The 576,716-nt window shown below is 45.2% G+C and overlaps 3 protein-coding genes across 4 annotated transcripts; 2 read left to right on the top strand and 1 right to left on the bottom strand.

Annotated features, from left to right (window-relative positions):
* The first annotated feature begins 103,391 nt into the window (after positions 1-103,391).
* On the top strand, positions 103,392-221,125 carry FAM180A (family with sequence similarity 180 member A). The gene is made up of 5 exons (XM_069227502.1): positions 103,392-103,798; positions 104,729-104,943; positions 127,242-127,499; positions 210,475-210,575; positions 213,995-221,125. The coding sequence occupies exons 1-5, from the start codon at positions 103,392-103,394 to the stop codon at positions 214,340-214,342; spliced, it is 1,329 nt and encodes a 442-aa protein (XP_069083603.1). The 3' UTR covers positions 214,343-221,125.
* A 15,901-nt stretch (positions 221,126-237,026) lies between these two features.
* Positions 237,027-473,007, top strand: SLC13A4 (solute carrier family 13 member 4). Its single transcript, XM_069227958.1, has 17 exons — positions 237,027-237,219; positions 271,730-271,858; positions 272,924-273,060; positions 300,097-300,278; positions 341,462-341,516; positions 344,064-344,103; positions 350,042-350,116; positions 350,603-350,784; positions 370,234-370,353; positions 377,697-377,798; positions 388,003-388,104; positions 425,908-426,018; positions 429,372-429,383; positions 432,187-432,295; positions 456,361-456,522; positions 466,970-467,107; positions 470,794-473,007. Exons 1-17 carry the CDS (start codon positions 237,121-237,123, stop codon positions 470,923-470,925), a joined length of 1,887 nt encoding a protein of 628 aa, XP_069084059.1. The 5' UTR covers positions 237,027-237,120; the 3' UTR covers positions 470,926-473,007.
* Positions 473,008-535,045: 62,038 nt separating this feature from the next.
* Positions 535,046-562,775, bottom strand: STMP1 (short transmembrane mitochondrial protein 1). 2 transcript variants are annotated; one of them, XM_069227957.1, is made up of 3 exons: positions 562,662-562,775; positions 538,291-538,344; positions 535,046-536,119 (listed from the first exon to the last, which is right to left on the bottom strand). In XM_069227957.1, the coding sequence occupies exons 1-3, from the start codon at positions 562,674-562,676 to the stop codon at positions 536,045-536,047; spliced, it is 144 nt and encodes a 47-aa protein (XP_069084058.1). In that variant the 5' UTR covers positions 562,677-562,775; the 3' UTR covers positions 535,046-536,044. The 2 variants fall into 2 exon arrangements, with proteins under 2 accessions (XP_069084058.1, XP_069084057.1); XM_069227956.1 differs by lacking the exon at positions 562,662-562,775 and having other exon boundaries at positions 538,291-538,380.
* Positions 562,776-576,716: the final 13,941 nt, after the last annotated feature.

Genomic DNA, 576,716 nt, shown 5'->3' with positions numbered 1-576,716 from the left:
CCACAAAAATACACCACACAGTGTTTAGAAAAATATAGAATATTTATCTGGGTACTTGTAGGTCAAAACGATCAAAGTTGCAATACGAATTTGTAAAGATATCACTGAAAAGTGATATCAAGAGTCTTTAAGTCTTTAAAAAGCAATAAAGTGTCTTTCAAGCACAGAGTACCTGGTTTCTGGTGGGAAATCTCCTCAGAGGGCCACAGGAGAAGAGATGCGTGGAAAAAGGGGTGTGTGCGTCGTTTTCCGCTCAGCACACACAGACTTGCGTCGTTCTTTTCCACGCGGGGAAGTCGGGCGTCGTTTTCCGGCGCGCAGACAGTCTCTTTTTGTGGATCGCGAGGATTACCAGATGTCCCGGGTCTGTGCGTGGATTCTCCTGCTTATTTTCCGGCTGCGCGTCGTTCTGCGGGGCTGCGCGTCGAAGTTTCGATCTCACGGTAGGCGTCGCGTCGATTACTCCTTGGAAGTCGGGCGGCGTTGTCCTTGCGAGGCCGTGCGTCGAAATTTTGGTCTCACGGCAGGCGTCGCGTCGATTTCTCCTTGGAAGTCGGGCGGCGTTGTCCTTGCGAGGCCGTGCGTCAAAGTTTCGCACTCACGGTAGGCGTCGCGTCGATTTCTCCTTGGAAGTCGGGCGGCTTTGTCCTTGCGAGGTTGTGCGTCGAAGTCTCGATCGTCCCGAGGGCGTCGCGTTGATCAGCGTCGGTGTGCGGCGTTTTTCTCGCCGCGAAACAAGCTGTGCGTCGAAATTTTCGGCGCACGGAGCGTCCACGTGAAAGGAAGAAGTCTTTTTGGTCCTGAGACTTCAAGGAACAGGAGGCAAGCTCTATCCAAGCCCTTGGAGAGCACTTTCACAGCCAGACAAGAGTTCAGCAAGGCAGCAGGGCAACAGCAAGACAGCAGTCCTTTGGAGAAAGCAGACAGGTGAGTCCTTTGAGCAGCCAGGCAGTTCTTCTTGGCAGGATGTAGTTTCTGGTTCAGGTTTCTTCTCCAGCAAGTGTCTGATGAGGTAGGGCAGAGGCCCTGTTTTATACTAAGTTGTGCCTTTGAAGTGGGGGTGATTTCAAAGAGTCTCTAAGAAATGCAGCAAGTTCCCTTTCAGCTCAATCCTGTCTGCCAGAGTCCCAGTAGGGGGTGTGGCAGTCCTTTGTGTGAGGGCAGGCCCTCCACCCTCCCAGCCCAGGAAGACCCATTCAAAATGCAGATGTATGCAAGTGAGGCTGAGTACCCTGTGTTTGGGGTGTGTCTGAGTGAATGCACAAGGAGCTGTCAACTAAACCTAGCCAGACGTGGATTGAAGGGCACAACAAGTTTTTAGTGCAAAGAAATGCTCACTTTCTAAAAGTGGCATTTCTAGAATAGTAATATTAAATCCGACTTCACCAGTCAGCAGGATTTTAGATTACCATTCTGGCCATACTAAATATGACCTTCCTGCTCCTTTCAGATCAGCAGCTGCCACTTCAACAGTGTATGAGGGCAGCCCCAATGTTAGCCTATGAAGGGAGCAGGCCTCACAGTAGTGTAAAAACGAATGTAGGAGTTTTACACTACCAGGACATATAACTACACAGGTACATGTCCTGCCTTTTACCTACACAGCACCCTGCTCTAGGGGTTACCTAGGGCACACATTAGGGATGACTTATATGTAGAAAAAGGGGAGTTCTAGGCTTGGCAAGTACTTTTAAATGCCAAGTCGAAGTGGCAGTGAAACTGCACACACAGGCCTTGCAATGGCAGGCCTGAGACAAGGTTAAGGGGCTACTGAGGTGGGTGGCACAACCAGTGCTGCAGGCCCACTAGTAGCATTTAATCTACATGCCCTAGGCACATGTAGTGCACTCTAATAGGGACTTACAGGTAAATTAAATAGTCAATCATGGATAAACCAATCAATAGTACAATTTACACAGAGAGCATATGCACTTTAGCACTGGTTAGCAGTGGTAAAGTGCTCAGAGGTCAAAAGCCAACAACAACAGGTCAGAAAAAATAGGAGGAAGGAGGCAAAAAGTTTGGGGATGTCCCTGTCAAAAAGCCAGGTCCAACAGGGTGGGTAAGATCTTTTGAGGTTCCTTTTTAGGGATTATCATGAATTGGATGAGTAGCACAGTGACAATTGTTTTGCTGTTTGTTTAATGTTTTAAAAGTAATAAAAAGGTTGATAATAAAAATGTATTAAAGTTATGCACCTTTGGCCATGTGTGTATGTTGGTCCAGGTTGTAGACTCCTATTGAGGACAAATGCCAAAGATTTGGCCCTTAAATAGCAAAGGAGTGATCCCTAAAGGAGAAATTGATGTAAGGCAGCTTTGTGTTGTGGGATCATCATATGAGAAACTAGTAAAGCACCGTTTTTGAAGGCTTCAGCATTGTTTAAATTGAGACATCAAAGCTTTGATTTGATTCTAGTCGTTTAGAAAGAAATGAGATATGAGGCAATTGTACTTTAATGTAAAGCTGGGTGTTATGAGTATATTAATGGCAGTCAGTGGCAAGTTCATCACAAGCAGGGAGCTAACATATCTGAGTAGGGCACCCAGAGTCAGCCAAACACACAACTGAGGAGCCTGTGGGGGTAAGGCTTCTGACCGCCACCGGACTGAACACCTTCTGGGGTTGCAGTGGGGTGAACACCCCTTGTACACAAATTGGACTGGCCATGCACCATTGGGGCCTGGGGTGGTCCCCTTATCCACCACGGCAAAGGAGAAAAACACAGGCATGACGGAATGGTAGGGGAGGAAAGAATCATAGATTGAGGACCTATTGCATCAGACTGAAGCTCGAGGGGCTGGCACGGACAATAGGAGTATCTTGCAGGTGAGTCCAGAAGAGGAAATAGCATCTCAGACCGATTCGACCAAGGAGTCACTAAAGACTTTCTACTGCAGGCCTACCGTGAGAGATGGGAAAGCATCCGAGTGTCTAAACAGACCTACAAAGGGACCAAAAAACATTAAATGCGATATAGCAGAAATAATGACTTGGAGAAGGCTCTTGATGAACAGGTGGATGATTAGAAGCAACTGCATCAGTGCATTGTCGCACTCAAGGAACCGCACATCATCTTCCAAGAAAAGTGTGATGATTTTGAGAATCAATCAGGACAAAAGGACACCTGCATACTTGAAATACCCATGAAGATAGCGGCTCAACGAAGATTCTTCAGGCCTGGCACAGAATTGATAAAAGCCAAAGACATCAAACGTAGATGAGGATATCCAATCTGGATGATATTTATGTGGGATGACGAACAGTGCACCTCGGTCTATCTGGAAGAAGCATGAACTTTGTTGGGGCTGCAAGAGCAGAGTCAATCGCAAGCCTTGGCAGACAAACCAGCTATGAGTAAAGACGAGAATTGCAGAATAGCAACCAGCAGGGGTCAATAGTTTAAGCCAGACAGAGGGGAAATTGCAACAGGCAAAAACAGTATGCCATCTCACTTATATAAAATTTTGTGGGGCAACCTGGAGTCATCTCAACCCAGCCAAACTCCGAAGGATCTGTGACACTGGCTGACTGTGTTGTTGCACCTGTGATGCTCAAATGCAGACCACACAATGAGTGCAATTCTTGGAGGGAAGGGTTCAATGGGGGCAGGCTGGTGAGTGATAACAGGGCTGCTACGACCAATTCTAATCCAGGGACCCCATTGGAGTAGGGGAGGTGAGATGAGTGTAGAAAATGTAGCCTTTGAGGTGACAAGCTTGGCTACAACCCCTAAATGCACACTCGCCTCTAGACAATCAGTTTGTATTGATTTACATACACATTGATATTAGCTTTGTTTTTTAAGTTGGTTGGGAGAGGGGGAGAGTGATGCCATTACAAAGACTTCACATTACAAGACAGGGCCGCTCTCTGCAACGCTTGACTCCTGTCTTAGGTAACACCTTTCCACACATTTGCACATGTGATGGACAGAGTCACACAATTGAATATAGTGACATATAGGGGGTCATTATGAACCCCAGCGGTTCAGACCGTACCGGCGGCGGGGGCAAAGACCGCCACCGGCATGGCGGTCTGAACCGCCATATTATGGACACAGTGAGGGCCGTCTATGGCGACCCTCCTCCACCGCAAGACTGCCGCCGACATGCAGCCTGACGGTGGAGGGAATCATTTTCCGACAGGGCAGTGTTGCTCCTCAGATAATGATCCCTTCTGCCACCAGCCTTTCCTGAAAGGCTGGTGGAAGGGGTCCTTGGGGGCCCCTGCACTGCCCATGCACTTGGCATGGACAGTGCAGGGGCCCCGTGCAGTGCCTCATGATCTGCGTGACGGGTGCAGCTGCACCCACCGCACACCAACATTGGTGGCGGCTCCATTTGGAGCCACTGTCAATGTTACTGCCCAGCGGGGAAAACATTATGCGGCTGGCAGGAGGTAGTCGCTCTGGCGGTTTTCTATTGACCGCCAGCGTGAATCTCAGCAGTTAAAACCGCTGAGATCATAATGAGGGCCATAATGTTTGAGGCCTAAATAGTCCCACAAACTGTTGGAACATCCTAGAGGAACTTATTTGGTTGGGAGCAGATATATGTCTCTTACAAGAGACCCATTAGCTAAGAGATTATCTGCAACCCCTATGCTCTTGCCACTTCAATACACAAAATGCAGACACCCCTGCCAAGAATGCCAGAGTTAACAAACTTCTTCGTGACAAACATAAATTTATAGAAAAAATGGTCAAAATAGGCAAGAGAGTCAGGTGGCTGAAAGTGGTGGGAGAATGGGAGGGTCGATTGATTAGTTTAGTGACCATCTATACCCCAAAAGTAGGGGAAGAGACATTTGTTGTACAACAATAAACGAGACAGCTCAGATCTCAGGCAACCTAGTCATCATTGGAGGGGATTTTAACTGTGAAATGCACCCAATGCAGGGCTTAGCTGATTTGTGGCATCACAGACACCTGCTCGTGATAGACTACTCTCACTTCTGAGCAGTGCACCAAACATATGCAAACATCAACCGCATCCTGATAGAACACAGATCAGTGCAGAAAGTTCAAGAGTTAAAGCAGGGACCCCACATGGTATCTGACCACGGCCTGATACTCACTATCGAATGGCCGATAGAAGTAAAGTGGCGAATGAGAGATGCCTGGAGCTTAAATGCCTCTCACTTAAAAAACACTGTTGTCCTCCTTTCTTTCTACGAAATAAAACAGGGCACATTTAACACAGCAGAGAGCTCACCACAAGGGTTGTGTGCGATGCCCTAAAAGTAGTTATGGGATGGGTATTTATTCAGGAGGCGAGTCACCTCTGCCAGATGGCGAGGTCACCCTTGAAACTCTTCGGAAGAAATTTGTACATCTAGTACACAAACACAAATTAAGCCCATCCAGGAAGCTTAGGTAACAGCTTACCTATGGGAGGGGCCAGCAACTCTGCCTTTGATACAACCAAGTCAATTATATTTTGTCTAGAGCACGTGCATTGCTTCCACAAACGGGGAAGCAATGCAGGTGCCCTGCAAGCAAACAAACTCTGAGCAGAACAAGTGCAAAGATATAGTGAGGGAATTAGGAGTGCAGAGGGAGAGGTCCAAACAACTGATAAGGGCAAACTGAAAGCATACCACGCATAATATTAAAGGCTGTATACGGCCTTGCTGATGGATCGAACAGTATTAAAATCCTATATGAATTCGGTCTCCCTGCCCACCATACCCACACTAGACGCAAGCAACTGGATGAGCCCATATAAATGTAAATAAAATGTCAAATAAATAAATGTAAATGTTGCACTTGTATAGCGCACTACTCACCCTTTAGGGTCTCAAGGAACTGTACGCATACCGCTGTGGAACCCCTCCTGGCTTTTCCCTGTGAGGCACCCACTCCTGGGCAACCCCCAGGCATCCAAGTGCTGTCAGGGCTGTTGTGGAGATTAAGCAAGCTATTACCCAGAGTTACATAGTGGGACACATTAATTAGATTAGGCACCGAGGCAAGAATTATCTGGCCCAAGGGAATTGAGCCCAAGACCCACTGAGGTGGGAATTGAACCCTGGTCCCAGGCCAGATCTCTGCATCAGGGTCTGCTGCTCAAACCATTGTGCCACACTTCTCCACATATCAATCACTGAAGTTCTCCCAGTAATTAATATCCTGAAAGTGGGTAAATCCTCTGGCTCAAATAATTGCACACCAGTGCTTAATAAGTAAATATATGCCTCTGATAGCTCAGATCCTTGCACGGTCTTCAGTGGGCTAGAACGCAGTGCTTGCCTACCCCACAGCCAAAGCAATGGTGTCCTTGATAGCAAAGCCAGGCAAGGACCCCACTTTGTGCTTCTCTTGTAGCTCAATCTTCATGTTGAACATAGAGGCTGAGATCGTCATCAAAATACTGCTGCACTGCTTAAAAGTGGTATTGCCACTCTTGAAACATACCAAACAGATGGACTTCATTCTTACCAGATCAAATAGCAACAACACTAAACAAGCATTTGAAATGCAGCGGGTCTCGCATTTGCTCGAGTTAGAGCTATTAGTGTTGTAAACTCCTAATCGGACTTTTCTTGCCACGCAAATTACAAGAAAAAAAACACAGCGCGATCGCGTTATGTAAAATGCAGCGCGATCGCTCTGAAATTGAAAACGGAAAAACCGAGCGCGATTGCTCTATGTAAAACCCAGCGCGATCGTGCTGCGTGGGAAAAAAAAAAAGAGATAAAGTAGGCCGGAAACCATGCTGAAAACATCGAGCCTCAAATGGTTTCAGTAGTTTACCGGTGCTGTGTAGGTGGGCTAAACACCGGAAAAGGCATGACATCTGCATGCCTTTCAGAAATGAAAGCAAGCGGATTTTAAAAGGCAAGCTCACAAACCAATGAAAGTGACTGACGTGACATGGGCATGGTTAGAAGCCCAAAGAGAGATTACAGCATGGGACGGAGTGCTTTGAGCTTGCCCACAAAAAAGGGCCTTCACCTAATAAATGTGGCACAAAAGTGCCTAAAGGAAGCTGTATTGCTGTGCTTGGGTGTAGAGAGAGTATTCAACTGGGTAGACTGGGGCATGATGAAGAGACTCTTTAGACTGTGGTTTGGCGATAGCTTAAGAATCTGGGTCGAAGCATCTACGCTTCACCTTTGGCCAGAATACCAGTGAATAGCAAAATATTCTCAAGTGTGGAGATCCAAAGAGGTACAAGACAGGGCTGCCCTCTTTTCCCTATGTTCTTGGAAATCTAATTGGAACTATTGCTGCAAATGAAATGAGAAAAAGAGCAAATTAAAAGGGTTCATTTCAGACATTTAAAGCTTCACCCCATGCAGAGAATACCTTGTTATCGCTCAGGGCACCCAGATAATCCCTAAAATAGTTGATCCACTTACTAGAGAAATATTTCTCATTGGCAGGTTTTCAAATAAAATTTAGCAATTTGGAAGGATTAATACTGACAGGGTACACAATCTGGCCTCACAGAGACACCATTCAGATGGACACTAAAAGGGTTAAATTACCTACAACCCCTCCTTTCTACCAACATCTATGAATGTGCCCGAATCAACTTTTAACATTTCTCAGAAGACTAAACACTCTTGAACTCCTGGTGCCACCACACCTTGTCAGTACTAGAAAGAATCTCATCAGCCAAAATGATGGCTCTGCCCAAGGTACTATGGGGCATATTTACAAGAAACTGATGCATCAGTGCTGATGCACCAGTTTTCCTGCCCCCACTGCCCCATCTAACGACACCATGGGTGTGCCATATTTCAAATACGGTGCACCATGGCACACGTTAGGCCAATAGCGTCAAGATTTTAACGCTATTGTGGTGCTTTGCTTCACTAGCGTCAAAATAACTCTATTGCAGCAAAGTGCAAGGAGGCCCACTGATTAAAATGGGTGCGTCACTTCAATGCCTGCTTTGAGCAGGTGTTAAAAATGACACCAAAAATGGCGCAGTGAAATCTTGCAGATTTCACTGTGCCATTTTTGCGGGCCTCCTAACATCCAAACGTCCTCCCTTGCATACATTATGCCTGAGGCAGGCATAATGTTGCACAAGGGGTCGCAAAGTGGTGCAATGCATGCATTGCGCCAGCTTGTAAGTATTTTTTTTTTTTCTTCTTTGTCCTCATTCACCGTGGCTATTAAGAAACCCCCTCTTGCTTTACAAAAAGTAGATCAGTAGAGTTATCCAGGCCAGGGGTCGCCCTTTACTCTCAAACAATCCTCGGTCTATACAGATTCCATGAGGATTTCAGAGCACGGGGTAAAATCATTGGACGAATAACCAAACCGATTCTTATTCACACATAATGTTTGGCAAATTATCATTCTCTAAATCAAAAATTGCCAAATCAATATCTCCAAATCAATAATGGTGCCCAAAAATTCCCCCCCATCCTGTTATTTCCCTGTGTCATAAGATCCAAATCTGCAGTACAAAACACATCATTAAGCCATTCTGAGTATCCTGGAGGGGAGGGCGACATCCATTTTCTACATATTTCCCTTCTCCCCAACAGAATTACAAAAAATACAAATTTAAGATTCAGAGGTGTATATCTTCCACTCCTCCCCTGCCGATCTTGTGGTTGACCAAAAATTACTAAAGGGAGGGAGGCTACGATTTCCCAGTCCAATATACTCGAGATAGTCTCACATACTTTTTCCCAAAAATATCGAACACCCGGACATTCCCAAAATATATGGATGTCAGTTGCTTGAATTAAACCACATTTTGGGCATTTCACCTCCTGCCCTCCTTTCATTTTAGATAACTTCTCAGGGGAGATATAAGCTCTATGAATCGTATAGTAGTGGTTCTTTCTCAAAGCAGCTGGCTTAACAATCCCAAAGAGCAATGTTAATGACTCCTTCCACCACATATGAACTAACGCTTTAGAGAGGAATTCACTCCACAACGCCGTGGGAAGTTTGAACTCACCATCCTCCCCTTCTAGAATCCCCCAGTACCAAGCTGCCACTCTATGGGGGCCTACTAATGGACTCAGGATAATCTCTTCCAAAATATTGGGCATACCAACTCCTCCCTTAACCCCCTGCGCCCAATCCTTTATTTGCAGAAACTTCCACCTGGTCAGGGAGCCGCCCGTTTGTTGCATCAACTCTTCCCAAGAAAGAAGGACCCCTTCCTGAAAGAGGTCTCCGCAGTACTCTATACCTGCCCGTTTAATCGGTAAGGCTAAAACATCTTGGAAACACTCTGGTGTACCCGGGGAATCCCAGATAGGTGCATTGCAGTTATAATATGTAACTTTTGCAGTTTGTCTAAACTGATACGAGCATTCTGCCAATCCCCGCATAATTTTGAGTTTTACCTTTTTAAAGAACTTAGGCCCATATTTATACTTTTTTTGCGCCGCATTTGCGCCGCATTTTGACGCAAAAACGGTGCTAACTTGCAAGATACAATTGTATTTTGTAAGTTTGCGCCGTTTTTGCGTCAAAAAGCGGCGCAAATGCGGCGCTAAAACAGTATAAATATGGGCCTTAGGATCACTAAATTTAAACATAAAGTTACTTGATGCACCCTTGATGGTAGAAGCCATCGTCTTAAACATTAGGCCCGTTGTCGTGGAATCTGGAGAGAGAAATAGAATCCTGGTATTCTTCAAAAGGAAAGCCCAAGCATAATACTGTAATTCTGGTAATGCCAAACCACCCTTTTCCTTACACCTACGTAGTTTCCCCCGAGAAATTCTAACCCCTTTAGAGCTCCATATAAAATTATTTATGAGCTGCTGCATTTTTTCTATAAATTTTTTCTGCATGGGGAGTGGAGAAGCAGAAAAAAAAAATTCCACTTTGGAAGGATAGACATTTTTACCAAATTAACCCTACCAATAATCGTTAAAGGAAGATGAGCCCAGCCTTGCAGTAATCCCTTACATTCCAATAGCAGCTTTTGCTGATTTCTCTCTACTAACTGATTGATGTCCTTGGGCACCAGGACTCCCAAATACCTTATTTCCTTCTTGCAATTAACAGATTTATATTCCATATTCCAAGCCATAATCTCCGTCTTTTCCACATTTACCTAATAACCGGATACCTTGCCATATTCTTCGGCTAATCTGAAGATCTCGGGGATTGCAGATGATAGATTATCAGTATATACCAAAAGATCATCTGCATACAAGGCAAGTTTCCTTCCCCAACCCCGACAACGAAAAGGAGAAATCACCGCATTTTGCAGGATCTTTCTAGCAAATGGCTCAATGTATAGATTGAATAGTGCGGGAGATAATGGGCATCCCTGTCTAGTACCCCTGGTTATTGCAATAGTTCCAGTAAGATTTCCATTCACGAGTATTCTAGCTGTTGGAGCCCTATATATCTGATTAACAACCCCACAGAAATTATTTCCCAGATTAGCTCTTTTTAACAGAAATTTTAGATAGCCCCAACTTACTTGATCGAAGGCTTTTGCTGCGTCGATAGTAATGATCCCCAAGGGGGAATCAAAAGACGTTGCCACATCTATAGCCCCAATCAAATCGTATGTCAGCTCGTGCAAATGTCTACCCTTCGAAAAGCCCTTCTGGTCAGAATGTATCAAATTATTCACAACTCTATTCAACCTATCCGCCACTATTTTGGCAAACAATTTATAATCACTATATAATAGTGAAATAGGCCTATATGATGCACATTTTGTTGCGTTCTTCCCTGGTTTCAAAATCAGCGTAATAATCGCCTTGTTCCATGTAGATGGGATATCTATTTCACTTAAAAAAATCTTGCCAAACAGCTCAGTCAAGATTGGAATGATTATATCACCTAATACTTTATACACCTCCACTGGGATGCCATCAGGGCCCGGGGCTTTACCGTCTTTGCCTCTGAACAGCACCGCCCGCACTTCGCCAATGGTTATAGGGCCATTAAGAAAATCATGGTTCTGTTGTGTAATTTCCGGTAACACGTCAGGGGCTAACCAGTCCTCCACCAACTCTTCTCACCCCTCTACACTTTCCGTATACAGAGATGCAAAGAATTCCTGAAACCCATGTTCAATATCCTCCCTTCGTGTCAGTTTCGCCCCTGACTCCTCCAAGTCGATTTCCTTAATATAATTCCTAACCTGGTCCAATTTAGATTTCCAGGCAAGCAACTTTCCCGAACTCTCACCATATTCAGTGCTTTCGTTTGCTAGCCTCCCATCTTTTAGCAATTCTCGCTTGTAAGGTATTTTCCAAACGATGTCTAAGCTCGACCAATTCCACCCTCACTGCCTGGAACGCTTCCTCTTTACCAACCAACTTCTCGCTTTTTTTTAAACATTTCCTGTTCTAAGGAGCTTATTTCATTTCTAAACAATTTACGTTTATAACATGCAATGCTCTTAATTTTTCCTCTTATAACGGCCTTGAAAGTATCCCAAACCACTGATAGTGATGCCGAGCCTACATTAATATCAAAAAAGACTTCAGTTTCCCTACGTAATTGAGATAACACATCCTCCTCTAATAACAATGCACGCTCGAGTGTCCATCTATTATACATTCTCCTCTGAGGCAAGATTAAATGCAGTGCCACTGCTGCGTGGTCCGATAAATGAGATGGTAAATATTCTACCCTATCCACATTTTCCAGCAACCTACTATCAACTAAAAAATAGCCGATACGCGAGGCGTGGCTGTATTTCTTATTGATAAAGGAGAAGACCCTCGCATCCCCTGCCCTCTTCCGCCAAATATCACACAGGCCATGCTCCTTCATCATTCTCTTTAAATATTGCTGAGATTTTGGCTTGCCGAAGGATCTGCAGGTATCCGTTCTATCTAATTTATTGTCCAGCACCACATTGAAATCCCCCATCATAATAACCGAATCTGAAAATTCGATTAACTGAGAAAACACCCGTTTGAGAGGCTCAATATCGTCACAGTTTGGGCCATAGAATCCAACCAATACCAAAACTACTCCCCAACCTGCGCTCTTACTATGACCCAGCGCCCTGCTTGATCAGCTCTTACTTCGAGTATTTCTACCCTAATTTGTGAACCAAATGGCCACCCCCCCTTGTATGGAAATTATGAGTAGTACAAGAACATGTTTGCACCCATTTTTGCGTCTCAAATAACTCCTTACACTCGTCTGCCGCCAAATGAGTCTCTTGTAAGATAAGAATTTGTGCTGGCGAATCTCTTAAATATTGTAGAATTATTTTCCTTCTCGCTCTAGTCCTCAGACCGTTGATGTTCCAGGAGAGAAATTGCATAGTAAACCTTCCCTTCCCCTGACCTTTGCCTATACTAGCCATTCCTAAATAGCAAACTACCCCTCAGCCTCAGTGAATAAGGAACATTGTTATTGCTTACTCCCAATTGCCTCCCTCCTTGTACCCTGCCCTCCCTCAACCCTCCTGTAGAGAACCCCCCCACTTTGTCGGCCAACATGGCCCTTGTTTTAGAGCGCCCGCCTACCTGAGAGACTTTAATGCACTCGGGGATAAAATCCCCTTTCACATATGATCAGCCTGCTCTCTCCTAATAACATCCAACAATTTGTCTGCCCTGCCCACATCCCTTATATTGTACATTTTATTATAATGCATAATTCAAAGAAATGCCGGGAATTGCAGCTGCACGGAAGCCCCTAACTTCTTAAACTCATCCAAACGCTTCCCCAACTCCCACTGCCTATCCATAGTAAGTTTGGACAAGTCAGACCTAATCTCAAATGTCACATTTTCCACCCTTAATAACTTCTGCTTTAATGCACTGCTCAAAATTTTTCCTTCAACTGATAAGTTAAAAAGTTGACCAGGAATTTTCTCGGTTTAGTGCTATTCGGCCACCTCGTAAAAGGATCGCGATGGACTCTCTGGATATCTTTCTCGATCTCTTCTTTACTCTCCTCCAACTCGCATACAGATTTTATTAGGGAAACCACATAAGACTTCACATTTTCCCCTTCCGGAACCTTTAGAAGTCTTATATTGTTCCTTCGTGAATAATTCTCCAATTGCTCCATCCTGGCTTGTAATCCTAGCTCCTTTTCATTCAAGTCCCAAATCTCCTCTTTATGGTGCTTCAACTCCTCCTTCATCCCCCCCACCGTTTCCTCTAAAACTTGGATCCTCTCCATCAAACTGTCAATTTTTTTTTCCAATACCTCACAGGCCTCTCTAATCTCCCCTTGATTACTCTCCGAGCTTGCAAAGCCTTTTTTTATATCTTCCGAAATGGAAAGGATCACAGCCTCCATAGAGGGACTATATGTTGAGCCAGGTGCCAGGGCTTGGGCGAGAGGGAGACTGGAAACCGACGTAACCAAAACTTCTTCCTCCTGCCGCAAAGTCGACATGCTGCTACATCGACTGGTCAGGGAGACGTCAAAACCTGCTTGTGTCCTCTCTTGGCGAGCCCAATCTTCGTTTGGAGGGAAAGAATTATCTTCAACCCCCTTACCAGAGCCTACACCATTCCCACTTCCCTTAACAGTGTGATCATCCATTTTCCCTTGACCAGGAATAAGCACAATGCCCTCCGGTCTCGCCCTAAAATAGGCTCTCAGTGAGGGTGTAAGTTTGTTTTTTATTTTTTGCCTACCCTCACTTCCTCTCTTTACAGGATATCTTACTGGTTCCAAGGTTTTAACACAAGTCTTGCCCTGTGTTCCACAAAACACACTAACCCTCTCTTCCTCCCTCAACCCTGGCCCCCCTACCTGAGATGGGTTAGAAAAAAGGGGGGGGGCTCCTACCCCCTCCGCTCTGCCTGAATGAGCTTCTAGCGAGCTCAGCTGCTGCTGTTGCCTCCTTTCTGGCCGCCTGGAAAGCGTGCGTTGCCGCGCTACCAGGTTCCTGGGAATTCCTCCCAGGAACCTTGCTTGTGCTGGCTCTGCTTGGATTCCCCCGGAGGGGAATTCTTGCTGCACCTTGGCGCACCCGACGGAGCTCCAGCGCGACACGTTCCCAGTGCCGGAGTCTCCCGCCGGGTGCCTCTCCTCTCTGCAGAGCCGACCAGATCTCCGCGCTCTCAGCTGCTGGCAGGCACATCTGTCTGTCCAGCCGATCGATTCGTCTGCGCCACGCCCCCTCAGGAACGGCAGGTAAGCGTGTCTAATGGTCTACCGCCACCGCGTAGCCCGCCATGTTCTCCCTTTGTAAGTATTGTGTGGCAAAAATTGTCTCCTTGAGCCACATTAGCATTAAAAAAAATGACACTAGTGTGGCGGAAGAAGGCAATAGAGCCTTGTAAATCTGACTATATATGTTTCAGACCCTACCACTCTGCTTTCCAGAGGTGAAATTTCACAGTTACAAGATATCTGCTATTCTTTTGTCTTATGCAAAGAAAATCTAACAGCCCTCAGCCTGAGGAAGTGTTCTGGGTCACAAAGAGGAAATTGTGCTGCACCTTATATGACTCCCCTACATCCAGAGTAACAGTCGGGAAATGGGACTTCCTGGGCAGACACAAAGGCCTCAGGACATACCCACCCCCAATGATGCTCATTAAAACAAACTGGGATTTCTCTCTCGGGTTAGCTACAGGTCACTTCCAGATGTGAAAGATACCTAACTGTTTGAGACTTTTCTATCTTTACCTTAATGGAAAATTCCCCCCTTTGGGAAAATCAAGGTTACCTAACGGATTCCTGAGAACAGAACTACCACAACCTGCAAATAAAGCATTGGTTTATGCGGCCTCACAAAAAGGAGGGTGCCACAGGGTCACTCATCTATTTCAGAAAATTACTGCAAACCTCAACAATAACACCACCCCAGGTGTCTAGAATTTATGCAGTTCTTGGTGCATGGCCTCCAAAAGCATGTTTAAGTTATCAAAGACAATAGGGAAAAGATCCTATTATACAATTCGAATACCAGCAGTGGGATGAAATTTACACATGGGCAAACAACTTTGCATGCTAGGTACAGGGGCGAGAAGCACTTTAGAGGATTCGGCATCGATGGGATTTCACTCCCGCCAGGCCACCTAAAATAGACAAGAAAGGGCCTATGAACTGCTGGAGACAACGTAGACAAATGGGTAGAATTCTGCAGATACTACAGGCTTGCCCTAAGATCAAGGGGTTCTGGGGTTACGTGCTACCAAGCATATCCCAAACTGAAGGCAGAAATATAGATAGTGACCCAGCATCGATCATCTTTAGGATTCTGGACCTAACCACTGTACTGAGGCATGGGGAAAAGGAGGGAAGTGCTATGACACCAACATTGGATTCATGGCTCCAGAGGCTGTGGCTACTGCTTGGCCAGGAAGATGGCATAAGATCTAAAGGGAGAGGCCCATAAGTCTAACCCAGTTCTTCTAATAACCTTCCCAAATAGGCTTTGAGTCTTACCAACCTGCCCACTGTGATTGCACCTGTCCATCAGCGACAAGATTATTACAGTAAAAGCAAACAATCTGCATGCCCCTCTGACCTATGCACCTGTATCATCGAAGCTAACCAACAAACTACCTAACACTTACTCGTCGCAAATCAAAAACAAACCAAAGGAAAAAAGGGGAACAGGGGCTCTCAATTTTGCCTCCATTCATCTAACCCTTCCAGCACTGCTAAAGAAAGAGGATCCCTCCACCGTCACCCTCAGCCTAAATTGACCCAAGCAGGTCCGCCCAAAGGAGTTCTCACCAGTCACCCACATAATGCCCCTTGAGCTGCATAAACCCACCTGAAAAGCCCCGGAGAGAGAGCTCCACTCGTCGCCTCTCCCCTAACCACCCATGGGGAGCTTAATACTCAAAAAGCTCAGAGGTGTGTCGAAGAGCAGGCAGTCAGTTGGTGGTCATGAGAAGCAGCCTGTCTAGGCTTTGGGCCAAGGCTCCAATCGACCATATACAGGTGAAGGGGAGCTTTACTTGGATGCAATAAAGGCCTTCAGCACCTGCATCAGGATCAGGCAGAAACAGTGCCAAGACAAAAGGAACAGCAACAAAAGAAAGTGAAATATGAATGGGCAGCTAAAGCACAAATTGAAGTCAATGTGTTCCCAGCACATGTGAGAAACTTCAATCACAACGCTTTTACTGATAATGGTCTTCCAGGCTCCACAGTAGAACCCTTTAAGCATCTTACACACTGCAGTATGTCTCATCCAGGAACTGAAGAAACGTGACCCCATCAGCCCCACCCTGATGAAACCCAATGGGCTCCCCTGCCAGCCCCCACCATCTTCAAAACAGCTGCATCATTTACAAAGCCATCATGGCTGCCACTCCTGCATATCTTGCTGACAAGCTCAGCACACCCGCAGCCAGGACACCATCAGACTGCAGACTAAGAAATTAAAAAAAGAAAAAACAAGACACAAGATATTTCCCATCCATGCACCCAGGATCTGGACCCACATCCCTGTATCCATCAGGACCGCCCCAACACTGCTCCAATTTAGCAAAGAGCTGAAGACTCACCTCTTTAAAGAAATATACATCATAATGCATTAAGCTTGCCTTTGCCCATGTACAGCGTTCTGCTGCTTTTTGGCTAGTTTGACCTCAGAATTACCATAAACTTACTTACATACAAGAAATAGTAGCCTTAAATCAAATTAATATTAGCAAAGGAAAACAACAAAGTGCATGTAGTGGAATAGCTAAAGCAATTAACGGACATAACAAATGGAATGGTGCCCGGGCTTTAACATCACAAACAAACAAAATGAGTCCAAGAAAGTTAAAAGGAGGAGATCTGCTTCTATGCAGGCTCACCTTATAGATATCTGCCAGCCTGTGGCTCACTGACTGTCAAATGACTTTGGGATAAATTGAACACAATATCTATTGTGGCTCTAAAATTGAGAAAATCTTCAATTCAATATAAGGGAAGTGCTCACTGGACCAATTTTGGCAAACTGAGTGCGAGGTGAAGCATCAGCTGCCACCCAGGAGGAAGATTGGATCTCCGTGTAGAGAGTACACAGGGGCAAGGGATCCAGTGTTGTAGTGTGCTGATCCAAAGTGTCAAGTGATGAGGATAGTGCTTGGGTACTAAGAGAAACTTTACAACTGTGTCATTGGGAGGGAAAACGTGGAATATGTACTTCCCAGGAATTTCAGCATCAACGTTCTCATGTGAGCGATAGGGAAGATACAGTTCTTTATCATTTGATGGCCGGGTAATGTGAAACATCATGTCACAATCAAGGAAGGATGCAGACGAAAGAAAGGACGGAGGTCCTCCAACATACATAACCACAAAAAGTACTCCTTGCTAAAATTGAGTTACTCTGTTAACTGTAGAGTATATTAAAAAAGTATTGTAATTTTAAGGACGAAAAGCCCTCACCCTACCATGCTCAGTCTTGAAGTGTCTCCTGGCACAGGTGCAAGCTACTACCTTGCTGTTGGAGAGCTCGTGAGGTGTTTTTAAAGTTGGGTACAGGATGAGTGCTATCTGATGAGCGCCTCGGAATACTGTGATAAAGAGTCAGGTTGCAGAAAGGAATAGGAATAGGTTAAAGGCTATTGATGGATAATGCAGCTTTTATTGGGTTCCCAGTGGTAGGAGTAAAAGACAATGGAGTTAGTTCAACCCACTAAGAGAGGTCAATATGTTTCTGCGCAGGGAGCACCCTCAATAGATTTAGCCTTAATACGAGCAAAAAGATAGATAGCAATGTCACAGAAGGCGACAAGGGCGCCTGCTGTGAAATTGTGGCTAAAGGATGCAAATAAATGGTCTAATGTTGAGAATGACACATGAATCAGAATATATAAACAGATGAGAAAGGCTAGAATCTCCTAGGAATGGGGTCATTGGATTATTGCCTGGGAAGGACTGTGGGACAAGTTCCCACCACACTCACACCAAACTATGGCGCTGAGTAGTTCCCACAGATCTAAGATAGGAACCCGATTGATGATAACAAGGGTGTGAACAGCTGTTCCGGCAGGTCTATTACATTGTGCTGGTTGAATGGATGATCAGGTGGTGCCCACATGTCCCAGGTAGATATTTTTGATTGGGAATGGTGAAGTGCACTTCTGATCTGTGGTAATTATGTAGTAGCCTTCTTTTCCTCTTTCTTGGAAGCGTTAGGGGACACCGTACAGGACTTGTTAACTGTTTTTTGCTAATATTTATTATTTCAATATTTACCTTAGTATTATGGTCCTTATTTTCAAAACCGAAAAGCTTCCTGATGCTGCAAATATTTTTATATTATTACTTTTTTGATACTACACTCTGTATAACTACATATCATCACAATACTAGTAAACAGCTATAAAAACAAAAAGCTCTGTATTACCTTGAGGTCCTTCAAGTACTTCTTTCCATTCCTGTATCACTACACAAGCCCTGTTAACTCGGGTGGATGCTCAAACCAAACTGGCTCTTCCTAGTAGTGTGAAAGGTGAATTATGTACTAATAAATTTGCATTGATTAATAGCTAAGAAGTTATATGAATTATGCTAACATAGAGAAATTGAGTGTCTTGGAAAATGTGCCCATTTAAGTGGCCTTCATAAATGTACGACATTAATTAAGAAATAACATTAACCGGTTAGAAATAAAGTGCACGTGTAGAACAAAATGCATAAGTGGACCTTACTAATGTATTAATTATATGTATTTGCTTAATTTTACTATTTATAGAGTTATTGTAAAATTTTGGGCCTAGTCGACAAGGCCTCATGTTAGGCTTCAGGCTTAAATAAATACATGTTGATAAATGTTTTGTAAGAGCAGAGAATTTGTTCACACAGTGGTAACCAAACGATTTGTAAATGTCTTAAACTTTCTTGTGAGAACTGTCTGCTTTAATGTAATATTCTATCTTGGGATACATTTGTATCCTTGATGTGTGAGAAGCAAATATTCCCAGGATTTAATTATGGCTTCACTGACTGGAGTTATGATTGCGACTAAAAAGTTACCTGATGAAACTGATGATGGGAATAGGAGAAGAGGAGCCAATCATCGACGTGTGAAAAACTGTCTAACTATATCATAGATTTAGAAATAAATGTTTATTGGTTCTACTGTGAACGCACAATATTCTGACTAATGGTGACGTGAGAAAATACTTTATGGATTTTTAGTTTAACCTGACTACACTTGGCAGGAGAGATAAATTCTTCCCAGTCCAGTTCGAGGAGCAGAGCAGTTCTTAATGTTTTTTCTTCCTAGCTTTAGCACATAGCGTAATTGTGTTGAATGCTATTGATAATATTTCTTTAGCTCGATGCCCTTTTTTAGCTGGATCAGTTAACTTAGAACCCAATCGTGGCTGAACCAATCCCCTTTATTTCCTCCATGCCAACGCTGACCACCCGGATGTCCAACTGACGAAGAAATCACAGCTTGCTGATCCATTCAGGAGAGGTATAACAAAATGCTATTGTTTTTGTTATAGATTTTGTTCTTTCTTGAAGGTACCTATTTTGGTAGAGCCCTAGTCAAATGTTTTCCAAATTAACTTTTGACTAAATTACTTTTGCTTGAAGCTCAAACATGTCATTCGAATTTGAGGGTTAGTTAGTGTGTCACTTGCTAACAAATGTTATTAACAAAAAATTTATTTTATTCATCTGTTGAATCTAGATGTGTACTATCTCTGTTGTTCAGTTATTGTTGTTATTAATTTGTACGGTAACTCTTGAATGTTTAATGATAAATGCTTTGGTTAAATTTTAATGATAAATGTTTTGGTTAAATTGAGATTCTTCCGCCGCTTTGGTCAGCCTGTGTTGTTTGTATATGCATATCATTTGGTCTTGAGATTAATTTACATGATATTAGCATTGCTAATCTAGAGAAATAAACATTTTTATTTTTACTAAAATGTGTGGTTATTCGTGGCCACATGGGTCATAGTGCATAAAGAACTGACTCAAAGATTCTGATGGTTGATTTATTAAATAGGTTATATTTGTTGCTGGTTAGGTCATGAGCTGAATTTGTGCCCCTGGTGGATCACTCTTAGCGTGAGTCAAAAGGTCCATCAAACCTCTAAGGTGTCCCCTTATAAATAAATTACCAAAGATCAAACAAGGCCAGACATGCTCACAGTAGCATTCATGGTCAATATACTGGCAGGATGGCGGCCACATCCTATTTGTTTTGGTACTGCCCTCACTTTAGATATTTACAGGTGTGCTACCTGAGCTACCCACTTTACATTGAATTCTCCACTACATATGAATGTATTTGGTATTTATGAAACTGATGTGAGGGTTCATTTTTTGAGATAAACAACGTACACACCAGTGGTTGCTGCTGCCAATGTACCACAATGAATCCTCCACAAGCCCAGCAGTGATAAACACATTGCACATTACTGCACTGTGCGACACCCTTGCCACCAGATAGACTGGTTTGCTATGTTTGCATGGCATCTTTAGACTGGTGGGAGGAAGTGAGAGTTGTGGGGACGCCACAGGTGCTCCAGGTAATGTAGAACATGGGTAACTAACTGTGTTTTTCCCTAAATCCCGCTGGTGTCGTGGAACCAGAATCGCACTATTTGCTGTGAGCACAACATAGCAGAGCCCTGGTCAGTCATCCAGCTGTCATTTCTCTAAATCCCATACTCCTTCCTCTTGGAGCTATGCTGCTGATCCATGGAACTGCTCCACTCCAGCTTCCCTTCCCCATGCTAGGCCTCTGCTTCTCAACCCATCTGCTGAGTTCTCACAGACCTGTACCGTGAAGACTGTGGGCCATCTGCAGTGCTCTTCGGTTGGGAGGCAGCTCAACGCTGAAAAACCTCCAGCTGCCAGATGCGGACCCGCTCAGAAGGTGAGGGGGAGGGGCATGATTGGGCTGCCAAGCTTTCAGTCTGCTGTATGAGGCATTTAAATAATCTCAGTCCATCTAGATGGGGACTGATGAAAAGGGATGGCAGGTGTTCAGATTTTCCTTGAGTGACCCTTCCATGTTTGCAGTCTGCTTAAACACGGCTGTCTGTTTTCAAATTCTGTGTGTGTAACTTACCAAGCTAGGACTATGCTCTTATAGGACTGTCTTGTTTTCAAATTACCTATATGTGCCAATTCAGTATTTATAATGTGCCTATGAGGGCAGGACAAGTTTTCAAATTGCCTCTATGTTACTTTTCCAGGGTTTAATGCTGAGCTGACAGGTTTTCAGACTGTATGTGCATGAATCTTTTCATATTTATAGCATGGCTGGGGGGGGTAAGGTATGCAATGTTTTCAGACTACCTGTGCATGTCATTTCCATGTTTAGAATGTGCCTAAACGGATTGTGCTTGAGTACTATTCTCTACCGCCAAGTAGCAGAACATAGCACGATTGTCATGTAAAAGGACCTCCTACCAACCAATTTCCGGCCCATGTATGATCAACAAAATAAGTGTAGTGGATATACCTAAACCCAAGTGAAAAGCAGTAAAAGGACTAGCAAAACAGGGAACCTACAGAGATGAAAATACAAACACCTGAATGCCCCATTTGCACTTATTTCACAGTTTTTTGTTTGGTGTACTTTCTTTATGTTTATCATTGTTTGCCTATTTCTAGGCAACTGTGTAACTTGAGGTCAAGTGACCAAGGTCTGGATAGGCTGAAACGCGTCTTGTAGTTTTGGTGAATAAAGGAGCCGTTATTTAAAATTTCTTGACTGGTTGCCCTTCCAGTCTTTCAGTACTACTCCCCAATGAGGCCCAGGAAAAGCAGAGCTCTTCATTGTGACTATATAGCCAGTTACTTACTGGCGGGCACCAGCAGGTAGTTACAGTTAGGACTATGTTTCAATAGGAAAATATTTTTTTGACTTGCCTATATCTTTGGCATCGTTTGATGAACCTTCAAGACGTTTTCCCAAAAAAAGTGTGCAGGTGATTCTTGTTGCGCATGGAAACGTTTGGGGTGATGTGCAAAGCGGGGGCTGAGAAAAAGGGGCGGGTTTAACAAAAGTGTGTTTCCCATGTAAATGTCCTTAGGAGTTTTGAACATGACTACAGCCTGAACCACTGGATGGAATTACACCAAATTTGGCAAAAAGCTAGATTTTGTTCCTCAGATTTTGTTTTATGTGGTTTGGTATAAATCGTTCAGTAATTTCGGAGAAATTAAAGGAAATCCAGATTTGCATATCTGGGCGGAGCCTAAGCACAGATCTCATGGGGAGATCTGATTGACTGTCAGCACTTTAACCAGGAAGTGTTGGCAGCCATCTTGGAACCAATATACATGATTGCACCCCCATTGAAATGCATTGTAGTGAATGGCAGGTTTTGAGGGTCACAAAAAGGAGAACGTATAAAGGGTGATAATAAATTGTAGTTGCAATATAATTCATTTGTTGTTGGTACCATATTAATTTTAGGAATTATGGTGTGTTCTAAGGTGATTTTACCCTGAAGGGAATTCATGAGTCATATTTGAGAGAAAACTGTTTTCTCATGAATTTCCCATAGAGTTGATGGAAGGTGCTCCAGAAGCTAAAATGAAAGCCTATTTTCTGTAAATTCGCACTATTTGTTTCAGCCATATGAGAATGAAGTCTGACATTCTCAGTAAAGCGTACTTCACACAGGAGCAGGCTATCAGTTCTTTCCCTTGTGTTCTACTGCAGGCTCCCAGTGTTCTAAAGTACAAATAGAGCGCTAACAGTCTTACTTATGACAAAAGTATTGCACACCTGAAGCCATCTTGATTGAGTCAAACTGGTAAAACTTAAAACATTTAATTTAAAAAGGAACAAAATGAGAGGGTTCATTTTGTCATAGAAAGTATGGTTAGTGCTGTAGGGGAAACAAACTTTACAACATTGGCTGAACCACGCATGCTGCATTACCATGCATGCCATTACAACACATGGCTTTACAACAAATATGTCTTTACCATGCATGCCATTACAACACATTTCATTGTAAAGCAATGCATGTTGAAGGCATATTTGATTTAAAGGTTAAAGGTTTTACTGGTAAGTAGTAAGTATAGAAAACAAAATATATATACATATATATATATATATATATATATATATATATATATATATATATATATATATATATAGTTATTTAAGGTGGGTATGGGTTTTTGGGTGGCATGGCTAATTTTAGGGTTTAGGGTGGGTGTGGGTTTGTAAGTGGCAAGGTTAATTTTAGGGTTTTGTTTGACAAGGGTAATTTTAGGGTTTAGGGTAGGTATGGATTTGGGGTTTTAGGTGGCAAGGGTAATTTTAGGGTTTAGGGCTGGAGTGGGTTTTTGGGTAGCAAGGGAATTGTTAGGGTTAGGTTGGGTAAGGCTTTTTGGGTGACAAGAGTCATTTTAGGGTGGGTATGAGTTTTGTGTGTCAAAGGTAATTTTATGGTTTAGGGTGAGTATGGGTATTTGGGAAGCAAGGGTAATTTTAGGATTCAGGGTGGGTGTGTGTTTTTGGGTGGCAGGACATTTTTAGAGTTTAGGGTGGGTCTGGGTCTTTGGGTGTCAAGGATATTTTCAGGGTTTATGGTGGGTTTGGGTTTTAGGGTGGCAAGGGGTATTTCAGGGTTTAGGGTGGGTATGAGTTTTTAGGTTTTAAGGTGTTTTTAGGGTTTAGGGTGAGTATGGGTTTTTGGGTGGTAAGGTGTTTTTAGGGTGGGAATGGGAGGTGGCTGGATTAACGAATAGTAGTTAAAATTACTTTACGTAAAAAAACATAGAAATTCACTGAAAAACCAAAGGTTACAGGGATGTTATAGTTAGGCTCACATTTTAAACATTAGAGTTATTTCAAGTAACTATAACTCATGCCCTAAGGTAACTATAACTTGAAACCTCCCCACGCACTGCTACTTACCCCAGATATTACAGCGCCCATGACATCTTTTAGAATACCACTGATAATGTTATTTTAACATTAGCAGTAAAGTTATTGATGAGATAACTGTACATGGCGGAGGCACAATTTATAGTAACCTTAGAGCATGAGTTATAGTTACTTGAAAAAAACTAACTATAATAGCTGAATTTCTATAGTTTTGTACGTTTAAAATGTGAGTCTAATGATAATGTCCTTGTAACCTTTGTTTTTTTTCAGTGAATTTCTTTGTTTTTTAAATTCTAATTCCTAACTATAACATCCCTGTAACCTTTGTTTTTTCAGGGAAGATATATATATATATATATAAACTACTGAATAAACTACTGCAGCTGTAACCTTACTTGATGCATTAACTCAAACTCTCAAAAACACTGTACCTTTTTTATTTGTTATTTGGAGACGAAAATGGCGCTGTCACCCTCTTTCTTGAAATCACTTCCTTCATGAAAATAAAAACACTGAATCAGCCCTTCTCTATCATTCCCTATTCTGCCAGCCATCAGGGCAACCTTTTCATATAAGACTTTTAAACATGAGTTCTAATACCTTGCGCTCCAATACCACTCCCTCTCATTGCAGGAACATGTATGTGCCATCAACTGGTATTCCAGAACCCTCTCTCTAAAGGTACCGCAAATACCCCAATAAGTAAGATCTATATATGTGTGTATTCATACAGATTTGGGGCCTTATTATGAGTGCTGCGGTCTATAGACCGCAACACTCGCTGTGGCAGTTTGGATCGCAGCCAATCAAGCGGTCCGACCGCCACATTACAACCCTGGCGGTCGGACTGCCAGGGAACCGCCAGCTCTGCCAAGCGGTCTGGTGGTGGCAGAGATCCTAATCCGCAAGGGTTGAGGATTATGACCTCGTTCTCCGCCAGCGGTTTCATGGTGGTAGCACTGCCATGAAAAGGCTGGTGGGGAACAGGTTCAGGGGGCCACACGGGGACCCCTGCACTGCCCATGCACTTGGCATGGACAGGGCAGGGGCCGCCCTGGCCAGCACCCTCGCAAAGTTCAATGCTTTGCAGACAGTGAACATTGCGACGGTGCTGGAGCACCCTGCAGGTGACAGCATTGCCGTCGGCTCGATTATGAGCCATAGACAATGCTGTAGCCTGTTTCTCGCTAGGCCAGCGGACAAAAACATAGGTTGCCGCTCACCCACCTAGCAGTAAACCCATATTAGCTGTCAGGAGTTTGGTGGACGGAGTTTTCCGTCCGCCAAACTCATAATGGGACCCTTGGTCTGACTTGTTTTTGTATTTCTTTGGTATTTTTCCTCTCCTATTCAAATATACCATGGTACTCATCATAATGTGCTCCCCCTTATGAATGTGCAGTGTAAATGCCTCTCAGTCATGTCATTTGCAACTGAGAATTCACTCCTTTGTAAAGTACTTAGTCACCCATCAGACCTAGACTGCCTCAGTAAATCTGCTAATATATAAATAAATCTCTTTAATGATACTCCCAGAACTAGAAGACGTTTGTTGTATTAAATGCAGTAATTTCCTGTTCATTTATCTCCTTGGCCGGACAAGCAGTGTCTCTCCAGCTGACCCAGCATCAGCCCATAAAGTTGCAACTCACTGTGAATGCAGCTGTTGCTTCTGGTGCACAAGATCCTGTCCAGCACTCCCTTTAATAAAAAACAAAAGCTAACTTAAATGTAGAGACAATTTGGACAGTGGGTCGCAGTACGAGTGAAAAGTCTTCACAGAGCTGTTCAAATACTGGAACGCTGAGTTACATCTAGCTTCAGAACTTATTTCCTGGATTCTTCTTGAGAAAAGTGAGAGCCACGGGGGCCTATTCAGAAAGGCAAATATACATGTGTATGTTTACTCATGTACATGTGTATATTTACTTCTACACCTACGTGTAACTACGCTTTTTTATTCACCATTTCTGAGTGTAGATTTACACCAAGGTGTAGACGTACGTGTCCCCACCAACCCTCAAATCAAGAGGTCTAAGGCCCGTATTTATACTTTTTGACGCTAAACTGCACTAACGCAGTTTAGCGTCAAAAAAATTAGCGCCGGCTAACGCCATTCTGAAGCGCCATGCGGGCGCCGTATTTATTGAATGGCGTTAGCCGGCGCTAGCAGTCCGGCGCTGCCTGGTGTGCGCGAAAAAAAAACACGTACACCAGGCAGCGCCGGCGTAGGGGAAAATGGCGTTAGGGCGTCTTAAAATGGGGCAAGTCAGGTTGAGGCAAAAAAATCGCCTCAACCCGATTTGCGCCATTTTTTTACGACGCCCAGGCGCCATTAACATGACTCCTGCCTTAGTAAAGACAGGAGTCATGCCCCCTTGCCCAATGGCCATGCCCAGGGGACTTCTGTCCCCTGGGCATGGTCATTGGGCATAGTGGCATGTAGGGGGGCACAAATCAGGCCCCCCTATGCCAAAAAAAAAAAAAATACTTACCTCAACTTACCTGAATGTCCCTGGGGTGGGTCCCTCCATCCTTTGGGGTCCTCCTGGGGTGGGCAAGGGTGGCAGGGGGGGTCCCTGGGGGCAGGGGAGGGCAGCTGTGGGCTCATTCTGAACCCACAGGTCCCTTAACGCCTGCCCTGACCCAGGCGTTAAAAAGAGGCGCAAATGCGGGGTTTTTTGCCCCGCCCACTCCCGGGCGTGAATTTTGCCCGGGAGTATAAATACGACGCATATGCGTCGGAGTCATTTTTTAAGACGGGAACGCCTACCTTGCATCTCATTAACGCAAGGAAGGGGTTCACGCCAAAAAATGACGCTAATTCCTCAAACTTTGGCGCTAGACGCGTCTAACGCCAAAGTATAAATATGGCGTTAGTTTTGCGTTGAATTTGCGTTGAAAAAAACGACGCAAATTCGGCGCAAACGGAGTATAAATATGCCCCTAAGTATTTCTGTTCCACTTAGAACTAATTAAATAAAATGTTACACATTAATTTTTATAAATAATAATTTTAAATGAGTAATATATTTCACACCCTCACTAACACTCTTATTTGTATTTCATATGTACTAAGGTTTCTTAAAACTATGCGTGTAATTAATTTAAATTATTTTAACATTTTTAATAAAAGCACAACACTTCACCCTTCATGTATTGTACTTCACGGAAACACACATACACCCAGCACATGTTCGTCCTGCACTCACGCTACACAGCACTACATCTCTCATATAATGCATTCCTCTCAGGCATATATACACCCAGTACATGTACTAATTACAAATGCACTGTACATTACTGCTCCATCGGTATAGTGTACCTTTCCTGGGCACGAATACAACCAACGCAGAGTCACTACTCCTGCGCCGCGCAGCATTCCATCTAATACATGATGTAGGGCAAGGGTGAGTTAGCCACACAGCAGCAGAACTTTTAAACAGGTGAGTGAGCCTTCAGGCCTTTCTCCAGTGACACAGGGTAAAAGGTGCTGTTCACTACTACTGATCACTGCACAATATGATGCCAGCACTGAGCTTGTGCTGCTTAACTCCTGGTGAAGTAGGAAGCCTTTCACCGCTATGAGTGTAGAGTTGTGGGTGCCCTTCCTGGTTCAACAAGACCGAAATATCTGGGACAGGCCTATGTCATAGCACATATGCATGATCTGTTTTCACCTATAACAAAAAATCAGCATTAGGGATCCAGATAACAGTACAGTTGGGGACTCAGGGCAGGGGTACACATCTTTACCATGCAGAGGACTCTTCTGTACCAATATTCTTTTACACATGCTAGGTGACTAACGCTAACTTTCCTTAAGTGTAGTGTCATATAGCATCATTCTCAGTCATGCCAGCTCCCAGGCAACACAACTAAATCTAGGCCCCAGTTTTCCTCTATGCTACCTTAGGACGTTTCTGCCTCGCACGGATGCCTTTGCTTTGTCCTGTGGCAAGCGCCAACACTGCAATCACCCAAACATTTTATAGCATGGTGGTGCCCAGTATTCCCCCATCCACACCTGAACCTACAGTTAAAATACTTCCTCTAGTAGGCTTGCAACAGTAGCTCCCTCATCACAGGATCTTCGTACAACTTTTGCAGAAGGCTGAAGAAGTTCCTGAGACATACCACATTTCCAAACCCAAAACGTGCAGTTATCTGCTCAGCCTCCGCCTCACCTGCATCTTTAGTATCTAACCTCCAAGTGGGGGCTGTTTTCTTGCTTCCACTGTAGCTGCCCAGCTGTATAGGAGCAGCCATCCACTACTGCCCCACTCCCTTTACCTTGCTTTGCCCCAGGTGGTTCTGTCCCTTGAATCCTTCCCCTCCAAGAGGTACTGCCTCTGATCACAAGGGAGTAGCATAGGCTCATCATGCCCTCTGTAGACTCATGCAATTGAGAATATAATTTGGGGAATCTCTCCTGGTCAATGACCATGCAGAAAGAGGTGAACAACTACTCAATCCAGCCAAGTGCCTTATAGTAGCCTCCTCACAGTTAGAATCCTACTCTGAGGCCCTCATTCGCACGGAAGACCGCCACACCAGTCTTCTGCCCACCAGCCCTAATAACCGTTTGGGTGCCCTGGACGAGTTGGTCTCGGCCATGGTTGCCGTGTGCCGGGGACGAAACCAGCTCAGCCTCCACCTGGCCCACGGGTTGAGCGCTAGCGCTCTCCCCATGAGCCCGCCACCCTTGGCAAGGGTCGCTCCCTAGGGTGCAATTTTTTTTAAGGCCTTTCCTGCCCCCACTGGGGGCGGATTGGCCTACTGTAATTAGGCCGATCTGCCCCCTAGGCGGGGCAGAAACCATTAGACGCCAGGGATTGTTTATTTATTTATTTTTTTGCATGAGGGGAGCGACCCCTTAGGCAAGTTATTTTTAGGCCGTTTCTGTCCCCCTTGGTGGCAGATCGGTCTATTTGTATTAGGCCAATCTGCCTCCAAGAGGGCAAAAACCACTAGACATCAGGGATTTATATATATATATATATATATATATATATATATATATATATATATATATATATATATATTAATAAGGGGAGCTTTTTTAAAGCCTTTTCTGCCCCCAGGTGGGGCAGAAACCATTAGACGACAGGGACTATTTATTTTTTCATGTTTTTACAGATGGGGAGCCCTTAGGCAACGGTCGCTCCCCTGGGGGGGCAATTTTATTTTAGGCCCTTTATGTCCCCCCTTGGGGGCAGATCATCTATTTCTATTAGGCCGATCTGCCCCCGGGGGGGGCAGAAACCACTTAGGCACCAGAGAATGGTATGTGTGTGTTTTGTTTGGGGGGGCAGCCCCTTGGGCAAGGGTCGCTTCCCATGGGGGCACATTACTGTTGGCCATATCGGCCCCCCTTGGGGGCAGATTTGCCTATTTTTGGATGGCCCATCTGCCACCAAGAGGGGCAGAAAGCCCACCAGAGAACAGGGAAGAATTGTATTTAAAAAAAAGAGGGTGGGTATGGCCATACCCCACACCCCAAATAAATGGAACCAAAGTTGTTCTGCCCACTGGTGGGCAGATGGGGCAATTAGCCCCGATTCACTCCCCGGGGTGGCAGAAATCCTACTAGATGCCAGGAAATTTTAAAAAAATTAAAAAATAGTAGGGGGATGGCTACCAACCAGTATGGGCATGGTTATGCCCCCACCCCACCTGAAGGGGGTAACAGTATTTCAGCTCTCCCCTGCACACTAAAACATCTTATCCCACGGAAAGCCAGTGGACATTTGGTTATTTTGGGTTTTGGTTTTACGTTTGGACCATGAGAGCTTGTCTAACTCTCAAAATCGTCCCACTAGGAATGGTGAGGGCTTTTTGGACTTTTGGATCCTGCCATGTAGAAAACTCTATGAGTCCTAGACACATCTGAAAACTAAACATCTGGGTGAGTCCAGGGTGGTGTGCTTCACATGCACCTTGCACCATTTTCTTACCCACAATGCCCTGCAAACTTCCAATTTTGCTGGAAATCACACATTTTTCCCTTATTTTTTGTAATGGAACCTTCCGGAATCTGCAGGAATCCACAAAATTCCTACCACCCAGCCCTGTCGCATCTATACAGATACAAATTCTTCCCCACTTGTCAGCGTAAAAATGTATTTTTTTTCAAACTGCCCTTTTGGACCCAGTTTGGTTCCCCCTAATTTTCTACATGTTTTTGGCTCTTCCGTGTTACAGGCACTTGGCCCACCTACACAAGTGAGGTATCATTTTTACCGGGAGACTGAAGGGAACATTGGGCCAGATGTAGGAAACACTTTGCGAGTCGCAAACGGCAAATTTTGCCGTTTGCGACTCGCAAATGCGTGTTTCCTATGCAGAAATGCATTTTGCGAGTCGGGACCGACTCGCAAAATGCATTTCCGACTCGCAAATAGGAAGGGGTGTTCCCTTCCTATTTACGACTCGCAATGGTATGCAATACCACAAATTTAAGATTTAAGGTTCTCTGTTTTGCATTTAAAATCTTAAAGGGTACTTCCCCGCAAATCATGGAGAAATTGCTGATTCCTTATGTTCCCTCTCGCACTCTTAGATCGTTAGGCCAGAACTTAGCAGTGGTTCCGCGCTTTAAGCTGAGCAGAATTGGGGGCCGCTCTTTTCGAGTCCTGGCAGCGAGTTGGTGGAATTCTCTTCCTCCACAAATCCGGGCCATTGATGAGCTCCTTCAGTTTAGGCGGGCTAGTAAGACCTTTTTATTTGTCTAAGCTTATCTGTTGTGTTTTGTCTTCTTTTGCCCGCTTTTAGTGCTGTGTTGTGTTTACCTTCTCAAAGCGCCGGGACGCCCCTTTGCTGGGCCAGCTGTGCGCGGTACAAATAAAAATAACATAACATAACATAACATTTGCGACCGCATATGCGGTCGCAAATGGCATCGCAGTTACCATCCACTTCAAGTGGATGGTAACACAATCGCAAATTGGAAGGGGTCCCCATGGGACCCCTTCCAGTTTGTGATTGCACCCAAAAATATTTTTTCAGGGCAGGGAGTGGTCCAAGGGACCACTCCCTGCCCTGAAAAATCCGAAACTAAAGGTTTCGTTTTTTTTTTGTAGTGCAGCTCGTTTTTCCTTAGGGAAAACGGGCTACACTTCAAAAAAAAAAATCCTGCGTTATTGACAAGCAGGTCGCTAACATGGAGGCCTGCTGACGTCAGCAGGCCTCCATGTTAGCGAGTGCCCATAGTCGGTATGGGGCCGCAATTTGCGACCCACCTCATTAATATTAATGAGGTGGGTCTTTGCGACCCCATACCGACTCGCAGAAGGTGTCTGAGACACCTTTCTGCATAACATTTTGCGAGTTGCAAATTGCGAGTCGCTAGTACTCGCAATTTGCAAGTCGCAAAATGTTATTTTCCTACATCTGGCCCCTTGGGTGGTAGGAAATGTGCACAAGTGCTGTGATCCCATACAGAAATGTGGGAAAAATGTGATTTCTTTAGCAAAATTTGAGGTTTGCTGAGGATTCTGGGTAAGAAAAACTGGGGGATCCACGAAAGTCACACCTCCCTGTACTCACTCAGGTGTCTAGTTTTCAGAAATGTTTGGGTTTGGCAGGTTTCCCTATATGGCTGCTGAGCCCAGGACCAAAAACGCAGGTCCCCCCACCTCAAAAACAGGTCGTTTTGGGGGCGTGGTTAAGATGGCGGAGTGAGCGGCGCATCTCTCCGCGGCTCTGCTGCCCAGACCCAGGCAAAGCACAGGGGCGGGGCCCCCGACCCTCGGCGGTGGGCTGGCCCGTGTGCCGGCGTAGGGGAGCAACATCTGGGGGTCCGAGGGGCGCCCTGAGTCTGGGGGTGCCCCTGGACGGGCCAGGCTGAGAGGCGGCTGAGCCGGCGGGCCGCACAAGGCTGGAGGCTGCGGCCGGGTCGGGCCTGGATCGGCGGCCGGTGGACGCCGCGTGAGGATTGTGCCACCCAGGAGGCGGCAGAAGAGGTGGCCGCTGCGGAGACTGCTTGGCCTCCTTGCATTGCGGTGAGCGGGGGGCCGGGCAGGCGGCGGTGCCTGCCCCACGGGAGATCGGCGGGACCCCTCGGCCCGCTGGGTGATGCCGCGCAGTTTTGGGAGCAGCATGCTTGGATGGAGCACGGTGTGGTCACTGCGGCCTGTGTTGAGTGAGGTGCTGGTGGACTGGCCATAGCCGGTCCTAGGGCTTTTTGAGGGCCTGGAAGGGACTACTGGAGAGCACGGCGGTGGCAGCCGGACTTGGAGGGCAGGAGGAGGCTGTCTGAGTGGTACAGTGGCATGGGCTCCCTGGAGGTGAGGCACTGGTTCGGAGGGCCCGGGAAGGCCTGGTGGTGTGGCTGATGGCGCTGGGGACTCAGTGGGACGTGCCGGCCCACAGTGAGGCGGCTACAGGGGGTGAAGGACGGTGTTGGAGTGTACATTTAGCGCCCTTGAGCAGGGGAGGAGGTGGCGATGGCGTCCGCCAAAGCCAAGAGGTATCAGTCCGTCTGCGAGATGCTAACCAGATCGCACCCCATGCAGAACCGTCAAGCGGAGGCCGAGGCTTTGACGAGGGGAGCTGCTCAGGCGGGCGACACGGAGGTGGAGGGTAAGGCCCCATTAAACACTACCTTGAACAGAATGACAACGGACAGGCTAGCATAGGAATGCTTTGGGAGGCGCTTAAGGCAGTCGTGCTGGAGTTGGTGATCTCTCTTGCATCGAAAGAGAACAAGGCTAGAAGGGCTAAAAGAGAGGACCTGGAGAGGCGTGTGGCCGCTCTGGAGCGTTCCCATAAGGTGACGGGAGCCCCTCGTATTTGGCGGGAGCTGGAACGGACGAGGCTACAGCTGAAGAGGTTGGACTGGGATAGGGCGGAATATGGATTAGCGCGCCTCAAGCATAAGTATTATGTTGGGGGAAATAGAAGCGGGAGGCTACTGGCTCAGAGGCTGAGGGCTCAGAGACATGCCTCAGCAGTGAAGATGGTGCGTTCGTCTTTACGTGGAGAGGTTTACACAGATGACCAGATTGCAGAGGCTTTTGCTGATTTCTATTGGGATCTCTATGCGGCAGATGCAGCGATTGTAGGAGATCCTTCCCCTTACTTTACTGATTGTGCCGTAGTGCCGCTTCGGGAGCAGGATGCGGCCTCTCTCGATGAACCTATTCGGTTGGAAGAGGTGATAACAGCTGTCTCATGTCTGAAGACAGGGAAGTCACCTGCTCCGCTCTTTTATAAAACCTTTTGTTTGGAGTTGGCCCCTGTGTAAACTCGTTTATTTAACTCTTTCACAGAGACGCACACTCTTGTCCCTAGCATGCTTGACGCTATTATCACAGTTATACCAAAGCCCGGCAAGTGCCCAGAGGATTGTGCCTCTTACCGGTCTTTCTCTCTTCTTAACATTGACGCCAAGCTCTTTACGGCCATACTGTCACGGCGATTGAATCCTTATATGCCCGGGCTTGTTGACCCTGATCAGGCGGGTTTTATACTGCATCGGCAGTGTAGGGACAACACTAAGAGGATCCCACATCTGATTGATAAGACTCATCGGTCACGTAGAGAGGCACTCCTGCTTACTATTGACGCTGAAAAGAGGTTTGATAGAGTGCATTGGCCGTATTTGTTCCGGGTGCTGGAGCTTTTTGGAGTCGGGCCGAGGTTTATGTCGTGGGTTCGGTGTGTCTATAGACAACCGTGCGCTGCGGTGCGGGTCAATGGTACGGTTTCCTTGCCGTTCCCAATAGGTCACGGGAAGCGGCAGGGGTGTCCTCTTTCCCCGCTTTTGTTTGTGTTATATATGGAGCCGTTGGCTCCGTGCTGACCCTCAGACTACGGGCATCAGGTTTGGGGGGGACCATCATCTTACTAGCTTGTACGCAGACGGTGTGCTCCTTAATCTTTCAGAGCCCATGGTTTCACTCCTGGCGCTTGTGGGGGCGTTAGATGCATTTGGCGCGATTTCAGGGTTTAAAGTGAATATGCAGAAGTCGCAGATCCTGAATCTTTCGGTGCTGCCGGCCCATGCGGCAGAGTTGCGCTCCCGGTTTCCTTTTAGTTGGGCTGCGATGCAGATTCCCTATCTGGGGATTGTTCTGGCGAAGACAGTAGCGCGAACAGGCTTGATAAGCGGTTGGTGTCGGAGCTGTACGTCCTCCTCCTTGGGGCGGAGCCTGTTGTAAGGTCGAAGGGGCAGTTACATTGTGAGAAGGAACTGGGGCGACAACGTTCAGAGGAGGAGTGAGGGGACATCTTCTATAGCGTGCACCATGCGGCGCGTCACGTCCCTGGGGTGGAAACAGCTTATAAGATTGCTACTTCCTGGTACTATACCCCTGCGAGGATTCATGCATGGGACTCCACGAAGTCCGGACTCTGCTGGAGGAGGTGGGGGAATTCGGGTTCGCTCATTCATTTGCTGTGGCACTGCCCGAAGTTGACGAGATACTGGACTGTTATTCCAGACGAGATTGACAGAGTGTTCTCCACAGAGATTCTTAGGCTGCCGGCATATACGATTCTGGGTCTATCCAACCCTCTTACTTTCCCTCTTCATTCCTTGCGGGGCCGGCAGATTGCCCTTGCCCTTAACGCAGCGCATCAGGTGATTCTGGGTTTGTGGGGCACAGACGGGGTCCCGAGCTATACTTCTTGGCTGTATAAGCTGTGGTATATTTTGGCCATGGAGAAACTAACTCTTGTGGCAGAACAGCGAGCGGATGTCTTAGTAGAGCTATGGAAACCTTTATTCAGATTCTATCTGCTGAATTTAATTAACTCACGTGCCCTGTGTATCTACGGGTGATGCGGCTCTTGAGGAATGATTAGCCGAGTTTGGGGGGACCTCTGGGAAGGGGGGCGGAGGTGGCCTGGGTCAGGGGGCTGGGGTGGGCGTGAGGAGCGATCTCGCTGAATATGGCTGTGAGGGGTTGTTATGTTTGTTGTTGTCATGATTGGTTGTATTTTGTTGTCTTCTTTGTGTCTCTTGTCTTCTATCTTAAGAGGGGGCTCAGCTCCAACAGGACTCTGGGGTTTGAGGTCCCTGGATGAGAAGGAAGAGTTTATCTTAATTGTGGCTGCACAGCCCCCTCATTGGAGCCTCTGCCGGGGATTGCGAGTTTTTAGATATGATATGCTGCCGGCCCAAGTGGTTGTAGGCACACGGCTGTGTAACTTGTTATTTTATTCTAAATACCAATAAAGAGATTTGATCCATAAAAACAGTTCGTTTTGTATTTGATAATTTTTATGTGTCTACATAGTGTTTTGGGGCATTTCCTGTCGCGAGCAGTAGGTCTACCCACACAAGTGAGGTACCATTTTTATCGGGAGACTTGGGGGAACACTGGGTGGAAGGAAATGTGTGGCTCCTCTCAGATTCCAGAAGTTTCTGTCACCGAAATGTGGAGAAAAGGTGTTTTTTGCCACATTTTGAGGTTTGCAAAGGATTCTGGGTAACAGAACCTGGTGAGAGCCCCACATCACGCAATATTGAATTCTTCTAGGTGTCTAGTTTTAAAAAATTCACAAGTCTGGTAGGTTTTTCTAGGTGCCGGCTGAGCTAGAGGCCAAAATCCACAACTTGGCACTTTGCAAAAAATAGCTTGGTTTTCTTCGGGAAAATGTGATGTGTCCACGTTGTGTTTTGGGGCATTTCCTGTGGTGGGCGCTAGGTCTACCCACACAAGTGAGATACCATTTTTATCGGGAGACTTGGGGGAACGCTGGGTGGAAGGAAATTTGTGGCTCCTCCCAGATTCCAGAACTTTCTGTCACCGAAATGTGAGGAAAAATGATTTTTTGCCCAAATTTTGAGGGTTGCAAAGGATTCTGGGTAACAGAACCTGGTGAGAGCCCCACAAGTCACCCCATCTTGGATTCCCCTAGGTGTCTAGTTTTAAAAAATGCACAGGTTTGGTAGGTTTCCCTAGGTGCCGGCTGAGCTAGAGATCAATGTAAAAATGTGATGTGTCCATGTTGTGTTTCCTGTGGTGGGCATTAGGCCTACCCACGCAAGTGAGGTACCATTTTTATTGAGAGACTTAAGGGAACACAGAATAGCAGAACAAGTGTTATTGCCCCTTGTCTTTCTCTACATTTTTTTCTTCCAAATGTAAGACAGTGTGTAAAAAAGACATCTATTTGAGAAATGCTCTGTAATTCCATGCTAGTATGGGCACCCCGGAATTCAGAAATGTGCAAATAACCACTGCTTCTCAACACCTTATCTTGTGCCCACTTTGGAAATACAAAGGTTACCCTGATACTTTTTTTTCACTCTTTATATTTCATCAAATGAAGTGCTGTATACCAGGTATACAAGGAAATCCCATTGCAAGGTGCAGATCCTTTATTGGCTCTGGGAACCTTGGGTTCTTGATGAACCTACAAGCCCAATATATTCCCGCAACCAGAAGAGTCCAGCAGACGTAACGGCATATTACTTTTGAAAATTTGACATCACAGGAAAAAGTTACAGAGTAAAACGTGGAGAAAAATTGCTTTTTTTTCACCTAAATTTCAATCTTTTTTTATTTCAACTGTAATTTTCTGAAGGAAGACCTTGTAGGATCTACACAAATTACCATTTAGTTAATTTCGAATTTTGTCTACTTTTCAGAAATGTTTAGCTTTCCAGGATCCAGCATTGGTTTCATACCAATTTCTGCCACTAACTGGAAGGAGGCTAAGAGCAGAACAAAATAGTAAAAATGGGGTATGTCCCAGTAAAATGCCAAAATTGTGTTGAAAAATGTGGTTTTCTGATTCAAGTCTGGCTGTTCCTGAAAGCTGTGAAGATTGTGATTTTAGCACCACAAACGCTTTGTTGATGCCATTTTCAGGGAAAAACCACAAGCCTTCTTCTGCAGCTCATTTTTTCCCATTTCTTTTTAAAAAACAAGTTTTTCCTGTATTTTGGCAAATTTATTGGTCTCCTCCAGGGGAACCCATAAACTCTGGGTACCTCTAGAATCCGCATGATGTTGGAAAAAAAGGACGGAAATTTGGCGTGGATAGCTTATGTGGACAAAAAGTTTTGAGGGCCTAAACGTGAACTGCCCCAAAAACTCAAAATAAGGCCTGCTACCTGAGGGGGAAAAGGCCTGGCAGCGAAGGGGTTAAGAATTGCCTACTGGGCAGGTGGGCAGAAAGAGCATTTCCTCACACCGGCCCAGCAGAGAACAGGATTTTAACATTGATGTTGGTTCATAACTGAGCCAGCGGCAATGTGGCAGTGTGTCGGGTGCAACAGCACCCATCGCGCTTTTCACTGCAGGTAATTCAGGTAGTGAAAAGTGTGACGGGGCTGTCCATCGGGCCAACTGCAGGGCAGTGCAGGGGCCCCCATGGCGCCCACAGCACCCCCTTTCTGCCAGCTTTTGCATGGCGGGGCTACCGCCATGCAAAGGCTGACACAAAGGGGACTTGCAATCCCCAGGGCAGCTCAGCAAGCAGCGCTGCCCTGGTGGATTGAGACGGCCGGCACTGCAAGGGTGGCGGCAACCTGGTGGTGTCAGCAGTCCAACAGTGGCTGATCCGCCATGGTCGGAATGTGGAGGCCAGACCACTGCTTTGGTGGCGGTCCGACCTCCACTGCGGCCCTAGAGATCTCATGACCGCCAAAGTCGTAATGCGGCCTTAAGTCATTGAAGCCAACTGTCCAATTTATTTGACAGTACCATCCTGAGAAGGATTGAGAAACATTGATAGATCTGTGTGTTCCTAGTTCTGGAATAGTAGAGGATACTGGAGGGAGCCACTGAGGTGTATCTGCAGAGCTGTGTGTTCACTGTAGTCCAAAGGTATCTTTGAATGCACGCTGGGGGACAGATTTATTTCATTCAAGAAACCTTGTTGTGCTGCGTGAGAAGGAGAGGGTGCACTTTAGGCTGCCTAGCACCAACGTAGGCACCCATGTTTCATGGTGCAAAGGTGCCTGTGTTGCAGGCAGGATTGTTTTTGTGCAATTTGGAACATCTTCCTGCACAAAAACTATCCTCTGAGGCTTTTTCCTCTTTCGATGTGTGCTGCAGAACACAGCACACATCAAAAGAGGAAAAATCAAGGAGAATTAAAGATACTTCTTCTCGTTATGTCTCCCCTGGGAAGGAGCAGTATTTTGGCACATTTACAGGTCTACCACTCATTGTAAATTTGGGGATGTGACAAAATCCATGGGTGGATGTGTGGGAACACCTATGTTTCACCTATGGAATGCATCTTAACACAAGATGGTGACTTGTGCTGCCTTGCGTTACTCCAGATTTACCATGCACCACAGGGGCACGCAAAGTGGCCATGCATAGCTTCGTAAATCTGATTTTAGTGTTGTGTTCTCTGTGTTACCTTATGTAATGCACTGGCGCGGGAAGGGAATCTTGTGTTTGCTCCTACCAGGCTAGAGAAATTTTAAAACTCCCGCCAAATAGGAGCAAACACAAAGTCTGCTCTCAGCTGGGAGAAAACTGTTGATGCACTTCAGTGCGGGCAGGGAGGGAGCAGCATAAGTAGCTCCTACCTGTGGGCAGGAGCAATACCGGCCTATGCAGCATGCGGGGAGCCAGCTGGGGCCACGGGGCCTCTGGGGCTCCCCCCATGGCCCCTTATGAGTGTATGGTAGGTGTCCTGGTTGGGCACCAGGGTATCCACCTTTAATTACTTCAGGCAAGGGGTATGGGGTCCCCCATGCCAAACACGCCACCTTTGCCCCTTTAAAAAATACTCATCCTTGGGGATGGGTTCCCCAGGACCTTTCTAAAGCTCCGGGAATCTCTGGGAAGGGTCAGCCCCCCACTCACATTTTTTATAAGTTTCGGTCTCTGTGTTGGCTCCCCGCAGCCTAAAACGGCTCAGGGAGGGGTGCCAAGTGCCCCCCTTCCCTTTAAAATAAATAAAATGGCCCTGGGGGATGGGGTTCAAAGGGCTTAAAAAGGCTCAGGGATGAGGGCCACGCAGCCCCTCTTTAAAATATATATGGCCCTGCGGATGGGGTTTCCAGGGCCATAATAGGCTCGGGGAGGGGGGTCACAGCCGAATTTCACACTTTTTGAAAACATATAAACTTTTTTCTTTAAACACAGCCTCCTTTCCTTTTATTAAAAAGTGATCACAGACATGATGGTCTGTTGACTCTAACAGGCTACCCTTCCTATGATGACCTCTTATCCACTCCCAGTCTGTATGCAGCTGTGAATTGATGCTCCGGTAGATTCAGCATCTGTTGCTCTCTTCACAGAGGTCTTCAAAGACGTAGGAGAACGTAGGAGAACAGCAAGGATCATACATTATTTTGGTAGCACCGCTCTCCATGGATGTCAGTGTTCTACTGGCATATATGCCATAGGAGATATTGACCATTTTTGTCCATTTGGGGCAGGACGTCTGAAATCCCGCAGGGAATAGTATCAGCTATAATTTCAGTCAATCTTCTTGTTAGTGAGGAGTAAATTGGCCATACATGCACACTGCAGACGGGTTTTTTCTTGCATGGAAGGCTTATTCATGGTGGCATCTCCAATTCCACTTCCATAGATCCAACCGGCCCCCCGGCAGTATAACGTATGTCTGCAGTTCCAGAGTGGCTTGGTTGATGTGTTGAAATGTCTGCACTGTGATCCATTTTGTGCAACTATAACTTTTGTGTTGCAAAATATGGACAAGAGTATTTGTGACCATTAAAATGCTTAGTACATCTAGCACTGTGTTCTTCTGGTGTATCAGATTATTCGTTTTAATACAATCTGCTTGTATTTTTCACTTCATGGTTACAGTGGTTGTTCTGCATGTATCCCAGACCGCGAAACATACCTAAAAAGAGAGCAATGAGTTTCTTGGTCTGAAAGATTGTTTCATATTGTAAACTTTTTTCACGAGATGAGCATTTAAAATACATTTCAACAGATGTACTGTTTCCCCTGGTCTTTCACTTGGATCTCTGTGGTTTTGGCAGCATGAAATACATAAATACAGTAACTTGAAGTTTTGGGCAGCACAATCACTGGAACGGAAACCTTCATATGTTGATGATAGCTTTTTGTCAGCTGATGAAAAATAAAAGTGTCAGTGTCTTAACTCCAGAACATTTGAGTGAGCATAATGTATTTTGTTTTTATTTTTAGGATATTTTCTGAACTGAGTACTTACATTTTTGTCCCTTTTTAGGTCTCTGCTACAGGCAGGTTTAGTTGTCTATTGGTGGGTCTATTGTTTCCAAAACGTATCATTTTGTGTGCCTTTTGGGTCAGCCTCTCAGGCATCTATTCTTGATTCAAAGGATGTCTTCTATATTCTTGTGTGTGGCCTACCTGAATGCATTTCAGCCACAGTGTTCTGGTTAGATACGTTGTATCAATTCTGTTTTTAGGGGATACTTTCTTTAGCAACATTCCATGGGATCGCCTCTGTTCCATTTTGCTCAACCCTGCTTTTTTCTTTACTTACATCACACATTTAGAGAGTATTTTTTCATTTCTGTCATGCACTTTCTTTTTACTCATTCTCTCTGTTAATTATTTATGTATTTGTTTATTTACTTAGTAAGTAATGTATTTATTTAAACAGTTACTTAATTTCCCAATGTCCAGGCAGCTACAAAGCACTACCATGTGCTCAGGTGCGTTCTTTTTAACCCCCACCCAGTACAGTCCCTGTTTTAGTTTTTTTTTATGTATTATTTTATTTTATTTTTTTATGAGGTCCCAGCAGCTGCAAAGTGCTACCATGTATTTTATTTCCCTGCTTTCACTTTATTTTATTTTTAATTTACCATTCTAATATGGTCTTACACGATATCAAAACCGTAAATTAAAAATTGCAGTGCTACGTCGCAGTGGCTGCACATGCATGCATCACTGTAAAACATTAGATTATTATTTGGGGTGGACGACAACCTACTTCAAAGAATAGTCGAAACCTTTGTCAGGTGAACCTTCCAAGTCTCTAAATTAACCTGAGCTCAGCCGCCTAGTACCTATGGCAGAGAGCAGAAAGGCGAAACATAGGGCAATATTTAAAATATTTATACAGTACTAAAACAGTAATAAAGACAAAATGCAAAACAATGAAAATATCAAACTTAATTAGAAACATAGAGCAAAATGTATTAAACAAAATGACACCAAAATGCAAAACTCCAAAAAGGAGAACTGGAAATATGTTTTTTTTCAAGTTTTGTAGAAATTAAAAATAGCACGAAAAAGCACAAAGTGCCAATAATAAGCAATGGTCACTGTAGACCAGGACTTAGGTGAAATTTGAGGTTGACCACAATGGAGTGCAAGTCAGATACACCAACCAGGTTCGTCCTGGTCAAGGATTTTACATTCTGACTGTCTTTTAAGCCCCCAGTTCACCACAGGAAAACTCTTCTAAGACACCCTCCAGGACCAGAGTAGAGGCGCTTAGAAGCTCATGGGGTGTCAGATAGAGGCCAACATCAGGGTTCAGTCCAGGTCCAGTTGCCGTTGGTCAGCTAAGGACTCTTGCGGGGTGTTGTCACCCTGTAGCCACACAGAAGGTTGGCCAACTGACCCTTGGAGTGCACTCTCAACTCACAGACCACAGGCCCAGTCCCCTTCAGATCTCTACAGGTCCAGACAGTGTTCTGAAGTGGATGCCTGGAGGTGTCATATTATGCCTGGCACCTGCTTGTGGGCAGGTTACTCCTGGGCAATCTCTAACCAATGAGGTAAAAGTTCCAAGTGCCATCCCTAACCACTTTTTCAGCAGTTCCTGTTTGTCTTACTGCAAACAGGTCCAAAATGCCATGTTTCAGGGCATTTTCAAGATGGAGAATGTCTTTGGCCACACTAAACTTGAGTTCTGTGGGCTGGTGATGGGGGTGTCATAGGGAAAGCACCAGTATCCTCCCATATATGAGACTAAAATCCAGTTTGAAACAGGCACTGTACCCACAACAAACCTTGAGACATGAGTTTGGTAGGACAAAAGCAGGGTCTTTCAGCAAACAGACAAGAAATCCACAAGAATTGCCTTGGCATCCAGTTCTCTCCCTTTTGAGTGTGCCCCAAGTGTTGCATGTGGCTCAACAAACCTGTCAAGCAGGAGTTGACAATATTGTGTCACCGGATGCCCACAACCCCACTCAGCTAATTTAGATCAGGCTACTGTTTGATCCTTGTAGGCATTTCACACCTTGTTCACACCTATTCAAGGCTGAGCATTGGCTGAGAAATGGCAGAGGTTTATGGTAATCAGCCTTCTGACAGCTGAGGCAGGTAAACGGTAACTTTCAAAAAGCAACTTTTTTAAAACTATTTTTAAAAAATCTGACTTCTCTATTAAATTAGATGTTTAATAACTATTAAACAATAGTAGTTTAACTAGTTTTCCAGCTGGTCGAATTACCTAAATACAGTATTAGTATTTTAATTTGTACTCTGGTTTTCTACATAGGACAGTTAAGCCTGCCACAGAGAATATAGCTTTTTGGACCTTACTACTGTAGGCACATAGTAATAATAATTTTCTACAGGCCCCACTTTTAAACACCATGCAACAAACCTTGTAGGCTACAAGACCTACCTAGGGGTAACTTATCAACATTTAAAAGCAAGGTTTTTAACTCCCAAAAAGGATATTATTAACAGGACACACTGCACATAATATACTGCTGTTGTCATGCTATAATGCAAGGGCTGCAGCCATGTTTTCTTTTTCCCCCACTAGTGGATGGCACAATAAGTGCTGCAGCCCACGGGTGACATTTACCTTTTGATGCCATTTGTATACATCCACACCATATACTATGGCCTTAGAAAAAAATTGAATAGGCCAGTCAGGGATTACCTAATTTTTATATGTTTAAGGGGTCAGAGTACATACCCTGAGCACTAAACAACAGTGCCCCAGTGAGCAGTGTCGAAAAAACAGCAATAACATAGGGTTCTGCAAAAGGTGAAAAATCAGGGGTTACCAGACAGAAAAGGCAGATTTCCTACAAGTCACAATGCATGCATAAACATCAGTGGCCATCTTGGAATGGGTTTTCTTAAATGGAAAACCCAATGCAGGATTGTCGACCCAGTGTGCACATGCACCTGCCGATCAAAAAGCAAGTAGCTTGGTATTTTAGAGCTGAGAGCTATTGACTAGACCAATGCTCACCTTTGTATTATGTAGCAACCATGGTTTTAGCTCAATTTGGAATGTGCAGTTATGAAAACAATTTATTAGGCACAAGTTATTCACAAAGGAAAATAGTGAACCTTTTAAAAATAGTTTTTGCACCACTGCAGTGTTACCAAGAGTGTCTTTACAATACAATTACAATACAATACAATTAGCATTTTTAAAGTGCACTACTCGAAGGGTCTCAAGGCACTGTGGGGTAGGTCCTCAAGATTCAGTCGAAGAGCCAGGTCTTAAGGTCCTTCCTGAATTGAGGAAGCGATGGCGACTGCCTGAGGTGAAGAAGCAAGGTGTTCCAGCATTTTGCCGCAAGGTAGGTTAAAGATCTCCCTCCAGCTGAGGACCTCCTTATGCGGAGTATGGTATGGTGGCAAGGGACTGCTTGGAGGAGCGGAGAAGTCTGGCAGGGGAGTAAAAGGTGATGCAGTAGTTGAGGTAGCTGGGTCCAAGGGCATTGTAAGTGTGTGTGAGGAGCTTGAAGTTGATCCTCTTCTCGACGGGGAGCCAGTGGAGATCTCTCAGGTCTCCAGCGATGTGTTCTCAGCAGGGGATGTTCAGGATGAGTCTGGCGGAGGCATTCTAGATTTGTTGTAGCTTGCTCAGGTTCTTCATGGTGGTTCCGGCTCAGAGGGAGTTGCCGTAGTAAAGTCTACTTGTGATCGGGCGTGTGTTACGGTCTTGCGGCAGTCGCTTGGGATCCATCTGAAGATCTTCCGGAGGAGTCGTAGGGTGTGGATACAGGTGGAGGTGCCAGAGATGACCTGTCTTGTCATGGTGAGTGCTGAGTCGAGGATGACGTTGATGTTGCATGCGTGGTCTGTAGGGGTGGAGGGGGAATGCCAAGTGTGGAGGGCCACCAGGAGACGGCCGAGGGTCCCAGGCTGAGGATCTTTTACGTGTAACATCTTGAAGATTGGTCCATCATGAGCTTTTAGGATTTAATTGGCCTGTGATTGGCTAGCTAAGATCCTGTAGCTTTTGTGTCCTTAATGTGATTTTGAATGTTCTTCCCTGCTACTGAACGTCTAACAAAATACATTAACCTTTAGCTGCAATTTGCCCGGTGCAACCCAATCGGAACTTTGGTATTGGTACCCTTGATGACTCTGCCTTCATTAATGTGCACTAGTCTTTGATGAAAAAAAGTTTAGAAGGCCATTAAAGAGCTTGCCAAACTCTGCTAAGATCAGTGATATGGTTCAAATAGAGGTATAAGGGAATGACCCAATTCATTATTCACTCATCAATGATAATGGATTTCTACCAGGAGATTTTTTGCTGCATAACCAATTGTCACCAAATTGTTATGGTAATGTAGCCTTTCCATCATCTAGTGATGTTTTTGGTTCCAAGAAAATTAAATCAGCCATTTTGGAGATATAAGGTACACCATGAGTGTCCATTGTGCATGTTAAAGTGTGTATATATATATATATATATACATATACATTTCAAAAAGTATTCACTGCACTCCACGAGGTATCAATAGTGCAAATTTAATCCAAATAGCAACCACCAACACGTTTCAACTCCCTCAGGAGTCTTGTTCACAGTAAGTGAGTCCCTTTTCCCTTTCGCTATTTATACCCTCAGGTGATACAAACTAAACAGTGCATTATGGTCCATGTAGTTCCCAATTAAATAGAAATAAAAATACATTTTTTTCTCTAAATCTTCTACTCTCCTTAAAAATAAAGTAAAATAAATATATACCGAAAATATATACATTTATAATAAATGGTGCTCTTTCTGTATATTCTCCTTCATGATACTTCTCCTTCCACATTCATATTTGTATTGGCTACTGATTACTTCCCCATTAATTTTTCCACTATAATTGTCTGCGCTCAACATGTATATTAGTGTCAACCTTTCAACATTTCCCATATATAAATTTTTAAATGTTTGATATTATACTACTATTATTACATTATCTTAGTTGTGACATTCCTATGCATCTACAGAAATCTGTTTACTATGTACATAGTGATAAATATCTTTTTTGAATAGTTCCATTGTCCATATATCTTATATTAATGAATGTCAGTCCTTTCTCGCTCCATTTCTATCATTTGTTTACATTACATATGGTAGTTCAGTGGTTCTTAATGATTGAAAGTCAGTAGCCATATTGCATCGTTGTTAACATATATACCTCCTCATTGCTTAATCATAGATGTACGCACAGTTCCTCGTCCATGTTCAACCCATAAGGCATCTCATAGTTGGTGCTTCATAACGAGTTTAAAACTGGCAACGTGCGCGATGAGAGATAAATAGTTGCCAAACAATGGAATGGTAGTACGGAGCACATTAGAAATAAATGCTTTCTGCTCAGACTAAAGAAACGCTTTCGTTTCGGAATATTTCAGCAACAGCTGAGAATCTAATTGCTTTCGAATTCCAAAGAGCTCCGAACTCAATTTGCAGTTCAAAATACACACGCAAATGTTTTCTCTCTCTTTCCCGGAACAGGGCTTTCCAGCGTGAGCTAAAATAAACAAACAATTGCTTTTTCAGAACTGAAAATCGAGATGAAATAACTCACATTTATGTGAATATATACACTAAAGCCTCGTCTTTTTTCCTCGGCCATTTAAAATGGATATTTGAAGGATTTCCAAACAGACATTTCAATTAACTAAAGGTTAACGATTGGCAGATGACCACCGGCTGTGTGGAGTCGGAGGACGCCAGCACATATGGTGAGTCCCTCCAATCTATATTCCTTGGTGTTAATAAGTGCAGTTATATGGCCATTTAAAACAGTATACACACGCAGCTAATACATGCAATACATGTATAATAATATCGATGTAGCCTAAGAAGTCAGGCCACGAGGCAATGTGCTGAAAATGAAACCATAATTAGTTATAACAACTTGATGAGTCTCAAGATAAAAGAAATCTTATTAGTAGCTCAAGGTGTTCTTTCTGTGTGCTCTTTGTGTGTTTTCCCCCCCCCCCTTTTTTTACCTTCTTTTTGCTTCTCTCTCCTCTTTTCTCTCCTTCTCCCTTTCCCCCTGTCAGTTTTCTTTTATTTCCCTGTGTGTTCTCTGCATTTCGCGCTGTTTCCTTGTCTCTCTTTCCATCTTCTCTCGTTTTGACTCTGCCCTCCATCTCTTTCTCTTTTTTCGCTTTTATTGTGAATAGAAAGTGACTTAGGAACAAAAATGGAAGAGAGAGTAGCCAAACGCGCTCTCAAAGCAGCCACATTATTTTCAACGACACATGGAAGTGAGGGATTGGAGGAAGCCACAAAATCTACGGATAATAGCATGACCATACAAGACACATTTCACAAATTGGAGAAGTTATATCGGAAGGAGATCAATAAAAGCTGGGAAATAATTGCTTTAGAGAAATATATAGAGGTTGGTAGAGTACCAAGAGGACTACGAATTTTTACACTTCCCAATCACTCAGACATGAGACCCGAATTACTTTCAGAATGGGGTGAAAACAACATGACTTGCTCACGTAACATGATGTTGATTTTGATCAAATATGCCAAAATGGATGTGGCGGAAGCAATAAAGGAAGCACAAACATTAGAAGAGAAAGTTAAAGACATGAATCATCAGGAGGAATCAATCAAATGTAGGAAGAAAATGGAGGACAGATTGAATAAATATGAATTTGAAGTAGAATCTCGAAAACAAAGAAAATTCCAACGGGATGAATTTGATTATAAAAATTGAAAAGTACTTACCTTTGCCAAGAGGTTTGAACGTATTAAGGAACAGCATTCAAAGGATAATAAACCAAAAACCTTAATGTTATCGGAAACGATTAGTGAATCAGATATTGAAATAAGTGAAGGAGAAGAAACTGGAAATACAAACACCAGAACAACACTGCTAGAGGAAATGCAAATTATATGCAAGGACCAACAAATATCAAAAGGCAGGGGCCGAGGAAGCAATATGGGCAGAGGCCAGCCAAGAAACAGGAAATCAGATACAGGAAGATCAGAAGAGGCAAAAGAAAGAAAGAATTATCCTCTTCGCAACAGACAAATGAAACAATAGATGATGTGGAAAAAACTCAAGAGGAAAATCTAGTGATCAATCTCTCTAATCACGTACTAACGAAGGAAGAGGAAAGTGTATTAAACAAGGGACTGTCATTCTGCCCTGAACACCATATGGACAAGGTTGAAACTAAAATTGACACTTATAAATTTGTTAGGGAAATCAAACTAGCCAAGCATTTTTGCAAACATCAACAAAGGTTCAGAGACATAGAAAATGTCCAGAATGAGGAAGGTCTAATAATTGATCAAATAGAAGATATAAAAGTCTGTTATGAGTTAATGAATAACTTGGAAAATGAGGAAATGACATCAAGTCAAATATTGGAAACTATGGGAATTTCAACTAACACTCATGAATACAGTCATTTCAAACCTATTTCCAAGTTTTGTCCAATTCTAACTCCAGGAAATAAAGTGGACCTATTCTATTAAATGGTCATCAATGATTTAGAGAAACTGGAATATGTTAAACCTTCCAAAAATGGTGAGAATCTAACTGTCAATGAACGGATAGCCCTAAAACAACTGGCGGACAATCAAAATATTATTATAAAACCCGCAGACAAGGGAGGAAATATTGTGATTCTTAATCGTGATGACTATCTCACAGAAGCATTGAGACAAATAAATGACAAAGAGAGTTATGAGAAATTGAGAAGTGATCCCACTAGGCATATACAGGAGCTAATTACAAAGAAATTGGAAAAATGGCGTGCGGAATGTTTGATCAATGAGGAAGAATTTAAATTCCTAAATCCAAGTCATCCAACATTATCCACTATCTACTTCCTTCCAAAGATTCACAAAACTTTAAAAAATCCCCCTGCAAGACCTATCATTTCTGGTTGTGGATCATTATTTGAAAATATATCGAGATATGTGGACTATTATATTGCCCCTTTGGTTTCCTCTCTTAGCTCCTACATCAAAGACACTGGAGACTTCTTGCGAATAATAGATGATATTCAATGGCAATCGGATTATAAACTAGTGACAGTGGATGCAGTGTCCCTGTATACATCTATTAGGCATGAAGTAGGACTGAATGCACTAAAGTTCTTTCTACGTCAAAGGAAAATTGAGGAAAAAAGTCACTCTGAAATGTTAGTGGAGATGGTGGAACTATGTTTAAACAATAACATTTTTCTATTTGACAAAAACATCTATAAGCAAGTGAGAGGAACTGCCATTGGAATTTCTCTATCTCCAAGCTATGCCAACTTAACCCTGGGCTGGTGGGAGAGGGAAATCGCATGGCAAGATGGTTATTCTAAATACTGGGACAAGGTAGTACTATGGCTTCGCTATATAGATGATTTATTCTTGATTTGGAATGGCACCAAGGATGAATTTGCATCATACTTTGCAATTTTGAATGAAAATGAATGTGGATTGAGCTTCACTTACAATATCAGTGACAAACAAATAGACTTTTTGGACATTAGGGTATATGTAGACAATGAGCAAATCAATACTATTGTATTTAGAAAAGTGACTTCCACCAATAGTGTCCTACATGGGAGCAGTTTCCACCCAAAACCACTGATAAAAAGCATTCCATTTGGGGAATTCTTAAGAATGAGACGGAACTGTTCCAATGATGAAGAAATGGAGACTCAATTTAGCATGGTACAGAAACGTTTTATGCGTCGTGGATATTTGAGAACTAATATTGAAACTAGTGAGAAAAGGGCTAAGAGAATTTCTTGACAGGATACATTGACAGACAAAGGGGCAAAAAGAGGAAATGAGAAGAAAGACATGTGCCCGCGCCTTATTCTCACTTATAGCAAAGAAAGCAAGGACATAGAATCAGTATTCAGAAAACATTGGAAGATACTGAGAAGTGACCGGGATTTGGCAACAAGGATAGGTGGAAAACCACAAATATCATATAGGAAGTCACGCTCATTGAAAGATATATTGGTAAAAAGTCACTATGAAGAACCAACTATGAGAAATTGGCTAAAGAATGAGACGATTGGCTTTTACAAGTGTAATAAATGCAAAGTATGTCAAATTGCAAGAAACAGTAAAACGTATACTGATCACAGTGGCAAGACCATACACATTTTACAAAGAATCACTTGTGAGAGTCAATATGTAGTTTACATGCTTGAATGTGAATGTGGTCTGCGATACATTGGGAGCACAATCTGCCCTTTGAAGAAAAGGATCTTGGAACATACCAGAGCCATTACTAATCAAGATATGAGCTATGCGGTGGCAAAACATTTTTCAAAATCACATACTAACGATTGGAGATCACTATGATTCATGGGCATAGCGCAAATGAGAAGGAGTGAGAGAGGAGGTGATAGAGTGAAAAAGCTGAGACAAATGGAGAGCAAATTTATTATTCAGCTTCGCACAAAGATGCCTTATGGGTTGAACATGGACGAGGAACTGTACGTACATCTATGATTAAGCAATGAGGAGGTATATATGTTAACAACGATGCAATATGGCTACTGACTTTCAATCATTAAGAACCACTGAACTACCATATGTAATGTAAACAAATGATAGAAATGGAGCGAGAAAGGACTGACATTCATTAATATAAGATATATGGACAATGGAACTATTCAAAAAAGATATTTATCACTATGTACATAGTAAACAGATTTCTGTAGATGCATAGGAATGTCGCGACTAAGATAATGTAATAATAGTAGTATAATATCAAACATTTAAAAATGTACATATGGGAAATGTTGAAAGGTTGACACTAATATACATGTTGAGCGCAGACAATTATAGTGGAGAAATTAATGGGGAAGTAATCAGTAGCCAATACAAATATGAATGTGGAAGGAGAAGTATCATGAAGGAGACTATACAGAAAGAGCACCATTTATTATAAATGTATATATTTTCGGTATATTTTTATTTTACTTTATTTTTAAGGAGAGTATAAGATTTAGAGAAAAAAATGTATTTTTATTTCTATTTAATTGGGAACTACATGGACCATAATGCACTGTTTAGTTTGTATCACCTGAGGGTATAAATAGCGAAAGGGAAAAGGGACTCACTTACTGTGAACAAGACTCCTGAGGGAGTTGAAACGTGTTGGTGGTTGCTATTTGGATTAAATTTGCACTATTGATACCTCGTGGAGTGCAGTGAATACTTTTTGAAATGTATATGTATATATAAATATATATATATATATATATATATATACACACTTTAACATGCACAATGGACACTCATGGTGTACCTTATATCTCCAAAATGGCTGATTTAATTTTCTTGGAACCAAAAACATCACTAGATGATGGAAAGGCTACATTACCATAACAATTTGGTGACAATTGGTTATGCAGCAAAAAATCTCCTGGTAGAAATCCATTATCATTGATGAGTGAATAATGAATAGGGTCATTCCCTTATACCTCTATTTGAACCATATCACTGATCTTAGCAGAGTTTGGCAAGCTCTTTAATGGCCTTCTAAACTTTCTTTCATCAAAGACTAGTGCACATTAATGAAGGCAGAGTCATCAAGGGTACCAATACCAAAGTTCCGATTGGGTTGCACCGGGCAAATTGCAGCTAAAGGTTAATGTATTTTGTTAGACGTTCAGTAGCAGGGAAGAACATTCAAAATCACATTAAGGACACAAAAGCTACAGGATCTTAGCTAGCCAATCACAGGCCAATTAAATCCTAAAAGCTCATGATGGACCAATCTTCATGATGTTACACGTAAAAGATCCTCAGCCTGGGACCCTCGGCCGTCTCCTGGTGGCCCTCCACACTTGGCATTCCCCCTCCACCCCTACAGACCACGCAAGCAACATCAACGTCATCCTCGACTCAGCACTCACAATGACAAGACAGGTCATCTCTGGCACCTCCACCTGTATCCACACCCTACGACTCCTCCGGAAGATCTTCAGATGGATCCCAAGCAACTGCCGCAAGACCGTAACACACGCCCGATCACAAGTAGACTTTACTACGGCAACTCCCTCTGAGCCGGAACCACCATGAAGAACCTGAGCAAGCTACAACAAATCTAGAATGCCTCCGCCAGACTCATCCTGAACATCCCCTGCTGAGAACACATCGCTGGAGACCTGAGAGATCTCCACTGGCTCCTCGTCGAGAAGAGGATCAATTTCAAGCTCCTCACACACACTTACAATGCCCTTGGACCCAGCTACCTCAACTACTGCATCACCTTTTACTCCCCTGCCAGACTTCTCCGCTCCTCCAAGCAGTCCCTTGCCACCATACCATACTCCGCATAAGGAGGTCCTCAGCTGGAGGGAGATCTTTAACCTACCTTGCGGCAAAATGCTGGAACACCTTGCTTCTTCACCTCAGGCAGTCGCCATCGCTTCCTCAATTCAGGAAGGACCTTAAGACCTGGCTCTTCGACTGAATCTTGAGGACCTACCCCACAGTGCCTTGAGATCCTTCGAGTAGTGCACTTTAAAAATGCTAATTGTATTGTATTGTAATTGTATTGTAAAGACACTCTTGGTAACACTGCAGTGGTGCAAAAACTATTTTTAAAAGGTTCACTATTTTCCTTTGTGAATAACTTGTGCCTAATAAATTGTTTTCATAACTGCACATTCCAAATTGAGCTAAAACCATGGTTGCTACATAATACAAAGGTGAGCATTGGTCTAGTCAATAGCTCTCAGCTCTAAAATACCAAGCTACTTGCTTTTTGATCGGCAGGTGCATGTGCACACTGGGTCGACAATCCTGCATTGGGTTTTCCATTTAAGAAAACCCATTCCAAGATGGCCACTGATGTTTATGCATGCATTGTGACTTGTAGGAAATCTGCCTTTTCTGTCTGGTAACCCCTGATTTTTCACCTTTTGCAGAACCCTATGTTATTGCTGTTTTTTCGACACTGCTCACTGGGGCACTGTTGTTTAGTGCTCAGGGTATGTACTCTGACCCCTTAAACATATAAAAATTAGGTAATCCCTGACTGGCCTATTCAATTCTTTTCTAAGGCCATAGTATATGGTGTGGATGTATACAAATGGCATCAAAAGGTAAATGTCACCCGTGGGCTGCAGCACTTATTGTGCCATTCACAAGTGGGGAAAAAGAAAACATGGCTGCAGCCCTTGCATTATAGCATGACAACAGCAGTATATTATGTGCAGTGTGTCCTGTTAATAATATCCTTTTTGGGAGTTAAAAACCTTGCTTTTAAATGTTGATAAGTTACCCCTAGGTAGGTCTTGTAGCCTACAAGGTTTGTTGCATGGTGTTTAAAAGTGGGGCCTGTAGAAAATTATTATTACTATGTGCCTACAGTAGTAAGGTCCAAAAAGCTATATTCTCTGTGGCAGGCTTAACTGTCCTATGTAGAAAACCAGAGTACAAATTAAAATACTAATACTGTATTTAGGTAATTCGACCAGCTAGAAAACTAGTTAAACTACTATTGTTTAATAGTTATTAAACATCTAATTTAATAGAGAAGTAAGATTTTTTTAAAATAGTTTAAAAAAAGTTGCTTTTTTAAAGTTACTGTTTACCTGCCTCAGCTGTCAGAAGGATGATTACCATAAACCTCTGCCATTTCTCAGCCAATGCTCAGCCTTGAATAGGTGTGAACAAGGTGTGAAATGCCTACAAGGATCAAACAGTAGTCTGATCTAAATGAGCTGAGTGGGGTTGTGGGCATCCGGTGACACAATATTGTCAACTCCTGCTTGACAGGTTTGTTGAGCCACATGCAACACTTGGGGCACACTCAAAAGGGAGAGAACTGGATGCCAAGGCAATTCTTGTGGATTTCTTGTCTGTTTGCTGAAAGACCCTGCTTTTGTCCTACCAAACTCATGTCTCAAGGTTTGTTGTGGGTACAGTGCCTGTTTCAAACTGGATTTTAGTCTCATATATGGGAGGATACTGGTGCTTTCCCTATGACACCCCCATCACCAGCCCACAGAACTCAAGTTTAGTGTGGCCAAAGACATTCTCCATCTTGAAAATGCCCTGAAACATGGCATTTTGGACCTGTTTGCAGTAAGACAAACAGGAACTGCTGAAAAAGTGGTTAGGGATGGCACTTGGAACTTTTACCTCATTGGTTAGAGATTGCCCAGGAGTAACCTGCCCACTAGCAGGTGCCAGGCATAATATGACACCTCCAGGCATCCACTTCAGAACACTGTCTGGACCTGTAGAGATCTGAAGGGGACTGGGCCTGTGGTCTGTGAGTTGAGAGTGCACTCCAAGGGTCAGTTGGCCAACCTCCTGTGTGGCTACAGGGTGACAACACTCCGCAAGAGTCCTTAGCTGACCAACGGGAACTGGACCTGGACTGAACCCTGATGTTGGCCTCTATCTGACACCCCATGAGCTTCTAAGCGCCTCTACTCTGGTCCTGGAGGGTGGCTTAGAAGAGTTTTCCTGTGGTGAACTGGGGGCTTAAAAGACAGTCAGAATGTAAAATCCTTGACCAGGACGAACCTGGTTGGTGTATCTGACTTGCACTCCATTGTGGTCAGCCTAAAATCTCACCTAAGTCCTGGTCTACAGTGACCATTGCTTATTATTGGCACTTTGTGCTTTTTCGTGCTATTTTTTATTTTTACAAAACTTGAAAAAAACATATTTCCAGTTCTCCTTTTTGGAGTTTTGCATTTTGGTGTCATTTTGTTTAATACATTTTGCTCTATGTTTCTAATTAAGTTTGATATTTTCATTGTTTTGCATTTTGTCTTTATTACTGTTTTAGTACTGTATAAATATTTTAAATATTGCCCTATGTTTCGCCTTTCTGCTCTCTGCCATAGGTACTAGGCGGCTGAGCTCAGGTTAATTTAGAGACTTGGAAGGTTCACCTGACAATGGTTTCGACTATTCTTTGAAGTAGGTAGTCGTCCACCCCAAATAATAATCTAATGTTTTACAGTGATGCATGCATGTGCAGCCACTGTGACGTAGCACTGCAATTTTTAATTTACGGTTTTGATATCGTGTAAGACCATATTAGAATGGTAAATTAAAAATAAAATAAAGTGAAAGCAGGGAAATAAAATAAATGGTAGCACTTTGCAGCTGCTGGGACCTCATAAAAAATAAAATAAAATAATACATAAAAAAAAACTAAAACAGGGACTGTACTGGGTGGGGGTTAAAAAGAACGCACCTGAGCACATGGTAGTGCTTTGTAGCTGCCTGGACATTGGGAAATTAAGTAACTGTTTAAATAAATACATTACTTACTAAGTAAATAAACAAATAAATAAATAATTAACAGAGAGAATGAGTAAAAAGAAAGTGCATGACAGAAATGAAAAAATACTCTCTAAATGTGTGATGTAAGTAAAGAAAAAAGCAGGGTTGAGCAAAATGGAACAGAGGCGATCCCATGGAATGTTGCTAAAGAAAGTATCCCCTAAAAACAGAATTGATACAACGTATCTAACCAGAACACTGTGGCTGAAATGCATTCAGGTAGGCCACACACAAGAATATAGAAGACATCCTTTGAATCAAGAATAGATGCCTGAGGGGCTGACCCAAAAGGCACACAAAATGATACATTTTGGAAACAATAGACCCACCAATAGACAACTAAACCTGCCTGTAGCAGAGACCTAAAAAGGGACAAAAATGTAAGTACTCCGTTCAGAAAATATCCTAAAAATAAAAACAAAATACATTATGCTCACTCAAATGTTCTGGAGTTAAGACACTGACACTTTTATTTTTCATCAGCTGACAAAAAGCTATCATCAACATAGGAAGGTTTCAGTTCCAATGATTGTGCTGCCCAAAACTTCAAGTTACTGTATTTATGTATTTCATGCTGCCAAAACCACAGAGATCCAAGTGAAAGACCAGGGGAAACAGTACATCTGTTGAAATGTATTTTAAATGCTCATCTCGTGAAAAAAGTTTACAATATGAAACAATCTTTCAGACCAAGAAACTCATTGCTCTCTTTTTAGGTATGTTTCGCGGTCTGGGATACATGCAGAACAACCACTGCTAACATCTGCTTGCCATAATATGACCACAGCCAGATTTCTGCCACAAGAAGGGCAGAAATCCGGCTGTGGCCGTGCTGGTGGACAGTGTTAAGGTGGTGCTGCTACCACCAGCAGTGCCACGCCAGTAAACCGCCGCCAGCCGTAGTATGTCAAATAATACAGCTTGACGCTGTTCTGCTGGCGGGCATTGCTGGCGGTAGCAGCACCCCATGCTGTCCTCTGCCAGAAAACCCCCTGGATGCAGGTAAGTCGGGTTTCTGACCGGGTAGGGGGGTGGGGGAGTGGCATTTATGTGTGGGGGTATGTGCATGAATGTGTGAGTGTGTGCATGAATGCGAATATGTGTGTAGTGTTTGCTTGTGTGTGCATGTGTGAGAATGCGTGTATGAATGGAAATGTGAATGCGTGTCTGCTTGTCAGTTTGAATGTGCGGACGGATGTGTGCGTAGATGAATGGTTGCATGAGTGTATGCCTGTGTGAGTGAGTGTGTAAATGCATTGTGTGTGCCTGCGAGTGTGCGTGTATGGGGGGAGGATTGGAAGGGGTGAAGCGTGGATGAAGGGGTGCTGGATGGAGGGGGGTGAGGGTTGTCTTGGGAGTGTTGGGAGGGTGGGTGGGCCTCCTACCTGTGACAGGGAAGGAATTCCCTGTCACTGGTAGGGCCTACTGCCATGGTTTTCGTGGCGTTACGAACGCCTCGAAAACCATGACGATAGGCAGGGTCATAATGCCGCCGGTGGTACAGTAGCGGCCACCGGGTTGGAGATTGTTATCTCCGGCCCGGTGGCTGCTACCGCCATGGCGGTCGGTGTGGTATATTGGCGGGTTGAATGTCATAATTTGGCGGTATGTACCGCCAGCCTGTTGACGGTACTACCGCCACATTTACAACGACCGCCAGGGTCATAATGACCCCCTTAGAGTACATGCACAACACTATGCGCATGCGCCCAGGATCAAACATTTCTTTTTCTACAAATGTTTTCAAACATTGAGAGGGAAAAAAGCTAATAAAAATGAAGCAACTTAGTGATGCTGCACTATCCATAAGAGGTTGTTACGACCACTTATGAATATGTCTCCCCAGTCTGATAAAAAGGTTGGGGAGAGATTAAAAAGCAAGTCCTTTCCACCCTCACCACTCTTGGCCTGGTCAGAATCAATAGACCATTACCGCTGCAACCCGTGTTCTCACCACAGCCATGCCATAACCACCATCTTCATTACCACAACCACCACCATTACCAGTAACATCACCAATACTAACACACCTACCACCACTACTGTTACAGCAATTACCACCAGAAATATCAACACTATTCACAACGCCATCAATACCATCAACACCACCACAACCATTACCAAAACCACCATCACTGCCTCAATTACCACCATTACCACCACCACCTTTCTACCACTGCTATTACCAGCACCACCACCATTACTAGCTTTATCACCATTACAATTACCGTCACCCTTACCAACACGGCCTTAACACCTATAATAAGAAAATGCACTCACACCCACCCCAGTCCCATACATCCTTGCAACCAATGCATTTACCATTGTATGCTAACACAACCACATCATACACTGAAAGAAACAAAATAATATGCCTACAAAAGTGTATGACGATGCCCAAAGTGCAATATGCTATTTATCACGGTCAGTGTATGCTTAATTTAGTGCAACAGAAAGTCCTCCATCTCAGTGTGAGAAACCCCAACAGCATGTTGTGACTGTCATATAACAGTCTCTGTTACAAATGCAGCAAGCACAACAAGATGGGCAATATCCCTTCATAAAATTCTTGACTTTCACTAAGGACAGTTCAAGTGCATCTGCTCTAGTTGGTACTTCTTCTGTGAGTTTCGCTAAGTTGCAGTGCTTTTGATTATTTTAATGAAAGCAGTCATGGCAAGAGTGACCACAGACCCTAGAACATGGTCTCCAAAACAGGTGGACAAAGGTAGTTTTAGGTAGAGGGGATTCAACCGTTGATGTCTCAGCAACCGATCAGCGAATTTAGACATGGTTTGCATCATCCAGATCCAGTGAGCCCTTGAGGTCTCTTGGAGACAACTAGAGGTGCACACAGGTTTTCCTGAGGCACTGGCAGTCAGAGACATAGGAGCCTCACCAAACTTGATGCTGGTGATGATCCATCCTCTTGGGCACTAAGCAGTACAACGAGTTGAAGGTGATTTGTGTTCTTGCATAGCATCTAGGTAACCCCTTATCCTCTGGTGATATAGACCTCACAATAGCTCCCAAGGTTCTCTGGCAGTGGTGCTGATGAATTCTATCCTTTCCTTTGTAGGTTGCATTTTCGCAACCCCTCTCCCAACAAACAAGATAAGTTGCCTCTCGAGGCTGTAGAACAGCCCTTGCAGCAGGAATACCTTCCCCAAATAATTCCCTAGGCTGGTAGGAGGATAGTCGCAGGTGGGACTGACAGCACCCTGGCAGGGGAACTGCAGGTAAATAACAAAAGAGTGGATATGACCCCCACCCACAGGACACTGTCACCATTTATAAAAGGTTACTTGGGGAGAGAAACTACTGTCAAATGTGCAGATAACCAGGTCATAAATAAACCTGGACGTGTTCCACAACACCCCAACCATCTTAGGCTATCATGCATACCGCCTGCACTCTATAAACATGCAAATTAGCTTCAGCATTGTGTCATACACATGGTATATGTACTATTAATAGATCACAGAGAAGTGAAAGACCCCACGAGGGAGGCTGGCAATGATGAAGCAGAATGGGTTTAATTAATTTGTTCTCAAATAATATTGTTAACTTGTAACCCACACTGACTTTAACTTACATGATTTACACATGATTTATTGAGTATGTACTGCTATTTTGTCATCTATTAATGTTCATGTTGCACATACTTAGATTTAGCAGAATAACCCACATGTTTGATTAACTGTCAGTTAATTTGCATATAAAGTTAGCGTCAGTGGACCTCGGTGCTCCACTCTGTTTTGAAATAAATCTTGCATTTCTACTTGCTGTATTACGTTATGTTATGCAGATCTGTAGCTGGCACTATCACCTGAGAGGGCATCCTGTCTCTGGGAAGGTATGAGTTTAGGCATTTCTAGGTCCTTCTAAAAACTCCAGGTCTTCCAACTTCTTGTGGAATTCAAGAAGTGAAGAGGTGGCTCTTCTGTGTAGCAGCAGGTCATTCTGCGCTTTAGGAGAAGGTAGAAGTCTTGACCACCAGATCTGTTTTTCTGTATGTGTGGGATTTGTTCAAGCAGAAGTCTGGATGATCAAAGGTGCGTGGAAGGTGTGTGAAAGCAGATACGGTTGTTGAGGTAAGCTGGCATAGTGTTATGCAGTGCCTCGAAAGTGTGGGTGGGCGGTTGGAATTGTGCTCGTTTGTAAATGGGAAGCCAGTGGAGCTCCTTAAGGTGTGTTTTGCTGTGAGTGAGGCTTGGGAGATTGGAAGTGATTCTGGCAGCTGAGTTCTGAATAGTCTGCAGTCCTTTGGTGAGCTTTTTGTTGATCCCTGCATAGAGGGTGATCCCATAGTCCAGCTTGCTTGTGACCAGGGTGTGCATGGTGGTTTTCCAGATGCTGGTCGGGAGCCTTTTGAAACTTTTCCTCAGCATCTTTAGGGCATGAAAGCATAAAGCGGTGATGGCACTGACATGGCTGGTCATGTCAAGTTTGGTGTTGATAATGATCTTGGGGTGCTTGGTGTGGGTGAGTGTTGGCCGTAGCTCTTTTGGGCACCAGATGGAGCCCCACAGTGATGTGTTCTTCCCGAACTTGATCCGGGTACTGGGATTCTTGTCTGTGAGTGAAAAAATGCGTTGTGTGTTGTTGGTGCAGGCGAAGACATGGATATCATTAGAGCGGATGATGCTGGCTAGAGGGATCATGTGTGCATTAAAGAGGGTCGGGCGCAGGAAGGATCCTTGTGGAACTCCACAGATGAGGTTGTGGGTATCCAGGGTGTACGGTGCCAGACTGACTGACGGTGTCCTTCCAGTCCGAAAGGAGCAAATCTATCAGTGTGCATATCCATGGATTCTGAAGTCATGTAGGCATTGGATGGAGTCATGTAGGCATCCAGGAGGATGAGGGCCACCATGTCTCTTCTGTCCAGAGTTATGCAGATGTCATCTGTGGCAGTGATGCAAGCAATGTCTGTGCTATGGTTGGATCGGAAACCAGGCTGAGTGATGTTGAGGAGTTGGTGGTCGTTGGGGTATTCAGTGAGGTGTCTGTTGATGATTTTCTCTAAGACCTTGGCTAGGAAGGATACGCAGATCGGTCTGTAGTGGTCGGCCATTGAAGGTTCCACAGAGAGTTTCTTCAGCAATGGGAAGACTATTGGGTTTTTCTAAGTATCTGGGAAGATTGCAGAATTGGTGGAAGCATTCAGAATGGGTATGAGTATGGTGTTGGTGGGTTGCAGTCCTCTGGAGTAGACAAAGGTGGAAACAGGGGTCTGATAGTGCTATAGGGGATAGACCACATGGTGACGGTGGTTTCTTCTGGGGTGACGAAAGGTCATGTGTTTAGCACTGGTTCTTTGGATACGATCGAGAGACGTTTGGTGAGGTCTGTTGGGTCTAGTTGCAGGCTGAAGTTGCTGTAGATGGCAGTGATTTTGCTGCTGAAGAAATGAGAGATTGTTACAGAGGTCCTGCGAGGGAGTAATCAAGTTGGGGGCAGCCGATAGTGAGGTGACATCTTCCACAATAGCAAAGATTTCTGCTACATTGATGAGGTCCCACAGAGCATCGCATTTGGTGGTCCCGATCATTTGGTAGTATTGTCTCAGGGCAGATTTGAACGTGCTGCTGTCTGCATTGTCCTGACTCTTTCTCCATTTGTGCTAGAGTTGTTTGCAATGGTGTTTCATCAGTCTGAGTTTCTCCCTGTACCAACTGGCCTGGGGTCTAGATCTTGTTGTATTGTTGTGTTTGAGGGGGGCAGGGAGTCAGCACAGGAGGTAATCCAGTTGTTGAAATTCTTGATGGATTTGGGGAGGCTGTTGCAGTGTTCAGGTCGGTGGGTGTTGTGAGTGGTTTTCCAGTCAAAGGTGCTGTTCCAGTTTCAGCTGGCTGATTTGGAGATGGTGCATGTGCGATTGACCGGGGCAGAGATGTTGAACTTGACAAAGGCATGGTCTGCTCAGGGGAATGGTGTGGGCTCATCAACTCAAATGTTGCTGAAACTGGTTTAAATAGAGTCCAGGAGGTGTCCAGTGACATGGGTAGGTCACTTTACTCGTTGGGTGAGGTCCAGGCTTCCAAGGTCTTCAATGAGTGCTCTTGAGCTAGGGTTAGCGCTGCCTTCTATTTGGAAGGTCCGAGTAAGATGTAATTGCTAGCATCGCGGGTGTCAACACCAGAGCAGTACGTGCTCTATTGGAGACAAAAATGCAAAAACCCAGCACTCTCAAAACAAAGTAATTTATGCATTGTGCTGATATGTTGTGGTTTAACCTTTTGCATTGCAGAGTTCAATCCTGAAAACTTATTTTTAATATGCTTACAAATACTGTTCCTTTGAAATGTATTGCTGCAGGTTTTCAGAGTGTGTTAGGGTGTGGCCCCTTTCCAGGGCCTGCCAGAGACTTTCCCTGCAACATGCCTGGGCGCGGTTCTGGGCTGGGCCAAGACTCTATAAAAGAGAGCCAGCCCAACTCCCAGTGCTCACTATTCAGAGGTCCCAGTGCAGAGCAGCAGCTTCCTCCTGAGCTCCTGTCCCGGCGGCCTATTTGGATCTTCCATTCTTCTGCCCTTCATCCTTCATTGGTGATCATTGTTCCAGGCGGTAAGACGGTGGTTGGACTGTCCTGACACCGTTACTGAGAATTTTCATATTCTTGATTTAATTCTTAAATAAGTAACAGATTACTTGCGCGCTACCATTTCTTGACATTTATATGGTAGTTTACAAATAGGCAAGACGCGCGATTTGTTTCATAAATGTTTGACTTTGTTATTCATTGCGTGTTACCATTTCTTGACATTGGCATGGTGGCTTAAGAATCGGCAAGACGCGCGATTCGTTTTATGGTGTTTAAGCATTGTTGTCCATTGCGCGCTACTATTTCTTGACATTTAGATGATGTTTTACGAATTGGTAAGATGCGCAACTCGTTTCATGACGATTTACCTTTGTTGTTCATTGCGCGCTACCATTTCTTGGTATTTTACATGGTAACACTCGAATCGGCAAGACATACGATTCTCTCAAGTTTATTTCATGTTGTTTATTGTATGCCACTATTCTAAGATATTTATTATGTAATATTCGAGTTGACAAGTTATGTGATTTGTTTCCTGAATCCATAGTGTGTTATTTATGGTGCACAATCCTTTTATGGTTTTTACTATATATCTATATATATATATATATATATATATATATATGTATATATATATATAATCAGCAATATGCGCAATTTGTATAGAAACATTTTAAGAGTACACAGAAGGCCAGAGTTTCTAGATGCAATATTGTATGGTCCTAGTATACATTCTCAAAACAGGATTTATATGACTGGTTTAAAATTTAGTCAGAATGTTTTTCTGATTCTCATGTAAAGGAAAGTACTTGAATAATAAAGTTTTCATTTAATTCATCTTGATTCCCCTACAGGTATCCGGCCATCTTAAAACTTAGTAATTTTAAACTTAACTCTTAGATTGTTCATGTTTTCAGAGTGACTAGGCTTAGAATCATAGTCTAGTATTGATTTCAGGAGATATAATTTTCATATTGTGTGTTCTAACCTTTTTCTTACTACAGGTCTCCTTCCCAGCTGTTCCCTTCCTAATCCCCTCTTCCCCTCTTGAACTCTCTCAGTCTCTGTGATTTATCTATCAGAGTCTTGGAGCTGTTCAGTGGTGGACGTGTTGGGAACGTGCACAGACAGTGGGCGAGTGGTGCGATAAGTCCGTGATGGTGTCTGTGAAGTCGGTGAGTGGTCCTGGTGGTCTGTAGCTAAGACTGCAGCTTAGGGTGATGTTGGCTGTGACGTGGAGCTTGAATGACAGGTGTCCCATGTTTAAGGATGGCATGTTCCTGGATGTGGTGCAGCTGATGATGTTCTTGTGAATGATGGTGATTTCACCTCCATGCTTGTGAAGTCTGTCTTGCCTGGGCCACAGGCAGGGGGATGGCTGTGGAGATGTCAGGTGCCAATGCAGGATTCAGCCAGGTTTCCTTGAGAAAATGTAGGTCAAAGGCATTGTTGTGTAAAAAGTTGCAGATCTCTGTTGCGTGTTTGGTGAGTGAGTGGGTGTTGAGGAGCATGATGCCAGTGCGGATTGTTGTGTGAGTAGTTAAAGGACTCTGCAAGTGTCAAAATCAAATACAATCAAATCATTAACATTTATAAAGCGCACTACTCACCCGTGCGGGTCTCAAAGCACTAGGGGAAAGGGGGGGGGCTACTGCTGCTCGAAAAGCCAGGTCTTTAGGAGTCTTCGGAATGCGGAGTGGTCCTGGGTGGTCCTGAGGCTGGTGGGGAGGGAGTTCCAGGTCTTGGCTGCCAGGAGGGAGAAAGACCTCCCAACCGCCGTGGAGCGGCGGATGCGAGGGACGGCAGCGAGCGCGAGGCCAGAGGAACGGAGGAGGCGGGTGGGGACGTAGAAGCTGAGGCGTCGGTTGAGGTATTCCGGTCCCTTGTTGTGGAGGGCTTTGTGTGCGTGGGTGAGAAGTCGAAAGGTGATCCTTTTGCTGACTGAGAGCCAATGCAGGTGTCTCAGGTGTGCGGAGATGTGGCTGTTGCGGGGTATGTCGAGGATGAGGCGGGCCGAGGCGTTTTGAATGCGTTGCAGGCGATTTTGGAGTTTGCCGGTGGTCCCAGCATAGAGGGTGTTGCCGTAGTCCAGGCGGCTCATGACGAGGGCGTGGGTCACTGTTTTTCTAGTGTCGGCGGGGATCCAGCGGAAGATCTTGCGGAGCATGCGGAGGGTGAGGAAGCAGGCGGAGGACACGGCGTTGACTTGCTTGGTCATGGTGAGAAGAGGGTCCAGGATGAAGCCGAGGTTGCGGGCGTGGTCTGTGGGGGTCGGTGCCACCAGGAGTCGTCTCAGGCGGACGGGGTGTTGCCGAGGATGAGGACTTCCGTTTTGTCAGAGTTCAGCTTTAGGCGGCTGAGCCTCATCCAATCTGCGACGTCCTTCATACCTTCTTGTAGGTTGGGCTTGGTGCTGGCGGGGTCCTTGGTGAGGGAGAGTATAACTTGGGTGTCGTCGGCGTAGGAGGTGATGATGATGTCGTGCTTGCGTACGATGTTGGCGAGGGGGCTCATGTAGACATTGAAGAGTGTCGGGCTGAGCGATGAGCCTTGAGGTACGCCGCAGATGATCTCGGTGGGGTCTGAGCGAAACGGGGGGAGGTAAACTCTTTGGGAGCGGTTTGAGAGGAAGGAGGCGATCCAGTCCAGGTCCTGGCCTTGGATCCCGGTGGAGCGGAGGCGGGTGATTAGGGTGCGGTGACAGACGGTGTCGAAGGCAGCCGAGAGGTCGAGGAGGATGAGGGCGACTGTTTCACCATTGTCCATCAGGGTTCTGATGCCGTCTGTGACTGAGATGAGGGCGGTTTCCGTGCTGTGGTTGCTTCGGAATTCGGTTTGTGAAGGGTCGAGCAGGTTGTTGTTTTCCAGGAAGGTGGTCAGCTGTTTGTTGACGGTCTTTTCTATTACCTTGGCTGGGAAAGGCAGGAGAGAGATGGGGCGGAAGTTTTTCAGAAAGTGGGGTTTTGGGTGCTGTTGGTGTGATGAGTGTTGGGTGTGGGTAAGTGCATAAAAACACACAGGGATCACAGGAGAATGCTCCCTTGAAGTTGTGTGGTGCAGCAAGGCAGCAGTGTGTGAAGCAGCAGCCGGTGTAGAGGGTGCGGAGGGTTGCTACATGGAAGTGGCAGGCGAGGTGCGGTCCAGGGTTCCTGGGGTTGGACACGGGCAAGCGCAGATAGGCTTGCCTTTGGTGCACCTTGGGCACTCTCTTGGTGTGGCCCCTGCCACATCCACACACTGACAACGATTAAATAGGTCCTGGGAGGGGAGAGGAGTAATGTCACTTTCTGTGCAGATGAATGATGGGAAATTCAGTAATGTCACTACCTGTGCAGTTAATGATGGGAAATGCAGTGATGTCACTTCTTGTGTAGATAGATGATGGAAATGACTCCTCACTTGGCTTCTTCTTTACAGTTCAATTACAGTTTTGGTGTGAAATGAATGATGTCACTTTCTGTGCAGATAGATGATTGGAAATCCAGCAATGTCACTTCCAGTACAGATGATTGATGGGAAATCCAGTGGCGTCTCTTCCTGTGCAGATGGATGATGGAAATGGCTCCTCTTGCTTGGCTTCTGCTGTGCATAATATTTTTCTGATTTAGGTACCAGAGTCACTATGTGCTCCTTTAAAATGTCATTCTTTGCTAGCTTACATTATCAATGTTGTAGTGTATTGATAAGCAGAGTTTGACTGAAACTCTAACACCTTCAGCAGATGAGAAATCTCAGGAGGTGAATATTTCTTTGTACGAGATATAATGAAGGCCAGTGGGAGAAGTTGGCACTGTATTGTTCAATTATAAGGAGGCCAATATCAAGTACGGAGAGTACACTGTCCTTTGATTGGTTGCCGCCTGGGAAACCTGAGGATTGTATCATTTAGAGGAAATGTTATGTTTTAACTGTGCGAAGCTTGTTAGTTAGTTAGATCACTTGCCCCTGTCCATCTTTGCAGGTAGACGTCCTTTCTCATCTCTTGAGACCAATGTTCTTCATTTTCCAGCTTGTAGAGATTCTCTTGAGAGCAAGTACCTCTATCCTCTTTGTAGTCAGAACCTTTTTCTGGATCTTCTTTCAATTCTATTTCAGTTGACACCAGTTGCTTATGAATTTCACCAACCTTCCCACAACTTTAGCTTACAATTAGAGAATTTCCTCCACGTACTTAGTCTTTGTTTCAATTTGCACATGTTGCTGTTGATAATGAACTCTTTGCCTTACTGACTGAACTGCCTGGGTTATATTCTTGCATGCAACAGAGAGATTACTGATTTTAACTAATTGGTTTGATGTGGAGATTGTAACTTTACTAATCTGTTAATAAACCTTCATGGTTTGGAAATCTACTCCCTTCTGTTGTTACTGTGCAGCAGAATCTGATTCACTGTTATTGTAATGATAATAAACTTGTGATTTCAGCCTCGGTTCGAGACAAAGACCCCTCTGGGAGGAGATAGCGGAGTTTCGAAATTGCATCAAGATTAGCGCAGCACAATGGCCATCCTTATTTTATCTTGCTCTCAGCAACACCTTTTAGACACAGATATAAATGCTATTAATGACCAATCCTGCTGGTCATTGATCCTGGGAAGTGTGTGGTTGCATGTTTGCTACCGCAATAAGTTTCAAACCAAAAACAACAAAGACATTCAATGATAAAACTATAGTGAAGGGAAAGCTAAAGTTCATGGGGTGTTAATGCTGACTACAACACAACACTCTAAGGTACAATCTTAACTTGCATTCCCGTCACAATCTCTTCACATCACACATCAAATATCACATTACATAAACTATAATAGCATAATTAAATCAGTAGGGATTACACATGTATTATCTGTATTATGGAAATGGAGCACCATTCGAGTTACCAAAAATGCCACTATCACCCCTCAAGACTGTGAAATGAAAGGTCTACCAGTGTCAAGATGGGCATAACAGTAAACATGGGCAGTATATCAAAACATTAGATTGTTCATATTTTCAACATAGATGCTTAAGTCCTAATTTTCTTGACCTAAATGCGCCTAAATGTATTTGTCTACATTAAAAAGTTGGCAAATGACTATCCATTGTTCACTTTGCCCATTGAATGAATACTATCATTAGGATTAGGAGATTTTTTCCTTAAACCAGATACTTTAACAAGACAGGACATTAAGAAGGTTAAAGACATATTCTGGCAGAAAAATCAGTATATGGACCCAGCCTCTAGTCTAATGAGTCAACGGACGAGCTATGAGACACAACAACCTCAACCTAAGTTGTACTTGACCATCATTAATCACGAGCGACAAAGGTTTTTACTCACAAGACTACGTCTAAACACCTTACATTATCTGGTAGCATTCCCAGTTGCTGGAACCTGGTTTAAGATCCTCCCTCCCTGTTGCTGCGATGGAAAGACATCTCAAAGCACATTACACTTTATGCTTTTCTGCACTTTATATACTGTTCCAAGAAAAAGCTTTTTACGTCCGCTATTTCAGTCTAACAGTATCAGAACTAGCCAACTTGCTTACTCCCACTTACATGATTTGGGAAATATGGACATAATCCAGGCTGTGCTAAATTTTATACATGCTGCTTTTGGTGTTCGGAAAATGTATTAACAATGCTTTTAGAAATTTTTATGACTGTGAAATTCTGTATGTTATTTATTTATTTTATGTCTTTTATGGTCTTTTTGCACCGAATAAAGAATAATAATGAATGAATGAATACAATCAAATCAGAAAACAAACATAGGCACTGACAGTAGAGGTACTGGAAATAACCATGATGGAGGTCAAAAGATGAATAAAAATGCCTTTAAATTTTGTTTTTATCTTGTGATATTTGCTGTGAATTCGAAGACAGAGGTCAATGTAGGGCCATGGCGTCTGACAAATTGCTGCTTATTCTTTTAAAATGTTATTTTATTTTCTTTCTCAGGCTTCAAAGTGAGAGAATTGTGTAATGTGAATGATGTGACAATTGTGCTGCAGTACAGGGAGTGCAAAAAGAAAGATTGCAGTCAACTTTTTCTAATACACAAAATGTAAATATCTGTAAATGAACTGTACAAATGTTTCAAAATATATAAGCAGTTATAAAAGCACAAATAAATCACATTTTGGTAATACAATTCTGAAGTGTGATGAAAATAAAGATTTTATAGGACAGAGATTAGGAGATGGGGAGAGAAGAAAGTAAGTGATAATCTGAAGGAACAAAATCAGAGCTAGACACATATAGAGAAAAGGAGATTGGAAATTTTAAGTGGATTTCATAGATAATCATGTTTTGGCCAATACACCTGGCCCAATGTGATTTAAATCCACAATTCGGCACTTATTTTCTAAAACGGATCTTAGTGTAAGATTCAAAAAATACTTTGCATACTAGTCTTTTAAGTCAAATTAAGGTCTAAACATTGTTCTTTGAACCACATTGTTTTTTGCAAACTGCTTAACAATGTTACCCCCTTGTTATCTGTTACTACATGCACTTTGTGAGAAGTGCTGACATCTTCTCTTAATGCAAGGCAGCCATGTCTATGTCTTCTCTTAATGGATAGCAGCCATGTGTACAGTTCTATGATGGAGGTTATAAATATGGCAGTCTCTTAACTATTTCATAACATGGGGGTTTGATTCCATCTGCACCTGTAGTAATGGATAACAATCCTTCTGCAGGGGTGTCACCATAATGATTCCATGCAAGGAGTCTACTGCATGTGACAGAGATAAGAATATCCATAATTCTGGAAATGGAGGACTCTGTAGAATTCAAATGGGAGGTACAATGCAAGCAGCATCAAAGGGAGAGGCTACTACAGAGGAGAATCATGGATGCAAACCATTAATCCACCACTCAGAGCCTTAGAGGCAGGTCTGGTGCCTTCTCATCTACAGCTGCTCTGACTGGAGATGGATTTAGTGTCTTAAGCCAGGCTAGGCTCACACATTCACCTGACCCTTACAATGCCTACCTGTCTTGCTAGATGTCTGAGTAAGGTCTCCTTTTGAACAGCTCGTTTCGCAATGTGTGCCTATAACTATGAGGAGTGTGTGCCAGTGTCGGAGCCTGCTTCAAGTCCAGGCAGTTTGAATGGTGCTTTTGATCTAAAGTATTTGAACTATCCATCGTTTGACCTAACCTTAAAGTGAAATTCATCGTGAAATCTTCCCAGCTTCCCCAGTCTAATTATATTTAAATTCAATTTAGTTTTCACCATTTCCCACCCTAAAATATTTAAAACACACTGTTCGCCACTAATTTCCCAAAATGTCCATGGGGATATGCTCCAAGTGCTCTGTAAAGGTACTTTAAACTAGTGGCAAGATCAATTAAAACTTCACTTACAAGGTAGAGTGGAATTAGGAAACTCCACACAATGAAGCAGATGAAGTTTCCTAACTTTACTTGAGGTATGGTTTATCCCATCAGGCTTTCAAGGTGTGATGATTTCCTGTTGCACAATGCACCACGTAGGACATCCTCCAGCGAAAAAAGGTGACTGTGGAAGCTGGACATCCACAACCTAAAGTAAGAGCTGAGACTAGATTATCTTTTTAAAAAAGACTTTTCCAGCTTTCTATTTCACTAAGGAAGAACAATTTATAAAATACTCAAAGCTTTGAGTTAGCCGACTTTACAACTTTACACCCATCTACTTTAAATCCAATCTGATAGGATTTAAAGTTGGATTGTGAAAAGTTGATTGTGTGGTGTGCTTTAATATAGACCTTAAAAAATCCACATATTCCTTCCCATAAAATTTCATGGTTTGCACCCTAATATCGATAGCACAGAATATTGAATCCAACATATTGATCGGTAAGTATAGACTTTCTATGCCATATTTATTGAAGGCTGGTTATTAGTAGGGATAAGTACACACCTACCACTAGCAATAATGTCCCTAAGGCAACTATAGGTCCAGTCAATGTCTCAAAACATTAGCCCCTGTCTTAATTATTGGTAGCTTAACAACGGCAGGCAGGCTTTACTTGGGAGACAGGTATGTAAAGCATTTCAATACACCAACACAGTAAATAAGTAGGACACAACACACATTAGAAATCCCACACCAATTTATAAATAAAGTAAATATTTTTATTGTTAAAATAACGCCAAAATGACAAACACTTGATATATGGAACCTGAATTATGAATTTTTAAGGGTTGAATAAAAAGTGTGCTTTCTAGTGCTTGGAAATCAATAACGCCAACCGGGGACATGTGGTCGTGCTTGACTGAGACAAAGTCAAAGTTTGAGGCTGAACGCGAAGGAGCCCTGCTCGGAAACACTGAGCAGTAAGCCTCGGGTAAAAGTTTACCTTCACACTTAGGAACTTTTCTGGAGCTTTTCTCTCTCTACGTCGTGCGGTCCTCTCCAGCAAGTCGAATTTGATGCAATGTCATCGGACTGCTTTTCTGTGAGGCCCCGGTCAAATCCTGGAAGTCTGAAGCTTTTAACGGGACGAACCTGAAATTCAGGCTGGGTCACAGTTGAAGGTAGACAGCTTGGCTCACGGCGTCGGGTCAGTCCACTTATGGAGCTTTTTCCAAAAATTGTTGCAAACTTTTCCAAACTGCTGTGTCTTCTCCTTGAAGCTCCTCTTGAGGGTTCAAAGTGGCCAAAACACAAAGCTCTGTGATGGTCCTTCGAAGTTTAGGACTAAAGTTCCCACAATACACCTGGCCAAACCTTAAAAGCCCACTGGATGCAATCTAGGCTGGGGACGTTTGAGATAGTTGATGCAGGCAAGCTCTGTTAACCTGTTGCTTTCAGAGAGTCTACTCCTGAGTCCTCCGTGAAGCAAGCTAAATGCCTTAGGGCCATTGTTCCAGTGTGCAACAGGAGAAGAATTTCAGAGTGCAGTACTTGAGGTTGCAAACCAGGGTTCTAGCAGAGCAGTCCTTCTTCTTCTTGTGATCTCAGGCAGCAGATCTGAGTTGCAATGCAGCTCAGCCATATTTATTCAATCATCTTGGGTGACAAGCCGGGGGTGCACCCCTGCCCAAAAGGTGCAGGGTGCCACCCAAAAGCATGACAGCTTTCTCCAAAGTGTGGCATTTTCTTGTCCCATAAAGCACTGCACAATCCAAGATGGATATTTTCTCTCCTGAGGAGCAAGACCTGGTTAAACCAGACTAACGGTGTGGCCCATTTCCATTAACACTCCCCCTCCAGACCATCTGATAATTCCTATCCTAGGCGTGCTATCTATCTGTGGAGTACAGGGTGAGAGGGCAGGCCTGGCTAGCATTACGTTCTGTCCTCCTTTCTTTGAAGCCCAGTTTGATTTACCCAGCCCCCGTCCTGGCATGGCCTCTACAGCTGCAGGCTTCCCCCCATTCAGATAATCTCTGCTCAGAGCTGGCCACTCATCACCTCATCAAAGAAGCCTGGTCTAATCTTGTTAAGGCTGAATAATTAGGATATGCCACTAGCAGGCTAGATTTTGGCTTGCAGAAAAGAAACTCCTATAATGATGCACTAAATTAGTTATGTGTTAGACCTGGCATCCTTGGTGTGGTCTCCCCTAACTTTTTACCCCTGCTTCTCAGGTTGTTGCTACGTGCTGGACTCTGTTTTGCTGTTTTTGTTACTCTAGGCACTTTACCACTGCTGACCAGTGCTAAAGTCAAGTGCTCCCTATGTGAAATTGTACGTGTAATTGGCTTTTCCATAATTGGTATATTTGATTTACTAGTAAGTCCCTAGTAAAGTACACTACAGGTGACCAGGGCCTGTAAATCAAATGCTACTAGTGGGCCTGCCGCACTGATTGTGCCACCCACACGAGTAGCCCTGTAAACATGGCTCAAGCCTGCCACTGCAGTGTTTGTGTGTGCAGTTTTTAAACTGCCATTTCAACTTGCCAAGTGTACCCACTTGCCAGGCCCAAACCTTCCCTTTTTATATATGTAAGCACCCCTAAGGTAGGCCCTAGGTAGCCCCATGGGTGGGGTGCAGTGTATATTAAAAGTGGGACATATACTGATGTGTTTTTATATGTCCTAACAGTGAAATACTGCCAAATTTGTTTTTCACTGTTGCAAGGCCTATACCTCTCATAGGTTAACATGGGGCTTGCCTTTAAATGTCTTTTAAGTTCAGTTTCCCTTTGAGGGCAGATAGAGATCTAGAGTTTGTGGTCTCTGAACTCACAATTTAAAATACATCTTTTAGTGAAGTTGGTTTTTAGATTGTTAGTTTGAAGATGCCACCATTCTGTGACTCTGCCTGTTTGTGGATTACCTGTTTGGGTCAGACTGACATTTGGGCTGTTTGTGAATCCCCTCTAGACAGTGACACAAAGGGAACTGGGGTGTAGCCTGCATATCCTGACGAGCCATCTGGGCTGGAGAGGAGGGAGGAGTGGTCACTTACACCTGAATGGGCTGTGCCTGCCCTATCACAATGTAGTCTTTAACCTCCTGGTATGTAACTGGGGCGTGGCCTGGGCAAGGCAGGATCCTGTAAAAAACAGAGATTTTTATTTTAAGTTGGGCAACTTCAAAGGCAGAAAGGGTTATCAGTATTGGACCCAAAACCCCAGATGTTAGATTTCTTCAAGATTTGCTTCTAGAACCAAGAGGAACCTCTGTCGAGAAGAACAGCTGAAGAGCTGAGGAGAAGAGCTGCCCCTGCTTGTGACTGTGCTTTGTTGGGCTATCCTGAAGTTGCTGCTTCTGCCTGTGAAAGGGGACAAAGACTGGACTTTGTGGTATATTCCTGCTTGAGAAGACTCTCCAAGGGATTGGGCTGAGCTTACCCCCTGTTCTGAAGTCTCAGGGCCATCAAATACTTTATCTGCCAGCACCTGCACTCTCTGCTGAGACTCCTGCCCTACCAAGTGGTGCCTAATCCAGTCCCTGGGCCCTTGAAAGGGAAGCTTATGGAAAATCAAGACGATCCAAGGAAACTGACTTCGGACGACACCGGACTGACGCCGCTGCGGAATCCCATGACGCTGCCTGCAACAGAAGCAGTGGTCCTCGCTGGACTGCGATGACCCCCCAGGCCCGACGCCACTGCATCCTTGCTTAAGTCCGCAACTCTGTGAACCACCACGCACCACATCGTGACCCCCGTTTATCGACCCCGCTGGAAGTGTTCAGATCAAGCCCTTCGCACAGACGCTGCCTAACCTCCACCGGTCCTCAGCAAGGACCCGATGCCTCTTCGTGACGACTCCGCTCCACAGCACAGGAACTGATGCCGTATCGGATCCAGCAATGCCGCGTTCCCTGACTCTGTGCACTGGCTTGTTTCCTCATTTTTACAAGGTAGTGCACCTGGGGGTCCGTGTGACTCCGTGACCAGCGCCATTAGCATTGGATTGTTGGGAACAACTCTGTCCGACACTGTGATATCACCTAATCGAAGTATTTGTGTTTCTAAGCGCTATATACAAGTTCAGTCTTTTAAAAACTTATAACTGGATTTGTGTTGGTTTAGTCTTGTTTTGTTTAGATAAATATTGGCTACTTTTCTACCCTGGTGTTGAGTCATTTGGTAGTGTTTTCACTATGTTACTGGGTGTGTTGGTACAAATACTTCACACATTGTCTCTGGGTTAAGCCTTTCTGCTCATGCCAAGCTACCAATGGGGTGAGCACGGGTTAACCGGATGTGTTTTTCCTTTGCCCTGACTAAAGTGGGAGTTCTTGCATGGACAGGGGGCAACCTGACTGCCAAACAAAGACCCCATTTCTAACACTGGTGATCAGCGGTGAGGATTGAACTTGTATTTCTACTTGACATACGGGGGGTCATTCTGACCCTGGCGGCCGGTGGCCGCCAGGGCCACCGACCACGGGAGCACCGCCAACAGGCTGGCGGTGCTCCCACGAGCATTCTGACCGCGGCGGTTCAGCCGCGGTCAGAAGCGGCAAGTCGGCGTGCTCCCGCCGACTTACCGCTGCTCGGGGGAATCCTTCATGGCGGCGGAGCGCGCTCCGCCGCCATGAGGATTCTGACCCCCCCTACCGCCATCCTGTTCATGGCGGGAAAGCCGCCATGAACAGGATGGCGGTAGGGGGGGTCGCGGGGCCCCTGGGGGCCCCTGCCGTGCCCATGCCAATGGCATGGGCACGGCAGGGGCCCCCGTAAGAGGGCCCCGCAAAGTATTTCAGTGTCTGCCTTGCAGACACTGAAATACGCGACGGGTGCCACTGCACCCGTCGCACCTTCCCACTCCGCCGGCTCGATTACGAGCCGGCATCCTCGTGGGAAGGGAGTTTTTCCCTGGGCTGGCGGGCGGTCTTTTGGAGACCGCCCGCCAGCCCAGGGAAAAACTCATAATACCCTCTGCGGTCTTCTGACCGCGGAGCGGTATAATGGGGGCGGAATTCTGGCGGGCGGCCTCCGCCGCCCGCCAGAATCAGAATCACCCCCACAGTGTTTAAGTGTACACTACAATTTTCAGTGCAGACCATTATGTAACCACATACCACTTGTTTTTGTGATTTTGTAATGTGCTCTTTTCTCTTCTTGGACTTCATCTGTTCCCATTTTTTTACTTTTGAGCTTCTCATGGGGAACTCTTTGTTCTGACTTGGATCTTTGTACTTTTATGACTTGCGATAACGTCTCAATCTGGAGATGCACCAGCTGAAGCTGCAAAAGGCACTGAGGGCCTAGGTGACAGCCCAGGAGGTTGGGAGGCACACAGAGGAGGAGATTGAGGGTGAGGAGGTGCAAACCAGATATGAGAGCGTAGTGGAGGTACTTGTCCTGCCTGGGGGGAGGGTCTCCAGGGTGGGTAGCAGTGTGTCCTCTAAGGGTCTGACTTCTGAAGAGTTGCAGGACAGAAAGGCAGAAAGGGTGCACCTGTTTGAGTTAGAGAAACTTATGATGGAGTGGGAGATGGAAGAGGGAAGGATGGCCAATGAGAAGAAAAGATGCTCTTGGCTCATGAGCTTAGTTTGAGGGAACTAGATCAGAGGAGCCAGTCTAGTAAAGATGGTGGCAGCAGTACCACAGTGCAACCTGAAAGGGGGGTGCACATTCCAAAAGACCTAGTTAAGGATTATAAGAGGGAGGATGATACCTACTTGTGGTTTAAGGGGTATGAGTCTGCTCTCCACATGAACATGGTCTGTGAAAGCACTTCGAGGTAGAAGGTAGGGACACCTTGACATCCTTAGGGGATCCTCAGGTACTCACCTACACTACCATGAAGGACGCCCTACTCGCAAGGTTTGGTTTCACCCCTGCACAGTATAAGGACAAGTATAGGTCCTACAAGCAGTGCTTAATTTGTGCTTGTTGTTTCCGGTGCAGAGCACTGGCACTTATTGTTGAGGGCTGGCACTTATTTTTCTGCCTCAAGCATTTACTTCGAGCAAAACACATATATGGGAAAGACGGAGGAAGAGAAAAATGAAAAAGCATCATAATGGGAGAAAGCAGAAAGCTGCAAGAATGAGCTGAAGGGGCAGGGAGTGGCAGTAAAAGGATTGAAGAGGCCCGAGAGGCTTTAGAATTACGCTGCCTCAGTGTTAGAAATGGGGTTACTGGTTGGCTAGGGAATGCACCTCAGCCAGGCAGAACCTGCCCACTCTAGTCAGGGCTTGGGAGTTACACATCCAAGATAACCCCTGCTCACCCCCTTAGTAGCTTGGCACGAGCAGTCAGGCTTAACCTGGAGGCAATGTGTAAAGCGTTCGCACAACACACAACACGTGACGCAAAATGTACACCACAAAGTAAACACAACACTGAGCTATGTAAAAATAATCTGTATTGCACAAAACATAATTAGACCAACATTACACGTAAGTAATACCCTGCTACCTTAGCAGTTGTCAGAAGGTTACACAAGTTACTAATACTCTGCAAGAAGTTGCAGTTGTCACATTAGGACACGTAAGTACTCAGGATTCTGCAACATAAGCAGTAGTCAAAAATTATAATAAGAGGTATATGCACTTGTCAGGAACAATTCCTAAATACCCATAAAAGGAACATTAGAAAACCTACCACAAGTCATATACATACACATCAGCTAGACATGCCTAGAAAAGGAACATTAGCACATGCGTATCACCAGTAAACAGGTAGAAAATAGCAAACATCTGTAAGTTTGTCTTAGGCTCCTAGAGCCTAGATTTTCTAAAGAGTACCTGGTTCCAGTTGTTTTGGGCACTTCCCGTGCCTATAATTGAGTGTAGTGGGTCCCCGGCGCTCCAGCACGCAAAACGGGGGCCACGCAATGCCTTGGAGGGAAGAGGGGTGGTTGGCACCCTCTTTTCCTGAACGGGCCCCTCCGGGGGCCTCCGTTCTGGGTGGGGGCCTGCCTCGGCCTCCGCACACCCTGTCTGTGGGGTAGGAGGCCGGGCGCGGCCCACTAATAATTCTGGGGGCCAAGGCGGGACGGGACCTCCGTCGAGGTCTCCCTTCCCGATTTAGATAAAAGAAAAATGCCCCTGAAAAAGGAAAGGAGCGTCCCGCTCCTGTCGCAGCGACCGGGGAAGGGGGCGCTCCCTGCGCCTCCCCCGAGTCCTGCTTCGCTTGTGGATGGAAACTCGGACCCCTCCGGGGGACGAGGAAACACTCGTCCGCACCCGATGTGGTGCGCGAGTGAAGGAAGCCTCTCCCGAGCCACCAGGGGCGCTCCCGGAAGCGGGAGGTGCCTCAGGGGCGCTGAGAGGAGCACCCTTGTTCCGAATCCTTTGCTGAGGTGCCCCAGGGGCACTAGAATCAGCGCAGACCCGACGCTGAAGAGAAAAAGCCCGGGTGGCGGCAGTGATTGTTTTGGAAGCAGAACACAGTGCTTGTTACATCGCGAAAGCCAAACGTGCAGCCTGGGCTGCGGCGGTGATATTTTCCAGAACAAAGCGATTTTATAAGTTTTAAGGCCAATTTGAGGCCCGGGCTGCGGCGGTGATCTCTTGCAGCAAATTCCTTAAGGGTGAGGGCTTCTCTCTCAGCGCTAGGAAAAATTGGAGAGATCGGTACAGGGGTCAGGGGCACAGCACCCTGCCCCTGGGAGCAATCAGGAGCCACAGGACTGGTGGGCCCAACTACAGACCAGCACAAGGAGGGCAGATAGTGGCAGTTCCTTTTAGTGACCAGGCAGGTCATAGGTCAGCACAACAGCAGCAGTCCAAGGTGGTTTCCTGGTGAGTCCATTCCTCAGCGTCCTGTGTCCAGTTCCAAGAATGTTCAAATTGTGGGGAAAATACCCATGTACTTATAGTCAGTTTTTACAGTGTTTCACAATGGTAGGGAGAGGATGTTCCAGCCAGTTACAACTGGTTCTGGGAGTGCCCCCTCTCTCCTTTCAGCACAGGCTCCAAACATCAGTGGGGGGTTAACGACCCTATTGTGTGAGGCCAGGGCACAGTCTTTACAAATGCAGGTGTGCCCCGCCTCGCCCTTCTCTCAGCCCAGGAAGGCTTTACAATATGTAGATGCACCTCTGTGTCACCTCCACCCTCCCTGTGTCAGGCTGTCTGAGAAGTATGCACAAAGCCCGAACTGTCAGTCTGCCCAGACGTTGATTGGAGACAAGCTGCAAAACACCAAAGTTATAAGTACAGATAAATGCGCACTTTCTAGAAGTGGCATTTCTGTGACAGTAATAACGAATACACCTACACCAGTTAGTAGCATTTCTTACCACTGTCACAACCATACCAAACATGCCTACGCTACACCTCATAAATCAGACAATACCCCTTCCACATAATGCAGGGCATTTCCAATGCAATCCTCTGAGAGGGCAGCACTCACAGTAGTGAGACACCAAGTTAGGCTGTTTGTCACTACCAGGACAGGCCACGCAACATGGCACATGTCCTGCCTTCTACATACATGGCACCCTGCCCAGAGGGCTAGCTAGGGCGTACCTTAGGGGTGACTTTCATGTAGTAAAAGGGGAGTTATGGGCCTGGCAAGTAAATTTAGATGCCAGGTCCCTGTGGCAGGAAACTGCACACACAGGCTCTGCGCTAGCAGGCCTTAAATAGGTTTGACAGGCTACTTCAGTGGGTGGCGCAAGCAGCGCTGCAGGCCCACTAGTAGCATTTAATTTACAGGCCCTGGGTATAGGGATACCACTTTACAAGGGACTTATAGGTAAATTAAATATGCCACTCAGGTATAATCCAATCATACCAAATTTGTAAGAGAGAGCACCTGCACTTTAGCACTGGTTAGCAGTGAAAAAGTGCTCAGAGTAAAAGAAACGTCAGCCAACAAAGGTCAGAAAAATAAGGAGGCAAATGCAAAAAGTCCGGGGAATGACCCTGTAAAAGCCAGGTCCAACATGACCCCCTACTAGCCCAAAGGCAGGGGAGAACAATCAATACCTTGATGGACTTCCCTGATTAGGGCTATAGAACCAGGACCCTGGCCCGCAACTGCAGGGACATGATCCAGTTCTACCCCAATCTGAACCCAGTTGAATTCCTCTGTCTATGCTCCCAAGACAATCTAAGCTAACCAGGGAGGCGTCCTAGTTGTCTGTTGCCAGAGCCAGGTCCCAGGCAAGCCCAGGGCCACTGGCCTCTGAAACCTTTCAGAGTGTGGGGCGGGAGCCCCAGGTGCATAGCATCCTGTTTCCACTCTCCTTCCTACCAGTTCAGGAGTTATCCCCTGCCACTGGTCTTCTAGCCTAGGGACTGGTCCCATAGCCTGAATAGGGCCCAGGGGAGAATCTCTCCTCCTGCCCCTCCTTCTAGGGTTCCGCCTCCTCCGAGAAGGGGTTGTACCCCCAGAATCCAGAACTGCCAGGGCGCTTGTTACAGTCGTCCTGGTCAGCTCACCCACCAGTTCAGAGGATCCCCCCTGTAACTGGTCTCCCAACCCAGGGTCCTTCCCCTCTGGCTGAGCTGGGGTCAGGAAAGAGCCTTTCCTCCTCCTGCCCCTTCTTCTAGAGTTCTGCACCCTCCCATCAGGATTGATACCCCCAGAAGTAATGGTAGAGAGACTGGGCACAGCCTTCTCCACCTCCAGGTCAAGGGAGCTACCCTGGACCTTGTTTTCCAACCTAGGGACAGTACCCTTGGGCTGGTTCTCCAACCTAGGGACGGTACCCTTTTGCTGGACATGAGTTAGGGGAGTGTCCTCCCTCAAACTCTCCCTTAGAGGAACTGAATCCCTAGGGCATGCATCTTCCAACCTAGGGACGTTACCCTTTTGCTAGCCAGGAGTCAGGGAAGTGTCTTACCGTGAATCCCCTCTTGCAGGAACTGAAACCCTAGAGAATGCATCAGTAGAGAGGCTGGTTACAGCAGTCTCTATTTTCAGATCTAGGGGGTTGCCCATGATCTGGTTTTCCAACCTAGGGACAATACCCTTTTGCTGGACAGGAGTCAGGGGAGTTTACTTCCTGAAACCCTCAAAAGGAAGTACCGGCACCCCCCTCTGCAGGGTGGTGCTGCTGATCTCCAGAGTTGGAGCAACCCTGTTCCCAGGTCCCCCCCTTCTCCTTCAGACTTTATAACATCCTTTTTACAGGATTGGTCTTTGGTAACGACTACCCTCCCGCCTTGGGGTCCCTCCCGGGTACCTTCCAAGACCTGCGGAGGAGGACAGGTCCCTGCGGATCCTGCACCCTCACCGCTCAGAACGTTGTCGGGGTTGGTTAAATTCTCGCCTCGGTGTACCGATAAGGAGCCCTCTAAGGCATACGTAAGAGGATAGGTCCTTAACAATCCTATTTCCTCCCCGCTGAAAACTTTACCTGGAACAGTTAAATTCCAGCCTTAGGGCCCCTCCCGGGTGCCTTCCAAGACTTGCGTAAGAGGACAGGTCCCTCTGGATCCTGCACCTTCCCCGCTCAGAATTTGGCCTGAATTACCCAGAACCTTCCCCACACCTTCCAGGGGTGAACCTAAGACAGCCCTTGGTGTCTGACCAGCTCTCCTGGCACTAAGCCAGAGGTCAGCCTCCTTTGCAAGCTCCCTGGGGTCAGAGAACTTAAAGTAAGACAAGTGTTGGCGTAGCTCTGAAAAACAGCAACGGAACATGTGTTCTCTTAGAATGAGACTAAACAGCCCTTCATAAGTGGTTGCTCTGCTACCCTCCACCCATCCTGTTAGTGCTTTGCTACAAGTCCCCATAAAATCCTCCCAAGACTGGTGAGACCGCTTCCTGCTGCCTACGAACCTCAACCCGTAGTTTTCAGGGGTGAGACCATACTCTTCTATCAGGGCCTTTCTGATGTGGGGATACCCCTGCCTGTCACTCCCTTCTGGGGCAAGTAGGACATCCCTTTCCACCTCAGGAATATAGCTCTCTAGGACAGTTACCCAATCTGTCTCAGGAATCCTGCGCGCAACTAGAGCTTCTTCATACCCCTTAAGCCACTGACGTATGTCATCTCCCTCCTTGAACCCAAGTATCAAATCTGTGGGTAGGTCAGGGTTGTGCCTAACACTAAAAATGCTACCACCACTGGACTCCACCTGCATTACTGGTGAGTCCAGATTTGTAAGACTGCTCTCTAGAGCGAGTTTTTCTCTGGTAAAGGCCCTTTCAGCCTCTGCCATCCTCTCCTGGGCTAAGGTTTTTTCAACCTCAGCCTGTCTCTCTTCTACAGCCAGCCTAGCTAGCTGCAGCTTCAGGTCCCTCTCTTCCCGCCTATCTCTGAGCTCCTCAGGTGACAGGGAATGGGAGGTGGCGCTGCTGCTACGCAAGGACCCAGTAAGGGATTCCCTATCTATGGGGTCCTCTCTCTCTACTGGCGCCCCTGGCCAGTCATCTTCTCCCTCAGTGTCTAACTCCTCGGGTCACTATCCCCCTGGGATGTGGACTGGGGACCCTCTTCCTCAGAGTCCTCACTACTCTTGTGGGTCTCCCTAGGGTTTCTCTCAGAATCATCTCTCCTTTGGGCCTATTTCTGTGCTATAAAGTCAGCCTCATTAAAACTGAGCAGGGCTCTCCTGAGGGTCCCTTTACGGGCGTCACCCTTTCTAAAAGGTATACTTCTCTCCCTGCAGAATCCCTCTAACTCTTCTATCGTGTAAAACGATATATAATTCATGTCAAAGGTAGGCCCCATTTTATAAAGAGCACAACACTAGCGTAAACAACAAGAGTCCAAAGTGCGAGTATCCAACACAGGAGTAAAAACAAAAATGACTAGCTTGAGAGAACAGGAGAATAATTTAAGAAAGAGAATTAAAACATGTAATGGTCTAAGTGCAATTTGCGGTGCAAAAATGAGTCACAAGGTACTGTACAAGCGCAAGTCCTATCCTCACCGCTGACAACCAATGTTAGAAATGGGGTTTCTGGTTGGCTAGGGTATGCACCTGTGGTACTGAAAATTCAGGACCCGTGTTATAAACATCGTCGTATCACAACGATTGTGGTATCAGCAGACCGAGAATGATTAGAATAGTATGCACAAGCATTGTATTCATATTCAGGTGACAAAATCACCCGAATATCAGAGTTTCCGTCCTGAAACCCTGAGGTTCCATTTAAACGTCAGCCATTTTGTGATTGCCCTCACATAGGCCAATGACTAATGCCAAAAACGAGTCTGAAGGACACGTACATCTTTGCTGACTCCTCTGTGACCTGGGCAAGCTGACTCCACTGCCTGAAGCCAAACCTGTTCCTTTCCCAGTGGGCGAATGAAATTAGTATCAAGGCACAAACAATCATAAAACCTTTCATCACACACAAACCATGCCTAATCTTACACGCACCTGTCCCTGTTTCTTTCTTTATGACTTGCTTTACAAGGAGGAGGTGCCTGTTTATATTGGGGGTCCGTCGATATCTGATGAAAGTACTGAGCCTTGCCGGGCAATTGATTGAGGGCTGGACAAACTGATTTATGGGCTTGTCATCATAAACCTGCTATTTCTTTGTAGTGAAAATATGTGAATGGTCAACTGTAAAATAAGGAATGTTTGCCTAAAGCATAATATTTTGTATAAAAGAGAAGGTTAGCTTTGCAAGGGGAGCAGTCTCCTGAGAATATACACTGTGTTGTACTTCTAGGATACCTGTTACTGGCTGCAGCCAATAAACAAGATCTTTGACTTCACCAAGAAGACTCTGTGTTTCTGTAGTCTGAAACAGGAAGGACTCGAAGTCTTAGGGTGTGTTCCCTGGCACCACTGGGTTCTGAAAAACCCAGTACTTCAGTTGGCGCATAACGTGGGGCGATTTCAGCTGTACCGGTCCAAGCCAGAGGTTCGTGAGGAGCTTCGTGTGAAAATTCTGGAAGGAGGCCGCCACTTCATCGACCCCTGTATGTCGACGTGGTCCGAAAGTCTTTGCTGCGAGGTTCCCCACTTTCCGACGGCTACGAAGGACTGCTGCCCTGACTATCGCCCTGTTTTTGACCCTTGATGATTTGGTAGAGCGAAACGATAAACGAGTCTTCTGGTGACGTCATCGATACCTCAGTTAAGTATAAGTGGAGCGTCTCCCAGTCCTTAGTTTGGTTCTTAGTTTGGTATCCCCTTGGGATCTTTGATTTGGAACTTGCAAGTACCAAAGCCGAGGGATTCGTGTATTCACAAGACTATTATATTCAATAATCCTTTGAAGTTTGAAGCTAGACTGGAGAGCGAAGATGCCTGGTCTTAGCAGACATGGAAATTTGTTTTGTCTTGGTTATAATAGGGATTCCCGATTGGAGGACTCGTGTCCGGTTCCTCCGATTGGAACTCCAACCTATGAACTATATGTGAAACATGGCATAGGCCCCATCATATATAATGAAGTATGGATCCGATACACCAGGAAAGATGGTGTTTTAAAATGGCCCCAATATGGTAGTTTTGACACAGAGATTCTGGATAATCTGGAGGTTAAACTTTTTAAGAAGAAAGCCCGGCCGGCGATGTTTGACTCTTTCCGCCTATGGCGTAAGGAAGCCAAACAGAAGGAAATTAAATTAGCAAAGAGAAATAAGAGGGAAGAGGGTATCTCGATAATGCAAGCAGCCATGCAGTTTAAAGATGATGAAGAAGAACAGATGAATGAGCAGTTGCACAGGCAACATAAAATGGTGACCGATAAATGTTATCCAGTTTTTCCGCTTCTTCAGCAAGATGCAGCAAAAGAACTTGAGAAAGATCCTTTAATGTCACACTTGTTGAGGTCGCCACCCCCTTATGCGCAGAATGCTACAGCACCTCCGCAACCTTTAGCTGTGCAACCTCTGGTTATTGTGCCTCAGGTTCTTCCACAGCCGCCAGCTCCTCTTCAGTTGGCTCCTACTACTATGGCGCAGCCCCTTCAAGGGCCGCCGACTTCGCTACCTGCTCCATCTGTACCTCCTACGACTTTATGTACTACATCGACTGCCTCTTCTGGTGTTCTTCCTGATACTGCCTCTGCGTCTGCCTCTGCGTCTGCCTTGCCTCCCTCTGTTTTTCCTCCTGTTCTTTCATCAACTTCTCCTTCTGTCCGACAGAGAATGACAGATACTGTTGCCAGCTTTATATTTCCTCTCTTTGGGTCGTCTGGTGTGACCCCAGATTCGGAGCGTAATCAGTCGCGTAGTCAACTGCCTAATTCTCGAGAGAGAGAAATGTTTGACCGTATGGCGCGTAAATGGGTTGTTTACCCTTCAAGATACGATGTAGAGTCTGTTGTGGATGTCTTCTGTCAATGGGAAGCACCGAAACAAAGATACGTTTTTGAGAAAATGTGTGCTTTCCTTTGTGAGGAATTGGAGGATAACGATTTGGAAACATATCCGCCTGATTTGTGACGTGTACGGTTTGAGTTTGCAAAGAGCACGATTGTGGGTTCCGATGTTGAGAAAGCAGTTGCGACGTTGTTGTCCTTTAGGAATAAGGATCCTTCTCAGTCATTGTTCGAACATGACTCCTCTGTTAAAAAAAAGGTGCAACAGTACCCAATGAGAGAAGTCCCTCCGGTATGGAAGGACGCCGTTGAGGCTGATGTTGATAATCAAATTGATGCTGTCCCAGCTCATTTTCAGCGTGTTTGGGTACATGTTCCGTGGAAGCGAGCTGAAGTTTTAGCCCTTAAGCAGACTTTGCCTGATCCCCGTAAAAACCCTGCAGGGTATTATAAGGAACTATCACAGACTGCAGACTCATGCATTATGAATTTAGCCGACATAGACATGTTATTTGGGAATGTTGTTCCACAGCCTTTGTGGAGATTGATTCGCCATACAGATCATGCGCAAGAGTTAGGTGACTCATGGGCTAATATTAGTGCTGCAAATGATAGACAAGTTGGTGGTGCCAAGCCTGAGCCTTTGGTAGCAGAACTGCCTGCTGGGATCATTACTTACATGAAGACTTTAATGCCTGCGATGCGTGTGAATTGGGATAAATTATCTGCGTGTAAGCAGAAGAAAGATGAAACAGTGTCTGATTTCTTCACCAGGTTTGAGGAAACGTTTATCGACCACAGTGGTCAAGATATGAGTACAGAAGGTGGTCAACGGTTGTTCGTCGACAAGTTTGTGCACAATTTGCTTGCCGAGCTGTGTAAGAAATTGAAGGATTCAGAGAGTTCTTGGGCTGTTTCCTCTTCAGCACAAATATTGGCTACTGCACAGTACTACGAAAATAGGGATAAAGATGAGAAGGATAGAGCAGACAAGAAAACTAAAGAATTAAAGACGAAGGTTCTTTTACAACAGGCGTATCCGCCACGTGGTGGTCAGAGTAACTATCAGCAACCTCAACAGTTCCAGAGAAACTCGCAAAGGTTCGAGTTTTCTCAACCACGTGTTCTTGTAGGTCCCAATCAGTGTTCATATTGTAAAGAAGAGGGTCATTTCAAGTATAGTTGTCCTATTTTGTTACAGCGTACGAATGATGCTTCTGGCGCAAGAGGTCGAGGTGTTCAACAAGCTCCTAGAGGTAGAGGACGTGGAAGTTTCCCCAAGAACACGCGTTCCTTTCCGTCTCAAAACTCAATGAATAGCTTTGACCAGCAACATAACGCGTCTGGTAGGACGGCTCAGTACTATGCTGACGACTACTATGCAGAAGATGAGAATCTGGAAGGTAATAATTGCTAGGACAGCCATAGATGAAGAGAGGGAGTTTTTTTAGTTCCAGTAGATCAGAATGGACCTTATGTTAAAGTGGTTACATCAGGTGTGTTGGAGCCTTTTCTGTTGGATACTGGTGCTACAAAGAGTTCTATTATGCACTCAAAACTCCCTGGCACACCTTTGTCTGGCGAGATGAATGTTTCAGTAGGTTTTTCTGGCGCCCCGGTTAGGAACCCGATTTCTAGTCCTATGTCCCTTTCTGTTGGACCTTGTGAATTGGAAGCACCCCTTATTCTGACGACAGGTTGTGGTGAAAACTTGTTAGGATTGGATTTGTTGAAAAGATTGTATGCAACATTATATTGTTCTCCTTCGGGAGTACAACTTACACTGGGTAGGAAAATGGCCTCTCCAATGTATTTGTCGAAGGATAAACTACCGACCGAATTGTCGTTTCTTCCTGATATCATTTGGGCTACTGGTCCTAATGATGTGGGTCTTTTGGAAATACCGCCTTATGTTGTGACATTAAAAGCCAATGTTAAATTACCACGCATTCAACAATACAAGATCTCTAGTAAAGGTGAAAAGGCGTTGCTAGCGATCATTTATGATTTAATTGAAAAAGATGTAATTGAAGAGACAAGAGGCAACATTTGTAATAGTCCTGTTCTGCCTGTTTTGAAACGTACTGACCCCTCTAAGCCACCTGTTTACAGGTTCGTGATTGATCTTAGAGAGGTAAATAAAATAGTTGTGCCACAGTTTCCAGTTGTTCCTGATATCACTGCCATATTGACTATGATTCCAGCTTCTGCCACCAGGTTCTCGGTGATTGACTTAAAGAATGCTTTCTTCAGCATCCCGATTGCCGAGGAGAGCAGGGATATTTTTGGCTTCAGTTTAGGAGGCCGAAGTTTCCGCTTCAAACGCGCTCCTCAAGGCTACTGTGAAAGTCCATCAATATATAGTCAGGCTTTAAAAACACAGCTTGATGCAATTGTTTTACCTGACGGCGCTACCCTTATTCAGTACATTGATGATTTGCTAGTCGCTACAGATACTGAAGAGATTTGTAAAGAAGCCACCTTGTTGTTGTTGCGTCATTTGTCTGATTTACATCACAAAGTGTCCCTTTCAAAACTGCAATATTGTCGACAAGAAGTGACCTACTTAGGTCATCTCTTATCGAAGGAGGGAAGGAAACTGACCTCAGAAAGAATTCAGGCAATTGCAAAATTGAGTGTGCCAAGGACACAGAGAGAAGTACGTGCTTTCTTGGGTATTACATCATACTGCAGACAATGGATACTGAATTTTTCTTTGCTGGCCAAACCTTTGGTAGCATTGACCTATAAAGATACACCGAACCCCGTTCCGTGGTCTGAAGATTGTCAGAAAAGTTTTTCCGAATTGCGTAATGCATTGTGTTCGGCTCCTGTGTTGGGTACCCCCGACTACAGTAAGCCCTTTACACTGTAAGAGGGTTGTGCATTGTCAGTGCTGACACAGTCTTTTGGAAACAAGCAGCGCTCATGCGCATATTTTTAGTCGACTTTGGATCCGGTAGCTAAAGCATTGCCGAGTTGCTTGAGAGCCACAGCGTCAGCAGCTGTTTTTATTCGACAGTCTGCTGGGTTAGTGATGAATAATATGTTGATTGTGATGGTTCCACATGCAGTGGACACGTTGTTAAACAGGACCAATACACAGCATTTAACTAGTGCTCGATTGTCAGGTTACGAGTTGACACTGTTAGCGAGTCATGTGCACATAAAGAGGTGCAATCCGTTGAATCCAGCCACATTATTGCCGATTTCAGTAGAGACAGATGATGTTGAACAACATGATTGTTTTCTTAGGACAGAAGAAGAAACGAAAGGGAGAGTAGATCTTAAAGATACTCCTCTTGTAAAGTGTGATGGTACCTTATGGTTGGATGGTTCATGCTTCAAGCTTCCGAATGGTGATACGACTGCAGCATATGCTGTCACAACTTTGCATACGATTGTTGAAGCTTCACGTATACCACATAATTCAGCTCAAGCAGCAGAGCTGATTGCACTTACGAGAGCGTGTGTGTTATCGAAAGGAATGAAAGTGACTATATATACCGACAGCCAGTATGCGTTTGGTGTGGCCCATAGTTTTGGACGATTGTGGAAAGAACGTGGGTTCCTGACTTCGCATGGAACTAAAATTCAGCATGGTCAGTTGGTGAATGAGCTTCTTGAGTCACTGACCTTGCTATTACAAGTTGCGATTGTGAAATGCAGTGCACACAAGAAGGTTACTGATGATGTCGGTCGTGGCAATGCATTTGCTGCCGAAATCGCAAAAGAAACAGCAAAAGATGTGATGAATCGAATGTATGTTGCAGGCCCCGCAAGATGGGTTGGTGACGTTGGAATGTGTGAAGATACGATAGAGGGTGTGAAGTCTCTTCAAGCTGAAGCTTCAGAGAAAGAGTTGAATGTGTGGAAAGAAAGTACGGGTAAATTGGATGAAAATGGTTGTTGGGTTGACTTGTCAGAACATCAGCGATGGTTGTTACCCGATGCGTATGTGCTTGCAGTGGTGACAATGGCTCATGGAATGGCCCATATCAGTGTGAAAGGGATTTGTAAGTTGTTGGCTCCAGTATGGCAAAATGCTGGAATTCCTAAATGTGCAGAGAATGTGGTCAAGAATTGCATGGTGTGTCTGAAATACAATCCTGGTAGGGGAACCCCAACTCCAGCTGGTCATTTTGCGCCTCCAACGTATCCGTTCGAGGTTTTGCAGCTAGATTTCATCCACATGGAAAGGTGCAACAATCTGAAATACGTACTTTTTATTGTTTGTGCCTTTTCAAGATGGATAGAAGCATATCCCTTAAAAGACAACACTGCCTTATCCACAGCTAAAGCCCTTGCCAAAGAATTCTTCTCTAGGTTTGGAATGCCGAGAATGGTCTGGAGTGATAATGGGAGTGAATTTGTGGGTCGAGTGATGAAAAAAGTATGTGAGGGGCTAGGTATCCAGCAAAAGTTCCACGCTGCAAATCACCCCCAATCAGCTGGACTAGTAGAGTGCTATAATGGCACGCAAAAATGAAGTTGGCAAAGATACAAGCGAGCTCTGGTCTTAAATGGCCTGACGCTCTACCTTTAGCACTCCTATCAACAAGAATGACTGTGCATTCGCGAGTGGGACTTAGGGGGTCATTCCAACCCTGGCGGTCAGTGTTAAAGCGGCGGCCAACCTGCCAACAGGCCGGCGGTCCAAAAAATTGAATTCTGACCCTGGCGGGAACCGCCAACACAGGCCGCCGCTTTAACACTCCGACCGCCACGGCGGCACAAACAAACAGCGCGGCGGTCACCGCCAACAGCCAGGCGCGAGACAATGTACCGCCCACCCTATCACGACCCACCAATCCACCAGCTTTTCCGGGGCGGGAGCACCGCCGATAAAAACACGGCGGAAACAGACATTTTCAATGGAAAACGCTCACCTCGAGACACTCCACGCGGAATCCGGACAGCATGGAACCCGAACTCCACATCCTCCCAGTCATTGCCTTCCTGCTCTTCTTCCAGGATCACGAACGTCGCCGCAGACGACAACGGTGAGTACTGCACCTACGACACAGGGGAGGGGGGAGGAGGAAAGGTTACGGGCACACACATACGCGACACACCCACCCCCACCCTCACCCCCACCCAAATACCTACACACCAATGCAGATTAAAAAGTCAGAGTGACACCCCCAAATCCCTAAAACAAAAATGCAAAGACAAAAGGCCATGATTGTCAAAATAGAACTATATTATATCAGTAATTAAGTATAGCGAACTCAGCAATATAAAAATAAATATGTACACATCTGTAACTAAATATATACAGTGAGCCAAAGTCCGGCACAGTTATCCAACTGCAAATGTCCGTGGGCCAATGTGCATTAACACATGGGCAAAGCCCACACACGAGACAGACTCCATTGGAGAGAACACTGCTGGGGCATCACAAAATTAAAACAGGCACCTCAGGGGGAAGGGAAGGGGGGGCACCTCAGCCACATGAGTCCACGACGCCAGATCCACGAAGCTCCTCCATGCCCACTGTGCCATCCTGGGGAGTGCAAAGCCACAGTCTCTCAAGTCTCTACAGTGGGTGGGCTGCCCACTGTGCCATCCTGGGGAGTGCAAAGCCACAGTCTCTCACGTCTCTACAGTGGGTGGCTTGCCCACTGTGCCATCCTGGGGAGTGCAAAGCCAAAGTCTCTCAAGTCTCTACAGTGGGTGGGCTGCCCACTGTGCCATCCTGGGGAGTGCAAAGCCACAGTCTCTCAAGTCTCTACAGTGGGTGGCTTGCCCACTGTGCCATCCTGGGGAGTGCAAAGCCACAGTCTCTCAAGTCTCTACAGTGGGTGGGCTGCCCACTGTGCCATCCTGGGGAGTGCAAAGCCACAGTCTCTCAAGTCTCTACAGTGGGTGGGCTGCCCACTGTGCCATCCTGGGGAGTGCAAAGCCACAGTCCATCAGGTGGATTACAGACTCCACTGGTCATGGAGGAGGCATGGTGGGCAGAGTGCCTCGTGAAGGCCTGCACGACACAGATCCGGTGCTGCCAATGGGCCAGCGGTGCTTGAGATGAAGGCCCAGCGGAGCGGTGCTTGAGATGAGGGCCCAGCGGAGCGGTGCTTGACAGGAAGGGCCAGCGGAGCGGTGCTTGAGATGAGGGCCCAGCGGAGCGGTGCTTGACAGGAAGGGCCAGCGGAGCGGTGCTTGACAGGAAGGGCCAGCGGAGCGGTGTTTGACAGGAAGGGCCAGCGGAGCGGTGCTTGAGATGAGGGCCCAGCGGAGCGGTGCTTGAGATGAGGGCCCAGCGGAGCGGTGCTTGAGATGAGGGCCCAGCGGAGCGGTGCTTGAGATGAGGGCCCAGCGGAGCGGTGCTTGAGATGAGGGCCCAGTGGAGCGGTGCTTGACAGGAAGGGCCCTGTTCAGCGGTGCTTGCCTTGAAGGGCCCTGTTCAGCGGTGCTTGTCTTGGCGGGCCCTGTTCAGCGGTGCTTGCCACGGCGGTCCCTGTTCAGCGGTGCTTGCCTTGAAGGGCCCTGTTCAGCGGTGCTTGCCTTGAAGGGCCCTGTTCAGCGGTGCTTGCCACGGCGGTCCCTGTTCAGCGGTGCTTGCCTTGAAGGGCCCTGTTCAGCGGATCTTGCCACGGCGGTACCTGTTCAGCTGGGCTCCTCACAGGTGGTGGCTGAGGTGTTTTTGGAACCCTTACGAGATGGAGGGGGTGGGTCAGGTGAGGGAAAGAGGTTCACTTTCGAGAGGAAGAATTTTTTAGGAGGCATGGGAAGGGTAGCTGGAGTGGGTATGGGAGTGGAGGAAGAGGATGTGGTTGTAGGTGAGTCATGTCTGGTGTCATTGGGTGCAGGTGCTTGGGCTGGAGGCTGTCGTGAGGTGGATGGCTGTTGGGTGGGTGCCTGCCTGTGTTTGTGTGGTTTGGAAGAGGGGGTGACAGACACACTGGGAGAGGACACAGTGGAAGTGTACATTGCAGTGGGGGTGGTGACTGCACGTGTGCGGACTGGTCTGGAGGGTGTGCTGGTGATGGGTGTACTGGCTGATGGTGGTGTGCATGCAGGTGTGAGTGGAGACGTCACAGGGAGGGAGGAGGGAGAGGAGGAGGTGGGGGACACAGAGGTGGTAGTGGCTGTTGGCATGTCTGCATCTGGATGTTGCTTGTGTGAATGCTTGTGTGTTTTGTGGTGCTTATGTTTGGATGAGCTTCCCTTGGGTGTTGAGGTGTGTGCAGGCTGGTCTGTAGGTGTGGATGGGATAGGCAGAGGAACAGGGGAGTGGGACTGGGTGGAGGCAGTTAGAAGAGGGAGGCAGGAGACAGGGACAATGGCTGCCGTCAGTGCTGAGGCCAGAGCGTTGAACGATCGCTGCTGGGCAGCCTGACCCGAATGAAGGCCCTCCAGGTATGCATTGCTTTGATGCACCTCCCTCTCTACACCCTGGATGACATTCAAAAGGGTAGACTGCCCAACAATGATGGTCCTCAGGAGGTCAATGACCTCCTCACTGAGGGCAGCAGGGGTGACTGGGGCAGGGCCTGAGGTGCCTGGGGCGAAGGAGATGGCCGGCTTCCTGGCCGTGCGGGCACGGGCCGAACGCCGAGGGGCTGCTGGGAGGGCAGAGCTGGTGCGCTGGGTGGCGGCTGTACCTGTAGTATCTGTGGTCACGGATGTTGCCGCCACCGCAAGGGAACTCCCATCCGAGGACGTGTCGCTGTCACTGACGTCAGCACGGGTCACCGTTGTGGAGCCCCCATCGCCCTCCGTCTCACTGGTCACCTCGGAGTCCGTTGCATGGGCCTCCGGGGCCATGTGAGATGCAGCTCCCTCTTGCGCCGATGCCACTTCTCCTCCGCCTGATGATGCTAATGCACACATTCCCAGAAAAACAAAGAAAATGGGGGGGTGGAGAAATAAAGACAAGTTGAGTGCATGCATTGGGGACACTGTTGGTGGAGAGGACAGACACAGAAGCCCCATGCACTACGCTGCGCACTTGGGGTACACTACTCATTCACTGGGATATGCCCTACAAGCCTATGGCCGACAACTGCCCACACAGAATACACAGGTCCATGAATAGCGTTACTAGGCACCCTACAGAAGTGGGGGGCGGAGGCACAGGGCCATGCCTCACGGAGGGGCCTAGCCTACAGAAATCGCCCTGGCCTAGGCATACCCACAGCCCTCTTCCCCCACCCAGACACCTCCACTGCGCGCCAAGTCAGCAGAATGAGAGTGTACTCACCCCCTTGTGTCTGCTGTGATGCCCTCAAGCGCCCATCCAAATCGGGGTAGGCCACCGCCAGGATCCGGGACATCAGGGGGGTCAAGGTACGACTGGCACCCCTCCTAGGTTGGGAGGCCATCCCCAGCAGAGCAGAGCCAGTCTTCCTGCTCCCGCAGCGGATGTCCTCCCACCTCTTGCGGCAGTGGGTGCCCCGTCTGTTGTGGACCCCCAGGGCCCGGACGTCCTTGGCGATGGCACGCCAAATCTCAATCTTCTGATGGGCGCTGACCTATGTGACATGTACAGGGGGAGGAAAAAAACATCATCACTTTTCTGCATGGTGGGTGTGAGTGGCCCCCCCTCCCCAACCTTGCCATGTGGCACATGCTCTCATCTGTCATGCCATGCATTCGTCATTCGCTCCCCTCCCCTCCATCGTACATCCACCACACTCATCCCAGGCATAGCCCACTAAGCATGGTCCCAGTGTACTGACCTGTTGGTCTGGAGGACTGTAGAGTAGCGCATACTGGGGGAGGACCCCGTCCACGAGCTTCTCCAACTCTTCCGAACTGAAGGCGGGGGCCCTTTCCCCAGTCGCAGCAGCCATTGTCACTTCCAGACCGAGGTCACAGCAGCACTTGCAGTATAGGTCCTCTCCTGTGGATGATCAGGTCTCGAGTGATTAAGCAGATAGAAAATGGCGGTTACGGCCGCGGCGGTGCGTACCGCGGCCGCCGGCGCACATCGCCATTGGCTCATGAAACCCATAGGGCTCAATGTTATCCAATGTGGCTTTGCGCCGCGGTCTTCGACCGCCTACCGCCACGGTGTGCCACGCCAGCGCAATGACCTCACTTCACATTGTCACACTTCACAGGTCAGGCAGCCGCCATTTCAAGGGCCCACATGGCTTAATTCCTACTGCGTCACACATGCCTAGGCCTTGCATCGACACTCATACAAGCCATTCATTCCAGGGAGAAACCTGTACTGTGCAAGCTGTGTGAACTTACCTGTGGGTTGATTGACTCTGTGCTCGCTGTTGTCCTTCCTAGGCACCGTCCGCTGGGACTTGCGAGGAGACGGAGGAATGTTCCTGTGTACAGACCGCTGGTGGACCTGTCGACAATGGAAGAACGACATGTCATCCTGACCTACAGACTCAACCGTGCCACTATACAGGAACTGTGTGCCCAGCTGGAGCCAGAGCTGATGTCACCCATCCGCCAACCCACAGGGATCCCCCCTCTAGTGCAGGTTCTGTCAGTACTCCATTTTTTGGCTAGTGGATCATTTCAAACTACAGTGGCCATATCTTCTGGGATGTCTCAACCTGTTTTCAAAGGTATTGTCCAGAGTGTTGTCTGCCCTGATGAAATACATGCGGAGCTACATAATTTTCCCTGAGGTGGGTGACTTGCCTACAGTGAAGGGTGATTTCTATGCCCTTGGACACATTCCCAATATCATAGGTGCCATTTATGGTACCCATGTGGCTTTGGTCCCCCAAAAGACGATGAACAGGTGTACAGGAACCAAAAGAATTATCATTCGATGAATGTCCAGGTGGTCTGTTTGGCTGACCAGTACATCTCCCATGTAAATGCCAAGTTCCCAGGGTCAGTGCATGACGCGTACGTCATGCGAAATAGCAGCATCCCTTACGTGATGGAACTACTTCAGAGACATCGTGTGTGGCTAATTGGTGACTCTGGTTACCCCAACCTGCCTTGGCTATTGACCCCAGTGAGGAATCCCAGGACCAGGGCAGAGGAACGGTACAATGAGGCCCATGGGCGTACTAGGAGGGTGATCGAGCGGACCTTCGGCCTCCTGAAGGCCAGGTTTAGGTGCCTGCATATGACAGGGGGATCCCTGATGTACTCTCCAAGGAAGGTGTGTCATATCATCGTGGCCTGCTGCATGCTTCACAACCTGGCTTTGCGACGCCAGGTGCCTTTCCTGCAGGAGGATGGTCCAGATGGTGGTGTTGGGGCAGCTGTGGAGCCTGCGGAGAGTGAAGAGGAGGAAGACGAAGAGGACGACACAGACAACAGGGACAGAGTGATACAGCAGTATTTCCAGTGACACACAGGTAAGAATTTACTCCAGCATTTAAAACTATCTGTAACAGTACACGCTCTCTACTGTCTAACCTTTCCCCCCAATGTATGGTATCTTAGTTGTGGATTTCCCTTCCTATTTCAGGGATCTGGTCCCCACGGAGTGCCCTCTGGTTTCTTTCCCCATGGACTACCGCTGTGTGACACTGGTATGTTGTCATCACAATGTAACTGGACATTTTTGGTTGGTTATGTCTAATACATTTGGTTTAAAGAAAATAAATTACAGACTCCAGATGGTTTTGGTGCAATAATTGTGTTTATTTAAGTGATGAAATGGGTGAATAGTTCAAGAAGGGTGATGGGTGATGGTGGAGGCATGTCCTTGGCAGAGTCCAGACTCTCGTTTGCACAGGTGCATTGTCCATATGCCTGTGGAAGGTGGAGCAGGGGCAGTTCTAGGTTGGACAGGGTGAACAAGTGGGACAGTGGGATGACATCCGGGGGGATACTTTCCTGGCGGGGGTCTTGACATCCTACTCTGTCTTCTTCCTGGATCTCAGGCCTTTCTTGCGGGGTGGTTCCTGTTCTGCAGGGGGTGGGGTCCGGGTGGCCCGTTGCTGTTGTGTGGGGGCCTCCTGACCACTAGCGCCGGCGGAGGTGGTGGGCTGTTCTTCGTCCATGCTAGTGGCAGGGGCCCTTTGGGAGGCCACAAGGTCCCGCAATGTGGTAACAATCTGGTTGAGTGCCACCACGATTGTACCCATTGCGGAACTGATGGTGCGCAGTTCGTCCCGGAACCCCATGTACCGTTCCTCCTGCAGTGCCTGGATCTCCTGGAACCTGGCCAGGACCGTCGCCATCGTCTCTTGGGAGTGGTGGTAGCCTCCCATGATGGTGGTGAGGGCCTCTTGGACAGAGGGTTCCCTAGGCCTGTCCTCCCTCTGTCGCCCAGCAGCCCTCCCAGTTCCCCTTTGTTCCTGGGCCTCTGTCCCCTGGACGGTGTGCCCACTACCACTGCCCCCAGGTCCCTGTTGTTGTTGGGGTGGTGGGTTACCCTGGGTGCCCTGTAGTGGTAGACACACCGCTGCTTGACCTGTCCTGGAGACAGAGGCATGGGCCCGCTGGGTGGGTGCTGTGCTGGTGTTTCCTGAGGGGGGTAGGTCTGCTGTGGCCTGTGGCTGCCTGAGGGGAACCGACTGTCCAGAGGTCCCCGATGGTCCGGGCTGGTCATCAGGTTCGAGGTCGGCAGAGCTGCTGTCATCACTGGGGGCCTGTTCTGGGGGTGGGATGGACATTTCTGGACCCTCCTGACCGGTGTGTTGGCGTTCGGGTCCTGCAGGGGTAAAAGAGTATGGTTATTGCTTCTGTGTGTGCCATGGCGTGCGATTTGTGGGTGCCCTTGTCCCCCAGTGCTGGCATTCCCTTGTGGGAGGAGTTGTGAGGGTGGTTTGTGGGGGGGGGTGGGTATGTGCAGTGGGCATGCTTAGGTGATGGGTGTCCATGGTTTGTGTTGGCATTCAGGGGTTGGTGTTGGGTTGGGTGGGTTGTGCTGGTGAGACATTAGCAGGGAGGATGTGTGATGGGGGGTTGGGGGTTAGGGGTGGGGTGTGGGTTGGCATGCTGGTGGTTGGGGGGGATGAAGTAGTTGAGATTCGACTTACCAGAGTCCATTCCTCCGCCTAATCCAGCGAGGCCCTCAGGATGCAGGATGTTTGAGACCTCTTGCTCCCATGCTGTGAATTCGGGTGGGGTGGGTGGGGGTCCGCCGCCAGTCTTCTGCACAGCGATATTGTGCCTTGACACCATCGACCGCACCTTCCCCCGTAGGTCGTTCCAGCGTTTGCGGATATCCTCCCGATTTCTGGGATGCTGTCCCACAGCGTTGACCCTGTCTACGATCCTTTGCCAGAGCTCCGCCTTCCTGGCTATTGTGGTGTGCTGCACCTGTGTGCCGAAGAACTGGGGCTCTACCCTTATTATTTCCTCCACCATGACCCTGAGTTCTTGGTCCAAAAACCGGGGGTGCCTTTGGGGTGCCATGGGGTGGTGTGGATGAGGTGTGGGTGGTGTTTGTGGTGATGAGTGTGGTGGTGTGTGGTGCTTTGTGCGTAGATGTGGTGTGGGTGATGATGTTGTGTTCCTGTGTGTGTTGTAGTTTGCCTTCCCTGTGCTCTCTCTCAGTGTATTGCGCCTTGGCTCGTAATTTCTGTTTGTGGGGGTTTGTGGGTGATGTGGGTGTGTGTTTTATATCGTATTGATTGTGTGGGAGTGGTGGATGTATGTGTTTCAGGTGTGTGTATTTCAAATTGTCCAATGTGGCTGTGTTTTGGTGCTGGGTGTGTATTCTGACCGCGGCGGTGTGTACCGCCAATAGAATACCGCGTTTGAATGACCGCCGCGTGGATTCGTGGGTCGTAATGGCATGGGCGTATTTCTGTTGCCGTGACGGTGGAGGTTTGGTCATCTCCAGTTTATCGCTGGCCGCTGATGTGGCGGACTGCAGTGGAGGTCGAATTTTTGGAGGTTTGGCAGTTGTGGGTCAGAATTACTGTGGCGGTTTACCGCGGCTGCAGCGGTATTATGGCGGTCTTCTGACCGGCGGTAAGTGCCTTTTACCGCCAGGGTCAGAATGACCCCCTTAGTCCCTATGAAGTTGTGTTCGGCCGCCCGGCCAACATATGGGGAGTGCCAAGACCAACAAAATTCAGTGAGATCGAACACCCTGTACTGCTTGATTATTTGTATGAATTGACGGCTAAATTGCATGTTCTACACCAACAGGTTCACGATACTCTGCCTCAGGTCTCTGAAGCTCCAGGACATCTTATCGATCCTGGATCATGGGTGCTGGTCAAGAACTTCCAGCGGACAAAGAATGACCAGCCCCGTTGGACCGGCCCCCACCTCGTCCTTCTCTCAACAAGATCAGCTGTTCGAGTGGAAAGGAAAAAGAACTGGATCCACGGCGTACACTGCAAGAGGGTCCCTTTTCCTCTACCGTACGACCGGTGGGTCCAGGAGGGGATCGCTGACTCTGAGACTGAGACTGTGCCTCGTTCTTTGCCATTTAGCGATGCACGTGTAAAAGGAACAATTTCTGAACGAGAAAGTGACAATAATTTGCAAGAAGCTGTGCCACCGTCAATTCGATTGAACACTACAGAGCCTGAACTCTTGTTCCAGAACCAGACAGTACCTGGAAAAAGCCGTTATAATTTGAGACCAAGAACTAAGGACAAATAATTTTTTTCCTGTTCCTTTGCTATTTTTTTTTAAAGTGCGGCTCTCTCATCTGAGAAACTTTCTTATTTTTGTTTTTTTTTTCTTTTCGAACCGCCATCCGGGTTCAGCTGTAGGGTCGTGGTTGCCCAAGTCTTTGGAGTGCAGCTGAAGACGTTAGGTCGACAGTTCTGGTCGGTCTAAGGGAGTTGCCCTGGACTGACAGAAGCATTCCCTAGCATAGAACACCCTACCACCGCGAGCAGCAATTAGAGAGGATGGAGTTTTTCAAGAATGAGAGACCTGCCAAACAGATGGACTTTAAAGCCAGAATGTGTATAATAATGACAAAGAAACGATTTTTGATATTATGTATTTTCATGTTGCTTAGTGTAATGACGTTTTTAATAGGATATGTTTTATTCTCTTTTCAAGTGACATTTGCACCCATTACACAGCCCATACCTCCTTCTACTGTTTCCTCGCATTCTTTTCACCCCCTGCATGAACAAGAGTCTGCCAGAAGATTAGACTTTGTCAACAATTTATTCATTCAGCTTCTACACCAACACCAATTAGTAGTGAACACAACTAACTGTTGGGTGTGTGGTCTTATGCCTCATACTACTGATAAAGGTATCCCTTATCTGGTCCTGCCTTTCAGCCATTATGGTTCTGTGTGGGCATATAGAACGGTGTTCATATATGCGTATGAAGCCAACCCCCTACGTTCTGTGAAAGATAATCCTAAGAATAGTGCTCTAGCTAAGGGTATAGTAGATATGATTAGGGAAGATATTTCCTATGAGACTATCCCGAGAGATGAGACACTAGCATATATTGGATGGAACATAACAGGATATGGAGTTACTCTGAGTGGGAACCAGCGAGCAAAGAGATCCTCCCCGATTTGGATTGTACCCCATCAGGGTCACCTATGTCTGCAAGGTAATGGCAAGAATCCCAGAACTCAGTTAGGGAAAAGTATCTGCACTGAAACATATGTTTTTGCGTCTCAGACTTCTCCTTCGTTATTAGCAGCTAAGGGTACCTATTTCATCTGCCATAATAGAGCCTATACATGGTTGCCCCGTGACTTCTCAGGCACATGTTTTGTTTCGTTCCTGTTACCTCCCACCTACACGGCCGCAGCAGATTACCATAAGACAAGGATAGTTAGAGGTGTCATAAGTAAAGAAGACACTACAGGACAAGAATTTGGAGATTTCATAAAGGGTTTTCTGCCGTTTTGGGGCCCTATGGTTAACAGCAGGAACATAAGGCAATTGACAAGGGTGGTTGAATCCACGGTAGTTGAAACCGCCGGTGCCATTGGTAATTTGACTGCTGAGCTCCAGTCGGATCGCCTTATGACTCTTCAGAACAGGGTCGCATTAGACGTCATACTTGCAGACCGAGGTGGGGTATATAAAGTGATCCAATCAAGTTGTTGTGTTTTCATCCCAGATAACGCTCCGACAGTCTACCAGGCCATTTCCAAACTGCATAAGATCTCCGAATCTATTCACGTGGATAAAGGAGATTGGTCATTGATGGGGTGGTTGTGGGAGCTGATATCCGCCTGGGGATGGAAGACTCTGGTAGTCATTGGGATGATCTTAGCCATTCTTTTCCTGTCCTGTTTGTGTGTACAGTGTGCTCCTGCAATATGTGGCCTCTGTGCTACATCGTGTGTAAGGAAACCTGTATCAAAAGACAAGCTAAGTAATAGGATGATGCTACAGCAACATCTCAACGACTTCATGAATATAGACCTGGACTCAGATTAGCATGAGTATGGGTTATTGCCTATGTAAGGGCAAAAGGAGGGTCTGTGGTACTGAAAATTCAGGACCCGTGTTATAAACATCGTCGTATAACAACGATTTTGGTATCAGCAGACCGAGAATGATTAGAATAGTATGCACAAGCATTGTATTCATATTCAGGTGACAAAATCACCCGAATATCAGAGTTTCCGTCCTGAAACCCTGAGGTTCCATTTAAACGTCAGCCATTTTGTGATTGCCCTCACATAGGCCAATGACTAATGCCAAAAACGAGTCTGAAGGACACGTACATCTTTGCTGACTCCTCTGTGACCTGGGCAAGCTGACTCCACTGCCTGAAGCCAAACCTGTTCGGCCAGTTTCTTTCCCAGTGGCCGAATGAGATTAGTATCAAGGCACAAACAATCATAAAACCTTTCATCACACACAAACCATGCCTAATCTTACACGCACCTGTCCCTGTTTCTTTCTTTATGACTTGCTTTACAAGGAGGAGGTGCCTGTTTATATTGGGGGTCCGTCGATATCTGATGAAAGTACTGAGCCTTGCCGGGTAATTGATTGAGGGCTGGACAAACTGATTTATGGGCTTGTCATCATAAACCTGCTATTTCTTTGTAGTGAAAATATGTGAATGGTCAACTGTAAAATAAGGAATGTTTGCCTAAAGCATAATATTTTGTATAAAAGAGAAGGTTAGCTTTGCAAGGGGAGCAGTCTCCTGAGAATATACACCGTGTTGTACTTCTAGGATACCTGTTACTGGCTGCAGCCAATAAACAAGATCTTTGACTTCACCAAGAAGACTCTGTGTTTCTGTAGTCTGAAACAGGAAGGACTCGAAGTCTTAGGGTGTGTTCCCTGGCACCACTGAGTTCTGAAAAACCCAGTACTTCACACCTCAGCCAGGCAGAACCTGCCCACTCTAGTCAGGGCTTGAGAGTTATACATCCAAGATAACCCCTGCTCACCCCCTTAGTAGCTTGGCACGAACAGTCAGGCTTAACCTGGAGGCAATGTGTAAAGCGTTCGCACAACACACAACACACGTGACGCAAAATGTACACCACAAAGTAAACACAACACTGAGCTATGTAAAAATAATCTGTATTGCACAAAACATAATTAGACCAACATTACACGTAAGTAATACCCTGCTACCTTAGCAGTTGTCAGAAGGTTACACAAGTTACTAATACTCTGCAAGAAGTTGCAGTTGTCACATTAGGACACGTAAGTACTCAGGATTCTGCAACATAAGCAGTAGTCAGAAATTATAATAAGAGGTATAAGCACTTGTCAGGAACAATTCCTAAATACCCATAAAAGGAACATTAGAAAACCTACCACAAGTCATATACACACACATCAGCTAGACATGCCTAGAAAAGGAACATTAGCACATGTGTATCACCAGTAAACAGGTAGAAAATAGCAAACATCTGTAAGTTTGTCTTAGGCTCCTAGAGCCTAGATTTTCTAAAGAGTACCTGGTTCCAGTTGTTTTGGGCACTTCCCGTGCCTATAGGTGAGTGTAGTGGGTCCCCGGCGCTCCGGCGCACACAACGGGGGCCACGCGATGCCTTGGAGGGAAGGGGGGCAGTTGGCACCCTCTTTTCCTGAACGGGCCCCTCCGGGGGCCTCCGTTCTGGGTGGGGGCCTGCCTCGGCCTCCACACACCCTGTCCGTGGGGTAGGAGGCCGGGCGCGGCCCACTAATAATTCTGGGGGCCAAGGCGGGAAGGGACTTCCGTTGAGGTCTCCCTTCCAGATTTAGATAAAAGAAAAATGCCCCCGAAAAAGGAAAGGAGCGTCCCGCTCCTGTCGCAGCGACAGGGGAAGGGGGCGCTCCCTGCGCCTCCCCCGAGTCCTGCTTCGCTTGTGGATGGAAACTCGGACCCCTCCGGGGGCCCGAGGAAACACTTGCCCGAACCCGATGTGGTGCGCGAGTGAAGGAAGCCTCTCCCGAGCCGCCGGGAGGCTTCCTGTAGGATTGCAGGTGGCTGGTGCCCCGGGGGCGCTCCCGGAATCGGGAGGTGCCTCGGGGGCGCCGAGAGGAGCACGCTTGCTCCGAATCCTTTGCTGAGGTGCCCCGGGGGCACTAGAATCAGCGCAGACCCGGCGCTGAAGAGAAAAAGCCTGGGTGGCGGCGGTGATTGTTTTGGAAGCAGAACACAGCGCTTGTTACAGCGCGAAAGCTAAACGTGCAGCCTGGGCTGCGGCGGTGATATTTTCCAGAACAAAGCAATTTTATAAGTTTTAAGGCCAATTTGAGGCCCGGGCTGCGGCGGTGATCTCTTGCAGCAAATTCCTTAGGGGTGAGCGCTTCTCTCCCAGCGCTAGGAAAAATTGGAGAGATCTGTACAGGGGTCAGGGGCACAGCACCCTGCCCCTGGGAGCAATCAGGAGGCCAAAGGAGCACAGGACTGGTGGGCCCAACTACAGACCAGCACAAAGAGGGCAGATAGTGGCAGTTTCTTCTAGTGACCACGCAGGTCATAGGTCAGCACAACAGCAGCAGTCCAAGGTGGTTTCCTGGTGATTCCATTCCTCAGCGTCCAGAGTCCAGTTTCCAGTTCCAAGAATGTTCAAATTGTGGGGAAAATTCCCCTGTACTTATAGTCAGTTTTTACAGTGTTTCACAATGGTAGGGAGAGGAGGTTCCAGCCAGTTACAACTGGTTCTGGGAGTGCCCCCTCTCTCCTTTCAGCACAGGCTCCAAACATCAGTGGGGGGCTAACGACCCTATTGTGTGAGGCCAGGGCAGTCTTTACAGATGCAGGTGTGCCCCGCCTCTCCCTTCTCTCAGCCCAGGAAGGCTTTACAATATGTAGATGCACCTCTGTGTCACCTCCACCCTCCCTGTGTTCAGGCTGTCTGAGAAGTATGCACAAAGCCCCAGCTGTCAGTCTGCCCAGACGTTGATAGGAGACAAGCTGCAAAACACCAAAGTTATAAGTACAGATAAATGTGCACTTTCTAGAAGTGGCATTTCTGTGACAGTAATAACAAATACACCTACACCAGTAAGTAGCATTTCTTACCACTGTCACAACCATACCAAACATGCCCATGCTACCCCTCATAAATCAGACAATACCCCTTCCACATAATGCAGGGCATTTCCAATGCAATCCTATGAGAGGGCAGCACTCACAGTAGTGAGACACCAAGTTAGGCTGTTTGTCACTACCACGACAGGCCACGCAACATGGCACATGTCCTGCCTTCTACATACATGGCACCCTGCCCAGAGGGCTAGCTAGAGCGTACCTTAGGGGTGACTTACATGTAGTAAAAGGGGAGTTATGGGCCTGGCAAGTAAATTTAGATGCCAGGTCCCTGTGGCAGGAAACTGCGCACACAGGCTCTGTGCTAGCAGGCCTTAAATAGGTTTGCAAGACTACTTCAGTGGGTGGCGCAAGCAGCACTGCAGGCCCACTAGTAGCATTTAATTTACAGGCCCTGGGTATAGGGATACCACTTTACAAGGGACTTATAGTTAAGTTAAATATGCCAATCAGGTATAATCCAATCATACCAAATTTGTAAGAGAGAGCACATGCACTTTAGCACTGGTTAGCAGTGAAAAAGTGCTCAGAGACAAAGCGTCAGCCAACAAAGGTCAGAAAAATAAGGAGGCAAAAGCAAAAAGTCTGGGGAATGACCCTGTAAAAGGGCCAGGTCCAACACTCAGTATTCCATGTTTGCACATTTAATTGCAGCAGCCGCGTGTTTAAGAGGAGGGCTTTGGGCACCGGCATGTTTTATGTACAAATTAAGTACTGCCTACAAGAAGAAGGAATCCCAAACATGATTAGAATGTGTTGATTCTTTCTGCAGGTCACTGGATGGTTGGGTGAAGAGCAGTAAGGTAACAACTTATGAGGGGCTTTACAACATGATTGCTTGGGAGCAATTGTACAGTCTGTGTTTTCCAGAGCTGTGCCAGCACCTGATTGACAGCAAGCTGACTAACTCCAGGAAGCTTGTGCAGGAAGCGGACCATTGGGAGAGCACCGGGGTCCAAAGGAGGTATGGGGAGACCACGCCAAGGGAGAGCAGGGTCCCTCAGAAGAAATGGGGGGTAAGGGTAAACAGGGGGAGTTTTCTACAGGGGCCTAACCTAGTTCCCAGTGTAAGGATTCCCAGCCCCCAGATGAAAAGTACCCATGGTTTTTTAAAGGGAAACCTGCAAAAGGGGGTCCCGGCAAGTGTTACGCATGTGACCAGGTGGGCCATGTTAGGGGGGATCCCAAATGTCCCAAGTGGACACTGGCATCCACTAGTGCTCAGTCACAAGATTTGACCAGTGTAGCGCTTGGGGAGGAGTTGGTTCCAGGAGGGTGGGAGCCAGCTCAGATGACCCTTGTCTCACTAGGGGACAGTGAAATCGCCCAAAGAACCCTTGTGCCTGAAAACACTAAAAAGTACAGGCAGTGGGTGACCATCAATGGACAGAGAGTGGGGGCTCCTAGAGACACAGGAGCCAGTGTGACTACTGTGAGAAGTCATCTGGTATCTGAAGAGCAGATAGATCCCCATGTACTTCACTAAGTAGTTATGGTAGACAACGCAGAGCGGCACAGGTTCTCTTTGAATGGGGGGGGGTGGGGTCTCAGGTGCCTTGAGAGTAGCTGTGAGTCCAACCATGCCTGTAAATTGTCTGCTTGGCAATGACCTGGAGGAATCCCCTTGGAAGGAGGTGGAACACAGTTCTCACTTGGAGATGTTGGGTCTGCCTGGGTGGGTGTGGGTGTCTACCTAGTCAATGGCAGCCCATCAGGGTGATAAGGAGACCCTGGAGCCTGAAAGAGCGGCCTAGCTGTCTGCCAGAAGGAGGAAGGGCAAGGGGCAATGGAAACCCGCCCCAGAAGTTCCCACAGTCCGGGAGGAGGCTGAACCTTGAGGGGGATGCCGCAGAGCCTACAGGGGAGCAGGTGGCTAAACTTGGGGAGGTCCCTGAGCTGACTCAGTGGCAGCAGGAACAGAAGACATGCCCTACTCTGGAGGGTTTGCGGCAGCAGGCCTGAGACCAGGCGTCTGGCAAGGAGTATGGTTCACATCTGATTTATTGGGAGGATGGCCTCCTATATAGTGAGCCTAAGGTTGCTAAGCCTGGGTCAGCCAATGTGCTGGTGGTACCCTAGTGCTTCAGAGTCTTCCTACTGGGTCTGGCTCATGGTGTGCCTTTAGCTGGACATTTGGGGCAGGACAAGACCTTTGAATGGCTTGTCACCCACTTTTACTGGCCCCAAATGTGCAGACCCTCAGATGCACACTGTAGGTCTTGCCAAACTTGTCAGGAAAGTGGTAAGAGTTGGGGGAAATGTAAGGCTCCCCTCCAACCTTTTCCTGTGGTCAGCACCCCCCTTTGAAAGGATTGGTATTGACATTGTGGGGCCTCTGGATCCCAAGACAGCCATGGGCAACAGGTTAATCCTGGTCTTGGTGGACCATGCCACCTGGTACCCAGAAGCGATTCCTTTGAGTTCAATCACCATCCCTGTGGTGGGATGTGCATTGATGGAGGGTTTTACCCGCATGGGGTTTCCCAAGGAGGTGGTATCTGATACGGGTAGCATCTTCAAATCGACATATATGAAGTCTCTGTGGAAGGAGTGTGGGGTAACCTACAAGTTTACCAGTCCTTACCACCCTCAAGGAAATGGTCTGGTTGAGAGATTCAACCGCACCTTGAAGGGCATGATCATGGGCCTGTTAGAGCCCTTGAGGTGTAGGTGAGACGTTCTCTTGCCATGCCTTCTGTTCGCCTACAGAGAGGTGCCACAAAAGGGTCTTGGATTTAGCTCTTTTGAGTTAATATATGGCTGCCCTGTCAGGGGACCTTTGAGTCTGGTTAGAGAAGGCTTGGCGAAGGCCTCCACTAAGCCCCTCAGGATGTATTCAGTTACATGCTGGCTTTTTAGGAACCAGACAGCACGCTTCAGGAAGCTTGCTCAAGAGAACCTGGAAGCATGCCAGGAAGACACTAAACGTTGGTATGACCAGAATGCCACCCTGGTTGAGTTTAAGCCTGGCCACAAAGTGTGGGTGATGGCCCCAGTGGAGCCTCGGGCTCTCGAGAACAAGTGGACTAGGCTTTTTGAAGTAGCGGAGCGCAAGAGTAATGTCACATATATGGTGAACTTGCGGACTCCTCGGTACCTTTGGAGGGTCCTACATGTGAATCGCCTCAAGCCTCATTTTGAGAGGATGGAGGTGACAATGCTCCTTGCAACAGATGATGGGGTGGAGGAAGAGAGTGAGCCTCTTCCTGACCTTCTGTCTGCTAAGGAGAAAGATGGGTCTGTGAAGGGTGTGAACTTCTCCCCCTCCCTGACCCCAGAACAACAGAGGGACTGTCGACCAGGTGTCGGGACAGTTTGCCTCATTGTTTTCCTTGATCCCAGGGGTCACTCATTTGTGCACACATAATGTGGACACTGGGGACAATCCGCCTTTGAAACATAAAGTTCACAGCGTGACTGACACGGTTAGGGCCAACATAAACGATGAGGTATCCAAAATGTTAGCCCTTGGGGTAATTGAGTTCTCCAGTAGCCCTTGGGGTAGCCCTGTGGTCTTGGTCCTAAAATCTGCTGCTCTTGATGCCACGCCAAAACTCCAGTTCTGTGTGGATTACCGGGGCTCAATGCGGTCACTAAGACTGACACGCACCCCATCCCCTGAGCTGATGAGCTCATTGATCGGTTGGAGGCTGCCAAATATCTCAACACGTTTGACTTAACATCTGAGTATTGGCAGATTGCTCTGACTGGGGGGCTAATGAGAGGCCTGTATTTTCTACCCCAGATGGGCACTACCAGTTTAGGGTGATGCCCTTTGGGATGAAAAATGCCCCTGCCACTTTTCAGAGGCTGGTTAACCAGGTGTTGGCTGGATTGGATGATTTCCGTGAAGCCTAGCTGGATGACATTGCTGTGTTCAGCTCCACTTGGGAGGCACACTTGCAGCACCTCTGCAAAGTGTTAGATGCCTTTCAGAAGACAGGCCTCACTGTTAAGGATAGCAAGTGCCAAATAGGGCAGGGCTCTGTAGTGTATTTGGATCACCAGGTAAGGAGTGGCCACTTGGACCCCTACAACCCAAGACTGACATTATTCTGGCTTAGGAGCCTCCCAAGACACGGACTGAGATGAGGGCATTTTTAGGTCTCACAGATTACTATAGGAGGTTTGTTAAGGGGTATGGCACCATTATTGCTCCCTTAACAGAGTTAACTTCCAAAAAGCAATCAAAGAAAGTGATCTGGAGTCTTGCCAGATATCTTTTGATGCCCTGAAGGCAGCCATGTGCACGGCACCCATGCTGAAGGCACCCAACTTCTCTAAAGAATTTGTCATGCAGACTGATGCTTCAGCGCATGGTGTAGGAGCAGTGTTGTCACAGCTAAATGCAGAGGGCCTAGATCAATCTGTAGGCTTTATCAGTAGGAGGTTATTTCCCCAGGAACGTAGGTGGAGTGCAATTAAGCGTGAAGCTTTTGCTGTGGTCTGGACGCTGAAGAAGCTAAGACCCTTCTTGTTTGGGACTCACTTCTGAGTTCAGACCGACCACAGGCCCCTCAGATGATTAATGTAGATGAGGGGTCAGAATCCAAAGCTGTTGAGGTGGTCCATCTCCCTACAGGGAATGGACTTTAGAGTGGAACATTTCCATGGAACAGAACACACCAATGCTGATGGTCTGTCCAGATTCTTCCACCTTAGTGATGAGAATTCCCATGAGGTTGCGTAGTTCTCCCCACTTTCAGCTGGGGGTGGCACGTATTAGACCTGGCATCCTTGGTGTAGTCTCCCCTAACTTTTTGCCTGTGCTTCCCAGGATGTTGCTATGTGCTTGACTCTGTTTTTGCTGTTATTGTTACTCTGGGCACTTTACCACTGCTGACCAGTGCTAAAGTGCTCCCTATGTGAAATTGTATGTGTAATTGGCTTTTCTATAATTGGCATATCTGATTTACTAGTAAGTCCCTAGTAAAGTACATTTCAGATGCCTATTGCCTGTAAATCAAATGCTACTTGTGGGCCTGCAGCACTGATTGTGCCACCCACATGAGTAGCCCTGTAAACATGGCTCAGATCTGCCACTGCAGTGTTTGTGTGTGCATGTTTTAAACTGCTAATTCGACATGGCAAGTATATCCACTTGCCAGGCCCAAACCTTCCCTTTTTCTACATGTAAGGCACTCCCAAGGTAGGCCCTAGGTAGCCCCATGGGCAGGGTGCACTGATGTGTTTTACATGTCCTAAGAGTGAAATACTGACAAATTCGTTTTTCACTGTTGCAAGGTCTATCTCTTGTAGGTTAGCATGGGGGCTGCCTTTAAATTTCTTTTAAGTGCAGTTTCCCTTTGAGAGCAGACATAGATTTGGAGTTTGGGGTCTCTCAACTCACAATTTAAAAATACATATTTTAGTGAAGTTGGGTTTACATTGTTAGTATGAAAATGCCACTTTTAGAAAGTAGACATTTTCTTGCTTAAACCATTCTGCGACTCTGCCTGTTTATGGATTCCCTGTCTGGGTCAGACTGACAGTTGGGCTATTTGTGAATCTCCTCTAGATAGTGATACAAAGGAAGCTGGGGTGTAGCCTGCATATCCTGACGAGCCATCTGGGCCAGAGTGGAGGGAGGAGTGGTCACTTACACCTAATGGGCTGTGTCTGCCCTCACACAATACAGTCTCTAACCCCCTGCCTGGCCTGGGCAAGGCAGGATCCTGTAAACGACAGAAACTTTTCTTTCAAGTTGGGCAACTTCAAAGGCAGAAAGGGGTATACGTATTGGACCGAAAACCCCAGACTTTACATTTCTTCAAGATTTGCTTATGGAATCAAGAGGAATCTCTGCCAAGTAGAAGAGCTGAAGAGCTGAGAAGTGCTGCCCCTGCCTGTGACTATGCTTTGTTGGGCTATCCTGAGGTTGCTGCTTCTGCCTGTGAAAGGGTACAAAAACTGGACTTTGTGGTATATTCCTGCTTGAGAAGAATCTTCAAGGGATTGGACTGAGTTTGCCCCCTTTTTTGAAGTCTCAGGGCCATCAAAGACTTCCTCTGCCAGCACCTAGACTCTCTGTTGAGACTCCTGCCCTGCCAAGTGGTGCCTAATCCAGTCCCTGGGCCCTTGAAAGGAGAAGCTTATGGAAAATCAAGAAGTTCCAAGACTGCTCCGGACTGATGCTGCTGCCGAATCCCTTGATGCCGCCTGCCACCGAAGCCTTGGTCCTCGCGTGAGGGCGACAACCCCGCCGGCCCGACGCCGCTGCAGCCTCGCTGAAGTCTGCGACTCCTTGGAAGCCACTGCGCCGTGACCGCCGGATATCAACCCCTCCGGAAGTGCACGTATCCAACTCTTCACACCAGTGCCACCTCACCTTCACAACTCCCCAGCAAGGACCCGATGCCTCTTCGCGACACCTCCGCTCTGCAGTACCGGAACCGACGCCCCATCGGATCCAGCTACGCTGCGATCCCTGACTCCCTGCACCTGCTTGTTTCCTCATTTTCATATGGGGGCCCATGTGACTCCGTGACTGGCACCATTAGCGCCAGATTTTGGGAACCACTCAGTCACGACGCCGTGATACCACCTAATTGAAGTATTTGTGTTTCTAAGCGCTATATGGAAGTTCAAGCTTTTAGAAATTCATAACTTGACTTGTGTGTGTTCGATTATTGTCGTTTTGGTCTTGTTTTGTTTAGATAAATATTGACTATTTTTCTAACCTGGTGTTGAGTCATTTTGTAGTGTGTTCACTGTATTACTGTGTGTGTTGGTACAAATACTTTATACGTTGCCTCTGGGTTAAGCCTTTCTGCTCATGCCAAGCTACTAAGGGTGTGAGTGGGGGTTAACCGGGTGTGTTTCTCCTTTGCCCTGACTAGAGTGAGGGTCCTTGCTTGGACAGGGGGCAACCTGACTGCCAACCAAAGACCCCATTTCTAACATTATGTTGCAGTGGCAAGTTGGATTTATCAGTAGCAAACTTTTGCGGCATTTCAGGACACAATTAGATCCTTCCTAGCAATAATTATGCTTATATGAAATATTACCATGTAGTATCTACAATGAAGAAAAATGAAAGGTACAGTTTTTCCCTCACCAGGGCATTTAAAACATCCGATATAATGTCAGTACTTACAGTTACATGGCACCCCACCCCTGGGGCACCTAGGGGAGACCTTAGGGGTGACCCATATGTAACGATAAGGTAGATTATCACTTTGGAAGTACCGTTAATTCCAAAGTCGAATTTGCAAACATTTTACTTTTTAAAGACAGTCTGCAAGGCAGGGCTGCCTTTAAAAATGACAGCAGACAGCACAGCAGTGCATGCTCCAGTGTAGGAAATCTACTGGGCCTCTAAACTTCCTTGTCCTATTATATACTAGGGACTTATAAGTAGTTTGAATCCTCCATGCACTATTATCTACTAGGGACTTACAGGAGCCTGTCATTTCCAATTGTAATTGTACCACTTTACCTTATACCTTTTGTTCAGAGCACTGGCCCTGGGCCTGGTCAGCAGAGCCCCGGGCACAGTCAGGGTCAGTTACCACCAGTATCAGTCAAAGAAAATGGGGTGAATATGCTAAAAGCATGACTTTCTCACAGTATTCCACACATTCTCACAGTATTCCACACATATGTACCTACAGGATATATTTCTTCAATGTACATAGATGTGGCATATGGAATAGTACGTCTATACTTCCCTTTATGCACTTACCTTTTGATATTCTGACCTCATTTTGGTCAATATTTAATAGCACACCCATCACACAACCAAACCCAGTACCCCAATAATAACAAATACACCTAAAAGCACTGTATGCTTTACAACATGCATACTGTACCTTTCTGCCTACAAGTATTTGGGAAATAATGAACTTATTGTGTCTAACTTTAAAGTTTGGTCACAGATGAGGGCCATACCCCCCCTAAAAATTTACTTTGGGCTAAAGGCCTGCACTAATGTAGTTTGTAATACGAATATAGGGTTTCAACTCCTTCTATGACAATGTTTACCTTTCTATACCTGATTGTATCCGTTAACATTCAGCTGATACTTGAATGAAACAGAATAGAATTATCCCTGCATTCTGCTTTACACAGAGATGATAGGTACTACAAGAATTGTATTTATATATGGTCCCAAAATCAAAATTACATTTAACCCCCCGCGCTCCCCACAACCTATTCAATGAGCAAATATTTTAAGCTTTTATGGACAATTTGTAGCCCCCGGCTGGTAACGCCCTTGGCACATGCTTGGTATTGCCCCACTGGCACCCTCCTTCAACTACTGTTGGTAGGCTTGGATTGCTAAGGACCGACTGAATTCGTGACTGACGGAAGGAGCTTCTGGCTGAGGGCTGGTGGAATGAGCTGTTCTCTAATGTCCGGAAATACTTGCAATAGCTCCGACGCACGCAGCCCTGGCCCGAATCTGCAGGTCACGGAAGTTGCTTTCTGATGCGTCGCGAGGCACGTAGGCTGGCCTTGGCCTTAATTCCGGTTTATTTAGTAAACCACTTCTGTAATTCCAGAGCATCTGTAAACATGGGACAAGTTCATCCGAATCAAAGGAATGTGAACCTTTGGCTGTAGACGAATGTTAAGTGTTTTCAAAGTCACAGAGCCCACCTTCTTTCAACAGTGCCAAGTACAGCTATTTCCTCTTCTTCCACCCTGCTTTCTTTTTTTATGTCTTTTGGTTTCAACTTTAGTCTTTCTCCCATCTGGCCTCTCTTCACAGTTTCTTATTGTCAAGTAACTTTTCACTTCTTGCATACCTGCCATTTTTCTCTACTGGCCCCTCCGCCTCCCCATCCTCTGTCGGTATCTTTTCATTTCTTTTGCCTATAATTAAATGTTACGCACCTTTTCTCTCCCAAATTTAATCTGTGCGTTCTATCACATTTTCTAAAAGATGCTCTTTCTCTTACATTTCCATGCACTCAGGGCTGTACCTTGGTCAGTAAGATTGGGAAGGTGAGAGCTTCAGATTTTCTAAACTTCACGCTGTCATAGTGCGTTCAAATACATCAAACTACAAGCAGGGCATAAACGGGGCTTAAAAGGCTGTGCAAAAGGAGAGAGTGCATAGTTTGCAAAATAACCAACATTTTAAAGACCTTCAGAAAAGAGAGAGAGGATGTTTTAGTCTAAAAAATAATCAGTGAAACCCGACAGACACCTCACCATACCCGACTGAAAGCACCTGAATCTAACTATTTACTATAAAATACATTTATTGGGGGTGAGGAGGTGTAAGATCCCAAACAGCCATCTGAAGCTATGCCCCTGCATGCACTATTCTGTCTCTCTCCTTTTCTTGATTTCTTTTCCTCTCTATCATCTTATGACCGTTTCATCTTTCTTTGTCATCTACCCAAGTCATCCTGACATCTTTTCCTCCATCTTCCCCTCTTTATAATTTTCCCATCAGCCCCACTTGATATGTATGTAGTCTGTATGTCGGTTTACCCGCTCTCCCCCCACACTTGTACTTTCTTTCCTGATGTGCTTGTGTGAAAGGATGGTTCTGACTGCCTGGTCTCCCTGATTTGTTTTTTGCTTTTTGGTCACCTGGTTTTCGACCTTTTACTGTGGGGGAGCCTAATAGTCTGGGACTCATCCACATTAAACTCATGGTTAAATGGACTCCACATGTTTACCGCCAGTGCTGCCTTGTTAAGATAAGGTTGCTGCAATGCAGCCAGGGTAGGATGCCCAGGGCTGGTTACACGTGAACAGGTTTGCACATGCGTGTGCACCTGTGGGATGGCTGCGTGGGGGGACTCCTGTTGTGCACATCCCAGGAACTGCGCCCAGGTAGCCTGGTGCAGAAAGGACCATGCAGAGTGGGTGGTGACCTGGAGTAAGCCTTATGAGTGTACACATGTGAGGGATAGTCAGTGTGCTTACTGTCTTCATTGTGGGGACACTCCATTACATGTCAATGGGAAACACTGGCCTCGGGCGCACCTCCAGTTCCCTAGGGTCCACAGACTCCAGAGTTTCACCAATGTACACTGTAGCCTGTATGAAAAAAATAATGCAGTAGGTTGCAAAAGTATATCTGTACAGTTTATGGGTCATCCAGGAATGTCATCTCTCTCTGACTCAGCTCAGGATTAGGGCCAGATACTGCTCTGTCCAGCTGCAGGAACAGGGCCTTGCATCAATCAGCCAGCTATCATTCTGTGCCAGGAACCGGGCCTGCCCCAGGCCCCTCAATGAGGAGGAGCTCCTTGAAGGAATTGCTGGGAGAGGCCCTGGAAGGAATGTCAGGGAAGAGGGGCTGAGTTTCAGAGCACATGTGGCAACTGACTCCTGGACCATGCCATTTTGAGATATCCAAGAAGACTATGCAGGAAGGTTAGGACAGGGGCAGAGAAGTGATGTGGCGCATCAGGATAGGCCAGAAGCGCAGCCCTGCTGGACACTTCCACCCCACCTTAAGAGGTCTTACACAGGGAAGAGAGCTCTCTCTTCGCTGTGCTACTCTACAGAACACTAGGACTGAAGATGGGCGTCATGGACAACTGGATAGAAGAAACCCCTGACTGCCCACTGGGGCAAGGACTCTGCACCCTGAGTGACCCCAGACCCAGTGGGACACACCACAGAATGAGCCAAAGATCACCCAGAGTGGCCTATGGGGGCCCAAGATATCCCAGGGGGAAAGTATGTGACCTTTGACCCCTGGGGAGGTCCAGTGACGAAGCACGTGGGGCTCTACCACAGATTCCAACATTGCCCCCAGGGTGGGCTATGGCCTGGGGGCTACCCCCAAGAAGGTGCAAGGGCCGGGATGCACCACTGCACATCCCAAGCAAAAAGGTTTATTGCGAGGGATCGCCGTTGCGCCCCCTGATGGTGAAGAGGAGGGGCCCGGGATCCCATCCCTGGGCCCCTGACCAAGAAAAGGAAGTTAGGGAGTACCATCACACTCCCCATGAAGATGCCCCAATGGGCGAAGTCAGGACGTTGGCCCCGGACCCTATCCTGGGACCCTGAGAAGAGCCGGAATAAGGGGTGGTGCTGTCGCACACCCTGCATCAACTGTATGGGAGGCCCTGGACCCCATCCCTGTACCCTGTGGCAGAAGATGAAGCCGGGGAGCGCCGTCACTCTCCCTGTAAAAATGCAGGAAAGGGGAGTGCTGTCGCCACCGCCGACATCGCATCTGCCCGCAGGAATGGGCAGGCACCAGAGGGGAGGCGAGGGAGCACCTGCACGCCTCCCCCTCACGGCCTGTCCCTAGGCCGCCTCACCAGCATCTGCTAGCTGGAGCAGACAGGCCTCCAAAGGCAGTAGTGCTGGCTCCTGCAGCAGCACCATCAGGTGGTAGCCGTGAGGGAAGCCGGCGGGAGCGGCTGGGGGTGGGCTCCCTGCTCCGCTCCCTAATATCACCTAACTCGCGTGAGGGGAGGTCTAGGTGGGACCGGGCACCCCAGGGGGACAAGAGCTCACTGTAGCACAAGGCTGCTAACGATGAAGATGGCAGAGTGGCTCTCCCCAGCACAGCAGGAGAGCTGCTCATCAAATATGCATGCTACTAGATGAGCGACCCATAATGCTCTGTGGGGCCTGGCCCAGTTCCTCATCTAGACCACTTGTTTTGGCATGGTGCTAACCCCAGGAGAGCGGGGTGACCACCCAAAGGATCATCAAGTTTTGGGGTGCTGCAGGAGGAGTACATCCTCCCTCCAAGAAGTTAGCAAATATCCCCACCCTCAGTTTCAGGGGACTTGGAAATAATAAGCCATCAAGGGTGCCAATGTATCTTAAAATCTAGTCCCAGCTGGAACTTTTGTTTCAGGATGGTGGAACTGTGTTCTCTAGTGGTGAAGATTATGGCTGCAGGCCTTGTGGCCTGGATAATTTTAGATGTTATAATGGTGAATATTCTCTTGGGGAAAGGCTGTAATTATGGATGTTTTCACAGAGATGGAGTATTTAGGGACTATTGACAAATGGCAGCATTTATGGTAAGTGTGATTAAAAATGTATGGCTGCAGTGTGGGGGCCAGTGATGTGACACATGTATGGTCAAATGCAAAGACACCCTCTGGGCTGAAAGATGGTATGACATAATGCACTGCAACAAACAGTGCAATTCTGTATCAATATGAAAAATAATTACTTCTTTAAGATAAACAAGATTATAGGTATATGTTTACCAGTTCTATTGATACAAATACTGAATGCCTGGACTCAGGGATTTTGCATGCAAAGGAACTCACTCCACAGTATATGTAATGGGAGCTGATGCAGTATTTACGAACCTGCAATGTTCCAGACCATTCCAATTGTTTCACACTCTTATAGTGCTAAAAAACCTCCATGCCAGAACATAATGTAAGGGGAGGGGGGTGCCAGGACACAGCATACTGTCAAGACAGAGTACTACTTTATAGAAGGCAATTCTGGGATGGATTGTTGAAAATTTGATGGCATATTTATCAACATTTTCATCACCCTTATGCCACGCAGGGGGTGCAGGGTGATGCTAACCGTATGATGAGATCTGACAAGCCTCCCAAGGCCGTCTTGCGTGGCCCTGTGTTTCTTGGTAAATCTGCAGTAATGCAAGGGAGCGCAAGTCGCTGCCTTGTGTTAATCTGCCTCAGAGAGATATTCCACGGGTGGAGCGTGGGCGTTTTTTACGCATCAATCCATGGATTCTGAAGCATTTCTAGATTTACCAACACAGGTAGACCTGGTCATGCATCACAATGAAATATCTTTGTTTCTCCCCGTTATTTCCTCTTTGGACATGTGCTGCTCTCTGTAGCACATATAGAACGAGGAAGAATCCTCTAAGGATTGTTTTTGTGCAGGAAGGTTTCCCTTCCTGCTCTAAAACAATCCTGACTGCGGCACAAGCACCCTTGCACCATTACACAAGGGTGCCTGCATTGGTGCTAAGCAGTCAAAAGTGCTCCAGTGCAAGGAGAGGACATGAATGTGCCACATAATGTTAAATATGGCGCATTCCTGCCTTCTCACTTTCACGCAACGCAGTAATGTGTCTTGCTGTGCTGCATTGCGTAAAATATTGAGAATTCCGCCACTTTGTATTTGAATGTTGGCAACAGGCAGCACAGCTAGACTGTGGGATTGGCAGAGATAACTTAATGGGGGAGTTGCTAACGTGCAGAGGTCCAGATCTGGTTTGGTTACCATATACTCATATTTCAGAGGTTTGTACGACAAGGACAAGTTACCTTTACTTCCACATTCAATTAAATATACTGGGTTATAATTTCATGGCTAGGCTCATGCCTTTAAGTGTTATTTGTGAAGTGTTGTGGGAGCCTTCCTAGGGTGAAATCTACAAAATTGAAGAAATCAGAACCAGGATGGAATTCCAAACCTGCCTGTTTTTCTGGGCTCAGTTATAGTTTGGCTTCATCCTCGTCTGCATCGGGCTCGAAAAGAACAGGGGAGGAAAGACAACCAGGGCTCATTGGCCAGGAACCTTTTTATGCTGACATTGGATGAACGTGATCCCGACGACCTGAGAACTGGCTACTATGACCCAGAACTAATTGGCAACTATGCAAGAGTATACTTGGTAACACTCAAACTATGCACCAGGGACAGTGCCCCCACAGTAATCCCCATTTTTACCACTAGGATTTAAATAGGTTGCAAGAATATACCTGGAGGAAACGTTACTACTGCAGAGATGTTTTGTCACCCGACTTTGCCTGTTGTGTCTAAATGAACCATAATGAAGCCTTATTTGGGGCCAGATGTGTCAAATGTTTTTGCATTCGCAAACGGTGCGAATCACAAAAATAGGCAGTTTGCGAATGCAAAATCACTTTTCCCCCATGTAAGAAAGGCATTCGTAGTCCAATATTGCGAATTCGCAAAATTAGTGCATCCCTAAAATTGTGACTACAATTTGTGATTTGCAATTTGCGAATTGCAAATAGGTACTTGCAAAATCAATGTATGAACCGTCCTCAAATTGTGAATGGTTGCAAGGTGGTGATTTTGCATGTGCAATTTACCACCAACTCAAATCAGGTGGTAATCAGGTGCAAACTATAAAAAGAGGCCCAGAGGGCCACAATGGCTGCACTCTATGTCATGGTGAGGACGATGAGGATCCTGGCAGGTTGGAGGAGGGGGATGAGGAGACAGGAGAGTGTTTACAGAGTACGCATGACATTGATCAGACAGAGGAGGAGACCTATGACAAGTATAGTTTACATTTTGCCATGATAATGGACCTAATAGCAGATCTGCAATCACAACTGCAGCGACACACACACAAACACAAAGAACCCATGCCATTCTCACTCATGTGCAGGTGTTATGTTCCCTGCACCTCTTAGTCCCAGGAAGCTACTGGGGTTCATAGCAGCAGATGGAGGTGTGCCCCAAAGTGCGCTTCCTGGATACAATGTTACCAAGATAAATGAGCTCATCAAATTTCCCAATACCCCACAGGACCTGCAGCTCACAAAATTGCATTTCTGTCAGGTAGCTGAATTCCCATACGTCATTGGCTGCACTGATGGGACACATGTTGCAATCTGTCTACCATCTGACAATGAATACTTATACAGAAATAGGAAATGGAGCCATTCCATGAACATACAGGTCATCCGATGTGTCTCACACATCATCACTGATTAAGTGGCCAGATTCCCAGATGTAAACATGACTCTTATATTTTCAGGCATAGTGGAATCTACACAAGGCTACTTGGCGTAGAGTTTGGAGAAGGATACCTACTTGGTGATTAATCACAGAACTGTGTACCATAGCATACAGATGTGAAAATTGCTGACAATAACTCAATATGTACTCGTGTCGTTATGGGAGACAGTGCATATGCAATGCGGTCCTTCATTATCACACCATACCTGAATCCGGATACTTCAAGTGAATGGCGTTACAATGCTGCGCCTAGGAGGACACGTAGTATGATAGAGGGGCCATTTGACATGCTGAAGACTCGCTTTTGATGCCTACACAAAAGTGGCGGGGCACCACAACACAGTACTTAGACCTGCTGCAAGATAATTGCTACATGTGCTATGTTGCACAACATTGCAACATTGAGAGGCATACCCCTGGGACCCTCAGATACGGAGTCTGATGAGGACGATGACCACTTACCACCCCGTCACCCAGCAGATGGATCAAGAGCAGCCAAAGGCAGACAAAGACGTGCTGAAATCACACACAATTATTTTTATTGTTAGTAATGTTGAGGCCACGTATTTTCCCTTCTTGCTACAGGTATCACATTTATTGCCTTAACATCAGGTCGAATATGTGGACACACAACACAGGGAGATCTAACGCACATTATGTACACAAATCAAATGCTTCACCAGTAACATATGTTTTGCACTCCACTGGAATGGTCAGTGGCTTGGCTATATCTCTTGATGAGGCCTCAGAGACTGCACTGTGTCTGGAACTGCGATGCCTATTGTCCATCAAAGGGGCAGTCACACTGATGAGGCTTGAGAGCTCCTCACTATCTCCTCCACCTAAATCACTGTTACCAGCGATCCAGGCTGTTTGCATGTTCTCCTGCGTATTGGTAATTGCACCAATCCTCTTGCAACATCTCCACTGGGATGTGCCATCACCACTTGCATGCTCACGGCACGTTGTGACAGTAATGCTTTAGCACTAGTGAGGTGATTGACCAATCAGGTAAACCCATCCAATCTGCCCATCAATTGGTGGTGTCGCCTACGGTGGGTGACGTGGTCCTGCTGCATCACTGTGCAGAGTTCCTGTAAGGCATTGGTGATTTTCCTTAAGTTGTCTGCTGTTGCTTCCCATCCTTCCAACACTGTTGCATTCAGCTGACACATGTTGTTATTCAGTGTCACTAACTGTGCATTGATTTCCTGTGCTTACATTGTAGGCACTGCACCTTCAACATGGATGCCTCCAGATTGCCAAATACTGATGAGCCCTCACCTTGCTGTGAGCTCCACCTGACATCCACTCTACACCTCCTGAGAGGGATGTATTGGCGCTGGAACAGGGACTGACATCTGTGGGTGGGTCTATCTTCTGCAGGCGGTGTATGCATGTCTTGTGACATGTCATCCGACTCCACATTGAACTGCGCCTGGGTTGTGCAGGTGTTGTAGGTGGTGTTGACACAATATTTTTGACATCTGTCAGTGGCTGGGTTTCCTCATTTCTCCCTAGTTTCTGTTTCTGCTGCATGTGGTGCAGGTACATCAGCGACATCAATGAGAAATATTTCAGTGTCTCTGTTCTCCATTTGATTATGAAGTAAACATTTTTCCTCATGTTACTGCTTGCCATTTGGATTGTGTATGTGTATGCACAATGCTGCAATGTTAGAAATTGGTTCACTGTTGGGGTATGGACTACCCTCCCATAACGTATTATTGGGTTGCATATAATGTGTGGCATGGGTTTTTCTTAACATTGGGGGTTGACACTGATTTTTTCGATGGTACACTTTCCTTGCAAATATGGTAAATGAAGTATTTGTATGCCTTACCTTTGCTGGTGCTGGGTGTGGCTGAGGTGTCGATCTCTGTGTGTCCAACGATGGCTTTAGGCTGTAGAGTGAACTCTACCATGTCCTCTAAGGGAGTGGATGGTGTCCGTGGATGGTCCTCTGCCAGTACTCCTCGCCTCCAAAAGGCTGGTTGCTACCCACTCCTTTGGCCGTGTACGTAAATTGTACCATTGCTTACATATCTCTTCAATGGAGCGCTGTGTCAACCACCCTACACTGCTCTTGAACTGGATGTCTGTCCATATTTTCTGCTTCTCACTCTCTGGGACATGGAGGGAGTTTTTACATAGGAGCTTGCCATGGCTCTTTATGACCTCTTCTCAAGTACCTGCACACTGAACTTCAGTTTCCTCTTCCAGCCTCCAGCATCCTTTGAATTCCCCTCAGTGGCCATGGTGAGTGTTGTGCCTGGAGAAGACTGCAACCTGTCTCCCTAGTGCTCAGCTCTCACACTCTGCCTCCTCCTGTGGCTGAGACTTCTGGAAACAGCGAGGTCTGACCCACTTCCTGGTTGTAAGGTCACCAAGCCGCTCCGAAATGCAAGATTCACAATTTGCGATTACCAAATAGTGATTTACTATTTTACCGAATTGCTATTGGATAATCACTATTTGCGATTGCAAATTTGAGGTAAAAAAAAAAATTGTAAGTACTGTGGTACATCGCATTTTGTGGTTACCAAACTATGTTTGCTCAGTTTTGCGTCAAAAAATATAGCGCCGGCTTGCACCATTCAAGGACGCCAGCCGGGTGCAAAATTTATGGAATGGCGCAATCCGGTGCAAAGGGTGGGCTAGCGTAAAAAAAATGACGTTAGCTGGGTGGGTGTTTCGGTATGGGAGAAAGGGGTTTTGCACAAAAAAATGACGTTAGGCTGGTTAGAGGCAAAAAAAGATGCCTCTAACCAGCGTACCGTCATTTTCTGATGCAAAACCATCCATACCACATGACTCTTGTCTTAGAAAAGACAGGAGTCAGGCCCACCACCAAAATGGCCAGCACAGGGGACAAGGGTCCCCTGGCCATGTCCACTGCACCGTGTGCCATGCAGGGGGCCTCAAGTTGGGCCCCCGATGGCACTTTACATTTTTTTTAAACTTACTATACTTACCTGGGATGGGGTCCCCCATCCTCGGGTGTCCCTCTGGTGTTGGTGGGGGTGTTCCTGGGGCTTGAGGAGGACACCTATGGACCCATTCCATGGTGTTTGACCATGGAAATGGATCCACAGGTCCCCTAACGCATGGTCTGACCCAGGCGTTAAATAATAGCGCAAAGCATGCATTGCACTATTATTCAGCCCCTCCTCCCACCCGTGCATCATTTTACCATGGGGGATAAATATGCGGCTATGGGGTTAGCACCATTTTTTAGATGGGAACGCCTACCTTGCATCTCATTGGCGCAAGGTAGGTTCATGCATCTAAAAAATGGTGCAAACTCCAATATTTTGATGATGGAGTTAGTTTTGCACCGAATTTGCGTAAAACAAATGACGCAAATTCGCAATGGAGTATAAATATGCTCCTTGGTTTTCATAAATGACAAGTATGCTTAAAAAGTGGTGAGGATGTCAAATAAGAGGGGGAGGAGAAGATATAACTTCCTGTGGAATAAAGGTGAGAATCAATGACCATTCCACCTCCATAGTACAAGGATGGCTGCGTTGTGGGGGAGATTGTTTTTGTGTAGGAAGGAACAACTTCATACACAAAAACAGTCTTAAATGGCGATCTGCTCTTTCTATGTGTGCTGCAAAATGCAGCACACATACAAAGAGCAAAAACGAGGAGAAATTAAAGCATTTCTCCTCTTTGTGCCACTCTAACACCACCCCTGGGGTGGCGTTAGCTTTTGGCGCTGCCTCAGGTTTATGAAAACTCGTAAAACTAAGGCAGTGTCAAAATGCAATGGGTGTTGCTGTGGCACGCCCACAGCAACAGCCATTGCACGCCCCTTCCACGCAAAGTTCTGCATGGGAAGGGGCCGTATTTACAAGGTGGCGTTAAGCCACAAAAAGTGGCTTAATGCCACCTTATAAATACAGCGCAGGGCATAGCGCCTCCGTAGCATCACGAAAAGTGAAGCCCCAGTGGTGCTATGGGCTCTTAAATATGTCTCTTAATCTTAGCGAAGCTCCAAAGAAATCCGAAGGACACAAAGAAAGATTTAAGACAGTACTTATTAAATGGAGGAATCTCAGACTAATCAGGATTCATTTTATATTCTGAAACTGACAAAAAAAGGCTGATATTTCACTGAGAAGAGCAGGCATAGTACTATCAGGATTTGAAATGAAAAAAAGAATATCTTCAGTAAGCTGCAAATTGCAATTGTTTATCCCCGTAAGAAAAATCTGAAGTTGATGAATTATGACAAATATAACAATGATATTTACACTCTTAGCAAAGTAATCTCTTACAAGAAATTATATGTACATAATTGCATTGAAGATCGTTCTCCATTAAATCACAAATGAATAACACAAATAACACACATGAGAATCACAAATGAATCTAAATGAATAACAATGGCGATAAAGGACGTCCTTGATGGACTCCCCAACACAAAGTAAAATAGGCAGAAGTTTGTCCATTGACCTGTACCCGTCTTTAACGGAAGAATACAGTAAAGAAACTAATGAGATCCAATTAGGATAAAAACCATGCCCCGTAGAGAATGGAGCAAGAAGACCTAATTAATCCTATCAAAAGCTTTCTCAGAGTTGCTCGTTGTTTACTTTACTTAGTACGTTAAAAAACAAACAGGTATTAGTGGAGGCTAAGAGTCCAGTTACAAATCCCGCCTGTTCCGTGCTGATCAGTTTTGGTAAAAGAGGGTCTAATCCTAAACCTAAGATGTTAGCAAAAATCTTGTAATCAACATTGAGAAGGGATATAGGGCGATAGTTTTTACGTAGCATGTGACCTTTATCCTTCTTTGGAAAAAGGTTAATAGTAGTCTCTTGAAAAGTAATGGTTTGCATACCAGAGGTAGAAAAGTAATGAAATTCTCGCAGTATATCAGCATCACTAAATAATGTATCATCATCAGCGTTACATAAAAAGGCAACAACCTTGACATAATTAGCCAACAGCTTACCCACTTTGTTATTGCCCATATCAAATCTAGCACTGTATCCCACAATAGCTGTTGGGACATTTCAGAAGTGTCTTTAAGTTTTAAAACTTCAGAAGTAAATGAGAGAAAGGAAGAAGAAAATTGGGCATCTTGAAGAAGAGAGTTATTAAATCTCTACCTGTTAGGTTTAATAGCAGGAAGAATCACTGAATGCTTTCAATCCCTTTGAAGTTTTAGAGCTTCGCTTTCTATACGATTAATTTCCTGTAATAGAACAAAATGTGCATGGTATTTAGGAAGATGAGATAGAACTCTCTGCCATTTGATGGAATTTAAAAACCCATAACCATTCCATGACTATACTCTGAATTATGCTGTGAATCATGCATCTAGAAACAGAGAACAGTCTTTGAAATACATATGAATAAACCGAAGTAGTGAAGAGAAGGAATCCATTGAGTAGGTAAGATGCAGAGAAAGAAAACAAAAGGATTAAGAGGCACATGAGGTCAAATCAATCCAGGATTTGTAAAGCGCGGCTAATCACCCATAGGGTCTCAAGGCGCTGAGGTGACAGGAAAAGTAATGGGAAAAGGAAAGAGCAAGTTAGGGAAGATAAGCACAAGACAAAAAAGACAGCACATTTAGAACAAGTGTTGACTGTAAGAACATACCTTGAAACATAAATTAAAAGTAAATGGTAAATGTATGGTGACAACACACAATGAGGTTGGCACCTCATCAAGGCAGCTGGGCTAACGATGGAGAAAAAAAGACAAATAGAGAGAGGACTGGTGAGGCCTATGAAGTTAAATCTCAGGATTACTGATAAAAATATGAAAAAAGGAGTTAAACATAGAAAACTTGGTATGCTCAAATTTAAGAACAAAAAAATCAATAACAGAAAGCATACAATGTAATCCTACAACTAAGGAAATACAAACAGTGAGAAATATTATTGCAACCAAAGAAATTGAAGGTTTAGCACTATCCACTGTTTCAAGACTATGAGATTGAAGAAACTTCCTAACCTTCATAGGATCATCATAGGGTATTGTGTTACTCTGATAAGTCACTTTAAATAAGCAAGGGTGAAAGAATCAATATCTAGCTCCTATAGGGTGAAACACTGGTTGGAATTCCAAGAATTCCTTTTTTCGAGTCACAGTAGCTTTAGAAAAATCTTGAATAATGAAAATCTTTTTCCCCTGACCAAAGTAGGTGTTTTTCAGATTTCGAAGCTTGAAGAATTTTCAAACGGTCATTAAAATCCAGAAAGAAAATGATGGCTTCCCTGGGTTTGATGAGAGATGAAGTGGTGGATGGTGTCTAAAGTAATGTCGCTGTCTCTTACCTGTAGAGAAGCGATGGCCTTAAGGAAACAATATGGAATATACCCCGCCCACTGACTGTACCTACCAGAATGATTGTTAATGTACACCAAATAGAGACACGATCATCTGAGGGGAGATGGCCCTTGGATTCTGGTTGAAGTGCTTTAAATAGAGGATACATTGTCAACTAATAATAATGAAAATAGGACCAATTTTGAGTTGTGTGCCTTTCCCTTGAATGGTTCCTTTAATCCTTCCCTCACCCGCCTTACCCTAGTAAACCTAAATACCTGTGAGGCAAATTGAAGAGGTATGCACCAGGATACGTTGCTTTAATGGACAGATGAGCCAAGGGTTTCTCCATGAAAGATGAGTGGATGACGATGTGTTGTTGTTGCGTAGGAGTGAACGCAATGTTGCTTTATCGTATGCATTCAAATCTATGTAGAAAACAATAACCAAAGATCTACATGACTTTCTTTTGCACAACTAGTAATATCAAACATATAACCACTATAATGCCTTTGAGGATTATCAACGTTTTAAAAGACCCAGACCTAGATTGTCTGAAACCTGGATGAGTTCTGTACTCTTCAAAAGACCAAAGTTCTTAATGTTCTGTGTTTTTCTGAGTACCAAAGCTCTTAATGTTCATTCACAATAATGATTGGTTCTGTAGGAGTTAAACATCAAAAGCAAAAAGTGCAAGAGTTTACAGTGATTCTTTTTTTATTTTATTTTTTACAGTTTTCCACTTTAATGACTTCTCCTTTGTTTACAGGTACATGTGACGGTTGGCTGCCAATTGTAAACAGATGACACAAGGTAGGTGATTCCTCCGATTGTTTCTTGTTTTGAGAAAAACCTTTTCCCTCTGTAGTTTCCATCTGGATTGAAGACGCATTGTTTTTCTCTTTCTTTAGGACTCCTGCTCCAATAGAAATGTGACATCTGGATTGTCAGGTGAGTTACTCCAGGAAAAGCATTCCTTTTGGCTCAGGTGCAGTGTAAATAGTTGCAGCTGTACGCGCCCGAGGTGTCAGCAGAGCTTCAGCCTGTCTGAAGCATGTGGCTTTGTTTACACAACACCCACAGCATACCAGAAGGTTCATGTGCCTCTTGCCCATGACCCTTGTTACTTTGATGAGTCAGGACGTTAAGTCAGTGTGCACCTATCCTTATTTCTGGCACAATAAAATGTGATTATAAAAAATGGCAACTAAACATGGATTTAAAATACAATTAAATTAATAATAATTGACTTCACACTATATCTTAAGTAAGGGTGACAGTAAAGCACACTTCATAATAAATCATATGTTTTTACAATCAAACAATCAAGGATGCAGGAGCCAGGGTTGGGCAATGACGGCATACCTATTTTTTTAATACTCAAAACCTGTTTGACCTTACGGGTAGTTACTATGGAATGTGCATATAATGTACATGGAGGAGCCAGGGTTATTATATTGTTGTTGGGGCGAGCTAGGCCAATTCCTGACAGATGGACACTACCCCAACCTGTGTGCTCTCTGTATATTTAATTTTGCAGAAAGTTGCATACATAAAAGTTGCAGCAGCCAGAAGGTGAAAAAGAAGATAGGACCCTGTCCTTCAAGGCCCTCCAGAAGCCCATAAATACAGAAATTATATTACTAATTCCCGTTCTCCAAGTCCTCTGTTTGATGTTTTATTAGAGTGATCTCTTTTTCATCTTGAATATCACTCTCTCTTTGCTCAACTGAAGCAACTCTGACCTCCGTACCTGATCACTTGTCACCTAGATGTTATAAGTTTCTTCAACAAAAGGTCTTAATGCATGAATCTCCTCCAGTAGAAGGTTGCAGATAGATAGGCGACAATGGGTTCACTGGAGAAGGAGGGTCTTGTTAAAGCCTTTTAGTCGCAGAGGAGACATTTGAAGGTTTTATAGCAGTCGAAGTGAACATAGGGAGCCATTAAATGGCAGAGTGCGATGCTTTAGTTGGAGTTTACAAGGACATCATTGATGAGGAAGCCACCGAACGTTTGGAAGACCCAGGTTTGGAAGACACAAGTGGCCTTATAGATAACTCCAGTTTTCTGGATCTATCTACATAAGTTTCTCGTCAAACCTGAAGCAGTGTCGAGAGAAGGAAGTATCACACACACTGGAAGAGGAGTGACCTCAGAGGCTTACTCAATAGGCAATATAAGAACCTCCGCCACATTAGACATATAAAGTAGTAAAGTGCCAGTCACTCATGCCGGTAAAGCCTTGAGAAAGAGAGAAACGGAGGTGTGGTGGTATGGTTCACATGATGAATACTTCAGCATGATGTTATGAAACTCATTACAGACATAAACTGGCCCCTCAGGACACATAAGCTTTCAAAAGAATAGAAACACTTGTATATGAATGTAGGTCATAGCTAATCTCTTCAGCGTTTTGCATACATAATGAGAAATTTGTCCAACATAGCCACTGCACTTCTACAAAGTCTTGGGAGCAGCTGCCAAAAACTGGAAAAAAAAGTGTCCAAAGGCACTGGAGAACAGCGTCCCATCGCCTTAACATCAAGCCTGCAACAAGACCTCTCATATTTGAGGAGAATATTCCTCTCCGACTATGTGTGGGAAAGTAAGCCCTCCCTTGTCACACAGAGTTCCACGATCAGGCAACCATCTTCCTTGATGCCTAAGTGACACCCCAACCAAAAGAAACCTTTTGTCAGGCCCAAACCTTCCTTTTTAATACATATAAGTCACCCCTATGGTAGGCCCTGAACAGAGGGCAGAATGCAGTGTATTCAAAAAGATGGCCATGTAATCTTAAGCTTTTCATGTTCTGCTAGTGAAAAACTCTTACATTTGTTTTTCACTACTGCAAGACCTACCTCTCACATAGGATAACATTGGAATTCCCTTATTACATTTAATCAGCTGAAACTTCCACCTAGTATCAGTGAGACAGATCAAGTTTGGTGCCTAAAGAATTGTAACTAAAAGCCATCTTTAATGGTAAAGTCTGATTTTTCATCACAATTCTGAAAATGCCATTTTTAGAAAGTTGTCATCTTCTTGGCCTAACTATTTGGTGGCTGCAGCCTGATCCTAGGTCACATGACTAGGTTTAACTGGCAGTTGGTCCTTCTGTTATGCTCCCAGACAGTGAGACAAAGGGAAGCTAGGTGTAGGCAGGATGGGGCACTCTGACTTAATGAGGAGGAGGAGCTGTCACCTTCCACACTTGCACATCACAAAGCCTCTCCCTGAGCACTCTCACAAAGAGTTTGTCACTAGTCGTTTGTGACCACAGACAAGCTAGTGCCAGGGAAGAGAGGAAGAGTATGCCTGACTCCTCAGGGGGGTGGAAAGCTCTAGATACTTCCTCTACTTCAAACTGGGTGCCAGGAATAAATATTGGACCTCAGACCCCAACTTGTCAGTAGACTTCTGGACCTGTGGAAGACTTTGCCAGGCAGAAGGGCCATTGTGCAGCTGAAAGGACTGTCACTGTGCCGGACTTGAAGGACTGCTGCCATACTGTGCTGACCAACTGCCCTGCAGCCCTCTTGCCTGGGGGGGAAGGACTGCACATGTACCCAGGACCACCATAGTGACCCCCAGAACTAGTCTCTTGTAACCAGCACCTGGACTCTGCAACTGTGAATCCCCTACCCTGCCAAGTGATGCCACCCTGGTTCTGGACCATTGGATGTGGGCCTGAAGGTGCTCTGCCAGCCCATCTGTGGCCCCAGCAGAACCCTTGCCTCTCCTCTGCTGTGAAGCCCAACCTCGAGCAGAACCAAAGTATTGATTCTACTGCGTGATTTTCCCTGATGCAAAGGTTCTGCATCACTGGAACCTCTGCTGTGCAAAGCATGTCCACACAAGGACTGCACATCGGCTACAGATGCCCACTGCAACTGCTGATGTACAACGCATCTCCACGTTAGGACATTGCATTGCTCAACGCAGCTGCCCAGAACCACTGCTGTGCGATGCATTTCCTTGTTGGGACATCGTAACACCTCTGTTGGGCAACGCATCCTCTACATGGAACTCCTCATCACTTTGCAACCAGGATTGAGGTACTGTGCTCAGCAGACGGAAATGGGTCCCTGTAGCTGGCCCACCCTCCATCATGGTCGGCCTGAACTTGTGACTTTGACCTGATCTAGCACGACCATATATCTATAGTTGGCACTTTCTTCTTTTTGGCGCTATAGTCACTGGTATCTTGAAAAATGCATATCTCCATTTCAACTTATTGGATTTCTGTCATTTTTATCTTGTTTTATTTATTAGAGTCCGTTCTGTTTTTGTAAAGTGGTGTGGGGCTTTTCTTGTGTTGTGTTTTTACTTTACTACTGTTTGAAGTTCTGCATAAATACTTTATACATTGCCTTTAAGATAAGTCTGACTGAGCTGTGCCAAGCTACCAGATGGCTGAGCATAGGCTAATTTGGAGGTTGTTTGTGGCTTCACCCTGACAAGGATTGTGGTTTCTGCTTGACCAGGGCTCACACCCCAGGCAACCAGCAACTCAATTTCTTACACATGGTTTTGTTTGTGACTTCACCCTGACAAGGACTGTTGTTGTTGATTGAGTATATATTAATATATTAACAGTAACCTAATTTCTTACATGATTGTTTCACTTTGCAAACCAAATTGTTTTATTAGTATTTTTCATCTGTAGTTATGTATCAGTCAATTTATATGAACATCTGTTCCTGGGGAAAAAACTTATCTCTGGTCTCATTGGGCTGCATGTATGTGTGTTTTGCCGTCAAACATACCTACTTAAATTGCAGGGACATACTTATCAATGGTGTACCAGATACAGGGGCTCCAGGGCCCAGAGGCCGATGGTGCCACTGTCCCCGGATTACAGCTTCATTTGACTCCTCACTAGGGGTGGGTCCTCCATTAGGGCGAAGGAGCATCACCCCCCTGCCAGCAGCTGAAGCTGCAAACCTTTCAGCACGAAGGGATAATAAACCTAGCGCACAGAGCACTCCCCTTAGAGCTAGGGTGACCAAACATCCCAGATTCAGGGGCGTAGCTTCGTAAGGTTTTGGGGTGTTGCCGCCCATCCCTCCCCCCCACCCCAAAAAAATGCATTCTGTAGTTTGGTACAAGTGCTTTCAGTCGGGTATGGAGAGGTGTCTGGCAGATTTCACCTGGGATTTTTACATAGGCACAGACAGCCACACACACAGAGAAAACACTCTCTCTCTTGTCTCTATTTTGAAGGTCTTAAAAAATGTTGCTTAGTCTGAAAAATATTGTGTTTTAAGTACTGTTATCACTGTGCACTGGCACTGCCCCTTAAGCCCTCCTCGTGTCCTGCTTGTCATATAAAGTGTTTTCACAAGGTATGCCAGAGTTATTGTTGGGAAATCTGAAGTTCACATTACCCCCACCCCAAACAATTTACTGAGCAACTGGTCATATAACATAACTGGTCATAACAATAGTGCCCTGCGGTTGCCTGAAGATGGTATGGCTGTTCAGGCACATATCACGGAAGTAGATGATATTAATAGAAATCTTTCAGGGGACCTACTTCTGATGAGTGATTGCCTCTCTGAGCTGTTTGCCGGCGGTGATTTGTCTTTACTGTATATGCCTGGTGAGATGCTGCATCCTGCCCGAGGACACTGGCCTGCTGCCCCCGCCGGCCCTACAGAAGCCGAGGGGAGGAATGTGCTGCCTGCTCCAACCCTGTCCCAGCTGCCAGCCCTCTCACGTGCCCTGTGATCGCCTCCAGATGTGGCGCGGAAGGAGGGAGCGCGCGCACACATCTGCACGAGGGACTCCCAGCCGCTGGACCAGAGAGGGAGCTGCAGAGCCCACGAGCGCAACTGGAGGTTCCTGACTGGGGAGGAGAGGACCCGGGTACCAGGCGCGTGGAAACGGAGGCAAGGAATCAAGGCGCCGTATCCAGGCAGGATGCGCCTCCAAGCGCTGCTTCTCCTCGCCTTTTATTACGGCGCAGAGGCAGGTGTCTCCAGCAAGTGGACGAGAGGTAAGACTTAAGGGATTAGTATATTAGGTATCGCGCTGGATTTAGTGCCTGCGGTCACAGTCGAGTTGCAGCGTGAGGACCAAGCCAAGTGCATTTGTATTTGCAGGTGTATTTTGATTAAGATATTTTCTATGCTGCCCGTAATGTGTATTACATTTTTATCGATAGTTTTGTTAATATATTTTAGTATTTGTAGAACACGGTTTTTAAATAAGTGAGTAAAAGTATTTCCAATATTCATAGTTAAGGGACACTCTTCCACGGCAGAGCCATCTTCCAGGCGCTGTCTCCTCTAGATGTGCCCTGCTCCTGAGCTGGAGGGACCCGTTCTAGTGGTTACGAGTCTTTCCTGTAGCGCAGCACCAATGTCCATTTAATGCCAGGGGCGTAGCTTCCAGTGGTGCGGCAGGTGCAGTGGCACCCTGGCCCAGAGACCTGAGAGGCCCGCTGAACCCTGATTATTACTGCATTTCACAGTTCAAAGTGAGTCCAGGGAGCCAGCAGTCGGGCCCATGGCAAAGTGCCCACAGTTCAATGCTTGGCCTCTGAGTGCAGGGATCGCCTATAAAGACACGTTTTTACAGAGTTCTAGTTCTGCCCCGTGCCTATCTATGCGATCACTGGAGGGTTCAAACTGCATTGCAATTCAAGGCTTCAACAACTCTCAAGAAAACAGAGACAGGCATTCTTGCCCATCCATTCCTTGGCCGCTCTTTTTAGACGTGACCCAGGAACGGGACACAGGTTCGTTCTAAGTACCCCTTCAGCACTAGAAGCCTCTTTCTGAAGGGATCAGATGGGATGAACTGATGAAATGACAGTTCATACTCAATGCCCATTCAATCACGGGCTCCTTCTGAATGGAGTGTCTGCAGACGGCGGGAGGGGAGCTCGCGCTGAAATGACGTTTCTTCCATTGCCGGGTTCTGGAGACATTGCCTTTGGAATGAGATAAAACATTACTCTTCGTGCCCATTCAGTCGGTGACATCTTTCCACCCTAGTACTTGGATGGAAGTTTAAAATCCGTGGCCAGGTATTTATTTTCTATATATTCGTGAACTTGTTTAGTTGTGTACTTTAGTTGTTTTATTATATGCGTGGTCCCTTTCTAAAGGCACTTTAACCTCTATGCCCATTCTTTCCTTGGCCGCTGATTCACTGGAAAGGATAACCTCCAAAGACTAGAACGATGCCCAAATCATTGCCCATTCACATATTGGCATCTTTATTCAAACCAGTCATCTGGGGACAAGAAGGGATTTAAGAACATGGGTTTATTTTAGCAGTTGGCTACTTTGTGAAGGGAAAAGGGAAGAGTGGCCCTAACACTCCACTCATTCAAGTACTGGATTCTCGCTGAAAATATTGTGGGAGGATTTGCACCTCACACTCATTCGATTCTCGGCCTCTCTCTCTCTGGGCATCACAGACAGAGAAGCAAAGGGGTGAGATCTCATGCTCATTCAGTTCTTCCCTGCTCTCTAAGAGAGATCCGGACAGGGAAAGCAGACTCCAGATCAGTTCAGTTGTGTATTTGTTTTTTACTGATTGATTTAGCGGGTCTCTTTGTTAGGGCGTCGCTGCTAAAGGTTGCAGTGGTATTTAGGCACAATGCCCATTCTGTCCCTGCCCTCTGGTTTTATCCAGACATAACCCCCAGTGGACTTAGGGTTTGATTTAGAACTCGGCAGATGGGTTACTCCATCACATCGAATATCCTGCAGAAATCTAAATCCCATTATTCCCAATGGGATGTTGATTTCGTGGGAAGGGAGATCCGTCACCTTTGTGATGGAGTAACCCGCCCATCGAGTTCTAAATCAGGGCCTTCTTCTGTCTGCAGACTCCTTTTATGAGGGTCTCCTCGAGGGATGAGATGAAAAATGAACCTTTGTTTCCAGTACACCTGTGCCTCTGGACCTGCTTTAGAACTCAGCGGATGGGTTACTCTGTCACAACTGGTACCGATATCCTGTCCGCCAAAATCTAGATCCCATAGGATAGAATGATATTTAGATTTCAGCAGACGGGATATCCATCACCATTGCGATGGAGGAACCCGTTTGCGGAGTTCGAAATCAAACCCTAAATCAGGTTCTGTCTCTAGCCCTGGTTCATCTCCAACATCTCTTTAGCAGACCCACCTCTAGGAGGGATGGGGTGATTCTTTTGAAGTCCAGGTCATCTGTGCTCTCTTTCTTTAGCAGAGCCTCATCTAGAGGCTGTAGGTCGGGTGGCTTGACCGCCATCTCGCTTCTTCTAGAGGTGTCCATCTAAAAAAGGCCACAGAATTCCCTTCTCATCCAAGAGTCATTTCTTAGAGATAGGCCACTGATCATATAGGTCATCAAAGTCTAGTGCCCTGTTATTATTTGGAAAATAATAAAATAATTTCACAAACTAACTGAAGCATATACAAACGCCCACAGATAAATATAGACATTCCAGTGAATGCCCCCCCTTTCAAACAGGAGTGCCAGGACCGGTGTCAGATTAGTTAAGTCATAGGGGGTTTCAAGAAGTCACCAAGAGGTGGAGGAAGGGGCACAGGGATAGGGATTGAAATGGCCTAGCTGTGCCTTGTTGATGCCCTGTGTGCTGTTGAGATGCTGTATGACTAATGGTAGGCTTAAGCTGGACGTATGACTAAGAACAATCAATAAATACAGCAAACCAGGCTCTAACACAAACACGAAATGATAATATGACAACCATGATAAAGCGGTCTGTAACATAAAATCATACCTTTAATGAGAAACGTTAAAATAAGAAAGCATTGAAACCCTGCACAAATACGGGATTGATATGTGCATTCACAGCGCTGCTATAATGTCCAGAAAGGTTGAAACAACCATGAGATCCTAAGTTAACAGCTGGTGGAGTTTTGATCTCATGCTGAATTCAGTCTGGTTCCAGAGGGATATCACTCTCACCAACGAACAAGTCACCTGGAGACTACATGTTGGCGTAGTTACTGAAAAAGAAGGGTGACATCTTGGCTTTGTTATTGAGAGAGAGGAGGGAGACACCTTGGCTTGTTGACTGAGGAAGAGAAAAGAGACATCTTGGCTTGACATTAAGAGAGACAGAAGGTAGACACGTTGGCTTGTTGATTGAGAAAGAGGAGGGAGACATCTTGGCATGGATACTGAGAGAGAAGAGGGAGACATCTTGGCTTTCTTATGGAGTGAGAGAAGGGAGACATCTTGGCTTGGCTATTGAGGGAGACAGAAGGGAGACAATTTTGGCTTGTTCATTGAGAAAGAGAAGGGAGACATTTTGGCTTAGGTATTGAGAGAGAGAGAGAGAGAGAGAGACAGAGAGAGAGAGAGAGAGAGAGAGAGAGAAAGAGAGATCGTGGCTTGGTTTTTAACTGAGAGAAGGGAGACATTGTGGCATGATTATTGAGAGAGAAAAGGGAGACATCTTGGCCTGGTTATTGAGAGAGAGAGAAGGGAGACATCTTGGCCTGGTTATTGAGAGAGAGAGAAGGGAGACATCTTGGCCTGGTTATTGAGAGAGAGAGAAGGGAGACATCTTGGCCTGGTTATTGAGAGAGAGAGAAGGGAGACATCTTGGCCTGGTTATTGAGAGAGAGAGAGAAGGGAGACATCTTGGCCTGGTTATTGAGAGAGAGAGAGAAGGGAGACCTCTTGGCTCGCTATTGAAGGAGAGAAGGGAGACATTGCAGGTTGGGGTTTGAGAGGGAGAGAGACGGGAGATATCTTGGCGTGGTTATTAAGAGAGATTTGGTAGACATCTTAGTATGGGTGTTGAAAGAGAGAAAGGAGACATCTTAATGTGGTTTTAGAGAGCGTGAAGGAAGTTAGTCGTGTTGCTGTTGACAAAGGCAGGCAGTTTCTTATGTATGTTGGCCATGTCCAAACTTTGTGTAGATAAAGTAGTGTAGCCTTCTTGCAGTGGCAATGGAGAGACTTTAAGGAAGGAACAAAGATCTTTACCAGCAGGAGTTGAAAGGCAGCAGAACTGCAGTGCGGTTACCTGATATGGGGTCATCAATTTTCAAGATGAGTCATCTTATTTATGATAAAGTCTGAGAACAGCAGGCAGCGGAAGAGCATGCAATGGTGCAATTTTATTTCAGTGCCATCATCAGGGAGATTGTAGGGGTAGAATTTAGTGGCAAGAGAGTAAAATAATTGGGGATCTCAGTAGACTTAATAGGAAACAAAATCTGGGGTGACGATCCTTGTGGGAAGTGTTCCTTCTGAGGGTGGAGTTCACAAGCTAGCTTCCAATGAATGAAGCTTTAGCTGGATGACGAAAGGATACCTGCACTGGCCAAAAGGGATTGGTCAGAGGGGCATCTGAAAAAAAAGTATACAAACTATCTAGGGTTTTTGGAGGGAAATTGTTTCAAGGCATTTCGAGAACTGAAACATTTGTTCTTTTAGGGAAGAGGTGTGTTGGAAGATGTTTGCAGCTGGGAGACTAGATCCAGTTTCAGGAGTCTGTAGCACATACTTCGATTAGGCCCCTAAAGGACTAATGTCATTAGAGACCAGGGGCGTGTATCTGATTAGGGTGGGATCAATACAAACAGCAATCAACGGGGCACTGCTGGGAGAAAGATTTGGTCAAAGGTAGAGCTAAACCGCAGGTCGTAAAGAGAAAGTACAAAAGACTCTAGTTATTGCTGGGCCCCTATCAAAATGGTGATAGACGCACAGCAGGGCTTGGTGAAACTGAGAAACCTTTCCACTGAATACCGTGTGGAATGATCTAGAGTTTCCTAGAGTCCGCTAATGTCCCGTGCTGGAAGGAATTGCTGTAGGGATGAGAGAAATGTACAGAATTATGGAATTCTGAAATATTGAGCCGATTGCATCTCATCCTTCCTAGGCTCATAGTGCAAATCTGAGATTTGTGCTACTGATAGGAAACGTTGCCCATCTCTGCCTCAGACTATAGTGGGTACCTATGAAATGTGGGGTATATCCTAGGAGCCGCCGAGTGACTCAAAGGGAATCACGGACAGAAGGCGCGTGATGTCATTTGACTTTTTTCTCTGTCAGACATAATTAACATAAATGAATGTGTATGGGGGCAGTGTCTACGTGAACTTAGCAAAAATAATTCAGTGTGGAAATTCCTTGCATATGAAATCCCTGAAAGAACCCTCCACTCTTTGGTTTTCTTTTGCCATAATGTCACCTGGTTGGTTAGGGTCAAGGTAAGGGTATAGCTATGAATAGTGCAGCAGGTGCAGTTGAGCCTGGAATATGGGTGTGAGGGGCCAACTTCACCTCACTTAGTAGCCGGCAATCATTACTAAACCATGAGAAGTGGGGACAATGTCTTTCCTTGCATTAGGGCCCACTACACCCTCGCTACACAATTGAGTCTGGAGGGCTTTATGTCATCCAGTAACCCAATATCAGGAAAGACAGTGAGGCAAGGGGAGCCTTTCACTATGTCTTATACTGACCACAGCTGTGACGGGTAGGAGATGGCAACTGCTTATTGAAAACCTGCTGCTACATCTTCAGCAAGTTCTCAGTCACTGAGTCCATTAGGGATATAGTAACTGACCATTCACCAGAAAGTGTTTACCCAGATGACTGGCAATGAGAGATAAACGCATAGTACCGCCGAAGAGATGTATGCATGTCTTTTATTTGGACCTATAGAGCGGTTCCAAATAGGTTGTGTCTCTCTGCCATCAGTCAGCACACACAGGTACCGCTGTTTGTGGCACACACAGGTCCTTGAAAGTGCCACTGGTAGGGAACCACTACTGGCAGGTGCTGTTTTTAGTGCAGGTGTTCCTAAGTACAATTCATATAAAATACCCAAACACATACAGGACAGGAGAATGAAGTACTCACAGCAGGAACTCACAAGTACCGAGTGAGTAGGAATTCCAAAGATTGACTGCCATTCATTTAAATGAATGGCCTTCTCATGCCCATAAGCAAGACTCACCCTAAATAAAGCTCAGCTTGGTACTACAGTATGTCGATCCCAGCCCGCGTGTCACTAAATGGATCCACAGGTTTGTAAGGAATGACTACAGGGCATGTTTTCATATTTTACCACTTACGCATCCATGAGTGGTTGGCAGATCTCCCTCCTCCTGGCGGGTTGGCGAGGAGACATTTGGGAGAATGGTGTTGGAGGAATCTTAGCTCTGCAGTGTATGAGCACTGTTAGAGAGTACCATGTCTTGATTTCTTGGGAGGAGGAGGATGGGGTGAGTAGCTGCAGTGCTGCCTGGACTGGATAAGCAAATTTCTCTGCCAAGTCAGGCTCCAGGTATTTTTTAAAAAAGAGTGGGTGAGAATGAAGCACGGGGACTTGAATCTAGTTTACTTTTCCAAGGGGAGTGATATATTAATAGACACTTCTTAAGCACTCTTACTAGTGCCTCGTTGGCACTCGGAAAGAGGAGCTATACACAAAGAACAAACACATTCAAATAAACCAAGAGAGGTCTACTGGGAAGAAGTACGTTTTCAGGGCCTTCCTGGAGATCAATCAATCATCCATCGCTCTCAAGGGTAATGGAAGTGAACTCCAAAGCGTTTCAGCCTACACAGAGGGGACCCAGCCTCCGACAGAGGCAATCTTAAGTCTAGGCTTGGCTATACTGAGCATCTAGGGAACCCTCGCAGGAAACGCGTGAGGCGTAACAGCAAAACTAAACAACACAGTTGAGAAGTAAGCACATTAAAAATGTACAAGTTTTTAAAAAACAGCAAGGCACAGTGCGTGCTTCCCCCAGGTGGATTAAAGGAAAAATAAAAACTTATCAAAGAAATCCGTTACAAAAAGGCCTCGCCATCTGCAAATTTAAGAGATCTGTTTTCCCTTAAAGGCCATCGCCGTTCCCAAAGCTATGGCGCCCACTTTTGATGCCCATCTGAAAATTGATTTTGTTATTTAATAGGCCACTTTAATAGTGTCAGAATGTGTCCGGAGTTGTTTTACCGAACACAGATGAGAATCGTATTTCAAGATCGGCGGTATTCGTGTGAAGTTCTGGCAGCTGAACAAGAGGAGCGGCGCGTATCAAATCCAAGCCAGGGGTGGGCGCGAGATGGTCTGGCGGGCACTGCACCGTGAAAGGCGCCCTCTGCTGGTGATACAAGGCCGCGGTAAGAAATGTAGTCACAGAATGGTCTGCATGACGGAGCAGGCAGGGGATAGCGAGTGGAATGAAAACATGGATAAATCACAATATCGTAACCAGATTATCGAAGGGCCAGTGGCGAAACGAACCCTGAGCCGCCCCCCGAACTGTACATGTAGGTCCCCCTCCGGACTCAGGAGCTTTCAGGCCAGGGTACTGTACCAAGGGGGCACCCTGGAGCTCGCCCCCATTTCTTCACTCTCCCGCCCCCGCCCCCCCTCTCTCCCCGCGCTGTGGGGATCTTTGTTGCACCATTGCGAAGTGCAAAATATCGAAAGGTAAGTTTGAATGCATTTTCTGCACCTAACATTACATATACGTACCTTGGTAATGAATATATCTCCAATGTACATAAATGTACAGTTAAGAATAGTAAATCCTTATCTCCATCCGTGCACTCACCTGTTCAATATTGCACAATGAAGTTGCACAATGCAGTTACCTTTTAATATTTTGTCCGCGATGTTCTACACAACAGACTTCACAACAAACTACAAAAATCAGAAATTTTCGCTCTATCAGATGTCTTTGGCAAAGACAGGGAAAGGTGCTGGCATCAATGTTGTTTATTTCAATCTTTTATTTTTGTTACTCTGTAATGGTATATACCATTATGGGGGTGTCAGTGGCATAACAAAACTTGAGCCCCTCCCCTGCAAAGTACCTGGAGGGGGGTCCCTCCCCCCAGACCCAGTCAAGGCCTGCCGCCTGTGCACAGTGTACTATGCTGAGGGGGCCCCCTTGAGCTCGATACCCAACCCTCTGACCTCCTGAGCATCCCATCAACCTCCACCGCCAACCACCCACTCACCGAATGGGGACAACTCAGCACATCAAACACGTTTACACTCAGGAGCACCCACTGACCTCTACCCCCACAGGATCTTCAACCTCAGTATAAATGTGATCAGCTGCTAGTGCACCACCATCCTTAAATTCTCATTAACAATGGCCACTTTTCCAGAAGCCTGGAAACACGCAGAGATTAGACCGCTCCTCAAGAAGCCTTCTGCAGACCCCAGCGAGCTCCAGAATTACTGCCTAATTTCTTTGCTCCTGTCCACTTCTAAAGTCCCAGAGAAGGACATTAACCTCTAAGTCACGAACACCTGGAGAGAAACAACCTGCTAGACTCCTCCCAATCAGGCTTCAGAGCCAATTACAGCACTGAGACAGCTCTGCCGCAACAGACCACATCTGCACGCTGTTTGAGAGAGGAGGAGCAGCCGCCCTGATCCTGCTCAACCTCTCTGCTACCTTTGACACCATCTCCCACCATAGACTGATTAACCAACTATGCCAGATTGGGATCACAAACAATGAGCTCAGATGGATGGCATCCTTCCTCACGGGATGCACTCAGAGAGTCTGCCCCCCCCTTCACCTCACAGGTCAAGCACACCATCTGTGGCGTCCCCCAGGGCTCCTCCCTAAGCCCAACTCTCTTTAACATCTACATGACACCACTTGCAGAAATTGTCAAATCGCATGACATCAACATCACCTTCTACACTGATGACATGCAGCTCATCATCTCGCTCTTAACAAACCTCACCAAGATAAATACCAACTTCCACAACTGCATGAAGAACGTTTCTGCCTAGATGAAGGACAACTGTTTGAAGCTCAGCACGGACAAAATGGAGGTACTGATCTTCGGCAGACACTTAACACTCTGGAACGACTCCTGGTGGCCAGCAGAGCTCGGACCCACCCTCACACAAAGATCACACCCGCAACCTCGGCATCATTCTTGACAGCAAAGTCTCCATGAAACGCCAGGTCAATGCTGTTTCCTCAGCCAACTTCCACGTGCTCTGCATGCTCCTCAAGATCTTTAAGTGACCCCCTCATCAGCAAGAGGAAGACAGTGATGAAGGTCCTTATCACCAGCAGACTGGACTAGGGCAACACACTCTATGTAGACACCACCACCGAAGCCATGCAAAGACTCCAGACGATCCAGAACACAGCTGCCAGACTGATCCTCAACCTGCCCAACAGAACCCACATCACCCAGAACCTGAAGGACCTCCATTGGCTCCTGATCCAGAAAAGATGCCACTGCAAGCTCCTGACCCATGCCTACGTAGTCCTCCATAACAAAGGACCCACCTAGCTGAAACCACTGCCTTCACCTCAATCAACCGACCAGGATCCTCCGCTCAGCACACATTTCCCTGGCAAAGATACCAAGCATATGCTGCTGCTGTGCTGGAGGATGCGCTTTCTCTCACCTCGCTGCCAAAGCCTGGAACGCCCTCCACCTCCGCACCACACCCTTGCTGGTTTCAGAAAGGGACTGAAAACCTGGCTTTTCAAATAAACGCCTGCAGTAAGCTCCTGGACACCCATTCAGGTGACAAGCCACTCTATACAAATAACACCTGATTGACTGATTGTAAGTTTTGCAGGCTCTCTCGCTGGCAAGCTGATGGGCATTGGTTTGGCAGAAATGGATGCACATCGTAGCTCAATGCAGCCATCTGAAAAACAATACATTCTAAGGGTATGGTTGTTCCTGTATGAGTGCAGGGGCAGGGGGAATACGGTTCTATGCAAAGGCTGATACAATAGTAAAGAAATAAGATACTGTAAGCATGCATCACTTGAGCAGGTAGTTTGGGTAGTTTTTTTACCTCTTTTTATCAATTGAGTGTATCTGTAAGCGCCACTGACAGGGTCACGGGTGTTTCTCATTTTACCCTAAAGGGGTGAAGTATGTTATTCAATCAGTAATAGATCAAAGTAGTTCTATTGGCACCCCCCGTACCCAGCAGAAGCCTCAGTTTCTGCTGGGAAATTTGTCTTTATTGCTGGAGATTACTTTTTTGGTGGTGGTTTGTGTATTGAACGAACCAAGAGACTTGTGGTTCTATGATATTACAGATCGGGGTAATACTTGTGGGGTCGAAAATCCACCTCAAATAATGATCACGATCCTTGTCAGAGTGAACCATCAAAGTCAACAAATAAACCTGTACATCACTCCCTGGTAGCTTGCACAAAGTAGTCAGGCTTAACTCACAAGCTTTGTATAAAGCATTTATGCAGTACTGAAACAGTTGTAAATTACAAATGCAAAACAATAAAAAATCCAAACTGAATCAGGAAAATAGAATATAATTGAATAAATGGCACCAAAATGACAAAAGTCTCATTAGAGGAACCATAGTTATGATTTTTTAAATATTAGGTAAAAATAGCATCAAGAAGCACTAAGGGCCTGATTTATACAAAAATATATTTTGTAAGTTTGCACCGATTTTGCATAAAAAAATGACGCTAAGGCAAGGTGAGTGACCGGTTGGTGACCACAGACATGTATGTCCAGGGGAGACAAGGAGAGTCAGGTGAGGTCACCTCCAAACCCGTAGCCATAATGCCCCTAGAGAGGGAGGGTATCCTTGACTGGATTAGGGTGGTGGTCAGTGCTGACCTCCTCCTAGACTGTATCCTGGGCAATGACCTCCCAGAGGTGAGTCTGGTCCCAGATGAGGCGGCCGCCCAGGGCAACTCCCCATCAACCCAAAGTCCTGTGGAGCTATCCCTACAGTTAGGAGACAGGGGTCCCCAAGAAAAGGCAAGAAGAAAAGGAAGGGTAGGTTACTCTTAAAGAGAGTTCCAGGGAGCCAAAGGCCTTCTGCCCCAGTAGGGGGAACCCAGATTGGCCCTGGTGAGGCTTCACCTGACCCCAAGGAAGTCCTGAGTAGTCAGGCAGCTGTCCAGATGCAGGGTGTTACCCCTGCACTGACAGAAGGGAGAGTGGAAGGAGGGTGTCTGCCACAGAAGGTGGTAGCCCCCCACTCTAAACAGCCCGAGGGGTGCCAAGACCCCGCAGTTGCCCCTAAAGCAGCTCACCCACCTGTCAATGGAGAGCTTAGGGTGTGGTTCTGGGTACTGACAGCTGACAGTAGCCTCTGCTGGGTGCTAGCCTTCATTGCAGCACTGCACTTGGCCTGGGATGTAGACCCCAGGGCCAAAAGTAAAGTAGGCCCCCTGACCCTGTCGGTCATGGTGGGGTTGCTCAAATGTTGGGTGACCTCTTTGGGTAAGCTAGATGTTGCCCTGGCAAAGTTAAGGATAGGGGAGGTGGGCACCTCACTACCCAAGTTGGCGGAGAGAGAGGAGGAATACCCCCCAGAGGGAAATTTCAGTTTAAGATGGGTCCTTTCACTGTTGGGATGGGTTTACTACCCAGAGGGAGTGACCATGACTGGAGGATGTAAGGCAGTGTAGGCCCTGCAAAGGGACAGACAGTTTTCTCCACTGTCTTCCTCGCCTGACAAGCCAGGAAGAATCTCCCAGGGTTGGGCTGAGTCTCCTGGGCATGTGGGCTGGGGGGGGGGGACTTGTGTGAGAAAACAGGGCTGATTGCAGAGGCCCCCAAACGTTTTGCCCCTATTTTTCACTTTTCGCTGGTGTTTTCCTGACTCTGATGGTGCCCTGGATACTGCTAACCAGTCCCAGGGCCTGTGCTCTGTATATAATAAGTATGCAAATTATCTAATTTTAATTTGTTTTGTCAACCTACCTATAAGTCCATAGTATATGGGAGGGCATATAGGTTTAGGGACCCCAGGATAGGTAGTGCACCCATATGTTGTAGGAAAGTACCATCTTGCCTGGCATGTTACCCCCATTTTTTTACTTGTGTGTCAGTTTGTTTTTGCCTGTCTCACTGGGATCCTGCTAGCCAGGACCCCAGTGCTCATAGTTGTGGCCTGAATGTGTTCCCTGTGTGGTGCCTAACTGTGTCACCGAGGCTCTGCTAATCAGAACTTCAGTGCTTATGCTCTCTCTACCTTTAAAATTGTCACTGCAGGCTAGTGACCATTTTTACCAATTCTAATTGGCACACTGGAGCACCCTTATAATTCCCTAGTATATGGTACCTAGGTACCCAGGGTATTGGGGTTCCAGGAGATCCCTATGGGCTGCAGCATTTCTTTTGCCACCCATAGGGAGCTCAGCCAATTCTTACACAGGACTGCCACTGCAGCCTGAGTGAAATAACATACACGTTATTTCACAGCCATTTTACACTGCACTTAAGTAACTTATAAATCACCTATATCGCTAACCCTCACTTAGTGAAGGTTAGGTGCAAAGTTACTAAGTGTGAGGGCACCCTGGCACTAGCCAAGGTACCCCCACATAGTTCAGGGCAATTTCCCCAGACTTGGTGAGTGCGGGGACACCATTACACGCGTGCACTACATATAATATAGGTCAATACCTATATGTAGCTCCACAATGGTAACTCCGAATATGGCCATGTAACATGTCTAAGATCATGTCCCCCCATGCCAAAACTGGTATTGGGGTGCCAGTCCCATGCATCCCCGGGGCTCCAGCATGGACCCCAGGTACTGCCAAACCAGCTCTCTGGGGTTTTGACTGCAGCTACAGCTGCTGCCAACCCACAGACAGGCTTCTGCCCTCCTGGGGCCTGGGCAGAATAAAGGATTTCCTCTGAGAGAGGGTGTTACACCCTCTCCCCTTGGAAATAGGTGTTAAGGGCTGGGGAGGAGTAGCCTCCCCCAGCCTCTGGAAATGCTTTGAAGGGCACTGATGGTGCCCTCCTTGCATAAGCCAGTCTACACCGGTTCAGAGATCCTCCAGCCCGTTCTCTGGCGTGAAACTTGACAAATGAAAGGGGAGTGACAACAAGGTGGTGTCCAGAGCTCCTCCAGTGTGTCCCAGACCTCTGCCATCTTGAATGCAGAGGTGTGAAGGCACAATGGAGGCCTCTGAGTGGCCAGTGCCAGCAGGTGACGTCAGAGACCCCTCCTGATAGGTGCTTACCTGACTAGGTGGCCAATCCTCCTCTGAAAGCTATTTAGGGTCTCTCCTGTGGGCTTCTCTTCAGATAACGAATGCAAGAGCTCACCAGAGTTCCTCTGCATCTCCCTCTTTGACTTCTGCCAAGGATCGACCACTGACTGCTCCAGGATGCCTGCAAAACTGCAACAAAGTAGCAAGAAGACGACCAGCGACATTGTAGCGCCTAATCCTGCCGGCTTTCTCAACTGTTTCCTGGTGGTGCAACACAAAAACAATAAAAATCCAACTCCAATTTATAAAAAAAGATTATATTTATATCTTTAAAATTACATCAAAACGATTAAAATCTGATAAGGGGACCCGGAGATATGGATTTTTAAAGTATTAATGTTTTCTAGCGTATAGAAGCAACTAACTCTCAAAGGGTTAAAAAAGGTCACACTGGAAAGGGACAAAGTCCAGAGTTCACGCCACCCATGAGGTAACACTGTTATACTTACTTTCAGAAGTGTTTCTTGATTTAGGAAAGTGCTCCACAGCACCAGCCAAGGGTTCAGAGGCTCTGGTTTGCCTCTTGGGGGCTGGGACTACAACTCTCACAATGCACCTCTTTGACTTATGGAGTGGCTCCAAACATTTCCAAACCTCTGGATCTTCTTCCAGAGGTCCTTTTTGGGTCCTTGAAGTGTCCACAACTTGATCCAAGATTCCAGAAGCTCTCAGTTGCTCCTTGGGAGCTGGAACTGCAATTCCCAGAATGCACCTGGTTGGAAATCCACAATGGCTACTGGACGCTGGTCAGCTGGGCTCTGTTTGCAGGACTTGATGCAGGGGACTTTGGGCAGCTCCTTTGTACCTGTAGCAAACGGGGAGTCCCTTCTTGAAGCAATAGAAGACAGGCAAAGTCCTTTTATTGGTGAAGCCCAAGTGTGCAGCTGGTGCAGTCCTTCAGACTGCAGTGCCCAGGTGCAAGTCAGGGGTCCAGCAGGGCAGTCCTTCTTCTTCTTTGCCTTGTTCCTTGTAGGGATCTGAGGTGTGGGTGCAGTTCTGCCATATTTATCCTTGCTCCTAGGTGAAAAGCAGGGGGGTCCTGGTTCTCCAATCAGATGTAGGATCCTTCCCCCTGTGATGCCCACTTCCTGGGAAGTGTGGCAAAAATCAATCCCAGCAAGCAACATTTTCAAAAATCCACCATGGCTGAAACTGAGTTTTGGAAGTTACATCTGGCTGAGCCCGCCCACTGGTGTGGCTAAAAATACTAAATCCTGCTCTGTCCTAATCTAATCAAGAGGGCACCTAATTGTCTGGGGTTGCAGGATGTGAGGGAGGTGCTGGGTTGCTACAAATGTCTTTTTCTGCCTTTGAAGACCAGTTTGGCAGCCCTCCACCCTTCCTGGTTCCCCATCTGCTGAGGCAGTTCTCCTCCCCCAGTCACATCTTTTGTGGTCAGCCCAGGCCATTCACACCTGGCCAGGCAGCCCAAGGCTGGCCAATCAGAAAAGGGCACTACAGAGCTGAAGTTTGCAACTTTTCAGGTAGAATTAAAAATCTTTACCTGAACTAGTTATATTAAATCCAACAACTGTAAGTTGTGGGATTTATTATAACAATTAATTTGATACCAAACCCAAGGTATCTCACACTTAAGGGGGCTTTGTAAAATAAAATAAAGTCTCTCCATTTTAGCCTATGAAGGCCATTCACTACAGTGAGGGAAAAATGAATTTGGCTGTTTTACCACACCAGGGCTTATAAAACCATTTTTATAAGGTCCCTTCTTATAGTTATGCGGCATCCAGTCCTAGGGGCACTTAGGGCTCACCTTAGGGGTGACTTGTATGAAAAAATAAGGTTGTTTAAGACTTTGGAAGTACTTTTAATTCCAAAGTCGAATTTGCATTTGACTTTAATTTAAAAGCAGCCAGCAAGGCAGGCCTGCCTTTAAAATAACACTGGGCACCTCAGCAGCGCACCTATGGGTGCACTACCTATGCTGGGGTTCCTAAACCTAAATGCCCTACCGTATACTAGGGACTTATATAGTAGGTTGACATAGCCAATTATAATTAGCCTAATTTGCATACTTAGTTTATACAGAGCACAGGCCCTGGGACTGGTTAGCAGTACCCAGGGCACCATCAGAGTCCGGAAAACACCGGAAAAAAAAGAAAAACGGGGGGAAAAAGTTAGGGGGCCTCTGCAATCAGCCCTGTTTTCTCACACCTGGGTACAGGAAGAAGAGCAGGTCGAGTATTCAACACTCTTCTCAGGTCACAGACAGCAGGTCCAGTCCTCTTCTGTTCTTTTACAGGTCCAGAAGAGTTCTCAGGAGAGGTCTGTGGGGTCTACTTTTATGCACAATGCCAGCCTCTGGGTGGGGGACAACGCTGTGTCTACCTCTGGAACTGGTTGGGGTCAGTTCACCCTCTCTTATGGGTTTGGGTCCAGCCTGGCTAGAGAAACAAACACAGGGGACTGTTGTTAGATTCTTCTGTGTACTCCAGGGCAGACATCTTAGATGTGTAATCAAGGCAGGGGTTTAGCTCCTCCTTAGCCATCCTGTCAGGAAGAACCACACCTTCCCACAGCCAGGTCCTTTGTCCACTGTCTAGGAGCGACACACCTCTCACCACAGGACAGACAGGTGTCACTGAACACTGGCAAAAAGACACATTTTGCTTAGGAAGGAAAATGCCAACTTTCTAAATGTGCCATTTGAAAAATAGAAATTTAAAATCTCACTTGACAATTATATTGGATTTAAATTACTATGAATTTGAATGCTTGAATCATTGTTTTTGCTGTTCCCAAACTGAAGTTATACATTATTATGTGTTGTCAATGGGACAGCCAGCCTTGACACAGTGAAAAACTACTTTGGAGATTTTTCACTGTCAGGATGTTCGACATTTTAAATACCACGCACCCTGCCTTATGGGAACTTAAGGCCTTTCTTAAGGGTGACTTGTAAGCATTAAAAAGGAAGGTTTAGACCTGGCACAATATTTTTTTGCAGGTCAAAATAGCAGTTTAAGCCTGAAACCACAAGCTGCAAGAGCTGGCCTGGCGACATGTTTTACAGTGCTACTCTAGTGGGTGGCATAATGAGTGCTGCAGCCCACTAGTAGCATTTTATTTACAAGTCCTACGTACATGTAGTACCATATACTAGGTACTTATAAGTAAATTAAATGTGCCAATTAGGTATATGCCAATTTAACTATGTTTAGAAGGAGAAGCACAAGGCAATGGACCACTAGATGGCAGTGCTGATGTGTGCAGATTTGTAGGGCCAGCAAAAGTGGGTTCAGCAAAAGGACGACAGAAATCTAGGGTGACCCTGCAGAAAGGGAGTTTCTCCAAAATGTGATCATATCTTTTGACTGTTTATTAAACTAAGTTATGTTCCTTTATTTAGATGTATATGTTTTGATGCAGTCTTGGAGAAATCACAAGACAAGCTAGCTTATACTTGCACATATCCCTCACATACGCAGAACCAGATCCGACAGCCGTGCTTTCCTTTACCTCACTCCTAAGGCCTTGAAGGACCTGCTGGTGCACATCAGAGCTGCCTCCTCAGTTCTTGAATTTCACAAGAAACTGAAGACATGGCTCCTCAACTGGACTTGGCCAGGCTATGCCCACGCTACTCTTGCTTTCAGTGTCAAGATACCCTTCCCGGAAAGTTGCGCACTTTACGAAAATGCTTAACATTTAAATGCTGAAACTAGTTGACATGTTAAATGTGATTATAAGCACAAATTGAGCAATATGTGTGATTTATACTTATATTAGGTCATATATGTATAAGCCAGGAATGACACACAAAACATTTTCACTTTCAGCAAGAAAAAAACACCATGTGTTTATGCCAATGGTAGGGGACAACTAAAGCACATTTGGGATTCAGAGTGGAACCCCAGATCGCAAGTGGAGCCCTGCAGCTTTTTGTCTCACACGTTATGTCACCAGCGAGGTGTAGGAGTTAGATAAAAAAATATCTTCTATCAAAGATGAAATGGCAGTCTTTAGACACTTGGTAGTTCTGAACATAAGAATAACTGGGGAGAGGTCTGGTGCCTTCTCTTAAATCCCATGCAAGACCTTTCAGGAATTCCTATTGCTTCTATTTGAGTCAAACACAGTTGCTTTATCCTTCAACTAAAGCCTACAGACTGGGGACATTAAATGTGTGTCCTAGTATTGTTAACATGTTTTCCACTAATCATCCAATACTACTTGTGAGGAGGGTGTGATTGATTATTGCGCACCTCTACTACTCATGATTTAATTGGCTTTGCTGGGGAATACCTGAAATCTTACACCCTGGAGATCTCTGTGGGTCACAGACTCCAGGGTGAGTAGACGAACAGGAACACATGAAGGGAAAAAGATTAAAATACTTGGTGGATCAGTCCCTGTCAGCTACAGATCCCTTTAGGAGAACAGCTGCCTACACAAGGCGTGAAGGCTCATTTTTATGGCAGGCCTTCTGGTTGAAGCAGAGGTACTTGACTTCCATTCAGGAGCTGAATGGAATCAAATTCCCTGTGACAATAGCTGTTGCAGTGTGATGTTGTGATCCCAACATTTATTGGCGATTTCTTACTTTTATGTCCTGCAGAACCTAAAAGCAGTGTAGGTCATTTTTGGGTATTTCCATGAACAGATTTAACATAACTCAGCTTGACGGCTTCTCTTTAAGTGAAGCAGTAGGGATAAGAGAAATGGGCTTGCTCTGAAGCTTTAAGGGTTTATATAACACAATACTGTACACATAAGTATTGAATGACAAACATATCTTGCCTCAAAAATCCTTTGCAAAAATATCGTCTTCATTGGGTGTCGATTTTGTATTCCTAACTCCAAGGAGTGATATTTTTGCACGCAATATGTAGGACTAGATATTTAGGTCAGACAATATTTTGACTACAATATCCTGGTACTAAACCCTTTAAAGTACTACAGCAAGGATCTGTAACTTTTAGATGTAAACAGAAAAAGAGAAAAGAGAGTCAAACATGACTTACAGGCTCTTGGCCTGGGGGCAGGCAAGGAGCTACTCAGGAGTAACCACGTTGTGCTAGTGATTTTGCATTCTGGACCCAAGGGTATGAATTCTGTCTTATCCTGGGGGGCTGGCCAAGTCTATAGAATCCTACCCTTTTATGCAGCTGAGATATTTAGTATTCTCAAGATTTCTTCCAAATGACTGCAATGCAACCCAATTTTCCATTGACAAAAAAATGCTATTACCCAACTGAAGGATAATTTTGCAATGCAAATGAAGAAATACGAAATACACTCTAGCACTCGAATTCCAGTGCAATATACTCAATATATTTAGGGCCAGATGTAGCAAAGGATTTGCACGTCGCAAACGGCGAAAATCGCCGTTTGCGAGGTGCAAATGCCTCTTTGCTATGCAGAAATGCATATTGCGAGTCAGTACCGACTCGAAATATGCATTTCAGAATCGCAAATAGGAAGGGGTGTTCCCTTCCTATTTGCGATTCGGAGTGGTATGCAATACCATTTGCGACCGCATATGTGGTCGCAAAGGGTATCGCAGTTACCATCCACTTCAAGTGGATGGTAACCCACTCGCAAATTGGAAGGGGTCCCCACGGGACCCCTTCCAGTTTGTGAATGGACCCAAAACATTTTTTTCAGGGCAGGTAGTGGTCCAAGGGACCACTGCCTGCCCTGAAAAAAAACCGAAACTAAAGGTTTCGGGTTTTTTTTAAAGTGCAGCTCGTTTTCCTTTAAGGAAAACGGGCTACACTTAAAAAAAAAACTGCTTTATTGAAAGCAGTCACGAACATGGAGGTCTGCTGACGACAGCAGGCCTCCATGTTTGCGAGTGCCTAGACTCGCTATGGGGCCGCAATTAGCGACCCACCTCATTAATATTAATGAGGTGGGTCATTGCGACCCCATAGCGAGTTGCAGACGGTGTCTGAGACACCGTTCTGCATACCAATTTGCGAGTTGCAAATTGCGAGTCAGAATGACTCGCAATTTGCAACTCGCAAATTGGATTTTTCCTGCATCTGGCCCTTAGTGTATTTGTCATCACATTCTAGTGACAGCTTCCTGCAATTACTCTCTCTGACAATTTTGTGAGCCTAATTGAGTATCACCATTCACATAGACAAATAACTCAACATTGTCTCGAGTGGGATGTGAGAGTTTAGTACCAAACGTTACCATTTTTTCTAGTGAAAAATTGTAATCCCAGGCCTGAGATCCATCAAGTCAATGGGACATCGTGATTGGTCAAGAGGGAAGCTGTGCTGAAATTTCCATCCAGTGAGGGTGATATGGGTGCCTGTTGTAAATAAACCTTGTTCTTCGTAACATAAAGATTTCAGTTTTATATGGATTAATACCAAGAACGCTGGCAGCTTCCAGAAATGGACATCATTGATAACCAGACCGATGAATGAGCCGTGACTGCCAACAGAAACATCCACTTGTTGATGCTGGCCCATGTACAGTTGTATGTTAAATATTGTCTTTACTCTTGTTCATGAAAATTAACAGTGTCATGAAGCTGTCATAAAATGCATATAAAATTGCCTGGTGTATTCTGCTACAATCCCAGAACCTGTGGTTTTTCCTCGCAGCACTGGTTCCTTCTGGTCTAAGGCACTGGAGAGCATCTGCCGGCCCCAAGTTCCTCCTCTCATTCGATTCCTGGGAAAAGCAGTAGAAGGCAGTTGTATGTCCCCCTCTTTCCTCATGTCTGTGGATACCCAATGAAGACAGTAGAAGACGTGGCATAGAAGGCTCGAGCCAGGTGCTTGGCTTTGGCTCAACTATTGGTCCTTCAGGACTCTCAAGCCTAAAACGAGCCCAACCTCCATCCTCAAAGCCCCTGGCCGTCCCACATTCACCTGTGCAGCAGAGGAAGTGTCAGCCAGCAGTGCTGCACTAAAGTCTTTCTTCATTTCTTATTAGGCCCTGTGGGCATTCAGGCGGGTGACTGGGGAGATGCCATGCAGTGCTGTGTACAGGCTGTATTCCACAGCCTATTCATGATCAACTCATCAACCACGGCCCCAACCCCAGCAGGTAATCAAACGTGTAATGAGACTGGTGAGCCCATCTGAACCACTGTAATTATGGGACTGAGCTCTGCACTTCAGCTTTGTCTCTATCAAGATCGGTGACTCTGCGACAGAGCGCCTGATTTAGAGTTTGGCTGAGGGGGTTACACCCTCTCAAACGTGACAGGTATCCCGTCCGCCATATTACGATCCCATTATGGTCTATGGAGATCATAATACAGCGGACAGGATATCCGTCACATTTGTGATGTAGTAACCCGCCCGCCACACTCTAAATGAGGGCCTGAGACATTTATTCCTAATACCTAGATTTGCAATTACTGAGGTGTTGAAACTCTTGTCTTTGTTAAGTATGGGCAAGCCAGAGAGAGCAAAATAAAACAAGCATTTAGCAAAGCCAGCATCGCTGGCATGCCTCTATTACACATAACAGGCACAGTGTGATGCCAATATCCAAGGAATATCAAATTGTGAAGCAGGACTCTGGGGGTTACCACTTCACCTGCAACATAGACACAGTTGTAAACACCCACAATATGCCATGGCCCTGGTAGTCTGAAACACCTTAACCCTAACAGCTGGAGCTGTCTGTAGCCAGACACTAAAACATAGGATGACCTGATTTCCCTTAACTTGGCACTATTTTTCTTAAATACTTCTTGTGAAAGCTCTATTTAACCTGTAAATTGTATATCGTTTCTATTTAATACAGTGTACTAATTTAGCTGCTGAAAGAAAAACAAGCCATTATCCTTTGGTCCCAAATGTAGGGAGACCACTATCTCCATCAAGTGGTTCCTAGCAGGGTGTGTAACTACCATACAGGATCAAATCCTGATTTCCCCACTTTAACAAATTGTGTGATCCTATGAAAAGCACTTTACTTCACGGTGCCTCATTTAATTGCGAGTCAAATCTGAGACCACCTTGAAGAAATTCAGCTCAGGCTGTCTGCTATTTAAAAACCTCACTAACATAAGCTCTAGTATACAATAATGTTGCTCCACACATGACAATATTAGGCATATTTACAATTCATATCACAAACTGATAACTCTAGGATATACTCTGTCAGTGTTATTGGGTCACGGCAGGAGAAAATAATTTAATTTTTAAGAAATGTTACTTTTCACTGATGTCAACACTGTAGTATAGTGAAATACAGGCATTCGAGGAATAACCTATTTTTAATTTAAAAGAGTCTTTATCATAAATTTTCCTTGAAATTTACTGTATCATTAGTCCACCTCTAATAGAACAAAAAACAGGTTTGAGCCTATATTACCCTCTAGAGCATAGGCTACCATGAACAAAACAAAAGTGACTCTAGGAAGATAGATCGAATTCCTTTCGTTATTGACAATAACACTTTAATTTTATGACAAGACCGGAGGCTCTATTATGCGTTCTTTTCTTACTTTAATTTAAATAGCAGCAGTCAAGAAACTACAGCTCCCAAAAGGATTAGCAACCGGCTAACCAATGGGAGTAAAACAGGAACTAAAACTGAACCAATCAGAAGAAGCCATAAACCATAGAGAGTAACCTTGACTGCAAGCAGCCCTCTTTTCTTGCTGCTCGCAGTCAAGATAAGTACTCTCTTTTGGTCTTCCGTCCACTCAAATGTTTATTCAGATGGTTTTCTATGTGACAATTTTCCTTTTAGTATAATTTATCGTTTCCATATTGGGTTGTCATCCTTTTTGCCATTCTTTTTGCCGCTACCCGACATTTATTATCCCCCCCCCACCTTCGTGCAACCGTTGGTTCCCAACGCGCGGTATCCGCCGCCCGTTCTAATCGCTCCTTTCCCCTTCGCGTTCGGTCAGCGCGCGCTCCAAAGCAACGCGTGTCTGACAGAGGAATTTATTCTAACCTTCGCGTCTGCCGCAGCTCGTCTCCAAGCGGCTTCGCAGGACTCCGGCATCACGCTGAGGCCAAAACTGCAATTTCTGTTTCCTCCGTCGTGCCTCTTCGCCTGCACATCTCCCGACTGGCTCTTTCTTTGGTCCTCGCCTTCGGGAGGAGCCGTATAGTGCCCCAGGGAGCGTTCTGCTCTCATTTAGCCCCTGACTAACCAATAATTGTTTCCTGGTCTTAAAGCACATTTCCTACACCTTTGTGCTTATTATCCTGGTGTTTTATGCCCATAATAAATTCTATTATGGATCTTGGGAGTTCATCTTTAAGGCCTGACTCTGAGGAGGATGAGGAATCCTTCAAACAGGATTTAAACAAGTTTATTCAATCCTCAGTGAAACATGCTCTAAAAGCATCAATGGACAAAATGTCTAAAAACATTGAGAACTCAGTCATGTCCATGGTGTCCAATTCTATGGCCCATTCTGCGGGGGAAAGCAGAAAACGGAAATTTAAATCAGGTTGCCTCACACCAGACTGAGGACTTGATTCCTCCCAGGCCTCCTACCAAGGAGGGGAGTTCCGCAAAAAATCCGGCGTCACTATCGAAATGTAAATAAAAAACAAAACATATTCCTGCGCCAAAAAAGATTGTGATTTCAAAAATATTGGACACGGACGATGAGGACATGGACGATTTATCTCAGTTCGATAATCCTGATGATACTTTTGGGGGGAGGAGAGGATGGGGAAAACGTATCAAACTTTCTTCAGGTGGCCCCTCTACCAGTGTGGTTGACTCAGAGGGGGTTCCCATGTTTGATCCGTCCCTCATCCACCATCCTAATTCAACAGAGTGGCTCCCGTTAGACCACGTAGGTGAATATATTTCTTCCCGCCTACGTCTACCTCTAGATAAACAGATGCGGTCCAAATTAAATCAGAATGTCCTAGACCATCGTTGGATTCCAACATTACTGTAACACCAGCTATTGATGAGTCTCTCATCACTTTCTTTACCAAATTCGGTAAGGATCCCCGTAAAGGGGTAGACAACGCCTGGACCACGTGCCAGGACAAACTCCTGGACGTGGTCGGCCCCCTAGCAAGAATTTTTGATTTAGCCAAATCAGCCAGATTAGAGGACTCTCCAATTGATCCCTTAGATCTTTCCCTTTGGACTCAGAGAGCCTTTTGCCTTTTGAGCAATGCGAATTCCGCTATTATTCATGAGAGATGCAAGGGCCTCCTTCTCAGGATGGACCCAAAGCTGGCTAATTTGGCTACTCGGGATCCCGGCATCCAGGCCGACGGTAAACTCTTTGGCGACTCATTCATTAAGGACCTTAGCCGATTCGTTTCGACCTTTTCGTCTTTGGACAAAGCCCAACAATCACTAAAAAAGGTATTTAACCAACGTGTTTTTTCTCGGGCCGGTAGAGGTAGGAGCCGCTTTACCGGCCGCACATACAGAAATCAAGGCTCAAGAGAATATTCCAACTCCTTCAATTCCTGTTCCCAGGAATTCAAACCCCACTTTTACCCACAAAGATCAAGGGGTTTCCGCAATCATGGTCAGCGCTTCTCCAGATCGTCCAATAATCAAGGTAAGCCAACTTTCTGGCCCTCCCGTGGGAGGTCGCCTTCGTTTCTTCCTTCAAAAATGGAAGTCAATTTCAGCAGACCCATGGGTCCTCTCCACTATTCAGGGATACCATCTCGAACTTCTTTCTCCCCCTCACCAATCCTATCTTCCTCCTCTTCCAAGGTTTTCTCTCGAAATGTCCTCTCTAATTTCTTTAGAAATTCAATCCCTCTTAGAAAAAGATGCCATCCATTATTGCACTCCAGATCCTTCCGGCTTCATCAGCTCTATCTTCCTCGTCCACAAAAAGAACAAAAAGCTAAGACCAGTAATCAACCTAAAATCTTTCAATCAATTTGTCGTCTATCGACACTTCAAGATGGAAACCATCATCCATCTCAGGGATATTTTACTCCAATTCGATTGGCTAGTCAGACTAGATTTGCAGGACGCATACCTGACCGTTCCTATTCATCCTTCTCACAGAAAATATTTACAATTTCATTGGAATTCAAAAACGTATCATTTTTCCTCTCTTCCTTTCGGCCTATCGTCCGCGCCTTGGTGCTTCACAAAACTATTGAAACCGGTCGTGACCTACCTTCGATCCCTGGGCATCAGACTTATTATCTATCTCGACGATATTCTGATCATGCACCAGAGCAAATCTTCCCTGCTGGCCCATCTACAGATAACATCCACCCTCCTCACAGATCTCGGTTTCCTTATAAATCACGAAAAATCCGTGGTGTTGCCCTCTCAACAAATAGAATTTCTGGGCTTCCAGATAGATTCGGTTTCGGCCTCTTTGCTCCTTCCCCATTCCAAGGTTTCTGCAATCAAAAAAGAGTTGATTATAACTCTTCAAAAAGACACTATTTCACTCAGAGCGCTCGCAAGGGTCGTCGGCCTTCTCTCTTCTTCGATCCAGGCCATCTTCCCAGGACCCCTTCATTACCGCGCCCTCCAGCGTCTCAAAATCCTTCATCTCCGTCGAGGATTGGCCTTCTCCGACCTCGTGTCTCTAGACCAAGAATCCCAAATGGAAATTCAATAGTGGGTATCCCATTTAGAGGCTTGGAACGGCAGATCCATCTTCCCCTCTGTGCCCGATCTTGTGTTAGAATCAGATGCAAGTCTCACGGGTTGGGGCGCCCGCTGTGGCTCGATATCGACTGGCGGTATATGGTCCGTAGAGGAGTCCAGATTGCACATAAATTGTTTAGAGCTTCTTGCAGGCTCCTTTGCGATCAGAAGCTTTACGTAAAACAGAGCACGATGCTCCATTCTGCTCCGCATGGACAATATATCAGCGGTACATTACATCAACCACTTAGGAGGCACCAGATCCAGGCCCCTTGCTCTGCTGGCCAAGAGCCCCTGGGAATTTTGTCTGTCCCACAAATTTTCCCACCTAGCCGAATATCTTCCAGGCTCCTTGAATTCCAATGCAGACTGGCATTCACGCCACCTCTCGGACTACAGCGATTGGAAATTACACCATTCAGTCTTTCGTCAAATAGAAAGGAAATGGGGTCCTTTTCAGGTAGATCTCTTTGCGTCCAGACTCAACACTCAGCTTCCCCACTTCTTCAGCTGGCGCCCGGATCCGCTGGCCATAGCTACAGACGCTTTCCTCCAAGATTGGTCCAGATCTCTCAATTATGCTTTCCCTCCCTTTATTCTAATCAACAGAGTCCTAAATCAGGTCAGACGTCAAAAGGCGTCCCTTGTCCTGTTGGTCCCCTTTTGGCAATCTCAGGTTTGGTTTCCACCCCTACTCGAACTGGCGGTGGATTTTCCAATCTTACTCCCGACGTTTCCGTCCTTCCTTCTAGATCCCTTCGGTTGTCCGCACAATCTGATTCTCAACAAATCTTTAATCCTTTCAGCCTGGCACATTTCCGGCCTACCCAACAGTCCTTCACTATTTCGTCAGAAGCTTCAGAGTTCATCAATAACGCATGGGCACCTGGCACAAGGCGAGCCTACAGATCGGCTTGGACTCTTTGGTCAAGCTGGTGTGTGGGAAAATGTGCCAATCCCTTTTCAGCAAATCTAAATTTAGTTATCAATTTTCTAGTCGCCCAGGCGGGTTTAGGTAAGTCATATCGGACAATAAATCTTTACAGATCCGCTATATCCATGAACAACTCAAATATTGATGGCAATCCTATTGGGACCCATCCCTTGATTTGTCGTCTCTTGAAAGGCGTCAAACTCTCGAGACCCCCTACTGCCAAATATTTCCATGTCTGGGACGTTTCTCTAGTTTTGAATCTACTCCTTTTCTGGCCAGATAATTCAAGCCTTTCTCTTAAAATGCTTTCTGCCAAGCTTACTATGTTGTTATGCTTAATTTCTATCAAAAGGGCTTCGGATGTTAAGTCTTTAGACGTCTCTGCCCGTCAGTTCTTACCTTCAGTTGTTCTATTTCACATTTCCAAACGCACCAAAACTAATTTACATTCTGTCTTCTATCCTTTCTTTCCTGACTAGCCAAAACTATGTGTGGGTCTTTGTTTAAAAGAATATGAAAAAAGAACTGGTAACCTGAGAACGTCCTCTTCCAATCAATTGTTGATCTCCTTTCGCAAACCCCACAATCCGGTGACTTCGGCAACTCTGGCCTGTTGGATTAAATGGATTATGTCCCCAGCAGGGATCGACATCTCTGTTTTTGGAGCACATTCTTCCAGGGGGGCCATGGCCTCCAAGGCTTTTGCCCTTGGGTCCAGTTTAGAGGACATTCTCAGGTCAGCAGATTGGTCAAATTACAATGTTTTTAAAACCTTCTATTGTAAACCTGTTATAACTGCTTCTTCATTAGTTATTGACAAGCTTTAAACTTGCATAATAGAGCCTCCGGTCTTGTCATAAAATGTAGATTTTCCTAGTAATTTATGACAGAAAGTCTTAATTTTATTAAAGACACGGAGGCGAATATTATCCCATCACAGTACTTCTATTAATATGTACTTTCTCTCTCCCTCCCAGCGACTCCAGCATTGCCTCCAGCTTCCGGATAACGCCGCTGGCTCCATCCTCTCCTTCTTCAAGAAGAGACCTCTGGAGGTGTCATCGCAACCTACTCAGGATCATCTTCCTCCTTCATCGTCCTCTCGGTTCATCGCTGTGGTTAAAGAGTTTTGTTACGTTTCCTTGGCTCTGGCAATTGTCGGACTTATTTACCCATTGTTTTATGACTCTATCTGACTTGCTCGTTCAAGAAAAGAGGGCTGCTTGCAGACAAGGGTACTCTCTATGGTTTATGGCTTCTGCTGATTGGTTCAGTTTTAGTTCCTGTTTTACTCCCATTGGTTAGCCGGTTGCTAATCCTTTTGGGAGCTGTAGTTTCTTGACTGCTGCTATTTAAATTAAAGTAAGAAAAGAACGCATAATATTCGCCTCCGTGTCTTTAATAAAATTAAGACTTTCCGTCATAAATTACTAGGAAAATCTACATTATTACCATCCGACATATATACTTTCATAGAATCCTAAAATGTGGATATCGCTTTTTCTGCACCCTTTATCATATATAACAAAACATTTATTGATTCAAAATACTGATATTTATCGCTGAAAGATAGTCCGCTCAACATCAAGACCAGCTAAAGACATTCTGTGTCAAACATCACTAATAACTGAAAACAATGGTCCACCATCCCATCGGGTCTTTAGGGACTTTGCAGCGGGCTTCTTGTAATCTGTAAAGAGAGTACAAGAAACAGCCTTAATTTCTGTATCTGGTCTTAACCTTGATCTGAGGCAGACTATCTTTTGACTTTGGAGATGACTGTCACCACTGGGAATTATGTTTACACAAGTATTGTGCAGCATTGATGATTTATGGTGGCTTTACATAATCTTATGAGCAAGGGTAGCTCCTGTAGGGGCAAAGTGGTGGGGCAGGGGCACAACAACATAAAGAAATTTCAAAAAAAGCAAATGTACCTACTCTGCGGCCGCTACCTTGCGGCTCTTCTGCCCTGCGACCAATCCCAACTCTGCTCTTGCAAATTTCCGGATTCTATGAAAGTATATGTTAGATGGTAATAATGCAGCAAATAACGATTAGAGTGTTACTGGTGTTTGATCTATCCTGGGTCACTTTTGTTTTGTTCAGCACATCTAATGGAAGGTAGGGAAAGTCAGTTGCATCCCTGTGCCATCACAACAGGGTAGGGTGACCAGATTTTGAAAAACAAAAACGGGGACACTAACTGGATGACTTAAATGACGGAGTACATCAAGATAGAAACGCAAACAACGTGGCACTGAGGGCCTAAATTAAAAATAACTTTTAGACCCAGCCTCAAGGATTGTAATTAAATTGTTTTCTAATAAGAGCTGCTAACTCACCCCGCCTTGGAACACTTAATAACTAGTCACTCTCAGTTTTCACCGACCTTCGCCAAAAACGGGACATGAGCTAAATTTGCTAGAATCTGTCCTGTTGTTTAGCGGTGTGACGTCACAGCAGTTGACAACAGCTTCCAATGCTGATTGGCTCGGATAAACTCTCCTTCTCAGCAACATACATACACCTAATAGCTGTTACTTTCTCCTCCACCTTTCCTCACCCTCTTTTTCTGCAACCCTTTCCCGCCCTTCCATTCCTTACTGTACGCGTCAGGTGGTTTTTCCACTGAGGAAATGACCTCATCGGGGCTACGTGAGGACCGGGCCTCTGCTCTGTGAGGTGTTGGCGGAGCCGCTGAGCTGCACACAGGACAGGCTGTAACTGTGACCGTCCCGGGCCCAGTCTCACATTCCTGTGGAAAGGTGCGTCAGACGTGCTTTTTCCACAAGCTCCCTGACCGCGCCTTTTTATAGCTCCCGGGGCCGGGTGGGCCCGGTGCACGGACAATACCCCAATGTATAATCTTGAAAACCCCCAGCCTCTCGGGCAGGGCGGGATAGAACAACACGAGCGTCAATGAGTGGCCTGTGCGACTCTGCCGGTACGTGCGCAGAGCCGGGCCTCCTGAACAAGGCTCTTTCCCTCTTGAAACTGGAAAGAATTATTATTTCAGAAATCAGACCCAGGTGTCTCTTCCACGGCCAATTTGGAGCCCAGAGCTTGAAATTTCTCTGTAGCGCTCCATTCAAATGAGATCCTTGAGGGGTACGTCTATCCCGATCTGGGTGTCGCCCAGCTGCATTGCGGTATATGTAGTTTTATTTATGGGGGCGGAAAACTAGAAACTGGCCCATAGAGGTTCCATGCGAGGTGAAAAAATTAGCGCCAAGAACTCTCAGTTCTCAGGATAATTTTAGCAATGTTATAAAACTTTTCTTTGGCACGAACGGTTTCTTAACTGTACATTTCCATGTTAATTTTGGCTCTTACTCAGTATCACATGCAGAATACTGGCTCTTTTAAAGGTGGTATTAGTTCCATACACATCCCGAATATTTCGGATTAAATCAAGTTTTCCATTTGTAAGCCAAATTCTGACCCTTGCAAAAGCTTGCTAACTTTAAGCACTTTGTTACGTTTACACATGCAACACGTTTTTGCGCCCCCACCTGGGCTTGGGAAGTTGGCCTTTCAAACTATTAGTGTACAATGTACAGTAGTTGGAGTATTGTATTTACTTTCAGATGTGTTTGTTATTTATTTGATACGCCTTGAAACTGTTGTGAGGGAATTGTTCTGCTCTGTAAATCTTATTTATATGTTTCATGAATTCTGTGGATTCCTATAGCACCTCACCCTCCGGAAAGTTTGATCTTAATATTTTGGGGTAGCAGGTGGGAGAACAAGTATATTAGCCAGTATTGCATGAGAATATTGCAACCTGCACTAGACTGACATTTTTCCGGAAACCAGCCCCCTCCCCCAAGTAATGACGTACCCTCACTCCTCCCTGGAGGTACTACCCAAGCACTGCCAATCTGCCTCGTGCCCTTCTGTTCCTTCCTGCTAAATCCCTTAAAAATAGGTCACATTGTGCAGTGGTCACTAACGTCCGTCCCCAAGTCCACCCAGAATTGTCCGATATGGACTATGGCATGCGGTATGTTTGCTGTGACATACATTGAGTTAGAAATAGGGGTAAGCAGAAATGGCAGAATTTGAGCCAGTGGAATTCTGCAGAATTACATTAAAATTCTGTAAGGTTCTGTGGTACTCCACGGTGGGGCGGAGTGGGCATTTGCCACTGTTTTCTTAATGCAGATTGCACTATTGCATCCAAAGAAGGATTCAAGGATGCATTTTGCGCAGCAGTCAAATACCACTCGTAGCCCTTACATACTCTGCACTTCTAAGCTTTAGAAACCACTGCATATCACTCTGCAGTGCATACCCCTTGGCACCCTTACATACTCTGCAGTAATTAAAGGAGCAAAAACTTTAATCTGCAGTGATTTCTAAACATAGATGACTACTCCCTCCACCAGCCCTCTTAGAAACAAATAAATTACTGTAGATTAATTCTGCTGGCAGAGCGGCTGAATTTATAAGCAATTTCATTTTACAGAGAACAGAGAGAGGGTGCTGTAGGAGGCTGACCTGGTTATAGTGGGTACCTGATGGTACTTACACCTTGTGCCAGGTCCAGTTATCCCTTATTAGTAGATTAGTAGTGTTCTAGCAGCTTAGGCCCATAGAGGTAGCTATAGCAGAGCATTTTAAGCTGAACTAGGAGACATGCAAAGCTCCTACTATACCACTTATATCATATAGCACTATATCATAAGAATCACAATACTCAGAGTTACTAAAAAATAAAGGTACTTTATTTTAGTGACAATGTGCCAAAAATATCTCAGAGGATATACTCCCCTAGGAGTTAAGTAAAATACACAAAATATACACACAAACCAAAATCAGGTAAGTAAACAGTTAGAAAAGTAGTGCAAACACTGTAGAATACAATAGGATGCAAGAGGCCTAGGGGCAACACAAACCATATACTAAGAAAGTGGAATGCGAACCACTTGGGGACCCCAGGCCTAGTGTAGTGTGTAGAGGGTCGCTGGGAGTGTTAGAAAACACTAAGGGTGTTCAAGATACCCCACCCCAAGACCCTGAAAAGTAGGAGTAAAGTGACCCTACTTCCCCAGAAACACACTAAAGTTGTGATAGGAGATTCTGCACAGACAACAACTGACTGCAAAGCACTGAAGACGGATTCCTGGACCTGAGGACCTGCAAAGGAAGGGGACTAAGCCCAAGAGTCACGCAAGTGTCTGGGGGAGCAGGAGCCCACTAAACCCTGGATGAAGGTGCAAAATGGCTGCCTCCGGGTGGAAGAAGCTGAAGATTTTGCAACAACGGAAGATGCCAGGACATTCTCCTTTGCACAGAAGATGTCCCACGGCGTGCTGGAGGACGCAGAGTTGTTTCCACGGAGAAAGACTGCAAACAAGCCTTGCTAGCTGCAAAGGTCACGGTTGAAGAAAATGGGTGCTCCCAGGGACTAGGAGGTCGCCCCTTGGAGGAGGAGACAGAGGGGGCGCTCAGCAGAACAGAGAGCCCATGCAGAAGCAGGCAGCACCCACAGAAGCACTTGAACCGGGGTTCAAGAAAACTGAGCACGGCGGTCATCTCAACACTACAAAGGAGGGTCCCACGAAGCCGGTGGTCAACTCAGCGAGTTGAGCAACGCAGGACGGAGTGCTGGGGACCTGGGCTGTACTGTGCACGAAGGATTCCTTGAAAAAGTGTACAGAAGCCCTAGCAGCTGCAGTTCACGCAGTACACAGGACTACTCTCTGGCATGGGGAGGCAAGGACTTACCTCTGCCAAATTTGGACAGATGGACCACTGGACTGTCGGGGTCACTTGGATCCAGCTCCTGTGTTCCAGGGACAGCGCTCGTCAAGATGAGAGGGGACTCAGAGGATCTGTGAAGCAGAAGTTTCGTGCCTGCGGTAGCTGGGGGAAGATTCAGTCGACCTACGGGAGATTTCTTCTCGGCTTCTAGTGCAGGGTGAAGGCACACAGCCCTCAGAGCATGCACCACCAGGAAACAGTCGAGAAAGCCGGCAGGATTAGGTGCTACAATGTTGCTGGTAGTCGTCTTGCTACTTTGTTGCGGTTTTGCAGGCGTCCTGGAGCAGTCAGCAGTCTAACCTTGGCAGAAGTCGAAGAGGGAGATGCAGACGAACTCTGGTGAGCTCTTGCATTCATTATCTGACGAGAAACTCACAGGAGAGACCCTAAATAGCCCTCACAGGAGGATTGGCCACCTAACCAGGTAAGCACCTATCAGGAGGGGTCTCTGACGTCACCTGCTGGCACTGGCTACTCAGAGGCCCCATTGTGCCCTCACATCTCTGCATTCAAGATGGCAGAGGTCTGGGACACACTGGAGGAGCTCTGGGCACCACCCTTTCCTTTGTCCAGTTTCGCACCAGAGCAGGGGCGGGGGGATCCCTGAACCGGTGTAGACTGGTTTATGCAAGGAGGGCACCATCTGTGCTCTTCAACGCATTCCCAGAGGCCAGGAGAGGCTACTCCTCTCAGGCCCTTAACACATATTTTCAAAGGGAGAGGGTGTAACACCCTCTCTCAGAGGAAATCCTTTGTTCTGCCTTCCTGGCACTGGGCTGCCCGGACCTCAGGAGGGCAGAAGCCTGTCTGTGGGTTGGCAGCAGTGGCAGCTGCAGTGAAAACCCCAGAGAGCTAGTTTGGCAGTACCCGGGGTCCATGCTGGAGCCCCAGGGATGCATGTGATTGGCACCCCAATACCAGATTTGGCATGGGGGGACAATTCCCTGATTTTAGACATGTTACATGGCCATATTCGGAGTCACCATTTTGAAGCTACATATAGGTATTGACCGATATGTAGTGCACACGTGTAATGGTGTCCCCGCACTCACAAAGTCCGGGGAAATTGCCCTGAACTATGTGGGGGCATCTTGGCTAGTGCCAGGGTGCCCTCACACTTAGTAACTTTACACCTAACCTTCACTAAGTGAGGGTTAGACATATAGGTGACTTATAAGTTACTTAAGTGCAGTGTAAAATTGCTGTGCAATAACGTGGACGTTATTTCACTCAGGCTGCAGTGGCAGTCCTGTGTAAGAATGGTCTGAGCTCCCTATGGGTGGCAAAAGAAATGCTGCAGCCCAAAGGGATCTCCTGGAACCCCAAATACCCTGGGTACCTAGGTACCATATACTAGGGAATTATAAGGGTGTTCCAGTGTGCCAATCAGAATTGGTAAAATGGTCACTAGCCTGCAGTGACAATTTTAAAGACAGAGAGAGCATAAGCACTGATGTTCTGGTTAGCAGAGCCTCAGTGATACAGTTAGGCACCACACAGGGAACACATTCAGACCACAAACTATGAGCACTGGGGTCCTGTCTAGCAGGATCCCAATGAGGTAGGCAAAAACAAACTGATACACAAGTAAAAATGGGGGTAACATGCCAGGCAAGATGGTACTTTCCTACACAACCCCCCCCCCCACACGAGGCACAATAAGGCTAACCTTGCCCAGATGAGTCTTCATTGTCTAAGTGGAAATATCTGGAGAGTCCATCTGCATTGGAGTGGGTATTCCCAGGTCTATGTTCCACTGTACAGTCCATTCCCTGTAGGGAGATGGACCACCTCAACAATTTAGTGTTTTTATCTTTCATTTGTTTAAGCCATAATAGAGGTTTGTGGTCTGTCTGAACAATGAAGTGAGTCCCAAACAGTTATGTTCTCAACTTTTTCAGTGCCCAGACCATAGCAAAGGCCTCCCTCTCTATGGCAGACCAATGCTTTTCTCTAGGGGACAGTCTCCTGCTGATGAAAGCAACAGGTTGATCCTGGCACTCAGTGTTAAGCTGTGATAGCACTGCCCCAACCTCTAATTCAGAAGCATCAGTCTGGACTATGAACTTCCTGGAGAAGCAAGGGCTTTTTAGGACCGGTGAAGAGCTCATGGCCTGTTTGAGCTCATCAAAAGCCTTTTGATAGCTAGCTGTCCACAATACCTTTTTAGGCATCTTCCTACTAGTGAGGTCATTAAGAGGATCTGCAATGGAGTCATAGTTCTCAATGAACCTCCTATAGTACCCTGTGAGGCCTAAGAATGCTCTCACCTGGGTTTGAGTTGTAGGGGGAGCCCATTCCATAATGGTCTGGATCTTCCCCTACAGTGGTGCAGTCTGTTTCCTACCTACCAAGTGGCCCAGATAAACCACTTTACCCTGCCCTATCTGGCACTTTGAAGCCTCGATAGTCAGGCGTGCCTTTTGCAGGGCCTCCCAACACTTTCCATAGGTGGACCAGGTGCTCATCCCAGGTGGAGCTAAAGACAGCTATATCATCTAGATATGCTGCACTAAAAGCTTCCAAACCTTGCAGGACTGTGTTCACCAACCTCTGAAAAGTGGCAGGTGCATTCTTCAAACCAAAGGGCATCACTAAGAACTGACAGTGGAAAATGCAGTTTTAGGTTTAGCATCTTCTGATAATGTAATCTACCAATACCATGCAGTTAAATCAAAAGTGCTTAGATACTTCGCAGAAGTCAGTGTATCTATTAGCTCATATGCCCTGGGTATAGGGTGAGCATCAGTTTTGGTTACTTGATTGAGACCTCTGTAGTCAACACAAAACCTAATTTCTCTTTTACCATCCTTACTGTGAGGTTTTGGGACAAGCGCCACTGGGCTAGCCCATGGGCTTTCTGAAGGCTCAATCACTCCTAAGTCCAGCATTTTCTGTACCTCTGGTTTTATGCAATCTCTGACATGGTCAGGCTGCCTATAAATCTTACTTTTGACAGGTAAACTCTCTCCAGTATTGATTGGCTGCTCACACCAGGTAGTGGTACCTGGTATCAGTGAGAAGAGGTCAGAAAATTGGCCTAGGAGATTTATACAGTTGTCCTTCTGCTCAGCAGTAAGGCAATCTGCAAGCACCACTCCCTCCACTAAGCCATCAGCTTCAGTGGTGGAGAAGAGATCAGGGAGAGGGTCACTCTCTTCTTCCTGTCCCTCATCAGTTGCCATGAGCAGGGTTAAGTCAGCTCTGTCATAGTAGGGTTTTAGGCGATTGACATGGAGCACCCTAAGGGGACTCCTGGCAGTGCCTAGGTCTACCAAGTAGGTAACCTCACCTTTCTTCTCAACAATGAGATGGGGTCCACTCCATTTGTCCTGGAGTGCTCTTGGGGCCACAGGCTCTAATACCCACACCTTCCATCCTGGGTAGTACTGGGTCAGGACAGCGTTCTGGTCATACCATTGCTTTTGGAGCTCTTGGCTGGCCTGAAGGTTTTTACTGGCCTTTTTTATGTACTCAGCCATTTTGGATCTTAGGCCAAGTCCACAGTCCACAATGTCTTGCTTTGGAGCTTTTAAAGGTTGTTCCCAACCCTCCTTCACAAATGCAAGGGGACCTCTTACAGGGTGCCCAAAGAGGAGTTCAAAGGGTCTAAAGCCCACTCCTTTTGGGGGTACCTCCCTGTAAGCAAAAAGGAGGCATGGCAACAGGACATCCCATCTCCCTCCGAGTTTTTCAGGGAGTCCCATAATCATACCTTTGAGAGTTTTATTAAACCTCTCAACCAGACCATTTGTCTGTGGATGATAAGGAGTAGTGAACTTATAAGTTATACCACACTCCTTCCACATAGCCTTGCGGTATGCAACCAGGAAGTTACTACCTCTGTCTGACACCACTTCCTTAGGGAAGCCTACCCTGGAAAAGATTCCCAGGAGGGCCTTTGCCATTGCAGGAGCTGTAGTGGTCCTTAAGGGAATTGCTTCAGGATACCTAGTGGCATGGTCCTCTACCACAAGGATGAATCTATTGCCTGAAGCTGTTGGAGGGTCAAGGGGGCCAACTATGTCAACCCCTACCCTTTCAAAGGGCACCCCAACCACTGGGAGTGGAATTAAGGGGGCCTTAGGTGTGCCACCAGTCTTGCCACTGGCTTGGCAGGTCACACAAGAGCGACAAAACTCTTTGGTGTCCTCTGACATGTGAGGCCAGTGAAACAATGGAACAAGTCTGTCCCAAGTTTTGCTCTGGCCCAAATGCCCAGCCAAAGGAATGTCATGTGCCAAGGTCAGAAGAAACTCCCTATACTGCAAAGGGATAACCAATCTCCTGGCAGCTCCAGGTTCAGGGTCCCTTGACTCAGTATAAAGGAGGTTGTCTTCCCAATACACCCATATGGTTATCAATGACATCCCCATTCTGCTGTTTGACAGCTTGCTGTCTTAAACCCTCTAGTGTGGGACAGGTCTGCTGTGCCACATTCAGCTCTTCCTTAGCAGCCCCCCCTGTACCCAAAAGCTCAGCAGTGTCTGCTGCCAGCTCATCTGGCATAGGTTCTGCACGGGATAGGATTCCTCTTCCTCAAAAGGGGAATCTTCTGGAGAGGGAGGGATAGTGGGCAAGGATTTACCCTTTCTACCCCTAGCTTTTGGGAGCACTTGGTCCATTGTTCCTGGATCCAAATTTCCCTGTCCTCTTTGCTTTTTGGCTTGAGCCCTTGTCAAAGCAAATATATGCCCAGGAATGCCCAGCATTGCTGCATGAGCCTCCAACTCCACTTCAGCCCAAGCTGATGTCTCCAAATCATTGCCTAGTAAGCAATCTACAGGTAAATCAGTGGTTACCACAACGTTCTTTGGACCAGTAGCCCCCCCCCCCCCAAGTTGAGATTCACAACAGCCATGGGGTGGCTAAGTGTGTTGTTATGAGCATCAGTCACTTGGTACTGCTGACCAAGTAGGTGTTGATCAGGGTGAACCAGTTTCTCAATCACCATAGTGACACTGGCTCCTGTATACCTTTAGGCCTCAACCTCAACACAATTTATTAGGGGACGTTGCTTGTACTTACCCATATTAAGGGGACAAGCAACCAAGGTGGCAAAGTCAATACCGCAAAAACAACAAGTGATGGACGGAATGCTGAACATTGTCAAACACTCACCCCCAGTCACAGATCTGGGTTTAATCCATCGTTCTTTTGCTTACCATGCCACCCCAGTTAGGACCCAGCCATATGCAAATCAGTCTTGACCCTGTTCCTCATGGGAACAGTCCAGCCCGAACTGCCAAGCCAGGTCCTCACTGGACCGGAAACAAGCATCCTGGGACCGGTTTCGGGGTTTCACCCCTCATCAGCCAGGCTAGCTTGAATCCAGTGGCATGGGAAGCACGGGACCCACGTCTGGGCATACCCTTCCCACTTAGGGCGACAAAGCAAAAACAACAAGTGATGGACGGAATGCTGAACATTGTCAAACACTCACCCCCAGTCACAGATCTGGGTTTAATCCATCGTTCTTTTGCTTACCATGCCACCCCAGTTAGGCCCACGTCTGGGCATACCCTTCCCACTTAGGGCGACAAAGTAAAAACAACAAGTGATGGACGGAATGCTGAACATTGTCAAACACTCACCCCCAGTCACAGATCTGGGTTTAATCCATCGTTCTTTTGCTTACCATGCCACCCCAGTTAGGACCCAGCCATATGCAAATCAGTCTTGACCCTGTTCCTCATGGGAACAGTCCAGCCCGAACTGCCAAGCCAGGTCCTCACTGGACCGGAAACAAGCATCCGGGGACCGGTTTCGGGGTTTCACCCCTCATCAGCCAGGCTAGCTTGAATCCAGTGGCATGGGAAGCACGGGACCCACGTCTGGGCATACCCTTCCCACTTAGGGCGACAAAGCAAAAACAACAAGTGATGGACGGAATGCTGAACATTGTCAAACACTCACCCCCAGTCACAGATCTGGGTTTAATCCATCGTTCCTTTGCTTACCATGCCACCCCAGTTAGGACCCAGCCATATGCAAATCAGTCTTGACCCTGTTCCTCATGGGAACAGTCCAGCCCGAACTGCCAAGCCAGGTCCTCACTGGACCGGAAACAAGCATCCTGGGACCGGTTTCGGGGTTTCACCCCTCATCAGCCAGGCTAGCTTGAATCCAGTGGCATGGGAAGCACGGGACCCACGTCTGGGCATACCCTTCCCACTTAGGGCGACAAAGCAAAAACAACAAGTGATGGACGGAATGCTGAACATTGTCAAACACTCACCCCCAGTCACAGATCTGGGTTTAATCCATCGTTCTTTTGCTTACCATGCCACCCCAGTTAGGACCCAGCCATATGCAAATGAGTCTTGACCCTGTTCCTCATGGGAACAGTCCAGCCCGAACTGCCAAGCCAGGTCCTCACTGGACCGGAAACAAGCATCCTGGGACCGGTTTCGGGGTTTCACCCCTCATCAGCCAGGCTAGCTTGAATCCAGTGGCATGGGAAGCACGGGACCCACGTCTGGGCATACCCTTCCCACTTAGGGCGACAAAGCAAAAACAACAAGTGATGGACGGAATGCTGAACATTGTCAAACACTCACCCCCAGTCACAGATCTGGGTTTAATCCATCGTTCTTTTGCTTACCATGCCACCCCAGTTAGGACCCAGCCATATGCAAATCAGTCTTGACCCTGTTCCTCATGGGAACAGTCCAGCCCGAACTGCCAAGCCAGGTCCTCACTGGACCGGAAACAAGCATCCTGGGACCGGTTTCGGGGTTTCACCCCTCATCAGCCAGGCTAGCTTGAATCCAGTTGCATGGGAAGCACGGGACCCACGTCTGGGCATACCCTTCCCACTTAGGGCGACAAAGCAAAAACAACAAGTGATGGACGGAATGCTGAACATTGTCAAACACTCACCCCCAGTCACAGATCTGGGTTTAATCCATCGTTCTTTTGCTTACCATGCCACCCCAGTTAGGACCCAGCCATATGCAAATCAGTCTTGACCCTGTTCCTCATGGGAACAGTCCAGCCCGAACTGCCAAGCCAGGTCCTCACTGGACCGGAAACAAGCATCCTGGGACCGGTTTCGGGGTTTCACCCCTCATCAGCCAGGCTAGCTTGAATCCAGTGGCATGGGAAGCACGGGACCCACGTCTGGGCATACCCTTCCCACTTAGGGCGACAAAGCAAAAACAACAAGTGATGGACGGAATGCTGAACATTGTCAAACACTCACCCCCAGTCACAGATCTGGGTTTAATCCATCGTTCTTTTGCTTACCATGCCACCCCAGTTAGGACCCAGCCATATGCAAATCAGTCTTGACCCTGTTCCTCATGGGAACAGTCCAGCCCGAACTGCCAAGCCAGGTCCTCACTGGACCGGAAACAAGCATCCTGGGACCGGTTTCGGGGTTTCACCCCTCATCAGCCAGGCTAGCTTGAATCCAGTGGCATGGGAAGCACGGGACCCACGTCTGGGCATACCCTTCCCACTTAGGGCGACAAAGCAAAAACAACAAGTGATGGACGGAATGCTGAACATTGTCAAACACTCACCCCCAGTCACAGATCTGGGTTTAATCCATCGTTCTTTTGCTTACCATGCCACCCCAGTTAGGACCCAGCCATATGCAAATCAGTCTTGACCCTGTTCCTCATGGGAACAGTCCAGCCCGAACTGCCAAGCCAGGTCCTCACTGGACCGGAAACAAGCATCCTGGGACCGGTTTCGGGGTTTCACCCCTCATCAGCCAGCCAGGTCAATACCACCATCAGAGACTAAAACAGCCTCTGTGGTCTCCCTAACAAGACCAACCCCAACTACACTACCAATGGTGAGCTCAGCTACACCCTTGATTGGCTATTTGTAGTAGACTTCCCACTACCACTGCTATTACTAGGGGCACTAGAGGTTGCAGTTGGGGTTGTGGTAGTGGGAGCGTTGGTGTTCTTCTTTGTGCAAGTGGAATCACTTGCCCAAATGGCCTTTACTCTTACATAAATAACACAATGGCTTCTTTTGATTGTGGGAGGAGGATTTTGACCCACCACTTCCAGAGGATTTTTGTGGGCCTGATGAAGACTCAGATGTTTTTTTATCTTTGTCCCCACCCTTGTCAGAAGACTTACCATCTTTCTTCTTGCCATCCTTGTCACCTCCTGTATGAACTTTTCTGTTCACTCTTGTTCTGACCCATTTGTCTGCCTTCTTTCCCAATTATTGAGGAGAGGTCAGATCTGAGTCCACCAAGTACTAGTGCAACACATCAGACACACTATTGTTCAAAATATGCTCTCTCAGGATTAGATTATACAGGCTTTCATAGTCAGTCACCTTACTGCCATGTAACCAACCCTCCAAGGCCTTCACTGACCAGTCTACAAAGTCTGTCCAGTCTTGAGAGGACTCTTTTCTGGTATCTCTGAACTTTATCCTGTATTGTACAGTGATTAAGCCAAATCCATCTAAGAGTGCATCCTTCAAAACTTTGTAATTATTAGCATCACTTTCTCAGACAGTAAGGAGCCTATCCCTACCCTTACCAGAGAAAGATAGCCACTAGATAGCAGCCCACTGCCTTTGAGGGACCAACTGTACCATACAAGCCCTCTCAAGTGCAGCAAACCACGTTTTAATGTCACCCCCCTCCTTGTAAAGGGGGACTATCTTATGCAGGTTTCTGGAATCTTGTTCTCTTACAGGATTGCTATAAAAAAACACTGCTGCTGCCACCATGGGGAACTAACCCTAACCTCTGCCTTTCCCTCTCTACATCTAGAGATTCCCTGTCTAAGACCAACTGTTGCTGTCTTATCTTCAGTCTGGCCTCTTCCAACCTCAGCTTTCTGAGTTCCCTTCCGATAGTGTTATCCTCAGTGTGGGAGGCTTGGGAATTCTGAGACACAGAGGAGATATGGGAATTGGCAGAAGTGGACCTGTCTCTAACTGGCTGGACTCTAGTAACCTGGCCTTTTGGAGTGAAAGGTACCCTACTAGTGTGTGACCACCTCCCACTATCAGTGTCACTAGATGGCCTGTTAGCTGGCAGGTCTTTGGATGAACCCTCCCCAGCATCCTCAGGGGACTCCTCTGAGTCTTGCTAGGTACTTTCCTCCTCTACCTCCTGATCCTAGGATGGTCCAGACTGGTTCTGGTCACTTTCTAGGAGAAGGCTAAGGAGAAGATCTTTGGTAGGGTTCTTACCAATGCTTAAACCTCTTTCTATGCAGAGACCCCTCAAACTTTTACATTTTAAACTACCATAGGTTGCCTGGACAACTGCGGGAGTAAGTTCTACTGCAGGCATGATTGTTAGAAAGGGTTTAGGACAGGGAGAAAAAAGTTTAGAAACTTTTAGAGAAAAGAGAAAAACTTTTTCAAACTTTTCAAAACTTTTCAGAAACTTTTTAGAAAGCATAAAGAAAGAAAGTTAAACTGTTTAGGTTAACTGTGTATATTTTTAAGTATTTGGTATATGTTTTTCTTATGAAAAGCACCAATGACAAAGTGGTAAAGCAGTTACAAGTACTTATCCCACTGCTGCACCACCAATGTAGGAGGCTGACCTGGCTTATAGTGGGTACCTGATAGTACTTACACCTTGTGCCAGGTCCAGTTATCCCTTATTAGTAGATTAGTAGTGTTCTAGCAGCTTAGGCTGATAGAGGTAGCTATAGCAGAGCAGCTTAGGCTGAACTAGGAGACATGCAAAGCTCTTACTATCCCACTTATATTGTATAGCACTATATCATAAGAATCACAATACTCAGTTACTAAAAATAAAGGTAATTTATTTTTGTGACAATGTGCCAAAAATATCTCAGAGGATATACTCCGTTAGGAGGTAAGTAAAATACACAAAATATACACACAAACCAAAATCAGGTAAGTAAACAGTTGGAAAAGTAGTGCAAACACTGTAGAATAAAATAGGATGCAATAGGCCTAGGGGCAACACAAACCATATACTAAGAAAGTGGAATGCGAACCACTTAGGGACCCCAGGCCTACTGTAGTGTGTAGAGGGTCGCTGGGAGTGTTAGGAAAAACTAATGGTGTCCAAGATACCCAACCGCAAGACCCAGAAAAGTAGGAGTAAAGTGACCCTACTTCCCCAGAAACACACTAAAGTCGTGATAGGAGATTCTGCAAAGACAACAACTGACTGCAAAGCACTGAAGACGGATTCCTGGACCTGAGGACCTGCACAGGAAGGGGACCAAGTCCAAGAGTCACGCAAGTGTCCGGGGGTTGGGGGGCAGGAGCCCACTAAACCCTGGATGAAGGTGCAAAATGGCTGCCTCCGGGTGGAAGAAGCTGAAGATTCTGCAACAACGGAAGATGCCAGGAACTTTTCCTTTGCACAGAAGATGTCCCACGGCGTGCTGGAGAATGCAGAGTTGTTTCCTTGGAGAAAGACCGCAAACAAGCCTTGCTAGCTGCAAAGGTTACTGTTAAAGAAAATGGGTGCTGCCCGGGCCCAGGAAGGACTAGGAGGTCGCCCCTTGGAGGAGGAGACAGAGGGGGCGCTCAGCAGCACAGAGAGCCCACGCAGAAGCAGGTAGCAGCCGCAGAAGCACTTGAACAGGGGTTCAAGAAAACTGAGCACGCCGGTCGTCTCAACACTACAAAGGAGGGTCCCACGAAGCCGGTGGTCAACTCAGCGAGTTGAGCAATGCAGGACAGAGTGCTGGGGAGCTGGGTTGTGCTGTGCACGAAGGATTCCTTGAAAAAGTGCACAGAAGCCCTGGCAGCTGCAGTTCACACAGTACACAGGATTACTGTCTGGCGTGGGGAGGCAAGGGCTCACCTCCGCCAAATTTGGACAGATGGACCACTGGACTGTCGAGGTCACTTGGATCCAGCTCTTGTGTTCCAGGGACCACGTTCATCAAGATTAGAGGAGACCCAGAGGACCGGTGAAGCAGAAGTTTGGTGCCTGCGGTAGCAGGGGGAAGATTCCGTCTACCCACAGGATATTTCTTCTTGGCTTCCAGTGCAGGGTGAAGGCAGACAGCCCTCAGAGCATGAACCACCAGGAAACAGTCGAGAAAGCCTGCAGGATTAGGCGCTACAATGTTGTTGGTAGTCGTCTTGCTACTTTATTGCGGTTTTGCAGGCATCCTGAAGCAGTCAGCGGTCGATTTTGGCAGAAGTCGAAGAGGGAGATGCAGAGGAACTCTGGTGAGCTCTTGCATTTGTTATCTGATGAGTGACCCACAGGAGAGACCCTAAATAGCCCTCACAGGAGGATTGGCCACCTAACCAGGTAAGCACCCATCAGGAGGGGTCTCTGATGTCACCTGCTGGCACTGCCCACTCAGAGGCCTCCATTGTGCCCTCACACCTCTGCATTCATGATGGCAGAGGCCTGGGACACACTGGAGGAGCTCTGGGCATCACCCCTGGGGTGGTGATGGACAGGGGAGTGGTCACTCCCCTTTAATTGTCCAGTTTCGTGCCAGAGCAGGGGCTGGGGGATCCCTGAACTGGTGTAGACTGGTTTATGCAAGGAGGGCACCATCTGTGCCCTTCAAAGCATTCCCAGAGGCCAGGGGAGTCTACTCCTCTCAGGCCCTTAACACCTATTTCCAAAGGGAGAGGGTGTAACACCCTCTCTCAGAGGAAACCTTTGTTCTGCCTTACTGGGACTGGGCTGCCCGGACCCCAGATGGGCAGAAGCCTGTCTGTGGGTTGGCAGCAGCAGAAGCTGCAGTGAAAACCCCAGAGAGCTAGTTTGGCAGTACCCGGGGTCCATGCTGGAGCCCCGGGGATGCAAGGGATTGGCACCCCAATACCAGCTTTGGCATGGGGGGACAATTCCATGATCTTATACATGTTACATGGCCACATTTGGAGTCACCATTGTGAAGCTACATATAGGTATTGACATATATGTAGTGCACGCGTGTAATGGTGTCCCCACACTCACAAAGTCCAGGGAAATTGCCCTGAACTATGTGGGGGCATCTTGGCTAGTGCCAGGGTGCCCTCACACTTAGTAACGTTGCACCTTACCTTCACTAAGTGAGGGTTAGACATATAGGTGACTTATAAGTTACTTAAGTGCAGTGTAAACTGGCTGTGAAATAATGTGGACGTTATTTCACTAAGCTGCAGTAGCAGTCCTGTGTAAGAATGGTCTGAGCTCCCTATGGGTGGCAAAAGAAATGCTGCAGCCCATAGGGATCTCCTGGAACCCCAATACCCTGGGTACCTAGGTACCATATACCAAGGAATTATAAGGGTGTTCCAGTGTGCCAATCAGAATTGGTAAAAATGGTCACTAGCCTGCAGTGACAGTTTTAAAGACAGAGAGAGCATAAGCACTGAGGTTCTGGTTAGCAGAGCCTCAATGACACAGTTAGGCACCACACAGGGAACACATTCAGGCCACAAACTATGAGCACTGGGGTCCTGGCTAGCAGGATCCCAGTGAAACAGGCAAAAACAAACTGATACACAAGTAAAAATTAGGGTAACATGCCAGGCAAAATGGTACTTTCCTTCAGGTCCTCCTTGGCATATTCTGGGCATGTGGCCAGGGTAAGACATGCTCTGTTTAGGATGTTGATTTAAATATATTTAAAGCACGAATTACGAGAAGCTTTGTATTGGTGTTGCAATATTGGTTTCCTCTCTAAGACCTGAAATGGCCGAGCTATGTCATCATCCAATTTCATTCACAGGAAACATCTGGATTAGTCCCAGTGCTGGCTGTGGGCTTATTAAAACCAAAGAACCAGTATAATACAATCTCCCAGGATGTACGTCACTTGGGTCATCGCATTGATTGGGGATTCCGAGCTCTGAACCTGGAAAAGGATGCACAGCAAATGTGCAATTTGGACATAAGTAAGGAAGTGACACAGGAGAATGTCAAACTCAGTCAGAAGAGCCCCGAACATACGTAATTCCCCAGTAGTAAATAAATCAGGCAGCTTAGAGATACCACGCTTCACCCACAACTCCAGGTGCGACAGGTGGATACTTGCGAGAATGTCCAGCGATTCGCGGAGGAGGATCACAGGGGCATAATGGGATGATTGTCTAAGGTGCATTTGCAAGAGTCTAAGACAGACTAGTGCAATGGGTAATAATGGAGGAATACAGTCAACGGACATTTCATGGATAATGTTCCAACTGTACACATGAGCCAGCTTTTAGCAACACCCACATGAAAATGACACAAAACCATGTTTGTTATTGTTTTAAATTTCCTCCTTCTCCTTGACAGTCATGTGAGCTGCTGTCTGGAAAGTTTTGGGGTGATCTTAGGGTGACCACCTGGCATTGAGGCAAATTCTGGACAGGACTGTAAGAAATTCAGGTCAAAGGGTCAACATTCAGTACAAAAATTCAGGACAAAATGTCAAAATTCAGGACAAAAATTCAAGAACAAACGTCAGTTTTACAGACACACATGAGAGGCCATGCCTCACTATGTTGTCAGTGCATTTATTTACTCTTTTTTAACATAGTACTATTTATTCACTCTGGTCTTTCTGTGATTGCCGCCTGGTATGCTACATTCAGGTGTCACATTACTTCGTTGTTCTGTAGTAAATTAATACCCTTCAGTACTGCATCAAAGTCATCACCCTTACCCAAATCTATCCAATCTTTCTTGAAGAGAAAGTAACAGCAACTCTTCTGGTGCAATGGTCCGCTGTTCGTGCTTGTGAAGAGTGAGCAGGGGCCAGACCCCTTGCAAGTTTGTGCAAGGCAATTGCCCGCTTTGTCCATGTCTTTAAATGGTTTTGAAATTGAGCAAAAGCCAAACTATTGATCTGGGTTATCCCTACGTGTCAAGTACACATAGAAACTTCAAAATATTTGGGATGTAAATTGCACAAACAAAATGTAAAAATGTTAAAATGTCATTAGTGTTTCTTTAACATATGGCACTGTTTTCCCCTTTATATACAATTAGATCTCAGATTGAACTGGGAACCAGTTTCTTGCGATACCTAGTGATTAATATTTACCATTCTCTCCCTGATTTGCAGGATGGAAATCTCAGCAGAGCGTCACGGTCCCTCCAAGCCCAGTTTGCTTTTTGGTCTTCTTTTCTGCTTTCTGTAGTGGGCCCATGGCACTAGTGAACATGGTGTGCTACCCCAATGACAGTATTATTTTGCAAACCTTCCCCTGCTCATCCTTCATTCCTTCTTCAGACATGCCACACATCTGATTTGGTCGCTGTGGTGCCGTCGGGTATCTCTTTCCACTCTAAAGCTACCTGTGACTGTGGGTGGATTAGGTCTTCTGGACATAGAATGTTATTATTCAGCTGCACAGGTCCATTGGGTGGCTCGCCTGCTTTCTGCCCACCTCCCTGCATGAGATGGGGTTTATCAGTAAAGACCTTTAAGGAAGGCTTAATGCACTGCTCTTTGTTTCCTATTGACTATTGAACAGATCATCATCCGGGGTTATCATGCACAGCTTTCTCTTGCCTTGCTAGAACCAGTATACTCACTGAGACGAAGAAACCCTGTGCTCCTGCACTACCTTTGCTAAGCCTTCCCACTCGCACAGGATGGCTGTGCTCAGAGCAACTCCATCAGTGGCATGCTGCAGGTATCTTAAGATTCGGGATTTTTTCTGGACAGCGAGCTACTAACCCTTGTGGCAGACTACCAATTTCACCCGGAGTGCACACAGAGAGTCCAGCTAGCACCCCATGCGGGATCACAGGGCCATCATAGCCACCTTTCAAGGCCTCAGATCCGATGCAAACTTGTTTTTCACCTCAGGACAGTGGGCCCTTTTCAAGGATTTTCTACCAGCCGACCACACTCATTGCCGACTGTGGCGACCTGGCGTTGAAACACAGGAGACCTTATGTCCTTTTTTGAGCTGCCCAGATCACCCCTCTTCATCCGGCTCTCTCTCAATGCCCCTGAGCAGCACGCCTCTTCTTTTTGTCCTCTGTGGGTCCCACAGTCCTCGTCTGGACCCACAGAAACTGCCGTGGGGGTAGGGAGGAGGAACACTGGCGACCTGCTACTAGTCTGCCGCCACTCACCGCTGGTCCCTCTCCTCATCACTGTCCCCCAAATCTGGGCACCCCAGCCAGCAGGTGGGGAGGGGCCAGCAGGCCTCACTCCAGCCTCAGAGACGGGCAGCGCCCTTCTTCCTTGCCGTGTAGGCCACCCCCGATCTGCTGCCCAGCCCTGTTCCCTCAGCTCACCAGTCGGCCAGGCCTCAGCTTCTCGGCCTTTCCGCTCTCCAGGCGCACCTCCGTTGCCTGGGTTCCCCGGTCCGCCTCTATGCTGGCTCCCGCAGCGACAACTCCGGCCAGCGGCTCCACCCACAGCGCCCATCCTGCTGTGCCGCTCCAGCGCTCGCCCGCTTCGCTCCCAGGCGGCCGCCGACCAGGCCAGACACCGCACCGCTCTGGACCGCCGGCCCCACTCTGATCACCAACCGGGCGCATCGGCCATTTAGAGCGCAGACTGCCCTGGACACTCGGTGCTGCACAGCCGAGCCGCGGGGCCCAAAGACTGCCTCGGCCCCTCCAGGGGGGCAGAGTAGCCCCTGGAGCGGGTAGTTGCCACCGATGAAGGCGGATTAAATGCGCAGCTTAAGGCGGATGACGGACGGGTCCGGGGCACTATGAGAGTGCGACCGCCATCTTGAGGTCTTAGCCATGCCCCCCCACCTTTATTTGTTTTAGGCTATGCAGCTTGAGTTCGTTCCTTCCCTTGCCCAAACCTTATTTACAGTATCCTTCCGAATGCTCCCTTTCTGTAGATAGGCCTGTAAATCTTGTTCTTATCTCATCATATTTGCTGTGCATTCAAAGAACAAAATCAAATGTCAGGCTCTGTCTTCGGTGGGAACTTAGTGTTTACTTTTCTTTCTCTGACTTCAAAGTGAGAGGATTTATGCAACAATCTTGCTGGATATTGGGGTTAGGAAAAAGTTTTTTCCATCACATGACAACATTTAAATAAACTTCATAATATATCAGAATTAGGAGTGCAAATGAAGCACATTTTTGTTAATTCTGAACTGTGCTGGAAACAAATACCTTTATATGATTAAAACAAATCATTGCATTAGGTGATGCAATTTCCACACATCATCCTCTGTGCACAGTATAGTGTGATTTGAAAAACTGTATGGCTGTGCAAATGTAATGGTCACTTCAATTAAAAAATGTGTTGTCTGTAATGGCAGTGTGTTACCACACCATGCATACTCCACTCCACGCTGTTATGCACCACTCCACACCACTGCACCCTACTTTTCTCCATTCTGAACCACTCCACATTTTGCCACTGCATTGTATACTACTTCACACTATGCCTCTCTACTGTGTACCACTCTACTCTATGCCAATGCACTTTACGCCTCTCTAAACCTTTGCGCTCTGCTCCTGTGCACGCTATACCACTCCAGTCCAGGCAACACCAACCTAGTCTGCATAATTCCACTCTATGCCACTCTGCAACACTGCACTGTACGCCACTGCACTCTAAGCTAATACACTCTATGCTAGTGCACTTTAATCTGAAACACTCAACTCTATACCTCTGCACTCTACCTCAGTACACTGTACGTCACTCTAATCCAGCAGTCTCCAAACTTTGTAATGCTGCGCCCCCCAGTTGAAAAATAAAAATCATTGGGCCCCAGCTTAGAATTTATCACAATTATTTTATAAAGATGGCAATGTTTAAATATGTCCAGACATATTTAAACATTGCAGTTAAGTACTGTTACCTTTTTAAAAGTGCAATAACATGTTTCTGCTTAAAAAAAAACCCACTGTTATCTGTGTAATGCTTTTTTTGGCCGGAGCCTGGTGCCCCCCAGCCTCCCGGGATCACTTCAGGTCCCCCTAGTCCCCCCCCCAGTTTGAAGACCTCTGCTCTAATCTACTCTGGACTCTAAGCCACGACACTCTACACCACTTTACTCTATGCCATCACACTCTATGCCACTTTATGCAACTCCATTCTACTCTGCACCTCTCCACTCTATGCAACTGCACTCTACTCTGAAACAGTCTATTCTACGCTACTGCACTCTACACCACTCTGACCACTGCACTGTAGTTCAATGTACTATACACCACTGCACGCTGACACTCTACTCTGCAACACTGCACTGGCCGCCACTATACTCTACACCACTGTACTCTGTACTACTACATTCTGCACCAATACATTCTATTCCACTGCACTCTGTGCCACTGGACTCTACGCCAGTGCACGCTAAACAACTGCACTGTATGCCACTGCCCTTTACTTTGCACCACTGTACTCTATGCCACTGCTCTCTGTGCCTTTCTACTCCACTCTACATCATTGCACTGACACTCTACTCCGCAACATTGCACTCTCCGCAACTGTATTGTACACCAATCTACTCTGTACTACTGCACTCTATGTCACTGCACTCTGCATCACTCCACTCATCACAACTGCACTCTACAGCACTATACTGTACTCTGCACTGCACCACTCTACACTACGACACTGCACTCTCTGCCATGGGAGTCTACTCTGCACTCTATGCCACTGCACCACTCTACACTACTGCACCCTCTGCCACTCTATTATATGGCACTCTACTCCACTGCACTCTATGCCACTCTACTCTATCCCACGCCAGTTCATGCCACTGCACTCTAAACCACTGCACTCCACCCCAATGCACTCTAAACAACTGCACTGTACCCCACTGCTCTGTAGTCTGCACCACTGGGCTCTATGCAACTGCTCCTATGCCACTCCACTCCACACGACTATGCCACCAACTTTAGCCATGCTGAACAGCAGCCACTCTGGTGTATAACGTGGCTAAAACACATTGGCAAAGCCAATAACTCTTACGTAGACAAGACCTATTGGCTTTGCCAATGTTTGTTAACACTATGAGGTACCGAGGTCCCTGAAAGAACTGTGAATGTGTAAGTCCTTATTTTAAACATGCATTGGACGCCTCGTCAGGGGTAGGAAGCGCTATATAAATACAATTACATCATAATATAGGCTGCTACAAAATGCACAAATACATTTCAGTTAAATTTAAAGAAGTGCTTCTCGAATACAGATTTTTATAATATACAGTTTATATCTTGTACTAACATTTTTTATAACACTCCATTAAAACCACCCACTCCACAGCTCACCTTGGAACACCATTACAGTACCTCTCTAAAAGAAAATAGCTTTGCTATCCGAAAGCTTCAAGTGACTCCTTTTATTAAAGTCAATGCAGATTTTCAAGCCCCTTTGCATTTGCAGATTTACCAGTTGCACACATTTGCATTTCTTTAGGGAAGGAGACACCCTGACAAGAAGGCCTTTTTTATATGCCTGCCCCTCCCTCATGATCAGAGCATAGGAGACTCCCTGCCTTTCAATCCAACTGGGGAAACTGATCTGCCCGTAATTTCGCCCTGCCATCAGTTGTCCTTTAGGTGAAAGGCTAAAATTACGGACAAATGCTGTCCGTTAAGCCTTTCATCATGGACAACAGACGGCAGGGCGAAGTTACAGGCAGTCCGTGAAATTTACAGACGAATGGTCACCCTAGGTGATCAGTCAAGCGGGGGCTGACATAAATGGGGGGGGACAGAATTAAGAGCATTTCCAATGTTAATTCCCATAGGAAGAAGTGGACAGGGATAGCGCCAAAACCACTGGACGGAATTACACCAAATTTGGCAGAATAGTAGCTTTTGGTCCAGAAAGAGCATTTTTTGTTATTAGTGTAGATCCATTCAGTAGTTTTTGAGGGATTAAAGAAAATCCAAATTTGTATATATATATATATATATATATATATATATATATATATATATATATATATATATAGGGACGCAAAGGTTTTGCGACTCCTCCCGATTTTGTGAAGAAATCAGATTAGCTGGCAACACTTCAACAAGAAAGTGTTGGCAGCAATGTTGGGACTCAGCTTGAGGCGAGTCCCAGATGAATTGTAAAAGAAAGAAAAGAGGCCAAGTTACAGGCACCCTAACCTCTTAGCTCTGGTGCTGGGGTCCCAGAGGGACTCCCCCCCCACAGAGCTAAAAAGCATTTTTTTTTTTTAACTATGGTGGGAGCTGTGGTGGATCTGCCAGAATTTGTTTTTAGAAACCGAAGTGCAGGCTGCTGCGCTTCATCTTTTTTAGGCCCCTGGGAGAGTGAAGTCCCAGGGGCATTGTTTATTTGTAACAAGGGGGGGGCGCCTGGCCCCTCGTAGCCCCAGGGACCGCCACCTGCCTGGGGCAATGCATCAAATATGTGCAGGGGGGCCATGCAGCCCCCCCCACCCGGGGACCACCACCTCCCAGTGGTAAATGTTATATTTGTGTGGGGGGTCTGTCAGCCTCCCGTACTACCCCAGGGACCACCACCTCCCTGGGGCTTCAAACAATAAAGATGTGGCGGGACACCCGGAACCCCACACACCCGTACCACAGCCCTGGGGACCACCACCTCCTTGGGGCTATAATAAAAATAATGATAGGGGGTCAGTTTGGCACCCCCGTAACCCTACAGATTTGTCAAACAACGCCAAATATATAGGCAAGTCAAAAAATACTTTTCCTATGGAAACGTGGTTCTAACTATAATTACATACTGGTGACCGCCAGTAGGTAATATGCACACATGTGTATAACTTGAGTGCAAAGATCAAATTCCACAACATTACCCACAAGACAAAGAAACCGATATGAGAAACCCACTACTCCCTTTCGCAAAGATTGCACTTTATAATTAAACAACTCCCCTGACAGTCACAATGTCTCTTTAAAGTGAATTCAACTTACTGCCTAAGTGTTATTCCCTGCATCCTCGTTTTAGTTAAGGATGATGGAATGTGTTCTTCTGTATCAGACTCAGCTGTGACTCTATAATAGGGCATGTGGTAGGCACATGGAGGGGGAAGGCAGAGGTGATTGGTGGATCTCAGTCACAGCAGAAGAAGATCAAACAAAAACAGAATAGACATTTCCTATTGCTGGAGTGTAACATGCAAACTGCTATTCAGTTTAATGAAGGTGAAACAAAGCCAAAACAGATCAGAGGTACTGGACAGGAAGCAAGGTACTGGGTCACTTGAATTAAGCCCTGGAGCTCTTCAGTTCTAGGAGAACTTTCAGGGGGTCTGGATTTCTAGCTGCAGACGTGATATAACAATACATTTATGGTAGCTGATATTGCTGTCTGGCCTAGACCTGCTATACAGATGTCTGCTGCTCCGCTGTGGAGAGAGAGGCAATGAAACTTTTTTTGGCAGCAGAACAGAGGTTCACTTGTCTTATTGATAGGCAGGGAAACAAATACGTCACCAACAGGTATTAGCCATTTGAAGAAAGTGCCAATTTTTCTTGAAAGCCGAATGCTTCATTTCTGGCGCAAGGCCACCACGTGACCACCCTGGGAAGAGAGAGGGGGCGACGTCACGCCAGGAACATGACATCAGGCCTCCAGAGAAGCCACAGTGTATTAGGTCAATGCTCATAAGAACGTTTCATGTCCCAGGTACTGCAAGGCAGATGGAGCTAGAACCAAGCCGACGTACACTTAACGTCAGCAATTTACCACTCATTTTGTATTTGCGTCTTCCAACTCACTGCGGCTTTCTGTATTCTGAATGCACGCTTCCAGCATTCCTACCCCTGCAGTAATCACAATTCTATTCCAGTGTCATCTCTACATCACAACAGTTCATACCACAACGCAGCTCCCTCCTATTATCCCATATGAGGCACTGTTACAACCCTGTATCTGTATACAGATCTGCTTACACAGCACAAGGTGATGGAAGCCCCCAACCACTCCCTCAACCTGCGTCTGCTGCTCTCTGATGGCTCCACTTCCAGTGCTGCTCAGGGATCGGGTCACCACTCTGGCGGAGGACTGCAGCCGGGGTGTCACATCAGGCTCCTATTTTGTATTTTCAGCCTGCGGGCAAACCTCTCTTTCCTTGCAACAGTCGAGTTCCCTCTCCAAGCCCTTGTCTGTCGCTCCTTTATTTGCTGTTATTGCTGCAGACACACTGTTGTTTCCATGGTTGTGGGTTGTTCATCTTTTGTGTAGCTGCTTGATGCATCTGTCATGATTTTTTTTTAAAAAGTGGCTACCTGACTGGGCACAGGGGCTCGGAAGGAAACATCCACACCGATGGAACTTAAACCCTTGAGTTAAACGGTGTCAAAGTCTAACTCACTCAAAAGTGACATGCTTCATCATAGAGTCTACCCCTCACCATCGTCAGATTCTTGCTTCAATAGAAGGCTCCAAATTATGTCTTGGGAAGGCATTGTATCATGAAGCATGTGCCTTCTTTCCTTGTGCAGAGAGATCACACTGTAAAGGAGTGCCTAATATGCAGCGTCTTTGAATCAAGATGTACCAATCGAAATAAGTGGATAAACACAGGTTCCACAAGGTTCCTGATCACTCCTAACTTTACAAAGCACCAACAGGACCGTTTCATGCAACTTGTCTCCTACTCTCTCAACTTAACTCTGATTGCTCAAATTTCTCTGACATTTATGCACTTCGCACCTCAACACACCTTCCCGAAGTGACTTAGGGCCTGATTTAGATCTTGGCGGAGGGAATATACTCCATCACAGACGTGACGGATGTACGGTCGCCTTATTACTATCTCCATAGGATTTCATGGGATCGTAATAAATCTGTCACGTTTGTGACTAAGGGCCAGATGTAGCAAAGGATTTGCACGTCGCAAACGGCAAAAATCGCCGTTTGCGAGGTGCAAATGCCTCTTTGCTATGCAGAAATGCATATTGCGAGTCTGTACCGACTTGCAATATGCCTTTCAGAATCGCAAATAGGAAGGGGTGTTCCCTTCCTATTTGCGATTCGGAGTGGTATGCAATACCATTTGCGACCGCATATGCGGTCGCAAATGGTGTTGCAGTTACCATCCACTTCAAGTGGATGGTAACCCACTCGCAAATTGGAAGGGGTCCCCACGGGACCCCTTCCGGTTTGTGAATGGACCCAAAACATTTTTTTCAGGGCAGGTAGTGGTCCAACGGACCACTCTCTGCCCTGAAAAAAAAACGAAACTAAAGGTTTCGGGTTTTTTTTTAAGTGCAGCTCTTTTTCCTTTAAGGAAAACGGGCTACACTTAAAAAAAAAACTGCTTTATTTAAAGCAGTCACGAACATGGAGGTCTGCTGACGTCAGCAGGCCTGCATGTTTGCGAGTGCCCATAGTCGCTATGGGGCCGCAATTAGCGACCCACCTCATTAATATTAATGAGGTGGGTCATTGCGACCCCATAGCGACTCGCAGACGGTGTCTGAGACACCGTTCTGCATACCAATTTGCGAGTTGCAAATTGCGAGTCGGAATGACTCGCAATTTGCAACTTGCAAATTGGATTTTTCCTACATCTGGCCCTTAGTATTTCCCTCCACCAAGATCTAAATAAGGCCCTCATTCTGTTAAACTTTCACTACACAGAAAACCATCCAGATGGTGCTGTGACCAGGAAATGGTGACATCACTACTATATTGCATTGATCATTCCAAGCAGACATGCTTTTTGAACTCCTGCCCCTGGCCGTTCAGGCATTTGAATGCTTCCCACTCGAGAGTACAACTCGTGCACCTAGGACTGAGGCAAGGGCTTAGCAAAGATCTCAAGGCTGGAGTGATATTTAGGTACATATGAACCAAAAATCTGTGCACAACTCTGTTTAAGACAATGGGAACAGTAAGAATGGGCAACATTCCAAGAAGTTTGACTTACATGCAGTGAGTGAGATTCACACCAAATGAATGAGTCTTTATAGGCGTAGCCAGTGAGTGAGACACTCAGGTCCATATTTATACTTTTTTAGCGCCGCATTTGCGCCGCTTTTTTACGCAAAAACGGCGCAAACTTACAAAATACAATATTTTTTAAGTTTGCGCCGTTTTTGCGTAAAAAAGTGGCGCAAATGCAGCGCTAAAAAAGTATAAATATGGGCCTCAATCTCTATAGGAGAGAATGTGCACAGAGATAAAGGAATTACACCCATTAAATATTGTATTGTAGCATTTGTATAGCACTTGCTCCACTTTTGTGAGAGGTTGAGCTCTTATCCACATGGGTAGCACACTACACTGTTGGGATGTTTGGTTGAGTGTGTTTTGATTTTTCTTTTAGCTTATGTGGAAAGTGCTTCCTTAATGTGTGATCACAAATATGTTGCAGTTATTGTGTTATTGGGCACAGTGCTTGACGGTGTGATGGATGAGGAAGTGTGGGAGATAGACGCACAGTTTCTAGTTTCTGGTATGCTGACAGCTCTGATTACCTCTGCTGGTCCCATTAATGTGATGGTAATGGTTTCTTTCATTTTCTCATTCCAGTTTTCTGCGCTGGCAGTGGCAGGAGGTCATCCACTCTGAGATCTTATGGATCCAGGGGAATTAACAGGTGTAGAGAAAGAGTGAGGTGAATCAGAGATCTGCCCTGTTAGGCAATGTTATATAGTCCCTTTTTATGATTGTTTTTATATGAGACTTCCTGATATGCCAAGTTACACTGTTTTATACTCATCCTGTTTTTATCACTGACACTGTAGGGCATTGGTGCTCAGGACATGTGGCTATGCAGGACCTTCAGACCTGACTGTTGTGGTACTGCCATGCATGATGGCCATCCGGGCCAGGACTGGTCTGTGAGCATGCCATTACAGAATCCTACAGTTGTTATGTAATGAAAGCACTACGGATTGTCAGATGAGCATGGGCCCCCATGTACTTCACTTGTTCTCCTCTCAAATCTTCAATAAAGTACAGTTCAACTACACAAATTGGAATATCATCTTTATCACATATATATATTAGAGCCCGCAAGAGACCAGCAATGTGGTAGAACGCTCTGCCCTTCACACAACTCTCTGGTTACTATTGAGTGAATAGTTAAATGGGCTGCCATAGCCTGTATTCCATTCTGCTGCTAGCAAGGGTTCATAGGTTCTTTCATTTCTGTTGACTAAGCCTGTGATGGATGCAGGGGACTATGGCTGGGGTCCTCCATCTCATCTGTTAGGAAGCAGGTCTGCATGAAGTGATAATACTGAGTGGAGACGCATTTATTAAAGATGAGAAGAATTATTTAACAAATCCCATCTCCGTTTCCAAGCCATGGCAACGCTTTATTGGGTGAAAGTCCTAAGTTTGGTCATGGTGTCTGTGTCTTTCTTCTTTGGGCTGGTTGAGACTATTACGTAGGTTTGGGCCGTACTTATACCAATAGGAGGGATTTTCATTCTGGGTTCTATTCCAGCATCAGCAGTTGATGTAATTATCTTGGGGATCTTTTTTGAACTTTATATGTTCCTGAGTGCTACAAATAATGGCTGGCAATGAGTTTCAGAGGTTGGTGCCTTGTAAAAAGAAACCTGAGCCTCCTATGTATTTCTTATTGTAAAATGGTATGATGATCCATGGTGCTAGCCTGGAGTGCAGAATCCTTTTTGTTTGCATTGCTTAAATTTGGTTCATAGATATAGTAGTAATTTTTCTTTGGGAGGTTCCATGGATGATGTGGAATCCCTTGAATATTGATCTTTTAACCACAGGTAGTAGGTGACGTGATTGCGGGACTAGTTTCATATTGGAAGGAAGAGGAGGAGTCTTGCTTTAGCATTTTGAATTATTTGTAATTTGTGTTTGATGAAAGAAGGGGCACCAAGATATAAGCTTTGAGCATAATCAAGCATGGAGGTCACTACTGTGATGATGACTTGTAGTTTTTGTTGTTATCCATAGGTCATGTTCTGTTTGTTTGTGCAATTGAGTTTTGAGGTGTTGACCATAGTTGCTCATCATCCATGCATCTGTGTCATCAAACCTTGACTTGTAGAAGTCTTCTGGGTGATCTATTTTTAGAATGATCCATTACATTTTGGCTAAGTGTGCGGTACAGAAATACCACATATGTACATACATGCATACATACATTTGTGTATCATCTGCATAGCTGTAACAAGTCAGGTTGAACAATAAGTTAAGGTCCGGTAGGGGGGCTAAATAAACATCGAACATGAGCGGAGAGATGATGGGCCCCTGAGGAATGTCACGTTAGGTATGATATGCAAATATAAAAGTACAGTGTACAGTGTCAAATGCCACCAATAGGCCAAGAATCAGTATGACACTGTTCACAGTGGGCCTCTGTTTTTGGCCAGTGTGGGTTTTAGGTTTCCCCATATGGATACAAGGGCTGACTCTGTGCCTCTACCTGGTCTGAATATAAAGGTATTTAATATTTACCTAATTAAAATTAAAGAGTTGAGTAACAACTGCTCTATGTTCAGGGTTCTGGATGGTGTAATTCTGCTGTAATCTTGTAGATTTCCTTTCATGGGCAATCAGCATCAATTATGCATGTAAATTAGTGATTTTTTTTGAGGTTCTGATAGCTGCGTTGTAAGCTCTTTCATAGCACACAGTGTGATTTTGTATTTTTAATCCCTTCACTTGTATTGTATGATGTTATGTTGTTTTTTGTTTTTTCTGATTTTGTGATTAGTCCATGATGTCTTCTCGAGGTTTACCCTGATTCAGGGTTTTAATGATGTCTGGTTGGCCAGTCCATTGGAGATCTAGTTTTAGAATCTGAGTATATCATGAGGTCACCGAGGATGATAATGGTTCTTTTGAGGTAGGAGTTAAGTGTTAAGCGGTCCAATGTTTCCATTGGATGAATGTGGAGTTGTTGCCAATGTCTGTTGCTGTTTGTGTGGTTTTTTTTTTATAGATTGCTACATTGTTCTTGAAGGTAATGACATTTTGGTCCCTCCAGTTGACCTAAGAGTCTTCAGTTTGAGGTGTGTCCCAGGAGAGTGATTATGACATCCAATATGTGATTGGTGGCATGAATTGGACCTGATATTGTTTGAAGTGGAAGGCCTCCAGATTGGACATGATGGCTCTTGTTACATCCTTTCGGTCAAACCAAGTGTTGAGGTCTCATAGAATGCATAACAATGGGTTTATTACTATAATCCTGGTAACTATGTCTACCAAAAGTACCTCAAATATGTTGAAACAGTTTTTGTTCAGTGCACCATTATGTTGTACATGCAAAAGAGGAGTGTGGCTGTGCTCCAATAAGATTTAGAAGCAATGTGTGAGGCGCTGTTCCAGTAATTGAGGCTCACACCAAATGAGTAAGACTGTTCTCTAAGATGTGAAAGAAACTCAATGGCTGGCATTATGCTCCAAGAATTAATCCTCATATTCACTGAGAGAGACCGTGAAACAAGGTGTACAACTGAAACTCAGTGAGTACATTTCTGTATGATGTTTTGCTCTAAAGATTTCTTGCCATCCTACCCTGGTTTGTGAGTTCTTCATTGGCTGGCACAAGCATCTTCTGTCTCTGTCACACTTTGGTTTCCAGACACATGACATTGAACAGATGCACTAATGCAAGAAGTTTAATATAATAGATCAGTGTTTCCCAAACTGTGGGTCCCGCCCACAGGAGCAATAAATACACATGCTTTTAAATTCTGTGTTTAACTTCTCACATTTGCCAGTGATTCCAAGACAGAGGCCAAATGTAAGGCTGATTTATACTTTTAACATGGTGATTGGTGTTTACTTTTCTTTCTTTGACTGCAAAATGAGAGCAGCTTTCAAAGTGAATTATGTGACACTGTAGGATGTTGTTTTTTGCAGTAAAAAGCAAAATGTAAATACCTGTAAATGAACTATGTATGCCCAGAAGGTAGGAAAGAAAATATGAAGCACTTTTTTGTAATTCTAAAGTGTGCTGGAAACAGAGATTTTAATAAGACCAAAAATAATCATGACGTGCTTGGTGATGGAAAATGATAAATATTCACAGACATCCCATTATTACATTTTATGTGTGTGCTATATAATTTTATCATAAAAACAGTATGTCTGTGCATTTTAGTAGCCATTTCTTTGGAATATGTGCTTCTGTAAATGACAATGCGCTACCACATGATGCTTAAGTTACATTAAAAAAATCGCCTGCCTCATGTTAATTAAAGGTAGGCAGGTTGTGAAAGTTTGTTGTCCTAAAAAGTGGGTCATGGTTCTAAACATTTTGGGAGCTACTGAAATAAATATTAACAACATATTTTCATGTATCCCTGTTACACGTGGACATCACGATGTACTAAATCACTACTATATGAAATTCTCACTTTCATGTTATATTTATTGTACAACTAAAAATCGACCATAGAATATTGTTGTACAAGAATATTAAGGACAGAATACAGAGAGCCAGAATATCAAAAGCTTAGTGCATATACATGAGTATAGATTTTCTCTTCCTGACTCCACATCTGCGTAGCTTGAACCTATATGCACCGTACAGGTACATATAGGTGAAGTAGGCTATACCTTTTTTGATATTTTATCCTCAATATTGTGTCCCATGGATATTCCGGGGTCAGTATTCAGAATGCACACCTGTTTCATCATATATATTCACTGTCTGATGAAGAGTACATTATCATTTCCAACCTATTATACAAGTAAACAAAACTGTAAGGGGCAGATTTACAAATAATTCCTGCAAAGCAACAAAGCAAGACAACTTGCTGAGATGCATGACAGCGAGATGGCAGGAATGTGCCATATCTACTAAGACATGACCCATTATTGGTCTCTCCCTGCACCATGGTGCAAGGGTGCCCGGATTACAAGCAGGATTGTTATGTTCAAGAAGGGAAGTCTTTTTGCCCAAAACAATCCTTTGACATATTTTTTTAGACATTTTCTCTTTCTATGTGGGCTGCAGAATTCAGAGATATAAAGATATCCTTCTTCGTTATGCCTCTGTTGGGACAGTGTGCTATTTTTACTCATTTCCAGGTTTACAAGGATTTTAAAATCTGGGAATGCGACAAAATCCATGGGGTGATGTGTGGAAACGCCTACACTCCACCCATAGAATGCCTTCACAATGCAGAGTAACAGAAGGCAGCAATTGGAGCTGCCTTGCATAATTCTGAATTTACTAAGCCATGCACAGCCAGGCAAGTTGGCTTTGCGTTGCTTAGTAAATATCACGTAAGTCCTTGTGTTGCCTTGTGTGACTCAAGGGCAATGCAAGGGCTTAGTAAATCTGGGCCTAAGTGTTCATTATCCTATTGCCACCTGTGGTATTCAGATAAATGATCTGGATACTTAACAAGTGTGGACTCCATTGCACATCAGCATATAAGTTACATTAGGGCCGGCTTAAGAACAGTGCGAGTGGTGCGGCCACACCAGGTGCTGACCTGGATTCGGGAGGGCTGACCTCAGGGGGGCGCTGTGTTTAGCAATAACGTATGAACATTGCGATTTAAAAGCACCACTGAAAAGTTCCTTGTGTGCCAGCCTTCAGGAAATAATTAAAATGTCAAGATATCTCTTATGATTAATGTTCCTGCCAGGGAGAAAGATGGGTGTTGTGCAAAAGCTTTGACTTACCATAAAGTAGGGTAGAGGTTTCATATGCGTGCTGCAAAGGACAGAATTTTATGTGGATAGCTGAGTGGATTAGTAAAACCAGCTCTTTTAAAAAAAAACAAATGAATGTAAGTGAAAGGGGGCTATGGAGAGATGAGGGGCACATTTGCTGGGTGGTAGTGATGGAATCTGAGGAGGTGGCCAGGGGGCGGCGGGGCGTAAACGGGGGTCAAAAAAGAATGTTGCTCAGGGCGCCACCACCGGTAAAGCCTGCCCTGAGTTACATCTCAAACTCTAGTACATTGCAGATATCCATCCGTATGGCCTTGATTTACCAAGGCATTTCGCTTAGGTTTGGAAATACATTTAGCATTTATGAAGGCTTTGTGAATGTACAATCCTGTTCTGAATCACAGAATGGTGTGATTTTGCTTGGTTAAAATAAATGTGCTCAGAAGGAAATCCCACAACGATGGCAAAAATTGTGTGAGAGCAAATCTGTACTTGGGTGAGATTTTGTCCTTGTTCTGGTGGCCGCCTACCTGTAAAAGCTGTTAAAAAGTTATAAATTCTATGTCAGGACCGGAGGCTCCGATTATGCTTTCTTTACTGACAGCAGCCAATCAAATACAAGTAACAGAAAAAACTACAACAACCAGGACACCTAACATCCTGTCACATGATCCAATCACCATCCATGTCCTTTGCAATGAGTCCTTTGACCTATGAAGTCACTTCCTCTTTCTTTGCTGCTTCGCAGCAGATAAGTACATGTTTATTTTCTCTCCTACATTTTCGATGTTTTAGCAATGTTTTACATGTGTATTTGCTTTAGATAAGCGTCGCGATTCAGCGCGCTTTTATAGTATTTGTTTCAGCGCTCTCGCACTTTGTTTTATTGGCGTTTTGTCAACTTTCAGCCCGATTTTCATTGGCGGAGCGGGAGCTGAGCTGCCCTCGTGCAGTCTTTTTACTATTTTTAACACGCTCACGCGCGTGCACGCATTTCAAGCCGATCTCTTTCCAAATTGGAAATCGATCGGCTCGTGTGTGCTGCGTGCTCGTCTGGGTTCCCCTATCTTCTCTGGCAAATTGCTCCCTGACGCCCAGCAGACTGAAAGCTGACTGGGTTGTAAAATAAATACCAGGCTACTGCCTAGAGTGCTTTCAGGTCGCTCCCTCCACACTTTAATTCAAGGGCTCCTTTTCCTGGCCTGAACTTGGTTTTTTTGCACTCCCCCACTTGGAATCTTCTATAAATACATTTTAAATAATTTTCCTCAATAGATATTACTGCTTCATTGAATCATGGCTCAATGGGATGAGCGAGAAGCCGAGTACTACCCAGAGGAGCTGGGCAATCAACTTGAAGTTGATCTGGTGGAAGCCCTTGATACCAGGGTCCAACAATCAGTCAATGATGCTATGCTGAGAGCTCTAGGCCCATTCTCTGGACAAATATTTGACCTCGCTCGATCACAGAGTTGGTCTCAGGGACAACAAGAGCCTAAAAAAGTAAAAGATAAAGCAAAAAATCTGGAACCAGGAGCAGAGGTCAGTGCTATCCACGCTGACGCTTTTGAGAAACTGCGGAAAAAACGCAGTGGTGAACATAATTACAGTTCGAAAAAAGGAACCCCCGTTTCTACCTCTTCCTCTGATAAAACTTCCTCCTCAGACGACTCAGATGATTCTGATGTTCCTGCTCCGAGTAAGAAGAGTAAGAAAATGCCGCCCCCATCCCAAGTCCTGGACTTTGATCCCACAGAAATTATTCATCCCAGATCTTCCAATTGGGTTCCCCCTCCCGAAGTAGCACAGTATGTCCAGACCAATTTGAGGAAAAGTTTTGACAAAGAGGTTAGATCTCGCCTGAAAGCGGAGTGCCCTAGACCTGACCTGGAGGGTAAAGTTTCTGAGACTCCAGAGATAGACCCCACCATGGTCACCTTAATGAAAAAGTTCAAAAAGATCCCAAAAAAGGTTTAGACCGTTCATGGCGTAGCTGCCAAGACAAACTACTGGACCTTTCCGGTCCTTTGACTAAGATCCTGGAATTGGCATATGTAGCCAAGGAATCTGGTACTCCGGTGGACACCGATGTCCTTATCGGGTGGGCACAAAGAACTGTGTGGCTATTAGGAGATTCTAACTGTGCCATTTCAGCAGAACGAAGGAAATCAGTGCTTATGCACATTGATCCCAAGTTATCGGATCTTGCGTCCTCAGAGGCGGGACCTTTGGCTGAAGGACTGCTCTTTGGATCCTCATTCATCAAGGACTTAGCCAAGTTCTGCTCCACTTTTTCTTCCCTTGACAAGGCACAAATGTCCCTCAAGAAGGTTTTCAAATGAGGCCTTTCTGGCAGGGCTGGTCTTTACAGGGGATGTATGTTCGGCCGCAGCTCCTTTAACAGTCCCCAAAACTACTACCCTAGAGGCAGAGGTGGTTGGTACGGAGATCAGGACTCCACCTTCTACCCCACATGCCCCAGAGGGGGTCACCCCCGCTTCCGCAGAGGTCACCGCCGGGGGCAACAAGGAGCCCTTCAAGACTCAAGTTTCACAGGTGAGCATTATTCATTTTTCTCAGGTCAAACTTGGGGCAGAATTGCTTCTTGCTTAACAAATTGGAAACGGATATCCAGAGATCCGTGGATTCTCCAAACAGTAGAGGGATTTCGTCTAGAGTTTGTCAGTACCCCCAAACAACTCTTCCCCCCTTTACAAATGTGTTTTTCCCAAGCAAATCAAGACTTTATAGACAAAGAAGTACAAGCTCTCTTAGACAAAGGAGCCGTACAATTTGCTTCCCCTCATCCTTTCGGTTTCCGCAGTCCTATTTTTGTAGTAGACAAAAAGGGAGGAGGTCACCGCCTAGTGTTGAACCTAAAGGATTTCAATCAGTAGATCCTATAGAGACATTTCAAAATGGAGGGTATTCACATGCTAAGAGACATCCTGTTAGAAGGAGATTGGATGGTGCATCTGAAGATGCCTATCTATCAATTCCAATATTTCCTCCGCACCGGAGGTTTCTACAATTTCAATGGAAGGGTCAATGCCTAGAGTTTCTGGCACTCCCATTCGGTCTATCGTCAGCCCCATGGTGCTTCACGAAGTTAGTAAGACCAGTGATGGAGTGTCTCAGAACCAAGGGAGTCAGATTGATTAAATATCTGGATGATATTCTGCTGATGGCTCAGTCCCCTCAAGTCCTAATCTCGCACTTAGATTGGACCATCAGTCTCCTACAGGATTTAGGTTTCCTGATCAATGTACAGAAGTCATTGTTGAAGCCTTCACAGATAGTAGAGTTTCTGGGCTTCCAGATAAATTCCACTTTATGCCAACTTCTTCTTCCCTCTCAAAAGATACGCAACATCAAGAGGGAATTGAGATCGGTATTGACATACCAGACCGTATCATAGTCAGGATAGTGGGCTTATTAGCTTCATCTATTCAGGCGATTTTCCCTGCACCCCTACATTATTGGGCACTTCAAAGGCTCAAGATCAGGCACTTACAACAGGGTCTGATTTATTCAGAACAAATCCCATTGACTACCGAAGTAAGATCGGAAATTCAATGGTGGCTTCATCACATGGAAGCATGGAATGGCAGAGCGATTTTCGGATCTCGTCCGGAAGTAGTGATAGAATCCGATGCCAGCAGATGGGGTTGGGGAGCTCACTGCAACTCCCTAGTGACGGGGGGCAGATGGTCAGAATGGGAACAATCCCTTCACATCAATTGTTTGGAACTTCTAGCGGGATCATTTGCTATAAAGAGCCTCTCCCCGCAGAAAACAGATTGTTGCATACTATTACGGATGGACAATATATCGGCAGTGAGGTATATCAACAAATTGGGAGGCACGAAGTCCAGAATTCTGGCGGAGATTGCCAAGGATTTCTGGCATTATTGCCTAACTCAGCGTTTAGTGGTCATAGCGGAATATCTACCTGGAGACCAGAATGTCATAGCAGACTGGAACTCCAGATACCTATCAGACTCCAGCGACTGCAAGTTGGATCCTCTGATTTTTGCCCAGATAGTACAGGAATGGGGCAATTGCGAAGTGGACCTATTTGCCTCTCGACTCAACTGCCAAATTCAAAAAATTTACAGTTGGCGTCCAGACCCTTATGCTTTAAAGACAGATGCCTTTCTTCAGGACTGGTCCCAGTTTCGAGGTTATGCGTTTCCCCCTTTTCTGATGATTGCCAGAGTTCTGGGCCAATTGCGGAGACAGAAAACAGAGATTGTTCTGGTGACTCCGTTTTGGAGAGCACAACCTTGGTTCCCCAGTGCTCTACATTTAGCCTGTGCCTCTCCTCTTCTGATTCCTCCTCGTCCGAATCTTCTTTTGAGTCCAGAGGGCCTTCAACATCCTCTGATCTTGTCAGGGAAGTTAATACTTCTAGTCTGGTTAATTTCAGGTCGAGATGGAATACCCCAGATGTTTCGCAACAAGCTGCGGAATTCATTAATCAGGCCTGGGCCAGTAGTACCCATAAGAGATATGATTCAGCCTGGCGCAGATGGTCTAGTTGGTGTGATGGAAGGGGTGCCAATCCAGTGGAAGCACATATTGGTTTGATTGTTAATTTTCTAGCAAAACTAGCCAGTTCGGGTTTGGCTTATAGGACGGTCAATAATTTTAGATCTGCCATTTCTGCAGGGCATTCGCAGTTAGAAGGCAAGCCCGTTGGAGAACATCCATTAATTTGAAAGCTTTTGAGGGGTATACGTCTTTCTAGACCACCTCAAGCTAAATATACTGTTTTATGGGATGTTAATATTATATTAACATTTCTTGATTCTTGGCCTGCCAACAGATATTTGTCTCGCAAGCAGCTTTCAGCTAAGTTAACCATGCTTTTATGCCTTGTCTCTTGTAAAAGAGTATCAGACGTCAGAGCTTTAGATTTAGCAGGTAGAACTTTTTCACCGAAATTAGTCTCCTTTTCGATGACGAGAAGAACCAAAACAAATTGCAGGTCGGTATCATATCCAGTTTATACGGAAAATTCAAAATTATGTGTGGTTCAATGTTTAAAGGATTATGAAGTTGTCACAGAAGAATTTCGACAGGATGCTAAAGGTCAATTGTTAATTGCTTGGCAAAAACCTTTTAAACCAGTTTCCTCAGCTACTTTAGCTAGATGGATGAGATGGCTGATGAGTGAAGCAGGTATTGATACCTCTGTTTTTGGAGCCCATTCTGCTAGAGGGGCTATGGCTTCAAAATCATTTGCCTTAGGTTCTCGTTTAGAGGACATAATGAAAGCTGCAGATTGGTCTTCAGAAACTACTTTTCGTAAGTTTTATCATAAACCTGTATTGGGTGTAGCTAGTGTGGTGATGGAACAGCTTTAAACTAGCATATTCGGAGCCTCCGGTCCTGACATAGAATAAACATTTTTCTAGCTATCGCGTCAAGAATTTTCAATTCTATTAAGGACACGGAGGCGAGGATTATCCCTCCCTTGTTATATTTATGCAATATTTATGATCAATTATTGTGTATATCTGATGAGATATTGTCATTTAACCCTCCCATTATTTGCAATTATAAAGTTTGAGATAACGTATGTTTTATGAGATATTACCTACCTGTTTATTGTTACAGCTTCTGATCAGAAGAACGCCTGAAAGCTGTAACTTCAAGGAAAGTTTGAGTTATATGTTCTACCGGTTGTTTCTCCGGCGTGGAGCCTCCAAGTTTCGGTTCTTCAGTATGGAGAAGAAGTTTATGACTCCGGATTCGGGATGGCGTAAGAAGTTTGCGTTTTCAAGTTGACATTATCTGTTTGAACAAAGAAAGAGGAAGTGACTTCATAGGTCAAAGGACTCATAGCAAAGGACACGGATGGTGATTGGACCATGTGACAGGATATTAGGTGTCCTGGGTGTTGTAGTTTTTTCTGTTACTTGTATTTGATTGGCTGCTGTTTAAGTCAGTAAAGAAAGAGAAAGCATAATCCTTGCCTCCGTGTCCTTAATAGAATTGAAAATTCTTGACGCGATAGCTAGAAAATGATTTACTCTCAAGTTTGCTATTCATAAACTCGTTGCATGTGCTTTCCCATTCTGAAATTCGTAGCAGATTTTCTTCTGTGGAGGGCTTGAGTAAATTCGTTTTGAGAGCGGCAAAGAGAGAGAACACGCCAAGCATTAAAGAGGGAGCTTGTTAAAATACATTACCAAAGGTAAAATGTGCAAATTTCCTTTTACATTAAATTTAAACATGCAGTAAGTAACGTAAACTTGTGCTTTTACATATACGTACATATTTTTTGATTAGAGTATGCATGGCAATCCACAGCAGACATAGATTCCGAGAGGTACTTTAATTCCTATAATTCTAAAAGTCGAATTTTTCCTCCCAAAATAAACGTAATACATAAGCAACTGCTTTTCTCACGTTTATCAAGCGGGTTTTGTGACACACCATATGTACTTATTTTCACTATTTCATTCTCTCGTAATTCCAATCATGTCAGCAGCATGTGAATTAATTACTGAATAAGACAATATACAAATTATGTGAACGATTGAATGGTGAATTTTTAAAGTGATGAATCCCAGCAAAAGAGGCGGTTGATCTCTCAGTGATTTAGCGAAACCAGCTCACCACAACGTCAAGAGTATACTATGCAGATGCATTTGAAAGTCATGCTGCAAAAAGCATGCATGGTAAACAACAAACGGTAGACAAAGCATTCCATCACCTGATGCCAATATAAAGCATTAAAGGTGAACCACTATTCTAGCAGGGAGAGGCCCTCATGGCTTCCAGGGCATCTGGCATTTTGTATTGAGCTGATCTGACAAAGTAACATTGCAGCATCTCTTACTGGATACCCAGTCTGTCATTACTAGATCGGAGTTTTTTGGGCTGGACCACAGTGCGAAAACCCACCACTGAACCACCAGTGGTGGCGGTACAGTGACCGCCGCATTTCGAGTCACAAAGCAAAAACCATCATGAAACAGCTCAAAATGTAACACCGCCAGGCTGAACGAGGGCGTGAGAGAGGGAGTCCCACCACCAGCACCGCCAAGACATCATGAATCAGCCCGCCATATTACAATCCACTTTTGTACACTGCAGTCCCTGCATGGCGGTGAATCCTTGGTGGTTGGCACTGCCGTGCACTGTCCAATAGGATCACGTTGGTGCAGTAGGGGGCTGGGGCCCATGATGATTGTTGCCGGCAGTGACTGTCAGGTATGCGGCGGCCGTCACCGCCAACATCTTACCCCTCCCAGATGACCCCCCTCGACGTGGGCTGTAGTGTGGCCCAGTCAGGTAGGAGGGTCAACTGTAATGGGGGGGGGGGTGTGCCTGCCATGCATGTGTGTGAGGTGTACAGGTGTGTGTGTGCGTGCATGTGTATACGGGTATGTGTAGGTGTGGGTGTGTGTGTGTGTAGGGGCAACAGTAATGTTTATTCCTGTCGCCGGATGTATTACCACCAGGGTTTTCATGGCGGGCAACTGCCATGAAAACCCTGGCGGTAAGCACCCTCGTAATACGGCTGGCAGTGTGGGGCAAGCCGCCGGCCCTGGGGAGGCCCCCACAGGCCATGGCTGTCCACCCGCACTGGCGGGCCTGATGGCGGTATGGCTGAATGCCATCAGCCACACCGCCATGCTCCGAATATGGCAGTCTACACCGCCGGGCCCACAGCGGTGAGACCGCCACTCCACCATGGCATTCCTCGGACATTGTGGTCTTAATGAGGGCCTCAGTCATGAACAATTATCTCAGGTGTTTCAGTCTGAATAAAAGCAGGCGTACACCCTTATCTACAAAGTCCACCAATAATCCACCAGAGCCCAGTGCTCCCTTTTCTAAGAACCATCACAGCTGAAAAAATTCTAAACCTCTGCTGTTAGTTTGGACAGTCTCATATTTTATTGACACAAACTATTATACAAAAATGCAATAATTTTTGCTAATCAGTAAATAAATACACAATGCAAGGCTACATTTGACACCACACATCTTCACTCATAACAAACTAATACAACTCATCAAAAAGCAACCACCATAAAGAAGGGGTTGCCATGAAAAGCCTACCCCATCACACTCAAACATGCGCTACACACTACCTCATGCAGCTCTCAAAAAAGATGACCAAACGCGATAAAATATCAACTGGAGCTCCATTGTCTAGTCGAAGAGTTCAAAAAAACCTTCTGATTTTAATGTTGATTCCAATATTGTCTCCACCCTGATCTGGCATGCAGCAGTCTCCTTGATGTGTTTCCACAACACTAAGAATATATCATTCCGACAGGGAGAGACATTTTAAATATTGTATTCACTGTTTGTCTTGTGGTGCGGGCTGAGGGTGCACTGCTTGAGGCAGATATCTTGTCCTGTCATTCCAAAATGGAACCTCACTCCGCATAGCTGATCAACACCTCAGTATTGCGTTGAAAATTTAAAGATTTTCAGTTAGACCCCTATTACTTCCCTTAACATTTCCCTAGTTACAACTAGTTTTTATTGGTCCCTTACAGGATGTGGTGGGTAGGGGCTATTACTGGTCATGTCTAATGTCTACTCATCTAAGCGCAACGTATTAACAGTATGTGGAAACCTAGCCTCAAAGTCACATGTTCTTTGCATGCTGTTGGCAGCCTGATCTATCACTAGGATTGATTTGTGGTAGTGGATTTATTAGAGAATATTTAGTGAAGAGACCTGCACTATCCGCAGTCTCTATATCAGTCCTATACCATCTGCAGTCTCTATACCAACCCAGGAGTAAGAGTATTATAGACTGGATCTACCCCATTACGAACATGATCCATCTCCCATCCTTGATGGGAATCTTCTTCCTTTTAGATGAGGAACCCTCTAGGGAAAGTCTTCTTCATCATTCAACATATACAAATGATTAGGTATTAGTACTCACAAAAGTGTATCTATCTATCTATCCCTTGCATCTCTCAAGCTGAAAATATCCCAAATAGAAAGGGGTACTTTTCTTGATCCTGAGGATGATCTGTAAAATATGGATAAATGACTCCGGTATAGTATTGTATGATTTAATTCCTGGGCCCCTAACTCATAGGGACCCATCTGGGGATTAGAACCTCACACTGAAAACACTCTAAGGAACCACTTGTTATTTAGCAGTAAAATTCAGGTAGATTTCTCTAGACCCTCAGGGTGGTTCTTGCCCTACGGATAAAGGGAACATAGATATGTATTTCCCATCCACTCCTCCCTATTATGATTATAGGAGTGTAGCTGCATATAGGATTTCACAGGGCATTGATTAAGGACCCCACCTAACCCCTTGAATCAGTACACACACCAACCTTTGTATTTTTTGTAATATTCAGTGGCTGTTATGTGCTAATAAAATGTAATTGTGTGAATTAGGAAAATTTCCATGAATAATGGCTAACTGAGCAATCATTTAGGTTGCTAAAGTGAAAGAATATATAAACCCCAAACATTATTCATCACACATCTCTAACAGCTTATTTAATAAATCCCTATCAACCTAGTAACAGATTATCTTTATGTGGTATAGTGCCAAGTCATGTAGCTTGCCCTCCCGCATACCTAGACCAGACCAGAGGCCTTAAGTTAAATGCATCAGTGGGCAGTAAGTCCCCAGCATCTGGTTCCTCCCTCTGCTCCCCCTAATGATAAAGAGCTTCCTCTTCTTAGATGTCTTTAGGAGCTGGTGGGGGCCTTTGTCTCTGAACCCTGTGGTGTAACAGTTGAGCACAGCGCCTTCATTCAAATTTCTAAAAATAATGGATAACTGAGTGATCATATAGGTTACTAAAGTGAAAGAAAAAAAAAACTCAAACATTATTCATCATACATCCCTAACAGGTTCTTTTAGAACTCCCTACCTGCCTAGTGACTCTGAGATTACCTTTATGTTGCATATTGCTGAGTTATGTTGCACGCCCTCCCTGCATACCAAATGTGAACCAGAGGTAGTGTATGTCCCCATGTTAGCCAGACCCCTCTTCAGCAATGCTTCATATGCTTCCTGAAGGGTCTAGACTAGTCTTTAGAGTCCAGTAAGGGAGCTCCATGGCCTGTGATCCTTTGGAGATTTTCAAAGAGACACCAAAGGCATGGGACATGGCCAGGATGAGCATGGAGGCAGCTGTGTGAAAACCAAGCTCCCCAACGCTTGGCCCCTGCCAGCACCGTAATCATGTAACAATGTGCGTGTTAATCAGACGCCCGTTCCTGATGGACTTGGCGATGGCATTGACGGACCCCAGCCTGGCCTAATTTGGAGGCTGACATGGGCCGGGCTTCCGATTCCCAAGATGGCAGCTGCTGAAGCCTGGTACGTCCTTGTTTGACAACAAGTTGTGCCGGAGGACAACTGCACTACCTGCCCGAGGCAGCTGAGCAGGAGTGGCCACTAACCACCAGGCAGTGAGAATGATGAGTGTGTTAGCATAAACAGTTAATAAAGGAGGGCCTGGACCACCTGTGGAGCAGCAGGTGGTGGCTGATAACCCCTCAAGCCCCCATCCCTACACCTCCAATAATAGAGAGGGGTGATATTCAGCTGAAGACAGATTGTGAACCACCTAACGGGGCAACACTGAAAGAGAATGGGGTTTACCTGAAGAGACCCCCCTGGTGGCCTGACACTCTTGGTGTTGACTGTGGCAGCAGTGTAAGGGGGTATGCTGCACCGTCAAGCACTAATGAGAGTGACAATCTGAGCGTCCTGCCCCACTCGGTCATTCCCTGGTGGTGTGAGCAGGCCTTCAATGCCTGGTGGTGCCTACAAGGCAAAACAGAAGTGGCAGTAACTACATAACTATTAAAACCCCATACCTACTCTACACTGTCATGTGAAGTCAAAGGACTGCTGTCTAACATGCAGATCAAAAGCCCATGGCCACTCTCCTTTGATGGGAATTTGTTGGATAGCTCTGTCAAACTGAATGCCACCCTGTGATCTCCCTTGAATCACCAGTAGTTACTGTGGCGCTTGATCTGAGGCTATTATGAGAAAACCAAAGGAAAACGAGAGCTAGAGTTACTACACCCTAGACTGAATTAAAAAACACATTGGATTTTTGTCATTTTGGTCTTGTTTTGTTCATTAAGTTAAGATCCATTTTCTAACTAGTTCTGATATGTTTTCTGTGGTGTTTTCACAGTTTTACCTTTTAAGGTGTTGACAAAATACTTTCCACATTGCCTCCTAAGTTGAGCCTGCCTGCTCTGTGCCAAGCTACCAGAGTGTGAGTGCAAGTAAATTTATGGTGTGTATCTGATTTACCCTGACTAGGATAGTGGTTCCTGCTTGGAAAAGGTGCATACTTCTGCCAACCAGAAACCCAATTCCTAACACCTCCTTTGTCTCACTGTCCAGACAGAATACACAAAGGTCAACTGCCAACTATTCACACTCAAGTGCCCCAACTTTCTAAAAGGGGCATTTTTAGACTTATGACTTAAATCTGACTTTACTCCTAAAGAGAATTGTAAATTACAATTCTTTTGAGACGAAACATGACATTTTTACCAGTTCACAATCAAATGTTAGCATTACATTTTATAAGGTAAGTCAATGTTATTCTATGGGAGAGGCAGGCCTCCCCGTAGTGAAAAATGAATTTGGGAATTTTGCACTACATGTAAACATGTCCTACTTTTCAAATGTAATGCACCGTGCCCAATGGGATATTTACGGCCTACCTTAGGGGTGGTGTATATGTAACAAAAAAGGATGGTTTGGGCCTGGCAAAAGGTTTATTTTGCCAGATTGAATTGGCAGTTTAGAACTACACACAAGCTGCAGTGGGAGGCCTGAGACATGTTTTGAAGGGTTATGAGTCCTAAAGCCAACAAAAAACAATTACAAAAAACAGGAGGGGAGAGGCCAAAACATTTGGGAGTATACCACACCAAAGGCTGTCAGGTCTAACAGAACAAACTTCCTTGCACAACTTTAATTTATAGATGAGCATAGCAGGAGCATTTAAAGTGATGACATGGAATGTACGTTCAGCATGAGAAAGTGATACAGCGTGCAGGTGTATGTGATGCTCAGGGGGCTCAGGTAATGATGCTGCAAGGAATGCATCTGATGAAGGCAGAGGGCCAGGCACTCTAGAAGCAATGGAGGGGACAGGTGTTTCATACTCAGAAAATGGGAAAGGGCTGCTAATCTGAATCTGCCCAGGAGTTACCTTCCAGAAAACCCAGATGAATGTGGATGTGGAGGGAGGGTACATATTCCTGTGTGGTAGACCGGGAGGGAATGACATTGCCTTTATCAAGGTGTATTCCCCCAACACTGACCAAAAAGGATAGTTTGACTAATTGTTGCAACACATGGCGAACATAACAACTTAACACATTACCCAAAAATAGTAGGGGAAATTCTAAATGCATCATTGATATACATGTAGATAGATCTCACCCCTCTTTGCCCATGTTTTCAGTATTCAAAATGGATGGGGCACTCAACAGCTAGGTTAAACAATGTCACCTCATTGATTCGCAGGGGGATTCCACCCTGGGAGAGGGACTACTCTTTTAACTCAGGCTTGCATGCACTCCACATCCAGTTGGATGGATTCTTGTGCTCCCCACGTGCCTCTCATGCAGTGGTACATGCAGAATACCTCCCTAGAGTACACTCTGAACATAATCCCTTACTAATGTCTCTGAATTGGAGTGTGGGTAGCGGAGAGATCCCAACATGAAGATTGGAAGTTGAAACTTTGGAAAATCAGGTTTTCAAGGGAAACAATTAGAGAAGATATACAAAACACTTGAAAGATAACCAGGAAAATAGTAGCCCTTTATGGTGATGATAAGGGAAGGTGTTTCAGCATCACCGATGGGCATCAGATCAACCTTGGTAAGTTGTTTAGAAACAGGAAAAGGTTAATCGGGCCTTAGAGAAAGAGAGGCCAAATCACCTGGAGCTTGGTGATGAATTAGCTGCAGGAAAGAGAGAAATACTCAGATTATAAAGTCCTCATCAAAATATTAGTGAATAAGTTCTTACTGTACATTGCACCCATCATACTTGAGGATCAGAATGGGATAATTCCAGGGAGAAAGATGGCTTTAAACATCCTTCGATTAATTCAGATACTTGAGTGTACTGGCATTGTTAGCCCCTGTGCAATGTGCTGGAACTTTCTGAATGCCAACATGGAAAAGCTGGGACTAAGGGAGAGCATCATACAATGGACTTGGCTTCTTTTCACCAACCAAACAGCTAGAGTGGACTCTGGTTGGACCATTTCTAGGGAATAAATAGTTGAAACGGGAATCAGGCAGGGATGCCCATTTTCCCTCCTCCTTTTTTTCCATTGAAGTGGTGCAGTTGACTGAGATGTGCAGGAAGTGGTAGGAAGTTCATGGGAATTGAGATGGGAAGGAAGATACACTATATTCCCCTCTATGCAGATGAAATCTTGCTTTACATATGAGATGGTAGGACAGACATACAGGGGTCAATAGAGATGTTGCAAGCATTTGTGCTAGTATAGGGCCTAAAGGTGAACTGGAGCCAAATGAGGGCTTTTCAAGTAAGCCCATGGGGACCACCTATTGGCACTCCAACATCGATGAGTGGTGTGACTTGGGAAACTGGCATCAGAAACTATTTGGGGAACCAGGTTTATAGGGTGGAGGAAGACCTGGTAGAGGGGAACATTACACTGGCTATCAGGGGCATGAGAAGTTGTGTAAACTTTTGGAAAACACTCCCTTTAGCGGGGCCCAGAGAGAGTTGCAAAAATGGTAGCCCTTTTTTACTTTTCTAGTAAAAATCTAACTTGTTCTGCGAGATTGACACTATCCAAATAGATTTCATATGGGGCACCGGCTGCCACTGACTTTGCACTGGTGAAATTGAGGATGCCCACACAGAAATGGAGAATAGTGGCTCCTGACTTCAAACTGCACTATCTTTTCATAAAATAAGACTCTGGCTTAGCTCTATAAGGTCTTCTTTCCCATGCCTGAAGTGCACCAACGCTTAAATGTGAAAGAACAGGTTATTGTAGTCCAACACAATCCCTCTCAATACATAGTTGGTGTGGTGTCCCTGCTTTCTGGGTTAGTAACAGTTTCTAAAAAGGGTTAGGGTTGCAATGGAAATTCCAACCCAATTGTGTGCTTTATAATACCACAGAGAAGTATTGCACTAATAGAAAAGACACTTTATATTTAAAAGTGCTTTATTTCAACAGTCTGATCTGTGGATCAGCACATGTAAAATAGCCACACAGATTATTATTAAAACAACACTAATGTCAATGTTGCCAACAATGACAATAATAGAAACATTTATACCCTTCTGGAAAGATCATTTGGCAACCTAACACTCTATATCTTACCTCTATGCGCTATACTATGAAAGCATGAACTAGCTTAACTTGCATCCAGATGTTCTTAGGAGGAATCAGTGCACTGCATATCTATTTACAGCAAGAAGCTGTAGTTATCAGTAGCTGGGGGAATGTGTTCCTTGAAGGGAAAACAAACACCAGCTGGGGTCAGCTCCTCTCGGGCTTGGCTTGGTATCAGCTCTCCATGTAAGACAGGATTTTGCAACTGTATGGCAATCTGGCAGTCTCTGACAGGGTCTTCTGGAAGTATCCTATGGGGTAATCTGGGGCAAAGGACCTCTCTATCTATGTGGCCACTTGATGAGCCTTTTAAGCTGTTAATCACATTCCTGATTTGGGGAATTTTTGAGGAATTTCTGACATAACCTGTGTACATCAATATGGTAGTCTAAGACCCGTTAGTATAAACAAATTTGGTAAACATATATTAACCCCTTCGCTGCCAGGCCTTTTGCCCCTCAGGTGCCAGGCCTTTTGTTTGGCTATTTGGGGCAGTTCGCGCTGTCGCGTAGGCTCTCATTATTCTAATGAGACTACTGGATTTTGAGTGGCAGAATCGCCCGCGGTGTGGGAGACTAAGTCTAACCCACTGCTGGTGACACCTGTCACTCCAATCCGGGTTTTGCTCCGGCTAAGTAGCAGTGCCTCATCTCTACCCAAGGATAGGGTAGCCGAGCGCATGACATACTTGGCTTCTCAGGGAAGTCGTGGTCACTCAGATCTCATCCATTTCTCTCATTTACAATTCAGTCTCATATATAAATGACAAACAGAAGCAGTATATGTTTCAATAATGAGTTTACTAAAACGACTGCATCTTAGATAGCAAAGCATGAGTTGCAATAACCAGGATGACACAACATGATAGTATTAGAATTGTGGCCAGAAGAGTGAAGCATAAAAACAACACTATCATATTGCCACTATAATCAATGGACTAGCTCCTACCTAGGCTAGGAGAGAGCACAGCATGTTAAGCTCTAATTCTGCCCTTCAGGTTCCCCTGGGAAGACATCAACCCCCATACATGAGCAAAGGCCTGTGGTCTGCGTTAGCATCTGTAGCAAAGCATTTAGCAATCAGCATACAGTTGTGGTTCCCTGGCTGGAATCTCCCTCTAACGTGTAAGGGACAAGGAAGTGTTTTTATAATATCACAGCTGATGTTCTGAGAAAATGTCCCTACGTAAGGATGTATGAATGTTGGAGACTAAACTTCTACCACGTACAACGGCAATGTACTGTGCTGTAGCCTTGGAAGAAGCACAGAGTGATCAAGAATGTGTTGTTTGAGAACAGAGTGCTGGCCCAGGCAAAAACAGTCAGGAAAATGGAAAATAAAACAAGATTGTAAAAATGGTTATTGTAACAATAATAAGACGAAGCTGAATAAAATATATCCAGCTTAAAGTGCACAGCGGCCTAGTGTGTTAAAATAACGTGCATGGAGCTATAACTAAAATGGCTGCACAACAGCACTTAGGCTCTTTTGTCCACATAAGCTACCCATGCCAAATTTGCGTCCTTCTTTTTCAACATCCTAGGGATTCTAGCGATACCCAGAGTTTGTGGGTTCCCCTGGAGGAGATTAAGAAATTAGCCAAAATACAGCAAACATTTTGTTTAAAACAAAAGGGGAAAAAAGGGCTGCAGAAGAAAGCTTGTGTTTTTTTTTACCTGAAAATGGCATCAACAAAGGGTTTGCAATGCTAAAATCACCATCTTCCCAGCTTTCAGGAACGGGCAGACTTGAATCAGAAAACCACATTTTGTAACACAATGTTGGCATTTTACTGGGATATACCCCATTTTTACTATTTTTTGTGCTTTCAGCCTCCTTCCAGTTAGTGACAGAAATGGGTGTGAAACCAATGCTGGATGCTGGATGCTGGACAGCTAAACATTTCTGACAAGTAGACAAAATTCTGAATTCAGCAAGAGGTCATTTGTGTAGATCCTTCAAGGTTTTCCTACAGCGAATAACAGCTGAAATAAAAAAATATATTGAAATTGAGGTAAAAAACAGTAATTTCTCTCCATGTTTTACTCTACCTTTTTCCTGCAATGTCAGATTTTCAAAAGCAATATACCGTTACGCCTGCTGGGCTCTTCTGGTTGCGGGCATATATAAGGCTTGTAAGTTCATCAAGAACCCTAGGTACCCAGAGCCTATAGATGAGGTGCACCTTGCAATGGGGTTTCATTAGATACTGGATACACAGCAATTTATTTGGTAAAATATAATGAGTCAAACATATGTATCAAGGAAACCTTTGTATTTCCGAAATGGGCACAAGATAATGTGTTGAGAAGCAGTGGTTATTTGCAAATCTCTGAATTCCGAGGTCCCCATACTAGCATGTGAATTACAGGGCATTTCTCAAACAGACGTCTTTTTTACACACTATCTTACATTTGGTAGGAAAAAATGTAGAGAAACACACTGGGCAATAAAACGTGTTCTTCTATTCTATGTTCCCCCAGCTCCCCCAATAAAAATAGTACCTCACTTGTGGGGGTAGGTCTAATGCCCGTGACAGGAAACACAACATGGACACATCACATTTTTACATTGAAATTAGATGTGTTTTCCAGGCTGTGGATTTTGGCCTCTAGCTCAGCCGGCACCTAGGGAAACCTACCAAACCTGTGCATTTTTCTAAACTAGGCACCTAGTGGAATCCAGGACTGGGTGACTTGTGGGGCTTTCACCAGGTTCTCTTACCCAGAATCCTTTGCAAACCTCAACATTTGGGAAAAAAAACACTTTTTCCTCACATTTCGGTGATGGAAAGTTCTGGAATCTAAGAGGAGCCACAAATTCCCTTCCACCCAGCATTCCCCCAAGTCTCCCGATGAAAATGGTACCTCATCTGTATGGGTAGGCCTAGTGAGCGCAACGGGAAATGTCCAAAAACACAACATGGACACATCACATTTTCACAAAGAAAACTGACATGTTTTTTGCAAAGTGCCTAGCTGTGGATTTTGGCCTCTAGCTCAGCCAGCACATAGGAAAACCTTGCAAACCTGGGCATTTCTGAAAACTAGACACCTAGGGGAATTCAGAATGGGGTGAATTGTGGGGCTCTCACCAGGTTCTGTTACCTAGAATCCTTTGCAAACCTCAAAATGTGGCAAAAAACACTTTTTACTCACATTTCGGTGATGGAAAGTTCTGGAATCTAAGAGGAGCCACAAATTTCCTTCCACCCAGCATTCCCCCAAGTCTTCTGATAAAAATGGTACCTCTATTGTGTGGGTAGACCCAGTGCCTACGTTAGGAAATGCCCCAAAACACAATGTAGACACATCAAAATGATCTATTACAAAACTATCTGTTTTTTGCAAGGAGGAGGCACCTGCGTTTTTGGTCCTGGGTGTGGTGGTCATCTAGGGAAACCTACCAAACCCAGAGATTTGTGAAAACTAGACACTCGGTGGAGTCCAGCGAGGTGTGGCTTGCGTGGATCTCCCAACATTTTCTACCCAGACTCCTCTGCAAACCTCAAATATAGCTAAAAAATCACATCTCCACACTTTTCTTTGTGGGATCACTGTGCCGGTACAAATTTCCTACCACCCAATGTTCTGCCAATAAAACTTATACCCTGCCTTGTCAGGACTTCTCCCTTCAGAATAGGAGAGGAGAAAACTGAATCCTAGCAGTGACCTGGCAGGTTATACCCACATCACATTGACTTATGGTTAGCCATTTGGCTGGCTGCCTCTTCTGCTGCTGCCTATGAAAAACATACTTGGCCTATATTTACTAATGCTTTGTGCCAGATTTGCAATAATTTTGTAACACACACCTGATGCAAAGTGTTATGCTGGGATGTACTATCAAATACAAATCAGAATTTGTGTTGGAAAGTTTCCCACAGTAACGCAAAGTTGCACTATGCACTGCTTTACATTACTTTACATCAAAGGGGTGTTCCATGGTTGATACTTGGACATTCCCATGCAACCATCCATGAAATGTGAAACAAATTCCTATCTACATACATTTATAGACTGGGCTTTGCACCAAAATCTTACACCTCCTTGAAGTAGGCATAACAAGGGGAAATGTTTATATTTCTCCTCATTTTCCCTACTTTGCATGTGTGCTGAATTATTCAGCAAACATACAAAGCGGGACAAGTGATTGTTAAGGATCATTTTTCTACTGGAAGAACCCCCTTCCAATACAAACAACTATTTCTTACAGAACACACATCCTTGCACTACAGCGCAAAGGTGTATGCGTTAATGCACGACAGTCTAAAATGCGCCGGCTCAGGGAAAGAGGAAAAAGGTGATATGTCCTAGCAGATATGAATCTGTTCTACTCTCTCTCTCGCTTCACGCAATGCAGCAAAACAACTTTCTTTGTGTGAATTGGTTGTAAAGCTGGGCTTTGGTGTGTGATAGAAGCTTAAAATAATGGTCGAGCCTCTCATTTGAGGCTGTGTGGAAGAACTGAAGATTGTGTCTGGGCAATGGGGGATATGTTTCACCCTTGGCTGGGCTTTGGCATATTGACCTACGTCTTGGTATATGGGCCTGTGCAGATGCTTTGGGAGCTTGTCTATGCTGGCTGTATCTGGGTAGATGACCCCTACAGACCTGAGCTATCGAGGCAGCATTCCTGGCATATAATGGCTGCACTCATAACATAGCATAGCAGTTTGTGAATTAATATATATATCTGATGCAGAAATAGAGTTGTAACTACTTTATAAACCACTTGCATTATTTTATTAATCTTTCACTTAATGTTTACTCTTTTGTTGAATGCTGGTATTTTGAGTCTGAGGTGTTGTGCTTGATGCTATTATGTAAAAGGTCATGTCTCAAGGGTGTCTCTAACATTATCATGTTCAAATGGTCATGTGATGTCACTTCCTGTGATGTCACCAGCGGCTGTCCACTTGGATGATGTCACTTCTGCTTCTCTTGGCATTTTTGTGAACTGACGTCCATGCTCTCCCCGTAGTGAAAAACAAAGTGGCGAAAATGGGAGAGGGTGAGGAGATGACCTTTAACTGAGATGGGGCAGGACATTAGCCATGTGGTGCAGGAACCACTTCCTAGCCCCTCCACATCATTGACCTGTCCCTTTTGGGTTGCCTTCTTAGGACTGCCCATCCGAATATGCTTCGTGCAGAGTGGAACAGGCCTCCCCATCATATTCCCCACCCAGCATTAATTGAGATATGACAGGATGAGGATCACTTTCCCCGCCATCTGAATAACCGGAGATTAGGATGCAATTCAATGTAAGGCGGGATGGAGTCTCATGCATATTCCCACCGCTATTGTAATCTGAAGTGGAGGTAATACCATTGTGTTATGGTTTGTTGATACAAAACTCAATGAAATTGCATTTAAAAAATAGAGACACCAAAAGCACAGCAGTTCAGAAAGATGACAACAATTGTTCATGCTCAAATGTACATAATTAAAGAAAAAACTCGACCAATGCCCCTGGTGCCCACCAGGAGGCTTGACATAGAAACATTTCCTGTACCTCCCGGAGCACAACACTTTGCACCTGGAACAATGCTTGCGAATTGCAGTAATGTTACCCTTTTATTAGTTTCCATGCATTCTTCAGACTTGACAAATAGACCTATGTTTTATAAAAACCACAGCAATCAAACAAAGTACACAATCCATCAACAATGTATACACCAATAGTGATGATGATGATGATACTCGATTGAGGGGAGAAAGCATTCTTAAAACTGCCCTACTTCCTGGTTGCACACCACCGTTTTTGTGGTTAGCCGACTAGTTGCTAACATCTAGCTTCCCATAAAATCAGATGCCGGCACGGACGTGCTGCCAGACTTATGCAGGCAAGCTGTAATTCCACACAGTATTCTCGCCTTTAAGAGTGTAGTTTTATTAACTTTCTGTTCACCTTGTGATTTTCTGTTGCACCACATTGCTTTCTGATCCACTGCGGCCCTAGAGCGATTGAGCAGAGAAAGCATGCTTAAAACTGACCCACTTCTGAGTTGCACGCCGCCATTTTTGTGGTTAGCAAACTAGTTGCTACCATTTTGTTTCCCTTAAAATCGCATGCCATTATGGGTGCCCAGCAAACCTGTGAGGTGGTCCTGCCACTGGCGTGCCAAGCGCAAGCCCGTCTGCACCTGTCTGCTCCCGAGCATCGCCAGGACCCCTGCTCTTTTTACCACTAAGGTCAGTCACCCCATTATAATCTGCTACTCCTCACCATCCTTACGCCTTACGTGTCTCTCACTACTCAGGGCAAACACTGTACTAGTTGTTTCCCGTACTACGTGGAAGGTCAAGTGGCCTGCTTGCAATGTAAATATGCCTGTATCTGTGATACTCCTATTGTGGCACACTGGGAGAGAGCAGGACTGTTGACTACACCACTTGTGTGGCAGAGGGTATTATTCTGGAGATTGCTAGAGCCACCCTACATCCCTCACCTCCCCAGGCTCTACACCGCCCCAATTGCCTCCTCTGTAATGTTAGATCCTTACCGAAACAAGCCATAGAACTTTGGGACCTCATCTCCTCTCTGTCAACAGAAGTCTGCCTTCTCACGAGAAAGTAGCCGAGTCCCACTACCTTACCTGCCATTATGTAGACACTCACAGATAACTACCACATGTTCAGACTTGAAAGAGGAGAGAGGACAGATGGCAGCATTTAATCGTCTTCCAAGACAAAGTCAAAGTTTCTCTTATTGATACTTTAAATACAGACTTGGTAGAATTATGCATTTTCAAAATTGAATTCTCTTCTAATGACTGTTGGAAAGGAGCAGTAGAATATCGGGGACCAAAAATAGAGTTTAGCCAACGTTTATCAAACTCATTGCTATACATGTACTGTCATCACAACACTTTCCTTTACTGGGCGACTTTATAAACACGGGGAAGATTCCTCCAACCCAGAGGTTGCACATCTCATCTCTGATTTAGAGATGCTGGGTCTGCACCAAAAAATTAAAGGACCTACCCTTTCAGCAGGCCATACTTTGGATTTAATGTTTACAACCCCTAATTTATTTTACCTGTAACCCCCCACCTCTTATCTGGATGGACCATTCCATGATTCATTTCCAAACCTCTGAAGCTGATAGGACACAAAAACCAAAGATTTTCAACAAAAAAACTTCAAGACAATGGCGGCTAGTTTACGCTGACTCTTTCTCTAACATTTGTGAGTTTTCAATAGCTCCTAAAGACATAGAAGTTAACCAAGCTCTAGCAGACCACCATAATCCCTGGATTCTGCTTTTTATAGCATTGCCCCTCTTAAAACAAGTTCTAAAACTATGCTTAGATTTCATGCTTCTTAGTACACTACTGAGATGAGACAAGATAATTCCTCCTGTAAAAAGTTGTCAAGAAGATGGCATCAGACTAAAAGCAAAATGTCAAAGATGTATACAAATTGTCTGTTTCCACTTACCACTGGCATCAAATTACCTTGTAAAAGCTACATTATCAATCAAATTGGTCATGCTGGCCATTCATCCAAATAATTATTTAAAGTTTTTAATGATTTCATCAAACCTCACGCCTGCTCTCAGGCAATCCAGGCCTCACAAGAACTATGTAATTCTCTTGCAGATTTTTTCGAGGATAAAATAAAAATAATTTAGCAGAATTTCCTCAGCTGTTCTGACCAGTCTGATGAATTGTCAAGCCTCAATTCCCCCTTCCCCAACTGCACCTGCAGCCTGGAAAAGTTTGGCTTTTTCTCACTCAACCAGATGCAGATGGCATTAGAAAAATCCAAATCTGGCTCTCCCTTGGATCCATGCCCTCCAAGGATGACAGTGCAACTCCCTGACCAGATTGCTCGTGCAATCAAATCATTGTTTAATTTATCAGTAGATACTGGAAAAATCCCTCTGGCCTGGAAATCAGCACAGGTCTCACCTATACACAAAAAGGCCAATGTTGACCCCCCCAAAATTTAACAAACTATTGTCCCATCTCACTGCTTCTGCTTGAAGGCTTAATAAACAAACAACTTACAGCCTATCTGGAGGAGAACAGGGCCCTGGATCCTTCACAATCATTGTTTAGACCCTCCCGTAGCACAGAGACTGCCTTGGTTGTGGTCATCAACTCTATAAGATTCTCTTGATGCAAGCACTCCATCTATGTTAGTGCTGGTGGACCTGTCCGTAGGCTGCGTGAGATAGGCATCTGTGGGACAGCTCTACAGTGGTTCGACACCTCCTTGAAAATAGTACGCAAACCATCTCTCTTGGTGCATTTAATTCGTTTGTAACCTACATTCTGGCTCTGCTTCTGCACCTCTTCTGAGAGCCTTACAATGGTTGCCAGTCAAGAGAACAATAATCTTCAATATCTGTTGCCTCATGCACAAACCGTTAATGAAGAAATGTCACAGCTACTTCCATCAGAAGCTCAAATACTATTGCCCAGTCAGGAATTTGAGATCTATGGAAAAAGCTTTACTCACCATCCCCTGCATCCGGCTGACAAGATGCTGAGGTGGGTCTTTCTCTTACGGGCCCCTTGCTATTGGAATAACTTACCTTACATCATCCCAACTTGTACTGACTATAACAAATTTTGGAAACTGCTTAAGGCAGTCTTATTTTAACATAGCATTCTATTTCTGCCTATGTCTGTCCACCGCACTGAGATACCCCTCGGGGGCGATCTATGTGCTATATAAAATTAAATTAACATAACATGATGATGCGGTGATAATGTATCAGCACAGGAACAGAGACCTCATGAGAAGAATGGGAGAAAGGGCGTGGAAAGGTGCTCCCTGCTAAAGAAAAAACTTTTAGATGGATCCTAAAATATGTTGTCCTGTTGCATTTATTGTTAGTTTTCTCCACTTTGCAGATGTCTGACATGTCATAACACTTGTTCCATTATCTGATATTTCTTTCAGCCCCACTTTTTCCGGCAGCTCAGCGCGTGAGGAGATCATCTGCTGCTGCCCTGAACCCCGTCCTTCAAACTTCGTTGGATGACGTGGACCTCCTGTATCAAGTACGTAAAGGGTAAATAGGTAACATTCCCTTCAAACATATCTCCAATCATCCCTCTCCAGTGCACCATCTGCTCAACGACCAATACAGAGAGAAAGAGGGAGAGCATGGATGGCACTTGCTGGTCTCAGGGAGAGATTGATGAGAAGGGAGGCAAAGTGACCTTGGTCTTAGAGTGAAAGATTAGGACACAGAAATATAGTGGAAGTGGACCCTGTGAGGGGCATACACAGCCAAAGACATACATATATGCAATCTCACAAATACCAGACGTTCTTCAAACTCAAGTCAACCCCTTCATGAGCAATGTATTTAGACCACTGCACAGGTTTTTCATGAAGTACATGGTTTACACCTAGTCAACCACTGCTGATGAACACCATAAACACTCAATCTGATAATTAGTCCATCTCCCCCACTTCCAATATTGAACTCTGAATGGAGGCTAATTCACAACAAACAAGCCAATATCAGAATCAGCCACATTTTCATGCCGCATCTAGAATGTACAACATCACTATAATATTAATAATCTTTATTGTTTAGTTAATAAAAACCATAACAATCATCTCATAATACAACATGTTTAAAGATAAAACATTTCTAAAATTCCATAAATTCCTCGGCCATGAAACCATGCGAGGATCTAAAATCAGTTTCTTAATTCTAAGATGCAAAAAAGTGCGTGATTAAGTATGTATCCCGGATGGCAGGTTTACGTCGTGGGTGTGTGCAGTCAAGAATTTGATAAATTTGCATATTGATTGTGCATCATGAGGATCAAACATTGACATCACCGCTGACCGACAGGAACAAGTCCCATTTCTCATAAAAAGCGGTTTTAATAGTTGTCTGCAGGCTTCTTTTAAGGCTGGACAAATACAAATCAGGTGAACCATATCTTCTTTCGGGGCTTTGCATAGCCTGCAGGAAGTCTCTCCTCTATTCTTCCACGATGGTTGATCCGCTCTAGCAGAAAATGCTCCCAAACGCAGAGTCAAGAAGCGATGCTTGATGTGAAGTGCGAAGGTTTCGGCCAGGTATTGTGATGGGGCCATGCTGGTATAAGTGTGCATTACCAGCCAGGCGTGTGAGCGTTGCGCAAGTTTAGCTTTATCATCTAGAAAAGATTGGATACTTATTTCCTTTTTTTCGCTCAACACAAAAGGGAATACGACATGTTGAAATCCCATAGGTACTTTGTTTTCGTCTCTTGCAAGGAGTTGTTCAGGTATCTGTTTTATACTGAATTAGGATTGCCATTTACTGAACTCCATAGTGCCGCTACTAGCGGGCTGACAGTGTTTTTACTTATTTTGTACCAGATCTTTATTGTGTGGGCCTTCCTGTTGAGCTGCTGTTGTGTTAGACCAAATTCCTGCCTTATCTGTGCAGGGGAAGCAGAGGGAGGAAGATTGAAGACTTGCTTATAGATTTTTATTTGCTGCCTTTCCAGAAGGCTAGCATCTTTTCCGTATTGGGCTGTGCTTCCGTATGTAATTGCTGGAAGGAATTTATCCAACATAACCGACATTAGTGGTTTATATGATGGGCTCTTTAATCTTTTAGCAAGAGTGCAGAAAGCATATACTGGTTTTGCGGCACAGAATTGATCTTATTGTCTACTGTAAGTCCAAGATATTTGTAGCTGCAGATCGTATCGAGAGTGAAACTGTTCAATTTTATTTTGTTTGCAGGATTCAAAGAGCAGCCTATTGACATTGTTTTTGTCTTTGAAGTGTTAACCTCTAGTTTGTTTGTCATTGCAAATTCGCCCAAGGCAATAACCAGTCGTTGCAACCCTATTTTTGTGTGGCTTAACAGAACAATGTCACAGGCATACTATATATGTGTTATAGCCAGACTTCCCATCCTTGGAGAATGTGAGTTGGTTGCGTCTAGTTTTGCAGAGAGATCTGCCATAAAGAGGTTAAAGAGGTGCGGGGACAACACGCAGCCTTGCTTTAATCCTATATTTGTTGGTATTCTCCTGGAAACTTTTGAGCCGTCTGCTACCTTGATTCGTACCCAAGTTTTGTCATACAGCAATTCTATAAACCTCAAAATATGTTCTTGCAAACCCCAACTCCGTAGTTTGTTCCAGAGAATTGCTCTGTCCACACAATCAAAAGCACTTTTGAAATCCACAAAACATATGTGTAAATTTTTCTTTAAGCACTTTGCTCGGTTGGCTATATCTCCTAGCGCAAGAATGTTAGTCACTGTGCCGTAGCCCTTCCAGAAACCAGTTTGATTCATAGGGACCAAGTTATTTAAATTAGACCAGGTGAGCAGGTCTGCTAGGATTAAAGAGGCAAAGTATTTGGCCTCACTGTCAATAAGAGCTATCAGCCTATAGCTAGCTGGGTTTGCCCTGCTGCCTCCTTTGTATATAGGATTAATGATGGATCATTTCCAACTATCAGGAATGGTACTGTTACCTTCGACTTCAGCATATAATATTGACCGAGTAGCTGACCAATAATCAAGATCTGCCTTAAATATGGCTTGGGGGAGACCATTAGGGCCGGGAGCCCCGTCCCTACGGCTCCTTCTGATCACCTGGGCTACTTTATTGGCACTGAATCTCATATCACTCTGAGGAACGTCTGTAGGTTTTAGTGAAGCCTTCAGTTGCTGATTTTCTACAGGAGGGGTTGGCTTAAAAAAGATGTCTAACAGGTAATCCAACCATTTATCTTCTGAAATTGAAGTACAGTTTATTACTCTTGCTTTTCCGTCTATTTCATTCACTGACATCCAGAATTCTCTAGGATTAGCCTTTCTTAAGTTGAAAAGTATTTTGATCCAGAAATCCTCCTCCTTTTGGGTTCGTATTTGCCATAGCTGTTTCTTATAATTTTTCCGAAGGGTTTTTATTTGGGCACATAAAGATTCTGTAGGAGGTCTATCTTTTGTGGATCTGAGTTTACGTCTCAGATCCTTTCTTAATTCTAAGATATTTGGTGGCATAGTTAGTGGCCTCCGGTTATGATTTGGAGTTTGAAGCCTGGCCGAGCCAAGTGATGTACAACATCACTACACTGATTTCAGAAAATAACTAGTCAAATCTAGTCAAACTAATGGTATTCCTTTTGGACCAGAAATAGAAATTATATCTAACTCCAGTGGGAGGTCATAACCAGAATTAATTTCAAACTTTAATGCAAAAATCTTATAGGGTTATATGAATACAACACACACTCCTGTGGTGATTCTTTCTTGCTGGAGTGTTAGGACATACCTTTTACATTCTAATTGTGACGGGTGCATGAATCTTGCAGTAGCTAGTCCCTGTTACAGACATTTCCAAACACACAGGGTAGGTTCACTTGTCCAAAACATACATACTGAGACACATAGATCACACGCTATTAAATATTTACTAGTCATTAAACATTGTTTCTGTGTTTCTCTCAGTTTCTGTTGACAGGTCTCAACATTGGCAGTGACCTACATGTGCACATTCGGGATGCAGAGTTGTCCTCCCTGAGAAAGGCTGTCACCTTTGATGTCATCTGCAATGACGTCATCCCCAAAAGCATCACTGAGGTCCGCCGGCTGGGTGCTAGGCTGTCTGAGGTCCATGGGGCCCTCAAGAAAGAAGATTTTGAACGGACGTTGCTGACAATGGCCTACACGGCCTACCGAGCCTCCAATTCTCGCACACAGCATCAAAAGGAAGCATGGGCAACATCCGTCACTAGCCTTTTCCAAGCGCTAAAGCGTGATTTAATGTTTCCCTCAAGTAAAGAACCATCATCTTGATGTAACCGAAGTATAAAAAATATGCCACCAGGCAACTAACTGTGGCATGATTTGGCCTGAAAGGACACGTCTAAAATAACCGCACCATGCTAAATCATGCTGAGAGGTTCCGAAAATTGTCTCTTATGTTGAAGGCCAGAGGCTGAAAGCTTCTACAATCTGTTGGAAGCTCACTATCTCTGGAGGGGGTACGATTGCTGATCCAGTGTTCTGGATATGAATCCCTTTCCCTCACACACCTACAGTCATACATGGCCCACAAGTACCTATGCTTTCATGTGATTTGCCCAGTGCTTCACAGATAATCAGGATGGGGCTGGAATTTAAAACCCTGATGTCAATCCCAGCCTCTTGCCTCATAGGCATAAACCTTTTTAAACTAATATTGATGCACTTTGCTGTCTGTAATGCTGAGCATTCAGTCCAGTCTCATTCAGGATTATTCAATAGAATATCAACCAAGTAGAAGGGAAGAGACCAAATAATTTAAAATAGCAAGGCTATTGGGAAGGAACTAATGTACCCTGCGTGTTTCCTAATGTGTTAGGATGAAGAGGTCTCTCCTTCAGAGTATTATTACACAGGGCCTGAGTTGGTGCACCATGCTTTCCCACGAGCTGGTATTAAGTTACACTTTCTATAGATTCCTTTCTTTTGTAATCTGTGTAACATTGTTAGTCCAGAAGCCCCAGAAAGGTGTGTCAAAGGTGGCTGTGAAGGAGGTCTGCTTTGCTATATTGACCAATACATCAGTCAACTCAACAAATTGATGATCGTTCCACATTGGCAAACATTTTTGCTAATTGTCTTGTTAATATAGCAAACATCACTCCAAGAGAATTTGTTGTGAGCTGCCTGGATACTTGTGTTTGTATTAATTAGTTGAAAGAGCTGGCACTTCATTGCGAACACCAATGTTCATGACACACAGGAAGTAACAAGACCACCCCTTTTATAGGTGTTTCAGCACTATAAGTAGTCTATTGTGCATGGTGTAAAGGCAAACATGCCTTCTATAACGAAACCTCAGGGCATACCCAGCAGTCAAAACTAACCGTACCAAATTGCAAGGGTGTAAATGTCTGGTGATCATGATCAAGAACTGCGTGAAAAAAGCAGGCCTACAGCAAAAACAAACTTTTAAACTCAATTCTCACATTTAAATGAAAGTGATTATGTGATTAAGGACATGAACACTTCAGATTAACGTACAATAAATTCTACAGAAAGTATTAAATAACTTTAAAAGAAACTGCTCTATATGCTATATGGCTCCGAAAAGCACTTACATTAGAAGGCTTTAAGCCGGTCATTCCACTCCTAATCTGATTCCCAGCGATCTACTGCCCTCATACTATACCCATGCGAGGCATTACACTTCTCCTGTCTTCCGAAAACATATTCCTTCTCTCTCCTGCCCATCCTGTTTTTTTCCCAGAACATTTTACCTTTCTGGCACTGACCCTCCATGAGCCATTACCTTTATGTCATCTTGTTTACAACTCAGAAAGATCTTCTCTTTCACCGCATTGCTAAACCATCCCAGGTGTCTATTCACTAAGAGTGGTCCTTTAAGAACCCTAGTGAGAAGGGTAGTTCTCTTTGAAACATAACTTTTAAACATCTTTTAACAAGAGTGTCCACTGTCACAAAGTGAGTACAAATGTACATTGACACAATGTCCAAGAGTTTTCATTAATCCAACAAGCTCCTTCTGGAGTTTCAAAGTGCCATGTTCAATTGTGGACATAAATAAAATGTTGATCCTTGATATTGCAGTTCACTTTATTTATGTCCCTGTTCCTACAGTTTAATACACATCAGTTATAGAGGTGGGCCACATAAAGTCATGCCTCTAATTAAAGGATCTTTGCATTAGTAATTTTTCAAGGAACTCCTCTATTTGCCCTGTCTCTGTATTCACGAGAACGCCATTTTTTGTTCAATGCACCTCAAAGATCTTCACTGTTGGTATTCACTTCTTTAACTTTATAACTTTTCTCCTTACTACATCTAACCAGCTCCTGCAGGTGAGCCACAGCATTCGCAGGCACTGCTAGTGTGCATCTGAACTCCTGTCAGTCTATCTCACAATTTTTCTACTTCGACCTGAGAAAGGAATGCTCCTCTTCAAAGCATCAGCCTGCTACTCCAGCATTGGGCCAATCCCCGTGAGCAGTTAATGTGTTCATTATCATAGGAACTTTGTTAGGGTTTAGCTGTAAAATTCAAATTTAGTGGCACCCTGAGTATTAGGATAGCAGGGATTCTTCAAATAAACAAACACAAATTGTATTTATGTGGCACCATGATCTTTTCCGGGTTGTCCACTTCACTGTTGTAAAATACCAGAGGAATAGAAGTCCACGCCTGCTTATTGACATCTTGCAACACAGTGGGCAACATCCTTTTATGGTTTTATATATTGAGGCTTGGGTATGTTGTGGGATGATTGTGACATGGGTCCACTATATGTGTGTAATTATTTTAATTAACAAAACTAGCACTTTTATACATGACTGCTTACACGTTGGATGCCTGTCATGCTCATTGAAGTCAGTGCCATGATTTGATCAACTATTGAGTAAGGCACCACCACGACTCAGCTGTCCAAAGTCAGACAAACCACAGACAATTACAATAATCCGTGAGCCTACACTCGCCAACATGCCCGTAGAATGGGCTACACAGGTCCCTTCTCACCTCAGATGAATAAAAACAATCAACCATCCCAAAACTGGGAGCTAGGAATTTTCACCTGCACACACAGCCAGTCGGCAAGTCTGGGCTGCTGACCTTGCAGAGGTGCTTGGTTATAGGGACAAAGAAGACCTAGGCTACGACCCTACTACAGGGGCATTGCCCAGATATATGATGTGCAACATAGAATCCAGGTGTATGAGTTTAAAGAGGCAATCAGTCATAGGTTGGTAAGCTCATCCAGAAGCAGGAAGGAGGAACCTTCACTGGTACAGGTAGGCGAGATGACCTTGAGGGTCAGGCTCAGGCATCAGTTTTCCAGAAGCCATGGTGACTTCAGTCAGAAGCAAAGTGCACTCGACAACAAATGTATTTCAACCTCTTCACAATTTGGCACGGAATGCCAGGAGGTAGTCTAACAAGTCATCTTTTAGCTGCACACTTAAACCCACCAACAGGAGTAGTATACGACGTGTGTCTTTTTGTTCTTTCAGTCTGTGCCAACCTAATGGAAACAAGCATTGGCTACGCCAGGCAGTCTGGCTTTATTGTGCTAATGCATGGAAACAAACCAATGTTTGTATGTGTTATTATGTCAAAGCTATTGGCTTTGTCAAAAAAGAGACCAGGACTATAGTACTGGTATGATACACAATAAAGATGGACACCCACAAAAAACACATGGGTGAAACAAAAATGCCTGAATCATGGACATAGAAAACGATTATTGTTACATCCGTGTGTTCCCTGTGGTTGTCCCATCTTTATTTTCTATGATACCAGCAACTGTTATTTTTTAAAGTATTTTTATTGCCATTTTATTAATAAACATATACAGTGTGCACAGTAACATTATAGCCAAATCTATCAATATATTTCTTACCAGTGTCGCTGTGCGGTTTCCAGGACAATTGCCTCCATAATGTATAACATGGAATGTCTTGGGTATCACTCGAAATACAATATAATAAAACCAATAAACGTTTGTTCCGTTTGTTTCACCTTCTCTTGTGGGAATATACTGGGAACTATAGATTAACCATCGTTGTTCAACCCCCATGTTGACCATCGATTTTGTCAGGATTCAAACTCCCATCCATGCCAGAGATACCCAATCCTTGGTCGGGAGCGATGCTACCAGCCACTTGCTTTAGTATTGTGGGTGCAGTCCTTCTATTATGTCAATGACATAAACATTTCTTTTTAAAATAGTTCTTTTTATCTGTATGACCCTATTGTGACTGCCAGTGCTTAGCTTAGCTCGTGTCGTAATAAAGTCCGGTTTCAACAATCAGACGTAAGTAGGGGTAGATAAAACTGATAGAAGGCCTCTTCCCACTTTGTCCTATTTTTACCAATGCCTCATTTGTCTGCTACTGTTCTCCTTAAATATCTTGGGGGAAGGATATTTCATAGCTTTTCATTTTAAACACAGGATTTTATCTGGCGTTGTATTTATTTTACCCACAATAAGATTGTTCTGTTGTCCCATTATTAATACCTATAGCACTAGTACGTTCCTTTCTTAAAATCTTTATATAGAAGAAAAACTCACTAACCACTTCACCTTAAGCTAAAGAACTGTAATTGCCTTTTTGCACTAAAATTGTTCTGTTAAATGTTTATGTGGAAGGAACGTTTTATGGTTTTAATTAACTAATAAACTTGTATTTTTACTGTTGTTACTGACTGCCAGTGTTTATTGTAATTGTAAAAAAACAATAAAGGAAGTTAGAAGTGCTGGCACCATGACATAAAAAGCTTTATGGTTCAAAATAAAATTACCTAGGATTTTTAAGTAATAGAGACGGAAAATCCATGATGCCAAAGCAAGTCAGATGTCTATTTTGTGAGGAGGTCATCCCGATGGCTAAACATAAAAAGTTATATGTCAGCCATATTATTATACCAGCATTTGCTTCGGTATCATGGTTATAGTCCTTCTGTTATGTCAATGCCCTGTATATCTCTTTTCCTAATAGTCCATCTTTTATGTTCATGGGACTATCTTTTTGGGCTTCCTTTTTGTTAATTAAGATTTTCCTAGCCTTGCTGTCAGAAAGGCGGTATTTTATTAAAGACATGAAGGCGAGTATTATGCAGACTTTTCTTACTTTATTTTCACAGCAGCCAAGCAAGAACTATGTTTCCCAGAGAAAACAAAGTTCGAACTACAAAATTATATCACAAAGGAACAACCAATAGGACGTCAAGTATAACAATAATTATGTTGACTGCGAACGACAAGTCCTCTTTTCTTGCTGCTCGCAGTCAAGATAAGTAGTTATTTCTTTTTTTCCACATTTCATGGTAAAATATATATATATATATATATATATAATCAAAGTTTGCTGTGGTTCTAAATAGTTTTGGCTATATGCCTTTGAAATGCTTGCTGTTGCGCGGTCTGCCATTTTTCCTTAGTTTTCAGCGTGCTTTGTAACGGTCATCAGGCTGCCGTTGCGAGATGCGCCGAACAGCTGTTCTTTTGTGCCTGTGACCGCTTGCCTCTGTGCTTCTCTCCTCATTTTGTAGTTCTAACATTGTTTTCTCTGGGAAACATAGTTCTTGCTTGGCTGCTGTGAAAATAAATAAAAAAAAGACTGCATAATATGAGCCTCCGGTCTTATAATAAAATTTCAATTGTAAAGTAACACAGGTTGGCACAAGAACTGGCACCATGGACATAAGCACTGGCAAAGCCCGCAGCAAAGCTTTGGCTTTCAGCATTTTGGCTTTGTTAGTGCTTCTTCTATCATTGCTTTTGTAAAACCATCTTGTTGGGGGAGCTTCCGGATTCTCTTCTATGTAATAAAAAACATTGACTTAAAGCACAAATATGTTTTGGTCACAAAAGCCATACATAGTAATAGCAGTCCCGGACCCTGAAGGGGAGTACTTTGAGTATGTATGAGCTGGTTGTGAAAGGGGAGAATGCCTTCACTCACAGTGAACTTATCCAACAGTGAAGTGGGCTGATCCACTATCCCAACCTGTACAGCTGAAAAATATGAATGACTCAATAAATGAGCAATGGAAGAAGAGGGCTGTCTGAAAGCTTCTGTAAGTAGGTAAATAGTTATAGGGGAGGATCTGGAAGCTTCCCAGCAGAATGGTTTTACTATAGATAGATAGATAGATAGATAGATAGATAGATAGATAGATAGATAGATAGATAGATAGATAGATAGATAGATAGATAGATAGATTCCAAAGGACTTGGCTAATGCCAGACCTAAAAAAAGAACTATGAATCAAAACAAATAACCATGGCATACGGAAGAAGTCCAACCACAGTACCTAAGTAGGTGCTGGTAAAAAAGTGCTAAAGGCCACATTAGGGTGACTTCACCATTCTGTTTAAACCATAAAACACAGGAGGCAGGTGAAGCGGAACCGGTGCACTGAAGAGATGCTTAAACAAACCTTAAAACGAAAAACTACTGATCAGGCGGATATTTTGAGCAGCGCTGGTGGAGTCAGTTGATATTTTAAAAAAGATGTACCTAAAGTCTGTGCTCTCCCTCTAACACTCAGAAATGTCCCTACCTCTCAATCTGACCCTTGGAAGCCTCTGCCTCGCACTCCAGTACCCAGAATGTCCTTGGCACAAACAAGCATTGGTTTGTACAGCTGATTTAGGTTTATTATGTATTGTATCAGAAGGTGCTAAAATATTATTGTTTTCCAATGAATTCTAGAAAGATAAATGATTTTGTATTTTATATGGTGCTATAACACTGTAATGAGGAAATTTTAATAAAGATATTTAGTGTCACTCGACTCTCAAAATCACGTTTGTTTTGAAGCCGAACCTTAAAACTGTATGTAATGTTCATTGTATCCTTTCTCTCTTTATGTGAATCACTAAGGCCACCCCCTCTCTTTACACTTTGATAACACATAATCATATCCTTCAACCCATTTTATTTGGCCAAAAAAGGGCGTTTGAGTTACTAAATTGCACGCACCTGCAGTACAGTCTACCTGTTGATGCCACACCAGCCTTAAAGTTGGACATCCTGGTTATTTTGGCCAAAACAGGTAGATCATAAGTCGTTGTGTCTAGTTCCTCCTATGCTTTCCTGGTACTATACATACATTAATAAGACCATATTAAAGTTTTAAAGAAAGAGTGTATTTTTGTTTGCGCGGTGTGTGGTGATTGTCAGTCCACTTACATATTTATTTTTAATTCCTCACCTCCTCATGATAATAAGGTTGCATTAACATACCTGTAATGGATGGAGTCTACCTATGGGAAGCTTAGTACTGTTTTACGTAAATGGACGCACTGTTTTTTCTGGTTTGAGGCGCACTCATATTGGCCAAGACCATGGCCAACCAGGCGACTGCACTAATATTGTGTTCTTCCTAGCACAGGAGTATCAACAGTTTTAAACCACTGATTTGCCATTCACAGCAGTCCGACTACCTGAACGTTTGAGAGTGGACCAGTAACCACCCCTGCAGATGGTCTCCCGGGGGTCCATGGAGCTTTCCAAGTCCCATACAAAGAGCACCCTAAGTGGGTGCAGTGATAGTGCATCAATGAAGGTGCCAAATACTTAAGGGGGGTTCCTGAGAGTCTTTTTCTCTGTGCGCCAGTGTCGGAAATGTGATGGAAATGCGAAGACATTTCCTTGTTTACTTGGCTCCACGAAAAAAAGCAAACAAGCATTGGCAAAGCCAATAGGTCTCACCTGTGTGAAAGCTATTGGCTTTGCCAATGTCTTTTAGCCAAGTGGTGCAGCAGCATGGCTGCTGTTCAGCTTGGCTAAAAGTTAGTGAGGGGTCGTAGAGGGTACTGGCATAGAGGACAGTGGTGCAGAAGGGAATGGCTTAGAGGAAAGTGGCGCAGAGTGGCGTGGCCTGGAGTGGAGTTGTGTAGAACGAAGATGTGTAAAGCAGAGTTGCATAGAGTGGTGTAGAGTAGAGTTGTTTAGAGTGGAATGGTGTAGGGTAGAGTGGCATAGACTGGAGTGGAGGGACATAGAGTGGAGGGTTAAAGAGTGCCACTGTGTGGAGTAGCATAGAGTAGAGTGGCATAGAGTAGAATGGCGTGGAGTGGCATGGAGTGACATTGTACATAATTGAGTGGCGTAGAGTAGAGTGGTGTACAGTAGAGTGGCGCAGAGTGGAGTGGTGTGGAGAAGAGTAGCCTAGAGTGGAGTGGCGTAGCACAGTGTAGATAGATGGCATAGGGTAGAGTGGCACACAGTGGTGTGGCAAAGAGTAAAGTAGAGTGGCACAGAGTAGAGTTGCATGGAGTGGAGTGGAATACAGTGGAGTGGTGTAGAGTTGCATAGAGTAGAGTGGTGTAGAGTGCAGTAGAGTGGCATTGTGTGGAGTGGCGTAGAGTAGGGAGGCATAGAGTATAGTGACATAGAGTAGAGTGACAAAGTAGAGTTGCAGAGTAGCATAGAGTGGGGTGACATATAGGGGAATGGAGTAGAGTGGAGCACAGTGATGTGGAGTAGAGTAGCATAGAGTGGACTGGAGTGGTGTAGAGTAGAGTGGCGTAGAGTACAGTGGTTTAGAGTAGAGGCGCATAGAATAAAGGGGGATAGAGTGAAGGGAAGTGGGACAGAGGGGCACAGAGTACAGAGGCATAGAGTGGAGGTGGCATATAGTGGAGTGGCCTAGAGTGGTGTGGCATAGAGTACAAAGGACTAGAGTGGCATAGAGAGATGTAGAGTGGCATAGAGTGGAGTGGAGTGCCGTAGAGTGGCAAAGAGTGGCACAGACTAGAGTGTCATAGAGTGGAGTGGAATACAGTGGAGTGGGGTAGAGTGGAGTGTCATAGAGTGGATTGGTGAAGAGTAGAGTGGCATAGAGTTGCATGGAATGGAGTGGCATAATATGGAGCAGCAGAGAATGGAGTGTGTAGAGTGGAGAGGTGCAGAGTATACTGATAGAGTGGGATAAGTGGCAGGTAGTAGAGTGGTGTTCAATAGAGTGGCATAGACTAGAGTTGAGTGGTGTAGAGTGAAGTGGCATAGACTCAATGTCAATGCCACGGCCCAGTAAGTGCCTGTTGAATGTTGGATGCATGCATGCTTGTATAAAGATTTGAGTATGTGTGTGCTTTTGTGAGTGGATGTGTGAAAGACAGAATGCATTTGCGTGCCTGCCCATGGGCTTATGCACTTTATGGGCAGGAACCGCATAGCAGCTAATAATGTATGTGCCTATGAGAAAACATGCCCAATACAAACTCAACTTGTCAAAATTCACATTTGAAGTAGCAATATGAGGCCAAATATTTGCTACTTTCGCCTGTTGTGTTAGAGGAAAAAAGACATTCCCGCAACAGGTGACAATTTGGGAGACCAAAATGACATTGGCTATTCTGGCTCGCATTCCACAACAGCTCTCACTTGTACGAAGTACATAGCTTCCATTCTAGAGCACCTGGAACACAGGTCTAATCAAGGGGACTGGAACTCCCTTTAGATAGCATGCTGAATTCGCTGCCGAAGCATTACATGCCCGTGCAAGGACAGCTGCTTACAAACCATTGAATGGCTCACAGACGGCTTGCATTCACTGCCCCTAAGGCCTCTTTCATGTCATTGAAATATTTGTACGAAAAGGGAAGCTCCCACACCTCATGGATGTAACTATCTCCTAGCCTCTCATATCTGCCTACTGGAATGTGTTTCGAGCAGGATCTGAATTTAAGTATTGAAATAGGCAGATTAATAACCCTGTGTATTAACCATTCGGCAGATGGTATTTCAGCCACCATCCAGTTGCCAGTAAAAGGCAACTTTTCTAATTTCTCAATGTTTAGCATGACATAAGTCGCTTCCTTCTTAACCATTATTTATTGTTGTTGTGTTAAGTTAAATGTTGAAAATACGTCCCTTGCGCTAATTTATTGCCATGAAACGTTACCTGCTTTCAGTGTTTGTTGTGTCCAACCTAACTGCAAAATGGACCTTAGCTGGCTCTGTCCAGGTTGTAAGGATGACATGACACTTTGCACTATGTCTATTGCGGAAGAAACAATGTTGTTTAAAGTGTATGTGCAGTCCAACAAGGTGTTAATCCCATTATCTACAACGGCTAATACTTTCTGTAGGTTTTCCTGATCTATTTGCCTTAACCGGGCAGCAGCTTCTTGTTGGGAAAGTTTCCAAATTTCATTAGACACTGCATATAAGAAGCGCTTTTTACGTTGTCTTTTGGGGCCTAACAGGAAATCCTGCAGATATGTATCATTAGACAGGAGACTAAGGTGTTCTTTAACCAGCATCTAGAGAGGAACTTTTTAACCATTGCTGGCATAATTTCCCTACACTGTATGTTGTTGCTATACCCGAATGCTCTGATGACACATAGCGAGGGTCTGGCCTATTTGTTCTAAAAACCCCTGTGGAGTTTACAAAATGTGCATGACAACCATTGGTGTTTACCGGCCACAATAACCACCAACCAGGACATGAAAGTGATGTGTTAAATGTTCCATTTTGGGCCCACTCATGGAGCTGATCTTCAGTTGAATTAATGTATTTCGCAATTTGTACAATTTAGCTGGGGCAGGGATACTTGGTGCATTCAAGTCTGAAACTTTTGACAAGCCTAAACAACTTGTCTGTTGTACAGTTTCATTTAAAAATATAATTTAAACAAGTATCAAGCATGCTCTGAATTAAGCGTCCTTCCCCTTATTTGCCAATTTTTAGTTCCACACACTTTTTAAGTCAATCGACTTCAACCAATATTCATAGCCTTCTATGTCCAACTGGGGAAACAAAGGAATCAGAATAAATCAATTCTGTACCGGTAATAAAATATGTTCACTTTCCATCACTGGCAATTTAAAATAATACGACTCAACATTTTTCACATCGTGCCTAGAAAAAAATGCAAACTTTTCAGAATACGTTTTAAAACTCCCCACTGGCGGAGTTGGACAGTGTTCCCATTGTGTATAATTAAAAATAGTCTTTGGGGTACTTGCTCTGGGAATGTAATGATGTCCATAATAATTATAAAAGAGCATATCTCCAAAATGTTCTCTTAATTTATAAACATCTTCACTTTCAAATACAGTGAAATATTCTAAATCAGACATCACAGAATCAACTATTTTTACAACCCAATCATCCGAAACAACTCCAGGTGTTATTACACTGTTCATGGAAAGTTTGAATACATATGGAATTTGGATGACCTTTGTATATATTAAATGGTCGTTCATCCCAAACAATCCCATCAGGAAAAGGTATAACTGAAATGTTCACTAGGGACAAGTCTCTGGGGACCTTATGGGAGGACAAATGTGGTTTTAGGACCTCATCCACCAGTTCAACTGTAGAGCGTTCAAGAAGGTAATGACCATGGATTAATAAGAAAAAGACAATGACAAGCCCAATCCAAAGAAGGAAGGCAAGTACAGTCAGTAGAAGCCACAGATAGTTCCATGGAAGAATAAAATAGTTTATTTTGAGCCAGTTTATCAGCGCACATGCTCTCGACAGTTCTGTTACTGAAGAGGCAAATGAGTTGGTAAAAGGGTCATTGATGTCAGCAAAATATCCAGAAGCAGTTTGTGCAAAAACTGGAGCCGTGCTTGGAAAAGGAGAGTTGGCAGCAGTCTCCCTTGGTTCTTCATAGTAGACTATTCCATCCGTTTGTGTAGAATTAGAGTAGAAACACTCAATACTTTTGACATTACTTGTTGAGAAGAAGTTAATGGGACTAATGAAAGATCATTTTCCACCTACCCCAAGCTCGGAGAGGTGTCAGTGTTGCTGCTTAAAACCTGTAGAGAAACATCCTGGTCTGTAGTGAGAGAGATTTGGGTACTACCAATGAGTTCTCTAGGTCTGCTGTGCAGGATCAGCCATATGGTGTAGCTTGACATTGTCAATTGAGACAAAGCGGTTTTCTTTAGAACCAGGCAGCGGTGGTAGAATGTCAGTTCTGGTACTGTGTATTCCCAGGACTGGAACCAGTGCATGATAGGAAGGACCGAACTCCTTTTTCACAGCAATCTTTTCACACACTAGATATCCAACTTTAGGAATCCAGCGGGTAAGTGTTATTGGTGCATCCTCTATTCCCAAAGAGGTGGCACTGGCAGTAAGTCCTGCAAGTCAGTGACACGCTCATTTATGTCAAAAGGTGTATCTGCCGCCTCCGCACCAGGACAATCAAGATCTGGAACATACATTTGTGTTCCGAATAGGCATTCATTTGAGGTACGTGCCCCCAGGGACCTTCTGGGCAGATTATTTGCAGACTCCATACAGGTGATTACCCAACTACGACCTGCGCCTCATACTATGGCTCTTAAGGATTGCTTTAAATCCCGGTGTCTTCGCTCCATGACACTATTTCCCTCGGGATGAAATGGAGATGAATAATACAGTTGGACCCCTAATCAAGCCATGGCATCCTTGAATGCCCTTGAGGCAAAAGCAGGACCCTGGTCCGCGTGGAAAGCCGCAACTGCATATATGCTAAAAAAAACTTGCAAATCTTTAATAACAGTTTGAGTGTTAGCCAAGCGTTGTGGCAAAACCCCATAGAAACTGGAGCATGAGTCAATAGCAACTAAAATGTATTTGTATGTGTTATCAGGTGTCAGGGGACCACAGTGGTCCAAGAACACACATTGCAAATGTTTGTTGGAAATTAGTAGGGGTGTCTGCGGTGGGCATTTGACGGTGGACCCTTTTGTTTGCTGACAGATGTCACAATAAAGGAAATACTGTGTGGTCTGTTTGTATAGACCTGGCCACCAGTAGCGTGCTTTTAATAGTGGAATTGTAGCCGCTACACCAGCATGGGCAGACACAACTCCCTCGTGAGCTGCTTTGATCAAATATGGTCTTTGATATTTGTTAGGGATCACACAATCACCCACCCCTGGTATCATTACTAGGGTAGTATTGAGGTTAGATATGTGGTAGTAATAGTTGGCAGGATATCCCTTTGGCATGGGCTTGCTGTCAGCCAATGCTTTTACAGCAGCCAGTGTTTCATCATCCAATTTACTACTATAATGAGTTATTGCAGCAACAGAAGCCGAAGCTACTGCTGACTTGGCCGCTTCATCAGCCAAGGTATTGCCAGTAACATGTATTCCAGACGCTGATGTCCTTAACAGAAACTTCAGACGAGTGTTGTGAGTCCGTTCTCGGTTTCATGTACTAAGTTTGCTGCTCTGACCGCCCACCTCTCTCACTGCGTTTATCTGGTGAGGCCTGAAAGGAACGAGATTGGCGTATATAAGTATATTGATATCTGTCAGGCATTTTTATATTATCTCTATTTCTAAGATTACAGCGTTTCTGAGGGGTCTCCAAATGCAGAGATTCTCCCCTTCCCTTTTTAGGCGTTTGTTTTTGATTATCCCATCATTCTTAGACCCCTCAGGTGCGTGCTTGGTAGAATCTTTATTAGGTTTACCCTGTAATTGTGGTTTAATAGGTCTGGCTCCCAGATTATCTCGACCAATGCTAAAGTAGGTCCCAGCGATAATCTTTGCCAGCTCACGTTCTTGATCTTGTGTAGGAATGTCCCGGAGCTGCATAGTCACTGCTAGTACAACTGCTTCCCCTTTAAGGTTACTTAATATAATTGAAGAGACTGTGGCAAAATTGCCCATTAATTGCATCCCCAGGGCCAGGGCAGCCCCTTATTCATCTGGAATCTGTTTTAACACTTCCAGAAGATTGGCAAGTGTTGGTCTACTGTGTGCAGTAGTATAGAGAGTGCCAAAAACAGTGTTCCAAGTATTGCAGTTATCTACTGTGGGAACCTTCCCAAATGGCAAGCACATAGTGAGAATTCTATGTTTATCCTGAGGTCCTGTATGAGGAAAAACTGATTTCAGTGCATTTGTTTTTTGAGCTAACCAGAACAGAATTTCCTCCCATTTGGCAGGTACTGTACCCATGATTGAATGTACAGTCACAGGATTAATTCCTTGCATGACTGCATTTGGTTGCGCTGGGGCAGTACATACTGGGTTGGTATTTAATGTCTGCATTACAAACTGTACTAAAAGTTTATATATTGCTGTCATCTCAGTGTAAAAATGGCGAACCTCAGCTACCGCCAAGTTTGCTGCTTCAGGATGCTGTGTATATGTGGCCAACTAAAGCCAAGTAGGACCATCATTACTCAAAGGACTGACCCTAACATGTAATATTGTGTGTGGTAGGGTGCCATCATGCCAGTTATTGTGATCTTGACAAGATAGAGGTATCTCTAAGTATGCATAAGCTCTGTATTGTGCAGGTTTATTAGCAGGTACGTAGTGATGAAATGTATTAGTGTTCCCTAAAACTGCTGGAAAAGTGAACCAAGAATAGAATATTTCTGTTCTGAGGCTGAGTGCACCTCAACTATAAATGTTACAGGAACCCCCCTAGGCTGTGAGGCCATTTGCTAGAAAATGAGCAGTGAAAAGAGGGCACATGTTTACTGCAATTGCTACCTGTTGTGGGTTCACCATGGTAAATGTACCTGTTGAGAGATAAGGACATCAAATAAGGATTAATCCTTTTAAAATTCAAGCTTGAACAACCTACAGTGTTGGATAGGTACTACCTACCTAGCTGAGGAGGAAATCCTCAATACCACAGATGTCTCTGTATATAGTATTGAGGTGCCTTCAGTATGTAGTGAGACAGAGATACTCAGGAGAATCCGAAAATTAGTGCCTGACCAAACGTTATCAGCCCCATGTCACGTAGGCTCTCCTTATCCTAATGAGGCTGCTTGATTTGGGTGGCAGAATCATCTGAATTGTGTGGAACTGAGTCCAGTCCTACACTATGTGACAGCTGTTGGCCTAATCCGGTTTCCAGCCAACTAGTAGTGCCTCACCTCGCCCAAGAGCAGGGCAACCGGGCATATGACAGGAATGACTTCTCAGTGAAATTTTAATGCATCAAATCTTATCATTTTCTCTCAATTACATTAGTCTCACACATGCAAAGACAAACAGAGGCAGAGAATAGTTCAATAAGATTTATTGAACTAGCTGCATCTTAGATAAAATAGCATGAATTGCAATAAATAGGATAATAAACCACGCTAGAAGCAAAATGGTGACAGAAGGAGTGAAACACATGAATGGTCCCACCATAATGTCACTACGCGTAATATATGTGGTTCCTACCCAAGCTATGTTAGAGCACAGCATAATAAGCCCTAATCCACTCTTCAGGTTTCCCCTCTGGGAGGACTTCATCCCACACACCTGAGCAAGGAAGCCTGTTGCCTAGAGAGGCACCATCCCCATGTAGGCCAGGGGTCTGGTAGTCTAAGCAAGCAGCTGTAGTGAAGGCAATCAGCATGCGGTTGTGGTCATCTGGCTGGAATCTCCCTCTAATGTGTGTGGAACAGAGAAGTGTTTTTATAATAAATCAGCTGATGTTCTGATAAAATGGCCCCATGTAAGAATGTGTATGTTTCTGTTAATGTTGGATACGCAGTGTACCACTTTACCGGCAACTCTATCTCGCTACAGCCTTGAGGAAAGCACAAAGTGAAAAGACACACATTCTTACGTGGGCGTATTTCGTCCAGAACTGTTAAAGAAATAGCAGACTCCCACAAACATAACTGTGATGCAAGTGAAATGCCATCATTTTTACAACTCTAAATAAGCATTATGTGATATTTTATACTCAGCGGAACAGTAATCACACATGATACAGACGTTTGTACTAAACAATGTTTGATTCCAGTTGGTGGTTGTTAAGGATGTTAAGGAATGGATTATGTAATGAGAGGTAGAATTGATGGCAACATCTGAGACCACAGCTTGAGGGTACATGTACATTCTACTTGGAAATGTTGACGTTTCAACCCGAAAACCAATCACCAGGTCATCATCGAAACAAACATGGAAAAAGAAAGCTATTGTGCATCAAATTAACATCATCAATCGAGGCTACAAGAGTCCATCTAAATGAACTATCTGCATGTAAAACTTCATTTTAATTCACCACATTCATTCTCCTAATCCAGGCAGCCCTCCAGCATGTAAAGCGGCATTGGCCACTGCCCCGAAGAAGTAAAGCTCCATTGCCATTCTAGTAGTTGTATCATCACTCAATGCAAGGGCAGTGATTCTGATTGCCTCTCTACAGTTAAAGCACCATTGCTATCCCAAAAACATTCACAACTACCTCCAACAATTCTCATTGCTCAGCATGAAACTCACGACTGTAATTCCAACAAGCATCATGTCTCTTGTATGAAAATCACAATTACCAATCCAATAATGTTAAGAAGCCCCATCATGAAATTCACAAAATCACGTGTTTCCTTCTCATTGCCATGCAAGTAGCCATTGCCATTTTGTAATCCTCATAGAACCAGCATGTAAGCACCATTGTCAGTCGAAGTCTTGTGTACCCAGCATGGAAGGCCCATTGGCTTTCATCTAATTCATATAGTTCAAAGCGTGGAATGCATCATTGCCATTTGAGGAATCCTAAACGCGCCTCAGTATATAAAGTGTCATTGACTTTCCAGTAATTGTGTTAAATCCCCAGTAAATGAAGTATATTTGTCATTCCAATAATCTACATAGCTACCGATTTGTAACACACCACTGACATCCCAATAATCCTCATAGCCATGAGGTATACAAATGTCCACTGCCTTTTGAGTATTCCTGAAAGCTCACTGGCATGTAAAGCACCGGTACTATACCAGTACTCTAGATGACTCCCATCATGTTCTAATAATCCTGATGGCCTCTAGTTGGTAATCCACCATTGCCCCTGTTAACCATCGTCAGTAGTAAAGAAATATCACACAAGCATCAATAGGAGGCCAGTGAGTGTCCATTTTTTGACAAACAGTACATTTGAACAGCACATAATAAAGCGCGTAGCCTGCTTGTGTTAGGTAAAGTGTACAAATGAGGTCAATGATGTATGTCAAATTCAAAATCTATATATCAGTGGTGTACACTTCAAACCGTATTTTATCGAATTACCCAAATCATTTGCCACTTGTGACCCTTATTCTAAAGGCTACAGGGAGATGGCAGGTAATTCGAGATAACAACTGATTCACAAACACCGCACAGACCTGGCAGATTTTACCCACAACATCTTCACCAGGTAAACCTAGTGACACCTGTGCCTAGAGAAACTACAATAGTCCAGGTTTCACAGGTCGGGGACCGTGGAAAACCTAGTGAAAACATGTACTGCAAAATCCTCATTCCAGAGGAACACATCTTAGAATATTAAATCGTTCTTCACCATGGAAAAAAGAACCCTGTGCCGTGAGTTCGGACTTCTGTAAATGAGGCATTTGTTCAACTGGTGAAATGGAGCACAGCGAGCAAGTGTGCGGTGCTGCACCGTGTGAGGTGGAGAACACGGGCCGTATCTGCCGCTGCTGCCTTCTCCTGCAGGGGCTCAGGCTGCCTTGTGCCACGCACAGCCTCACACCCTCCTGCAGAGGTGAGGGGGCTCTAGCTAGCTCCATCTAGCAAAGTTGAATGTGCTCTACCTACCATGTCTACAACCTTCCAGTACCAATCCCTGTGTGTGGACAAATAGGGATGGATCCCACACACCGCGGCCCGTGTTTATGGGCTTTGTGGCGCAGGGAAGCGCATCGAGTCACCTTGCTGTGCTGCGCTGCGTTACAGGGAAAGGGCAGGAATGCGCCGTATTTATTCAATACGTAACATTCCTGTTGTTTCCTCCTGCACTGGGGCCCTTTAGGCAGCCTAGCTGATGCAGAGTAATCTAATGCAGCAATTTTGCTGCGTTACATTACTCGAGGTCTATAAAGCCATGCAGGGCCACGTAATGCTTCATAAATCTCACTTAAGGTTTGCGTCACTCTTGCACCCCGTTGCATGGTGCCACAGCAAAATAAACCAGGCCATAAACATGGCCCTAGATGTGTGCTGTGCACTTCGCTCACACATAATGTGTGGTTTTGGTTGAGAAATGTTAATATTTCTCCTTGTTAGCGTCTGCTTCACCAAGAACTTATTTTTTGGCACAAAGCTCGAACTGGCTAATTCAGCGGATTGGGCTTTGTGGCAAAAAATATGGGTTTTTGCGCTGATCCACCCAAGAGGGGAGAGGATGTAGCACAGCAGTCAGAGCGACCGTCTCGGGAGCTGATGATCTGGATCATGGTGCAACGTCCTACATTTCATTTCAGTAGCGCCCACTTGAGGTAAAGAGAAGCAATGCAGCACAATGGAATATTTGCAGTGAAAAAAGTGCAAAATACTTTCTGCATTGTTAAGTTTATACTAATGCATCACTTTGCATTGATTGGATTGACTTTTGCATGATCGCAAAGCTTTAGTAAATTAAGACCCAACTGTAACACCTTATAAAGTCTGGGGAAGCCTCTTTACCCGTGATATTTGTGCCACGTTTAACTGCTTACGCTCAGAAATATTCGCCAGCAAGTGCCATCCACTAAATTGAGTAGATGGGAAGTGTACATGATCAAAACTGTGTTTCAAAACAGTGCTTTAATCGTCTTTCTCAGATTATCTTCCTATATGCCTGTGACAGAAGTAGTGTCATAGGCTACCACTGACCTACTGACAGTTTTTAAAGTAACAGGTTACATTCACAACATTTTAGTTCTGAACTCCCAGTTGTTGGGAAGAAATGTCTGAAGACAAAGGGAACACAGTCAGGATATTTCCTACAGCTCCCTTATGGTGAAGCTCCTCAATATGGAGTGAATAATTTTGAGTGGCCACAATATTGTGACCAGAATATCAAAGACCAACATATCAACAAGTAAGTATGTGTAGATTTTCTAGAACTAACTGTCAATAAACTTTAGTTCGGTTAAAAAACTATAAAAGCACAAATAAAACAAATGAAATTTGAAATATCCAACATGATACATGAAAAGATTCAATATCCATGAGTCTCCTTAATGCAGATGTTGGAACATACACAATATAAAAAGTTTTTAAGCCATAATATCAGGCGGACTACCAGGATCAGTAAGTGCTGTAAGTAAATTGCAATTTGCCCCGAAAGGTTGACTTTTCGACAACCCAAATGCATTCATAAACCAACAGAAAATGTGAATAAAATACAAGAAATAAAGTATGTCAGACATCATGCCATACATACCCACTTGGAGCCTTTGCAAGTGACTTCCCCTAGTGGTGGTCCAGGAGTGCAAGGGGGTTAAACCAAAAGGCAAATTAACCTTTGTAGGTGTATGTTCAGGGAACATCACAGGGAATTACAGTGGGATCCATTGTAGTTATCTCATAATGTTTTTAACCTAAATGTATACATACATATGACTCGATAGTCTCAGCACGCAGCAATCTAAGTGCATCGTCACATTGTCTAACTCCCAGTTGCCTACATGCTGGAAGTATCCAATGTTTTCTTGAGCGCTCATAGCCCACGCAAAAGAGGAAGAAATGTATGAGTGTTTCATGAGCTTGAAGGCAAACTTGGCATACAATACTCGGGTCAGTAGTATCCTTCCACTTATTGCAAAAACCCTTAATAAGAAGGGTGCCGTAATGAAACTTAATATATAAATGCCTAGCCAATGGGACCGAGATGTAAACAAGGTAATCCTCAAGACCATCCATATGATATCCATGAACTCTGAGGAAAGAGTATCTTGGTTGCATCTTCTTACTTCCGAGCCCAGGTATACTCCCAATATACTTCCTTCAAATGATGTCTAGTTAAAGGATTCATGTGGATCTCAGTGCCCCAATGCTCTTCAAGTCCCAGTGATATCAACCAAGCCTTTAAGTTTACCACCCACTTGATTTTCCTACCCTGATCCAAATCTACTATTTCCTTGAAAATACCTAAGTAATTTTCCAGTGCTGGGGTATTCCTCAATCTCCACCAATATGAAATGGGACGGAACTTGGCCTTGCTTGTGATTGGGTTAATGCTCATCTCCCACAACATAGGCAGCGCAGGGGTATTCTGGGGTAGCTTCAGAGCTTCAATAGAGATCTTAAGAATATATTTTCAGAGTTGCCAATGGTGTTAGCCCAACCTAACCCAACAGCTACAACTCACTTGCTACTGCCTTTGTCTGATAAATATAAAATATCTGCCTTGTGTTTGAGGAATTAAACAACCTTGAAACCTGAAGAAGCATGACATATTAGATGCCAGCCTGATGCCCAAGTAGTCGAAATTGTGCATCATCTCCAGGCAGCAACCACTGAGAACCTTTAATGTTTTACATGGGTTTATATACATGAACTTTGTATATTTATTTAAATAGTGGCCTGGGGGATTAGGCCTCCAAGGCCATTTCATTGCTAGAGAAATGGAGCCGCTCTCTCCCTCTCCCTTTTTTAAAATACAAAGAGCCCCAGGGGTGGGCTCAGGAGGCTAAAAATGGCTTGGGGAGGGGGGGCCACACACTCCCTCTCTCCATGTTAATTTAATTGGGCCTGGGGATGGGGTCCTGGGCCAAAAATAGCTCAGGGAGCCCCTCCCCTTTTTGGGAGTTTTAAGCCTGCGGTGGCCTCCTCCGGGCTTATGATAGCTCGGGTTCTGTGCACCCCCTCTCCTGATTGAATGCAGCCATGGGGGTGAGCTCTTCAGACCCATAATAGCTCTGGGAGGGGGTGCTTAGCTTAACTTCCATTATGGAATGTGGCCCCTGGGGTGGGTTCTCCAGGACCTATATATGCTCTGAGGGGGGCCAGCGCCACTCCCTTAAGAAATATTTTGGACCCAGGGGATAGGGATTAGGTCCCAGGAACCCAATATGGCTTGGAGAGGGTGACCATGCATCCCCCCTCTCCCAGTATAAATCCATTGGGTCCCACAGGATTAGGTCCCCCAGGGCCTAATACTGCTTAGGGAGGGAGGGTTGTCTGCCCATGCCCCTACCTAAGTAAATTGGGCCCTGGGGATGGGGTCCCCAGGACCAATACAGTTCGGGAGGGGAGCTGAGCGCCCCCTCCCTAAATAAGTAAAACTGGCATGGGGTCCACAGGGCCAAAAAGCAGCTCAGGGGGGGGTGGCCCCTCCCCTTTTATTCAAATTCAAATTTAGGTATCCAAGGGTGGTGTTCCTGGGGCCTAATTAGGTTCAGGGTGGGGGGCACATGACCCTTTCCCTTTCTAAATGACTTGGCCCCTGGGAGATGGGGACCCTGGGGCCTAATAAGACTCGGTGTGGGGAGGCTGTGTGGCCCCTCCTCTTTATAATGTAACATGGCCCCAGGGATATGGTCCACGGGACCTAATAAGGCTCGGGGAGGCAGGCCACATGGCCCTTCTCCCCTTTTCAAAAAACAGACGGCCCTGGGGCTAAAAGAGGCTCAGGGAGGGGGGCCAGGCAGCCCTCTTCCCCTTCTAAATAGGGATGGGCTCCCTAGGTAAAAACCCCTCCCCTTTTAAAAATAAATGAAGTCCTCCAGGGGATGTGGTCACTGGGGGGTAATAAAGCTTGGGGAGTAGGGTCGTTAATAGTATTTGGCCCTGGGGAATAGGTCCCTGGGGACTTTTAAGGCTTGGGGAGGGAAGTCAAGTGCCCTTGCCAGGCCAAGCCCTGTGGCCAATACCCCACTGCGCGCGACGAAACACTGTGTGCAGCATGGGGTTGGATGCCTGCAGGGAGGGGTCGGCTGCATCCGGGTTCATCAGCCACATGGCCTGGCCACAGAATCCTTTTGCCAGATACGACAAGCCAAGCCTTCTTGGGCCTTTCCAAGGGTGAATAGTTCTGTGCTATGGATGATACCAAATGCCAAGCACTCTGAGCAGGGATCATATGGGTCAGTGTTTCCTAAACCATCGGGCACATGTGGATGGGATTCAGACCTGGCAACTAAATTACACCGGGTGGGAGGGGGGTTGTGCCATGGAGGGGCTTGGGCCGCGTGCTGAGAACCACCTAAGAGGCACTTGTGCCCGCCTGCAAACCCTCTCCTCAAAAAAAAAAAAAAACTGAAGTTCGCTGAGGCTGTTGCTGACGTCCTTGGGTGTTTTCCTACCCATTAATGGACGTTGGCAGCTCAAAGCCGCTGAAACCCATTGTTTTCGGTGGTTTTTAGCTCCTGTTCCCTGCTACTGTGTGATATCGGCTCCTCATCAGGTGACCATGTGAAGGGAGTCGATGTCGTGTGCCCCTCAGTGGCATTGTACGAGGAGGCAGCTATGAGTCTGTAGTGTATGGTGTTTTGAAAAATACAAAAAGCAAGAAAGCAAGATTGCACTGTAGATTGCGAAGCAGGTCTTCCCATAACAGTTAGGGTTACCGACTTACCCAACAATGGGGGGATTCCCACAGTAGCCACGGGGCGCTGGACTTTGGTGTACAAGAAGTAAAGTATTTTCATTTCCCAAACTTGATCTCTTCCCACGATGAAACGAGGCGGGAATTAAACAAAGCTATAAAGTGATTTAATGCAGGCGGGCGCCGTGTTGGGGGAGACACGGATCACTGCAACTACTCTGAGAGGTCAAACAATTAATTGGCGCATTGTGAATAGCAGTGGGAGTGAGTCAAAAATTAAAACTAAGTTGTTGTTTCATAAATCACGAATAGCATCCCTGTCACAATACCATGAAGTGGAAAACCAAGTTTAATGGATATAAATCACAGCACTGCGAGAACACCGGTCCCGAAAGGAGGCTTAACAAGGACTCCACTGCCACAACACGGGAATCAGTGGCCGTTCCTTTTTGTCTCACAACGGTGGCCCTCTCCCCTGGTGTATTTTCTTCGCAGTCTAAAATGTATCAACTGTTTTTGGTTTAATACAGTTATTAAAATGAATGTATAGGAGACGGGGAGAGTCGTGGGCTGCACACAGCTCTGGACCGAGAAGGCAACACTTCACCTTAATTAAAAAGGAATTAGAGAGGGGAGCGGGCACTGGAGGCTGGGCAGGGCGGCCTGGTGCCAAATCCTGGAACCTGAATATGAGAGTAGAAATAAAGGGCGGGGCTATTTTCTGGCATTAAGGGGTCCGAGCAAGGCAGTAAGGACAGTGGGAACACTACAGGCGACTCTTCCAGTGACTCTGTGCTGTCGACAGTAGATTCCCCAAGAAAGGGCAGGCTGGTGGCGTCAGGGAGGCGAGCTCAAGCGATGGCGGTCCTCCAGGAGCTTATGAAGACCCGGAACCTGCTGCTGGTTGTCCTGATTCCTCTCCTTCTGCTTCCCCTCCCGCTCCTCAACCCTTGCAGCGTAAGTACACATATTTCAGCTCTGTGGCATGTACTTGAGGGAACCTGATGTACCAAAGGCTGTGTCTTTAGGTCACGTGATCACTGGGCCAATTTTCAACTTCACAAAGTGACTTAGGATCTGAGCAAGTGCTTGAATGACCATAACACAGCTACAAATTATTTGATTAACCAATCAATAGCTGATGTAGCAGAAGGAGGGGTCTCTTCTCTTCGCAGTAAACCACCACTCATTCCAGCTGAGGAGAGCAATAGTGATATCTCCGCATCCAGCCTGTTCTCCAAGAATTCTACTGGTAAACTGATAGCTCTGCCGTCTTCTGTTATACATTGGCAGTCCTGTAGGAACTTCTCAAATCTAGCATGATCAAGCCCATTGAGGTGCTGTATGTGAACCCCAGTAACATGTGAAAGCGCCTTGACTTGAATACTTAGAATGATTGAATCCAATTGTGACCATTGCAGTAGAGCAACGTTTTTTTATCTTTGAAGTTTGGTGCTAGCAGGGGAGTCTTCCCCACAAACCCTTCACAGACGGGGATGCCTGGAGTGATCGTGAGTGAAGGCAGTTTACGCCATCACCCACCACAATAGTAGAGTGGGTGCAGTGCACCGAGCCCAGGGGTCTGAGGAGCCCACTGAACCCTGATTATTTATTTCACAGCAGGCAGGAGGCCCATCTTCTGCCCTGCACTAGGGCCCATGACACACTGGCTGCTGCAGCGTGAGGCCAAATAAATGTTTTAGGAATAATGAGCGTGATTGCAGCCTGCTCTTGGCAATACGGCAAACTGGTCTACAATCCCGCAAAAGAAGTGTATTGTTACCTCAACCAGGCGGGTAGACCATTATTATATGTTACTTTCACTATTGTCACTATTCGTCCCGGTTCATTACGAGCATGGCATATGTGTGCTCGGTCGGAAAGGTAAAAAAATAATAAAAACACATCAGAAGCTGGGAGTTCTTGTGGAAGAGGTTTAGCTTATTCCATAGACATTTTGATATGAAGTGAAACAGTCAGAGATCGGTGGCAATCATGGCGTAATCTGGGAATTTAAATGTGATATACTCAGCATCTAACTGGGTGAATAGATAAAGTATTTGAGGGAAAAGAAGCAAGGACTAGCTCATCCATCACTCTACTTGTGTCGGAACTTTCGGCAAAATGGTGGGGCTCAGTTTTTTTATCACTGTACTTACCAAGTGTTTTGCTCATACACTATGGGGCTGATTCTAACCCCGGCGGTCTTCGACCGCCGGGGCGAGGGTCGGCGGGAGCACCGCCGACAGGCCGGCGGTGCCCCGCAGGGCATTCTGACCGCGGCGCTTTGGCCGCGGTCAGAAAGGGTAAACCGGCGGTCTCCCGCCGGTTTACCGCTGCCCTCAGAATCCCCCATGGCGGCGCAGCTTGCTGCGCCGCCATGGGGGATTCTGACCCCCCCTACCGCCATCCTGTTCATGGCGGGAAAGCCGCCATGAACAGGATGGCGGTAGGGGGGGTCGCGGGGCCCCTGGGGGCCCCTGCCGTGCCCATGCCAATGGCATGGGCACGGCAGGGGCCCCCGTAAGAGGGCCCCGCAAGGTATTTCAGTGTCTGCTTTGCAGACACTGAAATACGCGACGGGTGCTACTGCCCCCGTCGCACCTTCCCACTCCGCCGGCTCGATTACGAGCCGGCATCCTCGTGGGAAGGGAGTTTTTCCCTGGGCTGGCGGGCGGTCTTTTGGAGACCGCCCGCCAGCCCAGGGAAAAACTCATAATACCCTCCGCGGTCTTCTGACCGCGGAGCGGTATTATGGGGGCGGAATTCTGGCGGGCGGCCTCCGCCGCCCGCCAGAATTAGAATCACCCCCTATGTGTCCTCTGACCGCTTTGTACCTACATTTAATTGGCTCACAGTTTGGTGTGCTGAAACGTGCAACCCACTATCAAAGCCTCCAAGGATTTACCGAGAACAATATGGTAACTCTAACTTTCAGTCTGTGACTAGGTCCCATAATATGAATTATCAAAAGCCCATTTTATGTGTCACAATAGAAAATTTGCAAGCACCCCTTTGATGACTGCTCATAGTTGCAAAAGCACAATCTATGGGGGATTTATCAAACCAAACTTTAGAAGCCATTGGTAGACTTCTCTAAGTTACTATGACCTTGGGCCTCAAAGTTAAATATTTGGGGTGGGAGAGGCTATTTCAGTTGCACTTAGCATCTTCTATAAACTATATTCTGTCTTTTTAACTTTCAGAAGCATATGGCTATGCTGGCCTATGAAGTTGCAGCACTTGGCTAGAGGTACATGCAAGATCAGTCCCTTATCTTGCCCAATACATCCAGTTTGTATTTCTTGTCCCCGTATGGGGTTCATATTCATCGTCTTGCTGCAGATAGAGTGGAAGTTCAAGTATTTTGTAAAATTCTGGAAGTTTCAAAGATTGAAAGATTAGATTTCAAAGATTCACATGGACAGGAAGCTCAAATCCTGCCAATTTCCACAGTCCTGCCAGCATGAACATTGAAACTGATCCTGCTAACCCTGATTCCCACGTGGCTTCCTGGGAGAAATAATAGACAAACATTGGGAGACACTTCCACAATCCCTAAGGCACATTAGAAAGTATAACTTTCAACGCCTGTCAGATAATGTGCAATTTACAAGAGGACCACGCTATAGCACAGTTATAAGTTGCTACTACATAGTGACCTGGAACATTGTATATACAAAACGCTAATTAAAATATATAGTAAAAACAGGGTTAAAAACACAAGTGAAAATGTATAAGTGAGAGGTGGAGTACAAGCAGATACCCGAAAAAGTCTGTTCAGATTATGCACATAGGATTGTCCACTTAAATATATGTAAGTAAACCAGTGGTGAGGGAGTCGGAAAAACTGCAAATTGAATAGAAACATTCTAGTGTTTTTTAGTGAGCAGGCAATGGTCAAAAGAGTGAAGCATTAGTATAATATATGGTAGCAAGTGAGATGAAGAGGAGATAAAAGAAAAATGGAAAGAAGAAACAATATTATGGTAAGGAAAGGGATATTGTAGAGAATCATAAGAAGAAGACAGTGTCCTGAAAGGCAATAGTATGGCTACAGTCTAGAAATGTCTCTCAGACAGAGTTTAAGTTCCTCCTTAACAAGATAATTATGATTGTATAGAGCATTAGATAAAGAATTCCAAATTCAAGGCTCAAAGGCTAAATAAGATTGAACAGTGCTGCACTCCTTTGTGTATGCCAGAGGTTTTAAAACAAGAGATTCAGTTATCCATTGACTTTAACCTCCAGAAATGCTCATCTATTTGGTCAAGAACAGATAAATACCTTTGTGTAGGACTTTGCAAATGGTACAGACCATTGTTGAGGGTGACCTATCTTGAATGAAAAGCTATTTGAGCATTTGTAAGAAAAAAAGTGCTGTGATCAAACGTTTTGTTTGCTGTGACAAAGCAAGCTTTTGCCTCTAAATAATGACCTTACTAGAGAAAGGTGTACTTTTTGTAAGCCAGTTAAGAGTGAATAACCATAATCAAGTCTTGACAAAAAAGGGATTGTTCTGGGATGACCTGTCTGACCCCCACAATTATCTGAACTGGAACTGTGCACTCCTTCACATAACATTAAAGTATCATTGGAGGTTTGGTCTTTAATCAAAGGGAGAACCCAAGGATTTTAAGCTACCAGTAATCAAAGGATTACAATTAAGACTGCTGCAAGAGTCAATCCAAGATAGCATTGATATTAGAATGCTTGGGAGAAATTAGGACAAACTGCATATTGAATGGGTTCAACATCAACAGGTGGACTGTTTTCCAGTCGGGAATGATCTGGAGGGTATTGCAAGGAGTGAAATACCACTGCTTAGTTTGTGAAAGAAAGAGTACCTGTGCCAGGAGCTCCGCTCAGAAGCAGGTGGCCAGAGCAATTAAATGTTGATGCGCCAGATTCAAAGGCTGATAGGCCCTCATTATAAGATTGACGGTAATGATCGCCTACCGTCCTCCATATTATGGCCGTAGCCGGAATTCCGCCAGAAGGCTGGCGGAATTCCGGCTACGGTCATGGTGGCGGACGGCAGTAAGGTGGCGCTACTGCCCGCAGCAGCGCCACGCCAGTAGACCGCCGCAGACCATATCATGACACATGATACGGCCTGTCAGTGTTCTGCTGGCGGACACTGCTGCTGGCAGCAGCGCCATGTCCCGTCTCCTGTCGGAGGACCCCCTGCAAGCAGGTAAGTCGGATGCTCCGACAGGGGAGGGGCATGGGGGTGTTGTGTTGTGTGTGTGCGTGTATGTTTGTGTGTGCATGCGGGTGTGTGGTGTGTGGAATGCGTGTGTGAATGAATGGGTGTGAGTGTGCATGTATGTTGTGTGGTGTGAATGTGTGTGTGCTAGAATGTATGTCAGTGTGTGTTGATGTGTGTGTGAATGAATGTAGGCATGCGTGGGTGGATGTGGGTATGAGTGTGTGTATGCGTGTGTATGTTGGTGTGTGAATGTCCATGTATGTTGGGGGTTCGGGAGGGAGGCGTGGGGAGAACTCTGGGGAGGGGGAGGCGGTGGGGGAGACCCCTATCAGTGTCAGGTAAGGAATTCCCTGGCACTTATAGTGCCTACCGCCATGGTTTTCGTGACGGTAAGATTGCCACGAAAACCATGGTGGTAGACGGGGTCATTATCTCGTGGGTGGGACTGTGACAGCCGCAGGGCTGGAGACTGAAGTCTCCAGCCCGGCAGCTGTTACCGCCCTGGCAGACGGAGTGGTACATTGGCGGCTTGGCCAATATCATATTTTGGGGAAAGGTACAGCCAGCCTGTTGGCAGTACCTTTCTCCAAAATACCACCGTCCACCAGGGTCATAATGACCCCCATAGTCTTTAAACCACTACCTGACAATCCCTACCCCCTTTTTCTCACTCTTTCATGTGATTACTTTCTCTTTTTGTGATGGTTTTGCCGTCTTTCTCTTCCACCATCTTTCCAGTCTGTATGTTTTGCCCTCTCTTGCACTCAGTAAATATTTGATGTGAGAAATAGGTCCCGGTACCTAAAAATAGATGCTGGTGGCCCCCACTGGCAACCATCTGCTCAAATTAAGCACTGCCTACAGGACATGAGTGAGAAAACCATTACTGGTGGCGCATTACAGAATGGATCACTGCCACTATGTTTTCTTTCACTAAACATACAGCATTGTTTTCAACATGATGTTTACATCTGTTCTGCAGGCTTATAATAAATGCTCCTCTTGACCGGAGCCTGGCGCTGTCCCGGAGATCAATTCAGGCCCCCCCAAGGGCCACCACCCCACAGTTTGAAGACTTCAACTGTACATGGCCATGGGTCTACTTGCTGGCTTGCAATCACTTGATTATGCACCAATATCGTGCATAGTTAGTAGGGGAATTGTATTATTATTAATAATATTATTAGCAGTAGTAGTATTAATATTAGAAGTAGTAGCGTGTTAATAATACAGGACATGTACACAATGTCCAACTGCAATTACAATCTTCTCTTTCGTTGAACCTGTCTGTGTTTATCTATTTGCTATATTTACCATGTGGGTTATATGACATTCTACGTTTAGTGGTACACGGAGGCACTGCAGCAAGGGGGTCACCTAGATCTTGGCAAATGTCTTCAAGACACCTGAGGCCAAAGGGCACGGCTGCTGCCCCATCTTCAGAATCAGCTTCTGTACTACTTAGATGTCTCTTCCAGCCTAGCGCAGGACTGGTCGATGATAGAGAGACAACGGAGCAGCTGCAAAGTTCTTGATTTATGCTCTCAAGAAATGTAGACTAACTAGAGGAACGGAACCAAAATTAAGGGGGTCATTACAACATTGGCGGACAGTGTTAAAGCGGCGGTAAGGCAGCAAACAGGGCGGCAGTAAAAAATTTAGAATTATGACCGTGGCGGAAACCGCCAACAAAGACAGCCACTTTAACACTCCGACGGCCACGGCGATACAAACAAACAGCGTGGCGGTCACCGCCAACAGACAGGCGGAAGGCAAAGTACCGCCCACAGTATTGCAACAGGCCAATCCGCCACCTTTTCTGGGGCGGATTCACCGTGGATAAAAACACGGCGGAAACAGCCATTTCAAAGGGAAAACGCTCACCTCTACACACTCCACGAGGAATCAGGACACCATGGATCCGGAACTCCAAATACTCCCTGCGATAGTCTTCCTGCTCCTGTACGACCATCATCAACGTCGGCGCCGAAGACAACGGTGAGTACTGCACCTACGACATAGGGGAGGGGGAGGGGGAGGCAAAAGTCAGGGACACACACACGCAACACCCCCACCCCCACCCCGACCCTCACCCACTATAACACTCACACCAATGCATATCCAAACATCACAGTAACAACCCACAAACCCCCCGGAAGAATGCAAAGACAAAAGGAAATGAGTGCAACCATTGTAATATATCAAAATACAGTAACCAAATATATACAGATCAATAGACACATTCAAAAAAATATACATCACGAATATTAGTGCAGGTAATGTACCATTCAATGTCCGTGGACCACTGGGCCCAAAATGCATGGGCGAGGCCCACATCAAATACCTGATCAAAACGGAGAGAACACTGCCGGGGCATCAGATAGAAATACAACAGGCACCTCAGGGGGAAGGGACGGGGTGCACCTCAGCCGGATGACTGCACCACGCCAGATCCACAAGGGGGTTCCATTGATGTATCCTGGGGAGTGCAAAGCCACAGTCTCTCAAGTCTCTACAGTGGATGGTTTGCCCACTGTACCATCCTGGGGAGTGCAAAGCTACAGTCTCTCAAGTCTCTACAGTGGGTGGTTTGCCCACTGTACCATCCTGGGGAGTGCAAAGCCACAGTCTCTCAAGTCTCTACAGTGGGTGGGTTGCCCACTGTACCATCCTGGGGAGTGCAAAGCCACAGTCTCTCAAGTCTCTACAGTGGGTGGGTTTCCCACTGCTTTATCCTGGGGAGTGCAAAGCCACAGTCTCTCAAGTCTCTACAGTGGGTGGGTTGCCCACTGTACCATCCTGGGGAGTGCAAAGCCATAGTCTCTCAAGTCTCTACAGTGGGTGGGTTGCCCACTGCTTTATCCTGGGGAGTGCAAAGCCACAGTCTCTCAAGTCTCTAAAGTGGGTGGTTTGCCCACTGTACCATCCTGGGGAGTGCAAAGCCACAGTCTCTCAAGACTCTACAGTGGGTGGGTTGCCCACTGCTTTATCCTAGGGAGTGCAAAGCCACAGTCTCTCAAGTCTCACAAGTGGGTGGGTTGCCCACTGTTTAATCCTGGGGAGTGCAAAGCCACAGTCTCTCAAGTCTCTACAGTGGGTGGTTTGCCCACTGCCATATCCTGGGGAGTGCAAAGCCACAGTCTCTCAAGTGGATAACAGTCTCCACTGGTTCTGGAGGGGGACTGGTGCCCAGAGTGCTTCATCCTGTGCAGGACAGAGGTAGTGGATGGATCTCTCCACTGGTTCTGGAGGGGGACTGGTGCCCAGAGTGCTTCATCCTGTGAAGGACAGATGGAGTGGATGCTGTTCTCAACTGGTTCTGGAGGGGGACTGGTGTCCAGAGTGCTTCATCCTGTGCAGGACGGACTGAGTGGATGCTGTTCTCAACTGGTTCTGGAGGGGGACTGGTGCCCAGAGTGCTTCATCCTGTGCAGGACAGAGGTAGTGGATGGATCTCTCCACTGGTTCTGGAGGGGGACTGGTGCCCAGAGTGCTTCATCCTGTGAAGGACAGACGGAGTGGATGCTGTTCTCAACTGGTTCTGGAGGGGGACTGGTGCCCAGAGTGCTTCATCCTGTGCAGGACGGATGGAGTGGATGCTGTTCTCAACTGGTTCTGGAGGGGGACTGGTGCCCAGAGTGCTTCATCCTGTGCAGGACAGAGGTAGTGGATGGATCTCTCCACTGGTTCTGGAGGGAGACTGGTGCCCAGAGTGCTTCATCCTGTGAAGGACAGACGGAGTGGATGCTTTTCTCAACTGGTTCTGGAGGGGGACTGGTGCCCAGAGTGCTTCATCCTGGTAAAGACAGACGGAGTGGATGCTGTTCTCCACTGGTTCTGGAGGGGGACTGGTGGCCAGAGTGCTTCATCCTGTGAAGGACAGACAGAGTGGATGCTGTTCTCAACTGGTTCTGGAGGGGGACTGGTGCCCAGAGTGCTTCATCCTGTGCAGGACAGAGGTAGTGGATGGATCTCTCCACTGGTTCTGGAGGTGGACTGGTGCCCAGAGTGCTTCATCCTGTGAAGGACAGACGTAGTGGATGCTGTTCTCCACTGGTTCTGGAGGGGGACTGGTGCCCAGAGTGCATCACTCTCCCCGTGACGGTCCCAGTTTCGTCACTGCCCCTGCCGCACATGGGCTAGCGGTGCTTGCCATGGCGGTCTGTGCCCTGTTCAGCGGTGCTTGCCCTGTTCAGTGGTGCTTGCCATGGCGGTCTGTGCCCTGTTCAGCTGTGCTTTTCCTGTTCAGGGGTGCTTGCCACGGCGGTCTGTGCCCTGTTCAGCGGTGCTTGTCCTGTTAAGCGGTGCTTGCCATGGCGGTCCTTCATTGTCCAGCGGGGCTGTGGCTGCCGGGGCCCTCCTGGGCACTGACTCTGGGGCTGCCCTCCTGGGCACTGACTCTGGCGGTGGCCTCCTGGCCAGTGACGATCGGGCTGCCCTCCTGTGCACTGACTGTGGCGGTGGCCTCCTGGCCACTGACGATGGGGCTGCCCTCCTGGGCACTGACTCTGGCGGTGGCCTCCTGGCCACTGATGATGGGGCTGGCGGTGGCCTACTGGGTAGCGGGGATGATGGCAGTCTTCTCCGCCGTGCTGCTCTTCCCAGACTTTGGCGATTTCTTCTGCCCCTTCACCACCTTGGGAGGAGTCACAGCTGAGTGGACACTCCCCCCGGGACCCTTGTGAGCGGCTTTGCCTGCTGGAGTCTTCATCCTCTCCCGCCGGGCACTGTCCAACTTCTGGTGCTTCACAGGGGGGGGACTGGCTGTGCTGTGGCTCCGTGTCACACTGGCTGCCCTGGTGCCCGGTGCACTCCACATACCTCTAACAGGCACCACTGGTACCGGCGATTTTTTGGCTGAGGTGCTAGTACGGGACCTATGAATTGGAGGGGGTGGTGGGAAAGAGGTCAAGGTTGCTCAGGAAAAGTTTCTTAGGAACACTAGGACGGCTAGCTGGAGGGGGTCTGGGAGGGGAGGAAGAGGAGGTGGTTGTAGGAGGTGTAACATTTGTGGCTTTGGGTGCAGGTGCATGCGCTGGAGGCTGTCGTGAGGTGGATGTCTGTTGGGTGGGTGTGTGCCTGCGTTTGTGTACTTTGGGAGGGGGCGTCACAGACCCACTGGGAGAGGACACAGGGGACGTGTAAATGGTAGTGGGGGTGGTGAGTGCAGGTGAGCGGGGTGTGGTGGTGGGTGTCCTGGTGCGGGACCAAGTGGCTGTAGTGGTAGTGCATGCAGGTGAGAGTGTAGACGACACTGGGAGGGAGGAGGGAGACGACGAGGAGGGGGACACAGTGGAGGCAGTGGATGTTGCTGTGTCTGTATGTGTGTGATGCTTGTGTGAGTGCCTGTGGGATGTGTGGTGCTTATGTTTGCCTGAGCTTCCCTTGTGTGTTGATGTGTGTGCAGGCTGGTCTGATTGTGTGCTTGGGATAGGCTGAGGTACAGGGGATTGGGTCTGGGCAGAGGAAGTTGGAGGGGGGGGGCTATAGACAGGGACAATGGCTGCCATCAGTGCTGAGGCCAGAGATTGCCGGGTTCGATGAAGGGCAGCCTGACCAGAATGAATGCCCTCCAGGAATGCATTTGTGTGTTGCAATTCCCTTTCTACACCCTGGATGGCATTCAAAATGGTAGACTGCCCAACAGTGAGGACCTGAGGAGGTCAATGGCCTCCTCACTGAGGGCAGCAGAGGAGACAGGGGCAGGGGCTGAGGTGCCTGGGGCAAAGGTGATGCCCACCCTCCTGGGTGAGCGGGCACGGGGTGAAGGCTGAGGGGCTGCTGGGAGGGCGGTGCTGGTAGGGGGGTGGCGGCTGTACCTGTTGAAGTGGGGGGGCACAGATTTTGCCACCACCACAAGGGAGCTCCCATCGGAGGATGAGTCCGTGTCGCTGGTTGCTGATCCTGTACCCGCCGTGAAGCTCCCCTCGCCCTCCGTCCCACTGGTGTATTCAGAGTCCGTGGTGTGGCCCTCCATGGCCATGTGGGATGCAGCTCCCTCGTGCTCCGGTGCCACTGTACCTCCGCCTGATGATGCTGATGCACACAAAAACAGGGAGACCACAAAAAGGGGGGGGAACAGACGAAAGACAGGTTGAGTGCATGGCTTACCGCTACCGTTAGCGGACAATACAGACACAGCAGCCCCCTGCACTACGCCACGCTGTTGGGCTCTACAGATGCAGTTCCTGGGATATGGCCTACATGGCTATGATGGACATCAGCACACATAGATGACACAGGGGCATGTATACCTGTAATTGGCACTCTACAGAGATGGGGTGGAGTGCCACATGGCCTGCATTACGGAGGGGCCTAGCCTACGGAACTCGCCCTGGCCTAGGGAAACCCACAGCCCTCCTCCACCACCCAGACACCTTCACTGTGCGCAAAGTCCGCAGAATGATCTTGTACTCATCCCCTTGTGTCTGCTGTGATGCCCTCAAGGGCCCATCCAACTCCGGGTAGGCCACCGCCAGGATCCTGAACATCAGGGGGGTCATGGTTCGACGGGCACCCCTCCCACGTTGCGAGGCCATCCCCAGCTGAGCCTCCGCGTCTTCTTGCTCCAGCGGCGAATGTACTCCCATATTTTCCGGCAGTGGGTGCTCCGTCTCTGGTGGACCCCCAGGGTCCGGACGTCCTTGGCGATGGCACACCAAATATTCTTCTTCTGGTGGGCGCTGACCTACATGACATGTACAGGGGGAAAAGAGGAGTCATTAGCAACTGCACCGTCGAAGTGAGTGGCCCACATCCCTCGCCTTGCCATGTGGCACATGCATTCACAGTCCTTCATGCACGCAGAACTCTGCCCCCTTCCTACTTACAACCAGCCCTCTCCACACAGGCATAGCCCATACAACATGCTCCCTGTGTACTCACCTGTTGGTCTGGAGGACCGTAGAGTAGCGTGTACTGGGGGAGGACCCCGTCCAGGAGCTTCTCCAACTCCTGTGCAGTGAAGGCAGGGTCCCTTATCCCAGATGCACGAGCCATTGTCTCTTCCAGACCGAGGTCACAGCAGCACTTGCAGTGTAGGTCCTCTCCTGTCGAAGATCTGGTATCGAGTGATTGATTAGATAGAAAATGGCGGTCACGTCCGCGGCAGTCACGTCCGGGGCGGTGCGTATCATCACCGCCGGCCTACTTCCTCATTGGCTCCTTGGACCCATAGGGTCCAATGTTAACCAATGCAGCATTGCGCCGCGGTCTTCGACTGCCTACCGCGACGGTGTACAACGCCAGCGCAGTTACCTCACATCCCATTGTCCCAGTTTAGAGGTCAGGCAGCCACCATTTCAGGGGCCCACATGGCTTCATTTTCAACGGCGTCACACATACCTAGGCCTGGACTCAACACACATACAGACAACTTTTTGGATTTTGTTTCGTGTTCTGTGTACACTGTGGGTACATACCTCTGAGTTGTTTGACTCTGTGGTCGCTGTTGTCCTTCCTAGGCACCGTCAGCTGGGACATGTGAGGAGATGGCGGAATCCTCCGGTGTACCGACCGTTGGTGGACCTGTTGACAATAGAGGAGCGACATTTAATCATCACCTACAGGTTTGACCGTGCCACAATCCAGGAACTGTGTACCCAGTTGGAGCCTGACCTGATGTCAGCTATCCGCCATCCCACAGGGATCCCCCCTCAAGTGCAAGTGCTATCAGTGCTCCATTTCCTTGCAAGTGGGTCATTTCAAACAACAGTGGCCATGACATCAGTGATGTCCCAGCCTATGTTTTCCAACGTGTTGTCCAGAGTGTTGTCTGCCCTGCTGAAACACATGAGGAGCTACATCGTTTTCCCTCAGGTGGGGGATTTGGTTACAGTTAAAGGTGACTTCTATGCCCTGGGACATATCCCCAACATCAATGGTGCCACTGATGGGACCCATGTAGCTCTGGTCCCCCCCCACAGGAGTGAACAGGTGTACAGGAACCGGAAGAGTTATCATTCGATGAATGTACAGCTTGTATGTTTGGCAGACCAGTACATCTCCCAGGTAAATGCTATGTTCCCTGGCTCAGTGCATGACACCAACATCCTGTGGAATAGCAGCATCCCTTATGTGATGGGTCTACTCCAGAGGCACCTTGTGTGGCTATTAGGGGACTCTGGTTACCCCAACCTGTCATGGCTACTGACCCCAGTGAGGAATCCCAGGACCAGGGCAGAGGAACGCTACAATGAGGCCCATGGGTGGACTAGGAGGGTGATCGAACGCACCTTCGGCCTCCTGAAGGCCAGGTTCGAGTGTCTCCATATGACAGGTGGTTCCATATTCTACTTACCAAGGAAGGTGTGCCAGATTATCATCGCCTGCTGTATGCTTCACAATCTGGCTTTGCGACGCCAGGCGCCTTTTCTGCAGGAGGATGGTCCAGATGACGGTGTTGTGGCAGCTGTGGAGCCTGTGAACAGTAATGAGGAGGAAGCAGAGGAAGAAGACATTGACAACAGGGACTCAGTTATCCAACAATATTTCCAGTGACACACAGGTGAGAACACATTCCTGCCTACTACAAGTACTTTCACACTTCTAACTCTATCCTATCTGTCAATTTCAACCAGTATATGGTAACTGAGTTGTACATTTCCATTACGGTTTCACAGGTGTGGTTACCAACGTGTGTCATCTGCTTACATTCCACATGGACTTGTGATGTGTGACATAGGTATGTTGACATTACATTTGAGAACGGATTTTGTCACTGTCATTGGTAATACACATTTTCAAAATCACAGACTGACTCCAGATTGTTTTGTGGTTCAAGGGTGTTTATTGAAGTGCTAAATATTGGAGGGGGGTGGTAAAATTGTGAGGGGTGATGGTGGAGGAAGGTCCATGGCAGAGTCCAGTCTATTAGTCTCACAGGTGCATTGCCCATATGGGCATAGGAAGTGGAGCTGGGGCAGTTCCAATATGAACAGGGTTATGAAGTGGGACAGTGGGATGACAATCAGGGTGGTCTCATTTGTTGGCGGGGGTCTTGCCATCATGCTCTGTCCTGTTCCTGGATCTCAGGGACCGCTTGCGGGGTGGTTCTCCATCTGCAGGGGGTGGGGTGCTGGTGTGGTGGTCCTGTGGCGGTGCCTCCTGTCCACTAGCGCCGGCGGAGGTGGTGGGCAGTTCATCATCCATGCTAGTGTCAGGGGCCCCTTGGAGTGCCACAGTGTCCCTCCTTCAGCACCCCTACGATGGTGCCCAGGGTGGAGCCGATGGTTCTGAGTTCCTCCCTGAAGCCCAAATACTGTTCCTCCTGCAGGCGCTGGGTCTCCTGAAACTTGGCCAGGACCGTAGCCATCGTGTCCTGGGAGTGGTGGTATGCTCCCATGATGGAGGAGAGGGCCTCGTGGAGAGTGGGTTCCCTTGGCCTGTCCGCCCCCTGTCGCACAGCAGCCCTCCCAGTTCCCCTGAGTTCCTGTGCCTCCATCCCCTGGACCGTGTGCCCACTGCCACTGCCCCCAGGTCCCTGTTGTTGTTGGGGTGGTGGGTTATCCTGGGTTCCCTGTTGAGGTGGACACACAGCTGATTGACGTGTCCTGGGGATGGAGGTATGGGCCCGCTGGGTGGGTGCTGTGCTGGTGTTACCAGAGGGTGGAAGGCCTGTGGTGGCCTTTGCCTGTGCGAGGGGAACCGACTGTCCCGAGGCCCACAATGGTCCGGGCTGGTCATCTGGATCCAGTTGGCCAGAGCTGCTGTCATCACTGTGGGCCTCTTCTGTGGGTGGGGTAGAGATGTCTGGACCCTCCTGTCTGGTGACGTTGGGTAGTGGTCCTGCAGGGGTGTAAAAGCATGATTATTGCATGTGTGTGTGTGTCATGGTGTGCAATGGGTGGGTGAGCGTGTACCCCGATGCTAGCATTCCTGTGTGGGGGCTTGTGTGATGATGGTTGGGGGGGTGTTATGGATATGTGCAGTGGGCATGCTTTAGTGAGGGGTGTCCATGCTTTGTTGTGTCATGCAGGGATTGGTGTTGGGATGGGTGGTTTGTGTTATTAGTACATTAGTGAGGAGTTGGAGTGATAGGGGAGGGGTTATGGTGGGGGTCTGTGATAGCATGCAGGTAGGGTGGGGGATATGATATTTAAGATTTGACTTACCAGAGTCCATTCCTCCACCGACTCCTCCGAGGCCCTCAGGATGCATAATGGTCAAGACCTGCTCCTCCCATGTTGTTAGTTGTGGGGGAGGAGGTGGGGGTCCGCCACCAGTCCGCTGTACCGCAATGTTGTGCCTGGAGACCACGGAACGCACCTTCCCCCGTAGGTCGTTCCACCTCTTCCTGATGTCCTCCCGATTTCTTGGGTGTTGTCCCACTGCGTTCACCCTGTCGACTATTCTTCGCCATAGCTCCATCTTCTTAGCTATGGAGGTGTGCTGCACCTGTGATCCAAATAGCTGTGGCTCTATCCGTACGATTTCCTCCACCATGACCCTGAGCTCCTCCTCCGAGAACCTGGGGTGTCTTTGCCGTGCCATGGGGTGGTATAGGTGATGTGTGGGGCGGTGTGTGTGGTGTTTTGTGCGTGGATGTAGTGTGGGTGATGGTGTTGAGTGCCTCTGTGTGGTGGTGTTGTCTATGCTGTGCAGTCTCCCTGGCCTTCGTCAACATTTTTGGTCGTAGGGGTTTGTGGGTGATGTGGGTGTGTGTTTTATATAGTATTGATTGTGTGGGAGTGGTGTTTGTATGTGTATCAGTTGTGTGTATTTGGAATTGTCCAATGTGGCGGTGTTTTGGAGATGTGTGTGTATTTTGAGCACAGCGGTGTGTGGCGCCAATGGAATACCGCGGTTGGAAGACCGCCGAGTGGATTCGTGGGTCGTGATAGCATGGGCGTGTTTCTGTTGGCGTGATGGTGGAGGTTTTGTTTTCGCCAGTTTATCACTGACCTTTGGTGTGGCGGACTTGTGTGGGTGTCTGAATTTTGGCGGATTCCGTGATGTGGGTCATAATAGCTGTGGCGGAATTCCACGGCGGTGTGTTGGCGGTCTTCTGCACGGCGGTAAGCGGCTTTTACCACCAATGTTGTAATGACCCCCTAAGTGTGATTCGAAGGTGGTAGAGATCCTGGTTCATCAGACCACGAAAGGTGTAGTCACAGGAATCCAGTTTGTAGGACAGCAGGAGGTTGATGATCTCCTGAAAGCAGTGAGGAGGAATGAACATTGGCAGATGAGTTGCAGCGTGTCAAAGCAAATGAGAGTAATGATTTTGCTATGTTGTTAAGCCGCTGCAAATGTGTGGATATACATCTTTGGATAGCTAAGTGGCAGGTATCTAGGGCCTGCTGCCTTGACTATCTTCGTCTACTGCCTTGACTTCTTTTTCATACTGAATGAATGAACGTCTTTTGGCTTGGATGATGGTTGAAAGAAGAGCAGTGTAGACAATGAATGAATGGTGGGACATGATTGATCCATAGGATGGTTTCGTATGCAAGAGGTACTAAGTAGTACGTTTTCAATCTGTCTTTGATGTAAGTATGTATGTGGTAGTTCGATAGCACAAACATAGCCAAAAGGCAGAAGCGAGCTGTACTGGGACAAAGAGAAGTATAAAGTCAACGGGTGATAGGAGAGGTGGTTGGTTTGTTGAGTGTTAATGCATTGTGTTGTTGTGTCCTTTAAAGAGTTGTGTCTACATTGATGAAGAATCAGTCACGATGATCTTAAATGAAGATGCATCTTTGATGAGGTGCTTATTTGATGAAGAATCTGATTTAAGGATAATAGAGCCCATGTGTTTGCATTGCTATGGAACCCTTTGTTAGCAGGGCCTTGCTATACTCCCAAGGCACGAGCCAAAGCTAGTTAGTTGACCTAAGTGTAACAGAAGGGAGGAAGGAGAAGCATAATCCAGTCAAGTAATTATTTTAGAATAGATTTCTGACTGTGGGTTTTGTTAGGGGGAATAGTTGGAAGCATGACTTTTATCCGGAAAGGGGCAGAAATCTGTAGATTTGGTGGGCTTGTCTCTACATAAAGCTCTTCTGAGAATGAGATGTACAGAAGTGATTCAAATGAAGAAGTAACAAAATGCTTTTTATTATTTTAAAATTATTATTTTTTACCCCAACTCTTACCAATAGATAGCAAAAACAGTGTTTCATGTATAGAATGAAACCAGATTTACCAGATAAGATACATTAATTTACCAACTTGCACCTGAACTATAGAAACGTTGGCTAAAAACATGCAACTCCAAGACAAAAATATATATATAGAGAGAGAGAAAGAGAGGGAGTGACAGGGACCACGAGGAAATAGAGCTCATGACAGGATTCCACCAAGAAAGAAATTGTGTCCATAGTACCACAAGTACCCTTTGGGCTAAAATGCACAGAATTCTAAGACCTTGCAGAATGTCAACATGTGATCACTTGTCTGGATAGCAAGGCAGCAGTTCCCAAAACACACAGGCTGTACAATTCGAGATCAACCCTACATTCAACACTTTCACTGCAAGACTGGTGGCCTCATGCTATTTAGTGCCAGGTTTCCCAGATAGGGAAAGATTTTAATGAACGTCTCAAGCTTTTTAGAGAATCATGCAGGAAACACAGACCAGCTGTATTGTATCACACATGACCGAGCTGGTGGTAGGAACCGGGGGCACGTGGACAATGAGGTTGAAGCAAAGGCAGGGAGAATGGTCTGCTCAACAGGGTCATAGCAGTGCCAAGTAGGAGACGTAGCAGCAAGCTGGCACACTCATTTTACAGAGCCAAGAGTGGCTCTCCCTTGCAGTCAAGCCAAAAATTATCTACACATTGAAGGAATAAAGCAGCACAACTGGTGGTCTCTTACTCTTCCGGGTCCGTTACCACAAACTAATCTTCTCAGAAAACCTCAGCAGACTTATTCTGCCTCTCTTCATAGGAACAGCTTGAAAAGAGCTCTACAGCAAGGCTGAACAGAGAGTCACGAAGATGATAGGAGGCAGCTTCTTGACCCATCCCTCTGATCTTTCAGGAAGCTGAAGCCTAACCTGGGTCGCTGAATAGTCATTCATATCTTGTTCTTCAGCACTCCATTAACACCTGTCTTAGGGCCATTTCATGGGTGATCGATGTACAGTGGTTGAGCATCATTTTGATACAGCAAACGATAACTTACATATCGACATATATTTTACCTATACAATGGGACCTTTCAAGAGTACTACCACTTTGAGACCCATGCAATCCCTGATAGTTTGGTGATGCAGCAATAGCTTAGGTGAGGAGAGAGGGAAAATGAGAGTAGTGATCAGTTTCACTGTATCCAGGTGTGAGGAAATATCATAAAAGATGAAGACCTGCAATCACCAGTGGGCTCTGAGATTTAAGAACCTAGGCTATCGAACCAAGGACTGGATGTTATTTATCTGCAGAAAGTAAACTGTGAAACATGTTATTAGAACATCCATGATGAATCATGTGACATGTAAAACAGTAAGGGATATTAAATCCAGTAAACAAGGGGATGTGGCTGGGTGCCACAAGATGGCAGCTTCATGCAGAGTGGGCTCCTGACCAGGCCCACAAAATCTCCACTAATCTGAGATCAAAACCAAAGCCATTCTTGATCCAACACCACACCATTTCTCTACTGGGCAGGATGGCTCTGTCGGCATGTCCTTGTCCGGTCCTGAGAGCCTATTGAGGGGTATTGCCCCCACATCTTCTGAAAGGCCTGCTGTTGGACCTGGAGGGCTCAAGAGAACATGTATGCAACTGGTGAATTCAGCCGTGCAGCGTGTTGTGTCTGTGTGCTTCCCTTTTGAGATCCCACTCAATGCCATTATATTGAGGTGCTGCATTGGGGGGCTTTGACCTGTGCCCCCCTAATGATGAGTCGCGCAGCTCAAGAACAACCCCTAGCCTCATGGAGTCCGTATCAGTGCCATTGTGTGTGAAGGGGGGCCCGCATTGCCTGTTATTGGCCCCATCAGCGCAGCCTCCTGGGTGGCTTTCCATTGCATGAGCAGACGAGACTGAGGGCTTCAACTTGTGGGGGGTGCTTGCATGCTGGAGTGCAGAGGAAGACATTGCTGACTGGGGCCGCAATGAACCCCCCTTTTAAATCCAACATGAGTGGGGCTTTGACTGAGATGTGTGAGTAACAAGAGACCCTAACAGCTCATCTAAACCTACTGCATTGAACTCAACTGCCTACAAAAGAGGGGAGGCCCCTTCCTTTGCACCCGGGAGCCCTTGTTGTTATTGAGACTGTTGTTCTGCTCTGCATTGCAGGACCTTCAGACTTATGTGCTCTACTCCTAAATCAAGCTCATCACACTTGGCATAAAGATTTTCCTGCTCCTACTCAAAGAATGACTTGGTCTCAGATAGGTTGCTTTTGAGGGCTGCGGCTGCTCGAGCCTCCCCTATTTCTGACTTCCCTCTTCCCTGAGGAGTGGGGACAAGAGGGGTCTCACTCGGATGATCTACTACTTTTTGGCTGTAAGATGGATGGGGAGCCTCCTCTAATCCACTTGCAACTGCGCCCAACCTCCCCACTACTTCTTCTCCTTGGGACCACCTTATGCTTGGTTGTTCTCTGCGCTATACAAGCTCCTCCATCCTTCTTGTGGCTCTGATCTACCAATTGCCTGTTAGCAAGAGTGGACACTTGGCTCCATTATAGTTGGAGGCTTGGATTGCACACACCTCCCTAGTGGATCGCTAACCCTGTAGGGAATTGGAGGGTGGGTCAAACCCCCAATACAGTAACTACTCTGGGAAGCTTCCCTGGTGCTGTAGCACCCATCTGATTCAATACTTCTCTTGATGGGGAAACACAGAACTAGGAAGCCTTTGTCTTCACCCAAAAACTCCATCATGACACAACACCAACAACTGAACACCCCTTAGGACTCTGCAATTTCAACCGATGGGGAGCAAAATGTGTCAGCCCCTTCAACAGAGAAACTCGATTAGATCCTTCAGGCCGCCACAAAAACTAGATTGTCTCTGAAAATGTAAGTAAACACAGTGGTGATTGAACTTGGAGTACTGCAAGATGACCAACGAAAACTCTCAGACCATATCAAGAAAAAGTTAACAACCTTCCAAAAGCTACAACCCCTGTCTGAAGATCTCCATAGACAATTTACCAATCTGCTGGACAGAGTTTTTTTTTCTTCAGGAAAGAGCAGAAGATGCGGAATGTCACCAGACCCAATAATATTGGCACAATTGGTCTACCCGGGGCGCGGAGGACTCTGACCTCACCATGTTCATTGAGGATTGGCTGTCCAAACAAGTTGCGACCACAGGCCTTTCCCCCTTCTTTGCTGTGGAACGTGATCCCCTGTCCCAGACAAGCACCCCCAGTGGGGTCTCCTGCTAGACCAGTGGTACCCAAACTATTAACCTTTCGAGACAAGGACAGGTTGCAACATCTAGCAAAATAGGCCTGCCGCCTGACTTTGAGGGTGCACACTTCATGGTATTCTAGGAACACATTCTGGCTGTGCAGCACTTGAGGGCATCATTCATGGAAGTAAAGCACAAACTCTGAGACCTGAACCTCCAATTCTCTTTGCTTTTCTCCACTAAACTGAAGATTATTCTAGATCAGAATACATACTTTTTCGCAGAGCCAGAAGAGGCATGGGACTGGGTGGAACAATAGGAGAAAATGCCAACCAGTGAATACACTTTGCCCCTTTCCCAGTGACAGGTTGCGTACCCTCAAAGTTGACCTCCTGGTCTGGGCTGCCATGCTCGGTGATGGCCCTCCTCTCAATGTAGTGCCTTCAGTGCCCCCTCCTTGACTCAATTGCAGATGGAGCAGATTTCAGAGCTTTCCCTGGTCTCCCAATTACATGACCCTGAGGCACACTTCACTCTCTCCCATGTTAGAGAGACTCGGGCAGCGCCTCATTAAGTACCATATCAGTCATATCCCCCTCTATTACGCCTCAAACAGCAGATGCCATTGTTTGAGCTTCTGTTGTATTGATGTCTTCTCCTTAAGTGCACGCCCCTTAATACTTGATTATGTACTTGCTGATTTTGCTCATGAATATTTGCATTTTGTCTGTTCAAATGTGATTTGTTCTTCATATGTCGTTGATCACAAGATTCTCGTACAGTGTCAGCTCACTCCCCACAATCCTGTGTGTAATGTTTCTACCTTTCATTTGATCTATCTCGGCTCTTCCCACATTGCCAACACTTCACTGGGTTCAGGGATGGGGTAAAACAGGACTTCCTGATTGTTAACCCCCCAGGCTCTCATGATCCTGTTTGAGATGCCATTAGCCCCTCTGGCTCACATACATAGACATACAAAAAACATGTTAATATAGGGTTTGATTTACCCCTTTACTGTATGAGGTATCCTCTCTGGGTGGGCCCTGCCAGGTCTTCATTTCACACCATAAGCGTCTTTCCTTTTGCCAAAGCCCTCCCTCTATCACGATTAGAAGGCTCTGTAGACTTTCCATTAATTATTGTTCCTAGATTTGGGATTTTGGTGGACAGATGTTACACTGCAGCCCTAGGGTGGGGAGCTGGGTACTTTGTTTCATCAAGCCTGGTCCTTGTGTCGTTGTTAATACGACATTTGGGAACTCATTGGGTACTGACCTAGTGTGGATTGGGTCCTTCAGACACAGCTGTGCTGTCCCAATAACACAACCGTTGCCCATTCCTAGCTTCCCCCACTAAGGCTAAGTTTAACCTACCTGCAAAGTGCACAGCATCAGCCATAAAACAAAATGATAGTCACACTTTCCTGAGTGCAGGTGCACTCATATTCCTTTCTTACAAGAGATGCACTGGGCAGATGTGGAGGGACCCAGACTCCAGAAACGGTGGAGAGGCCAATGCTATTGCATGGACTGCTCTGGCTACAGCAAGGGCACATTCACAAGGATCAAGCCCTCAGTTCCCTTCAAGTGCATCAAAACTGTGGTGTATGACTACGGTAGGTTTGTCGTAGGAGAAGGGTTACTAGGTGGTTGTGGCAGCCCTTCTAGGTGGCATTTATTCCCCATACACAGGCCAATCACAATTTCTAGAAGGCCTTTCCACCCAACTCCTTAGTTGGCCCCATCTTCCTTGGATCATAGCGGGATATTTCAACAGTTTTCTGCATGTTCATTTGGATAGGACGTACCCTCCACTGCCTCTCACCTGCATGCCCCACAATGCTGAATATCTAACTCAGTGAACTTTGCACTGGTCCTTGGTAGATCTATGGAGGGTCCTCCATCGTAACACTAAGTACATTAGTAAGACGATCTCAGACAATAATCCTTTACTCCTGCAACTCATGTGGGACAGGTATTATTCACCAATCCCGACCTGGAGGCTGAAACCCTCTGCATTAGAGGACTCAAGCTTTCGCAAAACAGATTAGAGAATCCATAACCCACTATTTCTTCGACAGCATGGCACAGCTTCCTCCCACGTGGTGGATTGGGATGTCTTTAAAACAGTAATGTGTAGGCAATACCTAGAAACAGTGATTTGGGCTGACAGAGTATTGAGCGAGACTCAGGTGTTCCCAAGGGACCTCGAACAAGCAACTCTTGTTGATTGCGCATCCAAGGCACCCATCTGCTGCCACAGAGCGCCATGCTCAAGTGATTGAGTCACTACGCTTAATTGATTATAAAATGTACATGGCCAAAAACACTCTGAGGGTGCTAAATGCAGAAGGTTTATTGCATGGCTTGTCGAACAGGTTACTACAAACACCCCCCATCCCTGTGCTTCATCTCTCCCCAGATAACATGCACTTCCAAAAAGCTATTTACTATGGTTTTTGCATGCACTACTGAGCCATGTATAACCCTACAGCCTTCCTCATACAGTCCCACAGTGCATAATTCCTAGAAAGGTTAACATTTCAGCTGAACACATGGAGGATATAGAAGGGCCACTAACAGAACAGGGGATTTGATGTGCTACACACAACTTTGCAACTTGTAAATCACTGAGCTTGGATGGCCTTCCAATACAATTCTACAGTACCTATATGGAGCTGTTGGCCCCAAGACTGAATTATATAACACTGGGCTAAAGGAAGGAAAACTATCTCCTTCTATGAAGCCCTCTTGGTTTCCATTCCCAAACCGGGTTGGAACACCTTGGGCATGTCTTAAAGGCCTCTAGCCATTCTCAACAACTACAAGATCCTGGGAAAAATCTTGGCAAATACACTATTAGAGATTATGCTGGAGGTGATCCACTCTAATCAAAATGGCATTATTCCTGGCAGGTCTACATCCCATGTGTATCCATTGGCTCCATGCACTACTATAAGAGGTGGCGCCTCAGTGGCCCTTTGCTTCTTGTCTGGTCCTAGACTGGAAAAAAACTTCAAATTGATAGAGTGAGATTAGATCTTGTTTGTGCTTACATAGGGATGGGTTACTCTGCAAGATGATACACATGATAAGATTACTGTATACCCACACATCTGTCAGAGTTAGACTTGGCCAACTCACCTCTCCCACGATTGCTGTGCGACGGATTCATGACAGGAGTGTCTGCTATCACCCCTGCTAATCACTTTGGAGATAGAGCCTTCGGCCCCTCCCTCTTTAGCAGTTAGGTCATGATTGTGGCATCCCCCTACTTAATGAAACCCATGTGATGTCCTTGTATGCTGATGGTGTTTTCATCTATTTCAATGACATTCTCGGAGTGTCGACTGTGGTGAAAGTACTGAGTGACTTCAAAAAAACCTCGGCCTTGGAGCCAAATGGTTGAAATCCTGCTTATTCCTCCCAGCCACAGTCGCCCTGTACATCACATAGCTGTAGTCAAGCATCCTGTCACAAGGGGAGGCTTAGATGCTCGATAATTTAAGCATTATTACCATGTAGCCACCTTCAATGGCCCGCCCACTGGCTTTCTAGTCTTCATTTACTTGAGGTGGGAGACATTGGTAAACCTGACACATTATATAGAATGTTTAGCGAAATCTTTTTACCCAGTTCTCTTTTGCTGAGGCACTCTAATAAGCTGCTGATAGCTAGCGCAGAGCCCATATCTTCTCTCCAAATACCCTGACATATACTCCTAGAATCCCCTAAAAAATACCCACACCTTCAGGAGAAGTATTTTAGAGTAACAGCTAAGACATGGGGGAATTCTGAGATCTGGAATGTGGGTGACTTATTCCAAGATGGTGCTTTGATCCCATTTGACACCCTAGTTGAGCAGTCTGGCCTGCGGGCAGGCCATAGGGTGCCTTATCATGACGATCAGCTCTTTATGGAGAATAAAAGACACAGAGCCTACCCCCACTGCCATCCAGTAGCTCAATCATTGTTGACCATTAGCTCTGCACAGAGACTAATCTCTTGGCTACTTGGAGCCATTTTCGATCGGTGAATGGACTTTTTTGCAAACCTTCACAACGAGATGATGGTATGGGTTGCCCTGCTACTCAGAAAGAGTGATAGAGACTACTTTCCTTCTCCCACAAAGTTTACCGTAGTGCTAGATTCCAGTATATTCAATATAATATCCTTCATCGTGCCTACCTGACTCCTGCGAGGTAAGGAAAAATCATCTTATCTGCTGGCTTGCTACATCCTTGTTGCCACGCAGCTGATGCAGACTTTAAACATATTTACCGGGAACGCCCTATAGTGAATACGTACTCGAGAGAGACATCTCCCCTGAGTTGACTGCTGCAACTAGTTGTCCTGGATCACAACTGAATTAACACCCTAAGTGCCTCATTACGAGTTTGGCGGAGGGGATTACTCTGTCCCAAAAGTGATGGATATCCTGTCTGCTGTTTTACAAGTTCCATAGGATATAATAGAACTTGTAACACTTTTGGGATGGAGTAATCCCCTCCGCCAAACTCATAATGAGGCCCTAAGTTTGGAAAGGTGCTGAGCAGATTCCTGGTTATGGTTCTCCTTCTAGCCAGACGCTCAATTACAATGGCATAGAAGGCCTCTTCCTTACCTGGTATAGCTCGATGGAGTAATGCTGTGGCTCGTGGGGCTGAAGTAGACTTTTGTTGTGTAGAGAAGAGGTGATGGGACTGCATAAGCATCCAATTCCCACCTCATGGGACAAACTGATATTTACCTTCAAAGACAGAACGAGGGAAAACTCAAGACCCTCTTGAGGGGTTTCTTCCTCCACCCATAAACATTCAAAACACACACTCTGTTATACTGGGTAATTTGCGCTGTTTCCTGACTTATGCACCCCTTGAAGTATCTATGAAGATCCTTTCACCTACCGTAAGACCCCAGTGACTAGTCCTCATTCATTCACACTCGTGTCATTTAACCAGGCTTAGCTTATTTTTATACTGCCACACATGATTGTTCTTAATTGCAGTATACCATTGCACACAGGAGTACGACCTCTTGCAGAAAAGGCTAGTCCTGATTACTGATTAATTAAAGTGTGCTCTTTTAACCAGCATCCTCTTTAATGAGTTTGACCTACCGGGAAATACATATAATGAGTTGCACTGAAGCAAAATGTTAGAAAATGTATTTCCAAATGAACATTTGTAAAAACTGAATAAAGATGAATTGAAAGAAATTTCGAGGACATGTATTACCACTTAAGTCTCTATAGTGAACATTTTGAATTTGGGCTACCAAGACATGGGCTGGTGGTAAATGTGATGTGGCAGATTCCGAGTTAAAAAGTGTTAATAGTACCACACCAGGCATTACCCTTCACTATTAACGAAGCTGGGTCAAAAGCCGGGTGGTGGAAAATTCATTTTGCTGTGGACTTTTTGTAGGAGGTTCATGTGGAATTTCTATGGGATTTATTTTCTTTTGCTCAAAATGTGTGTCATTGTAAATAAAAATACACTTAATGTGCCTCCCTCTGTCATTTCAAATGGTAAATGATATTTTTGGATAGAATCGACTTCTTTCTGCACTTTTAATGAAAGGCGTGTGGCAGCTGTGAAAGAAACACAAGCAGATGAAGAAACAGGTTTAAGGGCATTGGTAGCAGCAAAAGTATCACAGACACAAGTGGACAAGGGGCTGCCTGACCAATGGGAGAAAGCCACCAGAACCCTTGTTGACAGATTAAATTGAAAATAGACTTAAGGCTCCAGCTCCTTTTCCAACATGGTCACCATGCTTCGTCTAGCTAGCCATCGGGCTATGAACAAGCCTTCCTTGAAGCACACTGCAACAGTGTTCACTTTTTGCAAAGACCAGGATAGACGAGGCTTCCTCAAATCTCCTGTCTTAAAGCCACTATCATGCAATACCCAGGTGGTAGTTTTCCCATAGCGCGTTAAACTTCCACCATGTCAAAAGGTAACAAAGAAGAAAAAAAACATGCTATGCCGGGCATTAGGTAATACACATACTATCATTATTTGTCACGAATCATGCCACACAACCTCATTTATGGGGCCCAAGTTGATACAAACATTATCACAGCGAGGCATTCCATTGTTCAAGAAGCTCTGGTTTACAAGCCGGAAATAGACCCACAGTGCTGCAGTCACAAAACTAAATATGTTCGGCATGTTCCCCGAGATATGACAAACAAACGTTAACAGAAATAATGTGGCCACAAAGAACCCAGGTAAACTATTCATGTGATTATATGACTAACATTTTAGAAGCCTAGATTCAGCTGCTGCTCACATGGGATGAACGAAATATCATTGGTTATCAACATATAACAGGAGAAAAATATGCACATTAAACTATGTGTATTGTTGTTAACAGATGTCATCAAGATCAGAACCATTTTTGGTTGTTTTTGCCTTATCAGATTAGAATAACTATGAATTGAATAAAAACAGACTAAAAGGAGTTCATTATGAGATTGGCGGCACCCCACAGGACCACCAAACAGATGGGGAGGACACCACCACCATGGTGGTGACGTCCCCCACGATCGTACTGCAATGCTCCTGCCAGGTTAATCAGCAGGAACATTGTAATATACTAGGATATTGGCCTCGGCTCCTTTAAGGGAGCCGAGGCCAATATCTTAGCACTCCAGCCCCCTCTGAAAGGAGACAGTGAGCATTGTGGCAGTGCTGGGAAGGGGGGGCCCCAGCACTGACTTTCCGCCAGCCTTTTCATGACTGGTTCTCGTCTTGAAAAGGCTGGCAGAAAGTAGGCTTGTAATCAGCCTGGTGGCTCTGAGTTCAGCACGCCATGATTGGTTACAAGCCCGACCGCAGTCACCCCATCGGGATCTATGATCCTGGCGGGGACGGCGGTCTTTATGCAGGTCTGCCCGCCAGAGTTGCAACTGGGTGGTCGGACCACCTGGAGTGCGGTGGTCCAACCATCAACTTGAGTGTGGCGGCCCTCAGACCACTACACTCGTAATGAGACTCTTAATATTATCTTGTGGATCCACAATTTTATGTTATGTATATAATACTTATGGATTTGAAATACATTTGAAAAGATAATAAATGAGGCTTTGATATAATATTAATTCAAAATAAAACAGATGATATGTTCATATTGCTTCAAACAGGTTTAAGATGCGAGGCATTCATAGTGACTCATTTCCTGAAACAGGGGGAAATGGGAGGATACTTGTTTCAGTTATCAAAGTACATTAATGCAAACTTTTGAATTGAAAAATGTGAATACATTATATTTATTGGGATTAATTAGATGTGTTATGTTTGATCACAGTTTATAGCTCTAACCATATGCAATATATTCCCCTGATGATGGGACCAGCTGAAGTCCAGAAGAACCATAAACTGAATGAGTAAAAGAAATATGAAATAAAGCACTATAGTAATGAAATATGTACATACTTTTGTGCCATCGTGAAAAATAATTAAAGATACAAGATGAAAATAATAATGGATGTGTACCCTTATAAAAGATGACATACTTGGCTCATATATTCATATATGAGTGTTATTACACACCTTTGTGTGGTTTTAAAATAATTAAAGTACACCAATAAGCATCTGAAATTTGATTTAAACAAAATAAAATTAGCAGGGCAGTGTGGCAAGTTTAAATATTTCCTGCCACCCCATTCCCTTAAGAGAAGGTCTCTTCACTTATGCAAATCAGCTAACACCTCCTTTGAGGAGTCAGTAAATGGTCAGTGGTTTGATACTGCATCCCAGTGTGTGAAAACAAACTTAAATTAGTTTGAAATATGTTCATACACACAAAAGAGAAATGCTAATAACCACATACAAATGTTAATCAAATATGACTGCTGTTTTCTATTTGCTTGAAGCTTCCCCTGATTCTGTGTTAATCACAAACATTTGATGGCCTTAGCAGACCCAGAAGCCACTATGCTCCATGTTGTACATTGCACATTTCCAGTAGCATAATCTCGTTTTCAAGCCTGGAAAGAGAGGCAGGATTTTGTGAGAAGAATGGAGTTAGTGTATGTGGGCGATATCTTCCTTTCAAGCTCACCCTGAACTTTCTTGAGGGAAAGATCCTAAGACCTGCACATTACATATGTTTTTGCTGAGAAGAACACATTTCTTTCATGTGGCCATATTACACTGACCTGCATTGAGAGAAATTGTATGTCTACTAGACTGATTTGACATGCTTTGAGCTCTTAACTGTAACTGAGCATTTTCTAGCAAGAGCCCTGGTCAGTTGAAATGGCAATTGTCTTTTGGATTTTCTGCTGTGATCATTAAACACTAGTTTGACTTTAGGCTTTTTTAAATTTTGTTTATTTTTAATAGGTTGCAGGCCACTGTTACATTCAATGCCAAATTTAAATGAATTGCCCTTTTATGCCCCTTCCGAATTGTGATTTGGCATGGGTTGCAGAACACATTTTACGAGTCAGAAAAACTTGTCTTGTAAAATAGGTCTTGTATATTATAACTCTTTCTTTTGCTGTTGAAAACCCTGTGATTTTGCAACTCTCAGGACTGCAAATGTCTTAGTTGATCTGGCCCTAAGCTCAACCACCAAACAAACTAAACTTACTGTTGAATTTACTATGAATGACAGACCAGTCTATGCAGGACATGGGTACAACCTTCACCACACCCGTTGCTGATCATTGCTTATTTTCCATTTAGTGCCTCGCCATAGTAATTCGCATAATCTGGTACCTGGCATAAACAATTATACCAAAAGTTCCTGCATTTGATCTGGACAACATTGTGGCCAAAGTGGCAAAAGGGAAGCATATTAGTGAAATCCATAGCTTTGACATTAATAAAAAACAAAAATTCATATGGCTGAGGAACGGGACACAAATACCCATTAATTGGTTATTGGTTGTGACAAAAAGGAGGATTTAAGTTTTCTCAGTGCCTGTAAAAGAGTATCTACCAATATAATTTTGCAAATGAATGTGTTTTAAAAGGGAAAACTGAAGAGCGCTGCAATGTCTGAAATCGTAAATATTTTAATGAAAAAATGTAAAAGAGAACATAAAATGAAATTTATTGGACAAAGCGGCAGTCTTGCCACAAGGTTTTTATGTGTTTTGGTTTCCGTGCGTGTACTATATTTTTTCGATCACTTCCTGACTTTATGTAGGAAAAAAGAAACACGAGAAATACTTGCAATTTTCAAATGCATGCCCTTCCTAAGATGCCACTTGAAATATTTGGCTCACTTGCAGTGGTTTTTGACAGCACTTATTTATAGTAATACATTAAAAAGCATTCCTGAACATTAGGTTTGTCAACATTTCTTCATTCATAAACCAAAAATATGCAACTTGCTGACTCTGAGTACAGGGATGTCTGTCAACACTTCCTAGTTGAAGTGCTGGCAGCCAATCAGATATCAGCATGAGATCTGTCGGATCCATGGATGATGGGCATCCCTGAATATCTATATTTCTTTTTCCTTTAATATCTCTGAAACTAATGAACCACAAAAAGAGATCTTTTTGGGCCAAGATCTAGCTTTCTGCCAAATTTAGTGTCATTTCGTTCAGCGGTTTAGGCTGTAGTCATGTCTAAAATCTGTATGAGAAATAACATGGAAAACACATTTTTGCCCACTCTTTTTCTCAGCTCTCCCCCGCTGCTTGAAAGATCACCCCAAGACATTATGTGCAGAACTACACAAATTAGGGCACTTTTACTAGAACATTTCATGAAGATTCATCAAACGGTGCAAAAGTTATCAGCAAACCAAAAAACACTGTTCCTATGGAAACTAAGTCTTCACTATAACTGCCCAGTGCCCCCCTCCCTGAGCCCGAAAATGCCCCAGGGAGCCCAGCCCCAGGGCCAGCTCAGCAGCTATGTCCTGGTGTTTCTAACCCCGGAACATAGTGGTATCCCTGCCCGCAGCTGTGCAGGCAGGGAAATCTGTGTTTGCTCTCGCTTGGCAGGAGCATTTTTAAATCTCCTGCCAAGCGGGAGGAAACACCAAGTCCGCTCCCAGCTGGCTAGAGCTTCAAAAATGCTCCTGCCAGCTGGGAGCAGGCTTTTGATCTGTTTCAGAAAGCAGATCTAAATATTGCTCTTGCCTGAAGTGAGCAGCATTAGTAGCTGCCGCCTGCAGGCAGGAGCAATGCTGGCTTCCCCTGGATGTTGGCCTGGTGGCTCTCCCTCCCCGTAGTGACTTTTGAGATGTCATGTCATAAATGATGTCATAGAACATTTCATGAGTGATCTAATTTGTGAGGTCATAAGCAGTGCACGGCGGGGACTGAAGTTCTAGTTAAGGCTGCTAACTATAACTGGTGGATTTCTGTGTTTTTTTAGTTCAAAACATGATTAATGTCACTGACAAATTCACCTACATATCATGTTACGTTAACCTTTGTTTTTTCAGTGAATATATAAACATGTATATCATGCATACCCATTAGTATAATATCATTACATCCGTGCCCAATCCAGTTTGTTGTTCACTTTAACACTTCACTGATGGCATTAATTAGTCTGTGAGCTTGTTCAGCTCAGCAGCTGGCATTTAGCTCATAGCTCCTTTCTGGCACAATCTGTACTTTTCCAGCCCGCTGATCCGATTACTTTTATCACTCCTAGGTGGTTTCTGGCACAGCATGTTCATAGTAAATGTACCCACGGGAGAGATGATTGCATTAAATGAGACTTTTGCAGGCTTTTTCCAAGTGGCACAAAGGTGACAAAATGTCAGTATGAATCAGCGACCGAAATGATGACTTTTATGCACATATGAATACATGGTGCAAGCAGGCAAGCCTACAAGTCACTTGGGAAAGAATAAGTAAATAAGTAAAGTGACACACATTGATTTTACAAAACTTGCCACAATTTCGAGTTGGGTGGCAGTGGCAGTGGCATAAGAATGGCCCCATGCAGTCCCCGCGGTGTGGGGGGGATTCCAAGCTCCAGGGTGCTCCCTCAGCACAACACCTGGCCTGAGTTAGTCCAGAGGGCGGCTCCCTCCATGGTCTTTGTAGGGGGGCCTCCTCCAGTTTCATTATGCTACTGTTGGGTGGTATTGGTAAATCCTTCAATTTCTGGTGAATATAGTGGTGGAAGATCTTCCACTTTTGGCACAGTATGATGTAGTAAACTCAATTGTCGCATTAACCTCCGGAAATAGTCAGACATCGGGGAATGTTCCCTTTGCATGTGCCAATGTGCACTCTACAGCACTGCATGTTACAGGGCAGTAATGTAACAGCACAAATGTGATTTGTTACACTCAAATAGTACTCAGACGGCTGATCAGTGTGGCAATAGTACTAGCTGTTATCTACAACTTTAATGCAGCAAACTATATTCTAAAAAAGTTAGTCTTACTATCATTCACTAATATTACTTGTGGAGTGTCATGACTTAGACACGTACAACCACAAAAAACGTGATGGGAGTAAGGATTGCAAGTAGTCTCATTACTAGCAATAGCTTGGGAAGCAGTCCAACCCATCATTTTTCACTCACTGTACAACATTAGGCAAAGACCCACCTCATGCAAATCAGTACTGACAGTGCACCTCACGTGAACAATCTATTCCGAACTGCCAGACAAGCCCTCCTCTAGAATGGAACACAAGCAACTCCAGGCCGGTTTCGGCTTTGTTACGTCTTGTCAATGAAGTGTAGCTTGGATCCTATGGCACAGTGAGCAAGGCGCCCACGCCTGGACATACTATTGGCAAATGAATCTGATGAGGATGCTTCTCTTAGATTATTCAATAATAAAACATGAGTATTACATGAAAACCATATTATATCCTAAATGTAGATGCTATGTCGCTGTCCACCACTTCTCTTACAGAGCTTATTCAAATACATAAATAAAGCTGCTACGCCTTCTTGTGCTCCATCGGACTCTTTCAATCCCCAGATCATCAACCATCCAGCTCTCCTCCATTGTTCTCTCTTGCCTGACCTCTTTCTTACACCACTGCCTTCTACCTCACCCACATCCATAATTTTTCAAATCTGCAGCTCTATTGCCATTCCAAAATAAGCATAAGCAAAGGCAATATGTTGTGCCTTTAGGACCTTTTGGCATTGGCAATACTTTTTAGCCTTGTTACACAATATTTCAGATCTTGTGCAGCTTGGCTTAAGAATAAAAAAAAATCTTTAATGTGGCTGCCCATGCCATTTTTTAGGTGCTTTCACCAAGCATGCACATGCCTAAAAAATGACATGGGTTCTTTTTCTTTTGCCCGTTTAGTTACGGATCCAAGTTAGATCTCTAATTAAAAAGAAAAAAAAGATTTGATAGAGGTTTTTTTGTTTTTTTTAAAGCAGGAGTAGAAGCAATGGGGGAGCGGAAGCAGTATAGAAGTAGCAGTTAGAGGGAGGAGAAGCAAGTCAAGAGAGCAACGGTCAAGATGAGCAAGCAAAGGGGGAGTACAGGGTGAGGAGGAGAAGCAACAGACAAGAGATGAAGGTGGGGAAGCACCACAGAGGGTTGGGTAAGAAGAAGAAGGAATGGACAAGAGAGCAACATGGAGTGGGCAGGGGCGAAGCAGGCAGGCAAGAAAGCAACCTGAAGGGAGGATACAAGAGCAGAGGGAGCCGGTCCAAAGCACACGGATGACAGAGAGCAACAAGGAGTGCAATGGGGAGACAGCTTGAAAAATCAGTGCATTCTCATGGAGTGTTTAATCAAAAAGAAACAAGTAGTGCTTGAAAAGCAAGTCATTGCAGCATAGAAGGCAGCCAATCAAAAATCGTGGTAAAGAGGCAGTGCTCCAGAGCGCCATTTGATATCAGCGGATATGCCTACCCAATATAGTTACCCCTCTGTTTCGCAAGAAGCACTTTGGCAAACAAAAGATTTATGACCAACCCATCACGCATTGCCTTTGAAATGAAAAATAATCTGGAAGTTTTCTCAAGTAAATTGGCAACATGAGTATTTTTCAATCTTGATGAAGATATGAATAATTCCAATGGGATTACATCAGTGAGTCTGCCATAAACAGGGCAGCTTTTTCGGTGACATTCTTCCCAGCATATTGCGGTGGATGTTGACATTGGCAGAGCAGACTGCTCCACCATTAGAAACACGGCAGTTCCCCCAACACTAAATGAGGCAAACATGGTACCTGACAATGTTTTGCAGATCCCATGTTACTGCTCAACTCTAAACCAGGTGCCCAGCCATTAAGCATCTTCTGCCCTACCTGTTCACTAACAACCAGCTCTGACTATTAGAAGCCAGTTACAGGTTACTGCATTCATGGCTAGTGCCTCGCTCAAGTAGCAAACTTCGTCACCCATTAACAGAACAGCAGAATTCTAAACAGGTGATCACCTCTCCCTTAAACCACCTCTCACAATGCTCCGGCTCAATGGATCAGATAAGAATGGCTATCTACTCACTTTACTGATTGCTCTTTCTCAATCTCCTCACCTTTACCATTGTCACCTCGAGGGACTCTAACTGACGAGTTAACCAGGGGCCAAATCCTTGATCCCCTCTTTTTAGGTCAGTCTCTGTCAGCTTATAGTGGGTTTAAAGCCTGCCCGTTATATACCATTAGTAGACTTCATGGTCACTCTCATTTGCTTGCTTCTTATTCATTAGCTCGTGTGGGCTTTACTTTTACTTCATGTGTTTGTTCCTCCCTTCGAGCATAGACACATTACTTCTGTCCTTCCACTACTCACTTTCCAGGCACTGATATTTTCTTTTTGTTTAAGCACGCAAGAGAGTGGGACTTAGGATCCAGTAAACACAGTGACTGTGTCAGACAAGTCCTTACCAATGATTTTCTTTACATCCAATTTTGGGCATGTGGGGTACACTGGGTCGTCTTGTGCTCTAGAAATTGCCTAATGGGCCCAATGCGTCAGTGTGTAGAGGCCTGCGCCACATTATATCTGTGCCAGGTATAATGTATGAAGGGTAGCCGTGGCCACATTAAGAACCAGGCACCAGACAGACTAGATCTGGCCCAACTTTTCAGTTCTTGTACTCTGATGAGGGTCTTCCACTTATGCTAGAGGGGGATATTCTAAGTTCATATGCTCTTACATTTGGAATACATTAACACTCTTGCTATGTCCGATTGAGTTGGATGTGGCCTTCAAAAAGGGCCTGAAGGTCTTATTAGTTAGCTAAGATGTGAATATGAGTGGTCCAGCTTCACTATCAGCCAATGTTCTTGGGACCTCATTTACAAGGAGCTTGCGACGCAGTTGCGTCGTTTTTGTGATGCAGCGGTGGTGCAATAAGTGCTCCGTATTGCTCCATATCTACAAACTGACGCATTGGGCGCCAGGTATAACGTATGCAGGATAGGCACTCCCACGTTAGAAGCCACGCAGAACTGATGCAGTGAAATTTACAACTTTTCATTGTGTCACTCAGTGACTTGACTGCGTCAAAATTCTCATGCCTGCTCAGACGAGGTGTTAAGTAAAGATTGACACAGGGCTTTTAACATAGGACTCTCCTCTGTGTTCTGACACATTGCTGGAGTTGCATGAGTTTTACAACGCAACTCCAGCAATGCTTCACTTTAGTGGCAACACATGCATCAGAATTTCTGACGCAGCCATTACAATTTGCACCATGGAGCTCTGTATTGTAAATACAGCACATCCATGGCATCGTTGTGGCACTTGTGGCAGCGCAAGCATCAGATTCTTGTAAATGAGGCCCTTGGTGTCAAGAAGTCTGTTCTGGTATATACTGCACTGAGAAAGAACCAAAGAAATTATAGCCAATTCTAGTTTAATTTTGAGGCTTCGTGTCTGCTTGCGGGAGGAAAATTGCCTGCTTTGAATAAAAGCTGTCAATACCTGTTTGTGAGCAATGTAGAAAAGAAGGTTGGGAAAGAGATAAGCATAAATAAATCATTTTCTGCTCTCACCTCCTGTGTTCTTTTTCTCTTCCAGGAAACCTCATGTGCCTATGTGCTGATCGTCACAGCCGTATACTGGGTCTCAGAAGCAGTCCCACTGGGAGCAGCAGCCCTGGTTCCTGCTTTTCTCTACCCACTATTTGGAGTCCTGAAGTCCAGCGAGGTCAGATATCATCTGGTATTTAGATTAGTAAATTCCCATCTGTAGAGCCCCAAAAGGGAGCAGAAAAGCCTATGCTAGGCCTCTGTTAGTGTTACCCAATTAGGTGGGGCCGGTTCCTCTCCATTACTGTTAGGCAAGGGGAGAGGACTATCCACTCGGTATTAATGATACATAAGAAGGGAGACTTCATAAATTCTGACATTAGATCTGGCTCAGTCAGTGTTGAGAATTGCTTGTGTCGTGCTAATGCCTGTGAATAAGAAGGTTTTTTCCAGGCAAAGTAGATGTCTTTGGGAGTCTCAAGCCATATGCAGTTCTCCTTCAATCAGAGCAATCTTCGATTCCTAAGACGGACACATTCAAATTGGTGCATGGTTTCCACAATAACAGTAATGGGGGATCTGCCAAAAATAGATGACTGTGCCAGCCACCCTCCTCTGTGTACTCCCATCTGATCTGAATGATACAGGAAGGTGGTACAACCTATCTAACTCTGTCATGGGAAAAGTTTGTCAAGTAGCTTAGACACCCCTGGAAAGGGTGGTGGGCTGACCACCCGATTTAGGGTAGCAAGCCATCGCAATCTGCAGCAGTAGTCATTATTTGCAGAGCTGCAAAGCAAGCCATTTCAGTCTTCCATAGAAAGCCCTGAAAATGTCCAGATGTATGGAAAAAACTCCTAGCATTTCAGGGACTTCATCAATGTAGATATTAGAAATGTCTCCAAAAGCTCCCCTTTGGTGAAACATTTCCATATTAACATTGATGGCTGCAGTTCCACTATAAGATAGTGGACATTCAGCGGGAGACCTATTTCCAAAAAGCAGTTCCCTCTATATATGCCCATATATTTCACCCCTTAAGTGACCCTCAGCACATAAGCGCTGACTCTAACAGGTTAGCCTGTCTGCAGTCAGTGTGGCATAGAAGTGTGATATATGGAGCCCTCCTTGAGCTTCTGTCAGGTGTCTATAAAAGTATGGGAATAGATGGTTGGCATTGGGTTTTAGCCCACAGTATGCATTCTGTTGACAGATGATGAACAGTCTTTTGTCTTCTTTGCAGGTTGCCGCAGAGTATGTTAAGAACACCACGTTACTACTCATGGGTGTCATCTGTGTTGCAGCCACTGTGGAAAAGTGGAACCTACATAAGAGAATTGCCCTGCGAATGGTCATGATGTCAGGAGCCAAGCCCGGCATGTATGTAGAGTATATTCCTTATGACCTTAATTTGTCTCATGAATGTGAGTACAAAATCACTATAAACCTAGGGGGTCTATATCAGACCTCCGCCTTGAAGAGTTGCAGCCTTAATGCTTCTGCAGGTAAGAAGTTCCAGAACTATAAAAAACTCTCTCAGTTCATTTAGATCAAAAGAAAAGCCCTTGGTAAGTGTGAACAATAAAGAAAGGATACCTAAATTGCAGTCTTTTTTTGTTGAATAGGGCAGCCCAAAAATACTAGAGTCACGAGATAGGACAGAAAGGCTTTCTACCTGAGGACTAGCAGAACTGGCTGAAATCTCATTTGATTAAAATCATCCAACCACCCTGATGACTGCTCCAATGGGTGAAAGCAAGCTGTTTGTCCAGGTAAAGATTTTGATAAATGGTTATAAGAGGGATTTTGCATTTTATATCATGGATTTTAGGGCCAGATGTAGGTACAAGCCATTTTGCGACTTGCAAATTGCGAGTCCTTCCGAATTGCAATTTGCAACTCGCAAACTGGTATGCAGAAAGGTGTCTCAGACACCTTCTGCGACTCGCTATGGGGTCGCAAAGACCCACCTCATAAATATTTATGAGGTGGGTCGCAGTTTGCGACCCCATAGCGAGTCTAGGCACTCACGGGGATGGTGGCCTGCTGGAGACAGCAGACCTCCGTGTCCGTGACTGCTTTTGAATAAAGCAGTTTTTTTTTTTCTTTTTGCAGCCCGTTTTCCTTAAAGGAAAACGAGCTGCAAATAGAAAAAATACCGAAACCTTTTTGTTTCTGTTTTTTTCAGAGCAGGCAGTGGTCCATAGGACCACTGCCTGCTCTGAAAACATATTTTTGTTTGCATTCACAAAGGGGAAGGGGTCCCCTGGGGACCCCTTCCCGTTTGCGAATGAGTTACCATCCACTTCAAGTGGATGGTAACTGCGAGTTGATTTCCGACCGCTTTCGCTGTCACAAATCAACTCTACATCGCGGTGCGACTCGCAAATAGGAAGGGAACACCCCTTCTTATTTGCGAGTCTGAAACACATTTTGCGATTCGGTATTGACTCGTAAAATGTGTTTCTGCATCGCGGGAGGCCTTTTGCGCCTAGCAAACGGCGTTTTTCGACGTTTGCGAGGCGCAAAAGGCTACTTACATCTGGCCCTAAGTCACTAAGGTGAGGGAAGGGTCAATTTTAACCCAATTCAAGTAAGCCATGCTAAATATAGTAGCCTTTGAGGACAATTTGATAAAGTGGTCAGCTCTTTTATTACTTATGTTCTGTCCATTCCCAGGTAATGGAACTGTCTCACTGTGAACTGCTAAAGCCAACGTTCCCTATGTGCCAGTGGCCACAGAAAGAAATGTAGAAACATATAATTCCGAAAGAGTATAATTTTTGTGCTGCATGAAAAGTGACTGTAAGGGCTTTAACCAAGGTCATCCCTGTCAGCGGTGGGGCTAACATGCACAGAAAAGGGGAGGAACGTTTGAGGGAACCCAAAGGAGAAAGCACCCAGGGAACACAATACCCAATTAGGAGTTATAATCCTCGATTAGTTCTAATTGCCAGGAGCAGAAATTAATAGCCATGTAGCTCAGTCACTGGATGTGGGCTTCAGGTAGACACATGAAATCTATGATGGCAGATCAGGTATGCCAGATCCATCCAGCTTCACCTGCACCTTCTCATTTCCACTTAGGATGCATGCACAACCAACGCTTGTTAAGTGATTATCAATGAAAGCATATACAGCCAGTCTGGAGAACCAAACTTGTGTTTCACATACCGAAGCAGTCTTTAGAGCATTGACTACCTATGTCGCGTAGGCTCTCATTATCCTAATGAGACTACTGGATTTTGAGCGGCAAGATTGTTCACAGAGTGGGGGACTGAGTCTGTCCCACGGTGAAGGACCCTTGTCACTCTAAATCCGGGTTTTGCTCCGGCTAACTAGCAGTGCCTCATCTCTCCCAAAGGGAAGAGACAATTGGGCAGCCCAGCACATGGGATCTTAGTACTTCCCAGGGAAGTCGTGGTCACTCAGGCCACAACCGGTTCTCTCATACATAGGGCGGTGTCATATATAAATGACAAAGGCAGTTTGAGTTTTAAAGATTGGTTTAATAAAACAACTGCATTTTGGATAGCAAAGCGTGAGCTGCGATAACCAGAACTACACAACACAGTAGGATTAAAATAGTAACGATGAGAGTGAAGCACAAGAATAAGGCTATCATAGTGCAACTAGATTAGGTCCTCTCTAAGTTATATTCTGAGCACAGCATGTAAAGCTCTAAGCCTGCCTTTCAGGTTCCCCTGGGAGGACATCAACCCTCATACCTGAGCAAAGGCCTGTAATCTGCATCAGCATCTGCAACGGGGCAGTCAGCATCTTGTTGTAGGTTTCTGTTCAGAATCTCCCTCTTACGTGTACTCGGACTACAAAGAATTTTTATAACTAACACGCAGATGTTCTAAGAAAATGTCCCTATGTAAGGATGCTTTTTTTCTAAGAACACTAGAGACTAAACTTCTACCACATGTACCGGCAATGTACCAGACTGTAGCCTTGACTAAAGCACAGGGTGAGCAAGAATGCATTGTTTGAGAACACAGTGCTGAACTAAGCTAAACAGTGTGATAAAAATAAATAAAACAAGATCGTAAAACTGGTTATTATAAAATAACAGCGCAAGGTTGAATAAAATGTATCTAGGGCAAAGTGCACAAAGGCCTAATATGTTAACCTAATGTGCATGAAGCTATATTAAAAAATTGCCACACTACACCCTCCCCTTGTCGGTAGAAAGTGGTTTAAGCCGAAGCTAAAAATGCCCAAAACTAAAATATAAGTAAAACCGTAAAACCCTATTCAATTTCAACAACTTAAGAGGACACACAAGCATAGTAATTTGTCAATTTAAAAAATGAGCATCCGGCCAAATGCCGAATTCAAAGGACAATGTCAATTTAGAATAAGTCCAAATCAAGCAGTGTTCATGGAAAGCAGGAGAGTCTCCACTTCGGCAGATGACAAAACCGGAAAATCCACGCCAAAGACTATCAAAGAGCAGGTGTGTTCCAAAGCCCCAGTATCAACCAAGGCGGCATCCCGTGCAGTGCCTATGAACGGGTCAATATTAACTTCCTCCAGGAAGGGTATCTCGTAAACAGCCTCTCAAAGTAAACACAGCCGCAGCGCGCATGTCTGGAATGAGCCCTCATCAAGAACATCAACAGATCAGCATCAACCACTGGGGGGCATTGCTGTGAGAGACAAACGGTCAGTGCATGTTCAAAAGAGCACCAACGGCACCGAAACACGGGCTGCACACAATCCAAAACCGGTCTGAATGACAGCGACCAGTTAAACTCCAAATGTTCCAGGAGTGTTGCTCCAAAGAGCTGCATCATGCGTTCACGACACAGCTGCGCTGATGGGAGCGCCCAAATACTTCCTTGTTGCGGCGGGACAGCCATTGCGGAAAAACAACAGCAATAGCGAAATGCCGGCTAATAAAGCCAAAGTTATCGGAAATCCCCCAAAAATGCTTCCAAAAAATTGAATGAATAGCCGAAGGTATTAAACTGAATATGGAAGAGAAGGTGTGAACGAAACCAACACCAACAACTTTGAAAAAGTGTGCCAATCTAGCCGTCCTGGAAGCATTAAATATACGTCCCACGAGTTCACCAAAGTGGCTCGGAAAGTTTGTATTTAACAGGGACTGTATTTCCGCCGATGACCTTGCCACCTGAAGTGCCTAGGACTCGCGTGCAGATGTAAGGGCCACATGCTTCTGAAACAACAAAGCCTTCAGTCTGCTTAACTTGTCAAAATTCACCTTGGAAGTAGCAATGTGAGGCCAAATATCTGCTACCTCCCTTTTTTTAGTGGGGGGAAACAACACGTTCCCGCAGCAAGTAACGACCTTAGTGACCAAAACAACGTAAACTATTCCGGCCCGCATGCCACAACAGTCTTCACTATTGAGGAGGACGTAGCTGCCGGTTGAAAGCACCTGGAACCTGCGTTTAATCAAGGGGACTGGAACTCCCTTCAGATAGCAAGCCAAGTTCGCAACTGAGGCATTACACGCCCCATGCAAGGACAGCTGCTTACAAATCATCCAATGGCTGACTGAAGTCTCACATTCACTACCACTAAGAAAGACCTCTTTCATGCCATTGAGGCATTTGTACGAGAAGGGAAGCTCCCACACCTCATGGATGTAACTATCTCCCAACCTTTCATATCTGCCTACAGGAACATGCTTCAAACAAGAAGTGAATTGTAATGTAGAAATAGGCAAATTAATAACCCCATGTATCAACCACTCTGCTGAGGGAATCTCGGCCACGGTGAACAGCAATCTTTTTAACTTTTCAATGTTGAGCATGACATAAGTCGCCTCCTTCTTAGCCATTAGTTGTTGTTGTCGCGTCAAATTAAAGGAAAAAAATATTTCCCTGGCACTGATGTGCTGCCACGGAACGCGACCCGCCTTCAATGTCTGAAGCGTCCAACCCAACTGCATAATGGACCTGGTCTGACTCTGTCCATGATATAATGAAGACATATCAGATCGTATAATGTCTATAGCAGAAGAAACAATGTTGTTAATTGTATATATCCGGTCGGACAAGGTGTGAATTTTATTATCCACAACAGCTAATGCTTTTTTCATATTATCCTGATCTATCTGCATTAACTGTGCTGCAGCCTCTTGTTTGGAAAGTTTCCATATTTCATTGTATATTTCATACAAGAAACGCTTCCTACGTGGTGCCTTTGGGCCTGACAAAAAATCTTGTAAGTCAGTGTTATTAGACAGGAGAGTGAGATGTGTCTTAACTGCATCTAGCGAGGATGATTTTAGCCATTGCTGGCACAATTTTCCCACACTATATGTCGTAATTATTTCAGCATGTGCTGTGATATATAGCGAGGGTCAGACCTACTCGTTCGGAAACCCTTGAGGAGGTGACAAAACATTGATGACACCCGTTGGTATCTATTGGCCACAATAACCACCCACCTGGACGTGTCAGTGAAGTGTTAAATGTACCATTCTGGACCCATTCAGCAAGCTCATTAAAAGTTGCATTTGTGTGCTTCTGACAGTTATCAAACCGAGCAGGGGCAGGGATGCTAGGTATGTTTAATTCTCTGATTGTAGCTAAACCTAAGCAGCTGGTCTGTTGTACTGTTTCATTTAAAAAAATAATTTGAACGGGAATGAGACATACTCTAAACAATGTTTCTCTACCCTGAGTTTGCCAAGTTTTTGTTCCCCAAACACTTTTCAAATCAACATTTGTTTACCAATATTCATAACTTTCAATTGATAACCGGGAAACAAAGGAGTCCGAATATATACATTTTGTGTTGGTAAATAACATTTGTTTATCCTTAGTCGGAGTTAACTTAAAATAATATGACTCAGCATTCTTTTGATGAGGCCCAGAAAAATACGCAAACTTATCAAAATAAGTTTTGGAACTCCCTTGCGGGGGAGTCGGGCAATGTTCCCATTGCGCATAGCCAAATATTGTTTTTGGACTGCTGGCTTTATGTATGAAGTGGTGCCCATAATAATTATAGCAAAACATGTCACCATAATTGTCTCTAAACTGGTAAACATCTTCATTTTCATAGACAGTGTAATATTGCAATTCTGTCATCATTTTATCAACTGTCTTCACATCCCAATCATCAGATACAATGCCTGGTATGACTATATCATTCATAGATAACTTTAGCACATATAGTATTTGAATTATTTTAGTGCGACCGTATATATCAAACATTACTTTATCCCACACAATCCCATCTGGAATCGGTACTGCAGAAATGTTCACAAAGGACAAGTCTCTTCGAACCTTATATGATGAAAAATGTGGTTTAAACACCTCCTCCACCTGTTCAACCGCTGATCTCTCAGGAAGAAAATGACCATGTATCAACAGAAAAAAAGTAACGACAAACCCAATCCAAAGAAAAAATGCTAGCATAGTCAATAAAAGCCACAGATAGTTCCACGGAAGAACAAAATACGTATCTTTAAGCCAATGCATCAGCTTACGTGAACCTGACAGGTCAGCAGTCGAAGAGCCGAACGAGTCCGATAGACCATTGTTGTTGTCGGCAAAGTAACCAGAGGCAGTTCGTGCAAAAGGCGTTGCCATAGTCAATGGAGGAGTTGGTGTTTCCTGCGGTGGTATACTGTAGATAGCACCACCCGTCACGTTCGTAGTCATGGCGACTTGATAAAATGTTTCTAAGTTGGTAGTTGTTAGTGGAACCAATGCGAGATCATCATCCACCGTCCCCAAGCTCGGAGAGTCAACAGTGTTGGTATAGACAACTTGAAGCGGAACTTCTTCTCCAGTAGTGAGAGGGATTCGGGAACTACTGGACGTTCCTCTTGGTCGGCTGTGTAGAATCAGCCACATGTTGTAACTTGACATTGTCAATAGAAACAAAGCGATTTTCTTTGGCACCTGGCAACGGGGGTAGAATAACAGTTCTGGTTCCGTGTATCCCCAACACAGGGACTGGTGCTCGATAAGAAGGGACAAATTCTTTTTTAACTTTGACCGTTTCACGCACACAATCCCCAACCCTGGGAATCCAGCCGGTAGGTGTTACTGGCACATCCTTAATTCATGTGGAGGCAGCATTGTTAGAAGAGTTATCTTCACTGAACTGCTGTAATTCCTGTAAAACAGTGACACGATCATTTATGTCAAAAGGTGTTTCCGCCGCCTCCACACCAGGACCATCAAGATCCGGAACAAACATTTGTGTTCCGAACAGGCACTCATATGAAGTACGACCCCCAAGGGACCTTCTAGGCAGGTTATTTAGTGCTCTCTGAACTCCAAACAGGTGAGTTAGCCAACTACGACCCGTACCTAAGACTCTGGCTGTTAAGGATTGCTTTAAATCGCGGTTTAATCGCTCCACGACAGAATTTCCCTCGGGATGAAATGGAGACGAGTACTGGAGCTGGACCCCCAACGAAGCCATGGTGTCCCTGAATGCCCTTGAGGCAAAAGCAGGGCCCTGGTCCGAATGGAATGCCGCAACTACATATGTACTGATAAAGACTCACAAATCTTTAATAACAGACCGAGCGTCAGCCACACAAATCTGGAGCAGGAAGCAACAGCGACTAGTATATATTTATATGCACTATCCGGTGTTAATGGACCACAATGATCCAGGTACACACATTGTAATGGTTTGTTTGAGATTAAGAGGGATGTCTGCGGCGGGCGCTTAGCTGTTGAAACTTTAATTTGTTGACAGATGTCACAACAAAGGACATACTGCTTGGTCTCTTTGTAGAGACCAGGCCACCAATAGCGGGCCTGTAATAGTGAAATTGTAGCTGCCACGCCAGCATGTGCAGATGCCACCCCCTCATGCGCTGCCTTAATCAATTGTGGTCTTACATCTCTATTGGGGAGGTCGCGTACGCCTACGCCCGGGATTTTAACTTCAGCGTTCAGCACACTTCCCATCAAGTATTGGTATTTATTAGGAAATCCTTTAGGATAAGGCGTACCATCAACCGTAGCTTTTATGGCAGCCATAATGTCTGTGTCTGGTTTGGAACTCGAATGAGTCACTGCAGCTACAGTGGCAACTGCCACTGCCGACTTTGCGGCTTCATCATCCAAGGTATTTCCAGCAACGTGTATTCCAACCCGCTGGTGCCCAAGTGTATGCACAGCATGGACCTTAGGTAGCGTCTCTTTCAGGTCTGCCACCTTCCCCCACAGTAGTCTGTGTCTTATGGTGTTGCCTTTTGAATCTCTGAACCCATTCAGGCGCCAATAATGCAGATATTCATTAAAGGACTGGACGCAATAATACGAATCACAAACAACCAGGGTGAACTGTGTCGGATCTGTATGTTCTAGTGCAAGTAGTAGAGCTTTCAGCTCTGCCAATTGCGCTGTACAATCCCCTAAGGTCTGTGTATAGGTATGTCGGGGGCAGAATTTCTCCCCCTCCATATAGCTGCTCACAACTGCACATGCAGCAGAATATTGATGTTTTGTACAAATCGCCGGTTGCGCAGAGCCATCGGTGTACATGACTACCTGATATTGATCAATAGGCAATGTGTCAGCGGGTACTGGATAATCAACTTCATATTGTAGAAGTCCTGAGTTTGTAACTTTGGGTCAAATATGTAGTCTACATCAGTGGCTGTCAAGGACATGGCCCATTGTATCCATCTTGGGTGGAGTGCTTTCGCGTTCGGGACGCTAGCCTTTGTAACAGCCTCAAGGGCCGGAATAGGAGAAACGACAATAATGCGTTTCCCCTGGGCCAGAGGTCTCTCTTTAATAACAGCCATCTGTACAGCAGTGAGAATTTTCTCTGTGGGTGCAAATCGTTGTTCAGCAGCAGAATACAAGTGTGACTTGTATGCAATCAGGACTGTCTCACCTTCATTAAATGTGACATAATTAAACCCAATGGCCACAGCTATCACCCTGATGACCAAATGTGTCTTATTGTCCCGTGTGTGTTTCGCTGCTACCATGTCTGCTTGTAACTCTTGAAGAGTATGTGTATGTTCAATTGTCCAGAATTTGCTTGAAAAATCAGGACGTATTAATTCATATAAAGGTTTTATGCGTGTAGCATAATCAGGAATGTATGTTCTGGTAAAAATTTAGAAAGCCCGACATTGACTGGAGTTTCTTAATCGTGTTTAGTGGTTGCAATTGTGCACACTTCTCTAAAAATTGTGGCCTTAGGCTCTTCCCTTCATTCGACAGCTCATATCCCAGGAACAAGACGCTGAGGAAGGCTATTTTTGATTTTTTTAAATTAAATTTGTAGCCGAGTTCGGCAAACCCCACAACAATGCGGGCTACCCGTCTTAAATGTTGTAGTAACTCGTCATCTGTGAGATATATATCATCCACATATGACAATGCTTCAGAGTCCAACTCGTGTAAAATAGCAGTCACACGGGCCGAAAACAGTCCTGGGCTGTTCTTATACCCCTGAGGCAAACAACAGATTTTTTCTGGGAGCCTAGCGCGCTAAAGCCTGTTAAGTCTCTGCTTTCAGGCGCTATATTCTGGCAGAAAAATCCATTCGAGATATCCAAAGTTGTTTTGTATTTTTTCCGCACAATGTTGCTCATTAGTGCAGTGCTATGCGAATTGTGTATAGCATATGCACGTCCGTTCAAATGTCTGTAGTCTAAAACTATTCTATATGAATGGTCTGGTTTTGCTACAGGAAATAAGGGATTATTCATCGGTGAGACACAGGGCTCAATCACTCCCTGGTATTCTAATTAAGTATCTCTCTCACCGGTGCCCTCGCTTCATGTTTTATGGGATACTGCGGTTGTGGCTGAGGTTCACCTTTAACGCGAATTACATGATATGGAGAATCCCTGTCCCACCCTACGTGATTTCTATATAACGCAGGTGCCTGTGCGAGAGCCCATTTTATAGAATAGGACTCAGCGAGTTCTTGCGGAACAAGGAGCGAGAAGGAAGGTTTAATAACCTCTTCCCCAGCTGGGCAGGTGCGGACAAAATCAGGCGGCCAATCTTGTTCAGCCAACAAAATGTCATATATCTTAACCACACGATCCCAAAAGATTGCGTGTATTGTGCGTTCAATGTCTCCTTCTAATTGTAAAGTCACTCTATACACCCTATCGGGTTCGGAGACACACAGATCTGCTGTTTCTACTTGGATAAAGTCATCAGTTGCTTTCACCTCCAGATGCTCTAGAAGATTCCGGCGAACTATTGTGACCTCTGCCGTGCTGTCTAGTAGTGCTAGAGCCCATTTCTTGTTCTTCAAGAGAACCCTCTTCCTGAGTGGCATGTCTGAGACTGCTGCCACCTTTTTCTTTTTAAACTGTTGTTTTTGTGGTACCGGTTTCTCTTCCTTCTTTACAGAAACCTCAGAAGAGCGTTGTGATTCCTGTCTCGGTTTCACGTACTCTGTTCTCCGCTCTGACCGCACACCTCTCTCATTTCTCTTTTCCGATGAGTCCTGAAAGGAACGAGATTTGCGTGTATCAGTATATTGATATCTATCAGGCGTTTTTAGATTATGGCGGTCATTCTGACCGCGGCGGGCGGCGGTCGCCGCCCGCCATGCGGTCACCGCCGAATGGCCGCTCCACGGTCAGGAGACCGCGGATGCCATTCTGGCTTTCCTGCTGGGCCGGCGGGCGACCGCCAAAAGGCCGCCCGCCGGCCCAGCGGGAAAGCCCCTGCAACATAGAAGCCGGCTCCGAATGGAGCCGGCGGTGTTGCAGGGGTGCGACGGGTGCAGTAGCACCCGTCGTGATTTTCACTGTCTGCAAAGCAGACAGTGAAAATCTTCATGGGGCCCTGTTAGGGGGCCCCTGCACTGCCCATGCCAGTGGCATGGGCAGTGCAGGGGCCCCCAGGGGCCCCACGACACCCGTTCCCGCCATCCTGGTTCTGGCGGTGTAAACCGCCAGAAACAGGCTGGCGGGAAGGGGGTCGGAATCCCCATGGCGGCGCTGCAAGCAGCGCCGCCATGGAGGATTCCCTGGGCCAGGGGAAAACCGTCGGGAAACCACCGGTTCCCCTTTTCTGACCGCGGCGTCAGAATGGCCCTGGAAGCACCGCCAGCCTGTTGGCGGTGCTTCCGTTGCCCTCCACCCTGGCAGTCATAGACCGCCAGGGTTGGAATGAGGACCTATGTCTATTCCTGAGATTATATCTATTCTGCGGGGTCTCCGTATGTGGGGATTCTCCCCTTTCTTTTTTAGGTGTTTGTTGTTTTTTCTCCCAGCGCTTCTTAGTACCCTCAGGTTGTTGTTTAGTATTGTCTTTATTACTTTTTCCCTGAAATTTTGTTTTTTGCGGTCTAGCCCCCAGGCTATCACGACCAATACTAGAATAAGTTTCCGCTATTATTTTAGGCAGTTCCCACTCCTGATCTTGTTGCGGAACGTCACAAAGACGCTTACGCACCGCAAGTGCAACTGCTTCCCCTTTAAGATTACTTAGGATAATTGAAGAAACCGTGGCAAAGTTGCCCATCAGTTGCATTCCTAAATCTAAGGCCGGGGCAGCCCCGTATTCATCTTGAATTTGCTTAAGAACTTCCGGTAGGTTGGTGTACCGTGTTCCGTTGTATAGAGCGTGGCAAACACCGTGCCCCATGTGTTACAATGTTCCACTGTAGGAACCATCCCAAAGGGTAAACACATAGTCAATATTCTATGTTTGTCCTGAGGTCCCGTATGGGGAAATACCACTTCCAGCGTATTAATGTTTTGTGCCAGCTAAAATGGAGTCTCCTCCCACTTTGCTGGGACTTTACCCATAATAGAATGTACAGTCGCCGGATTTATACCTGGTGTTACTGCGTGTGGTTGTGCTGGAGCAGCACTCGCTGGGTTTTTTATTTAATGTCCGCATTACAAATTGTACTAATCGTCTATATACTGCTGTTAAGTCAGTATATAAGCATCGAACCTCAGCCACCGCCATATTTGCAGCCGCAGGATGAGGTGTATATGTGGCCAACAAAGGCCAAGTAGGACCTTCATTACTTAGTGGACCTAACCGTACTGGTAATATCGTATGGGGTAGGGCGCCATCAAGCCAATTATTATGGTCTTGATAAGATAGAGGTATCTCTACATATGTGTACGCCCTGTATTGTCCAGGCGCGTTCGTATATGTATGGAATGTATTTGTGTTCCCATCAACTGCTGGAAATGTGACCCAAGAGTAAAAAAGTTCTGTTCTATAGGCTGCGTGGGCGTCCACCACAAATGGGACTGGACCACCCTGGGCCGTAAGGCCGTGTGCTAGCAAATGTGCTGTGAGCGGGTGTCTCATGTTAAGAGCTATTTGTACAACCTGGGGATTCGCCATTAGAAAAGCACCAAGAATTCAGAGAAGGCACACCAAAAGGTTTTTTTTCCTTTCACGGTTCAAGCTTGAACAACCACCCGCTGTACATAGGGTTACCTATACAGCGGTGGCGGAAGTCCTCAGTACCACGGACATCTCCGTATATGGAACTGAGGGATCATTATATTATATGAGACTGAGATATACCGGTGGACCCGAAAATTAGAGCCTGACCAAACATTGGCGGCGCTATGTCGCGTAGGCTCTCACTATCCTAATGAGACTACTGGATTTTGAGCGGCAAGATCGTTCACAGACTGGGGGACTGAGTCTGACCCACGGTGAAGGACCCTTGTCACTCTAAATCCGGGTTTTGCTCCGGCTAACTAGCAGTGCCTCATCTCTCCCAAAGGGAAGAGACAATTGGGCAGCCGAGCACATGGCATTTTAGTACTTCCCAGGGAAGTCATGGTCACTCAGGTCACAACCGGTTCTCTCATACATAGGGCGGTCTCATATATAAATGACAAAGGCAGTTTGAGTTTTAAAGATTGGTTTAATAAAACGACTGCATTTTGGATAGCAAAGAGTGAGCTGCGATAACCAGAACTACACAACACGGTAGGATTAAAATAGTAACGATGAGAGTGAAGCACAAGAATAAGGCTATCATAGTGCAACTAGATTAGGTCCTCTAAGTTATATTCTGAGCACAGCATGTAAAGCTCTAAGCCTGCCTTTCAGGTTCCCCCGGGAGGACATCAACCCTCATACCTGAGCAAATGCCTGTAATCTGCATCAGCATCTGCAATGGGGCAGTCAGCATCTAGTTGTAGGTTCCTGGTCGGAATCTCCCTTACGTGTACTAGGACTAGAAAGAGTTTTTATAACTAACATGCAGATGTTCTAAGAAAATGTCCCTACATAAGGAAGCGTTTTTTCTACGAACACTAGAGACTAAAAATTCTACCATGTGTACCGGCAATGTACCAGACTGTAGCCTTGACTGAAGCACAGGGTGAGCAAGAATGCATTGTTTGAGAACACAGTGCTGAACTAAGCTAAACAGTGTGATAGAAATAAATAAAACAAGACTGTAAAACTGGTTATTATAAAATAACAGCGCAAGGTTGAATAAAATGTATCTAGGGCAAAGTGCACAAAGGCCTAACATGTTAACCTAACGTGCATGAAGCTATATTAAAAAATGGCTGCACTACACCTTCACCTCCCACAGAGATCGATGACAACAAACTCTATACCACATTATTTACAAAACCCATTGAGAAAATTACTTTGTTAGAAACTGGAGTTATCATTCCAGAGCCTTAAGAGATGGCCTCCCATTTGGGCAATTGCTCAGGCTACAGACAAATTGCTAATTTAAGGATGACTTTTTCAAAGAGGTAAATGCCCTTTCATTGTAACCACTGGAGAAGGGGTATCCCAAGTAATTGGTAAAACAATCAATGCAAAGAGATTGGTAAGCCTCGAGGGTAAGCCTCTCAGTAACTAACAAACAATACCCCTCAACCGTATTATCACTTTTTGTCCATGATACAATAGGATTGTTAACAGGATCTTTAAGGGAATCAAAAAAGCATTGGAACGTATTATTTTCAGGTGAATTCGCCCTGCATGTATCTTTATTATTCTTCAAATGTGGCCATAACATTAAAGTCCACGTAGAGAGAGCCTGCAACATCCCATCTAATGTGAATTCCATTACCTCCTTGTGGGATCTTCCACCTATAATTGGGAAACATAAATGTGGCTTGTTATTTCACCTCCAGTACTAATGTGCTTCATCACGACGTAAAACATGACCTATTTCTTTCCAAATTGTAACTCCATCCATGTGGTTTACTACATTTGGGGGTCTATGCAATATTCTGTACATTGAGCAGACTTTGCAAAAAATAAAGTCACAGATTAGATAACTCAGAAGTGGGATAAGATATAAGGTCCAAAATGCCCCTATTGTAGAACACTGTACCTCCACTAATCACATCAAAAACTGTATCAATTGGTAAGTGATCAACGTTGTGAAAAAAAAAACAAGAGGTGGCCATCTGGAGGCCATGCATACCGGATTGAAATGCATATGGACTGTTCGCTGTGACTCCATCACTAGTGGCCTGAACACCACTGAAGAATAGAATGATGTTTTATTAATTTTATCCTCAAAACCTTGTACAGGGTTGTGTTACTGTTAGAAATTGGGTCTTCAGATGCCATAGGTATGCACCCTGCCCAAGTAGGGACCGCAATCCTAGTCAGGGTAAGTCATATATACACCCTAAGTTATTCAGTGCTCACCCTCTGGTAGCTTGGCACAGAACAGTCAGGCTTAATTTGAGAGGCAACGTGTAAAGTATTTGTCTAACACACACACACACAGTAAAACAATGGAAACACCACAAAAAGACTCCACAGAGGTTTAGAAAAATAAATAATATAATAATATTTATCTGAGTAAAACAAGACCAAAACAACATAAATCCAGTAAGTAGTAGTTGAGATATGAATTTTTCAAGATTAAATCCTAAAACAGTGCTTAAAAGTCAATAGCTCTAAAAGTTTGATTGAGGTTGCGCTAGACTGGGCCAAATCCAAAGTTCAGTCTGACGGCGATGGAGCATGGGTTGGATTCAGTTCCATGTAAGTCCCACTAAAGTTTTACCTTGTCAGTTTGGTTCCAAGAATACGTTTTTGGGTGTGAAGAGCCGCAAGGTGTCGCAGATGGATGGGCTGGAGCCTCGCGGTCACAAGCGATGATGCTGCTGTGCGAAGAGACAAAATTGCATCCACTTGTGCTGATCCTTTGTGCCAGTGGCATGGTTCCGGTACGAACGGGCCCGTTCACGTTTGCGAAGAGCTCAAAAGCTTGATTTAAAGAGCAAAAAGACCACTGCCAAGGGGCCAGGACTCGAGAGGCAACTCTTGGGGGTCAGGAGTTGATTGAAGATGGATCCAGGAGCTGTAGCAAGTGAGTTGGAAGAAGTCCTCCATGTTCCTGAGACTTCAAAAAAAAGGAGGCAAGCCAGAAAGCCCTTGGCGTCACTCTGGGTTCAAGTGAGATGGGTCCAGTCCTTGTCCTCAGCTGGACAGCAAAGCAGTTAGGCAGTTCCTCAGAACAGTCAGTCAAGCAGAGTGGCAATCCTTGCTGCACAGCAGCCCTTACTCCAGCAGAGTTCTTCCCCAGGTCCAATAGTGTACCGTCTTGGTAGGGTCAGAGCCCCGGTACTTATACCAAATGTGCCTTTGAAGAAGGCATGACTTCAAAGTAGCCTTTTGAAGTGCACAGGTCCCCTTTGATCTCAGCCCTGGCGCCAGGCCACTGTAGGGTGTAATCATCCCTTTGTGTGGGAAAGAGGGCACTCCCTATTGAAGTGGGTCAGGTCCTCTTCCCTCTTCCTGCCCAGGAAGGGCTATCACAATACAGATACGTTCTCTGTCTCACCCACCCTTCCTGTGTTTGTGGCTACCTAGAGGGAATGCACAAAGTACAACAGTCACCAGGACTGTATTGGAGACAGGCTGCAAGGCACAGAGAGCAGTAAGAGCAGAGAAATGCCCACTTTCTAAAAGTGGCATTTCTAAAATGGTAGCGTTAAATCCAACTTTACCATTAAAGAGGATTTTTCATTAGCATTCCAAAGACATGAAACATGAGGCAGCTACTACTTTCTAATCAGCAATTACAGCTTAAAAGTGTATTAAGGAATTCCCAATGCTAACCAATGAGAGGAGTAGACCTCACAGTAGTGAAAAGTGACTTTGAGAGTTTTCCACTACCAGGATATGTAAAATTTACAAGTACTCTAAGCCTAATCACAAGCTCTTCTTAACACATAATTCATAGTGGGACCACCTGGCCGACTGTACATTTTTCCCTTTTCTCTGGTGCAATACCATAATGACCAATCACTATTAAATTCACTTGTTTCAGGTAGTGAGTGCTCTGCATTATTCCTCAGTCCTTATGTTAACCTCCAACTAACCATAGATGATGAAATGCTGTTGACTAGAAAACATGGACAAGGTGACCCTTCTTGAAGTAATATATTTTCTTGTTTTTCTATTTATACCCACGTCACTCCCTTATGTTTGTTGCACTGTGTGACCATATATTGAGCATTCAATTACCAATAACTTAACATATGTCCCAATCCGAGTTTTTTTCATTGAACTGTGACAGGCTGCACAGTATTTCTTGGAGATTTCGTGTTCTGGTTGAATGAATCATACATCCATCAATTGATGAATTTTGTATTTAAATATGTCCTCTGTGAACCATTGTTTTCTGTTTCACTATAATCAACCTTAGTTCCTAATCAGCGTATCAGGACACCTTTGTGTTATATTACTATCACCTAAAAGGTGGCATTCATATAAGACACAATCTGGCTCTTCATACAAAAGTGTCTTCTACAGACACTGACGCTCTTTCATCTCTGTATTTTATAATGACAAGTCTAGAATTAAGTTGTTAAAAATGAAATCATTTATCTGGAAGGATCCCTTTGCACCCATGTGAAATTCAGCTTTCAATATGAAGTTATCTTTGTCCAGGCTTAGGCACCCTCCTGATTCAACTCTTAAAAGACTTCAAATTTCTCAGTAAAGCATGTCAGATTCTAGGGATATTCTCCTTTCTTACCTACATACAAGAGCATAAACTCCTTCTAAGCACTTACAAAGACCACAATTTATATTGCAAGATCTCATCACTAAATGCATAGATCTTCTTGTAGACCCATTCTGATGGAACATCCAGGATTATTTGGAGCCTTCAGCATCTGTGGCAATACAATGAGCGGTTTACCTGAATCCAGAGGCAGTGTCTTTAAAAAGTGTGTGATTGTGGGTGGGAGGGACGCTCTCAAGGGCAACTTGGGGGCACAAGATGACACTTTGCATCCACAACACACACACACCTCATGATACACTATGCATAGTTACACTTAATGTAAAGGGCCTGAATAGCCCTGTTAAATGGAAGGTCATCCTTTCCTATCTGGAACAAATGAGGACAGATATATGGCTCTTACAAGAGGCCCATCTTCAGGCTAAAGATAGGCTGAAGTCAAGGGCTTTCCCGCAACAGCTGCACTCCTTCAGGGCTTGTAAGACAGTGGGGGTAGCAATCTTGTTATTGAGATCCTTTAATGGGAAGATAGAGGATAAGGTAGCATAGATTAAAGGGCTGCTTCTAGCGTACCACATTCGGGTGAGAAACCAAGTATTGGCCCTGGGTTATTTATACACTCGGACACTCTGAACTCTGGGGTGAAGCTGGTCCTGCTGGGAAGCAACCTCAACATAGTATTTAGTAATGTAATGGACCGCTCTGCACAACACCAGGCGTGTCCGGGGAGATCTCGTCAGAGGAAGCTCGCTGCCTACAAGAGATGGGACTGTGGGACCTATGGAGGTTGATCCACCCCCATTTCCGGGACTACACCTTTTCCCATGCACATAAAACTTACACCCGGCTTGACCTTTCCTTGGGGACGAGAGAAATACACACCCTGATCACTGCTGTTGATATAGAACCCAGCTCCCTGTCTGATCATGCAACAGTTGTGGTCCATCTTGCCTTCCCCCCAGGCGGCTCCCAGGCATCACTCGTGGCACCTGCTCAAGACCCTCCTGCATAGGCCCATGGTGGTTATACAAATAGAACAGGGCATTCAAAATTACCTCTCGCTCAACGACACAGCGGACACCTCTGTGGCTGTTCCTTGGGAAGCTTTAAAAGCGGTTGTCAGGGGAGAGTTCGTGGCTATCTCTGCAGCGGACAATAAACTACGCCAGAAGAAGAGGGAACAATTGCAACAGCAAGCTAGAGAATTGGAGCGTATCCATCACTGTACCGGGGCCCCTAGAGTTTGGAGACAGCCTGAAAACAATTAGCACAACTGGACCTTGATGCAGTGGATTACTCTATCCTCTGCCTAAAACACACCTTCTACTTTGGGGGAAATAAGGGCAAGATGTAGCAAAGGTTTTTACCCATTCTGTGTCTATGGGAAAAAGTATTCGTACCTATGGCCATAAGTGTGGGTAACTGCTAGCCAACAGACTTTGAGCCCAACACTAGGTCATGACTGTAGAGTCACTGGCCCAGTCAGACGGCTCTGTGCTCTGAACCAGCACCCATATCACAGCCAAATTCAGGGATTTTTATAGCAACCTTTACACCGCGCAACGTATACGGATCACCACAGCTGCTGGATATTTAGAGACTAGCAACATCACACCTCTGCCTCCGACATATGCGGATGAGATTGACCAAACTATGTGCACAGAGGAATTAATAAGGGCCATCCCCCAATTACAGCCTAAGTCACCAGAACCAGATGGATTCCCAGCGAGTTTCTACAAGACCTTTTGTCGCTCGCTGGCTCCTCTTCTGACTCGGATGTTTAATTCAATTGCAGGACGAGTGGACTTACCTCCGCCTATGTGAGACAAGTCCATCGTAGTTATTCCCAAGTCTGAAAAGGGCAAGCAGAAATGCGAGTCCTCCCAGCCAATTTCCCTCCTTAATATTGATGCAAAGCTACTCACGGGAATCTTAGAAGCTAGATTAAATCCACTGATGGCGGGAATGGCTAGCCCGGTTCAGTCCGGGTTTATTCCCCAATGCCAGCGCAGCAACAATACAAAGAGAATCCTTCAAATCATAGACAAAGCTAAAAGATCTTGAAGGGAAATTGTGCTGTTGGCAGTCGATGCCAAAAAGACCTTTGATGGGGTCCATTGGCCCTACCTAATTGAGACACTCCTCCGCTTGGGTATAGAACCCCGCTTCCTAAATTGGATATTGAGTAACTACAGCCACCCAAGGGCAACTGTCAGTGTCCACAGGCTTACATCAACGTCCTTCCCCATAAGTATAGAAACCCACCAAGTGGAGCCCTTCGCTCAACAAGTACGAGACCGTTCGAGTATTAACGGGGTCTACTTTGGTGGAGAAGACCATACCATCTACCTCTACGCAGATGATGTCATAGTTTCCCTGGGCAACATGCGCGTGGCCCTACCAGCATTCTTGGACGAGGTGGAAGCTTTTGGCACTGTGGAGGGATTCCACATCAATGTTCAGAAGTCCCAGCTCTGAATATATCGGATTCCCCACAAACAGCATTGCTGCTCTAGGGTAGTTCTCCTGTTCTTTGGACCATGAACACTATTCCCTTCCTGGGGAGCCCTCATTAGGCAGATCAAACTAGACCTTGCTCAGTGGCGTTTGTACCCCCTTTCCTGGCTGGGTAGCATAGCAGTGTTCAAAATGACCACACTTCCAAAGATTCTCTTCCTGTTTCAAATCTTGCCCGTCGCACCACCATCTGGAACGATTGAGACGCTACAGAAGGAGCTGACCTGCTTTATCTGGGCAGACAAATGTCCCAGGATGACTTAGGCCCTCAGCCACCAACCCCAAAAGGATGGCGGACTGGGCATCCCTAATCTTAGCATATACTATCACGTAGACCAGCTCTGCTACCTTGTCGAATGGTCCAGAGTAGGATCTGAAAAACCATGGCTTTACGTGGACCGGGCGATTGCTGGTATACACCTTTGGAACACCTTTGGAAGGTGCCTTTTCATAAAAAGCCACAGCTTCCCTGGGGCCTCCACTCCTCCCCATGCTCAAGGTCTGGGATTAGGTGGCCACAACTGTGGGCCTTACCACATTCCCATCCCCCCAACGCCCATACTTGACAATCCAGACTTTATGCCGGGACAGTACACCGGTTATCCCATTGGTGGAAGACCAGCGGGTGGTTTGTTGGTCACCTGTATGATGCAGATGGGGTTTGCTCCTTTGAACAATTAGAAGAAGTTTTTGGGCTACCGAAGTCTGAAAGACACCGCTATCTCCAAGTCCGACACTGGGTCACACATTCTGCATTTCGACCTGGAGCCCAGAGACCGTTACTCTTTTTGAATAGTGGCTTCTTCGAAAGCTCACGGACAAAGACATGATATCAGTTCTTTACACCATTCTATTCCGGCCCCCAACACTGGGATCCCCGGGGCAGTGCAGTTGGGAGCGAGAACTGGGTAGATACCAAACTTCTAAAGACGACATACAGCTCCCAACTCGGTGAGCATAGAAACAGCGGTTAAAATTACCACTTACTGGTATCAAACACCCCCCACCCCAGATACAGCAATGCTATGCCACATGCCCAGCCAATTGCTGGAGGTAATGTGAAATGTGGGGTACACCACTCCACAGCCTCTCGGACTGCCCCAAACTCCAGCAAACAATACTCACACTCTGGGGCACCACAACGGTTCCTACTTTCTCAAGTATCTTAGGCTGCTGTGACTTCTGGAGCGCCCGTAGCCTGAGTTTCTATATTCCAGAATTAAATGTGCATGTAGACTTCCCTGGCCATTTTCCGCTTGAGTGCCCACTGGGGGGAAGGGCTAGGGAGGGAGGGGAATTTAATAGTTTAACTGTACGCTTTATTGATCCTATATTTCCTTGTTTTACTTGATCTATTGTTAGTGTTGCTTTGAAGCTGACATACTTTTGAAATGATAAAAAGATTTAAACCATAAAGCGTGATTGCTTCAGTACTAGCCAGAGCCTCACCAGACACATTGACTTAGGAGGGCTTTCCAAGGTTACTTGAATTCGCCAGGACAAGCAACTTCTTGTCTGTACATATGAGGTTCTAAGGAAGGATTAACAAGAGGTTCTCAGTCCATTTTTTACCCCAAGAAAGGTAAAACAGTATAATAATTTGTTGTAAAAAATGTGTTTGGACACCTTGAAGATGCACACACACAGAACTTGATTCTTCCATGCCTCCTATTTGTGTGAAGGGTGGCATTATACCTGACAGCCTTAGGGTGGCCACCCCCCAACTTTTTGCCTGCCTCCCTCCACTTTTCTGACCCTGTTGTTGCTGGCTTTAGGACTCTGCGCACTTTACCCCTGCTGTCCAGTGCTAAAGTGCATATGCTCTCTCCCCTAAACATGGTAACCATTGGTTCCTACCCAATTGGCATATTTAATTTACCTGTTAGTCCCTATTAAAGTGAACTACATGTACCCAGAGCCTGTAAATTAAATGCTACTAGTAGGCCTGCAGCACTGATTGTGCCAACCACATAAAGAGCCCTTTAATCATGTCTCAAGCCTACTATTACAAGGCCTGTGTGTGTAGTAAAACTACTTGCCAAGCCTTAAACTTCCCTTTTTCTACATATAAGTCACCCCTTAGGTACATCCTAGGTAACCCATAGGGCAGGGTGCTATGTAGGTAAAAGGCAGGCCATGTACTTATGTGCTTAACATGTCCTGGTAGTGAAACACTTGTAAATTTGTTTTCGACGACTGTGAGGCCTGCTCCTCTAACAGGCTAGCATTAGAACTGCCCTCATATACATTTGAGTGGCATATTCTGATCTGGAAGGACTAGTCCTGTCATGTTTAGTATTGCCAGAATGGTGATAGCAAATCCTGCTTACTGGTAAAGTTGGTTTTAATATTTTAGAAATGCCACTTTTAGAAAGTAGGCATTTCTCCGCACTAACTGCCATCTGTGCTACCAGCCTGTCTCCAATACATGTATGGTCTGTGCTGCTTGACAGCTCCCCTTGTGCATTCCATCCAGACAACCAAAATCGCTGCGTCAGTTCCAGTGCGGCGGAGTGGAGGTGTCAGGAACAGGCATCGGGACCTTGCTGCGGAGCAGTGGAGGTGAGGTGATGTCAGTGTGAAGCGCAGGATCCACGCATTTCCGGCGGGATCGATATCCGGCGGTCACGGCGTGGTGCGGTGAGGTCGGGTGTTACAGACGTCAGTGACACAGCACTTCGGGACTCACGGAGTCGCGGACTTTGGCAAGGCTGCGGTGGCGCCGGGCCTGCAGAGTCGTGGCACTCCAACGAGGACTACGCCTGAATCCGGCAGCGCCATCAGTCCGGGGTCATCCCAAGTCGGTACACTTGTTTTTTCTTGATTTTCCCCCAGCTTTTCCTTTCAAGGGCCCAGGGACTGGATTAGGCACCTCTTGGCAGGGCAGGAGTCTCAGCAGAGAGTCCAGGTGCTGGCAGAGGAAGTCTTTGATGTCCCTGAGACTTCAGAAAATAGGGGCAAGCTCAGTCCAACCCCTTGTGGAGTCTTCCCAAGCAGGAATATACCACAAAGTCCAGTCTTTGTCCCCTTTCACAGGCAGAAGCAGAAACTGCAGGACAGCCCAACAAAGCACAGGCAGGGGCAGCACTTCTCCTCAGCTCTTCTCCTTGGATGACGTTCCTCTTGGTTCCAGAAGTAAATCTTGAAGAAATCTAAAGTCTGGGGTTCTGCGTCCAATACATTTACCTCTTTCTGCTTTTGAAGTTGCCCAACTTCACAGAAAAGTCTCTGTTGTGTACAGTATCCTTCCTTACCCAGGCCAGGCCCCAGACACACAGCAGGGGGATGGAGACTGCATTGCGTGGGGGCAGGCATAGCCCATTCAGGTGTAAGTGACCACTCCTCCCTCTACTGTAGCCCAGATGGCTCATTAGTATATGCAGGCGACACCCCAGCTCCCTCCCTTTGTGTCATTGTTTAGAGGAAATTCACAAACAGTCCAACTGTCAGTCTGACCCGGACAGGGAATCCACAAACAGGCAGAGTCACAGAATGGTTTAAGCAAGAAAATGCCTACTTTCTAAAAGTGCCATTTTCAAACTAACAATATAAAAACCAACTCCACTAAAAGATGTATCTTTAAATTGTGAGTTCAGAGACCCCAAACTCTAGACCTCTATTTACTCTCAAAGGGAAACTGCACTTAATATTTAAAGGCAGACCCTGTGTTAACCTATGAGAGAGATAGGCCTTGCAACAGAGAAAAACAAATTTGGCAGTATTTTACTGTTAGGACATGTAAAACACATCAGTATATGTCCCACCTTTAACATATACTGCACCCTGCCCATGGGGTTATCTCGGCCTACCTTAGGGGTGCCTTACATGTATAAAAGGGAAGGTTTGGGCCTGGCAAGTGGGTACACTTGCCAGGTCAAAATGGCAGTTTAAAAACTGCACACACAGACACTGCAGTGGCAGGTCTTAGCCATGTGTACAGGGCTACTAATGTGGGTGGCACAATCAGTGCTGCAGGCCCACTAGGAGCATTTGATTTACAGGCCCTAGGCACCTCTTGTGCACCTTACTATGGACTTACCAGTAAATCAAGTATGGCAATTATGGAAAAGCCAATTACATATACAATTTCACATAGGGAGCACTTGCACTTCAGCACTGGTCAGCAATAGTAAAGTGCCCAGAGTCCAGCAGCATATAGCAACAACCTGAGAAGCAGATGCAAAACTTTAGCGGAGACCACGCCAAGGATGCCAGGTCTAACAGCAGCACAGAGAACTAGATTGGTGGAGGACCTAGGAAAGGCCTTGCGGACAGGAAATGGGTAGCTATGTTGGAATATCCGAATCCTTTCTCCAGAAAGGCCAAATATTGATTGATTAAATGCAATATATTGCACTGCATGTACATGACACCCTATTGCCCACAGAAATATTCATATTGACACCTGATGCATTCCCAAGATGTTAAGCAGCTAGTGTTGCTCTTATGCACATGTTCTGGGCATGCCCCTCAATACAGTCATATTGGATCACGCTGGGCCGGTGGTCAGCAAAACTATTACACACGATCCCAATATATGTCTGCTGGTCATAGTAATGAGAACAATACTCAGAAACGTGGCTTGGAAGTTCATTAACTGCTCCCTGCTCTTATCCAAGAAGTCCTGGAAATGTTTGGACACAGCATTGATACATCATTGTGAACTCTTCGGGTGGGCTGAGGCTGAAGGAGCAGCTGTATCCCAGATACAAAGACAGAGGGAGATCAATCCCATATAACAGAATGGGAGGGATATCTACTGTCACTTGCCACAAAGAACGCTTCCAGGCCCCTTGTGCAGATTTGGGTCCAAAAGTAGACATCAAATCTGTGACTCATCTTGGGTCTTACCTTTCATATCCTTTTCTAGAATTAAATATTGTGTTCACCATTTGTCATTGATAAGTTATCTTGGCAAAGATTTACTCCCTTTGTTATCTGCTTTCTCATTGGTGGTGATGAAGTTTAAAAAATAAATATTTGGATGGGGGGAAAGAGGGTGTGCACCAAGGGTGGTAGAGGAGGGTTGAAATACACTTTTTGTTTAGTTGGATGGGCAAGTGGAAGGTGCTACCCAGGGTGGTGGTGGTGGGTGGCAAGATGCCAGTTATTAGCTTTTTAATGTACAGGGTGGACATTATGGGCTAAGAAATGTGAGGCCATATCGTGCATGCCTCCCTTAACTTCTCTACCTCTGCGTAGTTGATCCATGTGATCAGAGTTTATGAGGCAGGGAGGCAGTACACAATAATGTAGACGGGCAGATGTCAATAGCATGGAGTTTTCTGTCTTAGGCATCCAAGTGATTTAACAGACAATTCAACCAACACTCCTTAGTAAGGTTCCTAATACTACACGGGGGCTTAATACAGACCCCTGCTGCCCCTTTTGTGGTGGGGGGACAAGCTTCAGGGGCACTATTCAGCCCAAGGTCTATCAATATCAGTGACATATGGGGTACTGAAGGGCCGCCCACCATATTCTGCAGGGGCTTCTTTATTTTGTTTTACACCACTGACACCGTAGTAATGTTTTGTGCACATTTTTCTTATTTTCCACCAATGCCTAACTTATTGTCCATCAATGCCTTGGAAAGAAAGCCTATTTCTGTCATTATGATGGAGTGTCATGATCTAATCAGTGAGGTAGGACTAATATTCTTCAGCCTAACCATGACCCCTTTCCTGCATGGATATCATTAAGTATCAGGTTAGTTAGACCTATTGGTTTCCTTGGTTACATAGAATGGGTTTTGGGTTAGCCCCTTGCTCTTCATTGGATGGCTTTGCTGTCTATCTCAGTTGTTTGAATCAATAAAGCTCCCCCCTATCATTGTGTCTGTCCCTCCCAGGACCATGTCCACCTCACAGTGTTCTTATTGGGTGAGTTTTATCTTTCTACTACATACTTTAAGGACTCTTATTTTATTTGTTTTTCTGCACTCCTAAGTGCATATGTTTCGTTACTTGCTCACCTTTTCCTCTTTATAACTGGGCATCTGCCCAAGGGATTTTATGTCTCACAACTTTCCTCCCCGCATTCCTTGCCCCACTCCCCACCCCCATGTCTGTGGTTTGCTGTTTTTTTCTGTTTTTTTATGATGACCCGACTACTTCAAAGTACTGCCATGCTGCTCACTAACCTATTAACGCTGAGGGCCTTATTTATACTATTTGGTGCAAAACTGCACTAACGCAGTTTTGCACCAAAATGTTTTGCACCGGCTTGCATCATTTTTTAGCACCAGCTGGGCACCATATTTATAGAATGGTGAAAGCCGGTGCAAAGGGTAGGCTAGCATAAAAAAAAATGACGTTAGGCAGGTTAGAGTCAAAATAAATGACTTACCACATTAGCTTTATTTTTTTTATGCTAAGGGGCATATTTATACTCTGTTTGCACCAAATTAGCGTAATTTTGTTTTACTCTAATTCGGTGCAAAACTAACTCCATATTTATACTTTGGTGCTAGACCCGTCTAGTGCCAAATTTATGGAGTTAAAGTCATTTTTTGGAAGTGGAAACCTACCTTGCCTTAATGAGAATGCAATGTAGGCCTTCCCGTGCAAAAAATGACTCTATGGCCTTAACGCCATAGTTATACTCCCATGCAAAAATGGTGCAGGGGAGGGAGGAGGGGTCAAATAATGAGGCAAAGCTTGCTTTGCCCCATTTTTTAAAGCCTGGGTCAGGGCAGGCGTTAGGGGACCTGTGGGCCTATTTCCATGGTGGAACACCATGGAATAAGCCCACAGGTGCCCTCCCCAGGCCCCAGGGGCACCCACACCAAAGGGACTGCAGAGGATGGGGGACCCCATCCCAGGTAAGTACAGGTAAGTTTGCATTAATTTTTTTTAAGTGCCATAGGGGGCCCTGAAATGGGCCCCCATACATGGCAGCGGGTGCAATGGCCATGCCGAGGGGACCCTTGTCCTCTGTGCTGGCCACTGGGGTGATGGGCATGACTCCTGCCTTTTCTAAGGCAGGAGTCATGTGGCATGGTAGGTTTGGCACCATAAAATGACGCTAATCTGGTTAGAGTCATTTTTTTTACTCTAACCTGCCTAAAGTCATTTTTTGGTGCTAAACCCTCTTCTTCTATACTGCCAGCCCCATCCAACTAAAGTCTTTTTTTTTTTACTCTAGCCTACCCTTTGCACCGGCTTGCACCATTCCATAAACATGGTGCCGGGCTGGTACACAGAAATGGGGCAAGCCGGTGCTAAACTTTTTGGTGCAAAACTGAGTTAGTGCAGTTTTGCAGCAAAAAGTATAAATAAGGGACAATATTTTGTAAGTTTGCGCCACTTTTGCGTCAAAAAATGACGTTAATGCGGTGCAAAAAAAGTATAAATCAGGGCCTTGGTGCTAGACGAGTCTAGCACCAAAGTATAAATATGGAGTTAGTTTTGCACCGAATTAGAGTAAAAACAAATGACGCTAATTCGGTGCAGAGTATAAATATGCCCCTGAGTGTGCACTTCTCCCACCATTTGAATTTATGGTTGTAACGCAGCCATCTACCATGTTAAAACAGCAAATGTAAAATGGTCTCACACATCATGGAAATGTATATGCACGTGTCATGATGCCCATGTGCACACATGAAGGTCAAGCTGTGTGTGTATCGTGACTCATGGTGGTCAACGTGGAACGGGTTTCCTTTAACAGGAAACCGATTTCAAGCTCGCCTGCTATGTGTGCGAACGCATCTTCACACGTGCATGCTCATCCTGGGGCTAACAAGCATTGGCAAAGCCAATCGCTCGGACTTTTAAGTCAGAGGCCTATTGTGTGTGTAAATGCTTGTTCTCCACACACAACAAGAGGTCCTGGACATTGACAGACAAAAAAACACTAATTTACCGTAGACACTCATGCTCGGATCTCACTGATTACCTGCAATGTGCGAGTCAGAGTTGGATTGGAAGTCCTGCGCGCGGTCACCCTGTCCTTGTGTTTTAGGTTACTGCTTTGCTTCATGTGCTGCACCGCACTGCTGTCCATGTGGCTCTCCAATACGTCTGCCACCGCCATGGTCATGCCCATCGTGGAAGCCGTGCTGCAGCAGCTGATGACCACAGACGAGGAAGTGGAAGGTATTGGCGCAGTGGGCAAGGCTATTTCTGAAGAAGCAAATCCGGCAGGTTTGGTGTTTACATTTCGCGTCTCTCTCTTTAGCATCATTTCTCTTCCAATTCAATCAGCGCCTGCCTTTCTTTCGCGCAGTGTTTTATTCTATCATCACCACTGTGTTTTCTCAATTTCTGTTTTCGAAAGCCCTGCCTAACCTTGACCCTTAGGGTGACCACCTGGCATTGAGGCAAATTCTGGACAGGACTGTAAAAAATGGAGGACAAGGGGTCAAAATTCAGGACAAAAATTCACGACGAAGGGTCAAAATTGAGGACAAAAATTCAAGAACGAACCTCAGTTTTACAGACACACCCAAGACAGGCCATGCCTCACTATGTTATCAGTGCAATTATTTACTCTTTTTTTTAACATAGCACTATTTATTCATTGTGGTCTTTTTGTGATTGCCTCCTGGTGTACTACATTCAGGTGTCAAATTACGTCATTGTTCAGTAGCAAATTAATGCCCTTCAGCACTGTCTCAAGGCCATCACCCCTACCCAAACCTACCCAATCTTTCTTAAAGAGAAAGTAACAACAGAATTTTGATTATGTTTCTGAACATTTTAAAACCCCTGACAAACAGTTTGGGAAACATTAAGGTAATACACCTTATGCTAGTTTAAACAAATTGAACAAAAACATCTGGCTCACCCCAACCACCCATTTACTTTTAACCTAAAAAATGTTTCAATGAGGCAGGGCAGATGGCGTGGGTGACAGTCTAACACCTAATGTCAGGATGTGAGATACCCAGAACTTGTCTGTAGTCTCACAGCACTCAAGTGTATGTCTGGGACTCTACATTTATCTCAGAACTGGAAGCCCGGATTACCAATCAAAGATAATAAAAGAGTAGGATGAAATCGCGATCAAATGGGAGGTTGTTGCTAAGAACCGGATAAATAAGGAAGAGAAGAACAAGGTGGGACAATTCCTAAAATCAGACAAGATGGGTCCACCAAGACTATCGGAAGGTATTGGGTACCTGGGGAGTTGTCTCTGCAGACAGGAGAGAAACAGAAGCGGCACTGTCAGGTGGTTGAATAAGCAGCACCCACCCACCTTGGCAAACCCTTCTGGTGAAATGGTCTGCTGTTCGTGCTTGTGAAGGGTGAGCAGGGCCAGACCCTTTGCAAGGTTGTGCAAGGCAGTTGCCTGCTTTGTCTGGGTCTTAAAATGGTTTTGAAATTGAGCAAAAGCCAAACTAGTGGTCTGGGTTGTCTCTAAGTGTCAAGTACATATAGAATCTTCAAAATATTTGGGATGTGAATTGCACAAACAAAATGTAAAAAATTGAAAATGTAATTAGTCTTTCTTTAACATATGGCACTGTTTCCCCCTTTATATACAATTAGACCTCAGGTTGAACTGGGAACCAGTTACCTTTCGATACCTAGTGATTTATATCTACCATTCTCCCACTGATTTGCAGGATGGAAATCTCAGCAGAGCGTCACAGTCCCTCCGAGCCAAGTTTGCTTTTTGGTCTTCGCTTCTGCTTTTTGCAGTGGGCCACGTGGCACTAGTGAAGATGTGTGCTACCCCGATGATAGTATTATTTAGCAAACCTTCCCCTGCTCATCCTTCATTCCTCCTTCAGACATGCCACACATCTGATTTGGTCGCTAGGGTGCCATCGGGTAGCTCTTTCCACTTTAAAGCTACCCATGACTGCTGGTGCCTTCTGCACCTAGAACGCTATTCTTCAGCTGCACTGGCCAACTGGGTGGCTCGCTGGCTTTCTGCCCACCCCCTGCATGAGATGGGGTTTATCAGTAAAGACTTTAAAGAGGGCTTACAGCATTGCTCATTGTTTCCTACTGACCATTCTATGGATCACCATCCGGGGTTATCATGCACAGATTTCTCTTGCCTTGCTAGAACCTGTAAACGCAATGACACAAAGAAACCCTGTGCTTCTGCACTACCTTTGCTAAGCCTTCCCACTCGCACAGGATGGCTTTGCTCAGAGCAACCCCATCAGAGGCATGCTGCAGGGGTCTTAAATTTGGGGGATTTGTTTCTGGATGGAGAGCTACTAAATTTCCAAACCCTTGTGGCAGACTACCATCTTCCCCCCAGTCAACTCCTTACTTACAACCACCTTAAACAATCATTACATGCTCTATTTCATGTCTGCCACCTAGCACTAACACTACATGAGGTGTGCCAGAAGCTCTACACCATAGGGACTAGTGGCAAACTGATAGAATGGGTGTACAGGCCTTTCCTGAAACATTGAGACCACTCCAGGTCTTCTCGTCATACTACCTGGGTGATTAACGTGGCCAAACGCCTGCAAGATACAGAGTGGACTAAAATACTGGACTTTCCCCACAAAGTATCCCACGGTTGTCACTTTAAGTACATTCATAGAGCTTCCTTCGGAATGCATTCCAGACGTTGCTTGCCATTGGCTTTGTGGTTTGTAACTCACATTTCATTGCTTTCAATTTTATGGCTTTATTTTGTTTTAGGCTATGCAGTCTGAGTACTTCCCTTTCCCAAACCTTATTTACAGTTTCCTTCAGACTACTACCTTTCTGTAAACAGGCCTGTAAATCTTATGTTTGTCTCATCACATTTGCTGTGCATTCAAGTAGAAGGTCAAATATCAGACTCTGTCTTCAGTGGGAACTTAGGGAGTCATTATGACCCAGGCGGTAACTCCCGCTTACCGCCACGCTGACGGCCACCAACTTACCGCGGCGGTGGCAGATATCCGTTCACCATATTATGACACACAAACACCAATCCAACAGAATACAGCCACAGACACAAATCTGCCAGCCCAAAGCTCAGTGATAAAGTGGCGGTATCAAAACTCACACTGTTACGCCGACAGAACAACGCCCATCACATTAAGACCCACGAATCACCACAGCGGACATTCAACTGCGGTAAACCATTGGCGGTACATACCGCCACGCTCACAATGGACACCCACAGACAAAAAAACACCACATTGGACAATTCAAACAACACACACCTGACACCCATACACACACCTCACCCACACCACTATAAAACACACACCCACATTACCCACAACCCTTTATGAATACCAATAAGCGCCACCAGACTTACACCAAGACCACTTCCACAACTACATACACACACCACATACACCCATACATCCCTCACGCACCCCACTTCACACACCCCAACACATCACCAAACACCCTCACCAACACACATCACATAACACCCATGGCACCACAAAGGCACCCCCGTTTCACTGAGGAGGAGTTAAGGGTCATGATGGAGGAAATTGTTAGGGTAGAGCCACAGCTATTTGGAGCACAGGTGCAGCAAATATCAATAGCCAGGAAGATGGAGCTATGGCGGAGAATCGTGGACAGGGTCAACGCCGTGGGACAGCACCCCAGAACAAGGGACGACATCAGGAAGAGGTGGAACGACCTACGGGGGAAGGTACGTTCCATAGCAGCAAGACACCAGCTCACTATCCAGAGGACTGGGGGTGACCCCCACCTCCTCCGCAACAACTCACAGCATGGGAGGAGTAAGTCTTGGCAATACTGCATCCTGAGGGCCTGGCCGGAGTCGGAGGAGGACTAGACTCTGGTAAGTCAACTCTCTACTATTATCACCCCCTATCTGCACGTCATCACATACCCTCACTCCCATCACTCCACTACATCCCACACACTCAATCACATTGCACTAATCGCAATGCTAAGCCCTGCATGATGTACCAATGCATGGACACCCCTCACAGCCCTGCATGGACACTCATCACTAAAGCATGCACAGCATAGGGAAACTAACAATCCCACCATACACCAATATAAACAAGTAAAAGCTGGCAGGGAAACACCAACCATAGAGGGGAAGCCAGGGATGTACAAATGTCATACACATGAAGCATAATACATCATTTACATCCCCACAGGCACCCCAGCCAATGTCACTTGAGAGGAGGTGGCAGCACTATCCAGTCCCCCAACTGGAGAGGCCCACAGTGATGACAGTAACTCTGGTCTTCAGGATCTGGACGATCTACCTTGCCCATCAGGGACCACTGGACAGCCATTTACCCAAGCCCCGTCACAGACCACCACAGAGCCTCCCCCATCAGAAAACAACACCACAGCACCCACCCAGCGTACCCAAACCTCTGTCCCCAGGACACGTCAATCAGTAGTGTGCGCACCTGTACAGGGACCCCAGGCCACAGTTAGCACACAAGACAATCAGGGACCTGGGGTTAGTGGCAGTGGGCACACGGTTCAGGGGACAGAGGCACAGGCCAACAGGGAAACTGGGAGGAGTGCTGTGCACCATGGGGAGAACAGGAGCAGGGATCTGACTCTCCAGGAGCGGCTCCCTGAGATCCTGGGAGCCTATCAACATTCTCAGGACATGATGGGCCAGATCCTAGACAACGTGTAGGAGACCAGGCGGCTGCAGGAGGGACAGTATCAGGGAGGACTTGCAGGCCATCAAGAACACACTGATCTCCATAGCGGGGGTGCTGGCAGACATGGCCAACATTATGAGGGAGGCAGTGTCACACCAGAGGGCCCCTGCCAGTAGCCAGTCATAAGAACAGCCTTCCACTTCCGCTGCCAGGAGGCCCCGCCACAGGACTCACAGGCCACCAGCACCCCTCCCCCTGCAGAAGGTGCACCACCCGCAAACGTTCCCTGTGATCCAGACAGAAGCCAGAGACACTTGCCAAGACCCCCACCAGGAAATTAGACTCTCCTGATTGTCCCCCTTGTGTCCCACTCAGTCACCCTGTTCACCTTGAACTGCCATTGCTCCCCTTCCTATGTCCTCTTGGACAATGCACCTGTGCTGCAAACAGACTGGAACAATACCCTGGACTTTCCTCCATCATCACCCTATCCCACTGCACTTCCCCCTCTATATATTAGCACTTCAATAAACACCCTTTGATATAAATCGATTTTAAGTATGTCATGCATTCCAAATATGTATTGATTGAAACAGGTACAACCAGTGCAAATGAACTGTACATAGAATGAGCAAAGAATCAATGACCTGTAGCTGGCTGTTGTGATCACACCAGGAGTATTTGTCAAATCACCAACATCTGCAAAATGAATAGCCAGAGGTAACAGTAAGTGTCAGATGGAGGCACCGGAATGTGGCCTTCAGGAGGCCAAAGGTTCTTTAAATTGTCTTTCTGATTCACCCAGGTGCCTCATTATAACGTTCTTCTGCCCTTGTTCTGGCATTCCTCACAGGGGTCAGCAGCCATGATAGGTTTGGATAACCAGAGTCACCTGCAAATATTGAGGGACAACATTTAGCCACACACTATCCTATATGGCCAACACCATAGGCATACACCAACATGTACTGGGTGGGAACCAGGGCTCATCTATTAGCCACACCCTGTGCCTCTGTAGTTGGCCCATCACATTTGGGATGCTGCTATTCCTCAGGACAAAGGCATCATGCACTTACCCAGGATACTTAGCATTGACAGGGAGATATATCGGTCCGCCAAGCACACCATCTGTACATTCATAGAGTGGAAGCTCTTACGATTCCTGAACACCTGTTCATTCTGGCGGTGGGGGGGGGAACAAATGCAATATGTGTTCTGTCAATTGCCCCAATTATATTGGGGATATGTCCCATTGCATAAAACCCAGCCTTCACAGTGGCCAAATCCTCAACCTGGGGGAATGCTATGTAGCTGCACATGTGTTTAATCAGGGCAGACAACAATCTTTAGGCACTATTGAGAACATTGGCTGTGACATTCCTGCTGCCAAGCCCACTGTCACTTGAAAAGAACAAGTTGCCAGGAAATGGAGCACTGATAGCACTTGCACAAGAGGGGGGATCCCAGTGGGGTGGCGGATAACAGATATCAGCTCAGGCTCCAATTGTGCACACAGCTCTGTGATTGTGGCCCTGTCCAGTCTATAGGTGAGGATAATGTGCCTGTCCTCCAGTGTAGCCAAGTCCACCTGGGGTCTGTACACGGAGGTATGTCTCCATCTCCTATTCATCCGCAGCGGTAGGTATCTAAGGTACAAAAGAGTGAGGAGGCTGTCACAAACTGAACAATGGAGCCACAAAAGTAGTCTGCAATGTGCAAACATGTCATAGGACAGTGTAATTTGTTGAGTATTTGCCTATTTCTCCTGTTATGCAGCATTATTCCATAGGCCTGCACCCCCCCTGAAATGGCGTCCGTCTGTCTTGTGTGGAGGAACAGTTGGAAGTGAGGCAATTCCACTGACATTGTGCGCTGTGGTGGAAGGCGGTCAGGAACTGCGGTGCAATTCCTCATTGGTTATAATTGGGCCCTATAGGGTACAGTGGCCAATGGTGATCTACGCTGGCGGTGACTGTATGCACCGCTGCGGACGTGACCACCCATTTTCTATCTGATTCCACACTTGTTTCCTGACCTTACAAAGGAGAGGACCTACACTGCATGTGCTGCTGTGACCTGTGTCTGAAACCTACCATGGCCCGTGTGACTGGGAAAGGGCCCCAGCCTTCACTTCAGAGGAATTGGAGAGACTGGTGGATGGGGTCCTACCCCAGTACGGACTGCTGTATTGGCCTCCAGACCAACAGGTGAGCACACTGGGGCACAATGCGTGTGGCAGGAATGCATGGAGGTGTGTCTGAAGGCATCGTGAAAGGGGGGAGGGATGTCCTCTTGGCTGGGTACATGATGAGTGCTGAGCTATGTTTGTGCCAATAGTGATGGGTTTGGTGGGCCATTCGTGTAACTGGCTGGAATATTTGTCTAATGGTGTTCTCCTGTCTCTATTGCCTCTGCAGGTCAGTGCCCATCAAAAGAAGGGAATATGGCGTTCCATCTCCAAGGAGGTGTCGACCCTTGGGGTCTATGGCAGGCGGAGCAACCACTGTCGCAAACGGTGGGAGAACCTTAGACGATGGGCACAGAAGAATGCTGGGAATGGCTTCCCAACGAGGAAGGGGTGCCTGTTGGACCCTGACCCCCCTGATGGCCCACATACTGGTGGTGGCCTATCCAGTGCTAAATGAGCGCTAGAGGGCATCACAGCAGCCACAAAGGAGTGAGTACAGTGGCCATCATTGAAAGAAACGGCTGGCGGGGTAGTATCCGGGTGGCGGTTATGGGTCAGTGGGTGCCCCTAGTCCAGTCCAGACATAGCTGCGTAGGTCCTCTGGTGGCTAAGGGTCTGAAGGGGAAAAACTGCCTACCTAGCTTGTTAGCATCCACTACTGGTCAGGGCTGCGTGGGTCCCAGGTGTGCTTCAGTTGGCGGTGTGTGCTCCTCCTCATGCCTTGGTGGCTAGCAATATCACTGGTAGTGCAATGCATAGTGCGTAGGCCTGTTTCCTGTGTGTGAGGGTGCTGTGTGTGCCAACGGTGGTGTTGGTGCAGTCATTGACCCAGTGTCCTTTGTCTCTCCCCCCCTTTCTTGTTTTGACATCCTGTCCTTATGTGCATTAGTATCATCTGGCGGAGGAGCAGAGGCACCGGCAACGGAGGGAGCTGTATCCCACAGGTCCCAGGAGGCAGAGTCCACCGGCGCTGAGGACACCTGTGGGACGGAGGGCTAGGGGAGCACCGTGGCAGAGACTGGAGGGGACAATACAGACTCAGATACCTCCTCCGATGGGAGCTCTCTGGTGGTGGCGGACACTTCTGTGACCACCCCAGCTACAGGTAAAGCCGCCACCCCCGTATCAGCACCGCCCTCCCAGCAGCCCCTCAGCAAGTTGCCCGTGCCCGCTCACCCAGGAGGGTGGGCATCTCCTTCGCCCCAGGCACCTCAGGCCCTGCTCCAGTGAGCCCTGCTGCCCTCAGTGAGGAGGCTATTGACCTCCTGAGATCCATCTCTGTAGGGCAGTCAACCATTGTGAATGCCATCCAGGGGTTGGCAGCCCAGATGCAGCTATCTAATGCATTCCTGGAGGGCATTCACACTGGATTGGCGGCCCAACAGAGATCGATCCAGGCTCTGGCCTCCTCTCTGATGGCAGCCATTGTCCCTGTTTCTACCCCCCCCCCCCAACTACCACTTCCCAGTCCCATTTTCCTCAACCCTAACCCATCCCAAGCACACAGGAAGACGGGCATGCACACAGGACAACACCCAAGAGTGTCACAGGAAACACAAGCACCACACTTCATCCCACAGGCACTCACACAAACACCATCCAGTTGCAAACACAACAACATCCACTATTTCCACTGTCTCCCCTCCTCCTCCTCCTCCGCCTCCCACCCAGTTATGTCCACACTCACACCTGCATGCACTATATCATCATCTACTCATCCGGGTCTGGTGGCTTAGTGCACTAATGCGTCCACTGTAGGGGCCTGTGTTTGACCTCATGGTCACAGGTTCAAATCCCGGCAGGTTCACTCAGCCTTTCATCCAAAATTCTGAGGTCGATAAAATGAGTACCATTGAGCTGGGTAACAATAAACATCTGTTATTCAGCGCCAAGATGCCTACGGGTGAACGTGTGCTTTACAAATACACATGTTATGTTATGTTATGTTACTACCTGCATCATCACCACACCAAGCAGAACCCACACCTCACTAGCAGGCACCTCTACAACATCCATGCACACGTCCCCTGTGTCCTCCCCCACCATGTCTGTCCCCACCCTCCTAAAGTACACAAACGCAAGCACTCAGACACACAACAGCATACAACCCATGCACCTGCACCCAAATCCAGCAGACAAACAACTCCAACAACCACTCCCTAATCCTCCACTCCCATTACTTCTCCCTCTTCCCGCCCCAGTGTCCCTAAAAAGCTTTTCCTTGCCCAACTTGACCTCTTCACTACCCCTCCCCCCCCATCCTGCACGTATGTCCAGGGTATCAAGGACCCAGCCAAGCACCTCAGCCAAACAGTCCACGGGCCCAGTTTCTGCAGCACCTACTCGTGGTGGAAAGGATTCCAGGCCACAAATACTGGAGGGGAAGTAGCCTGCACCAGCCAGCAAGAAGGAGCCTGCACCAGCCAGTAGGAAGGGGAAGGAGCCTGCACCAGCCAGCAAGAACAGGTAGGAGCCTGCACAAGCCAGCAAGAAGGGGAAGGAGCCTGCACAAGCCGGGAACAAGGGGAAGGAGCCTGCACAAGCCAGTAAGAAGGGGAAGGAGTCTGTACCAGCCAGCCAGAAGGGGAAGGAGCCTGCACCAGCAGCTGTCAAAGAGACCACACCGCCAGCCGTGGTTGTGCAGCCAACAGAGAATGCAGGGGCTGAGCAGGAGCCTCCCACAACCACCAGCACCACAGTGCAGCCATCGGAGGGTGCAGGGGCTGAGCAGGAGCCTCCCACAACCACCACCACAGTGCAGCCATCGGAGGGTGCAGGGGCTGAGTAGGAGCCTTCCACAACCACCACCAAAGTGCAACCATCGGAGGGTGCAGGGCCTGAGCAGGAGCCTCCCACAACCACCACCACCACAGTGCAGTGCCATCAGAGGGTGCAGGGGCTGAGCAGGAGCCGCCCACATCCACCACCACAGTGCAGCCATCAGAGGGTGCAGGGGCTGAGCAGGAGCCTCCCACAACCACCACCACAGTGCAGACATCAGAGGGTGCAGGGGCTGAGCAGGAACCTCCCACAACCACCACCACAGTGCAGACATCACCGCTGGCACACACCATATTGAGAGACTGTGGCCTTGCACTCCCCAGGACCAAGCACAGGGTATGTTGCCCCCTCCAGAACCAGTGGGCAAGTCACCCACTTGAGAGACTGTGGCCTTGCACTCCCCAGGATCAAGCACAGGGCATGTTGCCCCCTCCAGAACCAATGGGCAAGTCACCCACTTGAGAGACTGTGGCCTTGGCACTCCCCAGGACCAAGCACAGGGCATGCTTCCCCCTCCATAACCAGTGGGCAAGTCACTTACTTGAGAGACTGTGGCCCTGCACTCCCCAGGACCAAGCAATGGGCATGTTGCCCCCTCCAGAACCAGTGGGCAATTCTCCCACTTGAGAGATTGTGGCCTTGCATTCCCCAGGATCAAGCAATGGGCATGTTGCCCCCTCCAGAACCAGTGGTCTTGTTTCCGCATCCGGCTGAGGTGCCCCCTCCTCCCCCTGAGGTGCCTGCCTATTTGCCAACTGATGCCCCTGCAGTGCTCTCTCCGTATTGGTGCAGGGATTGAGTGGGGCCTTGGACTTTGCCCTGTGGCCATGTGGCCCTTGTGAACTGTGGACTGGGCAGTGTCCCTTTTTTTGTACATTTGTACATATCTGTTGCATTGTCACATCAACTTATTGATTTTGCTGTTGATCTTATTACACTCACTTTAGTCAATTCCTGTTGTCCATGCATTATTCAGCCAATTTTCGGGGACAAATTGTTTTCTTGTGCAGCTGGTTGTGTGTGTGGTGTGTGTGTGGTGTGTGTGTGGGGTGTGTTTTGTGCGTGTGTGTGTGTGTGTGTCACTCTCGTTTTCCTCCCTCCCTCCCTTGTGTGCTAGGCGGCTGTACTCACCGTCGTCGTCTTCGCCGGCGTTGGTGTTCGTGGTGGAGCATAACGTAGAAGATCATCGGGAAAACTTGCAGCCCTGGTTCCTTGGCGGCGTGATTCTTCCCTGTGTCTCCAATGGTGAGTCCTGTTTCCACCAGGCTTTTGATGACATTGGTACCGCCCCAGAAAAGGTGGCGGTTTGCCAGGTCATAATATGGTGGGCGGAACTTTGTCTTCCGCCGGGCTGTAGGCGGCTACCACCGTGGTGGCTGTTGTTTCTGCCCTGGCGTTCGGTGTGGTACATTGGCTGTCTTTCGAAATATTACCGCCATGGTCATAATTTGGCGGTAGTTACCGCCAGCCTGTTGGCGGTATTACTGCACTTTATCACCAACCGCCAAGGTTATTATGAGGGCCTTAGTGTTTACTTTTCTTTCTCTGACTTCAAAGTGAGAGGATTTATGCAACAATACTTGATACTGTGGTTAGGAAAGAGTTTTTTTCTATCACATGACAACATTTATATAAACTTCACAAGATATCAGAATAAGGAGCACAAATGAAGCACAATTTTGTTAATTCTGAACTGTGCTGGAAAAGAAGTACCTTTATATGATTAAAACAAATCATTGCATTAGGTGATGCAATTTCCATACATCATCGTCTGTGCACTGTATAGTTTTATTTGAAAAACTGTATGTCTGTGCAATGTAATGGTCTTTTCAAACAAAAAAGTGTTGTCTGTAATGGGAGTGTGTTACCACACAATGCATACTCCAATCCATTCTGCTCTGCACCACCCCACACCACTCCACCACTGAACACTCTACTTTGCACCAATCCATGCCACTACGCGGTGGGACACTGCACTCTTCTCCACTCCACTCTGTGCCGCTGCACTCTATGCTACTTCACACTACTCCTCTCTACTCTACTCTGTGCCAATGCACGTTAAGCCTCTCTACACCACTGCGCTCTGTGCCTCTGAAAGCTATACCACTCTAGTCTAGGCAACACCAATCTAGTCTGCACAACTCCTCTCTATGCCAACACAGCACTGAACGCCACCGTACTCTATGCTAACACACTATACGCTAGTGCACTCTACTCTGTAACACTCAACTCTATGCCCCTGCACTCTACATCAATACACTGTACGTCACTCTAATCTACTCTATGCCTCTTTACTGTATGCCATCACACTCTATGTAACTATACTCTACCCTGCACCTCTCCACTCTACGCCACTTCACTCCACTCTCAAACAATCTACTTTATGCCACTGCACTCTACGCCACTGCATTCTATGTTACTGCACTCTACCCTACACCTCTCCACTCTATGCCACTGCACCCTACTCTGAAACAATCTATTCTACGCCACTGCGCTCTATGCCACTCAGCCCCACTGCACTCTCAACCACTGCATTCTACTTCAATGCACTCTACACCAATGCACTCTAAACAACTGCACTATACACCACTGCACTCCAACACTCTACTCTGCAACACTGCACTGGCCGCCACTATACTCTACACCACTCTACTCTGTACTACTGCATTCTGCACAAATACACTCTATTTCACTGCACTCTATACCACTCTACTCTGCATAACTCCACTGTACATCACTACACTTTACAACACTATACTCTGCTCTGCACTGCACCATGCTACACTACTCCACTCTGCACCACTGCACTCTATGCCATTCGAGTCTACTCTGCACTCTATGCCATTGCACCACTCTACATTACTGCACTCTCCGCCACTCTATTGTATGCCACTCTACTCCACTTCACTGTATGCCACTCTACTCTGCCCATGCCACTCTATGCTACTGCACTCTATGCCAAGGCACTCTAAACAACTGCACTGTACACCACGGCCCTTTACTCAGCACCACTGTATTCTACGCCACTGCTCTCTGTACTACTCTACGCCACTCTACACCACTGAACTGACACTCTATCCTGCAACATTGCACTCCGCCACTGTACTCTACACCACTCTACTCTGTACTGCTGCATTCTACGCCACTGCACTCTATGCCACTGCACTCTATGCCACTCTACTCTGCATCACTCCATGCCACTACACCACTCTACACTACTGCACTCTCTGCCACTCTACTCTGCCCCACGCCCATTAATGCCACTGCATTCTAAACCACTGCACTCTATGCCAATGCACTCTAAACAACTGCACTGTACCTCACTGCACTCTACTCTGCACCACTGTGCTCTACGCCACTGCTCCTATGGCACTCTACTCCACTCTACACCACTATGCCACTAACTTTTAGGCACAGGTTTTAACTACTGTAGAAGAGAGAAAACAGAGACAAAATAGAAACTCTTGCAAAGGAAAAATCTATTGGCTATGCCTATGCTTGTTTTTGTTTGTGTTTTTAGGTCTGGCATTAGCCAAGACCTTTTGATTTTACTACAATTATATGTTTAATATATTTACTCAAACTTAAAGGTGCTTTCAGCCACCTCTCTTCATTCATTGGTCAGTTGTTGTGTCATTCACATTTGGTTCCACCCACTTCTGAATATAGCGGAGGGCAATGGGTAAGCCCTGTTAAGTCACTGGATAACTTCACTTTTGGTGACTGCATTTTACTCTGTCACAATGAGCGTAACTGCACACAACGTAATTCCCTTCAGTGACAGATTTCCTGCTTTTACTTTATAATTTCTTTAGTGTTTACTTTGTGCTTAGAGCCTGATATGATAGAAGGAGCTTTCTGCCAGATGTGAGCTCGGGGCACATTCCAGCTTCATCAGATCCTGTCTACTGCGATGTTATAAACTCCTTTTAGACTGTCCTTTGTTTATCGATTTTGCAGTGCAACAGACTGCGTCCATACAAACAGTTCTGTCTTAAATGATCCTCTTTTTACCATGCACACAGTACACAAACCGAAACCTTTAATATTACAGGATTTGAATTCCTTCCTTGAATTCATAAGTGAACAATTATTCAGAACACATTTATTTTGGACTCAGTTTCACCAATGGCTCTTTAATAAACTTTGCCCAGGAAGAATACCAGCCTTTATCATGTTCAATATCAGCTGTAACACTTTCTTTCTTTCTTTTTCTTTCTTTCTTTCTTTCTTTCTTGTTTTACTTCTTTCTATTTTCTTTCCTTCTTTCTTTCTGATAGCTATCCATCCTCTCATTTTTTGCAGTGACATTGGCACACATTTTATTTGCTGTATTAGTTGTAAATGTTCATCACCTTTTGAGGTCCCCAGCAGTGTTGCCTGATTGTCAAGGCAAGTCAAATACATATTCAGTGCTACGCATAGATGTAAATGATCGCTAACGTCGGTGTAAAGGATTTCAAAAGTCTCCAGACGCTTAATGATTTTATCCTAATTGAAGATGTAATCAAGAGTACTTTTCCCCTGGATGTTTTTTTAGGATTTTTTGAGCCGACGAGTTTGTTTCAAGTGTGTGCTGAATGGACTTGAGTTTTTGTTTATTGAAAAGGCGTTGTACCTGTTCGGTTGATGGGCATACTGAGCTGAAATCGTCCTCAGATGCCAGAAATTAAAATTGCCTCAAATTATGATATTATAGCTGGCATGATCACATAGCACCTCCTCTAGAGTTTCAGCATACTCTCTGCTCTCCACGGCCCAAAGCAATTAAGGAAGAGATTAACTAATAAGATCTTTATCCAGTTGTCATTGATGTTTATGCATTCCAGCGTAATCAATTGCATCATGTCGCCCTGGGATGCAACTTTTTTCACTTTCATGTCCAGACCGATGTTAATATATATTGAGAGGCCACATGTTGGTCTTATGAACATATTTCTTTTTTACTGCTGATTGATGCACTTCATGATATCCAGGGATTGTCAAGGGGTTTGTTGACCATGTTGAACATGCTAAACCATCCAGAGTTGCTGTAACATTTGCTGTGGACTCTGGGAGTGAATTTGCCCATTTCAGTGGTACAATTTCAGATTCCTGTAATTGCTGTCCAGCTTCAGCTGTAGCCTGGAGGGATAATTTCCGTTCCGAAATCATTGAGGTAAAAACTTCCAGGAGGATAGAAAACTTGTCAATAATTGGAAAGCGTATGTTAGTGGACCGTTGCTAGCAATACTGGTGCTAATGCTGAGCCCTCTTTGTTTGAGGGCAGTAGGTTTGGTCTCCATCTTGGTAATGGATGTGGCTAAGGCTTGTATAGGATCCGATTGCACCTCTAACTTGTTTGACTGCCAGGTAAGAACTTTTATGGTGGCAGGCAGATCCAGAGGAAAATAATCTCCCTCAAGAGAGTGGATGAATGCTGATATTAGAATTTAAAACTGTTCTGATGTATTATAAAAGATTTGATGTTGTGATGTAATGATGCATAAGTACTATTCAATACTGAGGACCACTTTTTGCGCATAGGAGTGTATGGATGAAGGGGTGAGATTAATGTGGAAGTAGTGATTGGAATGAATTATTTTGTGATGGGTATGATTCGGGCTGATTGGGGGATGTGGTTTCTGGTTTTATGTTGCAAGTAATACTGAAGCAACCTGCATTTTAAAATTTTGTGATTTATAATGATATTGTAGGGAGATTATTTTTCCTTGGATTGCAACAGATCAAATGTGATAATAAGCAGACTAAATTGTGTGATAAAGGATTGATGTAAAGAAGTGTATGAAATGATATTGAAGTCTTCCTTAGTCATGTTATGTTAATTTAAAACTTTGGGATAGGTGCCTATTGATTCAAAAGGCTAGATGGCTATTTTTCTTGTATATTTCTATGTGTTCCATGCCCTGTTTACCTATTTTCAGCAGGGAGTCCCTTGTTCGCACTATGCAGCAAACAATTGCAAACTTACAAATGTAATTTTACTTTTGTGAATCAGGCCCCCAGTCTTTTTTTCAGGTTCTGTTACCCAGAATCCTTTGCAAACCTCAAAATCCAACAAAAAACACTTTTTCCTCACATTTCGGTGATGGAAAGTTCTGGAATCTGAGAGGAGCCACAAATTTCCTTCCACCCAGTATTCCCCCAAGTCTCCCGATAAAAATGGTACCTCACTTGTGTGGTTAGGTCTAGTGCCCGCGACAGGATACGCCCCAAAATGCAACATGAACACATCAAATGTTTACAATGAAAACTGAAGTGTTTTCTGGAAAGTGCTTAGCTGTGGATTTTGGTCTCTAGCTCAGCCAGTACCTAGGAAAACCTAACAAATGTGCATTTTTGAAAACTAGACACCTAGGGGAACCCAGGATGGGGTAACTTGTGGCGCTCTCACCAGGGTCTGTTACCCAGAATCCTTTGCAAACCTCAATATTTGGCAAAAAAACACTTTTTCCTCACATTTCACTTCTAGAAAGTTCTGGAAACTGAGAGGAGACACAAATTTCCTTCCACCCAGCATTTCCCCAAGTCTCCCGATAAAAATGGTCTCACTTGTGTGGGTAGGCCAAGTGTCCGCAACAGGAATAGATCACACAACGGTCAATGTTGGTCCTCACATGAGGACAACTGTTGAGCCTGGGGTGATCCATTCCTGACGCAGGCACTAGGTACAGGCACTCAAGTGAGGTAGTGATTTTATCAGGGCAGGTGGGAAAACAATGGGTGGTAGGAATTTTGTGGATCCCAGCATATTCCTGTAGTTTGTGTGACAGAAATGCAAGAAAGAATTGAGGTTTTATTCAACATTTCATCTTTGCAGGGTATTCTGGGTAAGGATACTTTGGGGAATCCACACAAGTCACACCTCTGTGGACTCCCCAGGATGTCTAGTTTCCAGAAATGTGTGGGTTTGGTAGGTTTCCCTATATGGCTGCCGAGCCCAGGACCAAAAACGCAGGTTGTTTTGTGATAGATAATTTTGATGTCTCCACAATACGATTTGGGCGGTGGAATTTGGGGCTGAACTACATTGGGGGGCTCCCAAGAGAGCACTCTCTCCATGCTTGCCACCTCATGCACCTGCTCTCTGGGTTGGGCTAACCCGCTACTGTCCCACTGCACAGACTGTGCTTGCGAAGGGACAGTGGGACTGTCCTCATCACCTCCCTCATAATCAATGGAAGAGGAGTTATCGAATGGGACTCCTCTGACTGAAAAATCCCCCCAAGGGTCTGCACCATTGCCCTATCCCTCAGATACTGTCTCAGTATCTGGTGTCTCAGTTTCTGATTATACGTCAGAGCTGTCCTCTATAACCCGAGTGAGGGCTTGAGCAGCAGTCATCCAATAATATGCCATCTCTGCTACTGGCTAAACTGTTGCTCTAAAACACTAGCCTACGTAGACAGTCACAAAATTGCTGGTGGGTGTGTGTGATACGTGCAACAGTAGAGGTCACCTTACCTTCACTTCTTCCCTCAATCAGCACGTTCTTTCAAGACACTCAAAAAAAGACACACAATTACTTCACCTTGTCACATACCAATCATCACAGTCTTTAGCGCCTCTAGCGTCCAGCCCAACAATCATCATTGGTGCTCCCATGACCTCCTCCTCGGATTCCCTCACTACCACCCAGCAAAAGTGCCCTTCATCTCTCCATAGCCCCGCATATAAATTTCATTTGTATTATAGCGCAGGTAATGGCTGACTTTACTAATCTACTCAGCTATTTACATAAAATACAGATTTGATCTTTGCAGTAGGCATATAAAACTTCTGCACTACTTTATGCCATCAAAACTGCCATTAGACAAAAGTCAGATCCTTTTGTGGCAGAAACATAATCACAAGAATTACTTGACTTTTTCATGGCTTCCTGCAATGACTAATTAAGGGTCCCAGAGTTTCAATAATGATTCACTGGGGGTCCTTGTGTTCCATTTATGATTAGGTGAGGGTCCACAGAAGTCCAAAGTATCGGAACCACTGAGCTAGGGCATTAATAAGCCACAAAAGAAGGCACACTACTTAGAGAGTTTGAATGGCTTGGTTATTAAGTACATGGAAGAAACCTTGAAGGTTAGTCACAAGTCCATTAGCACAGTGCTGCCAGATTGGCACATTGATATCTGCCAGCGGTAAGTGGGGCTGAAGTCCCGCCATAAGCCACTCTTTCCTATGGCATTGTGGTGGGAGATGGGATTCCTTGGCAGAGTTGGCAGTACTTGGGTGGGTTAAAGTCTATGGGACCGCCAACATCTAAATACAGCAGGCGAACCATCGTGGCGGTGGTCAAGTTTTAAGTCGAAAAACCAGCTGTGGAACCGTTACCGCCGACCTCTAAGTCAGGCCCTTAATTTTTAGCCCCCAATTTCAAATTCCTTCACATTTACAGGACGATTTAAAATTAGCATTTTTACATTTTACTTCTTTATTTATATATACTATATTAGTATGTTAGTGTTCTTTAATTTTCTTTGCAGTCGCTGACCTCCTGAGTAGGCTTTGCTGAACCCCACGGGTCCCCGGACTACAGATTAAGAACCGCTGCCATAGGTCATTACTGTACTCAGTGCCTGGCCTATGGTCTGGGTGCATAGCTACCTATATTACTATGTTTTATATGTGTGTATGTGGCTGTATATTGTATGTCAATCTGTGGCTGAATGGTGCGGTTTTGTATGCATAGTTGCATGCAAACGTTGAACATCAAACCAATTAGTTTTGATAAAGGTTGTTTTAATTGTTGACTCTAAGGCAAACACTGTGAGCCCCATTTGCTCCTACTCACACCCTTGAAAGTTTCTACCATATGTGTAAAGTGGTGCCACTAAGGCATCAAAGGGCTGGGCGTGGCTCAAACAATCATTGTTATTGTCAGAGCTGGGCAGAAGGGGCGGCAGTCCCAGCAGTTTCAACTACAACGATTGCGTGAGTGTAGACCCACCCTCGTGTCCAACGTGAGAACAGGTTCGAGGCCTTGTGGTGCGCATCAGCAGCTTCAGGATTGGGAGGCAGACCACATGGCCACAGTTTAATACTAACAGACTTAAGGAGGGACTCGTAGTTCAGTCCTACAATGCGGTCCACGTTAGCACAGATCTTAACCCTGAGATTGGTGTCCAAAGGTGTGATTCCAGAACTAGAACATTCAGCATGATAGTTAAGCAAAGTCTGAGTCTTGGATGAATTAATTTGATATCCAGAAATCACTCCAAACCTGTCCACCTCAGCTGCAATTTGGCCAGTAGCTTCATGGTGCCAGAGAAATACACTTTTTTGAGCTTCACGATAACTGAATGCTTACACAAATCCAAACATACTTAGGGTCTGATTTAGATCTTGGTAAAGGGGGATTACCATCCCACCCATGATGGATATCCTGTCCGCTGTACTACAATTGCCATTTATATTCTATGGAGCTCGTAATATGGCAGATGGGATATCCATCACGTTTGTGAGTATTCTTTCCACCGAGATCTAAATCAGGGCCTAACTCTGATTTATCACAGTTCTAAATAGACAGAGGTTACATTTACACAACCAAACACTATCACAGAATAGCACAAATTCCCCCTTTTTTAAACAGTAAGATTAGTAGAAGAAAAAGAGGAGAAAACAAGGAAACAAACCACAAACAGAAACTCATTACTTGCAACCATTTATATCCAGAAAGACAAAATATCAGATTCTTATACAATAATAAAAAAACATAAGTTACATCAGTTCGATCAACCAATGCGGTTTCTTTAGTACTGCCAAATATTTGCAAATTGGAAATGTTCTGCGGACGTTCATTACTGGATATGTTGTTTTCATTTCTAGGTCTGTGTCACTATTTTCATGACTCTCATCGCCCTATATGCACAATATCTGACAACAAACCTGGGTTGCACAATATCTGACAACAAACCAGTTGGATCACGCCCTTGTTTAAAATGAGAAACATCTTTGATTCTTGATTTCTGTGAATCAGTTGCAGGCACCTTCGTTCAACAATTCTATTCTCTTCAGGCCACAAAGGTCTAATGTTTCTATGATTTACACTCGTGTATTTTATAAAGTGATGACCTTCTGCTCCATTGTACAGTGGGCTGCTGCCATATTTAGGAGCTGTTAGTATTCCTCCTTCATCCAAAATAGGAAGTCAAGCAGCGAAGGTGGTAGAAATTAGAAAAACAAAGTAAATCTTGAATGTTCATCAATGATGACACAAATTATGACCTGTTTTCACTGGTCTATAGAAATTGACTCCCACTGGAGACCACACAACCTCTGAATTCTGAGCTTTGCAGGTGTATTTGGATTTCCCACTGTATGAAAAAGATGACATGATTGTATAGTATCTTCAACCAAGACATCTAAGCTTCAGAATCACATTTTGTTCTCTCAAGAGTTTTTTGCTGCTATAATCCCCATATGACTTTGATGAGCTATTATCAACACTGTTTAACAAAGAACATATGATGCTGCAATCCTTTGTGCTCTCAACAATTTTCCATTTAGTCAACTTTAGCTCACTCTGCATTTGCTTATAGGCCAGAATGTTATTGCACACTACTCTTTTTTAAACTATGATAGTTAAATTATCATGTCTCCACTTGTTTAAATAAATTATTTTTATCACTTCCTGAATTTCTATGTGTTCTGTGGTAGCTTTTTCGAATTCCTTTGTTGTTATCCTTTAAGGAGTTGACTCTCAAATGATGAAAAGTTTGTATTCTTCAGCTAATGAACAATTCTGTTCATCTCTATAGTTAGGTAGTGGATAGCATGATATGTAATCTGCTTGGTCATATTCTTTACCAGGTTTACATATGATTTTATAGTTTGATTTAATAAACCTTATCACCCACCTTTCAATTCATGGTAGCATTTTGTTCTTCCCACGTATTGTGAGGAGTGTTTGATCTCTACCTGTCGTAAATGATTTCCCACATACATATCGAAGGTTAAACATGCAAGCTCAAACCACATTCAAACTTTCTTTCATGTAAATGTGTTTTCTCCAATTCAGCGAAACTTCTCCTTGCATATGAAATTATGTTTCTTGGTGAGTCTCTTCCAGCTTGTGTTGAGCTAATATTGAAACCCCAAGCCTACCGATCAGGCAGATACAATCAATTTGGTGTTCAGTTGTGGGGCACAGTAAGCCAAATACTTTGGAGAGGAGGCTTCTTTTATTATGTTAAATGTTTCTTTGCATTCTTCAGTTCAATTGAAAACATGTCCTTTTTTATTAACTCTCCTAGGGTTTCACTTGACCCTGTAGTATGTATCTGGCATAGTAACTTGCTATGCTTAAAAAGCGCACTCCAGAAACTTCTCTTGTTTTTTATATTGTTCTAATTGTGAGGCTCTAAGGGATAGCACATTCAACAGGTTTTGCAGACCTGTTAGGATTAAATTCACCAGTACTGTGCCCTCTGCATAGTGTAGTGATGTCAGCAATTCTTGGCCCAATTTTTGGAGGTTGTGCGTGCATCTCATCCAATGATTTCTTCAAATCAGAAATAAAAAGTTTGAACAAAACTGGGACAAATACACACCCTTGTTTAAGAGCTCGCCCAGAGTTTATTGCCGAGGATAGGCCCTACTTTGCACCGAGGCTCACCTTTGTCCAGGATTCCGAATACAATACTCGCACAGCTCATAAGACATTTACCAGAATATTCCATGATGCCAGTGTATACCACGGCAAACCCCTGCCCACGTGATCAAAAACTTTAAAGAAATCCATAAAGCGTGTGTAAAGCAGTTGCTTTTTTAGAATGTATTTTTCGATGAACATGGAAAGAGCCACAACATTATCAGTCATGCTTGACTTGGGCAGGAAGCCGGTTTGATTTTGTGGAATCAAGCCTGCATCTTCTGCCCAGCATTCCAGTTCTTGTAACAAGATGCCAGCAAAGATTTTTAAGTCGGTTTCTAATAGCACGATCATTCCGTAGCTGTCTGATCCGAATAGGGGCCTTTTTTATAGATAGGGTAGAAAACAGACATGTGGCAAGGCTCTGGAATGTTGTTTTCTTGGAGGCAGAAGTTGTACAGCTGGAGGAGTCGTTTACCCCAGAAGCCCAGGTCATGCTTGTAGATTGATGCTGGCAGTCCACTTGGGCCTGGCGCCCCATTTCCTCTCATTTTCTTTATTTGGGCTTCAATTTTAGTTTGGGAGAAGCAAAGAGTTGGTGAGCCAATGTGGGTTAGCCTAGCTCGTTGAGGGAAGTAGTTGCCAGCTGACAGAGTCAAACCTGACTCTGGCTGGTTGATCAGGGCCCAAATAAGTTTATTATACTTTGATTTACATGCATGTATGACCAAGATCGAGTTTGGATCACTCTTTCTGCACTTTGCCACTCAAATTGCTTTTTTTGTGCTCTTTCCTTAGCTCTTCGAATGCGGGCACATGAGATCCAGATGCTTGCGCATGTTGTTTTGCATTCGCAGATTTTAATGCACGCTTCTGGTGTTTAATTGCGCAGTTGAACCACTTATTTTTGGCCAAACATTGCTGGATCAACTGCTGCTATTTGTTTGCTCCCCGGAAGCTTTTGAGCTCTTGTAATTTTACCCAAGCGGCTAATGGATCCAGCGGATCCCTTCTGCTTTGTGGGTCAGTTTGTTTCCAGTGCTCATATTTTTCTGCGCATGTTCCGACCAACTTATGCAACTTCAAGTTGTTCCTGGGTCCTGAAGACCTTTTTAATTCCTCTGGGCAACATGTTCGTTGGGGTTTCTGATCCCCGCCATCAAACGCTGTTGATCACTTTCTCAGCGATCTTCCACTTTGAACATTGTAACCCTTTGGAACACGTAGTAGGAGAGGAACACAGAATCTAGCACTGACTCCGCTAACTTGGTTTTTCGTGTCACCGCCATTGGGTGGGCTGTAGCAGGCCTCCCATTTAATGCTCTGAGACCCCGGGCCGGACAGCAGCTGATGGTCAAAACTGTCTATCCTTGCATAGTCCTGCCTAGGTATGTCCTGGCTTACGTCCAGGGCACCTGCTTCTTTGCTGCTCTTGCAATGGTTTTCCAAATTTGAATTGAAATCATCAATATCCATTTGGCACTCGGATGGCGACCATGTATTTCCAGCAATGCATATTGCAGGGATGCAACTGCCTTTTACTTTCTGGCCTAAGTGGAGTTCAAGTAGATGTTCACTATTAAAACCGTTTTTTCTCCGGTGTCAGATTTCGAGTCACTAATCCGTACTGCTTGCATGAATGAGGAATCTGTTTATAACTTGGTTATATTTCAAGCTTTATTGAGAGTCACAGCCCACCTTTTGCCCACTGTTCAGCCGCACGTTTTACAGCTGGGTTATAGAATTCTGAGTAACCACCGAGTGGTGTTTCTCCAAGACTCCAGGACTCCTGGAGAAATATTATATCAAATGATCTAATGCGATTTTGCCTGCTCCTGCAGTGTCCCACGATACCACAGCAATCTTATTGAGGGAACATACAGTAAAACCTCTTGTTGATGAGTGGATGCTAAAATCGCTTATGAAGAGCTTGCATAAGCCAGACAATGTTTGAGTTGCAGGGCGTTATTGGACCAATGTGACTGGCCTCATGCACTGATGATGTGACAATATTCAAAGTGTATCAGCAATGTTCCAATCACGCACTCCGCTGATCTGTTTATGCTTCTTATCTATTCAATCAGTTTCAACACTTTGGCCCTCATTACGACCCTGGCGATCTTAAGACCGCCAAGGTCGCAGTGGTGGTCGGACTGCCGCCAATGCAGCTGTCCGACCGCCACATTACGACTGCAGAGGTAGCGGCACAGTCGGACCGCCAGCACTGCCGCTTTTCGACAGTGTGGCAGTGCTGGCAGTCCTTATCTGTTGCCCTGGGGATTATGACTACCTTCTCCGCCAGCGGTTCCATGGCAGTAACACCACCATGAAATGGCTGGCAGAGACGGACGGGGTGCAGAGGCCCCAGGGACTTTTGGCATGGGCAGTGCAGGGCCCTTCCAGGCCAGCCCCATCGCAAAGTTCATTGTCTGCTCTGTTTCCACCCGCTGGTGCAGCAGGAAACTCGTAATAGGGCCGAAGGGGAGGCGGCCACACTGGTGGCAACCTTCTTGTTGGGACTTCGGCAAACGTGCTTTTCCATCTGCTGTAGTCGTAATCGGGCCCTTTGTGCTGCCCAGGCAAGTGCCAGGTCTCATACAAGCACCTGTGTCCAAAATCATCACTGCATCTGCTGGCACTGAGAACACCCCTGTCAGTGCCCAGGCACGCTTCATTTTAAACCTTTGTGGGTTATTCTATTCCAATTTAAACATGAATTGAATATAATAAAAATAAAAATTCACTGGATCTTCTTTGTATTTTTTTAAATATTTATGCAATTTATACTTTGTGTGATGAATCTATAACACTTTGGCCAGTTAACAAAGATATGTTGCATTTCTGTCCCAGGTACTTGCTTAACTTGATTTCACAGGACAGTGGATTTCCTCATTTTCGGGGACACAGGAGGGGGGGGGGAGACTCAATGCCACTGAGGTCCTTGATGAAGTCTAGTTCTGGTAAGGATCCTTGAAGTCCAGGTGACAGAGAGATATTTTCTATTTCCATGCTAGTAGGTCTCCAGTCAAATTTTTAGAATGCACCACTAAAGCACTGAGGGGTGCTTGATTTTTATTATAAGGACTAAAATAGTCCTGTATTTTTATTTTTATTTTAATTTGAACCTGCATTGTTGGTTCTGGCATTGGATATGTTCAAGCGTTGAAGTAGCTGATTTGCCCTTGGCTTGGTGGCCTAGTGCTTTTGGGGTTTCATCTTCTTGTCCTATTATCATAGTAATCGCCAGTGGATTCATATTCCTATTTTTTGCGATTCATGAAAGAAGACCCTTTGTTTGTTGATTTCTTTTTTTCAAATCATGTTTTGTGCTTTGTCGTGCGCCATTAGCTTCGGGTCCTAATTAGGAAGGCTTCATTTTCTAAGCTTACGCTCTGGTGCAGAGTGGGTGTTGAATGTGTGGAATGCCTTTAGGTGTGTGCTTTTCCTCTTATTAAGGACTACACTGGTCCTCTTGTTCCCTTTTCCATTGTTTTAAAGTTTGAGTTGTATCTCAAACTTTTAAATGTTGGCAGAGGATAATTTGGCAAGAGAGTCACTAGCTTTTTTTTAGATGGAAGCTCAAGCCTTCATGGAGTCTGATTACTAGGCCAGTCTTAGGAACTAGAAGTTGAAGAGAAGTTATGTTTTGGTAATAAGGCAGCTAGTGGGCTCTCTATAAGCTGCCACCCTGGCTTTAAAATGTTTGCCGCCATGTTGTGCTACGCCAGATATCAGGTGCGCGCCAGCACTCAATATACTTAGTGTACTTTCCAACATGATGCAAGATAGCTTATTAGTGCTTGTCCTTTTTTTTAGGGGAGGCACCCCTAGCTCACCCACTGGTGTCCTCGTTTCCTCCTCCTCTAGGCACAGCCGCAATCGCACACCAGCCCCTCTCAAAACCAGCAGGGGCACTGGAACTATTGTGGGCTGAGAGGCGCACTGAGACGCAGAGAACAGGTTCACCATCTGTGCTTAAGGAGTTGAGCAACAAGTTAAGCAGGGCACCCAGAGTCAGCCAGGCCAGTAATCAGTCAGGCCAACCATCAGTCGTCAAGCGCCATTAAACATCAGGGCTGTCAGAACCATTGGAAGTGTGTACATCTTTGATTACAACAAACATCGACCACTTGTGCCAGCACGGTGCCTGCTTCGGCCCTCCTCTGTTCTTTTTCTGCACCACCTCCTGTTCAGCTGGGCCCGGTGTTGTGCGTGGAGGGCCCGGTGGCAGGTGTGAGTCTGGTGTGGGGGTTTGGGGGGCAGGCGTTCATGTGGAACTCACACACAAGCCGCACCCAGTCCTTGGTGGGCTGTTTCCGTGGGTCCCGGGCTTTCTATCTGCGGCAGCTGACTACAGTCGCCAAAATCACCCTCACCCTCATTCCCACTACATCATTGCACCTTGGCACATCAAACTCTGAGGTTCAACATCGCAGGACAGGAACAAGTGGCAAGCTCCGAGACTCCAGGAATGCTCGGCCTCTAGCACGCAGCAACCTAGAAATTTTGACCATCATTTTGGGTTATCACACCTCCCACCAGAGGGTCGGAGTGTCTCTCCTATTCTATAGTTTCTATTGGGAACCTGCATGTCTACACAGATGCATATTTTGTCGGTCAAGTTGTTTTGGCCGGACACTTACAGGAATCCCATGGGCAAGCAACTTTAAATAATAGAGCAATCTAATTGGCCAGGGCTCTTTTCTTGTCAAACATCTTGCTCCTGCAGGAGTGAGAAGCTTCCGCTAGCCCTGTCGAACCTTGCACTCTGATTAGCTGGCCATAACATGAGATCAATTGTTGCCACTGCCATTTCAGGACATGGGGACCTGGTGATTGTGTCATAAAAAAGTTTGTTTTTTTAAAAGAGATAAGGTGGGAAGCCAGAGGGTATTAAATCCCTGGACTTTGTGAGGGGGTCCCAGAACGACCCCTCAGTGGCCAAATAAAAAAAGAAATATTTTCTGAGATTGTTGCTTTTCTATAGGGCTCTTGCCGGAGCCAGTGGGACTACACTGCACCTGGGAGAGCCCTAGGCTAGCACAGAGGCCATGCTGGCTCCCATGAGAGTCCCACCAAATTGGAAAAACATTTTTAAAAAATGGGGCATGTGTGTTTGTAGTGGGTCTGCCACCTATCGGCGGTTGGCCCTGTGGCTAACCCATGCAACACATAGCCAAAGACCGTGCACGCTTGGGTGGCAAAGGTTGAGTTCAGGGCCTGATCACAGGCCAGGCCCTGCAGCCATTCCCTTGCTGTGCATGCACGAAGAGCATGTATCTAAATATCCTCCACTTTCTCCTCATCTCCTTTTTTGGACTATGAAAAAATTGAAGGCTCCTCACGACTGCTTGTAGTGCAGCCATTGTGAAACCCCAAAATGCTTCTGCATCTCTTTGTAAAGTTTGCATCTCGTAACCACCTGTTTCCAGCTTGTGGTCAATTGCATGTGCAAAAAAAGGCCATTCGGAGTTGATTCTGTAATTGAGAATCTTTGATACACAGAAATAACAATTTCTCATTTCAGATTCGGGAAAAAAGAAATCGCTATTTAGAAACCATACAACACTCCGTGTGGCCTTTAGTACATAGTAAAATCCCTTTTTAGGGTTGAGCGTGCTAGCGCTATGCCCCTTTTGTAATCTCTCTGTGGGCTTTTAGCCACGCCCATGTCACGCTTGTCAGTGTCGTTGGTTGTGGCCTTGCCTTTAAAAATTCGCTTGATTTAATTAGTGAAAGGCATGCATACGTCATGCCTTTTCCTGTGTTTAGCTCTCCTCGAGCACACCAGGCAACTACTGAAAACATATGAGGCTCCATGTTTTCCATCTGGTCTCTGAACTATGTTTTCTTTTTATTTCGTTTGCAGCGCAATCTCGCTGGGCGATAGTCGAGCGCTTTTCATGGCTACCAGTTTAATTATATAGTTTACCCTAGGGCTCCTTCACAAATTGAAGGTTATACACAGCGCAATCGTGTTAGTTTTTTAAAAATTATTTAATTGTAATTGTTTTGTAATTTTTTACCGTCCCTATCCCCCCTCACTCCTTCCCTTGTTTTCCCTTAGTTACTTTTATCACTGGAGTTAAAAATGAGGAAATGGAGTTCCCGTCAAGGGTTAATTACTTACACATGCTTTTGGTTTATAATTTAGCTTTTAAAAAGCGTTTGTTAGTATCTTGAGGGCTGCAGTATATTACAATGATTACAAGTTTGTCTACTACATTATGAACCAATTTTCCAGGGAATAACAAGAGCAACATCTTTAACTGTGCTGTGTTTCGACAGTTCAAATGTTATTCAGATTTAAGGATGTATTTTGGAGTTATACATTCTTCAAACTTTTTAAGTATATCACCTACTCTCTTTTATTGTGTGTGCTGATCCTACTGATTAACTTTGTGTGTTATTTTTCCATGCACTGTCATTTGAAGTGTACATATGTTTGATTATACACTGACCTTGTGAATGATGAAATGTACATTTTCTTCTCCTTCAGTGTTCCATGACGTAAGGAGATGCATAGTTTTCAATGGTAATGAACAGGTAGCCAGCACCCTGACCTTACTGTTTCACTCATTCTTTGTTACCAGAGACTTACACCTCAGAAAGGAACGAAGGCCCTCCCTACAAAAGACCTTTAAAGTTTGCACCTGATTGAAAGACAATGTATGCTAAGGTGTACTTGCTCCCAAAATTCAAGCCTTAGTAAGTGGTATTTCCAGGGCAAATAATTTTCATAATTGATTGCCATGGATAAATACCTGGACATTTCCTGCTACCAATTCTAGCCCATGGTGGGAAAGACCACCAACCGTTGTGGCGGCGGTGGCGAATGGAAACCCGCCATATAATGATCAAAAAACCCAACCCGCCAAAAATTCCCAGACCACTGCTCCCCGCCAGGACCCTGTCGGCGGGAATCCCGGCCCACCCCACCACGCCATAGTCAAGCACACCCACATCCCGCCCTCCAAATAATGATGCACAAATCACCTCGGTGGACAGTGGAGGCCGGACGACCACTGGCGGCTGCGACCGCCACGGGGGGCAAGTGGGCCCAACAGCAACCAGTGCACACATTGGCTAGGCTTAGCACCCACACACCTGACACACATCCAGAACACCATAAAACACCCCCAGACACACCCCACAATCCCTTGCAACAAAACCAGGACCAGAAGACGGAGAGCCCCAAAGCCAGATAGAGAACGCCAGCAGACAGGACACGCATAGCAACCCACACAGGAGCACCCAAACCCCGTCCCCAGTCCTGACGCCATCCACCGCCCTCATCATGTCCCCCCCAAAAAATCCACGCTTCACTGAAAGGGAGCTAAGGACCATGGTGGACGAGATCCTAAAGGTGGAGCCACAAATATTCGGGTCCGAGGTGCAGCACACACCCATCGCCCAGAAAATGGAGCTGTGGCAGACCATTGTGAACAGGGTGGATGCAGTGGGACACCATCCATGCACCAGGGACGACACCCACAAGAGATGGAACGACCTGCCGGGGAAGGTCTGGGCCATGGCATCCAGGCACCACATCGCTGTGCAGAAGACTGGGGGAGGACCGCCACCCACACCACCCGACTACACCGACTGGGAGGAGAAGGTACTCGTCATCCTGCACCCAGAGGGACTCACTGGACTTACCGGAGGAATGGACACAGGTAAGTCATCTACAATTACCCCATATACACCATATCTGTAATGCATGCACCACTACACCCCACCCACACCCACCTAGACCCACACCCCACCCAGCCATTACCCACCACATCCACCACCCTGCATCCCCCACAACTTACTACCAGGCCCACATCACTCCCGCTGTGCACAGCCACCCACCCCTGCACGTACCCACAATGGAATAATAACCCCCACCACAATGTAACCCCACCACTGACACTAAATGCAATGTCCACATCACAAAGGCACCCTGGAAGGCCACTGAAAGGCACACCAGCACTAAATTGCACAGTTCAGTACACCTCGAACCCTCATGCCTATGTAACATACATTTCTATGTCCCCCAACAGGCACCACCACCCATGCAACCCTAATGGAGGGGACAAGGAGTGCCACAGCACTCCAGAGAGACAGAGGCACATCACAGGACACTGGTGAAGGATCCCTGGACACTGATGAGCAGGCAGGCCCCTCACACAGCCCTGGATGCCCCACCCAGAAAAACACTGTCACCCCTAACACCCAGTCAAGACCAGCAAGCCAGGGGATGCGTACCCACACCAGTGGACCCAGGTCACAAACAGGTGAAACACAGCTACAGAGGGCACAGTCTCCGACCCCCAACATGCAGGAAGACGAGGGCCCCAGTACTAGTGGCACGTCAAGACCTGCGCAGGGGACACAGCCACAGGGGGCCAGGGCAAGGTCAAGTGCCCCAGTGGGTCAGGGGGTAGGGCACCGGATAGATGCAGCAGCCCAGGACGTCATTGCAGAGGTATTGGGGACCTACAAACATACCCAAGACAAGTTGGCACAGATTGTATCCACCCTGGAGCAAAGTCAGAGGATGCAGCTGGAACAACACCAACAGGCCATGGAGCAGTGGAAAGAACACAATGCCACAATGGCCACCATTGCTGGAGCACTGCAGCAGTTGGTAAACAAACACTCAGACACCCACACTGGACAAGAGGCCCCCACAACAGCCCTGGACAACCAGCAACAGATGACCCAAGCAGCTGAAACAGCCCAGGAAATACCCTCCCAGGAATCACAAGGCCACCCTAAGAAGCTCCACAGCAGGCACCAAAACGTAGTCTCAGGCCAAGATATGGCACTGGAAACTCAGCTTAGAACAAGCCCCCCTCCAACAATTGACACTGCTACTACTGCCAAGCAACCATCCCACCCATTCAGCAACTGCACTTAGCTGAGGGCTAAATAAAGTACTAAACTACAAATAGGACCCACCTATGACATCAAACTGGCCTGCCACCAAGTCGGTTTTGAGGACACCCAACCATTACGACTTCCATTACTGTACATAGCACATTTCACTGTATTCCACCAATAAACAACATATCTCACTTGTAACACTGTCCCCTGTCTTCAATGTTGAACAAAGTGGAGTATGGATGCAACTGGCAGGGAACAACTTTATTGTCAATTTGTGCATGGTGGTGGTAATGTGTGTTTCAAATTAGTCAAGAAGGGAATGCATATATTGTCTGTCAGTACCATGCTGAAGAGGTAAATGTCTCGCCTATCATGACCAATTCCCCCTAGATGACATGGCACACTTACACTTTCAGTCACTACCCACATTTACAGGCTGAAGTCCCACACAGTTATTGGAAGTAGAGTTGTATCAGTTGGTTCCTGGAATTGACATCTTCCCCTTCCTCATCCTCGCCATCACTCTCCTCACCTCTCTGAGGTAACTGATCAGGACCTATAGCACCCTCCACCTCCAAAAGGGGGAATGAATGTCTCACTGTCACGTTGTGCAGCATGCAGCAGGCCACCACTATTCTACACACCTTATCAGGCCCATAGGCCAGGGAACCCCCAGAGATATGTAGGCACCGGAATCTAGCCTTCAGGAGACCTATAGTACGCTCTATCACCCTCCTAGTACGTCCATGGGTCTCATTGTATTTCCTCTCTGCATCCGTCCTGGGATTCCTCACTGGTGTCAGGAGGCAACGCAAGTCTGGATAGCCAGAATCACCTAGAGAAATGGTCAATACAGAGTCGTCATTGTAATGTCCTTAGTCAGACAGGCTTGTTTTCTGCAATGTGTCAGTTAGTGACAGGCAAACTTACCTATGATCCACCCTCTGTCCTCTTGTAGTTGTTCCATCTTCTGTGGCACACTACTGTTCCTCAGCACAAAGGAATCAGGGACAGAACCCGGAAACAAGTCATTCACATGGGATATGTACTGGTCTGCAGTACATACCAATTGGATGTTCATGGAGTGAAGGTTCTTCCTGTTTCTGTACACCCGTTCACTCACTCTTGGGGGGATGATGGGCATGTGGGTGCCATCGATGGCACCTATAACATGGGGAACATTTGCAAAGGCATAGAAGTCAGACTTGATGGCAGGGAGGTCAGCACTTTGGGGGAATCACACATAGGATTGCAGATGTTGTACAAATGCATTCAGAAATCTTGTCAGTATCTGGCTGAACATTGGCTGTGAGAAACCAGCACCCATGCCCACTGTCACTTGAAAAGAGCCTGTGGACAGGAAATGGAGTGCGGAGAGCACCTGCACCTCAGTTGGAATGGCATGCTGATTAAAATTTCCCGGAGTCAGTGCAGGATCCAGTAATGCACATAGGTCCTGAATAGTTGCACGTGTGAGTCTGTAGGTGATTATGATCTGATGCTCCCCCATGGTCCCCATATCCACAAGTGGTCTGTACACTGATGGTGCCCTTCCTCGCCACAAGGGTCGGTTCCTATGAGGGGTAAGAAAAAGGAGTCATGTGCACACATACACTGGCATATTTGCTACATACATTCACTGCATTCTTCATAGTAGTGTCTGTACAATAACTACAACCTGACAGATGTACATGTACATCACTAAGAGGGAACAGAGTAAATCATGTGTGATTATATACTCAATGGATAGAGCCCTAGGTGCTTCATATGGCTAGTAGGCCCAGCATTGTGAGTATTATGAATTTCAAGATGCATAGGTGATGGCAAAATGTCTGCCCAATGTAGTTCTGCCCCTTTGTTGTGGAAGTGACCTAAGACCGCTAGCGGTTGACTTCACAGTGTACGGCGGAGTTGACCACTATTCGCACCCTCATTGGATAACATGGATGCCAATGGGGAATCCGGCGTATCATGATCACTGCTGGCGGTGACAGTGCATGCCGCTGCGGAACATACGCGCGTTCGTCATCGTTTGATGACTTGACTCCCTGATCCTGTGCGGACAAGTACTCAACTCTGTGTGCTGCTGTGGCCTGCCTCTGGCAATGGATGTTCCACGTGGTGCAGGGGAAAGGGCCCCGGCCTTCACCCAGGAAGAACTGGAGAAACTGGTGGAAGGGGTCCAGCCCCTGTACGGCAGAGTCTACGGCCGGCCAGAGGTACAGGTGAGTCCGGGTTTGGGGGGCACTGTGTGAGTGATGGATGGAGTGGATTGCTATGATGTGTGCTCCTGTGAGCCAGGATGGGGCTTGGTGCATGGAATGCTGCGTGCCACTGTCCTGCATGTCTGGGAGTACTGTCTGTCCTATGTCTGAGAATCTGCCAGCTTTTGCCATCGTGCAGGTGCCTGACCTCTGTGTTCCATTTCTGTGTCTCCCTACTAGGTCAGCACCCACCAGAAGAGGGCACATTGGCATGCCATCGCCAAGGAGGTATGGACCCTGGGAGTCTACAACCGGCGGAGCACCCACTGTCGAAAGAAGTGGGAGGACCTGCAGCACTGGGCGCGGAAGATCACTGAGGCCCAGCTGGGTAAGTCCTCCCAACGTGGAAGGGGTGCCCCCCTCATGCAAAGGATCCTGGTGGTGGCATACCCAGACCTGGATGGGCACTTGAAGGCTGCACAGCAGTCACAAGGGGGTGAGTACTCACAGCCCATACTTCAGCCTGGAAGTATGAGTGTGTGTGCGATAGGGCTCATGGTGCATAGAGCAGGAATTTTGACTGGTGTCCAGCTACTGTCTTCTCCCCAAAGGGTGTAGGGGTGTCCCTGTCAGGTTTCACATACCTCAGCTCCAATACAATTACAGGATATGGGTGTAGGTCATTATACTGCTCAGTAGTCAGGGCCATGGTCATGGGCCTAGTGCACGGTGCTGCCTGTTGAGTGTGTCTGCTGGGTAGGTGTATGTCTGGCCATTGTGTATCAGCATTCAGCTACTTACAAGTGTCTCTCCTGTTTTGTCTCCCATCCCTGTTCTCTTGTGTTTGTCTGGTACAGCATCAACATCAGGCGAGGGAGCTGAGGCACCGGCAAGTGGGGAGGCAGAGACAACGGACACCCAGGGGACCAGTGGGTGTGAGGGCAAGGGGACTTCCACGGGGGAGGCTACTACCACAGGAGGTAGTGACTCTGAAACCTCCTCCGACGGGGGTCCTCCGGCGGTGGCGGACACTAGTGGACAAACCACGACCGTGAGATCTTCCGCCACCCCCATACCATCAGCGCCCTCCCTTCTGCTCCCCACTGAGTTGCCCGTGCCCGCCCACCCAGAAAGGTGGGCGTCTCCTTCTCCCCAGGCACCTCCTCCCCTGCCCCATTCAGCCCTGCTGCCCTCACAGAGGAGGCTATTAACCTCCTGAGAACCATCTCTGTTGGGCAGACAACCATTGTCAATGCCATCCAGGGGCTAGCATCAGAGGTGCAGCAGGCAAATGCCTATCTGGATGGCATTCACTGTGTCATGTCTGCCCTACAGAGATCTTTTCAGGCTCTGGCCTCCTCTTTGATGGCAGCCAGTTTCCCTGGCCATTCCGTCCCCCCTCCGACCTCCTCTACCCCTTCCAGCACCCCACACCCTTCACCCATCCAAGGCTCACAATCAGACCCGCTTACAGGCACATAAACACACCAGAAGCATGCTTCCAAACACAAGCACCACACCTCCCACCACAAGCATTCACACAGCCAACAGACACCTGACACACAACAATGTCCACTTCCCCCAGTGTGCCCGCCTTTTCTGCCTCCCTGTTTGTCCCCTCTACATCCACATCCACACTCTCATGCACTGCACCTTCACTCACTGTTACTGCTCCTCTTCCTGCACTCACCACAATAGCAGACAGCTATACATGCATCCCATACACCTCACCTGCACTCACCACCACCACCTGTGGTTGACACATGCAGCACATTCACCCGACTTGCAGACACCCACCCAACATACATCCACACTAGCTGTCTGTCTTCTCCCACTGTGTCCACCCCCTCACCTCCCAAAACACTCAAACACACCAAGACACCCACCCATCAGACATCCACCACACCACAGCATGCTCTGCAGTCACCGGCACCCACTACACGCACACCTACACCCCATACATCAGCTTCCTCTGCCTCCACTCCCACCCCAATTGCTCCCAAAAAACTTTTCCTCTCCCGTGCAGACCTGTTCGAATTCACTGGCCCACCCAATCTTGTCCCGAAACATGCCCACCTCCTTGCCTTTCTGCCCCTTCCACATCGCAGCCCACCCCGGTCAAGCCTTCCCATTCCCGTGCCCCTTCTCCGGTGAAGAAGAAGGCCCGCTCAGAGCCTATGGCATCCTGCTCCACCTGAGCCAAACAGGCCCCACCCGCTTCAAAGGAGAAGCCCACCCCCTCCAACCTCCTCACACAAGTCTAAGTCCCACCCCCATCGTAAATCCCCACCCCCACCCCTCCTGCCCCCCTTCAGTGGAGTACCCATTACTTGTGGGAGTCAGGTGTGGCCAGTTGTGGCCAAGGACAATTGACTTTTGATGGACTGGCCATTGGCCCTGTTGGCACCACTGAGCTCACTGAGCTACATAATAAAGTTTTGGTGTGGCCTGTGTTTGGGCTGCACGCAGTTCCACCCTCATGTTTGTTTAAATTATTTAGGGGTATGGGGCTATTGTATGTACCATGGCCAAGTTGCAGTGGCCTCGGTCGGGTACGTCCCTCTTGGTGTGGGGTGTCTGACTTGTGCTGCTGGGAAGGGTTGGGGGGGGGGCGTTGCAGGGTGGGTGGAGTGGGTGGGTATGTAAGTTTGCCCTTTCCTCCCTTGTGTCGTAGGTTGTGGTACTTACCGTCGTCGTCTTCGTCGGCGGTCTCGGACGTGTAGATATATGGCAAGGAGCAAGGCTGGCATGATCTGCAGCTCTCTGTCCATTGCTGCTGCAGCATGTTTTGTGGAACTCCGGTGAGTGTTTCCTTCTATTTGTTTCTTTTCCGCCTGGCTTTGTGTGGCGTTGGTTTCCGCCCCGGAACTGGCGGCGGAATGGTGGTTCATAATTTGAGGGGCGGGTTGGGCCTTTCCGACGGCCTGCGGGCGGACTCTGCCGTCCTCAGCGGGACTCTTTTCCTGGCGGTGGGTGGTGCGCGGGATGCGTGAGTTTCATTTGTTCATTATTTGGTGGTCCAGACCGCTACTCTGTTAGTGGTTTCTACCGCCACCGCCGGCAGTGAGGAACGGACCGCCATGTTCAAAATGAGGGCCTAAGTCTTTCATGTGGTAGTCTTCTGCATCGTAGCAGCAGAGAGAGTACACTACGAGTTTAGGGTGGAGCGCGCAAGCGCTCTGGCCCCTGTTGTAATCTCTCTGTGGGCTTTTAAACACGCCCACTGCACGCCCATCAATTTTGTTGGGTCGTAGACTTGCCTTTTACAACTCGCTTGATTTCATTTGTGAAAGGCATGCATACGTCATGCCTTTTCCGGTGTTTCGCCCTCCTCAACAGAACTGGTGAACTACGGAAAACATGCAGGGCTTCATGTTTTAACCATGGCTTTTGGACTACTTTTTATTTTTATTTCCTACGCAGCACAATCTCGCTGGGCAGTAGTTGAGCGCTTTGCATGACATTGAACCTATCACATGGATAACTGTAATTGTAATTGTATTTATATAGCGCGTACTACCCCTGATGAGGCATTGAAGTGCTTTTTGGAGAGTGGCACGCTACTCCAGAACCCAAGAGGAATCAGTGGTGGATTAGTATAGGGAAATATGAGTACTGTATTAGTATTAATAGGAGTTCATTTGAGCAGAGGATATGTGAGTTTGTTAGTTGGATTGACTAAAGTAATGGAGGGATAGAGGAGGGAAGAATCCAGAAGTGAAGTGTTATTTGGGAGTTTGTAGTAATAGGATGAGGCTTGGGATGAGTAAAGGAGAGATGGAGGAGTGAAGAGTCCGTGGAAAGGGTTAGGGAAATCATAGTAGCAGGAGAGGTTATGGATGAGTCAAAGGTGAGATAAATGAGGGAGAATTTAGGAGGGTTGTTTGGGACATCATGGTAGTAAATTGAGATTTGGGTGAGCTAGATGTGGTGGAGGAGGGAAGAGCTTAGGCAGGGTTATTTTGGAGATGAAAGTAGTAGAATGGGTTTGGGATGAGGCAGAGAGGGGATTGGGGATAGATTTATAGAGACATAGGGTGATGGGGAGACAGAGTAAAGCTTACAGTAGAGTAAATGTATATTATTTTGTATTTATTTATTATTATATTTATATGTATTTTTTAATTTGTTTTTAATTTGTATTTATTCATTTATTTATCTAATTTAGTTATTTATAATTTGAATTTTATTTATAGATTTTATTTTAATTTTTATTTAATTTTCTCTAGTACAGTAGGACTAGAGTAATACATACATATATCTGTAAATACATAGTAGGGAATTTATGTGGAAGGAATATAATAATGGGTATAATATTAGAAGAAAAGTAGTATTGTATAAACACTGACTTTCAAGATTTGTAATATTTGAAGTTAATTAATAAGTGTACTATTCTAACATTCATTTATCTTTCCTCAATTTTTGAATAGCGAATGCTTGCTGACTAAATAGATAATAAAACATTTGATCATTGTGATATAAAAACGAAAGCAGGGATTCATATAACAACTTATCTAGGAGCTATGCAATGACCTATGAACATATTAGGCATAGAATAATACACATATATATGTATATACACACACATATATACCTACACATGTGCACACACACACACATACACACATATATATATATATATATATATATATTTAACTGTGAGTAAATATACATTTGTTAAACAGGTTTAAAGAGTATGTGTATAATTTATGATTATGAAAAAGTAATGATACATATTTCTTAAAGAACTATACATATTTAGAATATACACATAATCAGATTATAAATATTTATTAACACAGACATTTGCAGTCCATTGCTGTTTGAATATGGTGGTTATGAAGGAAAGAGCCAACTCGTGAGTAGTCTTTTGAAGGCAAGATAGTTATCCTTGGATTTTATATTTGGGGGTAATGAACTCCATAGTTTGGCTGCTTGAACGGAGAAGGATGTACCACCTATTGTCTTTTTTTGTTTGGTGGTGTTCCAAGGCGGGGTGCCAACCCTGAGCTGAGGTTTCTTTGTTGAATGTATTTCGTTATTTTGTTTCTGATGAAAAGCAGTTCTGTTCCATGTATAGCTTTGTGGGTTTTACAAAGCAGCTTGAAGATGGATCTTCTGGCTAAGGGTAACCAATGTAGTGCTCTCAAGGCAGGGGAGATGTGGGCTTGTGGATTTACTTGTAATAGTGGCCTGGCAGCTGAGTTCTGAATGCGTTGTCATTTTTTCATAATAGATTGCGATGATCCATGGTAGAGGCCACTTGCATAATCCAGTTTGGATAGTACAAGAGAGATAGTAGCCTGCACCTTGTGTGGAAATCCGAGGTGGGGGAAGATGCGTCGCAGAGTTTTCAAGGTGATGAAGCTTGATCATGGTACTTTGTCCACTTGGGCAATCATTGTTAACTTTCCTTGGATACTTGAGGAGGTAGTCTGAGATCGTCAGACCAGGTGCACAGTGGGTCATAATTTTTCCAGTCACCACATGTGAGTATTTCCGTTTTGGAAGCATTCAGTTTGAGATGGCTCCAAGTCATCCACTGAGCAACGGCTCTGAGGCAACTGAAGATTTGTGAGTTTTCAATGTCTTTGGGGCATTCCAATTTAAGTAATATTTGTGTGTCATCTGCATAATTGTAGCATGTAAACTGAAAATCATTGATCAATTCTGGCAATGACATCATGTACATGATGAAAAGCATAGGTGAGATGATTGATCCTTGGGGGACCGCTGCTTTGGTGAGGTAGGGTTTGGACAAGAACGGGGGAGAATAGATAATTATAGTTCTGTTTTGAAGGTAGGATGTAATCCAGTCAAGAGCAGTCCCTTCTATGCCGGCTTTGTGGAGTATTTGCATTAGGGTGTCATGGTCAACAATATCAAAGGCAGCTGAGAGGTCCAAGAGAGGTAGTGCAGCAACTCCATTGCGGTCAACTGTGTTGTTTGCTATGAGTGCCGATTTAGTGCCTCTTCCTGGGCGGAATCCAGTTTGTTAGTCTGAAAGTATGGAATTGCCTTCAATGAATTGTGACATCTGGGTGAATGCTGCTCTTTCTATCAGTTTGCCCAGGAAAGGTCCATTTATGATTGGTCTGTATTTGTTGGGGTCCTGTGGGTCTAGGTTTGTTTTCTTTAACAAAGGATGTATGTATGCCTTATTCAGGTCTTCAGGAAAAGTTCCTATAGGTAAAGATTTATTGATGATTCTTCTTACATGTGTGGTAGGAGAAGAATTGCATAACTGCTGATACATTTGACTGTGAGCAAACTTCTGTTTTCTGTTGTGCACTCTTTCACGCTCATGGCATATCGCTTTAAATCAGCTCGCTTATGTAAAGCTGCATTACTTTTCTTTTTTTTTAAATCACGCTGCCGAGTACTGTTGGTTGTTGCGAAATACATATGATACCTAGTGTTGATTCCTTCCACTACCCTACACTTCCTCTCTCCTTGTCAAAATGATACCGTTTTTATTTTAATCCATTCCCACACTCCTAAAACTGTTTTCCTATCTTTTCCTCCTTATTTCTCCTTCTTTTCTGCCTTGCTCTCTTTTGCTCTGAGCCAAACAGCCCAGTTCACAGAATAGAATGCAGATGCCCACTACCTGCTACCACCAGCACAAATTAAGCACTGTTTAGGACTAACACTCCAGTCTTGAAACCCTTATCTGTTACTGTTCACTATCTTGAGCATGGCCGTGGCAGAGCAGCAGCTTTCCCACTTTGACAGCAAAATGGATACTGGTCTGTTTTCTCCTCATTGAGTCCCTGCTGAGGCATTTCCACACCGAGTTAAAAATAATAATAAAATAGCTGCCGCATTTTGTGAATTTATGTCTGTAGGTACCCATTTTTGCAGTGTCCTGGCAACCACGTTGGGATTGCCCAATAAAAGAGAATTAACATGAAATGTCCCTAAAAATCTTACAGTATAAGTCTGTGCCACTTCATTGTCTGCAGTGTTTCATAACTACATCCTCCTCCCATAAACACTACTGTGACCAGAAAATGTTAAATTATAAAGCGCTAACAATCCAGTTTTAGGCGCTATAGATTATCCCAATCAATTGCAGAACAATACCATATTCATCTTGGCACCCTTGAATACTTTTGATATGTAATCTAAGTCTCAATGAGGAAGACATGGCTGATTTGCCTTGTAAGCTTGGAGCACATAGATTCTGGCCTGACAATGGTGGTGCTTTACGTGCCTCCACAATCTGGTTTCTGGAATGGCAGGTTTTTTGTGCTTGGGCATGGAGGAACCCTCTGCACTGGAGCAGCGTGACACTGACATTGTGGTAGTCCTTGTGATCTAGTGCATACCACTAATGTACGATGCCTTGGTCTGTATACTGGGTCGTCTGTTCTGGTCCCAGAATACTGAATAGCAGCTTTGGTACCCTGGGCAAACAATTGAGTCTGTGAGCTGGCTCCTGCAGTTTGTTTTTCAAGCATCACTGTTCACACCCGACACGCTGCTATTTTGAGCATATTCTTGTGTACTATTCTTGTATATCTGAGGAGCAGACCCTCTGTGCTGGAATATTTAGACTCTGTTATAAGAACTACAACATTTTCAATTAATTATTAACTGGCACAGAAACAACAAGGCTGATACATAATAAACTTGTGGCATTCCTCTTGGTGTACCATCCTGTTTTTGTAGGGGTGTCCTCAAAGGGGCACACTATCCGATAGATACACTATCACCCACGGCACAATATTTTCCAGATTACATTCGGTTTTCTTTGTATATGCATCCAATTTACATGTAAGTAAATACCAGATTTTCTGTTCTGATGACAAAAAAACACTTTTCAAGACCAATCAATAACCTGCATTGTCCTGCATTATCCTGCAGAACTCCTGGAAAGAATGGTAACATACCATCTTCAGCCCTACACTGAGAAAATGAATCGAGTGAATCCCCGCCCAGACGGGTCATTTACTTCTTAACACAATTTGCAATAGAGACAGTATCTGTTGGTCGGTTTTTAACTAACAGAGGTGTACCTCTACCTATCTATTACCGAACATGGAAATTCTGCAGTCTAAAATGGTAAAACTTTACATAGCTGGAAATAGCTTGCCTTATTAGTCTGTCTTCTTTGTCATATCAACTTCGTCCTCCTGCCCCATCTTCTTTCTTTATTTGTCTCTTTAAAAAAACAGCAAGCCCTTTGCAGAGCATTAATATTTCCTTTCGGATCAAATGGAGTTCTGGTTTCTTTTTTTTTCTACACAGCCATCTTGTGAGCATGATGCGATCGGGCAGTATGTTTTTTGGTGACACACTGCACGGTCGACAATAAACAGCCTACTGGTGCATACGGGTTTCAACCCCGAATCTATTCACGTTGAGGCTTGGCCCGGAAGAAAGTTGTAACTGAACATACAATAACTGTTTCTGTGTCCTGCAAATGTTTTACTTGAACTCTTAGCGCCAGCCACAGAACTATCGGCTGGGGGTGGTGGTTTTTTTTTGTGTTATTATTCTGCTCTTGGTTGATCCATAGAGAGTATCCCACCACATTCAAGGCAACCACCCAACGTAGTGTTAGAAACCAGGTGAGATGAGCACCATCATGCTTCCACTAATAGAGTAACCAGGTGACTAGACCCCTTTTCTCTTGGATGCAACGTCCGTATACAGCATTTTGTGATAGAGGAGGAAGGTAAATGGAAGTGCTTTAGTTATATGCAGGGCCACTGGAATTATGTGGCAGGAAAAGACAAAATTAGGAGGCAGGGTTGCTCAATTTAAGTGGCTAGAAAAGTCCAGTTATTAATTTACAACACCAATAGCTCTAACTCAAGCAAATGCGAGACCCATTGCATTGCAAATGCTTGTTACCATTTGTTAACCAGTTTACCACTGGAGAAGGAATCAGTAACCTTTAGTACTTATGTACTCTTGTTCCTTGATATACTCCTCTTAGGAATGTACATTCCATGTTTAAACCTTCTCACCCCTACTGCATGAATATTGCTTTTCTGAGTGTTTTTCAACTATCTGCCACTTTTTTCCACTTCTTATCACCTTGATCCCCTAACCTTGATACTTTGAGCCCTAGTTCCTAGATCCCCCATTACATGGCTAGTCACACCATTTGTGTCCATCTCCCTTGTATCATTAACATTGTGTCTGTGTTTTCTTCACAGGTCTGCGAGAGAAGACTGGCCGAGCCAGCATCGAGTTCATCTTTATCAATGAAGAGTAAACTTTTTATTTTTTTATTTATGTTGGGTATTTATAGGCTTCTCTGTAAACATACCTTTTGGAAGGAGGAGGGCATTGTAAATACAAATAGACTCCTTGATTGTTAGCGATCTATAGATCACACAGACACATTTAAAGTATCCGGATATACAGCTGAAGCCTGTGGAAGTTGATGACAGCTGGGGTGAAGTGAATGAATTTGTGTTTACCTGTGATTAGACAATCTGCAGATTGTAGAGAAACATTTCAGCGATCAAGAGGGCTGAAGAAGTCTAGGCAGAAGGGATTTCCACTATCAAGGTCCGATGTCCTGAAACTAGCATTGGAGAAGGTAGGGAGTTACATTTCTGAATTAAAGAGAGTTAATCCGAAGCAATCTTTGTTCTTTGCAATGTGGGTCGTAAAGGAAAGATAAGTGGGAAAGTGGAATTCAAGGGAGTGATGGTTTCAATGTGCACAGAGGCATGTTCATATACGTTTGCTGCTGCCAGAAGCAGCATTTCAGTTTTGAGAAGGTTAAACTTTAGTGGACACCCAGGAAAGCCTGGGCCTGAGTCTTTTTTTTAATGTAATTGGCTAATGATCCTTTTTGACAAATTTGCTAATCATCATCACTGTGAGGTTTGTTGTTGCCCAGCTGGTTTAATGGACCCACAGGCATTCCATGCAGAGACGAATTGAAAATGATGGATATGCCAAGCTGGGAAAGGTTGCGGTGACAGGCTGATTGGCTTGTAGACCCTGGAAGAACTAGCGTTAAGCTTAGTTGTCCAGGGCTACCTTTACTGGTGACGCTTAGGCATTTCACAGAGGGCACTGCTTTGGCGCTGAGTCCAAGGCCGGAACATCACAAACCCTGAACAATCTCTCTGACAACTTGTGCAGGCACCTCAAGAGAAATTTACTAATCATCATCACATTGAGGTTTGTTATTGCCCAGCTGGTTTAATGGACCCACAGGCATTCCATGCAGAGATGGATTGTAAATTATGGATGTTGGTTGGGACATCCATTGACTACTCAGCTGACAGCCAGCCAGGGAATAGGCTGCGCATACTGGTGACAGTTCTCCAGAAAGGAGATGACTCGATCCAGGAGTTGGTCTTCGATGCCTAAGAGCAGGGAGGGAATGGAGAGGACATCCGAATGCCAGCTGTGCTTTAGGCCACCATGAGGTCTAATAGAATGAGGAAGCATGATTCTTTGTTGTCCAAGAGTCAAAGGGCATTGGTGTTCATTTTGGCTGCAATGAAATCAAATGGGCTGCAGCCAGATGTGGTGGTCTACTCAAATTGGAGAAAACCTTGTCAAGTATTTACCGAGAAAGAGTTGATGGTTCATTAGTCAATAGTTATGGAGATGGACATTTGTTATTGAGGAGAAGAAGATCTCAGTTCAGAGTGGGACGCTTGTCATGTTGTTTAGGATTATGGCCAGATTTTTTCTGGGAACAATTTAAAGATATACCAACGGATGATGTCATCTACAAAGGCAGTGGCACTGAACAATGGCAGTATGTTAGGGAAAGCTGAGAGGGCTGGACTGTAGAAAGAGGGTCATCGAGAAGTGAGGTAGAATGGAATGTGAAAAAAGTTAAAGATGCAATGAAATGCCTTCAAAGTCAGACTCCCTCAAAAACAGTTTTGCGGTCTCAGTTTGAAGAAGCACAAATGAGTTTGGATTCAGAAACTGGCAGGCACTGAAGACGTGGAGGAACCTACTGTACAAGCTATTGTTTGATTGATAGGCTAGAGTAAACCAATAAGAAAATGGCATTCTCTTATGAACACAATCAGATACATAGCAAACTATATTGTCACTTGCTAATTAGTAGTTATGGAAGATGGTACAAACCAAAGGTGGAAGGTTCAGGGTGGTAGTGAGTGGAGGGGTGCTTTCCTATTTTCACATTATAATTTTTTACCACTCCAGTATGGCCAATGAATTTAAAAGGAACACACTGGTCATTTGAGAATGGTAAAACAATGATAAAGTATGTAGAATGCCTTCCAGAATACCTGCTGCTTGTCAGGCTGGGGCAGCACCTGATGCCGCTCTCTGAAAGGAGCAGTGAGACAAGAGAGCAGACCTGTCTCACAGTTTGGAGAGGTGTCGGGCACTAACATAATTGGAAAAGCCATAAAAGAAGGCACAATATATTTTTAAAATATCATGAACAAAAAGACTGACCCACTGCAAGCCACACCAGCCCTGGCTATGGTTGACACCTGGTTGTGTTTTTTTTACCAGCCTGGTCTGGATTTTTAAGTGTTGGCTGGTAAGAAAGGTGGCAACCTCGCCCTGGCACTGAAGTGCACTTCTTTTCAGGTGGATGTGCACGTGTGATTTGGTAAAATCTGTCACTTACATAATTATAGGGGGGAAGCTGAAAAGCAGAGTGGTTCAAGGCAGACGAAACATAACATGAGCCTCTAGAGGAGAAGGAAGTGAATTAGGTGGGAAACAAATCCAGCAGGTTTGGGTAATTTAAGATATGAAGGAAATGAATCAATAATAATAATAACTTGTTTTACTTTTTTTCAGCGCTACTGCCAAGGACTTGAGCACATTAATGCAAGCCAAGGTAGGTTGTTCTGCAGCCCTTTTCTTTCAGCAGTGTATGTGCTTCAGGGTAGCACAGGTGTTACATAATCTTCTTCCATCAAGCTAGATGGTGACATGGTGGGCTTGCCGGTGTGCTCATACCGTTGAGCACCTCAGCAGCCTTTGACACCTTAGCCATGGCTTCCTGATTGGTAGGTTAGCAAAGACTGTGGTCTCGTCTAGAGAATCACACATATGAACTCAAAATGGGTTCTTTCCTCATAAACGCTGCCAACATCGCCTATGGCTTTTCTCAGGGATCTGTTCTCACTGATTCTTTTTAATTGTGTCTTGCCCCTACTTGCACAAATCATTCAAATTCAGAACATAATTTTTCAAATAAATGCAGTCGACACAAGGTTTATCTGACCCTGAATTAAGATACAAGGCTAGACTTCAAGTTGTAGTCTCCAGATATTAGATACAGAGTGGAAGGCATAAGAATTAGAGAAGTCTCAATGCTATAAAAACTGAAACACTGCTCCTGGGCCCATTTAAACCTACAGCTCTCCCTGTCATCAAGGCAGGCACACTGGGACTCACATCGGTTTCCACAAAGACAATAGAAAACTCATGTGTTCGGGGACCTTTCAAGCGAACAAAATCACTATAACTGTGTTCTATCATCCATCTTTGTTACACAGGGCACTCTCCGATTGGTAATATGGTTCTTCTGTTTGGGCCACTGCAATCCAATCTGTATGAGGCTACCATCGAAGACGTCCTCTGGGCTCCAAAGAGCACAGAACCTTGCTTTCCGGTTCATTTTTGGCTGCAACATTTGCTCAGATTACACCTGCTCCAAAATGCCCTCTGGTTGTCAGGGCTGCAGAGGCTGGCTTCGGTAAACAGGCCTCTTAAAAGACCACCAGGGCTGTTTTGGAGGTTGCACCGCCAACAGGCTGGCGGTGCAAACTCGCGGATTACGACCGCAGCGGATGCGCCGCGGTCGCAACACCGGGATGGGCGGTTTGCCGCCACGTTGGTCCCGGCGGTTGTGATCCCCAAGGCAGCGCTGCTTGCAGCGCTGCCCAGGGGATTACGAGTCCCCCTCCCGCCAGCCTTTTCATGGCTGTAGGAACCACCATGAAAAGGCTGGCGGAAAGGGGAGTCGTGAGGCCCCTGGGGACCCCTCGGCAGGGGATGTCGAAATGGCCACCGCTGGAGTGTGGCTGCATTGGCGGCCGCACAGCGGTTACAACTTGGCGGGCGGCACTTGCCGCCCGCCAATGTTGTAATGAGGGCCACTGTCTTAGTTGTTGTAAAGGTAACAATGGCATCCCAGTTAGTCAAAGAGCGTACCTGTTTAACATGTATGATAAAGTATGAACATAGTTTCCTTGGAAAACAGAAAAAACGCAATACTGAAACCACCAACAAATCAATGATTTCAATAAATTATTCTAAATCCAGTAGGGACATAGAGCCTCATTACAACCCTGGCGGTCAAAGACCGCCAGGGCTGTTTTGGAGGTTGCACCGCCAACAGGCTGGCGTTGCAAACTTGCGGATTACGACCGCGGTGGAAGCGCCGCTGTCGCACCGCCGGGACCGGCGGTTTTCCACCACGTTGGTCCCGGCGGTTTTAATCCACCAGGGCAGCACTGCTTGCAGCACTGCCCAGGGGATTACAAGTCCCCTTCCCGCCAGCCTTTCCATGGCGGTAGGAACTGCCATGGAAAGTCTGGCGGAAAGGGGAGTTGCGGGGCCCCTGAGGACCCCTGCACTGCCCATGCCAAAGGCAGGGGCCCCCTGGCACAGCCCCACATATCTTTTCACTGTCTGCACAGCAAACAGTGAAAAGCGCGACGGGTGCAACTGCACCAGTCGCACGGCCGCATCACCGCCGGCTCCCTTTGGAGCCGGCTCTCATGTTGCAGCCCACATCCCCGCTGGGCCGGCAGGCAGAACCTCTGTTTCCGCCCGCCGGCCCAGCGGGATGTCATAATGGGCATCGCGGAATGCGGCCGCACGGCGGTTACAACTGCCGCCCGCCAAAGTTGTAATGAGGCCCATAATGTTATCACGAAGTGAGAGACATAAAGAAAAACAGACCAGCACAATAATTTTAGTCACAGAAAATTTCACCGCAGACCCATAAGTAGTAGAGCAAATGTTTTTGGGGCTCAGAAAGTGATAAGACATAGGGCCAGATTTACTACAAAGTCGTGCAGCGTGGTACTGCGCCAAAATTTGCAGCGCCGCGTCACTTTAGAAACAAAGGGATGCGCCGTATTTACTAAAATACTGCTCACCCCTGTGTTTCCCCCTGTGCCGGCGCTAAAAATAGCCGCCTGCATCAACGTGGGCATCCTTGCACCATAGTGCAAGGGTGTCTGCGTTGAAGAGAATGATTGTGTACATGCAGGAAGGTTTCCGTTCCTGCACATAAATGATCTACAATGGCGATTTGGCACTTCTATGTGTGCTTCAGAATCCAGCACACATAGAAGTAGCAAATCATCATTTTTTAATGATTGTTTATGGGCAGGAAGAGACACCTTCCTGCACATAAACAATCATTAATGGCCTTTTGTTCTTTCTATGCATGCTGCAGAATGCAGCACACATAGAAAAAGCAAAAACCAGGAGGAATAAAAGTATTCCTCCTCTTTGTGCCATGCTGATGCTACCTTTTGGGTGGCGTTAGTTTTTGGCGCTGCCACAGATTTACACCTTCTTGTAAATCTGGGGCAACGTCAAAAGCAATGGGTGATGCGGTGGAACGCCCACTGTGACACCCATTGCACGCTCCTCTGACTCAGAAAAGCGTTAAGCTACAAAAAGTGTCTTAGCGCCGCCTTGTAAATGTGGCACACTCCACAGCGCCACCGGAGCGTCACAAAAAGTGACGCTCCGATGGCGCAAGGGCCTTGTAAATCTGGCCCATAGTTTTTAAGAAATGCTACACAGCGTGAATTAAAACAGATGACCAGTTGTTTATATTAAATGTTTCGACTAAATCAGAGGGTAATCGTCAGGTCTAACTTAAGTAAGGGGGACGCCGGTCTGAAAAGAGGAAAGGCTGAGAGGTTCCATGCCAGAATTGAGAAATGCTAGGTGAGGAACAAAATCAGGCATTTGTGGAGAAAGAATTAGCTAATAAGCGGAGCACCTCACAGAAACGATTTTGGGAAACATGACCCAAAAGCAATGATTGGGAGCTGGCCAAGGAATGAGTTGGATCCTGAAACCTCCTTGAGACGGGCCTGGAAAGCAGAAGGGTAGTTCTCATTATTCATGTGCAGCAGTCATTGGGAAGGTAAGAGGCAAACTGTTTGAGGTGTGCACCCTCAATGCTCATGTATTCTTTAAGAACCCTAATCAGCGTAGCGTGGCTCCCTGGGATAAATAACTATCAGACACGTGCTGTGTGAGTTGCATTGCATTATACTTTTGAATAACTTTGGCCAGGAAAACCAGAAGTGAGAGAGGATGAAAGTTGTTAAGATCCCCTTCTTCAGCTGATGGTTTCATCAGTAGATTGGTGGCTTGGCCTGTTTTGAGGCAGTCAGTAAACACTTCTTGTGCAAGAAAGAGGTCTCCTGGCATTTTTTAGCCGGAGGCACTTGTCTGAGACCACTTTAAGAGCGGGTGCTCCATTGATGATATAGGCTTCATCCTCTAGCTGGCACTTCACCAGGCTGTTGAGACTTCTACACCATTAGGCGCTGTAAGTAGAGGTCGGGGGTGCTGAAGCTGACATACCAATAAAGATGACTATGAAGTTTGTCTGTTTCTTGTAACACGTGCAGATCGCTACTTATTCTTTTAAAGGGAACATTGGTGTTTTTTGTCCCTTGACTGCAAAGTGAGAGGATTTTGTAAAGTGAAATAGGTGACAATCTTCCTGGGGTGCGCAAGTTGGAAAGAAAAAGCTGAAGGATGGTATTTTTTTTCTAACACACAAGAAAATGTAAATACCTGTAAATGAACTGTACAGATAATTCCAAATTTATCAGCAGCAAAGGAAGCATAAATTAGACATTTTTAATTCTGAAATGTGAGGGAAACAAGTTTTAATAGGATCAAAACAAATGAAGACACATTACGTGGTGATGCACAAATGATAAATATTCACTTAAACCCGTAATCCACACCTTATCATTTGAAATCAGTCAAACTGAATGTCTGCAACTTTAGTGTCGATTTCAATGGAAAAAGTACTTTCTGCAAAAGGAACATCATGTTCTAGTAATATATTTGCAACATTGGCCTCCAAAATTCAACACCAGCTATACTACACCCTTACTACTCTCCTGCTGAATGGGTGTGACTCATTTGCTGCTCTTTGTGTGACACCTGGATTTTCACAATCCCTATAACTTCTGTGATGTAACATTGATGGCAGCGCCCGCAATCTAATAATTGTTCCAGCATCACTGCCTACATTCCTGCGCTGGATAGCCTTTCCTACTGAATGGCTGCAAGTACAGGACATCAGACGTAACACTTCAAAACCAATATATGCTGCAATGTCCTGAGTGTTTCATATAAGAACAGTCTGTCTCCGTTTATTCAGCTACTGTATTTATTTAAATGAATATATTGGAGATAAAGGGTCTCATGTGCAAAACGTTTTTAACAGTCTCCAACCTTCAGATTCTGGAAATCGGAGGATTTGCGACCACTAAAACACTTTGGGAATGTACTAAACCCAATTAACGTCAGCAAACTTTTTTTCGAATCATTAAATGGTTTAAGCAGCAAACAATAGGGAATCGGTGTTTTGAAGGGGCAGGTTTAGGGCGTCCCTTCCGAATATCAATTCCTCTTGGCATGTATTAGAGTTTTGCAAGCCAAATCTGGTTGCAAAACATTAATATTCTTCGACCACAAACTCAATGGAGGTGGCAAGCCATCTGCAAACCGGAAGAGGTTCCCAGGGGACTCCTTCCCCTTTGTGAATATTGACAAAGGAGTAGGCAGTGATCTGTTGACAAAGAGGAAAACATGAGCAAAAATAGAAATATTTCTCCTCATTACATCAGCCTCAGTGAGGGGCGGATTTTGGTGTAAATCCATGTCTACAAGTCTTTGTAGATATGGATTTGCATCAAAATCCATGGGTGGATGCAGGGCAGCCTTTAGGGGGGTGCGACTGTTACGGCAGCACTGGACGCTGACCTGGAGGAGGGGGGGGGGGGCGCTGTCCTCAGGGTGGGCCGGTGGTTTAGCAATAATTTACAAAATTAAAAGCACCTAAAGCAGAGTTCCAAGTGCATTCAGCTGTAAGCCAGCAATAAAAATATCAAGGTAGCTCTTGCGATTAATGTTCCTGACAGAGAGAGAGATCAGAGTTTTGTCCATTGGCAGTTTTGACTTGCCATAACATAGCGCAGAGGGTTACTATACCTGCTGCAAAGAACAGGTCTGTGCTGTATGTGGAAAGCTGAGTGGATTAGTATGGCTAGCCTTTAGAATGAGCTTTAAAACAAATGAATTGTATGTGACAGAGGGGCTATGGAGCGATGAGGGTCACGTTTGCCGTAGGGTAGTAAAGGAGTCCGAGGAGGAGGTCATGGAGGGGTGGGGGAAAAATGGATTGTCGCACAGGGCGCCACCAGTGCTAAAGCCGGCCCTGGGTAGATGCATGGGAACTCCCAAGCACCCCCAGGGAACACCCCTTCACACAAAATAACACAAGTCTGCATTACAAAAGTAACACAGACCAGACGCAACACGTTTGTGAACCTGGGCACAAGTCATTCTATAGGTACTCCAAATGGGTGTGTTGCAAGGTGCTCGAAGTGGGTGGATTGCTCCTTCTATATTAACAATAGTTAAAAGAGTAATATTATTAAACTTCCTGAAATGCGCAGCTTGCAAATGTTTTATTAATCCAAATCATAGTATCATTTGTGAGATCATTCTAGCACAGTAGGATATAGTACTCAATACATTTACTCTTATTACAGAATCTTAATGGATTGCACATGATGAATCCAGTGGGAGCCAGGCCACCACTTGCCAGCTGTCAACCCCAGACGCAGGTGAGGAGGTTACAGGATAGATTAGGAGATGCTATTATTAGTCTGCAGGTGCTATGACTGGTTACCAATGTGTTGTCATTCTACAAATAACTGTATACGACTGAGTATCCCTTCAATAGAGTAATATCTCTGAGAATGTGTATATCATTCGGACAGTGATTTGGCTGCCTGGGTACACATGATCTGTCATGATCTGTATTTGATTTAGTATGTGACTATCATTGTATAGTTGACGGCTGTAACTAATCTCTCCAACTGCTCTGTGACTGCTTGTGTAAGTGCCACTTTTGAAATTATCTCTATTGATTTTTTCATCTCTTTTTAGACAGCCCATCACACTGCATCTTTCTACCTGCCTGTATGGAATTACTTCCTTCACACGTCTGCTTGTTGGTGCTATTTGTCTTGTTTTATGTGGCAGTGAGCCTTAACAATATGTTCAAATGGGGTAAAGTTACCACAGAGATCATCTTTCTCCTTTTTCAGATCCTGGTTCTACCTCCTCCAGCCTCCTGTAACTTGGATAAGCAGGAAAAGTATAAATCCCAACGTGATCACATGGTCTGCAAGTGCCTGTCACTCAGCATATCATACGCTGCCACTATTGGAGGGCTGAGCACCATCATTGGGACTTCAACCAGTCTCATCTTCCTGGAGCACTTCAACACGTAAGAGATAACAGAATGCAGCGTGACAAGTGGCTTTCCCCATTATGATATCTAGCAGTTGCTGCTTCAGGGGAGTCAATACTACTGCATGTACTGCTTTACCTATAATGTCACAAAATGCAGTGATCTGGATCTTCAGTGAACTCCATTATCGACGTTTCCTGAGGATTTATGATACACATAGGTAGAAGCCACATAGGATCTCTAGAATTGTTGAAGCAGAGATCTTAAGCCTTCTACACTGCATGATGATTCTTAGTAACAATAGGAAATTTGTTGGTAAGGATTGATTGCACTACCAAGGCCAACCACCAGACTCAGGGCCTCATTTAGAGGTAGGCAATAACAGGACATTGACCAAAGATGGGCTATTTCTGACCTCCCACCTCATGCATGAGCACCAGAGACACTGATTTTTTTGTGTTCCGATGACAAGCTCCCTTTTTGGAAGTCTGTCTTGGTATAGCAAGAATGCTGACGTATATGGCTGAGTAGCATCACTGTTCAGCCAAAAAAAAAAAAAACTGTGAAAACTCTAAATATGGTAAGCTATTAAGCTACCGGACTGGCAGAGGTGGTGCCACTGCAGCCTACCCATGGCAGACCAGCAAACTCTGAATAATCTCTTTAGAAAATATTGTAAATGTTATGGATTCATTGATTAAAAAATAGCACTTGAACCTAAATATTTACCTTGTTGTAGCTTAAAGGTGGGGTTTATCTCTTATTGAAGATGGTCTTTCTTACATTATTCTTTATAAACAGAAAGAGACCTGTATTCATTTATCAAAAAACTTTATTCGTTTTTTTTTCACAACCATAAAAGTACACATATCTTGTTCAGTAAAAACCCATTAAAACATACAGCATCACAATCAAACAATCAGTCAATCAATGGGCTCTTCTAGAAAGTGGCTAATCACCCATTCGGGTCTCAAGGCGCTAGAAAACAATGGCACATGAAAACAATCATAGAATCATACTAATAGTTTTAAAAATATCCTATGCAATAGTAGCAGCTAAAAATAATAGAAAGTATATAAAAATATACTAAAATACAAATAAACACAGTAAGATAATTCTAAAAGAGTAAAGGCAGTCAGCAATGTAGAAACACTGCATTGACGACGTAGGAAATATCTGCCATTTTCATTACAGCTAATACAGTAGATGGGATCAGAGTGTCTTTGTTCCATAAATACACCCTGAATGGATTAAGAGTTTCTAGTCTTCGCCACTATACCTGCGCTTTAACAAGTCAAAAAGGTTCAACCTTAGGTCTCCCCCCCCACATACTCCAGCAAGCAGTCAGAGAAATTCAGGCCAGATGTATCAAAGGGTTTTATCCATTCTATGTCTTTGGGAAAATGCATTCATACATCTGGCCCTCAGGTCCTTGCTGATGTACCTGACTTTTAACTGGCCAAAAAAAAACAATGCTCTACTTCTGATGAACTAGCTCCAGTGGAGATATTTTACAACCGCACAAATAACCGGCTGGCTGTGCTCTGTGTGAAGGAGCCTAAGAGCTGCATGGACCTACACCCCAAGTGTTTACAGATTGGAATAATCCAGAGTTTTCTAGGCCATGCATAGCCAAGACAGAAGAACATACAATGAAACAACGATTCTTCAGCTTGGCAACACAACGGACAAACAGTGCTTAAAGCAGAGTGACGAAGAATAGAGGGAAAGTGCAATAACGTAATTTGATGTACAGGTGCCTGGCCCTCTGGAGATTGATAAAATCTACGAAAGATCCAAAGATGGTGTCAGGCTTACAGTCTTATAAATTATTAGTTAAAGACCCTTAGTTAGTGTTCCTTAATTGATTTTCTAAGAAGTGACTCCATTAGACCTCCTTCAGGGTGTTCCTGGGTAAGCATTCTACAGAAGAGGGGGTGGACCACAAATCTCCTAAGCCAAGCTGGGTTAGTGAGCCCTTTACGTAATTTATCCACTTGATCTTGCCTAAAGTATCTAATGACACTACTTCTTGCAAAGCTTTGTAATAATCATCCAGGGCCGGGGTATATTCAAGCCTACATTAGTGCAATAACAGTCTTAATCGGGATTTATTGGCCATTGGTTTAATGCTCATATGAAGGCGTAGTGGACTAAGTGGGTACTTTAAGGAAGACTAGCTAAAACTCTGAGGAAGGTTACTCCAAGTGCAGTCACGTTGGCAAAGCCCCACAACTCAGCCCCATATGCTGCACTTCCCTTGGCCCAATATGGAGATATACGCCTGTCTCTCAGCGACCCATAGAGTCTTAGCATAGCTGCAGCACTCTGGGTAAGATTCAAGCTACTCTTGTTAAATCTGGGTGAACCATGCCATGGACCCTATTAATTGTATTCCCAGGTAATCAAACTCAGTCAGCTTTTCCAGTGGTTTACCAGTTTGATCATGGCCAGTTTGATCATGGCCCTGAGGGATCTATGTGGGCTGATGGTCATAAACTTAGGCTCTCATTATGACCCTGGTGGTCTTGCGGTCTTCTGGTCGCCAGGGTTAATGTGGCGGTAATACCGCCAACAGTCTGGCTGTACATACTGCCAAATTATGAGATAGGCAGGTTGGCTGCAGCCAACCCGCCACTTCTCCACTCATGCCGCCATGGCGATATGAGCAACCGGGCCAGCGCTGTCTATCTCTAGCCTGGCGGACGACATAGTACCACCCATGGCATTATGAGCCGGCCTACCACCATGGTTTTTGAAAACCATGGTGGTAGGCCCTACCGGTGACAAGGAGTTCCTTCCCTGTCACCGGTAGGTGGCTCCCCCACACCTCAACACTCACCTGACGCCCCCCACACCCCTTCATCCAAACTCACCCACCCCGATATACAACCTAACCCCCACCCCTCTCTGATCCACTCACTCACTCACCCCCTACCCCCTCCGATGCACTTACTCACCCCCTCAGATACATTCATACCCGCACCCCCATATACACACACACCTGCAGACATGCACACACCACACAACTGACCCCACCCCCCACAGCCACACATAACCCGCCAGGAAAAGGCTGGCGGAGGGGGTGCCCTGGGTATGGGCAGTGCAGGGGCCCCGGTGCAGAGCCCCTAACTGCAGTGCAACTGCACCTGTCGCACAGAGGCATTGACGGCAGCTCCATGTGGAGCCGCCGTCAATGTCCTGGCCGAGCCTTTCTGTGAGCCGGCAGGCGGAAAAGGTTAATTATCTAGCCGGTGGGGTTCCGGGGTCGCTGGCGGTCAGTGTTTTGACCGCCAGCATGAACACGGCGGTTGTTTCTGCCATGTTCATAATGACCACCTATATCCTTTCCACAATGCCCTGTACAGAGTCAGAGTGATTTCAAAGTTTATCTCACAGTACTTTGTGTGAGATTGCCACCTCTATCTCTAACTGATTTCCCAAGGTCTGCGTAGGTGGACATCTAACCCCTGTGGTCTTCTTTGTGGCAGCCTTGTTATTGCATGTCATGTATTTCATGTAAAGCACATGGACGCCCCTTACGTTTTCATTTGACTAAAATTGAAGAAATAGCATTGAGCTTCAGAGTTAATGTGAGCAACAAAGAAGCCAGACCTGGGAAAAAAACATCCCCCATCGTATTGTTGCTTCCTCAATCAAGGCTATTGCAGCAGGTGCAAACTCCAAGACATAAGAGTACAAGAAAGGATATAAGAATCAAGATGCAGATTCAGAACTGCAATGGCAGAAGCAAAGAAGATCTTTGTATAATGCAGGCCCCTGCAAAGATCATCCTAACCTAAATCATCAGCTAGAATAGCTGGAGCAATAAAGGAGTGTGGCAGAATTCTGGAGTCACAATACCCAATAATGGATCACTATAGCCTGTGAAGCAAATATTTGGGTATTCCAGGTAGATGGAGTTAACAGTAGTCCAAGAAACATCCAATAGTGGCCAAGAAAGCTAAGTGTTTTAGGGCTAGATGTAGCAAAGGTTTTTACCAATTCTGTGGCTATGGGAAAAAGTGTTCGTACATATGGCCCTAAATTCCTTGTTGAGAACATTTTCCTAAGCCATCAAAGTTGAAAGAGGCAAGTGGACAGCTAAAACGCCAGAGATGAGAGTGACAGATCATCATCACATTTGATACCAAAGTTTTGATCTCCTTTATGGTTGAGCAAGCACCCATAGCTTTGGGTCACAAGGAATCTAGCCATACGATCAGCTGGCCTTTAATGACAAGAACCTTTGTTTTATCAGAATTTAACTTGAGCTAGCTGGCACACATCCAGTCGTGCACCTGGCCAAGACAATACTGAAAATTCTCAGCCATTAACTGCTGTCAGTGTAGGAGGAGGAGTTAATTGTCATCGGACTGCACATAGTATTCTTAGTCATGGGAACATATGAGGTCCAACATAAACGTTAAACAAGTAAGGAGGAAAGGTCAAAACCTTTAGAACCAATCCCCATTCTAAACCATCCTCATAATAAGTGTTGTTACCACCTGCATGCCCCCACAAGCCCCTAACATTTAAAATTGGAAAGCACCATTAACATGTAAGACACCTTCCTTTAGGCCCTCACTGTTGCAACAGAATCCTGCTTATATATGTGTTTTCTGGTTAACTTTGAAGGAAGGATAAGGCCCATTGTTGAGGGCTGTACACATCACAGAAATTATACAATCAACGCATTGCAGAAAGAGATTCTGGTAATGTTACAGAGTATCATTATTGTATGAATTGTGTCTCATCATGTATTGCACCCAAAGGTATGTTTTCTTTGCTGATTGCAACCTTTTGTTATTCACCAAGGGGTGTGAGGAGTATCTCACTGACACAATAAACTGGTCTGTTACCCCCCCAGCTAACACTCAGAGAACATAAATGATAAATACAATCATATATGATTTCTGTGAAGGAGCTAGCTACCTATCTTCAATGAATCAGAGTAATACAACAGCTCTTGTTAGGTTACAATAGGGTGGCCCTTCCAGAGTCTTTGAATTGTTGTTTAGGTAAAATGTCTCAGAATTTGAGTCTGATTTCCACTAGGAACAAGACAGTGGTCACCACAAAGGTTTTCTGCAATTCCATAATTTGCGGCTCGCGCTAATGGAAAGGGGCAGGGCGGCGCACACACATGCAGGGGGGGTTGGGGATAACTAAATTAAATGAAAAAAATTCAATTTTTTTAAAAAACAAAACACTTTCCTTTGCTCCTGCGCCACGCCGCTCCTCTGCTCCTCCGTCTCGCTAGTGAGGCAGGCACAGGCTCCTAGCCTGCTCTGCGCCAATCCTGATGCTGCTTAGAGCAGCACTAGGATTGGCTAGGAGCGCCCAGCCAGGGCACTCCCAGGCAGACTGGGAGCCTGTGCAGGCTCTCGCCAGCCCAACAACCATGTTGCTGGGCTGGAGACATCCCTGTGCGCATGTGTGTTTGGCCGGCCTGAGACGGCCGGCCAAACACACATGCGCTCTGAGGGGGAGTGCTGAGCACTCAACCTCACACTTGTCACCCCCGTGGCCCTGCCCTTTTTCCCCAAAAAACGATCATAAACATAGTTTATGATAATGTTTTAGGAAAAAGGTTTGCAGCTACCGCTGCTGGCGGGGGCGACACTCCTCTGCCCCTATGAGGAGCCGCCCCTGGATTCCACATCTGATTCTGACACACGAATGACAATGGGAATGCAGTACAGTGGTATATGCATGATGTGCTTGTTATTGCGGTGCACTTTCACTTTCATCCCAAACTCACATACGTAAAGTGTGTGTATCTGAGGACACGGTTGATTATAGAGAGCATTGTCAAGGCCAACAGAGTGCAAATTAATTTCTTGAGATGAGCACTGACTGGAAAGAGCTCTGAATGGCCGAAAGATCTCTCTCTGCCTCTTCTCCCCCATTGAACCACTTCTCTGAATTGACTGAGCTTACCAGAGGATCATCCAGGGAAAGCATGGCACTGGGGCTGGAGCTGCACAGAGAAGAGTGTGGGTCTGCCATTGAAGTCTGCATTTTGCTTACCCTTGATGCTGCCATATCTGCATACCACAATACCTGGTTTGTTCTACCTGTTTCGGTGTTCCTCTAGTTTCATTCCTGTCATTAAGAGGCAGCAAAATAAAGCCTATTAAGCACAGACAACCTACGAGGTATTGCACCGTGTAGCCCCATCCTCATAGAGACATCAGTCTGATATGTTTCTGTCAACAATGATTGGTCTCTAAGGGGACCTCATGGAAGAGGGAGTTGCAGTAAATCTTTGTGTCAATCCTTCTTTAAGACAAGTTACCAGGCTTCTTAACCTATATATTTTAGCTCCCAGATGTCCAGGAGCAGGAACCCTGTTAGACACTATGTAGAGTCTCCAAGAATCACAAATTACTGTTTAGTTAACCCGTTTGTTTAAAAACCTTGTGTTCACTTTCTTGCACAACCACCTGCATACACAGAGGTAGTGTTAATTACTGCAGGGTATCAGAATTTAGATAAAGCCTCTTACTTTGGTCCTGATGAATGCCACTGAACCTTCTTTGCAATCGTTTTTGACAAACACATGTTGCCTTCATGATAGGACATGATCAATCAAATGGATTTATAAAGCGCAGCCAATCACACGCAAGGGTATCCAGACACTGAGGTCCAAGCTGCTTGGGTGGCATCAGTTGAATAGTCAGGTCTTGAGTCCTCATCTGAATTCTTGAAGAGAGGGTTAAGTCTGGGGATGGTTGGGGAGGCTGTTCCAGGACTTCGAAGCGAGGTAATAGAAGGAGCTTCCTTAGCTGTTGCTTCAGCAGATGCAGGTTTGTGAGCGAGGGACATGGAGGCAGATCGCAGGAATCTGGGGGTTGGTGGAAGCTTAGGCGGTGGTTGATGTATGCAGGTCCCTGGTTGTGCAGGGATTTTTAGGCCTGAGTACGAATCTTGAATTTGCATTTCTTGTGGATGGGGAGCCAGTTTAGATTCCTCAGATGAGGGGTGATAATAGGACCGTCTGGGGAGGTCGAGGATGAGTCTAGCCACTGAGTTCTGAATGGTCTGGTGAAGTTGTACGTCATGGTGGAAGTATCTTCGGATAGTGAGATGATGAGCTGGATGTCATCTGCCTAGGAGATGATGTGCAATCCGTGGTTTCTGATGATGTTGGCTGGGGAGTCATGTAGGTGTTGAACAGAATAGGCCTTAGGGATGAACCTTGAATGACGCCGCAGATTATGTACTCCAAGGTGAATAGAAGAAGGTGGATCATTTGTGTTCTACTGTTGAGGAGGGATGCAATCCATTTAAGGGGGTGTCCTAGGATTCCGAATTGGTGAAGCCCAGAATTTAGTGTGACAGTGACAAAGGCCACTGAGAGGTCAAGGAGGATCAGAACGGCAGCTTCTCCCCAATCTAGGAGGGTTCTGATGTCATCCATGGCTGCGTTCAGGGCAGTTGCGGGACTGGTTTGTGTGAAATCTGGATGGGGATGCGTCCAGAAGATCGTTGTTTTCAAGGTATTCCGTGACTTGTCGGTTGATGGCCTTTTCGAGGACTTTGGTGGGAGAAGGGAGCAGGGAGATGGGCCTGTAGATTTTGAGCTCGTCAGGTTTGGCGGACGGTTTCTTGGGGAAAGGTTTCACTTCTGTGTGCTTCCACTCATTTGGGAAGGTGGCCGAAAAGATGGATGTGTAGAAGATGGCTGTGAGCTTGTCTATGATGGTCTTGTTACCGAGGTTGAACATGTCGTGGGAACATGGGTCCGCAGGTGCTCCTAAATGGATGGAGAGCATGATGTTAACGGTGCTCTGCATGGTAAGCTGGTCTCAGGTCGTGGTCGGAAGTTGTAACTGAGGGAGCGAGGAAGCTGAGGATTTCAGTGATGGCGGGCTGGGGTTTGAAGTTTTTGTAGATGGTGGAGATCTTGTTTGAAATAAGTCCACCACAGGATTGCAGAGTTTCTGGGAGTGGGTGATGGTGTTCTCAGTCACTGATGGGTTGGAGAAGTCATAACTCCTTGACGATGCTGAAGAATTCTTTAATGTGGTTGGCCAATGGCTTCAATGCAGTCGGCTAGGGAATTCCTTTTCGTCATTTGAGTAGCAGAACCCAGTGATAATGCATGGTAAATGAGTAGATGAGGTTTCTTTGTTGCAATTGTTGCTGGCAGAAACAGGTTGACCACATGATAGGGCTATATGGACAATAGAGACCCTTAATGTCCAAGTTGTGTTTTTAACCTTTTCATAGGAAATACTATTAAAAGGTTTTGTTGTTCACCTTCAGGTAATTTTAATTGTTTTAGAGGATAAAACCATGTAGCATTTCCTTCCACAAATCTTTCATTAGTCCTCTGAAAAGATCTCAATCAAGGGTTCTCATACACTTTATTGGGAATAACAGATTCCATGGTGTATCTAATGAGCAGTACAATCCAGTGATGAAGCATGCCTTATAAGTGGGTGAGGCTTCTTGAGTCCTTACAAAATATTCTATTTAACTTGGAATAAAATCACCTTTCTCTCTCCTTACTTATGGTAAGTATCCCTAAGAGCCGGTTGTCGCTTTTGGTTACCTGGATTCTGTTGACTACTGTGGTATTTGATGTCCATCTTTGGAATTTGGTGGTTATTTCTGACTAATAAAAACCTTCACCTTTGGCCAGGGAGCATCCATTGAATTTTGTAGCTATGTCAGATATATGATGATGGTTCCCAGCTGCTGAGGCAGTCCCTGGCATCTACTATGGACCAGACCTCGCATATGGCAGCCAACCCTGTCTTGTGGTGACAAGTCCTAGCATTTGATGATTACCTGTGGCACATGATAGCAATCAAGAAAATGTGTTCCCGATGGTGGCTGGTGGCTCGATCTTTTTCTGGCATCCGGGAACCCCTTCAGGCATATTGTGGCTACTACCGGCTTCTTGCACATATTCATGACATTAGCACCTTTGTGACAAATACTCATCACTTCTGGTATATGGAAGCAATTTCTCTCCTATTGTGAGAATCTGTGACATAGCATAGACACCTCTGCCATAGCGTCATAACATGGCAATAGGTGAAGTAGAATATTTCAATATGTTTTTGCATATATTAGTTCACTTGGTGAAAAAGAGTGTATAGTTAAGAAATTACAAGCTGGCATTGTCATAAGGACTCTCGTACTCCAACCAGATTGCTGGATTTGGGGTGGCAGCACCTCTGTGTTGCAGGTGACTAAGTCACTCTCACACCAGCTGGTGGCTGGCCGCCTAACCCTCCTAGCTGCCTAGCAGTACCTCAGCCGTACCCAATCGGTACAGGTGATTTGTGGGAGCCTTGCATGGAACTCTGAAACCCCCTCAGAGAAAATTGTGCTGAAACAAGCCTTACTCTTTTCTCTCCACATACGAGTCTCTTACACACATAGAGGCAAGAAAAGAGATGCAGGACAGTTTTCAATACCTTTATTGAAAAGACTGCAATCTATGATAAAATGCATGAGCTGCAATGATTAGGATAATGAGGAATAACAAAATCAGGAATGAGAAAATTAGAGATTTAAATATAAACAACCCCAAAATATTGTCATGACATGAGTATATAAATTCCTATCAAAAAGCCTAATCTCTAGCCTCTAAGCGAAAGCATGGCAATGCAAGCCAAATCTGTCCGAACAATGTCCATGAGAAGCCCTGTTACCTTGGTACAAGGTCAGGTCGCCAGTCTCTGTAGGAAGTTGGCTCTGTATATACTATTTCAAAGTAAGAAATAGTGTGCACAGAGTCCAAGGGTTCCCCTTAGAGGTAAGATAGTGGCAATATTAGATAATTCTAATGCTCTATTTTGTGGTAGTGTGGTAGAGCAGTAGGCTTATCAGAGGGTAATGTTGAGCATTTGTGGTACACACACAGGCAATAAATGAGGAACACACACTCAAAGACTTTACTCCAGGCCAATAGGTTTTTATACAGAAAAATATATTTTCTTACTTTATTTTAAGAACCACAGGTTCAAGACTTGAAGTAAATACATAAAATTCAAGGTACTCCACACAGGTAAGTTAGGAACTTTGAATTAGAGCAATAGCATATACAGTTTTTGTTAAAATGGCAATAAGCTATTTTAAAAGTGGACACTGCAAAAATCAACATTTCCTTGGGGAGGTAAGTAATGATTAGATTGTGAGGTAAGTAACACACTTACAAGTCTCAGTTCCTGGGCATAGGCAGCCCACCATTGGGGGTTCAAGGCAAACCCAAAGTTACCACACCAGCAGCTCAGGGCGGTCAGGTGCAGAGGTCAAAGAGGTGCCCAAAACACCTACGCGCCTATGGAGAACAGGAGTGCTCAGGTTCCAGTCTGCCAGCAGGTAAGTACCCACGTCCTCGGGGGCAGACCAGGGGGGTTTTGTAGAGCACTGGGGGGACACAAGTAGGCACACAAAACACACCCACAGTGGCACAGGGGCGGCCGGGTGCAGTGTGCAAAGCAGGCATCGGGCTTTAGATAGGAAACAATAGAGGGACCCGGGAGTCACTCTAGCGGTGAAGGCAGACACAGGGGCAGCCACCACCTGGGCTAGGCAGAGAGTCGCCAGGGGGTCACTTCTGTCCTGAGGTTCGGTTCCTTCAAGGCCTGGGGACTGCGGGTGCAGTGCTTGGTCCAGGCATCGGGTCCCTCGTTACAGGCAGTCGCGGTCAGGAGGACCCTCTGGATTATCTCTGCAGGCGTCGCTGTGGAGGTCTAGGGGGGTCGTCTCGGGCTACTCACGGGGTCGCAGTTGCCGGGGAGTCCTCCATGTGGTGTTGGTTCTCTGGATCTCGAGCCGGGGGCGTCGGGTGCAGAGTGTGAAATCTTTGAAAGTTGCTTCTTTGTTGCAAAGATGTTGCTGTTTTTTAGCAGAGCCGCTGCTCATGGGAGTTTCTTGGTCCTGGGGGTCAGGGTAGTCCTCTGAGGCTTCAGAGGTCGCTGGTCCCTGTTGGATGCGTCACTGGTTGCAGGTTTTCGACTCTGGAGACAGGCCAAAGCAGTTGTTGTCGTCCGTCGTCTCTGCAGGCTTCTAGGTCAGCAGTCCTTCTTTGTAGTTCAGGTTGCAGGAATCTGATTTCCTGAGTTCTGGGGTGCCCCTAAATACTAAATGTAGGGGTGTGTTTAGGTCTGGGAGGGCAGTAGCCAATGGCTACTGTACTGGAGGGTGGCTGCACCCTCTTTGTGCCTCCTCCCTGTGGGGTGGGAGGCACATCCCTAATCCTATTGGGGGAATCCTCCAAAACTAAGATGGAGGATTTCTAAAGGCAGGGGTCACCTCAGCTCAGGGCACCTTAGGGGCTGTCCTGACTGGTGGGTGACTCCTCCTTGTTTTCCTAATTATCTCCTCCAGCCTTGTCGCCAAAAGTGGGGGCCGTGGCCGGAGGGGCGGGCATCTCCACTAGCTGGGTTGCCCTGTGGTGCTGTAACAAAAGGGGTGAGCCTTTGAGGCTCACCGCCAGGTGTTACAGTTCCTGCAGGGGGAGGTGAGAAGCACCTCCACCCAGTACAAGCTTTGTTCCTGGCCACAGAGTGACAAAGGCACTCTCCCCATGTGGCCAGCAACTCGTCTGGTTGAGGTAGTCTGGCAGAAACTGGTCAGCCCCACACTAGAAGTCGGATTGGTATTCAGGGGGCATCTCTAAGATGCCCTCTGAGTGCATGCTACAATAAATTGCACACTGGCATCAGTGTGTATTTATTGTGCTGAGAAGTTTGATACCAGACTTCCCAGATTTCAGTGTAGCCATTATGGAACTATGGAGTTCGTGTTTGACAAACTCCCAGACTATATACTCCTATGGATACCCTGCATTTACAATGTCTAAGGTTTTGCTTAGACACTGTAGGGGCATGGACATATGCCCTCATCTGTGGTATAGTGCATCCTGCCTTAGGGCTGTAAGGCCTGCTAGAGGGGTGACTTACCTATGCCACAGGCAGTGTGAGGTTGGCATGGCACTTTGAGGGGCATGCCATGTCGACGTAGTCATTTTCTCCCCACCAGCACACACAAGCTGCGAGGCAGTGTGCATGTGCTGAGTGAGGGGTCCCCAGGGTGGCATAAGACATGCTGCAGCCTTTAGAGACCTTCCCATGGCATCAGGGCCCTTGGTACCAGGGATACCAGTTACAAGGGACTTATCTGAGTGCCAGGGCTGTGCCAATTGTGGAAGCAAAGGCACAGTTTAGGGAAAGAACACTGGTGCTGAGGCCTGGTTAGCAGGGTCCCAGCACACTTTCAATCAAAACTTAGCATCAGCAAAGGCAAAAAGTCAGGGGGTAACCATGCCAAGGAGGCATTTCCTTACAGTCTCCAAGACAGGCTCCATGGAGACAAGAGGCTGAGGTTTGACCGAAAACCGGCATGCAGCATGGATGGAAATTCTGGTTGGAATCCCCTTTAATGCCCTTTGCCCAACGAGGTGTTTTTATAGGGGACATGTTTATGCACAGAAGCCTGATGAGGGTATGTACCTAAGCACTGTACTGTTTACACAGTCTTGGGGCAGCCACTACAAAATATTATTTTGTGTGGCTCACATTCTGTTCTTGAGATTCCGAGTAAAAGAACATTATGCAAAGTATGTCGTCCATAACACTGATAATGACCCTTTCGCAGAATAGCAGTTGATAATGAAATAAAAACAACGCCACTAAAAGAAGCAATAATAAAATGAAAAAAATGTAATACAATAATACAGAGCATAATCACTAGGTAAAAGGGCACAGGCTGCAAACCTAAGCTAAGCTGTCACTGTTCCCAAGCAACTAACTAAGATGGACCCACAACACCCTCCCCTAATCCCGGAACAAGTGTGCGAAGTCCAAGCCCTAATGTTAAAAATGCTCTAATAAAAGCATAAAAACTCTAAAAGTAGAGCTCAAACAGACATAAGAGACAATGTCTAAATCAACAAGCCAAGCACACCAACAGGCAGCCCAAATTAAAAAGCAATTTGGTGTCACATTTTAGAGAAAAAACAATGGTTAAATTCTAACAATAATCATGTTGCGGCAAAAAATCCCCGATGTCATCAAGGGAGATTGAGACCAGGAAGGACTCCACTGCGGCAGGTGGCAAGTTGATCAAGGAGATGGCAGAAGGATCCACAGAGCAGAAGTGGGCAGAAGCCTCCGGCGCATACTGAACTGCGTAGGTAGCACTGTCCATTGTGCCAGATGTTGTTGGAGCCAGCAAATCCACAAGCAGTGGCTCATTGGATGCCTCATGAATCAACCTTAGTCTCAAGGGGCATGTCTGTGAATGAACCCTCATCAAGAACATTAACAGTCCTTGTCCACAGGAGGTGCAGGCTTGACGTCATGACACGCTATAAGTGCATATAAAAAAAAGCATCAGCAGAACTCTGCCAATTAATGCCAAAGTTATAGGGAATCAGCCAAAGACACCCAAAAAGAGTGAGTATATGGCTGCAGGTAGTACTCCAAACATGGTCTGGAAGGTGCTTACATATCCAGAACCGACAGCCTTAAAAAAGTGTGCAATCCCTGCAGTATGTGATGCATTGAATATTCTGCTCTCCAATTCCCCAAAATACTTTGGAAAGCTGGTATTTAATAGGGATTGTGTCTCAGCCAATGACCTTGCTATATGGAGATCGTACATCTCTTCATTCTGCAGCAGCTTTGATCGTTCAGAGCCACATAACTTCCATTTGAAAGTATCTGAAATGCTGGACGAATTCAAGAGACAGGAGTACCCTTTAGATAGCATGCCAAATTTGCGACCTCCACATTGCAAAGGCCATGCAAGGACAGCTGCTTACAAATCATAGAATGACTAACAGTAGTCTCACATTTGGTTCTACTAAGAAAGACCTCTGTTTTGCCATTCATACATCGATGTAATCGAAAGGCAACTCCCACACCTCGTGTATGTGACAGTCTCCTAGCTATTCAAGCCTGCCTATTGCAAAATGCTTGATGCATTTCGTGAAATGAAAGGTTGAAATGTATTGTATTGTATTAGGCACTTACAGAGCACATAGCTACCTAGGTTATCCCAGCACTATAGTGTGATACATAATCCACAGCGGTGACGATGTTAAACATCTGTCAGCAGAGCCATGCGATCAACAAGATTGTGCTAACAGCCAAGCCTGTAGCTATTTGTTGAATGGCAATTCCAATTCAGCAGTCCGCAAGGTAGTAGCCATGGAATTTCGTGGCTTGGAAACATTGTACCAGAAATATCGTCCACCTCTTCTCACTCTCTGGATCGGAGGAACCAGAGCTTGGCAGGCGATGGAAGAACGCAATCGTCTTGTAGGGATTTAAGGAGTGATCAATGCATTCCCAATCTTGAGACCCGTCTGGGTGAGTGATCTTCGAGCAATGCATAGGGATTTCAATTAAATTCTTTGAGCAGCCGGCAGCCAGTGTAGCGAATTTAGAACTTGTTGAGAGGATTGAAATTTAGAGACGTATAGAGATGAAAAGGGCAGATTTATCACTCCACGTATTAGCCATACTGGTGAGGAGATTTCTACAGTGAAAGGCAACTTTTCTAATTTCTCAGTGTTAAGCATGATATAACTAGTTTCTTTTTCAGGAATTATCTGTTGTTGTCTGGACAAGTTAACAGCAGCAAAGAATTCAGTAACGTTAATGTGCTTCTAGGGCACACAGCCACTTTTGAGAATCTGCAGTGTCCAACTTAACTGCATGATAGAACGTAGCTGGCTTTGTTCATATTATAAAAAGGACATGTCATTCTGAATAATATCAATTGCAGATGGCACAATATTATTGAGGGTGTAAATTCTGTTGGAGAAAGTGTTCATGCCATTATTGACAACAGCTAAAGCCTTTTCCACGTTTTCTTAATGTATCTGCCTTAAACATGCAGCAGCTTCCATCTGGGATAGTTTCTGATCTTGTTATATATAGCATACAGGAAACGCTTTGAGCGTGGCTTCTTGGGTCCTAACAGGAAATCTTGTAGATTGACTTCTTCAGACAGAAGACTAAGGTGTTCTTTGACAGCTGTTAAATTGGAAAAATGTAATCATTGATGGCACAGTTTACCCACACTGTATGTAGTGACGATACCTGAATGTTGAGCTGAGACAAAGTGAGGGTCAGGCCAGCTTGCTCTCAAACCCTCAAGAGGAATTAACAAAACATGCCTGGTACTCATTTGTGTCAACTGGCCACAAAAACCACCCACCGGGACTCAAAACTGAGGAATTAAAGGTACCATTCGGAACCTAAGCAGTGAGTTGTTCTTCAGTGATATTTAGAAGTGTTTGCCAATTGTGAAATTTAGCTGGTGTGGGGATACTGGGCACATTCAATTATTTTACTTTTGCTAACCCCAAACAGATGGTGTCAATTAGAAATAATATTTGTAGCGGAATAAGGTACGCTCTAAACAAAGCTTCCCTACCCTAGATTTGCCAATCTTTTGATCTCATACACTTTTTAAATCAATAGTGTGTTTCCAATACCCATAGCCTTCCACAGCAAGACGGAAACAAAGAAATATGAGTAGATCAATTTTGTGTCGGTTTGCAATATTTTCCTCATTCTGGAAGTTGGCCATGGTAGAGGCAGTGGGGAAAGGGCACCCCTCTTGATTGGCAGTCTCTTCAGGTGCACAGAGAGTTATTTGTCTACAGACCATCTTCATGTGCAAGGTGGAGAGGTTGTCAAGGTACCTGATTTGTTACTGCCAAAGCAGCAAAAAAAGAATAAAGAGGACTTCTTTAATATGGGACATGACAGAGGAGATTGCAGCTTATCAGTCAGAGGATTGAGCAGTGATGCAAAAAGGAAAACCATTTATGCACTCTATCAACACTTTACATAGCAGGTTGATGGAGGACATGAGCAAAGCAGTGGTCAAGGAGGTCAAAAGAGTATCGGAATCTTTCTCACATGGTGTACTATCAGTGGAGCAGAAATTAGGAAGGGAGAAAAGACGAATGAAAAAAATGGATTGCTGCATGGTGGAAATAAACAAGAAACTGACAGGTGCAGTGCTGTTTGAGTCCCAAGCCACAGAGGCCCTTGTGACACTTGAAGAGGAAATAGAAACCCCAGACAGTTTGCGGAGAGGTGCACAATACTGTGACCTGGGAATCCCAGTGCAGGTAAAAAATGAGGTGCTAATGGGAGGAATTGTCTGAGGTTTTGTCCGACCTCTCAGGCGTGTAAAGGGAGATGGCCTCTTACATGGTGAAGGCCTTCCACCTTTCCACCAATATACCTGGAGTAGGGATCAGAGTTATGGTCTTATGGACGTTAAATCACCTGAGATGAGAGAAAGTATCGGAATACAGCCTTACAGAAGACAGAAAATAGACGGAAAAGAGGTTTTATACTATTCTCTATTTTGAGCTCCCACACCGTGATCAGAAGGAGAGAATTGAGGTCTATCAAGCAGGAACTGAACACAAAAGGGATAGAATCCTCAGTATGTTTATCTGCCAGACAGAATTTATGACAAGGGGAAGAGGTACCTGTTCTCAAAACCACATCCACACTCAGACTAGATCAACCTACTGACTGATCCTGTAACATGGTGGTGTGGCATGGGTTGAGATGCTTCCTTTAGGGATTCAAGCAACTGTTTGGTCCTGAATTCTTTGGTTTGTATCCGATAGAGCTCTTGGCCCTTGTTCTTATTTCTCCTCTTGTGATGGACCTTTTTAGGATGCTTGAAGGGTAAAGGAGAGTTAGAATCAATCTCACAATTCAATTTGCAGTGCAACCCATTTGGTCACACACTTAATACCAGACAACAATACTTAAAGTGCAAAGGTTTATTACAAGTTAAAAGCCAAACTAATATAAATGAATTTCAGAAACATATTATATAAGTACAAAATCACCACAGATGAATTAAAGGATTGAATGAAATTAAATTGCATAAGCATAAGGCATACTAGAATTTCAGATGAGGCAATACAAAGGTGAGAAACAGAATCTGATGGTCCATATACAAGTTTTGGTCTTCTTGTCTAATCATTGAATAAACATATGTTGAACTAAATACCATAAACTAAACTAAGGAAGGGAACCTTAGTTATTTCTTGGATGAATAGGAAAGTGTCAGCGTACCAGAAACATCTGTATAAGTTCTGATAGAGAGGAGGTGCATAGCCTGAAGGGAATCTGCCCTTGACTAATCGTGGAATACCAATTAAACCTGCAAAACATTCAGGAAATCCACGTCACCAACACCAGTTATTTTTCCTGTTCCTTACAATTGACATGCACATCTCCACTCAGGTCTCCCATTTCACGAATTGAACGCTAGGACTACCATGAACATCTCCGGGCGCCTAGTACAGAAGCAGAAGTCTTTTCTTCTCTGTTTGTTAGCTCTTCCTCGTCCTTGCCAAATTATTCACCCTGGATCTCACTATCTATGAATACACATTATGCCTTTCACTAACTGCAGAATCGCACGAATACATCTGCAAAGAAAGAACATTGCTGTGCCAGCAAAACTCCAGGCTGAAGTTTAAACACAAGAAATAACATTCTTGAGACCTTTGGTTAAGCTAAATTGATAAAACATTGAATGCAATTCGAGATACATGATTATAAATGCACCTTATAATTATAAAGGAAGACCAAATTATGCATGAAACGTGATTATCTGCAATTTCAATACAGCCATATAAATCAAAATACATGGCTACAAGTATGCATAAGTACAACAATTTAACATGTTAAGGATGACCATTAAGCACACACATACATTAGTCTATAATAATGTGATTTGGGTGCTTCACTTTACATTAGTAGCGTTAAGTTGCGTTTAGTAGAGTTAAGGCACAGGATATAGTATAGCCTAAAAGCCCGCCGTAGCAGGTTACACCAGCCATTAAAGGCCAGCTCCAGCGTCCTCTAACAAGGGAGCTGGACTTTAATGCCGTAGAGCCCAGCTGCGGAGGGCTATGAGGCTATTAGAACATTTTGCTACTAGAGTGCAAAATGTTCTAATAAAAAAAACAAAGGCCTCATGGATCCTGAGGAAAATGTTGGCTCTCCGGACTTCTACTGGCAATTAGAAGCCCGAGAACTCAATTGTTTTCAATGGAGCTCCCAACATTCCAACGTTCTAATACATTATTAGATTACCATTGTAACATATAAAGAGACGGCCAAAATTACGCATTACCATATGGAATCTTTTCCAGCAGAAGGTGGAGTAACTTTGTGAGGTGGTAGTTTTAATGTTTTTCTTTTCTCCCTTCTGTTTTTTGCTCACTTGCTCCTCTGGAGTTACAGAGATACAATGAACCAGAAGATCTTGCGATGTACTGAGACTCTCCATATGTTCTTGGGCAGCGATACTATTAAAAAGCAGCGATACTATTAATAATCAGTGATGCCTTTTGACAACCTATTCAGATATTAATATTAATAGAAACAGTTAATCAAAATAAGTATACTTCCGAAATATAAGAGAGTTGATGTTCGAGTGACAATTGACACTAAGTTGGAAGCATTTCTTGTTAATACTAAGGCTTCATTGTGTTGCTGTTAGAAGACACTTACTGATATGTCTGTAAATGTATTACTCAGAATCATTTCATGATCTATATCATTAGTTTTTTATGGTTTTATCATCACTGTATATAACTCTACTATAACAGGCCTGAACACTGAATATGACCTGAGTGATAGCTCTGCATTATAAACATATATCTGTTTAGCAAGGGATTATCCTGCTAGCTAAATCCTGGGAATGAAAGATTGGTGTAACATGTCATTTTCCCACTGTGCTCCATGCTGAGTCATATTACATGAGTAAGAATCTACTTGGAAGAAGCTCAGAAAGGAAGAGGATCTTAGAAGGGAAAGGGGATAATATATGTGCGTTTTGAAATAGTATAGAATGCCTTGTCGAATTGCATGCTCACGTTATAAAGGGTCTGGCCTCTTAAACACTTGTTTAAAGAAATTGTGCAAAAAGCGCACAGTTGAGCAGCCATTTTATCAGTTTTTTCTAACTGAGGATGCCCACTCCATTATATTAATGCAGGAGTACTAGGCACACCATGACAGAAAATGTGAATATTTTATAAGTGCCCCTTGGGAACTGCCTGCAAATCCCGTGACATATTAGAAAATGAATTTGTCATTTGTGCTGTAGAATGCATTGTTCCAATAAAAAATCCTATTGGGTAGAGAATATCCTCAAACAGCATCTGGATTAACATATTTATGACTTCACTGGATTGATGCAATTCAAGGTAGACATTTAACTCAACACTTCAAAAGTTCACTGACCACCACAGGGGTCTGATCCTTTTCCCACAATGGTCTATCTAGCAGCATACTTCTCACCCCTGGTGTTGCGGATCACTGGGCATAAAACTGAGTAGGTTACTTCCTAACCTGGCTGTGCTCTCCTTTTCTTCGCATCTGTTCCAATACAACTGCTGTGCAATAATGCATTCTTCAATATTTCCCGGAAGCAAATGTGCTCTCTGTTTTGCAGGCGTTATCCTGATGCTGAGGTGGTGCATTTTGGGACTTGGTTCGTCTTCAGCATCCCTATTGTCCTCACAATGCTGCTGTTCACCTGGGTTTGGATGCATTGGCTCTTTCTAGGCTCCAAGTAAGTAGAAGCCTCTGGTTGTGACATGAGTAGAGCATGCATGCACCTGTTTTTTCCATTCAATGTACAGTAAGAACATTATACACCCTTAATCAGGGCTGCCAGTTAACAGTATTTACAAGGATTATCTCTTAGCAAGAGTCAATAGCATGACATCACCCTATCACTGCATGGGACTCACTACAGAAGCACCTGTCATGATACTCAATATACAATTAGAATATTCTGTCCTTCTGTATTACTGCTGTGCAACATCCCTTCCACAGAACAATGCTTACAAGGATTACTACTTATTACTGCTGGAAGTACACAGCTTGAAATCATCATATCACTACATAACATTCATAGCAGAAGCACCCAGTCATGATACTCAATATACAATTAGAATATTGTGTCCCTGAGTATCAATGCTGTGCAATAGCCCTGCCACAGAACAATGCTTCCAAGGATTACTACGTATTACTGCTAGGAGTCCATAGCATGATATCACCCTGTCACTACATGGGACTCACTACAGAAGCACCTGTCATGATACTCAATATACAATTAGAATATTCTGTCCTTGTGGGTCACTGCTTTGCAACATCCCTGCCACAGAACAATGCTTACAAAGATCACTTATCACTGCAAGGTACTTATACTGAGGGCCACCTGTCACCACATGCTATCAATAATCTACAATAAGTGTATTAATTTATATGCATTATATAAAATTTGCTGTGAAATACACCGGTTCCAACATTGTCCTTGAGATGTATCCCTGTGATTGAAGGGAGTCTCACCTGTCAGTGATAAACACAAACAGGTTTTCCCATTTCCCCCAAAACATGATGGGCGTCAATTAGGGTCCGCTACCCTTAACTTGCTCTTTGGTACGCATGACTCGGTCTGTGCTACCCCTGGTGTCAAGGGTTATAAAACAGGAACAGGAACAGGAACAGGAAGCAAGCCTGACTCAAATAGTCATGTTTCCTTTCTGTTGTTTTTACTCTGTCTATTTCACCTAATCCCATACCTGCAAATATAAGCAGCAACAAGAGGTCAGCTCTGTGATGGTGTTGTGCAAAATCTGCATGACGTCATTTCCGCTACCCCTAGCATTTTGGTGAATTGACATCCATGCCTAAAAATTCAACGGCGCACTTAACAGCAACCCCCATTTTACGGTATGCAGTGCATGGCAATAACTATGGAATACCGGTATCCATGTGCCCCATTTACATTACATTATATTGAAAATCCACACTAGAAGTTGCAGGGTACTTTGCAAGTTTCCAAGGTCCATGCATGATGTGCTATTTATGAGTGAACTTTAGCATGAATTCATCATCACTACAAAATACATACAGTGGGAACCATGTGACTTTATTTAGCACTTACTATGGAATATTCCTGATAATGCATGTCATTTACAGCTTAAATTGTCTATTATTGCGTCATCCATTTAATAAGGAACTCCTGCTACTGAGAAACTATCACAATAAGAACCACCCGCCACTGTATGCCTTATTCTGTGGGTGAGGTGTGGCGTAGGGACTAACTTTCAGACTTTAGAACCTGTAAACCTGGCTTTCAATCTCACCTCCAAGGCTTGGTTAAAAACAATGGAAATTTTTATAAATCACTTAATGTCCACATGCCTGAAATTGTAAATTGTTTTGCAAGTATGTAAAACTATTTAGTGTAGACAATTTCTAATGGTATCCACATCACCTCCTCTCAATTAGTGTAGAAATTTCATCTGATCCTCACCTACGTTTAAGCTAAATAAATGTCTATGTACAGCTGTGTGGACCACGTATTCAATACCTGATTCTTGCCATGATAACTTCTTAGGTTCGTGTAAAGCAAAGTATGGTCTACCTACTAGGCACATAAATATCAAGTAACAGCTCGATCCTTATGAGGCATGGCCGTAACAGCACAGCGCCAACGACCTTTGCTGCTGCATATTTAAAATCTTCTTGTGGATGCATGACGATTGGCACAAACTAAACCAGGACAAAACTGAAGCAATCCTTTTCCCTAACCATCCTTTGGCTCCCACTGTGGTACTTGTTATCAAGAACTATGGCACTTATCATAATGCTGGACTCACCTTCTCCACAGAGACTCTCCTGTTCCCCCTTACAAGAGTCTTACACTACGTTCTGTACATACATATGTTAGTGGTTGTAACTAAGTAATAGTAAACTAAAAGTTTAATTAGATCATACTCTATCAAATGACAGGAATACATAAAATCAACAGAAACAACCTAAAAAACAAACATCAAATACATACAAGATCATTTAAACCAAAAACTGTCCTTAAAAACCTTACCCGTCATAGGCTACATCAAAGAATTGTATATTATAAATCAGACAGATTGCATCACTTCTTGATCTTATGCCATATTTCAAGAAATTAGTTTAAAAATTGAACACCTCACTAAGATAAAATAATTCAATCAAACAATATACGTGTGTTAAAATTCCATCTTTAGCCAGGTGTACATTGTCCATCCTCATCCACTAAATATTGTACCTTGTCAGGTCATGCATATAAAAAAGTTAAAACTTATTTGAAATGCCAATAGATTGAAACATATTTGTGGATTAGGTAGCTTTGAAAGATATGGGTACACTAAATCATCCTGTCAAGATTCAATCAAATATAGTGATGAAGCCTTTATAACCAGGTATCCAAGATCACTGTGCCTTGAATCCATTAAACAGATTTCATTTAAGTACTTCTTTGATAAAAAAAGAAAGGTTCTCAACTTTAAAATCCATAATATTAAAATAATTGGCAATTCTAGTAAGTTGTACCCTTACTTTTTGCCCACTGTAGTTCACTACAACAGATTTCCTTGTTGCAAAAAGTTGATATTTTTTGCCCTGGCACAGATAACTCTTCATACCAAAAGCACAAGCTTGGGTTCATAGCCACATAATTCCAAGACTTCATATTAGTCTCTACCTTTACCACCTGTTCTATTACACATGTTGGGAGCCCCAATACTACTTTTAAACCATTTCCAAAAGTCTGAATGTCCATTAGCTTCTACCAGTTTTAAAGAATCCAAAGAGCGGTAGGCCCTGCCTCTCATGGATGTAAAAAATGATTAAATTGCTTCAGCTGTAGCATCCATATACTGGCTATCAACTACCAAAAACACCCAGTTTAAGTCCCTCTATCTCACCCATTGAGGTACCCATAAACAAGGATCTACATTCCCCATCCAAAATACTCTAATGCTGCTCATCCTCAAAGTTATGACCCTCCCCAGGCAGTCACCTCATGGTATTCTTTTGTATATCCTCATATTAACCTCAGATATCTGACACTTACATTTAGGAAGACATCATTAAAAGAACCATCCAGTGAAAAGAACAATAGCACTTCTCTTTGCCCAGTTCTTTGTCTCTAACAATCAGCAACATTAGGCATTCTAGAATGGTTGTTAGTTTGATGATGCGAGCTGGGGTTTAGAGATTTATTATAACATCATTCACCTGATGGCCCCTTTAAGCAGACTATCCAAGTTCCTCTTAGCACAATGCCACTGCATGGGGAGATTTCCTACACTACAATACAGTAGGTAAAGAATCATGTTTGGACTATTGCACCATCCACACCATTTTTATCAACTATCTCAGCCCCTCTAGTAAGCGGGACCTAAATATCAATGTCAGTGTCAATGACCACTCTGTTAGTGGTCACGTGTCCTAGCATCCAAATATGTCCGGCAGCTCCTAAAGACTCAGAGACTAGAGTGGGATTCTGTTTAATCCACTTCTTACATATGTTTGGTCTTGAAATTAATGTCAAAATAACAGTAAACCTTTATTATGTATTGATAAACAAACGATCATAAGAGATTCACCAACTAACGGCTTAATAACAAAGAAGAAATTATGTTGCCTGTTATCCCTTTTAGGAATCCACTCCTTGACTAGGTATAGGGCAAATATCTTGAACTATATTTTTGCATTCATGAGAGACATTGACGGATTCGAATAGCATGTGAAAAGAAAGGCTATAAAAGTATCTTTTGCATAACACACACTATCAAAACCTCAAACTTACATGTATATCTCCGTACACAATTTCTACTGTACCTAATCCCGCCAGTAAGCACTGTCCCCAAATATTCTTGGACCTATGTTATTACAGTAAATTACCACCATCTTTAAAAATGTGTGAGGTGAGTTGGGTTGATTTAGGAATTAAATAAAGATAAAAAAATGTTATATGGAGGTATTTATGGAACATCTTCCCAAAACCAAGAGAATAACCTGATCACCCTGGTGGTAAATGCTGTGCTTAAAAGCAAAACCACAAAATTAGACAATTTCATTAAGGCCCATATTTATACTTTTTGACACAAACCAGCGCCGGCGCTGGTTTGCGTAAAATGTTTTACCGCCGGCTAACGCCATTCCTACGCACCATGCGGGCGCCTTATTTAAGGAAAGACGTTAGCCGCCGCTGCGGACTGGTCAGAGTAAAAATAAATGACTCAAACCAGGCCGCGCCGGCGTAGGGGAAAATGAGGGGTGTGCGTCAAAAAATGTTGCAAGTCAGGTTTGAGGCAAAAATCATGCCTCAAACCGGACTTGCGCCATTTTTTGACACACAACCCCCATTGAAATGACTCCTGTCTTAGCAAAGACAGGAGTCATGCCCCCTTGCCCAATGGCAATGCCCAGGGGACTTCTATCCCTTGGGCATGGTCATTGGGCACAGTGGCTTGTAGGGGGGCCCAAATTAGGCCCCCCTATGCCACTTTAAAGAAATGTAAAAAAATACTTACCTCAACTTACCTGTACTTACCTGGGATGGGTCCCCCATCCATGGGTGTCCTCAAGGGGTGGGCCAGGGTGGGAGGGAGTGTCCCTGGGGGCAGGGAAGGGCACCTCTGGACTCCTTCCATAGTGAGAGACCATGGAAGTGAGCCCACAGGTCTCTTAACGCCTGCCCTGACCCAGGCATTAAAAAAAGGCACACATCAGGCTGTGCGCTGTTTTTTTAAGGCCCGCCCCCTCCTGTGCGTCAAAATGACGCTGGATTATAAATAAGGCGCACAGGCCTTAAAGTCATTTTTTGGGCGGGAACGCCTAACTTGCATGTCATTAACGCAAGGCAGTTTCCCGCATCCAAAAAATGACACACATAGAGGAAATTTGACTTCCGAGGGCTCGGGCGTCAAAGTTTAAATATGGTGCATGGTTTGCATCGAATGTGCGTCAAAATTTTTGACACACATTCAGTGCAAACAGAGTATAAATATGCCCCTAAGTCACTTGTTAACAATTACTATTAAATCACCATGACCATTTAAACATTCATGGTATGCAATGGACAAACATTTTCGCACATTGCCACTATGAAATGCTCCTATTGAGGCATAACATTTGTCAAGTCGTTCACTATCTCCCCCAGAATCAACAGATCACTCACACCTCAAATTCGCCTTGCCCTACCTAGTATGTCACTTAACATAAACATGCTCCTCATCTCTGGTTTTGCATAATAGTAGTGACAGAAACCTCTTGTCACTGCAGACATTAAGGGGGTCATTATGACTTTGTCAGACACTTTACACCATCTGCCGAAGTCCCGACGGTCAGGTTGCAGCCACTGCGGCCGCCTTCCCAAGGGCCCCATTATGAGTTTCCCGCTGTCCCAGTGGGAAACGGCCTACAGCATTGTCGCCGGCTAGTAATCGAGCCGGCGGCAATGTTGTAGTGTGTATGGTGCACCAGCAGCTGTCGCAAAGTTCACTGTCTGAACCTTGTGACGGAACTGGCCAGGGGGGACCCTGCACTGCCCATGCCAAGTGCATGGGGAGCTTAGAGGTACCCTGCACCCAGTACTACCGCCATGTAAACGATGGCGGATTAGAACCGCTAGACCCTCCTGTGGAGGAGAACTGGTGGTGCTGGTGGTCTGCTTGCTGCACGACCGCCGTAATCATCATGTGGCTGTCAGACCGCCGCCAAAGCAGTTGGACCACCGCTTTGGCGGCGGTCAGACCGCCACCATTACCCTTGCGTCGCAATGAGGCCCTAAATCTCCGCTGCGTGGGAATTCTTATGGACTCTAATGCTGAACATTTGCAAACCGAATATAATTTGGCTCTTACAATGAAATTCAAAGGCACTGCATAGCACATATTCTTTGGGATTGTAAAAGGGAAGTGGATGTTGTATTTTTGTTTTACCTATACAGCATCACACAATCTATTGTAAGGTTCTTAAGGTCAGAACAACGTTTTACATTACGTACACTCATGATACAATAACATAGAATAATTATATAATAAAAAATACAACTCATGTAACATAATTAACCACAGTGGCAATAGCAAGGTCACAGACATAACATATGTTCTCAATTGTTGGAGAAAGAGGGCACTTGTTTCTCTTTGACCTGATGTGTAGCCCTTTGGGGAGCTCTACATATAGTTCTAGTCAATGAAACTGCAGTTTTTTTATATGAATCAGTTCATGATAGACACGGGTCATAACATAATGTCCTGATTTTGCACGGTGACTCGCTTTACCTTTGGCAGCGCAATTAATTCTGCGATCCTTAAGAAAGCAAAAGGACTTGATGATAAAAGATGCAAATCACCCACCTCCTTGATGTTGATCTTGTGGATCATAATATGAGCATTGCAATGTGCAATGGTAAATAGGAATCTAAAAACACTATTTTGCATGCCAGGTTTCGACCTGCACTTGCATAGTCAGCGGCACTGGTTTTGCAAATCCAACATTTTTTGTGCCTGAGTACTGAGAGGTATGACTCAGCAAGTTGGCACAAGCTAGGACATAAAGCATCACAATATTGCTTGGAGGGCAAATCTTTTTAAAAGGAATTTAAGCCCAAGACTTGACTTGACTAATCACATTGCCAAATAGCAGTGGAAAGTGGCACCAGACATACAGCACTTAAACCTGGCATCACATAAGAAAAACTTCCACAATGCTTAGAAAGGCTCTTAGAAAACTTCAAAGCATTAAATTGTTGAACCAAGGGTCACCTACTTTAGATCATACTTGAGCAGAAACTCAAGTAGTCTAAAACTACTGTTCTGACCAGCTAAAGTTTCTTAACAATTTAAAAAACAAAAAACAAAGATAAACAGTACTACCTGAAATTTGCTTGAAGGAGCTTCCAAAGTACATAGGAATACTCCCAGGTCAACAAGTATTGTGAAATTGTTGACACAAGATTCAACTATTTGTGTTCAACTCTTTGTAGAATTAGAACATCTTTCTACTTTCTAGTGCTCTTCAGCTCCACTATATTGCACAGTATCATCTCTTGTCCATTGATTGTTTCATCCACAGTTTTAAAGAGACATGCTCCCTGAGTAAAAAAAAGAAGACTGAGTGGGAAGAACTGTCTGAAAAAAGGATACGGGAAGACTATGAAAAACTGGGAAACATAAGGTCAGCTATAGGCCAATGGCTAAGATTGTCACACAATTGGAAATTGCTCCAGACATGCCTTTAATTGGACCTCCTGGTGAAGTGATCGGGCCAGTCAAAAGACTCTCTTGGCCCTCTTTTGTTGTCTCAAATGCTTCCCCTCTCTCTGCGTATGGTAACCTCTGATTCTTCCTATCAATATCTAGCCCTACCTCATAACTCTCTACTTTCCAATCCACCTCTCTCTTCCTTACCTATCAATCTAACAACTCTCTGTCCATACCTTGCTCATCTTGCCTATAACTCACACTTAGCTCCCCTGCCTACCTTGCCTCTCTCTGCCTTTTCCTGTCTTCCTACATCACCTTTCTCTACTTCATTTTTTCTACCTTTCTATCTCTGCCTCTCACAATCACTTAAACCTCTCTCTTCTCTCTACCTGACTTCTGTATCCACCTCTTCCTACCTGACACACGGTGTACAAGGTGGCGGAAGATAATGAAGGAGGATATTATCAGCTTTCACCCATGGAGTGATCTTACTCTCTTATGCAGTATTTTGATTGTCTGTGTTGAAGTGACAATGCCAAAGGTGAAGGAGGTTTATCTGTGGTCACATATATCTTGCAATTAAAGTTATATTTTCAAGTGGTAAGTGTGCATGTTATGTTCATATTCACCAAAACTTTGCCAATTCACCCTTGTTGCATCTGTCCAACAATAGGAGGAACAGGCTGGTTGGATGCTGGATTTGATGTAAAATGTTGTTATCGAAAGACAAAAAAAATCTAGATTCTTGCGAAAACAGAAATAGCATTATCAATGCTTGGTTAGGCTTTATTTTCATACAGTTTACCTTGTAGACAGCGAGCTTTTGCCCAATTTTGCATACCCATGTTTCTGACAACTTACTGTATAATTTAACATTGTTTGGTGTGATAAAAGCTAGAATTGACAAATAATGAGACATACATTTAAAGTTATTCTAAGCACAGGCCCACAAAATATCTCTTGCCCAAGGCCCCAAAAACCCTTTATCTGGCACTACCCATTGGGTCTTTTTTTTTAAATCTGCTCAATACAGGTCATGCTAGGGTATATTCACACAGTGAAACTTTTGGAATAAATAGATTAATATATGAATACATTGATAATGCCCTTACCCCAGTGTGAATTGATTAGGAGAGTGTCACACTAGGATAAACTTTAACATTTGAGCCAGAAACAAGTCCGACATTTTAAAACAGATGTACATTATTTGGTACACTCCCAAGTCCTGAGTTAACTATTAAGAAAATACTTAGGTTGGGCAATAAAGTGAAATTCACACTCTGCAAAACTGCATTTTGTAGTACTTGGCTAGTAATGCAATAGTAGTACTAAAGTACTACAAAATCCTATTCACAAACCTGTGAGTATAAATCTCCACCTCCACCTATCCTATCTTTTCTATGTGGAAATCCTCACACATATGTTTACTATTTAGTAGTAACTTTTGGAGGGGTCAGGAGTGGCTGGGAGAAGGGGAAAAGAGGGGTTTAGCGTGGACTAGGGAGAGGTGTAAAAAGGGACATGCATCCGCCATAAAACAGTAAGTCCATTGGTATTCACAAACCGCACTTCAAAAGTTACTACAACTAAAAAGGGACCCAAATAGTAAATAACTCCAGCTCAGAGCTACAGTACCTCCCGCACCACACGTGACCAACCACTGATACTGCAACACCCTCCCATAAACAATAAAAGCAGTAGGGACTTAAAATAAAACCCCATAGAAAATAATGTTAAATTAATCTAAATTATTTAAAATAGGTACAATATAAATAAACATACGTTTAGTGTTAAAAAAATCTAGAAACAAAACAAATAGTATTTATAAAATAGTTTAACAACCTTTTTTGAATTTATAAATGAATGTAGCAGTAACTTTTATTGAAATATAATTACATTACTTCTAATTAATTATATACATCACTTTTAATAAGTATTATTGCCTAATAAAAATATGTTTTCCTTAAGTTGGGAAGTTACTTTTTATTTAAACTTAAGAAATATTATTTTAGTGAATTTAATATATTTACACCAACTAAAGATTTAATTCAAAATTATGTTAACAGGGCTGTAGCATTATTTCTTTTCTTCTACATTCACAATAAACATATATAGAATTAATTGACATTAATATATAACATAAAAATATTTTACTCGTTTTTCGAGTTGAATAAACTATTTTTTCCCTCATACTTTACTATAGAAAGACTCCACAGTCGGGTTGAGATCTCCCTACGGTAAAGTACACTCACACATAATTTGTTCACAAGGTCGACGCCATGAAACCACGCATGCCTTGGACAAGTGGGCTGAATTAATTTCATGGCTTTGAAGTGGGAGCGGGGTACCTTCAAGTGGTGATCATAACAGATCTTGGCACTGTGTGAGCAGTTTAAAGACCACAGTGCATCACATCCAGGGTACAAAAGTGGCCACCACAACTTTGGACGTGGTTGAGTATACGAAGTCAGATAGCTAATCTTCCAAAATGTGATTGCATACCTTCAATAGTTCAATGACCGAAATAAAGCCAAGTCATTAAAAAAATCACAGATCAAGGTCACAGATCAAGGTAATGTGAAACTGACAGCTGAGGGTAAAATAGAGCTGCTGTTCATTGTAAACAGGATCGAACATTAGGCAACCAGACACATGCCTCGAACATACAGGCTGACCACCCCAGGCATAAGACCAGCTCCAGCCTGCAGCAAGCATAGAAATCTTCCAAGATGGCCACACATACAGGTCCACTTACTCTTGGAATACAACAACAGTCATCAACATCCCAGAGAGAGAGTGAATTTGACAACATCACGTGGCAGGTAGAGCTCACTGGACCCCTGAGGTACAGTAAACATCATGAACAAACCTCATGTCATTACCAACAGAAAGCTAGCTGTACGCATCTCTCAAATCCACAATTATTCAGTGTCATCTTAACCCCTATGGTGCCTTGGATAAGGTGACCTCGTCCTGCACCCGGGAACCGGGGGGAGCGCTAGCGTTCCCCCCCATGGGCCCCCTACCCACACCCCCCGGTCGTGGATGGAAGGGGAATCCCTTCCACTTCCACCCCCGACCCCCCCGTGACGTCAGCGCGCATCGCACGATGATTGTCACAGAGGCCTCCTCCTTCGCGCTGGAAGCTGAGCTTCCAGCGCGCTCGGAAGAGAAATGCAAAGCAATTCTCTTCCGATCACGTGGAGGAGGCCCCGAGAGTCTTCAAAGGGAAGGAAATGTATTTCTTTCACTTTGAAGTCTCTCTCAGCGTTTCAAAAGCCGGATTGTAAAGCAATCCGGCTTTTGAAACGCCCACTAGACACCAGGGATTTTATTTTTATTTGGAAATTGGCATAAGGGAGCGACCCCTTGGGCAAGGGTCGCTCCGGGGGGGGGATTTTTTTTAAGATCTTTTCTGCCCCACGGGGGCAGATCTACCTATTATTAGGCCGATCTGCCCACAGGGGGGCAGAAACCTCTAGGCACCAGGGATCTTTTTTTTTTTTTAGAGGTGGGGAGCGACCCCTTAGGCAAGGTTCGCTCCCATAGGGGGCAAATTACATTTAGGCCATTTCTGCCCCCTTTGGGGGCAGATCGGCCTATTTTTATGAGGCCAATCTGCCCCCAAGGGGGACAGAAACCACTAGACACCAGGGAGTTTTTTTTTATTTGGAAATGGGCATAAGGGAGCGACCCCTTGGGCAAGGGTCGCTCCTGGGGGGGCATTTTATTAAGGTCTTTTCTGCCCCCAGGTGGGGCAGAAACCTCTAGGCACCAGGGATCTTTTTTTTTTTGTTTGTTTTTTTTATTTAGGGGTGGGGAGCGACCCCTTAGGCAAGGGTCGCTCCCCTAGGGGGCAAATTACATTTAGGCCATTTCTGCCCCCCTTGGGGCCCATTTTTATGAGGCCGATCTGCCCCCCAAGGGGGACAGAAACCACTAGACACCACAGAGGATATTTTCTTCGTGAATTTCATGCAAGGGGAGCGACCCCTTAGGCAAGGGTCGTTCCCCTGGGGGGCAAATGTATTTTAGGCCATTTCTGCCCCCCTGGGGGGCAGATCAGCCTATTTTAATTAGGCCGATCTGCCCCCAAGGGGGACAGAAACCACTAGCCACCGGGCATTTTTTTTATTTTTTTGGTTTACAGAAAGCAAGCAAGGGTTGCTCCCCTGGAGGGGCAAAGTGTATTTAGGCCATTTCTGCCGCCTTTGGGGGCAGATCGGCCGATTTTAGGTCAATCTGCCCCCAGAAACCACTAGGCACCGGGGATTTTTTTTTTGCGCCAATGTCACCCAAGCGGAGCGACCCCGTAGACAAGGGTCGCACCGGGGGTTTTAATTTTTTTTTATTTCAGGCCATTTCTGCCCCCGCAAGGGCAGATCAGCCTATTGTTATTAGGCCGATCTGCCCCCATGGGGGCAGAAACCTCTAGGTGCAAGGGCAAATTTTTTTGGGGTGTTTGATTTTTGCTTTTTTAGAGATGGGAAGCGACCCATTGGGCAAGGATCGCTCCCCTGGGGTGCAAATTGTATTTAGACCATTTCTGCCCCACTTGGGGGCAGATCGGCCGATTTTAGGTCAATCTGCCCCCAAGGGGGGCAGAAACCACTAGGCACCGGGGATTTTTTTTTGCGCAAATGTCACGCAAGGGGAGCAACCCCGTAGGCAAGGGTCGCTCCCGGGGGAGGGTTGGGGAGGTGGGGGGGCACATTTATTTTAGGCCATTTCGGCCTATTGTTATTAGGCCGATCTAGGCGCCAGGGCTAATTTTTTTGTGTGTTTTTTGTTTGTTTGTTTGTTTGTTTTTTTAGAGATGGGGAGCGACCCATTAGGCAAGGATCGCTCCCCTGGGGGGAAAATTGTATTTAGACCATTTCTGCCCCCCTTGGGGGCAGATCGGCCGATTGTAGGTCAATCTGCCCCCAAGGGGGCAGAAACAACTAGGCACCAGGGATTTTTATTGCGCCAATGTCACGCAAGGGGAGCGACCCCATAGGCAAGGGTCGCTCCCGTGGGGGGGATTGGGGGTAGGGGGGCAAATTTATTTTAGGCCATTTCTGCCTTCCCTAGGGGCAGATCGGCCTATTGTTATTAGGCCGATCTGCCCCCGGGGGGGGCAGAAACCTCTAGCGCCAGGCCCATTAGGCAAGGGTCGCTCCCTGGGGGGTGAATTGTATTTAGACCATTTCTGCCCCCCTTGGGGGCAGATCGGCCAATTTTAGGTCAATCTGCCCCCAAGGGGGCAGAAACAACTAGGCAAGGGTCGCTCCTGTGGGGGTTGGGAGGTTGAGGGGGCAAATTTATTTTGGGCCATTTCTACCCCCCCCGGGGGCAGATCGGCCTATTGTTATTAGGCATATCTGCCCCCAGGGGGGGGCAGAAACCTCTAGACGCCAGGGCTAAATATTTTTTTGTGTTTTTTTTTTTTTTTTCTTTTTTTAGAGATGGGGAGCGACCCATTAGGCAAGGATCGCTCCCCTGGGGGGCAAATTGTATTTAGACCATTTCTGCCCCCCTTGGGGGCAGATCAGCCGATTGTAGGTCAATCTGCCCCCAAGTGGGCAGAAACAACTAGGCACCAGGGATTTTTTTTGCGCCAATGTCACGCAAGGGGAGCGACCCCATAGGCAAGGGTCGCTCCCGTGGGGGGGATTGGGGGTAGCAGGGCAAATTTATTTTAGGCCATTTCTGCCTTCCCTGGGGGAAGATCGGCCTATTGTTATTAGGCCGATCTGCCCCCGGGGGGGGGCAGAAACCGCTAGCGCCAGGCCCATTAGGCAAGGGTCGCTCCCCTGGGGGGCGAATTGTATTTAGACCATTTCTGCCCCCCTTGGGGGCAGATCGGCCAATTTTAGGTCAATCTGCCCCCAAGGGGGCAGAAACAACTAGGCAAGGGTCGCTCCTGGGGGGTTGGGGGGTGAGGGGGCAAATTTATTTTGGGCCATTTCTCCCCTGGCCCCCCCCACCCGGGGGCAGATCGGCCTATTGTTATTAGGCATATCTGCCCCCAGGGGGGGGCAGAAACCTCTAGGCGCCAGGGCTAATTATTTTGTTGTGTTTTTTTTTTTTTTTTTTTTGAGACGGGGAGAGACCCATTAGGCAAGGGTCGTTCCCCTGGGGGGCAAATTGTATTTAGACCATTTCTGCCCCCCTTGGGGGCAAATCGGCCTATTTTAGGTCAATCTTCCCCCAAGGGGGGCAGAAACAACTAGGCACCGGGGATCTTTTTTTTTTTTGCGCCAATGTCACCCAAGGGGAGCGACCCCGTAGGCAAGGGGCTTGGGGGCGGTGGGGGGCAAATTTATTTTAGGCCATTATCCTGTAGGCGCCAGGGCTAAATTTTTTTGTGTGTTTTTTTAGAGATGGGGAGCGACCCATTAGGCAAGGGTCGCTCCCCTGGGGGGCAAATTGTATTTATACCATTTCTGCCCCCATTGGGGGCAGATCGGCTGATTTTAGGGGAAACAACTAGGCACCGGGATTTTTTTTTTTGCGCCAATGTCGCGCAAGGGGAGCGACCCCGTAGGCAAGGGTCGCTCCCGGGGGGGCTTGATGGGAGTGGGGGTGGGGATTTATTTTAGGTCATTTCTGCCCCCCCTGGGGGCAGATCGGCCTTTCGTTATTAGGCCGATACCTCTAGGCACCGGGCAAGGGTCGCTCCCCGGGGGGTTTGGGTGGCATATTTATTTTAGGCCATTTTGCCCCCCCCTGGGGTCGGCTGAGGTAGAGGCCAAAATCCACAGGTAGGCACTTTGTAAAAAACACCTCTGTTTTCTGTGAAAAAATGTGATGTGTCCACGTTCTGTTTTGGGGCATTTCCTGTCACAGGCGCTAGGCCTACCGACACAAGTGAGGTATCATTTTTATCTGGAGACTTGGGGGAAAGCTGGGTGGAAGGAAATTCGTGGCTCCTCTCAGATTCCAGAACTTTCTGTCACCGAAATGTGAGGAAAATGTGTTTTTTTTATCCAAATTTTGAGGTTTGCAAAGGATTCTGGGTAACAGAACCTGGTCAGAGCCCCACAAGTCACCCCATCTTCGATTCCCCTAGGTCTCTAGTTTTTAAAAATGCACAGGTTTGGTAGGTTTCCCTAGGTGCCGTCTGAGCTAGAGGCCAAAACCTACAGGTAGGCACTTTGCAAAAAACACCTCTGTTTTCTGTCAAAAAATGTGATGTGTCCACGTTGTGTTTTGGGGCATTTCCTGTTGCGGGCGCTAGGCCTACCCACACAAGTGAGGTATAATTTTTATCAGGAGACTTGGGGGAACATAGAATAGCAAAACAAGTGTTATTGCTCCTTGTCTTTCTCTACATTTTTTCCTTCCAAATATGAGAGAGTGTGTAAAAAAGACGTCTATTTGAGAAATGCCCTGTAATTCACATGCTAGTATGGGCACCCCGGAATTCAGAGATGTGCGAATAACCACTGCTTCTCCACACCTTATCTTGTGCCCATTTTGGAAATACAAAGGTTTTCTTGATAGCTATTTTTCACTCTTTATATTTCAGCAAATGAATTGCTGTATACCCGGTATAGAATGAAAACCCACTGCAGGGTGCAGCTCATTTATTGGCTCTGGGTACCTAGGGTTCTTGATGAACCTACAAGCCCTATATATCCCCGCAACCAGAAGAGTCCAGCAGACATTGCAGGAAAAAATAGAGAAAAATTGCTTTTTTTTCACCTCAATTTAAATATTAGTTTTTTCAGTTGTTATTTTCTGTAGGAAACCCTTGTAGGATCTACACAAATTATCCCTTGCTGAATTCAGAATTTTGTCTACTTTTCAGAAATGTTTAGGTTTCTGGGATCCAGCATTGGTTGCTCGCCCATTTCTGTCACTGACTGGAAGGAGGCTGAAAGCACAAAAAAATCGTAAAAATGGGGTATGACCCAGTATAATGCCAAAATTGCGTTGAAAAATTGGGTTTTCTGATTCAAGTCTGTCTGTTCCTGAAAGCTGGTGATTTTAGCACCGCAAACCCTTTGTTGATGCCGTTTTCAGGGGAAAAAACACAAGCCTTCTTCTGCAGCCCCTTTTTCCCATTTCATTGAAAAAAACGAAGGGGCATATTTATACTCCGTTTGCGCCAAATTTGCGTAGTTTTTTTCTACGCAAATTCGACGCAAAACTAACTCCATATTTATACTTTGGCGTTAGACGCGTCTAGCGCCAAAGTTCATGGAGTTAGCGTCATTTTTTGCCGTGAACACCTTCCTTGCGTTAATGATATGCAAGGTAGGCGTTCCCGTCTAAAAAAATGACTCCCAGGCATGTGCGTGGTATTTATACTCCCGGGCAAAAATGACGCCCGGGAGTGGGCGGGGCAAAAAACCCCGCATTTGCGCCTGAATTTAACGCCTGGGTCAGGGCAGGCGTTAAGGGACCTGTGGGCTCAGAATGAGCCCAGAGGTGCCCTCTCCTGCCCCCAGGGACACCCCCTGCCACCCTTGCCCACCCCAGGAGGACACCCAAGGATGGAGGGACCCACCCCAGGGACATTAAGGTAAGTTCAGGTAAGTATTTTTTTTGTTTTTTTATTGTGGCATAGGGGGGCCTGATTTGTGCCCCCCTACATGCCACTATGCCCAATGACCATGCCCAGGGGACATAAGTCCCCTGGGCATGGCCATTGGGCAAGGGGGCATGACTCCTGTCTTTGCTAAGACAGGAGTCATGTTAATGGGGGATGGGCGTCGTAAAAAAATGGCGCAAATCGGGTTGAGGCGATTTTTTTGACTCAACCTGACTTGCCCCATTTTGAGACGCCCATACGCCATTTTCCCCTACGCCGGCGCTGCCTGGTGTACGTGTTTTTTTTTCACGCACACCAGGCAGCGCCGGTCGGCTAACGCCGGCTAACGCCATTCTATAAATACGGCGCCCGCATGGCGCTTCAGAATGGCGTTAGCCGGCGCTAATTTTTTTGACGCTAAACTGCGTTAGCATGCACAGAACTGAGCTGGAGGGAAAACTATCTCTCCCAGGGGGCCCATGCAAGGGCGAGGAGGGACAATCGGCCACTTTGCCCATGTCTTAAAAAGCCTCTGCAATTATTTACCCTATTTAGAGAGCTAAACGTTGCATCCCTGTGCAGGCCTCAAATAACCATACAAAGAATCAGTCCATGAATCCTCTAACAAAGAGCTCATCAGTATCTCCCTAAGGGACACTAATTCTTAACCATTGCACATTGGAGTCTCAGATGGAGTGGGCATTGCTGTTCAGACTTACCGCAGTATCCACAATGCCAAGCACACATCAACAAAAAGTAGTAGCGGGCGTCAGTTTTAGGGGGGAAAGGGGTGGACAGGAAGCACACTCACACATTCTTTCCCACACACGCATGCACGCACATCCATTAACAACACTCATCAACATTCAAACATATACGCACGCACCAAACATTCATTTAAAAAGATCACACACACTTACCTTCTGCATCGGAGGTCCCAGGAGGGTTGGCACTGCTGCCTGATGAGGCAAGGCAGCAGTCCCAATTTCGTCACAGAGTGGGATGGGGTCATTGAGACTGCTGATCCCTCCCCACTCTGTGACGAGGTGTCACTGATTGACACTCACCCTGCACACTTCAGGGCTTAAACCTGATAGGTGACGCTTCCCTCGTCACCCAGGGGAGGGCCTCGAAGCACCTTTGCTGAGCCAAGGAGGTCACGCCCACAAGGAGCTGTGACCTCCTCAGCCCAGCAAAGTTCAGCTCAGGCAGCCAGGAGTCTGCGCAAATCACGCATGTCTCACTCCTGGCTGCCTGACCTGAACATGAAGAGTGTTTGTCAGGTTGACCTTTGCTCAGCCTCACAGACACTCTTCATGTGCCGCAAAAAGTCCGGGGGGGTGTGGCCCCTCCGCCCTAAAGGACGGGCCGTGCCTGAACAAAAAGAAAGCTTTATGGGATATTCTCTAAATGTTTTAGCCACACGACTGTCTTGATAAGGCCTCGAAAGAAGACATCTTTCACGCCTGAAAGATAGACACAATCCCAGTTAGTATTCAGATCCAGCGGCATGCCAACGCTTTAGATATAGAGCCACTCACATTACTGAGGGAAAGCCGAGGATTACCTGGCAGGACTAGCACCGATCTTGTTAGTCTGTGTTTGTTTCACAGGTGCACTGTCAGTGGTTTCATTCCCTTATTTTTCCCTCCAGCTACCCCGAGATTGTGACCAGCATTTTCTTCATCCTGATGACTCTGCTCTGGTTTACTCGGCAACCTGGTTTTGTGCCGGGCTGGGAGTCTTTCTTTGAGAAGTAAGAACTATATACTGTTTTATTTAAGAATATTAACGCAAATATGTTATTACTGATTGAAATGTTTGCTTTCTGTGGGTACAGAATGTCAATATTTGTTATCCAAGATTAACTGCATAAACAAATGCAATCTAAAGCCCCACGCTGGGTCCAATTAGCAAACATGCAACTACCCTGACTGAGTTACTGAGTGATCTAAAAGAAATGGGCACCTCAGTACTGCTTAAGAGCTCCAGGCAAGTGCTGAAAGTCAGAAGGCGGCATGCAAGGCTGCCAAAACCGAGGTATCTTGTATCACTAAATCTACTAACTTCTGAAAATTTTCATTGTGTGAGGAAGGGGTGCAGCGGGTATAGGGAGTGCAGGGTGTTGCTTTGCTCTGGGCACAAGAGAGGGAAAATGCATCGGCAAAGCCAATAGTTGTGTTGTTATCTACGAACCTTTTGGCAATTCTTGTTTTTTTTTGTCATGTTTTTTGCAAAATGTTATTGCTTAGGTAGCTGCTGGGCATTCATCAATCTGAAAAAAAACACATTGACTGAAGGCAAAAATGTTTTCTGATCTCAAAAAGGCACATATTACCATAGCACATCCTGGCACTAAAGGGAACTACTTTGTGTGTGGATGTGCACCTTGTGGCGTGCTGAAATTTATATTGGAGTCAGCTTCACACATTGCACCTTGATAAATGCTCATGCAGGTGGAGAAAAATGTGAATGACACAGACACAGAAAATGGATGAAGTGTGGTTGAAACCGCCTACAAATATCTATGCCATGCACTTAATTTTAGTCAAATCAAAAGATCTTGGCTAACATAGACCTAAAAAGCCAATAGTTCTGCCACATTCTCTCAGCTGCTTGCCTTTGAGGAAGAAAGAAAGAAAGAAATCAGAAGGAAAGACATAACAAAATGTAAAGGAAAAGAAAGAAACAAAAAAGAAAGAAAGGGAAGAAAAAAGAACATAAAATGAAATGAAAGAAGAAAAAAAGCAGGATAGAGGGAGGGGAAAGGAAAGCAAAAAAGATGGAAAGAAGAAAAGAAATAAAGAAGGAAAGAAGAAAAGAAGTATTATTATTATTGTTATTATTATTAACACTCATTTATAAAGTGCAACATTCACCTTAACAGCTATCATGGCTCTAACACATTGCCTGGAACACATGGAACTGAGCAAAAACCCTGTTGTTTGTTTACCCCTGGTTCTCCCACAACTTTGCAAAGAGCCAGGTTTTCAACTTCCTAAAGTTACATAACTACGTGTAATACATGGAGCTAGGCAAGAAATTAACCCCAGATTCTCCTACAACTTAGGTGTTTGCATTCCTCATTAAACTCAAACTGCCATCCTTTCCAATGAACTGCAGAAGTCTATTCCATAGTTGAGCAGCCTTCACCCAGACACCAGATCTCACTTTCTTGAAACTTGGTACACAACCCAGATGTGCAGATGCTGACTGTAGTTGCCTCTGCAGCCTATAGTGGCAAAATGTCTTCTTAAAAAAATGGGACCAATCCCATTTAAAGGTTCAACAACTATGCACATTGTTTTAAAAACAAAGAAGAAAAGAAAGAACAATGAAAAGAAAGAAAGAAAGAGGCTGAAGTAGACTGACCCATTGTCCCAGGCTGTAGTGGGAGTAAGCAAAATGTGAATGACACAACAACAGACCAATGGATGAGGAGTGGTGGCTGAAAGCACCTTTGAGAAAGTTTATTATGATTACAATTTTAGTAAAATCAAAAGGTCTTGTCTAACACCAGACGTAAAAATTCTGAGGTTACCACCGAGCAGGAGCTGAAAATGCAATCTACTCCGTGGTTTCCAGGTCACTCTTTGTTTTACTGTATGATATCGGCTCTTCACCAGGTGACCATGTGACGGGAGCCGATATTATGTGATACATGAAGAGACCGCATAAGTTGGAAAGTCTGCAGCAACACTATAATGGGATGAATGGTGCTGATGTGAGTTTGTCAAAAGCCTTGTATGGATCCATAGAAGACTTATTTGCTTAGCTTTTCACAGCATCTCCTACTATTGGTAACCATAAATAAAAGCAGTCCTCCTCCTAGCCATATTGCTGGTTTGCTGGCTCCACACCTGAACCACTGTATTTTTGTGACAAACATGCCTGTTGCAAAAATACTACTAAGTATTATATTTTTGGGCATCGTTTTTTGCACTCTTACTACAGACAGCTCCTCTGGCGTACATAATACTTCAGCGAGCCAATACTTGCTCATTGTAGGGTGGCTTTTGTGTCAGTCTCAGTTGCTCCTCCTTGTTGCTTTCCTCCCTTTCTGTGTTAGACCCGCCCACAGGAGCTTTTTAGTTTAGTCATCAGTAATTTTGCCATTGTCCTGGTCTCATCGCAGTATTACATCTAACAAAACAGAACTGCGTTTAAACAGTACCCGTTAGTTGCCTCTCTGTGCCACCTAGTAGGCACTAGAAAAACTGTAGCAGAAATGAGGAAGATGCAGCATTGACCTTGACAATCTTGACATAGACTGAAGACTTCGATAAACAAGCATTTTTAATGCCAATTGATCTCACTTGTATGTGAAGGTAAGTGAAATCGATTGGCTTTGCTAATGCTTGTTTTATTTTGAGGTTGTGAAATTTTGCAATCCAGACCCCAGTATCCTAGGAGTCTACAGACCTCTGTGTGCTGGGCATTCCATTCATCAGTTAGGGACAGTTGCAGGGATTTCATTGGTACTTGAAATGATGCATTACTTAACCTAATAAATATATCCTTCTCTTTACTTTGTCACAACACTTTCTTCAATATTCTTGGTGGTATGGAGCCTCCAGGACACAGATTGCACTAGTTTATTGTCATCATTACCATCCCCAGTTAATGAGCAGGGGCTTGAAGGCAGGGAATTACAGACAGGCTAAAGTTTGACCACAGTATGTTGAGCTAAACTGAAATCTCAGGTGAAACTCGTTCTTCCAGGTGTCTGACACCCTGAGCTCACAGATTCATCCAGCAGTTGTGCAAATCACCACACAAGGTGAGTACCCACAGTAAGTAGCATAAGATAGCTCAGCCTTAAAAGATATTTTTAATCAACTAATCATAAACTACTCAACCTGGGTCATCCGAATAAACCATTTAACGGTGCATTGCATTTCATGGGTGTGGAAATTTGGATTCCGGCTGTAAAATATTATCTCATATCTCGAACAACTGCAATATATGTTCGTGTATTAGCAGTGGCTTCCCATTCTGTACTGATAGATAGATATTTTTCCATTAATGTAACAAAACGTTCAGGCAGCCTGGTTTACTGCTCTAACATCAAACATGACAACCCCTAAAACATATGATGTGGGTCAGTGCTTTTGTGCAATTATGTGACACCAAATTCTCCAGCATTATACTTTGAGCCTCATTACAAGTGTGGTGGTCCGAAGACCTCCATACTCATGGTGATGTTCGAATTGGCGAACTCCAGGCACTCCAACCACCACATTACAACCCTGGTGGTCGGACTGCCAGGGGACCACCGTAACTGCCAGGAACGTGGGTCTCGGCGGGTTTAGGGCGGTCAGAGTTGTGCTTAGCCATGGCGCTACTGAACTCAGACTCACCATGATGACTACAACTCAGCTTTCCACCAGCTGTTCCATGGCGGTCACCCCGCCACGGAAAGGCTGGCGGAAAGCCAGTGCAGGGCTGTTGTATGGTAGTGTGGAGCATTACAAGTAAATAGCATGGGAATCGGTGTCTATTAGTGTGGAAGCAAAGAACTGTAGAATACAATTGGTGAAAGTTAAAAAGGACAAGTGGCAATTGTACCGATAAAGCAGACCTAAAAATCCAAGTAGTCTAATGTCTGACCTCCTCCCATCTGTTCTGCTGGCAGAGTAAAACAACATAGATTATCTAGTTATCTAAGACACTTTAATAGCATTCCAATTTCATGTATGTGCCCCTGAAAGTTCAAGCTTAGGCAGCTGAGTAAATAAGCAAAATGATCACAGCTACGTAGACAGCAAGCATTTTTTTCTTTGGAAGGACACAACTTCTGCACAATCAAAATGTACTTCGGACTCCCAACATGTAGATTGAGCCAATGCCCCTCTCTAGGGATGCTCACATAATTGAAGCCAGTCCATGAAATAAAAGCACTTAAAGCACATACTGCATAGAGGGAAGACAAATGAGGTGAATAAGAAAATATGACACATCTCAGCCATCCGGTTTAGAGGTGGGCTCTGCCACATTTGCCACTCTCCCTGCTAGCACTTTGGAAGGAGATTGGTGCATCAAAGAGGATTGGGTGGGCTTGTTCATTAACTTTGAGGTACATGTACTCGGGTATTATTTGGTAATAAAGACATGGCGGTGCTGCACTGAGGCATTCTTAATGGCCTTTTATTTGTGCTGCAGAGAACAAACTTAGGCCCTCATTTCAACCTCGCGCCAACCGAATCATGACTGCTGGCAGTCCTCCGCCATTTTTCAGACAGAGAGCCGCCAGCAGCCATACTGGCGGTCGGCGGTGAAGTGGAGGCTGCTCCACCTCCACCGCCACGTCATCAGAACACCGCCCACCAAATCACGTCCCAGTATTCAGCGTGGCAGTGTTCTGGTGACGGGGTGCTGGCGGCGGAGCAGCCCCCATGGATCCCGTTCTCTCCCAGAGGATCACCAGAACAGGTAAGGTGATCGTCCGTTAGGGGAGAGGGATGTTGTGTGCGTGCACGGGGTGTGCGTGTGAGTGTGAGGAGGGGTTGTGCGAGTGCGTGTATGCATGCGGGGGTGTATTGTGTGTATGGGAAATGTGACGTGTATGTCTGTGTGCATGTTTGATGGAGCGAGAGCCCTATGGGAATGTATGTTGTGTAAGGTCCAAAATAAACATAGCATAATCTGATGATGAAGACCTGAAAGGGCACTGAAGGAAGCATTATCAGCTGATCCTCTTTTTTACTGCAGCAGCACACTTATAACAATTATAGATGCTGAAGCCAAGATCTATACTGATCGGTTATAGACCATAGGTATTCATCCTGCCGTCTTCAGACAATACATAGAACTGCTGGAAGCTGCAATTGACAGCCTAGGCATTAAAGACCACCAACAAACGTATTCTTGCCCTCTATGTTTCTTAATGCAAAATGGCTGGTTCCAAAGTATACCTCAATCTCTGTATCATAATACCATGACAGGGGTACAGTTCTAGTAATAGCTCATGTACAAGAAAACACATCTCAGCAAAAGACTTCCATGCAGTTTTACAGGCTCCCGTTACACTAAGAGAAAGTTATATTAATGTTTCCTTCCTTTTCTCCCTAAAAGCATATTTGCACTCTTAAATTTGATGCAGTACACAGAACTGTATGGAATATAATGAACTCAAAGACGAGGGCAAGCAGCAATATTTCTAATTGATCTGTACTAGCTTCCTGTTACTATCTGTGTCATTTTAAAGAGAACAGCAGTCCTGCCAACTTCTGAAATTTTGCCCATGTGAGGAGGGGCTGAGGATTTAGATGAGGCAAGGATTTGTGCTAAGCACAGCCAAATTCATAGTGTATTGTGGATAGCCAAAGCATAATTATATCCACACTTGGTATAATATTAGTCCTGGAATAATGGTGCAATTCGTGGTACATGGAAGGCATCCATTGCATGCTGATGCCCACTCCTAGTTCAAGGCTGGCCTGAAATAACAGTGGCAATTCTTGGCTTAATATGTGCATCCTTTTCCTGAGTTGTTGAAACATAAGCTTGTAATGAAGGATCTAATCATGTATAGCAGTAGTAAGTGTAAGTACTTGATGAAAACAGCTAACAGATGTTTTGACACTGTGAGAAAGTGGCTTATTAGTTGGGGTGAATGAAAGCCCACCACAAGTAATGATGTCACTATTCTCGTTTGGTCCAGTAAAGGTTTCACTAATTTAATCCTGAGATCAACCCCTGGTAGCTTTGGCACAGAATAAACAGGCTTAACTTAAGAACATGTGTAAAGCATTTAGAAGTACCAAAACCATTCAAACTTTTAAAACACAACACAATACAAATCCCACTCCAATTTATAAAAATAGAGTATATTATAATGAACAACAAAGAGACCAAAATTTCAAAAATACAATAAGAGGAAATAGAGATATACATTTTTAAAGGTAGGGTTTAAGCTGACCACGATGAAGAGCAGAGAAAGTCCATAGTTCACGCCCAGGAACCGATTGGCATTGATTGGATGCTGCTCAACGTCGGGTCTGGTGAAGATTTCTATCTTCGGACTTAGGGCCTGATTTAGAACTTGGCGAACAGGTACTAAGTTACTAACGGTGAAGGATATCTCGTCCGCTGATATCTAAATCACATAGAAGATAATGAGATTTAGATTTCGGCGGACGGGGTATCCATCACCGTTGTGACGGAGTAACCCATCCGGTGAGTTCTAAAGCAGGCTCTTTGTTTATTTTCTGAAAGTCAAATTCCTTCAGAGGTACAAGGCTTCCAGCTGCAGCCAGACAGTGTTCAGTGTTGTCAGATGCCGATCAGCGACAGGCCCGCTGAATTGGATTTGCTGCAGTGGAGATAAAAGTAGTGGGTTCTGCAGTGAAGTCAGGCCCACAGGTATTGCACCCTCAGCAGCTTGGCTTGGTAGGTTGGTCCCTGTCTTCTGTAGCTTCTCCATGCAAGTATCCTTGAAGAATTTCTAAGCCCCAGCTTTCAGAGTTAGAGATGAATACACTCTGACACTTATGTAAGGGTTCCAACCCCTCGGTGCCCTACATTTTTATGTAATGTCACCAAGGGGTATGCAATGCACTACAGTGCAGCACATAACCCTCGGTGCCCTTACGTAAGTATGTAAGGGAGCAAAGGGGTACCTATCCACTCTAGTGCATACCCCTCTGAGCACTTAGGGGTATCCACTCCAGTGCATACCACTCAGTGCCCTTACATACTTATGTAAGGGCGTCGAGCAGTATACACTACACTGTGGTGGTTTAAAAAGGACTGAAAGAGGGAGCAGTCCCTCTATGTTTAAAAATGACTGAGGATTAAAGTTTATACTGCAGTGGTTTTTAAACATAGAAGGACTGCTCCCTCTTCCAACACTGTTTAAAACCATTACAGTGTTGATTTAATTTCGCCGGCAGAATGGCAAAATTAATATTGAATTCCAGGTTACATGAGTAACGTGGCATTACTAAGGGGGTAATTTCGACCTCAGTGGTCTTTTCACAAGACCGCTGAGGGACCGCCGTGCTGAAGACCGCCAGTGGTGGCGGTTTTCCGCTCGGCGTATTATGACTGCTGGCAGCTCTCCGTCGTTTTCCGGATGGAGAGCCGCCAGCAGTCATACTGGCAGGCGGCGGGGAAATGGAGGTTGCTCCACCTCCACCGCCACGTCAACAGAATACCGCCCACCGAATCACGTTCTGTGATTCGGCGTGGCAGTGTTCTGTTGACGGTGTGGTGACGGCGGAGCAGCCCCCATGGGTCCCGTCCCCTCCCGGAAGATCAACGGACAAGGTAAGTTGATCGTCCGTTAGGGGAGGGGGGTGGGGGGATGTTGTGTGATGTGTGGGTGCATGGGGGTGTGCGTGTGAGTATGTAGAGGGGGTGTGTGTCAGAGTCACCAGATCCTCGGGGTCTGCGCACGTTCCCAACACGACCACCACTGAACAGCTCCAAGACTCTGATAGATAAATCACAGAGGCTAAGAGAGTTCAGGAGGGGAAGAGGGGATTGTAGTGTGGTTGGTTTTATATATCCTTTGTTCGTTAGCTTTGGGCACTAGGCCTTTGTGCACTTTGCCCTGGATGTATTTTATTAGTTTGCTAGTAATTTAGAGCCTTTGTGCATTTTGCTTTACATGCTTTTTATTTGACTTCGTACTGTTATTTTCAGATAGCCAGTTCTACGGTGTTGTTTTTTATTCATATCACACTGTTTTGCATACTTCAGCACTGATGTTCTCCATAACATATTCACTCTGTGCTTCAGTCAAGGATACAGTCTGGTACATTGCCGATAGACGTGGTTGGAGTTTAGACTTGGCATTTCTGCGAAGGGACATTTTTATGATCACGCTGACATATAGGTTATAAAATAACTTCCTTGTCCCAATACACAGCAGAGGGAGATTCCGACCAGGGAACCACAACTAGATGCTGACTGCCTCGTTGCAGATGCTGAACCAAGATCACAGGCCTTTGCTCAGGTATGAAGGCTGATGTCTCCGCAGTGATACAAATAGGCAAGCTAGGCGTTTAACATGCTGTGCTCTAAATAGAACAAGCAGAGGGAGAGTAGAAACTATAATATACAATGATTGCTTTATTCTTATGTTTTACTCTCCTGGTAACTATTTCAATCCTACTGTGTTTTATGGTTCTGGTTATCGCGGCTCATGCCTTATTCTCTAAAATACAGTTGTTTTATTAAAGCATTATATAAAACTTATACTGTCTTTGTCATTTGTATATGAGATCATATTGTAAATGAGAGAGTTGGTTCGGATCTGAGTGACCACGACTTCCCTGAGAAGTTCTAAAGATGTCATGCGCTCGGCTGCCCAATCATCTCTTCCCCGTGGGAGAAATGAGGCACTGCTAGTTAGCCGGAGCAAGACCGGATTTAGGGTGACAGAGTTCTTTACACGTGGGTCAGACTCAGTCCCCCACACCGTTATAGATCCTGCCGCCTAGAAATCCAGTAGTCTCATTTAGGATAATGAGAGCCCACGCGACATGGCGCCGCCAACGTTTGGTCTGGCTCTAATGTTTAGGTCCGGCTGACTCTCTCGATCTCATATATAATTTGACTCCTCGGTTCCGTAAACGGAGACGTCCGTGGGGCTGAGGGTTTCCGCCACCACGATAGTGGTTGGTTGTTCAAGCTTGAACTTTGAAAGGAAAAACCCCGATATTGGTGTGCCTTTTTGGATCTTGGGCTATTTTTAACAAATGGCGAATCCTAATGTAGTTAATGTAGCTATCAATATGCGTCACCCACTCACAGGACACCTGATAGCACATGGACTAACTATCCAAGGGGGTCCAGTCATTTTTGTGGTGGACGCCCATGCAGCCTATAGAACAGAACTTTTTTATTCTTGGGTCGTGTTTCCAGCAGTTGATGGGGGTACGAATACATTTCATGAATATACAGTTGCGAATGTCCCTGGACAATACAGGGCTTATGCATATTTAGAGATACCTCTCTCTTATCAAGAACACCATAATTGGCTTGATGGCGCCCTCCCACACACCGTGGCACAAGTTAGGCTAGGTCTGTTGAGTAATGATGGTCCTACCTGGCCTTTATTGGCCACTTATACACCATATCCTGCGGTTGCTAATTTGGCAGTGGCTTATGTCCGTCGTTTATACGGGGACTTAACAAATATATACAGACGGTTAGTTCAGTTTGTAATGCAAAGCTTGAATACAAATGCAGCGCCAGCTGCTCCAGCGCACCCACAGGCGGTGGTTCCGGGTATTAATCCGGCCACTGTGCACTCAGTTATGGGTAAAATACCGGCTAAACGAGAGGAAACTCCATTTTGGCTGGCGCAAAAAATTAATACGCTTGAAGCGGTGTTTCCCCATACGGGCCCTCAGGATAAACATAGAATATTAACGATGTGTTTGCCGTATGGGATGGTTCCTCCAGTGGACCTTAGTAATACCTGGGGCACGGTTTTTGCCGCGCTTTACACAACGGCACATGGTACGCCGACATTGGCTAATTTACCTGAGGTACTTAAACAAATTCAGGATGAATATGGAGCTGCACCAGCCTTAGATTTGGGTATGCAGTTATAGGCAATTTTGCCACAGTTTCTTCTATTATTTTGAGTAATCTCAAGGGAGAGGCTGTAGAACTAGCAGTGCGAATGCGTCTTCGGGACGTTCCACAGATTAATCAAGAGCGGGAACTTCCGAGAATAATAGCAGAAACCTATTCTAGTATCGGTCGCGATAGCCTAGGGGCTAGACCGCAAAAACCCCAGTTGCAGGGTAAAAATAATAAAGATAATGCTAGACAACAGCAATCTGAGGGTACAAAAAAGTGCTGGGAAAAGAAACAGCACACACCTAAACAAAATGAGGGACAGTCTCCGCAACCGGAGACCCCGCAGAATAGGTATAATCTCAGAAATAGGGATAATTTGAAAACGCCTGATAGATATCAAAATACTGATACACGCCAATCTCGTTCCTTTCAGGACTCCTCAGAGAAGAGAAGTGAGAGAGGTGGGCGGTCAGAGCGGAGAACGGAGTACGTGAAACCAAGACAGGATTCACAACGCTCAGCGGAGGTTTCTGTTAAACAAGAAGAGAAACCGCTGCAACAAAAACAGCAGTTTAAAAAGAAGGTGGCAGCAGTCTCTGTTAGACATGCTGCTCAAGAAGAGAGTTCTCTTGATGAACAAGACATGGGCGTTAGCACTGTTAGACAGTGCGGCAGAGGTCACAATAGTTCGCCGGAGTCTTCAAGAGCATCTGGAGGTGAAAGCAACTGATGACTTCATACAGGTCGAAACGGCGGATATGCGAGTCTCTGATCCTGATAGAGTATATTTAGTGACTCTGCGATTAGAAGGGGACATTGACCGTATTGTACATGCCATTTTTTGGGACCATATGGTAAAGTCTTATGATGTTCTACTGGCCGAACAGGATTGGCCACCTGACTTTGTTCGCGACTGTTCGGTTGGGGAGGATGTTATTGCACCTTCCTTCTCACCACTTGTTCCGAGAGAACTGGCGGAGTCCTATAGTAAATTGTGGGCTCTGGCACAAGCTCCCGCCTTATATAGAAATAACGTGGGGTGGGATAAACAATCACCTTATCATGTAATTCCAATAAAGGGCGAACCTCAGCCACAGCCGCAGTATCCTATCAAATTTGAGGCTAGGGCATCGGTTAGGCAAATTCTTATAGAATTGGAGTACCAGGGTGTAATTGAACCCTGTGTCTCGCCGATGAATAATCCCTTATTTCCAGTTTCTAAACCGGACCATTCATATAGGATAGTGGTGGATTATAGACATTTGAATAGTCATACACGCACATATGCGATACAAAATTCACATAGTGCAGCGCTTATGAACAATATAATGCGTAAAAAATACAAAACAACGTTGGATATCTCGAATGGGTTTTTCTGCCAAAATATAGCGCCCGAAAGTCGGGACTATACCAGTTTCAGTGCGTTTGGCTCCCAGAAACAATTTTGTCGTTTACCTCAGGGGTATAAAAACAGCCCAGGACTGTTTTCAGCTCGCGTGACTGAAATACTGCACGAGTTGGACCCTGAAGCGTTATCATATGTTGATGACATATATCTGACTGACGATGAGATTCTACAGCATCTAAGGCATGTATCGCGCATTGTTGTGGGGTTTGCAGATATAGGCTATAAGTTTAATTTTAAAAAATCAAAAATTGCCTTCCTCAGTGTCATTTTCCTGGGATATGAGTTGTCAAGTGAGGGCAAGAGCTTAGCGCCACATTTTCTGGAGAAATGTGCTTTGTTGCAGCCTCCAAATACGGTTCGGAAACTCCAGTCATTGTTGGGGTTTCTGAATTTTGGCAGAACGTACATTCCTGAATATGCTACGTGTATAAAACCGTTATACGAATTGATTCGCCCGAATTTTTCAAGTAGATTTTGGACGACTGAGCATACACAGATATTGCGAGGATTACAGGCTGATCTTTTATCAGTCAAACACTTACATACACGGGACAATAAGACACATTTAGTCATCAGGGTAATACCTGGGGCTGTTGGGTTTACGTATGTCACTTTTAATGAGGGTGAGACAGTCCCGATAGCATACAAGTCTCACTTGTATTCTTCTGCAGAACAACGCTTTGCACAGACTGAGAAAATACTCACTGCAGTACAGATGGCTGTGATTAAAGAAAGACCACTTGCCCAGAGCCAACGCATCATTTTCGTTTGCCCGGTTCCGGCCCTAGAGGCTGGATCCAATGGGCTACGTCTTTAACAGCCTCTGATGTAGATTACATATTTGACCCTAAACTGCAGACTCAAGAATTTCTACAATATGAAATAGAATACCCAGTCCCTGCTGGCACATTACCTATTGACCAGTACCAGGTGGTCATGTATACTGATGGTTCTGCGCAACCAGCGGTTGGGACTAAACAGCAGTATTCTGCTGCACGTGCGGTGGTGAGTGGCGCGATGGAGGGGGATGTGTTCTGCCCCCGACTTACTTATACTAAAACCTTGGGAGATTGTACAGCACAGCTGGCTGAGCTTAAAGCTCTATTGTTAGCGTTGGAGCATGCAGAACCGGCTATGTTGACCTTGTTGGTCTGTGACTCCTACTATTGTGTGCAGTCTTTCAATGAATATCTACACTATTGGAAAATGAATGGGTTTAGAGATTCTAAAGGCAACACCATTAAACATAAATTTTTATGGGGTAAGGTTGCGGATCTGAAAGAGTGTACATACACTTGGACACCAGCGCGTTGGAATACACGTTACTGGGAATACCATGGCTGATGAGGCCGCGAAATCGGCGGTGGCTGTAGCCACTGTAGCCGCAGTAACTCGTTCGAGTTCCAAACCAGACACAGAGATTTCGGCTGCCATAAAGGCTTCTGCTGATGGTACGCCCTTTCCTAAAGGATTTCCTTCCAAATATAGTTACTGCTTGAATAGTGCACTGAACGCTGTTGTTAATATTCCAGGCGTTGGTGTACGTGAAATACCAAATAAAATTGAGAGATCTCGATTAATTTCTGCAGCACATGAGGGGGCGGCATCTGCACATGCTGGTGTGGCTGCCACGATTTCACTTTTACAGGCTCGTTACTGGTGGCCTGGTCTCTATAAAGAGACAAAGCAGTATGTCCTTTGTTGTGACGTTTGTCAGCAAATTAAAGCTTCGTCGGCTAAACGCCCGCAGCAGACGCCCCTTCTGATTTCAAATAAACCTTTACAGTGTGTGTACTTGGATCATTGTGGTCCACTGGCACCAGATAGTGCATACAAATATATTTTGGTTGCTGTAGATTCGTGCTCCAGATTTGTGTGGGTCTGGCCACAGCGCTCGGCTGACGCTCGAACTGTTATTAAAGATTTGCGCATCTTTGTCGATACATTTGCAGTTGCGGCTTTTCATTCGGACCAGGGCCCTGCTTTTGCCTCTAAGGCATTCAGGGACACCATGGCTTCGTTGGGGGTCCAGCTCCAATTCTCGTCTCCATTTCATCCCGCGGGAAATTCTGTTGTGGAGCGATTAAATCGTGATTTAAAGCAATCCTTAACAGCCAGAGTTATAGGTATGTGTCATAGTTGGCTAGTCCACCTTTATGGAGTACAAAGAGCACTTAATAACTTGCCTAGACGTTCACTGGGGGGTCGTACTTCATATGAGTGCCTGTTTGGAACACAAATGTATGTTCCTGATCTAGATGGTCCTGGTGTGGAGGCGGCAGATACGCCCTTTGACATAAATGATCGTGTCACTGTTTTGCAGGATTTGCAACAATTCCGTGAAGATAACTCTTCTGCAAGTGCTGCCTCCTCAGGAATTAAGGACGAGCCGGTAACACCTACTGGTTGGATACCCAGGATTGAGGATCTAGTGTGTGAAAAGGTCGCAGTAAAGAAAGAATTTGGTCCTTCTTATCGAGCACCAGTCCCTGTATTAGGGGTGAGCGGCACAAGAACTGTGATTTTACCACTGCTGCGAGGGGCCAAAGGAAATCGCTTTGTTTCTATTGATAATGTCAAGTTACAACATGTGGCCGATTCTGCACAGCAGACCAAAAGGGACACCCAGTAGTTCCGGAATCCCTCTCACTACTGGAGAAGAAGTCCCACTGCAGGTGATTTACACCAACACTGTTACCTCTCCGTGCTTGGGGAGGGTGGAAGATGATCTTGCGATTGTTCCACAGACAACGATTAATTTGGAATATTGCGATCAGGTTGCTGTTCGGTCAACTGATGTTTCTGAACATGTGGTTTATAGCGTGCCTCGGCGAGAGCCTCCATCTGCTTCTATGTTCACAGTTGCACCTTTTGCAAGAACTGCCTCTGGCTGCTTTAACGACACTGATGATGTAGTGTCCGACTCCTCGTCCTCCGTGTCTTCGGTCCGAGGTCCACTTAAGCTGCTGTGTTGGCTTAAATACACATATTTTGTTTTTCCTTGGAACTATTTTTGGCTTTTTATGGCTGTCATTACTATTTTTTTATGGTTGGGGTTTGTGGTTACTTTTTTTCTAGTGATACATGGTCATTTTCTTCCTGATCGATCTGACATTGAACACGTCAAGACTGTGTTGAAACCACATTTGTCGTCTCACATGGTTTGAAGAGACTTCTCCAATGTAAACATTTCTGCGATACCGATTCCGGATGGGATTGTGTGGGATAAAGTAATGTTTGACATATATGGTCCCACTGAATTGATTCAAATACCGTATGTCCTCAAATTATCAATGAATGATATTGTTATACCAGGCATTGTCTCTGATAATTGGGATGTGAAGACAGTAGATTCTATGCTATCGGACTTGCAATATTATACTGTTTATGATGATGAAGATGCTTACCAGTTTAGAGATAATCATGGTGACATGTTTTGCTACAACTATTATGGACACCATTTTATTCACAAAGCTAGTAGCCCTAAGTCCATTTTTAATTATGTACAATGGGAACATTGTTCAACTCCTCCACAAGGAAGTTTGAAAACTTGTTATGATAATTTTGCATATTTTTCTGGGCATAATCAACGAAATGCTAAGTCTTACTATTTCAAGGTTACTCCGTATTCTAATAAGCAAATGTTGTTGACCGATACTAAATTGTTATATTCCAATATGTTTGTTTCTAAACTTTAGGTCGAAGGATATGAATATTGGTTTAAGACTATTGATCTAAAAAGTGTTTGGGGAACGAAAAATTGGCAGATGCAAGGCAGGGACACATTATTTAGGGCATGTATTATCCCTGTGCAAATGATTTTCCTCAATGACACAGTACAACAGACTAGTTGTCTAGGCTTGGCAACAATTAGAGAATTGAATTTGCCTGGAATACCTGTCCCTTCCAAATTAAAGAATTGGCAGCACTATGTGAACGCTACTTTTGGTGAATTTACACATTGGGTCCAGAATGGTACACTTAACACTTCATTGTTACATCCCGGCGGGTGGTTATTATGGCCTGTAGACACTAATGTGTGTCATCAACGTTTTGTCACCTCTTCAGGGGGGTTCAGGACTAGTAGGGCAGACCCTCGTTATGTTTCACCAGAGCATGCTGATATTATAACTACATACAGCGTGGGGAAGCTTTGTCAGCAATGGTTGAAGACATCCACGCTGGATGCAGTTAGGTTACACCTCACGTTACTGTCTAATGATACTGATTTACAAGATTTCTTGTCAGGTCCCAGGGTACCACGAAAGAAGAGGTTCATATACGAGGTTTATAATGAGATTTGGAAGCTTTCACAACAGGAGGCTGCAGCCCGATTGCGGTAGATTGATCAGGAAAATCTCATGCAAGCTTTGTCTGTTGTTGATAATGGCATGCATACACTTTCTGACCGTGTTTACACGATTGACAACATTGTTTCCTCTGCTATCGACATTATTAAATCGGATATGTCTTCTTTATATCATGGGCAGAGTCAGACACGGTCCATCATGCAGCTGGGTTGGACTCTTCAGACCTTGAAGGCAGGTCGCGTTCCATGGCAGCATATTCGCGCCAAAGAGATCTTTGTCTCGTTTAATTTGTCTCGTCAGCAACAGCTAATGGCTAAAAAGGAAGCAACTTATGTTATGTTAAATATTGAAAAATTGGAGAAACTGCCTTTCACGGTTGCTGAGATTCCGTCAGCAGAATGGTTGATTCATGGAGTTATCAATATGCCTATTTCCACTCTACAATTTACTTCTTGTCTGAAACATATTCCGGTGGGTAGATATGAACTCTTGGGAGACAGTTATATACATGAGGTGTGGGACCTTCCCTTTCAGTACAGATGTGTTAATGGTTTCAGGGAGGTTTTTCTTAGCGGTAGCGAATGCGAAGCTTCTGTCAGCCATTCCATGGTTTGTAAACAGCTGTCCTTGCACGGAGCTTGTAATGCTTCGATTGCTAACTTAGCTTGTTATCTGAAGGGAGTTCCAGTCCCGGTTATTAAAAACACTTTCAAGGTGCTTTCTAACGGCAGTTACATTGTTCTCAACAGCGAGCGCTGCTGTGGCATGCGTGCCGGATAAGTTTACGTTGTCGTTGTCAGCAAGGCCGTTACGTGCTGCGGGAATGTGTTGTATCCCCCCACTCAAATTAGGGAGGTAGCGGACATCTGGCCTCATATTGCTACTTCCAAGGTTAATTTCGACAAGTTGAGTCGACTGAAAGCTTTATTGTTTCAAAAGCATGTGGCCCTTACATCTGCTAGCGAGACCTACGCACTTCAAGTGGCAAGGTCATCGGCGGAAATACAGTCCCTTTTAAATACTAACTTTCCGAGTCACTTCGGTGAACTTGTGGGACGTATATTTAATGCATCCAGAACTGCTGGTATTGCACATTTTTTCCAAGCCGTTGGTGTTGGTTTTGCTCACACCTTCTCTTCTATATTCGGTTTGATACCTTCGGCTATACATTCGATTTTCGGAAGCGTTTTTGGGGGTTTCCCAATTACTTTGGCTTTATTGGCTGGAGTTTTGCTGCTGTTGCTCTTCTTTCGCAATGGCTGTCCCGCTGCAACGAGATCCACTATTGCTGCTCCCATCAGCACAGCTGTGTCGTGAACGCATGATGCAGCATTTTGGAGCAACACTCCTAGGCTATTTGGAGTGTGACTGGTCTCTGTCATTCAGACCGGTCTTGGACTGTGTGCAACCCGTGTTTCGGTGCCTTTGGTGCTCGTTTGAACATGCACTGGCTCTCTGTCTCTCACTGCAGCGCCCTCCAGTGGTCGATCTTGAGCTGTTGATGTTCCCGATTAGGGCTCATTCCCAGACTTGTGCACTTCGGTTGCGTTTGCTTCGTGAGGCAGTTTATGAGATTCCCTTCCTGGAGGAAGATGGGTTTGTCTCGTTCATCGGCCCTGCACGGGGTGCCGCCCTGAATGGTTTTGGGGCTTTGGAACACACCTGCTCCATGGTACTTTGTGGCGTAGATCTTCCGATATTGACATACATCGAAGTAGAGGAATTCCTTCTTTCTATTGCTTCCAGTTGAACAATTGGATTTTTTCATCTCTTACTAAATTGACATTATATTACATTTGGCTTATTGTCACATGTTAATCAATTTTATGACTTTGCTGTCTTCTGAATTTGTCAAAATGGATCTATAATTTAAATTTTTGCTTATATTCAGGGCATATTATTGTATTTTTAGAACCACTTGCTACCGACAAGGGGAGGGTATAGTGTGGTTGGTTTTATATATCCTTTGTGCGTTAGCTTTGGGCACTAGGCCTTTGTGCACTTTGCCCTGGATGTATTTTATTTGTTTGCTAGTAATTTAGAGCCTTTGTGCATTTTGCTTTACATGCTTTTTATTTGACTTCGTACTGTTATTTTCAGATAGCCAGTTCTACGGTGTTGTTTTTTATTCATATCACACTGTTTTGCATACTTCAGCACTGATGTTCTCCATAACATATTCACTCTGTGCTTCAGTCAAGGATACAGTCTGGTACATTGCCGATAGACGTGGTTGGAGTTTAGACTTGGCATTTCTGCGAAGGGACATTTTTATGATCACGCTGACATATAGGTTATAAAATAACTTCCTTGTCCCAATACACAGCAGAGGGAGATTCCGACCAGGGAACCACAACTAGATGCTGAATGCCTCGTTGCAGATGCTGAACCAAGATCACAGGCCTTTGCTCAGGTATGAAGGCTGATGTCTCCGCAGTGATACAAATAGGCAAGCTAGGCGTTTAACATGCTGTGCTCTAAATAGAACAAGCAGAGGGAGAGTAGAAACTATAATATACAATGATTGCTTTATTCTTATGTTTTACTCTCCTGGTAACTATTTCAATCCTACTGTGTTGTATGGTTCTGGTTATCGCGGCTCATGCCTTATTCTCTAAAATACAGTCGTTTTATTAAAGCATTATATAAAACTTATACTGTCTTTGTCATTTGTATATGAGATCATATTGTAAATGAGAGAGTTGGTTCGGATCTGAGTGACCACGACTTCCCTGAGAAGTTCTAAAGATGTCATGCGCTCGGCTGCCCAATCATCTCTTCCCCGTGGGAGAAATGAGGCACTGCTAGTTAGCCGGAGCAAGACCGGATTTAGGGTGACAGAGTTCTTTACACGTGGGTCAGACTCAGTCCCCCACACCGTTATAGATCCTGCCGCATAGAAATCCAGTAGTCTCATTTATGATAATGAGAGCCCACGCGACAGGATTAGGAAGGGAAACAGCTGGGAAGGAGACCTGTAGTAAGAAAAAGGTTAGAACACACAATATGAAAATTATATCTCCTGAAATCAATACTAGACTATGATTCTTAGCATAGTCATTCTGAAAACATGAACAATCTAAGAATTAAGTTTAAAATGACTAAGTTTCAAGATGGCCGGATACCTGTAAGGGAATCAAGATGGATTAAATGAAAACTTTCTTATTCAAGTACTTTCCTTTACATGAGAATCATAAAAAGATTCTGACTAAATTTTAAACCAGTCATATAAATCCTTTTTTGAGAATGCATACTAGGACCATACAATATTGCATCTAGAAACTCTGATCTTCTGTGTACTCTTAAAATGTTTCAACACAAATTGCGCATATTGTAGATTTATATATATATATATATATATATATATATATATATATATATATATATATATATATATAGTAAACACCATAAAAGGATTGTGCACCATGAATAACACAATATGGATTCAGGAAAACAAATCAAATAACTTGTCAACTCAAATATTACATGATAAATATCTTAAAATAGTGGCATACAATAAACAACATGAATTAAACTCGAGGAGGGAATCGTGCATCTTGCCGATTCGAGAGTCACCATGTAAAATGCCAAGAAATGGTAGTACACAATGAATATCAAAGTCAAATCATCATTAAACGAATCGCGCGTCTTGCCGATTCGTAAACCACGATGTAAATGCCAAGAAATAACAGCTTACAATGAATAACAAGATCAAAGTACAATTAAACGAATTGCGCGTCTTTTGCCGATTCTTAAGCCACCATGTAAATGTCAAGAAATGGTAACGCGCAATGAACAACAAAGTTAAAACACCATAAAACGAATCGCACGTCTTGCTGATTCTTAAGCCACCATGCAAATGTCAAGAAATGGTAGCATGCAATGAATAACAAGATTAAATTATCATGAAACGAATCGCGGGTCTTTCTGATTTGCAAGTCACCCTGCAAATGTCACAAACACTCAAGCGCATATTTCGCACGCGCAAAGTACTCTGTCAAATCATAAAAGAATTAGGCCCAAGAACATGAGAGTTCTCGATAACGGCGTCGGGAGGCCAGCCCAACCACCGTCTTACCGCCCAGAACAAGGATCTCCAAATGAAGAATGAAAGTCAGATGTCTGGAAGATCAAATAGGCCACCGGGACAGGAGCTCAGGAAGTAGCTGCTGCTCTGCACCGGGACCTCTGAATAGTGAGCACTTGGAGCTGGGTTGGCTCCTTTTTATAGAGTCTTGGCCCAGCCCACAACCACACCCAGGCATGTTGCAGGGAAAGTCTCTAGAAGGCCCTGGAAAGGGACCACACCCTAACATACTCTGAAAGCCTGCAGCAATACATTGCAAATGAACAGCATTTGTAAGCACATTAAAAATAAGTTTTCAGGATTGAACTCTGCAATGCAAAAGGTTAAACAACAACATATCAGCACAATGCATACATTACGTTGTTTTGAGAGTGCTGGGTTTTTGCATTCTAGTCGCCAATAGAGCGCACACTGCCCTGGTGTTGACAGTGTGTGAGTGCGTGTATGCATGCGAGGGTGTAGTGTGAATGGAAATGTGTGCGTGTCTGTCTGTATGGATGTGTGCGTGTATGTCTGAATGAGGGTGTGCGTGTATGACTGTGTGTGTGTGTCTGTTGGCATGTTTGTACGTGTGTGTGTGGGAATATGTGTTGGTGGTGTCTGCATGCGTGTCGGGTGTTTGTCTGTGTTGTGAAGTCGGGGGTAAGGGTGGGGAGGGGGGTCCTGCCACCTTTGGAGGGTGGCAGGGGGTGTTGGGGACGGACTCGGGGGGAGAAGGTGGGGGGTGGAGGTGACCCCTATCAGTGCCAGGGAAGGGATTCCCTGGCACTGATAGTGCTTACCGCCATGGATTTCATGTCGGTTCCAAACCCCATGAGCTCCATGGCGGTAAGCCAGTCATGATACCGCTGGCGGTCTTGTGACGGCTGCCGGGCTGGAAACCCAAGTCTCCAGCCCAGTTGTCGTCTCCGCCATGGCGGTCTGATCGGAGAAGTGGCGAATGACCACGGCGGTAACCGCCATGGTCATAATTCCAAATTCTTTACCGCCAGCCTGTTGGCGGTAAAACCGCCACTTCTCCGTCAACCGCCAGGGTCGTAATGACCCCCTAAATTACTTCAATTCCGCCGGCAGAATTAAAAATTCTGTTCACCCTAGTCAGCATACAAAAAGAGCCATTTTCTTCCAGGCACAAAATGTGCGTAGTTTCATTGAATAGTTGATGTTTCGTACTAAAATTAGTTTTTTTAATGAAATTTATATTTTGGGGAAATTAATGTCTTTTTTTAAAAAAAAAATTACATAAAAATGTGCATATTCTTATGAAGTGAAAATGCATATTTAAAGATAAAATTATTGCATTTTCAAATATATGTTAAAAGCATCCAGAACCAATGGCTTTTCAGCAAATGTAAGTGAGATATGTGCCCAAGAAAGCATTATTTGGCCCACTTTTCTAAACACCACACAGCCTAAACCCCTCACGTTGGAGTCTGACCTGATCTTGCGCTTGCAATTTAGGGCAGGTATTTATGCCCCACTACTTATATCTATCACCAGACTCCACTTTGTCTTTTGCTCTGTCCACAGCAAGTACATATTTCATCGGTCTGACATGTTTTCTTCAGATTTTCTTTTATTTCATTGTACTTAGGTAACTGTAGTGTGGGCCTCTGGGCATCAATGAACATTTCCTCCCTGCATGTGTCTCTTCCTAAACTGATGCAACCATCTTGGCTATTTAATTAGCATATTAGACGTTTTACAGGTCAGCTTTGAGTGCACCCAAAGCACATAATCTGTGTAAAAGCCAAATTCTACTTTGGGATCAGCAGAACTGCAGTGAAGCTCCGGCACTACTAGCTCTCCCATCCTGGGTTACAGGCCACCAAAACTATACCAACACATCACAGCAACATGAAAACACTTTGCCGATGGCAGGGACGTTACGTAGTGCTGTTTGCCGCCATGATGCTGTACCTTGGAGCTGCACATAAGAAGCGGGCGGGAGAGGTCCAGTGCACGCCTCGGAGCCCTGTGGCAAAAGGAGCCACAGGCGACTCTGAGGCTACCAAGCCTCTCTGGACCCTCTGCCCATCTCCCCCACCTCCCTGCGCTCACTGTTGGAGACTCGCTGTCTTCCTCTGCATGGTTGCCTCCCACCGCCTGAAGCACACAGCAATCTGCGGACCTTCACAGCCCTCTGTGAGGATCGACTTCCGAGACCTGGCAGCCTGTTGGGGTTGCCACCACACTGGAGACTCCATGCTGGCCTGAGGATATTGAGGGAGCACCTCCCCTGACTACACAACGTGACATGGACCAGCAGTGGTGTGCGACCCATGACTTCAATACAGGCCGCATTGGAGGCCCGGACTGCCGGGGGCCTGCTACAGCCAGGTCTGTGACTGGTACAGGCCATGCACACTGGTGGCCTACTCTGAGCCTGCGGGCACATCTGTGGCCCGGCTGCTGATCGGATTCCTGCCTGCTGGCTCCATCGAGACTGCGCGGGCTGGGACAGCTGACATCGTGGGACCTCATCCCCCAGCATTCATGAGTACTACCATCCCCCCAGGATTATCTACTGTTTCGGGAGCCTACCTGCCCCACACCAATGGGCATTCTACATGCTCTGACAGGCTGCAAGATGGACATCCATGAGTGATGGCCCCAACCTAATGCCCACATAGACTCTCTTGACTACCTCCTCGCACCGTAGACTTCACAGCACTTTGCCGCCACTCACAGCTGCCCCCTAATCTCCTCGTAACTGGGGATTCACCTCGTGGTCATTTCCTACAACATGTGCCGTCCCCTGATATCAAGCTGTGCTGCGCTGGTCTTTCTGGCCTTGCTGCGACCCCCCCCCCACCTGCTGGGAGACATTTTCTAAAGCTTGACATCCACCCCACTGACCCCTCTTGGTCCATTCATGGGTGGGCTGGGGCATGCTGCCTGGGCATCTTTAGCTGTTGCAAGCCCATCGCTTCCCCCAATGCCCCTACCTGCCTCAATATCCAATCTAGTGTCTTTTTACTCCACCTGACTCTGTACATGCCCCTGGGAGTTGTTCAACATGGGCAGAGGATATCTCAAACAGCGTAAGTTCACCTTTGACCACATCAAGCCTATCGGGGAGGGCTGGAGAGGCGGTGGTGTTTCCCAAGTACTGCTCTACTGGATGCTGTGCTCAGATTGGAGCTCCATGATTCCATTCTTAAATATTTCAAGATTAACATGTGCTCAGATCAGACTCAGTCTGTGTTATGGGATGCCTTCAAGACATATATAGGCAGTTTGTATCTCCAAACATGCTGATGTACTTAGAGACATCCGCAATGACTTAGTCCACTCAGAGACTGAGCTCAGTGCTATTGATAAGGCTGCCTCCCAACGGCCTAGTGAGGCGCCCTTATACTGACGTTCCACTTTACTAGCGCAATCCTTTTCCTGGCTGACAGAGAAACTGCATATCTCCCACAGCTTCGCAGATACGGGGAGGGTGAAAACCAGGGCCGCACATTAGCCCGTCTCCTAAATCCAAAAAGAGGTTCGGAATATGGGACTGAACTACACTTGGAGGGAGGCGAGAGGGCCTACTCTAATGAGGATGTCATTTGCAAACTACTTTCACACTATAAGGACCTGTATTCCTCCAGTCTAGATGGTGATACTAAGGGACAATAGAAATATCTGGAGAAAATTGCAATGGGATAGATTACCCAGAGCAGAGTCAATTCCTGAGTGAATCCTTCTCTGGTGAGGAGATAATCCAGGCTATCGACTCCCTTGATCGCTCCAGGGCCCCTGGGCTTGATGGCCTCTCAGGTGCCTTTTACAAGGCCTATAATGAACTGTTGGCCCCACGTTTGTTGAACATGTACTCCAAGGTTCTCAATGCTGGAACCTTGCCACCCTCACTATGTGAGGCAATGATTACCGTCCTGCTCAAACCTGGTAAGCACCCTCCCATTTGTACTTCCTACTGGCGTCTCTCCTTACTCAATTTTGACAACAAGTTCCTCACCAAGGTAGTGGCTGACAGACTATCCCTGTTGATGGATCAGATCATCTTGTCTATCTAAACTAGGTTTGTTCCCTACAGGTCCACCTCCCTCAGCCTTCGTACTGTGTTTGTGGTGCTCAATTAAGTCTCGGCAGAGCAGCCTGCTGCCGTCGCGTTATTAGATGCAGAGAAGGCCTTTGACTCACTTGAGTGGCCCTTTCTGCATGTGATGTTGCAGATGCTGGGCCTCCGTAAGGGCTTCATTGGCTGATCATGCTACTTTACTCTGACCAACTGGCTTGGTTATGAGTGAATGTCCCTCTCTCTCCGAGCCTTTTGCTACAGCCAGATGTACAAGACAAGGCATCCCCCTATCACTACTACTGTTTATAATCGCTATGGGCCCCTTACTTATATCCACGTACGCGGATGACTTATTATTCTTTATCTGCCACCCCTCAAAAAACTTTGCCCCTATTATTCGTGAAATCATCAGATTCTGTGCCTTTTCTGGCCTACATATTAACTGGATGTAATTGAAATGATTCCCTCTCACAGACAACACCATGCCCGCACCTTGTGAGTACCGACTCAAGTGGCGTGAGGACTCCACTAAATATTTGGGTATTGTTTTACTCTGGGACCCTCTTCATGGTGGGCTCTATCACCATTATCAAAATCTTATATTTATTTCTAATCTTACTCATTCCTTTTTCCTCACTCTAAGAGGAGAGCTGTTGAGACTGATCTGGGCCGGTCGTAGGGTTTTATATTATGTCTAAAGTAAGATCAGTATGAAAGGCAGGTAAAATTCCCTTCCTGTGTATTAGGGATTTTATGGTGGTCCTTCTCATGTGAATGCAATGATCCCAGTTGGGGATCGACAACCAAAGCTCTTGAGATGGTTGCAGTAGCCCAAGGGGACCGTGCACACTCCTTCCTAGGATCCCCCACGGAGTTTCTACCCCTGACAAACAATGCCCTAAGTTACAATGCACTCAAAGCCCCTCCTGGGGCCACTCAGAACTATTGAAAGAGTAGGTTCCACCCGCCCGCTATGAGCAGGTCAGTTGTGGGGACCAAGCAGGCCCAACAATCCCAACACAGTACCTTTCTGGGTCAGCAAAGAGACAGAGACAGTATGAGACACCACACTGGCTGTTCTGGAGTGATCAGGTCAGACTAGGTGGTCCACTGGGAACCAGGGAACTCTACTGCAGTGATTCCTATCTTGGCTGGGCTCCTGCTGCCAGGATTCCGAAGGTCGATGCCCACAGTGGCACCACGTGGGATTCCACTTCTTATTGGGGCGGGCTGAGGTGGTGTTGAGGTTGACCAGGGTCTCTCTGTTGCTTTGGCAATGTCAGGAAATCCTAGGTTTCTCCAGCTCCCCCTGTCCAGGTTTTGGGGGTTCTTCAAAGTTGCAGACTTTGTTATGGAGAGTTTGCTGAAAGTGGAGGGATCTTAAAATGGCGGCCGCTGAGAGTCAAGGTTGCTGCTCTAGTGTTGCAGCTGGAGGAGCTCTTGTGGACAGCTGAGTGATGTGAAGTGCACACGCAGCCTCTGAAGCGGAGCACTTCACTGAGGAGACTTTGAGAGACAGAAGTCTTTCTGGAGAAGTTGTGCATTTGTTTTCCTGAGTCAGTTGTTGCAGTCATGCAAGTATTCTGAGAGAGAGAGAATTAATTCTTAAGAGTTCGGTTTCAAGCCATAGAAACCTTTACTTCCTAGAACATTTGTTTTAGTCATGAGAAAATAGTAAAGAGCAGGAAGAACAGTATTTTCAAGAACATTGGTTTTGTGTCATATTAAACATAGTGAAGAACAGTTATTCCTAGAGTATTTGTTTAGTCCTGGGAAAACAGTACAGAGCTGGAAGAACAGTTATTTCAAGAACACTCGTTTTCTGTCATATGCAAAAGGTGAAGAGCAGTAATTCCTAGAACATTCCTTTTAGCCATGATAAAACTATAAAGAACTGGAAGAGCAGTTATTTCAATAACATTCCTTTTAGTCATGAGAAAACTGTAAAGATCTGTATTTTCAAGAACATTCATTTTCTGTCATGTGAAAATTGTGAAGAACAGGTTTTCTCCTACAATACTCGTTTTCAATCAAATCCAGTGTGCTGAAGAAGAGGGAAAGAATATGAAAACATAAATTATATAATCTCTTACCAAAAAACTCCACAAGTAAAATTTCATTGCAATTTTTACCATTAATTGCAAACACAGAAGAGAAGCTAACACCTCTCTACAATGGGGTAGGTCACACAAAAAGTTACCTTTTATAAAGAAAAGATTAAGGTGGTCATTACAACCCTGGCGGACGGTGTTAAAGCGGCGGTAAAACCGCCAACAGGCCGGCGTTAAAAAAATTGCAATTACGACCGTGGCAGAAACCGGCAACAAAGACAGCCACTTTAACCCTCCGACCGCCACGGCGGTACAAATAAACAGCGCGGCGGTCAACGCCAACAGACAGGCGGGAGACAATGTACCGCCCACAGTATCACAACCTACCAATCCGCCACCTTTTCTGGGGCGGATTCACCGTGGACAAAAACACAGCGGAAACAGGACTTCGAAGGGAAAACGCTCACCTGTACACACCCCACGAGGAATCCGGACGCCATGGAACCAGAGCTGCAGATCCTGCCAGCCCTTATCTTCTTGCTCCTCTACCAGGAGCACGAATGCCGGCGGTGAAGACAACGGTGAGTACTGCACCTACGACACAGGGGAGGGTGGAGGGAAAAAACAGGGACACACACACGCAACACGCAATACCCCCACCCCTACCCATGACAACACACACACTAATACAGCAAGATACATTATAGTTACACCCCCTAACCCCCCCGGAACAATGCAAAGACAAAGGAAAATGAGTGTAACCATTGTAATATATTAAAATCAAGTAAGCAGAAATATATATATATATATATACACTATAAACAAAATATACACCAAGAATAGTAGTCCAGGTAGTGCACTACGAAAGTCTGTGTAAACACTGGGACCACATGGTATGGGCGAGGCCCACACAAGATCCCCGACCATGATGGAGATAACACTGCAGGGGCATCAGATACCAATAAAACAGACACCTCAGGGGGCGGGAAAGGGGGGGGCACCTCAGCCGCTTGAGTGCACAACGCCAAATCCACGAGGGGGCCACATGCCCACTGTTACATCCTGGGAAGTGCAAAGCCATAGTCTCTCAAGTCTCTACAGTAGGTGGGTTGCCCACTGCCATATCCTGGGGAGTGCAAAGCCACAGTCTCACAAGTCTCTACAGTGGGTGGTCTGCCCACTGTTCAATCCTGGGGAGTGCAAAGCCACAGTCTCTCAAGTCTCTACAGTGGGTGGGTTGCCCACTGCCATATCCTGGGGAGTGCAAAGCCACAGTCTCACAAGTGGATGACAGTCTCCACTGGTTCTGGAGGGGGCATGGTGCCCAGAGTGCTTCATCCTGTTAAGGACAGATTTAGTGGATGACAGTCTCCACTGGTTCTGGAGGGAGCATGGTGCCCAGAGTGCATCATTCACCCCGTGACGGACTCAGTTGCGTCAGTACCCCTGCCGCTCATGGGCTAGCGGTGCTTGAGATGGCGGTGCCCTGTTCAGCGGTGCTTGAGATGGCGGTGCCCTGTTCAGTGGTGCTTCAGATGGCGGTACCCTGTTCACCGGTGCTTGAGATGGTGGTGCCCTGTTCAGCGGTGCTTGAGATGGCGTGCCCTGTTCACCGGTGCTTCAGATGGCAGTCTCCATTGCAGCGTCTCAGCTGCTGGCGGTCCTTCATGGCCCAGCGGGGCTGGCGGTCCTTCATGGCCCAGCTGGGCTTGTGCTGGCGGTGGCCTCCTGGGCAGCTGGGTTGGTGCTGGTGGTGGCCTCCTGGGCAGCTGGGCTGGTGCTGGCGGTGGCCTCCTGGGCAGCTGGGCTTGTGCTGGCGGTGGCCTCCTGGGCAGCTGGGCTGGTGCTGGTGGTGGCCTCCTGGGCAGCGGGGATGATGGTGGTCTTCTCCGCCATGCTGCTCTTTCCAGACTTGCCGGGTTTCTTGTGGCCCTTCCCCACTTTGGAAGGTGTCACAGCTGACTCCACACTCCCAACAGGACCCCTGGTAGCGGCTTTGGTGGCTGGAGTCTTCCCCCTCTCCTACCGGGCACTGGACAACTTCTGATGCTTCACAGCTGGGGGACTGTCTGTGCTGTGGCTCCGTGCCACACTGGCTGCCCTGGTGGCCGGTGTACTCCACATTCCGGTGACTACAGGCACCACTGGTCCCGGAGATGTTGTGGCTGAGGTGCTAGTTCGGGACCTATGAGACGGGCGGGGGAGGTGTGGGAAAGAGCTCAAGGTTGGGCAGGAAAAGTTTTTGGGACACACTGGGACGGTTAGCTGGAGGGGGTTTGGGAGTGGGGGAAGAGGTGGTGGCTGTAGGAGGTGTACGTTTGGTGACTTTGGGTGAAGGTGCATGCGCTGGAGGCTGTTGTGAGGTGGATGACTGTTGGGTGGGTGTGTGCCTGCGTTTGTGTATCTTGGGAGGGGGCGTCACAGACACACTGGGAGAGGACACAGGGGACGTGTGAATGGTAGTGGGGGTGGTGACTGCACGTGAGCGGAGTGTGGTGGTGGGTGTGCTGGAGAGGGACGTAGTGGTTGTAGAGGTAGTGCATGCAGGTGTGAGTGTAGGCGAGACTGGGAGGGAGGAGGGAGACGAGGAGGAGGGGGACATAGTGGAGGCAGTGGATGTTGCTGTGTCTCCATGTGTGAGATGCTTGCGTGAGTGCCTGTGGGATGTGTGGTGCTTATGTTTGCCTGAGCTTCCCTTGGGTGTTGAGGTGTGTGCATGTTGGTCTGTAGGTGTGCTTGGGATAGGCTGAGGTACAGGGGATTGGGTTGGGGTTGAGGAAGTTGGAGAGGGGAGGCTAGAGACGGGGACAATGGCTGCCATCAGTGCTGAGGCCAGAGTCTGAAAAGCTCGGTGAAGGGCCGCCTGACCAGAATGAATGCCATCCAGGAATGCATTGGTTTGTTGCAACTGCCTCTCTACACCCTGGATGGCATTCAAAATGGTAGACTGCCCAACAGTGAGGGACCTGAGGAGGTCAATGGCCTCCTCACTGAGGGCAGCAGGGGTGACTGGGGCAAGGCCTGTGGTGCCTGGGGCAAAGGTGATGCCCACCCTCCTGGGTGAGCGGGCACGGGGCAAAGGCTGAGGGGCTGCTGGGAGGGCAGTGCTGGTGGGGGGGTGGCGGCTGTACCTGTAGATGCGGGGGGCACAGATGTTGCCGCCACAACAAGGGAGCTCCCATCAGAGGATGAGTCCGTGTCGCTGGTGTCAGCTCCTGTCCCCGCCGTGGAGCTCCCCTCACCCTCCGTCCCACTGGTGAATTCTGGCTCCGTAGTGTCGCCCTCCAGGGCCATGTGGGATGCAGCTCCCTCGTGCTCCGGTGCCACTGCTCCTCCGCCTGATGATGCTAATGCACACAAGAACAGGGAGACCACAAAAAGGGGGGGAGACAGAAGAAAGATATGTTGAGTGCATGCATTACCGCTACCGTTGGCGGACACAACAGACACAGAAGCCCCCTGCACTACGCCGCGCTCTTGGGCTCCACTGTTCAATTTCTGGGAAATGGCCTACAAGGCTATGGACGATATCTGCACACATAGATGACACAGGGGCATGACTAGCTGTACTTGGCACTCTACAGAGGTGGACTGGGGTGCCACATGGCCTGCCTTACGGAGGGGCCTTGCCTACGGAACTCGCCCTGGCCTAGGGAAACCCATAGCCCACCTCCCCCACCCAGACACCTCCACTGCGTGCAAAGTCAGCAGAATGAGAGTTTACTCACCCCCTTGTGGCTGCTGTGATGCCCTCAAGCGCCCATCCAACTCCAGGTAGGCCACCGCCAGGATCCTGAACATCAGGGGGGGTCATGGTTCGACGGGCACCCCTCCCACGTTGGGAGGCCATCCCCAGCTGAGCCTCCGCCGTCTTCTTGCTCCAGCGGCGATTGTCCTCCCATCTTTTCCGGCAGTGGGTGCTCTGTCTGTGGTAGACCCCCAGGGTCCGGACGTCCTTGGCGATGGCATGCCAAATATCTTTCTTCTGGTGGGCGCTGACCTACATGAAATGTACAGGGGGAAAAGAGAAGTTATTACCAACTGTACAGTCGAAGTGATTGGCCCTCATCCCTACCCTTGCCATGTGGCACATGCATTCACCGTCTTTCATGCACGCAGCACTCTCCCCCCTTCCTTCTTACATCCAGCTCTCTCCACACAGGCATAGCCCATACAACATGCTCCCTGTGTACTTACCTGTTTGTCTGGAGGACAGTAGAGTAGCGTGTACTGGGGGAGGACCCCATCCACGAGTTTCTCCAACTCCTCCGATGTGAAGGCAGGGGCCATTTCCCCAGACACTCGAGCCATTGTCTCTTCCAGACCGAGGTCACAGCAGCACTTGCAGTGTAGTTCCTCTCCTGTCGAATATCAGGTATCGAGTGATTGAAGTGATAGAAAATGGCAGTCACGTCTGCGACGCTGCGTACCGTCACCGCCGGCGTACATCGCCATTGGCTCCTGGGACCCATAGGGTCCAATGTTAACCAATGCAGCATTGCGCCGTGGTCTTCGACCGCCTACTGCGACGGTGTACAACGCCAGCGCAGTTACCTCACATCCCATTGTCCCACTTTACAGGTCAGGCAGCCGCCATTTCAGGGGCCCACATGGCATCATTTCCAACTGTGTCACTCATACCTAGGCCTAGACTCAACACACATACAGGCCACCTTTTGTGTATGATAGGTGTTCTGTGTAAACTGTGGGTACGTACCTCTGAGTTGTTTGACTCTGTGCTCGCTGTTGTCCTTCATAGGCACCGTCCGCTGGGATATGTGAGGAGATGGCGGCATCCTCCAGTGTACCGACCGTTGGTGGACCTGTCGACAATGGATGAGTGACATTTGATTATCACATACAGGCTTGACCGTGCCACAATCCAGGAACTGTCTACGCAGTTGGAGCCAGACCTGATGTCAGCAATCTGCCATCCCACAGGAATCCCCCCTCAAGTGCAGGTGCTATCAGTGCTCCATTTCCTTGCAAGTGGGTAATTTCAAACAACAGTGGCCATGGCATCAGGGACGTCCCAGCCTATGTTTTCCAATGTATTGTCCAGAGTGTTGTCTGCCCTTCTGAAACACATGCTGAGCTACATCTTTTTCCCTCAGGTGGAGGATTTGCCTACAGTGAAAGGGGATTTCTATGCCCTGGGACACATCCCCAACATCATAGGTGCCATTGATGGGACCCATGCGGCTTTGGTACCCCCCCACAGGAGTGAACAGGTGTACAGAAACCGTAAGAGTTATCATTCGATGAATGTACAGATGGTATGTTTGGCAGACCAGTACATCCCCCATGTGAATGCCAAGTTCCCTGGCTCAGTGCATGACACCTACATCCTGCGGAATAGCAGCATCCCTTATGTGATGGGTCAACTTCAGAGGCACCGGGTGTGGCTAATAGGTGAGCACCTGGAAGCAAGTCAGTGGGAATGGTTGTCTGGGTCTGGGGATATCCCTCCAGGTTAGTGCGTGTCTAACAGTTGTCCCTCACCATTTGCAGGTGACTCTGGTTACCCCAACCTGTCATGGCTACTGACCCCAGTGAGGAATCCCAGGACACGGGCAGGGGAACGCTACAATGAGGCCCATAGGCAAACTAGGAGGGTGATCGAGCGGACCTTCGGCCTCCTGAAGGCCAGGTTCAGGTGCCTCCATATGACAGGTGGATCCCTATTCTACTCACCAAAGAAGGTGTGCCAGATCATCGTGGCCTGCTGTATGCTTCATAACTTGGCTTTGCGATGACAGGTGCCTTTTCTGCAGGAGGATGGTCCAGATGGCGGTGTTGTTGCAGCTGTGGAGCCTGTGGACAGTGGAAGAAGACATGCACAACAGGGACTCAGTGATCCAGCAATATTTCCAGTGAGACACAGGTAAGAATACAAACCTGCCTACTACATGTACTTTAACACTACTACCTCTCAACTGTCTGTCGTTTTCACCCAGTGTATGGTCACTGAGTAGTCACTTTCCCTTGCGATATCACAGATGTGTGACATCTGCTTAGATTCCTCATGGACTAGAGCTGTGTGACATAGGTATGTTGACATTAAAATTGAAAGAGCATTTTGCCACTGTAATTGCTAATACATTATTTCGAAATCACAGACAGACTCCAGATTGTTTTGTGCTTTAAGGGTGTTTATTTAAGTGCTCAGTATTGGAGGGGGTAGTGAAATGGTGAGGGGTGATGGCGGAGGAATGTCCATGGCAGAGTCCAGTCTATTAGTCTCACAGGTGTATTGCCCATATGGGCATAGGAAGTGGAGCTGGGGCAGTTTCAGCATGGACAAAGTGGGACAGTAGGATGACAATCAGGGTTGTCTCATTTCTTGGTGGGGGTCTTGGCATTGTGCTCTGTCTTTGTCCTGGATCTCAGGGACCGTTTGCGGGGTGGTTCTCCCTCTGCAGGGGGTGGTGTGCTGGTGTGGTGGGCCTGTGGCAGGGCGTCCTGTCCACTAGCGCCGGCGGAGGTGGTGGGCAGTTCATCGTCCATGCTAGTGTCAGAGGCCCCTTGTAGTGCCACAGTGTCCCTCCTGGTGTTGAGTACTTCCTTCAGCACCCCTACGATGGTGCCCAGGGTGGAGCTGATGGTTCTGAGTTCCTCCCTGAAGCCCATATACTGTTCCTCCTGCAGGCGCTGGGTCTCCTGAAACTTGGCCAGTACCGTTGCCATCGTCTCTTGGGAGTGGTGGTATGCTCCCATGATGGAGGAGAGGGCCTCGTGGAGAGTGGGTTCCCTTGGCCTGTCCGTCCCCTGTCGCACAGGAGCCCTCCCAGTTCCCCTGTGTTCCTGGGCCTCCGTCCCCTGGACCGTGTGCCCACTACCACTGCCCCCAGGTGCCTGTTGTTGTTGGGGTGGTGGGTTATCCTGGGATCCTTGTAGTGGTGGACACACTGCTGGTTGACGTGACCTGGGGACGGAGGTATGGGCCCACTGGGTGGGTGCTGTGCTGGTGTTTCCAGAGGGTAGAAGGTCTGTAGTGGCCTGTGACTGGGTGATGGGAACCGACTGTCCTGAGGTCCCCAATGGGCCGGGCTGGTCATCTAGATCCAGTTGGACAGAGCTGCTGTCATCACTGTGGGCCTCTTCTGTTGGTGGTGTGGACATGTGTGGACCCTCCTGTCCGGTGACGTTGGGTAGGGGTCCTGCAGGGGTATAAAAGGATGGTTATTACATCTGTGTGTGTCATGGTGTGCAATGGGTGGGTGACCGTGTACCCCAGTGTTTGCATTCCTGTGTGGGACCTTGTGTGAGGATGGTTTAGGGGGCTGTATGGGTATGTGCAGTGGGCATGCTTCGGTAATGGGTGTCCATGCTTTGTTGTTGCATGCAGGGCTTGGTGTTGGGATGGGTGTTTTGTGATGTTGGGACATATGTGAGGAGTTGGGGTGCTGGGGGTAAGGGTGTGGGTGGAGCTATGTGATAGCATGCAGGTAGGGTGGGGGTTGTAATAGTTAAGATTTGACTTACCAGAATCTCCAAGACCTGCTCCTCCCATGTTGTTAGTTGTGGGGGAGGAGGTGGGGGTCCGTCGCCAGTCCGCTGAACCGCCAAGTGGTGTATTGAGACCACGGAACGCACCTTCCCCCTGTATGTCGTTCCACCGCTTCCTGATGTCCTCCCGATTTCTTGGGTGCTGTCCCACTGCGTTGACCCTGCCACGATTCTTCGCCATAGCTCCATCTTCCTTGCAATGGAGGTGTGCTGCACCTGTGATCTGAATAGCTGTGGCTCCACCCGGACGATTTTCTGCACCATGACCCTGAGCTCCTCCTCCGAGAACCTGGGGTGTCTTTGCCGTGCCATGGGGTGGTGTAGGTGATGTGTGGGGTGGAGTGTGTGGTGCTAAGTGGGGTGATATGTAGTGATGTGTTGTCTGAGGTGCGTGGAAGTTCTGTGGGTGATGGTGTTGTGTGCCTGTGGATGCTGTTGTTCTTGCTGGTGCTCTCTCTCTGGCCTTCTTTCGGAATTTTTTGTTGTGGGGTTTGTGGGTGATGTGGGTGTGTGTTTTATATTGTATTGTGTGTGTGGGAGTGGTGTGTGTATGTGTATCAGGTGTGTGTATTTGGAATTGTCCAATGTGGCTGTGTTTTGTAAGAGTGTGTGTATTTTGAGCGTGGCGCTGTGTACCACCAGTGGAATACCGCGGTTGAAAGACAGCCGCGTTGATTCGTGTGTCGTGATAGTGTGGGTGTATTTCTGTTGGCGTGACGGTGGAGGTTTTGTTTTCGCTAGTTTATCACTGACCTTTGGTGTGGCGGACTTGTGTGGGTGTCTGAATTTTGGCGGATTCCGAAATGTGGGTCATAATAGCTGTGGCGGAATTCCGCGGCCGCGGCAGTGTGCTGGCGGTCTTCTGCACAGCGGTAAGTGGCTTTTACCACCAATGTTGTAATGACCGCCTAATTCTAGTGAAAAGGAATAGAGAAAGTAGGACATAGTGAGAGAGAGTATTAATGTTTTGCTTTATCTTACAGCTCGAGTAACTTAACCACTGAGTCCTCAAAAACAACAGGCGAAGTGATAGAAGAGTGCAGAGTAGAGGACGAGGCAGTCTCCTCTTTCATCCCCAACCTCTTTCCCAGTTTTTTAGTCTCCAGATAACAATATAGTTGGAGACTGGGAACTTTAGAGAGGCATTGGGTTCAAGGCTTCATTCTGCTCCTGTGAAGATGTGCAATAGATACCACTTGTGACAGGCAACACGCTTGTCGGGGATGTGGCTCGAGTCCACAGCATGCACTGCCTATGCAGTGTGAATCCTGTAAGGAAAGTATCAATCCTTCGTGTGAAGCACTTGACCTTGCAAAGTAGAAAGCGATTGGTCCATGTACAAACAGTTGATCAGCTACGTGCTGATCATGCCATAGTCCCCAATGCTGGACTCACTTGTTGCAGATTCCCACGGCAGGGGAAGGAAGGGGGAATCTTTGAAGGCCCTGAGATTCCACAAGCACAGGTAAGGCAGGCCAGCAAGCCTTTGGAGCACAATGGTAGAAGCAGGTAGGCAGGCAGGAGGACAGCACATCAGGCAAGTTGCAAAGTGGTAGTTCCTTCTGCAGCTCAGCAACCAGTAAATAGCAGCCCAGCACAACAAAGCAGGTAGCACAAATGACAGTCCCTTCTGGCAGCACAGCAGTCCGTTTGGCAATGTGCAGTTTGTAAAGCCAGCAGCAGCTGGTTGTACGTCCCACACAGTGTTTTAAAAACTTGGGGTCAGAGCCCCAGTACTTATACTCAAACATATCTTTGATGTAGGGAGTGACTTCAAATGAACCCTCAGAAGTTCACAACAATTCCTTCCAGCCCAGCACTGGATCCAAATGATCAGTAGGGGGTAAAGCAGCCCTTTATGTGAGGGCAGGCCACAACCTATTGACAAGTAAGTGTGAACCACCTCTCCCTCTCCCAGCCCAGGAAGGCTATCAGTGTGCAGATGAATATAGATGTATCCCCTGTCACACCCAGCCCTTCCTGTGTTGTGGCTATCTAGAGAGAAAGCACAAAGTCTAGCTGTCACCCAGCTCTAGATGTGTATTAGAGACAGGCTGCGAAGCACAAAGAGTTATAGGCACAGAGAAATGCCCATTTTCCAAAAGTGGCATTTCTGAAAGTAGTAATGTGAAATCTAACTTCACCAGTAAGTAGGATTTATCATTACCATTCGAAACATACCAAACGTTACAAAGCTACTCCTATCCAATCAGAAATGACCACTTAAAAGTGTATGAGGGGATTCTGAATGCTAATCTATGAGAGGAGCGGCTTCACAGTAGTGAAAAACAAAATAGGCTACTAAGACATGGAAAACATAAAAGTACATGTCCTACCTTTTACTTACACAGCACCCTGCCCATATGGCTACCTAGGGCCTATCTTGGGGTGACTTATGTGTAATAAAAGGGGAGTTTAAGGCTTCGCAAGTAGTTTTAAATGCTGAGTCAAAGTGGCAGTAAACTGCTCACGCAGGCTCTGCAGTGGCAGGCCTGAGACAGGTTTGAATAGTTACTTCTGTGGCTGGCACAATCAGTGCTGCAGGCCCACTAGCAGCATTTAATTTACTTGCCCTGGGTATATGGTATGCCATGTTACAAGGTACGTACAATTAAACCAAATATGCCAACAAGGTGTAAACCAATCATACCTTGTTTAGAGAAGAGAGCACGTGCACTTTAGAACTGATTAGCAGTGGTAAAATACCCAGAGTCCTGAAGGCAAAAAACGAAGGTCAGAGAAGTAGGAGGAGGAAGGCAAAAGGTTTGGTAAAACCCTGCAAATAGGGCCAGGTACAACACCTATTATATGGATTTTTTTTATTCTCCGGCGGATACCTGGCAGCCTGCGGACACACATCCCCTCCTACTATTTGGCCCCAGACGACTTCACCCCTTTGATATTATTATCATCGGACACGAAAGGGGACCAAATGGTCTCCAAACTTTAATGGTGCATGCATAGCCCTTAAACATACAAGCAAAAATCAGGTTGTCACGGGACCGCGACCTGGGCTGCTCTCTTGCAGGCAAGGAATGGTACTATTGCTGTTCATACACGAAGCTAGTCTTCCCTAACCACTGACATAAACTCCTTCACTTCAAGTTCTTACACAGAGCCTAAATGACCCCCACTTGGGCTATGTAGCAGACGTCCCAATAAGTATTCGCAGATTTACTGCCATGGACTTATTTTTACCTAAAAGACAGATAGCATTACACCAGGGCAGTGGCATCCGCCCCATTACTGCGCATTGTTCCACTCTGTGGGTTTCTGATGTCTTTGTTTGTCTTTTAATGGAAAATGATTTTTAAAAAGTGCTAAAATAATACCCGAGAACAAAATCTAACACATGGGATGAGTTGCAGCTATGAAACACCTTGGTGAGGTCAGAGCTGGTTGTAATTCTGTAACACAACAATTTAATGGGTGTCTCTACGCCACCCTGGGAGTTGTGTGATACTCTCACTGGTCTAAGACTCCCCTAGGTAAAAAAAAAAATGCTTTGTAACTTGCAAACTAGCGCCTGTTTGATAGCCATCTGTCTCAGGTAGCTTGCTATAAAGCAAATCTCTGCTGATAAAATTACCTACCACCCTATACCACCCTGTGCCTTTCACATCAGCAATCCCTGCCAAAGGAAGTTGCTAATGATGAAAGTACCAGTCCTGCTAAGGCACTCTGACTTCTGTTTTTTTAATTATAGATGAAAAGGAAACTATAATACTGATTTCTTTGGAAATATAAGGCTCCTACAGACTGTAAGGAGCTTCCTCCTCTTGGAGAGGCAAGGCAGGGGCACCTAGAAGAAGTGTGTTTGTCTTTGATCCTAGAAGAGCCATAAAAGGGGTTGCCTTGGACAGAGCTAGGAGGAAGAGAGACTTTTTTTTTTTTTTTTTTTCCTCTCTCTCTCTCTCTCTCTCTCTCTCTCTCTCTCTCTCTTCCCCCCCCCCCCCCCCCCCTGCTAAGCTGAGGGGCAATGCAGGTCTCCCTACGGTAGTACTGTGATCTTGTAGTAGAGCTCCTTTTGGTGCGCCTGAAAACTTTTGTTTTCTTGTAAATCTGCACTTTGACTTAACTTAACCTATGTTACTTAACTTGATCCATGTTACGGAACACAAGCATTGATGTGCTGAGAGCACAAACCCTTAATAGGGTGTGATCTAGCTTGCAGTAAACAAAGTTCCACTGGCTTATTCTTATGTTGCGCATAATTTAGAGATATTTCAGAAAGTCATCAATGGTTTTGTGAAATGTACTAATAATCAAAAAGCAATTCCACAGAACAACAATTGCTTAATACACGTACCCATAGAAATAGCTAATTGGGAGATTAGATTCAATCTTTTCTTTAGTGACTCGCCTATACCACTATCCCAAACAATTGCAGACAAACTCAAAAGTGGTCCAATTTCACTGTAGTCAGCCTGCTCTCGGATAACAAAGGTATCCATGGAGAATACATTCAAGGAAACAAAGGAGCGTCGAAAGTGGACCATGAATACCCTCCTCTGTTGGGCAAAAAAGCGCATCACCAAGTGGCAATATTCCTAATTTTGCAGGAAACTGTTGTTCTCTAAACGAAATAGTCACATAAGTGTTGGTATTTTTTCTGTTTTTTAGGAAAGGCTTCAGGACAGATGCCACGGTGTCTCTGTTTCTTGGATTTCTGCTCTTTCTAATCCCTGCCAAGAGACCTCGCTTCTTCCAGTTTGGGAAAAAGACAACAGGCGAGTGGAAACGCTGTGTACATCAGGAATGTGTCACGTAGAACCTAGATGTTTAATGGTAACTCTTGGTAACTTTCTTTGGTGTGTAACCAAAATGGCTAAAACTGCAGCCTATGAAGTCGCAAGGACAATTACGTAAAGTTTTTAGCCTGATTCGCAAAGGTAAACTTAGACCAAAAGTGTAAACTTAGAAGAAAATTTAGACCAAAGGTTTAAACTTAGACCAAAAGTCTAACTTTAGACTTTTGCTCTAAACTTAGACTTTTGGTGTAAGCTTTCCTTTGCAAATCGGCCCCATTGATTGCAATTAGATGTCATAGGCAAGGATGTCAATTTACTAAATGTGTGAAGTAGTGGAAGCCACTTCTTGCACCTTTCACTCCAAATACTCACCCCCACAACACTCTCATATTTGCTTCTGATGAGCTAGGGAATTCCAAGGTGTGGAAACAGAATTTCTACAAGGCTATGAAGACTGCTCACACTCGGCTGATAGCACTTTCACCACTCCAAGGTAGCAAAGACAGTGCCCTTAACACACCTACTTAATGCACATAATAAAAGCCATTGAGAGTCATCCAGTTGGGTAATGGTAAAATCTTTTAGTTACAGTGCATACGGCATGACAGATATAGTGGTATTAAGCATTAACTAGGTAACTGGTAGGGGTTTGCACCCTCTGGAGCTAGATGATAATGGAGCAAAGTATAGCGGTTCGCTCTGGTCCATTTTCACATTTAGTGCCACATGTACGAACCTCTGGAATTGCGATTTCCCAATTGCGATTTCATGTGAATCACAATTAGGAAATCGCAATTCCAAATGTACGAAATTCCGTTGAGTTTCTTTTGCAATTCCCAGTGGGTCACAAATAGACCTACCATATTAATATTCATGAGGTGGGTCACATTTTGCGACCCACTGGCAATTGCAAAAATCACAGGGATGGCGACCTACTGGGATCAGCAGACCACCATCTCTGTGATTTCTTTTAAATAAAGCAATCTTTTTTTTTTTTAAACAGAGCCCATTTTCCTTAAAGGAAAATGGGATGCGTTTAAAAAGCAAAAAATGAAATGTTTCAGATTAATTTTTTAAGTGTAGGCAGTGATCCGTGGGACCAATGCATACTGTGAAAAAAAACGTTTTTGCTACCATTCACAAAGGAGACGGGGTCCCTCGGGGACCCCTTCCCATTTGCGAATGGATTAACACCAATTTGAAATTGGTCTTAACTGCGATCGTTTTGCAATCGCATTTACGGTCACAAAACAATCATACATAGCACTGCGACTCGTCCTTCTCATCGCCTTTTATTATATGTAAGTCGCCACTAAGGTAAGCCCTACGTAACCCAAAGGGCAAGATGCTATGTAAATAAAAGGCAGGACATGTGCTTGTAAGTTTTACATGTCCTGGTAGTGAAAAACTCCCAAAGTCGTTTTTCACTGCTGTGAAGCAGAGGCTACCATTGGAAATTCCATTTTACATTTTTAAGTGGTAATTTATGAAAGGAGTGGCATTGCCAAGTTTAGTATGATTGGAATGGTAGTGAAAATCCTACTTACTGGTGAAGTTAGATTTAACATTGCTATTTTAGAAATGTCACTTTTAGAAAGTAGGCATTTCTCTGCACTTACTCCTCTCTGTGCCTTACAGACTGTCTCCAATCCACATCTGGTATGTGGTGGTTGACCGTTCCTCTTATGCATTTCAGCCATAAACACAGGACACTCACCTGCATCTGCATTCATCTGCATACTGATGTGTCTTCCTGGGCAGGAAGGGTGGAGGGGCTCTCACTTACAATCCAACGCTAGTGGCCTGACTTCATACAAAGGGCTGATAACCCCCCACAGATCTCCTAGTAGACGGGACTGGCTTTAAAGGGGAATTTGTGCACTACAAAGCCACCCTCTGAAGTCCCCTCCACTTCAAAGGCACATTTGTGTATACCGACTTGGTCTCTGACCCCACCAAATCGGACACTTACATACCTACCACTGGACTCTGTCAGAGGGACTGCTGTGCTGCCCAAAGGACTCATTTGGATTGCTTTTCTGGAAGGACTCCTCTCCTGCTTGTTGCCCTGCAGCCTGCTGCCCCTGACTCTGCTGGAAGGACTTTGCCTTCCCCCACAGAGTAGTAATTTACCCTTTTATTGACCTCTATAATGCTGTAATTTCCTATGAGGAATGTGTGGAATAAATTACACTTGAGGTTCCAAAATTCTTTTGATTACTGGGCACATCTTGAGTGACTACCAAAGTTGACTAAAATACATTCATGCATCTGCAGTCAATTCAAGTGGATACTTGCAGTGCAAACTAAGACACCTTGTGTCATAGGCTCAAAATGAAGAGTACACAAAATTTAATTTAATCTATATGACCATATCAGTAAGTAAACTGCCACTCGTAAGTGTTGATAGTTTGGAAAAAAATTAGATTGAACATTCATTATTACTTATGTGCCAAAGTTATTTCACTCATTGAGAATGTCTTCCTTGATCTTCATATTTGATGATGTGTTTGAAAAATGTTTTGTGAATCTTCACTTGAACCTCATGCCTTGCCACCTCAAAGTGACTGGATTGCTTACTTAGTTAAAACTGATAAAACTTAGAGGAACACAGAGACTGTGGATTCTTGAGAACAGTGTACCTACCAATTGCCCCTTGTTGCATGATCTTAAATAACCACATATAGCTTTGGCGCTACTAAAATGTAACATATTTATAGAGGAGGTATTAATGCTTCAAAAATGAAAAAAATAACATTGGTATTGACTTCAGTGATAGCTTCAGATCTCATAAACAGGTTTCCTTTCCACATAAGATCTTTGTTATCACTCCAAAATCCTATTCTTCAAAAACATAGTTCACCGTGGAGGCCAACCAAAACACACGCAATCAATAAAAGGTCCAAAAAAAACTTGATCTCCACCTAACTTTCTGTTAACCCAGAGATGAAGAACGTACTGTTAGAAATGGGGTCTTTGGTTGGCAGTCAGGTTACCCCCTGTCCAAGCAATGACCCTCACTCTAGTCAGGGTAAGTCACACACAATCCAAATTATCCTGTGCCCACCCTCTGGTAGCTTGGCACTGAGCAGTCAGGCTTAACTTAGAAGGCAATGTGTAAAGTATTTGTGCAATAAATCATACAATAACACAATATAGCACCACAAAAATACACCACACAGTGTTTAGAAAATGATATAATATTAGCTGGATATTTGCAGGTCAAAACGATCAAAGATGCAATAAGTAAATGTAGAGATATCACTGAAAAGTGATATAAAGTGTCTTTTTAAAGCAAACAAAATCTCTTTTATAAATCTCAACAAAGGGCCGCAGAGGAGTAGAAGCGTGGAAACAAAGGGGTTTGCATCGATTTCTCGGGCCACACACGGCGATGCGTCGATTTCCAACACTTGGTCGTGGATCCTCTTCGGATTGCGGGGTTTTCAGACGCCCTGGGGTCTGTGCGTGCAATCCTGGGCTTGCGGAGCGAAGTCACGAGCACTGTGTCGATCCGGTGGGCGTTGCGTGGAATTTTCTCCCGCACGGCAGGCGCTGTGTCGATTTACCCTCTGGAAGTCGGGCTGCATCGTCCCAGGTCGGCTGTGCGTCAATCCGGTGGGCCGTGTGTCGAAGTTCCGGTCGCAATGCAGGCGCCACGTCGATCTTCTTAAAATTATTGGGGTGTAATCACAGGGGTTTAGTGGCGCTCAGGATACAAGTTGGCCAAGTACAGAATCATGGGGTGCCTGCACAAGGGAAAACACCCATCCCTTACAGGTTAAATACAAACCCAACAATTGAAACAAACAATGTGAGGCCCCCCTAACCTACTGTTAAATGCTTTGCAAGTCAGAAAATGCTACCCTTAAATGAGTTTTTTAGAAGACACATCATATGAAATAACAACAATTGTATAGAATGTACAGTCCAATTCAAAAAAAAAAATTTCAAGATTTTTTAGTCCAATCCAAAATTTATTCACGTCTTCAAAATGTGCAACAGCCATCCATAGAAATACACTTCAGGCCTTTGAGCCAAGCCTTTGAGCCAACACGTGTTTCGTCATGGGAAATTTTCAACTCCCAACCGACTTCCTCAGGGCTCTAAATCATAAACATATTTTTTAAATTAAAAATCAAAATGCTCAAACCGTATAGTAAAATAAAGATGTATATAAATAAATGTGTCCTATATGCGTTAATCAGACCCCAAGTTGATGTGAGAGGAAAGAAGCCCTGTCTACTACCAAACGTATTTTATTTGTCTGTAGCCATAGAAAGTAAGCATGCTTGTGCACCCGAATCACAAATCACCCAAAAATCTTCTCCTTGCAAAGTCGCGCTGCGTCGTTCCGGGTTCGGCGTGAGGTGAATTTCTCACTCCGGGGCAGGCTGTGCATCGGTTTTAGCAAGCTGTGTGTTGAATTGTTGCCGCACAAGGAGTCCAGTTGAAAGAGAGAAGTATTTTTGGTCCTGAGACTTCAGGGAGCAGGAGGCAAGCTCTAGCCAAGCCCTTGGAGAGCACTTCTTCACCACAGCCAGAGAGCAGCAAGGCAGCAGGCCAACAGCAAGACAGCAGTCCTTCACAGAAAGTAGTCAGGTGAGTCCTTTGGGCAGCCAGGCAGTTCTTCTTGGCAGGATGCAGGTTCTGGTTCCAGTTTTCTTCTCCAGGAAGTGTCTGAGTTGGAAGGGGCAGAGGCCCTGTTTATATACCAAAATGTGCCTTTGAAGTGGTGGAGACTTCAAAGAGTGGTTTTGAAGTACACCAGGTCCCCTTTCAGTTCAATCCTGTCTGCCAGGGTCCCAGTAGGGGGTCTGGCAGTCCTTTGTGTGAGAGCAGGCCCTCCACCCTCCCAGCCCAGGAAGACCAATTCAAAATGCAGATGTATGCAGGTGAGGCTGAGTATCCTGTGTTTGGGGTGTGTCTGAGTGAATGCACAAGGACCTGTCAACTAAACCCAGCCAGACGTGGATTGTAAGGAACAGAAAGATCTAAATACAGAGAAATGCCCACTTTCTGAAAGTGGCTTTTCTTAAATAGTAATATTAAATCCAACTACACCAGTCAGCAGGATTTTATATTACCATTCTGGCCATACTAAATATGACCTTCCTACTCCTTTCAGATCAGCAGCTACCACTCAAACAATGCATGAGGGCAGCCACAATGTTAGCCTATGAAGGGAGCAGGCCTCAAAGCAGTGTAAAAACGAATTTAGGAGTTTTACACTACCAGGACATGTAAACTACATAGGTATATGTCCTGCCTTTTTCCTACACAGCACCCTGCCATATGGGATACCTAGGGCATACCTAAGGGGTGTCTTCTATGTAGAAAAAGGGGAGTTTTAGGCTTGGCAGGTACTTTTAAATGCCAAGTTGAATTGGCAGTGAAACTGCACACATAGGTCTTGCAATGGCATGCCTGAGACAAGGTAAAGGGGCTACTTAAGTGGGTGGCACAATCAGTGCTGCAGGCCTACTAGTAGCATTTAATCTACAGGCCCTGGGCACACATAGTGCACTCTACTAGGGACTTATAAGTACATTAAATAGTCCAGTTGGGTAAGATCCAATGTTACCATGTTTAAAGGGAGAGAGCATATGCACTTTAGCACTGGTTAGCAGTGGTAAAGTGTGCAGAGTCTAAAAACCAGCAAAAACAGTGTCCAAAAAGTGGAGGGAGGCAGGGAAAAAGTTAGGGTTGTCCACCCTAAGGCTGTCAGGTCTAACACGTACCTACTTCTTAAATGGTCTTGCGCTTAGAGCCTAATCCGAACACAATAAATTAAACAGGTAAAATGATACAAAACTATGAATACAATATGCATTATGTGTATTATTTACTTAAGAACTCTATAGCTAGATATATGGGTGGTGGAATGGCTCTAAACAGTTTCTCATCCCTGCTGTGCTTCAGATTCTTTGATCTGCCAAGTGTATAATCCTTTGTTTCTAGAATCAACTCCATGAGATTGATGTATGGCTTAATGTAGTTTGCACTACTTTCCATGCACACTTTATCATAACAAATTTCTGTGATGTGCATCATACATGGCTCCACCAGTGCACACTTTAGGCACTGTAAAAGGTTTCACTTACTCTTTTCCATTCATATGTGCAGGACAAACTGCTGACAAGACTGTAAGCGATGACTCCATGGTTCCCATGCTGACGTGGCAGGAGTTCCAGAAGCACATGCCTTGGGAGATCATAATCCTAGTTGGTGGAGGTTATGCCCTGGCTGCTGGATGCAAGGTAATTCTAAAATTTGACTCGTCTCCTGCATTTCTTAAAGAAAAGAGAAGTGCACACGGCTAACGAGTGACCTACAATATACCACTAATGGCTGATAACAGTGAAGTAATAATCATTTCTAGAACCATGTCTCAAATGCAGTAAAGGCAGAGAGACATAGACCAAGTGTCCATTTTTTATGTTTAATAAGACAATAGAGACACTTTCTACATGGTGGTGCATAATTTTCACTGATCAGTTTCTGGAGGTTTTATCCCTGCTATGCTCAATCAATCTGTCCTACTGTCATGCAAGTAACATTTTCTGCATATCCGCAGATTCTCTAAGCCCCAAATGGTAAGTACAACCTTTAATGGAAAAGGTAAAACTGGCAGGTGCCTCTTACTATGAGCCACTGGGTTAAGACACAAGCTAGCCTGGCTGATGAGGGGTAATACCCGAAACTGGTCAGAGCAGAGCGGAACGCAGTGTGGACACAGAGCGGAAATCGGTGTGGATCGCGGTACGGGGAGCGGCTGTTGCCGTTGCTGTAGCAGCCACTAGTGCATAAGATCAGGCCATGGGGGACAGTGGGGTTACCGGCATCCCGACAAGGATGAAGCAGATGTGGAGGCAGCTCCAAGAAGCCTTGGTAAGACGTGTGCCGCCACGGTCCCGCTGTGCAGTGTGTAGCGCCTAAGTGACACCAGAGGAGCCAAAGGGAGCGGATGTGTGGCAGCATGAACTAGGGTTGCGGAAGGGGTGGTAAAACATAAGGAACAGACAGAAAGCCCTCTGCACCATACCTCCACCTAATATCACCCCTTCATATCTCCAAGTCTCCAGAGACATCACAGGTCGAGTCTGGGGGCTGAAGACAACCTCCACCAAGTGAAAGCCTGACCGCCCTGTGGGAGCGCCCCAGCTAGGACTAGGTGCAACTTACGGGGCAGGCCGGTGAGCTCCTACTCGGTTGCTGCTGTTTTCGCCCTACCATCCTCCACCCCTATCGTCAGGCACTGGTTGTTTCCTGACACAAGAGACCCTCAGAACAACCGGAAGCTCCCTGGATGCTAAACGCTGGTTGTCATACCGACAGGTACAATTGTACATGACCCTAATTAAAGGCTGCCGCAGCTCTCATTTATTCATGCCGGTATCTCCATATAGTGACTCCTGCATTGGTGCTTGTTGATGCCTGCCTACACACCAGCTTCACAGCAAAAGGGTACAGGATAAATGACTTATATCAAGGAGGACCCAGTGTGTGGTGTGCAGTGCAGTGTGCGGTCAGAGCCCTATTGCTGCACTATCTGTCCCACACCAGGAGAGAGGTGAGCAGTTATAGAGAGAAGAGAAAGTATTGTGCTCAAACCAAAGGTACCTTTACCGGCTTTTACATAGTCACTCTTCAGTACTGGTCTTATGGGGGTGTTCGAAGGGGCTTTAGTGCTCTTTTCCTTGAGTAGAGTTGCCGGAATGCGGAAGTGGCCTAGCTAGGTCTGTGGTGCAGCTTGCACTCCATTGTATGCTCCCCCACCTTGGCTCTTCAATTGTGAATCAGTTTCAGATCATAATTTCCATTTCTTTTTTCACGAAAGAAGTATGGCAGCCCGGAGATTCCTCATCAGAGCCTGTAAAAAAACAAAACAAATTAATCCACTTAGAAACAAGGCAGTTAGTTCGAACCTGTTGAAAAGCTCAAATACAATCTTCTTTTTCAAAAAGAAAACATCGTACAAGAGGGTAAGCATGATGACCCTTCCTTAAATACAGAGGCTGATGTGGAAATACCACTACATCTGTAGTTGTAGGACCAATCATAAACCCCGCTTTAACCCCTGAGCGGTACTCACCTGCTTTAAAATCCACAAATCCTGCATCCGAGGAGTTAAGTAACTATCTTATTGAAGATCCTACATCACCAGATGTTTTTTTTTTTTAAATCTGTTTATTAAACATAACATTCACATACCAGTACATTGGCTGTTTACAATTTATCGAATTATTTGCTCGCATAAATAATCTTGCACAGCCTCTTTGCATATTAACTGGTATGAAAGAGAAAGAGAAAAATCAAATTATAAACAAACATAAGATAATGCCAACAGAGCAAGAAAAAAGGAAACATACAGCTTAAATACTGTGCGGCAACTACTTGCCGAATATCAATGCAGCTAAGCACGACCAATGTCATTGATAATATTTGCAACCTCAAGCCGAGGTAGGGAGAGGCTAGAGGAAGGAATGCAGCTAATATATGTAAGTGTGTTTAGATCGAAGGACAGAGGTGGGGCAAGGATTGTGTTTTGTGGGGTTCAGCTGGATGCTGAGCCTACTTGGCATTGATCGGACTGAGTTTGACCTGCGTAGAGTCTTGTACGCAGTGGAAACAGCCTGGTTTGTTAGGTTAATACTTTGAGGATTAGAATGAGAGTGTCAGCAATGTCTATAATTAAGATTGAGGCAGTTCAAGTATCCTGCTGATCGTATCCACCTTGCTGTAAGATTTGTGTATGTTGCACTATTCACGGGGGGTGCAGGTCGTCACGCGCTTCTATTGCCACCACAAAGGTATTCCAGACTTCAGGGCCCACTTCGATGAGACCTTTACGTTGCAATAGATTAAGTGTCTGCGCCTCGGCCTGTGAGCGACTATGTAAGTCGCGCAGCCAAACCGAATGGGACGGAACATGTGGAGCCTTCCAATGTGTTGCAATCAGACGTTTGAAGACAACAAACGCTAAGTCTATGAATCTGTGTGTCTGTTTATCTCCCTTAGTGCGGTGACGTATGCCCAGTAAGCAGGACTCTGGTATGGGGGATAATGCGAGGGATGTAATGTCTGCTGTAACGTTTGTAACTCGGTGCCAGGCTGAGTTTATTGAGTGACAACTCCAAACCATGTGGTAAAAGTCAGCTGCCGGGGTAGCACATCTTGGGCACGACGGAGTTGTGTTCGGGTATATTCTTAGAATGCGGGCTGGGGATAAATAAGCATGGTGAATATAATTAAATTGGGTATAGCGTAAGCGAGGATTACGGGATATTGATTTGATTGTTGCAAGAGCTGCGGTCCAGGTTTTTAGTGGTAATGGCGTAGGAAGGACCATGTCCCAGCGTGCTTTAGCGTGCAGCAGGGTAGTGCAAACTGCTGCTAATAATATTTTGTATATTTTAGTTATGGTACCTTTTGCGCTACCTATTGTAAGGATAGTAGTGAATAATGGGGACTCAGGGGGTGCATTATTGCCGAGGCCCCAGGTCTTGTTTAGCAGTCGTTTAATGGCGCTGTATGTCAAAAAGGCCCCATTGTGCATCACCCCGGCAGACACCAGTTCCGTAAAGGAGTACAGCGCGGAATGGGAGTATAGATCGCCCACCTTCAGTGTATTTATATCCCGTGTGTTATGATGTATTGAAATAATTTGGGTGCCCGGCAATTGAAACAACGGTATCAAGGGTGAGTAAGGGGGGGAGGGGGACTTGCCATGGACATATCTGTACCAGCAAAAGCGAGCTGCTTCCATCAGTATGTGTTTCGAGGGTAAGGAGTGAGGGGTAGACAACAATGTGAGCAGCAGCCCCTTGGGGGCCATACATGACTGCAGCAGTGCGCCCTCAGCGGAAGGGGCATCATGCAGCCATCCAGCCAGCCACGACAGTTGAGCGGCCGCGTAGTATCTTTCGAGGTTAGGCATGCCCAACCCGCCCATTTCCTGCGGATGTTGTGTTATGGTCAACGCTACTCTACGTCTATCTTTGCCCCAGAGTAGGTCGGTTAATATTGAATGTAATTTATTAAAGAAGGAGCGTGGCAGGCACACTGGCAGGGCAGTAAAATAATATAGGAACCTCGGGAGGATAATCATCTTGGTTATTGCTACCCGGCCCAACGGGGATAAAGGGAGTGAGCTCCAGAATGGTATCGAGCCGCGAGTGGATCTCACCACTCTGTCAATATTGCCCTCTTTTAAATCTGTAACAGAGTGGTAAATCTGCACCCCGAGGTACTTAATGGTTGTATATGACCACGGTAGTTTATATTGCGGAAGTGTTATATGCGCATCAGTCGGAATGGAGATAAGAGGGAAAATACTGGATTTGGACCAGTTGACATGAAGTCCAGAGGCGAGGGCGAAGGAGTCCAGCAATTTCAGCACCTCTGACATGGAGGTAGAATGATTACGCAGATAAATCAGGGCATCATCTGCATATAGAGATATGATATGATAGGTGTTAGATTCCGGGATACCCCACATATGCGCGAAGCTACGCAGTTTGATTGCCAGTGGCTCCATGGCAATGGCAAACAGCAAGGGGGATAATGGGCAACCCTGTCTGGTGCCTCTACTTATGGCAAATGCTTCGGAGATAATGCGACCATTTTTTACACGTGCTGTGGGCTTAGAGTACAGCGTCCTGATCCAGTTTATGAAGCCAGGTCCGAAGCCGAACGCCCTGAGTGTGCAAATAAGATAATTCCAGCTTAGTGTATCAAACGCTTTTTCAATATCTAGGGAGAGGGCGACCGCTTCGGTGTTCGTGTTGTTATGCATTATATGAAGCAGTCTCCTAATATTTAGGAAGGTGCTCCTGCCGGGGATAAAGCCGGACTGGTCTTGATGTATCAGACTCGGTAGGTAGGGGAGGAGCCTATTCGCTAATATTTTCCCTAGTAATTTGCAGTCTGTGTTTAGGAGGGAGAGCGGTCTGTATGATTTAACATCAAGTGGGTCTCGACCAGCTTTTGGAAGGACCACTATTAAAGCTTCGCGCAAAGAGTCTGGCATTTGCAAATTATGGTACGCCTCATTGAACACTTCAACGAGCGGGGGCAGGAGATGACTCGCATGAGAGTTAAAATATTCCACCGGGAGTCCATCCGATCCGGGGGTTTTACTGCGCGCCATTTGTGCCAAAGCTGAGCGCAGTTCTTCAATGGTAATGGGGCCATCTAGAATATGGGTGTTATCGAGGATAAGTTGGTTTTGAGAGACAAGTTGTAGTGTATCAGTTAGGTGTGATTCCGGCGGAGGGGGAGGAGACGTATAAAGTGTACGATAATATGTGAAAAAGGCTTCATTAATGCCAGACTGAGTGTTAACGATAACGTTGGGGTTTAAACGTATCGCGCCGATAGGTGTTGGCTGTGAGGGCTGTCGAGTCAGCCAAGCCAACAATCTACCGGACCTGTCTCCTTCAGCGTGCTGTCTTGTTATATAATGTCTGTAGTCATGTTTGCCTAGCCTAGTATCTGCTTCGCTATGAGCGGCCCTGAGCGAATTCAGTGTTGTTAGTATGGACTCGTCCCCAACAACCGCAGCCTCCGCATTACGGATTTTTACCTCTAATGTTTGTAGCTCTTTAGTGAGTACTTTTCTCACCCCTACCGTGGCTGCAAGGCAGTGTCCCCTTATCACCACTTTGTGGGCATCCCACTCTATAGAGCGGGATGATGACGAGTTTTTATTTAGCAGGAAATAATCAGCTAATATTTTAGCTATCTCTGTTTGAAAGGGGGGGATCTAAAAGGGCTTCCGGCTGTAAACGCCACGTCGGTATGCGGGTGTGCATGTGACCCCAAGCTATTGTTACACATAAAGGATTATGATCTGATATAGTGCGCGCTAAGTATTCAGATCCGCACACCTTCTGAATCACTGTTGCAGATACAAAAACCATATCTATTCTGGTATACAGCTTATGTACAGGGGAATAATAAGAGTATTCCCGTTGGGCAGGATGGGCCGTCCTCCATACTTCGCTCAGGCCATTGTTTAAAGCCCAGCTTGCTAGTGCTTGAGAGGCACGATTGGAAGGAGCTGAGGTAAGCGGGGGGAACGAGCGGTCCTTTTGAGTGTCTAAGACACTGTTAAAGTCTCCTCCCCAAACGCATTCCAACGTAGGGTCATTAAGGTTGCCGGTTGAAAGTGTAGATAGGAAATCTCGCTGGTCTACATTTGGGGAGTACAGTGCAACTAGGGCTAAAGGGGATCCATCTAGTATGCCCTCAACTATCACGTGGCGACCATTTGAGTCACATTGTGTGCGAGACACGGTGAATGGAACCCCGGGGGCGATCCAACTCGCTACCCCGCGGGCAAATGATGAAGAAGTTGTGCCATGCAATTGCCCCTTCCATTTTGAGCGTGTGTTTTCTAGCGTAGCTTTAGAGAGATGTGTTTCTTGCAATAGTGCTATATGTATCTGATGTCTCTTAAGAAAGGCGTAAACTCTCTGACGCTTCCGTGAGGTTGCCATGCCTCTAATATTCCATGTGAGCACTTTGAATTTTGCTATACTCTGATGAGTTTGAGTGGCCATGATATTGTTGTGGTTTTCGTATGCCCAAGGGAATGATTGCCTGCTGACCATGACACAAAAACATTGTGACATGCGCACACTAAGGTTGGGCGACCCACACCAGCGACATTGCGAGCTGCAGTCCTATTGCTATGATAATCATGACATGTACATTTGCTGCTGCATTTGCTATTAACTAACATGTGATAAAACCAACGATTAAATAAAAGGGAGCACACTAAAACAACACACAATAACAACTGAATTGAAAAATAGAAATCTATTCCAGCATTTGCTGGCATGAGAGAATGGTCCATATGGAGCAGGGGGGTGTCGGGCAGCATTGATACAGAGTCTAGGGTTTACCTTGCCCTGTTCACTTGTGGTGAAGAGTGTGCCGCCCAGGGGCACAATCGAATCACGCGGCGTAGCAGGTGGATGCCGATGGCGCTCAGAAGGAGGTGTAATAGTATTGTGATACTGTCCACGATCTGTAAGAACCAGTAGGGCCCAGCTGTTTAGCAGATATCATCTGCTGTGCGTGGTGTGAGGGTAGGGCCACGTGTGGATTCAGCTGAGTCAGAGTTTGCATCCTGTTCCTGCTCAACGTCCGCTTGTGTAGAGGAGGCAGTAGGTGACGCGTTAACAAATCTGGATGTGGCTCGCAAAAGTCGGGAGCGTTCAGTTTGCGCTTGTTCAGGCGAGGGCTTCGCGCCTTGTTTCTTGCGCTGTCTGCGACCTGACGTGGAGGAGGGTCTATCGGCTCCCAGAGCAATTGTGTCTAATGGATCGGCTAGCCCCTTGGCATGTAGCCAGGTCCAGGCGTCCTCTGGAGAGGTAAAAAAGAGTGTGCGAGTGTCATCTTGTATCCGGAGTCTGGCAGGGAACAACAGCGCATACTTGATGTTGTGTTTTCGGAGACACGCCTTAACATGGTAGAAAGAGTTGCGTTTCTTCTGTACTTCTGCTGTAAAATCTGGGTAGGCTGTAATCACACCATCTTCGAAGCTTACCGGGCCAGATTTGCGAAATAACTGTAGGATAAGATCTCTGTCACGGTAATTAAGGAGTCTTACTATAAGCGGACGTGGTTGGGAGCCAGGAGGGGGAGGCCTGGCAGGGATCCTGTGTGCTCTTTCGACAGAAAAGAACTTCGGGATATTATCCTTCAGAATAGTATCAGTAAGCCATTTCTCTATAAATAGTTCAGCACTGAGGCCCTCGGCACGCTCGGGGAATCCCACCATACGGATATTGTTGCGGCGCGATCTACCTTCTGCATCCTCAGCTCTGCGTTTTAAAGAGTCCACCTCTGTCGATAAGTGAACTAGATGCGATTGGAGATCTTTCACCGAGCGGGGATAGCCACAGTATCTCTTTCAAGTTCCGATACCCTATCAGCTAGTGCGTGTTGGTCAGTGCGAAGTATGTTAAGATCTTCTGTTACCGAACCTATTTTAGCTTCCAGAGTAATTTTAGTGTCTAGAATGGCTTGTAGTATCTTTTCGAATTGTGATGTGTGTGATTGTAGGGTCAATTCTAGTTTCTGAAGTGCCACTTGTGTGTTGGCGTAGGGCTCTGAGGAGGATGAGGTGGCGTGTTCCATCTTGCCCAGAGGTGCACGTGGGGTTTTTGGTTTGACCATTTGGCAAGTACAGGAGCTCTTAGACGTTAGCGTGCTGAGAAAACGCGAAGCAGTGTGCACGATCTAGTCAAGTGTCACACCAGTTCGAGCCTAGACGTTGAAAAGGAGCAAGGCCAGGAACAAGCAAGGCTTTGGATGGTATTTTTGCTATCACTTGTGTCACTTAATAATGACAGGGCTGGTATGAATTTATAAGACTGGTGGAATAGGGAGCAATACGCTGTGCATTGTGACAGAAGTTACAGCAACACATGGGAACTAGTGTCCCAAGAGGGATGATTCATGCGCGTGCGCACTACCACACGGTAACTGTCATCGATAGGCACTTCCCTTATAAACAGCCAGGTCCATTATGTGTTTACCCCTCTCCCAGATAGCTGACTTCCTAATGCCTCAGTCTCCCAGAAGTGAAGCACGGGCCAATGCAGGACAAGGATACGTACAGTAGGGGCTGCGGCTGTGGTCCCCTGTGCTGGTGTAGCAATCCGCATTGATTCAGTGTGTTTAATTGGCCACAATTTATCATCCAACGTGGCCTGCGACACTGGAGCCAGTTATTTAGTGAGTCTGTTTTCCCGGACTGCTCTGTGCAGGGAGCAGGGATGCCACAGGTCGATGCTGCCCCACAGCGATAACACAGAGTGAGTTTACAGGGTGCGCGCCCCAATGCGACGCGCCATTGCACAGCGCCACCCACGCGCCAGCGGGCCTTTTCTGGCAGAGTTAGGCACTATTGTTTGCAAAAGATGCAGAGGTGTTACGTATTGGCCGCCGCCTGTTGGGCCTGTTGATGCGATGGATTAATCAGTAGCCAGAGCGCGGGGCGCTATGCAGCTATGGGTGGGCAGAGGAAACCAGAACATCCACACCGGCTTCTCATCTCGATGATTATGTTGCGGGGGAGGGCCTACCTTGACAGGATTCGGCCCCTGAGGGGCTTCGCCGCAGTGAATAAAATAAATTCCAGCCAGCACAGTTCTGCGTAGAGTTCCCAATGGCGCCTTCTGTGCATGCGGCGCAATCCCCAGGCCACACCAACAGGAGGCGTGTTCCGTGCAGTACGACCTCCAGGACGGCCGCGGAACGGTGTGTTACCGCAGGACAGCAGGAGAGTCACAGTACGGGAAGCCCCATTCACCGGGTGTAAAACAGGTAAGCCTGCTCCGGCAGGGCTTATCTCGCTAAGATGGCGCTGTACCGTAGGTGGCCTGGACGGCACCGCCCCTCCAGAGCGCGCACCCCGGCGCCTCTCCCCACCGGGTAAAAACGAAGGTGCTATGCCGCCTCAGCATAACGCGAACCCGTGTTCTGGGACCGGGTCGCGGGTGGTTCCATGTAGCGCTCGCCGCGAGCGCGTTGTCTGCAGCGCGATCACGGCCTCAATCCAGCCGATCGCCAGCCATGCGAGTAGCGCGTCTCCGGCCGCGATTAACGATGCCGCCCCCGGGCAGCCCTCTTAGCGGCAGTCGGACCCGCTCTCGGGGGGGGCCCGGGCGCCTCCAACAGGATAATTTACCGGGCCAGGGATCGGAGCTGCAGTTTATGCTGCCGCTCCGGTCGCCATCTTGGCCACGCCCCCCTACATCACCAGATGTTGATATCAATTTGAGGAACCCCATATCTATGACTTGTGGCACACCCAGGACTCCAGTGGGCCCTTTGAAGACATCTGGCTTAATGTTTTTCAGTAGTACACCATCAGATCAGTCATCTTCAGTAGTACAGACTTCTGTAACACCTGAATTAGAAATACCTGCAAATTTGTCCTGTGAACATCCTGGGCAATATGTGATAATCTCCAAATATTTCAAGCGTATGGAAAGATTTCCGTCATCTGTTTTAGCACTGTTAGAAAAGGTGATGAATAACTCAAACCACATACAACACACTCTATTGGTAATTTTGAAAGTGTTGATGGGATCAAAGGATGAGGGGATGTTCCCCCAGGAGGTCCTTCAAATTGCTACAAATGAGGCCTGTGAAATGGTGGGCCTTTTGTATTTCAGCTTACCTGCTGGGGCATCCGATAACAAGATGCACAAGAATGTGCCCCAATAGCCTCAAACCTTCGAGCTCCATTTAAAGGAAAAGTAAAAGCAAAGAACTGAGCTCGAGGAAGAAGAGCAAACAGAAAATATCAAAGAAAAATGCAAAGAAACTTTGCTTCCAAGATGTGGGAAACTCTGGTGTCACAGCCACATAGATGGATTATTGTCCTATAAATCCACAAGTCAATAGAGAGGCTCAACCACTTAAAGCCAAGCAAGTTACTTTAGACCAGGCATTTGCGGATTTGAATCATAGAGCCGACTCTTTTATTGCTGCGTCAAACATAACTTTAAACCCCATACAATTGAGTAAGAGAATCCCTCCATCCTTTCATGTATCCACTTATGTTCCTGTGAACACCTTTTGGTTAGATTTTGTAGTATTATTTGATTCCGACTTAACCATGAACCGTTCTATTTTAATATCTTGTTTTGCAGGGATTGAACATTTGAAGAAGATACAAAGTAGTGATATCACTCTTGTATATTTATCACACTCTTTTAAAATGCTAAAGACAAGGGTCCAGTTTTATTCCAAAATTGTTGTAAATCTGATTCTTCAAAATAGTGATCTGCTTCACTGTAGAGGTATTGATGTAATCCCCGTCTTCGGTGAAAATCTTACCTCCACTTGGCATCATGTTCCCTCAAATCCTGTCTTGTCCGATTATTAATGGCTGCCTTTGCATGAGCTAACTACTAATGACTTAAGAAGCTTGACTGTCTCTGTTGTGAATGATGGGAGATCAGTAAGACATTTTGGGTCCAGTGTCCCTAGTTTCTCTACCACCCTAGCAGATGATGAGCATATGAAATGGAACTGGTTGGCTGGTGTACTAAATGGCACCCGGGTGTTGGGGCATGATTCAAAGTTCTATCATTTGAAATTATAAAAAAGTAGTTTCTTGGAATGCAACATGGGTAATAAATTCTCCAGAGAAACTTGAATTCTTAAGTAGTTTAAAAGCAGATATGATCTGCATTCAGGAAACCTGGTATACCTCGGACTGCTTAAGTGATGGTTATTTTTGTCTTAAGCTGCAATGTTCTCCCTTCTAAGAAAGGGTATGCAAAAGGTGGAATAGCTATCCTGTTGGGCAGTGAGCTAAAATGGGAATATAATAGCTTTAAAGATCCTTCTAATCTTTTTGAGGTCTTGAAGATTGTTTCTTATGCTGATGGAGGTATGAGAGTTCCACTAATAGTGGTGAATGCCTAAATTCCCCAGATAAATATTATAATAACAAGCTTCTTGATAGATTCACCCTTTTACTAAAGATTGGGAAAATGAGGGGGAATATCAAGTTTTGTTAGTCGGAGAATTACATTTTAAAGTATCCAATCACTCTATTAATCTGTTCTCTGATATTGACAAGGAAACTGCATTTAACATCCCACCATTATTGTTTCTTTGAATTTGAGAACTGATAAAAGAGGGCTTTCACTTCTAGGCCATCTGAGAAAGAACGATTATGTCATTTTAAATGGTAGATTTAACCTGGACTCTCTGGATCAATTTACTCATAAATCTCCATTATTTATTATATTATGGCTTCCTACTCTACAGCTCAATATTTTACTGACTTTATGGTTTTAGACTCTTCACGCAGTGATCATAGATTACCTGTTTTTTGTCTAGGTTTAAGCCTGCCCTCTGTAGGGTCATGGAAATTTCACAGATCCCGCTCTAAATTTATTAAGAAATCAGGAGGAAGGCGCAGGCCATCTTCTAAAATTGCTACTTTAAAAAGGTTAATTGAGGGGGTTATCTTGGCTTTATATCCCTGGAATATGGATATCCTTAATTCCTTTTCCGATTTTATGAATCGGATTATAAAAGACAACTGTGAGACATACCCTAAGCATTCTCAGAAAGTAGTATGTCCCCCTTTGATTTCCCTGACTAAGGAAATCAATAGACTAATTTGGTTACAGTTTATTTCATTCTTGAAGGAAAGAGGTAGAGTTATTTCACTATTAAAGAGAAGGATGCGGTTGAAGGTGGGCCTTAGAAAGCAGAATGCCGAGAATTGGTGGATCGACTTGAGAGAAGCGGCCTGTATGTAAAAAGCCCAGAAATATTGGGCGATTATTGGCAATTATTGTGGCGCCAAAGCGAGGTTATTTCCATCTCCCATCCCGGAGAATGTTTGGAGAGGTTTTGTTCTCTCATTATATGAAGAGAATTCAGAAATTAATGTTTCCCCTGAAGATATATCACCTGATTTTAAAATGGCAACTGACAGTTATGGCTCTCCTTCAATGGATGAGATTAAGTCATCAATCAGAGCATTGCGATCCTCGGGCACAATGGTTCCTGATGAGGTCCCAATCTCAGTTATTAAGCAAGAGGCCTCTCTCTTGGCAAGGATCCTTCAGCCTTTGTTTGAATATTGTTATCTTAAAGGTACCGTCCCGCCTCGTGGAGTGCAAGTTTAATCATCCCATTATATTAAAAATGAGATAGAAACTCACCTGCTAACTACCGCCAAATCGCCCTGTTGAACACAGTCAGTATGGTCTTTACCAAAAGCCTGTTAGATCGCCTTAATACTTGGATAGAGAGTAGTATGATCATCCTGCTGGAACAAACCGACTTTAGGAAAGGCCATGGCATGTTAGATAAAATTGTTGCTTTGCAGTTTATAGATTAAAAATATGTAACGATCAGGGGTTCTTCAGTTTATGCCGCTTTTATAGACTTTTCCACAGCCTTTGATAAGGTTGATCATCCAACACTGTGGAAGAAGCTATCAAAGCTTGGCATCCTAGCCACTTTGCTGCATTTAATTATAGCTCTGCATTCTTCAACTTGAGAGGTGATCAGGGCCTATCTATGGAGTTTGCTACAAAAAATGTTTTGAAGCAGGACTGTTTACTTGCTCCTCTGTTATATTCGTTATCTCTACACGGTCTTCTCTGTTTTTGATCGAAGAGTTTGGGTTTTACACCAAATATTGGAGGTCGCTCTCCGATTTGTCTGCTTTATGCAGATGACAGTTCAATCCAAAAACACATTTATTACCTGAAAATAAACAACTAACCTCCATTCTGGCCCTTTCACTTGCACTACACATGCACTTCATTTGAAAGCAAAGGCACTGTTAATACATGTTATATGCTACCAGGCATGAATTTTAGTGTTACCTCACAAAGCACTACTAGTGTGATGCCATGGATCAGTTTTCCTGCAGAGTCGAAAAAGGCAAATTTGTCTCAAATGTTTTCAGTCTGACTGAGGTCTCTGTAGGCTAAGCACAGGGCTCTTCCCTTGCATCCAAGCTATTTAAAAAAAATGGGACCTTTCTTTAATCCCACTTAAGGAGTATGGTTTTAAGTCAGCCACAGAGAGATTTACAGATTATCAAGTTCATTAGAGGAAAACATAGGGCAGACTAAAAAAAAGTCAAACGGGGATCGACAACAAAGCTTTTTCAAGCCACGAAGCTGGCATTTACCCCAAAAGCATGTCCCAAAGCAGACAACTAAGCTTTCGTCCCAATAGCTACTCCTGGCTAGGAAACTCTTGGTCGTCTGCATTTCTAGGAGATATCCCTTCCTTACTTTCGATGATGAAGACCAGAGAAGTGAACCACTGCAGAAGCCTTCACTATTCAAATCCCTCAGCCACTTGAGTACTTAATGGGCTATTTAGATTGTAGTTTTAGCCACAAAAAAGTAAGGTCTAAAGTGCCTTAAAGCTTAGACAAGGTGCAACACTCATCAAATGCAGCTCAGGTTTGCTTTCGGGCACCAACCAGCCACTGTGAAGGCCAATGGATTCTCTTCCCCAACTCACTGAACTGAGCCGGGACAGGTCTAACAGCATTATCAAATACATAGGAATGTACAACATAAAGTTGACTGCAGTCAGAAGGCTTAATTACAGGTGCAATGCAGAAAGCCTGCTCAAATGCTTTCCAGCACTCTGTAGTCTAGTTAACTGAACTGGGCTGCTCTTTTGAGATCATGAGTGTCCAGAGGGCTAGTATGATTTCATAGTTGGTAACAGAATTTCATCAGTACCCACAGATACTAGAAAGGCTCTCGAATGTGCCTGGCCTATAAGCGCCTCACAGTCAAGGAAAGCCTGGAATTTGGCTTCCAAGGGCATAATCTAGCCACTCTTGAGATGCGGTTATGATTTGAGGTCATTGGTCACACCTGAGCAGTCTAACCAATGACAGTTGTATTTATGGTCATTTGACCCTCTGTAAATCAGCCAAAGCCTTTTAGATGAACCCAGAAGCTCTATGTTTACCCATCAACATCACAGAATGCCTCTGGATCTCAGCTAGTACATTGGCTTTGCTTGAATGCTAGGAAGCAGTGTATGTAGTTAGAAATACCTTAAGCCGGCCCAGTTTTCTAATCATACAAACCATTTCTTTGGGTATTTTCCTTGTTCTTTGTAAACATCTGAGGATTCGATGTGATTGCATGTTGCCCTTTGCACTCCAAATCAATGGACATACCAAATCCTTTGGGGGGGGGGGAGGGTTTGCACACAGATTCTCCTTTTAGTCTCTTTAAGGAAATTGTCTGGTTCTTCCCAAGCCAATGTTGCAGCTAAACTTTTGCAACACTTTGTATCCTTCACTATTTAGTGCATTTACTAAAATACTCGAGCAAGTGCAGAATGTTAAAGTAAACTTGTGCTTGGTCACCCTGGATATTGAAGTATTCCCTCTGCTTACTCCAAATAAACCAAAGATTTTAGTGTGGGACTCTTCTAATATATGCCTTTGACTATATGCCACTAGTAATACTGAAAATGTGGCTTTCACTAACGTGTTCTAGTAAACTAAGGCCCTTATTTATACTTTTTTAGATCTGCATTTACGCCGCTTTTTGACGCAAAAATGGTGCAAACTTACAAAATACAATTGTATTTTGCTGGTTTGCACCGATTTTGCGTCAGAAAATGACGCAAATGCAGCGCTAAAAAAGTATAAATATGGGCCTAAGTTTTATAGGACTGACCACATGTAAGATAAAAGTAGGGAAAAGAGAACATAAAAGCAGTATCCGGTACGCAAGGCCCGTAATGGGGTTAGTGACTCACTTTGAAGATAAGGCACACTTTACCCATGAGATTAAGTGGATCATCACAGAAAAGATGACATGAAACATTAACACCCAAACTGAAACACATCCCATGTAAAAGTGTAGTGTTGGGTCTTTTATTTGGAGACACAGGCTGTAATGCTAATGTAGAATAGGGACGATGGAGGTTCTGACTTGACACCAGGCTTACATGCTATACATCAGTTGGGTTACTGTTTTTTTCCAGTCAGACTATATCAGAGAATTTGGCACCCTTGATTTAAAACATTAGAAATGCACTTGTTTGAATGATGAAGATCACTGTCATTAATTAGGGTAAGAACGTCCAATATGACTACAGGACAGTTTTGACACATTTTCAATAAGTATGTTTATCATGGCGGGAGGTGCATCATTTCGCTTTTTCTCATGTTCCTCAGACACAACTTTACTGTAGGGCATGGAGTAGGGAAATATGGTACGAGCTATAGTCTTAATGAATGCCCCTGACCTTAGGGACAAAACTTAAAGCAGAAACATGTTGATAGGCATCAGACTTGAAGGGTCTGAACAAAGCATCTTGACATTTATGTTTCTGCAAGGGACTATTATCAACTTAGAAAAACAGAATAGCAAAAGTGGAGACCACCATGGACACTGGCATGCTTCAATGGTGGGGAATGATCCCAGTGATGATTTATGCCGCTTTACCTTGTGTGAATGACGGTCCGTCATTCTTTTTAATTCAAATGTGTTGAATTTAGTAGATTATTACCAGATATTATTTGCTTTGTACTTTTAAATCTACTGTTGGACTTGGTCCTTTCTGCAGGGTCATCCCCAGACTTGTTGTCTTCCTCTTCCTATTTTTTGCTGAACTCGTTTTTGTTGGCCTTAGGACTCTGCGGCCTTTGCCGCTGCTAACTAGTGCTAATGTGCTTGTGTTCTCTCCTCTAAACATGGTACGATTGGCTTACACCCAACTGGCATATAAAATTTACTAATAAGTCTCTAGTTAAGTGGCACCACATGTGCCCAGGGCCTTTAAATTAAATGCTACTAGTGGGCCTGCAACCCTGATTGTGCCACCCACTTAAGAAGCCCTTTAAACATGTCTCAAGCCTGCTATTGCAACCTGTGGGTGCAGTTCAAAACTGCCATTTAGACCTGACAAAATAAATCTTTTGCCTGGCCCAAACCTTCCTCTTTAATACATAAATGTCACCCTGAGGGTAGGCCCTGTACAGGCCAGAGGGCAATGTATTAAAAAAAATGGACATGTACTTTTAAGTTTTACAAGTCCTTGTAGTGGAAAACTCAGATTGCTTTTCACTACTGCAAGGCCTACATCTCCCATAGGATACCATTGGAAAAACCTTATTACCTTTTCTATATGTGTAATTTACAAATGGGAAAAGGTTAACCCTTCATGTTTGGTGTCTCTAGAATCACAATTTAAAATCCTAACTTATGGTGAAGTCATATTTTAAATTACAATTCTGAATTGGATTTTTGTTGTTTTGGTCTTGATTTATTCATTACATTTTGTTCTATCTTTCTAACTTGGCATTGGATCTTTTAGTGTGGTGTTTTCATTGTTTTATGTTTGAAGTGTTGCACAAATATTTTACACATTGCCTTTAAGTGAAGCCTGACTGCTCTGTACCAAGCTACTGGGGGGTTGAGCACAGGTTAATTTGGTGTTTGCTTGTGCCTTACCTTGACAAGTAATCAAGGATGCTGCTTGACCAGGGCTCACATCCCAATCAACCAGTAACCCAATTTCTCACACCAACAGTATAATTTAGTGGTTTCTATGTAGATTAAAGACATACAATCGCCAATTCCAAAACTAACTTCCTCTCCCACATCCACGGTTATAGACTATGAAGAGGTATGCTCTGTGCCCTTTTCTCATCTGAAGGAGGATTGTAACCATTCTAGTGGGGGTGGGGATGTTGTTCCAATTCCTGGGTTAATGGATGCGAAAGGCATGGTTCCTTTTTTTATTCTTTTTTTTACCTTTTTTATGTCTCTAGCCTGCTTCTGCTTTGACTTGTGTTGAGGGACACCTTTGGATTTGTCAGACAGATTGGCAGTAACGGGTATCATGAAGGCTTTGTAGATGGGGGCATGACCAAGTGGAGGAGCATGGCGGACGTGCTGGCCTAACGCTCTGGCCCGACCACCCTATTATCCGGCGCAAATCCTACCCAGAGGCCGGCACCGGGAAGTGAGAGGGCGGTCACTGCCACGAGGCTGCCCTCTGGATGCATCGGCTGCGCCTGCCGAGCAGATGGGTTGCCTGGAGGCTACCCACGGCCCCAACACTGCTGCTGCCACGCCGCAACTAAAATGGTGGCCGCGTGGTCTCCACTGCCAGCTGCTGAGGCCCACAAAGAGGCGGATGCCTCTCCCATTCACAGCCAGGCCGCATCCCTTCAGCTATGGCCTGCTGATTTCCCTGCTGCTGCCCTAGGAGAGAATGCAGGGCAGTGGGGGCAGTCACGCCCGTCCTTGTAGCCTGCCTGGCCCTCCCCCCTAATGAGGGTCGACTGGGGACCCTTGCAGGGGGTCTCTGGCCTTCAGTGCACCAATGCCTTGTGCCTAGTTGGGGCCCCCCAAACATCAAGGTGAGGCACCGCTGGGGGCCCCCACAGGACACAACTGGCCTGGAGCTGTGGTGCAGCGGGCGCCTCCTGGGAGACAATCTGGCCGGGGCCTACAGCTGTGATGTGAGACGTGGAGGGACCGCATGCTGGACTTCTTCCCCACCTTCCCCACTGATTCTGATGCTGAGACTCCCGATGATCGGGACCTGTCTTCGGGGGGCATTGGCTGCTACCCAGGCACTGCAGCTGTTGAGTGCTGCTGCCTGATGGCCCCCAGTATCCCAGGACTTATCTAGACTGTGACGGGGCCCAGATTCCCCACTGAGACTCTGCAGCCGGTGCCCACCCCGCAGCCACATCTGTCTGGGTAAGAGCACCAACCCATCCTCACCTCGCCTCTGAGAAATGCTTCAGAGGTACACTTGCGAGATAAGGAACCGTGTACCAGAACCTGCTCCCTCCATCAGACTTCCTAAAGTCCCTGCTGGGGGGGGGATGCCTGTGGCTCAGACTCTGGAGGAACTCCCCTGATAGCAGCGATCACCTGCCCTCGAACGCATCTGGCCCCAGTTGGAGGCCTACCTACCCCCGGGGAGGCACTAGGGGACTCTCTAGACAGCAAAGTCACCAAGAGACTTGGGATACTGACCAGGGAGCCCACTTGGTCATACCATGCAGATACACCCCATGTGCCAGAGGTGCTGCCCCTGCCAGCGGTGGGTGGAGGAAGTTTTACAACTAGCCTGGGGGTGGCAGCAAAACAGCCATCACACCACTAGCGGTGCCCAACTGGGGCCTCCTTTAATCACGCTACTACTTAGACTCTCCCCACCACCCCCTCCCATCAAAGTTGGCACATTGAGGCATTATCGGATCTTGTCAATGACAGGTACAAGGTGCATTCAGTTGCCTCAAGAACATCAGCTATTCATTAAGGGAGCAATATCCCAGCTCACCCCTGTCATCATGGGACACCCGAGAAATTTCACATCAACTCACAAAACCCCGTGCCCGGATCCTCCCTTGACAGTTTTGGACACTCTGCTCCAATCTCCCTCTGCCACCTTCCTGCAACCACCACAGGATTGCCTGGACCAGATCCTAGCAGTTATAGAAACTTTGTGCAAATCTATGGAGACTGCCCTGAGGTCATTCATTACTGAACGCACCTTCCTCAGGGATGATCACAGGCAACTTAAGGAATGCATGGTGGTGAGTGAGCAGAGCAGAGCCGCTCTGCAACTGCAGACGTTGGACAACTCTCGAGCCATTAAAGACTTGCAGGAAAAAGTCTGTACCCTTGAAAACTGGGTGGATGATGCTGAGAGCCGCCCCCGCAGGAGAAATGTGCACATTAATGGCTTGCTGAAGGGAGTGGAAGGGACAGACTCACTACAGTTTCTAGACACTTGGTTCCGCTCCTTTGTTTCATGCTCAGACCTCACTGCCTTCTACTCTCTGGAGGGAGCCCATCGAGTGCGACCCACTGGGGGCCCCCTGGATTACCCCCACGACCCATGCTGGAGAATCTCCTTCAGTACAGTGAATGGTAATCCATCCTGCGGGCCATTACGGCTGAAGGGTCCCTTCATGCGCGAGAATGCCCATGTGACGATCTTCCCCGACTACACCATTGCGGTACAGTGTCAACGCAACATGTTCCTCAAAGCCAAGAAGCGCCTCCGTCAATTGGGAGTCCAGTACTTCCTGCTGTTCCCAGACAGACTGAAGATTATGCAACATGGGGAGCCTCACCCAAAGAAGTATGGACCTGGGCTGATGAACACTATGGCACTTCCCTATCGGTCCCCCTGCCTGGGACCAAGATGACTACCAGACCCAAGAGAAAAAGTGTGGCCCAACCCAAAAGAGCTCTTCCTCACACCATCACAGGACAGCCTGCAACCACAGCCCAAAACCAGGAACAAATTATAGAGAACCACCGTGAAGCATTACAGGCTGTGGCGCAACTGAACTCCGAGGTGGCCCTCTCCAAGGTGGACAGCTCCCCCCACATTTTCTCCTCAGATGGTGACTCAGATTCATCCCAGGGATCCACCCTTCCATCACCCTCCCTTCCGCTGGTGACCCCCCAGATGACAGATACACTAATCTAGGGGACTCACCCCTCCCAATCGGCCATGAAACTCTCCCCTCTTCTCCTTAGATAAACACGAAACCCAACACTCACACCTCAGTGGACACTTCTCAGGCTTCTATGCCACACAGATGCCTATTAATTCATAGGCGGGCAGCCTCCCTTCCCCCCTCAAAACCTCCCCAGTCGTCGTGCCTCGATACCTCTTATTGCAACCTATTGGGTGGGTATGGAACCCCTGGAAGCCCTGTTTTGATTGAGCGGAGAGCAAATAGGGGGTATACCTCTGTGTCACTCTACACAGATGATCTCCTCCTGTACCTGCAGAACATCTGAATCGCTCCCACCTCAATTCTAGACACCCTTCAGTCCTTCGCTGAAGTGTCGGGACTCAGAGTAAACTAGAGCAAATCATTGGCACACCCATTCCATGCTACTCTCCCACCAACAGACCTAATCATAGATGAAGCCCCCCCTCCCCTAGACCGCTTCTGCAATGTGCTACCTGGGCATCTGCCTATACCACTCCCCTGTAGATCTATACAAGGGTAACTTGCGCTCAGTACTGACTTTGCTCAAATCCCAGGTCTTCTTCTGGATTAAACTCCCTCTTGCCACCACGGGCTGCATTGCATTATCCAAAATGATAATGCTGCCACGTCTCCCCTACTTCTTTGCCAAACTCCTGGTGATCCCCCAAAGACATTTTTCAAAGAACTAGACTCCTTACTCATAGAACTTGTCTGGGGTAGAGGACGACAGAGGGTCGCTCTGAAGAAACTACAACTGCCAACTGGAGAAGGTGGGCTGAGTGCCCCCTCCTTTGAACTCTGTTTTCTAGCTGCCCAACTCCAATTGGTGACTAGGTGGCTTGCCGGATGCAACCTGGGGGAGACAGGCTACCACTTCCCGCCCTTGACCCCCTCAGCCATTAGACGCCTCTATTTCCCAGGACCTCCTACAACCCATCTTTGCTCCTTGCAAGGACACGTAGCCCGTAGATGTATCCGTAGGCTTTCCTCTCTCACAAAATGCTCCCCCATATGCTCCCACTTTCCCTTTGGTTGGCCTCCTGAGCTACCCAGGCACCTACACTATAAGCGGCTTGCAGCAGTGGCACCATAGATTGATTACCACAGTCGGAACTTGTTTTTATATGGCCACCTCCTTCCTTTCCCACAACTCCAGACTGACTACAATGTACCTCCAGGCCAGTTCCTCATATGTCACCGCCTCTACTGCACGTTTTTTCGCTTATTGGACACCCGAGACAGAGCCACCCACACATGCAGTATTACACACTCAGTTAACCATGGGGAATGGGTGCCGTCTCATTACCTGGCTCTACAAGAGCCTTTGTAGCCACACTAACATATCACTCTCTTCTCTCCGCGCCACTTGGGAAGACAAAGTGGGGAGGGAATTCCATGACAAGAAGTGGGCCAGGGTTCTGGAATTCCCACATACTGTTTCTATGAAAGCATGCTTCAAAAACATAAAATTTCACATACTCCATAGATCGCATCTCACCCCATCGCAACTTAATAAACATTTTCCCCAGGTGAACCTGGCTTGTACCCGCTGCCCTACGCCAGACTCCAGACGCCAGTCTCCACCCCATGCTATGGGCATGCCCATTACTCTTGGCCTCCAGGTGTGCAGTCCACGAGGCTTGAGCCCTCGGTGTCTTTGAATGCAACAAGGTTGTCCGCACTCATTTTGCCAACTTGGCCTCATACTAGCTAAGCACACACTAACACTACACTGGAAGACTCCTGCGGCTCCCCCATTGGAGGCCCGGCTGGCAGCAATACTAAAATGGGGGGGCGGAAAGCACTGTGCTGCGCACCACCAGGGGGAGGCCCAGTGGATTTACCTATGACCCATATCACCAGCATGGGACACTATCCTCACAGAATTTAACCATGCTGTAGCCCCTTTCACCCAAGATGCATGAATAGCTCCTCCGACCGCCCTGCCACCTCACTCCGTTGACTAGGTAATGTCCCTGTCTGCTGAATCTTATTTCCATACAACAATCTTATGGCCACTTACCACCCAGCTTTCGTAAGGGACTGTTGTGACGGGCTGTATCCACACTGGCCACCCACTTACTGCCCTCCTCTACTCCACAATCTTACCTGGATGGCCGAATACCCTATGCCCATTACCTCCCCCCCGTTCACTGCTACCTGAGCACTCTTACTGTTCGCATCCATATGCGCTGAAGGTCTTTCTGCCACCCTTATTGCGTTGACTTCAATGTCAGCTTCCACACTCAAGACTGTACAACTTACCTTCTCCTACTAGACATGTTAATTTGGGTGATGCTTGAATGTAATCCTTATTACGTATTCCACTCCCCAGCCCCTTTTTTCCTTATTTCTCTTCTTCCTATGTTTTTGCATTGTTTCTAACGCTATAAAATCAATAAAAATAATGTTTAAAAAAATGAAGGCTTTGTAGATGATTGCAACCAGTCTTTAAGATGGCCCATCAGTGATGTTACATCAGGGTTGTGGTTGATGAGGTGTGCTCTGGTCTGGGGAATACCATTCTTGGGGCCACTAGGAATTCTGGGAGCCCAAGGAGAAGGGAATTGTCATCATTCAGATTCAAGAATATGTAGTAATGAAGATCATTTCTGGGATAAAAGATTTCACTTCCTTCAGTTGAGAGAGTCAATACCATGCCTTTTTGGTGTTTTCAGCAATTGGTTATTTGAGGAGGAGTCAGGAGTGAGGGTGAATCCTAATAACTTGGCATTAGGTGAAACATGGGGGATGATTCTCCCCAAGTTCATTCTGACTTGATCAAAGTTTGGACTGGTTGTTGCTGCTTGCAACTAGAAGGAATTCAGTCTTAGTGAGGTTGAGTTTTAGGTATGTGCTGGACATTCACATTTGAATAAGGTGCAATAGTGTTTCAGGAACAGGGTCGAGGAGACTTCCACGTACAATTGTGTGTATTGGTACATTTTGATTCTATTGTCCAAATGTTTCCAAGGAGTTCTGTGTAGCTGTTGAAGATGACAGGGGTTCTGTAAGTAACAGAGAGCTATAAGGATCCAGAGGTGCCCAAGTGGATGAGCTTTGTTGGTTCAATAAGTAGGAGAACAGTAGAGGAAATTGCCAGAGAATCTCATTTGAGACCTCAGGGTGTGATCGAAGGTGTTTTGGGCAACAGTATTGAAGGGTGCTAAAAATCTAGAAGTATGAGGAGGCAAGGGTCATCTTTTTCTGAGGGCAGGAAGACAGCATCTATAATCTGAATGGTGCCCATTTCTGAGCTGCAGTATAATCTAAAGCCTGACTGACCATTGTGGAAGGCATACTGCTAACATGTTCTTGGAGTTATGTGTCAAGACTTTTTTGATGCTCATGTTAATTAAGGGTGGATGGTTGTTTGGCCAGCAGTTGGCAAGGCCTTCCGGGTCTAGCTGTCTTCAGGAGTGAGAGAATCTTACTACTCAAGTCTGTTGTAAAGATGCTTAAGAAGAGGTAGACATTGACGTTAGGGATCATCAGTAGGAGAGCTTCTCCAATGAAGACTTTGATGAAGTATGAGGGTAAGTTATAATCTTCACAGGAGGTCACTTTGAAAAAGTTGAGAATGCAGATGAGACCTAAGATAGTAGCTTGAAGGATGTCTACTGCGGGATGCTTCAGGTGTGGAGAAAGGTGGGAGGAAGGAGGTTCGGTGTTGTTGATGTGCTGTCGGATATTTTATATTTTTTCAGATAAAGATGTTGCTAGCATTGTACTCATCTGTGGAGTGTGGGATCAGTGGGTCTAGCAGGGGGTTCATGCAATATTTGATTTGTTTGAAAAGCATCATTCCAGACAAGATAAGCATAGGCTGCAAGTGAAAGGGACAAATTTCCTTCAGTAACACCACCAGTGGGCAGTTGCTATGTGCATGGGAACACGAAATGGCATTGTGCCACTCTGAACCCCACTGTGCCTTCATGTAATAACATCCCTTCATTCTCATCCAGAAACACATCAACTGTCCTTATTTATTTATCTAAATTCAAGCCCTGCCACACATCAAAAATAGTTTAATTTATTTTGGTATATCAGAATTTGCATTGACCTTGAAACCAAATACAAAGAAGCTGAACTAATAGGTCACTCAATTTAATGAGACAATTGGAACAATGTTGATTTTAATGGGAATGACTTCTTTATCTGCAATACAGTTACATTGTGACACAAGAATGTAGCCCTCTATCAAAATGGGTTACATATTATCTCTACACATGAATATAGTTTAAAAATAAGTATTAAAGATATTGAAAGATAAATGGGCTTTCTTTGCTTTTTTTTCAGACCTCTGGCCTCTCCACTTGGATTGGACGGCAGATGGAAGGTCTCAGCAGCCTCCCTTATTGGGTTGTCACCCTGTTCGCCTGTGTGCTGGTCTCTGTAGTAACTGAATTTGTGAGTAATCCAGCCACGGTAACCATCTTCCTGCCCATCCTCTGTAGCCTGGTGAGTAGAAAGTAGTACCCTTCCAGCCTAATGGGTCAATGAAGACTAACAGGACATGGCTTTAGCCAGAGCTCTTATGACTAAGATCCAATGCTCTGATATAACCTGCTGCTTACGTACATCACAACTTTACACAAAATATATAGTCAAAACAGACCCTGTAGACCAGTTACTTGCACACCGTGCCAGCTCACAGTCTTCCTGGATAGACGTATAGCTTTGCGGCCGTGCTACACACCATCTACTTACACACTGGGCAACATCATACCCCTGTTGCTTAGATGCTATACGGCACAGCCCTGCTACTTGCAACCTGTACATCCCCTTAGACCAGCTACTTGCACACCATGCAGCCTCACAACAAAGGTGCTGCTTATAAACTATACAACATCATAGTCCTGTGGACTAGGCACTGCATTACCTAACACCCTAACCATTCAGACAATCTAAACCTTACAAAAAGCTGTGTCTGAATGAGCATCATCACTGTCTACTTCTCATGCAGAGGGAAGCTTCACAGATCTGAAAAGTCCCCCAAGCAACACACCCCTTGCAGTCAGCAACAAATAAATAGACAATGTACAAACTTGCAGACATGCAACTTAACAACATTGTGATTTATTCACTGCACAATCACACAGACCGGCTGCTTGCTCGCTGTTCCACACTGCAGCCCTGTGACAGTGGCTCCTTATCAACATTAGCAACCCAAATTGGTCATGTATTTTTCTTCCCAGAAGTAGCTCTTCTCTAAGTTCCACATAAGGAACTAAACACTGCATGGTTTACATGAATTTGAACTTAGTGCTGCTTAGTGGTAATTTTACTCTGTCTCTCACAGTTCTTACTTCATGAGGATGTCATGCCCCATGACTGAGGAACATGCAACTGCCTCAGTCCTTTTAAAATAACAACTGTATTCCCTCTCCTTGCCGTAAGGAAATAAGGGCAGGGCAGGAAACGAGGGTAGAGGGGGCACCAATGGCTATGACGAGGAAGACTAGAACTCACTGCATTGAGGATTACAAGTATGTATTGAGTTTCACTTTCGCTTCACAAGGCTATCCCCCGTATAATGATACAGCAAGCAGTGTGAAGTCTTTAAACAATACGCTTCAGCAGTCATCACAAGTCATGAGGAAGGCAGGATCCTTGGGTTGTACTGCTTTGAAAACGGCACTCAGGAGGCTAAGGGCCTGATTTATATATTGGCGGAGAGGTCACTCCGTTGCAATGGTGATGGAGTCCCCCCCATCAATATAATGATCCGTCCGCCAAACGTAATAGTGGGCGGACCTTAAGTTTGGTCACTACAGAAACCACTCAGTCTCCGCTATGGTCAAAAGTTTCCGATGGCTCTGGGGAGTGAAGGGCAGTCGGAGAAACAGGTAAATCTTAGCCCACCCAATTCAGATGGGTGGATATGTAGTCATTCTTAGTGCTCTTTTCCACCAGGTAAAACCTAGCGGTAATTAACAGTAAAACCAGTGTGATGCACCCACCTTCATGAGGGAAGCCTCCCATGGTGAGGAGAGCATTACTTTTTTTCTTTTAAAAAAGAAAATCCCGTTTTGGAATATTCTTTTTCAAAAAGAAAAATAAACTGTTTGCTGCAGTGCTGCGTACTTCCAATGCAGCCTTGCAGCACACAGTGCAAAGCATTGAACAGAACCTCAGCGACGGTGGTTCCTGCCAATGACTCTATAAATGACCTCCTGCTTGGCTGCCATTATAAATTAGGTGGGCAGCCTCCCCAACATGGGGGTGGAGTAATTTACTTTGTGCCCATGGCGGACCCATGGGCCGTCCACCTATATCTAAATCAGGTCCTAAATCACAGTTTAATAAACCATGAAAAAAATGGTCCCATAAAATTGTCACCTTAAGTCATATTTAAAGATCCTCAAACACCACCTCCCCAATCCTCAGCAGGAGGGCAGATTGGCAGAAGATGATTAAGCACCAAATGACCAGGTTGCACCTCCCCATCCAAGTCATTCAAACAAAAAATGGTTGGAAACCCAGCCAATGGCACAAATTATACCAACAGAGAAGAAGTGATGGTGACAAGAAGCAAGAGATGAAAGCTCCAGGCACCAAAGGAACCTGAAATGCCCCAGTACATAGTAAAAATAAATACAACCGAAGAGGAGCAAAGGAATCAAACAGCCATCTTAATCACTTTGCGGCCACTGGTGTGAGAAGATTGACTCATGCCTATCCTGCTGACCAGACAGGAGGAGCATAGCCTCCTCTGAGAGCATAGAAGGAAATGTGGCCCTACACAAGAACAGCCCTGAAAAATTGTAGGACTGGTACAACTAAAACATAGTGCTAATTTAACAGTTTTGTGGTGTCAGATGTTACAAATATCCTGGCACCGTAACTATCAGAATTAAATACAGAGATAAATTATCATCAAAAGAAAAAGTACATGAATGAGCCAGTGTCCTGCATTACACTGTCCGGAAGAAGGGGTGAAGATGCGAGTTGCCAGCAGGCAGCAGCCCGCAGGAGGCCTACGAGAAACACGTAGAGGCAGGGAAGGCCAACACAAGACTCCGTGGTGAACCCCCAACTCTAGGATGTACACCGATGAGGAATACGCAACAACACAAAAACCCACAAGAGAGTGTGCAAGGCCACTGCTTTCCATATCACAGGGCCACTACTCGCTTCTTGCACAAAGAAGAATCCAGGCAATGGCCAAGGTTCATACTGCATTAAGGATGGGACCCCAAATCCAAGGCACACAAAACATGTGCCTACACGGTTGCTAAAACCCCGGATATGTAAATGAGGTTGGTTGAAAGAAAGGCCAGGGGTGAAACAATGCTCTTAAGACAGCAGTGTGTAGCCAGAGGAGAGACAACGCTCTCTGAATAGAAATTCAATGCCAGCATAGCTTGATAATGCTCAGTAAAGCTGAGTTCTCTACCACTTGAGTGGGTATTGCAATTCAGTTTACCCATCCAGCACATATTGCAGCACTTCTTTTTGTCATCATGAAGGAAGAAAATGTGGACTACAGTATATAGAAACTCTACTTGTTCATAAATTATAATTGAGAAGTTAGTGCATCTAATGCATAGTGGGAGCAGGATCCTTCGTGAGAGTGCTCGCCCCAAGCACCATATATGGATAGAGCTAATTCTCTGAAATCCCTGCTCAAAGCCATACAAAGCAAGGCCACATCCTTGTTGACTGCTAGCAATTATGCCCCAGTGCACAAAAACACTGAGGACCTGAAAGAATACAGGGCCCACAAAAGTGTCCTTGTACTTGACATGAAAATCAATAATAAAATTATTTTGAGAGCAAACTTATCTATCAAGAATATAGGAAAATACAAGTCATAGTGTGGCACCCTATGTGTGTCAGAGTGGGTTAGTAGTAGTTACAATAGAAGCATATCCTTGTGTATGAATTAAACAGTGAAACAATGAATCATAGAGGGCCTGAGTGTAGGGGTCATTATTGTTTTTTTCTGTCCCTCAAAGTCAGGCTTTTTCTAGCAGCGACTGACAGAAAAAAAAACATCACACCGTCTCCTCTAAATAGAGCGAGTGGAATGATGGCCTTACCTCCACGCCCCCTAATCCATATGGCGGCAGAGTAAGCTTTCTGTCGACAGAGTCAATGGGGCTCTGTTGACGGAAAGCTCACGGTCTGCCCATGTCTAAATGAGGTGGGTAAGAACTGAGAATTTGATGGACAGGGTATCCTCCCCACCAAATTTTAAATCATCCCAAGGTCTGGTCTGAAAGACTGTGTTGTGACGCTGGGCAATTTATTTTATCCTTAAAGAAGCTACTCTTTCTTTGACACCTGTGTTGTTGTTTCCCCCAAAGAATTTCAAGGTAAGCTACGGCATCACAAGTTATATCATCCACTTGTAGGATGGGCCTTCTGAGGGTGACATATGTAATAAAAGGGGAATTTAAGGCTTGGCAAGTAGTTTTAAATGTCAGGACGAAGTGGCAGTGAAACTGCACACAAAGCCCTTGCAATGGCAGACCTGAGACATGGTTAATGGGCTACTTATGTGGGTGGCACAATACGTGCTGCATGCCCACTAGTGGCATTTAATTTACAGGCCCTGGGCAGATCTAGTGCACTTTACTAGGGACTTATAGGTAAAGTCAAATATGCAAATTGGGGATGAGCCAATTTGACCATGTTTAGGGGAAAGAGCACACGCACTTTAGCCCTGGTTAGCAGTGGTAAAGTGTGAAGAGTCCTAAAACCAGCAAAAACGAGATCTGAAAAATGGAGGGAGGCAGGCAAGAGTTGGGGGGAAGACCACTCTAAGGCTGTCAAGTCCAACATTAAGGAAGTTAAAAACAAATGTACCTCAAGAGCAGCAGCATGGAACAGACAAGACCTTTTGGTCACAAAAAGGGAAAACAAGCATTGGCAGAGCCAATGGGTGTCGCCTAAGAAGGCTACTGGCTTTGGCAATGTTTTCCAGACATGCTTTACAGCAGCACGAATGCTTTGCAGATTGGCCAAAAATAATTTAAGAAAGCACTATGATGCAGCCAGGACTAATGTGCTTTTTTTAAGTGCCTTAGCGCTGTATGCATTATATATTTGTTTATAATTGTTTCTAGCCATGCTGTACAGCAGCCACACTACTTTCCAGAGTGGCTCAAAATCATTGCCAAAGTCAGCAATGACCATGCTTTACAGCATCAACAAAAGGCAATGGCAGAGTCAATAGTCTCAAAGGTGAGAACTATTGGCTTTTCTAATGCTTGTTAGGTCTTGGCACACAACACCCCATTGATTTTGAGCAAATCAGTTAATCTCTCTATGCGTGAAAAAAATGATATTTGGTAAAAGAAAATCCCATCATCTAGAGAAAATAATGCCCATGTCTTAGTGAAAATACATTTGAAAAAAGATAACATCTATTGTCACAATAAAAAAAATGTAACATTTGTTGTCACAAAAACATCCATTTCAAAAGAGAAAAGTGCTTCTCTGAAGTGAGTGTGGCACAGCAAGCCATAGCTACAAATGGCAAGAGGGTCAACAAAGACAATAGGGAAGGAGAAATAATAAAAGTAGTACCTCAAATGCAACACACTCAGCAGAAGGACAGCAATCAGTATTTGGACAAATGCTCCATCCGAAAGATATGAAGTGAAGCCAGCACATGCTGGCCAATTAGAAGGCAACAAATAAGTGTGACATTGAAGTCAATGAATGTTAAGCAAGCATCTACTTATATATAATAGCTCCCACAAGTGAGAGCGCATGCATCGCTTGCGCTGTCGCAGGTGACACCTAAAAAGGGAAACAGAATTCACAAACAAAGCATTGACTAATGAGACTAGGATAATATTGACATTAATGAAAGAAGTGACAAAAATCAAACAAATATTGAGAAAGAATTGGAAAGAGTGACCTCTAAGATTGTAAATTTGTGATATTTGTATCCTGCAGTGCATGCCCATGTGACACCTTATAAACAACGTATTACCTGTGAGTTAAAGAAGAGGATACTAGAACATACTTGGGTGATAACAAGCAGAGACAGACAGTATCCAGTAGCAAGGCATTTTGAAACAAAACATGAAAGTGATTGCAGAAAATTGAAAACCTTTGGAATTGGAATGGTTGAGAGACATGGGAGACATGGCAACAAGGATCTGGCCACATGAGGAGCTGTGGTGTATTTTGAATGTGTGGACTGTTACCCCAAAAGGCTTGAACCAGGAAATAGAATTATACGTGCTTCTATTATTGCTTCTGGGGATATTCCGGGGGTACTTTATGAACATGAGTTTTAAATTAACTTATCATAATTCCCACCACCAGGAAATATGACACTGTGGAAAGCAAAATGACAAACGAAGATATGGAATATAGCAGAATCAACCCTAGTTGAGAATGAGGATTGGAATATCTGTGCATTAAATTTATTGGATGGATTACCAGGATCATATGCATACAATTTATGGTTCAAGTAGATCACTGGTCTCTAACTGAACAGTGGATGATGAAACAGCTGAGTGGTGAGAAAGATATTAAAATATATTGACAAGAGAGAGACTGGTTATAAATAACTCCACTGGAGGGCTTGAGTAAGGACATGGAGAGGACTTAATAGGTATCAAATCTGACCAGCTGTCAACATTTATAGGAATAAGACAAACATGAAAGAGTTTGGATCTCCAGAAAGGATGGGGGCATGAACTGTTAATACCTACAAGAAGGACCCTACCAGATGGAATTATGCGAATAATTAGATTCTAAAACAGAGAACACTGGGTAGTGGAACTGATATATGGTTGGACGAAAGTTAGAGTGAAATTGCTAATGAATCAACTGATGCTTTGAATCCAGTAGAGGAACACGTACCCAGGAATTTGTCATTACTATATGTATCATATCTTTCTTGTTGTATTTTAAAAGACACGGATGAAAGTTTCATTTTTTCCATTTTTCACATTTGGTATGAAAGTAATAGACTACATCTCCAAGAATTCATGGAGAGAGAAAGAGAGGTGTTATTTTCCTAATGATCACATGATAATGTGGTAAAAATAAAAGACATCTTGAAGACATAGACCATTCACCATGTTCAAGTATGGTAAAACACATTGGCAAATTTGTTCTGTGTAACTTTTCATTAAAGAAAGTGACACAAGTTTGTCTGTGTCGTCTCTGAACTAAGACAGGAGCAACCTTCAGATTGATAGTCTGGCTGGTCACCGGAAAATGGACTGCTGTGAAGAGCGGCAGACCGCGCGCATGCTATGTGTGTAACTGAAATTTGAATATATATATATATATATAGATATATATAGAGATATATATATCTATATATATATATACACATAGATTTATATATATACGTGTATAGATATAGATATATTCACTGAAAAACATGAAGGTTAAAGGGACATTATAGTGAGGAAATAGAATTAAAAAAACACCATAGAAATTCACTGAAAGAAAAACAGATGCTGCAAGGACGTTATAGTTCGGTTCACATTTCACAAGCACAAAACCAAAGAAATTCAACAGTTATAGTTATAATAATCTTAAGAAACTATAATTAGTGCCCTAAGGTAACTATAACTAGCGCCCCCACCATGTACTGTTTTCTCATAAATAACATTTATGCAAATCTTGTAGTTATATTATAAATGATGTTTTAGAAGATGTTATTACTGATGTAATATGTGCGGAAAGTAGCAGTGCCTGGCGAGGGTGCATTTGATCAAACAACCTGACCCCAGGGAGATTGTGGTCCCCGGGCCATTAAGGACTTTGGAGGGGGGTCTTTGCAGCCCCCCTCCTCTATTTTTTTTTATTTTTTGGCCTTGCCCTGGGGAGGTGGTGGTCCCTGGGGCGGTAAACGCCCTGGGAACAGGGGGATCACGCAGCCCCCCTCCTCCATCCATTATGTTTGATTGGCCTGGCCTCAGGGAGGTGGCGGTCCCCAGGGCCGATATTGCCATGGGTAGAGGGGTCACGTGCACCGCCCTCCTCCGCACTGTTGTATTAATTAGCCCCCAGGACCGGGCCCTCCCGGGTCAAGTTTAAACAAACATGGGAGACTGCTTGTTTTTTTTTTTTTTAAATTGTAAGGATACGCAAATCCTTCTGCAATTTTTGCAGCAACATTTGAAAAAAAATGGTTTTTGTCCATGCGGGGTCCCTAGGGGACACCACCGCCAGGCTTAGGGTATCAGGTTATTCCTACCCTGTCCCCTTTTATTTTTTTTACTGTTTTTGGGACTCAGCTGAGACTGGGTCCTAAAGTCCAAAATGGCTGCCAACACTTCCTGGTTGAAGTGTTGGCAGTCAAGATAGTCTCCCCATCCCTAGATACACAATTGTGTTTTTTCTTTAATTACTCCAATACTGCTGAACAGATTTACAGCAAATCATTAAAAGGGCTCTTTCTGAACCACAAGCAGGCTTTTTGCCAAATTTAATATAATTCTGTCCAGCGGTTCAGGAAATAGTTGTGTCTAAAATCCCTATGGGACATTGCATGGGGAAAACACATTTAGGGACCACCCCCTTTTTCTCTGCCCCACTTGACGAATCATCCTGAACCTTTCAAGACAGCAGCTGAACTCAGATGCAAACTAGTTTTGAAAATTTCAGGAAGATTGGTCAAATTGTCACCTCAGAGTTCCATAACCTTTTAAAGAAACTCGGTCTTGAGCCTTGTTCCTCTATAGGGTTAGGGAACTCCTCAGTGACTTGCAATATCCTTACAGCAGGGGTACTTTATCCCTTATGCAGGTTTATTTTGACCAAAAAGGGAACATGTCCGGGGTGGTCCAGGAGTTTAGGACTAGTATGGAGAAAGGGTCCAGGTGGTAATGAAGTGTGGGTGAGCGAGAGAGTAGGTGTATTTGGTGGCAATTAATATTTAACGTGATGTGATCATTTCATGGTATGAACACAGTTCTTTGAGAAGCACATCAGTAATCAGATTGACATTTTACTTTTTTGAATCAGTAATGCTTAAAGGCTGTGAGGATACAAAGTCCCTATTTCCTCCCTCAAAGCTATTAATCGAGGTATAGAGGATTCAAATAAGTAGTATCCTCTTTAATATAGTATTTGGTGGGTAAACGTTTGTTGGAAGAAAACAATGATATATTTTACACATGTTATCACCTGCTTATCACAGTTACACCTTGTGCTAGAGTGCAGGGAGCCACAGGGAGCAATGATTTGTGCATGAAGCAGTCATTTTCGCATCTGGAGCACACGATTCAGTAAAAACTACAGGCAGACAAGCAGGGCCCAATTCATAAATGTTCTTGAAACCAATAAAAAAAAGTTTGCAACTTACACAATGGGTAAGTTACACCTATACATTGTATATATTTGCACAGACAATTTTGGTATTCTCATAGAAAGATGCACAGTTCTTTAATGCCCTAATTCCTTAATTCAAGCACTGTGCAGATTTTGCATACTTGAAGTAGGTAATTTAAAATGTCTTTATTTCATTCTTCTTTGTTTAAAAAAAACAGTTTTCTCATAAATACCACCCATCCCTGCACACATATTGTGAATTTCGAATTGATTGCTAAACTTTAGCCTGCTTTTACTCAACCTTTGACTGGCCGACTGAGGGATATGTTTGATTTTGCCCCAACTGCTGCAGGTATAAATTAAGGCCCATATTTATACTTTTTGACGCTAAACTGCGCTAACGCAGTTTAGCGTCAAAAAGTTTTGCGCCGTCTAACGCCATTCTGAAGCGCCAAGCGGGCGCCGTATTTATGGAATGGCGTTAGACGGCGCAATCAGACCGGCGCTGCCTGGTTTGCGTGGGAAAAAACCACGTAGACCAGACAGCGCCGGCGTAGGGGGAAAATGGCGCATGGGCGTCTTAAAATGGGGCAAGTCAGGTTACGTCGAAAAAATCGTCTTAACCCGACTTGCGCCATTTTTTAACGACGCCCATCCCCCATCAACATGACTCCTATCATTGTAAAGATAGGAGTCATGCCCCCTTGCCCAATGGCCATGCCCAGGGGACTTCTGTCCCCTGGGCATGGTCATTGGGCATAGTGGCATGTAGGGGGGCACAAATAAGGCCCCCCTATGCCACCAAAATAAAATATAAAAAATAAAAAATTATACTTACCTGAACTTACCTGAATGTCCCTGGGGTGGGTCCCTCCATCCTTGGTGGTCCTCCTGGGGTGGGCAAGGGTGGCAGGGGGGGTCCCTGGGGGCATGGGAGGGCACCTGTGGGCTCATTTTGAGCCCACAGGCCCCTTAACGCCTGCCCTGAGCAGGCGTTAAAAAGTGGCGCAAATGCGCCGTTTTTAGCCACGCCAACTCCCGGGCGTCTCTTTTGCCCGGGAGTATAAATACCACGTAAAGGCCTGGGAGTCATTTTTTAGACGGGAACGCCTCCCTTGCATATCATTAACGCAAGGAAGGGGTTCACGCTAAAAAATGACGCACATTCCGGGAACTTTGGCGCTATTCGCCTCTAACGCCATAGTATAAATATGGCGTTAGTTGGCGTTAGTTTTGCGTCGAAATTGCGTCAAAAAAAACGACGCAATTTCGGCGCAAACGGAGTATAAATATGGCCCTAAATCTAGTGCGAATAATCCCGAGTCTCTTATTTGATGGGTGTGTCCAAAATTACCATTGAAATTGGAATATCATACATGCAATGGACCACTTTTCTGATATTCCCATTTTTAGTGGTGAAAAACCGAAGAGCCCCTTCTCCCCTCGGCTGCCTTACACATGCATCTTACTTGTGTACATTACTCCTTCTTGACTCATTCGTTCACGAACACTGCATAAATTATTCGTACATAGACAAATGATACCTTTTTCAGGAGCCAGTCAGATGTACAGCCCCTCGGTTCTCTGATATTTCCTGTTTCTCATACTGCAGTCCCATCACCTGCACCCTTCTGTGTTTCTGCCCTCACAGTCGGAAACCCTTCGCATCAACCCTCTCTACACCCTGATCCCCGTCACCATGTGCATCTCTTTCGCCGTCATGCTGCCCGTAGGCAACCCACCAAACGCCATCATCTTCAACTATGGGCACTGCCAGATCAAAGACATGGTGAGTTGGATGTTATGGTGCTCACAACCTGTACAGAAGATATTGACTTGATAGTTGTATAGTGTTTTTTTTGGTAGAGTTTTCAAATAAATTACCCACCTGAAATGACTTTGTTGAAACCGATAGCGTTAAACATGAGCTATTCCGGTGACGGTTTCAAACTCACTTTTTTAGCGCCGCATTTGCGTCGTTTTTTTGACGCAAAATCGGCGCAAACTTACAAAATACAATGGTGATTTTGCGTCAAAAAACGACGCAAATGCGGCGCTAAAAAAGTATAAATATGGCTATATCTGCGCAGATTTCGCAGCTGGTGTAGTAACCCAATCAGCCACACAATGCCTTACAATTTGTTATCTATCTGTTAAAGAACAACAGTAAAATAAAAATGTTTAAATGTTTCTAAAGATGAAAAGAAAATCAGATTAAGACCGTGTTCTATGTGTTTCCGTTGAGTCTGTTTACCTCGCACAAGGAATTTATAGTTAAAAATGGGTAAAAACCTGGCTGGAAGCAGTAAAAATGTGGTTGGATTTTTTTTTAAATAAAACACATTTCAGAGAAAGTATATCAAAGCTATTATAATTTTAATAAACCAGTGAGATATTCAAATACACATTTTGTCCTTTAGCTAGTGTTTGTGACTAACGCTTCGCACCAGAAAGTCCAGAACTGGAGTTAAAATATCAAGTCATCATTCTTAATAAAGTTAGCATCATATTTCACAACTTGAATATAGTGAAGAGCACCAGGGTTGACGCCTGTGGCAGGAACTTTTCCCCACAAATGGTACTCGTATTAGAATAGTATATTATTTAATCCCAGATAAAATTCAATACGTTTCAAATTAGAGGATTTCAAAAGGACATTTTAATCACAACCAGCAGTAATGTGAATGGTGCACGTTTGATCAAACAGCCTCAGCTAAATATCTTCTATGAACCACATTTTGACTAAATCTTTCCCTAGAAGCCCCTGGGTGAGTGTGTCTGATACCGTAGAATCAATTTCAGGCTTTTTCTGTGCGTGGATGAAATATGCTATTATTCGGGTTCAATACTTTATTTAAGGAAAGGAGTGTGAATGACTTAAATATATTTTGAGTGATGTCACATAGGCATACATCCTTTCGTTTGTGTTCTTAAAATTCTGCAGAAATGTAGAAGCGTTTTGACTCTTAAAAATCTTCAAAGATATTGATAGACAAAGCAAGGCTGAAATGCAGTGCTTTAATTCACAAAAATGTGTCTGACCACTTTAAGGTCACTCTAACTGCTTAAATCAAAAGCTGAAATTATTATGCAAGCTGTTTCTGTAGTGTTCTTTATACACGTTTGTGATTCTGCACATTAACATGTAATATGCATACTATACTGAATAATGTCCAGACAGTAGGTAAAAATGCACAGCGGTCTGATATTGTCATAATTACATTTAGTTTTTCCTCTCCACATCACTCCCAGGTTTAAGTCCCCACCCGACCCCACTCATCATAGTGTTCAAGGTACAGCACCTCATGTTCAAGATACTCCTGCTACAAAATAAATGTTCTCATTAAGGCACTACAGTTCTCCTTTAAAACAAATGCAAATGTTATCAAATATCTAAAACCAAAAGATAAAAAAATAATTGTGCCAAAGCTTTCAGCTATCAACACTCACTTTTAAAATTTCATGAAAAAATCCCTGCGCTAAGCCACAATTAAGTGGTACTAGAGTAACTTTCCTTTTTCTCGTACACAAAGATCCTAGGCTTTTTAAGTTGGCTTTAAAATATTCATGGCAGAGTCTCAAAGTCTTTTTAAGAAATACTCAGCAGTGGTTTGAATGAAACAGCGAACGGTTGACTCCTGTTCTGTTCTTCTGATGAACAACTTATTCTTAGGTATGGCTTGACAGTGCAGTTGTCTGCTCACTACAGCCAGTTAGTTACCTGGCAGAGGTGACAGGAAATGATGCAATGCATCCAATTGGCTATGATGCATATGTCCTTTAACTTTAATTTCTCAGCAATGTTTGGTGCAACGCTGGACAACTAACTGGTTTTGAGGCTCCATGGCTAAGAATCCATAAAAATGGCTCAAAATCCCATGTAATAAAAATACAAATCAAAGGGGAAAAGATAGAGCGCATGTGCACCATTTCATTTCACAAAAGGTGTAAAGGGTTGGCAGAAATGGTCAAACTATGTGGATTAGCATCAGGGCGTAACAACGCTCTTAGCCAGGTTTTCTTAGATACTGTGTTACTCTCAAAACAACACAATTAGAAGAAGAGATGGGGTAACCTCAACTATTCTTACACCTTTTATAAGCATAGTTCATGGAGCAGCCTCCTGCTGACCTAGAGACTGCCTCGCTTTTTGGTTGAAACCGACAAGAAAGGCCCGGCAGTTGGGCAAGGCCTGGATGGCACAGATTTCTCAACTGTAGCGGGTCGTTTGACCATGTTCTCCTGGGCGATACTCACTGATCAACTGCTATTGCGATTCGCTTTTTCCCACTTAACTTATCTGCTAAGGTGCTACACTCTAGTAAGGGTTCAGTGATATCTGTTTAGAAAACAGTAAACAAGGAGGATACTGGTTCATGAAGGGTGCATGACCTAACTTTACATTACTTAAATTGCAAATATCTGCAAGTGCCCAAATGATTTTCTCCATCAACGCCAGCCTCATCAGCCCTCTCCACTCCACCCATTGTATCAGCGACATACAATCGCTGGAAAGTGTTGGAGCATAGCGTTTTTTTGTGACACGCCACACCTGGAGGCCCGGCCCACTGGTGGAGTGCACCGACATGGAGACCACTGAGCGGAGTAGGCTTCGCTGTTGGAGCTGACCGAGCTGTGATAGCAAATCTAGAGTTTGTTACAGAGTAGCATGATTGCACAGGGAGCGCTCCCTTTAATCAGTGCACTCTGGTATGCGGGCCCAGTCAGGTCTGTGCATTGCACGGGCTGCATGGGAATGACTGGGAGGATACAGTGGAAACACTCCATTACCAGGTAGGTCAGCTGTGCATAAGCTATAAAGCAGTGGTTGACTGTGTACTGGTGCAAGTGCTATTTGTCCTGGATGCAAATCATGTCCTGTCCCATCTCAGCCTGGCCCATCTCAGCAGAGGATTTGCAACTGATGTAACACTGAGAGCAATGATGGGGCACGAAAAAGGTCACTAGAGTAACCCAGTTATTGTACGCAATGGCTGTTTTTGGTGAAAGTTTGAATTTTGTTACCACAAACTAGTGTGATGCAGCAAAGTTCCATGATGTTGCCACAACATCAACATGTATGCTAGGAGCAAGGTAGGTAACGGATCTTCAGGAGTATGGCCTTAGAACAATGAAAGAGTGGTGGCAAGCACCAGCGTAAATTAAGCACTGCTGCTTTACTGGATAAGCAAGATAAATGCAAAAGACCTCATGACTCATATAGCCAAATGGCAGGAGAATGTTATTCCTATGTAACACACACGTTTTTAGATGAAAGTCTCAACTATGCCCAACACTCTATGGTTGGTGTCACCGGAAGTAATATGTTGAAAAAATCAGCCCATTCATTTCATTGTGCCTTTGTAGATTTTCCAGTTATCATTCTAATGTATTCTTTGTGTTTAGTTACTTGATAGAATGAAGATCCCTGGCTATGGTGTACTTGTCATCTAATTGATATGGTTTTCTTGTTAGGTAAAAGCTGGCTTCGGCGTGAACCTGATTGGTCTGGTCGTCGTCATGGTTGGCATCAACACCTGGGGAATTAACCTCTTCCAGCTCAACACATTCCCTGATTGGGCAGGAGTCAGAAACACAACAGGATAATTATGAAAACCTGCTTACCAGGCAGAGATGTTGTGAAAGCAAAAGTGGGGTGGGGTGGAGTTGCTCCGATAAATGAAAAATCACAAACACCAGCATTTGTCAGCCCCACAGCTGCCTGGCCTAAGGAAGCCATCTTGCAACAATAGATCCCAAAAATTGGATATTTCCTAGTGTGGGTACATCTAACTGGTAAATTTGAAGCAGACATTCCCCATGTTCATATTGTGGTTTCTACAGTAAACCTATGTGCTACTATTCCCTTCCACTCAGACTCCGGCTGCCACAATTTCCAATAGTAAAGTTTCTACTGCTCACTGCATCATTTTAGGACCTCCACATAAGCAACCACCTATGAAAGACACGACATCCTAAGGGTTGTCTCTCCATTGTCCCTGTACGAAGGGATAAGGTGAGTCTGTTGCAGGATTATAGTCAAACAAATATTACACAAAATTCCCAGAGTATTAAGAAAATGTATATTTATTTAATGTTGAGGTGTTAATATATAGGTTATTTTATTTATATTATTTTGCAAATATTGTAACCAGTATTAAATGCATGTCTGATATGCATTTGGCTGAAGGCACAGTACAAATTGAACATTAACTAGGAATGAGAAGTAACATGAAAATATTCTACCTTATCCTGAATCATCTTAGGGTGTAATAAAGAAAACATATTTTATCACAGTTTTTAGGTGACTAGCCACTAAGAAAATATGATGACATTTCTAGTGATCTTACTGCACTGTCAGTACCAGTAAGGTTGTGATGGCATTTGGCAATAAATCAAATGAAAGGTCCTGTGCTGTGCAGCATCTGAGATTTACTGGTATAATATTTGCAAGTCTCAAGCCTCTCTATTTTATGAGCAATTACAGCACATGCATGATGCGTAAAATATCATTGTTTATGCCCGTGAGTAATTGTTTTTGTACATCCTCAATATAACAGCTGGAGAGTAGATTCATTATATTAAAAAAAAAAATCACAGCTTTGTTGACATCAGTACTTATTGAAAAAGAATCACAAAAATAGTGATCAATTCACAACATCTTTTTGCCACGTGATTTCATATCTGCTGTAGTGAAGTAACTGTACCATAACACATTTGAGATTAAATAAAATAATTATTAATTCAACATGCCTCTAAGTCTTGCACAGCATTAGAGCTGGATCTTATTAAGAGCATTTAACAGTCATAATAAAATCTTATATTAAAATAAGTGTAATAAAACAGAAACAATAGTCTAAAAAACTCGCAAGTACATTTTAAGAACTGAAACAAGCTAAAAGGCAATTCCTGACAACCCCTTTCAAGTTGCTGTTAAGCATCTTTTCAAAAGAGACGTGGAGACACTCAGGGGCTCATTACGAGTTCGGCAGACAGTTTACACCGACTGCCGAACTTCTGATGGGGAGGTTGCTGCCATACAAGCTACCTCCCCGCTGGCCCCATTAAAAGTTTCCTGCTAGGTCAGCGGCGGAAACCTGAGTTTCCACTGGCTGGCCTAGCAGGAAACAGCCTGCAGCTGTTGTAATCAAGCCAGCGGCAATGCTGTAGAGTGCAGGGTGCACCAGCACCCTTGCAGTGTTCACTGTCTGCAAAGGGTGCTGGCCAGGGGGGCCCCTGCACTGACCATGCCCAGTGCATGGGCAGTGCAGGGGCTCTCCTGGGTCCCCCTGCGCCCGTTCACCACCAGCATTCACATAGCTGGTGGAGAAGGGGGGTCGTAATCCCCAGGGCAGCGCTGTCCTGGCAGATTAGGACCGCTGCCACCTCCAGACCACCGCGCTCTCCAATCCTGGTGGAACTGGTGGTCCCTGGTGGCCTGACTGCCAGGGTTGTAATGTGGCAGTCGGCTCTCAATCGCTTAAAAACCCCATTAAACGTTTTAGCAAACCATGAGAGCCCAGTGATGTTATCAGAATTCAGACAATTCTTTAGATCATCATTACATTTAAAAATATTTTTTAATGGGCTTTAAGAGTTTACATCTCTCCATCTTTACCTCTGGGCAACAGCATACAAATTCAAAATTCTTTCCTTCGCTTAATGACAAAGGGCCTGATTACAACTTTGGAGGAGGTGTTAATCCGTCCCAAATGTGACAGATATACCACCAGCCGTATTACGAGTTCCATAGGATTTAATGGACTCGTAATACGGCTGGTGGTATATCCGTCACTTTACCGTCACTTTTGGGATGGATTAACACCTCCTCCAAAGTTGTAATCAGGCCCAAAGTCTTCAGTATTGCAGTCCGTCAGTGTATTTTTGCGACCTACCTCTACACTCTTTCATGAAAAAAAAATCAGAAAGCACAGTCTCATTATGTGGTGCCTACAAACCTTGTTTATTTAATTATTTAATTAGTATTGTGTGTAAGGCTACAGGAAGAATCATTGATCATATCCACACAGCTAAACTTTAAAAATCTTTCAATGTCCGATCCATTACAAACAATAATTGTGTTATTAGAGTTACCCTGAGGGTTGTATATATTAAGTCATTTCCCCTGGCCAAGACCACCCTGAGTAGCTGAAATGAAATATTTGACCCAAGGATTCAAACCGTCTTTACAATCCTGAAAAATCACTTGTAGGACAGCCCTTAAAGAGTCAATTTTTGAGTGTTTAATTTGATAGAAATAGTTAATAAAAGTGTTTAACTTGATGGAAATATTTAATAAAAGCAGCTTTACAAACTAAGCCTTGGTTAAACAAACCTAACTACAGGTGAATCTGAGTGCTGAATGTATAATGTGGTAACTGGAAATTTCTTCTAGAAGCCTTACACTAGAGTTGATCTACTACAGACACAAGTTTAGCTGGAAAAACATGCTGGGTATGGGATATTTTGGATACGAATTTTCCGTTTAAGACTCTTTAGGCTGCTTCAGCATAAAGGCGATTTACTTTTGTGTTTAATCTGAACAAAGCAAATATTAAGTTAGTTTATTTGCTCTTAATAAAAGCTAAAGGAATCTGTGGTAAGCATATGGCCAATAACCAGAACTAATTGTATGAGGATGTGCAATCCAATTTGGAAGAACCAAGATAAAAGGAATATTTTCCTTTGTTTTTGTTTTAGAATCATCAGCTTATTAAGTTGAATACAGATGAGCAATTCATTTAGGGGTAATTGTTGTCCCACTTCATTTTAATCAAGTTTAATAAGGTCGTCGGTGTATTGAAGAATTTTAATTTTTTGAAGATAGATCCTGAGAAGAAATGATCTGGCTCTAAAACGTGCCTCACCAGTATCAGAAGTGTAGATATTTAACAACAGGTGAGCCACACCACACCCCTGTTAAAGCCCTTGTTAGTATGTATGTGGTCTGAAAATTTTAAAACCATTGCTAACATTTGCTCTAACCCACGTGGTAGGGTATGTATGTATGTATGGCGTATTTGATAAAGCGCATTTTGACCGGATGTATCAAGGCGCTAAGAAGGCAAAACAAGAATTCTGCGGTCGCTCTTAATTAAGACTGGAATAGCCAAGTTTTGAGTTGCTTGCGAAAAGGCAGAAGGAAGGGAATATTCCTAATTTTAAAGGGAAGGTGTTAGACCTGACAGCCTTAGGGTGGTCACTCCTAACTTTTTGCCTGCCTCTCTCCACTTTTTGGACACTTTTTGCTGGTTTTTAGACTCTGCGCACTTGCTCTCTCCCTTTAAACATGGTAACAATGGATCATACCCAATTGGACTATTTAATTTACTTACAAGTCCCTAGTAGAGTGCACTATATGTGCCCAGGGCCTGCAGCACTGATTGTGCCACCGACTTAAGTAGCCCCTTAACGTTGTCTCAGGCCTGCCATTGCAAGACCTGTGTGTGCAGTTTCACTGCCAATTCAACTTGGCATTTAAAAGTACTTGCCAAGCCTAAGACTCCCCTTTTTCTACATTTAAGAAACCCCTGAGGTATGCCCTAGGTAACCAATAGGGCAGGGTGTGGTGTAGGCAAAAGGCAGGACATGTACCTAGTAGTTTACATGTCCTGGTAGTGTAAAACTCCTAAATTCGTTTTTACACTACTGTGAGGCCTGCTTCCTTCATAGGCTAACATTGGGACTGCCCTCAAACAATGTTTGCTGATCTGAAAGGAGTTGGAAGGTCATATTTAGTATGGCCAGAATGGTGATATAAAATCCTGCTGACTGGTGAAGTTGGATTTAATATTACTATTTTAGAAATGCCACTTTTAGAAAGTGAGCATTTCTCTGCACTTAAATCTTTCTGTGCCTTACAATCCACGTCTGGCTGGGTTTAGTTGACAGCTCCTTGTGGATTCACTCAGACACACCCCAAACACAGGATAATCAGCCTCACTTGCATACATCTGCATTTTGAATGGGTCTTCCTGGGCTGGGAGGGTGGAGGGCCTCCTCTCACACAGAGGACTGCCACACCTCCTACTGGGACCCTGGCAGACAGGATTGAACTGAAATGGGATCTGGTGCACTTCAAAGTCACTCTTTGAAGTCTCCCCCAAAGGCACATTTGGGTATATAAATAGGACCTCTGCCCCTTCCAACTCAGACACTTCCTGGAGAAGAAACCTGAACCAGAACCTGCATCCTGCCAAGAAGAACTGCCTGGCTGCCCAAAGGACTCACTTGACTGCTTTCTGAGAAGGACTGCTGCCCTGCTGTCTTGCTGCTCTCCTGCTGTGCTGCAGAAGTGCTTTCCAAGGGCTTGGATAGAGCTTGTCTCCTGTTCCATGAAGTCTCAGGACCAAAAAGACTTCACTCCTGCAACTGGACTCCTTGTACGGCGAAAATTCGACGCACAGCCTGCCAAAAACGATGCACAGCCTGCACCGCAGTGAAAAATCACCACACGCCGAACCCAGAACGACGCAGCCTGACTTCACGATCGAAGATCGATGCAGCGCCAGCGACGCGACCGGAACTTGGATGCACGGCCCACTGGATCAACGCACAGCCGACCCGGAATGATGCAGCCCAACTTCCTGAGAGAAATCAACGCAGCGCCTGCCGTGCAGAAGAAAGTTCCACGCATCGCCCACCGGAATCGACACAGAACCTGTGACTTTGCTCCACAAGCCCAGGATTCCACGCATCATCCCCGGGGCATCCGAAAACCCCACAACCCAAAGAGGATCCAAGTCCGAGCACCGGAAATCGACGCAAGGTCTTCCCCGCGTAGAAAATAACGACGCAAGTCCGTGTGCAAAGGGGCGAACCCGATGCACACCTCCCTGTTTTCCATGCATCTCCTCCTCTGCGGTCCCTTGCGAGGATTTTTCAACGCAAACCAGGTACTTTGCCCTGCAAGAGATGGTTATTGTTTTTAAGAGACATTTACTTGTTTTGCAAAGACTTAAGGCACTTTATATCACTTTTACAGTGATATCTCAAAACCTACTTATTGCATTTTAACCGTTTTGACCTGCATTTATCCAGATAAATAATATATATTTTTCTAAACACTGTGTGGTATATTTCTGTGGTGCTATATGGTGGTATTGCATGATTTATTGCACAAATACTTTACACATTGCCTTCTAAGTTAAGCCTGACTGCTCAGTGCCAAGCTACCAGAGGGTGGGCACAGGATAATTTGGATTGTGTGTGACTTACCCTGACTAGAGTGAGGTTCCTTGCTTGGACAGAGGGTAACCTGACTGCCAACCAAAGACCCCATTTCTAACAGAAGGGAATTCCATAGTTTGACAGCTGCTGCTGAGAAAGCTCTGTCTCCTCATTTCACTTTCTTAGTCCTAGGAGCGTAGGCTAACCTAAGGTCGGCTGATATGAGGGTCCGCCCAGGCATGTACCACTTAATTGATGGAAGAGGCGCGTGAGGATCATGTAAGTAAAGGGTCTTGTGAGCCAAGCACAATGTTTTAAAGGTAATGCGCTTCCTAATTGGTAGCCAATGAAGTTCATTCAAACTATCTTTGATAGATGTGAGCTTGTCTAAACCCAGAAACAGATGTGCACTTTGATTCTGAATAAGTTGTAACTTATTTAGTGATGCTTGACTGATGATAAAATAAAAAACATTACAGTAGTCCAGCCTGGATCCAATCAAGGCTAGAACTACCGTTTCTCTCAGGTCCCGAGGCATAAAAGGGAGGATTTTCTTAAACAGCTTAATAATCCAGATGCATGAATTGGCGATTTTATTAACCTGGGTATCAAAGGTTAAGGAAGAGTCACAGACAATTCCAAGATTTTTAACAGCGGCTGAGGGGACCGGTAATGTCCCACATGACTCAGGCCACCAGTTTGAATCCCAAATAGATGAATTGGCCCCAAAGATAATGACCTCAGTTTTGTCTCCATTCATCTTAAGCCAGTTACAGTCCATCCAGTTATTTTCTTCTGTCATACAAGACTGAAATTGTTTAGCTATGTCCTGCGTCTTGTCTCGAAAGGAGGACACCTGAAATCCAAAAGAGCGCACCAGGTCCGCCAAAGGTGCGACATACAAATTAAACAAAGTTGGGCTAAGAGAGGATCCCTGAGGAACTCCACAGGGGAGCTGAAATGGATCTGAACTATAATCACCACATTTAACTAATAGTGATCTATCCTGGAAAAAAGATGTAAGTATATTTAAGGCAGGTCCTCTCAATCCAACCTGGGAAAGAAGGTCAGTTAATCTAAGAGGCAAGATGATATCCAAAGCCGCCGACAGATCCAGCAGGATTAGGATTGTACCCCCTCCTGCATCCACCTGTTTTCTGATTGAGTCGGTAGTCGCCAACAGGGCAGTTTCCATGCTATGATGTTTCCGGAGCCCGTGTTGGGATCTATGTAGGCACTCATGAGTTGTCAAGTAAGAAGTAAGCTCTTGATTTAAGTGTTTCTCTAAACTTTTTGCTAGTGTGGGTAGAGAGCGATTGGGCACAGATTCTTAAGGTCTTCTGGAGCACTCCCTGGGTTTTTTTTATGGGAACAATTATTGTTTCTTTCCCTTCCGATGGATACACACCCCGTTTGAGCACTTCTGCATACAGCTTCTCCAATGGTTCTAAAACCGAGTCACAGACCCGCTCTAACAGCCTAGGGGGGCAAGGGTCGGTGGGGGACCCTGAAAGAGTCCTAAATAGAAGGACCTTAATTTGTTCAGAAGGGTATAATGAGATGATTGCATTCAACGGAGCTGAAGGAATGCTCCATTTGTTCAATTTGGCCTATAGTAAATGAGTCAACCCTGTCAAATGCATCATTGTATTTGACAAATTATGCGTACAATGGGGATCAGTGACGGAGAGTAGAAATGGCAGTTGTCTAAAATCACATCTTGAAGAGATAGACAAAACAGCTAAGGAAAAGATATGTTTGTTCTTTTTTCCATAGAGACGTAAATAAAAAGAGTGCCTTAGGGTCTACCAAACTTGCTGTTCTTTACTGACCATTAGGTTTCCATTAGTTTGTATCAGTGTGGTGCTCCAAGTTCTCAGTAAACATAAAATGTCCCGTTTTGTTAATCAACTTATTATTCTGTCATTGTCTGAAATTTTTCACAGACCTGTAGCATTCCAAGAAATAAAAGAAAATTGATCAGTAATAAATTGTGTCCTGAGAGACTCAAGATGGACAGGCCTAGAACTTCTGATTATATTGAGCCCTAATGTTGGAGGGAACTATCTACAGTAAATTTGGTTGTGTGTACATATTGACACAATGGCATTTCGGGTACTGTTGAGAGTCCGACTCATTCAGGTTGAAACTGTACTATTTAAATTCTTATTTCCTCCTATGCTATTGGGTAATTAAGCCTCACTAGTTGACAATAACTCAATGGTGGGGATGTTATGTAAATTCAGATTACTGATATTTACTTGGGCAACCATCTCAATTGTTATAGTGGTCAAACTTGTTTTCAAGAGGGACAATTCTGCAGTATGTTTTTGTCCTGCAATGTGAAGTTTGCCAAAATACTGAGTAGTGGGACGTAGACAGTTTTCAGTGAACCCTAGTTACAACAGTTTTTACTGTTGAATGAGAAGCCTATCTTGTCTACCGAATGTTGATTGAGAGGTCTATCTTGTCTACCGAATGCAGGGTTGCCTAATTATCCTTGAGGGATGACATGAAGACTAAGTGTGATCAGCGTTCAAAGTCACGGGTTGTGTTGCTTCTCATCGTTGCTTTGTGACAACATAGTAGAAAACTTGTATGCAACAACTTCCAATTTTGAAAGAATAAACTTGTTAATAGTTGGTTATTACCACAAACTTTCTGCAGACAGTTTTCCTGTGAACTTGGAGTAGACCTAAATTATAGGGACATGGACAGGCAATTAAATAGGTATAAGAACCTGTGAGCACTCATCTGTTCTGACTTTTCGGGACAAGTTAAACCAGTGTAAATCAATGTTAGTAATGATAAGCTCTGGGGTCCCGTGGAAATCTCTTGAAGTCCATTAAAGACTTTTAACGTCAGTGTTCAAATTCAGTTTATTTCTACATAGAAGAGGTTGTCACATCCCAAAAAATAATGGTAGAAATAGTAGAAAATATTAGAAGGGCTCAACTCACCATATTTGTCTTTATGTGCAGTGATATGCTGTGCTGCTGCCTTCTCCAAATATTTTATGAAGTTCCTGGTAATATAGCTGTTGATTCACTGCATATCAGTAATACACAAAATAAAGGCATAGTCAAGAAGATCGTCAAGCCCCCCGGGGTTCGGGTCCCTCGTCGATAAGCAGCAGCCTGGCGCCCACCCAACCGTCCAAGCTCCCTAAAGTGAAAGGACACAGTGAAGTGGCCTGTGCTTTGTAGTGCACACCTGACCAGGAAGGAACCAACCCTTAAATGAGCCAACTGGAAACCCGCCAGGCAGTACAGTACAGGATGACCAATCACACTGCTCACCAGAGGAATAACAGAGACTTCAAAGAGGCCTTCAGGAAATGAATGAAGTTGGTGAAAGAGCAAAACAAAAGTGAAGCTCTGTGCCAGTGTGCTAGAGAGCCAGACCTCAAGTCACCATGTCTTGGATGCTGCATATCATCTACTGTAGAGGCAGACACAAGCGCAGCACAATGAGAAGCCAGTGTCAGTTCACATTGAATACAGATGCAAAATGTGGCTCTTTTTGAGACACCAGTGTGTAAGTGATACCAGCTAACGTATCAGTTTGAAAAGGCATTCACTAAGAGATGTTATGTTATGTTATGTTAGGAGTTTATAAGTGTGCCGCTGTACTGGTTCTGACAGACTAACAACTACCTTACCAACAGCTCAAGCCTAAAAACAATTCAAGAAACAATCAACATGCATCAAGCAACATGTGTCGGAGAAAAAAGAAAAAAGGCCAGAGCGGAAACAAAAAAAGAAACCGCTGAAAGACCGAAATCCAGAGTTCTCCACCAACTAAACAAGCATAAGCTATACAGCCTGGTTTTGAGGGCCTTTCTGACGTGCAGGTGTGCACAAGTGTTCCATCATGTGGTAGTAAGGTTATTTCATAATTTAACCACCACCACAGAGAAGGACCTCTCACCTAGGCAAGCTTGCTGAAATTTGGGAATTAAAAGGAATGAGGTATCCAGCAAACAAAGAGAACCATTCAGGATATAGATGTTGAATCTCTTAATGTAGTACAGGGGGCCAGAATTATGTATTATGTGATGGGCAATGCATAGAGACTTAAAAGTAATCCTTTTACCAACCAGAAGCCAAAGTAACACACAATGCACAGAAGAAAATGAGGCATGCTAAGGCAGACCAAGAACTAGTTAGGCTACAATGTTTTCGATTTGTTGGGAGCACATTCAACACAGCCTGTGAAGAACCCAGAAAAAACAGAGTTATAGTAGTTAAGGCCACTAAGAATAGTAGCCTGAACCTCTAGCTGGTGGGCTAGAGGAGAGAAGAGCCATATGATTTTCCTTGAACCCCGCAGGAGTAGAAAACAGGAGGATGTTAGATGATTTGCCTGCTTTACCAATGTCAAGTTCTCTTAGAGTTTTTTACAGACTGGACTGGAAGGATCAGGCCAGGTTGAAGGCCACAACATGGAATGAAAAGACGTGGCTAAAGAGGAATGAAAAACCTACAAAACTAGTCTTGTCAGCGTTAAACGTCAAGGCATTAGAGTGTAGCCAAGATGATACAGCGGACATGCACTGTAGGAATACCTCAAGAGAAGCCATCCCCCGTCCTGTCTAAGGCATTGATCAATTGAGCGTCATCTTCATATAATTCATATAAGAGACGCAAAACGACCTAACTAGAATAGCCAATGGATGTATGTAGATATTAAACAAGGTGCAGCATCCCTTGGCCAAGCACTCTCAAAGGTGGCATGAAAGAAGGAAGATAGACTGCTTGGTTTCTATCCTCTAAATAGGATTTGAACTTTTGGAAGGCTGTTCCCCCAATTCCAAGCTCCCTAAGCCTGGAAAGAAAAATGGAATGCATCCCGGAGTCGAAAGCGCATACATATTGTATTGTATTGTATTGTAATAGTATTTATATAGCACTTACTACCCCTGACGAGGCGTCACTCCGGAACCCAAAAAGAATTAGTGATGGATCAGTATCGGGAAATAGGAGTACAGTTTTAGTATTATTATGAGTTAATTTGAGCCGCGGATATGAGAGTTTGTTAGATTGACTGGAGTAATGGAGGGGTGGAGGGGGAAAGAAATCCAGAAGTGTTAATTGGGAGTATATCCCTCATTTACTCATCCCAAAGGCTTGGGATGAGTAAAGGGGGATGGAGGAGGGAAGAGTCTGTGGAAGGGTTAGGGAGATCATAGTAGCAGGGTGTGATAAATGAGGGAGAATTTAGGAGGGTTGTTTGGGAGGTCATGGTAGTAGAGCGAGGTTTGGTGAGTTAGATGTGGAAGCGGAAGGAAGAGCTTAGGCAGAGTTATTTAGGAGATGAAAGTAGTAGAATGGATTTGGGATGAGTTAGAGTGGGAATGGAGGATAGATTGATAGAGACATGACATATGATGATGGGTAGATAAGTGTGATAAGATGAGAGCAGGGATTCATAGATATCTAGTATAACAACCCACCCAGGAGCCATGCAATGACCCACGAACATGCCAAGCACAGAACAACATACACACATACATACATATATATACATCCATGAATGCACACACATATGCACATATATATGTACATATACAATATATAATTAGAACCCTGGGTAAATATACTTAGTCAAACAGGTTTAAAGAGTGTGTGTGTGTATTTTATTGTTCTGACTAAGTAGCGATACATATTTTCTAAAGAACTATACATAACTAGAAATAGACACAATCAGAAAAAATATTTATCAACATAGGCATATGCAGTCCATAGTTGTTTGAATATGGGGGTTATGAAGGAAAGAGCCAACTCTTGAGTAGTTTTCTGAAGACAAGAAAGTTATCTGTGGCTCTTATAGTTAGGGGTAATGATTCCATAGTTTGGCTGCTTGAACGGAGAAGGATGTACCACCTATAGTCTTTTTCTTGTATGGTGGTGTTCTAAGGCGGGGTGCCAATCTTGAGCGGAGGTTTCTTTGTTGGATGTATTTGGTTATTTTGTTTCTGATAAAAAGCGTCCCTGTTCCATGTATAGCTTTGTGGGTGATACAAAGCAGCTTGAAAGTGCATCTTCTGGCAACGGGTAACCAGTGTGGTGCTCTCAAGGCAGGGGAGATGTGGGCTTGCGGCTTTACACGTAATAGTAGCCTGGTTGTGGAGTTCTGGTTACGTTGTAGTTTTTTCATAATAGATAGAGATGATCCCTGGTAGAGGCCATTGGCATAATCCAGTTTGGATAGTACAAGCGAGATAGTAGCTTGCACCTTGTGTGGAAATCCGGGGTGGGGAAGATGCGTCGTAGAGTCTTCAAGGTGATGAAGCTTGTTCGTGCCAATTTGTCCACTTGGGCATTCATAGTTAACTTGGAATCCATGGTGTTTTTAACTTCCTTGAGGAGGTGGTCCGAGATCGTCAGGCCAGACGCACAGAGGGTCATAACTTTTTCAGTCACCACATATGAGTATTTCTGTTTTGGAGGTATTTAGTTTGAGATGGCGCCAGGTCATCCACTGATCAACGGCTCTGAGGCAACTGAAGATTTCTGAGTTTTCAATGTTTTTGGGGCATTCTAATTTCAGTAGTATTTGTGTGTCATCGGCATAGTTGTAGCATGTGAGATGGAAATCATTGATCAGTTCTGGTACATATGGTAAAGAACTAAGGCAATAGGATCTGTCCTATCTGCTGGCAATCTCAGATCATCTAAAACCTGCAATAAGGTAGATTCAGTGCTACGGGCCAGACGAAAACCTAACTGTACAGGCTTGAGAATGTCGTGTTGTTCCAAGAAGCCAGAGAGCAAAGAGTTGACATATGTTTACAAGGTCTTAACAACAAACGAAGAAGAGAGATGGGATAAAAGAACAGTCTGAGCTGTATTTGTTTTTTTCAGCAGAGGGACAATTAAAGCCTGTTTCCATTCTGAGTTATTGCAAACTTCCAATAAAGACTGTGTAAGTGTTGTCTCAGCTATATTCCTAAAATTTGGGAGAACTGGGACCAAGGGAGAACCCGACATGATAGTACCTGTGAACTGTTCCTGAAACAGGATTTTAAAGTGGTCTAACCAAGGGATCGAGTTTGACTAATCTGGGCCATCAAAAGAGCCAGAGACCCCTAACTTATGCTAACAGAAGGCAGAGAAATGTGGAGCCCCCTCCAGGTTAAGAACAGACTCAACTGCTGAGGAGCCTAGAGAGCTACAGATGGTACTTATCTTATCCTCAAAGTATTCAGAGCTGATCTGCAAGCTCTTGCACATGCCAAATAGCAGAGGATGCCCACCTTGGTGAAGAGTGACCTTACTAATTTGAACATTTCCTGAGATGCATTTTCTGCAGCTAATATTTGTTTGCAAGCAATTCAGCTTTAGCAAAAGCAACATGTTTCTTATATTTTGACAATGGCCATTTTAATTCCAGTGTAGAGTTTGCAGAATAATTGGTTTGCCATTCCCTTTTTAAGTTTTGTGCATCCTCTTTTAGACTCAGATAAGGCTGTGGTTTACCAAGGGGCTGAGGGTCTAGTACGTCTGTTGTGTCAAGGGATATAGCTTATGTAAACAATTTAAGACTTGCAGTTTTCTCCTACATTGCAGATTTTTCTGAGCTTAAGCTATTTTAGCCCTTTTAAATAGGTTCACCTGTAAATACCAGCAGGTATAGTGAACTTCTACACCAAAGTATGTTTTGCAGCTACAATTAGCAAAAAGCGACGCATCATCCGATTGCGGCTGAAAAGTCAATACATCGCATTCCCTCCGACGATGCAGCGGCTGCCCGACAAAAGCAAATTCACAGGCTGCGCGGCCCGATGACGCCACTCTGCGTGGCCCGCTGACAATGCACTTTCCCAGAGCCCGCGGACAATGCAGTGCCCTAAGTGCAGCAGGAAAACCAACTTATTATACCCTTGTTGATGCCACTTTGCTTTTCTAAAGGTACTGTTTCAGTGGACCCTGCATGGGTTCTGTAGCCAGCCGACCCTCTTTTGAGATCAGTCTGGATTTTGACTAGATTTTGTCCCTCGCGACCTCAAGTAACCTCTTGACCACTAGTGACTTCGAAGCACTGTTTTCTCAAATAGGGTCATATGTACAAACACATTTTCCCGTAGACACAGAATGGGCAAAACTGTTTGATACATCTGGGCCTTAATATTTAAAAATTCTTATCTCAACTTCTACTAGTTAGATTTTTGTCATTTTGGTTGTGTTTTAATCAGATAAATATCTATTTTTCTAAACCTGTGTGGAGTCTTTTTGTAGTGTTTCCATTGAGTTACTTGTCTTTTAAGTGTGTTGTACAAATACTTTACACATTGCCTCTTAAGTTAAGCCTGACTGCTCTTGGTCAAGCTACCAGAGGGTGAGCACCACAGGCTAATTTAGGGACTGTATCTGACTTATCCTGACTAGGATTGTGGTCCCTATTGGGACAGGGTGCATACCTCTGCCAACTAGAGACCGAATTTCTAACACTGGTGATCAGCAGTGAGGATAGGACTTGTGTTTGTGCAATACCATATAGTAATTCAGTGTTCACTACAACTTTATATTCAGACCGATTCAAACCTATTTCTCCTGATTGGCAAAATTTTTGTCTGTCCTGTACCAATTGGCATTTTTTTAAGTTCAATTCTCCCTAATTGGCCTTTTGATTTTTCTGCTAAATTATGTCTCACTCTGAAGAAGCAGCACCTGCAGTATTTGAATTTGCGCTGGCCAGGTTAGAGTCTTACACTGTGCAACAGCTGAAGGATTTCTACAAGTACTTTCAAGTGGTTTCACCAGGAAGGTAGAAGTACAGAAGGCTTTGAGGGCCCAGGTTGCAGGGGATGACACCCCAAAATCCATATCCCAAAGGATGTGGGACCCAGTTTCAGTGTGGGGGATGACATAGATGGTTGGCAGCCTATGAAGTGGCTTTGTAAGTGCCCAGGGTCCCAGAGGAGTTCTGGGGAGGAAGTCTTTGGTGGTACATGCCTCCTGTGGGGAGGGTCACATTCCTTACATTATGTTGGAGGCTGGCTCTCTATATAGTGTACAAAAATGATGTGCACTGTGCTGAGAGTCCAAGCAACCCTACCTTGGTATACAGAGATAAAAACTAGACCACCTAATGCTCTGATTTTTGTGGTAGGTTAGTCAAGCAGTAAGGCCAATCTTGGAGAATTGCTAAGCAGTTGTTGTACTTACAGTATCAATAAAAGGGGACACACTCAGAAGAATAATTTGAGACCAATTTACAAAAATACTTGAGCTTTTTATAAAAAGTTTAAGACCAAGATCATCAAAATTGAGTAAGTACATTATGATTTTTCAAAGTTTAGCAAAAATACTCTTATTGTACATAATTACGCACCATAGGAATCAATGAGAGAAAACTTTAAAAATGCATTTAAAATCAGGCAATGTGTTTACCAATGTCTCCTTCTGTTTTTAGGTCGAGGTCATCGAGGAGTCCTGTAGGCCAGCTGGAGAAGTTCGGGTGGTTCCCAGTTCAAGGGGAAGCAGCTGCTGAACGTCATGGAGCTGGTGCAGGACAGGCGAGGAGGACCACTTGGAAATGCACTGCAAAGGCAGATTTCAAGGTGAGTCTGGTGGGTCCCCTTGGAGTGTAGAGGTCTCAAGGGGTGGGGGGATCCTTAGAGCACAGCTGGTTCTCTGATGCAGGGGCCAGGGAGGCCAGGTGCAGGGCAGGTAGGTCAGCTAAGCGCTGTCTGCAAAGGTGCCCTTGGAACCAGGAGGCAGGTCACTTGGAGGGTGGATTGCAGGTCAGCAGGGCCACTCGGGAGTGGGGGGGGTTCTCACATGTTCTGAAGTTCCTTGACTGGTGCTTGCTTCTTCTGGTCCTCGGAGATTTTGAAGTTGACTTTTTTTCTGTGTGTCTGACATTGGGGGTCCAATACCACTGGCTATTGCATGGCTCAGCCACTGAAGGTTTCAGTGCCATTAAACTTGGCACACTTGCAGGGTTTGTCCTCCGAATCCATCTGGAGAAATTCGGTCTGGCTGCTGTGTCCGGTTCCTTGGTCAGCAGCCGTTCAGTGAAATGAACTTCACTGGTTTCTGCTTCTCGGTTGCAGGGAGTGATGCCTTCACTCTACAGGGAGGTCCGTGGCAATTTTCAGAAGGTTGGAGGTCCTCTGAGGTTTTGTAGAGTCTGTCCGATATCCAGTCAACCCCTCAGCAGCGATTTTAGAGTCCTGGGTGCAGCAGGCAGAGCTTGGGCCCTTTTTCTTGGTGCAGCAGGACTTCAGTTCTCAAGCCTTAGGTCTTCTATTTTGCTGGCCTTCTTGTGTCCTTCAAATGCACGTCTAGGGATGCCCACTGAATTTTGCATTTAGGGGACGTTTAGGGGAGTACCCAGTAGTGGCCAATAGGCCATCTACCCTAGGGAGCTGCACCCACTATGTGACCACTTCCTGTGGGTGGAGGTCACAACCCTATCCCTGATTGGCTAGTTTCTTACCATGGAAGATGGAGGAAAATGAAATCGAGAGGTCACCTCGCCTGCAATACGCCTGCAACACCTTGGGGGTGGTGCAGGTTGGGGGCAGCCACTCCTCCTGGTCTTTGTGCATTTTCCTGCCAATAGTGGGTGTTTGCAATGGCGGCAGCCATCTGGTGCTAGCAACAGGGTTGGGGATCGAGTTTCAAGGACGGCAAGCCCTTTGAAGCTTGCAGGCAGGGAAGTGCACATTCCTGGGGGAGGAGGTGTAACATGTCTACCCAGAAAGGGCTTTGTTTTCTGGCCCTAGAGAGCAAAGGCCCTCACCCCAGGGATCCAGAATTGTGTCTGGTGTTGGCAAGCTGATTAGGACCAGCCAGCAACCATGCCAAGGTTAATTAGCTTTTGCAGGTGTCACCTCTAAGGTGACCCCTTGGTACAACTTGCAATAAATCAAAAACTGATAGCAATTTGGATTTATTGTTCTGTATTGTTTGATACCAAACGACCCAGGGTTCAGTGTGGCCATCATGTAGCTGTGAAACTCATACTGACTGGTGCCCAGCACAAGCATTTAAAATGGCTGCTCTGTACACTTACTATGTCCCAAGTTAGGCAAGGACACAGTAGGGGCATATTGCTCATGCACCTATGCCCACACATGCATTATAGTGCACCCTGCCTTAGGGCTGTAATCAGTGGCTTACCTGTATTCCATGCAGTGTCTAGTGGGCACGTCACCCAGGCTGTGTGGCATGTCATGTTTGCATTTTAGGTTTGCACCAGGACACTCAGCCTGCAATAGCAGTTCTGGGTGCATTTGGATGCATGGTTCCAGAAGGTGGCACAATCTGTGCTGCTGCCCTCAGGGTCCTACCCTTAGTACCATGCCCTGGGTACCTAAGACTAGGGACAACTAAATGTGTTGCCAATTATGCCAACGCATCACAACAGTTTTGAAAAAGAGATCAGGCCCAGGGAACTCGTTTAGCAGGGACCCTGGGCACTACAACTTTGAAACCACATCAAATACCAGATAAAAAGTGGGGGCTAACCATGTCAAAAGAAACCCTTTCACACATTAGAGAAGAACGACCAGCCCAACTACCTAGCCATTAAGGCCATCTTAGTCAGGAAGGTTGGTTTGACACCAGAAAAATACATGCAAGGGTTTAGCACTGGTCGCAAACTCAACACACAAACATGGGTGGATGTTCTGTATTATGCTGGTAAGGCACTGGAGGGCTGGGTGAGGGGCAGCAAGGTTAATGATTTTGAAGGGCTGTACAACTTGTTTTTGAAGGAGCATTTGCTGGATACCTGTTTTCCAGAGCTGCGCCAACACCTGGTGGATAGCAAGCGGACTGATTCCAAGAAGCTTGCTGAAGAGGGGTACATCTGGGTCAGCACCAGAGTGTCCACAAAGGTATCTGGTGGGACTCCCAAAAGGGTGGCAAGGGTTCCAGCAGAAGAAAAGCCCCCCAAAACCGCTCACAAGGGAAAGGTTCTGGTTCTCATTCCCAATCAGGCCACCAGAAACAGAACTACCCTGACAAAAGTCAGCAGTCCAAAATGCCCAAGTGAAATGAGTGCAGTGAGTATGGACACTACAAGGGGGACCGCCAGTGTCCAAAAAAAAGCACACCCTCCCACTGGAGGTAAGAACCCAAAGGTGGCTAGCTTAGTGCTGGAGGACAAGGTTGTCCCAGTTAATGGGGGTTAGTTTAGTGGGGTTACCCTGGAAGACAGTGAGATTGTTACTAAGATCCAAGTCCTTTCAAATACTACCAGGTATAAACCAAGGGTCACTATCAACGGGCAAAGTGTTGAGACTCTGAGGTGCCAGTATTACTATGATAAGGAGTCAGATGATGACCCCAGAGCAGGTGATTCCCAATGCATTCCACCAAGTTGTGGTGGCTGACAACAGTGAGGATCACTAGCCAGTGGCCCTTGTTCCATTTGAGTGGGGGGGGGGGAGGGAAGTTACAGGACTACTGAAGATTGCTGTGAGCCCTGCCAGTGGACTGATGTTAGGTAATGACCTTGAGTCTTCTTTATGGAAGGAAGTGGAAGTCCCAACTCATGTGGAGATGCTGGGGTTACTTGATTGGATCTGTGCAACAACAAGGTCCATGGTTGCCCAGGAGGGGAGTCAAGAAAGGCTGGAGCCTGGAACAATTGCCCAGCCAGCTGCTAAACAAGGGAAAGGCAGAGGGCGTAGTAAACCAGCCCCTGAGTGTACACCCAGTGAGATAGATGGGGCACCAGCGGTGGCCATCCCAGAGTCAACTGAGAAGGGCACTGCTCCCCTTGGTGATCTTCCTACACCTGCTGATTGGCATGTGAAAGGAGGACCCACTGAGGAGGAGTTCTGTAGGGCACAAAGGGAGTGCCCAAACCTTTAGGGCATTAGGCAAGAGGCCACAGCCCAAACAGCAGGTGACGTCTCTGGGAGCTATTACATTTACTGGGAGTACAATTTCCTTTACAGTGAGCCTAAGACTCCTGTGCATGGGACAAGGGCCCTGGTGGTCTCCAATGCTGCAGGGCCTTCCTACTGGAGCTAGCTCATGAGATTCTCCTGGCAGGACACTTGGGTCAAGACAAGACCTTTGCAAGGCTTGTCCCCCACCTTTATTGGTCTAAGATCAGGACATCTGTAGACACGTTCTGCAGGACCTGTGTGACCTTCCAGGCCAGTAGGAAAACAGGGAAAAAGCTAGAAGCTCTCCTGGAACCATTACCCGTCATTAGCACCCATTTTGAGAGGGTGGGCATTGACATTGTTGGGCCTATAGACCCCCAGACTACTTCTGGTTACAGGTTTATCCTGGATCTGGTGCATCATGCCACATGGTACCAAGAGGCCCTCCCTCTGAGGACCACCACTGTATTTGTAGCGGCAAAGACCCCAATTGGGATTTTTACCCGGGTGGGTTTCCCGATAGGGAATGGAGTCTGACAGGGGCACCAACTTCATGTCTGCATACATACAGTACATGTGGAAAGTGTGTGGAGTGACTTACAAGTTCACCATCCCTTACCAACTCAGAACCAATATGCTTGTCAAAAGGTTCACCAAGACCCTGAAAGGCATGATCAGAAGTCTGCCTGCGGAAAAAGTGGAATATCCTCGTCATGTTTGTTGTTTGCCTACAGGGAGGTACCACAGAAGGGAGCAGGCTTGTTAGACTTGGCATCCTTGGCGTGGTCTCCCCTAACTTTTTGCCTCTGCTTCCCAGGTTGTTGATGTGTGCTGGATTCTGTTTTTGCTGTTTTTGATATTCTGGGCACTTTACCACTGCTAACCAGTGCTAAAGTGCAGGTGCTCCTGTGTAAAATGTATGTGTAATTGGCTTTCCATGATTGGCATATTTGATCTACTAGTAAGTCCCTAGTTCAGTGCACTAGAGGTGCCCAGGGCATGTAAATCAAATGCTACTAGTGGGCCTGTAGCACTGGTTGTGCCACCCACCTAAGAAGCCCTGTAAACCTGTCTCAGACTTGCCACTGCAGTGTCTGTGTGTGCCATCTTGCACTGCCAATTCGACCTGGCACGTGCACCCACTTGCCAGGCCCAAATCTTCCCTTTTTATACATGTAAGGCACCCTCAAGGTAGACCGTAGTTAGCCCCATGGGCAGGGTGCAGTGTATGTTAAAGGTGGGACATGTACTGATGTGTTTGACATGTCCTGACAGTGAAATACTGCCACATTTGGTTTTCATTGCTGCAAGGCCTATCTCTCTGATAGGTTAACATGGGGGCTGCCTTTAAATATTATTAAAGAGAGGATTCCCTTTGAGAGCAAATAGAAATATGGAGTTTGGGGTCAATGAACTCACAATTTAACAATACATCTGTTAGTGAAGTTGGTTTTTAAATTGTTAATTTGAAAATGCCACTTTTAGAAAGTAGGCATTTTCTTGCTTAAACCATTCTGTGGCTCTCCCTGTTTGTGGATTCCCTGTCTGGGTCAGTTTGACAGTTGGGCTGTTTGTGCATCTCTTCTAGGCAGTGAGACAAAGGGCGCTGGGGGTAGCCTGCATATCCTGATCGGCCATCTGTTCTAGAGTAGAGGGAGGAGTAGTCACTTACACCTGAATGGGCTGTGCCTGCCCTCACACAATGCAGTCTCCTACCCCCTGGTGTGTGTCTGGGGCCTGGCCTAGGCAAGGCACAATCTTGCAAACAAGAGAGACTTTCCTTTGAAGTTTACCAACTTCAAAGGCAGAAAGGGGTATAAGTATTGGACCCAAAGCCCCTGAAAATTAGATCACTTCTGGATTCAAGAGGAACCTCTGCCAAGGAGAAGAGCTGAAGAGCAGAGGAGAAGTGCTGCCCCTGCCTGTGACTGTGCTTTGTTGGGCTATCCTGCAGTTGCTGATTCTGCCTGTGAAAGGGGACAAAGTCTGGACTTTTTTGTGCTTGAGAAGAATCTCCAACGGCTTGAACTAAGCTTGCCTTCTGTTTTGAAGTCTCAGGGCCATCAAAGACTTCCTTTTCCAGCACCTGGACTCTCTGCTGAGACTCCTGCCCTGCCCAGGGGTGCCCTATCCAGTTCCTGGGCCCTTGAAAGGTGAAGTTGGTGGATCAAGAGCTGAAAATCCACACACAGAACCCTGTGCGGGGAAATTGTCGACGCACCAGCTGCAATGCAGCTGATAAACGATGCACCGCCGGTTTTGCGGCTGAAATCGACACTCCACCTGCATCGCAGCTGAGAGATGGACGCATCACGACTGGAGAAATGACATGCAACACCCACTGGCAGATGCTGATAATGATGCAAACCCCACGCAGGGCGTTTTTCTAATACCGTGCAACAGGATTTTCCACGCATTGTCCCTGGGCCTCAAAGACATCCCAACTCTGCTCGGATCCAAGGTGCCCCATCCGGAAATCAACACATCGCTTTCTTGCTAGGGAGAAAAACGACGCATCACGGACCCAACCGGAGAAGAAACGACACATGGCCTCCCTTGCGAGGAAGGAATAGATGCATCATTGACTTTTCTGATGCACGCTCGCCCGTGCGGCTTTATTTATTACGCAAACCAGCTACTTTGTGCAGACTCTTTTCTTTTGAAAATTCATATTTTAACTTGTGTATGTTGGATGTTTGTCATTTTGGTCTTGCTTGATTTAGATAAATATTACCGATTTTTCTGAAATGGTGTGGTGTCCATTTTGTAGTGTTTTCACAGTATTACTGTGCGTTTGGTATAAATACTTTACACATTGCTTCCGAGTTAAGCCTGCCTGCTTGTGCCATGCTACCAAGGGAAGGGTGAGTGGGGGGTTAACTAGGGGTGTTTCTCCTTTGCCCGGACTAGAGTGAGGGTCCTTGCTTGGACATGGGCTAACCTGACTGCCAACCAAAGATCACATTTCTAACAAGGCCTTAACCCCTTTGAGCTTCTACACGTTCAATCTGTCAAAGGACCTCTTAGTTTGGTAAAGGAAGGTTGGGAGCAAACTCCCAAGAAAGTCCTGCAGGATGTAGTGAGCTACATGCTGGCCTTCAAAAACTAAATGGCTAAGTTGTAGAAGCAAGCTTCTGACAACTAAGAAACCAGCCAGGCTGTGATGAAGGAATGGGAGGACCAAAATTCCACCACTGTAAAATTCCAGCCTGAGCAGAAAGTGTGGGTGGTGTAACCTGTGAAACCTAGGGCCTTATAGAACTGCTGGACAGGGCCCTATGAGGTGAGTGAAAAGAAGCGTAAGGCCACCTACATGGTGGACCTTAAGATCCCCAGGCAACCACACAGAGTGCTTCAGATCAATTGCCTCGAACCACACTTTGAGAAGTCTAAGGTCTTCATGCTGTTGGTGACCGATGGAGCTGATGAGGAGAGTGAACCTCTATCTGACCTCTTGGCTTACAAAGTGAAGGATGGGTCTGTGGAAGGAGTGATCCTTTCCCTCACTCTGAGTCCTGAACAGTAGAGGAACTGTCACCTAGTGTTGGAACAGTACTTTTATCTTTTCTCCCTCACTCCTGGGATTACCTTCCTATGTACCCATGATGTGGACACAGGGGACAACCTACATATCAGGAACAAATTTTACAGGTTGTCAGATAAGGTGAGGGCCAGCATCAAGAGTAAGGTCGCTAAGATGCTGGAGTTGGCAGTGATAGAACCCTCCAGGAGCCCCTAGTCCAGTCCTGTGTTTTTTGTATCAAAAGCTACCCTCCTGGGCACCACACCTGAACTGAGGTTCTGTGCGAATTATAGAGGGATAAATTCTGTGACCAAGACTGATGCTCATCCTATTCCCTGGGTTTATTGACAGGTTGGGGGATGCCCAGTACTTAAGTACCTTTGATCTTACATCAGGGTACTGGCATATCGTCCTAACTGAAGCAGCCAAGGAGATATCCGCCTTCTCCACTCCAGAGGGCCACTCTCAGTTTAGAGTAATGCCCTTTAAAAGGGTTTAGAGAATACCCCTGCCACTTTCCAAAGGCTGGTGAACCAGGTCCATGTTTAGTTGAAGGCCTTCTCAGCTGCTTACCTGGATGACATAGCTGTCTTCAGTAGCAGCTGGAAGGACCACCTCTTTCACCTCTGGGAAGTGCTTCAGGCTATGCAACAAGCAGGCCTAACTATCAAGGCCAGTAGGTGCCAGATAGGGCCAGGGGCGGTGGAAGCCATGTGCACAGCTCCTGTGCTCAAGGCCCCTGACTCGTGTAAGGAGTTTATCATTCATACAGGTCCTCAGAACATGGAATATGGGCAGTTTTGTCACAGCTCAATGAAGAAGGTCTGGACCAACCTGTAGCCTTCATCTCTAGGAGGTTACTTCCCCAGGAACAGATGTGGAGTGCTATTGAAAGAGAAGCTTTTGCTGTGGTCTGGGCCCTGAAGAAGTTGAGGCCATACCTGTTTGGCAGTCACTTAATGATTCAGACTGACCACAGGCCCCTCAGGTGGCTCATGCAAATGAGGAGTGAAAACCCAAATCTGTTAAGATGGTCCATTTCCCTACAGGGTATGGACTTTAGGGTAGAACACAGACCTGGGGTAGACCACACCAGTGCTGATGGTCTATCTAGGTTTTTATGTCTTGGTGATGAGAACTCCCTAAAGGTTGGGTAGCTATCCCCACTTTCAGCTGGGGGGGGACATGTGATAGACCTGGCATCCTTAGGGTGGTCTTACCCCAGACTTTTTTGCCTTTCATCTTCTGTTTTTAGCTGCATCTTTTTGTTGGCTTTATGACCCTGAGCACGAGTGCATGTGCTTCTCCCCTAAACATGGTTACATTGATGTAGCCATAATTGGCATATTTAATTTACTTGTAAGTCCCTTGTAAAGTGGTATACCATATATCCACGGCCTGTAAATTAAATGTTACTAGTGGGCCTGCAGCACTAATTGTGCCACCCACTTATGTAGCTCTGCAAGCATGTCTCAGGCCTGCCACTACAGAGCCTCTCTGTGCAGTTTCACTGCCACTTCGACTTGGCAAGCCTTAAACTCCCCTTTTCTTACATGTATGTCAGGCCCTAGGTAGTCCATAGGGCAGGGTGCCATGTAAATAAAAGGCAGGACATGTACTTTTAAGTTTTACATATCCTGGTAATGAAAAATTCCCAAAGTAGTTTCTCATTAGTGAGAGGCCTTCTCCTTTCATAGGCCAGTATTGGGAATTCCTTTAATATACTTTAAAGCTTCAATTCCTGATCAGAAAGGAGTAGCTGCATCATTTTTCATATCATTAGAATAGTAATGATAAATCCTCTTTGCTGGTAAAGTCAGATTTATTACTGTTTTAGAAACGCCACTTCAAAAAAGTGGGCATTTCTCTTCCCTCACTGCCCTGTGTGCCTGACAGCCTGTCTCCAATACACGTCTGGCCTGGGTGACATCTATATTTCTGCATTCCCTTCAGACACCCAGAACACAGGATACTTAGCTGCATCTGCATTCATCTACATACTGATGGGTCTTCTTGGGGAGGCAGTTGAGAAGGGCTCACACTTGCACTACAAAGAATAGTGGCCTGAGCCCACACACAGAGGCGGATTCTCCCCCCCACACACACACACTCAGGTAACCTGAAGCCAAGGCCTGTCTGAAAGGGGGCCCTGTGCAGTTCAGAGAGATCATTTGAAGGCATTCCCACATCAAAGGCACTTTTAGGTATAAGTACTGGGTCTCTGACCCACTTGACATGAGATCACTACTAGACTTGGAAAGAACGTTGCTGGAGTAAAGACTACTGTGCTGTAAGGATTGCCACTCTGCCTGGACTGACTGTTCCAAGGAACTGCTTCTCTGTTTTGCTGAGCTGCCCTGCTGAGGACAAGGACTGGACCCGTCCTGCTGAACCAAAGTGTCTCTAAGGGCCTGCATGCTTGTCCCCTGTTCTTCTGCAGTCTCAGCGCCATCAAAGATTGCTTGCAACTTTCCTGGTGTTGCCAGACTTTACCATCTGTGAGTCCTACCCTTCTCTGAGGTGCCCTATCCAGTCCTGGGCCTCAGAAGTGGGTTTTGCAGCTACAATCACCAAAAAGGAATGCACTGTCCCCAGTTTAGCAGAAAAATCGATACATCACATTTCCGCTGGCGACACAGTGGCTACCTGACAAAAGCAGGTTTACAGGCTGCGTGGCTCAATGATGACACTCTGCAAGGCCCGCCAACGATGCACCGCATTCGCTTTCCTGGAGCCTGTCGATGAAGCAGAGCCCCGAGTGAGGCAGGAAAACAATGTATTGTGCCTTTGTCGACAATGCTTTGCTACTCCAAAGGTACTGTTTCAGTGGACCCTTTGTGGGTTCTGCAGCCAGCCTACACTCCAATGCGGTTGGCCTGGATTTTGACTTTGCACCCGTCCCTCGCGACCTCAAGTAACCTTTTGACTGCTAGTGACTTCTAAGCACTGTTTTCTCATTTACTCTTTAAAAATGTATATCTCGACTTCTACTAATTGGATTTTTGTTGGTTTGGTCTTATTTTAATCAGACAAATTATCTATTTTTCTAAACTTGTGAGGAGTTTTTCGGTGGTGTTTGCTTTGAGTTACTGTATTTTAAGTGTGTTACACAAATACTTTACACATTGCCTCTTAGGTTAAGCCTGACTACTCTGTGCTAAGCTACCAGAGGGTGAGCACAGGTTAATTTGGGGAGTGTATCTGACTTATCTTGACTAAGATTGTGGTCCCTTCTTGGTCAGGGTGCATAACTCCGCCAACTAGAGACCCAATTTCTAACACTCTGGTATGCACACTTGTTACTGTAGGAAGGAGTCTTACTGGAGGTGATGTTTATCAGTCTACTATTTACGTCCATTGGCTTGGGAAGAGTTGTGAGTAGAGTTATGCCTCTTCCCACACCCTACTATGCACAATCATCATGAGAGTGGTCTCAGCAAAGAGGCCAGTCTATCTACACACCCTCCTACACACATCAGTCATCTGCGGGAGGTCTCAAAGGAGAGGCCTCACTATACATCCTAGTATGCACACCTGTTATGTGAGAGAGAGTTCTCAGCAGAGGGACCAGTTCCTCTCCACACCCTACTACAAACATCCACACATCCGTCATGTGAGGGAGAGCTCTGATAGGAAAGGGCAGGCACTCTCTCTCCACGCACTACTATGCATGCCTGTCACCTGAGAGAGAGGAACCTACTGCACACACCAATCTTGAGACAGACAGGTCTCAGTGGAGAGACCAGTCTCTCCCCCTCATCCTACTAAACACACCCGTCATCTGAGAGCGAGGTCTGACGGGAGAGGCTAGTCCATGCACATACTCTAATATGCACGCCTGTCATCTCAGAGAGCGGTCTGACAGGAAAGGGTAGTCCCTCTTCACTTACTACTACACACACCCATCATCTCAGAGAGAGGTCTAAGAGAAAAGGGCAGTCTGTCTCCACTCACTATTACACACACATTCGTCATCTCAGAGAGAGGTCGGAGAGGAAAGGGCAGTCCCTCTGCATTCACTACTACGCATACTTATCATGTGAGAGATGTCCCAGCAGAGAGGCCAGTATCTGTTCCCACATCCTACTATGCACACCTGTCATCTGAGACAGAAGCCTTAGTGGAGAGGCCAGTCCCTCTCCAAACACCCTACTATGCACAGCTGTAATCTGAAAGAGATCTGACAGAGGAGGCCACTCCATTTTTACACTGCAATATGCTCACCTGTCATGTCAGAGAGAGGTCTGAGAGGAAAGGGCAGTTCCTCTCCAATCACTACTATGCACACCCGTCATGTCAGAGAGAGGTCGGAGAGGAAAGGGCAGTTCCTTTCCGCTCACTACTGCGTACATCCGTCATCTCAGAGAGATTTTAGGGGAAAGACCAGTCTCTCTCCACACACCCTATTAAGCACACCCATCATCTAAGAGAGATGTCTGATAGGAGAACAGTCCATGCACACACACACACACTCATCATCAGAGAGAGGTCTTAAAGGAGAGGCCAGTCCATCCACACACTCCAATACGCACTCCCATCATCTGAGAGAGAGGTCTAAAAGGAGAGGCCATTCCATGCACACAGCCCACTACAAACACCTGTCATCTGATAGAGGTGTAAAAGGAGATGCCAGTCCACTCACACACTCTACTACACACACCCGTCATCTGAGAGATGTCTTATAGGAGAAGGCTGTCCCTCCTCACAAACACTACTATGCACACCTGCCATCTGAGAGAGAGGTCTGAAATGAGAGGCTAGTCCATGCACACACCATTTGTCTGAGAGAGGCAACTGACGGTAGAGGGTAGTAATTCATTTACTTTAGTCCCTCACTACAGACTACACTCACAAAATAATTAATTTACATTATAAAAAAAAGAAAACTGGAAGTTCACTGAAAAATCACAAAGTTTAAAGTAATGTTATAGTTAGGTGAATTTCTCACTGGCAATGTCATCAGTGATGTAATTTGAGATATCATAAGTGATGCCATAGAACATGTCATGAGTGATGTCATATGTGAGGTCATAAGCAGTGCATGGCTGGGCCGCAAGTTATAGTTAGTGCTGCTATCTATAACTGATGAATTTCTGTCTTTTTTTGTTCAAAATATTTATATTGTCAGTGAGAAATACACCTAACTATAATGTTACTCAAGTACGGTGTTCAGTCTGTATACAACTGTTCAAAGAAAGCCAAGTTCCTAAAAATAGTGAATGTCAGTTCCAAAACAAATGACCTACTATGGACAGCTTTTACCTTATCAAACACCTGAAACTCACCAAACCTTCATTGAGAAATGAAGTTCATATCAGTAGAGAACAGGGTAGTGTAAACCGTGCTTACTCTATGAAGAGAGTTTAATTTATACCACATTGTTTCCAAACAGTGAAACTTTAAGAAATACACCACAGAGTATTAAAACGTATCTTCTAAGAGCAGTGTTCACGCTATGCAACAGTTGTCAAAAAATACAATATTTGCTAGAAATAACCAAGATCTGAAGGTGCTAAACATTCTAATACCTGCAGCCTTTATACAGTCCATCTTCTCAAGCAAAATAAGCACACTTAGATAGGTTAGTACCTGGTGCACTGTCTCCTAAGTTATGTAGAAACTGTCATGCTGACAAGATTTTGTCAAATAACTCAAAGCTGCTCACAAAAGTTAGTATCTACTATGTAGAATATTACTCGTGTTGAAACATTTTTTGCAGAACCAAAATACTTGTGTGGAACATAATAAATGCAAGTCAACCTTCACCTGCACACAGATTTAGCATTCAATACAAAGATTTAGAACATGTTCAATACTTCTACACAACTATGGCACATTAGAAGCAGATATGTTTTGTAAACACTTACACCCATAAGCTTGACTGAGGAAGTACAAAATTAGGTAGACAGGTAATATGGTATTTACCCACCACTATATAAAAAAAAAACTATAAAACAAACTAGCAAATTCATTGGATGATGTGATCATGGATGTCACCAATGATGTCTTGAGATGTCATAGAACATGCCATGAGTGATGTCATGTTTGAGGTTATAAGAAGTGCATGGCGGGGTCGCAAGTTATAATTAGTGCTGCTAACTATAACAGCTGAATTTCTGTGCTTTTTTTTTTAGTTCAAAACATTAATATTGATAGTGAGAAATTCACCCAACTATGATGTTACTTTAACCTTTGATTTTTTCAGTGATTTATATATCAACACAAAAGGCATGGTAAAGTTCCAGAATGTAACGCCATGCATTGTAAAGGTCAATGTGTGTTATTACATGTGTGGTAGAGGAATCCGTTGTAAAAACATACAATCCACTGCCAAGACTAATGCAAAACCAGACATGGAAATAAAATGGCCCAACCTACAAAGATAGCTACTGCAATAAAACCTCCTGTATTTATTTAAGCCATTGCTAGAGCACACTCCCTGCTAAAGTTCAGATGAAGTTGGAAGAGGGTTCGACATTGGGAAGGGGCTCTTCACAGATGCTTTCAAATGAGCTCGAAGCCCACAAGCCTTCCATATGCCTATATTACTTTATGCATCGCTGACAACCAAAAGCATAGTGTCTACATTTTTCTGTTGTCCAAGGTGACCTCTGTAGTTCACCTGTAAGCAAATACAATTATTTTTCTTTCCACAAAGTATTAACTTGTATTCAGTACCTTTATTCATTTGTAAACCTCGCCAGGGTTCCTAGATTATGTGTACTATGGTTTGGTTCATTGTTATACGTCGAAAGAAACGTACAAGTTACTTACCTTTGGTAACTAAATATCTGGGAGACACATATTCTAGTTGCAGATTCCTTACCTTTGAATTTCCCCGGGCGTCAGACTGGATCCGGAGATTTTTTTCTTCGAGCAGTACATCTGCGCGCCGTCAGTCGACTCCACGGGCGTTGTTGGCGTCGTGCTTGCCGTGATGACGTCGCAGTCGTATATAGGAGCCACCCCGGCACGCTGATGTCAGTTTCTTTTCACGACTTTCCACGCCAGTAGTGCGGAGCCATGAAGAACACTGAGAGTGGTGTGCCAAAACTAGGGCCCTCAAGGGAAAGTTCCTGTCCCTAGACATCAGTTCGTAGTGCGGGGAGGATGGGCGGGTCGGTAAGGAATCTGCAACTAGAATATGTCTCTACCAGATATATTGTTACCGAAGGTAAGTAACTTGTACATATGATAGAGCCTTCTAGTTGCAGATTCCTTACCTTTGAATAGATACCCGAGCAATACCATCCCCGGTAGTGGGCCTGCGAACCAAGATCACACTAAAAGGTCCTTCAGGACCGAACGGCCAAAGTAGCCGTCCCTTCGGACCCGATTGTCCAGCAGTAGTGCTTGGTAAAAGTGTGCAGAGATGCCCACGTTGTCGCCTGACAAATATCCAGGACTGGAACACCCCGTGGCAGCGTAGAAATGGAAGCAACAGTAGCTCTGGTGGAGTGAGCTCGCAAACCTTCAGGAGGTTGCTTTTTAGCCAGAGTGCAGCACATTTTGATGCATAAGAGTACCCATCTTGAAATGGTCCTCTTCTGAACCGCCTTCCCCTTCTTTGCACCCAGATATCCCACAAAGAGTTGATCGTCCACCCAGAAGTCTTTGGTACGATCAATATAGAACGCAAACGCTATTTTTGGGTCCAGATGGTGGAGTCTCTCCTCTTTATGAGAGGGATGGGGGGTGCATAAAAGGTAGGCAAGGTGATATGTCCGACATGGAAGGGTGTCACTACCTTAGGTAGAAAAGAAGCCCTCGTGCGAAGCACCACTATGTCCGGATGTATGGCAAGAAAGGGTGGCTTAGATGACAGAGCCTGGAGTTCACTAACTCTGCGGGCTGAAGTGATGGCTACTAGAAAGACATTCTTTATAGTTAAGAGCCTTTGAGGACAGTTGTGAAGTGATTCAAATGGGGTACACATAAGGTAAGTTAAGACCAGGTTGAGATCCCATTGGGGCATGATGAATGGGATAGGAGGAAAGAGATATGTGAAGCCTTTAAGAAACCTCCCAACTATGGAAGATTTAAATAAGGAAGGCTGATCAGGTAACCTTAAGAAAGCAGAGATAGCAGAAAGATATCCCTTAAGAGTGCCCAAGGTGGAATCCTGCCGGGCAAGGGAAAGAATAAAGAGAAGAACCTGAGAAAGAGGAGCAGATAGAGGATCAACAGAATTGTCGATGCACCACGCCACAAAATTTCTTCCAACAACAGGCGTATACAGTTTTGGTTGAGGGACGTCTGGCTGCCAAGATAACACCACAGACTTCGGGTGGCAAGTCGAAAGACGTCAACTGTCGCCGCTCAATCTCCACCAAGAAGTCGCAGAGTTGACAGGTTCGGGTGCAGGACCTTCCCCTGCTGCTGGGACAGAAGATCCTCCCAAAGAGGCAGTCTGATCTGAGGAGCTATGGCCATGTTCAAAAGCTGGGATATCAGACTCTTCGTGCCCAGTCCGGAGCCACCAGTATTACTTGGGCCCGATCTTGCCTGATCTTCTTCAGAACTCTGGGCAGAAGTGGTATTGGTGGAAAGGCGTACAGGAGGCCTGAATTCCACTTGCGCCGAAAAGCGTCACCGAGCGAGTGCCGCCTTGGAAACTCCAACGCGCAAAACAGCTGACATTGCACGTTCTCTACGGAGGCGAACAAGTCTAACCAAGTGTAGGAAAATGGCTCCCTGTTGCAGTTACCCCCCTCTTTTTGTCTGATACTGATGCTGACTTGACTGAGAAGTGGGCTGGGACCCTGCTAACCAGGCCCCAGCACCAGTGTTCATTCACTTAAAATGTACCATTGTTTCCACAATTGGCACACCCTTGGCACACAGATAAGTCCCTTGTAAAAGGTACCAGAGGTACCAAGGGCCATGTGACCAGGGAAGGTCTCTAAGGGATGCAGCATGTGTTCTGCCACCCTTAGGGACCCCTCACCTAACACAGGTACACTGCCATTGCAGATTGTGTGTGTTGGTGGGGAGAAAAAGGCAAAGTCGACATGGCATCCCCCTCAGGGTGCCATGCACACAAAATACTGCCTGTGGCATAGGTAAGTCACCCCTCTAGCAGGCCTTACAGCCCCAAGGCAGGGTGCACTATACCACAGGTGAGGGCATAACTGCATGAGCAAATATGCCCCTACAGTGTCTATGTCCATTCTTGGGCATTGTAAGTACAGTGTGGCCATATTAAGTATACAGTATGGTCTGGGAGTCTGTCAAAAACGAACTCTACAGCTCCATAATGGCTACACTGAATACTGGGAAGTTTGGTATCAACCTTCTCAGAATAATAAACCCTCACTGATGCCAGTGTTGGATTTATTAAAAAATGCACACAGAAGGGCATCTTAGAGATGCCCCCTGTATTTTACCCAATCCTTCAGTGCAGGACTGACTGGTGTGTGCCAGCCTGCTGCTGAGAGACAAGTTTCTGACCCCCTTGGGTGAGAGCCCTTGTGCTCTCGGAGGCCAAAAACAAAGCCTGCACTCGGTGGAGATGCTTAACACCTCCCCCCTGCAGGAACTGTAACACCTAGCAGTGAGCCTCAAAGGCTCAAGCTCCGTGTTACAATGCCCCAGGGCAATCCAGCTAGTGGAGATGCCCAACCCCTGGACAGAGCCCCCACTTTTGGCAGCAAGTCCAGGGGAGATAATGAGAAAAACAAGGAGGAGTCACCCACCAGTCAGGACAGCCCCTAAGGTGTCCTGAGCTGAGGTGACCCCTGCCTTTAGAAATCCTTCATCTTAGTTTTGGAGGATTCCCCCAATAGGATTAGGGATTTGCCCCGCTCCCCACAGGGAGGAGGCACAAAGAGGGGGTAGCCACCCTCAAGGACAGTAGCCATTGGCTACTGCCCTCCCAGACCCAAACACACCCCTAAATTCAGTATTAAGGGGCACCCCAGAACCTAGGAAAGTAGATTCCCGCCACCTGAAGAAACAAGAAGGACTGCTGACCTACAAGCCGCAGAGAAGGAGGAAGACAACAACTGCTTTGGCCCCAGCCCTACCGGCCGGTCTCCAACTTCGAAAACCTGCACCAGCGACGCATCCGACAGGGACCAGCGTCCTCTGAAGCCTCAGAGGACTGCCCTGGACTAAAGGACCAAGAAACTCCGGTGAACAGTGGCCCTGTTCAAAATCTGCAACTTCTTTGCAACAAAGAAGCAACTTGCAAGGACTTCACGTTTCCCGCCGGAAGCGTGAGACTCTACACTCTGCACCCAACGCCCCCAGCTCGACCTGCAGAAAACCAACACCACAGGGAGGACTCCCCAGCGACTGCAAGCCTGTGAGTAGCCAGAGATGACCCCCCCCAGCGACGCCTGCAGAGAGAACCCAGAGGATCCCCCTGACCGCGATTGCCTGACGCCTGGAACCAGCACTTTACCCGCAGCTCCCAGGACCTGAAGGAACCCAACCTCAGTGGAGGAGTGACCCCCAAGGCGACCCTCTGCCTAGCCCAGGTGGTGGCTGTCCCGGAAAGCCCCCCCCCCCCTGTGCCTGCTTGCACTGCTAGAGTGACCCCCGGGTCCCTCCATTGTTTCCTACCTAAACCAGATGCCTGCTTTGCACACTGCACCCGGCCGCCCCTGTGCCACTGAGGGTGTGTTTTGTGTCCCTACTTGTGTCCCCCCCAGTTCTCTACAAACCCCCCCGAGGACACAGGTACTTACCTGCTGGCAGACTGGAACAGGAGCACCCCTGTTCTCCATAGGCGTCTATGTGTTTTGGGCACCTCTTTGACCTCTGCACCTGACCGGCCCTGAGCTGCTGGTGTGGTAACTTTGGGGTTGCCTTGAACCCCCAATGGTGGGCTGCCTATGCCCCAGAAATGAGATTTGTAAGTGTTTTACTTACCTCCTGATCTAACCTTTACTTACCTCCCCCAGGAACTGATGATATTTGCACTGTGTCCACTTTGAAAATAGCTTATTGCCATTTTTACAAAGACTGTACATGATATTGTTTTCCCACAGTATCTAAGTGAAGTACCTTACATTTAAAGTATTAACTGTAAATCTTGAACCTGTGGTTCTTTAAATAAACTAAGAAAAGACATTTTTCAATATAAAAACCTATTGGCCTAGAGTAAGTCTTTGAGTGTGTGTTCCTCATTTATTGCCTGTGTGTGTACAACAAATGCTTAACACTACCCTCTGATAAGCCTACTGCTCGACCACACTACCACAAAATAGAGCATTAGAATGATCTACTTTTGCCACTATCTTACCTCTAAGGGGAACCCTTGGACTCTGTGCACACTATTTCTTACTTTGAAATAGTATATACAGAGCCAACTTCCTACATTGGTGGATCAGCGGTGGGGTCTAAGACTTCGCATTTGCTGGACTACTCCGCCAATACCTGATCACAACGACTAAATTCCCAAAATTGTCATTAGAAACTGATTTTTGCCATTTGAGCTACTTTTCTAAAGTTTTAAAAGTCCTGCTCGGGCCCTGTGTAAGTCCCTGTTAGCATTTCTTTTAGAGTTTAAAAGTTTGTAAAAGTTTGGATTAAGTTCTAGAAATAGTTTTAGATTCTTAAAAAGTATTCCAACTTTTAGAAAAGTAATGTCCAGCACAGGAGAGATGGTGGTGGAACTCAACCTCACCCCTTACCTGCACCTAGGGATGTCAGACTTAATGACTCTCGGTAAGCTAAAAAATATAAAGACTGGGTCAAACCCTACCAAAGTTAAGCTACAGGAGCTTTTGGCAGAGTTTGCAAATGACCACCCTTCTGAGGATAACCTTACAGAGAACCAAACTAGTGACCAGGAGGATAATTCCCTCCCTCCTGTCCTAAATAGGGAGAACAGGGTCCCTCAAACCCTCACTCCTCAAATCCTAGTCAGAGAGACTGGTTCTTCCATAGGGGAGTTCAGTACCTCTGAAAACATTGAGGGCAGCCTCAATGAAGAAGACCTCCTGTTAGCCAGGATGGCCAAAAGATTGGCTTTGGAGAAACAGCTCCTAGCCATAGAAAGGGAAAGAAAAGAGATGGGTTTAGCTCCCATCAATGGTGGCAGCAACTTAAATAGGGTCAGAGAGAATACTGACATCCTAAAAATCCCCAAAGGGATTGTAACAAAATATGAAGATGGTGATGTCATCACCAAATGGTTCACAGCTTTTGAGAGGGCTTGTGCAACCAGAAAAGTGAACAGATCTCACTGGGGAGTTTTCCTTTGGGAAATGTTCACTGGAAAGTGTAGGGATAGACTCCTCACACTCTCTGGTAACGATGCAGAATCCTATGACCTCATGAAGGCTACCCTGATTGAGGGCTTTGGATTCTCCACTGAGGAGTACAGGATTAGGTTCAGGGGGGCTCAAAAATCCTCGAGCCAGACCTGGGTGGATTTTGTAGACTACTCAGTAAAAACACTGGATGGTTGGGTAACTGGAAAAGAAGTGCATGACTATGTTGGGCTTTATAATTTGTTTATGAAAGAACACATTTTAAATAACTGCTTCAATGAAAAGTTGCATCAGTATCTGGTAGACCTAGGTCCAATTTCTCCCCAAGAATTGGGAAAGAAGGCAGACCACTGGGTCAAGACTAGGATAACCAAAACTTCCACTGGGGGTGACCAAAAGAAAGAGGTTACAAAGCCTCCCCAGGAGAAAGTGGGTGACACTAGAAACAAAGAAAAAGAGTCCTCTGTAGGCTCCCATAAACCAGACCAGGTGAGTGGGCCCCAAGACACAACCCAAAACAAAGGTGGGTACCAGGGTAAGAACTGGGTTGCCACTAAGGCATGGTGCCAAAACTGTAGACAGACAGGGCACCACACCAAGGACACTTCTTGTCCCAAAAACAAACCCCATAGCAATATCCCAGGGGTGACCAGTGTAGCCATTGGGGATGACTCCTCAGATGAGGAGGTCTTCATAGCCTTCAACTGGAAAAAGGGCCCAACAGCTGAGTTGGAGATTCCAGAGGGAAGTAGACACGTCCACCACCTACCGGTGAATGGAATCCCAACCACTGCCCTGAGAGACACTTGTGCCAGTCACACTATTGTGCATGACAGGCTGGTGTTCTCAAACCAGTGCATCCCAGGTGAGACTGCCAGAGTAAGAGTTAGCCCAGACAGGGTCACTGATAGGCCTGTGGCTTTTGTGCCCATAAAGGTGGGTGGGACTTTTAGTTAGAGAAGGGTGGTAGTCAGTACAGACCTCCCCCTTGATTGTCTCCTTGGAAATGACTACCCAGAGGTTAGTCAGAGCCCAAGAGATTAACTGGTCCAGTGCCAGCCCTCTCCCAAGGATTCTGGAGGTGCTACCCCTGCAGTAACTGCAAATAGGCCCCAGAAGAAAAAGGAAAGAAAACAGAGTAGGAAGGATGGACAACCTTTAGCCAAGGTTCCAGCAAGCCAAGGAGATTCTGCTCCAGTAAGGGAGAGCTCCAAAACTAGCACTGGTAAAGTCCAACCTGACCCACAAGAAGTCCTGGCTAGTCAGGCAACTGTTAAACCTAAGTGGGTGGCTCCTCAGTTAACAGGACAAAGAGTGGAAGAAGGGTGTTTACTACAAGATGTAGTAACCCCCCACTCTTACACAGCAGACAGGCACCCTGAACCAAAAGAAGCCTGTAACTTAGCTCTTTCCTTGGCAGGTGAAGAGCTAAAGGTGTGGTTCTGGGCACTGACAGTTGTCAGTGGCCTCTGCTGGGTGTTAGCCTTTATGGCTGCACTATCCTTGGCATGGTGGTCTGACCCCATGCCAAATAGCAAGTTAGGCCCCCTGACCCTGTTGGTCATGGTGGGGTTACTCCAGCTATGGGTAACCTCTTTGGGTAAGCTAGGGGTGACCCTGGCTAAGATAAGATTAGCAGAGGTGGATACCTCTAACCCCAAAGTAGAGAAAATGGGTGACAATATCAAAGACACAGACAAGAGGTAATTCAGACTAGGTCCTATCACTGTGGAAGTGGGTCAGTTCCCCAGAGGGAATGACCTGAACAGGAGAATGTAAGGCACAGTAGGCCCTGCAACAAACCAGCCTATTTCCCCTACTCTTCCTTGCCTGACAGACTAGGAAGACTCTCTCAGCTCTGGCTGAGTCTCCTGGCCTGTGGGCTGGGGGGGGGGACTTGTGTAAGGAAATGGCTCCCTGTTGCAGTTACCCCCCACTTTTTGCCTGATACTGATGCTGACTTGACTGAGAAGTGTGCTGGGACCCTGCTAACCAGGCCCCAGCATCAGTGTTCTTTCACCTAAAATGTACCATTGTTCCACAACTGGCATACCCCTGGCAGACAGATAATACCCTTGTAAAAGGTACCAGTGGTACAAAGGGCCCTGTGCCTTTAGAAATCCTCCATCTTGATTTTGGAGGATTCCCCCAGTAGGATTAGGGATGTGCTCCCCTCCCCACAGGGAGGAGGCACAAAGAGGGTGAGCCACCCTCAAGGACATTAGCCATTGGCTACTGCCCTCCCGGACCTAAACACCCCCTAAATTCAGTATTTAGGGGCACCCCAGATCCCAGGAAATCAGATTCCTGCAACCTTAACAAGAAGGACTGCTGACCTGAAGCCCTACAGAGAAGACGGAGATGACAAATGCTTTGGCCCCAGCCCTACCGGCCTGTCTCCCAACTTTGAAGAAAACTGCAACAGCGATGCATCCAACAGGGACCAGCGACCGCTGAAGCCTCAGAGGACTGCCCTGCACCCAAGGACCAAGAAACCCCCGTGAACAGCGGCTCTGTTCAAAATCCTACACCACCAGATGTTGAACCACCAGGATAATGCCCTGATGTTCCAGCCATGTCGAGAGACGTAGTGCCTCCTGACAAAGAGTCGAGGACCCTACTCCGCCCTGTTTGTTGCAGTACCACATGGCAGTAGTATTGTCCATGAACACCTGCACTACCTTCCCTTTTTTAGAGAGGGAAGAAATGCTTTCAATGCAAGCCTGATCTCCCAGAGTTCCAGAAGATTGATATGAGCCCACACTCCGCCGGAGACCAGAGGCCTCTGATCTCTGCCTCTCCGATGTGGCCGTCCCAACCCAGAAGCGACGCATCTGTCACTATAGATAGATCTGGCAGGGGAAGGGAGAGGAATCTGCCATGGACGCAATGTAAATTCGAAAACCACCACTGCAGGTCTTTCGCAGTCCCCTCCGAGATCTGTACCATGTCGGAGAGATTCCCCTGATGCTGCGCCCACTGGAGCTTCAAGTCCCACTGCAGAGCCAGCATATGCCATCTGGCATGTGTCACTAGCAGGATGCAGGAGGCCATGAGGCCCAGCAGCCTCAGAGTCAATCTCACCGAAACCCAAGATGCTGAAAGATCGGAATCATAGCCTGAATATCTTGGACTCGCTTTTCGGGAGGATTAGCCCAAAATTGCACTGTGTCCAGAACAGCTCAGATGAAAGGAAGCATCTGAAAGAGAGTCAGTTGTGACTTCGGCACGTTGATAGTGAACCCCAGCATGTGCAGGAGGCTCGCCGTAGTCTGAAGGAGGGAGACAACTTTCTGGGGTGAGTCCACCTTCAACAGCCAGTCATCAAGGTAGGGGAAGACTGAGACCCCCTAACCTGCGCAGATGAGCTGCAACCACCGGCATCACTTTCGTGAACACCCGAGGGGCACTGGTAAGTCCGAAGAGGAGCACTGTAAACTAATAGTGCTCGTGATCTACCATGAATCGCAGGTAACGTCTAATGGCAGGCAGGATGGAGATGTGAAAATAAGCGTCCTGCATGTCCAACGTACCATCCAGTCTCCTGGGTCTAAGGCAGACGGAACCTGAGCCAGTTTGAGCATTCTGAATTTCTCCTTATGAAGAAGTAGTTGAGGTCCCGAAGGTCTAGGATAGGACGTAAGCCCTTGTCCTTTTTTGACACCAGAAAGTAGAGGGAATAACAACCACAACCTACTTCTGGCACAGGGACCTACTCGATAGCTACTTTGGCCAAAAGAGCCGCAACTTCCTGGAAGAGAAATGCCAAATGATCCTCCGGGAGTCGGCTGAGTGATGGAGGCATGGCCGGGGTGGCAGATTCGAAAGGGAGGGAGTAGCCGTTTCGAACGATCTGCAAAACCCACCTGTCTGTAGTGATGGATTCCCAGTGGGACAGGTGATGGTGAATTCTGCCACCAACTGGATGAGAGTGAGGAGACGGACTAGGAGGGTTTGGAGGCTGTAGCGGGGCAGAGGTGGACTGGGCAGACCTCTGGTTCCATGTCCCACGTCCACGTGGGATTCCGCATCACCGGCCATGACAGCGGCTGAACGGCATGGGTGGTCCGGTGGCTGGGCGGGGACGCGACAGGGAGCCCCTTCCGTGGACACAAAAGGGGGGAAAAGCGGACTGCTGGGGTCGAGGGGCAGCGGAAAAACCAAGGGACCGAGCCGTAGCCCTGGAATCCTTGAATCTCTCCAAGGCCAAGTCCTCTTTGTCTCCAAAGAGACGGGAGCCATCAAAGGGCATGTCCATGAGGGACTGTTGGATATCCCCAGAAAAACTAGAATTGCACAACCAGGCATGGCGTCTCAAGACCACTGTCGCACCAACCGATCTGCCCAGAGAGTCGGTCGGGTCCAGCCCACATCAGATTGTGAACTTCGCTGCATCTCTCCCACCGTTGACAGCTTGGGAGACGATAGCACGGGCCTCCTCCGGTATCTGCGGCAGGACTTGCGCAACCGTATCCCACAGAGAGTGGGGATAGCGTCCCAAAAGGTATGAGGTGTTAACGGACTGCAGCGCAAGACTGGAGGAAGAAAACAACTTCTTCCCAAATTGTTCCAGCCTTTTTGATTCCCTATCCGGGGGTGCAGAAGAGAATGCACCTGAGGAAGAAGAAGCCTGGATGACAAGACTCTCAGGCGTGGGGTGTTGGGACAGGAATTTAGGGTCGTTCGGAGCGGGCCGATGGCGGCGTGCGATAGTCCTATTCATAGGAGCCCCTGTGTTGGGTTTGGACCAAGTACCCAAAAAGGACATTGGTGAGGGCTTCATTGAAAGGTAAAAGGGGCTCAGAAGTGGAAGCCCCTGGCTGAAGCACCTCCGTCAGGAGGTTGGACCAGATCTCTACAGTAGGTAAGCTCAATGCCAAGAACCTTGGCCACCCTACTGACCTCTATACCATAAGTCGCTCCCTCCACCATAGACAACGGTAGGAGGAGACAGCATGCTAGCATCTGGAGAAGTGTCCAGTCTACTGGCTTCATCCAATTCCTGTGCCCAGTCCAAAGATGGGTCATCCTGGTATTCATCAGGGACCCCTCCAATCCTTCCCCAAATTCGTACCCATAGGAAAAAGGATCCAAATTCGACCTGGGGTGAGTAGGCCCCATCAAAGACAGAGGCGGCGGCGGCCAACACCGCTCCGAGTCGTCGGGGATAAGCATCGGGTCAACGTCGATAGTGGGCACTAACGATGTCAGGAGCGTTGACAATCGACCCAGTGACGGGGAAGGTCCCAGTGGTGCAACCGGTGCTGGTGCGGATCCGCAAGCAGATCCGGAGTGGACCTCAGTGGCCGAAGCCGCGGAACCCGGAAGGCCCCTCAACTGAACCCCTTGGGCCTGAAAGCGCCGTATCGGCGTTGGTCCGCCTAAAGATGAGGCGCATGGCCTCATAGAATTCCTTAAGCTGGGCGGGGTGGTGATGGCTCCGCAAACGGTCTCGAGACCTTCCTCTCCAGTCTCCGGATCCAGTCTGACACCTGGGCGAAATTATAAGATAAGGAATCTGCAACTAGAAGTCTCTATCACATTCTCCTGATAAATGTCTTGCAATATGTTTTCTCACCCTCGCAAAGATGAAATCTAGGTTCAGCAGAAGGAGGAGAGTGCAGCTGTCTTTTAAAACAAAAATGACAGACAAGAAAATGCCCACCAGAGAGAACAAGTGAAATAAAGCAACTGAAACATGCAAATTCAGCACTGACCTACTGAAACACATTAGCATCACAAGAATTAACGTGGAGCGAGCATCCTTCCGTCGACTTATGAATAAGATATAATATCTGTGAAAACAAGTATTTTAGTAAGTCTATCAGTAAATCCATCCAAGTTTAGAAAATGCTCTTATTTAAATGAGGCAGTCTGTCTGTTCTCCAGCAATCGATACAGGAATTAATTAGAGGCGTAATATGGATAAAAATGGAGCATGTGATACTAACGGCCGCCAATGTCAAGAAATTCAGGACGTAGCAAAGTGCTGTGGACCTAATATCACTGGCAGGTAATGTCAACTATGATGGCAAGTAACCACTTGAATTGTTTTTCATTATGTTCAATGCTTTACTGCAGGTCCCAGATACATCCTTTAGTGCCAACATAAAATATATAATTTTCAGATAGTTTATTCTCTCCTAAGTAATTACTACATGGTGAATTTTCATAGAATTCCTCCGGCAATTTAGAAGGAACTGGTTTCCAAGCAAAACTTCTTAATTTTATCAGACTGCTTTAACAATGTTTGTGAAGAAATGGAATCCTTTAACCTTGAAAAGCTTTCCATATGAATAGCACAGTTTTTTCTTCATCATCAGTTTTAAGGAGAAATCACCATTAAAAATTCACAAACAGTTCGTTAATGGGAATTATTAAATCAAATGATACTGCAAAGTTTTAGACTGGGGATAACACACAGCTAAAGAACTCCACAGAATTATATAGAAATCACATTTTGCAAACCTAGCACAGCATTTATTTCCATACCACCATTTTTGCATATCCTGAAGATGCTTCTATATATTTTTGTGAAAACAATAAGATGTCCAAACATCTGATTAAAATATTCTACTAAAAAGCTCCTTAATGCACAGTCAAGATTATAATATTCATTTGAGAACACTTACATTTTTTAAATATTCTATAAAGAAAGGACTTTATTGCGATAACCTCATCCAGAAATCATTATATTGATTAGAAAACTAAGTACAGAAAGCATCAGATTGTCTCATGAGTGATCTAAAATCTAAATGGCCTCACTTTGTCACTGTGGCTTTAGAAGCAGTCTTCCGCTCAACCTCAGCACAACCTGACTAAATAATAATCACCATGACAAGCTAGGGTAACTCAGTGAAGGATTCAATTTGCAGGATGTGTTCTATAAATATATTAGCAAAAGGTAAACATTGATATAGTTTGATAGTTATACTGGTTAAGATACCATAATTAATTCAACAACAAACATCCCCATGTTTTTTTTATTTATTTTTTACAAGAAACAGTGGTGACATACAATATTGAGGAAAACATTTTTGAACCATTTCCCCAAGATATTGCTTGGATAATTCTTGCTCTTCATCATAACATCAATCTTATCCACAGAAATTATCTGACAAACTCAATTTAGTCATGCTCACCATGTGATAGCAAACCACTGACTTCTATCAGACTGAACACATAAGTAACCAGATGGTGTTTCTTTAGAAAATTCATTTTAGCTTAGCTAGTACCAATCTAGGCTCAGAGCTCCCCATCTCTTTAAATAAAAATAAAATAAAAACAAAAACACCTGTGCAGGAGACTTGGACATCCAAAATCTGTTAAAATTCTCAAGTAAGTCTTAACAGCTAGTAATCCCTCAAAACAGCATTCCACTTCACAAACCCCTGCAAAGATAATTCAGACACCCACCCCATCACATCTAATGCTTTCACTGATTTAAGCATATTTTAACCCAAAGGAAGCTGGTGCGGTCATAGCAACGTAGGATTACTACTTTTTTCAGTCCATGAGTACCATAGCAGAAAAAATGCTACAGGGCAAAAACACCTCCAACGAATGTCAGTTAAAACATAACAGGGACTGTAGCCTATGGCTCGACATAGAGGGATACCTTTACTCAACTTTTACCACTTTGAGGTGTTGAATCAACTAGCTTATAGACTCATGTTTGGACATTTTTTAACAAAATGCAATTTATAACACAATACAAAGCCAGCTCGCTCGGTCAGTTTCTCCTTGTTTTAATAGAAGCAGAGGAGTCTGAACTCTTCCCAGATGGAGATATTCTAGCATTGGCCCTTCATTAGCAGTTGTCTTGGACATGTGTTCCATAATTCTGAGTACTACTGATCTCCCCATCCAGAAAGACAGTGGTCTAAAACCAATTTCACATCCGCAAGGAAAAGAAAATGCAGTGGCAAATACTTTGTCTTTCCGCAATCCTTGACGAAAGTCAGTCATTTGTGCTTCTTGAAACAGAACACTTGCTAACCACATGTGACACAGAGGACGTCAGAACACAAGTTTATGGCTCACAGCCTGTCCAAGCATAAGACTAACCTCACTGTGTAACCATGCAGCCTAATTACGAATGGATTAATGTTTTTTTTCTTTATTTTTTAACAAAACAGGGGTGACTCCAAGGCATTCCCTTTCAGAAATAACAAAATGCCAAAAGTCATTATAGCTTGGTCATTAGTACCAGACAGCCATATCAATGGAATCAGTTTGTTTTTCCTCTTAAACTCTAAATGTAGTGAACTCTTCCAGAAATGTATTCTGCACACTTATCTGTTCTGCAAATTAAAACTACAACAAAAACACTTAAATACAGCCAGAAGAGACTATGGAACACAGTCTTCTGAGACACTGTCTATTTCTGGCACTACACTCTCCCTAACACAAGGTAAATGTTCAATAATGTGGATTCAATATAGTGTCCACCTGGTCTTCAGTAGCTTCTTCTGGAACCACAAAACAGCAGCAGATTCCTATCCTTCAAGACTTCAAAGGATCAAAGCAAAAAGGCAAAGCAGATGAAAGGAATCTATATCCCACGACAAAGATTCAAGACAACATTGTGGTTTATGTTTCATAGTCACTGTACAGCACCTACTAATAGGACTAATAACCACTTGACCTCTAAGCATGCATCAGACCTGCATAAAAAAAAACTTGGCTATCATTAGGGAAGCCTCTTGACATATGCACTGTTTCAAACTACACAAATTCAGTGCAGTATGACCTGCCTTAACGAAGGTCTCTTATCTGCCAAGATGTTTTCCGCTTCTGTCCATTCAATCATGCAATTTTTCAACATATGAGAAATCACAATAATTCTACAGACAGAGGCATCCAAATGAATACTTAGTTCTTTCAGCATCCTGAAACAAAAGATTACAATCCACAAATTAATTTTAACAAAGTGTAGGAATAGTTGTTGTGGTTATTGAAGGATGATTCTAGATGCATATCATGTAACACAAAATGTAATAATGGGACAAGTGAATATCAGCCAAATTAATTAGCGAAATGTGATATGAAAATAAATATATATTCCCATTTCATCTATATTGTGTCTCCCCTCAAGTCATCTAAGCAGCTACAAGGACAGAGAAACGGGTCAAAATCAGCTTCCATTTATTCCTGATGGGTTTGTAAGGTACTTTAGCTGTCATACTAAGCTTGTAATATAGCAAAGCTTTTGTCATTCTGTAACTCGGCAGGTAAAGCACTCTTGCTAATTCTGTGCTTAAACTTTTGCTCTCTACTTGACTAGCTTGACATACATAGCAATTGAGATACCTCGGTTATGGAATTTAAGTGAGGACTCGATTCTCACAGGTTTATTCAAGTCGGTTTCCTGAAGAAGGTTTATTCAAGTCAGTATTGAACACCTCATCCAGCCAGCACACCTTTCTCATCCAATCGTAGGCTTCCTTCCCCTGAAAAGCTCAAGCTCCGTAGGGGAATGAGGCGTAGGCCTATATATCCTTACTTTGTCTTGAATTTCCTTGAACCATGACTTGTTAGTCACCTTAGAACATTGAATTGTTTCTTTTAACACTTTGTTAAATCTTTCAATAATACTGTTGCATTTTGGATGATAAATGGCAGGTTTTTTCTATGCACAATGCCCTGGTCTCTTAGAAAGCCTTCAATTTCTTTTGATGTCATTTGCATCCCATTATCAGACAGCAATATAGAAAGATAACCTTCTTGTTCAAAAAGACTAAGAATTTTACCACATTTCTAGCCTCCACTGAATTTACCGCTGCCACTTCAGGACATCTTGAATACCAATTGATACAACTTAAGATATACTAGTCAACACTGCCTGATCAAATGGGACCAACTATATCAATAGATATTTCTTCCCACAGTGCAGAAGGCAACTTTCTCTCACCATGGGTTGTGTTCTATATTTTTAAATGTTATTACTGGTCAAACACTCAACACAATCTCTCACCTTCCTTTCTATCATTAAGTCCATCCCAGTCCACCAGTACCCAGTTCTTCTTAGTCTTCAATGTTCCAAAATCACATTCATGTCCAAAGTCAATTATTCTATTTCTTAACGTAGGAGGAATTATTTTACTTCCCCTGAATAGTAAATCTCCTCACACTGACAATTTGTCTCTCACTTCCCAAGAACACCTCAATCGCTTCCTATTAACATCCTCCATTTCCCTCAGTTCTTATAAAATCCATTGTTTCACTTCCTACCAATCGTGATCCTTTTTCCTCTCTTAAATTCACTCTTCTTCAAGTACAGAACCTCCTGAAGCTCCACAGACTTTATCATCCTCATTTAGCCCCCTTTTTAGTACCTCATTATCCTTTCCACTAGAATTTTCTTCAACATCACTTTAAAGTTAAACTCTTGCAATGCAATTACCCATTTGCATATTCTGGTAGACACTGCATCAATGCCCTTAGACATAAATATTTCTTTCAAAGGTTCATGATCCCTTTTTACTGAAATGTACTTCCCCCACAAAACATTCCTCACCTTCCTCATGGCCACCAAAAATACTGCCAATGCTTCCTTCACGACAACTGAGTAATTCTTCTCTGCTCCCTTCAAATTCCTTGATATAAACAATACTGTTCTCTCTTCACCATTAATCACTTGCAGCAACACAGCACCAAAGCCTTTTCAACTCACATCTGTCATGAGAACTGTCTCCTTCCCTGGTTCAAAACTTGTCAAATTGGGGGCATTCCTTAATTTATTTTTTATCATCATGAATTCTTCTTGGCAACTCTTATTCCACTTAAACTCAACCCCTTTTTTAGTAATTCCCTCACAGAAACAGTATTCTCAGCAAATCTCACTATAAATTTCCTATAATACTCTGCCATGCCAATAAATTTAAACTCTTCTTTGTTTTATGGTAAAGGCATTTTACTAGTCGTATCCACCAATTCCTCTTTAGGACTGATCCCATTGGATGAGATTTTATGACCTAGACATTCTATTCGATCAACATTGAATTTACATTTTTTTTTATGTGAGTGTAAGTCCACTCTCATCCAGTTTAGTCAAAACAGTATGAAACGTTCATCATGCTCCCTTTCTGAGCTACCATAACTCAATAAATCATCCTGGTAAATTTTTACACCAGTTACTCTCTTTAAGATATCCTCCATTGTCTTTTGAAACACTGCAGAGGCAGAACCTAGCTCAAAGGGCATTCTTGCATACTTGACTGCTGTCCCAAAAGGAGCAATAAAGGATGTTAAGTCCTATAACAGAAGATGTAATCTTATCTGATGATAAGCAGATGTTAAATCCAGAGAAGAAAAACATTTGTCGTTCCCTAAGGAACTCAACATTCCCATTATATTTGGCAAGGCACACCTGTCCACTGTAACACATTTATTCAGTTCATGCAAATCAACACATAATCTCACATCACCACTTGCTTTCTTCATCATGACCACCGGGAATAACCACTCTGACCCTTCATTTTTTTATTTTTATTATACCATTCTTCTCTAATCATTCTAATTCCACCTCATATCTTCCTTCACCTTCCAAGGAACGTTCCGTACCTTGCTCACTGTAGGTATTGATCCTGGTTTAATTTTTATAAAAGTGTTGGTACTTCTTTAAACAACTGATGCTATTTCTGAATACATTAGGGTATGCATGTTCAAATTTCTGATCACATGACACTTCATTCACTATTTCTTTTAATCTCACACGAGGATTTTCATTAGGGTCTAAATAAACTCCTAAATCTCTCTAGTGAATCTACTCTCATGGACACGTATACTTTCCCCACTGTCATTCTATCACCAAATTCAATATCATCCCCAAAATAACCCAATCATTTTATAGGTTCACCATCATTTCCTCTTGGTCTTATAGCTGGATTGAATAAATCAACCTTCCCTTTCAATTATTGCTCATACAATTTCTTTGGAATTAGAGTAATTTTCGCCCCTCAATCGAATAACATTCTTACTTTGGCATCCCCCACACTTACTATCTCAACCGGACCTTGTTTCGTTTTATCATCTACCTGTAATATGATCAAGTCACAATCATCCTCTGACTCAAAGTCAACTTCTCTCACTTTGCTCTTGTTCATAATCGATCTACAATTAGATGTAAAATGCCCTCGACACCCATATTTTGAACAAATTGCTTTCCATCCTGGGCAATCTTTGCAATTAGCTAAACGTGATGAACTTTTGCAAAAAACAACCTAAGAATTATATATTTTTCTCCTTCGTATAATCCTTGACCTCCACTTTTATCATTGCTTTCTCTAACATATTCCTTTTTCTGTGATTTCAATTTTACAGTATGTATTTTATCTCCATCGCCTCTTTCACATGAACTTGTTTCTTTCTTGATAGTCTCAACACATGCCATGGAATGTTTGAGTGATTTTGCTGTTAGCAATACTTCATCTAAAGTAGGATTATCCTTTTGCCAAAAGGCCTCCCTAGTCTTTCCAATAGGGCATCCCAACATAAATTGATCTCGCAACCAATCCTCACGAGACACCAGAGTTACAAGTTGCTATCACTTTAAGTAAAGAACTTATACATTCCTCTACCAATTCATCAGATTTTTGCATTTGTTTCCCAAAATGATATTGTGCCAAAACCATACTGACCTTAAGCAAATAAAATCCATTTAAATAAAAAATAGAGGCGGGTTCACATTCTGCTTATTTAAATGTGTGGTAAACAATACTACAAACATTTAAAACTTTATAATGATGATAGAATAATCAATGCATAAATTGATCACAGTCAACTAAACAAATTGCATCATGGATGCTATAACGTTTGCATTGTCCATCCTAATACATCCAATCAAAGAAGCCCACAGTATCCAATGGCCTGAAACGTTGGTGTGCGAATCACTGAATAACTGAACCAGTGAAGACTTAATTATAACATTTAGAGGTACTCGCACAGTTGGTTATGATAAGAGATGTGCAAATCGCCAAATATTTGAATAAGGAGCTTGCATAGTTGGCTATAAGAAAAGGTGTGCGAATCACCAAATATTAAAACAAAATAAAAGGTTAATAAAAAATTTTTAAAATGGAGGTTTTTGCACATTTATTTAATGAGAAAAAGGAGTGTGAATCACCATAAATCTACAACGAAGTTCATGATCGGTCGAGTCAAAGCACGGCACTGATAGCGTTGTAGTTTTAAAATGCTCACCAGGCAGTTAGGAACAGAACACGAGACCTGGCGCAGGTGAGCCAATGATGGTTTGTGTAGCTTATAAAGCTTGAGGCGATACACAGACATGTGAGCTATCGTTGATGAAGCGCGAGCCGAATCTCCCAATGATTATAATTTGAAGAAAACTCACTGCTGACAGCTTTGGCAAGCGTCAGGAAAGCGAAGAGGTAGGGACTATAATATTAGCTCCCCTTTTTATGGGCGAGCACAAAGTGCTCCGTCCATTCTGTAATCTCTCTTTGGGCTTGAAACCACGCCCATGCCACGTCAGTCACTTACATTGGTTCGTGGGCTTGCCTTTTAAAATCTGCTTGCTTCCATTTGTGAAAGGCATGCATACGTCATGCCTTTTCCGGTGTTAAGCCCACCTACACAGCACCGGTAAAGTACCAAAAACATACAAGGCTCGATGTTTTCAGCCTGGAGTCCAGACTACTTTATCTGTTTATTTTCCACGCAGTGCGATTGTGCTGCATTTTACATAACGTGACTGCTGCGGTTTTTTTTGTTGCTTTACAACGCTAATAGCTCTAACTCAAACAAATGCGAGACCCGTTGCATTGAAAAGGCTTGTTGTTTTTACTAGTTCAATAGAGTGCTGAGGTGAATGATGGTACTCAAATAGTGCTGTTGAGGTGCGTGTGAGCCTGTTTCCAGTCGTCGTCCAATATCGAGTAAGTGAGGACTCAATTCTCACAGGTTTCTTGAAGGAGGTTTATTCAAGTCGGTATTGAATGCCTCATCCAGCCAGGACACACTTCTCATTCAACCGTGCGCTCTCCGGCTGTCCGCTCCTTAAACCATCACATTCCTAAAATCCCTACAGCCTAGCAACAATATAGATGAACGAATGCCCATAATTCTACCTTACATCACTTCCATCTCTCGTTCAAGATACCACATCAGTGCTTAAATATGCAGAAACTGAAATTTGAGGGAGGAGATAAATTAGACTGTTGAGGATATTGGGAAGATGCACTATGCGAAAATGAGCGTCTCCTCACCTGAAGACATTGAACTTTGCGGGGTCTGTAACCTCGTTTCCATACTTGAAGCAGCAATCCAAGCTTGGCTGCGGCTGTAACCTATGCTGCTTGCTTCTCCCCTCTTGTGAGAGGGCTGGACAAGGACAAAAGCACAAGGCAATTTTTCTTATATGAGCGCTCATTAGAGTAAAATACGTCAGGAGTTGGGTTTACTAATTCAAGGGCGACTTGAAAGCTGTATCTGTAATGCGAAAATGGAATTGATGCATTTCAACTCGCAGTTAGAGGTCTTTATGACTGAAAACTGTTAGGAAAACGACAAAAGGTCCTGTTACCTGTTGAGATCGGCATGGATGGCAACCAAGCTACCCTTAAAAATGTTGGCAGAAATTTAGACACGAGCGGGAGAAGGAGGGCTAAGAATGCTGCTGGGGTTGTAGATGTGGTTCGTGAAAAAGAGCAGCTATGTATACATGTAAATAATATACATTGTATTAGACAAGCAGCAGTACCCTCTGCGAAGTTATGCTTAGCTGAGAATTTCAACTGAAAGGGCATTTTTGTTTGCTTTATAACTTAGGCACCAATTGATGAGCCTGCACGTGCCTTTCCAATTAACAAAAAAAAATCAAGAAGCCCTAAAAAGGCAAGGGAAGGCTCCCGGGCAATGAGACCAATCCCTGTGCACAGCAGTTGGCCGGCAATTGCAGGACCTGGCGGAAATAACACCAAGTAGCGTTATTTTCAGTTTATACTCATTTACATGATACTGTACAGCATTCAACATTTTGGAGCGTAATCTCTGCACCAAGAGACAATTATACTCTGGTTCCTTAGAAGTTCTGTCACTTAAGCGACAATCTTCCCCAGGCAATCACTGACAGTACATATGCCCTTAATTTACAGACAACTGTTTTTCTTAACACACCTAAACCCTTTTTAAAGATGCTTCTGTGACTCGTGCCTCTCAAAAAAAAAAAATATGAAACAAATCCTGAGCTTTAAATGTATCACCCGCAAATCATTTGCTAGCGCTCGTTTTACAGGCAGAGCGCCGAGAGGCTCCTCCGAAGTAGCTCTTCCTATTAAAGTTTCGCAATCACAATTTCTGTTTGACAGCACCTGTGAAATAAATTTTTTTTTAACTTTATAAACGAACGCAAAACGATTTTGTCATCTATCTCTGGTGAATATGAGTCACAGTACAATGTAAAATTAAATTCATTAAAATGGTTACTGCATCTGTTTTCATCCTACAGTGATAAACATATATTATGGAAGCATGGCTTGAGGGCGGACCAAGATGGCCGCGTCCTGCTGAGACTAGGGAGTCATCTGAACCAGGCCCTGAAGTAGAGGACGCTGTCGTTAGAGCCGTCTGGGGCCACCCAGAATGGATGTTGAGAAATGTCTGAGCTGAGCCTACAGCTGGGGACAGAAAATCAAGCTTGGCAGAACCACACTGCAATCAAGATACAATCCACTGCCTGGGGACAAAATGAGGATGACGGGAGGCATCCGGCTCTGAGCAGACAGCTGGAGATCTGACTTGATGCTCTTGCACCCTTGCTGTAAGCTGCTCTGCCCTTCTCTACCCTCATCGGAAGGTGCCCCATGACATTTCACTCCAAAGAAGACTCCACGAGCTCGATGGTTCCCAGCAGAGAAGGCAGAAATAATTATCAGTCGCTGGGATCTGCATTGTGGTAACTTTGGGAGGGTTGGCCCACTGAGGATCCAACACTGTGAGGGGGGCCATGGGAGGGGCGTTCGTGCTTTCCCCTCTTTCCCTGCATGAACCAGACACCATTACTAAAGAGTGGGGCCAGAGGGAACCACTGCTGTTCTGTAGCCCCTCGTACTGATTGGGTTAGCACACATGCTCCTAAAGAACCACTGTAAATGAAAGGTATATATCTTCTTTGAAGGGCCAAAAGTGTAGAGCCCACGTACACAAAGGCACTGACAAAGGACTATCTCCTCACACTTGAGAGGAGATGAAAGTGGCCTGGAAAAGGGCCTCACAGAATTGACACAAACCTGGTGGTGGTTAGTGGTGGGGAGGGAAATTACCACACATAAGACTCACACAGACACTGTGGACACCAAAGTATTAGATGCTGAACTCAAAGGCAAGATCTTGAAACACTGAAAGCACATATTAATAGCTCCACACCCACACACGCAGAAGTGACAGCCCTTAAGAGTGAAGTCTCGAAAGCCAGACAAAAAGACCGAACATTCAAGTGAAGGGCCTACAGAAGCGGGCAGAAAAGGTGAACCTGAAATCCTTTATCTGTTGCCTCTTAGGAAGGTTTGGGGGGGGTGAGGGGCTTTGAGAGATCAAGCAGGACACAGTTCACAGGATGAGGCTGGAAAAAAAAAAAAAAAAAAAAAAAAACTTGACAAGCAAGAAGGCCACAAGACACTCTTATGAGATCCACAGCTACTAAGTCAAAGGAAAGGTATTACCAGCGAAGGGCATGAAACTCATTGCACCAGCAGCGCTAACCTTCCCTCAACAGTCTACCCATTATGGAACAATTGCGAGAAGAAAAAGGTGCATTAATATTGTCTCTGCCCCTTCAGCACTATCTTTGACTATCGAAATCAACTGGATCAGAAGCATCGGCTTTCTTGCTTTGGTTGCCACAGCACCACAGTATCTAGAATCCTCAGGGCCCCAGGCAAATTGACAGCACCTGCAAGTGCAACAAAGCGCTCTACCTTGTGCCGCGGTGAGGGAGCCATCAGCACCCACTTTCTTGCTTTGTCGCCACAGGACCACGGTATCCAGAATCCGCAGGGCCCCAGAAGGAGGCCCCAGGCAAACTGACAGCACCTGCAAGCGCTACAAAGCGCTCCACTGTGTGCCGCAGTGCGGGAGGCATCAGCACTGCCTTTCTTGCTTTGTCGACACAGGACCATGGTATCCAGAATTCTCAGGGCCCCAATAGGCAGCCCCAGGGAAATTTACAGCACCTTCAAGTGCTACAAAGCGCTACACTACATCCTGCAGGAGGCAGCAGCACCGGCTTTCTAGCTTTGTTTCCATAGGACCACGGTATCCAGAATCCTCAGGGCCACAGGCAAATTGACAGCACCTTCAAGTGCTACAAAGCGCTCCAGTGAGCCGCGGTGCTGGAGGCATCAGCACCGGCTTTCTTGCTTTGTTGCCACATGACCACGGTATCCAGAATCCGCAGGGCCCCAGGCAAATTGATAGCACCTGTAAGCACTACAAACTGCTCCAGCGCTGTGGGACAAGCACGGGCCGCACCCAAGCCAGAGGCTGGCCAGTCCTGCACCCTTCAGCGGCAGAAAGAGGCAGGGCCACCCCCTTTGCCATGCATTTGCAGAGACGTCCAGTATCCCGTGCTTTTTTGTCTTCAGTATTAGGAGTCCTGGAGAAGGAGATTATGACAGTGGAGGATGAGTTGGTCCATTGTGGAGGGGAGAAGTACAGCACAGAGTTACAGAGGGTAATGCATCAAGGGATGCTTTCCCTATTGAGAATATTTTGACCACGCAAGTGCAGGTTCATCACCCTGTCTCAATCTCGTGCTGGTTCACCCAACGTAACTGACAGCGATTTAGAGTTGTTGGCCGATTCCCTCCCACCGTCCCGCAAGTGGATGAAGAGCGATGGTACAGGATTGAAAGGCCATCGTTGCATGCCATCCCAAGGTAAGGATGCACCCCAAACTCTGCAGTGGAGGACTTTATCAACATCAAACTACAGAACTGCTTAGACTCCTTGTATGCAAAATTGCAGCATATGATCAAGGGATTGCTTCTTATTTTGGAGAAGCGTTGTAATAATATTGAACAAGCTATTGGGAGGCTGAAGAAGGGTTCTGAGCAGGGTGTCATTCCCTAACCTCTTGATTCAATTGATGAACGTTTGCCCACAGGTAAGGTGAGCGAGGGCGGGTCTTGCTCAGTGGAATCAGATTCCAAAGCTAACTCCATTGCCTCTGGACCATTTGGTGGGCAGGAGCCAGAACAGGCCAGAGGGGGCCCCCTAGTGCCAGAGACCCCATAGGTGTGCTAACAGCAGTAGAACCTATGGCTCTGTGGATTAATCAGAGGTTGGTTGAGCAGGGACGACACCCAAGACCGTTCCCCGGTCCAATAATCACTGTACTACCCGAATCCTCCCCTTATGTGGTTGTTCTAGGCAATGTAACGCCCTTAAAGCGTCACTCCCATGAATCATTGACCCAGTTGAAAAATAAAGTGAGCCACTGGGCGGCCACCATCCTGAAACAGAGTACAGACTGATATGATCGTATAAATATGGCAAGGAGAATGAGTTGGGTGGGACTGGCCACAAAGGCCAGAAACATTCTCCTCCAGACCCCGCCCCCTGGCTGGCACTCATAGTCCCGTAGGCTCCACTATGCAAATCTCGACCGCTGAGTGGTTTGGATTCTTGCAATTGACTGGAGCCACCAGTGCTTCTACCTATCTTAGTGTCAGCCCCGCTGGTCCTGACATTAACAGAGACCACCAGCCTAATGTTCAATCAAGATCCATTTGTGAATTGCAGATGATAATCTGGTATAGTGCAGGACTCACCTCTAAATTTATGGACCCTACCTGGCTGAAGTATATTAAGGGGTTCCAACTGATCTCTTTGCAGAAAACCTGGGAGACCACTAATACTTTTTTCTAGAGGGCTACAAAACTTTTTTTTTTGTTCCAGCCATTCGCTCTACATTTGGCAGGGCAAAAGGGGGCATGATATATATATTTTTTTTAATCACTGGATATCGCAGGGCAAGTCTCTTCCTTAGATTCAGGGGCTCCAAACTATACAGGCTGTTAAGCTAACACTTTGTGGATTGCTTTCTATGGTTATGGTGAATTTTTACAACGCGAAAACATAGTCTCAGATCACACCTGACATCAGTAGCAGCTGCTGCCAGGAAGGGGTGGGGAGGGCAACGCACCGAGTGGGGGACACGCAGGTGCAATAACAAAATAAAAAATCTTACCTGCCGCCTCAGTCTTCCACCGCTCCAGTCGCCTCCCTTCTACCTCCCTCCCTCCTCACCCAATCCAGACGCTTCTCTCATGCGGGATTGGCCTGAGAGGGCAGAAATGCTGCTCAGGGAGGGAGTGGGACACTGAGCTTGGTCTCCACCTGGCTGGGCAACACAGCTGGGTGGAGAGTTCTAAGTGCACGTCAATTTGGCCGGCTTCGGAAGGCCAGCCGGACAAAAAAACATGCACACTTAGAAGTGCACCTCCACTCCTCCTCCACCTGCTGATGTGGAGGATGCTGGCCCCGCCCTACCACAGCAGAAAAATAAAGGGATAATAAAATACTTTTATTATCCCTTTATTTTTCTGCTTTCAGCAGCGGGTGACGCTTCTCAGCCATAGCGGAGGAGCTGCCCCTGCCTGACATCCATATTTTGGGGTCATATATTCAACAGTTGGTCACCAGCAGGAAAGGGCAGGTGAACTTAATTATCACAAGGGACTTCAAAATCAATCTGCTTGAAAACACTACGCAAACTCCGAATGATACACAGAGGTGTCTTCTGTCCAAAGGTTGGCATATGGAACATACAAAAGAGGGGAATAATCTGACCACCCTATTAGGCGATTGCAATCTTGTTTTCACTTTGAATAAACTGGAGGGAAGGGGGGACTGACTGACGTACATGGGAAGGGGGTGTGCCTCTATTATAGACTTCATATTTGTCTCGGCTGACTTATATAGCATGATCGATAAACTTAGCATCTCCACACAAGCACTTAGCGATCATAACCCATTGATCTTAGCACTAAAAGGGTCACGTAAGAGTATGGAGAGTACCTCCAAGTCACATATTGAACTACAAGGTCAGGCCAGACACTTAAGATGGTCCATGATAGAACCTCAGTACTTTATGCAGTCTTTAATCCACAGTTGTGCAGGAGAAACAACTGTTTAGACCCCACTTCCTCTGACCACTCACTTTTATCTGCATTTGACCGCACTGCAGAAAAGGTGGCTGAACTTTTATTCGCAGCTCCTGTAAAATTCACCCCAACAGTCCCAAAATAGTTTGATTCTGGATGTTCTAAGGCCTTGCGCAACCTAAATAGTGCCCTTAATACCTCCCCGAAAGATGGAACGCTAATAGCAACCCTGTCAGCTCAAATATAAATTAGAACTGAAGAGAAGGAAGGGAGTCTTGATGGGAATAGCATGGGAAGACCTGGTTCAAGCAAGTACCGGGAAATAGCACAGCCTTTTGACGCATTGTGAATCAGTCTTGCTTTGCCCAGGAAAACACCCCCTCTTTGTCATCACATAGCAGCGCACAACTGGGCTATCCATTTTTAGAGCATTTATGACGACATTAGGCCCACATCAACAAGCGATCAGGGTGGTGATATTGTTGGGAGTTCAGAATTTGTCTTCACCTTAGAAGAGGCACATCAAGAGTCTTGCAAAGCAAAAATCTCTGGGACCAGATGCTATTCCCTGTGACTTATATGTTAGTAATATTGAATTCGGGACCCCATTGATGACCCTGACCCTAAATGCCAAGGTGAGAGAGGACCATCCCCCATCCTGGTCATCGGCACTGTTACAGTGCCCATTTTTAAAAAGGGCAACAAAGAGAATCCCCAGTGCTATACGTCCATTTTGCTCATAGATTCAGGCGTGAAGGTTTTAGGTCGGGTGATATTAGAAAGACTAAGGCCGGAGGCAGGTGAATAACATTGTTTCTCACTCAATATGGTTTCCAATCTGACAAATTTATTATTGACCAGTGTATGAATGGTGATTAACTAATATGCCACTGTTCGCTCAAAACCTAGCCTTCATGGAACTCTCGGCCATGTTTGATGGCATTAATCAACAAGCTGTGAAGCACCCTTCTGGGGCTGGGAGGTGGATGTCAATATTGTCTACCTCCTACGAGACCTCCACGCAAACACTATGGCGTCAGTAAGATATTTGAATGACACAGCATATACTAAAAGCTTTATGACTAGTGGGGAGGGCCTGCCAATGGTGTATCCTTGCCCCATTCCTGTTCACCCTTTATATAAATGGGTTAGAACAGGCTTTAATTGCTACTAATACTGATTGCTCTCTAATAGGCTTGCATTCCGCACCTGTTCTCCTGTATGCAGATGACACGGCCCTGATGGCAAGGACAGCCAATGGACTGCAAAGTCTGCTGAACTCCTTCGATTCCTTTATGGAGGAACCAGATTTGTCTGTGAATTTTATAAAATGCTCTTTCCAAGCTAGGGTGAGCTGAGTTATTTTCCAATCCCGAGGGCATCAGTAGAACAGACAATAAGTGGGTAAAGGAGCATTTCATCAACATGGCGAGGATGATCAGGGAAGGAACAGAGCTGTTGAAACTCCAAGTCAGTAATTATGTTCTGGTTACCACTGCTTTGGGTATGGAGCTCTGCTTAACCGCAGTGAAAAACAACAGGGACAGATTCCTGGTAGTTAGATTTAGACTTAACCTCCTGCATCTGCCCTTAGCCTCTCCTAGAGGCTGTTACGACTTTTATTATTTTGGTCCCTGTGGCTGTGACAAAATGTCTTCGAAGGATACCCTGCACTTGGCAATGTTCTGTAAATTTTATAATGCACCAAGAAACTTAAAGGGAGAGGCTTTTTACAAGTTCGCTGTATTATCTTATATCTACAAATATTGCCAGATAAGCTTGTTTTAACAAATGTGTTGTTTCTTAAGGGCCATTGTTGGACCTGGCCCTTTTTGCAGAAACAACCACAAACTTTTTGCCTCCTTCCTCCTATTTGTTCTAACCTGTTTTTGTTGGCCTTAGGACTCTGGGCACTTTACCACTGCTAACTAGTGCTAAAGTGCACATGCTCTCTTTCTAAATTGTATTGGAGATTGGTTTATCCATGATCGGCACATTTTATTTACTAGTAAGTTCCTAGTAAAGTACACTAGTGGTGCCCCGAGCCTGTAAATCAAATGCTATTAGTGGGCCTGCAGCACTGATTGTGCCACCCACATGAATAGCCCTGTAAACATGTCTCAGATCTGCCACTGCAGTGTCTGTGTGTGTAGTTTTGTACTGCCAATTCCACCTGGCATGTGTATCCACTTGCCAGGACGAAACCTTCCCCGTTTACTACATGCAAGTCACACTTAGGGTAGGCCCTAGGTAGCCGCATGGGCAGGGTGCTATGTATTTAAAAGGTAGGACATGTACTGGTGTGTTTTACATGTCCTGATAGTGAACTACTGCCAAATTTGGTTTTCACTATTGCAAGGCCTATCTCTCCCATAGGTTAACATGGGGACTGCCTTTAAATATATTTAAGTGCAGTTTCCCATTGGGTGCAGATAGAGGTATGGAGTTTGGGGTCTCTGAACTCACAATGTAAAAAACATCTTTTGGTAGAGTTGGTTTTTAGATTGTCTGCTGTCCCTTTGTCTGACACAAAGGGAGCTGAGGAGTGTCCTGCATATCCTGATGAGTCTCCTGGGCTAGAGTGGGGAGGGAGGAGCTGACACACCTGAAAGTGCTGTGCCTGTCCTCATACTATGCAGTCTCCTACCCACTGGTGTGTCTCAGGCCAGGCCTGGGCAAGGCAGGATCTTGTGAACAACAGAGACTTTCCTGTGAAGTTTGCCTACTTCAAAGGCAGAAATGAGTATAAGTAGTGGACTCAAAACCCCAGACTTTTAGAATACTTCTGGATCAAGAGGAACCTCTGCCAAAGAGAAGAGCTGAGGAGCTGGAGGAGTACTGCCCCTCTGCTGTGTGTGCTTTGCTGCTTTGGCCTGCAGTTGCTGCTTCTGCCTCAGAGGGGACAAAGACTGGACTTTGGTGTGTATCCTGCTTGTGAAGATTGTCCAAGGTCTTGGACTGACCTTGCCCCCATTCTGAAGTCTCAGGACCATCAAAGACTCCATCTTCCAGCACCTGGGTTCTCTTGCTGAGACCCCCTACCCTGCCAAGTGGTGCCACATCCAGTCCCTAGCCCCCTGAAAGGAGAAGCTGAAAGTCCACACCGGAGCCGAGCGGCAGAAAAATCGATCAAGCACCTGCACCACAGCTGGAAAAAAAAAAAAAAAAAAAGACGCAACACTGGTGAAGTCAACGCACAGCAAGCACAGCAAGCTCAGCGCAGATTCATAGCTGCTGTGCGTCCATATTTTCCAGGCATCGTCCCTGGGCATCAAAACCTGCAACATCACTGTACAGATCTGAGGCTGCTTCTCCCGAAATCAACATCTCTTCCCTGCAAGGAAAGAATTGATGCATTGCTTGCCTGGGAGAGGAAGGATCGACGCACAGCCTCACTTGCGAGTAAGAAATTGACGCATCGCTTGCTTTTCCGACGAAGGCTCGCTTGTGTGGCTTTATTTTTCACACATACCAGGTACCTTGTGCTAAAGCAACGTACCCATTGATTTCTATGGATTAAGACTCTCTACTTTAAAAATTCATATCTTGTGTATGTTGGATGATTGTCGTATTGGTCTTGTTTGATTTAGATAAATATTGGCTATTTTTCTAAACTGGTGTGGAGTCCTTTTGTGGTGTTTTCACTGTGTTACTGTGTTCGTTTGTACAAATACTCTACACATTGCCTCTGAGATAAGCCTGACTGCTTGTGCCAAGCTACCAAGGGGGTGAGCAGGGGTTATCCTAGGTGTGTATCTCCCTTACCCTGACCAGAGTGAGGGTCTCTGCTTGGACAGAGTGCAAACTGACTGCCAACCAGAGTCCCCATTCCTAACAACCATGCATTGCATAAGAAGCTCATAGGATGATTACCTTTGTGAAAAAGCATGATTGGTTGTAATGCTGGCCACATTTTAAATCATCACCTTTAGATGTGCTTTTATGATTTGCAACAGAAACCGAATAAAGATAATTTGAATTGAATTGAACTGGATCAGACCTCAAGCAGAACCATGGCAGCACAGACCCTAGGCATCCAAGTAGATGATGGTCAGACACAGCCTACTTCAGCAAGAATGTTCAGCTGCGATTTAACAAAAGGACCTTCAACTGAATGTTTCACAGCAAGGTCACAGAGAAAGCAATAAGTGCAGAAGTGATTTGAGAATGGCTTTAATAATCTGGGTGAACTGATGTGGCAGGAGAGATGAAAAAGAAGCAGGGGGCTATCCAGACTCACTACACAGCTAAGAAGCAAGACTGGTCAAAACCCGCTCTCAACTCTAGTAGAGATATGTTTAGACACATAAATATGTGGTGAGGAAAGGAAATAAAATCATAAGGGCCTCATATCTCCACAGCCTCTCTGTCACATGCAATTCATTTGTTTTATAACACTTCGCATACCAGTGTAGGCTGTCGAAGCACTTTACAGGGGACTAAAAGGTGTAGGATTCATATGTGATCAACACTGGTAGGTATTTTCTAAGAGTGCTTGGCCTGGAGAAGCACAACCTCTAGATTCAGAATATACCACATTGGTTAGCATTGCTTTTAATAATAAGAATGTATTTCTACACAAGCAAACTATTTTTAGCAGCATAATGTTAATGAAAGACTGGGAAAAAACAGACTTTGTAATTTGTGCCATGCAGTTTGGATGCAACTCTTTGATGACAGTTCATGAGACTACCGTTGTAACTTACAAACTGCACAGTAACACAAGAACCTCTGTGAAAAAGTAGTAACCCACTGTGCTCTGCACATAAAATACTTTTCTGTGCATGATACACTTTCTTTGCAGCAGGCATATTAACCACCTGCACTACGTTAGATGAGTCAAAACTGCCACTAGACAAAACTATCTCTCTCCAGCAGGAACATTAATCACCAGAGTTATCTTGACGTTTTTATTTTTGCCCGAAAGCTGACAGTTGTATAGGGAACTTTGCGTGCTTTTAAAACTGCTGCACAAATGAAAAAAGCAGGCACGTATTTCTGTCCAGAAGCCCAGGCCTGCGGACCCCCTGGAAATGTGTCACGGACCATTGGGGGTCCGCGGACCACAGGTTGGGAACCACTGCTCTAAGGTAAAACGGAGAAACATTGTTTAGATGTGCATTAAATAGGTAACCATGGGGACAGTCATGATTAGACTAGACTCAAAGATAAATCACAGAGACGTTTAGCTGTGCATTAAGTAGGTAACCATGGGGACAGTCATATGCAGTCAGTAGCAAACAGTGACACAGCCTGAAAGGGGGGCTCTGAAGAGGCAGTCTGCAAATCCTCTTGAGTATGGTGCATTCGTGTGAGGGGTATCCCTAGGGGTAGGATCCCCATCTACACACCACATCTACAAATTGTGCTCTGCTACTATACAGCGATATATCATTTAAAAGTTAATTTTATTTGCTGGAGCGAGGAAAGTTCAAAGGGGGCATGGCGAATATTTCACACGGACATTTAAATTCAAGTACACACAGTGTTGAGGGGGTTGGTCAACTCAAGGTAGACGATGACTGAAATTCTATCTGAGTGAAAAAGGACTGAAGTCTCACTACGAGATCTAAAATCTGCACTTTATTTCAGCAGAGAAGAATGACACTGTGGGGCACTTCATGAAACTCGCCTGCGGAAATTAGAGGAAACAAGGCTCAAGCACAAAGAATACTCATTAGCTCACTCTGCCTCAGACTGCACAAAATATAATGAGGGTGGAGTTATTTATACGTAGATCCTGGGGCACAAAAAAGGGACAAAAACAGCAAATACTGAATAATAAATGGCATATTGGAAGGCAAACCATCACTTTAATGGCGGTCTATGCTCCCCAAGTTGGGCAAATAAGCTTTTCGATATTCTCTTTCACTATCTTAGCATTATTAGCTGAAGGAGACACTGAACTACTTGAAGACTTCAATTTAGTCTAGAATCTTACGAAGGACAGAAGGGGAGCAGGAGGTTCTACTACTTGTGTGTTCTCTAAGGGCCTGACTGCAGTCTGTGAGCTGGGTCAGAGAGACACATGGAGGGAGTTACCCAAAGAATTATTAGAATGTTTGTTCTTTTCCCAAGCGCTTAGAACCTACTGTGGAATAGAATAGGCACTGGTGAACGGACCCCAATTCCCCATTATTAAATACGATGAAATAATCCCGATTACAAGTTCGGGTCATGCCCCAGTAAAGTTCACAGTAGATTGGTAAAGCAGGAGGCGGGATAAAGGCAGCTGAAGACTCCACCTCACTTTGTTGCAGAACCAGTACAGCGAGAGGACATGCATGTCCCGATTGTAGAATACTTCCAACACAGTGAGACAGGTGATACCTCAGCAGCACTAGTATCAAGTTTAAAGCAGTCTTGCAAGGCATGTGCATTGGGTTGATAGCAATGCGTCAGAAGAATAAGAAGCATAAAGAAATATCAGTCACGGCTAGAACTACGGAAAGCTAAGCCAGAATACAGGCCTAACCCCTCACGTTGGCTCTTGAGGGCAGGTACCACTAGTAGGGGTCAATTCCACTGCCTCCAACAATGTGAAAATGACCCTAGCATGATGATAACCACCAGACACACCATACAGGTTAATAAGACCAGCCTGCACTAAGCCAGGCTACTAGGGCGAAGAGGGAATGAAGATATATAGAAGAGATTCAAGTTTTGAATTGTAGTAAAGAATTGGAGGAAGTGGAGAAGTGGATAAGGAGGCCTTTAAAGACTTTTACAAGGGTCTCTACATTTCATCAACTAACCAGAGAAACTTGCCGCCTTCCCCAAATTACATAGAACTACAAGATTCTCTGGCAGCCCCGATCACCACTGAAAAAGTGAGATCAGTCATAAAAACAAGGAAGCTCAATAAGGCTACAGCCCCAGATGGCTTTAATGGAGGGATTTAAAAAAAAAAAAAAAATCATCCAGGCTTGCTGATGCCTCACCTAGTAAAGGTATTCAGTTCTTACACCCAAGCTGAGGGCATGACACCGTCATTGGCGGAGGCCTGCATCTCATTAATACTAAAACAGGGTGAGGACCCCAAGCTCTGTTCCTCATTTCAACTGATCACACTCCAGAACATCATCGTAAAACTCTCTGCAAAGAATGGTCAGAAAGGCACCTGTTGTACCAGACATTATTCACCTTGACCAGTTGGGATTTGTTTATATCTAGTTAAATGCTCAGCAACATTAGACGCATTATCGACCTGATTGAAAAGGCAACACAGAAAAACATCCCAGGAGTCTTAGTGAATCTGGGTGCCGAAAAAGACTTCAATCTGGTAGACTGACACTTTCTGGTCAAAGCTAGAAAAGATAGGATTTGGCTGGAGATTCAGAACGATGGTCATGGCAGGATATCGAGCACCCACATTGAAAGTAGCTACAAATGAGGGAACATCAGAAGTTTTTTCACTGGGGAAGGGAACTCGTCAAAGATGTCCACTTTCTCCCATTCTTAACACTGAACCCACTGCTAGCAAGGTAAGAGAGGATGCAAAGATATTGTGACTCAAATTTGGTTTGGATATCTATAAAATGATGCTATTCACTCCTTCTGTTCTCCTAAAGCTTACATCTGCGGCTGAGTAACTCCCCACACTCCACGAGTTGTTAAATGAAAATTGCAGGCCACAAAATCAACAAGTCCAATTCTGAGATAATAAATTTGAATCTACTCCAGGACCAGGTATAGCAGATGAAGGAGCCATTTGATGGGCATTGAAATATATTAAATAACTGGTGGTAAACATCCTACCAGACTTACCTTACCTACACTGTTACAATTGTGCACTTCTAGCATTGTTGAGGGACGATCTCTGTAGAAAGGCTGTGTTACCTATTTCCTGGCTTAGGAAAATTACCGCTTTGTTAAGGGTACTTTATCGGTTCCACCCCTTACCAATGAATCTCCCAGGCAGATTTCTAAGGACCTGAGGAGTATGGCTCTTGAATGTATATGAAAAACATGATGCCCAAGACTAGCCAACCCAGAGAGACCACCCCTATAGGCCAAAATGTAAAACCACAAAAAAATAATAATAATAATAATAATAATTAAGCATGCGTCCCGCAGAAGTCATGCGGCCCTCCCTTGAGGTACCACAGCACTCTCGCGGAGCCAATACTCAAGCTTCACTCCGTCCAATGCAATCGTGCAAGCTTCCTAGGGGAGCTTGCATGGTACCGCAGTGCTGTGGGGGTAAAGCTTGAATGACAGGTACTACAGGAGTACTGCGGTAATGATTTTTTTTTTTTTTTTTTAAATAAAATCGGGTTCGGCATCCACAGAGAATTGTTTGCCAGAGGCCAGCCCCTTCGGTCAACTACACTTCAGGAAGTTTGTTGCCTGCAGTGGTTGGCCTCGCCCCCATTCCGTGGCACATAGACAAATACAGTGTGGGATTAGGTGCAGGGTCCGGGCAGAGGCCAGGTTCTGAGGCCAATCTTCCACTACAACATGGGGTTTGTCAGCTGCAGCAGTGATTGGGAGCAGGCCAATCCATACTTCCAGCTGAACATGGCCGGAGGACTGGATGCCCACAGGGGCTGGGTCAGAGGCCATGCAAAGTTGTTTGAATATGATCATAACTCACTGGAAAAAAAGGCTTGATAGTTAGGCGCTTTAATAAGATAACTATTTATGTTTATAAAACATAAAACAGAGAACATTTTAAATTCACCATTTATAGTTTACTGAGCTAACTATAACTTGCACCTGCACCAAGCACTGCTTATGGCCTCACATATTACATCACTCATGACAAGTTAAACATCATTGATGATATCATTTTAGAGGTATCTGGACCCTTAATCCATGGATTCACCAATTCACAGAGAATTTGTGAATCCGGTTAAAAAGAAATAAAGGCAAACCATTGGACTAGGGAGCCTTTTTTTTTTTTGATTGACTAACCTTTACTGAAAAAAGTCTGTTGCTGCTACCATTCATGTACCCAGTGCACTGAGCACCAGGAAGGTAAAAACAAACGTTAAAAGGGTATAAGGGGGCATGGTGAATCAACCCTGACCCCCGAGGTTGGGGTAGAGGTGCCCAAGGGACCCACGCCTGGAATGAACATTATTTTAAAAATGTAAAAAGGTAAACAATGTTATTGCAGGATTTATGACACCTAAATCCCAGACCATACTTGGATTTAAGATTAACAAATCCAGCACCACTGTTCCCAGCGTGGGTAGACACAAAAGGAGGGTGGCGAGCAGGGTCGGCTCCTGCCGCCCAAACCCACTGTACAATGCCACAGGTTATGCCCAGCCTCGTTTGTCCCTCCACAGAGGGGGCAGATACCCACAGAAGTTGGGGCACAGGCCCTGCTGCCCAACTCTACAGTGCATGGCCATAGGCTGGAGACTGAGCCAATTTCCTGACCTTCCATTACACTATCAAGGGAGCTCCAGGAAAATAAGGTGGCAAGTGAGATTGGAACCGCAAACTGCGATGAGCAAATGAGAGAGACGGCTGCGACTAAAGGGAAACATGAGATGTACAAGGGAAGGGAAGAACAGGAGCGGGGAGAAGAAAAGGACAAGAGCAGGAAATAGGAGACATGAGAGGGAAGGAGGGGACAAGAGGAAGGAGGACAAAAGACAGGGGAGAAAAGGACCAGAAAAGACACAAAAAAAGAGAGGTGATGGGAAAAAGAACAGAATGATACAGATGGACACAAAGACAGGAAAGGAGGTTAGAACAAGAGGAGAGGATTCAAGATATATGTGACTACTTCATTTGGAATACCGCAAACAGTAAATAAACCTTGACCTGTGATACAATGCGGGGTACTACACCCAAAAAGAGCAAGGAGGACTCAGTATTAGTGAAACCATGGTTTTACTGTATCAGGGCGAAACATGATTGCGACTCACTTACATTAGAGTATTTATGGTAGTGCCAAGCAGGAACATAAACACAGTAATGAGGTACAAAATCAAATACTGCACTGCATAAGTGGTGCATCTACTTCAAAGCAATCACATGCCTGCTGAGATGCTAAGCAGTGTGGATCAATGGCACGTATTAAACATTATGAAGACACTCCCACATTTGATCACTCGCATATGAGCAAACAAAAGCACAGATTTTCAGAACAACGTTTGATAAATAACTGAATGATTACCTGCTGTAAATGCAATAAAAGAGAGCAGTATTTCAGAGTGGGGCATTAGAAGCACACAAGGCGATTCAGACAACACAATCACTTATGCGCGCTGCTTCTTCTGCATGCCTGATGATTTCAGATTGACATACACTAGAAGTTACAAAGAGTTAACCTAAAACAAAAACGTCATCATAGGCCCTACCAAACTGCTAGATATAATGTATCTAGCACCATTTTAAGTTCAACTTCCATTATTGTCATTTGGTCATCGGTGATGTAATCATACAGGTGAAATCAGGTGCTACTGTCCCAAATTAAATATATAATAATAATAATAATGAGCAGGGTGGAATGCTGTGCATATGTGCAAAATCATAATGTAAATACCTACCCACCTCTGCTCGCACATCGCCACCCCAAACACAGCATTCTGCCACAGATTCATGTACACATTAGGATGCTTGCCATCTATAAATAATTCTATCCTAGTTTCCTTGGAAAATTCCAAGCAAGTCTCAGAAGCAACAAAGCACCTTAAATGCTCCCTTCACCTTGGACGGTGAAGATGGCGAAAGCAATGCTGTTCACACCGCATAATAACAGAGGAGGAAATGCTAGAGCCTGAGACATAGTATGGAACCAGGCAACACGTGTGAACAGCACAATGGCAATCACAGGGCCCTCCTAATCCAGCATGGCAGCAAATGTCCAGGGTCAATCACTTGGGGGCTTCTTCTTGGCCTCCACGTCTTTTTTGATGTTCTCCAACTTCTTTCCAAGGTCAGGGATCTAATTTACAAATGGAATAAAAAAGGAAGTTAAAAAAAAAAAATCCAACCAGATTACAAAAATGTTCTTTTGAACACTCAGTTTGCAGAAGTTGTGTGTGGGTCCCTTGATATACAGCTTCTTACAGTTTGTGTACCACCACTTTAATGCCTTCTTATTAAAAGCAGGGACTTTCTTTTCATTGACTCCAAGAAAGTGCTTTTAACTTCATGGGATAACCAAGGCAGGGAACCCTGACTCATCGGTACACTCCAATATCCGCACACCCCTCACTCCCAGTGTTACTCTTTTCAATGTCCTTCCTAGGGTAGTGATCTACACCCATGTAATGATTGTACATATTAGTGGAAAAATCAGCTATAGATGCCAGGAACAAAGGAGAGGAGAGCAAAAACATACTTTACTAATTTTTGTACCCAAAGTATTGGGGGGGGGTAACAGACCACTGTTACCCGTCTCCCAATTGACTGGCTCCGAACGTTTGGGTGTTTCAGCTTTGCAAGAATATTTTAAAATGCATTCTTCACACAATAACAGGTCAGCGTGAAAGGTGCATCTTGAGGTATATTAGGTCTGGTGTTCGCCAAGACCTTTCGATTTTACTAACATTATATGATACACTTATAGTAAGTCAGCCAGCCAGCCCTCTTTATCCATTGGTTCATTATTGCCATTCACCTTTTCCTTCTGCTCACTATAGCGCACGGTATGGGGCAATGGGCCAGCCCAAGTCAGCCATTGGCTAACTTCACTGTGAGTGACGGCACTCCGCTCTGTTACTAAGAGCACATCCATACAATGTAGTTATCTTCAGTGCCAGGGAAACATCTTTTAGGTTTTATCCATTTTGTTTTTTATAACACCTAGGAACCAGCAGCTCTTCAAAAATAACATTTTAGAAAAACCATAACAAAGCAAAATAAACATTGACAAAGCCAAAAGGCTGGCCGCCCATGCTGGATTTGCTAATTCTTGCTTTTCATGATCTCCTGAGGGGGTACAAACCTAACATGTGAGTTCCAGATAGTTTAGGGGTTCGCACCGCTGTGGTGAAAAGTTATTTAAAAAGTCTTGCCGAAAAGCCAGTTTGTGTGCACGCATCTTTCAGCAACAGATTACTACTGCCAATCCATGCAGAAAAAAAACAAAAAAAATCAAACGCTAATTTATTTTCAGATTCTGCAAGTCATGTTTACAGAAAGCTGTGATCCCTCTCCTCTTCCAGATTGGCTTGCAGTAGAAAATGGATGGAGTTCTTCCAGACAGCACTACAAAATTGGGCATTGCCCATTGTCTCGCCATGGAAAGGGTCAGTGGTTATGGGGACCAAGGTTTCTGCATATGTGCGAATAGCAAGTCTGGGTTCTGCAAAAATCAACAAAACAGAAGCAGCAAGTGCAGGTGGAGAACTCTGCTCCGAGGGGATAGCACTTTGGACATGTCGTGTGACATTCTAAGAAGTATAACTGGAAACCTGCAAGTGGCAGTTTTCCAGGTGTACTCCTGGGAATGTTTGAGAATTTAAAAAAAAGACATAAAAATGCGTTCAGGTGGAGATCTAAATCTCCACCCTTACTTTTATGTTCTCGAATAGGACCCTATGATTTTCCGATGCTCTTTTACTGCAACATTAGAAACCACCTTGTACTTAATGCAGGTTATAGTAGCTACTACCCTACAAGTGCTGCCACTGGAATTCTGCAGCTGCAGAGACTTCTGCATAGTTAAGGATTCACTGCACTTGCCAAATAATCCACCATCTGCTGCATAATTTGCCGATAAAAAAGATACATGTGACTTGCAAAAACGAATCAAAGTTACTAAAACAAAAAAGTGCCACATGTTGTGTGTCATGCAGTGAGGTCCCCTTGGCACAGATTAACTGGTCACCTTTCCGTCACTGACCGCTGTTTTCCAGTGTTAAACTACTGCTGAGGAGGAATCTTTTGCGAGACAGTATTACGAAGTAGAGAAACCGTGGACGAAACGACGCCACATAATTTCCTGCTGCATAATTTCTTCAACTATAAGTCACATCATTCCAATGGCCCCGTCTATAAGAAGCACTTTCTGTCACTTTCAGCATGCAGCTCAGACGTAATGAATGCTTCCCTGGCTCACCCTTGGATAGCCAGACTGCCAAGGCTTGCAGCTTTTTTAGGGAAACTTACCTGGTAGTTCTGAGCCAGGTACATCCCCACCACATTGCCGAACGCAAAGCCAAGCTGCAAAACAAATAAATACATAAATTACCATAATCTATATGGGATCATTCTCCCGCCAAGCCTTTTCATCAGAATCAGGACATCAAAGTAAAAGCAACTCGAACCATGTGCATCACTGAACACCACGTCTTAACAACATCTGGGAAAACATTTAATCTTGCAAGTTACTATTAAAGGAAAATGCACCACTGTCATATGTTTGGTCCCTTTTGTAACAGAACAAGGACAGTGATTAAAAAGTGAATTTATCAGCAATATATTAAGTTAAATTTTCCGAAATCTATAAACACAATAAAAGCAGGCCGAATGAGAATTTATTTCACATGTTTATGAGATAAAGTATACAAGATATTACAATATAAAGTACACAGTAGGGTCAGCCTCAATTTCTCGACAGATGAGGTGGCATCACTCCTGGAGGTCAGAGGCTCTAATGAACAATGGGTTGATAGTGGACCGGTGTTTCTAAGCCTCATCGACAGACACACGCTGAGCAGTAGGAGGACTCGGTACAGATGTTCTGTGTGCGTGGAGCGTGCACAGTGCCCATCTGAGTAGGGAGCTTACAGGAGGCCAGGTTCTCAAGTGTCAATGGGTATGGTGAAATTGTGAAGCAGTTTGCCATGGCTTAAATATAAATAGGAGCGCTGTAATATTTCAGTCCCTTTATTTATTAGGAGCTGCCCCATCAGGACCTCGAATTTTATCCACTGGATTCATTTTCGTGCAAAACACGCCCTTTCCAAAACACCAACATAACTCATCCTTATAAATGTATTAATTCCTTTCAGGCACAGTGTTATCCTTTTGCAGCACAGTACTACCACTTGCTAGGCACCAAGTCTCAATGCTCCCGGTTTGCCTTCTAGGTTCACTGCCGTGCAGCAGAATCCCAGAGACCTCGCCTGATCACGACAGGCTCACCTTTCTTGCTGAGCACTACACTTCCTAAACGACTACCTAAACATACCAACACACAGGTTAACGCCTAGAATCAGAGAAGGCAACTTCACCACACTGGTCACTGGCCCTGAAGTAAACCATTTATAAACCCATTCATACGTCAGCAGGACAGGTTTACTGGCACCCCTGTATTTCTGTTTCTAAGTCCTATCACAGAAAAAATGCAACTTTAGAGGGCCGAAAATATTCTCACCCAATGGAATCATACTGAGCTCTGCCCCATGCCCTCAAAATAAATATCGATCTTTTGACTTTAGTTCAAAAACCTTGCTCATAATCCAGTAGCTTTCCTCTCTAGTCTTGTGTTTGTCCTGATCATTTGGGTCTTACCATGTTCTGATCGAACGAGTTGTAACCTTCTATTGCTGAAGACAGGACCTTGCACTGAAGTAGACGAGTATATATTTGTTCTCCCTGCTACCTTTTCTTTCCAACTCTCTTTAAAAAAGAACTGACACCCAATCCAATACCTACCTTCTAACTAAACCGAATCCCGAGACTGCATTAGACAGTTAGACATCTGGCAAAGGGTGATGGAGGAATATGCTAAACAGGGTTGACTCTCCAAAAACCGATGGTAATGTAAGAAGTTTGATGTGCAAAGCATAAACCTTCCAACAAAGTTTCTGTCTCTTGACAACCAATGCAAACCATAAAGGGCTGGGGAGATGTGATCAACCTTATTTAGTCACAGCAGAGTTCAAACTGTGGAAATGTGAACATTTCGCAGTTTCATGACCTTGACTATTACTAACAGATCAACTCATTTTGTAGAACAGGCTGCGACATCATCCTCCGTTTCTCTCTGGCCCTTTTGCTGAAGCATATTCTTTCAACTTTTTCAGCTTCCTTTAAATCTGGTGGCTTGTGGGCCAGCCTACACAGCATCATCCATTAAGCCTAAAATGGAAAAAGTCTGACATTGGTTTATGGCTATAGCTATAGAAACATGGCTGGAGGATCAAGAAAGCTGTAGATCATGGGTTCTCACAAATATTTTCCCAGGGGCCAAAAGGTTTTGAGTGAGATGTGACCGAGGGCCGCATTGATAATAGAAGGGTGGCGGTTGGGGGCTTAAAACCAGGAAAGGGGGAGGAGGTTCCTGTAAGGTGAGTGTAGGTAGGGGAGGCGAAGCATATACATCCATTGGCTGGATTGCTTAATGAGAAACCAGAAAACCTGGGATTATTCCCAGCTTCCCTATATTGTGTGATCCTAAGCAATTGTTTAATTTCACTATCTCTCCTTATTCTTCGTTATCATATATAAAAGGACATTGAAATAATTGAAATACAATCCTTCTGTGTGTGCATTGTACAAAAACTTCTCCTGTGTTTGATTTAATAAACTAATGTTTTTCATGTTTTATAGGATCCCAGCCCAAAATGTGCACTTAACAACAGACTTGCATTATTTTCAGGGTGTTTGGGGGTGAGGGGAGGAGAATGAATGTAAATTCATGTTTGAAAACTTGCTTGAAAAAAATACTTCTCAGTGCACTGGTATAAAGTGATGTATTAGGGGGAAACGGTTCTTCGTGTTAATGAACTACACTCTTTGAACTTTGAAAACACCTTATCATATTTCTACACTTTTGCTGCAAGACGTCTTTAAAAATAAAGGTGTTTCTTAAAGTTAGGCTGTGCAGGATAAGCTAGCTACAACCTTTCATGAACTTCAATTAAGCTTGAAATACAGGATTGCCTATTTATTTAACAGTGAAGAAAACAGCAGCCTAGTGCTGCTCTTGACCTGGGGGCCACATGTAAAGGTCAGGAGGGCTGCATATGGCCCTCGTGCCGTACTTTGAGTATCACTGCTGTAGATCATAAAGAAGAATTGGCAAAGCCAATAAGTCTTGCTTTTGAAAGGCTTTTGCCGATCTTTTGACTTTTCCAATGCTTGTTTCCAATGCTGAACAACATCAGCAGAACAAAATGGCAAAACGTACGGTCCCTGAGTGCTGACAGCCTACAAATGCAAATGTATGCACTATTACTCTGTAGTGGCCATTTTTTGGATACGTTTAAGTTACCACCAAACAGCCAGATGGTCACCTTACTGTATATAAATACAATTTAAAAAAAAGTAGAGCAAGTGGAAAAGCAACAAACAAGCTGAAGAGTGGGTAGCAACAAGGACAGCAAGGGGCCGAGAAGTTAAGGGTAAGACAGGATGTGGGGAGTTCTTAAATAAAAAGGTAGTCCCTTAAATGCTAAGTATTGAAGGATACAACTCTTTCAGTCAGAAACCGTGTGCATCAGCTATGATCAAGAGGAGTGATACACACAGTAACACTGAATAAGAAGTAAACAAATGAGATAGATAAGAAAGCCAACCAATCATGAGCAATCGAATGACCCAAAGCCCACTCATATTATTGTACACAATTGGTAGGTCAAGAACAGACAAGCTACATCGGTTTTTATGCAAGACCTAAATGGTAAGGTAAATAATTGATAACCATAGTTAATTAAAACCAATGCCAATTTAAAACTCATTACATTGTGTGGCTAATGAGTCAATTACAAAAAGCAGACTCCGGTAGTATTTAATTGATGTACCTCTAGACTACTCACTTTCACAGTGGACTGCCCTCCTCCCACCAGTGGTTATAACGCTTAAAACTTGTCTGTAAGAATAGTACAAGAGTGGGGTCTTAACAACAAGACCTCTCTTATGGCCATGTATATACAATAGCAGTACAACGTAATTAGCGACCCTAAATACCCACAAAATCAAAATAACGAGTTTCCATGTTCCCGAGCCTTAAGTCTAAAATCTAGACATACTTGATTACACCGCATGATAGATGATAACCCTACAACTAAACTCCGATATGTCACAGCCTGCTCAGTTTCCTGCGCTTAGCCGAATAACTACCCATCCGCAAGCACCCGAGAACACTAGAAACAGCAGCACCCCTATCCGTTCTGACTTTGCGCTACCATTTCAGCAATATTTGACTGTTTTTGAAAGACAGCGCCATAAATGTAGTCCCCCGGCAGGCAAGAAGAATTGAAGAGCCACTTAACCAGCTAATGAAGGCTGCCCTACATGAGCATATACCTAGGGCCATTAAAATGTGTTTCAGGTATGTTTTCCTTTGTTCGGCCAACGCCGGGCATTCACAGAAAACATGAACAAGTGACTCTTGTTTGTACCCACAGAGGGGACAAGAGTGAGCCCTGAACTGCTACTTCCAGGAAGGGGCATTGTCTTTAGTTTCAGTCGACAGAAAGCACAGAAGCATGAATTGATATTTCAGCGATTGCGTGAAAAATGCTGATAAATATTCCTGTGCTTGGAGGGCTTTATATGATGATAGTACTGTCCAGGTATGCCGTCTTTTGGCAAGAATGTTCTTGTCTGTTGTGAATGACAGTAACCGATTTGCACAGTTTACCATCTGATAGAACTCCGCTTTGCTCAAGCTCATGCCCCAGACGTTTTGCAGGCCCAGTTCCTTTATAGAGTTGATTAGATGATTTCCCACATGAGCCTAGTGTTGCAGTGCTGTTGCTCCTCGATTTCACACCAGCATAGATTGCTTGTAGATCCTGTCTCTGCAGCTCGTAGTCTCCAGCAAAGTTTTACGTGCGTGTTTTTGCTCTGAAATTTGTAGATTTTTAATCCAAATTCTAGCTGATTTTGGAATCTGGAACACCTAATGTATATCCTTTGTGTCAGCAACGGAAGGATACAAGTGTTCAGATGAAAATGAGGAGGAGGTGAGGAACAAACACAAGGAGAAGGAAACTCACCACAGAAAAAGTAAACAAAACAGATTTACAAGTAAGCCAACCATTGTTAAGCAATGTACAGAGGCAAGGGTTCAATGGCTCTGTAGGCTAACCTTTTTCCTACCTCTGCAGATAAAAGTTTAAACCACCATTTCTTCCAGCAGGGCACTTAAGCAAGTACCCACATACTCTTCATTCCACACTGGCTAGGGTATGTCACAGGTGGGAATAGAGGTAAATGGGAATACAATCATCATTCAATCAGGAACCAATGACAAAGATCTGAATTTAAGTCCAAAAGAAGGCCATTTACATCTGTCGTTTTTAAGGCTGAACTTTCGAGGAACCTTGTATATACTTTGTGGGCTTACAGCCCACCCACTGCTTTTCATTTGTTTTAATGTCCTTTAAAAATCCTTGCTTGTGGTCAATCCTTCCTCTTTGCCCCTCCTTTTTAGGTTGAGCGTAAGACCTATTGTAATTCTTCTGTGGGCTTCCAGCTATTTCATTTCTTAGTTTGAGTGTCATTTAAAAATCATTGCTTCCTAGTGGTCAGTCATGTCTCTTTGTCCCGCCTTCTTCTGTGTGGGAGCAGTCCTGTTTATCTGATCTGTCTGGGACTTTTTTACTTTGTTTCCTGCTCATGTCTAGGGAAGCTGCCCTTCCCATTTGCAGAGCATTCCTGCGCTGAGTTTAACTTAGCTGTAAAAAAGGCCCTCTCTCAGCTGCCTGGCTCCCGCACTACCTTGGCTTGGATTTTCTTTACTGAGTGTGCCTGCAATCCCGGTGCTTACAGCAAGGGGGGAGGATTGCTTGTTCACTTAATTACTTGTTTAGTTAATTACTTGTTATAAATGAGCTGTCTGTAACTCTGACTGATGAAAATGAAACTAGAGCCTTCTTTTAACCGAGGCTCCGGCTGAGGCCAGTCTTGTTGGCTGCTCTGGGTTGTCTTTTCCTCAATTCCCTCCCCTCCCCTCTTGTGCCTCATATTGTGGGAGGCCCTCCTCACAGCTCCACCAAGCATGACTTGCATTCAGCCAGCAGATCAGGGCTCTAGACAGTGCTGCCAAGCATCCCTCCTTGTGTAATTAATGCTATGCAAGTTGGGCTCTGTTCCGGACTGCTGCTTCGTGCAGTGTACCCTGTGTGACCATCGACATCACTTGGGGTGGCAAAGCTAATTACAGGTTAATGCAGTTTACTTTAAAGAGAGCATTTTATAAAGCTCCCAGTCATGACGGTTCTGCCGCTGTGACTAATTATTACTGTATTGCTCACAATGTGGGAGAAGCGGGCAGACTTCTAGATGGTGCTCCAGCCTGGGTTTTCCATTTCTCCTAGCTGGATGTGCTTTCTCAGCCCTGTCCTTCCCCCTCCTTGTCTGCTGGGATCTTCTGGCCCCACAGCTCGTTGGTAGCAGCTCTGGAGGTGACATGGCTGACCCCTGACGCTGCTAGTATTTTGGGGTTTTCGCAGTGATGTTTTTGGCATTTAAAATGTGAGAGATGGTAAAAGCATGTTTCTCACCACCGCAAATACACGTTCACACGCGCCATATTGTGTCTCAGTTCCAGTCAAATTTATCTGGGAAAGGAGAGCACGTCTGCGATAGATAGATTTTGAAGATATTACACAAATGCTTTTAGTTATATTACCCACCAAAGTCCATAAGGTAGAGAGAGATTATAATAAAAGCGTTTGCACTCAACTCGAATGTGCCCTCCTTAGTTAGATATACTGTACTCAGCACTCGCATTGTAAATTGTAGGTCAGGATCATTAGTTGTGCTCTTTTCATGTTAAATCTAATATCATTTCTGCTGCATTTATTTCTAACGGGGCTACAATGTTTGATCATTTGACACTGGTAGCGCACTTAAGCAGATTCATTTATTTATGAATATTATTTGTGCCTCCATGTGTCCCAATGCATTAACGCTCCGTAGCTTTTGTAATCATGTTGATCCTTACTGGCAGTGCACAGATAAAAGGAGGATGGAATGGAGAGTGAGTGGCTATTATTCTGTCCTGAGGTCACAAGCAAACAAACGGACAGACCTAGCTTGACCGGAGGAGCCAGGGGTTACAATGGCTGCAGTGAAGCAATGTTTCTGTGTTACAATATGCCAGCTAGACGCATTCCTAAACCCCAATCCCCACCCCTCCAGCTTCCTATCAGAAACTTTGTGTGTGTGTATATTGGCAGAGGGCTTCAGCTAACTGGAGTGTAAGTGTTGTTTGAAGTGTACTGAAAAAGCTCTGACTGTTAGAATTTTGCTCTTTTTTTTGTGCCAAGTTCACAGAGGCCTGGAGGGGAAGGGATGAAGAGGTCATTCAGTGCCCTACTGCGTTTAAGACAACACAATACAAAGCATACCTTGAGGCACACTTTCTCTTTAAAATGTTTTCTTATTCCTGGCTATTTGTTCCCTTAAAAAATACTCTTTACACACCACAGCGGGGGGTTTTCACACATCACTACCCCTGCATGTTTGATACTTACTTTGATGGTGCTAATGAGGCCACTGTTTTCTTTCTGAACACACATTTCAATTTCAGTTTTTTTTATCCTTTAGTGAGCTTTGAAAGTATTTGTGCGTGGATGGATTAGAGCATTTGGTGCAATCGGTATGGCGGTTGGAAGTCGGGGCTGTGTTAACTCTTCTTAATCATTTTAGTAGCAGTGCTTCAATCAAAATAGTAAAATAAGCCACTGTGAGCAGAGGGAATGGTATATGAAGATTTTGAAGCTGTTCTTTACATATTAATTACAATGACAAGTGATTTAAAGTTTTTTGCTTTTGATTTTTATTTGTTCAAGGTTCCCCTGTGCAGCTAATCGATTTAGCGTAGCTTCACAGCGCACAGTTCGCTTTCTATTTGCACCCAACTCTGGGAAAGATTCGAGGGGCGGAGTCTTGCATCACCTTGCTTTACAAATAGTGACCCCACATTGGTTTGTCAAGAGTGCAGCTTAGACGCTTGTGGACCAGACAGTGGATTGAGCAAATTTACCTGAGTGCATAACCTCTAGGTACAAATCCACTCCACACAATTCCACAACTAACAATTCCAATATATCCCATATAATTCCACTCCAAACCAAAACACATGGGTAAAAGACATTGTAATTTACAACACCAATAGCTCTAAATCTCGCAAATGTGAGACCTATTGCACTGCATATGCTTGTTGTCTTTTGTTTCCTCCCACGGAGCAGGGACCACGTACTGTATCTTTACGTTTTGGATGTTTGTCTGTTCCTTTGTGGGTCTATTTCTTTTTTTTTTTTTGCCTACTCGTGTTACACTGTGGGTGCGTGTTCAGCTTCAGGCCCATAGCCGCTTTTATTTTATTGTAGCGCATTCGTCCCTCCCACCTCCTCCCATGTCGCTGACATTATTTTACATTCATACCGAAAGCAGCTCCCAGGCTCAGCCTGGGATGGAAAGCAATTTGCACTAATTCTTGTGGCTTTAACTCTGCCCTCTTTAATTTCCTCATCAGCCGTAGCCGGAAAAGAACAGCTGTTGTGCTCCGATCAGAGCTGCTACGATGGGGGTGCTCTGCTGCACAGTGAGTGTAGGTGTGCTCTCTTGTCCCTGTTTGTATCAGTAAGAAGGGGGGGTATGCATGCAGATCCCACAAGCCTGCATTGAAAAACAATGCCTAAAATGCAATTCACAGTTGATTTAGTCAAACATTTAGTGTCCATAACGAGAAACGGGCACAAATACATCGATCAAAACATTGAGATGGCAGCTCTGGGAGCCACAAGTACATGACTGGGATTGCCTCTTTAACAGATACCTTGAAACCACCCTTGCTTCCTTCAACTTGTCTTTTTGGGCATGATTTTGTAGTTTTGCTTACGGGGAATCGGAACGAAGGGAAGCCAAATGGATTGCCAAAGGGGGAAAAACTATACAGGTATGTAGGGAAAAAGGCATGTCCTCCACGCTCGCCTTTCAGTCAATGTTTGGTATCTGTCTGCGTGGACATTCGAAGGACAGTGCACTCTTTCAGTGAGCATCTTTGCTTAAAGTTGCCTGGCAAAAAGTATTTCTAATCTCCTGCGAAACCCATTTTATCCTAAGCAGCGCTTTACATTGTTCGATAGCACCTGATACTCTTGAATGGGACTCCTCGTTTTTCTAGCACCTCATTTTGTATAACCATAACATTTTCTCCCACCAAATCTTAGTATTTCTCAGTCTGGTTTAGTGATACAGACACAACAATGCGTTCACACAGCCAACTGACATGGAAAGCGCTACCTCCTCCTGAAGATAGACATGCATACAATTACAAATGCACAAGCGTTTCATGCTCCTAAAATACAACGCAGAGACATACACGCATGTGCACACACACAAACACGCACCAATGGAGACAGCCCCACAAACACACATGCAAACTCAGGTACATGGCAGGACACAAGTACCAGCAGAACATGTCATCCATGTCCGGGCTGCTTGATGTCCGATAACTGCATCTGCCATATTAGAAACAGCCCTGCCACAGGCTGCTTTCCAGTCACTTCTTGCTGCTAGCCCGATAAAGCCACTACAAGGAATTTAAATGGATCTGCTGACACAGTCTCTTCCCCCATCCGCTCCTCAGACAGGCGTGCGGGGCAAAATCACACAGCAGAGTGAAAGAATTCTGCAAAGTGAAAGGTTCAGGTTATAGGGGGCGGCTGAACCCAGACTTTTTTTGTTTACTTGTAGGCACAGGGAGAGCAGAGTCCTGTTACCTACCCCAACCGCCCTCCCATTCCCCAACAACCCGCCCTCCAATTCATCACCCTCACCTGCCCTCCCATTCACCACCCCCATCCGATTGCCAAAGGTAATAGCTCGCCCATAAGCAAGACCTATTGGCTTTGCCAATGCTCGTTATGTCCGGCTTGACAATATAGTACATATTTTTTCCCTCTCTCATGCTCTTTTAGGTTGCAGCCTACCAGACAACACAGCTGTCTGGTTTGCTAAAGAAATCTTGGGAACATTCAGAAAGCTGACCTAGGAATGCATTCTGCTAGTTGCTTGCCATTGTCTTTATGGTTTGCAACACACATTTTCTGGCTTCCCATTTGATGGCTTTATTTACTTTAGACTGTCCAGCTTAAGTTCATGCCATCCCTTACCTAAAACAAATTTATAGTTTCCTTTTGAGTGCTCTCATTCTGTAAAGAATCTGGTAAATCTTGTTCTGATCTTGTCACATTCACTATGCATTCAAAGCCAAAGTTCAAGTATCAGGTTTGGTCTTTCGAGGGTGCCCGATTACTTTAATTTCTTTGACTTCAAAGTGAGGATTTATGGTAGTCTTGCTGGATAATGGATTTAGAAAAGGTTTTTTTTCTAGCATACAACTTTTAAATGAACTGTGTAAGTATTTCAGAATATCTCCGAATTAGGAACACAAATGAAGCAATTTTTTTTGCTATTTCTGAAATGTGTGGGAAACAAATACTTTAATATGATCAAAACAAATCATTACTCTAGGTTTCCACACATTTTCGTTTGTGCACTGCATAGTTTAATTAGTACAACTGTATACCTGTGCAATACTCCACTTTACGTTACTCCACTCTACTCTGCAGTACTCCACACCACTGCACTCTACTCTGTACCACTACACTTTACACCACTGCCCTCTGCACTACCCCACTCTACACCACTTCATGCTACACTTCTCTACTCTATGCAAATGTACTCTTCGCCACTCTATTCTACATCACTCTAGTCTAGGCCACTGTAATCTATGCCACTCTGTAGTCTATAGCACTGCACTCTATGCCAATACACTCTATATTGATGCACTTCACTCTGGAACACAACTCTATGCCCTTGCACTCTACGCCAATCCACTGTACACCACTCTAATCTACAGTGCACCACTTTACTCAATGCCACTGTACTCTACACCACTTTACTCTACGCCATTACACTCTATGCCACTATGCAAATGTACTCTACCCTGCACCGCTCCACTCTGCGCCACTTCACTCTACTCCGAAACAATCTACTATATGCCACCGCACTCCACGCCACTCTACTCTACTCTACTCTACTCTAGGCCACTGCAATCTACACCACTCTACTCTTAACCAGTATACTCTATGCCAATGCACTCTTCGCCACTATACTCTGCACGCTACTGCTCTCCACGTCACTCTACACCACTGCACTCTGACACTTCGCTCTGGAACAGTGCGCTCTCCACCACTGACCTCTGTGCCATTTTACTCTGCACTACTCCACTCTACTGCACTGCACTCCATGGCACTATACTCTACACCAATCTGTGCTACTCTACATCACTCTACAGCACTATACTCTACTCTGCTACTCTATGCCAATCTACACCGCTCTATGCCACTGCACTCTATGCCACTCAATGTCAATCGACTCTACTCTGTGCCACTGCATCACTCAACTCTACACCACGCTGCTCTGCGCCACTCTGCAAAACTGCACACTTCTCTGCCCCATCATTCCACAACGCTGCACTGCGAGCTGCTGAATTCAATGCCACTGCCCTCTATGCTGCACTCTGCAACACTTCTACACCAATGTATTCTACACCAGTCCACTATACTCTATGCCACTTTAAGCAAGTGTTTTAGGAGGACTGTCGTCTGTACAGGCACGAAAACACCACAAAGCTGAATGTGGGAAAACAGGCATAAAAAAGAAAAAAAATTGGTATAACATAAAGGCTTTTTTATAACATTATCATTCGTCATGCCTGTACGTCCACAGCCATTCCACTGCCTTAAAGTGTTCAAAATAGAAGCGGCAATCACATTAACCACCGGCGACCCAACAAGAAAAGAAGGTTAAGGATGACCAGCAGTTACGAGACTCGAGAGAATAATGATCAGGAAATGTAGCCAAGATCCCACTTCAGTGAAAGCAACAAAAAAAACTAGACTTCTTTTATAATTATCCTTCTATCAGGCCAAGAACAAATATGATGATGAGGCTCCTACTCAAAAGGAGCAGACACAGTTGAGCTCATCCTTCTCTCGTGGACACTGAAGCAGCCCTTCCCACTGTGGTCATCACTCTTGACGATGCCAAGGGATATTAATCCGCACTAAATCAGGAAACCACCGCAGCAGCATTAGTCCGACTTTTTGCTGACTCCCTGACTGACACAACAGAGAGCTCCCAAGGAATGTGCGAGCTGTGTGTGCTTCTCAACTAGTCCTAAATCTTGTTTGACGTTTGTTATAATCTGCCAGTATAATCAGTGGATTCGTTTTATTAAAAGGGGTGGGGCTTAGCCAGCAGAATCTTAACTAACGTGCTCACAAAAAAAGGAAAAAGCACAACCACACCTGGATATTTACTGTATATCTCACTTTACGATGTAGTGTGCTGGACTTCATCGGAATTCTGCATCGGCCAATGTAGACTGCAGCACTTGCAGTAATCTAAGCAGATAATGTTGAAATAGTTCGCAATGAGCTGTGAAGATTAGTTTTATTTAGCCCGAATATATAACACGGCCAGCAACATAGTCTACCAGGGAAAGACATGGGCCTGCCAAGATCACCTCACTGCCTTAACAATCCTTGAGATAACCTCCAGAGGGAGGGGACGTGCAACAAATAAAACAACTTTTAAATTCCCTTTTCTATGGTCTCTGTTTAGTTCTTTCACCACGAATATGCTCTCGAGCACATCTGTGCTCTACGAACAATAACAGAACAGAACTGTGTACAGTTGTCAACGACCCAAATACTACAGTACTGGTGAACAGGGTGTGATACGTTCATAGAGGTACAAGTGGACAGCAAACATCAAGCAAGGTACATCTTACCTTGCAGGAATCATCAGCTGGTGACGCCTCTTGTTATTAACGCCCTGCATAGCATCTTTGGGAGTTGGTCAAGTGCTGGTAATGGTGCTTACGTGTTGATAATGTAGTTTATCAGAGATTCCTGTATCTTGCCCTTCTTTATAATCACCTACGTCCAGACTCCAGAGATGTTACCTGTCTTTGAAGAGGAAGCCGCAGTGATCAGTCAGCTGTGGAGCGTTCTGAGTGCTCGTCTCCGACCACCCCAGGCCTCGCCTGGTATGCAGTAAGGATTGAGGAAGATTTGGGATTCTCTTCAGTACTTTCCATTCCAGACCCCCGAAAGTTTGCTTGGCTCATGTTACCATGAATCCAGATGTGAAACCAATTCAGGAAATAGTCCAGGTCGGCACTACGAATAAGGACGAACTAGAGATGGCTCAGTAGGAAAGAGCTTTCCTCGTAAATAAAATTGTCTGGATTATTCCCTACCCCGAGTGATGCTGAAAGTGAGCCTTTATTACTTACACTCAGTTTGTAAGTGACTAGTTGTCCTCAGGACCAAAGAAAGGACATCCCATTTAACACCACTTGTGTCTAGGAAGGTGGTACCACTTTAGCTCCTCAGGCAAAATACAGTGGAGACCCTCTCAAGTTCTAGTCATTTTTAGCACACAGTGACCTGCAATATTTGGCTTTTCACAACAGCTTTCTACTGATAAAGCTGAGCAGCTTTCTTGTCATATCTTACCAAGGATGCTATGATATATTCTTAACAACAGCCCATGGCTATCAGACTGCACAGTATCCCTTGATCACTTTAGAGCAGCCTTTGTAAAGAGTTAAACTCTTCAATCAGCCTATACTGGATTACTTACTCCCAAAGGAGGATCTCAGGAATTGGTGAAATACATTGGCCATTTTCCACATCTTGCCCCAGGGGTGGCCTGTGCTGGCAAAGCCCCTGCAGCCACATTTGATCATGAACTAAGAACAGCTGAGGGATGCATTATCATTAGTTGTCAACAAAACAACAAACCGACTCACAAAAATGGATCAACTAGGAACTTGGCGATGCAGGATCCAGGATATCTTCCTTCACACAGATCAGTGTGCTCACTTTGACATGGCATTTATACTGGGGAAAACTAAGGACTTGGTGGCTAGACATTTCTTGTGGCTGCAGCTCACCCCTTCAGTGAAGACGTATGCCAAGAGTGTGTTGTATGTTCACAGGCTAAAGTATCCCAATAGAAACCTCTGCCTACTCCAGCTTTTGCACATTCCCAGAAAGCCATGGTCTGTAATCTCAAAGGATTTAATTGCCTACCAAAGTCTAGGGGTATACATTTATTCTGGAAATGCTCTAGGTGTTTGGTGGACCTCCTGAAGAGATAAGAAAAGGTCTGATACCATTCCACTAGTTACCATTCACAGACAGATGAGCAGACCAAACATCTGAACCAGTGACTGTATCGGAGGTGTTTCCTTAAGACCAGACAGCAGTACTGGGTAGATCAGTAATACACTATAAAATCTGAAATAGTGATTTGAATTGATCGCCTTTTTATTGCCTCTATGGAGTACATCCAAGAATGCTAAGGTTATCTGGCAGCCATTCTATAGATCAATCAACAGTGTTAAACACAGACCAGAATAAGGAGATAGGGCAGTGGTTTAGTTACCAGTAAAACATTTGGTGCCAGTTGTAGAGAACTGAAACTTGGACAACTAAGAAAAAATGAAAGCACTGGCCTCTCAGGCCCATTGGCTTAGGCTACTTCCAGGTTAGATGGTAGTATCTTAGAAATAAAGCTAGCAGAGTCACTACAAGAGAAGGAATTTTGCAATGGTACTTTGTCTGGCATCTGTGTGTCTTGCAATGACTTTAGTTTGCTTCCGGACTCCTGATTTCCCTACACTTTTTTCTCCTTTCCGGTTCCCAAAGCTTAGGAATTTGCCTTCTAACTTTTGGAAGGATTCCATCCTTGGTAAGCTCTGAACACTCCTCTGTACCACTGGGCTCGATATCTGCTGGCCTGAAATATGCTGCTATATCCAACATTATAGTAGAGTCTCCTGGTATTCATTTCACACTCTACACAGAATCTTTTTTAGGAAGTTTGCTAAATGATGTTACTGGCGCTTACATGCTGTTAATACTGTTTGCTACTGATTCACATGTTGTGTCTCTGTATGTAATACGGTACTACCAGGCACCAGAGATGTTCCTTACCATTGAAAAGCAAGCTGCAGTTTTTATCATCTCCTCCCTTCACCCCTCTCAACACCTCCACTACCCCAGGCCTTGCCTAGTGTGTGTATTCAATCTTATGTTCAGACAGGAATATATTGCATTTCAGGCCCCTAACAAGGGGGCGGTAACTAAGACTTGGGGGAACTATATACGCTCTTTCCTTAACAGCACTTTCAAACAGCAGAAAATAAATGCCAACCGTACCCATCAATGCAGCAGCAGAGGTCGCTGTAAAAGCCAGTAGTTGGCAATAAAAGCCATAAAAAGACTAACATACTGGCATCAGTTGAAGTATCATTGGCCTCCTGCATGTGGCCGTGAGTGAGCCATATTAAAGCAAATCAACATCACTGTAACGATTCACAGTAAGATACACGGTTGAACCATTCCACACACCTAGTATAAACACACCTCTCGCTAAAGCCACAACATCGCTTTAAAATTACTAGCTCGAGTGACGCAATTATGTAGGGTCTTTCACTCCTGCTAAGCAATTGACAATCAAATTCCCGATGTTGAAAAAAGAAAGTGGTTAGGCACACCCACAAATACACATAAGTCTCTACACAACTATCCCAAGATGAATGAATAAAATATTTCTAAAGTGCGCAGCCAGTCAAACCTGAGCGTCCCAGTCCCAAAACCAGAAATAAAGAAACTAAAGAAGAGAGGCACTGAAGAAGAAAGGAGAGCCAACTCGATAAGACGTTTTGTAAATCAAAGACGAACTGGGGTGGAGCTCCAAGTTTCGCTACCCAAAGATGAAGGAATGATCACAAATGTCAGTCTTTCAGTATATCGCTGTGATAAGGAGTCCATGCCCTGATGACCTGAGGGCCCAAGTAGCTGTGTACCCGGGTAACAGTTTCTCGACTATTCATTGCCTCTTCCAATGAAAGGATTGTAGGCCTGAAGAGGCCGACTGACACCCAGGTACATTGAAGATAACTCTCACAGCAGAATTGTGGACTACTTTTAACTGATGGATAAGGTACTACTGGCACCACCTGGACCTTTAACAGTGAGAACCAAGTAGCAGACATGTCTCATATCTAAGGGGCAAAAGTGAGGACAGAGTCTACCTTAGTGCTCAGATTTCTAGCTGTCTGCTTAGGGAGTGGTGGGGGACCAAGTTTCTAAGGCCACCAGGAGGGTGACCACGTTAAGGTAGACAGACCGAAGATGATGCTTTCAGCTAAATCTTGGGGAACTGAGGTTCATCCACCTGGATACCTCAAAAAGATAGTTTTTAAAATTATTTTACAGTGTGCTCTCCCTTTTGGATTGCGCGACAACCAGCTGTGTGATATCAGTCTAAAATAGAATTTGGATTCCAAAAGGACTCATGAGATTGGCAAATGGTGTTGTATAGACAGTAAACACAGTCATACTAATGACTGGCCCATGTGGCCCTCTGTATAGGAGGAGGAAGCTAGCTGATTGAAAAGGGGTTAGTGAGATGACCACTATGGTTTGTGAGAAAGGAGGATCCATTCTTGTGCACCGCCACCGATGTCAAGAGTAAACAATCAATTAGAACTGCACTGCAGACTGTGTTGTAAGCCAGGGAGAGATCCAGGAGGAAGAATGTGGCAGAGACGACTTTATGCAGAAGAGCTTGTAGCATTTTTGTGGCAGTTAACATGGCATTTCCATTGATAAAGTGTTGACGGAAGTCAGACTATATATACAGGGAGTGCAGAATTATTAGGCAAATGAGTATTTTGACCACATCATCCTCTTTATGCATGTCGTCTTACTCCAAGCTGTATAGGCTCGAAAGCCTACTACCAATTAAGCATATTAGGTGATGTGCATCTCTGTAATGAGAAGGGGTGTGGTCTAATGACATCAACACCCTATATCAGGTGTGCATAATTATTAGGCAACTTCCTTTCCTTTGGCAAAATGGGTCAAAAGAAGGACTTGACAGGCTCAGAAAAGTCAAAAATAGTGAGATATCTTGCAGAGGGATGCAGCACTCTTAAAATTGCAAAGCTTCTGAAGCGTGATCATCGAACAATCAAGCGTTTCTTTCAAAATAGTCAACAGGGTCGCAAGAAGCGTGTGGAAAAACCAAGGCGCAAAATTACTGCCCATGAACTGAGAAAAGTCAAGCGTGCAGCTGCCACGATGCCACTTGCCACCAGTTTGGCCAGATTTCAGAGCTGCAACATCACTGGAGTGCCCAAAAGCACAAGGTGTGCAATACTCAGAGACATGGCCAAGGTAAGAAAGGCTGAAAGACGACCACCACTGAACAAGACACACAAGCTGAAACGTCAAGACTGGGCCAAGAAATATCTCAAGACTGATTTTTCTAAAGTTTTATGGACTGATGAAATGAGAGTGAGTCTTGATGGGCCAGATGGATGGGCCCGTGGCTGGATTGGTAAAGGGCAGAGAGCTCCAGTCCGACTCAGACGCCAGCAAGGTGGAGGTGGAGTACTGGTTTGGGCTGGTATCATCAAAGATGAGCTTGTGGGGCCTTTTCGGGTTGAGGATGGAGTCAAGCTCAACTCCCAGTCCTACTGCCAGTTCCTGGAAGACACCTTCTTCAAGCAGTGGTACAGGAAGAAGTCTGCATCCTTCAAGAAAAACATGATTTTCATGCAGGACAATGCTCCATCACACGCGTCCAAGTACTCCACAGCGTGGCTGGCAAGAAAGGGTATAAAAGAAGGAAATCTAATGACATGGCCTCCTTGTTCACCTGATCTGAACCCCATTGAGAACCTGTGGTCCATCATCAAATGTGAGATTTACAAGGAGGGAAAACAGTACACCTCTCTGAACAGTGTCAGGGAGGCTGTGGTTGCTGCTGCACGCAATGTTGATGGTGAACAGATCAAAACACTGACAGAATCCATGGATGGCAGGCTTTTGAGTGTCCTTGCAAAGAAAGGTGGCTATATTGGTCACTGATTTGTTTTTGTTTTGTTTTTGAATGTCAGAAATGTATATTTGTGAATGTCGAGATGTTATATTGGTTTCACTGGTAATAATAAATAATTGAAATGGGTATATATTTGTTTTTTGTTAAGTTGCCTAATAATTATGCACAGTAATAGTCACCTGCACACACAGATATCCCCCTAACATAGCTAAAACTAAAAACAAACTAAAAACTACTTACAAAAATATTCAGCTTTGATATTAATGAGTTTTTTGGGTTCATTGAGAACATGGTTGTTGTTCAATAATAAACTTAATCCTCAAAAATACGACTTGCCTAATAATTCTGCACTCCCTGTAGTCTAAGATATTTTTCTTCGATATAGCTTGAAATCTAACTATTTATTTATTTTTCAATAATTTTTACCAGTAGAGACAGCAATGAAATTGGTCTGTAAATGATACCATAGTCAGATCTGCCGATGGCTTTTTAAAAAGATGAACCACGTGCTGATTTCCAAGTTGACAGCACTGAGGAGTAAGTAATAGACAAATTTAACAAATGTCGGAGATTAGGTCCAGTGGTGGATTAGCCCTTTGCAAAGACGCAGGGAAGTCAGGAATCATTAAGGGAACCTGATTTGCAATTCCTAAGTTCTAACTGTATGTTATCTACCAAATTGGTTAAGGATACACCCCCAGGGGCAGCCAGGCTTGGACTGAGGATATACCGTGAATAAGAATGTTGTTGAATATATCCTGCTACATTGACAGCAGCCTTCTGTTCTGACTGATCAGAGCTACACAGTTGCTGGTCACAAGCAAATCATGTATAAACTCAGCAATAAACTTGAGATATTCACCCAGGTCTGGGGAGCCTTCCTGAATTCAGCAGACAGACCCCCCATGCAGCCCCCAACCCCCCTTTGCAGGTCCTGGCTATTGGAGCAGGGGAGCTTTACCACCCACCGCAGAAAGTCTTTGGTGAGTACACCTGGTGATAGACTTGGGGATCTAGGCGGGGGACCAGGTATGTTGCGACTGATGTCCTCTCCCGTACTCAACCTTGTTACCTCTTACCGTTTCCCTCCACTCGAGAGAACCACTCCTCCCCCGTAGGCAGCAATCTCCCGTTTATTGATGTTCATGCATTACCGCATGGCCACCAAAGCCTTAAAGACTGACGTATGCTTGTTGTACTGTTTCCTGGAGATGTACATGCTTACATACTTACAAATGTCGAAACATAAAAAGAGAGAATTAAGTTGAGCAGTAACATTTTTTTTTTTAAATGCAGCAATTTTGTCCCGGAAGAATGCAGCCAGGCTGTCACAGTGATCTAGCGATGGAGAGATATTCCTGCTACCTGTAGAGGGCTGAAGAAAGGTGCTGACTTCAGCAAAAAAAATATCTGGGTGAAATATGGTAGGAGAAGAGAGATTTATCAGTAATCAGTTTATGGTTAGATTTCAATGATATTTTGTCTGCCTCAATTGCAGCAGTGCTGTAGTTGCAACGCCACAGGCATTTACACTTACTCTGTTCATTTTTAAGGGAGTCATTGAACCATGGGGAATTGGGCAAGGGGCGTTTAGATTTAAGATTAAGGAGAGATATGTTATCAAGAGCTTGGCAAATCCAGATATTGAAGGTATCCGTGTCAATTGATAAGTTGCTCGTTGGCAGTAGTGGTGTGTCAATCAAGGCATTATTAACATTATCAACTGTAATTTTACACCAGACTCAAGACAGTTTGAAGCGGGTGGGGTAAAATGGAAGGAGCTGGGGATAAGATACAAAAGAAAGATGGGCGTGTGGTCCATCCAGAAAAAACGATCAGCTGGTGAATTAGAGATCAGGAGGTCTAGAGTGTGACCAGCGACATGTCAAACACTTGATATATATATATATATATATATGTGTGTGTGTCCTACAACATGCAAAGATGTGTATGTGTATCAGACCGGGAAGTGATTCTGCAAAGTTCTGGACAAATATTTCCCACAGGTTCTATGGGCCAGCATGCGACAGTCACCAATAAATTGTAAGATGGAGAGGGTTCAGCTGGAGAAAAATATCCCCTCAGCCTCCAGAAATTGTGAAACGTTGTTTAAGGAGTAGAAGAGCTGGGAATGATAAACAATGACTAAGCCACCTCTCGGACATGCAGGGCCATTGGAGCTGAAAATGTTGCAGTTGTCAGGAATGGCCAAAGAAATAAAATGATTATAGCTATCTTTAAGCCGAGTTTCTGTAAGAAAAACTAAGCCAGGTTTGTTAGAGGAGAAAAAGTCATGCAGTTCTGTGTGATGTTTAGGGAGTGATCAAACATTTATGAGATAGCAGGATAGTGCGCAAGTTGGAACAGAAACAGGTGAAGCAGGCACAGTGGACAAGATTTGTTTACAGCAAATATAGGAAAGGGGGACTCCTGGTAGTGAAGAATGTTGTTTTAAATAACACGTAACATTTGGTTGTAACAAACAAAGTGACTCAGAAGAGCAATAAAGGGAAGGAAAAACACAAAAAGAGGAAGGCAAGCCACTGAATAAGGAGTAACCAAATGAGATTGACAAAGGTAACCAATGGTAAGCAATGGGCGGGCTGCAAGGCCTCTGTACAGACTCCCCAGCTTTTTGCGATTTCGCGAATAACAATTTTTCTGGAAAATCTGTGAACAACAGCGATGTCCAATATTTTAAGTAAACCTGCCGCAAAAATAAAAGAAACGGTTTCCTGTGTTATGTTTGTTTTTCTTCCTTGTATATGAAAGGGCTGCCAGGCCACAGGAGAGCAAGACAAGACATCAAACAACGGGCAGGATCGTCTTTTTGGAACACTTGTACTGCCCCACTCCAGTTAGCCTCTCTCTTACCCCCAGGACGTCTAAACGAGCACAGATTAGCACAACAGGTATTAGCTTGGGGCTGACAAGGATAACACGGCCAAGCATGCACCATCATTTGCCCACTGCAGGCTGCACCTCCCTGCCTGCGTTATGAAAACGATGAAAGGGTAGGGAGTGAGAACTTAAAGCTTTTGAAGCTAGTCCCCCTTTCTTTTGTTTTTTTTTTAAAGCCTTATCTTGGTAACTGGCCAGGATAATACTATACATTCAAGACAAATTTTTTCATATACGCCAACAGCCCCGATTTAGATGGGAGACTTATTTTTCAGCCAAAAATTGCTTTATTTTAGCAGTCTCCCACCTAAGTTTCCTTTTCCTCAATGCAAGTCGGGGGCAGAGGGGAGCAAAATCTCCTAATTTTGGTTCCAAAATCTCCCCCTTTCTAGTGTCAAAATGCTGGCATGTGTGTGTTATTCATTGAAAGGGGAGGTCATGTATTATAGCGAACAAAGCTGTCCTTGAGAAATGGGAGACAGGTTCAAGTCGCATCAACGGCGCAACATCCTGTGATCCTGGGCAGATCATTTAATTTCCCTGTCCCCAAAGGAAAAAAAATAATCTGTCCTTATGTAATTTAATCTGGTGGCCATGTAAAGTGCCGCAATGCCCTTTAGTCGAATTTACACTATATAAAACTGCAAAACAGAATGCAAGAAAAACATTTCTGTGAAAAGTAAGTGTGTTTATGTTGCATTTCGTGTTATAAGGGCTTCACAAAAAAAGAAATCACTTAAAATGGGTAAACCTTTATTTAGAGTGTGTCAAACACTACATATGTGTGGTTTTTGAATTGCTGCATATTAGCATGTTCAAATTAAAAGTAAATTTGCTGTTAAATATTTACTGAAATGTGACAAAACTACATTATATAATAGAAAAAAATCATGAAGCTTGTCATGTGCAAAAGGTTCCTGTAAGTACTTCAGGCCAGATCTACAAGAACGTGGCGTATCAGCTGTGATGCAACACTTTTATTGTGGCCCTCCCACCCCCCCATGACATGTGTATGCCGTATTTACAATACGGTGCACCATGGTGCATCTCAGGAAGATAGCTTCAGAATTTATGATGCTATTGTGGTACTTTGCAGGATTAGCGCCATAAATTGTGGTGCTAATCCTGCAAAGAAAAAGGGAGGCCCGTTGAAAGTAATTGGTGTGAAATGATGCTAAAACTGGTCACCTTTCTGTTGCTTATTGTTCTATTTGGGCATTACATTGGTACTAATTAGGTGCAACCAAGGCCCGGATGGTGTTACCAAGTTTTAAAATGACCAAATAATAAGGAAATACTATACAAAAATGTGCAGCATTACGCTGCATAATTTGGCTTTTCTTGCCACATAATCCTGCCTCATAATTTGGCCCTCTTCTGTCGCATAATTCCAGTGGCCCTGATGACAGGCGAACAGTTGGTGGCAGAGGGGACAAGAGACACTTGACAGCCAGCTCACCCCTGTGTGTTGATAACAGCTTCCTTCAGGGAGCCTAAGCCTGGTATGCAGAGGACAGCAACACATTAGCAAGGTCAGGTTAAAAAAAGTAGTAGTTTCAAAAAAGGAAGCTCAGTGAAATAATGTATTTGCCTAAGATCATATAATTTGATCAAGTAGGAAGCCAAGAGGGATCAATATTTTTTTCCATGCTGCGCAATTCAGCAACTAGATGGGTATCTCTGACATCAGAGGTTCATGCTTTGTTGTTAAGTCTTGGAGGATAAGATTAGAGTGTGGGTGACAGGCAGAATGCTGTTGTGAGTATGAGCAGACCATATGGCTGGCTTTTTCCTGCAGATTATTTTTATTAGGACAGAACTATTAACTGTCACCAAAATAACGTGTTCCAAAAACTCAATTGTATGCAGCAAAATGTTCATTTTTCTGCCACAAATTTTGACAACCCAATGCCGCAATATTCTGGGGCGGGGTGGTCTGACTGCAAGCTCACCAGAGATCTTTCACAACTAGACAGCTTGAGCTGCCTGGCTGGCTAGATCTAAAATCTATTTTAGATTTTAGCACTTGAACTGTTTTAAAAAAATTAACTTATTTGGAGTTTTAAGGGGAGCCATACGTACAATAAGGCCAATGCTGGGCTCTTGCATGGTCAGCTGAGAGTTAGAGAATTAGTTAAGCGTCCGGGGTAGACAAACCCTCAATCAAAAGTGAGCTATATGCCCCTATCTAGTAATCCATTAAGTGGGAGTGGTAGGATTGCACCTGTAAAATGGGATGCAATTCATCTGAAAGTCGGGAGATTGCCCATCGATCTGCCACCGAGTTTTTGTAGTCTAAAGACTCCTTGGTGAATCAGGTGCAGATTGGGTGATCATGGTTTTCTGGCTTGAATATATTAAAAAGTCAAAGTTTAAAAGTAGGATGCCAATTTTACAGCAGAACTTGTGGAGTGCTTTCCAGTCTGGCTTAACATGGTCATCAGGTAACTGCACTGTGACGGCGCAGCACAAACACACAAACTAGGTTCTTGTTTACCTGCTCTTCTTTGTAGGTTCTGAAGCCAATCATCAGGGCCTTTAAAGTAACCATCAAGAGCCAGGAAGAAATAACTTGTAGAGCCAGGAACGGTGCAGATCTTGTTGCACTATCGGTGTAGGGAGCATTTAGGAAGAAATGTAAGGGTGCAGCCTAGGTGGAGAAGGAAGCCAAGGCCCCATTATGCACCTCTCCCATCTCAGACGATTCTCTAAACGGTGGGTAGGAAGTGCCACGCTAAATGTGAGCCACCTTCCCAACTTCAGCATTCAGCCTGTACATTGGGGTACGTGACTGACTAGTAAGGAGCACGCAAACGAACAAAATTGAGCAATGCCCTATTTAAAATAAAGCCACTACTCTGCATGGGTGTTCAACTTACACCAATGCAGAAGGCGCCATGGGTGCACAGCTGCCCCCGGAGCGGTGAAACAGGGTCAGATAAATACATCTGTGCGTTAAAGGAAAACCTAAAATGTTACAGTTGTGTCTCCAAAATCAAGGACTTGCATGTTTCTTGCCACCTTCGTTTGGGGGCTTCAATTGGCATGTTTTGATATTTTGTCAAAATTGCCAGTTTCACAATGTAGTTTTCGAACATTTCCACCCAAATTTTCAAAATGCCTATCAATCAATCAATCAGTGTATTTGTAGAGCGCATTACCACCAGTGAGGGTCTCAAGGCGCTGGGGGGGGGGGGGGGGGGGGGGTGCTGCTACTGCTCAAATAGCCAGGTTTTGAGCCGCTTCCTGAAAGTCAGCAGGTCTTCGGTCTGTCGTAGGGGTAAGGGAAGGGTGTTCCAGGTCTTTGCAGCGAGGCGGGAGAAGGATCTGCCTCGGTCCACCTTCCCATATCACTTTCCAGGTTCCCTGGTTCCAAAACCTGTGCTACTGTTACCTCCACCCCCGACCAAGTACTCCCGACCTCCATTCACGCTCCTATGCCCAACAATCTGTTCCATAAATACTTTTTGTTATTGAAGTTCATCTGTTTGCAATTTTATATAGCATGAACTCGACAGGGCGGTACTGAAGCTTTTTACGTGAGCTCCCTTTTACATTACACAAGCACAAGGGGAAATTAATTGATATGGCCAGAATCACAGGGTGTTGCGCCGACGCCGAGACTCGAACCAGGGGCCCCAGTTCCAAGGGCGTCTCTTCTGGCCCTTATTCCACATCCTCTCCCCATTTTGTCCCCAAGACCACGTGCTGAGCACCAATCCCACAGCGCTCTCACTTACCAAAAACTGAAGCATTTTTCCTTCCAAAGCGAACTAAAATAGGAAAACTTTTCATCCAAAAAGTCTCACTTCCGGTGTCACAGGATGTACCTTCTCTCCTCACTACCCAGCGGGTTCCTGTGATTAGAAATAGACGGTCGGACGCGCCCCGTCCAGGGATGGATAAGGCAGCGGCCATATTGGAAAGGTGAAGTATTGTCAATATTCTTAACTGGAGAAAAGCTAAACGCTTATGTTTAGGAAATGTATCTTAAATACGCGTAGCTAACACAAGTGCAAAGAGAAGTGTGTCTCTGGACCAATTTCTAAATTTGATATTATACTTTTTTTTTATTTTGAAAACCCAGGGCCACTGAAACAACATACTTGGCCATGAAAAGAGGACGAACGGAGTCAGAATTAGCAGTCGTGCAGGCTATTGTAGTGGTAAACACAAATGCGACACTTTCCTTCCAAGACGGTATCGGGTCACACACGATACAAGTACTTAACAAGCCTCGTATCGTAACACAAATAAAAATGACAGCAAGTTTCCCACTGCATGCGTCACTAGTTAGTTCAGGTTTTTTCCCTTAGGATTATGGGATCTGTAGTCCTTATTTTTATACTGTGTTTTTTTGTGGTTTTGGACAACGCGAACTCGAAGGTATTGGAGCACTTTACAGGAGCACCAGCCAAGTTACACAGGACACATTCATTTTTGGTATGTTGAGGGAGACTAAGTGATTTTCCCAGAATTTCAGGATGTTGAACAGACGCTGAGACTCCAGCCTAGTTCCCCAGCTCCAAAATTGGCAGCTGTGGCCGTTATGTCACATTCGCTTTCTAAATTATAGTAATTATTGTTAAATAAGACTGTATGTGCCAGAATTCCTAAGGAAATGGAGGCTGACCTAGCAAGTCACCCATGGACCTGGGAAATGTGTCAGCTATGTGCACACAAAAAGACAAGAATAGTCATTGAAGGGCCTTGTTGGGCAGCATACAGGCCATTTGTTGTTGTTTTACGAGTCTGCAATGCCCTACACGATACTAAATAGGATTTTAAGCAAAATCGAATGTATTCGTTTGTAAGATGACATTTTAGCTTTTTTTTTTTTACTTTATTAGGGATCCTTAACACAGCCCTAGAACACATTTAAATGTGGTTTCCATTTATAATTGTTAGAAGTAATAGTAATAACGAGATTTGTAGAGAGCATGGTTACTTCAATTAAGTAAGTGTCCCTGCCCTGACAGTCTCGCTCAAGAGGTCACAACAGCACCATAGCAATAGCAGAAAAAAACGCCATAAAAGCGACCTGAACAACCGAGTTTTCAATTTCTTTCGAAATGTGGAATGTCTCGGCTTGTCTTAAGTAGAGGGGAAGAGAGTGCCACAGTTTAGGTGCTAAGAAGCTAAATGAAATGCCCCAGAGACGAACTATCTTCACAGTGTGGACATAGGCCAACAGAGCCCCCAATGATCTGAAACATCTGGAGGGAGTGCAGGGCTCAATGAGAGGGTGCGAATAACGTGCCCCTTTAGAAGTAAAAGCCCTGTAGCAAAGATACAGGGTTTTAAAGGAAATATGTACAGATAAAGGCTAAAAAGACCAGCTTGAGGTCATTTTGCTTATTTTTCCCACTGGCTGGGACATATTTATACTTTTTTTGCGCCGCATTTGCGTCGTTTTTTGACGCAAAAACGGCGCAAGCTTGCAAAATACCATTGTATTTTGTAGGTTTACGCCGTTTTGCGTCAAAAAGCGGCGCAAATGCGGCGCTAAAAAAAGTATAAATACGGGCCTAGTAGTGCGGTAGAAAACCTTACATATATGTTAATGCAGCATCTTGTATCACAGTTTATAGCTTCATAGTAGTGGTGGGTGAGAGACAGACAATTGGCTCTGGCTCAGCTCCTAGTCCTCTTGGGCCCCCTCGAGTCCAAAATGAGCTGAGCTTTTATGCGTTATGCCCAGGGATGGTTGTAGGATGTTTGGGACCCAGACAGGAAGGAAATGTGCCAGACCCCTCTAATTTCTATACAACCCAACACATTCAGGGCAGTTTGCATCTCAACAGATGTCCCTGCTCCTGAAGCCGCTTTGTGCAGACCCCTCCTGGGCTGCAGCTCCTCACTCTCAGCCACCTACAAGCCACTTACATCTCATAAAGGGCTGAAGATGTGAGTTGCTTATTACCTGAGGTAGTTGATATCTGAGGGAAGTTCAGCTACAATAGGCATCCCGCGATGCCTCTGTGTGGGAAGCCTATAAGGAGATCGAATTGCAGTGCTAACACGTCCCTTTATGATAAATTATTTCACATTAGGACTCGTTTTAGGCCAATAAATCTTTTGACCCTGTTGAGAGACACCTTAGGACGAGATAGCTAATCAACGTGTCAATTAATACGTCAATAATGTCATCAATATTTATCACAATAATGCATTTTACTTTAGTCAACGACTTTAATCAAACTCAAGACACCACCATGACCTTGCAGTCATGAATAACCACACCAATTTAGTATGAATTTAGTGATTTTATTCCCTATTGTTTACAAACTACTAGCAAATTTATTAGTCTCAAAACCAAGAAGCATAATAGCATAGTCACAATATAGCAACTCGGATAAGATTTCATCAAGGCAAGAATCACAAACATTAGAATATAGCACGGCGTGAACATAAACTATCATTAGCAGAATATATCAGCGCATTGTTCAACAAAGCATAGATTCAGTCATTTGTCCGTTTGCATCAGTTTTAGTGAACCCCTCACCTTACCTCTAATTAGCATTAGCATGTTGGGCTTCATGCAAAACAATTTCTTAACACCAATTTGGAAAACATCTAACTATGGCTCCTGTCAAAAGGAAGCAGTTGGTACCTAGAAAGGAAAGCAAACAGACAATTACAATGTCATTGTCATATAGTTACCCTCCAAGTTTGGTCAGCAATCAAGCTCTGTTTTCGTCTTCAGGTCATTAGTTGAATCGCCATCAGTAATTCAGCTCCGGGTACAGGGGCACTTCCGTCATAAGGAGGTAAAGTGTAAAGGGGTAAACTAAGGACAAGGATGGTTCTAAGTAAAATCAGCAAAGTCACTAGGCAAAGTGACAAACTCTCTGGATCATATCAAATCGCATCAGCATCTCCCTAACTAACTAACTCATTTCCGTGTGTCAAGGGGTTTTATCCCTTTTCCATTGTACATTCCCCTAAAATCCAATTGGTAAATGGGTTGCAACCCCTATCTATAACCAATTAAAATCACATTAAGTCATCAAATTTGTCACCCCACAACATTTCCCACATATTTTATTGGTGCTTATGATTGACGTCTTTAGCGGATGGTGTGTCCGGTATGATATCATCTTCTTGGGGTGCTTTGCACATCTTCGGTCATTGGCTCCATTGTCCATACCGGTTTAGGCGACCTTGTTAATCTACACTGTTGCATTTGGTTAGAAATGTTACTATAGGCAGGGCGAATTTCATGAGAACAGATCCACTACAGTTGCATTCAGCTTCTAACTTTTGAAAAAAACAAGAGTTCATGTCCTTTAGCAAGTCAGCACACTGCACGATAGGAAAAAATACATTTAATATGAGAGTCAGGCAGCTAGGCCTTGACTCATGCTAACTAAGGCCTACTGCTTTATTAGCAAAATCTAATACATTTAGCCTTTCAACATTAATGTAAAATCACAATTTAATACATATTTCACCATTATTAGTCAGTTTCATTAGTCCCCGTATACATTGACGGCCACTCCCCGTGGTCACATTTCAAGTGCACGTTTTAGCAAAACATATTAATACAGTTTCTAGTTTACATTATTATCCATTACTTTATAAACATTTCATGTTAATATTGATTAAATAAGCTACGCTCTCTCAGCAGGACAAATCTACAGATGGTGTCTCCTTGCAACTGGGGTCATCAAAGTGGGCCTCGCATCACCATGGCAACGAGGCCCAGGGTAGTGGTTCCCCCTCTGTGGTCCAATTGCAACAAGATACCTTTCTTTTAGTTGGAAAGGCAAGGACCACAAGAGGACAGGTGTGCCTATGCCGTTGCGGTCTGGCTGTGCTGCATTGGTGGATGGCCCCAAGTTGGTTAGCTGAGTGCAGGGTGCGGGGCAGCAGCCCACACTGCTGATGCCTAGCACCTGCTGTGGTTATGCCTACCTCCCAGGCTCTAACCTCACAAGCCAAGAATTGTATTACAAGACCAGAGTTTCCTATTGTGTTTCCTTTTCTTGCTTTAATTTAATAGCAGCCAAGATATTACAACAAAACTACATGTCCCATGAGCCCATGGGAAGAAAAATAAAATCACCAATTAAGTCATGAAGGCACAACCAATAGAGAGATTTCAAATGTAATAACTGTCTCAATTGCAAACAACAATTCCTCTTTTCTTGCCGTCAAGATAAGTTTCATTGCTTATATATATATCTTTCATAATATATGGTATTTAATTGTGTTTTATTATCAGATTTCTTCATTGAAAGCGCTGTCCCCTGTCGGGTGTGCTGTCAGTTTTACGCTTGAGCATATATTCTCCTCATTACACGCCCTCTGAGTTCTGAGGAGATACGCTTTTCATAAGCACTCTCTTCATTTCGTGTCCCTAAGTGTTCTGAGGAGACACGTTATACCGCTTCACCGCCCGCCGCTTGCCTTATTCTGCGTCTCCCCATGCTCTGTGGATCGATGCTAGCTGCAGCACACATTAACCGGTGACTTCGCCTCATCCGGTACCGGGTGTTTCCTTTCATCTGCTCTAGGTCCTTCCCAGCGGGCGGAGCTTGTGGTCAAGTCCACCTACATCTATCATTTTTCTCATGGATTTTGGGTGTATCTCTGTCTCTAAAGCACTCCCCTTGTTCATGCCTCTTTCCTGAATGCTTTCAATAATCCTTCTGAGCCATATCTGGTTTAGCTGAGTAATTACTTTCCTTTTGTCATTCATTTATTTATTTTACATTATCTCTTATTTATATATATATATATAAAAGTTGGGCATGATTGTGAGCTTTCCAGTCTACATTCATTATTTCTTTCAGTTATCACATATTCTTATTCAAGATGTCAAAAACACACCTCTAATGCCATTGATGATAATGCAATGCAGGAATTTCCTGATAATTTAAACGCTTTTATTCAGTACTCTGTACAGCAAGCTGTCTCAGCTTCCATGCTGCAGGTCTCCAAAAATTTGGAAGCTTCTTTTAAAAAAATTGTCTCACAAAATAATATTTCTGAATTAAATAAAGGGAAGAAACGCACCTTTTCTAAGGTTCATTCAAACGTAAATAACACAAATTCTTCCCAAAATTCCAGTCCTCCCCGTGAGGATTCTTTTACGGTGAATAAGGTTTTCCCTTCAACTGAATATCACCCAGTTGAGGGATACTGATGATGACAGGGATGAAGGTGATCTGGATGATGTTAATGACCAGGATACAGACAATCTCTGGCATGGGCCTCCTGAGAAAAGGCGCAAAATTTCTCTGATGGATTTGGATCATTTATCCAGTAAGACAGATTTCACTGTTATTGATTGTATGGGGGACCAATGCTTGATGCTACTTTACTCCACCATCCAAATTCTATGGAATGGTTCTCATGTGATCATGCAGCTGACTGTTTCTCTCCATTTGAGACATCCTTTTTGATAAATCCACTAGGAACAAATTGCATTCTGAGTTCTGAGTCTTTCTCTTCCATACAATATTACAGCCACTCCTGCTATAGATCCTAAAATGGTGTTATTTATTTCAAATTTGGCAAAGACCCTAAAAAAGGGATGGACAGGGCCTGATAAAATTGTCAAGACAAGCTTCTTGATTTAACAGGTCCCCTAACCAGAATCCTAGATTTGGCTGACAACGCTAGGCTGGAAGGCTCACAAATTGATTCAGAAATGTTATAAAATTGGGCTCAGAGGGCAATTTGCATTCTGGGCAATGCAAATTCTGCCATTTCCCCAGAGAAACGCAAAGTCTTTTATTGAAGATAGATCCAAAGCTGGGCAACCTGGCCACCAGAGAAGGCCAGCAGGTCAATGGATTGTTTTTTGGAGACTCGTTTATAAAAGAAATGAGCAAGCTTGCAACTACTTTCGTCACTATGGATAAGGCTCAGTTTTCTCTTAAAAAGATATTCAGCTCCAGAGTTTTGGCAGGGCCGGTAAAGGGAGGAGCTGCTTTACTGGCCGCTATTGCCTCCTGCTGTGGCAATTTCTACAGAGGCTCCTATGCATTCACTGAGAAATACAAACCCAATTTTTACCCTCAAAGAGATAGGAGTCAAGAGTAAAGGTTCCATCAAAGAGGGGGCCACATCTCAGGTAAGATATTTAAATTCCGACCCTCTCCCTGTAGGAGGACGTTTGGCATTCTTTCTTCCAAATTGGTACAATATTACCACAGATCCATGGGTTCTACAAATGGTTCAGGGTTATTGCATAGAACTTTACCAAATCCCCGTCAAACTCATTTTCCTCCCCCTTTAAAACTTCCCAAGAACAAACCCATTTAATCAACATGGAAATTCTTTCTCTAATCTCAAAGAATGAGATAGAGAAAACAAGTCTTCACCCAACAGGATTTCTCGTTACAATTGTTCTTGTACAAATGAAGAACAAAATGTTTTGTCCTGTGATAAACCTAAGAATATTAAACAATTATGTAGTCTACAGTCATTTCAAGATGGAGACCATTCTTCATCTCAGGGACACCTTATTAGATGGCAATTGGATGGTCACCTTAGAACTTCAAGACGATTATTTCACTATTCCTGGTTAGCCGTTTTACAGGAAATTCCTACAGTTTCAATAGGAAGGTTCAATCTTCCAATTCACAGCTCTTCCCTTCATACTCCGTTTGGCACCTGGGTGCTTCATAAAGATAATGAAACCATCGTAATAGTCCAAGGAATAAGATTGATCATTTATTTAGACAACTTCTTCATTATGGCCCAGAACAAAGATCCCTTTCTGCATCATTTGGAGACATGTTTTCAGCTTTTGAATTCTCTAGGTTTCCTAGTCAACATGGAAAAAATCTTCTCTTGTTCCCCCAACTCAGACTGAATTTCTGGGTTTCCTCATTGACGCAAAAACATCCTCTTTGTTTCTCCCTCAACAAAAGATCAATCAAATAAAACACGAAATTCAGCAAGAACTCAAACTCTGGGCCCTCGCAAGGATTGTGGGCCTTTTAGCCTCTTCTATCCAAGCTATCTTTCTTGGTCCTTTACATTACAGAGCCCTACAAAGATAAAAAATTTGATATCTTCGCAAAGGACTTCTTTATTCAGATGTGATCCATTTCGACCAGGAATCACAAGCAGAACTCTAACAGTGGCTAGATCGCATGGACCAGGAGAGCTATTTTCTCTATGGCCCCAGATCTAGTAGTAGAATCCGATGCAAGTCGGATAGGTTGAGGCGCAAGATGTGGCAATATCTCGACTGGGGGCTTATGGTCAGAGAAGGAGTCCTCACTGCACATAAAATGTTTAGAGATGCTTGCAGGCTCCTTTGCGCTTCAGGTGTTTATGAAAGACAAAGTAAGTTGTTCAATTCTTCTGAGAATGTACAATCTTTCCACAGGAAAATACATCAATCATCTTGGAAGAACGAAATCAAAACAATTAGCAGATCTAGCTAAAAGCTTTTGGGTGTTCTGCCTACACGGAAACTGTCACTCCAAGCTCAGTACCTTCTGGGGGAACTAAACACCATAGCAGATTGGTGCTCCAGACACCTCAAAGACTCCAGTGATTGGCGTCGCCATTCTTCGGTGTTCAAAAGCCTTTCTTTGAAATTCGGCACCTTGTCAGTAGACTTGATCACATCTCATTTGAATTTGCACCTTCCCAGATTTTACAGTTGGAGAGCAGATCCTCATGCTCTAGCAATGCACTCTTTTCTATGCCTATGCCTTTCCTCCGTTTGTGATGATAACCAGGGTCTTGGCCCAAGTTTGCCACCCGGGAGCGTCGCTGGTTCTAGTAACACCCTTTTGGCAAACTCAGCCTTGGTTCCCCTCTGTTCTGGAATTGTCAATCGATTTCCCAATTCTCATTCCAACCTTTCACAGTCTTCTTCTCAACCTGGAGGGTCTTCCTCACAACATGATTCTCAATCATTCCCTAACTCCTCTGGCATAGAAAATTTCAGGTCAGATTGGAGAACCTCTGAAATTTCGTTAGAAGCTGCTAAATACATCTGCCACTCTTGGGCCGCAGGAACAACAAGAGTTTATAAGTCCACCTGGCTGGTGTGGTGTAGCCGGTGTATAGACAGATATTCAGATCCCTTTTCAGCCTACGTGATTTTGATTATTATTTTTTCAGCCTCCTTAGCTTCTCAAGGAAAGGCATAAAGAACAGTAAATACCTATAGATCTGCTGTTTCTGCGGAACATGTTTGAGTGTGTGGGAAACCCGTTGGTGAGCATCCTTTAATTTGTTTTTCTCTTGAAGGAAGTAAGATTTTCCAATCCTCCTACTCCAAAGTACAATAAAATGTGGGATGTTAAATTAATTCTGAGTTTGATCATTTCTTGGCAGGATAATGAGTTTCTTACTCCTAAATACCTTTCTGCAATGTTATTGTGTTTCGTTTCATTAAAGTGAATATCTGATGTTAGAGCTCTAGATGTATCTTCAGTGCAATCTTCTCCTTCTGGGGTGTCTTTCAGAGTTCATAGAAGAACAAAAACTAATGTGTCTGTAGTGCATTATCCCTATTTTCCTTCTCATCCTAAACTTCACGTGGGAAATTGTTTATAAACATATTGCAAAGATTTGAGAACATCCTCCTCTCGAATTGTTATTTTCCATCTTGAAACCTTTTAAACCTGTGTCTTCCCCTACCCTTGCCAGTTGGGTTAGATGGATTATGTCCCTAGCAGATATTGACACTACTTCTTTTGGAGCCCACTCCACTAGGGGGACTTTGGCTTCCAAAACCTTCTGGACAGGTGCTCGATTGGAGGACATTCTCTGATCAGCAAACTGGTCTAATGTTTCCAATTTCAAAATCTTTTATTGTAAACCAATTTCTAATGTGCTACCTCTGTTAATAATATGCTTAAAACAAGCATATTAGGAGCCTCCGGTCTTGTAATAAAAGTTTTCTAGCTTTAGTAAAGGAAAATCTAGATCTTATTAAAGATACTGAGGCGAGTATCATCCCACCGCTTTCTGTTTGATAACCTTCCCTATTTTGCTTTCAGTGGCAGTTCCCCCTGCATCTACTAATTCAACATAAGGATGTTCATCATTCCACCAAGTTCGTCCCACGGTATTTGTCTACATCAGCAAGATTACACCAATGGCGTCTTCATCTTCCTGGCAACCTGCAGAGCAGTTGAACATCTTTTCAGCTTCATTATTGGATTTCGCTAAAGACTTTTTTTTACTCTATTGCTGGCTATTTCTATTGTTCTTGCTATTATTCCAATGTTTTATCCTTGATATGCTCTCACAAGAAAAGAGGAGTTGTTGCTCGCAGTTAAGACAGTTATTACACTTGAAGTCTCCCTATTGGCTGTTCCTTCCTTTATAACTTCATTGGTGATTTTTTCTTCACATGGGCTCATGGGAGATGTAGTTTTGTTGTAATATCTTGACTGCTATTAAATTAAAGCAAGAAAAGGAAGCATAATACTCACCTCTGTGTCTTTAATAATATCTAGACTTTCCTCTACTAAAGCTAGAATTTTTTTAATTAAAGACAAAGCATTAACATTTGATGTAAATAGGAAAAGAGAAACCTAGTAGCGAATCACATAATATGAAACTAGAAATCATTGTATCAATGCCAGCTTTTCAACTCAACATGTTAGTGTGATCTTATGAAACTATTTTATTTCACGTACCTCCTTTTTTTCATTATCACATATGAAATCATAATGTAATACATGAGTTCAGGATGTGCTCTGTACAAAACTCTCTCTTATGTTTGATTTAATAGAGTAGAATGTTGCACATAACAACAGATTTGTCTCTTGGTTCACTAATGGCATTATCATCGGGTGGAAGCTTGAATGTTTTATAATTTCAAGCTTAAAAACTATAATTTCTTATTCATGATTTTCATTGCAGTGGTATAATCTGATTTGAAAACCTTCCACACATTAAATAATTTTTTGACTTCTGAAGAAAACTATCATAATTTTAAATGTTTGTTGTATGATTTACATACCAAACATTTTCAAAGCTTGGTTTTTAAATGTATTTGCACACCAACCTAGCTTCAGAGTATTTGTAATATTATTCAGTAGTCACTCAATTAGGCCAATTTGAAGTTATTTAAACATTTATTCAAATTGTTGTAGTTGGATATTCGTTCACCATATAAGTTACATTTGTGCTCACATGTCTAGTGACCACTAGACTCTTAATGGGGCCAAAGTGTTTTTGTGATCAATAGATGTATTCCGGTACGCTATATCTGTGAAAACAATCTGCCAAAAAAATCAATGACAGATCCATTTAGTCTCTGACCATTTGGAAAAGTAATCTATCAACTATTTTACTAGAATACCTCAAGGGTCTGCAACTGTTTAAATGCAAATAATATTGGCAGATTAATAAAGTATATCTATGTTAAAAAGATAAATGTAACATTTTAAATTTTAAGATATTCTGTAAATATGAAGGAATTGTATATTGGAAGCTAACAATTAAGCTGGTATCCTTAGATTTGTGGGAGCAGTTCAAGTACAGTGAACAGTAGTATGGACGATCTGTGTCCTCAATTCAAAGCACTAATATGCAACAACAAAAAACCTACATTAGGAACAAAAAGTCCAGCAAGATACTATCATATAGCTTTGTCTTTTAGAAATAAATCAAAAATTTGAAACCCTTCAACTTACCCATTCAAAATTTGATTTTTGTATCTCTTTTGTCTGTGTATTAAACAAAATATTTCATAACATATATTTGTATTATGTATACTCTTTTCTATAATTGTCTATTGTTTGAGGTTCAAATAATAGAACTTGCTTAGGTTGGGGTCCCTGGTGTCCAGTAGTCATTCGTTGGAGGTCCCCAGAAGTCGAAAGGTTAAGAACCACAGCCCTAGTTCACATTTCACCTCTCTTAACATATGGTCAGACTTGGCAAACAGATACCATCTCTTAGCATAGTTACTAATCTGTTGATCCACCAGAGGAAGCCAAATTGTTATTTGATTCTTCCTGTAATCAAAGTTGCTCCTAAAGGACCTGCATGAGCAATTGACAAAATGCATGAATGCTTTTCCTGTGGAAGAATTATACACTGATTTTTGATGATTGCATCCTTATATATAGAAATGTTATCCATGACTTTCCAACAAGTTTGTAAACAGCTAGGCAACTCTTTCTCTTGGCCATCTAGTTAGATTTGTTTGTAACAAAGAGTTTTTCTCATAACCTTCATGCCACATCATCTCCTAAGTAAAACTAAATTTACAGAATTCTAATACATCATTCATCGAAGTAACCACACATTCTTCCACCACATCAAATGTCTTATTCTTGTAGATAATCTTGTCTGTCTGGTAAACAACCAGCCACTAAATTACTTGACTCAGGGCAGGGGTAAAGTTGATTTCAAAAGTTTAACTGTACAACTTTAAAAGTATTCTGAGAAGACATTCAGATGTTTTACTTGTGCCAAAACCTGTGAAAAGATAAACTAGTGGCTTGTGGTCAGTTCTAATAACACATATTTTCCCTAAAGGTAGTTTTTGAAATGTTTGATGGCTCAACAGCATTTTTGACTTTTTCTTTTAATAGTAGAGTAATGCATTTCAGCAGTGGATGTCACCTTGGTATAGACCCAAGTTGTTGATTGCAATCTGAATGGAAGTACTGCAAATTGGTAGTGGGTGGCTCCCACCACAAATGCAGGTACCCTCTGTGTGATTGCCAGAATGTCAAAGTATGTCTGCAAGTTGAAGTACACCAACCAGTCTCCCAGCTCCAGAGCCATCAGAATCTGTGTATTGAAAGTTTCCCCATTGACAGGACAATGACAGCAGACAACTGGACGGTTCACTACCAGGGTATAATATGGCTTGCTTCATGCAATGAGAATGGGTCCCATCAAGGCTTCACTGAACGGGAGCAAAGCCTCTGAGTCAGAAGACTCTGTAAAATATCAATGAGGATGTTCCCTCTGTTTTCATCCATAGTTAAAGGCAGCTAACAAAGCTTATCTGCCCTCCCAAGACAGTTGTGAATAACACCACCAGCTCCCAGGAATGTTTTCAGAAAATTCGCTTTCTAAGGAAGCACTGACACAGGCACTTCCATAGATGGTTGTGGCACTGGCGGGGGCAACCACCAGCAAAGCCTTCAGCACAAGCCAGCACCAGAACAGTGGTAGGGGAAGGCTTACCGGGGCTAACTGGTGCACTGGGAATATCTGCAGATGGAAACCCATTTGAGGACCTGGCAAATCCATTTGGTCAAGTACACAGTACCAAGAACTAGGCAAAACATAGACAGTATCACCTGCGTGAAGGCCATAAACTGTATGGGGTGAACTCCAGTTTTTGGGGACCTAGGAATTCAGGATAAGTCGAAGGGGCCAGTGGGCCCCGGGAGAGGACAGGAGCTGGGACAGGGCAACATCCATCAGTTCTGTCTCAGAGGATGAAGCCTGAGGCATGGACTCATGCCCCTGCTCCAGAGACTTGCTGCGAGGACAAGAGTTGTATCTCAATGCCAAGGAATCCTTCCTTCAGTGTTTCTTATGCTTCTTCTTTGATCTGACCTTCTCTGTCATAAATGATTTGCTGGTCAATGGCAAGCAGGTGGATCAGAAGAGGGACCTGGATCAACGTCAGGCCCAGTGTTCATTGCAGGCTTGCACCATATGCAGCTTGGCCTCTCGCTCTTTTCGTGTGCATGAGGTCATACTTTTTGCAAGACCTGGAATTACGCTTTGGCCCTAGACACCATAAGCATCTCTCCTGGGGTCCTGGGATATTTGCTTATGGCACGATTAGCACTGCTTAAACCCGGATTTTCCAAGGGTGGGAGGAGGGACATCCTGCCAGCACTGCAAATAGCCTTTTGAAGGGTAAAGGTTTCACTAGGATCCCAAAAAAAAGGAACTGATGTCGGTGAGTCAGGGTAGCACTTACATAGCTACAGAGATGTCCTGTCCAGAGTGGTTCCCTGTGCCAATAAGTCGAATGCCACCGATTAGTTCAAGAGACCTATTTAAATTTTGCCAGATCTAGTCTGCTGTCTTAAAAGGTGAGAAATCTGCAGGTAGAAGTATCCAACAGAGAGCTGTTCTCCAAACCATTTGAATATTAAGTAGCTTGGATGGTATTCATGTGATTTGTCAAAACCGAAGGCTTATATTATGCATTTCGTTTCCTGCTTTAATTCAACAGAAACAGTAGTATGCAAAGAGAAAAGGACAAATCCTATAAACAGAATGAGAGTACGTGTCACACTTGTAATTCATTCAGTAAGACCAGTTTAAATTCCTCCTTTTTCTTGCTTCTCAATGGCAGGCAGCACGTTTGTAAATGTGTAGTGAAGCCTCTTTATTTGATTCGAGCTTTGATGTTCATGTTCCATAGGTGGAATTATGACTGGTGCGGATCATACCCTGGGTTGTAGAGCTCTTTCAGGACTTTCAGTTTTGTCCCACTGAGACTTTCATCTTTGCCAGAATCAGGGAGCGGCTAATTCAAAATGATGTGGCCCCCTGCAGAATGTGAAGAGGGGCCCCTGAGTCTCCTATGTTTTACAGATTTTCCTTGGTCTTGGGCTGAATGGGGGCCCCTTGAAGGGTTGGGGGCCTTTGTTACACCCCTGTAATCAGGTGGAACGTCAGCCTCACACTCTCACCCTTCATAGATCCGCTGCTGTTTGTGATCTTTCTGTCAGGCGGAAGAGCAATGCTTAGTATTAGGACGTGAAACTTTGCTTCTCTTGGCCGCTCGTGCTCATTAGAAACAATAACTCAAGGAGCCCCAAGACCCACAGGTCAGCAGAAAAAAAGCCTGGGAGAGGGCAGGAAGAGCACCCAAGCAG

The sequence above is a fragment of the Pleurodeles waltl genome, chromosome 4_1, assembly GCF_031143425.1.
Source record: "Pleurodeles waltl isolate 20211129_DDA chromosome 4_1, aPleWal1.hap1.20221129, whole genome shotgun sequence".
In the NCBI taxonomy this organism is placed as follows: domain Eukaryota; kingdom Metazoa; phylum Chordata; class Amphibia; order Caudata; family Salamandridae; genus Pleurodeles; species Pleurodeles waltl.
The sequence above is the reverse complement of the archived record's forward strand: the minus strand, read 5'-3'. Positions and strand labels throughout refer to the sequence as shown.

Coding starts and splice junctions, on each gene's coding strand:
- FAM180A (XM_069227502.1), top strand. CDS start 103,392: ATGTATTCAGTTACATGCTGGCTTTTTAGGAACCAGACAGCACGCTTC. Junction 104,944..127,241: donor TCAATCTGTAGGCTTTATCA/GTAGGAGGTTAT, acceptor GATCGCCTCCAG/ATGTGGCGCGGAAGGAGGGA. Junction 127,500..210,474: donor CTCCAGCAAGTGGACGAGAG/GTAAGACTTAAG, acceptor TATTTCTTTCAG/CCCCACTTTTTCCGGCAGCT.
- SLC13A4 (XM_069227958.1), top strand. CDS start 237,121: ATGGCGGTCCTCCAGGAGCTTATGAAGACCCGGAACCTGCTGCTGGTT. Junction 273,061..300,096: donor TCAGGAGCCAAGCCCGGCAT/GTATGTAGAGTA, acceptor CTTGTGTTTTAG/GTTACTGCTTTGCTTCATGT. Junction 344,104..350,041: donor GCACATTAATGCAAGCCAAG/GTAGGTTGTTCT, acceptor CTCTTATTACAG/AATCTTAATGGATTGCACAT.
- STMP1 (XM_069227956.1), bottom strand. CDS start 538,365: ATGTATTTATTTGTTTTGCAGCTTGGCTTTGCGTTCGGCAATGTGGTG. Junction 536,120..538,290: donor ACCTGGCTCAGAACTACCAG/GTAAGTTTCCCT, acceptor TTTGTAAATTAG/ATCCCTGACCTTGGAAAGAA.